Below are 479,179 nucleotides of genomic sequence, written 5' to 3'. Positions count from 1 at the left end.
ACTTCGGAGAGAGACTCTGTCCATTGCCCACTGCAGGGCCCCCCTTCCCGGAGTGGTTTCAAAGCCCCACTTCTGGGAGCCGTTCAGTGGGCACCGTGCTGCTGCTATTTTAATGATACTTGTATAGAGGCGAGCATTTAATTACTCACCCCCAAGCTTATTTGCTGCTTCACTAGGGATTAGTTCTCAGCAGCATGTGGTATCAAAACACAAATACACAGTGCTGCGATTGAGGGCTGCTATTACCGATTGCTGCTTTTCTGTTAGGAATTTTAGAATTAGGAAATTTTAGAATAACTCGGTCTCGCTTAGGAAGGACAGCCTTTATTAGCGGTGCCCAGAGGCGACCCGCAGCAAACAAAGCCTCTCCCCTGCTCCCACTGCTCCCCCCGGGCTCCCCCGGGCGGGACCCTCCCGTCGCCTCACACTCGGGCTCCGACGGCCCCGGGGACGCGGGGCTGCGGGCGGCCTCCTGCCGGGCCGGGAGCAGCCCCGAGGGGCCCGGAGCAGCCCCGAGACAGCCCCGGGGAGCGGCGGGCCCAGGCCGCGGCCCTGCCCGGCGCCTCCGCCCGTCTCCCGGCAACGCGCCCGCCCGCCCGCCATGGCCCTCGCGGCTCGCCGTAGCGCGGCGGCGGCGGCACGGCCGGGCCGGCGGTGAGTGCGGGGCCGCCGGGCCTGGGCCCCGCTACCGGGAGCTGCCCCCGGCGGTGCGGCACCGGCTGCGCCCCCCCGGAGGGGGACGGAGCTGGGGAGGGAGCGGGGGGCGCAGCGGGGCTCGGGGCCGGGGGGCGGGTGCGGGGCTGCCCCGCGGCGCCTCCCGTGGGAGCCGGCCGGCCCGGGCCGCTCCTTGTGCCCGGGCTGTGAGCCGGGCGGCCCGGCTGGGGCCGGCGCTGTGTCTGTGCGCTGAAAGTCTGCCATCGGGGAGCAGAGGGGCTGCTGTGCATCCCCTCCGTCCCCTCGGGGCAGTCACTTGGTCAGTCCCGCTCGGCCAGTCACTGGGCAAGCTGCCGGGCTTTCCTCGTCCCGCCTCATTTTGTGCCCTGTACGAGGCGGGCACCAGCTGTTTGATTCCCCCGGTCGTTGCTCCCCTTGTGTCTTTCGGTGCTTTGTGCCACAGAGCCTGGGGAACGTGCCTCCCGGTGACGGTCAGCTGCATGGGTTATCAGAAGCAGGAGAGGGGAGTAATTGTCAGCTGGGCAGAACAGCGGCTTGGATGAATTCTCCTTGTCCTGGCACGTGGCAGTGGGCTCTGAGTTCTGCCCGTGCCTTTCGCTGTCATGGGGTCTGTGTGGTGGGGCTGGAGCATGGCTTAACGCTGTGTCTGCGGGGCTGATCTGTCTGCTTGGGAAGCTGTTGGGTCATTGGGCAGGTGGGAGAGGTGAGAGCAGGGCTGGCAGCTGGCTGTGGGCTCTTGCGTGGCCTTGCCGTTAGCACAAGGACTTGGCTTGGGCTTATCCGGGTTGTTCAGGCCAGGCTCATGAGCCTGCAAGAAAGGGAGAAGTTTAACGGCAGCGTCCTCCCCAGCAGGTTTGGGTCTAGGCGTCTGCCTGTCTTATGTCTGCTCTGGCACCGGTGCCTGTGAAGAATGACGTCGCGAGGTGCTGGGCCTGCTCTCTCGCGGAAGAACTACAGGCTGAGCACTGAGCCGGAGAAGTCCAAGGTCGCAGGTACGGGCTGGACACGCCTCGCACAAGCAGGACCGCTGTGGAACGGGGCGAGCGCCCCTCGCCTCGCTTGAGATCGCCTGCCTGCCAGTGGCAGTGGCCGTGCTGAGAGAGGCGTGGTGGGGCAGAAAGCGAGCGAGTCCCTGAGCAGAGGCGAGATTTTGGGAGGGCAGAATGAGGGACTCCAGCAGAAACTCGTGTCGCGGTGCTGGAGGATGTGGTGCTGCCTGTCTTTGTCCCATCAGACTCTGGGAGTTCCCCTTGCAGGGCAGACGGCCTCTCGGGTTCTCGGATTAATGCTTTCCTCGGCAATGATGATACTGCCGGGCAGTCATTTGCTCTGGTACCGGCCACCCCAGCACAGTCCGGCTTGTGAGACCGCAAGGCTGGTATTTGAGGGCTGCGTGGCACCCACAGCTAAGGCAAGCTGCTTTCTGGGGCACCAGGGATTGTTTTGCACAAGGACAGCTACTGCGAGGCATCATACAGCCTTAAGGAGGCTGTGAGTTAGCCTAGGTGAGCTGTGCCTGCGAGCCTTTCTGTCCCCGCATCTTCTCCAGCACAGCTGAGAGATGGAGTAGCAACAGAGAATGTTCCAGGTACAAGCAGGACATCAGGAAGTGCAGGAGTGGTATTATGATTTTTATTTCCCTTGGGAATGAAACTGGGTCGTCACACCCAGCTTTCAAAGGAACGTTATCTGGAAGTAGCAGAGCAGCGTTCCTGAAATGTAGTTTCACCCGAGGGGATGACTGTGCAGCCTCTCATTTGTACTGGAGAGCAGCTCAAACTGGAAGGAGCCCCTTGCTGCGGAGATGCGCTCCATAGTGCTGGTGTCTAGGGCTGTTAGTGAGGGCAGTGAGAAGGTAAATGGCTTCTTGAAGCTGTCTTCCCCCGAGCTGATCTGCAACCTGGAAGGTTGTTTTCCTGTAGTTATCAATGTTTTGCTTGTACCTGAAATGAATGGTTTGAGTGTACCTCCTGACTCCTTGAGCTTAACTTTTCTCTCCTTTTTCACAAGGGATAGTGAACAGCAGGCTGCTGAATGACTACCTGCATCGCGTCTTTACCAGTGCTGATGGGAACCAGCCCGCAGCTGCATACAGGTACTGGACTTCTCATTCACCAGATGGCAAGCAATGCCCTACCAGTCCCCAGAAATGCCACACTGCGGTGCAAGGAAAGATCTTTTAGTGCCACGCAGTGATCTTTCTTAAAAGCATATCAGCACCGTGGTAGAGGAATGACTGCAGGCTCTTGTCCTTTAATGGCTTTTTTAAACTGAAGGGCTTGACAGGAAGAATGCTTCAGAAAGTTCTGCATGCACAACCCCACTTACAAGATCACTAGGCAGTAGTTCTGAAGTAGGTGGGCAAGTAGGTGTTCGTCTTATTGTTCCTGTTCTCCCTCTGGTTGTAAAGCAGTGCAGCATGCACAGGTTTTACGCGCAGTAATGCAAGCAAGGTCATCAGTGCCCTGTAAACTAAATGCAAGGTTGTTACTGATAGATGGGAGACTGTACGTTTCTTAGGCTGAGGAACTGTTGGTGCTTTCCTCATTAGGAGCCTCCAAAGGAACGGAAACAGAGTTGCTGTGCAGTGTCTGCTTTCTTCTGCTTGTTTTCAGATCTCCTTCACCTTGTAGCCCACCAACTCATAGCTTTGGATGAGAAACACTTCCTTTGCATTTAGCTCCTTTGCCAGAGGCAAGTCAGAGGAGCTCAGGGCAGGTACAGGTGTTGCAGAGTGAGGCAGGTGTGTAGCTGCTGCTGGCTGGCGGTGCTGCAGAGTGGCTGGGCTCACATTCCACGGGCTATATTTAGTGATGCCAGCTCAGATGTGAGCTCAGAGCTTCTAAAAATAGCTCTTGGCCCTCTATACACTTAGTGAGCTAAGGCTATTGTGGGGGGAGGCAAAGTGGGTTATGTTATTTTGCCAGAAGCTCTCCTGTCAGTGTGCCTTGGAATATTCCATCTGCTCAGGCGTTTTGGTTTTCTGTACTTCTAATTTCTTTGCCTGGTGATGAACGACTTGAAAGCTTAGAACTGGCAGTTTGTTTGCCTGGTCTCTGTTTTTTAGCTTCCTTCCACCCTTCTCCCTGGACTTGGCTATTTGGTAGAAAGCCCAGTAGCAGTCAAATAGGTCTTGAAAATACCATTTGCCACATGAGAGCAACTGTTATGGTATGGTATGTTGTCTTTGGACATTTCTGTTCCTCCGTGGAGCTCATAGCAGACCTCTCCGTAGCTGTCTCATGCTTTTCTGGCCTCTCTCCAGATCTTCTCCATGCTAGCTGCTGATGAAGCTGCTTTGCTGAAGCCACTCTCTGTCATGCCAACCAAAGCTGCTTCTTCATTTCCACTTCTGTGCATCTTCACATCCATCAGATTTTTCAAAATGTCTCTTACCACAGTCTTAGGGAGGTCCTACATGTAAATCCTAGTCCCAGGGAAGTGAGAAGGTTGTTCCACAGAAGATTTGGGAAATGGGAACAGGAACAGGAATAACCAGTGACTCTCACAGAAAAGGGAAATTCTGTTGGTCCCAAAAAGACCTTCAGTATGACTAATGTTGTTTTGTGCAACCTTGAGAGGCTTGGAAAGGGAAAGAGCATGAAATGGCAAAGTGCTGCTGTTACGAAGCTATTTAGAGCAATGTAAACATAGGATGGTTGTGAGACAGTGACTGGATAGTGAAGTCATTGAAAGTCGCTGTAGGGAAATGCAAAGGGATGTAGTGAAAGGGGAACAGCCCCACCTTTGTGCATAAAATGTTGGGTCATTAGCTGACTTCTGCACGTGAGTGAGACTGGGTAGGGAATAAAACAAGAAGAAAGTCAGAAAAAGCTAATAGGAAGCAAGGGATTGTTAACAAAAGGATGAAAGATAAGGAAAACTATTATGTCACTGAATGAATTAGTGCTTCATGCTCTTTTTGATTAACACGTGGTTCCAAAAAGGGTATCCTGGAACTGCAGAAGTTTTGAGGAAGGCTAAGAGCAACAGCCAGAAGTCGAATGGCTCCTGTATGATGAACTGCTAAGTAAGCTAGCCTTGAAATGAAAGAACTGGGGGAGGCTGCTCTGAGGAAGGTATCTAAAGTGGTAGCCTGGAATGAGGGGGTGTGAGATGTCTAGTCAGTACAAAAGGTTTGAAGACACCATGGTTTCTGCTGTTGTCAGAGGGAGGATGCTGGGCTAGCCTGACCTTTGTTTGAACTGCTTCATCCGCTGGTACAGTCTTCTGTTTTGCTTTGTATTATGAAGTACTTGGGAAAAGAACTAATCCTGACTTAGGCTGCATCCGTATGATGCTGACCGCAGCAGTCCCAGTCTGTAGGCACTGATAATGCATGCTGGCAAGATCCTCTTGAGCAGACTGAAGTCTTTAAGATCCTTTGTTAACTACTTTGCTTGTTCGTGCTGTGTTTGGTCCTTGGTTCATTCACGGCACCAACATGCTGGTCAGCAAATTCCTCAGATTCGTGGCAAGAAACAGATCAACAGAACTTCCTGGTTCACTGTCTGGACTGAAAGCCTTTCAAACCTGAAGACAGAGTTTTCTGAAGAGCTTCTGTGTGTGTTGATTCCCTAGAAAGCACCTGACGTTCCAGAACCTACAGGAACACCTGGACCGGTTGCTAGCAGAGGAGAATGGCCCTGAAGACAGTCGAGGTAGGAGACACAACGTGTCTGTGCAATTTGTGCTTCTGCTTGTGCTGCTTAATTGGGAGAACAAGTTGTGCCATGCAAAACAGTTCCTTGCGTAAGCGTTCTTCTGCCCTCCTGTGCTCTAATTTATTGTCCCTTTAAATCCTGCCTGGCTCCAGTTCTGTGACGTGTTGGCCAAACATTTGGCTCAGAGTTTAGTTTGGCCTTTGAACTCTGCCAAAGTAAAATTTTCAGGTGACGTGGAAGGTTTTACGTATCACCTGACTGCTGCATAGCTCAGACCTTGAGTGTTGCTGTGCAAGCTTCTTTTTAAATCGCGGGTGTCTTCTTTCCTGAAGTTCTCATGGGCTAACATGGATAACGCTGTTTGAGTCTGCTGCTGCTGCAGCAGAATTGAAGTGTTGTAGTCTTGCAGGTGGCACTCACTGGGTGTGCTGCTAAAACCTAACAGGTTTTCTGCAATTCTTGTTTCAGATCAGGGAGCAGAGGGCCGGCTCGGTCCCTCTACTGTAGTGTTGGACCACACGAGCGGTTTTGAGGGGCTCCTGCTGGTTGATGATGACTTACTTGGGGTGAGTGTGATGCTGGCTGCAGCAGGAAATGGGTTTGTGAGACCAAAAGCACTCAGTTTGTTCTTCATGGCAGATCCCTGTCACTGGCTGTATGGTATGTTTTTGAATGGAGTCTGCCCAGAAAGCTGAGGGATCCTGGAGGAAATACATGAACTCTCCTGGGAAAAGGTGTAGCAGTACCCCTAAGACACAGCAAGCTCTGAGTGGAGCTGTGAGGAAGGGGAAGTGTTTTCTGGCCCAGGGGCTCACTGAAGAGCTTGGCTAAGCAGAGTTGGTGACAGCAGCCAGCTTTCCTGTCCCTCCCTCCAGTGACTACCTCTTCCTTCCTTCCTTCTAGTCTTCTGTAACAGTGGTGAGAGGCTGAGGCTGAAGCCAGGCCTTGCTGCTGCACTGGCTGCTTCCTTTCTCCTTTGTTTCCATTAGCTCCCTTCTGTTTCCTTAGCTGATGTTCCTTGGACAGAAAATCAGCTGTAAGAATCCACTGGAACTGAATCCTTTCCTCCTTCAGTCATTTCTCCACTCCTTTCGTACTGGCACTGAGCACACACAACCCTTGCTCCTGGGCTCGTTCCCTCTTTCCTCGGTGTAGCCGGGGGCTGCCCCTTGTCTCCGCTTGCTGTTTGTCTAGGATTCAGATGTCTTTCCTACATAAAGGCCACCTTTGTATGCCTGGCACAATTCACTGGAAACCACGTGTCCCTTGTACTGCTGCCGTGCTGCATGTGTCCCTGGGGTTTGTCAAGTCCAGATGAGCTGTGGGGAGGATGCTGGATGGTTCCCTTGGGCCTGTTGGCTCTGGGTACAGCTGCAGGGATGGGGAATATGTCACGTCTCTTCCCCACACTATGATCCATGAGTAGTTCTTCATCACACTCTGGTTTTCAGGCCTTTTTGCCTAACTTTAAAATCTCTTTTGTTTGTTGGTCCAGGTGATTGGCCACAGTAACTTTGGCTCGATCAGGGCCACGACGTGCGTGTATAAAGGTAAGCAGATAAGTGGGTGATGCTTGGAGAAAGGTCCCAGCAAGAGTGTGTGGAGGGTTGCACAGCTAGGTAGCTCAGGAAATTTTGAATATGTTGCTGTTCTAGATCTTGAGCACTGTCTTCCCCGGTTCATCCACTGGCTTCTCCAGGAAGTCAGGATGGAGGATTGCGTGGTACCCTAGTGAAGAATTGGGAGGGAAATGCCAGGGATGTTGCAGAGGTCCTCTGAGTGTCCAGATTCTCTTCTGTGGGAGCAGTATCAGGTTTTGCTTCTCTAACAATGGGTCAATCAGCATGGACTTACTGTGTGTTATCATTTTCTTTCAGGGAAATGGATTTACGAGGTGCTCATCTCTTCCCAGGGGCTCATGCAGATTGGCTGGTGTACTCTCAACTGCAGATTTAATCAGGAGGTACTGTAACTGCTGCACCCACCTGCTCTGTTACTCCACCACATTTTAGGTCAGCATGGAGCATTGCACTGGTGCTGAGGTCATTAGAAATGCCAAATCTGTGGTTAACAGATCTTTTCTCAACTCTCCTTCTGTCCTCTGTTCCCGGAGTGGTGTGTAGAGCGAAAGGCTCGTGCACTGGCTGTGTTGCCTCTGCATGGATGTGTTGCTGTTCAGCTGGCAGGTTCTCCAGAGCGTGCATGGCTCTGCCGTGCTGGCTGCTGTCTCTCAGGAAGGCCCGCAGCAGCCAGTACTACAGATCTTTTTTGCCCAGGGGAGGCAGGCCCAGGCCAGCTCTCGTCAGGCGCTGGGTGGGATGCTTGATGCTAGGAAGGTGTGCCAGCTGTGGAGTTTCACTAACCTGCCACTCCACACTGCATGAGAGGGGAGGTGACAGGCATCCTGAGGGGCTGTTTTGGCAGTGTCATGTAGCAGTACCCTTCTTCTGACCCCAAACTCACATATAATATATGTCCAAACCAAAGATCACACAGGTCATTGGATTCACTCTGTCCAGGCAGAGCATGTGTGCTGTCAGCTGCTCTCCCTGTCTGCCAGTCTCCCCCTTGAAGCTGCTCTTGCAAGGAAGGGGATCTTCTCTGCTTGGTCTAGTCTGAAACTCTTTTGTACTTGGTGCAGGAAGGAGTTGGAGATACACCAGATTCATATGCATATGACGGCAACAGGGTGCGCAAATGGAACGTGACCACTACCAACTATGGCAAGGTGAGTACTGTCCTCCCAGGAAGGCAGGGAAGCAGACATCTCCTTCTGCTCCCTGGCTTCTTATGGGCTCTGTGAAATGCCCTTGGGCTGTGCTCCCTGCTTCAGTGTGCTCTTGGGAAGGCTTTGTGCCAGCACTGATTGGTACTTGGGAGGTGCTGGGCGTGCCACGTAGGTGCTTTCTTTTAGCAGCCCCAGCAGACTGATCTCCAGCATAGTGATGCTGGTGGTGTCTGGAAGGCTCTGGTTCTTTGTAGCCCATCAGAGGATGAAGCAGTGTTGGCATAAGTCTGATCCCATGCACATCCCTAGTGCTGGAAGGGGAAAAAGATCCTAGCCAGAAGCTTATGAGCGGCTTCCAGCAGTGTCTGAAAATGCCACGTGAGCTGCTGTCAGAAGGAGCTGTCTCTCCTGCAACCCTGAATCACAAGGGATTGGTTGGGTTAAAGTCTGTCTTCTGGTGTGGGAACACCCTGGATATATGTCTAACATCTTTCTTCTCCTTCTACTGCAGTCTTGGGCGGCAGGAGACATCGTCAGCTGTCTGATAGACCTCGATGAGGGCACCATTGCTTTCTGCCTGTAAGCATCTTCGTACCGTTCCTTGTTTTGCAGGTGGCTGTATGTCATATACGTGCTTTGGCACTGCTCAGCAGGTTGCTGAGTCCTCTTTCTACCCTCTCTCCTTCAAGTTCCTCAGCAGTTCCAGCCTCTGCTTCTCTGCTTTGTGTTCAGAAGCCATCTAAATGGACTTCTGAGCCTCCAAAGTTCAGGTGGGAGCAGCTGGCAAGAAGGTGCCCAAGCACCTCCTAAGTCTATATGAAGTTTCCTAGGATTTTGGAAGGGAAGGCATGTGCTGTGATGCTTCATACCACAGCTGGCTGAGCCCCACTGACTGCTTTTGTGGCCAGTGTAGACCCTGCCTGCTCTAGACTCACAGGGAGACGGCTTCTGCTGTCTTTCAGGAATAGTAGACTGAGACCATTCTCCTTTTCTTTCCACCAACATCAAATGGATGAGGCCAAAAATGTCACGTGCCGGTCAGATATCTAGTAAGGATTTAGGTTGCCCTTGGTGCTGAATGGGGCTTTTTGTATTGTGCAGACTCTAATGCCTCCCCATGCTGTTATATGAAAACGGGAATTCTGCTGTGCTTCCCAGGGCACATGTTCAGCAAAACTGTGGGGTTTGCATGTCTGCCAAGCAAGGACTGATGTGTCCATGTTGGCAGGGCTCTGGGAGGGGAATGCCGATACCTGGGTTGTTCAGCTGACCACAAAAACCTACTGTGGCTCAAGTTTTGTTGGTTTTTCTTCTTTCAGGAATGGCATATCTCTGGGAACTGCTTTTGATAACATCACAAGAGGTGCTGGAATGGCATACTTCCCTGCTATCAGTCTCTCATTCAAAGAGTCTGTTGCTTTTAACTTTGGAAGCCGTCCACTTCGATATCCTTTGGGTGTGGGAAGAGGATGTCTAAAGGGAGATGAACCTGTCCTGAGACCACCCTTTGAGGCTATAGAATATACGTACCTGAGTGCAGTTCACTTTTTCTTGGTGCTTTTGCTCAGAGCAGAATCAAGGAGAGAAGCAGCCATCTCTCAGCGCACAACTGCAAGGCACGCAGTCACCTTTTCTGGTGCCAGCAATTGCTGAAATGAGGTTTGCTTTGAGCTCTTATTCAGTAGCTCATGCTGCAGCTGCGTGATGCCGGATCCCAGGCACTCAGCTCCTGCAAAGGTCTCACTCTCCAGGTCTGGAAACCCTCATGCATTTGTGCTTCTGAGCCTGTTGGCTTCGGGTCTGTTCCACCTCTCAGCCATGCAGGACCTCTGACGTGGTAGGAGCATTGCCTGCAGTGTCTGTGCAGAAGCTGAGACCTGCAGCCCTTGTCAGAGCAGTCCTGGACGTGCCTGTTGACAGCTGTCATGGAGGCTCCTGGTGGTCTTTCTGATGAGGACACAGCATTTAGGGAAATCCTTGGTGGTTGCAGTATGGGCAAAGTGGGGAAAAGATCCTGTGGCTTATCATCTATTTATTTCATTTGAACTGTGACTTAGGCATGCATGGATATAAAGTAAAATAGAGAGACACTATTTTCTTTGCACAAACAAAAGAAGTCCTGAAAGGATCAGATTGCACCTTAACACTTGCCTACGTATCCAGTGGAAGGCTACCACCCCTTGCAAGACCCTCCTGTCGCAGACCTCGTGAAGGCTCGCAGGCTTTTAGGCTACCTGAAGAACGTGATCCATATCGGGATCGATGTGACGGTAGGCTAAGGTTCCTGAGCAGGTCTGTGGGGCCAGGAAACATGGTTCTGCACTCCTTTGTACCTGCTGGTAGCCCAGATGTTTCCATACACCTATGAGTCTAAACACCTGCTTGCTTTTGCATGGGGCATGCACATCTCTGGACTTGCAGAGTGGGATTCCTAATAGTTCCACCCTGAGGCTAAAGTTAAATCGTATTGGGCTTTGTTCTCAGTCCTAAGAAGTTTTCTTCCAAGGGGTGATGTTTGTTGGGGTCAGAACTGATGGATGTGATATTGCAGCCTTGAAAGAAACTTGTTCATATCCCAAGCATTTTCCTGATGTCCTGGTGCCACGATGCAGTCAAGTTCTCAAGGCAGGTCTTCTTCGAGAACTGTTCTGGCTATACCACTGTTCACTAGAAAACATTTTTTCCTCTAGGGTAAGAGATGATCTGTTTCTGCACACAGGACAGGGAATGCCCTCTGCTCTGATCTCAGCTTGCCTGGAGGCCTGGCTTACTAGTTGAGGTCTTCTGCAGGGATTCCCATTTACAAGTAGTCACACTCACTCAAACCATGTTCTGGAAAAACAGCCTGCCAGGCTGCATGCACGTTACTGATAATAAATGACGTCTGATCTGAACTACACCTCTCCAGAGACATGGTCCTGGATGCCTTGCCACCCTCATTTGTCACATTCAAGCTTTCTAGCCCAATGAGGCGTGGGGTAGCAAACAGTGGCTACTCCAGGCCCCCAGTTCATTCAGTCGTTGGTGCAGGGTGGACTGGGCTAGCTCCAAGCTGTGTGTTTTTCTGGGTTTGGCATTGCAGGAGGGGAAGCTGGTGGAGAAGGACACATCCATGTGGCAGTTGCAGGGAGAACCCACAGTGTTGATCACATTAGCCCACATCTTCAATTATTTCTCCCCTCTCATGGTGAGTTCTGACTGCTCATTGCAAGTTTCTATAGGTACCTGGTGCTTGCAAGGGGTGGTGAATTGGGCCCTGGCCTTTGCTGGGAAATGACTCTGCCCTGGAGGGCTGTTGACTTGCCTGTCTGTCTGCAGTGCAAGGTGTACCTGGTGGAAGATGTGCTCATGACCTTCCTGTTGAGCATCCTGGAGCGAGGAGGGGCAGTGGAGGCCCATCCCCTTATTCAGCAGCTGCTGGATCTCATGTGGCTTCTCATGGAGGTGAGTTGCTAGGGCATTGGTTCATCCCCAGGAAGGCCATTGGAGGTGCTGAGCACAGGAAACTTCACCCAAAAATACCGGTAGTGATCAGCTTCTTTCCCTTTCTGGTGATCAGATTCTTGTTTTTGCAGTAGGCCATCACTTCCCTGAGGTTGTCTGGCTCACCAAATGAAGCCAAATGCCCCAGTGGGGCTGCTGAGTTTGTAGAAGAGACAGCTCTTACCCTGTGAGCTGGCTCCTGGTGGGGCTCAACAAAGCAGCTCCTCCATCATCACATTTACACCAGAGTAACTTGTCTTTCCTTTCGGGGTTGGTGCTGCCAACACTGTGTGTTGGGTAGGTTTGGGGGACGTGGGTGTGGGTGACTTACCCCAGCCAAATGGGACCTGGGACTTTGGCTTCTTGTAGACATCTGCTGGGTTGGCTTTACTAGTTCAGCTGCTTCTCTCCCTGCAGCAAAGTGATGGCACCAGCCACTGCTCAGACTCCCCTGCTGAGTCAGGGGAACAGACACTCTGGGTTCCAAGCACCTATGTTTTCAGTGCAGAAGTGAATGCTGCATCCTTCCAAAGCCATACTCGGAGACCTGTTGCTGCTCCTGACACCTTGCTGTTGCTGTTCAACATGTTTCTTATTTTCTCAGGAGTATGAAGTGCACGAGTGCCTCAAGCAGCTGCTGATGTCACTGCTGCGGGCTTACAGGTTTTCTCCCATCATCCCAGACCTGGGTTTGCAGGTAAGTTGTACTTCTCGACCCCCAGGAATTTGTGACTAGGCGGCTTCTATTATTTTCCCTTGTCCAGGGGTACCTGATGTTTTGGATAATCTGCAGTTGTTTGATTTAGAGATGACAATTCTGTCCCATTGTACCTCTTAGAGAGTTGTGTCCTCTTCTGTAGATGGAGTCAGTTTCACTTCTTCTGTTTCTGTAGATTCACTACCTCCGGCTCACCATTGCAGTCTTGAAGCATGAGAAATCCAGGAAATATCTACTCAGCAATGTTCTGTATCCTTTGTGCCTCCTCTAGCCTTTGTCTTCCCTGTCCTCAATAACACAGCCAAGGAGACTGCAGGGATCTGCAGGTCCTGAGAGGCAGAAGCCACCCCATCTTTGGGAGTTCATTTCTGATTGCTCAGGTCTCCTCTGTCTGCCTGACACCATTCTCTGCAAAGTTCTGCTTTGAGGAGGGGGAAACAGTGCCACGAGGGAATGTCACATCCATATCACTAACACACAGGACTTTATTTCTACCTGACCAACCTCTCTGGTGTCCGTAGAGCAAAATCAACCTTCTGAGCAGTCCAGCTGCCCTTGTAGCATTTGGGCAGCCGCTGTGATAACTGCATGGGGCTTCTCCCAGGAGAAGGGGGCTCTGGATTTTGCGGAGCTTTGAGTGGTTGTTGGAGAGGGGTCTGTCACTGCAGCTCAGGGAATGCGCCCTGCCCCTTCTCTGATGTAGCTGCTGTGCTTGCTTTAACGTTGCCGCAGCTTTGATGTGCTCCGCTCGGTCGTGTTCTTCTACATCAAGAGCCCGCTTCGCGTGGAGGAGGCTGGTTTGCAAGAGCTCATTCCCACCACGTGGTGGCCAAACCGCTTCACCAAGGAGGTGAGTAAAAGGAGACTGAAAGGAATTTGGTGGCCTGCTGTACCCATCATTTGCTGGCCCCGTGTTTCCAACTGTGTTAACGTTGGTGGTTTAGGCATGCTGCTAGGTGCTGTCACGCACTTGTACGTTGTCTCAGTGAGCTTCTGTTCCTCCTTTGACAAGACACGTCTCCTTGTGCAGTGCTCTCTTCTTAATCAGGGTCTGTCCCCCAACCAGGGCAAGGAGAGTAAGGATGTGAAGGAGGAGAGTGCTGAGGAAAGGCTGAGGCGGCGGGCGTATGAAAGAGGCTGCCAGCGGCTCAAGAAACGCATCGAAGGTTTGTGAGGAAAGAGGGAAACTGCCAAGACCCCATACCTTGTGTGCAGCCAGAGGGACCTATCCACGAGCTGCAGCATCTCACCAGGGGATGTGAGCAAGCCAGAACTCCTTTTAGTGGCTGTCCCCTTTAGAGACATCCCCATCAGCTGGGGATGGATTTATTGCTAGGTGGAGAAGGAGAAAATTCTCACAGTGATGGGACTAATGCTGATGCTGGTTCTTCCTGGGCGGCCTGTGCTAGGGAGGTGGCCTTTCTCCTGGTGACAGGGTGCTGCAGTTGGGGTTGTATGGGTGGGTGGTAGTTCTCCAGTTTTTGTTGTCTGACAGCAGACTGTTGTGTCCCTCTTCTAGTGGTGGAAGGTCTCCAGGTTCAGATTCTGAAGTTGCTACTGAACAACAAAGACAGAGGAGGGGTAAGCACTCTGTGGATCTTTTGCTACCGTATCTCCACATCCCAGGACTTGTAAGGTACAGATTTTTGCACTTTCTGTTAGAGTTTGAGTGCCAGCTCTGGGGCCAGAAGCAGTTCTGGGAGTTGTGCGCTGGCTAACACATCACAATGTCTGTACAGAAGTTCATCTGACAGTCCTCAGAAGTAGTTCTGTAACCGATCCATTAAGGCAGGCTGAATTGCATAAACTGAGACTTCGGACTCTGTTTAAAGGGGTATCAGGTGCTTTGCCAGTGTTAACTGGTTGTATGAGCTGCATCTAGGCCAGCCTTGGGTCTCTGTTGAACTAAGCAGTCACAATCTGACTGCAATTCATTCTACTCTGACAATTAATAATAATTCCAGAGAGAAATGGAACATCAGCTATGTGAGCGCGTGCCTCTATGGAGCAGGTGGAGAGTGCTCATCTGGGTAAAGCTGAATACCTATTGGCCGTGATTGTCCTGGTACAGGCCTCAGAAAACTCAGCACTGCATAGCAGTGGCCTGTGAGATACTCGTGGCTGCTCCAGTGTTGGTGGAGACTGGGTCAGGTGCTCTCCGCTACGCAGTGTAGCTCCCAGGCAGATACTGGGAGCTGCTCTGTTCTCAGTACCTTCAGGCCCCACCAGTACTCAGGCATCACTCTAGGCTCAGACCTTTTTGTGGGGTTTCTGGATGTGTGTCGATGTAGAGTTACACTGGGGGTTTGCCTAATTAATATGGAAAAAAATACGGTGCCCCTCTGCCTTAAGCGCCTGAAGCCTGATTGCACCCCTGGGCAAGTGTGATTTGAGGCAAACAGATTCTGGAGGTGGACAGTTAACGCCTTTCCATGTGAGTTCACCATCTCCTTTTCCTCCTGCCAGGGAGAAGCCTCCAGATACATCTTCCTAAACAAATTCCGCAAGTTTCTTCAGGAAAATGCTAGCAACAGAGGGGTAAGTTGGAGGACCAGCCTTACTGCAAGCCTCACTGTGAGAGCTGGCTCCTCAAGGGTGGGTGCTCTTACCCTTTTGGCTGGGCTGCTTCTAGCAGATGAGCAACTGAGATCTAGATAGTGTGGGGAGGAGGGAGAAAATCTGAGGCTAGAAACCAGGGAGCTTAACTTAACCAAGTCCTGTGTAGTGATTCAGGTGGAAGGAGATCCTTGGGTGTGAGTTGAATATCCTGCTAAAATCTCTCAAGTGCAGCTGTGGTGTGCTCTGCCACAGTTGGCCTGCTGGCTTTGGCATCCTCTTCCCTGCCTGGATGAGGACTGGCCTTCCAGCTCTGGGTCAGGCTGTCAGCCTGCAGCTTTAGAATCAACCCTTTCCTCATCTGCCTCGCTGTGTTAAAGAGCAGCCCTCCTTTAGTGGTGGAGCAGGTGGTATACATCCTCCTCTATCAGCCCAGCTTATTTTGGGGCCGAGGACTTCAGAGGTGGAAGCTGCTGCCTGCCATCAGTGCTGGGCTCCATCCCAGTGCTGGATGGTGCTCTTTGAAAACTGGAAAACTAAAGGTGCTCTTTGAAAACTGGTGCACGAGAACAGGTTTCTTCTGCCTGTCCCACGTGGCCACTGGGACTGAGATGCACTTTCACACCTGCCCTAATGGCTCAACTCTCCTTGTTGCCCTAGAACTTGACTGTGCTGTGCCCGCCAGAGTACATGGTGTGCTTCCTGCACCGGCTTATTGCTGCCCTGCGTTTCTTCTGGGATGGCCACAAGGCGAAGACCCCTGCTGCACTGAGCAGTGATGGTAAGGTCTGGTGGAGAAGCTTTGAGGATGCTTCTGTGTTGAATGCAGATCTACATGTATTCCACTTAATACCTTGACCAGTTCTGGATAATTCCTTTGAGAATTGCAGAATATCACCTATATTTGCTAGTTCATCCTGTATGCTCTGGAGCAGAGTCCAGTATTGAGTACGGGTCTGTAGGAGGGTAGCTCAGTGGTCCAGTAGCTCAAGTATAGAGAAAGATATTTGTCTGTTTTCTTGGTTCTGAGACTGTGGGATTTTGGGGAAACCAAGTCAATGCCAGTTGTTTTTCCACTCTTGAACCCAGCTTTGCCTGTCCCTTTTCTTGCTTTTGGCTTATCCTTTCAATAAGTGCCTTACAGAACCCGTGGGACTTAGTGTCTGAGCTGGAGTAGCTGGGTGGAAAGCTGCCGAGTTTTCCAAGGATCCAATTTTCCCCAGTGCCTGTGGCTGGGAGGCTTGTTGTCAATGACCATCACTTGCTCTTGTTTCTGTGCAAATCTCATACTTGCTTCATGCTGGAAGTTGCCTCTGCCTCAATGGCTTGTGTTCTTATAGGAACACAAGTTGTCACTCAGCGTGGCTTCAGGCTGGGCCCTGGGGTCTGTCTTAGGGTTTACCTGTGTGTGCTGGTGTGTGTGTGGGTCCTGTGCATGGGACTGATGAGACAAACAAATCTCCTTCTCTGCTTTAGAGGCGTATGTCCCTCCCCAGCTTTTCTATAACGGGAAGGTGGATTATTTTGACCTTCAGCGACTTGGAGGTCTCCTGTCTCATCTCAAGAAGACCCTGAAAGGTAAGTGCTCTCGCTTCCAATACCTTCACCCCAGGTCCTGGCTGAAGTTCACCCAAGAGACATCCCAGGGAGGGAGCTGTGAATAATTAATTGTGATTAAATGGAAAGAAAGGAGACTTGAGCTTTAATGAGATGCAAGTTACTCTAGAGAAGGCAGCATCTGTCTGGTGTGGAGTGTCCTTTAAGTTTACAGCTTTACATCCCTGATTGGGGCACTAATTTGTCATCTTTTCCTAATTGCGTGCTTTGGCCTGAATGTTCAGTTGCAAACTTTTTTCTAATCTGATATCCTGATTTTCTCTTACTGCACTTTTATTCCTTTCCCCAGACTTACGGTGTGTGATGGGCATAATGGAGAGGAGCTGAGCACTGTACCTGTGTCAGAGCACCCCCAGCCTGCCCAGGGGCAAAGCCAGACAGGCTGCCTGTAGGACGGGGGTTAGCTCTACGGTGGTTTGCCCTGGCACGTCAGCAGCTCCAGCCCCCCCTGCTGCAGCTGTAGTGGCATGTGAGGCCTGCAGCGGTGGGACTGGGCATCCAAGTCAAGCAGTCCTTCCGGGATCTTGCTTCAGCCTTTGGCTGGTGGAGGAAAGGGGGATGGTCTGGGAACACCTGCAGGGGTAGTGCTCTTGCTGCTCCCCAGCCAAGGGCTGGGAGCTGTCAGGACGCTGCCCGTCAGCATGGCTCTGCTGGGGGTGAAAATGTCTGCATGCTCCTTGCTGTAACACTCCAACACGGAGCAGCCCCGTGTCCTTCCTGGACAGCTTTAAACCTGTGGCTGTGGACTAGGAGACACAATGTTCAGGCTTTGTACAGCGTAGCTATCACAGAATCAGAGAATGGTTTGGGTTGGAAGGGACCTTAAACATCATCTAATTGCAACCTTTCAGCCATGGGCAGGGACACCTCCCACTAGACCAGGCTGCCCCCAGCCCCATCCAGCCTGGCCTTGGGCACTGCAAGGGATGGAGCATCCACAACTTCTCTGGGCAGCCCGTTCCAGTGCCTCACCACCCTCAGAGTGAAGAATTTCTTCCCTATATCTAATCTAAACCTACCCTCTTCTAGTTTAAAGCCATTACTCCTTGTCCTATCAATACACTCTGTGACAAAGGGTCCCTCTCCATCAGAGCAGCCTTCCTCTGGGCTTTGGGGGACCTGCAGTCCCCCAAATTGGGGACATACAACGGGGCAGTGTTGAAGAGTTGGAGGCTTATCAGATGGTCTCAGGCCCTGAGTTCCCCTCTCTGTGCTACTCCAGTTTGTCCCCAGCAGTTGTCTCCTGGTTCCTCAGTTATTCTGTTTGCTGCTGGTAGGAACAGGAACAGAAACGCGTTCTGGGTGAGCTGCTTGGTCTTTGTTCTGTTAGCAAGGGCAGATCTCTGCCACATAAGGGGGACAGTGAGCTTGTTCTGATGCAGCGCCCAGCTTCACCAGCTGCTTCTCTGCTGCTGAGAAGCAGGAAAAGATGAGCCTAGGGCTGTGACAGGTAACTCGTGCATTCACAGCTGCTCTGATGTGCTTTGTGCAGATGACCTGGCTGCAAAAGCCAATGTCTTGATTGACCCTGCAGAACTGCAGTCAGTGACTATGGATGATCTTGATGAAGATGAGGAATCAGCGACATCAGCAGCACAGGTGAGCCATGTACTGCGATTCATCAGTGGGGCCCCTGGTGCTGGGGCAGCAAGCTTAGCCTCTAGCTACTAGAGCTTTGCTTTAGAGAGAAGCAGTGTCTGGGCTGGGACTGTAAGCAGCCCGTGAGCGATCAGGTGAACAGCTAAGCATGCACGTGAGCTGCCGTAGATCAGCAAGGTCCTGGATGCCCCAAGTCTGAGCAGCAAAATTTTCTCTTCTCCACATTCTGACTCCTCACAGACCCAAATGTGTCCCCTCTCTTCAATGGCAGCTCTTGACACTTGCATTTGAAGGGGTGCAAGGCAGCTGTAGACACAGCTTCTTGCTGTGCACATCTGCTGCTTGTGCCTGGCACGTGCCCTAACAGCCGGAACTGTTCCTCCCTTAATTTCTTCTCAGTCCCAGCGTCCCTCCGCCGCCTTGGCCATCGGTGGAGCTCTTGCCAGACCTGGCTGGCTCAGCTCGCCCACCCTGGGCCGCGCCAACCGTTTCCTCAGCACGGCGGCTGTCAGCCTGATGAACCCGCGGCGCCCGCTGGGCACCCTCGAGAAGGTCAAAGTGCGCACACTGAGTGTGGAGCAGCGTACGGAGGAGGACAGTGAGTACACCTGCATGGTAGCGTGGCCCAGCTGGTCCCTGGGAGAAGGGCATCTTCAGCTCCCAGTACTCCCAAGAATAAAGCAACCTAATTGCTTCCAGCATTGCTCCTTCCCGTTTCCAGGCCATGCTGAGACCTGCAAGTCCTCAGTCAGCCACTTGGCTGTCCTGCATGTGACGCTGTTGATGGTGTCACTCCGTGCAAAGAGGTGCTGCCTTGGCTTCTGCAAGGGCAGTGAGACTTTGTGGGGACGTAGTGCAGAGGCAGCACGGTTGTTGTTGGGGTGGGACCAGGCAGGTCTCTGAAGCACAGCTTGGGTCTGTCTGAGCGGGTCTGCCAGGTCAGCCCGATGCAGGCAGTGAGATGGGGACTGTGTGTCTGTGTGACTGGTGAATCACACGGGATGGGAAGGAAGAATGTGTTTTAGATGAACAGCAGAGCTTTGGCTGCTGACTTGGGAGAGGTGCAGGCAGAAGCTGAGGTGCCAAAATGTCTTGCTGAGAATTTCTCTCCTGTCCTGGGGGCGGATTGCAGTTGAAGGCACCCATGGAAATGAGGGTCTCTTACTGGGGAGACCCCCAGAGGAGCCAGACCAGCCCATCACAGAGAACTCCCTCCTGGAAATCCTGGATGGGATAGTGATGATGTACAACCTCAGTGTCCACCAGCAGCTCGGGAAGGTAAGTGACACATGCTTTGCAGGCATCCATTCTCCCAACCTCCATTGTTTCTACCCTGACTCTCAGTTTTCTGCTTGCTTAGTGACTGTGTGTCCTCCCAGCCCCCATGGGGGATCTGATTGCATGCTTGTGTATCTGGAGGAAAAAATACCCTCATTTATTGTTGGAATCTGCTTGTTTTTCAGATGGTTGGTGTGTCAGATGATGTGAATGAGTATGCCATGGCACTGAAAGACACAGAGGAAAAAATCAGCCGCTGCCCAAAGAGGGTAAGTGTCTCTGGACTCCTAGCTTCATTCTCTGGTAGCTCCTCAGTACCTGGCAAAAAGCATGAAGCACAATGCCTGATTTCCAGCCTTGGAGCAACGTCTCGTTGGGGTAGTAACCCATGCCTGGAGCTGGCAGCCACGTTTCATGCTGTGCCAACCCATTGTACCACTGCCTCAAGGAACAGAGGCACTGAAGTAATTGCTTCGGCTTCTCCCAGACAGTCTGTGGCAACTTGCAAACCTCTGTGTGCTGCAGGCAGCTTGGAGCCAGTCTCCTGGGGTGGGAATGTGGGGGTACCCCAGGACTGTGATTTATGGTTTGGAAAGGTTTCCTGTTCAGAGGAGACTCTCCAATCTCCAGCCACGCCACTTCTGCTTGGCCTGCTGGGGCTATTCCTTACATCTGTCATTCACAAGCACAATGAAAGGTCCAGAAGAAAAATCAAAAAAAAAAAAAAAAAAGAGGAAATACCCTGCTGTGCTGGACTTATGTCCTGTTCCAGCTGTCAGAGACTGAATGTATCTGATGATGCATTAAAAAAGTATCTCTGACAGCAGTTGACCCTAAAGCCACTCTGCACACTGGACCAGTGTCTGCATCAGGCCTTGTGGGCTGCAGCTGCGGCCAGTAGGTGCTTTTTATAGCACTGGTTCCCACTCCTTCTGCAGAAAGGCTGCTGACCCCTTCCTTTCCTGCTAATACTCCCTAGCTAGCCCCAAGGTCTTATTCGCTTCTGTGTTGTTTGTCCAGCTCTGAAGAAGGATAATATGAGTGGAAGTGATATCTGTATTTCTGTACTCTTTTTCAGAGGAGAGACATCCATGAGGAGCTGCTGAAGAGCCAAAAGGTCTTCTCTGAGAAACTCAATCACCTGAGTCGTCGCCTGGCTTGGATAAATGTCACCATCTATTCAAAGGTGGGCAGGAGTGCAATGTGGGCAGCTCAGAAGATACCAAGAGCGCATGTCTCTGTATTTGTGGTGTCACACGTGACATTTTTGCTGGTGCTGGAGCAATGCTGATCTGTGAGGCTTGTTTCTACCTTCATGTGCATGAAGAGCCTCCTTCTGAGGCCTGGACCCCCTCCTGTCCCAGCTTTGGGCCCTAAGTGTTTGTCAGGACACGTCCCAATCTGTTCCGAGCTTTGGGTGGTGCTGTAGGCCTTCCCTCGGGAAGCCAGGCCTCTGCAGACAGAAGGGTTCAGGTCAAATGCCCCGTCCAGTTCCTGGGGAGTGCCTAGAGGACAGAGGCTACTGCGAAGCATTTCCCTGAGCTGTGCTGTGTATCACAGGGAGGTCTCACTAAGGCTCTTCCTGCAATCTGCAGGATCCAAGTGTTAGGCTTTTCTGCTCAGGTGTTCTCCCCTTCTTCACTTGGTTCCTATGGGGAGAGAGGGCTTTGTACATTCAGTAACCCACTGACTGTTTGCACAGGTTGTTCTTTCTTCCTTGTATTCACCATCTTCTGGGGTAAGGTCTCTGGACTGTTTTCTCATGAGCAGTTTGTTCTCTTACACTCCGCAGATCTCCTCTTCCTGTCTTCCTTTGCACATTGCCTTGCCCCATCTGTGTTTGTACGTTTTTTGGTGTGTTTTTTTTTTTTTTGTGCTGGGGAAGAGGACACATTTCTCTCAACATGCAGTAGCAGCATGTGTCTCAGGATGTAAACAGGGAGTGGAAGAACAGTGGCTCCTACGAACATGTCTGGCAGAGCTGCAGTGGCAGGAGCAGTGGCTGATCTGACTCAAGCTCGTTACTTGTCCTCTCCTTCACGCCCAGAACAGGATCTCAAGACACAGTGCGGCACTGCAGGAGCTCTCCAGCTGCATTAGCATAGACCACGCTTGCCAGAAAATACACCTTTCTTCCTGGGCTCCTCTTGAAACGCTGGGGGGCGTTACTGGTGTGCATATCAGTCACACCATGATTGTTCGTGTCTCCAGATGATCTGTTGTCCTATTAAACGTGGGGAGTGCGGGTTTGTCACTCTTCTGGATTTATCAGCAGCATCTGCTCGTGCTTCTGCCTCAACCTGCTTGGTCTGCAGGGAAGGCAGGTCACTAGCTGGGTTGGGAAATGTGTGCCAGGAGCTGAGTGAGCTTGCTCTGGAGAGGAGTGTGGCTGCATGGAGGAGCCTGTCCGTACTGCCTGCACCTCGAGGGCTGCCCCTCACAGCTGGTACAGGCGTTTCCCAGTAGAGACATGCCCCCAGTGGGCTCCAGCCTCCACAGGACCTGCATGCTGCAGAGGGACGTATCCCTGTGAGTGGGGCTCTCGAACAGAAAGAGACTGATCCTGCTCTCTGTCTAGAGGTGAAGTCCTGCTCTGTGCTGAGGTGTCAAGCATGGGAGAGGCTGCTCCTTTGGGGAATTAGTTACTAGTTTATTCTGAGCTGAGGGGTTCAAGGTGAGCTGAAAGGGAGACCAAAACATTCTTAGTTTTAAAGTAGACAATACCATCTTATTTTGTTATGACACTATTTATCTGTCACACTGTGGGTGACTATCTCTCTCCTCTTGGCGTAGGCATTTTTCTACCTTGGCAATACCTAAGATGATGATTTTAGGTTATCAAGTCTTTATAAAATCAAATGCAGCTTTCTTTGCCTTAATGTTGTCTGCACAATTGTTCTTTATCCTGAAAGCAACAGTTGAGCTGAAGTGTGTGTCAGTGTTGAGATAAAGATGTCTTTTATTCAATTTATTTGATTTATACTAGTTCGGTGTAATTTGCAGAAAAAACCCATGTAAGTCTCCCAAAGATGGCAGTGGCATACTTTAGAAAAGCCCCTAAGCAAATGAAATCACTTATCTTTTGATTTATTTTTTTTTATTAGAAGTGTAACTCTCTTCTCTCTGTTTATCTGCAAATTGCTATTGCTTATGGTATTTTGTGGCTACGAAGTAGCATTTCCTCTTCCTGTGTCTTTGTTAGTACTGATTTTTATAGCTTAAAGTTATGTAGATGTCCTTACATTTCCTGGGTTTGATCTAGGACCCCCAGAGCTTTGCTAGAGAAGCAAGAAGCCAGTATTGCTCAGGAATGGCTGGCACAGAATCCAAAAGGCAGTGGCCGCCTATTGCAGGGATCTGAGTTGGTGTGAGCTTTCTGCCAGTTCCTGTTTGTTAGTTCCTACAAAAGATGAGCTTTTGTTCCAGCAGATTTATGCTGGGAATGCAAGTGCCTGCCTTCCTTCAGCCACTGTACTTGGAATTAAAATTAGTGTGCCTTTTTTTGCCATCAGGCCTGTGTGGTCAGATAGCTCCCACCAAGGAGCAGTTCCCGGGGGGCTGCAATGCTCAGCGAGACAAAGCCACTGCTGCTCTGGTCTCACACCAGTGCTAACTGTGCTCTGAGTCTGAGGTTGGTGTAGGGATCCCTGATTGTTCCTTCCTCTGGCACTTCTGTGGCTCTATGAGAAGATCCAACAGCACAGACCTGGTTAATGAACTTAGAGCAGCCATCTGAGGAACACCTCAGACACAGAGATGTTTGTAAGGCCTGAGCGTTGTGCTGACTGCTGTGTTTTTCCAAAGAGAAGCTGCTCAGAACTGACTGGGGATTGCTGTGCTCTCTCTGGTCAGGAGAAGATGCAGGATATCTACTGGCTGCTGCGAGTGTGCATCCGCACCATCGAGCACGGCGACAGGACAGGCTCGCTTTTTGCTTTCATGCCAGAGTTCTACCTCAGCGTGGCTATGAACAGCTACAGTGCACTCAAGAACTACTTCAGCCCTGTCAATAGCATGGAGGAGCTTCCAGGTAAGGGGATAGAGAGTCCTTGCTAATTCTGGCCTGATAAAATCTAAATAAAGCCACATCCTTGTGATGAAATACAAGGGCATCCCATCTGTGTCCTCTGCTGGTTGTGACGTCCTTCACTTTATGTTGTCTATACGATGTGGAACAAGTCCTGAGTGCTGTTCCTTGAGTAGGTTCCTACTGCTGAGCTTCAGGCAGGGAGTCCCTGCTTTGCCCGAAGCTGTCATGGTGTTGGCTGTAGTGAAAATCACTGGCAGCTATGGATTTCATATCCAAGGAGCCATCAAGAATGGGTTGGGATGCTGGAGGATGTCACTGCCCTGACAACACATACTGGCTGCTGGTTGCTGCGTGGGGGGAGACATGCCACAAGTGCAGAAATTGGGACTGTTTTGAAATCTCCATGGGAGTGGGATATAGAGATGACCACCCAATTTGTGCCAACCATCTTTGTTTAGGTGGATTCCCTCTGTGCATGTTCTGTGCTTTTCCTGGCTATGGGACCCCAGTGGTTCGTAGCAAAATTGTTCTGTGCTTTCCAGAGCCTGCAAAGGCAGGAAGACCTGCCGTTCCAGCCAACAAGACATAGTTAAAGTGTTCACATCCATTAAGTGAGAGCTGTACCTGCTGTTCAGGGAGCAGAATAATTAAGCAGTAGCAGATTTCTTTAGGGCCTGCAGTCTGGATGTGGCTTCTCTGCATAGATACCGGGTGCTGGTTGTGTTGCTTAGCCTCTTCTGCATTAAGCCTCTCTCTCTTGCCATCTGAGTAGCATGGTTTTATCTTTCTCGGAGTAACTGCTTTAGACTCTGAACGCTGAGGTGGGAGGCTGTGTTGTAGACCCGTGTTTTCCCACCTGTTTGTTTTGATAGCTAGACACACAACAAAACTGCAGAGGTAGCTGCAGCAGGAATGAATCCTGGGGCCTGTCCTGTGCCCACGGGAAAGCTGGCCACAGGGCTGCCCGTTGTGCTGTTGCGTGACCCCTTCTCCCTCCTCGTTGCAGGCTATGAAGAGACTCTGATGCGCCTCGCTGCCATCCTGGCCAAGCACTTTGCTGACTCGAGGATTGTGGGCACAGGTAAAGCTGCTCTCTTCTTCTTTGGGGTGACACGGTGCAGCCCTGACTGGTCCCGCTGCTGGTGGCTCAGCAGATTCGTGTTGGGATCTATCTGCTGAGCTCACAGAGTGCTCTATACCTCCACATACAAAGAGGGTCTGGACTCTGCCCTTTTCCAGCACGTCCTGCTTATATCAGGGTTAGATACATGACCTGGGATACCCCTGTGAGAGCAGGACTCATGTCCCAGCTACTTGCACACTGAGTCTGGGATTTCTTCTTAGCTGCCAGGGCACAAGGATGGTGAGTCTCTGTTTTTCCTGAGCTGAAGTAGGAGTAGGAGAGCAGATGCAGATAGAGATGGGCTGTAAACAGACATCCCCAGTGCGCTATGAGCTTTTGTTAACGTGAGGAACACAAATTTGTACTAAAATGCTGATCTCTCCGTGTGTGCTTCTGCCTTTAGTTCTCTGTGTTTGGGGCATGACTTGGGCTGCTGGAGAAACCCAGCATCCTGCTGAGTGGACTGGGTTTACTGCCAAACCAAGATGCCCTGTTCAGCTTGATGCTCATCTTGGTTAAGTCTGTAGGGAAACCACTGCTTCTGGAGAAAGACTTCAGTGTTTTTCCTTCATCAGCTCAGCGTGTCCTCTGTGAAGGTCCTTGAGTATATGATCCTTTATGATACCTGTGGGGATCCTGTAGACCGAATGATCCAACGTGTCTAGTTCCAGCTGCATGGAAACCAGTTTGGGACACAGGCCTAGGCTCGTACTGCTCTAAACTCCTCCTAACTCAGTAGCCACTTCTAAAGGTGTGTTTACCCTGCTTCCCCAGGAGGACACACGAGTCCTCTTCTCAGCGGTGTCATCTAGACTTAGAAGTGACCCTGCTCCTCTTTTAGAAGCTGCTTTTCCTTCATCCTTTAGATCACACTGACTCTCTGAGAGGCCATGCTAAGGCTGTAGGCATACTGTTCTGTCGCAGACTACAGTGCTGCTTGTCACACCACTCATCTGCTGGTGACTGTCACATCCACAGCAGAGCACCAGGATGCTTGGCTGCTCTTTTGATTCTGTGGAGGTTGGCTAGGTGAGCTTGTGCTCTAGATTAAAATGATTTAAAGTTACCTGGTTGCCTGCACAGGAGTAGATCAAGAAGTACTCTGCTACCTTTAACAGGAAGGCAAGAATCTAGGAATACCCTCAGCTGCTACGGCTAAAGACAGAAGAGACAATGGACTCAGGAGACAGATTCAGGGCGCTTGACTCTTATCCTTCAGACACTCCCACTTCATGACTGAGCTTCCCTCTGCACAGAGGGTGCAGATGCTCCTCGGACTGAAAGTGTAGGTCAGGCAGAAATCACAGTATCATTCATTCAGGTTGGAGGCGATCTCAGGAAGTCTCTAGCTGCAGGGTCAGTTATGATGCTGGACCGGGCTGCTCAGGGCTTTATCCACTCTGGTCTTGAAAACCTCAAAGGATGAAGGCTGCACAACACGGAGCCTCTCTGCACAACCCATTTCAGTGCTGGACTGTCCTCATTTTTCTTCATATCCAGTGTGAACCTCTTGCTTTAATCTGTGCCCATTCTTTCTTACCCTCACACTGTTACCGTTAGTAGTTTGTAACCACAGTCACTGACCACACCTTAGTGATAACCTCTCAGCTTCCTGATAGCCTCTTTGCAGGTACTGGAAGTCTGCTGTAAAAGCCAAAGCTTTATCATCTCTGTGCCAAACAAACCCAGCTCCCTTAGCTTTTCCTTGCAGGGCAAGTGCTCCAGCCCCTGACCATCTTAGCAGACCTCTGCTGAACTCACTCTAGTCTATGTCTGTCCTGTATTTGGGGTATCAAGATAGGATGCAGTGTCTGTCTGATCCAATGAGAGCTAACTAAAAGGAGATAATAGATCACTTCCCTTGATCTATTGGCTATATTCCTGTTGATGCAGCACAGGATACTGTTGGCCTTCTTTGCTGCCAGGGCATATTGCTGGCCCAAGCTCAGGTTACTGATTGCCTCAAGCCCTGAGTTGCTGTTTCCCACCCACTAAATTCCAACCTATAGCGTTGCAAAGGCCCAGGTTTCACTATTTGTCTTTATTTTTTATTTTTTTTTAATTTCATGAAGTTCCTTCTGGCCCATTTCTCCAGCCTATCTAGGTCCCTCGGGCAGCCCTTCCCTTGACCACATCAACTGATCCCACTAATCTGGTATCTGTGAAATTGGTTCTTCCCCAGAACATGTCCAGAGAGGGTCTGTTGTAAAAGAGGGCTAGTTTCTCCCAGCCTCTGCTGTTCAGGTGCTCCGTGGCACGCTGTGTGTCCTTGGATGCCTGTCCTAACCCGCTCTCATTCCTCCCCAGACATCCGGGACTCCCTGATGCAGGCACTGGCCAGCTATGTCTGCTACCCCCACTCGCTGCGTGCTGTAGAGAGGATCCCCGAAGAGCAGTGAGTGCTGCCCTGCCTGCTCCCTGCGGAATGGCTGGGTCCTACCGTGTGTCCTGTTTAATTCCCTGTCCCTAGACCCTTTGCAGCTGACCCGTGTCTCCTGTCTGGTAGGCGGATCTCCATGATGAAGAACCTCCTGGCTCCCTACGAGCAGCGGCCCTGGGCACAGACCAACTGGATTCTCGTCAGGCTGTGGCGGGTGAGCATCCCTGCCTCTCTCACCACCCGGGGCTGGGGGGACACCGAGTGTTTTGCTTTTCGATAGCAGCAAAACCCAACTGTTTGTCACCCTCTGAGATCTTTCTTCATCTCTTTTACCAGGGCTGTGGCTTCGGGTACAGATACACACGGCTCCCACACTTGCTGAAAACCAAGCCTGAGGACGCCAGCCTCCCCAGCCTGCAGAGTGAGTGGGCCGGGGGGCTGGCGTTTGGGATTATGAAGGGTGGTCGAGGGAGGAATGGCATCTTCTCTAGCAGGCATCTCTGCTATGGGCCAGGCCAGTGGTGAGACGGCTGTAGAAGTAGGGGGATCCTAACCAAATATCCAGGCCTGAGCTTTGCAGCCAGCATTTTCTGGGCGTTCCCAGTCTTTCTGCACTTGCTGATGACTCTTTTGGAGACTGGGTGGTGGGTTGAATTCATCCCAAGGGGGTTCTCCCCTTCAAGGGCAAGGTGAGAGGCCCAGGGGCGCATCCTTACGAGAGTGTCACCCCAGAATGTAAGCGTAGGAGAAGAAGCTTTGATGTCTGCAGCAAGCAGCTGCTATGGGTAAACTGATGACTATGGCAAGCAGTAGGTACCCCGTGAGAGGGAGTGGGTGCCCAAGGAGAAAGGGCACTGGAGAAGTTTGCAAGCAGTGTTTTAACCAGGCATCTCTTGGAGCCTGGCAGAGCCTGGCCTGTCTGTGATGGCAGTTAAGTTATCAGCACTATTGTCACACCGAGGGGTTCCTCAGCTCCGCTGCATCTGAGAAAGACGTGGGAAGGAGAAGGTACCTTTCCTGAGCTGAAGTACACGTCCTCAACTTCAGCCTTGCGGGGTCTTGGCCAGTCTGGATACACTCCTGGTTCCTCTCTGCTGTGGAAAAGGCTTCATGCCAGACCTTGCTCCTGGAGAGCTGCTTAGGGATGGGGGCAGAGGATGCTGCAGCCTGATGTGGGCATGTGGAGATGTGCTGGAAGCCCCTTCTGGTGGGGAGAGCTGCCTATCCCTGTTCTAATGGCACTCTTGTTCTCTTTCTCTCTCCTGCCTCTGGGTGCCCAGGAGATCTCTCTGTTGCTAGTTTCCAGAGTAAGTTTGGTGTGTGATCCTCTCTTGTTGTCTGGTGAAGTAGCTTTTAGAGAGCTCCCTCCTTCCCTTGTTCCATGTAGAGAGTCTTCTTTTGGGGGGCGTAGTGGTTCACACAAGGATCTCTTTTCCCAGTTACATCCCCAGGAGATGGCAGGGAGGCTGGCACCCACATGGCAGATTGTGAGGCTGCATCACGCAGCTCTGCCTTGCTGCAGGCTGTGCCAGCCTCGGCTTCCTCCGGTCCTCAGAGGACAATGGGGAAGCCCTGGTACATGTGGCAGGGACCTCGTGAGTCTCCTCGAGATCCCCCCCATCCAGGGAAGCTTTCGGGCAGGATCAAAGTTCCTCAGTTTTCGAGATCTCTCTAAATCCATCTGCAGATGGCTCCACGCAGTCTGAGCCTGGCGTGGGCTGGGCAGGCTACTGGGGACTCGATCCTGGGGCTGCTATTTTAAGGTGCAACTGAATCAATAATGAATGCTGATTTAATTGAAGAGGGACATGGGACTCAGAGGTGTCCTTGAGGTGCTGCCCAGGAAAGGAGGAGGAGGTGTCCCCCTGCCTTCACACCCATCAGTCTTCACCTTGTTGCAATTTGAGCGTTGGCAGGGACAAAAAGGACAAACGTCTGAGCCAAAAGAAATTCTTCTCCGTCTGGGTCTGCTTCTGCAGGCCAGTCTGAAGGGAGCTTTTGCAAATGCCTCTTCTCTAATGCTTCAGCCTCGTCCTGCACTGGGGATGCTTCCCTGAATGGCTCTGGGCAGATGACAGAGGTGTGCTGGCTGTCTCTCAATATATTTGAGAAATGTGGAGCACCGGCTGCTCTGCCCTGCATGTTCCCCATCCCCACTGATGGCAAACGCCCCTGCAGTGAGGTGGTTGTCTAAGCTAGAGGTCTTCCAGGATGAAGCCCTGTTTCCATCTGACGACACCCAAAGAATCGTCCTGTGTGAGTTTAACTGGCCCAACCCTTCCGGTGGTAGTTCCTCAGCCTCAGCAATAAATCCGTGATTTTCTGGTGGGAGCGTACATCTCCTGCTGCTCCTTCTGCCTTTCTCTGCTGGGTTTATAGTACAACATTTGCTCCCTCAAAAGTGTTTATGTAGCAAAGGAAGCTCACTTCTTTGCCCTTCTAAATGGTGGAGGGGGGAAAAAAGTGCAGCCTCTGTTTCTCATTCAGGGAGGCTTTTTTATTCTCCTGCAAGCCCCTGTGTTCACTCTTCGCTTTTTTTTTTGCTTTTTTTTTTTTTCCTTTTTTTATCTTTTTTTTTCTTTTTTTTTTCTTTTCCTAACAGCCCCAGCATTGCCAGTGTCATGCTGGGTGGAACAACTCCCCGACGTGCTGGTCACAGAGCCAGCTCTTGCATTAGCCTGCTTGCCAGCACTTCGCTTTGGAGGCGTGCGGGAGTCCCAGGCGTGCTCTGGGGCTTCACCGTGCCTTGCGTCTGACCTTTTTGACATCTCATTCCCTGAATGCAGTTTGCTTTCCTCCTGCCTCACCCCGTCGGTGTTCCTTTTGGTCCTATGTAAATGTTCTTTGAAGGGACACAGTTTACCAGTGGTGGGGGTTGCTGGCTTACCTTTGTCGCTGTAATTCTGTGAGCCTGGCAGCCACGGAGCAGCAGCTGTTTCACATTTACATCTGGATCCTTTTGAAAACTCAGATTAGTGCTGGGTGGAGCTGCTTTGCTTCCGAATCTGGTCCATTTGGGGCTTTCCTCCTCCGCGTTCCCAGCTCTGCTGTAAGTGCTGCAGCATTTGGAGCCCCCACACGTACGTCACTTGGTCTGCTGGCCAGGGAGTCTCACAAATGGCCCGGTTATAAATCTTCCTGGGTCATTAGCAAACTATAAAGTACATAATTATCTTCCTGTGATGAAAGTACATGACCCTGCTTCTTTACAACTATCTGCACTTATTGAACGCTTCCACTTTGTCTGCTTTATTAATTTTTAACTCTATCTGTTGATGGGCCTCTGCTACTGTTTGACTTTTTCCCATTACTAGTTTTAAAAATAATTCTGTTATAATATTTTCCTCTAGTTAAGGAAACTGATGTATAGCCAGGTTTGTCACAGATGTTTCATTTATACCTTTTCTTCTTGTTACCTCTTTTCTCCATGTTATCTTTGACTCCTGGCTGTGTTTGTTTATATTCACTTTGGTTTTTGCATTTTAATTTACCTCTTTGCTTCATCCTGGCCTTGGTGAACCTTCCAACTGAAGTGTTGGCAGTAGCACTGGGGCTTTCTGGCTGCCTAATAACCTTTTCAAAGAGCTCAGTGTTTTTATTCACCATTTTTCCCCCCACCTAGATCTTTGCCTTTCCTCCTCCAGCTGCTTCACTCATATTTCTGTGGGGAAGTTTCAGTTGTGGAGCCATCGGATATATCCGTAACCGCTCGGAGCCATGCTCTGTTGCCCACATCAAATGTATTGAGGTCATAATTTCTGGCCTTGGAAAACCACCGATTCCTGTTCCAATGGCTGATCTTTATCTGCCATAATGATGGCTAAGCCAAGGCTGAGTGGCTTTTCTATTAAGGAGTTACAAGTTTTAGAAATACTAATGACATGCTCTTGCCAAGATCAAGAAAGTAACCGCATCAACAAGGATCCGTACGCTCCATGAGCTGCCATTCCTCTCAGCAAATTGGCAAACACAAAGTGGGGGTGAATCCCCAGGGTAGTGATGCTGCCTGGGGTGTGAGGGAGGAAATGCCTCGGTAAAGGTGAATTTCTTGTAAACGCAGGTGAGCACAGCACCAGGGTCCAACACGGAGTTGGGTTTCTAGATACCATTACTGATTGCCCTATGCAGACCCCAATCTGGCAACGCATGCAGGGGAAGAAGCTGCTCTTGCTATGGCCAAGGGCAGCTCTCTTACCTTGCTTTCAAAGAGCAGCAGTGCTCACAGTGTATTTAAGACTCACAATCCTCCTAGGAGCAGCAAAGGCCAATTTAGTGCACCTTCTTCTGGTGGTAGCCTAAAACCTTAAAAAAAACTAGGTAAGTGTGGAGAGGTTTGACAAGAGGCACCGCTTTTTAATGCTTTTACAGACTGGCACAGTCTTTGCTAGCAGCGAGGAAAGCATTTAAGAACCTGGAATTGGATGCTTGGAGCAAATTCACACCACTTATTGGAAAAAGACCATGAGGAAACAGCCATTGGCTAAAAGTCAGGATAAAGCAAGTTGTTACAAGCAGAAAAGCATCCTTCAAAAAACCAAAGCTGCCTTCAAATGAGGTAGGCTTTGGCTGGGCGCTTCATTTGGAGATCTGTCTTGACTTGAAATGTCAGTAAGAGGCGTTGGTGGCGGGCCAGTGGAACAACCCCCAGAGCTCCTCCACGAGGACTGATGGTCATTGCCTGAAACTGCTTCAGTACTTGAATGCTGGAGGGGGCTAATATGTCAGCAGTTATTAAAAATCACTTTTTACATATTTAGGGGAGGCTAGGAAAAAAGCAAAGACCAAAACTGCCAGCCCTGCAACAGAGCCTTCCTCTTCTGAGCGACTGGGAGAGAAAACAGAGGTGAAATTCAGCATAACCAGAGGTGATAGTGAATGCAAAAGAAAAATGGGGTTTAAAAATGGGCTGCAGGCTGTAGAGACAAAGTTGAAGATCACAGGTGTCTGTGGGAGGGTCCTGGTGACAGGTGACCCGGTCTCTGCTCAGGTGAGGGCTGTGGCTGGCACTGGATCCAGGTGGCAGGGGCTTTGTCCAGCCCCCAAGGCTGGAGACCTCCCTGGGGCCTGTCCCTGCCCCATCCTGAGGAAGGAGCCCCTGTCTGTGCGGGTATCTTCCCCAGCCCCTCTGCAGAGTGGTGCCCAGCCCCTGGTTCCCAGCCGGAGCTGGGAGCCGCAGATGCAGGATTTTATGCTTCTTATTGAATGTGACAAGGGTTTTTTTGTCCCGACCCTCAAGGTTCTCAGGATGCCTTGCACATCAGACAAATCCCCTTGTTCAGTGTCAGCTGTGGGTTTGCTGAAGCCGTGCTGTGTGCCAGCCTCTGTCGCTGACGGGGAAGAAAACCAAGTGGGCTCCAGCACTGGCTCCTGGGCTTCTCTGCTTGCACCTTGCAACCAGCAGCTTCCTGAGGATCCTGAGCTATAAATTCTTCCAGAAGGGTCATCCTCAAACTGCAATCCTAGTTTGATCTTTTGGAGGGGAAAAAAAAAAATCATAGTTAAAGGAACAAATTACACAACAGCAATGACAAGGAGAGGAGAATAGAAGGAACCAAACCAGGCAGTGCCTTTCTGCAAATCTGCCCCGTGTTTGGGGTTTGGATGCTGCCAGTGCTTCTGATTCCACCTCTCCAAAGAAAATCTGGGACACCTGGCGAGGGTCAGGGAGGGATGGGAAAGGGGACAAGGACGTGACAGTCCCTATAGGAGAAACTGCCTAGACTGGAGGTGTTCCTGTTTGGAAGGAGTGATCTGGGCTGCCGTGAAGGTCTGTGAAATCAGGGCTAGCTGGAGGCAGCGAATGGAGAGCAGCATCTCTGCCCCTCCCAGCAGAAGGGGGGGGGGCAGCAAAGAGGAAATATTATCAAATAAAGAGAGCAGGAGCCAGGCTCAAATTAGAATTCTTCCTGCCACACACAATTATACTGTGAAGTGTTGCTCTGGGACATGTTTGATGCCAAAGGCTTGCGTAGCTTCAGGGGGACCCTGAGCAGGAAAGCCGCTTGGGATCACTAAGTACATAAAAGGCAGCCCCTGAACCACACATTGCCAAGGGCTGGGAAAGTACCATGGGGTGGGCATAGGCCATTAAAGATGTTTGTCTGATGAAATCCTTCCCAAAGATGTGCTTTGAGCCAGGATCAAAGCCAGGGTGCTGGGCTGCCTGCGGCGTAAGCACTCGGCACGTGTCCCCATCACACCAGAACCTCGTACCTGGGAGCGGGAGCGTGCAGAGCACTTTGTTCTGTGCAGGAGGAGGTGATGATCTCCACTTGTCTCCTGCCATTTCTCCCTGGCTCTGCTGTTCCCACCTAGCCCCCAGCGATGTGCTGGAGGTTGCCCCGTGTTTCCTTTGCCCCTGTGCCGGCCTTTGGGGCAGGGTGCCACCCCACAGGCCCTTTGCATTCAGAGCACAGCTCGTTCCTCTGCGTGCTGTGGTGCCAGTGCTCCTGAACCTGGCTGGCCCTGCCGAGGGCACAGCCCAGCAGCAAGCAGAAGCCTCTGAGGAGTGGGGTTTGCCAGGTGTCGGCTCTGGGCAGCTGTTTACACACTATTATCAGGAGTGATTAAAGTCAAGGCGACCCTCCAGAGCCAGGCACGAGGCTGTGGGGCATCGCGCTGTGCGCGTGGGCAGCAGCAGGCACGCGGGGCTGGCCCCTGCTTAATCCAGGCTGGCATTGCAAAAAAGCGCTCGGAGGCCCAGCAGGAGAGCTCGCTGCTCAGCACAGCCCTTGTGCCCAGCCTCCCAGCGCCCTGCCATCCCCGTTTGCTGTCTTACAGCAAGACACAGGCTGATATTTAACGAGCCCAGGAGCAAGCTCCTGCCTGCTCTTGCCCCAGGCCCGTGGCCGCTCTGGGTGCAGGCTGCTGAAGCTGTGTGTGCTTGCAGAGCCGTGCCCCTCCACCCTGCTGCAGAGGCACATGGCAGACCTGCTGCGCAGCGACCGGGACTTGGCCCCCAGCTTCCTCAACAGTGTCCTCAACCAGCTCAACTGGGCTTTCTCCGAGTTCATCGGCATGATTCAGGAGGTGAGCGTGTCGGCACCTGCGGCGTGCCCGTGCCCTGCACCGAGCAGGGTTCAGGGCTCTGCTCTCAGGAGTTCCCTGGCACACACGGGAGCCAAGCTGGAGGGGGGGTCCTGGCCCTTCTTTTGGGAAGAGGCACCTCGGTGAGCTCTCTCTCTCTTGCTCGGTAGATCCAGCAGGCAGCGGAGCGCTTGGAGAGAAACTTTGTGGACAGCCGCCAGCTGAAGGTGTGTGCCACCTGCTTCGACCTGTCGGTGAGCTTGCTCAGGGTGCTGGAAATGACCGTCACGCTGGCCCCCGAGATCTTTCTGGACTGGAATCGCCCATCGTCAGAGCTGCTGCTTCGGAGGCTTGCCCAGGTACCGTCCTTCTGCCAAGTGCAAAGAAACATCCTCTGGAGTGGCCCTTAGCACACAGCTGGGCAATACGGGGGAGAGCCAAGGCAGAGCAGAGTTCTGCAGCATCCCACTCTTGTCCCAGTGTCCCCAGGAGGCTGTGTCCCACCACGGAGCGTGCCCACAGAAAGGGTGCAGCTTTCAGCTCGTTGTGCATGCAGGGTCAGGAAGCGGGGTGCCGCACACAGAGGCCATGCACAGCTTGCAGCAGTTGTGTCAAGCCTGGAGCAGTCCCTGCTCATCCCACTGGGGGCTGAGTGAGAGCTAATGGTGGCTAATTAAGTGCCTTTGCAGCTGATTCCTTCAGTGCAGAAATCTCAGCCTGTGGTGATGCTCTGTCAAGCAGAGCAGTACATTGCTTTCTGTGCTCTTCCGTGCTCCGGGGCTGGTAGGTCCATCCTGCTGCCATCTCCACTCCTCTGACACTGCTTTGCCCAGCAGCAGCTGCCACTTTGTTCTTCATGGGCTGTGGCAGTACCTTCTGCTTCCCAAGAGCTGTGTCCACAGAATTAGCTTGGCATCTGTAGGTGGGATTCAGCTTTAGGTGTGAGGTGCTGAGATTCGGGTGTCTTGACCTCAGGCTGACTCTTCCCTGTGAGGTGTGGGTGCAGTAGAACCACTGTGATGTGGTGCTGCCTCCCTCTGTGCCAGGGCCGGGCTAGGACTGTGCTGCAAGCTCATGTGGACGGTGAGGGGAGCCCTGTCCAGCCTCTTGCTCAGCCTTCCCTGTGGGCCCACAATGTGCACCTGCAGCTGCGTGGTGTCTCCAGGCTGTGTCAGCTCATGACAGCCAGTGTTAGCTGATGCTCCCGCTGTTGGGGCTCTGAAAGAAGCATGTTACAGAGCTGGTCAGCTCAGGTTTGAGATTTAGGAGCTGTAAAAAGAGGCATGTCTTAATTCTAAAAGTTTTTATTAACCCTGTCTCTAACGTGCCGTCCAGCAGCAGAGTAGGTGCCCCTGCAGCACCCATTGGCTCCCAGCCATGCTGCTCCAAAGCACGCTCTTTGAGTGCTGCTCACAGAAAGACCCATCCAGAAAAACAAATGCTCTCTGCTTTTCCCTACGCAGCTCTTGAACCAGGTTCTGAATCGTGTGACAGCTGAAAGGAACTTGTTTGACAGAGTGGTCAACCTCCGTTTGCCAGGTGGGTCCATGCATTAGCTCTCCGTCCCTTCCCTCTGGTGAAAACGTGCTGGAGAAGTGCCCCCGGGAAGTGGGTGGCTTGGTTGCTGTGCTTTGCATCGAGTAAAGGGTGCACTGAAATGCTAGAGCAAGCTGTTCTCACCCATGTCACCCGTCCTCTTTCTCCTGGAGGTGACTGAGTTTTGCCTCTTAGCAGGACCTGGCTCCAGGTGCTATGTAGGCATCCTACATTTCCCATACACCAGCTGGATTTCCCTTCCTGCTAAGTAGAGGACAGATTTCCTTCCCATCCCGAGGCTTGGAAGAGGCGGGGATGCTCCATTTTGAGGGCCAAGCCTGTAGCTCACATTAGTGGGAAAACCTCCTATCACGGGGGGAGCCCAGGTCACCCTGCAGGCTGCTGGAGAGCCAAAGCCACAGCCCCTGCGTCCTGGACTGTGCTGCCACAAGTCCCAGGGCAGTGGTGCAGCCCTGTCCTGTCCCTTGTGCGGTGACAGTGGGTCCATCTTTCTCTTTTGCTTCCACAGGGTTGGAGAGTGTGGACCATTACCCAATTCTCGTGGCTGTGACGGGAATACTGGTCCGGCTGCTTGTGGACACTGATGCTCAGGGGTGAGTGGATTTGCTCGCTGAAGCACAGCATCACTGCGCATGGCACTGCTTTGGGTAACTGCAGCAGTCTGTGTCACAGGTGACATGAGAGGAGCAATGTATTTGCGTGGTGAGGAGAGGCAGATGTGCTTGGAGCAGGCAGAAGCCGGTGTGTTTTAAACCCCTGCTCCGTAAGTGAGGTGGTTTCATTGTTCTTCCAGCAGGGTGGGGTCACTGTCTGCAACCCCTTTTTAGGCAAACTTTTCCTTATCAAAGGACATCTCTGTGTTCAGCACACCAATGGCCTTGTCGTGTAATTGGGAGCAGGACAGCTTCCAGCATCCTCAACTGAAAACATTCTCAGGGAAGCCATGGCTCAGCTCAGACTGCTGGCTGATGTGTGCTTGCACTGAGCCCTGAAAAAAAGCTCGTGCTGATATACTCTGCAGCCCTGTCTTTGCTCTCTCCCAGCGTCGCCCTGCCACCGTGCTCTGTAGGATGCTGGAGGAGAAGGAGCTCTGTCCATACTGCACACCCTGCTCGTTTCCACGCTGGGAGAACATGATAGTCCCTGGCTTTGCAGAGAGCAGAGCCCCATCTGGCTGAGCGGCTCAGCCCTGCAGCCAGGCTTTCAGCTTCTTCTCTCAAGGACTCAAAGATGTACACAAATACATCTAATTATACCCTGCCTCCCGTGGCTGCTGCACCAGTCACACAGCCCCAAGGATGACAGTGCCAAGTGCTTAGCACAAGGTCACCGATCAGTGGCCTTGCTGGGCTGGGGGTGTGGGTGTATTTTGCTCTCCCCCAGAATCCTGCTGCGTGGAAAAGGCGAATGGCACAAATCTGATGCCACAACTGGTTACTTCTTCCTGGAAGGAAGGAGAAGATGTGATAAAGCAGTTCCCTGTATGCCAGGCAGGACAAGAAATCTTCCCCTGGACTTCCTGTCCCTTGAGCATCTGTCCCAGAACAGATGACAGGGATAAAAGTTGTTGCCCTGGTCTTCAGTTCAGCAGACTCTAAAAAGCACTGAGAAGACGGCAGTGGGATGAAGATCACATCCTTGCCAGCCTGCAGGGAGTCCTGGGCAAACAAAAACCTTCCAGGTTGTGTCTCCCTTACCTGAAAAGCCAATCGTGCTGGGAAGCTGGTGTCACAGGGGCTGGACACTGCCAAGTGCCACTGTCCCCTGTGTGCTGGCTGTGTGGTGACAAACCAGAGGTGCTGTATCCTGCTGTGCAGCTGGGCAGTGGCAAATCCCTGGCTGATCACCAAGGGTTTTGCAGTCACCTCCGTGGGCACTGGAGAGCAGAAATAAATGAGAGGCAGCGGGGTGATGCAGGCAGAGTAACACGGCCCTGTGGTGGGCCTGGCTGAGCAGGAGAAACACGAGATGAGACAGGAGGAAGCCGAGGACAAAAATTCTATAAAACAAGATGCTTCTGCGTGATTTTGCAAAGCCCAGCACTAAATCTGAGGTTTGATCTGCCACTGATCTATAAAAGGCAGGCAAACGCTGCAGGGAGGCCTTTCAGGTCAGTCAAGACACAGAAGTGCCGAGGCTGAGCAGCTTGGAGACCCCCATGGCTACCAGCACCGAGGGGACGGGCAGCCTAACCACAGGCAGGGTGACACAGCAAAGGGAAAACGGGAGGATTGCCATGGGTCACAGTGCTGCAGGAAGTCACGTAAAGGATCCCAGGGGTAACTGGGCTCTGCAGACCAGACCTGTTTTATGGAAGTCAAAAGGAGACGATGCTCCTTTTTCTGTTCCCCTCGGTGTAGCGAGCAGAGTAACAGGATGGGCATTTCTCCTCCTGCAGAAGCACCCTGCCTGGGCAGAACTAGAAGCAGGTAGAAATCTCTTCCAGGTCCCATTTGGCAGCTCCCAGGTTTCCAGAAATCATTAACAGAGCAATTATATGATGTGAATTTGCTGAGAGGAGCTTCTCTTTGGGAATTGCCCACGACACCAGCTGTTAGCCTGACTAGTTCATCGCAGGGAGGCTGTGCCCTAGAAGATGAGGACAAGGAGCAGTATCTCAAGTGACTTCCTTGGCTTGGGGGTGGTTTTTCTGGTTGCCTGTAACCCAGCCGTGGAAGCAAGCTGACCCTGGACCAGGCACTTGGCTGGAGGCTTTGCCCTGGGACAGCGAGCACAGATTCCCCTGGGAGCGGAGCAGGGGAAGGGCAGGAGTAACGAGAGCTGGGGCCCTGCCCGCTGCCAGCCTGGGCCCCCCCCAAATGCAGACTCATCCAGCCGTGTTATCAGGATGCAGTCTGATGCCTCAGCTGCTCCTTGCCCAGCACAGGACGCTCAGCCAGGCAGCAAGTCCTCCTATTACGGGCTCCTGGCACAAAAAAAGCCATTAAGCACAAGGGTAGGGAACATTGCCCAGGCTGGGATGTGATGAGACAATTGATACATCGCATGCCTCAGTCTGTGGGTAGAGCTTTTGGGAGGGGAGAAACGCATTCCCCGTCGGGTCCAGCAGCACCAGTGCTGCTCGTGGGGAGCCAAAACTCGGGCACCCGCCCCATCCGTGGGCACCCCTCTCCATCAGCCCTCCAGGGCTCGGCTGCCGCAGCTCCCGAACACTCGCTGGGGCTGGAGGGTGGAGAGGGAAACCTTTCACTGCTCGCAGAGCATCCTTAGAGAGCAGATGGCTTGGCCAAGAGCAGAGCCTGAGGATTTCACGGCATGGCTCAGCCAGGGGCTGGAATCAGCCTCACGAGCGGGGGCAGAGGAACGACAGTGCAGGGCACAGCCTGCGAGGCTGCCAGCTCCAGCCAGGGGCTGCTGGCAGAGGGGCTCCCACGACAGGAGCGTGTTCCCAAGGGCACAGCCCGGCTGTCTCCTAACCAGGCAACAGCTCCAGGGCTGGAGACAGCCTGGGGCTCTGCGAGGCTGCTGCAGGGCTGCTCAGGTCTCCATGCAGGAAAGGAGGAGCTGGCAGGCTGAGCCAGGAGCTGGGCTGAATCGCTGAGCCCACGCCAGAGCCCCTGGCTGCCTTCAGCCAGTATCATCCCCCCTGCTAAATAATTGAGCAGATTTTCTATTAAGCCTCCTTTGGAGCGAGCTAATGGAGCAGCGTTGGCCAGAGCTTGGGTAATGATCCTGGGGAGAGCGAGTGATGTGGGAAGGGGGCGAGGCCCGCAGGGTGGGCTGCATGAGGGGGGTGCGCTCAGCGGGGTCAGGGCTCGTGGCTTGCAGGGCTGGGACAGGGGCAGGGAGTCAGCGAACTTGTCTGTGGCACAGCTTCTAAAGAAGCTGCCTTCAAGGTGCATCTCCTGGGTATTGCCACCCAAAAGCTGGAGGGGACAGAGGGAGGAGCACAGCGGGCACCAGGAGGACGGCTGTGCCTGCCTGTGGAGCGCAGGACGGGGGTCCTGGACCAGTAGTGACCGTGCTGTGATCCTGGGATGCTGAGCACGAGCCAGGGGGAGCTGCCAGGAGGTGTGGCACTGAGCTGTGGTACTGGGCTCCTGCAGGCTGGGTGGCTGCTGCTTCTCCTTTGCACCAGGCCGGGGGGTGCAGAGGGCTGGGCAGGCAGGAGGGAGGAGACAGCGAGGTTCCCATGGCAGAACTCACGCTTCGGTGGGGGAGAAGGTGAGCAGGCACGAGGCCACATGGTGGAGGCAGGCTAAGAAGGCTTTGTGCAATTTCTAGATGGCTTTTGGGTTGCCCTCATTAAAGAAGACATGGAAGATCACAGCCTGCAGGTTCCTAAATGCAGCCTGGCCACCTGCGCAGATACCGGGGTACCCAGGAGGCTGCTCCCCTCTGCACCTGGCATTTCTCTGCAGCCCGGTGGTTACTGAGCACTTTCTAAATGCTCATGCTCCTTCAACACTTTTGATGACGCCTGGGTTGTAGTGGAAGTGAGGCACAGGAGGAGACATTGCCCACATCCCTCAGACCACAGGAGCCCTTGCTGCCTTGCCCTAAAAACTCAGGAGCGGTACTGAGGTCTGGGTGTCGGGGGGAGCAGGAGCTGGAGCACAGCAGTGCCTGGCTCCAGGCCCCGGGGCTGGTGGGCACAGGCATGGTGCTGCCGTGCACCGGGCTGTGCTGCCCATATCTCTTTGGAAAACCAGCAGCATCGCAAGGAAAGGCTCCAGCCCCAGCCCCAGCTCCAGCTCCAGCTCCAGTGGCCAGCCCTGGTGGCTGGGGGACAGGAGGGACCTGCCTGAGGGGGCTGAGCTGGGAAGTGCCAGGGGAGGAAGCGCTGGAGCCTGCTCCTTCATTCCCATGGCTGCAGGTGCCGGGTGGGTTTGGGGGTGCTTTGTGCAGCCCCGTTCCTTCACCTCGCACGGGGAATTCCTCGGGGAATGGCCAGGACGTTTCCAGCTCCCGCGTGTCAGGGAGGCCGTGCTTGTGGCTCCGTTTGTCCTTGCTGAGCTTTGCCTTTGAAGCTGCTTAATGAACTGCTCTGACAGGTCAGATATCCTCGCTCCTTTCCAGGCATCACCAAAATGCGAACCAGGAAAATCCTCAGGGGCGGTGCTGCTACAAGCTGTGGCTGTGCTGCCCTGGCACAGTGGGGCTCAGCCTTCCTGCAGGGCAGCACCAACTGCAGCCGGCCTCGATGAGCTGTTTTCAGCTTCTCTTGGCTGCTGCAGCCTCGGACAGGCCCTTGGGAGCTTTCCTTACACTCCCGTGAGCCCGGGGCTTTCCCTGACCTTAGCTCAGCTGAGGGTGCAGGTTTGCAGGAGCACCGGTGCCCGTGCTGCTGATGGGGGCACAAAGGAGTGGGAAGCCCTGGGACAAGGCCCACAAGCTGTGCGCTGGTGCAGGTTGCACTGTCTCGTGTCTCTTTCTCAGCGCTGCTTTTTGGAGGTTCCCAGGAGCCCTGCCAGGGTGAGGGCTCGCGTCCCCTCGTTGTAGCACCTCTCTAGGATGGTTTTTCCAGACGCTGAGGCAGCAACAGCAGGGAAAGCACCAGCAGTGATGCTTTCCTGCAGCAGAAGTTGAACCCTCGGCAGGGGATGGTTTTGCACAAACAAAGCAAAAGCAGATCAGGCTTCCCAAATAAAGACCTCACCCCAGAAACAGAGTGGGGGGGCCCAAATCCAGCTCCTCCTTGGTGGCATCCCAGCCCCGGAACACAGCCAGGCTGTGCCATCACCTTGCCTCTGTCCCCAAGGGACAGGGCGCTGCTGAAGCACCTTGCCAGCCCCAGCACAACCGCCTCGGCGTCCCAGGCTCGTCAGTGGCTCTGTGCTAACAGGAGGTGACAGGGCAGGCATGGGGAGCAAGGGCAGGGGCTGGTGGCACCCATCCCTCGCACAGAGCAGGGGCCGCGGGGCTGGCAGCAGCAGGGCACGTAGCACATGCGGCCGCGCTGGGTCGGTGCTGGGGGGCCAGCCACGCTGCGGCCGTCTCAGGAGAGCTCTCCCAAACCCTCCCTGTCTTCACACCACAGTTTCTGGTGAGCACTTTGGGCACAGTTGGATTTTTTTTTTTTCTGGGAAAAAAAAAAAAAAGGCTGCTTGTTTCTTTGCTGAAAAAGTTGGAGGAGTGGCGACAGCTGCGTGCTCTCCTCCCGGCTGCCGAGGGGTGGTGGTGGCTGGCAGATGGAGGGGCTCTGCTGTCCCGCTGCTCACCCCCCGTGTCCAGCTGTGGTCCCCCAGTCCCCGAGGGAGTGGGAGAAACTGGGAGGGGGTGGCCTCAGTGGAAATGGAAGTGGCCGAGGGGAGCTGGGAGCTGCAGCAGGGCTGGGAGGGTTGTGCCGAGGGCAGAGGCACGGGGGAAGCAGCACGGCTCTGCCTGGCCGGGTGGGCACCTGCACCCGTGGAGGGGGTCAGGACTCGGCCCAGGACAGGGCCAGCCTGCCCCCGAGCTGCTCTCCTGCACCTTTCAGTCCTGCTTGTCCCTTGTGTGCCCTTGTGGCACCTGCTGCTGCTCCCTCCCCACTGGCACCGAGCAGGGGGCACCTCCGCTCTGTCCCAGGACATTGAGCCCCTCACCGAACGAGCCCGGTGCCGTGGCAGGCTGCCAGCCCGCTGCAAACCACAGGGACCCCCCAGAGCCCAGCAAGGGGGACAGCAGCCCCCACCGACCCCCTGCAAGGGCAAGGAGACACTCAGCCCGGAGTGAGCTTAAAAAAATAGGCATTTTTATTCAAATGTAACTAGAGAATTATGACCCAAGAGAGGAGATTACTCACATTTATCGATGGGCTTATTGGGTTACTGCTGTTTGCTGTGCTTGAGCAGCGCTTTTTGTCCGTCTCAAGGAGAAACGGAGCGGGGCGGGTGGCGCGCGAGACCTCATCGTCCTTGGTGGCACGGGGAGAGCTCTGAGCACTGCGGGTCGGGGCGCTGCATCACGTCACCTCGTGCATGCCTGCCTCTACTATTTACAGCTTCTCGTGAGTGTTAAGAAGCAAAAGCTTGCGCTGTCTGCTCGGCTGCGTGCCTCGCCGGGAGCTGAGCCCCCTCCTCCCTGCACAGCTGCCTTAGGGAGGGGGACGCATCCCAGCCCCCCCGGCTGATGGGTGCCTGCACGGGCCCGGCTGTATCGGTGGGGGCTCGCCCCAGGGACACACTGCCCCTGCTCCAGACCGCGGCACGCAGATGGGGACTGGCACGGGCAGGGAGAGGACGGTGGCGCTGCCCCCAGGGACAGTGCCGAGGGTGCCCAGGACAATGGCTCTGGGCTGGGCCCGGCGTTCCCACGGCCGTGGCAGAAATCCAGCCCCCGCGTCGCTGCCAGGGAGTTTGGCTGCCAGGACAAAGCGGGGGTTTCTCGGGCGCGCTGGGTTCGTTAGCGTTACCCTTGTGCTGAAGAGGCCGTTGCCGGTGGCTTACGCGAGGGGCTCCTGCTGGGTGCTGGCGGGCACGAGGGGCTCGCGGCTGAAGCGGTCGCGGGTGATGCCGGTCACCCTCGCAGGGCGCAGGCAAGCGGGGAACTCGGGGTGCCCGACAATCCTGCTTTGAGCAGCGATGGAGGAAAACAGCTCCTGGGGAGGCACCAGCCTCCTCCTAGCCCTGCCCTGCTACGACACGATGGGGGTGTCCGAGAAGACGGAGCTGATGGACTCCGAGTCCGACTTGAGCTGCAGGACCTTGGGGTTCTTGGGGTCGGGGAAATCCTCGCCGAGGGCCAGGCGGACCTTGCCGTTCTGCGCCTCCCGGATGGGCTCGAGGAAGACCACGTGCTTGTTGGCGCTGGCCTTGCGGCTCGTCCCGTCCGTGGCAGGCGGCGTGGTGCTGAGGATGGAGGACTGGGCGCTGCACTCCTGCGGGGGGCTGAGCGGGGCCGGCTTCTTGCAGCAGGGCAGGCAGCGGCAGGGCGTGAGGTACAGGTACATGAGCACCAGCACCAGGCTCACTATGCACCCCAGCAGCGTCGTGAGGCCGGTGCTGAAGGTCTCCCCGTCTGGCTTGGGGTAGTGGACCGTCACGTTGACCTCACACATCCTGCTGAAATTGCGGGGGCTGCTGATGGCCAAGCACACGTAGACCCCCGAGTGCCAGGGCTTGGCCGCTGCGATCTTCAGGCTGCCGTTGCGGTACACCTCCACGGAGCGGTTGCTGTTCCCCGGGTGCCTGATGGGCTCGTGGTGAGGTGAGATCCACATGTAGGTGGTGAGCACGTCGGGCAGGCTGGCGTTGCAGGTGAGCAGGAGGGCCTGGCCCACCGTCACCGGGAAGGGCACGGGGTGCACGTCCTCGGGGCCGGCCGAGCAGTTCTCGAACATGTGGCTGTACTTGAGGAACTTGATCAGCGAGCGGGGCACGGTGTCGGACACCTTGCAGGTGTGCTCCTCGAAGAAATCCTTCACGGAGCTGAAGCCTCGCTGCTTCCAGCGCTGGAGCATCAGGTAGAGCGGGCAGCTGCACCGCACGGGGTTGTTGTGCAGGTACAAGCCGTTGCCGATGTTTTCGGGCAGAGCCGCCAGCTCCTCCACGGGGATGCTGCTCAGGCTGTTGGAGGACAGGTCCAGCGTGCGCAGGCTGTAGTTGCCCAGCCCCTGCACCGAGCGGAAGGGGAAGGTGGTCAGGTTGTTCCAGCTCAGGTAAACTTTCCTCAGGCCGCTTAGCTTGGCGAAGGCGTTCTCAGCCACTCGCGCGATGCGGTTGTTGTAGAGCAGCAGCTCTTCCAAGCTCACCAGCGCCTCGAAGTAGTGCGTCTCGACGGCGTGCAGGCGGTTGGACGACATGTCCAGGTGCCGCAGGTACGAGGCATTGTGGAAAGCCCGCGGCGAGAGCTCCCTGATCTGGTTGTGGCTCATGTGCAGGGCCTCCAGGTGCGGCAGGGCGGCCAGCCAGCGGTCGTGGAGCTGGGTGAGGGCGTTGTGGCTCAGGTCCAGCGTGGTGGCGGTGGGCGGCAGCGGCCCGGGCACGCGTTGCAGCGTCTGCCGGCTGCAGCTCAGCAGGTCCGAGGTGCAGATGCAGGCGGCGGGGCATCTGCGGGCGGGCGGCGAGGCTCGGCCGTGGGCGCACAGCTGGAGGAGCAGCAGCAGCCACAGCGGCCCCGCGGCCACCATCGCGGTGCTGGGGGGGCGCCGTGCGCCGGGTGGGCACGGGGGGGGCCCCGCCGAGCATCCGCGGCCCCCCGAGTCCCGCTGCGAGAGGAGTCCAAGGGCAACGTCCCCTCCCCGCCACCACCAGCCCGGCGCCCCCGGGGCTCGGGCAGCGCCTCCGCCGCGTTACCTGCGCTCGGGCTGCCCCGGGGGGTGCCCCCGGGGGGTGCGGTGGGGGCCGCTCCCCACGCGTGGCTCCGTCCCCGAGCGGCGCCCGGCGGCTCCCGGCCGGCGGCTCCGTGCCCGCCGCGCCCCGCTCGCTATTTACGGGCCCGGCCGCGCTGCCATTGGTCCCGGCACGGGCTGGGGGCGGGCCGGGGGACGGCGGGGACCCCCCCTTCACCTCCTCTTTACCCCCCCCCGAAGCCCGGCCCGGGGTCGTGCCGAGCCCGGCGGGGTCCCCGCGGAGGACACGGGGACGGGGGGTCCCCCCCGAGGGGTGGCCGCCCGGTGAAGGACGCTCGGGGATGTCCTTGGGCAGCACCTGGGCGCGTTGGTGGCAGGCTGGGGAATCGGTTTCCATTAGGGCAGCAAAAAGCTAATTTGGCTGCTGCGGCTGCCGTTAACCCCCTGCTCCCCAGCACAGGCTCGGGCTGCGACAGTCGGAGCTGGCGAGGCTCCACACAGCTTTGCCCTTCGTGGGGCTGCCCAGAGCCAGGGACGGGGCCGTGGGGATGGGTCCTGAGGGAGGTGCAGGTGCCCAAGCAGAGCCGGGGGCTTGCTCGCCCCCCATTAGTGGAGGGGACGTGCATCCTGCTCCATGCCCTTCCCCTGTCCTGGTTGTCCCCACTGCTGCTTGAGGCTGGGGGAGCCACGGCCGCTCCCTCCTGCCTCGCATCCTGGGCACCCACTTGCCCTTGGAGCTGTCCCCAAGGCGCAGGGGATGCCCCGGCACCAAGGCCTGTGCTCCTTTTATCCTTGCTGTGCGAGGATAGTGCTGGCTGCTTCCATCACCCTGCAGCTCCCAAGGCCTGCGCCAGGCACCTGAGCATGAGGGTTGCAGCCTCAGCAAGTGCTAATGCACCCTATCGATCCCTGGAGGCTGCCCGAGCAGGGTGCTGGCAGAGGAGGAGGAGGAGATGGATGCCCTTCGGCTGCCTTCGAACGTGCTAGGAGGAGCACAGGGCCCTGTGTGTGCCCCGCTGTACCCCAGCTCTGTCCCCATGGGCACAGGCGCTGGGGACTCCTGAGGGCTGGGGCACCCTGGGGCTCCCACTTCACTGCTGCAATCGCCCCTAGTGCCAGCCGCAGCTCCTGCAGCACCCAGCTGGCTGCGCTGGGCCTGGGGACACAGCCAGGGGCTTGGCCAGGCCGGTGGGGACTTGATGGGGTGGGGAGGGGGCACAGCCTGACTGTGATGTCCCTTTGCAGGGCTGAGCGTGCGACAGCAGTGATGCTGGCAGACCCCTGCTTCCAGCTGCGCTCCATCCAGTACCTGCTGGGCCACGCCGAGCCCTCAGCCCTGGCGGCTGCTGCCCCGGCCGCCGAGAAGCGCCATTTCTCCCTGAACACGTGTGAGTGTGCGCACCGGGATGGGGAGCTGGGGCTGCTGGGTCCCTGGGCTGTGCCCTGACCTGGGCACGGTGCGCCCCCAGCAGTGGCACTCGGGTCAGGGCTGTCATGCCCAGGTTGGTGCCTGCTATCGGTGGCGGTTTTGTCCCCTTGCAGCGCCCTTGGCTGCATTCTCTGAGCCAGTGCCTCGGCCCAGGGAGGTTTGATTTTGCAGGAGTGTTCCCAACTATCCAGCTGCTGTCCCCTATCCTGGTTGCTTCCTGAGGGCAGCCGCAATTCCCCCTGCATCACCCAGCAGCCTCAGGGCAGCCTGGGCTTGGGGGGGGGGGGCACCACCCCAACACCCATTTTTGGTCCTACAGACACAGAGTACATCAGTACGGAGGAGCTGGCGAAGGTGGACAAGATGCTGAGCCACCTGAGTGAGGAGTCCAAGCAGGCGGCTGCCACCACGCTGGTGAGTCTCCCCTGCCCCAGTCCCTGCCCCTGCCCCTGACCCCACAAGGCAGTTGTCACACTGCTTGGGTGCAGCCACAGCACAGCTGCCGTGCAGCTCTGAGGTGCCATGGTTTTCACCACCACCAACTGCCTGCTCGCCCCCTCCCCAGCCCACCAGCGAGGAGGATCTCTGCCCCATCTGTTACGCACACCCCATCTCAGCCATCTTCAGGCCCTGCTCCCACAAGTCGTGCAAGTGAGTAGCTCCTGCGTGCCCGTGCCCCCAGCTCCCAGCACCACTAAGGGGCAAAGGGTGCTCACACTTCTCTCCTGTCCCAGAGCCTGCATCAACCAGCACCTGATGAACAACAAGGACTGCTTCTTCTGCAAGGCCACCATCACGGGCGTGGACGACTTCACCAAGCCCGCCAGCTCGTAGCACCCAGCCCCGCGCCTCGGGCTCCCCCAGCTGAGCGCTGCACGCTGGCTTCTCCCTCGGCAGCCCCCCTCCCGGGGACAGGCCAGGACCCAGCGCAGGGCCGGGTTCTGCAGGGAGAGGCTGGCTCAGGGAGGGGCCGGATGGCAGGCTCTGGGGCCAGCATCGCCCTTCTCCTGCCCTGCAGGTCATTCTCAGGGAGGGGAGCCCGAGGCCTCGTTGCCACAGCAGCCCCGCATGCGGAGAGCGGTGCCTGGGCCCTGGGCCCTGTGTGTTTGGGCTCTGTTACTTTGCCCCTGGCTGGGGGCTGACTTGATGAAATGCAGCATTAAATTATTCTTCCTTATGTGGTGCCCTGAGACATGGGGAGGGGAAGCCAGGCCGGCTCCGGCAAGCGACCTGGGTGCTTGGGCTGTGCGCAGACGATGCTCAGAGGTAGACAGAAGTATAAATATTTAATCCAGGCAGAGCTGGGAGCGGAGGGCGCACCGGGGGCTGCTACATGATGATGCGTGGCTCTGGTACAGACTCGGTGATGGACTTGTGCGGCAGCACGTTGGCCCCATTGAGGTAGAGCTCGTCGTTGACAATGACGTCCTCGCCCAGCACTGTCACGTTCTCCATGCGCACCTGCCCCAGAGAGCCCCGTCACACCCGCCCCGGCTCAGGGCACGGTGCCACGCTCCTGCTCCTGCCCGCAGGCACATCCAGGCTGCCCTTTGGCCACAGCCTGGGGTGGCAGGAGGAGGCAGGAGGGCGAGACCCCTGACCCCCCCCAGCCCTGCAGCACCCATGTCCTCACCCACTGCCCCACGGAGCAGCTCCAGCCCACAATGCAGGACTCCAGCCAGGAGTGGGAGCGGATGCGGGCCCCCTCCAGCACCGTGCAGCGCTTGATGCGCACCCCGTCCTCCACCACCACGCCGGCCCCGATCGTCACGTTGGGGCCGATGACACAATTTGCCCCGATCTTGGCGCTGGGGTCCTGGAAGGAAGAAAGGCTGCACTGGGGCTGCGAGGCAGCTGCAGCTCTGCACGGCCTGCAACGCTTCGCTGGCGTGGGGACGGGAGGGCACAGCTTGAGGGGCACGGTGAGCACAGCACGGTGAGCCGGAGCGAGCCTGCGAAGCATGCCTGGGGCTGGCGTGCTGGGGGCTGGCACTTACCACCAGCACATTCCCTACAACACCAGGCCCCGAGTGCAGCTTCTCGGGGTGCTGAGCCCGCAGCGCCTGCAGGTACATGCACATGCCCGTGAGAAAGTCTTTCGGCTGCCCGATGTCCATCCAGAAGCCTGCGGGGACAGAGCCGTGGTGACAGCCCCCGGCGAGGGGGCAGCGGTGCGGGCGGCACCCCCGTGCCCGGGCAGGGCCTTACCCTGCAGCTCCATGGCGTAGAGCTGCCCCTCCTGCGCCATGGCCGGGAAGATCTCCTTCTCGATGGACGTGGGGCGCAGCTGCGGGGACGGGGCGCGGGGCTCAGCGGGGGGCTCCCAGCCTTCAGCCCCCGGCCCCCAGCCCGGCCCCTACCTGGATGCGCCGCAGGATGCCGGGGCTGAAGATGTAGAGCCCGGCGTTGATCTTGTTGGACACGAAGACCCGCGGCTTCTCCACGAAGCGGCAGATGCGGCCGGTGTCGGCCTCGCTCACCACCACGCCGTACTTGGCCGGCTCCTCCACGCGGGTCACCACCAGCGAGCCCTCCCCGCCGTGCTGCCGGTGGAAGCGGGCCAGGGCGGCGAAGGGGAACTCGCAGATCACGTCGCTGTTGAGCACAAAGAAGGGCTCCCCGCCCTCGGCCAGCAGCTCCCGGGCCAGCGCCAGCGGCCCCGCTGCCCGCCCGTCAGCAGCGGCGCGGCACCGGGCGAGCCCAGCCCGCGCCCCCCCCCCCCCCCAGCCCGCAGCCCCCTCCCGGTCCCCCCCCCCCCCGATCCCCTCCCGGCGCTACCTGTGCCCAGCGGCTCCTTCTCGTGCGACAGCGAGATGCGGAGGCCGAGCTGCGGGCACAGCGGTCAGGGCGGGGCCGCCCCGCGCAGGGGGTGCCCGGGGTGCCGGGGGGGGCCCCCCGCCGCCCTTACCCGCTGCTCCTGCTCGCGCATGGCGGCCTCCAGCGCCTCGGACATGTAGCTGACGGCCAGCACCACATGGCTGACCCCCGCCTGGCGCAGCGCCTCGAGCTGGTGCAGCAGCAGCGCCTTGTTGCAGAACTCCACCAGCGGCTTGGGCCGGCTCAGCGTCAGCGGCCGCAGCCGCGTCCCGAAGCCCCCCACCAGGATCAGCGCCCGCATCCCCGCGCCCCCGCCCGCGCCGCCACACGGACACGTCAGCAGCGCGCCCCGCGTCACCGCCCGGCCCCCCGGGGGCGGGGTCTCCGCCAAGCTCCCCCCCCCCCGGAGGAAGCCCCGCCCGCCCCCCGGCAGTGCCCCCCCCCCCAGCACGCCGTGCCCGGGGCCGCAGTTGGTCGCTTTATTTCCGCGCTCGGGTGATCCATTATCCACAGTGCCCACACGGAACGAGGCTGCACGGAACCAAGGGAATTTCAAAACTATCCCATGGGCTTCCAGGACAGGAGGCTCCTCCAGCCCCAGCTCCCACCCCCCCCACTTTCTCTGCCCCAAGGCCAGGCCCCCCTCCAGTACACACAGACAAGGAGCGAAGAACCAGGCCCCCCGCCCCCCCGTAGGCATCTCTGGACGCTCCTGCAGCAGGCAGAGCCAACGTGGTCAGAACCAGCTGGGCAGCACCAGGCGCTCTCTTCCACCCTGCCTCCCCTCAGCTTTTCTAGCCAAGTACATTTAAAAAACAATGGAGCAATATAATTGTTTTTAAAATGGAGGTGTCTGCTTTTCCTGTGCTAGGAGGTGGTCCTGTCGGCTCCAGTCACCAGGACAAGAGGCTGTGGCCTGGGACTACTGGTTCTCTTCACGCATCTGTTCCATGATGTTGATGAGGCTTTCCAGCCCGAACACGTACCCCATGTCAGGCCCATCATGCACAGTGGGGTCATCACGGAAGCCTTTGAAGGTGCTATGCGCAAAGTCAATCATACGCACATCCACCTTGGGCCGGGGCGAGTCGGGCTCTGTGCTGCCGCCGTCCTGAAGGCTCTCGGGGAGGGAGCTGTCCGTTCGCTTCAGGCGCGCCTCGGGCCGGATATCCACAAACGTCCCTGACCTGTTGTCCTTCCCATCGTAAATGATGAGAAGGGAGCTGGAGTAGAAGCGGTAGGAGGCCTGTCTCTCCAAAACTGCTTTCAAGCTTCGAAGTTTGGCGAGGACAGGCTCAAAGAGGTCCTTGCGCAGCTCTACGCCGTTGTGGAGATAGTGGTAGATGGCATTGCGGAAGCCCTCGATGGAAAGACCGCGTCCATAGTATTTATTCCTGCATAAGTAATGCCCTGTGTTCAGCTGATAGACCTAGAACATCAAAGGAAATACACATCAAGTGGGAACGCCAGGCTGAGGCAACGCACAGAGCCCAAAGCTGTCCTGTAGGGACAGGGCAGAGGGAGCTCACCTCACCACCACACCCAGGAGCGGGCAAACAGCTCTGCGAGCTCCCTGAATCCCAAAGCAGCTCACGTGTGCACGGCCAGGGTGTCCAAGCACCAGGCTGGCACTGGCCCCATGACACCCACAGGTGAGCGTCCCCAAAGCAGCACACCACAACAGACCCCAAGGCTCAAAAAGCTGAGTTGTTTAAAAAGCAGCTCAGACACATCCTCTGGCAGCGGGAGCCATGCATGCCTTGCCATTAGGACGTGGCATGTGATTAATGCAGGGCCCTCATTGCTTCAGAGTCTGTGGGCAGAGATCTGGATTACAAGATACTTCTGCTGGTGGCGAAAAAGATCAACGCTGTTGTGCAACAGCACCAGTGGTAAATCCTTGTGCTCAAGGTGTAGCACCAAGAGATGATTTAAAGTCCCAGTACAGTACAGAAGTAAACATCAGATGATGCCAGGGCAGAAACAACACATCTCCCCCAGGCACTGCAGTTCTAGCTTAACACTAAGCCAGAAGAACAGTTACTTTAGAAAACCCCCATGTTTTCCATGAACACCTCTGGATAAAGCAGGCCACCTTGCAAGAATCCTTTGTCCTAGGACTAGAAGTGAAAACAAAAAGCTCATACCACAAACTCTGGTGTACCTACCTGACGAGGAGGGCTAACTCAGTGCTCAGCAGAAAACACTAACTAGTCAGCAGCTCTAACGGAGCTGGGGAAAGGATGTGCAGCACCTGCTGCAGACTTGGGGATTCCTACCTGCATGCCACACACTCGCACGCCCAAGGTGGCAGAAGTGCTCTGCTCACACTTCTTCATCTGCCGAGCAGCCTTCTCCTCAGAGGCATCGTCTCCGTGCTGTCTGGTCCCCATCTTCAGATCAAGCACACAGGGAAACTTGAAGTGATGCACCACGTTCTCCAGCAAGAGGAACTCTGGGAGAGGCGTCAAGGAGAGCTCAACTGGCAGAGACGCTGCTCCCCAGGGCAGCCAGGAAGAGGGACGCGGCGTGAGATAGGGTTGGGTGGCAAACAAATAGGAACCAAAGAAGAGAGAGAACAAACTGTTTGGGAAGGTGAAGAAAAAGGACAAAACCCAAGTAGTGGCACACAGGCTTTGGCACCCTGTAGGAGAAGTCAGCCTGGGAAGTGGCCTGCCCAGCACCAAGCAGGGGATCACGTACAGGCACGCTGCGCTCAGCAGGAGGAGCCAAGGAGCAGAATGCCTACGTCAGAAAAGACCCAGTATGCTAGGAAGAACTGGTGGTATGTTAAGGGAGAGCTCAGTCTACACAGATCCGCAATTTAACCACACGGAAAAAGAACACAGTCCCCACAGACCAAGAACTCGAGGTTCAAGTAAGATCCACAGTGCTGCTGTTATCAACCTGACCAGAACAGCAGCGCTAACCAATACATGAGGAAAAACTGGAGAGGCTACAAAGGCAGGAAACAGCAGCAATGGGAACCTTCAGTCACCACCACACACAATGGGCAAGCCTTCCAGTAGGGCACAACACCGAGAACAAGCCTGAGGCAACCACCAGAGCTAACGGAGTCCCAAAGGGGAAAAACAACGCCGAAGGTTGCCCGAAAGAGTAGGTCATGGTTCAGCACATTATGCTAAAATGGCAACCAGAGCACAGCCAGATTAAACTTACAAGGAAGTTTAACATTTAGAAAAATCCATCAACAGCCACATCTGATTTGAAAGAGGAACTTCATAAAAATAAGGAAGTGTGTTAAAAAAAGATAGGACAGCTAAAAAGAATTACTGCTCTGAAAGCGATGTGGCCTCTATTTAAAAATACAAGCTGCAGGCTCAAAGCACATTTGAGAATAGGAAAAGGAAGCCTACGCAGTTAAAATGTGGAAGAATAAAGCTATTAAAAGCGAGGCTGTTTCTAAGCAAGGAAAACAAAAATCAAGCTCCAGCAGGTGAAACAAAAACACAAGTTGGCAAGTTAGGAAAGAAGTACAAGGAGCAATTTGCAAAGGCACAGAAATTAACCTCCTTCTGCCACGTGAAGCAGTGACTCAGACTGCCCGAAGGGTTTATAGTCAAAGCATAAAAGGAGCTGGGGGGCAGGGTGGAAGCAAAAAGGAGAGACCCCAGAAAGAAAAATTAATGTTAATATTTTATTGTGCTTAACGGGGAAGAACTTTGGGAATTCCCAAGCCAAAATGGGAATTTCAAAGAATTGTCTCAAACTGAAATGCAAAGAGAAGAGATCGCACGTCCAAGAAAAACTGAAGAGTAACAACTCACCAGAAATGGGCAGTCTCACCCAGAAGCCCTAAACATCACAAGGCAGAGCTATCTCCCTTATTAAACAGGATGCGCTACCTCATTTAAAGCTGCCTTAGCACCAGAAGACTAAAGGGAGACTACTGCAGTGCTGACCTGCAGAGATACGGGAACTACAAACTGACAGAAGCGTACCTCACAGCTCAGAGGGATGCTGGATGGAAGAACAGAGGCAGATGCAGATAAGTACAATTTATCAGGGAAGATCAGGCACACCTGTTGTGAAAGTAACGTCTCAAAAATATCCTGGGGTTCTTCAGCAACTTCAAGAAACACAGACATGAGGTATTGCACCAAATGAAATCCGCACAAGTATCAGAAGACATTTGACAGATGTCTCAAAGAGGCTAAACAGCAGGCTGAGGACTGAGGTGCTGTCAGGGTGATTAACTTGTCAGCAAATAAAAGAAAGAAGTCAGGATGCCTGACTGGTCTCACAGCCCAAGTCACCAGCAGGGTCTTTGTGTGGGGATCTACACTAGTCAACAAGTGATCCAGAAAAGTGAAGGGGATGGCAAATTTGCTCATATACTAAGTCACTCGAGGTTGCAAAGATGAGGAGCAGTTATGAAAAGTCCCCAAAAGACCTTACAAGACTGACTTGGCCACTAAACTGATAGACAAAATTCTCTGGAGTGAACGTGCAAGATGATAAACATAAGGGGGAAAAGATTTTTAGCTTGAGGTATGAAGCACTGGGTTTTGAGATGACTGTTACCAGTCAGGAATGAGATGTTGGGTCAACAAAGCAACAGTTACAAGAACGTGTGTTACAAATCATGAGGAGATGCAGACAACAGCATTAGGTGCCACTGGAAACCTCTGGTTCACCAGCATCTTCTGTACCATATGCAGTTCAGGTCACCCTCTCCAGAGGGATACAGTAGAACTGGAAGAGACTCAAGAAAGGTGACAAGGACAATCACAGCTCCTTCCCAAGGAACTGCTGCACAGCCCAGACCTGCGTCTGCTGTCAGACCTTGCCCAACATGAAAAACTGTCTAGTTAAGAACACACAAACTGACTCAAAGGTGGTCCAGAAAGGAAAGAAAACATGGGAACTAGCCAGAAACATGGCTTCTGAGCAGCAGTGGCATGCTGACACCAGCGAGGCCTGGCTGCCTCAAGCACAAACACATCGGCCAGCACAGCAGCAGCAACCTGACGCGCTCACTTCGCTTCCCAAAGGATACTGTAGAGTTTTCGGTCCTTGGACTCTGACCGCATGCGGCTCAGCTGCTGCTTGTGACAGCGCAGGCTCCAGGGGTTATAGCTGATCTTTTCAGAGCTCAGACCACTGTTCCCATCCAACATCTGAAATGGAACATCTGAGTGGATGTGCATGTCCACCCTGGGGCTCTTTGTCTCCTGGATGTTGCTGGTATAAAGACAGAACAAGGCAGCCCGTTAGAATCCATGTATTCTCCAGATACTTACAACAGTCATGCAATTCCCTCGCACAGTAGCATCTCCTGTTCCTTCTCCTTCTGCACACTTCACACTAATCTTACGCAGCAAATCCTCACTAACATCCCAGGACATGGACCCATCCTCATTAACCTTGGGTGAATAACCTGATGGACTTCAGAGTGTTTGAATTTGCTTCTCAGGTTTTGGTTCCACATCCAATTAACCTTCCAAGGTTTCTTCCTGTGTGAGAAGCGCTTCACTTGGATGAGAACTGTCTGTTTGCAGTGCCACAGGATGCTGGGATAGTAAGTGCAAGACAACCTAGCAACTGTGTGGCAGTGTAAAACACCCTAAACAAAAGGGTGACTAAGGCTGAAAGGGTTAAGACATTTTCCAGCTGTCACGTTGTGACTAGACCCTCAAAGCTTTTACCTTTCGGTGCTGTCACTGGCCAGGCCAGGCTTTTCCTCCTTGTGCTCAGTGCCGCTGCTTGATCTGTGAAGACTTCGACGCGAGTGCTTGCGTCGTGGCTGGTCCCTCTCTGGCATGTCATCCTGCTCCAAAGCCTCGTTCTCCACGTAAGGATACGCTACCAGGTTGATGTAGCCATCGCTGTCTCCCTCAAAACAGACAGACACCACACCTGCCAGAAAGAAACGACGTCAGCACCGTTTTTCAGGGGAGGAATACACAACCACTAGCATCCATGTGTTCAACGGCACAGAGGAAAACACAGCTCACAGAGCAGCAAGAGAAATCCAGAGCAGTGAAACAAGGTTTAAGAGGACAAAGGGAAGAATCCAAATACTTTTAAACACAGCACAGGGAAGAAAACTTCCCAGACAGTGTCCTGCATCACTACTGGAGCAAACAGTCCAGAACTGCAGTAACAGCTGTGCTATCCACCCAAAACTGTGCTAGGAGCATGTGAGGCTCCTAGCCCTGAGTGCTCACACCCTGCTGAGCTGTGCTAACAAAAATGCAGCTGGAAGGCTGAGGGGGTGTGATCGTTTCCTCTGGTCAGTCCTGCAGCAGCCAGTAAAATAAGGGATGTCGACAAAGTGGAGAACACCCAGCATAGCACACCAAGATGCTGAGGGGCGCCAAAGCAAAAAATGTGAATAGACATTTAGTTAATTTGGGTTAGGTATATGCCCTGCAGAAGTGTTCCTGCTGTTGACAAGAGCGTCTCTCAGCTAGAGGAGCTCTGCTGCATCTCAGCTCTGAGGCTCAGGTAGCACCTGCTGCTTGTATCTGAAGTCAGCTAAAGTCTCGCAGATTAAAAAAAAAAAAAAAAAAAAGCCCTGTGAGGTCCCAGGGCTTCCTAGTGATAAAAACAGGAGGTCCTGGAAGTACACTACCTCAGCCAGGTGAGGGCAAGCCCACCCATGTGTGCCCTGTCCAATTTTGCTTTCTGTGGACTCCTGGAAAACACCACACTCCAAGAAAAGATACAGATCTTTCATGGCACCAATTCTGAATGTATCTAGCTGACCAGCCATGAAGCAGAACACCTGGCACTTTCAGTTAGCGTTGACATCATCTTAGCCCTGAAAATGAGGTGATCAACACATCTCCTGTCTTGCGATGACAAAATCTTTCATTCTCTTGACACCGGCGTCAAACAGCTGCCAGGAATATCAGATACTACATGTGCTGAACACAAAGATTCACCACGAAAGTGATGAAACAAGTGTAAGAAGGCTCAGCACAAGCTCAGAGCAGTTCAGGACTCCAGCGTGTCACTACGTAAATGCCCATCCAAGTGCTCTGGCTGCCTGCACGTGCTCCTCAAGCTGCCCCTGTGAACGGGCAATTATACAGGAATAGGAGTGATCAGACAAGAAACATCATCCTGACACCGTCACTTTGGGGACCAGCAGGAAGCCGCACAGGAGCCTCCGATGAAATCCCACACCCTGCTGCCTGTCCTCTGCCCTTAGGCAACCAGGAAGTATCGCACTTCAGGACGCCAGGCCTCTCTCTGGGCTATCAGCTTCAGCAGTTTTAAATGGATCTCCCAAGGAAAGCCTGGCATCACATCGCTTCCACTAACTCCACGAGCTTCAGCTGAGAGTTCAGCTGGGTCAGCACAGCACCATATGGACCCAGAGCGGCTTGAGGGTCTGCCGGAGAGGATAGCTTTTGTCCCCAGTCTGCGCACAGACAGGCAGGTAAGTTGACACTGCTCTCAGACCTTCAGGCTGCAGCCAGATCAAACAGCAAAACCTGGAGCAGATGGTGGCCCCAACTGTCTGGGGAGCACGGGCCTCCCGACAGCATGCAGAGACAAAGAGGCAGAGGCATCACAAACACTAAGTCCCCCAGAAGGCCACCAGCCCGTGTTACTGTCCTAAATACAAGCACATGGCCAAAAGCCTGTCAAGCTCCTGGAAGGTACAGGTGAGCTGCCCACCTCCTACAGCCACAAAGACACTGGAAAATTCCATTCCTTCAGAGCAGCTGGGGACAAGGCTTCACCTCAGCTCTGGGAAAGGAAGCTGCTGAAGCAGCAAGGGTTTCTGATATGGGCCCATAAAAGAGCTGGGATGAGGAAGTAGTAAATTATAAGACTGGAATGCACGAGTGCTCGGTGTATGACCCAACTTCTTTTGCTGAAGGTCAAGGCAATAACTGACAATTACTTGCTAGTAAAATTACTTCAGATACACATTCATAACCTGAAGCACCAGACTGCAACCGTAACTCTTTAGTTTGTCTAGAAGGAGGAGCACACGAAGCCTAGCATGCCAAAATAAAAAAAATTAAAAAAGACTTCCTCCTTTCCAAAAAGCTCTTATCAAACTGCTCACCTGCAAAAGATAAAAGTAACAAATAAAACGAGACAAAGAGACAGCAACACACCGGCAGCTCCAGCAAAGTGAGAGGAATTGCATTCTGAAACGACACCAGGCCTCACCTTTGTACTCAGGTGTGAACTCCTTCATTTCGGGGGGCAGGGACTCGTAGAAGCGCTGCTCTCTGGTAATGAGTGGCTTGCAGACGGTGTGGTCATCGTAGCGCATCATGCTGCTGTGGCCGCCCACCTGGTGAATGAAAGGCTCCAGCAGGACCCCCCGGTCTCCGGATCGAGTGGCATTCTTGCCATGCTTGCCCACTTCCATGGTTTGACAAACACACATTGCGTTGGGCACCAGTTGCACGCTTGGAGCATGGGGAGAGCCACATGGGCTGGGAGATGCGGCTCAGCAGCGGTCAGGCAGCCACAGGGCAGAAATCCTGGCTGGCCACTTCCTTACGATGACCTGAAAAAACAAAAGGAGATTCCTGTAAATGGAAGAGCACTTGCATTCGCTCCTCAACTCCTAGGAAAGTCTCTAGCATTTATTTATATCCACAGCTGCCTCTCTTCCCTTCTTTATTTACTTCCCATTTGCTCCAGCATGCTCCTCACCATCTCTTTAATCTTGTAGGTAAACGCACAGATCAGGAGGCAATCTCACACACAGCTCCTCCAGCAGGGTTGACAGAAGACAGGGAAAGGAGGAACTCTGAATATTCTGAGCCTCGCATCTTTAGAAAATACTATTTCCTTCCTTCAGTTCATCTCATCGTTAAGGCAGCAAGGTAACGAAGCGCGAGCTGTAAGCTAAAGCACAAGGAAAGCCAAGCCCACAGCTGCCTGCCAGTAAGGATGAGAGCTACCACAGGCAGAACATCCCAAGAATCTCAATCCCACTCCTTGTGTCTCTGCATTCTGAGGAGCTAAATGACTAAACTTGTGTTCACTTCCTACCACAACACCGTTTCCTCTTTCTCGTATTCACTTCTCTCCAAGCTGTGACACGACAGGTTCCCAGAACAAGCATGCCACACTCACCCTGCCATCGTGCACTCGCTGTGCTCTAAATGCCTTCCCCTCCGATTCTCTCCTTTCCTTTATTGCTCTGAGCCCTTCAGGACAGCAACTGTTTCCCCATGCTTCCACCTCCTCACACAGTAGGTCTGGGCTTTCTAGAGGTAGGCAAGAGGGGCTGTTAAATCCAGCTGAGAACAGAAGTGCTTTGGAGAAGACAGATGCTCTTTAAATGTTTGCCAACTGCCCGGCACAGCCAAAGGATAATGGAAAAGTAAAACTATCCAAATTCTCTCCAGATGCTTTGCCCTTTCATAGCTGTCCCTGGGGCTGCTGGGGAAAACACAGGATTTCCTCACAGCAGGGATCTATTTGAAGCCTTTGGTACAAGAATGACACAGCAACTTCAGTCCCTGAACTCATCACATCTCCAGTTTCTCAGCACGGTCACACCCAGGGGCAGTAACTAAAGGCTGAGGGGTCCTGCAGGCCTGAGCATGGCTCAGGCTGTTCCTCAACCAGCCACGGGATGTCCCTGCAGCCACACAACCCAGCCAGACGAGGTGCCAGGGTCAGGAAGTTCCCTCCTCTCCCATTCAGCAGTGGGAAAGGTGCAGCTCAAGAGATCCTGACGCTAAGGGTGCCCCTTCCTAGCATGTTTAACCGAATCTGACCCAAAAGGTCACCACAACGCTGCTCTCTCCTTGTCAGCGTTCCCTCGCACTGGATTTTGGGATAACGCGAGCAGACGTTCAGCTGAGTTGAATCACCCCGCTGCTCCCATGGAAAACATTTCCTTTTGCGGTTAGATGACCACACAGCTACACCCGGCGTGAAGGGAACGAGGGGAACATTCGGCTCGCTGGGCTGGGGAGGAGAAAACATCACACTGCAGAAATGTGGCTCCGTGTCTAACCTCACACAGAGCCTGAGTCATACCACGAGGACAAAAACATGCTGCAGATTTCTCCCCTCCCTCTTATTTGCTTTACCAACAGGACAATTCTAGCAGCAGAGGCTTGCCTGTGTGTGGTGGTGTTGTTTCTAGCTGTTTGATGACAGTTAATATCCAAGAAGAAGCAAGGTGCCAGCACCTGCAGCACATCAGCACTCCACAGCTGAACGCTTTCCAGGCTCAGATCTCCCCATGCTTATCCAGCATCGCTTGGATTTGGTTTCTTTCATTTTGCCAGTGATTGAAGCTGAATGTTCAGTTGCTCCAAGCACGGGACAAGCTTTACTTTACACCTTCCCGTAGTTTAAACGTCACAGGACCAGGCAGATAAGAGACTGCTGGGCAGTAACGGCAGTTACCGTACCCAGGAGACACACACGTCACCTCCAGTCCTGGGACCGTTCCCAGCTTACGCTGAAACCTGAGAGCAAAGTGTCTCGGGGTCTGCTTCAGCAGTGACAGCAGGAAGCACCGACATCCGCAGCTGAGCAGAGGGAGATTATCCAAGCACGCTCCTTAACCTCCGGGGGAGGTCACAAACACCCAGGCAGGCACACGCGCCCACCCAGGGCCCGGCAGGTCGCTCTCACGGACAGGAGGCTGCAGGAAGATTTTAGTCACCAGAGCAAGAGATGGAAACCCTCGGCCTGCTTCGAGGAAGAAGGCTGCCGAGCTAGGAATACGCTACCTGAACTGTTGTGAGGACAGCAGCAACCCACACCGGGGAGTCACTCCAGCCTTCTCCACTGCCCAGCCTGCAGATAACCTGAGAGATGACTCAAGAAGTCCAAGGGCTCCAGGGAAAGTGATAACGAGGGCAGGCTGCAGCCTCCGAGAAGTGTCCCAGGCTGGCTGCCAAGGATCCAGCCACCCCCAAGAAGAGTACAAAGTAAGGAATCGGGCTTCATGCGCTGCCTTGGGGCAGCTGCTGTTTTCCACCTACAGAAGAGGAGCGGTGAGCATGCAGTCAGCAATCCCTGCATGTCGGTGAGGGCCACGCAGCAGCGGGGCAGAAAGTAACAGCATTTCTGCCAGGACACTCTGCACTTCCTCAGGAAAGGATTTCCTCGTTAATTCCTTGCGACCTCCAAGGGAATTCATGTCCCTGAAGCTGCAGTCCAGGGGCACTGAGCTGTTAACCCTGCCAGCGCAGGACAGCTCAGCACGGCGGGTTACAGGTGTGTGGTCACCCCCACGAGGCAGTGAGCGGCACACAGAAAGCCTTCTGTGGCCACCACGCAAGCCAAGGAGCTGGGCACCAGGTGAGCAGAGTCCAAACCCCCTTACGACTGCTCCACCTCTTCATCCACACCCCCTCAACAAAGCAGAGGGACATCCAGTGTTTTCCTGCACACAAGCGTGAGAAAAAACACTTTGTGGGATTTCACAAAGTTCACGCAGCAGCTGTCTACAAGGCTTGAGAAAACGGCGATGTTCTGTCACGCAGCTTAGCAACACTCCTCAGGGTAACTCAGAGCAAAGGGTTATTACTAAACATGGACACCATCCACAACTACAGACAGAAGAATCCCAGCAGTTTCAAACAACTATAAAGCAAAAAAAAACTATTTGATGGCCTCAATATTACTCATCCTTCCTCTGTTAAACAGGCACTGGTTCAACTATTTCAGCTGGCTCATGAAGTTCAGTCCTTCCAATTAGGCTGAGATGTTGTGTGTAACCCCCACAGCAGTGGGAGGGAGACCAGTTCAGCCAAGCAAATCTCTTGGTACTGTCCCACTTAAAATACCTCTTACTGGGAGAGGACTGGCCCTCCAGTATTTACATCTAGATGCACACCTACTCCAAATCCAAGCTACATGCCTCATGTTTCAAATGCTTCGTCTCTAGCAGCACGGGCACAACGAGCAATAAGCTGCATTTTCTTGTACTGACAAAACCTTTCCAAAGAAAAGTCAGAAAGGGGAGGTAGCTCTGCTCTTCATAACCACGAAGGGGGGTAATGCCTCAGCTCTTGGTGGCGTTGCCCTTCAGCATGTGCCGCTCCTCAGTAACAAGCAGTGCCCAAGATCCTGCTGGAGCACCAGGACAACACAGTCCGAGGGTATCAGCCCCAGAAAAAGGCAGGGGGAAGAGCAGGGATGGCTTCTTGGATGGGTAACTTCAGGTGACAGAGGAACTAGCCTCAGAAGGCACCGTGCACATGAGAGGCGGTGGCAGAACTTCCCTGCGATGGGTGTGAGAACTACAGAAGGCACATCAGGATGCTGATGTTCCCACTCGTCACAAGCTGTCTTGGATGGGAATACTGGCAGTGCTTCATGACTCACCAGTAAAGCTATTTTTTACCAAAACAAAGAGAACAAACATTTAAAATTGTGATGCATTACACAACAGAGCCGACTGCACTAAGTACCACTGACCCGTGCCTTCATCACAAGCAGCTGGCACATCTGTCTGCAGCATCACCCTGCTGCAGCTCCTAGGACCGTGGCCTGCCCTCAGGACCTGCAGTGCTGCAGAACAAGGACAGGGAGGACCCAACTTTTACAGAAGAAAACCCAGCCTCCCACTGTGCTGCGATGCAAGATCAGCTTCCCACAGCACAAAAACTGGCCCACAGGCCTGAGACACGTCAGCGGAAGACTGAGACAACTTCAAGGACTTCTGCACAGCAGCACACCCCTCCGAGAACCTGCAGCAACACTCAGGATGTAACCAGAAACATTCACATTCGGCCAGTCTGGCATCCTGGAAGCTACAGTCCTTCCTGGTCTGCTCGAGTGCTTAGTTTTGGATCCCGAGCCTCCCCTGGGTCTCGTTCAGTGCTCCAGCGACTACCAAATACAGCTCTTTTTGGAGACGCTACCCTCACCCCGGAGAGCACGGCTCTACAGATCGAGGCCAGATAGCAGAGCACTACAATGACATAAATCAAGAGCAGAACAAGTTTTAGGGAACATTGCTGCAGAAAGCCAGCTGAGGAAGAGCAGCACTTAACAGTGGGAGCAGGGGGGATGACCTACCACACCGGAGCACTCAGGCAATGGAGAGGGCAAGAACCACTCTCAGGTGTGCTCCCCGTGCCTCGAGCTCCTCAAAAGCACGCTCTCTTCACCAAGTTTTCCTGTCAACAGGGCACAAACGCACCACCTGCTGAAGTGCATGTCAGGAAAGAGCCTAATCCGCTTTGAGATGGAGCCTGAGTGAACTTGCAGAAAGAACCACGTGGAAAATAAAACTGAGCTTGCAGAGGGAGTCCTTAGGCATACCCTGTGTTTGTCTTCCAGAGCTCTGAATGACAACTATTTGTGCCCTGCTCATATCCCATGAATCACAAAGCTTCATCGCTTCTGCCAGTAGCCTCTGAGTCCAAAAATGTTCTGTTTTGCTTCCTGAGAAAGGAGAGGAAGCCAAGCCTTTTCAGCCCCTCCTGAGGTCGAGCTCTGCAGTCTTAACTACGGCTGGAACACCTACAGCGCTCAGCAGAACGGGCGTACCTGGATCTGGGATTACAGAAGATTATTTTAGCTTCCTTCAGTTTAGAAGGCAGATCAGCAGGCACTGCAGAGGCCCTGTTACCGTTACCTACACACACAGCACAGCACACATGCAGGGAGGGATGAGGTGCTTGCTAGACCCAAGGTGCAGACAGCCCTTGTTTCCTCACGCTAGCACACTGCAGTGATTGTTTCTCTCTTTTTTTTTATCCCAAGAAGCCATAGCACAGTGCAAGGCATTAGGAAACATCTGTGACAGTTTGCAACATACGGAGCAGGTGCTCTGCAACACGTTGCCGACATCTGTCACGCTACCGTCTGCCAGCAGCACAGGGCACCTTCCTGCTCTGCTCTGACACCAGCTACGGCCCAACCTCAGGCTCCAGAGCAGCAAGGCCCGATCGAATACGCACCCTAACAGATGGCTGCTCTATCAGTAGCAGCCCAGAGCATTTTCTTTGTCCAGTATCAGCTTTGTATTTCATTGGAGGGATGAGAATGTCACAAATACTTTCTAGAGGACAGGCTAGGGAAGATCAGTACTTACGAGGCGCTGTCAGGCAGCTTTCTGTGCATTCACTTCTGGCTTCTCTTCATCTCATTGACGAACACACAGGTTTGTTTTAAACTACTCCACCGCAAACATTGCTGCTCAGCACAGCTGCTCCAGTGGTCAGACAGCTGGAAAGGAACTTATTTTCAGCCATCACAAGCCACACAAATCAACTTAACCCATCAAGGAAAAAAAAAGAATAAATAACACTTCTTGAAGGGGCTCGTAGCAGAAAACTCATCAGCGGCGTCAACAGCAGAAGCCTCTGGTCCTTCCATTCACAAAGTTTCGGGGGGAATCAAAAACACTCAGTCACACTGATCCCATTAAAGAGACTTGGCTCAAAAACTAACTTGGAAAGAATTTGCAACTCAACTTCTAGGCTGAATAAGCAGAGGGAACAATTTCGTGTCCTGCCTCAAAAAATCCTGTGTTTGAAGCCTTCATTAATGCTGGTAGCAAAGCATTCTTGATCTCCAGTCACAGACCTTGTCCTCTTCCACAAGAGTAAAGCTTAAATAAACCAGTCACATGCCTAAGGAAGTGCTGAAGGACTACAGGATCCTCCTGCTAACTCCACCCAGGATCCTCTCCAGTACAGGAAGAGGACGGAATAACTCTGCTGAGTTCAGAAGCGAAGCGCTTTCATGTCAGCTGCAGGTACCAAGTTCCACAGCCTCCACGGCATCAAAAGGTGAGAGCTGAGCAGGTGAACGCAGCGCAACAGCCTGCTGACACAACACCCCCAGCACATGAGTCAGTGCTGGCAGTGCTTGTGCTGAACTGGAGGCCAAACACCCTGCGCAGCAAACTGCTGCTGGCAGAGAGTCAGGAGGTGTAACACGCACAGAGCTCAGCCAAGTGGGTGGCACTGGGGAGGAGTGCTCCGTGCCACAGGGGCTGCCCAATCAAACAGGTATGAATCCACAGCAAGCAGTTCAAAGTCTCAGGTTTGTGCCACGATGGTGAAGAGAAAAAGGGGCACCTTGTAAGCAAGCTCCCACCTCACCTTCTCCAGGTTCAAAAGCTCCCGAAAGCTCCTGGAGGCGTCAAAACCAAAGCTGAGAAGTCAGTTGAGCCTAATCACCTCCAGGGTGACGACTGGCTCCCGGGCTGAAAGATGCTGTCATCACACACTGTGCAAGCAGCTCTAGAGCCTGACCTCCCACTCACACCTCCACACAGACTCGACAAGTAGGGACAGCTCTGCCTCTTGGGCTGCTGTCCCTCAGGCTGCCAACGAGACAGCTGGAAAGCTGGGGGCAAGATAGGGAAGGATCCTCCCAGCTTGTGCAAGAACATGAGAAAATCCCAGTGAGGGCACCCAACTCCAGATGAGTGTGGCAACAGTCAGCTTTCAGACTTCAGGTGGTTGACAGGAACCAAAACTGATGTTGATTTAATGGTTCTTACCTGCCACACACGGGAAGTAAAGCACAGAGGCTGAAGGGAGGATTCTGCAAGAGGAAAACAATCAGCTCTCCTGACTCAAGAGCAAGGCACACGTATGAACCACTTTCAGAACTATCTTACAAGAAATTCTGAGAAGAAAAAAATGAAATCAGAAGTTAAACAAGAAGTTTCATATACCTGCACTTCATAAACTTAGTTTTTACTTTCAGAACGTGTAAAAACATTGAATTGAAGGGAAAAATACTGGGTGTACAGCTAGTTCTGCATCTCTCTCACTCTGAGATATCAGAGTCAGAAAACATGCAAAGGCTTGATCTGCGCAAGCAAAAGGTGCATGTTGATACTTCATCCACCATGTTCTCCCTAGTTTGATAAGACAGGGCAGATTTTGGGGTGGAGACAACTGCTTGTTTTGGTTTCTCTTTAAAGCCATCCTCTACAATGAAACCAACTCAATCCAAATGCCTGGCTTCAAAAAGAAAAAAAAGAGAAATTATTTATGTTCAGACTACTTTTGGCACCAACTGTGACAAATCAGTTTCTAATTCCTCCTTCAGCTATTTCTTCAGAGCACGGTTACACAGACAACCCTTTGACAGCTGCACCAGCACGAACAGCACCCTCCCACTCAGCTCCGCGGTGCTGGTAGAACTGCTTGCAGCGAAACAAACCAGGGAACCGATTGAAGTTAAAAATAAACCAACATTTTGTTTTGTTTTGTTTTTAAGGATCACTTTTCAGCTCAGGTCAGATCCCCAATCTATTGTGCAGCTGTACAAACAGTTGTATCAGCACAAGGTGCCAGAACTGCTGATAGTTATCCCTGTGCCTAAAGCCAACGTTTACATTCCCAGCTCAACTCTTATTTCACAGTTGCTGTAGAACAGGATCACTCACTGAGCACGTAGGGTACTTCATTGCTGCTGCCCGCAGCTGCACAGAGGGTCTCAGACAAAATGAGGTCACGCTGATGAGTATCCTACAAGTATGGCATGGCTACCAAGTTCCCTTGAGCTGCTGCTTGTCCTAAGTTATATGTCATTTTGCCATCTAAACACAGAAATAAATATAAAAACATGACTAAGAGTCACTGATGCGAATGAACAGCTTTGGGCCAAATTCTGAAACAAAACTCTCATAGAAATTGCCTAACTATTAACTCTCTTGGTGAGCTTCCATTCAAAAAACAAACCTCCAAGCCTGTGATGTGCAGATTCCCACTGTTTTGAAGACTGTGACATTCAAGGAGCAGGGAGCTGAGCTGCAGTTTTACCAGTCCTGAACCTGATTTCTGTACTTCCATGTAAGTCAAAGATGGAAAACCAAACTAAGCACTAGGCAGTGATGAAACGCTAGCATACTTTAGAAGTGACCACAACAGAAAGACTGAAGGCTCTTTTCCCAAATTACCAGCTGAAATACTGCCTGAAACAAAACCAACTGAAAAACTGAAAATACTTCCCATTGGACGGCTGCTTAGCAACCTACTTGAAAGGTCTTCGTTCCCAGTTCCCTGCTTTCAGCTGGTGACAGGTACCCACATCAGACACATCACAGGCCATTATGTAAGGCTTTCTCATTGAAGACACCACACAAAAGAATGAATAACTATTAAGATTTGACTTCTAGAGCAGGGTATGAGGCATGTTAATGAAACAGCTTCAGGAAACTGAGATTTCTACAGTTCCTGTTGTGTCTGCTCTAGAAGAGAAGAATCAGTCTTGTAGGCTGCTCCGCAGCCTCGCTTTGTACAAGATGTCAAATCAATCCACGAGGAGACAGAAGACTAACAAAACCAGTATTTGGCAAATCTTTTGTTCCTTAACACGCATCTCGGTGTATAGCTCCACCATGGCTTAAGTAAAACCCAAGTCAGCACTCTCCAACCCCAGCCCCTCTCCTGAGTCAGCAGTGGCACTCACCCGGCTCCTGCTCAGAAACTAAGCTGGCAAAAAAAAAATTAACCTGAGGAAAAAAAGAAGTGTTTTTGCCAGTGTGGCTTCCTGAACTGGTTTAATGCCAATGCTACTGAAAGGAAAGGGGAGAATCATCCAGCAGAGAGGAAGGCACGCAGAGGAGAAGCGGTGCCAATGTTATTCAACTTCAAGTGTCCTGCAACCACGCGCTCAGAAGTCTCACCGTGACTTTAAAGACACATTGCTGCTCCCAACAGAAAGGTCATTCAACACTCTCCACTCTCCCAGCATCTGCTTTCTGCCAGCATCCTTGCCAACAGTTAGATTAAGGTCCTGATCTGGTAGGAAACTAGGTGTGCAACATAGAAAACACGAGAAGCTCCTTGTCTCATCCAGCCGGGTCAGGTCTGGCCCAGCTCAGCGAGGTCCTAACAAATCTGAACCAGGTGGTTCAACAGATCCAGAGCATCAAAACACAGACAGAAAACCAACTAAACATAGGGGGAGAAAGGCTAAAGCTCAGCTTCAAGTAACTGTGAAGCTGTTCTCTTACTCATCACAGTCATGCTGTGAAATTTTGTCTGAGTAACGTTTATATAAAAACAAACTTTTGTACAAAGGATTTAAATTGCATAGAAGAAAATGAACAGTTAATTCTTCGCACTAAGTTCTCATAACACATCATTAATACTCCCGATATCTTATTTCCTCAAAAATAAATCTGATTGATTTGTTGCCAGCCTTACTTTCAGAGCAGGAGAGCTACTAAAACATATGTATATGGGTGAGAGAGAAACAGCCCCTTGCGTTTAACTAAGGCAGGGCAAACAGCAGCAGCATGTGCAAGCAGCACTGAGGAGCAAAGCCAGGAGAATCAACAACAACGTTATACAAACAACGCTGATTCATGAACAGCAAAAAATTCTTCAAAACTGCTGCCTGGGTTATGTCTGTCAGACCCAAAGAGGGGACAGCCTCTCCAGGTACACTGAAGGTGGCGTGAAGCTGGAACAAGCAATTCATCCCCTGCCTCACCAAAAAGGGGTCTCGTGCTGTCAGCAGCACCCCAAAAGCTGCGTGCATGCACCTCTCGTCTGCCGGAGACCTCGCACTTCACCGTTTGCTGCACGTTGCTGTACCTTAATGCTAGTGACATTGCAGGGTCTTCTCAGAAGAATTTCACTTATTCCTAAGGTATGTTTGATGACTCGAACCTGAAACCGTTTCCACATGACCGACACCTGTTTTAGCTAGCTCTTGGCACTGCTCACAGCACCTACCTCTGGACACAGCCTTGATCAAGCAGGGCATTCCTGGAAGACCTACTTTTACCTCATGGGTACTGCAAATCAATTTCTGCGGGTCATCTTGCTGCCATTTAGCGGTCAGTACACTGAAGTCCAGGCTACTTCCATACAATTCTCTCCTCCAAAATTCAGAGCTGAAGCTGTCTCTCTCTCTTGAACATGCAAGACAGTTTCTAGCACTACTGTAGTTGGACAACCTTGCACAAGAGTAAGGTTTTTTCAAAGAAAACAGCAGCGTGTTCATGAGTAAGCACTAACATCTCCATAAATCACTACAATATCAAATCACAGAGTAGGAAGTTTATCTTAATAAATTCTGCTGACACTTAGTGATCAAACACTGGAAGTATTTATCTTTAAATAGCAACTATAAAAAGATTTTTAAACATGATGAAGATTTGGTAAAGACAGCATGTAGGACTGCATTTAGCCAGCTGACTTTCCCCACAGCTCTCACAAGTAAAACACACACGTGACAAAATAAGGCCAGGGTAAAGCTGCAGGGAAGCTGCACAGCACTAAGCAGAAGCACGTGGCTACATGTAGACCAAAGCATGCCCTAAGCACCTCGCGACTAACAGACTAACACCTGCACAGAGCAAGCCTCTGACATTTCTGAATGTTGTCTATGGAGCAAGTCCTAGACAGGGATTGGGAAATTATTTCCCTATTACCATTAATAGTGCATGGACGTGAAGCACTACATGCTGCTGTGCAGGTGAACATACACAGTTTTGCCTTCACAAGGCAATCCAAGTTAAAACATTATGAATTCTGTAGTTATGAAAAATGTAAGTTTTAATGAAGAGAAACCTTAATGGGTAGGAACACGTAAGTGCAGCGCTGGGAACACAGATTTACGATGAGAATTAACACTTAAGAGGTAATCATTTGTCCCAAACCAGAACAGACTGTAGCCACTGAGATTAAAATGTGCTCAGGAATAAGAGAAGCATGTGACAAACACAGCAGAAGAGCTTCTCAGATGCATCTGGAAGAACACTGAGGTTTTGGCACCACATAGCACAATACGTAGGGTAAGCCAAGAGTTGCGTTTCAACCACCATGTAGAAGCTACGCTGGTAACCAAAGAAGCACAAAAGCCATAAGGAATCAACCCCCTGAAGAGATGCTACAGAATTTATAAACATAGCAGAGCTCAACTGTATTCCTTAAGTAGTTTTGGTAAAATAGGATGACCAACAGCCTTCTCAGAGACCAGTAACTGAAAGACAAACATAAGTAGCTTGTGGCAATCTTGGATTTTCGTATCTGTTCTCAACTTGTGAATTATGATGCTTTTAAGTGGGAAAAACAACTGATAAAAAGCTGCAGTTGCTGCAGATAATTGATTTCCACAGAAAGTTCCACAACTAGGACAAAACAGAACTTCTAATTGCTATTTTTAATTCTGCACCACCAAAAAAAATAATCAAGACAAATGTTATGTAAGACCATTAACCTCTTTGTTCATAACGGCACCTTAATTTAGCACACTTCCACATTAGATAGCATAATCTGAATTCTTAATGCCAAAGTGCAGCACCAGCTGCCGCGAGGCAGTAACGGAGAAAAGAATCCCAAAGCAAGCACCACATAATGAATTTTGGAATTACAGTTCCTCAGGCACAAGCAGATATTCCTCAGCCTGTGCGGCCCTAATGAAACAGTACTCTTCCAGGCTGGGAATCCCCAAAAGATTATCAAGCATTCACCCTGCACCTTCCACAAGTGAAATCCACAACTTTGTGTCACTTGGAGTTTGGAGGGTGGGCTGGGGGTGACATCTCCCATGGTATCTCACACCATTTGCCACCCCCTGAACATAATGGCACAGGGAAAACCTTAGGGACAGTGCAGAGAAATCAAAGGACACGGCAGGTCTGGACTGGCAAAAACCTCCAGCACACCTGCTATACTGGAAGGTGGGTCAAACCCAAGGAGGCTGCAACCAGATGAAAATTAAGTTACTTTACATTTTGAGCCTTTTTTTTTTAAGCAAGCTGGCCACTCAGCATTTCACACACATCTTCGATGTGAGCTCACACCAGCTTTGACTGGCTTAAGAAGAGTCCAGAAGAGCCGTGCACTGCACACAACCGCAGTCCGGTGGTTATCGCGTGTATGCAGATGACCAAGTGAAAAACAAAGCAAGGTACTCTCAAAGAACGTTCATGTCAACCTCCCCATATACACCACAAAAAGACTGATGAATTTACACAGATAAGCAACAAGACTCGTGAATTTCAGCCAAACAGACTTTTAAATACTGCCATCCTTCCATCCTTATCGCATTGTAGTAAAGAACGATGTTCAGGAGGAAAAGAAAGATTAAGAGCCTACTTTCAAAAGCTATCGTCCTGCTGTGTTGAAAGAGCTCTCTGAGTTCCCACTTCACCCTCCTCTGACTCCATTTACTCTCTGCAGCATTCCCTGGTGTGCTTATATTCATACAGCAGCCATCCAGACCATAACGTCCCAACTCACCCACAAGAATTCTGTGGGGCTGGACGCTGGAACAGGCATTGTCCTGAGGAAGCAGCTGCTTCCACCATTCAAAGGCAGAAAGGCAGCCTAACTTAGCCGAGTTTGTTCTGTCTGTATTCCGGGTTGTCACAGAAACCACAGGTCTCTTTGCAGGACGTAAAACCAACTCACTGGAGAGTTGCACGGCCCCATTTCTAACGTGCTAGGCAAAAGCACCTCTCCCCCATTGTTGGCAAGGCCGAGTAACTTTATCACGGGGAAGCCAACTCCACAAAGAGCAAGCCTGGGTCCTCCCAAAAAAACCTTAAACTTTCACGGAGAGACTTTTCAGCTTTAATTCAGAAGAATTTACAAAGTGGAATAAAGAACTAAGACTGTTACCCACACAGATGCAAAGCAGCCAAACTGCTCTAGGTATAGAACAGACGATGATTTCTAATGCCTCCGTGTTCTTGTGGTCTTTACAAGCAAAATATCTCAGTACAAGATGTGTGGGAGTGGTAAGAGAAAACTCAAAGCTGTTTTAATGCTCCCTGAGTGAAAGGGGAACCAGAAGACAAAACATTTGTGGCCGAGGTCACTGCTGCAGGTTTGTTGCATCTCTTCGTGCACGCCCACACCGCCAACGTGATGGCAGTGCCTGCTGTGTCTGAAAGCAAGCACAGAAGCATATCACAAAAACAAAAGTACATTTTTATTGGACTCCAGAACTCCTAAGTCTCCCCTGCCCCCTTCTGGGAAGGAGGTGGATTTGAAAATTTCAATATCTATTTGCAAAGATAAAATTGTTTGCTTGGGCTAACAACCAAAAGGAAACCCAGAAGGTGCTTTTGCCCCAAGCAGGACTTCCTTTAGCAAGGACACGGGTGTAATTAAGCACATCTCCTTCAGCAGAGACGGACTCGAGCTGGGTTTTCTCCACCCACACACTAAAGCCACAGAGAAACTCATACCTGCCAGAAAGCGGCCTGACAATCCACAGCCCAGCTGTTCTGACTAAGCCAATTCGCTGCTCAGGTTGTGATGCAGACACACAATGCAGACTCCCCGTCCTTTCCCTCCAGTATCTCCACCCCTTCCCCAAAAGGAACAGGGAGATAGCAACTACAGCAAAACTTGCACGATAGGCATTAACTGCTCAGAAGCCTTCTCCACAAGTAACGGAAATTGTACTCTATCAAGCTGCTGACTGAGAGCTGACTTCAGCAAAAATCCCGTTGCAGTGACTTGCCAACCTTTATCTCCAGATCTTAATGCAGAAGACAAATAAACCTCATCGGGGCCAGTGGAGAACAATTCTCCCACCTGCTTCTTCCTCTCACCACGAACAATGAAAATGTGCTACCATTTGTGCATTTTTGCATTCCACAGCACTAACAAAGAGTTCGGCTTCCCCTTCACCTCCAGCATACAGCCCTGCAACACACTGCTGCTCCGAAAACTTCCCCAGATAATCAAGCACTCTTCTCTTGTCCTGCTTTACCTGTGGGCTACTGAAGAAAGACAAGCAAAGGCCCCACGTCCTGCTCCCAGCCATGACGAAGGGAAGGGGCTTTCCAAAGCCATGGAGCATAGCGACTGTTAAGCAGATGTTTAGGAGCTGTAAAGAGAAACCTTTCTCATTTTGAAGAGAGAGATCCTGCAGTAGACATCCAGGAACCCTACCAAGGAGCACACTGAAAACTATATGCTCTGTGCTCTCCTTCCCCATTGCAGACTCAGTTGATAAGGAGCAGGCACTGACTCTTGTACTCAGGAAGCAGCACAGATGTTTTGTTTCCTAGGAATGAGGACAAAATCTAGATGTAAACCTATCAAGTCTGAGAGTTCATCAAAGCCAAACAGCAACTTGCCACAAAGAACCATCACAAGCGAGCTAATCGCTTCTTTAATGCCTTTCAAAACCCACATTTAATTTGGCTTGCTTCAAACACTCTGTAAAGCAACTTTACAATTATTACGATATGCTGTGGACTGTGACACCACTCTGATCCATCTCCTCCTCAGATCTATACACTGCCTTTCCCTGAGCTGTCTGAGAATTAATTACATGGAAAGGAACATCATTAGATAAAAGGATTCCCAGCAACTGGCTTCTTAAAGGGCCTACAGAATCTCTGCCTTCCAGAAATCTGAAGCAATGCCCATTCAATACCACTCTTCTTCTACAAAGAGGACAAGCTTAAGATCCAAATCAGTAAACACGACAGTACTATACCCAACTTCTCACTCGTGTCCACAAACAGATGTATGTTTAGCTACGGCACGAGTCTCACCTCTCTTGCCACCACTAGACCACATCAGAGGAGCATCCTGAACTGCCAAAGCTCTGCCAGAACTACAGATGATACACAAACAGCACCTCTGAGCAAAAACAGATGAATGCTGTGACCTTAATGCACTGTCTGAATAAGTTCCACCTATCCCTCCAGGTAAAGAAAGGCAGGAACAGTATGCTTCACAGCCTAGAATTCACCACCTAGAATTTCACAACCCAAAAAGACTTTAATCTGACATACCCAGGCAGATATACCGAGGCATTTGTGCCATCAGAGTTGAGTTTGAGTGCAAAAAGGCAGGGAGGTCACTTGCATTACAATTTTCTGTCTGACCGTGCAGGTAAGGCTGAACAAACGTTTTGCTTCAGCTATGCCTGTATGTTTCCCCACACAGAAAAGGTGAACACTTCAATTCAGCAGGCCCTGAACTGCATTAAAACACTTAAAGCCAGGAGAAATAAAGCAATTCTTACACCTCTCCACTGGAGTTTAACCGATCAGCAAAGTGCCCAGCTGACTCGGTTAAGAGACTCTTCAGATAACCATCAACCACATGAGGTGATCTAAACAAAGCAGCAAGATGCAATCAAAGAAAAGAACCAGGAATAGGTCGCTGGTGTTGCTGAAACCTGCAGTGAAGCACCAATCTTGGTCAAACCACTCAGTCCTGGTGTTCTTTAATCACTGGCAAAACAGCATTTCAAAAAGGAACAGCAGGATAGTCAAGAAAACTATCTGCATACCGTTTTGAAAAGAGTGCAGTTTGGAGATTACTTTATCTTCCCCAAACCCCTTGCATTCCAATTCAACTTCATCTTACCTGATAGTTAACTTCTCAAGACCGCAATGATCTGTGGCACAATCCATCTAAACTTGAGCTGAGTCTGTTCATACAGACCAAAATTAGGGCACTGCTGCTTTCAAGTGAATGCAGTGCTGTGTTTGGCCAAAGATTCAAAGCCTTTAGCAACTCTTCTGCTCAAAACAGCATAAACGGAGAAGGACAATCTAGAAGCACGTCAGTTCCACAGAAAGATTTAAGAGCATAAAAGCAGGATTATCCAAACAAACTCACTTCTCCCTGGTAAACAAGTTCTTGTGCCAAAAGCAGAAGGAACGGCTGTTATCTAGTACTTTCTTCTGCTAACATCGTTCAAAGGCACTGACACTAAAAAAAAATCTGGGTCTTTCTTAAGCAGCTGAGGAAGGTCAGGGAGGCAGGCAAGCCCAGAGCAGCCAGATGCACTGTGCTCCACACTATAATGCCTTTTAATGCCCAGGACACAGCTTAATTTATCATGAGAAAAGTGACCTGCAGGTTGCTCTACGATGCTGAGTAGGTACACAATCTGGAATAAATATAACAAGGTCTGCAAGGAGAGGTAAAATCTTGTTATTAGACCAACTGATAGAGGACTGCCCCTTACCTTTCCTCCCTTCTACCCTCCTCTCCCCTCCCCCTTTAAAAAAAAAAAAAACATTTCTGGTAAAAAAACAAAAAACAATTGAGAAGTTCTACACCAGAGTCCTACTTTTCTACCTACTCACACGATCCTTTTTTCCTTGGAAAGAGTGCTGGGAGCTCATGTGCTAGTCACACTGACAAAGCAGCAGTCACACCAGTGTCTCTCAATATCCAAAGCAAAACAAGACTTTAAAAGCCTGGTTCTACCACTGTAACTGTATCTACATTAAGGGATTCCACTTGCAGAGCTGCACTAGCAAGGATGAACGTGCTGATTAATGCAGCTGTCCCAAGCATTTGTAGGAGAAACAACCTTATAAGCACATCCACAGGGATTTAAAGCCACTTCATCGCATTGCAAATCTATGCCCCTTACTTGTCATCAGTTTAATTTTCCTAACCAAATGACCCTTTAGCTGATTTAGTTTGAAACTGGCCACAAGGCAAAAAGAGCATTTCATACAAGGACACTCCCGCGTTCCCAGTGATGTTAAAAAATCCAATATGGCAAAACATACATACCATAAAACTCAGGGTCACGAAAGGGATTGTGATCTAGGCCTTTTGTTATTCTCTTACCCTTCTAGTAAGAAGTAACCTTCAGATTATTAGCATAGTCTGCAAGACACTCAATCACTCATATTGAAAATCTAGAGTAACTCTGGTGTTGTTCTGTGGCTTGCAGTACGCTCAGGAAGAGGAAGGACAAAGAGTTAACACAGATGCCCCCAGCCACTCGAATGAAAATGAAAGGCAGTCTGAACCTGAGGCTATTTTCTCAGAAGATATAGGAATAGGACAGCTAGTCACAGCTTCAAGCTTGGCAAGATGCTATGTGTTTTGAAGGGCAAAAAGCAAAACCTGGCATTTAAAGTGTCTGCAAGATCATTTTACCAGACCAGGAGCCAGCACTGCCATCCTTTGGTGCTTTCTTCTAGCAAGCCTCAGACTTCTCATGAGCTCAACACAACATGGGCTTTGCAAAAAGCAATACTGAAGGAAGAGGGTGCTCCTAGATGCCAAAACAACAGTCCCTGAACACAATTCACAGCACTGTATTTTTAAGCTCCTTCCAAAGGGAAGAACCCTTTAAAACTCCAAGTCTTCATTATTTCTCTTACTCCATATGCCAACACCAGACAGCAGGCCTCAGAACATTCTACCACAGCAGCCAGTTCTATGCTGAAGGTTTGAAACACAAAACTTCTCCTTTTCAACAGAAGAATCAGATGAAGCCTATATTTAGCTTCCTATTCACTGCAGCGTTTGCACACAAGTTCTTATAACACTCTACAGGTCAAACTTCCAGTATCTTATCTAGATGTTAAGCTGCTTAAGCAGAGCTCGAAGCTCTCTCCAGCGAGAATGCCAATTGCAGCTGAGGTCACTGGCTAAGTAACAGAGCTCTGAAGTCAAAACAAAAAGTCATTTGTTAAACCTGATCTAAAGTCAGATTTTCTGCATCCATGAGGTGCGACATCTGCGTGTATATATATAAATGATTTTTACCCCATGTGCTAAAAAGGCACAACACACATTCATGTTGAGAACACAGGCTGTGGCAAGTTCACTTTTAATAGCAGGTCTGTCCCAAGTGTATAAAAACCACCTTGATTTTTCACACCTTCTAAATTTCCTCTAAAGCTACCGGAACCCCATGTTGCAGCTTCTACTAAGCACCACTCTGCCAAATCAGGTGTCTCACAGCCGGCTGGGTTACTGGGGTTGCAATAAGTCACAGGCCATACGTAGCTAGGGAAAGCAAGTTTACTCTTCTTCTCCAGTTCAATAGTGTGATAACAGCTGTCAGAAGCGTAGCCTCTCAGACTGAAAGACATAAGCTAATAAGCACTATGGGTAAAAAAAAAAAAAACAACAGTTCTAAGACAGTAAGAAAACTGCAAATGAAAGCAATTCTGAAACAACAGACTGCTTTCTGCTCACAAAAGAGTCAAGCTGTCCAGCTCACTACTGCATGACACTGTGCTTACCAGAATTTCTAAAAGGTATTGAATTTTCTTCTGGTTGTCATATCACAATAGGTAGAAGGAAAAAAAACAGTCTGGAAACACTTAATCTAAATTGTAACCTTTAATTGCTAGGTTTCAGGAACACAGAGTTCATAAAGAGATTGGTTTGCCTCTGCCTGGCAAATGGTAGATCTAGTACCCTTAACAATTTTAACCCAGAATATTTGGGTCAAGCCACATTTACAAACCAGAAGTCATTTTTCTAAGACGCTGGTATTACGCAAGCCAAACCGTCAACAGTTTCTCTTTCTTTATTCTCAATTGCTGAAACACACATGGAAGTTTCAGTCCTAAGGATGCTACAGGACTAACAAATAGACCACAGTAACAAAGATGCATTTGATCTCACTTAACTAAAATAAGGAATAAATAACAGAGCAGTTTCCTGGAGGAAAAAAAAAAAAAAAAAAAAACAGAGTGCTGATACTACACGAAAAAATAGCAGCATGCACAGCACCTGAAGAATAAAGAGTAGAACCTATTTGGAACCAGTGCTACCTGTTCTGCCTGGCTAACACTGTTAGCCATTTTCTCCCAGTTCTACAAAAATAGAAGATATTTAAAATGCTCCTGATTACACTTGTTATTCGGATTTAGCTTACCTTCACATTTTAGTAAGTGTATTCAGGTCAATGTTTGTGATAAGAACTGCAAAAAATTAAGACTTCATTACATAAAGATTTGTACCCAACCAAAGAAAATGCCACTTGGGCAGCTTAAAACAAACAAATAAATCCACTGACAAGATTCAGTCCAAACGGGAAATAAAGCAAACCATTCCAATATTTTCAGGAGTAAGGATGCCCACCATTATCTTGCATACAGTCACACTTCATCTAGGCAAAAATCTGTATATTCATGATTAACCTGACATGGGCTTTTGTTTTCTTCAACAACTTAACTCCACAACAATCAACAAAAAAAAAAAAAAAAAAAAGGAAGTGTTTTAACACAAACTGATCCTTCAGACTGCTTTAACAATCCTTCTGAGACAGACTTAAAAGTCTGAAGATAAGAAGGTCTTTTTTATTTTCCACCTGTGTTTTGCATGAGTCTACCCCCTTGAATCTGACAGGTATGCCTCCTCAGGTTTGCTAACGCAGCTTTACCCATAGACCAGAGTTTGCAGGAAAAATGAAGTGTTCCTTCCACTAAGCAGCAGCAAATGTTGTGAGGGCCTTCCACAGCTCCAGGACTTGGCTAGTTTTGCTTACACTTCACAACACTGCTGCGAGCACCACAAGAGCACAATTACACTTGATGTTCCACAATGGCTGCAGTAGCTTCATGGAACTTCTTCCTTGGTTTGATTCTGCCACTACGACGCAGGGCTACATCGGCCCCTAGGCTTCTCTCCCAACCCCTTCCTGCTTTAAATAACTCACTAACATCTGCATACTCTGCTGTGCTGATTTTGGTGGTCAAAGCTGCTTATCACCTATAGTTAGCTGTAATGAGATCACCACTGCCCTCCCCACGCAAGCTTAAGCTGCTTAGACAGTACTGTCAGAGGACGTAGAACAAACAGCCAGCCCTACCTTCGTGTTTCTAAACTCACTTTTAGAATGCTTGGCAACATTTCAATACCAACAGTGGACAACTGACCTGAATGAAGGCTGAGGCACTATTTTATTTCAATTTACCAACAGCTTAAAAAAGGGGAGAATGCAGCTCAGAATACGACCACATAGAGGAAAAAAAAGAGCACCATCAGAGCAGAATGTGAGCTATACAATATTTCAGCTTTGAATCAGCACTTGAATCTGCCACAAGTCAGCTGTGACAAAGACACAGGTGGAACCCCCGCAGAGAAGACACTGTACCACTCCTCTCTCTCTGCCCCAAGAGGGTAGCTGTGGAGCTTGGCACTTTTGATCATTACCCGCTGCAAACCAGGAAAGACTGTTAGATCCCCAGGCCAGGGTCCTCCCCACCAAAGTGATCTGTGCAACACAACCACTATCTAAAATTGCAGTCTCTTGAGAAAATGAAAACATTCAGGTCTGTCTGGCAAACAAACGCTTATACCACAGTTACTACTACTGAGTCATAGCTCTGATGATAAAGAATCAGCGGAAACAGCAGGTATAGAGCTTCTTTCAAACTCAAAAGACTCAGAAGAGCACACAGCAACCTTTCAGCCTGGAAGACTCACAAGCCATGCTATTGTCTTTTACCACACCGAACTCAAAACAGAAAGAAAAAAAAAAAGACAGCGCTCAAATACTGAAATTATCATAAGGAAATTGCAGCAATTCGGGCACCTAAATGACCAGAATTGCTAAAGTATAATAGAGTTGTCCTCCAAATCCTGGCAGCTTACTTCTTATTACAAAGAGTTGACACTGATTTGATTTAAAGTTAATAAATATAAGACAGGAGTGAGCTTTTCACTATGGTTTATTGCATTCACCTGGGTGTTCCTGTAGTTTCCTCTGAAGACAAGAGCATACTTCCTACAAACCACATACTTGAAGGATAAAATTATGAAATGAGAGGTAAAAAGCAAGCAGCTAAGTTCTCTTTGCATCATAATTTCACATGGCTGCATTTGTATTCTGGGCAGAACAGAAAAGTTACCTTAGAGATGTCACCCAAGCTCTCTCTGTTGAACAGTCACTGGGATACGGAGCCAACCTCTCACAATCAAGAGGGAACAGGATGCCAGAAGCAAGTCAGCCTGCAAGATGTTGTACGGAAACAAGTTAGCAAGGACTAACTCAGCTTTTGTTTAGAGCTTTACCTGCTTCATCAGCTCACAATGTTTGAGATCACCCTGCCTCTCAAGGCTGGGACCAGAGCTCACTGTGAGCGCCCTTCAGGACACAAATCCTCTCACACACTTGCCAGGGCTCTGACAGGCGCTCTAACAAATTTATGGGGACTGCTGATCCCAAATGCCTCCTCCATCCTTCAGCTGAAAACAGCCAACCAGCAGGTGGGGCAGAATGGGGAGCGTGTCTGCTCTTCCTCTGGCCTGCTGGACAAGACAGCACACTGATGGGTGTTAATGAAGACAGGATGAAGGAAGCAGAATGCGTTAAACTGCAGCAGCTGAGCAGACACTGTTGCAGCTCCTGGTACCAGGGAGGTAACTTTTGGCAAAGCAGCAGTCCAGCTGCTGGAGGAGATAACCTTTCTAATGACAAAAGCTAAATCAGAGACAGCTTATCTGCCAGAGCTCTCAGCCACACGTAGCAACATCCTACCAGGATAGACATTAAGTCTCGTAACCTCTTTTACTGCTTTTATCAGATTTGGTCGGCACCAATCTTCTACTAATATAATTACGGCAGTTACACCGTGTTATTTTTAAACAGAAAAAAATGCACCCATGTCATGAGTCCTGTGGGCATCACTGCACAGAGAGGCATCCTGTAATGGCAAAGCTTATTCCCCTTCTCCAAGGGAAGGGGATAAAACCCTTTTTTTGTGAATGAAACTGTCCACATAATGAGAGGGGTTATGCAAAGTAAAAGAAAGCTTGAAGATGCACGTCTGCTACACACAGTTAATGCCACTGAAAATGCATACAGAAATTAATGAAGACAAATAACTTGCACCTCAGTGCTATCTGCTGGGCAGTTAGCTCCTGAAGGGGAAGCACAAGCACCCCAACATGCCAACAGAGAGAACAGCACCCACCAGACAGTACATCTATCTCCTCGAACAGCACACTGGGAAAGCCAAAAATAACAGCTGCTGCCACATCGGAACAGCACAAGCACTGCGTACAAGCACTGCCTGCAAAACAGAAACTAAGCAGCCACGCAGTCACTTCTTCTTCCTCCCCCCCCCCGCCCTTATGACAGCAGCAACAAACCTGAGATTAAACACTCGCCCGCATCCTGCTCTGCATTCCTGTCACAGCAGGAATATGAAAGGAAGACTGCCAGCTGCTCCTCCGTGCATCTGAGGGGTTCCTTCAGTTTACAGCGAGGAATGCAAGCACTTGACACAACTCTTGCAGAGGTTTCTGTCGCATTTTCATTTTCACTTCTGGTAGCTCACCCATTGCAGAGCTCCCTAGGGACCCCCTGCATTTAGTAGCCTGGTTTTGGATCCTTCTCAAAGTCGGAACCAACAGCAGTTGTTTGTAGCAAGTCACATTACGAAGCACAGAGCTAGGGCTCTGCCGAGCTGCTGCACACAAACTCTGTGAGTTCAAGCCTACATCCTGCCCAGCACCGCCACCGAGGGCGTGACACTGCCAAAAGTCAGAGGGAGGAACAGCAGCTTTCTGTCAGTACTAACTCGCAGCCTTACAAGATGATAAACCCCAGCACCAGCACTCAACTCTGATGTTCATGGCTCAAACGTGTTACAAACTAACTCACGATGGGCAGATTTGTGCAATCTACTGGCAGCAAGTGAAGTGCCAAGGTTACGGTGCAATGCCTGAGTAACGGCCCCAAAAAAGCCTCTGTCACATTTCCTATGGCTTCAACCACAGATGAAGGAAACACACCTCCTTCTCAAGTAAAGGCTGCGGATATTCAGCTTCAAACTTAACACCTACATTTGTTATTCCAAGGAAAACCACAAGGCAGTGCCACGGGATCACCCAGTACACCATTCAGAACTCCCCAGATCCACAGCAGCCTTTAGGAACAGAGGAACCTGCTGAAAACTGAAATCTAGAAAGACAAGTGATCCACATCTGTGCAAGCAGCTGATGATCCACTAAACCAAGAGACTGTATCCTGTTAGCAGATGGTCAGCAGACAGCTCCCAGCCTGGACAGGACTCATCACCTCGCGCTAGTCAAGCTCCACAAGGTCACATTTTCAGGGTTTGATAAATGAACAAGCTCCGTGTGGGGGGGAGGGAACAAGAGAAGAAAAAAATAACTAGGGAGCTTAGAGTGGACAAGAATAGCGTGCAACTGCACGATTAAGAACAAATTGTAATGCTTGTTCAGGAGGCTAATTAACTGATTACGGCTGCCTGTACAACTTCAGCCTGGGCATTTTTTGACCTCTGAATGCTTGCTGTTTTAACCTTGACTTCTCAATATCGGCAACAACAATACAGAGAAACTCATAAGCCTGTTGGTATGACTTGTACAGTCTACCACACAGGGGATGCCCCAATGGGCATCTAGTTTTGATTTTGCTTTGTAGAATATTTGACCAGAAGGCCATGCCCAGTACAGCCATCCTTATGATGAAGCACACAAAGACACTACTCAAAAAAGCAGCAAGACACACAATCGCTACTGTTACATTTCTCCTAATCACTAAATCCTTTACACCTTTGTGTCTGTACATATTGATACATGTTTATATGTCTATAAAACATTGTTGCAGCATTCCAGTCACTGTGCATACCACCGAACAAGAATACGGCTGGGTTCCACCACCAGCCACTCACTCCCACCATCACCTCACTGCCAGCAAGGCCATTTACACACACAGGCAGCTGGAGGGAAGTGGGGAGGGGAGTTTGTCTTCAGCTTGATCAGCTCCCTGGTCACACTGGTAAGGCAGGGAACTCAGATTTCCACCAGCACAAACACCCCAGCTGGCACCAGGGAGAGGGCAACACCCTCCTGGGGGCCGGGGTCCATGCTTATTTGAGCTTAAAGTGGCTGTGGAGCTACAGGCAGGATGTGCTGCAACTGAAACTCTTGGTGACTGGAAGCAGATCCCAGAAACTCCCCCTTTCTCATTTCAGTGAATCGTGCTCACTTGCTCTTTTTTCTATCTAAGAAACACGCAGAACTGCCATCAGGGACCTGCTGGAGAACTCCAGGATAAGCGATCCCAGGAAAAGCACGCACAGTGCTCAGAAGAGGACAGCACCCTTCCCACCCATCGTCTTCAGATTCCTGCTGTAACGACTTCAAATACATTCAATTTTTGCCTCAAAGAGCTCAAGATCCCTTCCCCTGCTCTCCCAGAAGTCCTATTAGAGTGGAAACAGAGACTCTGCCATAAAAAGGACACCTCAAGTTCTAATCAGGATGGCACAGGTTGTTGAGCTAGACAGCTAGAAACAGTTGTGCTGAAAGAGCCAGGGAGCAAATAAAACACTTCCTAATGCTATCAGATGAAAATTCAGCCACAGGACAACTCAAAGAGATGGAAAGTAAGAGTTTTACGTGGTTGAAGCATCAACCCAACGCTACCATGGTGTGTAAGAGTTGATACTTGATCTTTTCAAAGCCTACCACATTGCTTCCAGCACCAACATAAAGCACTTGCCTTAGGGCAGTGCTACGTGAACCCAACCACAGAAAAACACTTCTGGATCTCAGTGACAAGGAACTGTTACATAGGATTAAGATGTCCCTAATTGGCTTGTTTAGGGTTATGATGACGACACCTAATAAATGATGCATCTAAATCTCTTACCAGCTTCTGTCAGATTTTCTGGCAAAAAGGAATTAAAGCCCTAGTTTGTGGACATATAACAAGAACATGGCATTTTCTCCCTTGAAAACCTGATCGTAAGCACATAGATCAGTTATCGGCCACACGCGGTACTTCACTAGAAAGACTTTGCACAAGATGTTGTAGTACACTACTGTGACACAAACTACCCATTACCTCTACAAAAATCAGTCAACTGACCCCAGAAGTGTTACTTCAAGAATAAATAAAGACCCATGCCCACACCACTATGGCATCAGTTAGCGCTTTGTTAGCAAAGGTCAATCTTTAGATTCATCTCAGGAGGGCTTTAAATCCCAAGGTAAGCCAGACAAATCTGAAGCAAAGGAAGCAGAAACACAGCGAGACAGGCTGAGAGGAGACAGGCAGCACACACTGAAGCACACTGTGAGAAAGAAAAGAGAGGCCTTGCTGATTCAGAGGTTTAAGATGGAGGGACACCGAGCCTGGCATCAGTGTAAGTTCACAGCAACGGAAAGCCCAGCAGCGCTCAGTACCACCCCCCCCAAACAAGTCCTGCTCAGAAGCACAGGGGGAGGCTGCCGGGTGCAATCCAGCCCCACAGACCCAGCAGAACGCCTGCCTGCAGGGACACCGAGCTGGCACCTCCCGGCAAGCCCAGTGCGGGCGGCTCGGTGACATGCAGCCCGCTGCCTTCCCCTGCAGCAGGGCGCAGGACGAGCCCCCGGCCCCGGCGGCTTCCTCACCATCCTGGCCTCATGTCAGCAGCGCCGGGCTCCTTCCTGCATCAGCCTCTGCGGAGAGAACGGCACAACGGGAGGGACGCTCGCTCTGCGGCTGGGCACGGGGCCGCGCCTGGGTCACCCCCCCCTTCACGGGGCCGTGCCTGGACCCCCCCATCCCCACAGGGACCCCCCCCATCCCCACAGGACCCTCCCGCTATCCCCACAGGGACCCCCCCCATTCCCACAGGGACCCCCCCCACCCCCATAGGGACCCCCCCCATCCAACACAAGCTCCCCCCCTCCCCACAGGGCGCCCCTCATCCCTCACAGGACCCCCACCCCACCCCCACAGGCCCCCCGCCGTCCCTCACAGGGCCCCCCCCATCCCCACAGGCTCCCCTCATCCCCACAGGGCGCCCCCCGTCCCCACAGGGCCCCCGCCGTCCCTCACGGGGCCGCGCCCGCTCCTCGCCCCCCTCCCCTCGCCCCCCCCACAACCGGCCCAGCTCCCCCCGTCCCGCCCGTTCCCCGGGGCTCACCGGGGCGGCTCCGCCCGGGGGCTGCAGACCCCGCGCCCCCCCCTCCCCGCCCCGTGCCTCCGCCGCCGCCCGCCGCCGTTCCAATCAACAACAAGATGGCGGCCGCCGGCGGGGCGGGGCCCGGGCCCGGCCGTCATAGCAACCGCGCCGTCCAAAGCCCGCCCCGCAGCTCCCCGAGCCAATCGCGAGCCGGGACCCACCCCCCGGAGCGGCGCTTCTGCGTTCTGATAGGCCGATCTCGCCGTCACTCCGCCCGGTGGCCGCCCCGCCCCTTTCCGTGCGCGGCCCGCCTTCGGATGGCCGCGCACGTTAGGCACACGTGACACCGCCCGAAGCCCCGCCCCCTCTCCCCCCCCCCCCGCGGGGCTCGGCGTCCCATTGGCCGCCCGCCGGGGGGGCGCTGGGCCAATGGGCGCGGCGCTGCCTGAGGCGCGCGGCCGTTGGCGGGCGCCCCCCCACGGCCCGCCTGAGGCGCTGCGGCCCCCCCCCCTCACCCCGGGGCCGCCTCAGCGGGGCTGCCCTGAGGGGCGCGGGTGCTAATTAGTGCCCAGGCTAATTAACTGCCCCGTGTGCCAATCACTGCCCAGGCCAATAAAGTGACCCGTGTGCTAATCAGTGCCCAGACCAATTAACTGACCCATATGCCAATCACTGCCCAGGCTAATTAACTGACCCGTGTGCTAATTAGTGCCCAGGCTAATTAACCGATCCCTTTATTGCTGGGGATGGTGCTCGCAGTGCCCTCAGATGGCTCCGGTGTGGAGCAGGGCGAGGCGGCCGGCCTGGGGGCGACCCCGCTCCTCACGGCCCCTGCTCCGCTCTGCCATGTCCCGGGAGCTGCTGGAGGAGGGATGCGGTCAGGGCCCAGCCACGCAGTGTCCCCAGTGTCACCAGCCCCGGGCTGTGACGCTCCCAGTGCCCCCAGTAACCCCTCAGGCCAGTGCCCCCAGTAACCCTTCCTCCAGCGGGTGCTGTGCCGCCCTGCCCCAGCCTGCACACCCACACGGCCGCCCCCTGCCCAAATCGCCCTCCTGCTGCCCAAGGGTCAGGCAGAGGCAGCCCACGGGCCACAGCCAAGTGTGGGGGGCATCAAACACCCCTCCGGTGCCACATGTCCCTGCCTGGCTGCGGGGACGCTGCAGGGCCTCGTGGCACCCACCTCTCGCCCAGGAGCGGCTTGCTGGGGGCTCGGCTGCTGCGGGAGGAGCAGAAAGTGGCCGTGAGCCCTGGGCTGGCCGTGTGGCACCATGCCGTGTGGCACCATGCTGTGTGGCACCATGCTGTGTGGCACCACGCCGTGTGGCACCGTGCCGTGCCATGCCGCAGGCTCGGGCTCACCTGCAGGCGATGCTCTGAGCCAGGCAGCCCAGGCTGGCCAGCAGCAGGACGCCGGCCACGGTCAGCACGGCCACGAACCAGGCCGGCGGGTGCCACACCGCCACCGTCCGCATCACCACCAGCGGCTCCTTCCGTGGGGTCTGCAAATTTGGGGGTGAGGGAGGCCGGGGGCCGTTCCCTGACATGGGGCCGCTGGCCGCGGGGCACCGCTCACCGTGCGCCGGGTGGTGGTGCTGGGCGGCACCGTGGTGCTGCGGGGGGTGACGTGCACCACCACCGCCACCACTGTGCTGCGGGAGGCCCCGGGGCCGCCCCGCACCTCCACCAGCAGCACAAAGGTGCGGGGTTCGGCCAGGCCGTTGGGGATGTAGGAGAGGGTGTTCCCATCCAGCCGAAAGCGCCCATCCTCGTTGCCTGTGCAAGATGGTCTGCTCAGTGCCATGGCTGAGGTGAGGGGACAGGGCTGGCACCGCAGCCTGGTGGCTCCTCACCTCCAGCGATGGTGTAGGACAGCGCGGCGGTGTCGGGGTCACTGCGGCACGCCAGCTGGGTGACGGGCTGGCGGCCGCCTCTCCCGGCCGTGATCCGCAGCTCCTGCACCTCGGGGGTGCACTGCGGCTCAGGCACAGCCTGCGGGGAGCAGAGGTGGCCCTGCTTCATCCTGCCTGGCTCCTGCAGCCCACCCTGGCGCAGACACGGGGACGCGGCACTGTGCTCGTACCTGCAGGCGCACGGTCACGGTGCACAGGCGTCTGCGCCGGGTCGCCGGGTCCAGGTCGTTGCGGGTGTCCGTCAGCCACACTGGCAGCCGGTAGCTCGTGCGCTGCGGGGAGCCGAGGGGCCCCACCACGCGGATCTCACCTGTGGGGCGGCATCAGTGCCGGGCACCTGCGGGTGCTGGGGGGGCACACAGGGGCTGGGGAAGGGGACGGGTGCTCACCGCTGTGCGTGTCGATGGAGAAGGGCTGCGTGGGGCTGGAGCCCCCCTCGAGGCTGTACTCGAGGCTGTCCGGCGGGTAGTCACGGTCGGTGCCATTCACGTACCCCACGACGCTGCCAAAAGGCGCTGTCTCCAGCATGGTGAAGGTGAGGCCTCGGGGGCACTCCGGTGAGAATTCATTGACTGGTGTCACCGTCACGAGCACAGGCACACGGGCTGGGAGGCACACGGCGGCTCAGCCCCACTGCCACCATCCCACAACCTGCCCCGTGCTGGGCACGCTCCCCTGGGGACACGGGGGCAGTGCCACCAGCTGTGTGCCTTTGGGGGAGCACCACTGGGGCCACCGGAGAGGAGCGCTTCCTCTGCTGTTTGCGGTGTCCCAAAAGGGCTTTGCCCACCCTACTGTGACCTCTCCTTGGCACAGGGGACGTGGGCACTCACTGCTCCGCGGGGGCTGTCCCCCGGCTGTCACCACGATGGTGGCCGTCAGCTGGAAGCCCAGCGCAGCCATGGCCTGCGAGTCGTAGTCCAGGGTGGTGTTGACCTGCCAAGACACGATGTCCCGTAGGGCCGAGTGTCCCCCGGAGCCACTGCCACGCTGTGCCCAGCCTGATGGAAGGTGCTGGAGGGTCCCTGTGCCCCCGGGAGGGGCTCGCCAGGCCGAGCCCTGCTCACCTGCAGCTGTGACCCCTCCATGCGGAATCGGGAGCGGGAGCCTGGGGGCCCCTCCAGGGTGTAGCTCAGGGACCCCTCAGCACCAGCAGGGCTGGCACACCTCAATGTCACCAGGGTGCTGCCCGGGGACACCGTCTCACGCACCTGGGTCCTGTAGTGGGGCGGCCGGTGGCTCAGCTCCATGCCCTGGGCACAGAGGAGCATTCCCCTCCCGGCATCCCCCCCCCAGAACCATACACATAGAGGGCAGGGACGCAGGATGGTGCCTGCCGGTCCCTCCCCTGCACGGTGACGTTGATGGTGGCGGTGGCCTGGTCGGCAGGCTGCAGCGCGTTGTAAGCCCGGACGAGGAGGCGCACGTGGGCCACCTCCAGCCGGGACGTGCTGCGGATCTCACCCGTCACTGCAGGAGGTGGCGCAGCCTCGTGTCAGGCACGGGGATGGGGACAGGGTGGCCCTAGGGGTCCCCCAGCACCCCCTCGCTCACTCTCATCAATGGTGAAGAGCGCTGGCACCACAGGAGAAAGGATGGCGTAGTGCACGTTGTCCCCACTGGCGCGGACCTGCGTGACCACCTCCAAGGGGCCGGAGCCCTCGGGCACCGTCACGTCCCGCTGCGGCTCCCTGCGGGGACGGGTGGCAGCGTGGCGTGGCCTGGTGCCACCAGCACCCCCCGCCCAGCCCGGCCCCACTCACAGGATGGTGACGCGGGGACGGCGTGACGGCAGCACCTCCACTGTCACAGCCCCGCTGCAGTTGTGCCCGTGCTGGTCTGTCACCTCGATGTCCAGCCTGAAGGTCTGCGGGAGTGCCAGGGAGGCAGCCCCGGGTGGCACCGGGGACAGCGACAGGGACAGCAATGGGGCAGGGATGGAGAAGACAGACAGGGATGGGCAAGGCAGGGATGGGGATGAGATGGGGGCAGGAACAGAGACAGGTCTGGGGATGGAGAGGGACGTGAATGGGGCTTGGGATGGAGAAATAGGGATGGGAATAGGAACAGAGATGGAGATGAGGCCAAGAAAGAGACAGGAATGGGGACAGGGATGGGGATCAGGACAGGAGTGCAAACAGGGGCACGGATGGGGATGGGATGCCGAAGGGGATGGAGCTGGGGATGGGAACAGGGATAGGAACAGGACTAGAGCACTCTTGGGGCATGGGAGGAGGATGCCAAGAGCTGTGGGCAGTGCCCACGAGGGAGGTGGCGGTGCTGTGACAGCACGGGGATGCCGGTGCCCACCTGGGTGTCCCTGCTGGGGCTGAAGCCGCTGGCGGGTGCCAGCACCAGGCCCCGTGAGGTGAGCGTGAGCGGCGTGCCCTCAGTTCTGAGCCGGAACTGCAGGGGGACAGCACACAGCCGTCCCCAGGGGTGGCTCCCGCTGGCAGGGGACAGGGGACAGGGGGCTGCAGGCACTCACCGTGAGCCCGCCGAGCGGCTGCAGCAGCACCGCGTGCAGGGGGGCGTGGGGCGCCACGTCGGCCGGCACCCGCACCACGTCCCCACCCGCGCTGGCAAACGGGGCGTCACAGCGCAGCACCTGTCCTGCCGTCACCCAGACGAAGAGCCACCCTGTCACCTCCTCTTCGCCGGGGCAGGCAGCGCGCAGCACCAGCGTGTACTGGTTCACCCGGTGGGCATCAAGCTTGGCTCTGGCACGCAGCGTCACCTGCCACGAGGGTACGGTGCCCAGCGGGGTCCCCATGGGCTCCTGCTGTGCGCCGTGTCCCGCAGCCGTACCTCTGCCCGAAAGGTGCTGGCGGGTGTGCCAACGGCGCTGATGGCGATGGGGTTGAAGGGGTGGCCAGGCTCAGGGGTGCACGGGGTGACACTGGGGGCAGTGGGGGCGTTGGGGGCGCGTGGCTCGATGCACAGCAGAGTGACGTTGGGGCTGCCTTGCGCGGTGCTGCAGGACACGGTCACCTCGGCCACACGGGTGCCTGGCGCCGCGTACTCGCTCAGGGTCACCACACGGGGCAGGTTGGGCAGGGCTGGCGGGACACCATGGGGTCCGACCCCATGTCATGTCGCTGCCACGCTTGGGGACCAGGGGCTGCTCCCCGGCACCCCCACGGGCACAGTGGCCCTGCCGTTCTCACCTGTTGGCCTGACAAACATCCCTGGAAAGAGCCAAGTGTCACCCAGCCTGCTGGGGACGTCCCGGCACCACCCTGGGGAGCCCTTTGGGACACCCCGATGGCACCCCAAAGACGTCCCCAAAGCACCCCAGAGGCGCCCCAACCTCTGAAGCTGCTTGGCACACGGGGCACCTCTCGGGGTCTCCCCGGGGGTGCCTCCGGAGCCCCGCGGCCCTACCTGGGGCACCGAGGAGGAGGAGGAGGAGGAAGGCGAGGCGTCCGCGCGCACCCATGGCTCTCCGGCTGTTTGGGGCAAGCCGGGGCCCGTTGCTACGGGTGCCCGGCACCACCCATGCCCGGCGTCACGCCGGCCACCGCGGCTCCCGGCCCAGCCCCGGGGCGGGGGACACGGCATCGCCGCGCTGCCACCGCCCCGACACCGGGGGAACCGGGCACCCGCCGAACCCGGGACGGCACCGACAGCGGCGGGGGCTGCTCCCCGTCGGGGTCGCGGAGCGGGGGCTCCGCCGAGCCGGGCGCTGGAGTTTCCCGGCCGGGACCGCGGGTCGTGCCCGGGCGGGCCGAGCGGGGCCCCGGGGCGGCGGGGCGGGGCGGGGCGGGGCGGGGCGGGGCCGCTGCGGGGCTCGCGTCCCGGCGGCTCCCGTTGGCGGCAGAGCCGGGGCCGAGCCGCGCTCCGCGGGGCCGCTCCGCCACCGGGACCGGCACCGGGAGCGGCACCCGTGGGGGCCGGGGCCGGGGCCGGGCCGGGGATGCTCAGCGCCCGCCTGGACGGCGGCCTCGGCCAGCGCCGCGCCGAGCCGGTGAGTGCCGCGCCGGGCACGGGGGGGACCGGGCTGCGCCGCGGGTGACAGCGGCGCGGGGACAGCGGGACGGGCAGAGCCGGGCTGTCACCCCGCGGGGGGACCCCAGGGACGCGGCGTCCCGGCCGCTGCCCGGTGGCCGGGCCGGGGGCTGCGGGGCCGGGGCGCTGCCGCCGGGCGGGCGGCTCCGCGGGGCGGGCGGGCCGCGTTGAGCCCCCATCCAGCCGCCCGGCCCGCCTGGCTTTCCGCGAGAGGAAAGCGGCCGGAACAGCCAGCTTTTGGGTGCAGACAATAGGAATTCGAGAAAGAGGAGCGGCCCGGCCGCGGGGACGGAGCGCTCCTTCCGCTGCCTCCCCCCTTCTCCAACTCCCCCCGACCCGGCTCCCGCTGGCCCCGTCCCCCCCGGTCAACCCCAAACTTCGGGGGTCCCCATAGCGGGGGGCGCAGCTCCGGGGCGTCCCGGCACTGGGGGGTGGAGGGGGAGCAGCGGGGCGGCGGGGGCTGCTACGTGCCGCGGCCCTGTGTCATTTCCCGCAGGCACGGCCGGGGCCGGGCGGCTGCTTGCTCACCCGACGTGCCGCTGCACGCCGCCCGGCTCCGCGCCGCAGCCGCAGGAAAGCGGGGCCCGGGGCTGCGGGCGAGCCGAGGCCTGCGAGCCCTGCGCGGCGCGGGGGCGAAGGCGCTGACCTGCCCTTTCCCCGCAGCGCCGAGGCCGGGAGCACATGCCCGGCACGAGGCCGCCCGCCCCCCGGCGCCCCAGCTCGGCCTGCAGCGAGGAGGACGAGGGGGGCCCGGCCGCCCGCTCGCCCCCCGCCAGCGAGCGCAGCCTGGAGTTCGACTCGGGCTACTCGGAGACGTCGGGGGGCACTTGGCGAGAAGAGGAGGTGACGGTGCTGCGGCGGCACCCGCCGCCCTGCCAGCGGGCGCACCAGCTCTCCGCCGGAGCTGGGGGGCCCGCGCCCGCCCGGCGCCCCCGCCCCAAATCCACGTCGGACGCCTGCCTGGAGCAGTGGCGGGCGCTGGAGCCGGCCGACGGGCAGGACTGGACGGTGTCGCTGCTGTCGCAGAGCCGCAACCGGCAGCCCCTGGTGCTGGGGGACAACTGCTTCGCCGACCTGGTGGAGAACTGGATGGACCTGCCCGAGGTGGGCGCCGAGCCCCGGCGCCGGCCGGCTGCCGAGCCCTCGCGCCGGCTGGGCAAGCCGCCCGCCTTCCTGCTCAGCCTCTCGGGAAACGTGCGCCGCAAGCTGGCCAGCATGGCCCGGCCCCGAGGGGCTGAAGGTGCCCGGCCGGGGAGCCGTGACCCAGCCAAGCGCCTGTCCTGCCCGCTGGGGCTGGGCGGGCAGCCCAAGGGCGCCTGCTTCCACCAGTCCCACAGCAACATCGCCCAGCTGGCCACGGACTTCCACCGCTTCGCCGCCCTCATGAACAGCCGCAGCCGCCAGCCCATCATCTGCAACGACGTGATCGGCTACATCTAGCCCTGCCCGCCCCCTCCGCCGCTGTAAATAAACCCCGGTTTTGTATGGTATGGACGCGGCAGCGTTTGTGGGGTCGAAGCGCCGATGAGGGGTGAGCGGGCAGCGGGCTGCCTGCTAGCGCAGGGTGCTGGCATCGACACAGAGACCACGCAGCAGAGCTTGTCCTGCAGCCTTTATTGCATGGGGCCGGCGGTGCTGGGTTCAGGGCAGGATGCAGAGGAGTGGGGGACACTCCTCCTCCGTGTCCCCCCTGCACAGGTACTGCAACTCCAGCTGCCGCAGCGCCCCGCCACGCTCCATGCCATCCGACAGCCTGCAGCAGGGGAAGGAGAAGTGGGCTGGGCGCAGCTCATCCCCCGAACCCTGCTCGGGCCCCCCAGGCTGGGGAAGCTACATTTGGCTGGTCCCAGGCCCCCTCCCCAGCCCCTGTGGCTGGGGGCCAGCCGGGGGTCCGGCGTGGGAAGCGCTGCCGGCAGCAGGATGTTTACCCTGCAGCTGGAGCGGCTCAGGAGGGACAGGGGCCCCGGCACCCGGCAGGACGGGGGCACGGTGAGGAGGGGGGGGCCGCTTACTTCTGCGCCCGCCGACGCGCCTGCGTCTCGGCGTCGTCCTTCGCGTCGTACAGCATCGTGGTGCCACGCAGCAGCTTGCTCACCGTCCACCCGTGCTCCCTCTGCAAGAACCGGGTGTCAGGGTCCGGCCCCACGCAGCCCCAGGACAGGGGGGTGGCCGGCACCGTGCTCACCTGTAGCCAGTCCAGCAGCTCCTGCACCGTCATCTCCTGCCCGTCCGCCCCCACGGCCCGCACCTCCAGGCGGTCCCAGCAGCTCCACTCCTTCCCCCGGTACTGCAAGGAGAGCGTGGGGCTGAGTACAGCGGGGCAGGGGCAGAGCCATCACCCCAGCACTGCTGTGGCCAGGGCTGGGCCCCGAGAGACGCACAAAGCCCCATTGAAGAGCTGCCCAGCCCCACACAATCCCTCTTCTTGTGTCTGTGGCTCCCAGGGCTTTGTGACCCCGGCTCTGGCCTGAGGGAGCTGAGTGCAGGATGCGGCCCCCCGCTGTCTGGCACGGCCGCCCTGCCATCTGCCCCCACCGCAGGCAGCACCAGCCCTGGCCCTGTCCCCGTCCCCACGGCACGGTGCTGGCACCAGGCTGCTGGCACCGAGCTGCTGCTCTCAGCTCCTGCTCCAGGCAGAAAGGCTTAACCCCATCCGCACTGCGGCACCACGGACCAGGCTGACCTCCCTGGCACCGTGCAAACCCCATCCCCGCACCACGAATGCCACCCACGCCAAGGCCACCAGCCCTTGGTGTGCTCGGTACGGGTGGCACTGCCGTCACACCACGTGTCCTGGCTCTGGCACACGGAGGTGCCGGCGGTTGACGTAGGGGTGTCGGGACCGGAGGGCACAGAGTGGCAACCTCCACGCAGGGACGGTGCCAACCATAGCCAGGACACCCCGAGGCTGTGGCACGGGGCCGGGCACCCGCGGATAGCGGGGCGCAGGCGCGGTGAGGCCACAGCCCGGCTGGACAGCCCAAAGCCAAGCTGGAGACGGCGCGGAGGCGTTGGAGGCGCCTCCCTCCCCCTCTTCCTGCCCCCGGCCCTGGGCCCCCCGGGCCAATCTGGTTCCAATCGGCGCTTCCTGCCGCGCAGGAAGGGCTGCCTCGCACGCCATAAACCCCCAGACAAAGGGGCCTCTATCGCCCAGACGGTCCCAATCTGGGCCTGCCCCCATCCCTGCCCCGCTTTCCCCCCTCCGGCAGCTGGGGGGGACCCCGGCCCCGCTCCCCCTGCAGCCCCGGGACCGGTGCCAGCTGCTCGCCGGCTGCCGCAGCTGCTTTTGGTGAGCCAGCTGCCAGCGGCTGCCGCAGCCACGGGGCTGGCCGGGGGGCTGCCGGGCACCCCGGGGGAGAGGGTCCTACCCAGTAGGTGGGGGGCTGCTCGGGCTCGACTCGGAGCAGGAGGCACTCGGACAGAAACAGGGTGCTGACGCGGTAGCAGCTGAGGACCTGGCACCTCCACACCAGTTTGTAGACCTCCAGGCACACCAGGCCGGCCACGGCTGCCGTGGTGGTGACAATGGCGGGCACGATGCGCCCGGCGATGCGCTTGCTCTGAGGACAGGAGGGGGGTGTCACCGGGTGCCCCGCGGGGACGGGGACCCCCAGGGCACCCCCCTCACCGTCAGCCAGTCGGCGGGGGGGATGCCGTAGTTCTCCGCACGCAGGTTGGACGCGGCCATGATGAAGTCCATGTGGGCATCGTCATCCTGCGGGGAAGAGCGCGGGGATGTCAGCATCCCCCAGGGCATCCCCCAGGGCATCCCCCAGGACACGGCCGCCACCTCCCCGAGCCCTGTGGCCACGGCACCTTCTCGAAGTGGATGGGCTCCATCACTCGTGCCCCCATGCCTCCACCTAGCTCCTGCCTCCACCGTGCCAGGTCCTGGGCGAGGTCCTGGGTGAGCTCCTTCGGCTGCCCAGGGTCTGGGGACACGGGGACATGGGGTCACAGGCCAAGAACCAGCACCAGCAGGCCTGCGGTTCCTGGCCTGTGTCCCCACGTTGCGCCACGGCTCCTGGGGACAGCGGCGTGCAGCAGCCTTACCCTCAGCCTCCTGCACCGCGTCTGTGCCCTCCGTGGTGGGGATGTGGAACCCGTCCTGGGGCACGAAGGATGGCAGCACCATGCTGCGGAGGATGTCCTGTGTGGCTGCGCGGTTGCTGCACGCTGGGAGCTTGTACATTTGGGCCCAGAGCCGGGCAGCAGCCTCGATGTATGCCACGTGTGCGTCCTGCAGAGCCACGAGCAGGAGGGGGGGTGGCCCCGGCAGCTCTGCCCCTTGTTGTGCTCCGGCACCCAGCGCGTACCCCTTGCCTCTCCCCAAAGCCCACCTCATCCCCTGCACCCCCACGGCTCTCCCCTGCACTCACATTGCTGGGGTCGAACGTCAGCGGATGGGGACAGCGCCTGTCCCCCGACCAGAATGGGACACCGGGGCTGCTTTCCTGGCACGGGGAAAGCAAAGTCAGGCCTGGAGACGCTTCTGGGGAGGGTGCTGTGGTGGGGGGCAGCCCCCGGGGGGTTATGCTCACGTGTGTGGGGGGGAAGGTGTGCAGCAGCTGGGCGATGGCATCGTGGTAGCGGCTCTGCCAGTGCCGGCGGGCCCAGCGCACGCAGTCCCCCCAGTCCCGTGGCCTCTCCTGCAGGCTCCTCCACACTCTCTCCGGCACCTCCAGGCCCTCCCGCTGTGCTGGCTCCTCCGGCAGCTCTCTGCAAAACCAGGCACCGCTGGCCTGCCTGCAGCGCTGCCGCGTACGGGACGCAGCTGCCCGGCCCCGGTCCCCATCCCTGGCGGCTCCCAGGTCCGCACTCACTCCAGGAACTGGTTCACGCTCTCTGCAGGCAGCTGGAAGAGCCCCTCGAACTCATCGCGAGCCCACTGCGCAGAGGGGACGGGGATGAGCAACGGGTGCCACATGGGGACCTGGCCCCGCAACGCGCTGCCAGCGCTATGGGACAGCGCCCAGCGGGGACAGCCGGTGGGGACGGGGCCCAGGCCAAGCTGGGCTCGGTGCTGGGACGTGAGGAAGGCGCTGGGGCTGCGCGGCGGCTCCCCGCAGGAAACAGCTGGGGCTGCATCCTGCCTGCAGGGCCGGAGAAACGGGAAGGGAAAACAAAAGGGCAGGAGCAGGGACCTGCGGCCTTACCTGCAGCGTGTGCTCGATGGCGTTGGGGTAGTACCGCAGGGTGCAGAGGGGGAAGGTCCCATCCGTGGAGCCCGTGGGCGTCTGCAGCGGCTTGGTCAGGGGGGGCACCATGGGCAGCACGTCTCCCCGCGCCCCCTCCGTGCCCGAGTCCAGCAGCGGCGTGCGGGAGCGTTTGCAGCGCCTCTCCAAGTAGGCGCCTGCAGGCAGCGAGGGCGGCGTGTGTGCCCCGGTGGTGCGGGGACACATGGGGGGGGCTCGGACCCTTCTGCCCCCCGGTACTCACGGGCCTCCAGCGTGTCCACGGCGCTGACGACGCCGTCCAGCTGCTGGAAGAAGTCGTCCCCGTAGAGCTGCTCGGTGCCGGGCCCCACGTGGTTCTGGTGAGCCGTCACCTTCACGGCGGGGTTCATGCGCCTCACGGCCGCGGCGGCCACCTCTGCTTTCGGCTTCTACAAGGGCACAGAGCGGGGGGGCAGCTCCCAGGTCCCCGGGGAACACCCGGCCCTGGGCCACCCGTGGGACGAGCGGGAGCTCACCGACACGTCCGCTGCGCGGAAGAGGAACTGCCGGTGCAGGTTGGAGTCTGCCACCATGTCCATGTCGGTGACGGTGATGTCCCCGCCCGGCCCCGCTGCCAGCCCCATCATGGCAAAGTTCTTGAGCAGCTCGCAGCCGATGGCACCGGCCCCCACCTGCTGGGGCAGCGCCGCTGCAGCTCCGCGCACCACTCAGGTTCCCCGCCGGCCCCCCGGCCCCACACCCTGCTCACCACAAAGAACTTCTGGCGGCCCAGCTCCTCCTGGAAGTTGGCCCCAAACACGGCGATCTGGCCGTCGTAGCGGGATCCCCTCTGTTGGGACGGGGGGGCCGTGTGAGCGGGGCTGACCGCAGCACTCCCGGCACCCAGCGGCCATGGGGACTCACGGGCTCGCAGTCCTCCTGCGTCAGTCCCGCAGCCCCCTCCATGGCCAGGCACTCCAAGGCGTCAAAGTAAAACCACTGGTCCAGGGGCAGGAGCTTCCTTGTGATGGCCTGGGGTGAGCAGGGCCTCGTTAGCTCCGTGTCCATCCAGTGGGGCTCCCCGTGCCCCACGCCGAGCACCCAGCCTCGCTCTGCAGCCGGCGGAGTGCGGTGTCCCCAGGCAGGCAGCAGGTGCCCTCTCGTGGCCACCGAGCACCACGGGACAGCCGTGCCAAGCCGTGCCGAGCCGTGCCACCGGCCTGCCGCGTGTGGGACCCCACAGTGGGTCCCTGTCCCCAGCTGCTCACCTTCAGAGCCTCCTGGGCAGCCAGGGCGCCGATGAAGGACGCCACGGGGCACAGGTCCCCCGCGCTCACGCTGGCGAACGCCCGCACGACATCCTCGTCCAGGGGACCCAGCAGTGCGCCCAGGCTCCGTGCCAGCTCCAGCACCCGCTCGGCGTCCGCCTGGGGGAAGAGGGTCGAGGGCAGCCCCGGAGAGGGGCAGGAGGGCCAGAGGGGCTGGGAAGGGTCAGGACGGGGACTCACTGGGTCCCGGGGCTGGGGCAGGCGGCCCCGCTCCTCGCGGAAGGCGTGCAGGGCCCGGAAGGCGGTGTGCAGGCTGCGGCTGCGCTGCAGCTCCGCAGGGCTCCTCACTGGGATCTCGGGCATCGCCAGTGCCTGGCGCAGGGACTTCTGCCAGCACCATGCAGGGATTGTGGGGACGGGAGCTTTTTGGGGGCATGGAACCACTTGTAGGTTCCCTGCCACCCAGGGGGCAGCACGGAGGGGCAGGGGGGGACACATACATGTAAGTGCTCCTGGTTCAATCGCACCTGCAAGACCTGCCCCCCGCAGCGGTAGGGTGAGAAGGCTCTCGTGTCACCGATCTCCAGGCTGAAGGTATCTGGGATGGAGAGGAGGGGATGGGCAGCATGGTCACCGCCGGGGACCCGCTGCAGCCCCCCAAGGCGGGCAGGCACTCACCCAGCACACGCACGGTGCGGGGCTTGCAGCCATTCAGCTCCGTCATGCCCTCCAGGCCAGAAAATGTCACCAGGTCGCCGTCACTGAAACGGTGGCCGCGTCCCTCCTCTGCCCTCGCACACGTCACGATCCCCGGGTTGCCCTGAGCAGGGGGAGAGGTGAGCACAAGGAACCCGATGGAGGCAACACCAAGCCACTGAAGTGTCCCAGGGAAAGCTGTGAAGCTGCAGGGGCACCGTGCTGGGGAGCAGGGGGGTGGCACGGAGCCTCCTACCTGGGAGATGTGCTGCACGGTGGCATAGAGCGGGTCCCCTTCTGCAGGGTCATCAACAACAAAACGCTCCCCGAAGTCACAGAAGAGCTGCCTGGGCAGGGACAGGGGGTGGCTTCGTTAAGCGGGAGCCTCGAGGAGCTCCAAGAGTGCTGCTGGGTCCTGCCCCGCCAGCAGGACAGGGACTCAGAGGGGACAGGAGGTGCCCGGGGCAGCAACGCTTCGGACACGGGAAATCCCTGCTAGACACGGGGACAAAGCCCATGCTGCAAGCGTGGTGGAGCATCACAAGGTCCTCGCTGCGGCACAACATCCCGGGGGTGCACAGCCCCCAGCCGCCGCATCCTGCCCCTCCGGGTGGCCGCCACATGGTGCCGAGGTCCCCCCCCCCAGCCACTGCCCCCCACCCTTACCCGGCCAGCCCCTTGGCGTCAGCCACGATGAAGCAGATGCCCTTGGTGTGGCAGATGTCCCCGACACGGAGCTGCTCCTCCAGCGGCGACTCGGTCAGCACGACCACCTGCACCAGGGTGGTCAGCAGGTGCCAGCACCCCGGGGCGTCCCCTGGCCGGGGTGCCAGGCTCACCTGGAAGGCGTCGAGGAAATCCTCCGACAGCTCCTCGGTGCTGACCGCCACCTCCACGTCGGGGTTCAGCTCGGCCAGCCGCCGCTGCGACGCCTGGACGTGGTCCTGGCCCACATCGCTCTCCTGCAGGAGGAACTGCGGGGCGGGCGGCAGCGGGCACCCCCGCAGGTTTGGGGTGCTGCCCACGCTGCTGGCGGCTCTCTGCCCACAACAGGTCCCTCCCCGCCTCCTGCACCCCTTACTGGGACCCCTGACCTGCAGCTGGGAGAGGGATCCCCCGGCGGTACCAACACCGTTCCCGTGACCCCCCATCCATTACTGGGATCTCCTCCACTGCTTGTACCCACACCCAGTGCTTTTACCAGGTCCCATTACAACAATACCTGCACCAGTCACTACCCACTCCCCTGCCCTATGCCCCTTAGGAGACACCGCCCAAACCCGTGCATGGGGCCCCAGCCCGTGCTCATTACGGGGACCCCTGCCCATGTCTGTACCCAGCACTAGGGCCCACACCCGTGCCTGCACCCATTACCAGGACCCTCACTGGTGCCCAGACTCATTACTGGGACCCCTGCTGACACCCGTAGGCATTGCTGGGACACCCGCCTGTACCTGCACACCTCACTGGGACCCCCCCCGTCCCCATACCCATTACCAGGACACCAACCCATGCCCGTACCCCATATCAGGACCCCCACCTGCACCCCTACAGCCCTTACCGAGCCCCCCGCCCACCCCCACCCCCCTCCCCATGCCCTCCCCGTGCCCTCCCCGTGCCCCTCGGTACCTGCCGTGCGCATCCTGCGGTGCCATCCCCCCGGGGGTCCCTGAGCACGACCCTCCCGGTCCCCGCCAGCACCAGCGCCGCCGCCACCTGCGCTCCGGCCCCGCGCAGCCCCGACACCAGCACGGCCGCCGCCCGCAGCTGCTCCCCGCTGTCACCGCCCAGCACGTACCTGGGGAAGGGGAGGGGAGGGGGGGACACCGCTCAGCACGGGGGGGGGGCACGGGATCGGGTCCCGGGGCCGGCTGCCCCCCGTTTTCCCCGGTGCCCCCCCCCCGGCACCCACTGCTGCCGCGAGTAGCGCGCCCCCGCCATGCGCCCGGCCCCGGCACCGCCCCGGGACGGTTGCGCAGGGGGAGGAGGAGGAGGAGGAGGAGGAAGGGGGAGGAAGGGGGAGGAGGAGGAGGCCGGGACGATGGCGGCGGGCGGCTGGGAGGCGCCGTGGAAGGCGCTGGGAGCGCTGGGCCGGGAGCTGGCGGCCGAGTGGGCGGCGCAGGACGTGCGGGCAGCGCTGTGCCAGCTGCTGCTGCTCTGGCTCGGGCTCAGCCTGCTGGGGATCCGCCTGGCCTGGAGGGCCTACGGGGGGGCCGTGGCCGCTCTCTGCTACCGCCCGGCCGCCCGCCGGCCCCCCCCCGGCACCGGCATCGCCACCGGCAGCGCCCGGCCCCGCGCCCACTCCCTGTCCCCCGCCGGCCGTAACGGCGCCGCTGAGCGGCACTGCCCGCCCCGGTGAGTGAGAGACCCCCCCCTGCGCCCCCAGCACTGCATGTCCCGTGCATGCCCCCCCCGTCCCCTCCCGTGTCCCCAGAGCAGTGTGGCCGCCGGGCATCCCAGTATAGCCCAGTGCATGGCTCCCATGTCCCCAGACCAGTGGACCCACCGTGTGTCCCCCTGTGCTGTGCCCCCATCCCAGTGCATGGTCCTCACTGGCCCAGACCAGTGAAACCCCTTGTGTGTCCCCCCAGACTATACCCTCATCCCAGTACACCCCAGTACATGCTCCTCCATCCCCAGACCAGTGAACCTCCCCTGTGTCCCCCTGGGCTATGCCCCCATCCCAGTACACCCCAGTGAATGGCCCCCAGGTCCTCATGTCCCCAGACCAGTGGACCTTCCGTGTGTCCCCTAAGCTGCACCCCATCCCAGTACACCCCAGTACATGCCCCCCCATCCCCATACCAGTGAACCCCCGTGTGTGTCCCCAAGGCCATGCCCCCTCCCAGCACCCCCTGAGCATCCCCCAGCCCAGTATGACCCTGTACGTGCCCCCTCCAGCCCCCTGTGTCCCAGCAGGTGTCCCCCCTGCTCACGCTGCCCCTCTCCGCAGGGAGGGCCCTCCAGCTGAGCCGGGGAAGACGCACCGCGAGTGAGCAGCGCCCGCCGTGCCCGAGGCCGCCCGCACCATTAAAGCTCTGTGCCCCCGCCCCGCTGCCCCGGCTTTGGGATTCACCACGAGACGAGGCCAGCGTTGTGAGGCAGCGGGGTTTAATGGGGCCGGGCCTCACTTGGCCACGTAGTAGTGGGTGGGCACAAAGGGCATCTTGGTGACCAGCGCCGGGTGCTGCTTCTTCCTCACCTCCACGGCGAGCGCGGTGCCCGGGCGGCTGTGCGCAGCCTCCACGTACCCCATGGCGATGTTCTTGCCCAGGGAGGGCGAGGGGCACCCGCTGGTCACCGTGCCTGGGGACACCACGGGAAGGTGAGCGGGGGCTGCCGGTCCCAGACACCCCCCAGCGATCCCCCCAGCGCCGCCCCCACGTACCCACAGGCCTGCCCTCGGGGTCCAGGATGACTGCGTGTGGCCGGACGGGCGGCCCCACCGAGGTCAGCCCCACGCGCCTGCGCTTCGGCTTCTCCTTGGCTTGTGCCATGATGATGGCTGCGCCGGGGAAGTCCATGGCCGCACGCCGGCGCTTGCCTGCGGGACGGAGAGGGGCGAGGGTCGGTGTGGGGGCTTCCCCACGCTTTGCAGTGCCCGGCGACGCCTGTGGGGCGGTTGGGTTGGAGGAGGCGGTGGTGGACGCGGCCTGGACCTACCCAAGGTCCACATCAGCCCGGCCTCGGCTGGCGTGGTGGTCTCATCGATGTCGTTCCCGTACAGGCAGAGCCCGGCCTCCAAGCGCAGGCTGTCCCTGGCCGCCAGCCCCGCCGGCCACACCTCAGGGACACCCAGCAGCCGCTCAGCCAGCTCCACTGCCTGCCCCGCGGGCACCGAGATCTGCACGGGATGGGGACAGGGACGGGGACGGCAGGGGCAGGGTCAGCGGGGCACGGCGTCCCACCGGGACCAGCCTCCTCGGGGTGTCCCCGCTACCTCCACGCCGTCCTCGCCCGTGTAGCCGCAGCGCGTGACCCGGCAGCCCGGCACGCCGAAGACGGTCGTGGTGATGCTGGTCATGAAGGACAGCTTGGCCAGGTCGTCCGACAGCCCTGCCTGCAGCACCTGCGCCATGGAGGGGCCTGGGGGGACAGGTGGCTTTGAAGAGGGGACAGCGCCTGGGCGAGGTGGGACACGGGGAGGGGAGCCGGGCGGAGGAGGCAGGGCCGTCTGAGAGCCCCACAGGACGGCGGGTCCCAGGGTGAGACCCCCCTGCGGCGATGCCTGGTGCCAGCCCTCGTGGGGGCCCTGCTACCTTGCAGAGCCAGCAGCGCGTTGTCTGACACCTCCAGGTGCACGTCACTGCCGGCAGCGCGCAGCTCCGCCACTCTGCCCTGCAAGGGTGACAGCGGGCTGGTGGCACGGGGACAGCCTGCAGCCAGCCCCACGCGTGGCCACCTGAACCACGGGGAGGGTGCTCCCCCCGTACCTTCATGATGGCCAAGTCCTTGTCGGCACAGCCCGCGTTGGACACCACGTAGAGGTGCTCCTCTGCCGTGTTGGTGACAATGAGGTCGTCCACGATGCCACCGCGCTCGTTGGTGAGCAGCGTCAGCGTGCCCTGTGGGACGGCACCCTAGGGAGCGCGGGCAGGGCGCCCGGCCCCGCACCAGGCGGCACCATGGGGGCCCTCTGCCCCTGCTGGGCCGGGTGCCAGGTGCCCCTCGCCCCCACGTCCCCCCCCGGGCACGTGGCGCTCCTGGCCCCGTACCTGGCCCGGCTTCAGCTCGGCGATGTCCCCCACCACCAGGCTCTCCAGGAACTTGACGCGGTCCCGGCCGTACACCCGAGTCTGGAGGGGGCCGGGGGGGTGAGATAGGGTGCGGGGGGCGGCAGAGGGACCCCCTCCCCGCTGTCTCCCCCCCCCCTTCCTCCCGCTACCTGCAGCATGTGGGACACGTCGAAGAGGGAGCAGTGGCTGCGGGTGTGCAGGTGGGACTCGAGGTGCCCGCGGCCGTACTGCACGGGCAGGCTCCAGCCGGCGAACGGCACCATCCTGCCGCCCCGGGCCCGGTGCAGGGCGTCCAGCGGCGTCCGTTTCAGCCCCCCCGGCTCGGCCCGGCCCGGCTCGGCCCCGACCCCGGCCCCGCTCAGCGCCGCCGAGCCCGGGCGGCCCCGGCAGAGCGCGGCGCAGACCCCGACCCGCAGCATCCTCCGGTCCCGCTCCGGCCCGACCCGCCCCGGCTCGGCCCAGCACGGCTCTGCCCGCCCCGCCGGGGCTCCTGGGACATGCGGCCCGCCCCCAGCACCGCCCCCAGACCCAGAGACGAGGCACAGCGGCAGCGCCACAGCAGCGTTTATCCGGGGCTCTTCCCCCCCCCCCCCTGCGGCCGCGGAGCGAAGGGCGAGGAAGGCGAGGGGCGAAACCCCCCGGGGGGGCTCTCGGGCACGGCAGGGTCCACGCCGGGTCCCGTCGAGGCTCAGGTGTAGGAGAGGAGGTTGACATCGTAGCAGCCGTCCACCTGCGGGGAGAGAGCTGCCGTGGGTGCCCGCGGTCCCCCCGTTACGAGCGGGGCGCTGGGGGCACTCACGTCGAAGCGGCCGATGCGGGCGGCCGCCTGGCGAGCCCGGATCACCTCCGTCAGCACCCACATTTGCTGCACCTCCGTCGACACCTTCTCCGGGTCGGGGAGCTCCTGCGGAGAAGCAGGAGCGATGCTGTGGGGCACCATCGCCCGGCACCGGTTTGCCAAGGCGGGGAGAGGGGGGCCCCAGCGTAGGAAAGCAGCAGCTGGGAACAAGGTGACCCCGAGCCTGGCACGGTGAGAGCGTGACCTGTCCCCTCTGGCAGGCATCCAGAGCAAGGACGTAATCTGGCTCATTAGCTAATAATTAAAGACATAATCGCACAGTCCAGAGTTTCAGCCTTTGGGCCTCACAAGCTCGGCCACGGGGTTTGGAGCCGCTCCTGGGGCCCAGCGGTGCCAACCCCAGTGCCTGGAGGGGGCACACAGCGGGGACAAACCGAGGGACCCAGCCCCTCCTTGGCACAACTCCAGCACCCGTCACAGCAGGTCACTGCCGGGCATGTGCCCCTGCTCTCCTGGGACTTTGCTCGCTCAGGGCCACCCCCGGGGGTGTTGCCTCCCCGATGCCGTCACGGCTGGGCAGTGCCACGCTCTCCCTGCCCCCCCTGCCACCGCTGGGGACCCACGGGGCTCCTCCTGTCCCCCAGTGCCCCACCAAGTGATGCTGTGTGCCTGCCAGTCCCAGCGGGATGCTCTCATCCCTGGCTGGATTTAACGTCTCCGATCACGTGTCCTGGTGTTTTTTTTTTTCTTTCTTTTCCTTCTGAACTCTGCGAGCTGCTCCCAGCACCAGGCTCGCCGGGCACTTTGGAGCACCCAGACGGCTCCTGGCTGGGCCCTGGAGCTGGCAATGGGCTGGGACAGAGCTGGCAGCCTCTTCGGTGGAGGTGGTGCCAGGATTTGGGATCTCCTCCTGGGATGGGAGTATCACCCACCCCGTCCTGAGCTCTGAGCATCCCTGTGCTGCCGTGTGCTGCAGCACTGCCTGTCTCGGTGCTCTGCCACCCTGCTGCAGCCCGCCCAGAGGCGCACACAGCCCCCAGCCGCTGAGCCCCCCACAGGCAGCCCAGTTCTTTGGGCTTCGGAGTTACGGACCAGTTCAAGTCAGAACACCAAAATTTCAGCCAAATTCACAGCTCAAGCAGGCTGCTCCGGGTAGGAGGCCGTCAGGGCTGGGTTGGCTACGGCTGGCAGCCTCGCATCAGTTCCCAGCCATGGGTGGCAAAACCCCACAGCATGCGTTTGCCTCTTGCCCTGCCACCGCGTGCCTTGAAGCGGAGCAGCCTCGGGGGGGGCTTTGCCCTCCGGCAGCCCCCTGCCCACCCCAGGTGCCTGCTCCCTGGTGGGTGCTTGCTGCCGCGCTGACACCACTCACCCTGTGCGGGCTGGCCGGCTGCTCCGGGGGGGTCAGCTGGGAGAGCCAGGAGGGGAAATCCTGCTGGGGGCTCTGCGACAGATCCAAAGGGTCACCCCGATCCAAAGGGTCACACCGCGGGTGCTCCCCACCCACCCCTCATGCCACGCTTTGCCCCCTCCCCAGTGTTTATGGGTGCAAGTAAAGGGGCACAGCCCCTGCATGCCGCCCACCCCAGGGCACGGTCCCCAGGCATCCCGGGGGACCCCCATGTGCCGGGGGGGGTCACCTTTTGTGCCGGGGGGAACACCTGCAGCTCCTCGATGCTGAAGTGCAGCCAGGCCGGGGAGGGCTGCCGCAGGATGAAGCGCAGCGCCGTCACCTGCTCCATGGCACACAGCATCTGCGGGGACAGGGGGCCGTCAGGGGCTGGGGGGGGGGGGCACAGGGGGGCTGGGGGAGGGGGGTCCGGGGAGCGGGACCTGGTGCCGGCGGAGCGAGAAGTAATCCTGGGAGCCCTCCTCGGTGTGCGGGCTGGGCATCAGGCGGTGGTCGCGGAGGCAGGTGACCCACCTGCGGGGCCCGGGGGGGCCGGCCCGCTGCACCCGCAGGCTGAGGAAGGCGGTGTAGAAGTTCTTGAAGACGATCTCCTGCACCTGCGGGGAGCGCCGCGCGTCACGGCACCGGGCACCGGGCACCGGGCATTGCGCACCGGGCACCGCGCATTGCGCACCGGGCACTGGGCATTGCGCACCGCGCACCGGGCACCGCGCACCAGGCACCGCGCACCGCGCACCGCCACCCTCCCCGCCCGGCCCCGCACTCACATCGGCGGCGCCTCCCCGGGGGAAGCGCAGGTCGATGACGGCCACCCCGGGCCGAGCCGCCTCGGCCCCCCCGGGCAGCTGCAGCGCGGCGGGGGCGCGGGGGGCGCAGGGCAGCGGGGCGCGGCCCGGCCCCGCCGCTCCCGACATGGCGGAGCCCGGCACGGGGCGCGCGGCCGCCAGGGGGAGACACCGAACCGGGCGCGCTCCCGACGCGCCCTTCACGCCGCCCCCCCCCCGCGGTGGCGCGCATGGGCTGCGATATGGGGGGGGGGGGGGGGGGGGCAGCGGGAGCGCGCCCCGGCCGCCTCCTTCCGTCCCCCCGCGGTGTCTCGGGGTCCCCCCGGGAGCGCAGCCGGCTCCTCGCCCCGCCTCGGGGCTGCAGCGGTGGGGAAAATGGTAAAAAAGCTGTGTTTGTGCCCAAACGGAGCCCGCCGGGAGGGCAGGAGGCAGCCCCCAGGACAGAGGCCAGGAGGACGGAGGCCGCGAGCTGGCAACGAAGAAGCTGAGCCCGTACAAAGTGCTGTCAGCGTTACCGATTTTTAATTATATTTATAGATATTTTTTAATAAAACGATTCGAGGCTGTATCAAAAATTTAGTAAAAAAATTAGATTTGAGAGTTCACTGATTGTTTGACTATTCGCTATCCTTTTTTTTTTTTTCCTTTTTTTTTTTTTTTTTAATCTCCTCGTTAAACTTTTCCAGGAGCCGCGGGGCTGTGCCCACGGCCGCGTGGCCGGGCAGCCAGGGCGGCCCCCCCGGGGTCACCCTGATGGAGAGGAGTCCCGGTGGAGAGATGGCAGTGTGCTACGGAAACCCCCCTCTGTCCCCAAAACGCCCCACGGAGAGCTTTTTTTCCTTACAAAAGCCCCCTCAGCCCCGGCACCCACCCTCGCACGGGCTCCTTGCTGGAGCCCCCCCGTAGGCAGCAGCCCCGTGCCTACGGCACCCCGGCTGCTCTGACTCGACTGGTGGCTACTCCATGATGCGTGAGAAAAATAGGATTTCTTTGATTAAAAAATAAAGTAAAAACAACAAAACAAAAACAAACAAACCAAGAAACCGATCTCCCCCTAGCGACAGGGCTGGCTGGCCTCTAGGCCCCCCCTCTCCCTAGGCCTGGAACACCCCCGGAGCTTATTTGTAGCATAGCGCTTCCCCCCCCAGCCCCCAAAACTATATAGATAGGAGTTTAGGTAAACAGTAGATTAACTGTAAAAACTTAAAACGTCAACTTCAGAAAGTCCCTTGAATTTAATTATTTTTAGGCTACCTTTCATGTTACGTCCTGTAGCTAGACACACGTGAATAGAAAAAACAGTACAGTTAGTGTTAAAGGCAAACAGCGGAGACCCAGAGTGCCACCCCAGTGCTGCCTGCTCGTCCCCCCCTCCCTGCCCTCTGCGCCGGCCCCGGCCGCATCCGGACCCCGGCGCCAGAAAGACGGATTTTGAGCCGAGAATTTCTCTAGGAATAAAATAAAACCAAAGCTTGTTAGGCAAAAATAAAACAAGTGTCCCCCAGGTTCCACGAGCACTCTGGTGTGGCGGGCGCAGCCGGAGGGGGCCTGCTCGGGAGCGGGCTGGGATTTGGGCTTCCCGGCTGGCGAGGGGGCTGCCGGCCCACAGACAGCACCGGTGTGGGACCGGAGGCCCCTTCTCCCCCGATGGTGTCCGGTTCGTTAAGGGGGGACGTAGGGCGGCGGGGAGCGGTAGGGGGTCATGTTCTTCGGGCGGGAGCCCTTCCCCTCCATGGGCGCGGTGAAGGGGGGGGGCGGCTGGTAGGGCGGCGCGTTGGGGTCCTCGTCCCGCAGCGGCGTGTACTCCCCGATGGTGTCCTGGTTGAGCGGCGTGGTCTCCGGCATGCTCTGGTTCGGGTACTCCGGGGGGGGCAGCGGGGCTTTCTCCTCCTGGAGGATGAGGGGCATGCTGGACGACGGCGGAGGCTTGGAGTCGTCCAGCTCATCGGCGAAGATGATGGGCACGCCCTTCTTGATGAAGGTGGCCTGGTCTTCGATGGTGAGCTTGCCTTTCCTCTTCTTGCGGTAGCAGATCATGGCGATGATGCCGGCCACCAGGAGGATGGCGGCCACCACCACGGCAGGGATGACGGTGTGCAGGTACACGTCATCCTCGCTGCTCTTCTCCGGGTCTTTGCCGGCCGCCAGCGTTGGCGTTGCCTCCGAGATCACCCGGCCGTCCTTCGTCACGGGGATAAACTGGATGTGCCTGCAGCTGCCGGAGCCGACCACCGACACGTTCAGAGGCTTGAACTCGGGCTGTAAGATGTTGGAGAAAGCCAGGCTCGGCCCCCCCGAGTCGTCTGCAATCTTTTTGCTCAAAGTCCGGATCTGCTCCCGGGGGCAGGGCTCGACAGGCAGCGTGTTGTTCGTCCATTCCACCACGATGGAGCCTTTGGCAATGTCCTGCACCGTGATGGTGCTGCTGTTCCTGTCGCCGAACGCCAGAGCCAGCTTCTTCACCAGCAGGATCTTCTTGTTGATGTCATTCACCACCGCGTTGTGGTCTCCTTCCAACCTGGCCTTGAACTTCACTGGAGACTTGTCCCCATGCGGGCGTTTATGGACGTGGATTTCAAAGGCATCCACGGCAAAGAGCCCGCCTTTGTCTGTGGCATACATGAAATACTCGTGCTTCCCGATGTGGTTGTGGTCTGGCATGCCGTACATGAGCTGGCTTGTGCTGTTGAACTGGACCCACGAATTCTCCTCCAACATTTGCTGCTCCTTCAGCTTCAAGGTCAGCTGCAGCTTGTCAGTGGTGGTGTCTTCCTTATCGTAAAAGGTATCTGAGGGTATTTTAACCTCAAAGTAAGTGCCCTCCCACGCGTCAACCCTGTCGATGTGGTTTGTCAGCTTGGGTGGCTCGTTGGGCTCCCAGGGCCGGGGGATGCCGCTGGCTGTGGTGCGTACGCGGCTCGGCGGGGAGGCAGTGGTCAGCTTGGAGATCGGGGATCTGGTGGTGCTGGGAGGCTTCGTCGGACGGGGCGTTTTGGGCCTTCGAGTAGGCCTGCGCGTCGTCACCGTGGAGGAATCGGTCGTGGATGGCGTGGCGGGCTTCACAGTGGAGACCCTGGGCTTCTTGGTGGTGGTCGTGGGCGGCGTGATCACCGCGGTGGGCTCTACGTAGCCAGGCATCGTGGGGCGAATCGGCACGGAGGCCGTACCCGTGCCTTCTATCACCCTGGTGGGCTGGATTGGTCCCAGCGTGGGTGTCTGGACGATGGGGCCCCTTGTTCTGATGGTGACCGTGGGCTTCCTCGGCAGCGGGATGGGCTCCCTGACGGGGGGCGCCGTCGTCTCCGTGGGGGGTGCTATGGCAGGCGACGTCGGGGTGGGGACGATCCTCGTCGGGGGCTCTTGCGCGGCGGTGGTGGGCGGCCCGACGGCAGTGAGAGGCGTGGGGGTGGCGTTGATCTGCCGCCGCATCCTCTTGGGGAGGTGAGGTTTCTTGTTGGCGATGTGCCAGCCGACGACAGGGTAGCCGAGGCGGGCAGACATCGTTCCTTCCTTAGCAGGAGCCTCCACCTTGCTGATGTTGGGCACGCTGTTTTGGCTCAGAGAGCATCCCAGCTTCCACGAGAGTAAGGCCCCGTTTTCCACCACCTTCTTCGCATTTCCCGGGCCAGCCATGAAGGCTGACATGTCAAAGAGTTTGTTATTTACAACAGGAACCAACTTCATGTTGTGAAGCTCCACCTCCGAGAAGCTTCTCATTCTGTTGAGAAGTTCGATCCTCTGCTTTGGTGTCATTTTTGTTAAGTCGGCGTCCAAAATGACGGTCAGGACGGTCACCGGCTCTTCTGCGCCACACACGAAGGGCGCTGCCTCGCCCGTGTCTTGGGCCGCCACTCGCACCGACTGAGGCTCGTTGTGGTCTTCTTGGTGGACCTCAACGGAGAAGACGTTTGTGGTCTGCGGCACGTAGCTCCCGTTGGGGAAGGGCTGCAGCGTGGCCACCGAGATGTAGTGGACGCCCTTATCCGTGTCGAGGGGCAGCCCTTCCAGGGAGCTGCTCTCTGCATTCCAGTGCAACCAAGAGGGCAAGGACTCCTTCCCAGCTTCGGAGATCTACCAAAGAAGAGACAGAAGAAGGTGTTTTTAGCAGTACGGCATTAGGGTAGGTGCTACCAACAATAGCATTTAATCAAAAGAATCAAGGGAAAAAAAAAATCTGAAGGCTAATAACTGGCGAAGGAACCACCTGTCTGGAACAGGGCAGCCCGAGGCATCTCAGCGTGGTGACAAGGGCTGGCTCTGCAGGGTGTGCCGGTCCCAAAGGAGCCACAGGAGCTCATAAAGTCCCACAAAGGTCTCTCGCCAGACCCCTGACCTGCTTTGCCGACGTGGATTAGGCCCCGGTTCTGCCACAAGTGCCGAGAGCACGCCAGGACCAGCCACCTGCACGCTGTGCTGTGCTGAGCTGCACGTCCCTGCTGTGGGGTGCCTGGGGACACACGGGCACAGAGCGATGTCCCCCACTGCTGGCTGTGACACCGGGGTCTCTCTTCCCACCCCTGTATGCAAGAGCTCCAGGGAGAGGCTCATGGAGCTGCACCACGTCCAGCTCTTTGCTGGCTCTTTCTGTCCTTTTCACCTACGAAGAACAAAGCCTCTGCTTCAAAAGGGCGAGGAGAGGGAGAAGAGGAGGCTAACTGCGAGGGTAACACAGGGCCTGAAAGTCCTCTGGGGACTGAGCATGAGGAAGCTTTTGTGCAGGAGCAGCGGAGGGTTTCAGCCACGGCTGCAAGGGCACCACCCTCCTTCCTCTCATCTGCAAGGAATCAGCCTCGCTTTCTGCCAGCCCAGACAAGCTGGAGAGCACATCACGAGACACACGCTCGGTACACTTTATAGAGCAGAGTTTAAAGCTGTGAGCACATCTCTTCGTTAACTCCTAACAAGCGGTGTCAGAGCAGGGAATTCGGATTCCCGCTGGCACCAGCCGCAGAAAGCCAGCCCCAAAAAGCCCGGGCTCTGGGACATGAACATCCCTCTGCCCGACTTTGCCGTTTACCCGCTCGCCTGGCAGAAAGCAGCGGTTTTTGGCAGCGCTGCCGGCCCCCTCCTCCCCACCACATTACGAACAGAAGCTGCTTTTACCCCGGGGTGGCCTGGAGGAAAGCCAGCCCCCACCTGAGCTGGGCACGCGGTGCTGGCCCCCCTCTGGCAGGAACAAGGGGTCCTCCTGCGGCATCTCAGGCTCCAGAAGAGGACGTGGCCATGGCCTGGTGCTGCCCTGCCGGACGAGGAGGAGGCCTTGTGCCCGTGCCCCTCCTCACAGCTTGCACCATTCCCTGGCACCCCCAGGAACCCACCAAAAATGAAGCTGCAGGCAGGTTAACGCCCAGTACCCAGCTCCCCTAGGACACAAAACCAGGCCAGGCAATCACCTGCCAGGACAGCTTGTTCTAGCAGGGACGCGATGGCTGCAAAACATTTAGAAAACCACTTAAACCTGATTTAAAAACAGCTGAGCCAGCTTTTCAACCTGAGAGGACGTGCAGACTGCTTCCCGAGGCTCTGCAAAATCAGAAAAAAATCAAGTTTACGTGGGTTACGCACAGGAAAGCCGTGAAGATGCCCGTGGCTCCCCAGGGGGATTTTTAGGAAGGCCACAAGGGACAGCTCCCCAGCGCCAGGCTGTGCCTCAGCCCAGCTGTTAGGGTGCTGTGCTTGCGGCACTGTGAAACTACAGCCAAACCCTGGACTCTGTTCTAGCAATGTTTCCTCCAGATATTGCTTCAAACAGTATTTGTTAAGGCTGCTCAGAGTTAATGATTTGGGATCTCCAGTTTTCCTGTAAGAAGTTTCCCAGTGTTTCCTGCACACGGTAAACACCAGCCCTAAGCCCTGCCGCTTCCCACAAGGGCTCTGCTTTCAAAATAACTCATCTGTTGCTCAAGAAAAAAGACTGTCTTTGTTTTCCTATTATTTGAGATAATTGCAACTGAACGCTTATCGGCTACAGATTGCACAAGCCCAGCAGTGTATGGCAGACCATTACAAAATTAGCCATGTTCGCAGCTTTAAGTACGTGCAGTGGCCTGGCTGGCTTTGCAGACCCAGCTCACAGAGTCCCCGCAGACACACAGGGGCTGTTATTTTTAGGCTGGCCGGGAGCAGTCAGGCAGCTCGTACAGGAAGATAGCTCAATTTGATTTGGTTTTGAAACTTAGATCTCAAAGCCCTGTAGCTTGCAAGACAAAGACAAGAAAATGAAGTGAGCAAAGCTGTTGCCTCCAAGGGAATTCAGGCGCAAAAAAATAAAGCATTCTTGCCTACAAAAGTTCCCTCTAATCCTCCAAGTATTCGGTCCTCCTCCTCCTTCCATTGAATCCTGCAGAAAGGAGGCAGCAAGTCCTTTGCCAGGAGCAGGCTCGGGGCTCACCAGCACAGCCCCGCTGCCCTTCCCAGCCCATCCTGCGAGACCCCTGCCAGCAGGGGCAGCCGAGGACTCCGCATTTGTGCTTCCCGAGCGCCTTCCATCCAGTCAGTCCTGAAAAAATCCTGCCTGCTTTGGGGCAGGGGTGGGTGGGGATGCTCCTGCAGCTCCACCAGATCTTCCGCTGCCTCTTCTCCCTGCGCCCGGCTGCTGCTGAGACGCAGACCCAGCTGCTGGTGATTCCATCTGGAGTATCACCACCGATAACTCCCCTTCTTCTGGGTTGCTCCTTCGGCATTACCTGGACACACACGGCCAGTAAGGAGAAAAAACAAAACAGAGCCCTCTGCGTGTGAGCTGAACTGTGCTCAGGGCGGCTGACCCAGGCAGTGCTCGGGCTTCTGCAGGGGAAAGAAAACGGAGAGGAGACGATTCAAATGCAAATATAGCTGCAAAGAAAGAGTCAAATTTAAGCTGTTTGCCTAAGGCCAGGCTTCATCTCAGCCCGCTGCTAGGGGCAGCTTTGTCAGCAGGAGCAACAGGCAGCCTCAGCCCCACAGCTTTCCTGAAATGCAGAAATACAAGCTGGGCATCGTGGGGCTCGCCTGGCAAAAAGCAGCGGTGCCAGGCAGGTGGGCTCCTCTTGCAGCCTTCAGCTCCTGGATGTCACTGGGGGATTGGAGCTGCTGCCCCCAGAAAAAAACCAAACCTTTTGGCTGGGAAAGCTACGGGACAGCGAGGTGGTGGCGGAGGATATACCACGGGTCCTGGCCTTTTGGAGCTCGAGCCTCAGTCCCTAGGGACCCAGAAGGCAGCGCTGCGCTAACCTGTGTGTGCCGGTGACAACCTGGCCGCTCACCCGGCGTTCCCAGCACGGGGCAGGCAAAGACCCTGCCCGGGAAGCTGCTCCCTCCCTCCCTCCCTCTCTTTGTGGATGTGTGTTGGGCCGTGCTTCGCTCCGCCAGCTCCTTCCCATGGGCAAAATGGCCTCGCGCTGGGGCAGCTACGCCCAGCTCGTGCCATTCTCGCATCCTCCCACCCTGCCGGCTTCTCTTCCAGCTGCGCCTCCGCGCTGGCTGAAAGGGCACTATTCAGAGGCCCACTCTGCCTGGGCGAGGGAACACAACAGCTGTTTCACCGGGAGGTCACGACAAAACATTGAGTGTCCCAAGAAATGCCCCTTTCATCGGCTCGCGCGGCCGGCTTGGAAGGGTTTGTTTAGCCTCATTGTCAGAGCCCGCAGGCGCAGCTGCCCACGCCCCGCTTCCTCGCCCGGGCAGGGGGCGAGCGGGGCAGGAAAAAGCCTCAAACGGCCCAAAAAGAAAAGTTGAGTCGGTCTCTCCTTTCTGCACGGCTTTTTGTGAGCGAAAGGCCAAAGGGAAGCGAAAATACCACACGGCGGGGATGCCAAGCACCGGGGGTTTAGCGCTGCGGCCGCACAGCCCTGCAATTTCTCCCTGCGGTCAGCAGATTACTGGAAATCTGGCATCTGGGACAGTGGTGAGGAACGGCGAGCCCCATCCAGAGATCTCAGGTCAGCCCGTTCACAGGACTCCACCGTCTCATTTCAGTCTCCCCGGATGCTCAGGGCAGCAGCCCGTAAGAGCAGGACAAAACAAGGAACTTCCCGGCCCGGCTGCAAAGCTGGGTTATAATTAGATTGAGTCACTTTTTCCACTCCTCCAAATTCAGAGCTCGTTACTAAGCGTGCGCTGAAAATGCCAAATTCCCCGACTTTGTTTTGCTGCAGGAAAAAGATAAGCAGCCCCCTCAGCCCCCCAACAGAGATCTTATCAGCTCATCTTATCTCCCCGCTTGCAGCACCGTGGCAGAGCACAGCCTTGCCCAAGAAGCCCTTTGCCTGGACCTGTTCCAGACGCTGCCATTTCTCCCAGCACACTCCCTGCAAATAGCTGCTGGTGCTGTGCCTTTTAGTTGGGCAAAGTCTAAGAAAACCGAGGACCCTGGGAGCGAGATGAAGCCCAGCCAGCTCAGCGCACGGAGCCTTTTAGGATGCCCAGCTTGGCCACACAGCCCCTTGGGACTGTTTGCTTATCCCCCACTCTTGGAGAAATACCAGTGCTAAAATTCACATGCAGTTAAAAATCTGAAATAAGGAACACTGCAGGAGAAAAAAAACAAAACAAAACAAAACAGTATTTTGTGCTTCTCCTCCATAAAACTCCGCGTGCCCTGGTATTTCAAGGCTGGCTTCTGACGCCTGGCCCCTTGCCCAGGTCGCCGCCTCGGAGCAGGGGCTGGCATCGCGCACAGCACATCTCAGCGTTAGGGCTCCTGCGACTCCAGCTCCACGGATCCTGTCCATAAAAGAAGGTCCCTGCAGTCTGACAAGTAAAGCAGTTCGACAAACGCCACTCCAACAGACGGCAAACAGAACCACCCTCAGAAAGCCATTAGGGAGCATTATATTAGGAGTATTACATCTTAGGAAGCATTTAGAGGAATATTAGGGAGTATTTAGGGTGGGCAGGTGCTAACGGGATGCAACAGCCTCCTGCCAGCACCTGCAGCCTCCTTCCCTTCCATTCTGCCTTGGAGCCACTCACGCAAGGCGTTTCACAAAGGTGACACGTGCCCATGGGCCACGACACCCCTGGGCTGCCAGGAGAGGGCCAGGCGGCATCTTTGCTTCCCCAGGGGAAGGTGCAGCACGCTGCTCACACAGTGTGTGCTCCCTGCTGGGCCTGCTGACCGCTGTTAGGGATGCACAGGGGATGAGGAGTTCCCGAACTGTCGGATTTTAGGTGCTTCTGGGGAGGCACACGGAGCCCAGATGTCAGAAATGCTGCCTCTGGCTCCCAGCTCAGCATCAGAAAGCTTCTCCCAGACGTGGCGATGTCAGATGCTTTCGACAACAGTTCCCACTCCAGCCAGATCAACTCCTGGAAGCTGGGGTGGAGGTGGTCACCACACAAACACCCTCCTTGGTATGGCTTTTGTTTGGTGGGCCAAGCCTAGGGTCGGTGTTCCTGCTCTGAGTGGGAATCATCCTGGGGGCAACGGGAGCAGTGGGATGTTGTTTGCTCAAAGAGCCAGTCCCCAACTCTGCAAAGGTGCTGCTCACCTCGCCTTGACTCTCTGTACTGTCACTGAGCGATGGGAGGCTTAGATTTCCATGCAGGAAAAATGGAACAACCTTAAGAAGTGTCAGACCTCAGAGAGACCAGGATCAGCAACGCCAAGTCAGAGCCTGCCTCCCTTGCCTACTGCACTCTTCTGGGATATCTCACGCACTGGAAGTGGAAAAAACCTACAGACTTGGGTGCTTCAGCTGATCATGAGATGTCCGAGCTGAAGTAAGGCAGACGTGGAAAAGGACACAATTATAGGACAGGTTATTTACAGCAAAGAAAAGGAAGTTTTGATGCCTTTACACAAGGCTCTGGTAAAATTTCACCTAGGGTATTTTGTATAGCGCCGGTCACGCAACCACAAGAAAAATAAACTCAAGCTGGAAGAGGTGCAGAAGACAGCTAGACAGCTGCAAGGATGAGGAGAGGGGAAAAAAAGCTTATTTTATGGGGAAAGACTAAAGAGATTGGCTTGTTTAACCTAATAAAATCAAGACGGGAATATGCCTGTCACTTATAAATACATAAGGGAAGTAAATATTATGAAGGTGGAGAGAGATTTGAGCTAAAGGGCAGCTCGTCTAAATATTTCTAGCCATCTCTAAATTTAGGCTTAGAAGCTGCATTTTTAATCGGAACAACCAAATTCTGGAACAGCCTTCAAATGGAAGCAAGAGGAACAGGAAATCCGGCTGGGTTTAGGTCCGGGTGCGATGAACCCTGCAGCAAGGGCACACAGCTCAGCACAGCTGCGGGGTGCAGCAGGTCAGGCCCTGCAGAGCCTTTGTAGGGACGGGATATGGGGATCCAGGATGCCTCCTGACACCGGGCAGCAGCCTCACTGCAGGGCACAGCCAAAATCAGGAGCTGGAAGACCCAGGGGGCTGCAGGCAGCACTCGGGGGCGTGAGGCATTGGGCAGCACCCCTCACACCCAGGCACTGGCGGTTTCTCCTTCCAGCACCACAAAGCCGTGCTGGCAGCTGGCTCTGAAATTCAGTAACTCCCAAACTAGTTAGCAGGTTGGGCCTTTTATTTTTTTTTTCCTCCCCATTTCCCTACGTGCCCACTTTTGCATTTTGCCGAGCTGCGGAGCGCACTGGGATGAGCTTGCTTTTGTGCCTAGCCATAAAACCTCGCCTGTCCTCAGCAGGCTGGGGGTGGCAGGGAAGCACAGGGCTGCTCCCAGGAGCACGTACCTGACTGCGCAGAGCCCACACATCTGTGCAGGAGCGCGCCCTGCGAGGCACTCCTCCGAGGCACTCCTCCGCAGCGCTGCGAATGCCTGGCATTGTTTCCATCCCACAAGCAAGTTTGCAGAGAAAACTATTTTGTCTACGGGACGGGTCGGCTGGAATCTGCTAACGAGCAGGGAGAGGATCTGAGAAGCAGCTTCAAGGCACTCCCCACCATGGTATGGAGCGATCATCAGCAGGGATGACCGAGAGACGAAGCAGTCACACCTTTGGGCTCCAGATGGGGAGCTCCTGGAAGTTTGGGGACTGTCAGCTTTTTTCTTTGTGTATCTCACTTAAAATTTCTTAGAAATGTAAGGGGACTGAGTATTGGCAAGTGCACCTCCCCTAGATCCAGATGCGTTATCTTTTTACCGGTCTGGCTGAAAAATACAAGGCAGCCTGAGAAAGGGAGCCGAGCAGCTTGCCCTGAAGCTTGATGGTAGAACACAAAAGGCACCCCGTGCTCCAGAAGTGCCTACGCAGCTCTCAGTAGCCAGGAGTCAAATCCCCAAGGGAAAGGTCGGCGATGCTTGGCAGCCAACGCAGCTTTCGCTGCAAGGCAGAGACCTTCCAGATGCACCAGCTAGACGAGGCCAGCACCGCTGCCCTAGAGCCTGCCTCACTTCTAAAATCAATTTCCAGGCGGGCAGATGCGACGTGTATTCAGGCAATCCCACGTACAAGCGTGGAAATCGCTCCCAGCCTTTGCTGAACTGCACCCAGCCAACAACTGCTCCTCCGGCCCTGCTTGGGCACAGCCCGTGCTGCTCCTCAGGCACCTGTTGCTGTTAGCAAACGCCTCGGCAGCGCGGTGCTGGAAGCATTGTCTGAAGCTGTGGGGTTGACGTAACGTACCACGGAGCTCTCCTGCAGCTGCTGGAACTATCAAAGACAACTGCTGTGCCGGGAGAAGGAGGCAGAGGAAGCTGTGGTGTTTAAGCAAGCACTGAAAATGCCTTCTTGCTGTCAAAGTAGCCACTAGACAACGCCGAAACAAGCCACGGATACTGAACTCCAAACCAAAGTTCTCATTTCTGGAGCACGTTACCTCGACAGCTCCCTCAGAAGTCCTGGCAGTGGGCGTAGGCTCAAGGACAGAGCAGCCCTGAGCCCCTCTCTTGCTCCTAAAGATTCATGTTCAGGAGTCTGCTCCCTCCAGAGCAGCTGCCTGGCACGCAGCGTGCCACCAAAGGGCACTCTGCTCTCCAAAAGCAGCCACGCACCCCTCCGTGAAACATCCCAGCCTCTGCTCTGCGACCAGCCCGTGCCACCTCCATCTCCTCTGCTCCCAGGGCTCTCCCCCCACCTCCCCCTTTCCCAGGATCTGACTCCCTTTCGGGTGCTTTCTGCTGATTTTCTGCCTACCACCGGCACATCGTGGTCCTGGCGCCGTCGCTGCAGACGGCGAGATGACAGATCTGGATGGAGACGACTGCGCGACAGCACGCAGAGCTCAAACAAAGCTGCCTGCAAGGAGCAGCCAGCATGTCAGGCTGCCTCCCGACTCGCTCTCTCCATCTCCCTCTGATCTGCTGAGACGCACCACCAGAAGGTTGGCTTTTTATAGCATTGCCCAAAAATGGATTTTTAAAAATATTTTTCAAGTCTGCTCCCTGAAAAAAATACGTCTAGGACTGGAAGGTGATTTTCAGTTTTCTTTTCAAAACATGGAGTCTTCTGAACTCTCCACCCAAGCAGGCAGAGGCTGAGACGACAACTTCTCAGCACCCTTCCAGAAAAGGGCTAAAGATCAATGAACGTGTGCTTGGCAGCGTGTCTGTCTTCCTCCGGGCTATTCTGACACTTCCTTGCCCTCAGGACTGCTTCCAGAGCTCAGTTTTTGGGTGCCTGCGGTGCCAGAACCTTGAGGGCAAGTCAGATAAAAAGAAAGGCTCTTGTCTTTCCCAGGAGGACCTAGGGACAAGGTCAGGAGGGACCGTGGTGAACACAGTGCAGAGCCCTGCTCGCAGCACACGGTCTATTTGTCTCACAATATTTTGTTACCATAGCACAGCAAGCTCCCCGAGCGTCAGGGCAGTCCCAGGGAATTCGTGGCTGCCTTGATCCCGAGGCAACATCTCAGGGACGTGCCCATCATCCCAAGGGCTGAGAACTGCACCATTTAACACAGCCACCAAACCTGAGCAGTTGTCCCCGAGGAGAGGTGTCTCCTCTCTGCCTTACTGTAGAGGAAAGAAACTTTACAATGAGGTAAGAAAAATGATTAAAAAAAAAGCGATACTTCTTTCTCACAGCAGTGCCTGTGACCCCCCTGTTGGTGGGGTGATTAGCGCGACTCCTGCAAGAACAGAACTGAAAACGAGCCTTGGGGAACGCCATTTCTCACCTGGACCACCTCTCCATTGGAAGCAATTAAATCTGTGGGGATGGAGACTCTGAAGAAGCGGCCCACCACGGCGGAGCTGTCGGGTATGCCCACCACGGCCGGCACAGTCTCTCGGAGGTCCGAGAGCACCGAGTGCATGGAGGCCTCCAGCTGGTTTTCCCAGTCCCGCACCACTTCTGCCGGCTCGCTGGGCCAGTGGCAGTGAGCCGAGGCCGCCAGCAGCAGCACGGGGAGCAAAGTCCTCCCCAGGACAGGGGGCTGCAGCACGCATCCGACAGTCATTGTGCCCGGCGGCTCTGGGCACGGCGCTCAGCCAGGAGGGGCCGCGGGGCTCTGCAGGCACGGCAGCGGCAGCGCAGGCAGGGTCTGCCCCTCCTTCACAGCAGCCTCATCCTAGGGATCCTGGGAACCTGGTTAAAGAAAGGAAAGCAAATCAGCACGGTAATTAGGAGAGCCGAGGCAGGCAGCTGATCCACGCAGACCTCCTCGCGGTGGGCAGAGGGCTCCCTGCCTCACCACCCTCTTCGTTTCAGCTTTGGGATTTATTTGCACGAGCTACTGCAACCAGTGAAGGCAGCAGGATCTTCCCAGCTCTTTTTCTACATACAGCATCTCTGGAGAAATAAATAAGGTCCTTCTGCTTTTCCATACACACAGCCCTGCTGCTCCTGGAGCCGCAGCACCCTGAGGTAGCCACGGGGTAGCCATGGGGCTCTGACCCATGCCCTCAGTTTTCCAGCCAGGCCTGCTCTCAGGTCCAGACTTTGGTATTAGGCAGGACGTTCAAGCTTCGTTTTTGGGGTCAGCAACACCCACCCCAAAGCCAGACCCAAGCAAGCCACGCACGCTTAGCACCAGAGAGCACAAGGGCCTTGGCTCCCCGGGGCCAGGCACTCACACATCTTCAACCACCCCTTTCCCTCTGGGCTAAGGGAGGCAGCTCTGTCCTCCTAGAGCAAACCCAGTCCCCAATCCCGACCACAAAGGGCAAACCCCCGTGGCTCGCAGCCTGCAGAGCCCGTGTCTCCGAGTTTGCCTCTTGCAAGGGCGTGTGAACAGGGTTGCGAGCTGTCCTAGTGGGTAAAGCTCCCATTTGGCAGGCTGCAGACCCAAGCAGCTAAGGAACTAAGCTGCAAGGCACCACTGATCCTCTGCGGGGCTCCGAGGGTGACGCAGAGCTTGTGCTATTCTGGACAGCAGCAAGTCCTCGGGCTCCGAGGCTGCCTCAGAGTGCCTCATCCCTGAAGCCTGTCAGGATTAAGTCTCCTCCGTACCCAAACCTAAAAGTGTTGGAGGAGAACATCACGGCAGCACGGCCTCCTCCTGCACAACACCCGAAAAAGAGCACAAAGAGGACCTGCCCTTTGCTTCCCCAGAGCCTGGGCTATGGGCACCACAACAGCGGCACCTTGTCTGTGGGCTACACCTCTCCTGCAGCCTGCTCGTTGGAAAATCCTGCTGGGGAGGGACTAAAAGCAGCCCGTGCAGCAAGTACGGGCAGGACCGAAGGCTCACGGCCAGGGGAGGAAGGCGGCAGCGGTGGCTGAAGAATGTGGCTGCTGCGGAGCCGAGATGCTATCAGCGCGCAAACGTCGCTGCCCCGCACGGCCACGCGAAGCCTCTGCTCCCGAGCAGAGGAGAAACGCCGTGTGCCAGCAGAGAGCCAGACGCCCGGTGTGCAGCCACACGGGGCTGTGGAGGCACCTGGAGAGGTTTGGCACCACGTCCCCAGGGCAGTGCCAGCCCCTGGCACACCGCGGCCACGGCGGAACCGCGTGCGAGCACGGTGCAGCCCTGTGTTGTTCAGCCAAGTGACGTGATCTGCCCCAGGGCGCTTCTGCTGCATGGGTAGGAGTGTTTGGGCAGAAAGGAGCCGGCTGTGATATCTGTGGCAAGCAGGAGAGGAAAATGAAGTCATCGCCCCGCTGCAGAAAGAATTATTGGAGCAGGCAACAAGCGCTGCCTGGCTGATCCGCGCCCCTCGGCCAAGCAATTCGGGCACTGGCCGTGAAGATTTAGCCTGACACTTGCAGGTCGCACAGACCGGGTTTCATTTTAGGAACCTACAGAAGAACAGTCACAGGAGGCAGAAGCAAAGCGCAAAGGAGCTACGGGAGGAATTCAGTAGCCACTCTTGAAAGAAAAACCAGGAGAACCAAGACAAAATTACACCAGCAGGAGAGCCTCTCACCCCCACAGCTCCACCTCACCCCACCACCAGCAGAACAGGAGCGGTGCCAGGCTCACTGTGCGGGCTGGGGCTGGGAGGCAGCGCAGGGCAGGCCCTGAGAGCCAGGACAAGGCACCCAGCCACAGCACTGAGGTCTGCAGGGAACACTGCTTCAGGACAAGATGACTCCTGTGACACAAGGCTCGTGTCCAGCAGCTGGTGCTCTGCTCAACCAGCCCGGCAGCCGTGAGAGCTGTGAGTCCAGATGCAAGCACAGAACACGGAGCAAATGCTCCATGAGACCAGGACAAGTACTGGTGGGGACCCACATGGCACCTCTGGGAAGTTCAAGAGCCCAAACCCTTCCACACGGTACTACCCTGGGCAGACTCACTTGTTTGAGATATCTCCATCATAGGTGGAAAAAGTCGGCCCTTGGGATCACCTTCCAGAGAGTGAATAGAGCTGGAGCTCTTGGAGATCAGAAATGCCAGCGCTCAGCAGAGGTTTCCATTTCACCCAAGCTCAAAGGCCAAAAATCACATACAGGTAGCGCTCTGCAGTGGTCTCTGCTGCTGATCTACGGAAAGCCTCAGGCTGTCGGGCTCCCTGTCAGCATACAGGGGAAGGTGAGCCCACCCCAGCTCCTCCACGCGGCCCAGCGCTCCCTCTCCCAGCAGGATCTGTGCTGCCCAGTTTCACAGAACACAAAGGTTCAGGTTAGTCCTGAATTTCAGGATGTTTAGTTCTGTCTGATCTTCTGAAAGAACCGAGTTTCTCTTTATCCTCCTGCTCCTGTGAGAGCTCTTTCGGTCTCAACTTTGAACCTCCAAAACGTTGGATCGAACATCAAAGTCAGCACCAACATCTGCCCCAGCCTGGCGTACGTGCCAGCATCCCCTGGTGCCTGAGCCCCGCTGCCAAATCCCCGGCCCAGGCGCAGAGCCGGGCCTGCTCCGTGCTGTTGATCCGATAGCACGCTTGATATGATGCTGACTTGTCAAGACAACGCCGGAGCTTGCTCCTTCTCCAGGCACCTCCGAGGCCCACCGGCGTGCCGAGGACACGCACTACTTCATCACTCAGGCACGCAGAAGCGAGCAGACAGGGGGTCGGGCTGAGAGGAGGAGCGAGAGCAGGGCAGAGCAGCCACGCACCTCAGGGACCTCGCCTTCTGCCTGCTGTGGAGCCGGGGTCAGCGCCCTGGCAATCACTCGTCTTTGTGGCCAGTTATCCCCCTGCTCCAGCACGAGCCAGTGCAAGCAAGTCCCAGTCCAGCGGCGTCTGATCCGAGTGCCCACGTACGTGGTCGCATGGGGGCTGTGCCATTAATCACTGCCAGCAGCTCAGTGCCGCTGAGCCCCGCACACAGACAGCCCGGGTAGCTGCCTTGCCATGCTCTGCTCCAGAGCAGAAGGTATTTAGGAGAGCGAGGAGGAATCCCACTTACCTCAGCTGCTTATTTAACAGCATCCCCGGCACGGGCAGCGCCGGCCGAGCTGCCCCTCTCTCAGGAGAGGAACTCAGACCCGACTGAAGGGAGCCCGGAGCACCTCCCCAAGCCCGAGCTCTTGTCTTTGCACAGATCTCTCCTGCATGTTTCCACAGGAGGATCTCCGGGCAAGCCCCATCGGCGGCCGCGGGGCTGCGTGTCGAGGCAGCGAGCAGGGGGATGATGAAACCCGGAGCCACCGGCCAGACCCACGAGAGGGCACGGGGCTGGGTGTGCGCACAGCAGGTGCTGGGGGCTGCTGCTGGCGGAGCCGAGGAGGGGTTTGGGGAGGGGGCAGGAGGGCCATGGGGGCAGCACCGCGGGACCGAGCGGCTCAGGGCCACGTTTATGCTTATGCTTGCAGAATGTGACCCGGGCTTTGCCAGCTTCAGCCAGCGCTGCGCCCAGGGTGAGTTACGGGAGGGGATACGCAGGAAGGCAGCTGCTCGGGGACATCTGCCATGCACAGGAGGAGCCAACAGCTGGGGCAAGGCAGCAGGGGATGGGACATCACCCTCGGTGTCCCACGAAGCCACAACGAAGCCAGGCAGAGCTGACCAGACACCTGCAGGAGGGCGGCTGCATGCTGAGAGCAGACACCTCTCCAAAAGATAGGTTTGTCTGCACATTTTGGGCTCAGAGCTGAAATAGCAGCTGTCCTGCATGGCTGTGACCTGAGCAGAACAAAACCACAGGAACTGCCTGCAAACTGTCACTAGCTCGCTGCCTCGAGTCACACGTGCCACCACCAGCTTCCGAAAGCTTGCAGGGCAGGCAGACACAGCGACTGACACCTCAAAGCAGTTCTTATTCTGCTAGAGTAAGCGCCGAGACGTTTAACTTCCCCGTAGCTAAGAGGAAGGCTTCCTGCCGCCCGTCATTACCTTCTGTTTGATAGCAGACCTGTGCCACCGGGAAGGAACCACGCACACGGACCTGACCTTGCCAGAAGGTCCCGTGGACACCTCCCAGCCTTTAAACCCCGCTCACAGGGCCCCTGAAAGCCCACGCGTGCTGCCTGTCATGTGTTTAAGCAGTGCCTTGAAGCCAGGGAGCGCCCACACCACCTGCTGCCACACCAGACCCACAGCAGTGACCAGCAGCAGATTTCAGCTGGGCGAGACTCCTTACTCTGCTGGGAGCTTGAGCAGCCCCAGCCGATGCCTTCCTCCCACTTCGTTATTCCCAGACAGACAACTCAGATCGTATCTCCAAGTGCGTTCAGTTAAAAGGAAGCTCAGATATTATCTGCCCAAATATTTCGGAGGCCTCCGAGATCATTTTTCCCCTGCGCTTAGGAACGCTGCAGTCAGAAGTGCCATTTTCCTGGCTGCTGGCAGCGCACAGACAAATTAGGAGAAAAACATCCAGCAACAAGTAGAAGGAGGGAGCTCCGAATACCACCCGAGGACAGCTCCACTGCGCTGCCCCCGCATTAAGCACCGCTCCCGACCTCAGGAGAAGGGCACCGGGGATCACCAGAGGTACGGGATGGATCCTGCACGAGGAACAACCGCATTGCCCGGGGGGAACCAGGGCTGGGAGCAAGGGGCCAGACCCAAACCGGGCTTGATGGCACTCACTGTGCCCTCGCCAGCAGCTTGGGAAGCTGTGACCGTGGTGAATGCTAAATCCCACGTGGGTTAGGAAGAAGGGAGGGAGGGGACAGCTCTATGGAGGGGAGCGTTACCGAGGCACCGCTGCTGGCTCAAGAAGCACTTCGTGACAGACACCAGGACAGCACTCGGGGCGAGGACGACTTGCATTCCTCTCTGGGTATCTTCTCCTGCTGTAATTGGAAAGGGCACACAGGCTAAATATACAGCTGTAACAGGGCAGAGCAAAGGGCCGTTCTTTCTTAAGGGCATTTGGTTTAACCCGTCTTTGACTTTACTCGGGTTTCCACTGCTCAGCCAGCCCCTCAGGAGTGTACGAGTACCTCCTGATTTGGCCTAGAAGGAGCTAAAGAGTACAAAAATCCTCATATTGTGTGTTTAAGGGAATGCAAGTGAAAGCTAGTACCAAAATCCACAGGAAACTGAACCACAAAAGTTAAAAAAAAAAAAAAAGTTTGGGGTTAAGAGCTCTTTATGCACAAAAGCCATAAAAATGCATATTTTGAAGAGAAGCACGACAGGCATGTATACATACATGCATATGAATGCTTTATCCGATTCCAAGATTTGGTAAAGAAAAAAAAAAGGAAGAACTCAAGACAGCAAGATAAAGCAAGGATTTTCACTCCGGATTTCTCTTCTGTAAGGAGAGCTCCGTAACTCCAAGCAAATTCAGCAAACTGAACCAAGGCAGCGGCGCTACAGGGGGCATTTCAGCAGAAACCATCCCGCAGGGGCAGGAGGCAGAGCCCAGGCAGGAGAAGCAGCCGGAGGAGCTGGGATCAAAGCCGTGCCCTGGGACACCAGAGCAGTTTGCATCAGGCCGGTGCCAGAGCCACCGCTCCGGGCAGCAGCCTGCTCCTGCTCCTCGTGGCACCACACCAGGACCCCAGGGGTGCCAATTGCTGGGAGAAGGTGGGGTTGGAGCACGGCACAGGAGGTTATTTCCACTCAGGTGTAATTCAGGGCTCTCTAGAAATGGCTTATGTGGGCCTCCAACTAGTTTAGAGGTGAAAGCTGATTTTTCTTTTAAAACTGATCTGGGTTTTGTAACCAAAAGACAAGTCCTCGAGGGCAATCCAACGAGCCCAGGCTGCCCTTCCCTTCCTGAGGCTGTCCCCCAGCCATCCCCACCCAAGGCACAAACCATTTCTGGCAAACTAAACTTAGTTTCAGGGGCTGTCTGAGGAAGCGTTCAGAGGATGCTCTGGGAGCTACAGTCGGGAAGCACACTGGAGGTGCCTGACCCAGGCAGAAATCACACCCCAGCAGGATGCTCGCTAAACGCAAGGACTTCAAGGCATTAGATTATGAGAGTGCATTTCTCACTGGGCTGATTTTTTCCCAGCTAGCACCAAAGGAAACGCAGGAGAGCAGCTGGTGTGACAGTCACCACGGTGTGTCCTGTCTCTCGGTGTCCTTCACCATCCACCAGTTGTTTTGGATCTAATTCACAGCAGCTAACGACCTTTAATAGAGGTTACCAGTTATGAGGGGTGCAGATTTTTATCTAGGATGCTCTTTGTGAAGTCAGTTTACACCAACGCACCATCATTCCTTCCACCCCATGCTCCAAAAAGGACAAAACCCTTCACAAGCCCCCAACAGCGCTTGAAAAATCTCAGCTGAAACCCAGAAAAATCCCTTCCTAAGCTGCTCTGCTGCGCTTTGCAGGAGATGCTCCCCTCAGATGGAGTTATGAGCGCCAAAACAAATGAGGCTAAAAAGATTTGCATCTCTTGCCTGATTTCTTAATTGAATTAAAGGCTGAGCAACCCCCCTTATGAGGCTTCAGAGAATCAACACGGAAGAGAAGCGATGAATATCCTAATCAGAGATGAAGCTTCCACTGGACGTTTTCTCTTATTAAGTACTAAAGAGTCTACATGGAAAAGAGAAAGGCCCCGGGGGCTAAGCTCTCTTGTCCAGCGAGGCAAGAAATCTCACTGCAGCTTCTCCTGGCTCAGCCCTCTGACCAAGTTACACGCGGGGAGAGACACGGAGAGGAGTGAGAGGTCAGCTTAGGCGCATCCTTCTAGCCAAGGACACTCGCCCTTCCTCCTGGCCACCCTGCTCTTTTATACCAAAAAGTACAAAGGCCAAATTAGCCAGCAGAAGCTGTTAGTGGGATGAGGGAGACGGGCAGGGCAGGGCTGCAAAATCTTCCTTGGCTTCCTGAGGCTTCAGCCCTGGTGGCACCCCTGAGCCGGGTCTGGGGGCTTGCAGCAGGCTGGCTGCCGAGATCCTGGTGCACATTTTGGCCATGCAGTGACACAGCAGAGTGGGGTTTAATTATCATTATTACTGTACATCACCAGAACAGCCCTGTGCACCACGAAGTGCAGTCAGGCTTCCCCAGGACACGTGGGCACAGCAGCCACCAGGCTTTGCTAATGGCACCGAGGCAGGCACCCAAGCACACGGGAGCACCTGGGAGCGGGCAGCTTGCACGGGCGAAGGAGCACGCCTGCCTATCCTAGCAGGAGGAACAAAGCCCCCCGGTCTGCAGGCACCAAAACCCCTCCTGAGAAGAGAGAACCTCGCTGAGGTTTCATATTCACCAAAACATCGTTTTGCTGAATGGGCTGACGGACAGGCGGCCACATTCCAGGGGTTTATCATCAACTTCTGGGTATTCCACGGAATTCCTCAGATAATGAAATATTTCGAGAGGGTCCTTGGGGGGTGTTTTTTAAGCAACGTAATCTCCCACAGGCTGAGATCACAGCAGCAGGCGAGGGCTGGAAGGCAAAGCTCGAGTCCCCTCCACGCCAGGAGCCTGACCGCCAGGCACAAATCCTGCTGCTGCCGGAGGGACATAAAGCGGGAGCAGCTGATATTAGGTGGACACGTGGAGCACGGCAAGCCACGCCAGCAAAAAGAGTTTTCAGCACTTCAGTTACATCTGCAGCATCATTTATATCCTCTGTGGCAGTGTAACTAAGGGCTAGCACATTCTGTTTAGCAACATCGCGCTGCTCCATCAGTTTCGGCACCCCACCCTGCAACCTCAAGCCAAGGCACTAAGATGTAGCTTTATGGAGTTGCTCGGCCCTGATTTATTACTCAGCTAGCAAGACTGCCTCAGCTCCTCATTTAACTACATTTACCAGCGAGTGATTTACGCAGAGCAGCCAGGGCACCAGCCACAGACTCGCAACTTTCGATGCTCCTCATGAAAACCGTTCTAAACACTTCTCGGCACAACGCGGCGCGAGCCAACTTAACCAACAGGCACAACATGGAAAAGCTGCAAAACGAAGCAGTGCTGCTCCAGGGCCACAGAGGCCGAGAGAGCTGCTGCAGGAGGAGTTAGCTCCCTGAAGGCCTGCGGCTTCCAGCTGGGCAGCACACAGCCCTGCGCCCGCGGGAATTCACCAGTGGCCACAAGACACCCAGCTGAATCTCTCCGTGCACTCACGTTTTATAGAGGTTCCTTCTCCCCTTGCCAGAGAGCAGAGGGTGAAGGGTTTGGGTGCTTTGGTAGAACTCCCTGCTCCTCACAGAAACCTCTCCAGTCCATGCCAGCAGGTCCGAAAGCTGCAGACCGAAGGCACAGGCGCACAGGACCTGGCTTAGCAGCTCCAGCCCTTTCTCAGCTGCTCCTGTGCAGGAGGAGTGATTTAAATGAAAACAGCAGAGATTAGCACCTTAAAGAAAAGGAGACACTAAGTCTGCATCACGTTCATGCAGCATTCGTTCCACTTCCAGCTCTATTTGCTTATTTGTTTACCTGCACTCTGCAATTCAGAAATACCCCTGGCTGGTTTCGGTGGGGCTTCGGCTGCCCGGGACTGGGGGACGCCCTCCAGCAGGGAGCTCCGGCTGCCCTCCACACCCTGCTCTGGTATTGGGAAGTCAAGAGCCAAATTAAATTATTTCAAGGCCGGACCGCTCACCCAGCCCCTCTGTGAGAAGTACCGGTGGGATTTAGGTGTCTTTTTAAACACCCCCAACCCGCCCCATCCGCACATCCCACTGCTGCCAGCGCCCAGACCTCATGGCCAGAAAGGCCAAAGGGCTGCACAAAGCTGCTTGCCAGAGGAAAGCGTGGTTTAAAATCAATTTCTGACAAATTCCAGCTTCAATCAAGTCCCAGCTTTCATTTGGCAGCACGTACACTTCGTGTGCTGTTCTGGAGAGCCCGACGGATACCTGAGAAAACAGGAGCACGCCGACGTGCCCAGCCACCAGACAAGCTGCTTAAAGCAGGGACCCGAGGTGAAGGCAGAGAGCTTGCAGGAAAAAGGGGAGGCAGAGACAGCAGCAGCAAGAAGAAGAGAAGGAAAGGGAATGTTTTCTCTGCCCTCAGGAGCCAGAGTCCTCACGGAGCAGGAGATCTGCACCTGACAGCAGGCTGCCAGGTTCTGCCACTGCAGAAAATCCCGTCCTTCCTCCCCGCAGCCCAGATCTACCCATTATGGGTGGGAAATGAGATTTGCACGGTTTTTTTTTGAGAAGAAACGAACTGTGCTGTATTTCAAATTGCATTTGTCTCATCTCGAGTTGCGACTGCAGCTTTTGTTGGGACCCCAGGGACGGCAGCTCCCCGTGTGACGTGGCAGCTGGCGGCAGGGGACCCCGGCACGGGCTCAGGTCGGCACGAGGATGGGAAAAGGGCAACAGAGAGGGCACCATCTGTGTCCTCGTCCTGACCCGAGCAGATTAAAACAGGGATTTAAGATGCGGAGAGAAAAAAAATGGGATGAGACAATGGGACAGATCGCGTGCTGCCTTCCTTCCCGGCGTAAAGCAGGGAAGTGAATCCCGGGGTAACTCACCTGCTCAGGCTGCAGGAATCCCAGGAATGGGGGCAAAGTCATTAAAGCACCAGTGTTTGCCCTGGGAAAACAGAGTTGGATGCCATTCTGAGGAAACGAGGAGAATTAAACCTGCACTCACCTGTGTTTTTTTTACCAGCTCGTGCCTCTGCAAGCCAAGCACTGTCTTTTCTGGCTCACCCTATGAGCTTTAGATACCCCAAAACCCCTCTGCCCTCCACACCTGCGTTCCTCAGCCACATCAGGCACACCGAGACTCTCATCCTTCACAAAGGCAGCGCCTCTGTGCCCTGCCTCCAGCCCTCCCAGCAGAGCCCTTCCCCAGGCTGAGGGACCCCACAGTGCCCCTGAGAGCACCTAACAGCAAATGACTTTGTCATTAACTCCCTGGGCCTTTTCTTATGAACGCACACACATCTCCCCCTGCCCCTCCGAGTCCATCCTGGTTTAATTCTGCCACTCACCCGATCCCCACTACCAAAACGATGCCCAAATCCCAGTAATTTGCTTCAGAGGGCACCCTGTCCCCAGTGCACCGCACACCCTGCTCCTCACTGCTCACACCTCCCCGTTCCTAGGGCTCACAACCACATAAAGCCGAAAAACTTCCCAGAAAAACTCGACGGCTCACTGCTGTCACACGGCACAGGTAAACACAAACAGTTTAGGGAACATAAGGGCGCTATGAAGAGATGCTCAAGCACCACAGGAAAAAACGCAGCCTTGGAGCTGCCGAGAGGCTGTTCAGCTCTGGAGGTGCGTGCAGCCTGCCTTCATTTTATAATGCTGCAGCAGATGCGGGGAAACAATTAAACTGCTTATCGCAGTATGGCCCATTCAGCTTCCAGAGCAGAGAGCAATTCCAATCCCCAGGTGGCAAACACAGCAATTAGGTACCCAATTACCTGCACCAAAGCTTCTCTTTGCTTATGTTATCTCACTTCAGTGGTTATATAGCAGTTCCTTGGCTTGCTGTCACGAAAAGACTGAGGGTTCAGGGAAGACCTGTAAGGTCCCAGGAGATCTGGCCAGGCCTGCAGGACCACGCCGAGCCACGTGGAGGATGCAGAACGACCCAGTTCTGACTTCCCAGTCATTCAGCCTGACTGGTTGCAAAGCCTGGCCACGATTTCTACTTCTTCACCTGGAAGGAGCAGACTCAGCAAAATAACCAAAACTAAGGAATTGTTTATAGGGCGGCCAGGATGAGCCTCCAGCTTCCCCAAAGCCCACCTCCAAAGAGGGAATCAGGACTGGTACTCGAGCCTTTTCTGGGTTTAATACGGAAAGATGTGTTTTTAGCAGCTCAGTCCACATTCTAAAAGCAGAGAAAATGACCCAGCTTACCAGCTGTGGTCCCCACACACTCCTGCCCCTGACCAGGGCAGGGCACCACCGTGCTCTGCCTGCACCACAGCCTGGCCAGGACGCCCTGACCGGCAGCGTGAGGGTTTTGGGTAAGGCAGGCGATGGTTTTGGGTAAGGCAGGCGATGGTTTGCAGCACAGCAGCTCGTTCCCAGCCCCCCAAGCACGCTGCTCTCCCAGCCCCACAGCCCCTTTCTGCCGGACAGGCCGGACCCCCGCTCACCTACCTGGTGCTTTCCAAAGAGAGGCACGGAACAGAGCAGGAAAATGCTACAGGAGTTAGTAAGTGCTGTAAAGACTAAGAAGGATGCAGTTTGGGGACTTCTTGTCCCCAACAAGCTCACGTGTCCTCCAAAGGCCTCCAGCACCCTTCTGCAGCAGAGCGCAGAGCAAACCAAACCACATTACTGAGCTGAGGCGCCCTGCACGCACACAGAAGAGGAAAAGGTTGGTGGCAGATAGCAGCAGAGCCTCCCACAGCGGGGCAGCAGCGGAAGCCAGGCTGCCCCTCACCGCCTCAGAAGCTCACTGCCACCAGGCAGCTTGCTCCTCACCGCAGGCTGAGCCTAACACCACGCTCTCTCCAACCCTTGCAGCGATGTATGCTGCTGCTGCAGGTAATGCAAGCAGCCCTTAGCACATCGAGGCTGCAAATAATGAGTTAGAAATCAGAATACCTGAGTTAAGGCTGCCTCAGGGCTGGCCACAGCAAGCCCTGCAGTGCTCTGCCGTTTCCAACTTTCTCTCCTCTCTCTGTTGCAGGCAGAAGCTCCTCACCGTGAGCAAGCCGAAACTGAAGGAGACAGGAGCCTGCTCCTGGTCCCCACCTCAGCCACCGCCCAGTGGATAGCATCTTAACGTCCAGAGAGTGCTGGGAGGCATCCAGATGCCTGCATCTTGATAAGATAGGGGTGGTTTTTGCTGGGATGGCCTCACCCCTTGCAACAGAAGGGCAGCCCCAGCGCAGAGCTGGGGGCACAAACGCTCAATGCCAGCAGTTAAGGCTGCCTTGTTCTCTCAAACACCCGGGACTTAAGGCACTTCTCCCTTTAATTCCTGGAAATGGCTGAGCTGTTGGTGCTGAAAACCTGAAAACCAGCCCGGGGCAGACACGCAGGATGGTAAATTCCAGGGCTAGCAATTAAGTTCAAGAGTTAAACGCAACTGGAGCGCCAGGCAAGCTCTGCAGCAGGTGGTTTGACCAGCACCACTCGCTGCTTTCCTGCTGAGGAAAAGCGACTGCAGCTGCTGAAGCAAGCTGCCCCTTGCTAAAGCATGGCCCAGAGCCTTCGCAGCAACGCCCTGAGTTTTAGATCGATTCCAGATCAAACAAAAATAATTTGGGGAATTCCTGAGATAAGGAGCTCAGGCCAAGTCACAGCAGATTCCCAGTTGCAAAAGGACTTTCGAGCAGCCTGGGTGCGTGCTCCCCAATCGTGCCTCTGTGCCGTGCCCCTTCCCAAAGCCTTTCCTGGCAGCCCCTCCTGGGAGCAGCTCCCGGGGAGCCTTTCTCACCATCTCACAACCCGCTAAAGTAGCGGTGCAAACGGCAGCGCTGCTCAGATTGCTGCCTCTGCTCCAGGACCTGAACTGCCTTAAAAACCGGAGCAGGACCTCCCGAACACAAACCCTGCTCAGGCAAGGCGCTGCTATCTGAACAGAGTTTGAAGAGGACATTTTGCTCTTAAAAAGTTCGATTTCCACGACCTTTATTCTGTGCCACCGCACTGACCACCCCCTTATTCTCCCTGCTTGTATGTGGGGAAGCCGTTTCTTCCTTACACTGCTCTTCCACGAAAACAAGAAACAATCTGAAGAAGAACTGATAAGGCGGCTCAGGGCAGATGTGCCTTCAGTTTTTAAACATATCAGCGCTCTAAATCAGCAGCATTCCTATGAACCCTACAGAAGCACCAGCTTTCAGGGATACCAAGTCACTGAGACTGGAGAGGGACGCAGCAGCATTACCCAGGCGGGCTGAAGCAGCCTAGCAAAACACAGGGAGTCACGTAAGGAGAGGTCTAATCACACTGCCTCCCAGGCTGTGGCTTATTCTGGGGTTTCCAAGAACCAAGACACAGAAGCAGAGGGGATCCGAAGCACTCAGATAACATGCATTCTGCCACGGGCACGTCAGCCAGAATGAAAGCTTAGAGGATGGGAAAAACATCCGTAATGTCATTTGTGACAGCAGGTTTGTTCTGCTTGTAACACACACTGCCAGCACGCGGGGCAAAGCGGCTTAGAGATCAACAGATAAAGGCTTTTCACCATTCAGCCTGTTATTTCATGTAAATCAGGCTGTCCTGCTGCTGAAAGACATCTCCCTATCGAGCGCAGGGTGCTCAGCAAGCAGGAGCAGCAACTGCAGGGAAACAAGGTGAGGAAGTACTCACGCCGTGCCCGAATCCCTTCGCAGCACCCCACGAGGCACTGCCCTCTCTATCAGCGCAGTCCTGCAGCCTGCTGCGATCTTCTCACTTGCCAACACAGGTAACCCCCTGGAAGCATCGCCACCCCAAAATCGTGTTGTTTTTTTTTTAATCCACAGAAACGCCTGCAGGCTCCTCAGAGGGATGAAGCCGCGTTGTGAAGAGCAACAGTGCAGCAAATTCAATTAACTTGAGCCAGCCTTCGCCTTCAGTGACGTGGCAGCAGGATCCCACGCGCCCGTCCCCAGCACGGGGCACGGTACCACCAGGCTGCTGCCACCTCACCACGTGTCCCGAGGGTCCCGGCCCCAGCGGGGAGCCCTGCAGGGCTGGGGCAGCCCAGAGCACGCCGTGCCCCAGCAAAAAACCCCCCAGCCGCCCCCAGCAATGGCTGGAGGGGTTGGTATGGCCCCAGCTGGAGGGGAACAGGAGCTCTTTAGAGGAATGAGCCGCTGTCAGTCTGCTGTGATTGATCCGTGCATCTGCCCGTCCCCACCTGCTGCTCGCATTCCTGGCATTTCTTCCTGCAGCGCTTTCTCTCCGAGGAGGGACCTGCCGCTTATCAACTGCTGCAGAGGAGATTAGAAGGAAGAGAAACAGGGCCCCGGCTTCAACAAAACCAAGAGACTGCAGGCCCTGAGCGTGCCAGAGAGTTTTCCTTGTATCAGATGGGACAACCTGCTGAGGGGTGGGCTCAGGGAGCCCCCGCAGGTCCCCATGGCCAGCTGGAGGGCAGGCAGGGGAGCTGGGCACTCCCCCTGGGCCACTCCTGCTGCCACCAAGTGCCACCAGACGAAGCAGGGGGAGGCAGAGAAGTGTCTCCCCCCTCCAGCCACTCACCCCAAAGTCATTTTCTGTCCTGGCCAAGCACAAAGGGGTGCTGGGCGTGAGACCAGGCCAAAGGCTTGGCGGCGCAGCGCTGACAGGCAGGGACAGCCGGCGGCTGGGGGCGGCTGCGGGGCCGCGGCCAGGCCGAGGAATCACCTCACAGGCATCCCGGGGATGGAAGGGCAGCGGTCCAGCTCTGGTTTCCAGCCCCGGGCACAGGCTGGAGGTTTCTCCTTCCCTTCCCCTCCTCCTGAACACGGCCCAGTGAATAAAGTGTGACGGAGGGGAAGGGCGGCCCGCCTGCTCCCAGGGGAGGCAAGGCAGCTCCCACGGCACAGCAAACCAACCCAGCACCTCACAGCTCTCCTAGGTGTCTGAAATCTGACCTCCCCATCAAACTTGAGCAGAATTAGCTGGTAGGACCACCACCATGGCAGCACATGCCCCTGCTGCAGGCGAACCAGCCCGGCCCTGCCTTGTTTTCGTGGCCTTCAGACCCCAGAGGGAACGCACACGAGCTCTGAGGCCTCCCAGGCTCACACAGACAGTCCCCAGCCACTCTCTGGCCACGGTTCCCCACGTTACCAGGTTTATTTCCACCAAAAAGCCAAAGCCAGCCTCCGTGGAGGGGTGGGATCTGAGCCAGGTGAGCACACGATGAGCTGCCCAGCGGGGGCAGCTGCCCTCCCGCTTTATGGCTCTTGGAGGAAATTTAAGCCAGCGCTTTCTGTGAGTTAACTGTCCATAAAACCAGCTTGTTTTCTCAGTGCACCAGAAGGTCAGGAAAGGGCAAATTAAGGAAATTTCCCCTAAAATCATCCCCCATGCAATCCAGATGTCTGAGCAGCCTTTGTCGTAGCCTTTGTCCCAGACAGCACAATACCCGATGGCCTCCAGGCCACCCCCAGCGCCATTCACCCCAGTCCTGGCGAGGCAGTTTGCTCTGCGGGAGTGACAAACACCTCGATTTCAGCTCCTTTCAGGCCTGGAAGCTGCAAGCAGTAAGGTGGTTATGGAAACTTTCCCCCAGCCTTTCAGGCTTCCTTTTCCTGTTGATAAAAACGCACTTGCCAGGTTCCCAGTTTGGGAGGAAACCAGGAAAGGTGTATGGGGAAAGCAGGCAGAGGTCAGTGCAGCAAACCTGGGAAATAGCACAGGGGAAAAGCTCTCTGAAAAACCCATGGAAATGTTTTGGAAGAGTCAGAAACAGTTTGGGAAACTCACCCTGCCCAGCAGCACAGCTCTTCCAGGGATATTTCAAGCATTACTACAGTCGCATTCCAGTCCCTGAGTATATTTTCTATAAATAAGTATTTTAAGTCACTTTGTTTCAAAATTTATTCTATTAGGCAACTGCAATGCAATGCTTCATGTTTGAGACCTGTGGACTGCCCCTGACAAATCTGCCCCTGATTTTTAAAGCTGTGCTGTGTTCCTTAGGTTATAACCTAGGCTCACCTCTTTTTTTCTTCCCAGGTGCTTGTCTAAAACCATTCATTACGTGTTGCACCACTAGGACTCCACTGATACATCAAGCCTGAGTTCTGTGGATTGACACATCCTGGTCCACAAAGCAACAACATGGTTTTAGTTTTAATTTTAGTCTTTTTCCTTTTTTTCCAGGCTGATAAGCAAAAGCAAATACCCCAGTAACTGCAAGCAGCATAACCAGAGCTAGGTATTCCGGCTGCTGAGGCCGGAGAACACCCAACCAGCAGCATGCCTGGTGCTCTGTGTCCATGTGGACCCCAAGCCCCCTGCCCCACGGAGCCCAGGGTGCTCCGGGCACTGGGAAGCAGCCCAAAAGGCCACCCCTTCGCGTCCAGACTCTGCCCTTGGAGCTCTCCTCCCCTTCAGGACGCCAACACAGCTCAGCCTTCAGAGTGCAGATGCCCGCAGATGCTTTGCAGCACACCAATATTACTGTTTGCAAGGAAGTCCAGGCCCGCTTAATCCAAAACACAGGCAGCAGACACGTCTCTGGCCAGGTGTGTGTTTTCTTCCGAGGCCGGACCAGACACTGGGAGCCCAGTCCTTCCCCTGCTTCTGGGAGCCACATCCAAGTCAAGCGAACAGAAATGAACCAGGCTGAAAGAGCAGCCCTCACCACAAGAACTGCTCTCCTGAACTTGCTCCTGAAAGGGGAAAAAACACCCCCAAGGTACTGACTGCACCTCCAGGACCTGCCGAGGGCACCCAGCAGCACAGGACCAGCGAGGGAGCCTGTAGGGAGCGAGGGGAGTGCAGCGTGGCACTGCCACGGGACTGCCCTGGGGGCACAGCGACACCAGCTTCGGGTACGGAGGCAGCAGAGCCGAAAACGAAGAGCAAGCAGCAGGAAGGTGCTGTTATTTGGGGGCCCGGGGACAGCAAGGAAGGGTCGGGGCAGTGGGAAGCGCCACCCGCTGCGTGCTGTGGGACAGCAGGCTGGGACAGACGAGCACCCCGACACGTCGAAGGGAGCAGCAGCCACAGCTGCCAGCTGTCCGTGCCACCACGGCGTGAGCACACCCTGCTTTTAATAGCTTCCAGCACCGAGACGGGCTCAGGAGCTTAAAGCTCCGAGAGCAGCACGTGAGGCACGCCTGCAATCGCAGGGACCGTCCTCACCAACGCCGGGGAGCAGGGACCGGGACCAACCTAAATCCTTCCTGTCAGTCTCGGGGGCCGAGAGCACCAGGTCACCCCGTTTTCCTGGGGTTTCCAGAGTTTAACTTTGCTTTCTGATCGGAGGGTAACAGGAGACTATAAAAAACCAAGGCGCTGGCCTGAGTGGCTCCGGAGGCTAAAATAAACACGCCGAGCCCTGTTTGTGAGAGAGTAAAAATAGCCTCCTTTCTCATCCCTTCCCAGGACCTCTGCCTTGCATGCAAAAGCTTCACAGGTTAAGCAGAAAAATACCTTAACTGTAAATGTCAGCGGACGCGGAGGGAACGTTTCAATCTGAGCTCTGTGCCATTTCTGCAGGACCTCAGGAAGGCGGAGAGCGGACGGCACCTGCGAGGCTCCTCGTGTGCACAGGGCTGGAGGCCACCCGGCGCCCATTCCCTTTAATAGAAGCTCCCATCCTTCTAAAAAAAAACTCGCTGGAGTTACATCTTGTGCTCTTTCTTGGCTGAATACTTTTTAAATGACACTTATTCCAAAGAGCATTAGCTACCAAATCTAGCGCTGAGCTGCGCTGCGGCCGTGACGGGCTCTGGGAAGCAGCGCGAGCACAACCAGCTGTACTCCAAAAGGCACCACGGCAGCTCTGCTTCTCCCGAAGCAGCATTGCTGCCCACCAACTGCTGCTAAATCCACTTTTTGCAGGGCCTAAACGCACCATTTGGCACCCATCCCAGGAGAGGAGTGACCCCGGGCCACGCCGCGGGGATGTCACCATGAAGCTGGCTTTGGTTGTCACCTCCTTCTCCCAGTGAGGGAACAGCCAGACCCACGAGCTTCAGTGACATGGGGCTGAAAAAGGACTGCAGGAGAACCTACAACAGGGTGCTGGACATATCCCCCATGGGAACACCCCCGGGGGTGGCTTTGAGCACCGCAGCAGGGTCAGCGGCCCTGCTGCTGCCTGTGCACCCAGCTCCCAGCACCACAAAATTCCCAACTCCGCTCCCAAAACGCAGGCTCAGACTGCAGCAACATAAATTAAGCAGCAATTTAGGGCTTTGGGTGAGACACGGCGGCATCTCCAAAGATTTCTTAGCACAGCCGTACTCATTTTAAGTGACAGGGACAAGAAAAACAGATTTGCTAGCTAAACAGACGTTCAGTAGAGCTGGTCATATGAGAAGCTCAGCGCTCACTTCAGTTTACATTCCTAAACACAGCCACATCACATTCAAACCCCGCATTTAGCAAGGTTAGCTACAGTGGTCCTCAGCACCTCACCTGCTCCACGAAGGCAAATCTTGCAGCAAGCAGTGTCTGCAGCCACAGGCTTCACGGGACGGCACAGCCACAGCCACAGCCTCTCCCCAGCTACACCTCTTCCAGCTGAGGAGCACCTTAGCAAATAACCGAGAAAAATAATGCACTTCTCCCAGGTTTTAATTTGCCTGGCTTCCTCCTCCTCTGGCTTCATACAGACCTTCATACTTCATGGCCAAAAACAGCTCAGAGAAGAAGGAGAGCTGCCCGGCACCCACCAGCTCTCCCGTCCTGCCCGCACACTCACTGCAGAGGCACCTCAGCCAGATACTTCATGGCAAAACCACAGCTTCTTTCTTACATCAATATTTTGTGTTACCTGCTACATTTGTAGGATGAAGTTATTTGCCCGATGCACCCCGCTTCCTTCCTGCTCCAGCCCACTTTTCCTCCTATTCAACAGCCCGCACAGATTTTGGCAGCTCGTGCGCCCAGAACTCTCCAGCAGCCCTGTCGGTCTCCTCTGGTGGCAGGGATCCTCACAGGCACTTGGAAACTGAAGGGTTGGTAGGAAAGGCTTCTCTGTTCCTTCTCCCCAACTCTTCCAGGCAGGGCGGACAGGATCCAGCCCACCCCAAGCAGCTGCCTGAGCTCCTCCGGGCACGCAGGCAAACGGCCCGCTGCAGGTCTCCGCTCAGCCCCCAAGGTCCTTCAAAAGCCATTGAAAAAACACTCGAGATGCTTCTAGCAAGTGACTTCTCTCTGTGAGGGACTGCTCTAGAGCCTGACGCCAGGGGACCAGCCCCAGCTAGGAGCTGAAGTGACGTGCGTGCAGCCTGCTGACCGTGCCACCCGTGTCACCGACCTGCCCCTGTGCCACCTCCAGCCGGCCAGAGGAGCTGAAACGCCTCCTCCTCCCCACACAGCCCACGGGAAGACAAGGGGGCCTCTGGCCCTGCTGACACAGGGCATTCCTTCCCGTGGAGGAGAGGCAAGGTGCAGGCAAGCAGCTGTCCTGCAGGACGGGGGCCCAGCCGGACAGGGGCCACCAGTTATTCCAGCTGATCCCTGTCACCATCTCCTCGGGGAGACGAACACCTTCAAGCTTCCTGAAGCACCGACTCCTGCAGCAGCCACCAAACCTCCTGCTCCCCTCCCAGCACGGAACTGGGCACTGTGAGTGTGAAACTGGGACCAGTATGCCTATAAACTTCCATTCGTGCGTGGCTTTGCTTTGAAGGGGAGCACACAGTGAAGTGCAGGAGTCATGGATCGGGTCGTGCTGCAGAGCTGAGCCTTCAGCTGATGCCACGGTGGCTTCACTGGCTGTGACCCGCACACCTCACCACGTGCCCAAGCAGCTCCAAGCTCCACGCACCCTCCTCCCTTCAGCATGACCCTACCCCACCGGTCCCAAACCTACGGTGCTGGGTGTCAGCCCCGCGTGGCAGAGTCCCCATCAGCTCAAGCAGATATTAAGGAGAATTCCACCCCAGAACATTGACCAGCAGCTGAGACGTACCGGGGATTGGGCAGAGCTGTCCCTGTGTGCAGCATCTTGAGCTTATCCCAGCTGCAGGAAAATCAAGCCCAAACTCTCTCTGCCTGCTGCTCCGTCCTGCTTTTCTGTACCAGGCAGGGCAGAACCGCACCAAGGGCTCCCCCAACGCACCCCATGGTTTTCAGCAGACCACGAGGAACCCGCAGAAGGTGCACAAAGGCTCACCTACGCTCGGGACTCGGCTCGCTGCATGTCCATGCACCGCCAGGGGAGGCTTTAGGAGGCCAGGACTGAGGGAAGGGAGCAGGGCTGGGGGATGTGGAGCTCGGTCACGCCAGGGCGAAGCGCACAGCGCCAGCAGGCAGGCCTGCAGGAAACAGCTTCTTCCTGTGACGGCAGGACAGTGCTGCAGCCTCTCCCTGGGGAAGGCTCCAGCCTGCAGACCAAGGACTGGCCACGTCCTGGTCCCACCACGGCAGGGAGAAGGACGAGGAGGGGCAGGATCCCAGCTTCCAGCACTTCGGGGCGTGCGGTGCTACGGTGCCGGCAGTGGGAGAGAGGCGGGTGGGTACTGAACCACGGGCCTGCGATGCTGCTTCTCAACCAGCCCTGATCCAGGCCTTTCAACAAACCTCCCCACACCTAGATGAGCCGTGACAACCACAGGTACCGCACTCAGCCCCGTTAAGCAGGCAGAATCACAACTTTCATTCCAGCTTATCACCAGCACCACTTGCAGCACCGCCGCTGCCTCCTCAAACGCTTTCAGATCACAAAACACGAGCTTACGGCGTTGCCAGCAACAGCCCAATCCCTCCCTCATGTCAGCTTTGTTACCCAGTTTCCGTGGGGCTCTGAAGTCCTCCTATTCTTACGCTTTTCTTACAGGCAGTTCACACAAGGGCTGGTGGGGTTCTGCACGGTCCAGCATGTTGCTTTGGCCTCCTCTGGACTTTCTGAAGGGGATTTGTTACTCCTGCAAGATCAAACGTCTTATTTCTCTGAAGTCTGAACTCTAACTGATACCCACACCGAATTTTATTCAAAGACACGAGAAGCGTTTCCTGAAGGAGCAGCCAGCACGGGGACGGACACAAAGCGTGGGCGTCACGGAGACCACCAGGAGCACTCAGTCCCCCCATCACCTATGAAGTTTGGAATTTTGGCCAAGCAGGGCCCTGTTCTGGAGGATTGTGTTGCCGCCGTGCAGCAGGCAGCAGGAGGGAAGGATGCTGCAGCCCTGGTGTTTTTCTGCCTCCCTGCCCCACACCTGGGAGCCAGCTTCCTGGAGGGATCCCGAGAGCCATAGTACAGCTAAAAATGACACCACGTTACGTCCCTGCACCGTTATTTCAGTCTCTGTGATACTTACAGAAGGCCTGAAGGAACTTTTCCTTCCTGGAGAGGAAGCTCCCAGCTGGAGGATAGCTTTACTGCGTGAGTTCATGGGGGGTGCACAGCAGCTGTGCTGAACAGACTGAGCAAACACTTCCCTTTTGATGAAGGAGGTGTCTGAGCAGCACCCCGGACTCCTGAACAACTGCCCAGCAGGGTCGGGGACTGCTTTTGCCCACCAGACCCAGCCCTGTAACAGAAAAACCCCAAAGATGCCCTTGGCACAAGGAAATTCTCTGGGGGAGGACAGGAGCTCTGGGAAGGGGAACGTTTCCCAAAGGGTCTGAAGGAGGACCTGGCATGAGGAAAAAGAAAAAAAAACAGTGAAAGGAAGCGAGCCAGCCCTGCCCAGCGAGGGACCCAGCGCACAGGTGGTCCCCGTGCCACCCCCTGTAGCTGTGACTGCAGCACGGGGCTGTCACATCACCTGCTGCCACTCAGTGCTCACGTGGAAAACCGCTGGCTCAGGCCATCACCGAGCCTCACCCAACTCATCCCAAATCAACCCCTAGCCCTTGGGACCGACAGCAAGCGACCAGTGTCTGCCACTGGCAACTCTCATCACAGCCACCGCCTGTGAACTCCCACCCTTAAGGGAGATCGAGCTTCCTCAAGCCTCCACGCACAACCTGGTTCGTAAAAAACCAGAAACGTGCCTGAAAGCACCGGCGTGAATCCATCACCTGTACACGCTCACTGCCAGCGTGACCTGGAGCTGTGCGAGTAAGCCGAAACCTCTCTGTGCTCGGCAGCCCCGGGCAGGCAGGGAGGAATGCCGCCCGTCAGGTCCCCGCCAGCAGCATTTGCAAAGCTGAGCGCTGGTGAAGAGGCTTCTCCAGCAATCTGCTAGAAAGCTCTGAGGAGCACCATACGAAACGTCTCTGGGGCTGCCTGTATAGCCCCCCACAAGCAGCACCCTTCTCAGAAAGTGGATCAGAAAAGACAGACCAGCCTCGTTCAGGGTCACCAAGACAGCGAATGCCACAGCTGAGAGCTGCAGCGAGACCACGGCACGAGACAAGAGTTAGGAAGGAGGAGAACTCGTCAGAAACTTTCATCTGAACGCCTACTTAAAGGGCGGGCAAGGTCAGGAGGCAATTTTCCCAAAGAAAACCCCAAAGAGAAACTAAACAGCGTCCACCTGCAGGACTCAAAGATCTACTGCCGTTCCCAAGCCCACCAGCACCAGGGCCGTGCCTCTCCCTCCTGCTCCTCCAGGCCGGGCCTGCTGTGTGTGAGAGCTCCTTCCACGCCACGATTCGGGTGAGGAACTCGCAGCAAGGTAACTGGGAGCGGGGGGAGCAAGAAGAAAAGCTCAGCTCGGCAGAGACCGGCAAACAGCACGCTGCCACCGCGTGCGCGGGACGAGCACCTCGCCCCTCCAGGAGCACTGAGCGTGCCCCCAGCCCGGCCCGAGCCACGCGCAGTGAGGCCGGGCTCCTTGGTGAGCCCCCCACAGCCACGCAGAGCACAGAGGGAGCTGCAGGACGTGGAGGAGAAAGCCCCCCATGCCGGGCACAAGGGGCAGAGGGGGGACACCCCCGGGCACCCAGCTCTCGGGGCAGCGCTGTGCCAGCAGGCCAGCTGCACGCTCGGGAGGGAGGCGGTGACAAAGAAGGCAGAAATGCCAAATATATACAGCGCCTGCCCCGCTGGCAAGATGAGCTTCCATCCAGCAAACTGACCCACGGACAGCTTTAAGCCAGCTGGGAAGTGCAGGGAGATAGCAGATAGAGACATGCCCTGGGAGAGGAAACGCACCCATCTGAATGACTCCTGCAGGTTCAGGTGTTATCTTCCCTTCCAGCAGCACCTCGGCAGTCTGCCCAAACTTACTCGCCCTCGCAGAACAAGCCCTAAAAGCCCCGGTTCTTGGGGCTGATCTTTGATTTTTCACAGCTCAAACACGGTCACAGCGAATGGGGTTTAAGGTACGCAGCTCTCCAGACGGCACAAACATCCTAAGAACAAACATTTGCAGCATACCAAGACCTCAGATATGCTGGGTCAACCCAACTGTGTTTATCTGTATTTTGCCCAAATTGCTGCTGAAGTACTCTGAGCTCAGGGAGCAGCAGCCTCCCTCCCACCCTCCCTCCCCGCCGCTCCAGCAAGAGGCCAGAAGCAATCGGCCGGCAGCCTACGAGCAGCGCAAGGGATGCCAGAGACATTTATTTACACAACCACTGCTTGCCCAAGGAGAACTTTGAGTTTGCATTTTCCTTGTTCAAATTAATCATTACCGGAATTAATTCCTCCATATCAGTCCTCAGCTCACGGGAGGAAAGGCGCAAGCCACCCAGAATCAGCCCTGCAAGGAAACTTTAGGACGGCTGTCACCGCCGAAAGCAGCCGTCCACAGCTCCCCCCGGGCTGGCACAGCGTGCTGACCCCCTCCAGGACAACCCCCACCTTATTTCAACCCAAACCATGGATCAGGCAGCGAGACACCGCTCCTGCTGCCATGCCACACTGCCAGGGGGGCTGGGGGGCAGCACAAAGCACCGAGGCCCCTCTCCTCACAGCCGTGGCCATCGGCTCCCACGGGCACAGAGCAGGGCACGGCGCTGCCCCCGACACCCACCCCGGCTGCCGGGGCTGGAGACACGCGAGGATTCCTCCCAAGCAGCTGCCTGTGGAGGATGAGCTAGGTTTGGAGGATGAGGTCGGGTTTGAGCCCATTCCTGCCGTGTGTTTCACAGCACGAGCTGGGGGTCTCGCTGTACCTGCTGAGGGTCCAGCTCCGTCTCTTGGGGTCACCAAGCCCAGCGCAGCAGGCAGAGAAAGGAGAAGATTTACGCAGAATTTACTGCCTAGCGTCAAGAAAGGGGCGGCTGTAAGGCAGCGGGCACCCCGAGCACCAGCACCTCACTGTCCTGTTAGCACCGGGTGCCCAGGGACGGTGCTGGGGGTCCCGCAGCACCAGGGCACGGGGTGTGGGGGGGCAGCGGGGCTGTGCCCAGCTGTGCCCCGAGCCCCCCCGGCTGGCACAGCGCCCTGCAGCTGGGGCAGGGCATTGCCGGGACGGGCACCGGGAACAACGAGCGGGGGGGCCCCGAGCCCCCCACCCCCACCTCCACCCCCCGCAGCCCCCGGGCGGCTCCGTGCGGCCCGGAGCCGGGCCGGGCCCCGCCGCCTGTTGCTGGGGGGCGGCCGGGAGCCCCCGGGGGCCGTCTCCCCGCGGGGGGCGGCAGCCCAAGGTCAGCCCCGCCGAGCCGAGCCCCCCCCCCCGGCCGGGCACAGAGCTCCGGGACCCCCGGCCCGGCCCCAGCGGGGGCGCACCCAGGCCCAGGCCCAGGCTCAGGCCCAGCGCAGGCCCTGCCCCTGCCGGGCCCGTTCCGCCGCCCGCTCCCCGCAGCCTCCGCGGCGCTGCCGCCGCCGCCAGGCCCGGCCCGGCCCGCCCGGTAGGCCAAGGGCAGGGCGGCGCGGCAGGTGCCACCGGGCGGCGAGGCGAGGCGAGGCCCGGCCGCTCCGTCCCCACCTCCCCCTCCCCGCCTCCCCCCCTCCCTCCTCCGGGTCCCCCCCGTGCTCACCGGGCCCCGCGGCCGCTCCCCGAGGCCGCTCCCCGCCGCCAGCGGCCCCGAACCGAGCGCACGGAGCGGGCGGCGCGGCGCGAGCGCGACCCCGCGCGGGCGCGGGCACGGACCCGGGGGCGGGGCCTCGGCGGCGCCTGGCAACCGGCGGCACGAGCGCGCCGCGGCCAATCCGCGCCCGCCGCCCGCGCCGGGCCACGCCCCCTCCCGGCCCCGCCCCACGTGGCCGCGCGCGCGGCACCGCCCCCCCCCCAGCTCCCCGCCAGGCCCCGCCCCTTTCGCCGCGGCCGCTGCCTCCTGGCGCCGCCGCCAGCCCCGCCCCGCACCTGCCGCTGGGACACGCCCCCGGGCAACAGGCCACGCCCCCAACAGGCCACGCCCACCAATCAAACCACGCCCATACCCAACAGGCCACGCCCCTACCATTAAGCCACGCCCCCAGCATCATACCACGCCCCTAGCATTAAGCCACGCCCACCCCCACAGGCTCCACCCCATCCACCAAGCCACGCCCCTTCCATCAGGCCACGCCCATTCCGCTAGGCCCCGCCCCCTTCCTCCAGACCACGCCCACTTCCCAACAGGCCACGCCCCCTCCCGCCAGGCCCTGCCCCCCCCCCCACCAGCGCCATGCCGGTGCCGCGGGTGCTGCTGGCTGTGGCCGTGGCCGTGGCGCTGGGTGCAGGTAGGGCCGGGGCTGGGGGGGGGCAGGAGGGTCTGGGCAGCCCCGGGGGGGCCCCATCCTGCCCCGTGCCCCCCGTGCCCAGCTCCCGCTGTGCTCCCCAGGCTCCCGCTCGCCCCTCAACGACTTCCAGCGCCTGCGGGCCACCGAGCTGCTGCCCCTACCCCCCGAGGCACCGCCACCGCCAGAGCCAGGCCCGGCCGAGCAGTGCGCCCAGCGCTGTGCCACCAGCCCGGCCTGCCGGTGAGACACCAAGCGGGTGAGCCCCGTGCCCCCCGGTGCCACCCCATGTCCCCCCCGGTGCCACCCCGCTGTCACGCCCCGCAGGGCCTTCCACCACGAGCGGCAGAGCCAGCTGTGCCAGCTGCTGCGCTGGACGCAGCACTCGCCCGGCGTGCGGCTGCAGAAGAACATCCACTGCGACCTGTACCAGAAGAAAGGTGGGCACCGGGGCTGCACGCCGGGCACCCGCCCACTGCCCGCCTGGCCCTAACGCCCTGCCCGGCTCTGCCCAGACTACCTGCGGGACTGCATCGTGGCCGACGGCATCAGCTACCGCGGCACGCGGGCCACCACCGAGAAGGGGCTGCGCTGCCAGCACTGGCAGGCCACCACGCCGCACGACCACAGGTGCCACCGCACGCCCTGCCGCCCCCCCCAGTGGCCGTGGGCACCAGCCCTGGGCAGCACGGGGCGGTGGGACACGGGACGGGGCGGTGTGGGGTGATGGGTGCGGGGTGGGGGTGGTGGGGACGGCGCTGGGGCGGTGGCACTGACCGGGGGTGGCGCAGGTTCCTGCCGTCCCCACGCAACGGGCTGGAGGAGAACTACTGCCGCAACCCCGACCGCGACAAGCGGGGCCCCTGGTGTTACACCGTGGACCCCAACGTGCGGCACCAGAGCTGCGGCATCAAGAAGTGCCAGGATGGTGAGCGCCGCGCCCCGGGGACGCCCCGTGCCACTTGTCCCCGCCACCGCTGAGGCCACCCTCCCGCTGTTGGCAGCCATCTGCATGACCTGCAACGGGGAGGATTACCGGGGCTTCGTGGACCACACCGAGTCAGGGACCGAGTGCCAGCGCTGGGACCTGCAGCACCCGCACAAGCATCCCTACCACCCCGACAAGTACCGGCCCGGGGGCGCGCAGCCACGGTGCTGGCACGGTGCCTGTCACCCTCACCCACTGCTCCCCGTCTCTCGCCCAGGTACCCCGAGAAGGGTCTGGATGACAACTACTGCCGCAACCCGGATGGCTCCGAGCAGCCCTGGTGCTACACCGTTGACCCCGCGCGGGAGCGCGAGTACTGCCGCATCCGCGTCTGCAGTAAGTCCCCGCTGGTGGCACACAGGGCCAGGTGTCCTCGCTGCCACCCTCACCCCGCTGTTCTCTGGCCACGCAAGCAGAGAAGCGTCCGCGGCCCCTCAACGTCACCACCAACTGCTTCAGGGGGAAGGGCGAAGGCTACCGGGGCCGGGTGAACGTCACCGTGTCGGGCATCCCGTGCCAGCGCTGGGACGCGCAGGCACCGCACCGGCACCACTTTGTGCCCGAGAAGTACCCGTGCAAGTAGGTGTGGCGGGGCAGGACGGGGGGGCCGTGGGCAGCACCCGTGGGCACGGGCACGCAGCCGGCTGCTCTGCCAGGGACCTGCAGGAGAATTACTGCCGCAACCCCGACGGCTCGGAGGCGCCGTGGTGCTTCACCACCCGCCCCAGCGTCCGCGTTGCCTTCTGCTTCCACATCCGCCGCTGCGACGACGAGCTGGGTGCTCAGGGTGAGCCCCGCTGCCCTGGGCGTGGGGGTGCCCCCGTCAGGGTGCCCGCCTGTGACAGGGCGCTCCCTGCCTGCCCCCAGAGTGCTACCACGGCCACGGCGAGACGTACCGCGGCCACGTCAGCAAGACGCGCAAGGGCATCACGTGCCAGCGCTGGGACGCGCGGACCCCCCACGTGCCCCAGTGAGTGTGTGCAGGAGCCTCCCGGGGGCTGCGGCACGGCCACGGGGACGGGGACAGAGGTGGTGACACCCTCCCGGCAGGATCTCTCCCGCCACCCACCCCGAGGCCCACCTGGAGGAGAACTACTGCCGCAACCCCGACAACGACAGCCACGGCCCCTGGTGCTACACCATGGACCCCCGCATGCCCTTTGACTACTGCGCCATCAAGCCCTGCTGTGAGCCCCGGCCCCGCCGAGCCCCCCCTGCCCCGCGGCGTGCTTGTGGCCACCCCGCTGCAGCCACCCCCTTGCTGTTCTCTCCGCAGCCGGCAACGCGGTGCCGTCCATCCTGGAGAGCGCGGGTAGGGACGGGGGGACGCCGGGTGCCACGCGGTGGGCGCGGACCCCACCGGCTGACGCCTGCCGTGTGCGCAGAGGCGGTGACGTTCGAGCAGTGCGGCCGGCGGGACGAGAGGCTGCAGCTCAAGGGGCGCATTGTGGGCGGGCAGCCCGGCAACTCGCCATGGACCGTCAGCATCCGCAACCGGTGAGCGGGGCACCCCGTGTGCCAGCACCGCTGCGCCGCCAGCCGGGCACCCCCTCGATCTGCCCCCCCTCATGCTGGTGCCTGCAGGGCCGGCGTGCACTTCTGCGGCGGGTCCCTGGTGAACGAGCAGTGGGTGATCAGCATCCGCCAGTGCTTCTCGTCCTGGTGAGCTTGGGGACAGCACGCAAGGCGCTGGGCGCCGCCGTGCCCTGATGTCCCCGTCCTGCAGCGACGCGGACCTGTCAGGCTACGAGGTGCACCTGGGGCTGCTGTTCAAGGACCCCGGCCCTGCAGACCCCGACCTGCAGGCCATCCCCATCGTGCGCATCCTCTGCGGTCCCTCTGAGTCCCACCTGGTGCTGCTGAAGCTGGCGAGGTGAGCAGCCGAGCCCCGTGCCCTGGCACTGTTGGCACTGGCACCACGTCCCCTACACCCCCTGTCCCTCTGCAGGCCAGCCGTGCTGAACAAGCGCGTGGCCCTGATCTGCCTGCCACCTGAGCGCTACGTCGTGCCCGCGGGCACCATCTGCGAGATCGCCGGCTGGGGGGAAACCAGAGGTACCCCATGTGGGCAGCCCCGGCCACGGCATCCCCCTGCCCGCACCATCCCCATGCAGTGGCACCTCCATGCCCACAGCCTCCCCGTTGTCGTGTCCCCCTGCTTGCAACACCCCCTGCCCACAGCATCCCCCTTCCCGCAGCATCCCCCTGCCCATCCCATGACACCCCCTTCTCACGCCCTCCCCCTTCCATGCCACCCCCTGCCGCCGCCCCGGGGACTGGCACCCTGCAGGCACGGCCGACAGCCGCGTGCTGAACGTGGCCCAGCTGCCCGTGCTGGCCCACGGCGAGTGCCAGGCGGCGCTGCGTGGGCGCCTGAAGGAGAGCGAGCTGTGCACCGCCCCGCTGCGCTCCGGCGTGGGCGCCTGCGAGGTGAGCGGGGCCCGGGGGGGCTCGGGGCCACCCCCCAGGATGGGGGTCACGGTGTTCTTTTGGCCCCGCAGGGGGATTACGGAGGGCCCCTGGCCTGCCTGACTGCCGACTGCTGGGTGCTGGAGGGGGTGATCACCCCGTCCCGCGTCTGCGCCCGCACCGACCAGCCCGCCCTCTTCATCCGCGTCTCGCTCTACGTCGACTGGATCCACAAGGTCATGAAGATGGTCTGAGCCGGGCTGCGGGCGGCTGGAGGGGTGGCACCCCCCTGCCTGCCCCCCCGATGCCAATAAAGGGTGTGGAGCCAGCCTCTGTCTGTGTTGCAGCGGGGCCAAGATGCACAGGACAGCTCTGCACCAGGTGGCACATGTTTATTTAGAGGCAAGCCCACGTCCCCATTTCCATCCTGTGCCGTCACTTGCTCCGCTCTCCTCTGGTCCCGGTGCCATCCCCAGGACCCCCGGGCACTCCAAGGCCACCGCAGGTGCTAGGGGCTGTGCCGGGGCTGTCTCAGGTGTTGGAGGAACCAGCGGGCACAGTTCCCAAAAACATCAGCCTCCGTCTCTGTGCCTGCCAGTGCATGGCCGCCCTCTGGGTACCACAGCAGCCTGGGGGTGGGCAGGGGATGCTCAGCCGGTGCCCCAGGGCTCCCTGCCTGCTCCCCCCAACCCCTGCGCCCCACTCACCGTGTCGGCACCCCCCTGGCCCGCAGCACCCGGTACAGCTCCACCGCCTGCGTGGGGCTGACCCGCCGGTCCCGGGCACCCACACACAGCAGCACTGGCGTCTGTACCTGCGGCACGAGCAGCGGTGGGTGCTCAGCCCCCAGCCCCGGCCCCCCCGCGTCCATCCCCCTGTGCCGTACCCGGTGCGCCTGGGCGATGGGTGAGCGCTGCAGCATGGTGGCTATGTCCTCGGCACCGGGCACCCGCTCGAAGGAGTAGGGCAGCCCCAGGGACACGTAGCGCCTGTGGGAGGGAGGCAGCGAGGTGGTGTGGTGCCCAGGGCATGGAGCGACGCGGCACGGCGTGGGGTGGGCGAGCCTCACCAGTCGGGGATGTCGGAGGTGCCCAGCAGGGCGGGCAGGTTGGAGACGGGGTTGCGCAGGGCGCACGCCTGGTAGCGCTTGGGCTCACGGGCGAGGAGGTGCAGGGCGATGAAGGCTCCGTGGGAGCCGGCGAGCAGGGCCAGGCGGTGTGAGTCAAGGGGCTCGCTGTGCAGCGCCTGCTCCACGGCCAGCTGCGGGCGTGGGGCACCCCACGGTCAGCACCCCACCCCGACAGCACCCCCAGCACCCTGTCCCAGCGCCCCCCTGACCTGTGTGTCCGCCACATCCTGCTCACCCACACGGGACAGCAGGGACTCGATGCTGGCCTGCCCGAAGCCCAGGGAGCCGCGGTAGTTCACTGGGGAGAGAGCGTTTGTGGGGTGCCACATCCCCAGCGTGGCACGGGGGACACCTGGCGCCGGGGTCCCCAGCACTCACCCAGGAGCACAGCGAAGCCCAGGCGGCACAGTGCGGCCATGCTCGGGCGCCAGCGGGCATCGAAGACGGCGTGAGGGCCACCTGGGGACAGCGGGGACATCACTTGGGGTGCCACCAGCAGCGCAGGGGTGTCCCCGCTGCCCCCTCACTCACCGTGGGGGCACACAACGAGGGGGTGCGGTGCCTTGCTGCCCGGTGGGCTCAGCAGCAGCGCCTCGAAGGGCTGGGTGCCTGCACCGAGGAAGGGGCCCTGCTCAGCCCCCGCTGCCCTGCATACCCAGTGTCCCCAGGCCCTTCCCACCCCCCTTCACCCAAGGGCCCCCAGCACCCAGTAGCACCCGGGTGCTTGGGGGCCCCTGGGCGCTCACCGCACGGAGCAGAGCTCTGCCCACCGCAGGGAGGCCGAACCATCAGGGTTTTCCAGGTGATGCCAGGCACCGTTGGGGCATCCTCCACTGTCACCCAGCGCAGGGACAGCTCCTGACCCAACGGTGGCAGCTCTGCCACGACCTGGGGACGGGCGCTGAGTGGCACCGGGGCACCCCTTTCCCTCGGCAAGGTGTCACGGGCACCGCGCATGGTGCCGTGCTACGGCGCTGCTCACCAGGCGGGGTGGGCGGTGTGGGGCCGAGCAGGTGGCCACCAGCAGGTCCCACTGGATGGTGAGCAGCTCCCAGCACCCTTCGGGTGACCCTGCAGACAGCAGCACCCCGATGGCCGCCGGGGCTCACCCTGACTTGCCAGCGAGCCTCCAGCAGCCAGGCGCAGCGTACCAGCAGTGAGGTTGGTGACAGTGGCTGCCTCCGTGTCCACCAGCAGCAGGTCCTGCGAGGGGACAGAGCGCGGGATCCCAGGTCACCACAGGGGCCGTGTCGCAGCCCTGCTCTGTCCCTGTCCCCCAGCTCACCGTGCGGCTGCGCTGCGGGGTGCCCAGCAGGGCTCGCCGGCTGTCGGCTGCCCAGCACCGCGGCGGCAGCTCCGTGGCGTAGATCCCGGTGAAGGCTGTGAGCAGGGCAGGGCACTGGTGAGCTGGGGTGGGGGCCCCCGGCATCGGGGGGTAATCCGACCCCCCAGCAGCACCCAGTCCCGCTGGCTGCGTGGCTCTCACCGCCCGTGGGCTCCTGCACCACATCAAGCACCGTCACCGTCTGCCGCTTCTGCCAGGTGAGCTGGGGAGAGCCAAACCCCGATGGGGAAACTGAGGCACGGGGGATTTGGGGACCGAGAGGGATTTGGGGGACAGCTCCTGCCCAACAGGGAGGGGCGGCCCAGCACGCGCAGCCCCCTCACCATCCGCAGCTTCAGGCACTGCCGGTGGGGCCCTCCCACGGCCCCCTCCAGGTAAAGCAGGCGCTGGCCGTCGGGGCTCAGCCGGGGCGAGCAGGCGGCACGGGGCTGGGCTGACAGCAGCTCTGTGGGCAGCGGGGTCAGTGCCATGGGGACACTGGGGACCAGGACCACCCTGATCTCCCCAGCACTCACCGCAGCGCCTGCTGGCCACTTCCAAATGGAAAATGCCCGACCTGGGGAGGAGCAGTGGCTGTCAGAGCTCCGTGGCTACGTCAGCCCTCACCGTGCCGGCACAGCGTGGGCAGCGGGGTCGCACCGGGGGGCTCACCTCCTGTTGGAGCAGGCGCTCAGCCCCAGGCGGAAGGGCTCGTGCCACCAGCCCACGAACACCACGCCGGTGTCATCCGGGGACCACAGAGCCTGCGTGAGAGCTGGGCTCGTGCCGGAGCCACGGGGCATTCCCACTGACCCCCAGGGCTCTGCCCCCCCTCCCCATCCTGACCTGCCCGGGGGAGACGTGCTCGGGGACGCCCTCCAGCACTGAGACGCTGCTGCCCTCGATGTCCAGCACGCAGAGCACGGGGACGCTGCAGGTGCTCAGCGCCTCCCCCCAGTCCTCGCGGTACACGAACTGCTCGCCCTGCTCACGGCGTGCGTGGTGTGGTCACTGGCACGCTCACCATGCACGTGGCACGCTCACGGGACGCTCACCACCCACCTCCTCCTCCTCTGCCGGCCCGGCTGCCCCCGGCACAAGCCACGGGCTGGGTTTTGGTGGCCTGGGCTGGCTCCTCTCGGCCACGTAGAGCAGCCGCGTCTCCGAGTGGGACCAGGCCAGGCAGGCGAAGGGCCCTGGTGCGGGGACAGGGTGCCAAAGCCCAGCGTGGCACGGGCGCAGCCAGCGGGGCCACCAGCCGTGCCACCCTCACCTGCACCCTGTGGGTGTTTTGGGAGGGGGCCCTACCCTCTGTGTAGACCCTGCCGTGCTTCCCCAGCGCTGTCAGGTCCACGCCGTGGCTGCGCCCACCTCCGTCCCACACCTGGGCGAGGGGGGGGGCTGAGCACAGGCACACCGTACCCACAGCACCCACCTCCCCTCCCCAGGCATCCCCGGGCACCCGCGTTACCTCCAGCACCTCGTGGCCCTGCAGCGGGCAGCGGGCGAGCACGGCGCGGCGCTGCCCCGATGGCGAGTCCTGGCTGAGAAGCCTGCGGGCGGCAGGGAGGCTGCAGCGGGGGCACGGCCGCACTGCCCCGTCCCGTCCCATCCCAAAGCCCTACTGGTGGCAGATCTCGGCGCTGAGCGCTGCCCGGCTGGCAGTGAGGCTGCCACCCGCCCGCTGCAGGCTGTAGTGCCGGCTGAAGCGCAGGAGCCGCCGGCGGCGCAGGTCGGGCTGGCTGCACTCTGTGGGACGGGGACGTCAGCGCCCGCCCGTGCCAAGAGTGCCGGGGGCGCGCGAGCCCCAACTCACCGGTGTAGAGGAGAAAGGCCTGGCCCCTCCCTGCGGCACCCAGTGCGGCGCGGGTGATAGCAGGGAAGCGGCTGAGCTCCCGGTAGCAGGAGCCGGGGTGGCTCTGCAGCCCCTCCGCCGGCTCCCCTGGGCTTTCCATGCCCCACCGTCTCCCCGAGGCCATGGGGCCGCTCCGCCGCCGCGCTGGGCCGCCGCCGTCTGCGGCTCCACAGCGGGGCAGGGTGCCAAGGCATGTGCCTGGCTGGGGGCAGTGCCAGACCCGCTGCCTTGTGCGCACCCGGGGGGGCTGCGGGGTGCTGGGAGCTGGCAGCGGGACATCTCCACCCTCTGCGGTGTGACCGGCGGCCGCAGCACCATCACGGACAATCCCAGTGCTGAGCTACACCGTTTATTGGGGAGTGACAGTGCCGGGGGCCTCTCAGCACCGCAAGTGCTCCAGCAGCCACTGCACGATGTTCATGAAGCCGTCGGCTTCGGCCTCGACGCCGGCCAGTGCGTGGTTGTTCCCTGGGTACCAGAGCAGCCTGCAGGGCAGAGCGGGGTTAGCGCCGTGCCCGCAGCCCGCTCCCCAGCACCCAGCCCCTACTCACCGCGTGGGGACACCGCGGGTCTTCAGGGCACGGTAATACTCCAGCCCCTGCTTGGGGGGCACACGGAGGTCGTCCTCCCCCAGCATCAGCAGCACGGGCGTGCGGACCTGTGGGGGGCACGGCTCAGTAACACTGCCATGGGTGGGTGCAGGGGATGGGGACAGGGACGGGGCTGTACCCGGTCAACGTAGCGTATGGGTGACTTCTGCAGCATCTCCGCCCACTGCGCTGGGTCCGGCAGGGCAGCCGGCACGTAGGGCAGCCCCGTCTCCGTCAGGCACCTGCGGGCGAGAGGCAGGGGGGGCACGTGCAGGGCTGGGGTCGGGGGGAGCCGGGGGGCGCAGCACTCACCAGTCAGGGATGTCGGTGGTGGTGGCCATGGAGGCGATGTTCACCACGGGGTTGCGGACCACGCAGGCGTGGTAGGTGTCGGGGAACTGCCCGATGAGGTGGCACGCCAGGAAGCCCCCGTGCGAGCCGCCCACCACGGCCACCCGGCTGGAGTCCAGCAGCTCCTCCTGCAGCACCCGCTCCACGCAGAGCTGCGCCCGCAGGGGACAGGCGCCGGGGTGGGGACGTGCCCACACCCGGGTCTCCCTCCCTGGGGGTGCCCACAGGGCCAGGGGGCTCGCACGTCTGCTGGCACCGTACCTGCACGTCCCGCACGTCCTGCGTGCCCACGTTGCCCGGCAGGGAGTTGACGCTGTCCTGGCCGAAGCCCAGCGAGCCGCGGTAATTCACTGGGCGAGACGGCGTCAGAAACCTCCTGCCCCCCGCCCCGGACCCTGCGGGCACTGCAGGGGTGCCGTGCCCCAACGCCCCCCCCGCTCACCCAGCAGCACGGCGAAGCCCACGCGGCACAGCACGGCTGGGTACAGCATCCACCCGGCAGAGAAGACGGTGTGGGGTCCCCCTGCGAGGGACGGGCAGCGGGGTGACACCGCGCAGACACAGCCAGCGCTGCGGGGGGGCTGGGGGGCGAGCTCTCACCATGGGGCATCACGACCAGGGGGGGCTTCTGGGCAGTGGGACCCTCGCTCGGGCGCAGCAGGATGGCATCGAAGTCCAGGCCCCCTGCGGGGGTGGTGGAGGCAGGGTCAGGGCTCAGCAGGGACGGGTGAGAGCCCTGCTGCCCCCGGTGCTCACCGTACTGGGGGTTCTCCTGCTCCGGGGGGGGCTGCAGGGTGCGGATGCTCCAGCTGATGCTGGGCACGGGGGGTGCGTCCTGCAGGCACACCCACTGCACCTGCGCCTCCTGGCCCGCGCTGGGCAGGACAGCGACTCTCTGCGTGGGGAGAAGCTTCAGTGCCAGCGGCCGGGGGGCTGGGGGTCACTGTGGGGACGGGGACGGCACCGTACCAGCGTGGGGGGGCAGCTGGGGGTGGAGAACTTGGCCACTAGGAGGTCCCGGTCGATGGTGAGGACAGACCAGCTCCCCTGGGGCGCACCTGGGGAGGACGGGAGGCTCAGAGCTGCAGGCAGGACCAGCCCCAGCCCCAGCACGGCACAGCACGGCACTCACCGGCTGTCAGAGAGGTCGTGGCACCCGTCTGTGTGTCCACCACAAACACGTCCTAGGGGCAGGAGGGCAGAGTCCAGCCGGGCACCACCACGGCCCCGCCACGTGTCCCCGTGTCCCCGTGTCCCCTTACCTGCTGGCTGCGCTGGGCCGTGTCCAGCACAAGCCTCCGGCTGTCGGCCGCCCAGCACAGCGCCGGCAGGGCGCTGCAGTAGATGCCGGGGAAGGTGCCTGCGGGGGGAGCGTCGTGGCTCAGCACCCCCTGCACCCCATCTCCCCAGAGCTCCCCGCGGGGCCGTACTCACCCCACGCCTGCCGCGGGACGGCCTCCAGCACGGTGCGGGTCTGCTCGGTGTACCAGTCGTACTGCGGGACACACGGGCCGGGGGGGCTTTGTCGGGTCCCATCCTGCCCACCAGCCCCCTCTGAACCCCTCCCGGGTGCGTTTTGGGGCCCAGCTGCTCACCATGAGGAGGCGGCTGCACTGCTGGTGGGGCCCCAGGGCGCTGTTCTCCAGGTAGGCGATGCGGCAGCGGTCGGGGCTGAGCCGCGGGGACCACACGGCCCTGGTGTCATCCGAGAGCAGCTCTGCGAGGGGACGAGGGGACGCTGAGAGGGTGCAGGGGGCTGGGGGAGAGCGGGCACTGCTGGGGGCTGGGGGAGAGCCACTCACCACAATCCCCACCCGTCAGATCCACGTAGAAGAGTGCTGAGCTGCCGGGGAGAGGGGGACCGTCACTGCGGGGCGGGCTGGGGGTCCCCCAGGGGTTTGGGGTGCCCGGGGAGGACCGGCACTCACCGGCGGTTGGTGCAGTGCCGCAGCCCCAGGCGGAAGGGCTCATGCCACCAGCCCACGAACACCACGCCGGTGTCTTCTGGGGACCAGAAGGCCTGCCCGCAGGGAGACGGCGCCGCTCGGTGATGGTGTCACCCATTTCCCACCACCTCCCCCGTCCCCGCTGTCCCCATCCTGACCTGTCCGGGGGAGACGTGCTCAGGGATGCCCTCCAGCACCGAGACGCTGCTGCCCTCGATGTCCAGCACGCAGAGCACGGGGACGCTGCAGGTGCTCAGCGTCTCCCCCCAGTCCTCGCGGTACACAAACTGCTCGCCCTGCGGCACGGCCCCATCAGTGCCACCCGCGGGGCGCGAAGCCGTCACCCCGGGGGTGTCGGGGACCCACCTTGAGGGGCGCGTCCGGCTTCTCGGGGCGCTCCAGGTCCTCATCCGTGGAGCGGTCCAGCTCCGGCGCTTTGCTCTGGAAGAAGGACTCGGCCTTGGGGCGCTTCTTCTCCGCCACGTAGAGCAGGTGGGTCTCCGAGTGCGACCAGGCCAGGCAGCCGAACTGGTCTGCGGGGAGGCTCAGGCACCGGCCGCCCCATCCCCGGGGTCCCCCAGGGCCACCCCAGCCCTCGTCCCTCACCGTCATCATAGATGCTGCCGTGCTTGTCCAGCGCCGTCAGGTCGATGCTCTTCACCTTGCGGTTCTGATCCCACACCTGGGGGCGCAGGCACGGGATGGGGGCAGCCCGAGCCCCCCGCCCCTTCCCTGCTGCATCCCCCCCCGGCCCCCAGCTCACCTCCAGGAACTGCTTCTCCTTCTCCTTCTCCTTGCCGGCAGCCTTGCGCAGGACGGCCTTCAGCGCCCCGCTGGGGGACTCGCTGCTCAGCAGCCTGCGGGAAGGCCCCCACGGCCCCACGTCAGCCCCATGGCCCCAGCGGTGCGGGGACATGGGGCATGGGGGTGACGCGGGGCACGGGGGGGACGCACTCGTCCTTGATCTCGCAGCAGGTGCCGGCGGGCCCCGCGTAGACGATGGAGGTGGCATCATGGAAGACGAGGTACTGCCGGCACGACTTGATGGTCTCCGCCCGCGCCAGGTCCCGCTGCGACCACTCTGCGCGGGGACAAGGGGACGGGGTGAGCACCCCCGGCATCCCCCTCCCCGCGTGCCCCCCGCCCCGTCCCCGTCCCCGTACCGGTGTAGAGGCTGCAGTACTTGCCCCCGTACTGGGTGGTGACGTCCGGGCCCAGGCAGGCGGTGCTGAGCCCCGGGTGCTGGCTCAGCTCCCGGTACAGCCCCGCCACCTCCTCCAGGCTGGGCAGCACCTGCGGGACCGGCGGGCTGGCTGCGGGGCACGGGGCTGGGACCAGGGGCATGGGACAAGGCTGGGGGAACAGGGTATGGGGGGGGGGACCTGGGGGGGGCAGGGTATGTGGGGGGCAGTTATTAGGGTACCAGGGCATATGGGGGGGGCTATTGGGGTACTAGGGGGTATGGGGGGCTGCTATGGGGGTACCAGGGCATATGGGGGGGGGCTATGGGGGTACCAGGGCACACGGGGGGGTACTACTGGGGTGCTAGGGGACATGGGGGGCAGTTATAGGGGTACCAGGGCATATGGGGGGGGGGTATGGGGGTACCAGGGGACATGGTGGGGGGCTATCAGGGTACCATGGGATATGGGGGGGGCTACCAGGGTCCCAGGGCACACAGGGGGGTGCTATGGGGGTACCAGGGCACGTGGGGTACAGTTACTGGGGTACCAAGGGACATGGGGGGGGGCTTCTGGGGTCTCAGGGCATATGGGGGGGGCTACTGGGGTACCAGGGCACATGGAGGGGGGGCTACCAGGGGCTATGGGGGTCCCAGGGCACATGGGGGGGGCTATGGGGGTACTAGGGGACATGGGGGGCAGTTATTGGGGTCCCAGGGCACTTGGGGGGCTATGGGGGTACCAGAGGCCATGGAGGGGGGGCTACCAGGGCCTATGGGGGGGCTATGGGAGTCCCAGGGCACACGGGGGGGCTCCTATGGGGGTCCCGGGGCACATGGGGGGGGGCACCTGCGGGCCCCGCGCAGGCACCGGGGGGGCTCCGGGCACGGGGGGGGGGCTCTGAGGGGGGGGGGGGGGCAGCGGCGGGGACGCGCGCGGGCCGGGCCGGGCCCCCCGGTGACGTCACCTCCCCCCCCCCCAGCCCCTCACCACCGGCTCCATCTCGCGGCCTCGGGGGGGGGGCGGCGCCGCTTCCGGGGGGCGGGGCGGGGCGGGGCCCCCCCGGCCGCGTTACAGCGCCCCCTGGCGGCGCGGGGTGGGGGGGGCGCTACCGGAGGGGGGGGACCCCAACCCCGACCCCCCCCCCCCCAAAAAAAAACCCCCAACCCCCCCGGGGCAGGCACGAGGCGGAGGCGGGTTCAGACCAAGTCCGCGTTGTTTTATTCCGTTCCCACAGAAACACCTGGGGGGGGGTCGGGGGGGTGGTGGAGGGGGGGGGGCGACTCGTGGTACGCGGTCACGACACGGCGGCGGCACGGGGGGGGCACGACGGGGCTCACAGGGCACGGCACACACGCACACCGTCACTGGGGGGGGGGCACGCGGCCCCCCCAACACCCCCCCGCCCCCCAAAAAGGGGCCCCCCCAGCCCCGGGTGGGCGGCTGGAGGTGTGCTGGGGGGGGCCGGGGGGGGCCCGGTGCCGGTTACACACTGTACAGGTATTTACAGCGCCGGGGCTGGGGGGGGGGGGGGAGCTGCGGCCCCCCCCCGGGCCCCTGTAGGGCGGCCAGGTCCTCTGCATCCCACACCGCCAGGAGCCGATGGGGGAGGGAGGCCGGCGGCCGTTTGAAATAATAATTTACAAAAAAAAAATCAAAATAATCATCATCATAAAAAAATAAATAAATAAAGAGTCCAGGCGAAGGTAGAAGCGAGCGCTGTCGGGGGGCGTGCGGAGAAGCGGCGAAGCCATGCTGTACGGCGGGACGGGCACGGGGCACGGCGGCGACCCCGCGGCGGGGCGAGCAGGCCACGGGCTGCGGCTGGGGCTGGGGGCGCGCGGGTGGCAGGGGGGGGGGACAAGGGGGGGGGACCCGGTGTGGCGGTGACGCCCTTGGCACGCCACGTTGGAGCTGTCGGCTGCGGCCGGGGCTCGTTCCGGAGCCGTGGTGTTTCGTTGCATAGAACACGGGACGGGGTGCGCGGGGCACCGGGGCCGGCGGGACGGGGGGGCGCGAGGAGCGGGGCGGCCGGGCACGCCGCGGGGGTGGTGGGGACCCCTCCGCCGGTGCCAGCGGGCCCCCGCGTAATGGCTTAAGAAGGACTTGAATTGCACAGTAAAGAGGAAGGATATCGGCAGAGGCTGAAGCTCTCCTGATCGTCTTCGGTGGATTGTGCTCTTGGTGTGGCCTCCTGCACTCTATTGCTTCTACAAACAACAGCCCATGTGCTAACTCGTCGCACAAAGCAAAGAGGGAAGAGGATTTGGTACAAAGTCAAATAAAAAAATCAATGAAATGAACCCAAAGAAACAAAAAAATGGAAAAATAAAAAGCCCGTCCCCCCCCCCCCTTCCCCGACAACACCCCGTTTCCCCCCCCCCGGTGCAGATGAGGTATACACAGAACTCAAAGTGGGATGATTAAGGCTGTTCTTCAAAGAAAAGGGGTGCCCGGCAGCGGGGCGCGCCGGCTGCGTGGCGAGGGCGAGCGTGGCCCTTTGAATGCTTCGAATGGCTTCAGGGCAGCGCCCGGCGTTGGCAAAGGCCAGCCCGTGTCTGCGCTGCCTGTCAGAGTCCTATGGCCTCGTATTTCGGTAGTGAAACAGTGTTAGGTCCTAACGGGGCGCGCCCACTCCCCGGGGGGGGGAGCAGGCTGCAGTGCAGGGGGGCCAAGGGGCCGGCAGGACAGAGGGGACGGAAGGGTGGCCCTCGGCTCGCGCGGAGGGGAAAAACCTATGAAGATGCCAGAGCTGGGGTTCGGAGGGAGCAACTCTGCGTATAATCTTGAGAAAGGGCCGCGGGTCCCGGCACGGCCCCTGGGCAAGCGGGGGTCCCCCCTACGCGTGCCGCGCCGGAGCTGCTGCTCGCCGCTGTCTGCTGCGTGAGGTCCGGCACCCAGGGGGTCACCCTGCTTTCCAAAGCTGCTGAGAGACAGAGGGACAGGGGTCAGGGAGGGGATGGGGACGCTGCCACCGGGCCGAGCGACAGGAGGTGATGAGGGCACCATGCCACAAAGGGCAGGAGCATCTGGAGCAGCTCCTGGTGCGGAGCTGGGGACGGCCCCGGGGGGCGGCTCACCGTTATACCCAGAGTCTGGCGCCGCGTGCTGAGGCCGCTGGCTTCTTCATAGGTTTTTCCGCTGCAACGACTCGGTCTCCACTCGCTTCCCCAGCTCCTGCGGTGGGAGGGCGTCAGGGCACGGCAGGGCAGGGACGCACCGGGGCGCGGCATCGGCGCCGCTCAACTCACCTTGTGCCGTTCTCACCAGAACGAAGTGAATTTCTTGCCAAAAGCTGACACCGCTGCGGGGAAGCCGGAGAAGCGTGAGGATAGAAGTGTCCTGATGCATCCCATGCCCAGACCCCAAACCAAAGCCATCAGACTGCGATGCTGGCGCATCCCGATGGAGGCTCCCGGCCCCCCCTGTGGTGCCTGACCCCGTCCCAATGCATCGCCGTCTGCGGGGTGCACCCTTACCTTCAGTCAGTTTGCCTGCTTGTTCTGCTGCCCCTCCCGGCAGGATTTTGGAGAAAACGCTCTCTCCTTCCACCCCAGGCTGCCCTGTGCCTGTGCTGGCAGGGCCACGGGGTCCGGCTGCCCTCGGCCCAACCTTGCTGTCTGCTGGGGGACAAAGGAGGCTGCTGTTAGCAGGGAAAAGCCCCTTGGGGGGGGGCAGCCAGGCAGCACGGGGCCAGCCCTGTGCCTCGGGGCGCACTGACCTGCTGCTCCTGGGGGCTGAGCCGTGGGCGCTCTCCCCGGTTGCTGCGGCACCTTCACCGCGGGTTTGGGCGCGTCCGTCTGCTCCGCTTTCTGCTGTGAGGCACAAAATGCCTTTAGGCTCTCACCCCCCCAGCCGGGACGGCAGAGCAGAGCACCCTTTAGGGTGGTCCGGGTGGGTGGGAGGTGATGCAGGGCTTGCTGTGGCAATGCCCGTGTACTGCTCCCCGGGGAAAAAACGCAAAGTGCGGTGGGGAAGTGGCCCCACAGCTCCAGAAGAGGCAGGGGCGCAGGGCTGTGCACCCTCCTGAAGGGTGCCATCTGGGGTGGCACGTGCACGGACATGCACATATGGGTCCCCTTTTGGTCCCCAACCCTTCCCCTGGGGCTTGCAGCAGACCCAGCCGTGCCCATACTCACCTGTGGCCCCGGGTGCCCACCCGGCTGCGCGTGCGGTGCGGCCGGTGCCTTCCCCGCAGCCTGGCCTGTCCCCGGCTGCTGCTGTGGTGGCCGGGACGAGGCGGGTCCCTGTGTCCTGGGCTGTGCCGAGCCCGCCGGCTGGGCAGCCTGCCTCGCTGCCGGCTGCTGCCGCGCTGCCTGCTGCCCAGCCTGCTGCTGCCTGCCCGCCGGCTGCTGCGCGGGCGTTGGTGCCTCTGATTTCTGCGCCGGGGCAGGTGCCCCGTGCGGCTGCGGCGTCTTCGGCGTCTTCTGGGGCTCAGCACCGTGGTGATGCGTGGCAGGGCGTGACGGCGGGGCGTACTCGGAGGCGCTGGGGCCGTACGGTGCCGTGCCGCGGGGCTCGGGCTGCTGCGCCTTCTTGGCGGTGGCCGGCGGCGCGTGGCCACGGGGCTCGTGGCGGCCGGGCTCCCGCGGGTGCTGCTTGGCCGAGCGGCGCGGCTGCTCGTCGTGGCGGGAGGAGGCGGCGTGGCGCCCATAGTCGCCGTGGTGCCGGTGCTCGCGGTGCTGGGGGTAGTCGTCGTGCTGCCACGGGTCCTCGTCGGGCAGCTCGTCGTAGTCGTGGTAGGTGTGCTTAGCCGGGGGTCTCTTCTGCGAGGAAGAGTGGCCGCCGTAGTGCCTTACCCGCTCCGACCGCACCTCCCTGGGCTTATCAAACCAGTCTGTCTCCTCCTGACCCAAATGATAGGCTTCAGAAACCAAAAACAAACCACAGTCAATCTCTCGCTCCGCAGGCGGGAACGCAGCCCGGGCTGAAGCCATGCAATGAGGCAGGAGAAGGCAAGCAGCTGGTGACACACACAGGGGACAGCCCGCGCCGGCAGGGACAGGGTGGGGCACCGCGCAAGCACCGGGCAGCGCCGGCGAACATCAAACACCCGGACAAGGACTGGAAAGGGGGGAGGAAGGCACGTGTCAAGCAAACTGAGGCCGTGAGAGTGTCTCTGCAGACGAGCATGCCCCGGGGAAGCGCCATGCTCTGGGTGCTCACCACCACGGGTAGCTGTTACCTTCGCTGTCCGAGACAACGCAATGGGAATCGTCCATGCCGTAGCCCTCCTCGTGCTTGTACGAGTGGTTCCTTGGCACATCTTTGATGTGCTCTTGCACATCAGGCAACGAGTGGCTGGAGCAGAACTGGGAGCAGGGGTCCCCTGACGACTGTGGGCCAGGGCCCCCCGCCGAACGCGACCCCCCCACTGACTTCCCCAGGGGGCTGATGGGGCTCTCCTCCTCCGAGGGCTGCGTGCGGACCGGAGCCCGGCCCCGGCTCTGGCTCATGCTGAGGGACGAGGGTTTGGAGCTGCCCTTCTGGGACCTCTCTGCGCCCTCCCGCTCGTAGGACTTGCTCCGGCTGACGGTGTCACGGCCGGAGGACTTCTCCAGCCCGTAGCCAGAGGAGCGAGTTCTGCTGCCAGTGGAGTAGACCCGCTCCTCCTCGTCCACCAGGTCCCGGCTGGACACGCCATAGTACTTCTGCTGCTCGTAGACGTTCTTCTTGAGGCCATAGGTAATCTCGTCCTGCAGCTTCTTGGCCCTGGAGGCCACGTTGCTGCTGCTGACCGACGTTGTCACAGCGTAGGAGGCCAGGTCTGACTCCACGTCTTTGGCTTCTTCTATGGGAGAGAACTTGGAGATCTTCTGCTCCATGCCCTGCTTCCTGTGCTTGCTGCGCTTCGAGGAGACGACAGCGGGTGCCAGATTCTTGGACGAATGCTTTGGCAGTGCCACGCCGGAGCCATGCTTGTCCGCTCGCGAGGAGTGCCGGTACTCACCGTCCCCATAGTAGTAGGAGCCCGCGGAGCTCCCCGACACCCTGCCATTGCTCTCCACGCCCCGGTGGTAGCTGTTCTTCCCGCGATGCTCGGGGCCGTGGTGGTCATAGATATCCTCCTCGGACTCCTCCTCCGCTTTGGCATAGCAGCAGGGCCGGCCGGAGCCCTCGGCATCCCCCAGCTCGCTCTTCTCTTTGCCGTGGCGGCCGTTGGCGCCCGTGCCCCCCGGCTCCGCTTTCTGCCCGTCCACAGCTGGGCTCTCCTTGGTGAGCTCGCTGATGTCCTCGATCATCACGTAGTTACGGGGGATGTTCTGCTCCAGGTTGGTGTAGAGGGACTCGGAGGAGAAGCTGGCCGACGGGCCCTGCGTGACGCCAGCCCTCTCGGCCGGCCGGGCCTCGGGTGCCTTGTACTGCTCGTAGCCGCTGCTCACCGCTGCGGCGCTGAAGGTGGCGTCGGGGACGGCGGAGGAGCTGGTGGCCGCGCCGATGACCTCGTAGTTGGTGGGGATCTTCTGCTCCAGCTCAGCCAGCGAGGTCTGCCGTGGCTTCTGGTGCGTGTCCGACGGGCTCTGGAAGAGTGCGGGCTGCGCTGCAGGCACAGCGGCTGTGCCAGCGAAGGCGCCCTGGGCTTGGTAGGGGTTTTGGGGCCGGAAGCCCGGCTGGGCCGGGGTGCCCAGCTCCGTGTACGCGGCCCCGGGGGCCGGGAAGGCGCCGGGTGAGGCGAAGGCGGGCAAGGGGGCAGCCTGCAAGCTGTCCTGTGCGGTGCTGGCAGCGGGGAACTGGGGGGGCTGCGGGCGCGTGGGCTGGAAGGCGGGGGGCCCCGGCGGGGCCGGGTAGGGGTAGGCGCCGTAGGAGGCGGCGGCGAAGTCGGGGTACTGGGCGGCGGGCGCGGGGCGCAGGCTGGCGCTGTCGTAGGCGGCGAGGCGCAGGCTGTGCAGCTCGCTGTCCGACAGGTAGTCCCGGCGGTCGGTCAGACCGCGCAGGTAGGGGTGGTCCCGCGTGCCCCGGTCCTTCAGCAGCGACTCCTTGCGCTGCGTGATGCCCAGCTCCAGGTACTTCAGCTTGGCGTCGATCTCCTTCTCCTCCTCGTCCAGCTCCGCCTGCTTCTTCCGCAGCTTCGTGGACTCGTGCTCCACCAGCTTCAGGTCACGGTCCAGCTCCTTCAGCAGGCTGGCCTTGGTGACCGGTGCCCCGGGGGGGGCCTTGGGGGCCAGGCTGCCCAGGTAGAGCTGGGGGGTGGCTGGGCTGCCCAGGGGCACGTGGGGCTCCTCGGGCGGCGGGCTGGGCAGCGTGCGCTTCACCTTGCGTGCCAGCGGGCTCGACTGCAGCCCACCCACCTGCAAAGCAAGGGAAACCCATCAGCAGCGCGGGTGGCGGCCGCCCAGCCCCCTGGGGCAAGGCAGCGCTGCCCGCGGGGCTGTGCAGAGCGGCCGAAGGCCCCGCGCGTGTCCCCTCGTGCCCTGAGAAAGCGGCATTTATGTAAAGCTGTAATAAATAGGATGGAAGTAACAGGCAGGGCACTTTCTATGAATAATTACCAGGAGTGGCAGTGAGCCAAGTGCCAGGCTGGCCGTGGGCGCTCCAGCAGAGGAGCACCGCCGAGCGCTGCGAAGAGCCCTGCGCTTTGCAGCAGGGCTTGGAAATGCGGCAGGAGAGTGGCTGCACGGGGCCCGCTGAGCCAGGGGCTCTCTGAGGGCTGCATTTCCCTGCTGCACCCCAGGTGGGGCAGCTCGTGTCTGGGGACACCGGGCAGCCCGTCCCTTGCCTGCTCTTCCCCTGCGCTGCTCAGTAAGGAAGGGCGCTGCCAGGTTGTGCCTCGGTTTCCCCACTTGTGAAACGGGGCTGGCTGCGGATGGGAGCAAGGGCAGCTGCAGCCCAAAACTGAGCCGCACGTTGTGCCTGCTCCTTGGGAGAGGAAGGGGACCCAGCTGGGGCAACTGAAAACCCAGGCTCGCCTGTGGGGTGGCAGCTCCCATCTGTCTCCCCATGGACAAGCGGTGCCACCTCCACGGCCGCCCTGAGTACCCACAGACCTGGAGGAACCTCCTGCTGCTTGGCTTGGAGCCACGTGTCCATGCACATGGGCTGCCATCAGCTGCTGCAGGGAGCCAACCTTTTAAAATATTAATTGCTGCAGCAGTAATGAAACTGAAATGGCCTGAGGCGCCTCCTGGAGCTGTTCTCCCAGGGAAAGTCTATTTATTGCAGACCGAGAGCGTGTCAGGCGGCTGCGTGCCCAGCGCTGCCCCTCTCCTCCTGACAGTGCTGAAATGCCACCAAAAAAGGTTCAGCTCGGGTCAGAGTGGTCGGGCACATGCAGGAGGAGGATGTGGAGCGGGGACACACCTGTCCCCAGTGAGGAGAGATGTCCACCAAGAGGGGACGTGGGTGCGTGGGGACAGGGACACAGCGCGGCGTCAGCAGAGGAACCCTCGGGAGAGGTGCCTGAGCGAGACCTCACGTGCATGTACCTGGGTGCCTGGGAGCAGCGGGTGCTGGTAGAGGGAGAACCTGTCCTTGCCGGCCTCCTCCGAGGTGGGGCTGATGGGCTTGGGATCGGACAGGGAGCGCTGCATGGTCTTGATGGGGCGCGGCAGCGTCTGCTGGCGCTGGGCCGAGTCGGCGAAGTGCTTCTGCGGCGGGACGTGAGCCTTGTTGAGCCGCTCGCTGGTGGCAAAGGAGGACTCCAGGAGGCGGTGCGGGGACAGGGGGGACACGGGGGAGTAGAGGACCTGGGGAGAGCGGGGCGGCTGGCGGGTCACCAGCTGGGAGAGGGAATCGGCCGGCAGGTGGGACTGGTACCCGATTTCCAGGGGGTCTGGCTTCTTCTTCTCAAACTTGCCCAGGGTCTGCTGCCGGACAGCGTGGGGGTCCAGGGGGCCCGTGCTCACCATCTGCATGTTGGTGGAGTAAGGGGTGATGGTGGTGGGCACCGTCAGCTGGGGCACCACGATGCCGGGCTGGGGGGGCGGCTCGGGCTCCGTCTGGCAGGCGAGGCTCTCGCCCCGCTGCGTCTTCTCCGGGGCCGAGATGTACTTGACGATCTCCACGCGGGGGTCGTGGGTGGTGATGTGGATGGAGGGGGAGACGCGGAGGAGCTGGTCGGGCTCTGTCTGCACAGAGCAGTCGCTGATGGTCTGGATGCCGATGCTGGCCGTGCAGCGTGCGGTGCCGTCTGCCTTGCCCTCGGCGCTGGCCTCAGCGTGCCGCGATGGCCGGGAGCGCCGGCGCCGCACGGGCTGCTCCCACTCCCCGCTGTCCTCCTCGTCCGTCTGCACGCTGCAGTCGGTGCTGCGCCGCGACCGCCGCCGCCGTGACAGCAGGTACCGCTCCTCGCCATCCTCCTCGTCTGTCTGCACGCTGCTGTCCGCCGTCTTCCTCGCCGCCTCCTTCTCGTAGGCATCCCGCAGCCGCGGCATCGAGTTCCTTTTCTTGATGCCCCGGCCAGGCTCCCAGGACTCCTCAGCTTGCAGGGACATGTCCGAGGCCGAGCTACTGAGGGGCCTCTGTGGCGCAGGGTAGCGGGGTCCGGCAGCACCCTCTGGCCCCCCAGGCAGCGCCTGGCCAGGTGGGGGCCACCCCTGCCCGTTGTGTGCGGGGCCCCGCGGTGCCTCGGCGGGTCCCTCGGGTGGGCGGGCGGCAGGCTCGGCAGCGCTGGGGAAGGTGCTCTTCTGCCTCTTCTGCTCCTCCAGCTGCTGCTGCAGCTGGTGCTGCAGCTGGTGGATGTGCTCGAGCTGGAGGCGCTGCTGGGCCAGCTGCTCCCGCTGCAGCGCCAGCTGCGCGTGCCGCTCCTCCTGCTGCTGCTGCAGCACCTGCTGCTTGATGCACTGCAGCTCCTGCAGCTCCCGCTGCACCAGCAGCTGTTCCTTCTCCCGGTGCCGCTGCAGCTCGGCGCGCTCCCGCTCCAGCTCCTCCTGCAGCCGCAGCTGCCGCAGCTTCTCCAGCTCCACGCGCTCCCGCTCCAGCTGCAGCACGTGCTCCTGCTGCTTGCGCTGCCGCTCCTCCTCCCGCTCCCGCTCCTCCAAGGGCGGCTTGGACGAGGGGGCCGCCTGCCCGCCCTCCTTGGCACCCGCTGCCGGTCCCTCGGCGCGGGGGGCAGCCCCCGAGGCCTCTGCTCTCTGCAAGCCGGCAGCGGGGCCGGCGGGGGCTTTGGCGGCGGGGCCGGTGCCCGCTGCGGCGCTGCCTGGCTTGCCCAGGTAGACGGGGGTCTCCATCAGCGAGGAGGCCGGGAGGCGGCTGGGGGCCGGGTAGCGATAGAGGCTCTGCGGTGCCAGCGGGACGCGGGGGGTGACGACGGGCATCCTGGCCAGGCTGGCCAGCGGGACGGCGGCCACGCCGGCCGGGCCGTAGGGTCGGTACAGCCCGCGCAGCATGGGGCGCAGCACAGAGGCTGGCTGGGTGGTGATGGGCAGCGTGGAGGCGATGGGAGTGTTGATGGTGGAGTAGATCATGCCGTCGGCCGCCCGCACGGTGGCGGAGGACGGGAACATCTGCCTGATGGCGCCCAGGCGCACGCTGGGCACGTTGTACTGCGCCAGGCTGCCAAAGCCCTGCCGCGCCTCGGGGACGTTAGGGTTGAACATCCCGCCGGGTTTCGGGGCCACGGCACCCCCCGGCTGAGCTGCCAGCCCCCCGCTGCCGCTGCTGGGGCCGTAGGGCAGCACGTCGGGGCCGTTGGCGTGCCGGCCCCCGTACTGGTCCATGGAGTTGAGCGCGGCGCACATGCGGCTGATCTCGCGCGCAGTCGTGGCGCTGTAGTGGGCCAGGCTGGACTCCTGGAAGCTGGCCAGGTCCCCTCGGGGCGAGTAGCGGTAATCGGAGTAGATGTTGGAGGCCGAGCTGTACCTCCTCATGGGGAGCGGGTGGCCCAGCAGCTCGGTGGGCTGGCGCAGGTCGGAGAAGGAGCCGTACTGCAGGCCCTGGCCCAGGTACCCCCCCTCGGCAAAGCCGACGCTGTAGGAATGCTTCATGGTGCTCAAGTCCACGGCAGCCTCACTGGCAGGGAAGGGCTGGTCCCCCTTTGGGGGGTAGTAGTTCATCCCAATTTCGGACAGGTTGGTGTCTGACATGGAGGAGTAGAGCCTCCCAAAGGTGCCGGTGGGGTAAAACTTCTGCTCCTCGTAGAGAGCAGGCGCTGGCTGCTCCCGGTACGGGAAGGTCTCCGGCAGCTCCGGCTCCCTGCTGCCATAGAGGGGCCCTCCGGCCTTCCTGCTGGGGACCGCGTCCCCAGCCTTCTTCTCGGGCATCTTGGAAGTGGGGTTGAAAGCACCAGTGCAGCTGCTGCCGAAGGGGAACTTGTAGACCACGTCACAGCAGGCCACCTGGCTCTCCGCCTTCACACCCGTCAGGTCCAGCACGTTGGCTGGGGGCTCCTCCTTCAGCACTTTGGTCACCGGGCCGCCTGCCACGTCCTCCACCTGCACCATCATCACCTGGGACTTCTTCCCTCCCAGGGCAAGGAGCGGGCTCTGGGTCTTCAGCTCCACTGGCACTGCCCGGTACAGCTCCGAGCCCTGCTCCTGTGGGAAGGGCTGCGGGACGCCGCTGCTGCTCTGTGCGATGCTGGTCTGCGTGATCAGCACATCCTTCTTCACCATTTGGCTGGGCAAACTGTACCTCGAGAACTTCGCCTGGGGGGGAGCGGCTGGCTCGGGCTTGCCAGCAGGCGTGGGGCCAGCTGCCCCGCTGGCTCTGACGGCGCCCGTCTGCACGCCCTGCTCTACCTGCTTCACCTGCGCCAAGCACACCGGGCTGCCGGTCCCCTGCCCAAAGTCCATGCGGCTCTGGAAAGGGTCCCCGTAGACCACGGGCTGCTTGGGCTGGGAGATGAGCATCGGGGAGGCGATGGCGAGGCCGGCGGTGCTGGCAGCTGCAATGATGGCGTGGGGCTGCTCCTGGGCGTTGAGGTTGATGATCAGGGGCTGGATGGCCGTGGACTGCCGGCTTGGGAGCTGGTCCAAAGTCAGGCAGTACTTCCTGGCCTCGGTGGCCAAGGAGGTGAGATCCATGCCTTGGTCTGTTATGATGATGGGGGCGGACTTCAGAGCAGTCCGCAAGTCCACGGCACTACCACTCGGCACTTTGGGCCCCGGCTCGACGCGGGAGGTGCCGGGGATGGAGGAGATGCGGCACAGCGAGATGTTCTCCGCCGGGAGCGCTCCCCAGCCGTACAGCCCCGCGATGCCGTCGGTGCCTGAAGTCACGGGCACCTTCTGGGCTTGCTCCTTCCCGTGCTGCGCCCGGACGTATGCACCCAGCGGCTGCTCCGGCTCCTGGCCGTACCCGTGTGGAATCATCTGCCGGCTCGTCCTGGTGGGAGACGAGGTGGGGGACTCGGAGGAGCTTGGCGGCTTGGTTTGGCTGGCCGCATCGGCTGCCAGCGTGATCAGCATGAAGGGGGAGTCCTGCGAGGACTGCTGCCGGGCCAGGCGAGGCGAGCCTGCCCGGTGCGGCGTCTGCGTCCCTTGGGCCACCATGGGGGAAGAGGCGGAGGTGCCGGTGGTGGCGGGGACGTCATAGGCAAGGAGGGGGCTCTGCGTCTGCGTGGAGAACTCGGCAGTGGACTTGGTGGTGGGGCCAGGGGGCGCGGCCGCCCTGGGGACGGCACGGGTGGGACTCTGAGTAGGAGACGTTGGTGAGAGCGGGGGGCTGGAGCTTTTGAAGAACGGGTACGTCTTGGCCGGTGGGGGCTTGCTGTCGCTCACCGCTTGGAGCTTCTCCCTGGCCATTTGCACACCGGTCTCAACCGCTGCCTTGCTTCGGGAGACGTCCTCCGTCTGTGAGCCGTAGCTGATGGAGCTCTTCACCGGGCCGTAGCTCCTGGCGGGTGAGGCTGTGGGCTCTGCAGAGCTGTAGATCTGTGCTGTGCTGGCGGGGCCGGCTGCCGCTGTTGTGACTGCGCCGGTAGCTTTGCTGTAGGCGTAAGGAGCTGTCAGGGGCTTGGGACCGGGGCTGGGCGCTGCTGGGGTGCCCTGGAGCTTGGCCCAGTCCTGTCCTTCTTTTGTAAAATGCTGCGTGACCTGGACATCAGGAATGGCCTTGCTGCCCTCGGAGGCAGAAAAGGAGACAGGAGCAGAAAGCTGCGTGGGGCTGGTCCCAGGGGTGAGGGGACCCCCGTTCTGCTTCATCAGCTCAGCGTACGCGCTCTCGGCGTTCAGAAAGTGCTTTTCCTGGTACGCCTCCTCCTGCCCTTTCTTTTTGTCGCCCTGCTCCAGAGCCAGGTCAAACGAGGAGGACTGGTGCATTCTGGCGATGCTCTGCGAGGTCTGCAGGATCTCCTCGTACACCGCACCCGGCTTCGACAGGGTGCCCGGGTAGTCGGGCTGCGAGGGGTGCGCGGCGCTGCCCTCGTACCCGTACTCCTCCGCGTACTGGTACTCGAAGCCGTTCTGCCCCTCGGTGCCGCGGTACCCCACCTGCTGGTAGGTGCTGCCGTAGGAAACGCCCTGCTGGGCCTGCTGGATCTGCTGCTTCTGCATCATCTCTGCCTTCCTCATCATCTCCTCGTAGGCTTCCTCGGCGCTCTTGAGGGGCTTGCTGGCGGGCTGGCTGGGGCCGCTCTCCACCTTCTCGGTGGGGGAGTAGAGCGACATGAAGGTGGGCAGGTTGTACTCGCTGCCCGACTTGTACAGCTTGGAGGCCACGGCGTCGAAGCTCTCAGCCTCCGAGTCGATGGAGGGCGAGTACTCAGAGCAGGAGGAGCGGTGCAGCTCCTCCATCTCCGCCGCCTGCCGCAGCTCCTCGGTGGGGGAGGCGTCCTCGATGGGGGAGAGGTTGCTGGGGGGAGTCTTGGAGCGCTCCCTCCTCCGCTGCGCCCGCAGCTCCTCCTTGTCACGCTTGGTCTTGCGCGCCGTGCTCCGGATGCGCTGCTGCTCCACCTCCCGCATCTTCTCCTGCTCCCGCAGCAGCTCCTCTTCCTCGCGCAGCTCCTCCTCCTCCGACGAGTCCTCGATGGTGGGCAGCAAGGGGCCGTGCGAGCGGTGCCGAGCCTTCCTCTGCTGCTTCACCTCCTCCAGCCGCTGCCGCCGGCTGGGGCTGCTGTCACTGTCCTCCTCCAGGGAGGAGATGGAAGTGGGCGAGGTGCCCGAGGTGTAGCTGGGCGTTGTGGCCGGCAGGGTGGAGGAGTACTCGCCGCGGGAGCGCTCCTCGGGTGACCCCGTCAGGCTCTCCATCTCCAGCTCTGGCTCCCGCTCCAGGCTGGTGTCCGCGTCCTGGCTCATCTCCATCTCCCTGCCGTAGCCGGTCGTGCTGTTCAGCTCAATAGTCTTGAAGCGCCGCAGGCCCCCTTGGGCCGTGCTCATGTCGTCGCCCTCGGCTGCCTCCAGCTCCTTCCTCTCCTCCTTGTACAGGCTGCTGGCGCCGTGCGGCAGGTGCCGCTTGGCCAAGGGGGGCTCTTTGCTCTTCTCTGCGTCGGCTTTAGCGGCGCTGTACTTGGTGCGCCCATAGCCCCCCTCCTCCTCCTCCTCCTCCAGGTTGTCCTCCTCCGCACTCATCTCCAGGATCTGCCTCCGCATGAACTCCTCGTCGCTCACCTCCTCCCGGCCCTTGGGGTGGGGGGGCACCGGGGAGAAGCCCCCCTCGCTGCTGTCCTCCACGTAGTCGTGCCGCAGCTTGCTGCCGAACTCATCCGAAGACTCCATGCTCTCCCGCTGCTCCCTCTGGTTCTCCCACTCCAGCGAGTCCTCGTCTTCCTCCAGGATATCCTCCAGCTCCTCGTCCGAGTCGAAGGCTTCGGGGGTGATGGAGAGGTACCGGGGCCGCTGCCGCTGTCGCTGCTCCTCTCGCTGCTCCGAGCCCTTGCTGGGCTCTGCTGGGCCCCCCCGAGCCTCCAGCAGCGGCCTCATGCTGCTCTCCAGCTTGGTGAGCTCGGAGGGGCTCGGGGGGCTCTGCCCTGCCAGCCCCGTGCCGCTCAGCTTCTCCTCCTCCTGCTGCACCAGCCCCGTGATCTCGCTCTGCGAGCTGGAGATGCCGTCTGAGGAGTAGCCGGTGTCGCTCAGGCTCTGGGGGCTGCGGGACAGGTCCGGGGGGTAAGGCTTGCCCACATCCTACAGTGAGAGGGAGCGCAGCGTTAGACCCTACAGAGTGCCCCAAGTGCGAGGGGGCTCTGGGACCCCCCCCACCCCCCACCCCACCCGATAGGAAACACCAGAAGGCTGGCTAATGGGGATGTTCTTCATTTTGTGTTAAAGACCCAGTGGTGGCTGCGCTCAGCTGGGATATTTATGGCCACGGGCCCATCCCCGGGGAGGGGAAGGGGCGAGCTGTGCCTCTGGCAGCCCCGAGAGCACCGTAACCGCTCCGGGGCTTAGGGCAGGAGCCAGAGGCTGCCCCGGGGCGCACTGCCTGGCCCAGCTGGCACGACCCTGTGGGACAGCAGCCTCACTGGCAGCAGTGCTGGGGCCGGCAGGCTTCGAATGAAATTTAATTTCCCTGATTGACAGCCCCGCAAAGCAGCCTAGAGAAACAAGGCAGTCCCCGGGATCCTCGTTAGATGCCAGCAGAAACAAATGTGACGTTTTAATTGACGGCACTGTTAAGCAGCGCTGGGGAGAGACTCAGCACTGTGCCAGGGAGCGGGGAAAGCACCCGAGACCCCACGAGCAGGAGGCCCCACGGATCCCGGGGGATTTAGGAAGCATCAGTGGGGCGAGGAGCCTCTTCCCCAGGGGCTGTGTTGGCAGGGGGCAGCCAGCCCCCGGCCCGTGGGGGACGTTGTGAAGGCAGCTTCAGTGATGGCTCCTTAGGGAAAAGCATCCCAGTGCAGCCAAGCTTTTCCCCAAAGAGTATTCAATTAAAGAGGAAAAAAAATGAAAAAGGATTGAGGAGCTTGAAAAAGTGTTTCTGCAGCACAAGCTGGAAATGTTTTGAAAGGAGCTTTTCATTTAACGGCACATTCAACTGCCCTTCAAAATCAATGGGCTGAGGAGTACCTGAATTGTCGCGTTACGCACCAATTAATGCAATCATCCTAAAACGCAGGCACCTCGCCCCAATTAATGTGATCATCCTAAAACGCAGGCACCTATCGCACACTGCTGTACAGCGTGTGAAATGGCCCAGCAGCTTGGAAACGTTTTGTTTTGGCCTCACCGTTTTCCTAAAGCACCTGAGTGGGGACAAGAGGGGCTGACAACGGGCTCTGCCCTGCCCTGGCACAAAGTGACCGCGGGGAGGACACGGCACAGGGGCAGGGCAGGGCGCTCACCTCCTGCTCCTTCGTCCTCTGTGCCTCGGGGAGCACCCGTCCCACCTTGCTCTCCCCCTCCGGTTTTGTGCTGACGCTCTTCCCTTTGGGTGCTGGGGAAGGCTCCGGGGCGGCTTTGGGCAGCGGCTTCTCCTCTGCTGGCGCCGGGGGCTTCTTCTCCGGGGCAGGGCTGGGGGCCGGGCTCTGCTCGGGTGCCCGCAGGCTCCTGGCGGGCGAGGGCTGGCGGTCGGGGGGCGCTGCCGGCTCGGGGGGCGCGGGTGCCCGCGGGACGGCTGCCGGTGGCTGGTGGCGGGGGGAGCCGCTGGCAGGTTGCTTCGGGGCAGGCATCGGCACGGGGGCAGGGTCCGCCAGGCTCCCTTCCAGCAGCCGCTGCGTTTGGCAGTTCAGACACAGCCATTCGTTTTTCTGCAAGGCACGGAAAGGAAGAGCTCCGTTAGCCACCGGGGACCCTGTGCCGACAGGGCGTCCTGTTCTGCAGGGCTCAGCGGAGATGGACCTGCTGGATGCCAGCAAGACCAAGGACTTCCAGCAGTCAGCACGCCATGGGGTGAGCCTTGCTAAGCACTGGAGACCAGTGCTTTCTCCCCTCTAGACTGGCAGTGGAAAGTCGTTACTGCACTTCTTGGCAACGTGAAAACCATCCTCCCTTTATTTGCCATCTCTTTATTGTCCCCGGTGTTAATCACTAGATTTCGCACTGCCCACACCACAGCACCTTCAGCATCTCTCCAAGGGGGAACAAACCCGGCCTGACCCTGCCTTTGGCTCTGGGTTTGCTGCCCACAGGCTGGGGATGCTCAGCCCTGCTGGCTCCTCGCGTAAAAGCAGCTGAAAAGTCCTGTGGAAATGAGCAGACCGCTGCTCCCTGGGCTGCTAAGTGACCGAGCACACGTCGGAGGAACGCATCACGCATCCAAAGCAGCGCACTCAGCGTGGGGAAGGACCACCCGGGACAATTTAGGAGAAAAAGTCTGGGTCCCCCAGCCAGGCACACCCTCACTGCCACAGCCTGCTGGGGACGAGCCTGGAGGAGCAGCTGCCGCTGCCCCATTTTTCTCTGCAGCTCTCTGCTTCGCCTCCAGCGGTGCCAGCGCTGGTGGCTTCGCCCTGCCTCACCGCTGGCACTGCTCCCTCCTGCCGCGGGGCTGTGCCCAGGCTCCCTCTGCTCCCTGATGTCCTCCAGGACAGGGGTGCGTCATGCTCCTGGCTCCTGCAGCCCCCGTCCCCGTCACCGTGCCCGTCACCGCGGCATCGTGGTGGCCAACATCCCGGCTGATGCTGCCACCACCCGAGTGACCGCGCCGCTGGTGGGGCCTGTGCAGCTTCCCTCCTGCTCTGATTTGTTTCCCTTGCTACAGTAGAGGAACAGAGGTTTAATAGCATCATCAGAATGCTTGAGGATCGTTTTTCTAGGTTATCAGAAAATCCTGGGTACATGAGCACATAAAAAACTTCCCAAAGATATTACCCAAAGTACACGCTGTGCGGAAAAGAACAAGACAATCTCGCCTAGTGAAGCTCTCAGCAAGAGCCGTCATTTTATGACCTGGAAAAAGCAGCTTGCAGCTGGGGCTGTAAGTGGCAGAAAGCCTGCAGGGAGGAGGCAGGAGCCCTGCACTAATAGATCAGAAGCACTCTCCCCCTCTGAGTCGTGAAAGGACTATTTTTACCCGCACAGGAATGTCCAGGAATAGGGCCCTGACATTTGCTTTACTTCTGATGTTTCATCATTTAAAATCTTTTATTTTTCTCTTTTTTTTTTTTCTCTTTTTTCCTTTCTGCGAACAGCGCAGTGCTCAGTGTCATTCCTTCCCACCCTGCCTTTTGGGTCGAGCCGCTGCTTCATGGTGGCCGAGCTGCAGGAGGAGCGGCTGGAGAGGAGCTCCCAGGCTGCCGGAGAGGTGGGCTGAGTCCTGCCACCCCTCCCGACCCCGCAGCAGCCCCTGCTCTGCCGCCCGCTCTTCATAGGAGCATCTTCAAGATACCCTGGGGCTGTGGAGGGCCTTAGATAAAAAGGAGGGCCTTAAAAAAAAAAGAAGCTTACAGCACGGTAATATTTAATTACTGCTTAATCAAAGAGAAAGTGTAATTAAGGGGCAAGTGCAGCCTATTGTATCTTGCTGATTGCATTTGTCTCCTTTTGTTTCAGAACTGGCTCTCGTCACTTTGCCTCCGAATCACATCTCCTTGCCGTACTCCGCCGTGTAATTATTTCAGGCGGTGGAAGAAAATGTAATTGTGTGCCCCCTCCTCACAGAAATGCCCGGCCTTCCTTTTGTGTTTCAGGAACACCGTTTTTCCCTGCCGGAGCTCCCCACGAGGGGAGGCGCAGAGGGGGTGACGTGGCCGTGCCGGGGAGAGCCGTGCCTGGCTCCTGCCCGCGGTGCCGTGCCCGTGGTGCCGTGCCCGCTGCCAGCTGGCTCCTGAGGATGCTGGAGGTGATCAGCCCACCTGTCCATCCTGCACAGCCCGTGAGGGGCTGGGCACGGCCGCTCCAGCCCTTTTGGGGCGATCTGGAGGACCAGGCGGGCACCGAGTGACCCTGGCTGTGGGGAGCGCAGGAGGGCTGGCTGCAAGCGCGCTGCTCCCTCCAGCAGCCGTCCCGGCCAGGGCAGCTCTCCCCTCGCCGTCCCGCTGCAGCAGACGTGACGGGGCTCCGTGGGGCTGCAGCGGGAACCGGAGAAGGGAAGGATCTCTGTTAAAAATAGCCCTGCCAAAAAGATTGTGGCTTTGAAACCGGGACAGGACCGGGGCAGGTCACACGCTGGACCTCAGCCTTCGCTCGCTGTGAGGCTGGGCCCCAGGGACTGATTTTCTCAGCGCTCAGAATCGCCTCGGAGGGCGCGGGGCCAGCAGCAGGGCGCTGCGGTGCCCGAGGCCCCCCCCCAGGGGACGTGTGTGAGGTCCCCTCCCTGGGCTGGCACCCGCTGGCAGGTGGCCAAAGCCGCGTTCGCCAAGCCCTAAACGGGCTGGCACCCAGCGATTGTTGTAATCCACTAATGGGCAATGACAAAACTGTAATTAACGGCAATAGAAGCCTTCCTGCAGCATTTTGGTCAACATCACCGCCTGGCAAGTTAATTAAATGCTGAATCCCCCGGCACCGGCGGGGTTTGTTGTAATGATGGAGCCGCCGAGCTGCAGCCCCGCCACGCCGGAAGATTCAGCCCCACGCAGACCCCTCCTGCCTCCTCAGCTCCAGGGCTCTGCCCTGTTATTCGTGCTCCCCGGTTTTATTTTATGCAGCCGAAGCCATGGATATTAAAATACCGGCTCGAGGCCCGTACCAAATCAGATAAGCAGCGCGAGGTGCGAGTATCCTCCAAGCTGGGTCTCATCTCCCAGCATCAAACGCAGCGAATCTCCCAGGAATATTTCATTTATTTGCTGACAAGCACTGTGCAGGGCTCGTCGCCGTGACAGATGGGAGCCTGGGAAATATGGAAAACACTTCTGCTCTCCGAAGCAAGATCCAAATTAACAGCAAGCATCCCTCCAGCCTCCCCGTTTAGGAGGTCTGCTGGTACCCGCGCCCCTTCCACGCACCCTCCTGCAGCGGGGACGGGGACATCGCCCGGCAGGACCCCAGCTCCCAAGGCTCAGCATCCCTGTGATCTGTCTGCAACGTGAACGCTTTCAGCAGGTTTAAAGGAGCGGGGCTGACTCGTGCTTCACCATTCAATGCCAGAGCTGTTTCAGACCCCCCCGAATCCCCCCTGCCACCCATCCTAATCCCACGGCGTCGCACCCAGGCGCTTGGCTGCTTCTCTTCCAGCCCTTATCCACCGATCTAATGAAAGATGTTATCTCTGCCTCGCCCCGCTCCTCTCGGATGAACACCGGTGCTAATTCATTTATCTCCCAGGATGCTGCCACCCGAGGGCCGCCCAACGCTTCCCTCCCTCGGCTTTGGCCCATGAGCGCAGCTGAATTCCCCGGGGCCATTCAGAGCAAATCCTCTGCAGGCAGCAGGCACCAGGCTGCCAAACCCAGCCCGCTGAGCCCCGTCCCGGAGAGAAGGTGCCCGAGGAGCGGTGGCGGTGCGAACCCGAGCACATCCCCAGCGGGGCGTTTTTAGCCCTGTACAGCTCCCTTTTTGCTGCCCCCCTACAGGGTTGGTTCACCCAGCGAGCTACCTGAACGATTTGGGGGATAGCAGAAGGCTTTGCGGTCTCTGGTATCAACCCCTTTGAGAATTTCTTAAGCCTTTCCTGAACAGCAGCCCTGGAGGCGACTTGCAGCCCAGACGCCGCTTTGTGCAGGACGCTGTGTGAGAGGGGAGGCAAGATTTGTGTCCCCACGAATGGTGAGCTTGCAAACACAGCAGCACGAAGCTGCAGGCACCTTCCTCTCCAGGGCAAGGCAGCGCCGGGACCTCATCCCTCAGCAGAGTTTATTCATCTGCCCGGGCAGATGGGGCTGGCAGTGCCTGCCCGGCCCTACTGTGGCTGTCACACCGCAGTACCGTGACTCAAAGCAGGGCAGGGTGAGCTCGCTGCAGTCACACATCGCCAGAATGAGCCCTGCCATAGCTTCTCCTCCCCTTTGCAGACACCCCTGCATGGGAAAACCCCCACACGGGAACTTTTCCTCCCGATTTCTGCCCCTACACCCCGCCAAGCTGCTCACTTGGGCATACAGACGGGACCCGGTGCTGGTCACGGGCAGCGGCGCTGGCCTGCAGCCAGGCAGCATCCACCACGGTCACCACTGCCACATCAGCCAGAGAGGGATTAATCCAGCTGAAAGTCTTTGACTGATGAGTAATAGCACGGCTCCTGTTCGTTTTCCTTCGAGGAACGAGCGTGTGCTTGCCAAGTCCAGCTTACTGCGTGACAGCGCCGGTGGGACAGCCCAGTAAATGCGGGCGCGATGGGGAGAAAGCAGCGCGAGAGAAACCACGGAGGTTTCTCCGGGAGGAAAGGGGCTCCTGACTCAGCATTTCAGACCCCAAAATGCTCCTGCCAGCACGGGCAGCTGCTCTGCACCATGAAGAATTTGCAGGCCCGTGGCTCGCGGGGCTGCCGGTGGCTCCTCCGTGCCGTGGTGCCGCGCAGGGCACCCACAGGACCCCAGGGATTTCAAACGAGTCCTTCTGGGATGCTTTATGGGGGCTCTTGAATCGCTCGGTTTTTAGAGTTCACCTCTTAAACGCAGACTGTCGGAGGCAGTTTTCTCCTCCCAGAAACCCACAGGCTCGGGCTGAACGCTTGTGCACCGAGGGCTGGGCAGGGGTCCAGCACCAAGTGCCACCTGGACGGGGTGGCACAAGGCGGGGATGCTTTCTGAGCAGCATCCTTGTGCACCCGCAGCCCGTGCTTGGAGCTGCGATGACCCCAAATCCCCCAAATGTGCCTCTATGCTCTGCCCCCTAGTCATTTTCCACCCACTTCCAAAATTAGCAGAGCCGCATGCGGCAGGAAGCACCTTCTGTATTTACCGAGCTAAAAATCTTCCCGAGTCGCAAGAATGTTTCTAAGTTAAAGGATTTAAACTATTTTGCAATCAAGGAAGCATATTTCCAAACGAGCCCAATTCCAAGTGCTGGGTGCTGTGTGGGCTGTGTGAAGGGGCTGCTAAAAAAGGGTACACAGCTGTCCAAAATTTTGAAACCGGTCCTTTTGGAGAATATATATAGCCAGCCCTCCCCACTCAACATATTTCCTTCCAGTTCATTAGATAAAAAAAAAAAAAGAGAGTAGGATATAGAAGAGATCATTTTGATGCTCTTGGCTTGTCTAAAAGCCCCAGGACAGATTCCCAGGTGTTTCCTTTTTTTCCCAGTGACTGGTTGCTGCCGTGCGTTTTGTGCTCTGCCAGTGCCCCAGCAGCTCCCCGAGCTCCCCAGCTGCAGCCAGCAGGCGTGGATGGGGCTGCCCGGCCAGACTCAGCCTCTTGAACATCTTTAAGGATAGGGAGAAACAAACCTGCCAGGCTGGGCACCTGGGCGTGATACTGAGGGACAAACAGCGCGAGTGCAGCTCTGCGTGTTTAAGAAAAGGAAAAAAAAAAAAGCCAGAAAAGAGTAAGAAGAATAGGAGGAACCAGAGAGGGAGTCTCAGTGGCTGCAAGTGCTTTTTTCTCTTTTCACCGAGCCCTATTTCTTCCTCTTTTTTTTTTTTTTTTCTTTTTATCTTGGAGAAAGAGCTAAATTAACTACCAGCTCAGTTCCAAGAGACTGAATCCAAATGGATGAAGAATTAAGAAGATTTTCTATTCGCAGTAAAATATAGCCAGCAGTATTAAAGCAGAAGAGGGATGGGTCTGTTTTTCAAAGATTAGCTACGGCTGTCCTGAGGAAGGTCCATATTTCCCTATTTTCCTGTAACGTGACATTTATAAAATTCTCTGAGTCATTTACAGGCCACTGATGGACTCGGTGAGGACCGCAGGAACATGGGGAAGGGGGACGTGGAGCTGAAGGCACCCAGTAGGAGCAAGGGAGCTCCCGGCAGTGCTGGAGGATGAGAAGTGGCAACCACTGGCTGCAAAAGGAACAAGCTGAAGAGACACAAAATGACAAAATACATGTACAATCCCTGCTATGCCAGCAGGAAATATCCCACAAAGCCCTTCAGGATCACCAAGCCCAACCAGCAGCCCAACCGAGCCCCCTCATGAACCACGTTCCTCAGTGCCACTTCCCCACCTCCCAAATATCTCCAGGGCTGGGGTCTCCCCGCTGCCCTGGGCAGCCCCTGCCAGTGCCTGGCCGCCCTCTGCGTGAAGAAATCCTTCCTGAGAGCCTCTCCGAGCCTCTCCCAGCACGAACCGGGCTGCGAGGACCATCAGGGAGCCGCGCAGAAGCCAGGACGTGGTCCTGTCCTGCAGCAAGCCCAGCGGGGGGACCTTATCCCCCCATCACACAGCAGCAACACGTCGTTCGTTTCTGTTCCGATCGATCCGTGCACACGGTGATTTACTCGGGGAAGCAGCCCTCCTTCAGCAGATTTATCAGCCTGCCAGGCAGCCTTATCTCTCGCAGCCCGCATTATCAGGATGTAGCTCTCAGCCAGGGTTAACAGCAGCAGGAGGCTCTCCGAACGCTGTCTGCATACCAACAATTCTGTGAAAACACCCAGGGCACGTCCACCGGGCCCCCCGGAGCCCCCGCCCCGATCGCTGTCCCTTAGCTCCCCTCGGTGCATGGGCACAGCGTGGAGCAAGGTGCTCGGTGCTGTTACCTCGTGCCTTGGTTGCCCTGCCTGCAGTGACGGGGGAACTGCTCCTCTCTGGAAGCTCTCCGTGGAAGATTTCAAGTCTGCAGCAAAATAAGGCTTGCAAAGAGAAACCCAGCAAAACTGCAGAGAAGTACTATAGTATTCTGATCATTTTTCCGCTAGAAAGGGGGAAAAAAAAGCCCATGATAAGCTAAATTTATCTGAAAAATCTTATTTAATCAAAACCTTGCTTTTTCATAGGCACCAGTGTTGACTAAAATACCCAGCCATCCAACGAGCAATTTTCTGCCTCTGATAAAAGCAGATTCAAGCTGTCTGATTGCTCTCTTCTGAGCTGCAGAGAGCCCCACGTCTGCCAGGCAGCAGCCGCTTGCTTGCAAAGCAGAAGAAAATCAGCATCCTCGGTGGCTACCCTCTGGATTTGCTGCGTCCCCCCACAAGGCAGAGCAGCAGCAGCGAGGGCAGACCCCGACCACTTCCCTCCTTTGGGGTTCGAACCTATTTCATGCCCGTGATGGATCATTTTTAAAGCACGCTGAAGAGCCATCGGTACGAGCTGATGGCCCACGGTATCTGCGGAATTATGTAACATTCCCTGAGTTGTGGAGCTCGTGGCAGCCTTTTCCCAGCAGAGAGCCCCTTCCCCAGCGAGCTGGCTGGATGTGCCGCAGCCGAGACTCACTGCCTGCACCCCACAGCCAGCAGGCGGCTGTCCTACACCCCTGTGGGGTGCGTGTGGCACCTTTGGGCTCTTCTGGCTGCCCAGCTCGTGGAAAATGTCACCAAGGGCCTCACCTTCATGCTGGGGGCAGCCCGTGCTATGCTGACACACGCGCATCTTCACAGCCATCCCGGGAATAACCCACGGCTCCCAGGGATTGCAGCCTTTTTTTCTTTCCCTCTCTGTTATGTTCTATTTTGACATCCTCACTCGGCCCCTGCCAGCATTTTTACCCTGAAATCCATGTATTTGTAGATAACTGGGAACTTTGGTTTCTGTCTGATTCCTTTAAACGACTGCTCCTTCAAAAAAAAAAACCCAAACCACAGGCCCTGCTCCAAGCCTCAAGATGACGAGCTCCGAATCCAGCAGCAGAAGCATTTTAATTAAACGATCCCACCTTTATGGGATACATCAAGTGGTAAGTTTGAAAAATTAACTCCGCTTCCAGGCGGGTCAATAACCCATTAACGGTGGAAGGCTGCGAAAAGGAGCGCAGATGGCTCCAGCGGAGACGGACGAGCCCTTCTCCTCCCCCAAATTACACACATCGCCACCCTCCCGTGCCGGGGCCGTGCGTGCCCTCTTCCACCCCCTTCCCTGCAGCACAGCCTGGGCAGCTCCCACCTGCTGGGGTCCAGCCGGGCCGATCCTGCTCCGGTCCCAGCTCCACCGAATTGTCTCGGTGAGCCCGACCCCAGCGTCGGCACCTTCAGCCCCCAGCGGCTGCCTCTTTTCAGGCAGAACCAGCGTTGATATGCTTCACGCAGCGCTTAGGGGCATGGAGGCACGGGGAGCAGGGACGTCCTGAGCAGCGTGCCAAGGGGCTGAGCCGCTCTGAGGGCGCAGCCCGATGTCTGCAGCCGCCTGCCGGGGCTGTTATTGAGGCTGAGATCTTCAATCTCAAGATAAAATGAAAATACGGAGCAAGAACGAAGCCAGGAAGCTGGAATGAAATGGTGACATCCATGTAAAATGGTTGCTTTTTTTTTTTTTTTTAACTGACAACAGGGCTATTTGCTCGGTTTGATGTGCATCCATGAAGGCTTCTCCTCCTCCAGCTGCCCTCTCTGCAGAGACAGACGCCCGTGGGGCCCCATCCCCTGCAGCCCCAGGCGGACCCTTACCACACAGACCCTCATGGCACCGCAACAGACCCCGCGGTAGGAGGGCTTTGGGGGCACCCCAGAAACCTGCTGCTGCTGCTCTGAAGGCTGGGCACGCTGCCCCAGCTGCCAGCCCGAAGAAAAGCCCTCGCTGATCTCAAACCCTGCTGCCCAGCTCCACTTCGCTCTCCTCTTCCCGATGCGCCATTTGCTCTCGGCAAACAGATGACTCTTGGTCATGCTTAACAGTCGCAGGCGAGTCAGGAAATTACATAAAGATGGGAATTTCACAGTTACCTCGCAGGCGCCGAGCCCTGTCGGAGCAGCGTGCGAGCTGGTGCCCACTCACCCACGCTGCAATTGGGAGGCAGCAGCGGGTGCTGCTCAGCCGCGCCGTGCCCAGCGCCACAGGATGGAAGCGGGGGCAGCGCAGAGCCCCCGGGCACCACCACAGCACCGGCCCCGTCCCATGCTCATGCTGCCAGGGGCTGTTCCCAACCCCATTGCTTCTTTCTTTCCCAAACTAGGTCTTTGGTGAGAATATTTGTTCTCTGCGTCAACTAAAACACGCTGAAATCTGTGCTCTTCTGCTCGAGCAGGCTTGGGAATGGGGTGCTCTTTGTGCTCCGCATGTACAATTAAAAATATCCCACCAAAAAACCCCACACCAAACCCAAACCATCACAAAAGACACAGAACAAAGCAGCTGAGATACACAGCATACTTTAAAGTCCTCCCCTCCGAGGAAAAGGAGGATTTGAGTTCTCTGATGATGGAACGAAGGGAAGCCACCACCACCACCTCCTTGGCACACACCCCGGGGAGGTGGGCAGAGCCCCACTGAATCCTGATTCCAACATTTTGATATGCTGTGCTCCAAGCAACTCAGGGCAATGAGGCCTCTGGGCCAAAACGTGTGAAAAATGTCTCTACCCACGTGTAACTTCGCCTTCCTGCTTGCGTTTGCGTCGTGAGAAACGTAGGAGTCAGTGCGGCTCCTCGCCCCACCGTACTGCTCCTGCTGCCGAGTGCCAGCCGAGAACCATCCTGCCTCCAGCGCTCACCTCGGGGGTACGGCACGGCCCTGGGAGGGCTTCCAGAAGTTTCATTGTGCCCACGGAGATGGTGGCAAAGAGGTGCTGCTGGGTCTATTCCCCTGCAGCCATTCCTGCTCCCCAAAGAGAGCAGAAAAATAGGAATCACAGGATGGAGACACAAAGGACCAGGTCTGTTCTCCACACTGTTCTCTCAGGTCCCTCGAGGTGAGGTTCGTTTCTAATTAACTTCCTAAAAACGTCAGCACGTCAACATCTGCCCCAGGGGGGAGAGCACGGCCAGGGTGGGGAGCCCAGCGCTGTGCCAAGGAGGTGCCTGTGGTCACGGAGAGCTGCCTCCGCAGCCACCCCTGCCCGGGCACCCCCAGGCAGAGGAGCCAAACCCTGCCCTGGTGGCAGCTCCTCGCCCCTGGGCTGCCCCCACATGAGGGGACCAGCACAGGGCCCCACGTGCCCCGCTCAGCGCGCCGAGCCGGCGCTCGTGCAGCCCGGCAGGGCCACGTGGGGCTCCCCGAGCACAGCACACCTCGTCCCCAACGTGCTGCCTTATTTTAGCAGGCGCGGCAGATGGCAGTGGGAAGATGACGGCGAGGAGCAGAAGCAGAGGAGAAGGCTTCTGCAGCGAGCTCCCTGCTCTGCTGCAGGCTTTCGGGGCGTTTTCGTGGCACTCGCTGGGAGGAGCTTTGAGGCAGCTCAGGGCTCGGGTGGGAACTCCAGGCAAGGAGAGCAAAGATGTGGGAGAAGCTTGCCCTGGTTTTCAAATACCACTTCGCAGGAACAGCTGCCGTTGGCTCAGCACAGCCTCGCAGCAAGGCACAAACAGAAGAACCGAAATAATCCGTGCCAAACGGAGGCAGAGCCCCTGCAAAGACCTTGCAGGAGCAGCCCTGGCTCCACCACCTCCTGCCCGTGAGGCTGGGGGGAGCTGGGAGCGCTCCCCTCTGCGGGGCTTCTGCACAACACGGCCTCTAGGGCTGCAAGGATCCTCCCTGCCCGAGAGCTTTCAGCTCCCCCAGCCCGTGCAGAGCTGGCGACAAGGCAGCCTGCAGCTCCAGGCCCCACCAGGACAGGTGGAAAGGGGAGAGCACGATCGTTCCTGCAGCCGCACAGCGCGGACGGGTACACGGCAGCAGCCGCTCCTCTAAAGCTGTTCTGAGCAGGCTGGAAAACTGTTGGAATTGCAAAGCGTTATCGGGAGCTTTGGGAACAGGTTCTTAATTAGCTGGAAATATTTGCTGTGTTGGTGAATTGCTGCCAGAAGCACCTCGAGAGCTTTTTGGAACCAGGAGCGCCTTCGGAAGCGGCAACGTTCCTGTGGTGCGGTTACGGGAGCGCTCGGTGCCACCTCTGCCCCTGCAGTTTCTCCCTGCCACACGTGAGGCAGGCAGGTTTAAAAAGAAGGTTTGCATCTCCTGCCCGCTCAGGAGGCTCCCCTGGAAATTTCTGGAGCACGGGCGCTGCTGGCATCCTTCCCTTGCAGCGGGAGCACGGAGCAGCCTTGCCAGCTGCCCTCAGCTCCGGGTGCGCCGACGCCACGCTGAGTGCACCCATCAGGATCCCAGCCACCTCACCTCACTTCCACACCCAGCTGAGGGGCTGCTCGCAGCATTCGCCCTCTTTGGGAATTTCAGGCAAGAGCTGGGAATCAGATTTCCGGGATTTTCAGTGCAGCTCAGCACTCGTGCAGGGCGAGCACCTGCGTTTTGCTGGGCTTGCAGCAGAACGAGGAAGCAACCACGCTGGCTGTGCATGCTGCCCAGCTCCCACACCAGGTGCTGCCTCAGGCACCACCGCCAGCACCTCCTCGCACAGCAGGAAGCAATAAACACTCCTGGACCATCTTTTCCAGGACTGCAGGCAAGTCTGCTCCAGCCCACGCCAGCTCTGCCCGTGGCCACGCTCCCTCTGCGAGCTCCGTCTCGTGGCACGTTCCTGGTGCAGCTGCTCGGGGCTGACCAGGGCTGTCTGCATCAGCGTTAGCAGCACCAACACGCACCCTGCTTGTTGTGTGGTCCCCGGGCACCCCGAGAACCCTTTCAGGCTGCTCACGGGTATAGGAATTGGAGGAAAAAAATCATCGTTGAAGTGCAATTGCTGCAGGATCAGGCGTAGGCAACTGTGTTAATACCTCAGCTTTTAATTGCAATCATTGATGTTGATAAATATGCCTCCCTGCTAATCCCCCATAAACTTCTGATTATTTACAAGGAGCTGGCTTACAGCCTCCCGCACAAAACAAGGCTATTAAAGCATCGGGCTTTACAACTCCAAAACAAACACAAGGGAAAAGCCGAAATCCTCCAGTGCCAGGAGGCTGGACGCCAGGCGTGTGAGGTCTTTTCGGCAGGTAAAGGGGCAGGGGGGTGCCTGGGGGGCTCAAAGCAAAGCAAAGGGCTGGCACCCAACTCCTCTACAAGCCGAGAGCCAAGTCCCAAGGATCCATCCCAGGAGCTTCCTCTGGGAAGAGCAGAAAATCAGCATGAACAAATAACCAAGCAGCTTCCACTGTTCGGGATTTTGCCAGGCAGCACCCGCACCTGGCTTTTATGAGGATTTCACACCTCCAGAAATCAAACACGAACCATTTCCCTTTCAAGTACGTGGCAAATGGCAACCAAAAAGGTATTTAATTAAATGCTTCCAGCCAGTTCCCGACCCATATACCTGACAAATTATTCACAAGGCAGCCTTTAGCCCTCTATGATTTGTTTCCCTCCTCGTTAAGAGCGATTCCTGCGATGGGAGGCGAGGATGGATGAAGTGCGGGAGGGAACAAGGCCACAGGCAAGGGCAACAGCCCTCGAGCAGCCTCGTATGAGCAGACAGCGTGGCATGAGAGTGCCCGAGTGGAGCAATCCTGGGGGAAATGCCTCTGTGGAAGGCAAAATCCCCCAGAGCAGCTGCTGCAAGCACCCGCTGGCCCTGCATCAGCCAGAGGAGGAGGAGGAGGAAGCAACCAGACACTCAGCGCAGCCCCAGTCCCTTCAATGCTGATTTTTAACGTAGCAGGAAGGTTGATTTTTTTTGTCTTCTTCATTTTAATCCAAAAGCTCGACCCCCAGAGCTGGGGGTGTAGGAGCCTTGCTGTGCCCCTGCGCTTTGCCAGCACCGGTTTTGATGTGGGAAGGACGGAACAGCCAGAGCTGCAGTCCCCAGCATGTGCTCATCCCAAGCAGTAATCCCGTCTTCATCTGCAGGAGCTTCTTCCCCACCAGCCCCGCTCATTTCACCATCAGCAGCCCCTCTCCTCACTATCCATTTATTCCACGGATGGCTGCAGCCGCTTAAGACTGCGGGATGTGACTGCAAAATGCTGCTGGGTTCATAACAAGAAGCGGTGCTGGCTTTGGAAGGCGGATTGACACCAACACAGAGAGTCTGGGACGCTCCTGTCACAGCTGAAAAACCAAGCACCTCTTCCGCAGTCCCCAGCCCACTCAGAACTCCAGTGCTACAAAGCCAATTAAATGCTCGATTAAATGTCCTAATGTGTTCCCACATGAAGTACTAACATAGCACGGGAAAGAAAAAAAAAGAGAGGAAGAGGTGCCAGGTTGTGTAATGGTCTGAGAGCACATCAGGATAATCCGAGCCTGCTCCCCGGGGATGGAAACGGGAGCAGCCAGATCCCCTCGCCACCCCAGGCCAAAACAGCCGCTCCTCTCTGCCCACCCCATCCTCAGAGCGTGGCTCTGACCCACGCAGTCCTGCAGTCCCGTTGTGTGGCGGTCGCACAGAACGCCACCAGCACTAGGAGCAGCCGCAGCAGCTACTGAAATGGGCTGGAAAAAGAATTCAGAGCTCGGCGAGGGCCAGGGCATGACACAGAGAGCTCCCCCTGCTATACAGACAAAAAGAGCAGCCCTAAACGATCCCCTCGTGCTTTCTAGGAAGCGGCCTGATCGATGCTGCAAGGATAAAGCTTCACCATCAGCTAAAGCCAACCCAAATCCAGGCTGCTGCGGCCCCGTGACACGGAGGGAGGTGACACCACTTGGCAGCAGGGGTCGAGTTGCCCCTTGGGACGCAGCGGCAGCATCGCCGTGCGGTACCACTGCCAGTGGCAGCGAGGGAAGCAAGCTGGTTTCTTGCTCAAGCTCAAACTCCAGCAAATCTCTTCGGAGACTCCGGAGGTGGCACGAAGCCCACCTGCTGCTCAGGTGTCCTGCACGTGCTGGGAGCGCACCCGTCGTCTCCCCAGCCTGGGCTGCAGTGGGAAATGGTGGAGCTGCTTCGTGGGGGGCTTCAGCGGCTGGGATGGCTCCACAGGAGACCCCCGTGAACCCAGGATCTCCAGGCACCGCCTGCAAATGCAAGTCTCCTGCCCCACTGTCACCCCAGGAATACATAGTTTGCTTTTTTTCAGTGTTTTTTGCTTTTTTTTTCACTGAAAACAACCTGCACGCGTAGGCAGCGGCTTCCTCCGAAGCACTCGTCAGAAGGGTTAGCACACGGATGACATCTGCCTATTAATAATATAATTGCTCCCAAGGGAGGAAATGAATCCGTGACTCGGTTGTTTTTCCTGAGTGAAGGCACAGCAGTCCTTGAGATGATTTTCCGGGTGGCCACAAGCTGACAGCAGGTTCGGCTACAAGAAGTTCAGCATCTGCAAGTGGTTCTGGAAGCTCAGGAAGACGCGGCCAGCAGCAGGGCAGTGTCTGCAGCAGGCACGTCTCCAGGGATTCTGCAGTGGGGTCCGTTTTGGGACCCCACTCTTAATTCAACCCAATTCGCTTGGTCATACACCATAACCAAAACTCAGCCCGACTTCAGCCCTGTGCTTTCCCCGTTGGGTCCAGGCAGCAGGACCCGGGCAGGCTGGGTTAATTACAGCGTGTTAAGCAGCAGAGAAAACTCCTGAGTCACAGCAAGCTGTTAATTACCCATTCGTAAAGGGATTTGCAGGCTCACGCGGGCAAAGCCGACTTCCACATCGTGCTGTCAGAGGCGGCTCTCTCCGTTTGCCTTCAGTTCAGGTGGCTGACCTGATTATTTGCAGCCTGGCTCTGGCTCTCAGTCCTTTGGCAAGCTCCTGGCCCTGCAATAACCTGCAGCTTCTTGGGGTGGGGTACAAGATTGTGGCAAGGCGACACCGCTCGCCCACGCTTTTGAACTCAGCTGGGAGATAGGAGCTGCAAAATGCAGCAGGGTCTCCCCAAAAGCGGCCGCAGCCACGAACGCTGCTGAATGGCACGGACCTGCTTAGCCAAAGGGCTGTCCTAATAATGAGGAATGAAATAAAAATTAAGAAAATTTTAAACTTTGCAGTCATGGGCCCCTGCGCAGCTGCTGCCCTGCCAAGCTGTCACCACCAGGACGCCTGATTTAAGGAAAAAACCAGCCCCAGAGGGGCACCCGTCACGGGGACGGGTGACAGCTGCTCCCTGCTACATCAGGAGCCAGGGGAGGAAGAGAAGACCCCGGGTTCTGTCAGAAATGGACGTGCACGAACCTCGAGCTGCCGTCCCTGCTCACTGCTCACGGGGTGGCTGTGGGCCACAGGGGGGCACGTCGGGCCCGAACCCTCCCTACTCACGGTGCTGCCGGCAGCACCCAGGGCCTGCTCCCACCAGTTCCTCCTGGGCAGCCCCATGGCCAGGGGACAGCACGGAGCTGGCAGCGTTCCCTCAGCCCCACTAATCCTCTTGGGCCAGGAGCCGGGGGCTAACGGCCTCCCCCTGACAGCACGGGTGCCCTGGAAGGGGCCGGGAGGGCCCAGCCACGGAGCTGTGGCTGGCGGCTCCCAACTGGGGCACGGCAGCAGCCTGGTACCCCCCCCACACCACTCTTCTCCCCTTTTCCACCCCAATGCTCCTTGTAACACCAACACCTCCCCACAAAGACCAGCCACAAGGGAACGTGTCCATGAAGGAGCCAGGCACGTCGCCCCTGGTTTGTCTTTAGCTCTAGCAAGGGGGATAAACAATAAATTTGCTGACACCGGGCTGGGAGATGGACTGTACACCCCGAGCATTACGAAAAGCATCCTTTGAGAACACGTTAAAGCAGGAAAATAAATGCCAGCTCGTGTCGGGATGCAGATGCTGTGTGGCAGGGACACGGCACTGCCACAGGTCCCAGCCTTGTGCTGGGGAGCAGCAGCGGCCTCCGACCAGACGTGTCCCAGCTCCTGTTTCAGGCTGGTTAATTAGGCAAAGGGGCAGCCTGCCACGCTCATTTAGTGGCACAACATGCGCAGTTCATTTGTTCCTTAACACAAAACCACCGGAGTCAATTGGGGTCAGCTGGGGTTACTGGGAGCGCGTCACGCAGGGCAGGGCATCACGCTGCAGGCCAGCTCTTGCCACATCACTCGCATCCGTAGCAGGCGCTGATTTAAGGCAGGATGCCTTAAATCCTAGCAAAACGGCCCTGCGGCTGCCTGCCTGCAATGGAAACCTCTTTCCTACCTGCACACCTCCAGGCTGGGGCAGGGGGGAGTGCCCGAAAGCGCCAGCTCTGACTTGGTGGGCAGACCACCAGGAGCTGGAGCCAGCAGCCGGGCTCCTGGAGGAAGTGTGGCGAGGTGGGAGGAAGCTCCAGGCACCTCTACTTCTGGTTAGTCACGTAAATAACTTATTTAAAGCTGTGTAACGTGTAGCAGGGCAAGCAAGAGAACTGGACAGTGCACATTTGGGTTCCCTCACCACTGCAGCTCCTTCTGTCCACTGGTCAGCCACAGCCTCTGGTGCCCACAGGCTGCCACAGCCCACACCTTGTCCTGGGATGTGCTGCCACAACACCACACTTGTGCCTGGACTGCAGGCTGACCTCCTCAGGAGTCCTGGGCTCTCAGTCCTCACCATCACCCTCTGACCGTGCCCCAGAGCTCTCCAAGGCTCAAGGCCCCGCAGCGCATCCCACAGCAGCTCTGGCCTGGTGCTTGCAGCCAGAGTGAGCTACGCCAGCACAAAACCAAGGAGGAAAGCTCAAGGCACCTTCGAGATCTGCATAAAAATCCTGCCTCTGGATACAGGCAAGGAGGAGAGCTGTATACAAATGCAAGGCTTTTATGGAAGAGACACAGCCCTGACCTTTTCAGCCTTCTAACACCATCAAAGATCTTTTGCTGGCGGATGAAAGAGCGGCACTAATTCAATGGCCAGATCCCAACACATCCAAAAACCGTGGTGGCTTCTCACCCAGGTTTGTGAGAGCAGCCGCAGCTTAGCAACAATGACTGAAATACCTGCTGGCCCATGACAAACGTGAGCAGAAGAGCTTCCAGCACAGACGGTGACAACAGAGACAGCCCCAGCCCCGTACATAATGATGAGATCTGGGGAAAAAAACCTTGTCTGCTCCTTTTCTCACCTGGTACCACCTGGAAATGAAGGGAACCAGTTCCTTCGGTGGCTCAGCACCTATGCAACTCATCTGATGACTCCACAGAAAACAGCATTTTTACTCTTTTTTTTTTTAATCTTTCGTTAGGTTTGAATGCACTCAGCTGAATGCATCACTGGGGAGATGCAGCTTTGCTGTGCCACAGCAGAGGGTGGGAGGGGACAACAGGGACCCAGAGCCTCCGGCTCCATCTGTAGAGCAGGCGTGGGACGGGTCTGAAAATATCACAGGTAAGCAGTGATGGTTCCAAGAGAAACCTGAAGTTTGAGGGGACTGCAGACAGGGGCAGAAGCCTCTCCTGCTCCTCCACTCGCTGGCCCCACTGTCCCTGGGGACTGCCCCTGGCAGAGGCTGGGGGCCAAGGGGCTCCCAGTGATGCTGTTTGTCCCGAGCATCGTGTGTGATGCCACCATGGAACTGGGGTCTCTGCCAGGACGCAGTGCTGCTGGCACGTCCCTCAGCTCCCACCCAAGGTGTCCCATGCACGCAGACGTGCCACCCAGCCCTGCCACGAGCACGGGGCTCAGCCTGGGCGATGCTCTCCACTACGCCGTGACAGTTTGTGCTGATACTTGCGGAGAAATCTCCTTTAGTGGAAGTCGGTCCGTGCTCCCCTGGCGGTACAGATGACCTAGTTAGTGAAAACACGTGTCCTGTTTAAGGAAGGACACATTATTTAGGGTTTTTCCCCAGTCCCCAAGGGGTTACGTGGCTTTGCAATGAAGCTGTCAATGCACGCAGCCCACCTCGCTGTGACCAAGCCTCAGCAGCCCGCAGTGACAATGCAACTATCTGCAGAAAACACTCTTCTAGCACTGTTCTGCTGCAAAACTCCATCCTTCCTCCGAAAACCAGGCCACGACAGCCTGTGCCTTCTTCTCCTCCCCCTTGGTGTGACTCACTCCGCCTGAAGCCAGGGAGGAAGGCTCTGCCCAGGCTGCAGGGTACCGCCCGGGGCTGCCCAGCCTTCAGCACAGGCTCCTCTGAATATCAGCAGAGCCAGGCTCAAACGTCCTCATTAGCTTTCACAGAACCTCCAACAGCAGTTTGCAGTCAAGGTCCTAATTCGTAAAGCAATTAATGGATCAAACCTCGCTACTTCAAAGAGTGAGCTCTGCGATTTGTGTACAATTCTTGAAGCTTGGGACAAGCTTGTGCGAGCTGCAGGCAAAACACTTCCACTCAGAGGATAAGACCACAGAGCAATTTTCTAAGAAGATCAAGCAAACCTAAAGCCTGACAGTATTAAAAGATCTTACAATGTCCCCCCCTCCCTTTTTTTTTTCCAGAAAGTTTAAGAACATTCACAGCTCAAGTGTTGCATTTATTCCCCAACTCTTAAAAAAATAATTTTGCATCAGCCAACCCATCTATTCTAAGCCAGATTCTCACTCTAGATATCCAAGACCACTGCCGGGGAGAGGCTACCTGCCCCTCAGCCACCTTTCCACGGTACCTGCGCAGAGCACCACGTCAGCAGCTACAACCCAAGCCCAAAATAACACTCTGTGCCACAACGGGAGCATGCTACGGCCATTTCATCCACGTGTGCGTTTTCTGAAACTCATCCTGGAAACTCATCCTTGCCCAAGAGCACACCGAGACTGAGCTTCAGCCCTGCGCAAGGGACTGCACAAAGCCTGGACACCTTTTCTCACCAAAATCCTCAGGATAGGAAAGAAGCAGTGCTTTACTGGTACCCAGCCTAACTCTGCTCACGTTATGCCTGATGAAAACACCGTGCTCCAGACCAAGCAGTCTTCAGCTCATTTTCATCGAGCACTATAGCTGCGGGTCTCATCCCAGCACCCAAAGTAACGCCAATTTCCACACAGCTCCGTTACAAAGCAGTCATTTTGTGCTGGGAAGGTTGCTGCTGTTCCCACTCTCGCCACACAAACCCGTCTGAGATTCGCCCTTTTAGGACAGAACTGGTAGGAAGGAGCAGAGCATTTGTGCCGAAAAGCGAGTGGCGTGAAAGGGGTGCTGCTCCACGCCTCTGCGTCCAGAGCTTCGGGAAGGGGAGAACATTGCTGCCTGTAATTGAAACTGCAGGGAGGAGTTAGGGACATAAAATGTAATTATCCACGGTGGAACGGAGCCAAGATTAGCAATCCTGCTTCTGGCCATTTGAAGTCCCCATTAACTTTTCCGCATGCTGATGGTGTTGGTTTTGTGTCTTGCCGGCTGCTAAATGCAGCACTTCCAGAAGCAAGCCACGGGCACCCACCCGTAAGGGTCTTGAATCACCTGGAGAGGGGGAGGTGAGGGTCTAGACTTCAGCCAAGGCCTTCTCCAAGTGTGTGTGAGATCTCCCTCCCTACTGCCACAGGGGGACGACGAGCTATGGGCACAGCTGCACCAGTTGCACCACGCTCCTGTAGAGCTGAGGCAGCTCGGAGCTGGCTCAGGTTCCTGTTTGGGTGCTCTGGGTGGGCACCACCATTCAGAGCCTTCCCAGACCCCAGCGGGTGGGACTGGGTGGCCTTCAGCCCACCTCGGCCTCCTCCTCCTCCTCTCCTTGCACTCCACCCCAGCGGGCTGCACAGCACCCAGCTGTTTGTGCCCCTAGAGCCATGCACAGCCTGTTCCCTCACACCGTACCCAGGCACCACAGAGAGGGGAACAGGAGCAGAAAGCATTGCCAGGGGTGCCCGGCTCTGCTCCTCACGTGAAATTGGTACAAAATCTGTACGTTTGTGTGAAATCCTCGCTGCAGAGCGGTGAAGATTTACCAGGCGATCCAGAGCCTGTTTGCAGCGAGTCCCTTCCACCCTCACAAACCAAACCGGCCCAGTCCTGGCACCGACACGGTGCCGGCTGCAGCCTCCCACGTTCCCTCCCCGGCTTTTCTCCCGGCAGCCCTCCCCTCCCGATTCTCAGGGCTCTTTTCCCGTGGAGCCTTTTCCCTCGCCTCCATCCACACCTGACTTTTGGGACTGTCACCGCCCCGCAGCACCTCCTGCCTCCCGGTGCCCTGTCTGCTCACCGCTTCAGCCCACGGGAAGCGCACAGAGAACACAGGACATTGCTGCACCCCTGGCACTGCTCTCACCACGGGGAGATCTGAGCTTTGCATGCACCTCATTTGCTTCTGCCCGGGGTTTCGTACAGCCTCTGATGGAAAATGCATCGCGTTTTCCCCATTTTTAGCGACCAGAGAGCGCCAGAAGCCCTGCGAGCCCCCTTACCTCCACCAGATGGGGTGTCGGGTTGAAGCCACACATGTTGCACACCTGCTGCCGACAGCTCGTGCAGGCGTTGTAGTTGGGGGGCTCGCCGGAGCCCACGTTGATCTCCGCCTTGCAGAGGGGGCACAAGACCCTGGCTTTCGGCACTTCCTTTGGCTTAACGCCCGGCTCCGGTTTGCCTGCTTTGGCGGCCGGCGCAGCCCCAGCCCGGCTCTGCGCCCCCGGGGCTTTGGGACCAGCTTCCTTGCTGGCGTCGCTGAAGACGATTTTTGGAGGCACTTTGCCAGAAGACTGCTGACTTGGAGCGGGGGCCTCCGGCTGGACAGACATGAGCGTGCTCGCCTGGGTCAGGAGGGAAGCTCCGAAGCCGAAGAGCTTCCCCGTGAGCCCCTCCTGGGGTTGTTCAGGAGCCCCAGCTCCAGGGGCGGGGGGTTTGGGGTCTCCCACCGCCTTTCTCTGCTCGGAGGAGGAAGGTTTTGCTTGATGGTGCTGCGGGGAGGACCTTGCCGCTTCCTGAGGAGCGGCGGCTTTTGGCTGGCCGTGCTGCTCCCTCTGCGGTGCAGCCGTCTGCGGCTTGGGGGTCTCCGGCAGTGGGACAGCGGCGGTGGCACCAGGACGGGCGCTTGTCTGGGGGGGTGCCGGGGTCTTCTCCTGGCCCGCCGGGAGCTTGGCTGGGGAGTGGGACGGAGACGGCGAGGGGGAGTGCAGCTGCTGCTGGCTTTTGGAGCGCGGGGCAGTGGTCATGTCCATCCCCAGCGCCCTCTGCATCTGGCAGTTCAGGCACAACCATTCCTTCACCTGTGGGGCAAGAAGAGGACACGGGGCGGTCAGCAAGCAGGGCGCAGCCAGCACGTGCACCACCAGGCCATGGCTAACGAGCTCTGTAAGCAAAATCCTCTGTAGCTAAGTCATCACCCTCCCCCCCCCAAAAAAAAAAACAAACAGGCAAACATTTCAGCACTGTGTTCTTCGCAAAAGTATCTTGCAGTCATGGGGAACAGACCCCATCTGTCACAGGTACCTACAGCATAACAGGCATGTGCTGAAGCAGGCTTTAATTAGCTTTGTTTTGCTTCCAAGGCTTCTGCTGCAAAGCTCTTGCTAGCTATAAGGCCTGCGTCCCCCCAGCTCTCTCCTGGTGGAAGTGGGCTCTCGATGAGGGTGCTGGAGGATGAAGGGCCTGGAAGCCCACTGCTCTTGCTTGGGGCCTCCCTAACCCCATGAAACCTCCTCCCAAGCCTGCGCCCTTCAAGGCAAGCGAATGGCATCTACAAGCAGTCCAGAAAACAGCCAGGGCCAGCTCTGGGGTGAGCACAGGACCTGCAGAAGGTCCAGGGATACCAGGGGCAGCAGGAGCAGCTTCTCCACAAGGCATCAGCTCCACTGGGTGGGCACAACACCGGCTTGGGAGTGAGAGGTTAATTCCCACTCCTACAAGGACAAACCAGAGGATGCAAATGAAAAACGTAGTGCTCCCTGGCTAAGTGGAGATAAATGAAAGACTTCCCCCCTTGAGAGACGTTCCCTGTGACACACTAATGTCTGAATTAAGTTAATTAAAAGGCCGTATGAAAGCTGCGAGCCTTCTAATATGAGGAATCCCCGGGATGCTCTGCAGCTATGCAAATATTAACGTATAGCACAGGATAACCAGGTCTGCTTGCAGAAGATTTCCCCAAGAAAAGCAAAGCACGGGGCCAAAAAGAACCAAAGCGTTCTCCAGCTCTGCTCCATCTCCTGTCCCTGGGTCTCCAAAGCTTCTCAGACCTCGTCTCTCCTGCTCACCCAGTCCGTCCTCCTGCCCCTCAGCGATGTGACCACGTGCAAGGGGTGCTGCCTGCTGCCCAAAGCACCACCCGACGTGAACCACCCCAACCGCATCCTCCCCAGTTAGCCACATCGCACGGGGCTGCTACAGCCACTGATATTTATTAGACTTCATAACTTCTTACAGTTTTGCCTTCACTATTCTGGGCCACAAACTGAAGATGTGCAGAACTCCTCACGTTATTTTTGCATTCTTGTCCCTCGGCGTTTTTCCCCGCTGCGCTATTTCAGGAGAGTGGCTCCTGAACTCCCAGCAGCTTTGCGTGCTATCCCCATCAGCTCTGATTAAGGGAGAACCAATCCTTTCTATTCAGGTTCTCTCTCCCCCACAAAGTTCCCAGTATCTAAGAAATGCAAATCTTCCCTCTCTGCGTAATCTTCTTATCCACACTTTAAGACCCTAGGGCTAGGTAGAAAGTGGGGAAAGAGCAGATCTCCACTGTGCAGAAGTGCTCCCTGACACCAGGAGGTCCCCCCGTTTCCTGATGGCCACGAAAGCAGAGTATGAGTCAGGGACAAGCCACCAGGACAGTCCTGAGCTCAGCAGCTTGGGAACAATGGGATAATTGAAGCTTTTTCACTTAAATCTGGTTCATGTGCATGCCTGCGAGCTCACTTGCATGTGTACATGCATACAATCAATGGTGCTTTGCAACCAAGATGGGAGAAGAAAAGCACTCCAATCAGACAGAAGTGACCAAATAGTTATCAGTGTTTTGGCGAGCACACGCTGAGGAATACTGAGGAGAAAACTCGAGGGGGTACAGCGGTGTGGTGGGCTCCCCGTGTGAATGTCTGAGATCTGATTTCATCTGGGGCTACCGCACTGCCTGGCCAGCCTCTCCGCGACGTGTGGCCTACGCAGATCAAAGACAACTGAAAGGATCCTGGAAGAGTGAAGGTTGCTAACCCAACCCCTGGAAGTCTTGATTTGGCGGACTACTGGGTGGTTAAGACCCAAACATATGAAACGAGGGACGACTTGGCTGGCTTGCATCACCTTCCTCTGCATGGTCCCCTTTTTGCCTGCCGACCAACCACGGAGGGGTGGAAGATGCACAGGAAACATGACAGAAACAGAGGCAGGAACATGGAAAGAAGTTTTCCTACTACTTCTACCTTAGTGCCAACAGTCTGGGTAAGCAGCAAAATGAAACGCCCATCAAGGAGAAGAGGAAAACCTAACAAGGTCAAAAACTCAAGGTCCAGCTCCCATCACTGGGATGCTGAAGTCACCACTACGCTCTGAAGTACCAAGAAACAAAGTTGTGCTTCCGTGAACAGCCTTGGACTGGCCGTGCAGAGCATGCTAGTCACCTTCACCTGAGGAAATCTGACATCAGAAACACCAATAAATTCAAAGGAAATTGGAGTGTAAATGATGATTCTGAAACAGAACCAACCCCTCAACAGGGAGTGAACGAGGCTGGCTAAAAGGGAAGGTGACTGCTGTGCAAAAAAAAAAAAGGTGGGGGCACAATTGGAAATATAAAATCAACAATTATCAGGCCTCAGCACACCAATATCAACTGATGGAAACGAGAAACTGTGAAGTACAAAAACTGTATGAAAACACGGCAACTTCATGAAAAAGTCTGTTGGGGAGCAGCAGAAAGCATTTATCGCGTGCATCAGGGACAGAGGCTACCCGAGGAAGGACACAGGTCTGTTACTGGATGCAGCAGGTAACGCTCCTAATGAGAAAGATACGGTGGAAGTGCGATAATTACTGCTGGTAAACATTTGGAAAGAAGCGGGATAATACTCATCTCAAGGATGAAGCATTTCCAACTTATTAGCAATTGAGACGAACGTTCAACAACATCTACCAGCACTAAGGATATTTAAATTTGGCAGATCTGAATAATTCTGCATCCAAAAGATCTGAGAGAGCTAAGAAAACTGCTGCATGCTGATGTTAATCTTTAAGTGCACTGAGGGAATTTTAGAAGACTGAAAGAGTCTTCTGCTTAAATACCAAGCCAGCAAGGGTATGACCTGCACAGGCCAGCCAGCCATCTCTCTAAGACAGAAAGATGACACTGGAGTCACGCAGCAGAGAACTGAAGGGCAAGCATATATGCCAGTCAACGTGGTTTTAGGGAAAATAGGTCACGGAAAGCAAACCTGATTTTATTCTCTGCTGAGAATGCAGATTTGGTATTAGTAATGAATGGAAGCAATAAACACGATGTCCAAAAGGTGGTTTAACCTCATAGTAAGTGACATGCTGACAAAAAAAAAAAAAAAAAAAAAAAAGCCCTATAAAATACTGAATGTGCTAAATGGATTTCAGAGCAGTTACCTGGCAGACCTGGAGGACAACAAGGGCTTACCACTGCTTAGGTACCTCTGTAGTAGGGTCCTGATCTCGCTGTGGCAATATCGCCACATCACAGGGTTCGGTATAGCAATATATATGGGTGCAGCCGAGCCTCTGCTTCCTGCAAACCTGAGCTGGCTCCATGCGGTGGCACGAAGCTGGAGGTGGGAATACGGAGGTGGCTCAGCCTCTGCTTCCAGCACCGAGGGAGCCGTTCCAGAACCGTGAACGGTTCAACACCGACATTTAAAAAACATTAGTACAACTCTGCAAAAGATATAGACCGGATCTGTAAAAGCAATTTTAGGAGAAAATGTCTGAAATGAGAGAATTAAAGAGGTTGATCTTTTTAGTTTATCAAAGAGAAGATTAAGAAGTGACTTGATTACGACAGAGCTGCACATTCAGAGGAAACAATATCAGGTACTAAAAGGTTCTTAATTAGGCATAAAAAGGCATAAAAAGAACTAATGACTGGAAATGGAAGCCAAATATATTAAGCATCATTTTTAACAGCAGATGTTTCTAGCCATTAAAGCAAATTATACACATGCTGTTGGGCTCGGTACAAGGCTCACGGAGGTAAAACTTACAAGGCCTTTCGTCTCTAGGGGCCTTAGTGCCCAAACTCATCTCACCAGCTTTGAAAGTTTGAACCACCCGGTGCCACGGGATGCACGGGGGGCAAATCCTGACCCTCTGCAGGTGGGCTCAGTACAGGGGAGCGGCACTTTGCAGAGGTACGCAGGGAGGGCCAACACGCGGCCCTGCGTGCTGCAGATCACCAGGCCCCCTAGAACAACCCCCAGGAAGCCGCCCAAGTAAAAGTGACTCAATATGAAATGGTGGTGGAGAGGGTTGTTGAGCTCAGGGGGCTTCCACTGTTATCCTGCCACCAGCTCTTTTAGGGAGTTGTGTGGAGACAGCCTGCCCCCCGGCTCTGTTAGCAGGAGAGGATCTCCTCAGGATCTCCTGAGGTAGGACAACGTGGCCGTGAAGGCCTCCCAAGCACAGTAGGCAAGAGCTTTAAAGTGAGCTGCAGACGAAGGCTTCAAGCAAACACCCACGATCTCTCTGAGCCAAAATTTAGGATCATAAAGAAGAATAATTCCATCCTTACCACAGATTGGCTATTTGGGACTGTTTGGAGGTGACACAGAAGGCTGTCCCACTGGACAAGCGGAGGAGGACAGGAGAGCATTAGATTTGAGATTTGGGAGACTTGGTGGCTCCTGACCAGCTCTGCCCATTTACACCTCCCTGCAGCCACAGCTCTCCATACAGGAGGCCATTGGGCACATCAGGAGCACAGTTACTTGTCTGAAAGGGTTATTTTGGGCTGCCACTAGCAGCCTCCACGTGATCTCAAGCAAGAGGTCCCATGCAGGTTGGCCACTTTGAACAGGACAGAGAGAGACACAGCCTGCCCTCCTTTCCCAGCATGAGGAAACTGGGTGCACAGCCAGCTGAAAAACGGGACAAGTTCATTGTCAAGCAAAGGAAAGGAACGTGGGTTTGCTCCAAGTTGTCCAAAATGCGTATTTAACATTCTACGTATTTGAAAATCCTGGAAAAATGCATTTGGGAACTGCAAGGCAGCAAGCAAGGAGCTTTCCAACTCCAGGCCTCCAGGAGCCCCAGCTCACAAAGCTGACCCCCAGCAGATGTGCCTGAAGAGCAGGGTCCCATCTCCCTTGCCACCGGGCCCTCCAGAGCCAGGGTGGTATAAAAATAGCCAAGGCTGTAATTTGGTAATGAAAGTACTGCATTAATCGCCCTGAGGGAAGGCTCAGTGCCAGGGATCACTGGCTGGATGAAGAAGGGGTTCATCAATGGGTGCTACTGGCTGTCCCAGAGGAACACTGCAGCATCCCAGCCTCTTCCTGGAGCTGAAGAGCTGCCAGGGACATGCCTCGAGTGTCCTCACACGCCTTCAGCTCATCAGCTTAGCCTGCAGCTGAAGAACCACCATCTAAAGAAATCAGCGAGTCAGCGAAACGTCCCTTCCTTGCAATGCCTCCCGGATCAGCTCTGGAGGAGCTCTCCAGGGGCACGTCTTGCATTTTGTAGCATCGCACCAAAATCTGCCAGAGCTATGCGCCGTGCAGTTAAAGGAACAGCCTGATCCAAGAGAACAGGCGACACTACACGACAGCCTCCAGCTAGAGAGGGGGGAGAGCAGCAAGCTGCGGCAGGGGGCTGGGGGTGCTGCAGGGCAGGCAGAAGGTGGGATGGGAATTGCAGGGGGAGAGCAGGGGAAGCTCAGCAAAGCCTGGAAGAGCTCCTGAAAAGTAAGCAAAGCTAATGGTACCACACAGAGAAGGCTTCCCGCACCATCTCAGGCTGGCTGGTGGACAGCACAACAAATACAACATTGTTCTGAAGTTTTCCTTTTGCCCATTTCTCCTGTAGCAGCACACGGACAGCTTATCCCAGTGCCCACCTATTCACAGCGGGGCAAGCAGCTCTGGCTGTTTGGATCGGTGCACAACCTGCACACAAGTGAGGCCAGAGCCCTGCAGTACACCCCCTGGGAGGCTGCAACGTGGAGCACCAGCCAGGGTCCCACCTAGGGGAGCAGGCACGAAGGAGAAGAGACAGCAGCAGGGGATGAGGTCTCTGCAGGCTCCCCTGCAGGATGGCTGGAGCCGATGGCTGTCCCAGCATGGCCTCAAGATGGGCCAAAACACATGCCAGCTCCACGCCGGTACACACAGGGATGTGGGCTGAAGTTTCCTGGTCAAGATGTAAAGCACGACTGCACAAGGATGCAGCGCTCTGGAAGGACGGTGCAATTAGGGGTGTTCAGGCTCTTAACTGGCAAGGGGATTGGTCAGCGAGGCACTTCTGAGAACAGCCACCTTATGTTCAGCTTTCTCTTCAAAGATAGCAAAACAAATAAAATCCACTCCCCGGCACTTCTGTCCAGAAGGGGAAGCCACAGAAGCCCTCGGTAATCATCGTGCTAGCGCTTGCCAGGAAATAATCAACCCGTGCTGGCGAGCAGGAACAAACCCCCAAAACTCATCTCCTTCACTGCAAACAACAGATGGGAAATTGCATTTGTCCAGAGAACCAAGCTGCGGGATAAGACAGCGCCATTTCATCCTATTAGTCATTTATTAACCAATTTTCCCCTAAGAAAGCCTCTTTCTCTAGTTAGCACCCCCCAAACTAACTGAGAGCGAGTCTTCTCCTGCTGCTTTCAAAACGTCCGGGAACCACGAACGGGTGCCATCTCTTCTGCATGCAGCAGAGGAAAAGGCAGCAGTGTGAACACAATGTGCTCCTGCTAGGAGAATGCTGCCGAGATACAGGCAGGGCAGGAAAAAGGCTGCTGGAGACGCCTTGCCTTGCCTGCGTGCACCACAGCACATCCCTCTGTCCCCGGGGCGGCCGCCCCTGCCACCCCCTGCCCGTGCACAGCAGGATCTGCACGCCCTCCCTCCCCACACCACACAAAGGTTGAGCAAACATAAATTAAAAAATTAACAAAATACAAACCACCACTGAACAGCTTTGCAACTAACCTTGGCCTGCCGTTACAGGCAGGGTGGTGCTCCCCCTGCCAGGTTCCCATCGCCCGTGTGCTCAGGGAGCCGCTGCCTCCTGGGCGAAGGCAAGAAACCCATGCCCGTGAGGGGTCAAGGGGTGGCAGAGCCCCTTCTGCAGCCAGACCCCACGCTCTGATCCTGCCAGGGTGCCCCCAGCCTCTCCTCCCCGGGCCCCCGTCACAGCACGATGCTGCCCAGCCCTGCGCGCCTGCAGTGCCACAGCCCTGGGCAACGGGACAAGTCCTTCCACTTCATTAGGGAATGTTTCTTGTGCGATTTGCTGCCTCACTAGCTCCTGTTTAGACAGCCTTTGTTCTCCGTCCGTGGGAGCACATGAAAGGTTCGGGCACGCAGATGTGCTCGGAGGACGCTTCGCTCCACATGTGGTCACGGGGCGCTGCGCAGAGCTTCCCCCCAGGGTTTTACCTCGTGAGCTTGCAGCATGGATGTGCTTTAAGTGCAGCTCCCAGCCCCGCAGCTGCAGGGCCTCCACGCGAGCCCTCGCGCTCCTGGGAAGCCTAATGGAGTGCTTTGCCTTGCTCTGCTGCTGCTCCGGTACCCTGCGGCGAGGCAGCCCAACACCGGGAGCCTCTGGGGCCCTGAGACTTCTTTGACTCCTACAGAACTCAAACAGCAGCCTAGGAGGAGCGAGGGGCCTGCTGTCAGTGCCCAGAGCAGGGGGTTCCCTGGGCACAAAGGGGAAAGCTGGCAGCCCAGCCCAGCAGCAGTGCGATCCCCCCGTTGCAATGCACAGGGGCTGCCCTCGACACGCAGCCCAAAAGCAGATTAACTTAGAAGCAGTCCACTTTTCCAGCAGTAGTGTGGAACAAAACCCTCATTCATTTGCTGCACGGCTCCGATTTGCTGCTCCAAGCAGGCCCTGCTGCAGCCTCCCCACGTGTTTTTGGTTCCTCTGGGATGCTCCTGAACAACCACAGCACCTGGAGGTCGCACTGCAGCGCAGGGAACGAACCCAGTGAGCCTGAGTGCCTCAAGGTCCTTTTAGGCGTCAAGTTTTGCCCCGTCTACAGACATCACACAACTGATTTTGCTCTGGTTTGCTCGTTACAAACCACGTGGGACAGAAGTTTTTAAAATGATATGGATAATCCTGGGTGCTGACTTAAATAGCATGAAATATTTTCAGAGGGCCACAGAACAGCCATTTCTGCCTCCCATCCTCTCCAGGTTAAAGTGGCCAAGTTATGCCTCATTTGTCCTGGTCCAATGCGCTTTTTTTTTTTTTTTTTTTTTGAGAAAACCAGCTGGAATGAACAGCTTGGGCAAGGGAACAAACTGGAGTGGACCAATGCAGCAAAGCAAAATGCATTTTTATTGCCATGGATTAAATATGTAATGGATGCTCTTGCAGAATGTAAGGCCTGGAGACAGACAAGCCATTGCACAATACCTAAACAGAGTTAATTACTCAATTACTCCAGATAAACCTAAGTTCCCTGCCATTAATAATTCTCAGTCCAGCCAGCCACAGGACTGGTGAGGCACATATCTATGGCTGTAGCTAAGAAGATGCGAGACACCCTGAGACACCCCAAAGCTGCCGTGACCTGCCCTTCGTTAAGAAGTCCTGACCCAACCGTCATCCTGCAAGGGTTCCTCGTGGTAGGGGATGATTTGGGGTAAAAAGGCTCATTCCACAACTCAAATTAAAAATAATAAAGAAAAGCAACTCCTGTTATTAAGCAGTGGCCAAAGAAGCAATGGCACAAGCTGCCCCCAGCTGAAATCACTCGCACAGAAAATCACCGAAATTGCCTGAAATCACTCACACAGCCTGTGCCATTGTTTGGCTTTTCACGCTGCTCAGCAGATGCAGGTATTGAACAAATTAGGCAGCCACAGAGCAAGGCTGGACTGGGTCATGTCCCCTCCTGCATGTCCCTGGGCATCACATTGGGTCCTTGCACCTCCCAGCAGCTGTGGGTTTACTGGGTGGGCACCAGAAGGGCGAATATTGGGGCTTAACCATCCTGACTGTCAGCGAGCAGTCCCAACACGTTAACCTACGACTTCCTTGCAGTTTAAGCCTGCTTCTTGCTGTCCCTGACCCCAGAGGACAGCCTGGGACTGGCGGTTCCCTACTGGGTGCGTTTGTCAGGAGGAGCCACCCATGCACCAAGGCCACGAGGCGGTGACAGTCAGCTCCCTGCTGCAGAACGGGGCTCCTGCTGTCCCCAGGGCATCCCCTTAGGCACAGCTCATGGCCACGGGTGCCTCCAGGTCCTGCTTCCAGTGGGAACAGCCTTTTTCTGGTAGGGTTGCTATTCCCGTCCCAACGTACCCGGACACGGTGTGCTAGTCACCACCTGCTAAGTAAAAACCACACCATTTCTAACACAAAAATCTGCAAAGAATTCGAAGTGAACAGATAGCTGTAAAGCCACGCTGCTGTTAATTGGATTTTCCTAGCTGTTATATACGCCTCCAAATAGGGGGTGCTTCACTGCAAGCCTGTCTTAAACAGCAATCCTCAAGGAAAAAAAAAACAAAAAACTAACACATGCAAATGCAAAGCAAGATTAAAACTGGGCATTCAAATCAAGATTTTTTTTGTGTGCCATGGAGATCTAAATCAAAAGACCCCAAAAAGATGCACAAACTCTTCATAGGAAAGCACCCCGCTATGTCCTGCTGGCCTTGTTCTGCTCAGAGGACAGGCTGAGCCCTTGGTTACAGATCTGGAAACTTCTCCAGAAGAGAAAAATGTAAAATAAATATTGCTAGGTTAAAAAAATTATATCCCAGAAGCAAAACTTTCCTCCTTCTGGTCCCTTCACTGTTCTCCCACTGCTTTAGGGTGGGAGCCCAGCAGAGCCAGCCTGGACCACGGACCTCAGCACGGGCACGTTGCGTGCTCTTGTTTGGGAGGAGAGCAGAGAGCTGCTCCAGCTGGAGATCCTGCAGAAGGCATGGAGGAGCTGAGAGCAACCAGCATCCAACAGAAGCTCACATTAACTTGTCAGGCCAAGAGAGGGGAAAAAAAAAAAGCTTCCCTTCCTTGATTTCTGATGAAAACATCACAGCCATGACAGACAGCTACATATCTGCCAGCGCAGGCTCCATGACCTAAACGTTTCCTACTGCAGCCCAAGAGCTCAGTGCAGCCCCTCTGGGTGCTGAACACGCTCAGCGCCTCCGTCAGCACTGCTACCATGGCCAGAACAGGCATGGGACTGGCGGATACCTTGTGCAAGCTGAGTACTGTGCCCATCCCGACTAAACAGAGGTACAGAAGAGCACTCTGCATCAACCCAGCTGCCTTCACCCCCCTTTGGTTTGCTCCAAGCTCCAAATGCCAACGAGGAACCACAGTGAGGGGACAGCAGGCTGCAAATGAGGGATGGAGCAGTGAGGGGGAAGCAGCAGGAAGAAGAGCATTTTACACCCAAACCAACACCGCTTGCCACGTGCTCGCCCTTTGGGCACCGTCACCTCCTGGTGCTTTGTGCAGCGAGGAAGTGGTGGCGGAGCAGGAGGACACGACTAGGATTTAATACCCAGGGTTACCCGTGGAAAGCAATACTTTAGAAGGGCCTGCGGATCTTTCTTCCTAATTCAATAGGACAATAACCATTGTCTGCTAACGGCATCCCAGAAGCCACTCAGAAGACAGATGGCAGCAGCGGCGCGCTGGCTCGGTGGCATTTTTCAAAGAGCTCTCAAATAGGAAAGCCACAATCACATCATCTGGAAAATTAATATGGCAGGGCAGAGCATAAGGTAGAGTTCGTCAAACCGAATTTCAGTGCATTAGCTGCTCCTGTGCTCGCAGGCCAAGCTCCACCAAGCACCAGGGATATAGCTGCTGCTCTCCAGGCCTGGCAGGCTTTGCAGCAGGGAGAGCACGCGCTGCTCATCGTGGGCAGGATGGATGCAGGCGTGCTCAATCCTGCAAGGACGAGCGTGTCCCCACAATAAGCGTGTTCCTGATTGCTGAGGAATCCAGAGGCTCAGGGAATTCAACTCTTTGCCAGGTCCCTGGGTACCTTGTCACTGACCACTAGTTTTTAGTGAGACCTTTCCACTGGACCCGTGCTGTATCTGCTGGGCGCCGTGCTCTGCTCAAGACCTCCAGAGCACAGCACTGCACCTTCCTGGAGGGCAGGAGCAACGCGAGGTGTCCCCAAGGACAGAAAGACCTGGTGGCATGCCAGAGAGCGCAGAAGGGACCAAGTAGAGCACATGCGTGGACCACAGCCGTGCTTACGCTGGTTTGGGAGGAGCTGTGGCCCCGAGGAGCTGCAGCCACATCTCCTCCCAGCTCTGCTGGCAGCAGCTCAGCACCTGCAGCTCCCCCTTCCCACGTCTTGTGGTGCACCAGGCAAAACCCTATTAAACCAACACCCCCTGGGGGCTCCCATTTGCTAGCCCCAAGCCCAGCCGTGGCCCCACGCCGCCAGCCTCTTGCAGTGATAGATGTGCACACCTCTAGGTTTGCATCCTTTCCAGGGGACGTTTGCTGAGCCCACACATCCCGCAAAGCTGGGTTCTGTGCAAAACGCCAAGCTCCTCTGCTCTTTGGGGACAGGGCTTCAAATAGCTGCTTGCTTGCGGCGATCCAACAGGAGGAGCGCTGCCGCCGACTCCGCGAGCAGGCTGTGCTGTGACTGATGCAAACGCCGTCTGTGGCGCTCTGATAAGGACAGCGGATGATTCACAATAAGCCAGGCTTTGCTAAACGTATGAGCCCAAGCCTTTGTGCTTCTCCTTCCTTGTAGCAGCAGTACGGTGTGTCACGCTCGGCAGAGGGGCGCGGGGCACCAAACCCCCTTCCCGCAGGACCGATGCGCGCCCCTGTCCCCTGCCAACCTCCCCTGGCAGCAAGGAGCCGGCCAGCCCAGCCCCAGGGCTGCAGGCAGGAGGACGAGCAGGCAGCTGGAGGGAGCAGAAGGTCAGCGCTGGGCCTGCTTCCCATCCTGGGGGAGTTCCAACGCACATTTTGTGCCCAAATTAAGCCCACCGGTGCTGGGTGCTGCCTCGCCTTCGCGCTCCGGCACCCAGCCACGCAGCTGGAACTGGCCCTGGGGTGCCTGGGAGGATGCCCGGGGGTGTCACAGGCAGAAACGAGCTCCTGGAGCCAGCAGAGCGCTGCCTTCCCCCAGCACCCACCCCCGGCTGTCGTAGCGCCGTGCTGCATCCCTGCCTTAACTCGTTTCGACACACATTTAATCCCACAGACCTGCTGCGTGGTCTGCTCCGATCCCATTAAGACCACATTTCCCTCTCTGAATTCTCCAACTGAGCCACTGCAACAACTTCGCTTTGATTTCCCTCAGAGAAAAAAAAAAAAAAAAAAAAAAGCCAAGCCAATGGCACAGCATATTTACAAGGCGAGCCAAATCCAGAGCTGAAAAAAATCCCACCCTTCGGCTGTCCTCGATCAAAAGGTTTGTAGTCTAGATAAGACGGAGTTTCAATCAGAGCTCAATTAACCAGTTTTCATAGTCCAATTAGCACCACACCCCTCCGGTAAGCACTGCCCAGGGGCCAAGCCTCACGTTATGTCTCAGACTGGAGGCAAAGCCACGAGCAAGGCTCCGTAAGCTTCAATTCCAGCTGCGAGGAGCACCTCGGCGGGTGCGACCTGCTGTTGTGATGCTTGCAGACACCTCGCTGCCTGCACAGGGCTATTTTTGGAAATTCCTGATGCTTTCACACTACCTAAATCCCCTTTTAGCCTGGAAGTACCAAAATGCAGCCGTGCCCCAGCAAGAGGAAAGAAGAAAGGTTAGGAAGAAGAAAGCTCGGAAAACCAGGCTGGGTTTCTGGTGCGAGGAGCCCACACGGCTCTATAAATGACAGCCATCGGCTAAAATTCAGGTCAAAAGCGATGCTGCTGGGCAGCACCCGGCACCCTCAGTGCTCCTCTCCTTTCCTCTCCTTTCCTTTCCACGCTGGGACCTGCTGTTGGCTCCTCGGCAGCGGTACCGAGAGCACCGCCAGCCCCATTAGTCACCGGCCACCGGTTGGCCAAGCTGCTGGTGACATTTTCTGCGAGTGGATCTTTCCTCATTGAAGCCGTCTCTGCAGAGAGGAGCGAGAGGCAGAGCACGGGAAGGAACAGCCACGATTACTCACGAGCTTTTTTTTTTTTGTTGGCTCCAGCTTGGACAGCAATCCATGGAGCAGGCACCGCGCACGCCGCTGCAGGCAGCCCGCAGAAGCCCCTGCTCAGCCTGCAGCAGAGGCAAGCAAGCCATTTATATTTAGAAAGCCTCGGCGAGTGCAAGTGTGCTGCTCTCCAGCTTCAGACCAGCTGCTCTATTCAGAGCTAGCTGCCCCAATAAAAAAAGGGAGAGCAGAAATAAGGCAAAAAAAGCCCAGCGAGGAGGTGCCGGCAGCACCTCACTGTGACGCTGCAGACCCGGGATGAAGGGGGGCTGGCGTGCTCGGCGCACAGAGAAGGGGATTAAGAGGTGAAGGTCATCAGCAAGGAAGGGAATGCGTGCACACAACCTGTTGGTCCAGAGAGAGAGATTTGGGAGGCCTAACAACATTTTCACACTAAAAAAAAAGCATTATTCCCTGCAATCACATTCAGAGCTGGCTGAAGCGGTGCGAAAGCAAACAGCCAACTCGGGATCGAGCTAGCGTGGCTCTCCTTCCCCCCAGCCCTTTGGAAATTTCTCCTGGATCTGCAAAGCAACAACAACGACAGATTGATTTTTCTGGCTTTTCCTTCTCCGTGATGCAGCTACCTCAGAAGCCACCCCAAAACGGGGGACTTGACCCAGTGCCGTGTACCTGGCCAGCCGCAGGGCGCGATGCCACCGCGCACACACCGTTTGGGCTCGGCGGCACCTTCACCTGCCAAAAAAATTGCCGAGTGCAGCCATCGGCTTTCGGAAGAGCAGCACACCAGCACCTTCACGATTCCTGCGGCTTTCAGCCTTCATTTTCTTGCTTTGTGAAGTGATTTGCTGAACCAACACAGCTGCTGCCTCCTCCCAGCACAGCCAGCTCGGGAGCCACCGAGAGCTTCTCCTCCGCTGCTGGAAGCCAGCCGCCGAGCTCCTCGTCCTCCTGACCACAGCTGGGGTGTGACAAAGAAAGAAACCTGGTGAGGGCTGTACACGTATAAACATGCTCCTTTCGCTCAGGTGGAAAAAAAAAAAAATCAAAATCTACTGAGTGCATCTGAATACCTCTGAAACTGCGCCTGATGAACACGATTTTAAATTGGAAAAAAGCACAACAGAAACATAAGGAAGAATGCAAGGATTCCCTACGACCCTAAAACACTCCCAAGCAAACCTATTAGATGTGAGCATCATTTCAACACAAATTAAAGCACGTATTTTAATGCTGTGCCACTACTCTTGATTAAAATCAAAACCTTTTTTAAAAAAAAACAAACAAAAAAACCCCACATCATTTAGGATGGGGAGAAAATGAATTAAAAGTAACCTAAAAAATAAAATTAAGACAATACTGAAGAAATTCATTTCCCAGATTAGCAATGTGCTATGACACTTCAAACCCCCCAAGGAACAGCTAGGATGCCTGCCTCCTCATTATACCAAACAGAGCAAATCCAATCAGATGAACATGCTGCGGGATCAGGCAGGAGCCACACGAACAGCATTACAAAGCAAAAAGATGGAGAAAAAAGATTTTCTAAACCTATTGTACTAGCTCAAAACCGAGCTATTCACTCACAGAGGAGATGGCAGCAGTACCAGGGTGGTCCTGCAGAACAGCCTGACAAAAAAATAAATAAATCCTCAAAGCCAGAGGAAAATTAGGAAAAGTTTCAACGAGAAATTCTAAAATCCTAGCAGAGCATTAGGACCACAAGACTGCACTCGAAACACTCCATTTCCATTCAAAAGCCTATTTCATACATGGGAGCACGAGTCAACTGATAAATTTTACCACACTATTGCGTTACTTCTTCACATTGCACTTCCAGCCTTTAACGATGCTCTGGTAGCTCCCTGCTTCAAATTTCCCCAGGCTTAAAATAAGCACCTAGCGAAGAGCGCTGACCTTCAGGAAAATTAGTGAATGAATGGGAAAACTCGCACACCAGCACGCGACAGAGCTGAGAGCCACGACAGCATTTATTTTGAGCGAGAATCTGATTAACTGCCTGTAAAACTCCAAGCGACACAGAGAGGGGACAGGAACGTCTGTTTCCCCAGCCCCGCGAGACAAGAATGAGCTGATGCTCAAAGAAATGCAAAGACAACAAACAAGAAACCAAACGGGATATTTTTGCTCGGCAAGCAATCAGCTCGAGACACGCCGCTGCCAGGCACCAAGAGGCCAACTGCTCGGGAACGATATAAACGCATGACTTGCCTTTAAAATAAAATGATCATCAAGCCATATGAAAAAAAAATAATGAAACAAAAGTGTCTTTTTTAAAAAACGTGCATCCCTTGGAGCATGAAGCAGCATCTAATTGCCGGGTTCAGGTGTTTTGCTAGGGGTACAGCGAGCCCTTGTCTGAGACATCTGCTTTAGAAGTGACAGGATGGAGCCTGACAGACTGCAGCTCCCACACACGAACCCTGCTGTTAGTTCTTTACGTGTGGGCACGCGTGTGTTTTATAGATATTAAGAGACACGCCACGCTTACACAAACACCTTATTTCAAGACCTTGTGGCTCCTGCAAGGGTTTCAGAAACCGCTACCCGTGGCTGCGCCACGCCAAGCAAGCGGCGGAGCTCTCATCTCACCATACTTGTGGTTTCTGGCAGGCCACAGATTGTGCAGAAGGGGATGTACTGCGTAAAACAGTTTTTGTTTCCTTGGTTTCGGTTTTATTAGCAAATTTGACATTTCTGATGATTTAGTCCTGCTTATCAGCCTTGAAAGCAGAAAGAGAAGTTAGCAAGCTGTATCTACCCCAGCCACGAGTAGAGACGTGAGCTATTCCTGTGAAAATGGATTTACCTGTAAGCAAACACAACTGGAAAATATAACCCCAGGAAATCACATCATCAGAAACACCGTGCACCAACCTTGCTGCACCTGCTGGGCTTAAGGGATCAGGCAGGACAGAGGAAAAAGTTTTGTATGGAGGAGAGGCAGGCAGTGCAGCAGGCTCAGTCACTACCCTTGGAAGTGTTTGAGACCCAACTGGATAAAACCCTGAGCTACCCCACTCAATCTCTGCTTTGAGCAGAAGTCGATGAGATGACCTCTGGAGGGGAGGGATGCTCAGGAGCTGCTGCAGTGCCCCAGCTTGGGTAGGGCTCCCCAGTACCACCGAGCTCCTGGTGCCCACCTCGAACTGTGTGGCAGAGGGTACACGTGGCACTGACCCCAAAAACTCAAACAGCAGTGGTTTTAGCAGAGGTATGGATTTGAGAGCTGCTCCAGGCAAATGGCTACACCTGTCCATGTCCCATCCCTGTGCCAAAACACCCTGGCTTGCACCTGGCTCACTCTGTTCTCTGGGGCTTTTCCCCATATTCCTGCATTATGGAAGGGAACTTCAAAAGTTGCCTGGAGGTGGTGCTGGGCAACCTGCTCTGGGTATCCCTGCTTGATAGGGGGCAGGGGTAGGACCAGATGGACCCAGAGGTCCCCGCCAGCCTCAGCCATTCTGCGACTGCCATAGCTTGCCTCCTATCACCAAGGGATACAGCAACCGTGTAAACCTGCAAGCTGCCTCCCTTTCGCCCTTTTCAATGCCACCAGAGTGCTTCAGGCACCTTTCTGTGTCATTGGATGATAGCAGCAGAAGGAATACTGCAAATAAGGAAAGCAAGTCACCCCAGGCAGCAGCTGCTGTCCCCCCAGCAGCCAGTTCCTCGAAGAGGATGACAAAGCAAACATCTCTGCTGGACAACCCTTGGGTTGTGCTAATCGTGGTGAAGCTCTTGGGGCACCTGCAACAGGAATCCTGCAACCTCTATGGAGTCTTCTGCTGGGATCTGAGACCTTATTGCGATCTCCATGGAGATAAATGCATCTTTACAACAGTAAAAACCAACACCCAGCTGATTACCACTGGCCGCTGAGGACGAGGAAGCCAGAAGCAATCCGCTCACCCCAAAACCACCATCCCCGTGGCGTGCAGCACCCCAGGGCTGCCAGCTGCTGCTCTCTTCACCCCCTGCTGTTGAGCCCCATGAGTTGAGGGCAACTTCACACGTACGGCCTCCTGGCAGCCACACACCTCAGGTCCCACCATGAAGCCAGAGATCAAACCTCAGGGCTAGGCTAGCCCTTCCCTTTAACTGCCTTAACTCCCCCACGCCTCGTTACAGCAATTGCAGTCGTTATTGCAGTTACCCACTGAGTGGCCAGCAGAGAATTGCCCAACAGCGATGCCCCTAACGCTTTGCAGCTGCCAAAAGCAAAGCTGCAATTTCTTGGAGGAAGGAAACCAGGACTGCCACGCTCCCTCACGACCCACAAAGCTTCAACCCTCCAAAAAAAACGTGGAGAGGAGGGCTGGGGTTACCTCGGTGAGATGCGGGTTGGGGTTGAAGCCGCACTGGTTGCAGACCTTGCTGTGACACTGGGTGCAGGCGTTGTAGTTGGGCTGGCTGGGGGCAGAGGTGAGCTCCGTCGTCTTGCAGATGGGGCAGAGGGTGCTGCTGGGCAGGGGGGCGATCTGGGGCAGCGAGTAGGGCGAGGTGGGGGTGCTGCCCCGCTCGGGCGACGCGGAGGGCGAGCGCCCCGCTCTCTGGCCCCGCGCATCCACCTGGAGCATCCTCCGCTGTCCCTCCGCCTGCCCGCGGCCGCGCATCTCCCGGGGGCTCTCCGAGCCGGGTGCCAGTGAGGGGAAGGCAGACCGCTGTCCCGCCGCCTGGTCCAGCTGCTCCGGTCTCCTCGGCGTGCTGAAATGCCAGGAAAACACACAGCTGTGAGCCAAGGTTGAGCGATTTCTGCCAGCCCAGCCAACATCATACTCAGCGCCATCCCCCGAGCACCCTCTCCTTCCCCAAAGTCCCGGCTCAGCTGGTGGAGGCAGAGCGAAATTTTTTCCCAAACGAGGTAAATTGCTCAGGTTGGCAGAAGGATGCGCTTCATCTTACAAAACAGAGCATGACTTGAACTTTCCCTTACGCAACCGAGGGATGCAATTGAATTACTCTGCGCGCTCAGCGCTGGGCACAAAGTTGCACAGAAGATGCCCGTGGGCAGCCTGGCGGCTCGGTGCCCGGCCAGCCGCGGGCTCCCAGCAAGCACCCCAGCTCAAACCAGTAACCCCCAGGTCTGCAGCCCCCAGGACGGCTGAAACATGCTAAGCAGCCCCCTCACAACCCACGTTTTGGAGCCTTTTAAGACCGAAAAGAGACTTATCTATGGAAGAACACCACCTGAGGAAGGCCAAGCCCCGAGAAAAGCAGCAGTGGGACGCTCGGGGAGCTGTGCCTGTGGCAACCCCTCCCTTACACCTCCCTTCCCCAGAAGACACGGGAGTTGTAACTGCTAGGAGCAGCTCTCCTGGTGCTCCCAAGGACAGCACTTAAAGAGCTTAATGGCTCTGCGCTGGCGCCCAGCCTCCCCCCTTGTGGGGCAGCCCAGGTGCCGGATTTAACCCGTGCCAGAGCACGGCCCTGCGCCCTGCACACCCCGACCCGTGCCTTGCTGCGCTGCTCGGAGCCCAGGGCGCTTTGCTTGCAAGAATTGCCTCTGTGACAGGAGTTTATGTAATTATTCTGCTGCCTAAAAGCCCTGGGATCTGGTGCACGTGCTCACTGATAACGCCCACAAATGTTTCTCAAGAAGGCAGAAGCCTCGGTGCCCTTCCTACCTGTCATCTGCAGCTGTTAAGGAAAAATGTTACCCCGAATCTCAAATGTAATAAATTTACCATTTATCCACGCGGGGTCTGACCTTAAGAGGGTTTAAAAAGGGAACTTAAATGCATAAAACTAATGAAATTCAAAGTCCATGTTGCCACAGTAATAGGAACTCAGATGAAAATAAATATTAAAACAGCACTTTGGGAATTTGCAGGCTGAAATCCCGTTCTTGCAAGGCGGAACCACGCAATAAAGCAAGGCAATAAGGGAGGAACTGAGCTGCTCCAGGCTGAAGAGCAAAGAGCAGCACTCGCACGCCGGGCTGGGTTTGGGCTGGGTCGGTTCCTGATCCAGGAAGGCGAGTGGAAACGGCGCAGTTAGGCGGTTATCGCCCCATTTTGCAGCTGGCGCCAGCAGCACTCACAGCCTGCCTAATTTAGCTCGAGTGCCTTCCTCATCAAAACAGAAAGTGGCTCCTCTCCTCCACCCAGGTGCAAGGAGGTGCGGGCAGCAGCCCCCCGGCGATGTACAACCACCCTAGGGGGTTCTACTGGCCACGTCCGTGCTGCCTTGCTCCAGCCCTTCTACCCCAACACCCCCTCCAGGGGTCCGGCCCGAGGCAGGGCACCTCTCCTGGGCAGATGCCAGGCTGCTAACCGGTCCCAAAGGAAGCCCCCTGCAGTGCTGCTCACAAGGAATTGCACTGAGGTGCCTTAATGAGGCAGGATTTCACCCATCTGATGGGGGCTGTTTGGCTTTTGCACAACCCTAATTGTTTAATCAGAGCACCGGGCAAAGCCAAACGTCTCCGCAGACTCCAAACATTCATCGCCACTTTCACTTTCATCGAGAGTTATAATTTTGTCCAGGAAAAAAAAGAATCAAGTGCCTTTGACTGGGCTCATTAAGAATTACACCACCGAGGTTTCCATTTATTCCACTGCCCACTAATGAGTTATCAATAGGAGGTCAGACGAGCGGTTCTGCTAATCCCCTGTGCCAGAGCCCCCCTGCCTGGTGGGGAGGAGGGTGGGCAGGGGGAGCCCCATCGGGACCACGAAGAGCATAATAAAGGCTGGGGGCAGAACAGCTCGCCACAAACCCCGCTCAGCGATGCACCATGTCACAGCGCCTCTGATTTATTTATTTATTTTTCACCTGTCTGGTTTTTCCCCTCAGTAAAAATGTCAGCTTTTCATTGAAGTAACAAGAATCGGGGAGGCTTTAGAAATAAAGCACTATTTACAGCCAAAACAAATGTTAGACTCGCAGCATGCCGGTTAAAGTTCAATTTCATAAAAAAATGATTTGCCGTAAGCCCAACTTCTGACAGCACGGCAGCTTCTGTGAAGAGATGTCATCAGCTTCAGGAAAAGATGAAAACAACACGATAAAACAGCACTGGATTGCCATCCCTTCCCATTAAATCGGCACAGCCTTCTTGTCTGGGAATTCCTCGCTTTAAGCAGAAGGGAATTTGCTCTAATTTAACTCAAGGAGGCTCATTGCAGCCACTAAATTTTTGCAGACGAGACCCAGGCCTGAAACCAGTATCCCAAGGTGCATCAACGGGTCCTTGGCACGCAGCTTTGCCACCGCTGCCAGCACCTTTGCTGTCAGGCCGTGCACTAATGACATACAGAAAATGGACACCGAGGCTGTTAACGCAGCCTGCCTGCGGCGCCTTACGTGGGAAGCTCGGAGAGAAGAGCAGCAGCTCTCCCCTAGCCCCAGCCCCTACCTGTCACTGCTCACCCTGCTGGGCACCTCTCCCACCTCCGCAGCAGGAATCCTGTCCGCGGGGGGCTCCGAAGCACTGGGTACGTCTGTGGGAGAGAGCTCCCAGCCTCAGATCCGCACCGATGATGAGCGAGCGGGGACGAGCAAGTCTCCTGTGCTAGCAGAAAAAAAGAGGGACCCCAAATGACTGTTCCCCTGCAATAAAACCAAGGTGAGGAGAAGAAAAACCCAGAGGAAGCATGAGAGGGGGAAACGTGCAGATGCTTCCAGCCGCAAGATGGAGGTTTGGTTAACAATCAGGAATCGGAGCTGCTCTGCTACGAGCACAGATTTGACCTACTTGGTTTGACTGAAACCTGATGTGAGCACTCACGTGGCTGATTTTAAGAATGGGTGAACAGAGCCTATTTAGGAAAGAAGAGGTAGCTGAACAGGAGGGGAATCGCACTCTAGGTGAAATGGCGCCGGTTTTGAGTTGCTTGTGGCTTAGAGAAAAATGATTTCTAGTGCCTATGGTTCAGCACAGGAATCGTGTAGGATAATCCCAAATTTTAGTCGGAATGTACTACCTATTGCCAGGTCAGATGAGAAAACAGGGCGTGCAACCTTTCAGTAGGTAAACAGAAGAACTGCCTGACAGGGAGGGCCTACGGTCTGGGCTTTGTGCACCAAAAACCTCCCAGTAGCGCTGCTGAAACATCTGCAGAGCTCAGGAACATTGCTGCCGACAGCTCCACGGCTCTGAAGGCTCCGCGTCTGACACGGGGAGGTCTGGACTAGACTGCTTGGACAAAAAAAAAAAAAAAAGCAGTTACAGAATTAAAAATCAGCACTGTCTTAAATACAGCTGCCCCTGGTTCAATTACGCTGCTGCCCACACCCGATGAAGTCCAGGCTGGAACTGGAGGGTTTACAACCAGCGAATGCCACAACACAATTCTGCTCCAGAGAGGTCGGGGGAAAAGACTGCAGAAGAGAAGACAAGAAACGGTGACTGGGAACTGTCAGAAGGGATTTTAGTAGATGCTAACACATGCACTCTCGTGAAAGGTCGTGGCGTGTAATGAATTACTTTTGTGAGCAGTGGAAAAACCCAGTTCTCCTGCAGCTTCGTGCTCCAGGGCTGCTCAATCCCTGTCAAGTAAGATGCAACTTGTGCCAGGCACCCTTCCTGGGACTGAGCACCACAGGCATGCCTCTCCCCATGCTTTAGGACGTGCTCTAGCCCCTGCACAAGGATTCCCTTCACTGGGGCAACCATTTGGGCCCCCCAAATGCCTTCCTTCATAGCCCAGACAGGGACACCCCATCCCTGCGTGACCCCAGCCCAATGCACCAGCCCAGAGACCCTACCGGGAGAGTAGGGTCATCATAAAAACCATGTAATTTATAAAGGATGGGGACAGCCTTGAAAATACCGTGCCTGCCAGAAGTGGTGAGCGTGGTGGGCAGAGCACACGTCCAAGCAGCACCTCGCCCCTCCGCCCCCACGCGCTTGCTCGGCTTACATTTCCCAGCTCATGCCCCACAGGAAAACCCAAGACCTTTGTCTTGTTCAGAAGCTGAACCGTGGCACGTAACTAAGGGATTTTTATGGCACATGGTTTCCGATAGCTTATCTTGTAAATCTGCAATTACACGAGTCCCCCTCTCGAGTCGCTCTGATTTTAACAGCAGCCACGTGAGCGACTCTGGGGCTGTCGGCCGGTCCCGACGGCAAGGCAGCATCCAACTTCAGCACCAAAACTGCCACCAGGGACTTGAAGTGACAGTGACCAGGTCAAACACAGCTTCAGTATATTCCCAGGATGGAAAAAACAAATACACGACTACTGCAGGATTTAGATTTAAATCAAAGAATCTCGGTGAGAAAGGTTGTTAAAAAGAAGTTAGAGGCAGCAGCTGAAAGGGTTAGAAAGGAAAGTCTCCGTGGCTAAGAAGGCTACAGGAGCAAAAAACAAACTTTCAAAAACCAGAAGCTTTATCTTCGTGAGGAAAAACCCAAAAAAAGCACAAATTCTGGCAAACTGCATTTAAAACGCTAATAAAACATAGGGAGAAGCCCTTGAGAAACAGCTTGCGAACTGGGCCAAAAAACGGAGAATTTCTAAAACTTCAGAAACTGGAAACCTGCCGGAGAACCTATCAAGCCGGAAGATGATTGAGTTGCAATAGAAATATTCAGGGAACACAAGAATGAAAGAGAAGATGAATCCAAGCTTTGCAATGGTGTTGGCTGAGGAGAAATTTAAGGAGGTCCCTGCATCAGAAGTGTTTTATACACAGGGTTAGTCTGAAACACTGCCTCAAGAAAAGTGTCAGTAGGAGAAACGTTAGGACAAAAATCAATGAAATGAATAATAACAAATCACTGGGGCTCGGCAGGACGCACCTACGAGTTCTTCAGGAAATCAAATACAGAACTGCTGAGCTGCAAGCGTGCTGCACAACCGATTGCTTCAATCAGTGCCAGCAGCACAAGCGGGAAGTGCTGAACACGCCACCCATCTCCAGCAGGGCTCGGCGGCTTCTGGGGCAGCACAACACATGATGGCTGCATGCACCAGCCAGGAAGATCACAACTCAGTAAGGGACCGGATTGGGAGGCACGTGGAGGAACAGGCCCAATGGCAACCAACAAGCTCTCCTAAATTCACAGCTCACGGATCCGGAGGATATTGGTGGAGAAGTCAAGGCACAGGTGAGGTGGACGGCTTGAGAGGGGCCCTTCTGCTTGCAGACAGCTTTTGGCAAAGTCAAAGGATCTTACAAAGAAAGAATGAAAGAACAAAAGAAGTAAAATATCATCAAATAAGAGGAAACGGTCTTGTGGATTACCAGCTGAACAAGGCCTAGGAAGCTGAGCACGGAGGTGAATGGTCAGGTTTTGACAAGTGGGAGAAATGGGGTGTGCTCAGAAACGTCCTGGGAGGGAGGCAGACAACGAAGGGACAAGTTTGCTGATCTACACAAATTTATTCAGCGTATTCAAAGATGAAACTGAATGCCAAAAGCTTCAGAAGGCTCTCCTGAACTTGATGTCTCGTAACGGCGTGACAGGTGACATCCAAGGTCAGGAAATGCAGAGCGATGCACACGAGATGAGACAGCCACAACCACGCGCAGCAACGGGCTCCGAACGAGGCACTGCCACTCTGGGAAGAGTTCTTGGAGCTGTTTTGGACAGTTCTCAGAAAATGTCAATTTAATGCTCATCAACAAATATAGAACGTTCTCAAAAAAAAAAAAAAAAAGATACACAATTAAGTTATTTTGGGAAAATCACATTCTGGAAACCAATTCAAACAGAAGAGCAGAGGCAGCCTGCCTGTTCCCTTGACTTGCTGCTGGCTTTCCCCCCCCTGGAGAGCGGCACAGAAGTCTGTTTTTGCAAGGCTCCCTTTTGAGCTGCAGGCTTGATGCAGTCAAGGACCTGGAGGGGTTTCTGCAGCTCTTGGCCTGCTGTGGGGAAGTGCCCCAATGGGGATAGGGGCTCGCTGCTGCCGGGCACTGAGGGACCTGTGTTCATGGTCCCTTCCACAGCCCCCCTGGCAGCAGTGGGTTCGTATCCTGTCACTCAGAAGCCAGGAAGGCTGCAGGGACCTTTTTTGGATGAGTTCCACCTGTGCTCCAAAATTAAAAGCTGATGCAAAAAATGTATCATTATCCATCTCCATGACAGCTCGAGTCAACTGAGCTGAGCTCGGCATGAGAAACAACATTCATTTCAGGCACAAAAAATAGGAAGAGAAGCACTCCTAAAAAAAGAGGCAGTAATGACTTACCAGAAAGGAACCAATGTAGATTTTTAGAGAAAGGAAAGGAAAGCTTCCTAAAACAGCCCCGGTGCCTCCGATACAAGAGGCAATGAGGATGGCGTGCTGCGGGGAGGCACAGCTCCGGGTAGCTGCAGCGAGCCCCAGCCTGAGAGCCCGACTGCTGGCCTCCTCCTCTGTGCCCAGGCAAACAAAGTGCTACACCCAACATTTCTGTGTGTGCCTCTGTGAAAAATCCCCCCTGCACCATCCCGCAGCTGCGTCTTTGCACCTCGCAGCACCTCCTCCGTCACGGAGTCATCCCCTCGACTTTTCCCGGTGCTGTTCAGGTCCTCAACCAGCCTCGGTAGCCTCAGGGTACCAGGAGAGCTGACGCCTCGTGCGGAGGAGCCATCGGGAGCAGAGAGCGTTTGGGCACGAGACTGAGCAGGCAGGGATCGCCCCGTGCCCCCCGTGACTGCTGCAGGGCTGTTTGCCCACCTCAGGGCAGCGCTGTCACCATCCTCACGGCCCTCCTGACCGGCCGCCAGCCCTGCAGGACAGGCAAAGCTCAAGGCGAAGGAGTTTGCTCACTGGGAGAACTGGATTCCAGATGCAGCCGCCTTATTGCTCCACAAAGCAGCCATTTGACTTGGTCTCCATGCTTCGAAGAAAAAACCCCACATGGTAATTTGTTAATTCAGAGTGCTTTGGATCGCATTGCTAGTTAATAATAAATAAAATTAAGCTGGCAATTATTGACACCGGTTTGATGAAACCGAGTTGTACAGCCAAGAGGAATCAGATCCTAATCTAATAACCAGTGCAGCTCGGAGATGCTTCCAGACAAGAAAGGCAGATAAGGCAAAGTACAAGAGGAATACCGAGGGAGTTGCTTGAGTTTTCTCCCGGAGTGATGTTTCTGGATACCTTTTTTCTCCCAGGGTAAGGTGAACAATGGCTCATGACTTAGGAATATGGGACCATTGTCCTGGTTCAGCAAGACCTGATGTTCTATCATAATTTGGCGTAACCAGTCAAAACCTAGCCTAATAAAGGTAACGAGGGGTAAGCAGGCTTTGGCTGCTCTGAAAAAGGGCCACATGGGGAGTCCAAAGCACAGGGATGCCCAGGTGCCACCTGAGCCCCAGGCACGGACCTAGCACTGAGAGGAGAGCAGAACACGAGGTGCACTCGGGGCACCCCAAATGTGATGCACATGGAAACAACCTGCCCTGCCCTGCTCTCCACCTGCAGGATTTCCAGGCAGACACAGCTTGCAGAAAGAGGGGACAGGGAGAAGGCTTGGAAAATTCCACTCTTTGGGACTAAACAGCCGCCCTACCTAAATGAAACGGGTCAGGCAGGGCAGGCGCTGAGCAGCACAGGATGCTGTACAGCGATGTAAGCTGAATCCAGCGCTGCCTCCTCACGCAGACCAGCACCAGGAGTATTTATGGCCCCGACACGACGTGCTCCAGCGCTATCTGCTGCAGACATCTGCCACCTTCGTACCGGCGCGGACGCAGCCCGCAGGTCTGCTCGGGGAGCAGGCGGACATCCAGCTCCCCACGCTCCTCAGTGCTGCTGGAAGGCAGTGAGAAGAGCAGAGCAGAGCAGGTCGGCAAGGGCAGCAGGCCAAGGAAGCGTTTCCCAGCCCTGCCAGCTCCTCGCCCCGATGACGGTGCAGTTTCCATGCTGGGAGCGGGTGAAAGGAACCCAAATTCCAGCGGCTCATCATCGGTGGGCTGGAGACAAAGCTGATAGGGAGGTGAGTGAAAAATCCACACGTTTCAAAGAGAACATGTCCTAGAGGTGGTGCTACCAGGACAAACAGGACCGTGGGCACACGCACCTGGCAGCCCTCGCCCCGATCACCTGCATTTTCCTGATACGAGACACATTGGGCTGAAAACCAAGAAAATACAACATCTTACCAAAAAATCCATCCAAATTCTGATCTGCCAGAGGAGGGAAGAGAGGATTAATGTGATTCTGCTCCTTTCTTTTGTGCTGGAGAAGAGAGCCCAGGAAAAGCTCGCTGGAGCTCAAGCAGTGGCTGACCACACTTCTCCTGTAGCCCTGCACACCACCAGCACAGGTCAGGGCAGCGAGCTCAAAGTGCCATGGAAAGCAGCACTGTGCTATGGGTTCTTGAAGCAGGGACTCAACTGATGCCAACGGCGCAACACCCACTGCACAACTAAAGCCAAAAAAAGGACCTGCTCCATGCCAGGCTCGGGGTACATCAGGACAGGAGTGCCAGCCCCACACCGCCACTACCTCTTTCCATGGGGACTTCTTGGGCAAGCCACTGGGGGACGAGGCTGTGGGCAAGTGGCACAGGTCAGGATCTGTGCGCCAACCTGCTGCCACCCGCCGTGACACCATGGCAAACCCACAGCAAGCAGGTACCTGGTGGCAGAGCTGCTCGGGGTGGGCTTCAGCCCAAAAAACTAGCTAAAATCCAGCCTCCCACCTCAGCACGGGCGCTCATCACACGGCCTGGCAGCACTGCAGGCGTACCTGAGAAGGCTTCAAGGCATTGGCACTTATTTTGCCAGTTGGCCTTGGAGAGTAGTTTATAAAGAAAATAAAAAGAAAGAAAGAAAAAAAAAGACCCCCCCAACCAAATAACGATTCGTCTCCCTAAGAAGATTAATAGGTGCATTTAAAGAAATCAGTCTGTAGGCTTAATGAGAAAGAGGCAGCGGAATCCTAAATGTGAGACCTCCTACGGTTTTTCAGTCCAGCTGTACAATCAAATAATAGTTTATGTAACTGGGATTGGAACAAAATAAATTAAAAGTAATTTCATGTTTCATCAAAGGAAAAAGTACAGTTCATAGTCAACGTGGAAAAAGATCTAGCTCGGAACTGCATTTTCCCCAACCCTTTCATAAGCTTCGCATTACCAGCTGATTTGTTTCTTTCAAAAAAGCAAAGCAAATTACCAAGTCCCTTAAGAACTTACTATGCATTTTCAAATTCCAACTAGTCCTACTCTGTAACTCATAGCTTCACATATCAGTCACTGAAATGTTTTCTTTAGGAGATGAAAGAAAAAAATATGCTATGCTTTTCCTGTTTTTCCCATGCTGCAGTTTGTGTTGCTTTTTTTTTTTCTGGTAAAGAAAAAAAATATGTTAACAGCTACAACATGTCAATCTTTGAAAGTAATTCCCATATATAGTTTCATCCCTTCACAGACATTAAATACAGCAAAATCTCGTTGTGCTCCTCATGTCTCGGCTGACGAAGGGAAGCAGCACCCTACAGGCTCTTTCCCATGTGGGGGAGCCCGCTATGGACCCAGGTGTGCTGACAAGAGGGACGGGAACCCTTTGAATTCATTAAACAGCATAAGAGGACACCTAACATTGACTTGATGTTCACGTACGGCTCCCAAGGAGCAGAGCACCCTGAGGAGGACAACCCCAAGAGCACGTCAGGGGAGGTCACGCACACTGAACACCCCCCAACAAAGCTCAAACTCAGTGCTCCTGCTCCCAGCGGGATGAAAGGCAAAATGCTGCTCAAGGGGAAGTCAAAACCAGGTCCAAAGGCGTCAACTTCTGGCCTCCTGAAGTCCCTCCATCCCGACAGGCCGGCATACATTTCTGTGGCTGCACCATCCCGGGCCTGAGTAGGGCACACCAACTCCAGGCCGACCACATTTCATCACGTCTGTGCCCACGTCACTTTGGCCCAAGGCATTTTTTTCTGTGGCTTTCAGAGGAACTGACAAACCCTCCTCTGGAAGCTTTCTGGAGCGGCCACGCCACGGCCTGTGGTGCTGGCAGGCCCCGAAGCCAGGTGAGGAACCTCACGGCCCCCACCTGCCCCCAAACACTCGGCCTTCGGCGACACAGACGGGTCTCTGCTTCGAGTCAGACACCGTGTGCTGCCTCCTGGCCACGTGAGGGCTGTGGAGAGAGGAGGAGGCCTGCAGGAGGCTCTCCACCTGCGTGCCCTGCTGCAAAAACCATGAAGACGGCGGGCACAGTGGGCAGCAGGCTGCACCTCTCCGCTCTTCAGGGAGGAGACAGAGCTCCTCGTGGATCAGAGAAACCCCTGCGTGACCATGATGCTTGGTGGAAGGCTCGGTGTCCTTGAGACATCCCTTCCTCACCTCCTGCCCCACCTCCAGCAGCGTTGCTGGTGGCAGGAGAAGGACCGGGAGCGGTCAGCGGCTGCCCCCGGCCCCCCATGGCTTCTCCTCGTGCCTCCTTCTGGAAGGTGCCTCGTTAAACACACGCACATTTTTCTTCTCCAGACAACGGCCCAGAAGTACAACTAAATCATTGCTGACAAAAGAGAACACGCCGAGCTCCTTAATCACATCCTCGTGGAGAACAAGGCCAACGCCAACCCCTCGTCTGCTGCGCAGCGCGGAACCGCAGCTCGGAGCCGAGGGAAGCTGCACATTTCGGGAGGTGAAGCTGTTATTTAAGCCTTGTGCAGTCACATATCCCGTCACACCCCTGGGCAGGCTTCCTACACTCGGTTATGTTCAGCATTCACATCCGTTTGCTGTCATTGAGCTAGCTGCAACAACCCAGCTCTGGGTTTTGCTCTGCCTGCCTTCCTAAAGCCCCTCAGCAGCCCGGGCCGGCGGCCAGGCTGTGTCACACTGCTGCTTTCCTGCTCAAGCCACGCTGGGATGCCTTTAAAAAAAAAAAGAATGAAAGGAAAAACAACACACGGACACGCACAAAAAAGTCTGCATTTGGCAGCAGCTGCCCCTGACACGGTGGTACCGCTCCTCTGCCTTCTGGGGAGCCCTCCACAAGCAGGGAGCCGCTGCCTCCTGCCCCAGCCCAGACAAGATGCTGAGTCTACCTTCGACAGCAAGCACGTGCTTGTAAGCTGTAAGAGGCCAGGCACCAGCAAGATACCACACCAGCAGGGCAGCGAATTCCCTGTCCCCATTAAATCTCAGCAGGTGGAGCGAGGACCCTCCCAGGAACACGCTGCAGCTCCTCCTGCAGACCCCGCGTAGCACAAGAAGCAGGTTCCCATTGCAGCACACCAGAAAAGGAAGCATCACTTGCACCCCGTCGCGTTTGCCTTGGAAGGTGCACCCGACAGGCTCGGGGACGAAGCTGCTGTTGCTGCAGGGCGGGGAGGAAAAGAAGCTGAAAAGAAGCCACGAGAGGCGTAAAAGCAGGGCTGCTGGAGGGAAGCACAGAACGGGCTGGGTTGGAAGGGACCTTAAAAACCATCCAATTCCCACCTGCTGCTGCAGGCGGCTGCAGCTGACACAGCCTGCCCATCACGGCGAGAAGCAGCCCGGTGGGATCCCTGACAGAGCAAACATTTCGACTTGGTCAGCCCAGTAAGCCATTCCCTGCTCCCTTTTGGTTCCACTCAGGTGGGTTTTATAGGCTTGAAATATTACACGGCTGGTTTTCCCCTCCTCACCCGGCCCCAGCCCCGCTCCCCTCAGCCCTCCAAACATCCTACACCAAATGAAGTTGTGCTCTCTGATTGCAGGAGCGTGGCAAGCTTCTCCAGAGCGCCAGCCTTAGGGTCAGCAAAGAGCCAGAGGAACGCTAGGTTAATATAGGGGAAAAGGCAGGCCCCGCTGCAGGACGTGCCAGGGATGCCTCCGTCACAGACTCGCTTCGTGGCTTCGTTTCTAGCACCGTCGTGTTAGAACAGACACTGGCTGCGTGTCTGTGCCAGCCTGTGAAAAGCGTCTCTGTGTAAATGGGGAAAGTTGCTCTCTCTTATTTCTGTTAGATTGCTGCTAGGTACATCCCCACCACCCAGCACCCGGGGTACTCGCTGAGGGCAGTGCCCAGCACGCTCAGGGGAGCTGCCATACAGGCAGCACAGAGCACCTCAGCTGCACGGCTGTTTGTTTTTTCCCAAACTTGAGCTGTTTTCGCCAATTCGGAGCACTTCTCACAGCCCTGATGCTCTTTCCTCATCCTGGTCCTTGCACCAGGCTCCACCGGCTGCCAAGGGCCAGTCCTTGGGACCCCAGCAACCCCAAGGTATTTGCGAGCTGGGACCAGCCCAGCTCAGCCCCACGCACCGAGCTCATCTCATCCCGTGTGCTTTGGGGTGTGTGCGGAGCAGCAGAGCGGGACGGGCTGCTGGGACAGGGGGAAGTTTCCTGCCTGAAGGCGCCCACCCCCGCTTTGTGTCCTCCCAGGGCCTGGCATCCACCTCCTCGAGCGATAGCGGCGGGCGCTGCAGCCTCTGCTCCCCGAAAGCTCCGCGTGCTGCTGGATGTGACCGCAGGGAACCCAACCCCAACCCCACAGCGGGGTTTGGGTGCCTCCCGGTTAGGTGCGCGGGGTCTGGCTGTGCTTTTGGGGCCGGCGCCGAGCAGGCGTTGCCGACCCCACGCTCCCTTTGGGGGACGCGCTGCTCCCTGCAGCCTCCCCAGGCACACACACAGCCCCCGGCCCTAATTGCGGTAATTAACGGCGGGGGGGGGGCAGCTCCCCGCGGGCAGCTGCTGCCCACCCCGGCGTTTTCGGGCGGCCTCAGCGGGCGCCGCTCGCGTCTCGCCCGGCAGCAGCAGCCCCCGCAGCCCCGGGTCCCCCCCGGTCCCCCCGGTCCTGACCTGGCGGCGGGCGCGGAGCCTCCCGGGCGCTGTCCGGCGCCGCCCGGTGCTGAATGCGGCTGGGCGCTGCCGGGGGCGGCGGCAGCGGGCGGCGGGGCCCCGGCGGCGGCGGCGGCGGCGGCGGCGGCGGCGGAGGGGGGCAGGGGCCCGTCGGCGCCGCCGCCCTCCAGGCTGGCCTCGTTGCCCATGGCGGCCGGGCGGGGACCGCTGCTCAGCGCCGCGCCGCCGCCGCCGCCATCAGCCCCGCGCCGCCATCGCCGCCGCCGCGCATGCGCCGCCCGCCAAAGCGCGCGCGCGCGCCCCCTCGCGGAGGCCCCGCCCGGCGGCGGGAGATGGGAGGGGAGGGGCGGAGCTCGGCCACGCCCCCCGCCGGCCCGGCGGCCAATCGGCTTCCGAAAGGGCCCGCCCGGGAGGTCACGCGGCGGCGGCCAATCAGCGCGCGCTCCGCCCCGTGAGGTCACGCGGACGGCACGGGCGGCGGGCCAATGGGCTGCCGGCTTCGCTATCCAGCCGCGGGGCAGCCAATGAGGTGCGCCGTGCTGTCTGAGGTCACGGGGTGCCAGCCAATCGCTGTCCTGTTCCCCGTGAGGTCATGGGCTGCACCAGTGCTCCCACCTGCTGTCCAATGGCAGCCCTGCTGCCCTGCCCTGCCAGCCAATGAGCATCCTCCTCCCCGTGACATCACACTCCGCCACCCAATGAGCACCCTGCTGCCCCGTGAGGTCACCGTGTGACGTCACAGCCCCTGTGCTGACATCACAGAAGGAGCAAACGCGTTTATTGTGCAGGAAAAGGGGAGAGGGGAAGGGGAAAAGGGGCTGTGCCCGCAGCCAGCCTCCTGCCCGCCGCTCCCCCGCGGCTCAGTGCAGGAAGCCGTCCAGCCGCGCCTGGCTGCTGCTGCGGGACGCGGGGGGAGCTGCCGCCCCCGGCCTGGAGCCGTTCTTCTTCTTGCTCCTCACCACACAGGGCCGGAGGGCTGCGGGGTCGGTCTGAGGGGAAAAGGGTCAAGGACAGCACACAGCGAGGCCACGGGGACAGAACAAAGCGGTACCTGTGCCAGGCTAGCTCGAGACACAGCCCTGGGAGCCAGCCCTGGAGGTGCAACCCCAAAAGCATTTGGGAAACGCCCTCGTTAAGGTGCTTCAACAGCAGCAAACCCAGCTGTGGTTGAGCTGTAAGGTCCCGACCAGCCCCTAGTTGTGGCACAGAAGGAAGATGCTCGCTCCGTGCTAACAGAGCTGCAGGGTTACACAAACCAGCGCCCCCGGAGCAGTTGGGTTTAGGGCAACCTCTCCTCCAGCAGCAGCCCAAGGCCTCCAGGCACCCTCCAGGCCAGGCACAGCAGTGTCCCCCAGGAATGAGGGTTGCAGCTGCACGGGCACAGGGCAGGGAGAGGCTGTGCTAAGCAGCAGCTCGGAGACCACAAGGGCACAGGCAGTCCCTACAAACCGCTCTGATTTCTAGCTGCCAGGTCCTTCCCAACAAACCTTCCCCCTGTAACATTCACAGCAAGTTCAAGGCCTGGATGCCTTTGCTGAGCTCAGACACATTCAGTCAGATGTAGACAAATGTGATGGTTCCTTGGGGGTCCCAGCCTCTAAGCGGGGAGTCCTGCACCAGTCAACCGAGCTGGCTGAGACAGGAGGAACACAGGAGGGCCCCCAGAGCATCACTACTGCCACAGGGAAGGATACAGGCTGGATGAACTTTGTTCTGCCTCCCAAGCCGTCGTACCCCATCCTCACCTAGGAGAGAGAAATAAACGTGACTGGAACAGCAGCACGGAGCCGTGGCTACTTCTTGTCTTCAATAAGAAAAGGGGCAGCCTCCCAGGCCACGTGTTCAGGGGAGGTTACAAGCACCTGCAGGCACTCAGGACACTCAGCAGTTGCACTAAGGCCTTAGCTTTGGGAAAGGGCAGCCCCTCAGGGAAGTCTGGGGACCTTCCTGAAGGAAACTCAGCCTTCCAGGTTGCCGCAAGGCTTAGGATTTTGTCACTGGGACCGAGTCGTACAAGGAAAATACCCAAAGCTCCAAGGAGGTGGAAGAAGGGGATGTGGAAGGCCACTTAATCCGCTGCCATGCAGGGAGTGACCATCTGTCATCCCTGGAGCTCTGCAGGGCTGGGAGGCAGCCAGGTCGTGCTCCAAGATTTATTTTCCCCACGCTGAATGCAGCAAGGTGGAAGCCACATTCGATGCTGTGGGGTACCCTCGGGACAGAGGTGTGCAGTGCCAGGCGGCCGTACTCACCGTGCCTGTGTTCTTGTGGGAACCCAGCAAGCTGCCCGGTGTCAGCTTCTTGGAGTGAACGGAGTTCCTGATGAATGCTGGCAGCAGCCCTTTAAGAGCCTCATCCTCCAGATCATCTGCCCCGTTCTGTCCCACAAAAATAACGAGAGAAGCCCTTTAACCAGCACGACCTGCTGAATTTGGTCCACACACAGGCAGCGCTAACAATGCGGGCAGCTACTTGGGGTAACAGGCACCCCAAAGCACGTCAGGCCAAAGAACAGAGGCTCCACACCTCCCACCGGGGCTCGTTTGGAGCAGTGCCTGCGAGGCAGGACGCCGTGCCCCATAAACCTGGGCACAGAGCCCCTCAGCTGACCCCGTGGCTGCTCTGATCAGACCCACGCCGTGCATTTGCTAAGCGCATCTGAGGCAGGACAACCGGCAAGAAGTGCGTGCGTCCCCACCCTCCCTCTCCTGCCCGGCTCCAGCTCTGTGCGCCAGCAGTACGGTGTTTCTAGGAGACAGGCGAGCAGAGCACTTTGAAGTGTGTGCTGTGGCTCTGCAGATGGGCTGGCCTCTGCTTAGAGCATCTCCTGCGTAGGAAAACGGGGCCTTTATCTCAAGCTCGTTAACGGCAGAATTGAAGAGGTGATACAGAAAACAGGATCAGTCCATTTACCTCCACTGTTTCCTTCAGAACTTTCTTTGCCAGATTTACCACGGGAGGCCTGCAAGAAGCACAAGGAACAAACCAGAGGAGATTCATTGTTCAAGTGGAGCTGGCAAGGACAGACAAGGCTGAGCAAACGATGACAAAACTTGCAGTGCGACACCAGGCAGCTGGAGAGCTGTCTGATCTCACACAGCAACTTCCAAAGCGGCGAGGCTTTGATCTCCTTTAGAAGCAGGAAGAGGAGGGCAAACTCACGGCTTTTTATCCAGCTTCTGCCTTTTCGCAGGGCTGAAGAGAGATTTGCAGGGCTGATTTTCGGGGGTGTCCACATCAAAGGTGGCATCTAGATCGATCTCGTCGCTCTGGGCCGGGCGGTGGAGCTTCGGGTGCCGCAGTTCCACGGGAGCAGGGCTGCAAGGCCACGCAGAGCAGCAGCCATCAGGAGGCTGCCACGCAGCAGACGAGAGGGAGACACAGCTACAAGCCCCCCTGGGGAGCTGCACCACAGCAGGACCAGCATCCAAACCCCGCTCTACTCCAAGTCCCCAAATGGAAAACCCAACCCCCAGGCTTTATGGTCAATGTCCCAAAGTGCTGTTTGACCTCTGAAGGCCTGTGCTCGCAGCAGCAGCACCCTGAGCCCAGGGAAACACACCGGCCCGCTGGTGCTCAGCGTACACAGCCCAGTTTGCCAAACTGGGGTAAGAGCACTCGCTGCCAGAAAGAAAGGGTGTGATAAAATGTAAAGGATGCCATTTTCAGGCCCAGCCTCAATCAGTCTGGACTCCTGTGTGACAAGGATCTCAGGTCCCTGTACATCAGGGCGTGCTTGCTGGAAGGCCAACTCTGAGACAACAGCTTTGGGGATATCTCCCTGGCTGGGGAAATATCCTTGGCCTGTATGTCAGGATGAACTTTGCTGACCTTTCGAAGACCAGTCGGCTGAGCGTCTCCCTGGTCACAGATGGCACTTTCAGAGTATCCTGCAGGATGTCTATCTTCTTCTTCAAACTCTGGAGGGAGGAGGGAAAGCAGACAGTGAGCTAAGGGAAGATTTAGGAGCAGGTACCAGCAGCCCCTCACCCATAAATCAGCACTGGGAGGAGATCAGAGGTGGAGCAGGTAAGGGGTAAGCTGGGCTAGGTAACCTAGCCCCTGGGCAAAAGCCAGCACAACTCCTGGCTGTGCAGCTGCAGGCCATGGCCAGCTGCCAGTTACTGCAGACTAAAAACCAATATTCTCACCAAAATCTCCTTGTCTGCATTCTTCAAATCCTTCTGGGTGCTTTTTAACTCCTCCTTCGTGTTCTCCAAGTCTGAAACAGTTCTCTGCAGCTGCAGAAAAAAGCAACACTGGTTACAGCACACAGGTAAGGGCGACAGGTCCCCGGCAGAGCAGGATGCCCTGCAGCACGTGCTCCTCTTCCCTGCTTTTGGTTTTCCAGTGCCAACCTGTGACCAGGCTCTCCTACACCAGAGCCATCCAGTGCCTGCTCATTCCCTAAAGCTGCCTGCAGAGGGATCTCCAGGGCTGCGTGCCCAACGCAAGCCTTCCCACAGCCCTTCTGCCTGGTGGTGACAGCTTTCCCGTGTTTTAACGCTTGGCGGCTCCAGCCTGGATTCCTGCAGGGCTCTGCACGCAGCGGATCCCAGCACCAGCAGCCCCAGGCCGGGCGGTGGCCGTGCATCAGCGGCACTGGCACACGGACAAACCCGAGGCACCGGGAGGGCACCAGGAGCCGGGGGCTGAGTGGTGGGCTGGCACCACCACAAAGGACTGGAAGTGGGGTCACGAAGCGACGGCACAGTCAGCTCGCTGGCAGGCAAGCCCGGAGCACGCTGACTCGCATCTTGACCCAAGAAAGCCACTGCATTTTGGCACAGACTCGGCCAGAACCAGGGCAATGGCAGCACCCCACGTTAAGGAGTTAACTCGCCTGGGGAGCAGCTCAGCAATCCAAGAGCCTTCTTCCCAGTTTGATGGGACCACAACAGCTATGTCTGGGGAACAAAAATAGGCCAAATCCACCCACAGTCTCTCACTTTGTGAGCTTGGACTTGGGTGCACCCCAGGGAACACCTGCGCCTCGGAGAGCAGGGCTACACACCAGCTTTTCAAGGGGACGTGCTTCCAAAACTGACACAGGGATCCCTGGCCTGGGCTAACAGAGCCCAGGCAGCCCTGGAACAGGGGCAGCACAGCAACAAGGGGCATATCTGCAGCTCCGAGCTCCGTGCCAGCTCAGCTCAGAGCAGCGCTAGCCCAGGGAGGCTCTGTGCAAGCCCCGTGTGTGTCCTCACATTTTGGGAACCTCTCCTGCTTGGACCCAGCACCACGCAGGAGCCCTGGCCAGCCTACTTCAGCCCAGTCCAGCGGGGGGTTCATTGGGGTTGTGCCGAGCCAGGGCTACGCTCTGCATGGCTGGTGCTGGCTCAGACCTCTCCTTCCCACCCTTCCTAGGGCCCCGATGCTGCAGCACAAGGAGCTGGGGGCTGCACAAGCTGCTGGAGCCCAGGGGAAGCAGCAAACCCCCGCCTGCTGCTGCCTTCCAGGCCAGGCCCCCTGCCAAGCACTGTCTGGCTCTGCCCTGCTGATGTCCCCGTAGACCACGGTGCTGGTAACAGCCCGTGTTTGCACACCGTGGCATTACACCTGACCCAGAAACCCCAGCCTGACACCTCCCTGCCAGCTGTACCTCTAATGGAGTGCCCAGCACGGGAAGGGGGCACTGCACGGGGCTTGGACCAGTTATTGGGAGGGAGCTACAGACCAGGTGCCAGCCTTGTGACTCCCACACTCTCCCTGTACCTTGCTGTTGGCAGCAAACAGCTCCTTCTTCAGCTTCTCTGTCATCTCACTGGATACCTTGCGAGCCTCCTTCAAGTTCTCATATTCCCTGAAAAGAGACCAGAAGAATCGTGCTGCGTTTGCATGAAGATGGAGACAGAACTTCTCGGAGACCATTATTCTGCAGCTGCAGAACCACTGGAGAAAAGCCAGGACACAAAGTCCTGTAGGGAACAGAGCTGAGCACATCGACACCAACCAGCAGCGTGTCAAACACACGGCCTCAGAGCGGGGAGGGAGCAGGCTGCGGGGATGCCATGCCTGAGGAGAGGTTCATGAACAAATGGAAACCAGATCCAGCAACATTTCGGCTGTTGGAAGAGACGGCCAGCCAACAGAGCAGCCTCCATGCTGGCAGCAACCAGAGGACTTTCCTTTAAGTGACTTCTCAGAGGCATTACACTATTGGCCATGCGCATTCATTTCCAGTTACACCACGGGGACACTCGGCTCATTACAGCTTTGTATCGAAGCTGCAATTATTCAGCTGCCATCAGAACGGACCCAAAGAAGCCGTGGTTTTGCCCGGCAGGACCAGATGGATTTCCAGGTAGGGGATGGCAGCACTGCAGGTCCCACTTGCCGGAGCAGGTGAGGCCACAGCTGCAGGGTGCAGCGCAGCAGGGAGCACAACCCGGAGCCCCCCAGCCACTCATCTCCCCCCGGGCATGAGAGGAGAAGCGAGGGAACGATAATCACCACATAGGTGCACTGACAGCTCCGCAGACAGTTCCCATGGTGACACACGTGTCACTACAGTGACAACACGAGCGGTTCGGTGTGACAGGCTGCGATCTGGGTCCCCAGGATCTGTCGGTCACAACCCAAAGAGGCAGCAGGAGCCCTGCAGAGCCTGCGTGCCTGCCGGTGCCCAGCAGAGGGGTCTCCCCCTGCACACCCAGGATGGCACGAGCAGCCCGTGCCCACCGTGCAGCACTCACTTCTTCAGCGAGACGCAGTACACCGCAAGCTGCTCCACTGCTGCCTGCCCAACTCCCATCTCTCGGATCATCTCCTCCACTTCGGGGCGCTGGCTCTGAAGCAACAGTTCGATCCTGCATAAAAAAAATAATTACGAAAACGTACCCTCAGCTCGTGAGTCACGAACAGAGCTGGGAAGGAGCCCGCAGCCCTGCTTCCCCCAGGCAGCTCCCCCAGCCTGAGCTCCTGAATGCAGAGGTGGCAGAGAGATGCCAGGGCCCCACTGCAGGCAGGGCGTTCTGCTAGCACGACGTGGACTGGCTGGAGAAGGGGCACCTGCACACACGTGCTGCACACGGGGCTGACAGAGCAGCTTCTGGGCCCCACACCCGTGCCACAACTGTACTCCTGGGCTGGGATTTGGGCTCTGCCCCAGCAGCCTCTCCAATAACAGCAGCAGCACGCAGCCACGCTCGGAGGAGTAGGGATGAGGCCGTTCTGAACACAGCTCCGTGCCCTGCTGCTATTTAGGGAGAGCAGCTGCCTGGAAAGGAAGCAGGGGCAAGAGCACAGACAGGCAGAACCTGCTAACGCAGCACTTCCCAGCCTGACGGGGTAAGGAGAAGTCACAATCTGGGTGTGAGGGGCTGGCTGCTGCAGCGAGCACAGGAGGACCTCTCCCTCCCTGCTGGGGAAGGGGGGAGGCGTGCAGCCCGGCTGGGGGGGCAGCATCTCACCGCTCCATGGTTTTCAGCTTGTTCCGCAGGCGGCGGGCCTCCTCCTTTGAACTCCTGTTATCCTCCTGCTGCTGCTCCAGGAATTTCATCTGTTTCTGCAGAGAAGCGAGCGCACGCAGACCGTCAGGAGGGCTCCGGGGATTGTTAGAGAAACATCCTGGCTTATGCGCACTGCGGGCAGCTGGGAGCGTATGCTGGCTCTTAACGCTATCACCACCTCAGCAGCCCAGGATTACGGAGAGTTTATCTTCCCCCCTGCTGCACCCCTACCTCTGCTCCTCGCAAACACAGCGGGGTCTGAGTGCTAATCGCAAGAGGAGTCTGAAGCTGAAGCTGCTTTGGATCCTTCTCTCTTGCTAGGAGGATTTGCGGGGTGGGCAGCACCCTGTCCGCAGCGACAATTTGTTTTTCAAAAGCAAAAGGAGTCCGAAGCAAGCAAACCTTGCTGCTGCTGCATTCTGCTCCCTACCCAGCTAAGCCCTTCGCTTTAGCCTCCCTCTTCTCCTTGCTATTAGCTGCTTAAAGCATAACTAGGAACACTGCGTGGTCTCTCCTGGCAGATCTCAGCCAAACCAGCCACCCACCCGGGTGCTTCTCTCACCCACCCGGGGAGGCTGCAACATCTCCTGCAGCCAGCACCTTTCTCTGCTTTCCAGCAGCAGGCAGCAGCAGCGAACTTCAGCTGAGCTCAGGAAACAGAGATCTGCAGTTTGGCAGAGGACGTGGGAAAGCTGGCCTGAATTCACACCACTTCAATGCATCTGTGTTGTCTAAGTTTGCAGGTTCCCTGGCACCTCGCACAGCAGCTTCAATAAAATAAAATAAAATAAAAGCCCCTGGAGCAGAGCTTTGGGCCGGTTCGGAGCAGGGTCCCCAGCCTCCCACAGGCCGGGACAGCAGCAAGCTGTCACACCAAGGTTCAGCAGCAGCTGGCAGTGCCAGCAGAAGCCAGGACAGCCTGGGGGCTCGACCTGCCTCACAGCTAGTAAAGCTGTGCTTTTCCTGCACATTTACTGCTTTAATCTTGAAATGATGCAGTACAAAGCTTTGCTTGGCGTTCAGATGGGAAATCCCATACACCACGGAAAAGATTACCCTCAGGTCCCTCATCCTTGTGCCCTGCCCAGCTTTCACTAAAAGAACATGAGCCTACTCAGAGGGCTTTGCAACAGGCAAAGCAACCCCAGAGCCTCCTCCTGAGGCACCTGGCAGCAAAGCCGAGCACAGAGCTCGAGTTGAGCAGCAAGCACCAGCTTCCACTGTCACAAGAGTGCTTTTTTTGTTTGTTTGTTTTACAGGATTAGGAAGCATCAGTACTATCCTGCCACTGGTATACCCAGGATCCCACGAGCATCTTGGGCATGACCCAGACCCGGGCTGCCTTTATACCCAAGTAGATTGGGTGTAAATCCATGAGCAGTCAAAAAAACACAACAAAATACCAAAACCTTTTGCTGGCCAACAGCAAGGCCTGCATGGCATTAATTCCCTTCTGTAGATCTCCTGCCCTGCGACAGCATCCTGCTGCTAATGCTGTGCAGACCTCAGGTGGCTCCTCCAGGAAGAGCCCAGCTGCTCTGCAGGGACACAACCATGTCCCCATCTTAAAGCTCGCCCCGGCTGCGTGGCCTGGCAGGTCAAGGAACATGAGATTTAGGGTGAGATCCAAGGGGCAGAGAGCAGAGAGGTGCAGTTCACCTCTACTCCCTGTTCCAGCCCACTGCTCCCAGTCCCACCTGCCCAAACGCCCCGCACACAGCGGGCAGCCCAGCCCGCCCTGCTGCCGAGGCAAAGTCCCCCTGCTCACCCCCAAAACATCCCAACGAAGTGCTTCTTGCTCTTACTCCCTTTCCACTGGCTGTTTATGCACACTGCATGACTACACACTGAGTCACTGCACGCCGAAGCACAACGGGAATATTTGATCCCTGGACTTCACACATTACTAACCTAACCGAAGGAAAGCCCTGGCAACAGAACAGAGACAGGAGAGTTAGCTGGAGCAGATCCCACTTCAGCTGAAGCTTGCAACTCCCCCTCCGTATATTTTGGGTTGATTTCTCCTCCAATCAAACTACGAAACTAATTTTCCTTGAATCCCGCCTGACCGAAACCAGTTTTAAAAGAACATTCTACCGCAGGGAGCCGGCGCTTCCCCAGCAGGGCGCTGGGGCCGGTTCCCAAACTGTTCCTGCCGATACCTGTGCGGTCACAGCACTGCTGCTGGGCTCAGCCAACACTCCCCAGGCTGGGCTGGTGGCTCCTCCAGCCCCAAACTCCCACCGGCACAGAGCCACGCGTCTGCGTTATCACAGCCTGGGGAGAACCTGGCCAAAACGAGCAGTGCTTGTGCAATGGCTGGAGCCAACGTCCTGCCGGGATGGGATGGGATGGGATGGGATGGGAGAGGTACCTTGAGAGAGGAACACAGCATCTCCGTCTCTCCCAGCACCTTCTGGAGCGACTCTATGGTGGCATTTCGCACATCGAGAGTGTCCCGCAGCCCGTCCACGATGGCCTGGCATTCTCGCTTTTCTTTCTCTAGAAAAAGGGAAAACACAAAGGTCACGGCCCAGAAACCCAGCCTTGAGCAGCCCCACGAACAACAGCGGCAGCACAACAGACGCTGCTTGCGGTCTCAGGCTGTGAGGAGCTGGCCGTTCCTGCAGAGAGCCATTTCCCTAAAAGCTGTCTGCTCTGGGGTTTGTACCGAGCAATTGCTTCTCCCAGTGCCAGCAGGCTTCGAGATTTTCTTCAGTAAAGATAACAAGTTCCCTTTAATAGCTTTCCAGTGCCAGCCCTGCTAGCATTAAGCTGATGCATCTTAACTCTTGCGTGCTCTCCCAGGCGGGCGTGCACAGAACTGTTCTCTGGAGTCACACCAAGCTGGAGAGCCTGGTCCCTTCACACGGAGCCTGACGCAGGCGAGCCCTGCGGGATGTGCAGCCATCCTGAACACGCAGGGACCCCACGGCGTCACCGTGATGTCCCCTGCCCTCCCCACAGCACCACCAGCAGAGGTGCAGGCAGCCCCTCCGCCCAGCCCTGCTGAGAAGGGGGTGAAGCCCACAGCTCAGCACCTTCCTCCTCTGCCAAAATTGTTGTGGCTCCGGGCTGGCAGCGGTGGGGAGGCACCGGGTGCCCCTCCAGGAGGCTGCTCCTCCTTTCAGTCCAGTTTCACACGGTGCCACCGCGGCCCATGGGAGCGCGACCAGCAGTGCTGCTCCGCTGGTGGGCCAGGCAGTACGGGAGCCACCAGGGAAGAAGGGGAGAAACACAGGTGCTAGGAGAAGCATGGAGGGAGAGAAGTTCCTCTTAGCAAAGCATTTTGTCTCCATTGAGCTGAATAACCCACCCTCACCAGAGGCAGCACAACCTGGAGATGCTCCGCTGCATTTGCGGGAACTCCACATCCCCAAAAAGAGCCAGGGCTTCCCCCTCCTCCCTTCCCCAGCTGCCCAGAGGCAGATGGCAGGATTTGAACCTCCCTGTGCTGCAGGAATGAGTTCAAATGAGTCACTCCAAGTGCCTCCCACTTCACCTGCTGGGGCTGCACAGAGCTCCACGCCTCTAGAGCCATTTGCAAGCTGATGAGAAGCTGGCAATTACACAGCTCCGCTACAACAGGGAGCGCAGAGCACATCTTTAAGGGAAGAATTTATACACAAGAGCCACCAGAGAGCAGAGTGCCCATAGCAAAGGAAGCAGGAGGTGGGAGCGAGCTGCTGCTTTCCAACACGAGAACAGACCGGGATGGGGGGATGTCAGATCCAACCTCTACTCACCAGAAGCCGCGAAGACGAGCAGGCCTTCAAGCAGTTTTTCTTGGATAACATCCTAGCAAGAATCCCAGCCACCTTCCCCAGAAGATCTGGCTCTCTACCAAGTCACCAAACCGCACTGAGCTAGCACGAGAACAGGCCTCAGAATAGCGCCGTGCGGGCCCCCCAGTGCTGCTCTCTGAGGACCGAAGCCCCAGCCCACTGGCTATTTGCGTCTGGCTCGTGCACGCAGGAAAGGCAGAGGGAAGACTACTCCCGGGGCGTGGGTGAGCCCCCAGCATTCTTTAAAGATTTCTCCTTTCTGTTAGCATGTCTTTGGATTTCTGTCACTCCGACTGACATTTTCCTTTGGCTGCTCATGACTCATGTTCCGATGACAGGCTGCCTACAGACGATGCTTAAAACCCATCGACAAGTCTCCAGGGCTTTCGCTTTTCCTGCCTCCCTCAAACATCCTCTAAAATTAAAGATGGGAAAAATGGAAGCGCACACACCAAATCCCGTCTGCTCTTCAAGTGACACATGTGGCACTGCAACAGCCAAACAAACCCAACACCTTCCCACTGCTGCTCGGGCACCACTTTTACCCCCCCTCCCCCCCCCCCCTTTTTCTGTTAGCAGGAACGAGCCTTTAGCAACAGCAGCTGCGAGCTTCCCAGCGATGAGACCACAGGCTCTGCTTTCAGCAAGCTTACTCCAGACGTAGCCGCGTGCTGGGCTTTTGTAGCTCTTAGTTGGAGCAAAAGAAATTACACACGTGTATCTAAATTTGCAGAGGGCAGCCCAGTCAGAGCTGCACTGGGCCAGCCTGAGGGCTTGGACTCCCTCATGCAGGTTTTGCACAGCTTTAGGCAGCCTCTCCTTGGAAAAAGCTCCGAAGAAGCTGCTCCAGAACGAACTCGCAGCCTGCACCCTGCCTCAGGAAGGGGCGAGCTCTGCAGACACGATCCTCGGGGCTGACCAGAGCAGCGCACGCAGGCAGAGCCCGGGAGCTGCCGGCAGCTGGAACTCACCTTTCGCAGAGAGCTGAGCCTTCGCCTTGTCCAGTTCATTCTGAAACACAGCACAGACAGCCCGATTAGGAAACAGCCTGCGGAGAAGCTCTCACCATACCTAAAGGACCTGAGAGGTTTCTCAGCAGGCCATTTGCACCAGCCAGGCGCTAAGAATAGCGCGCATTAACAGCGAGCCCCGAGTTACAAACACGGATTATTGCAGGGAACGAAAAGAGCACCTCCAACTGGCTCCCTTCGGGGAGAGAAGAGAAGATCCCAGTTTTATCTTAGCCTTGTCAACCTTGTGTTTCTCACACTGTCAGTCATCTTGTTTTAGCTGAATAATTTTGGAAGGCTCTCAGGGAAACACGGGAAATCAGACAGGAAGGATTTTTATAACGTTTTACCTAAACAAGGCAATAAGGCAGGGATTCTGCCAGACTAGCTGGATCGCGAGCCACTTCGAACTGGGGTGAACTTGAGGTGTGTGCAGGTGGGGGACCCGAAGGCACACCTGAACTTCTTAAAGAGTGATGAAGCACAAAACCGAGAGGCACCAGCCGGCACTCCGACAGACGCCGAAGTCGCTGCAGTTTGGGAGGCCGATGAGCTAACAGTTGAGCCAAGTGGCCACAAAGAGATCACCGACAAGCCCCTCTGTCCCAAACCGTGCCACAGAACGTCTCCGGGGCACCCCAAGGGCCTGGGGAAGGTCAGGCATTTCTAACACCTTCACTAAAGAGCGGAGAGAGGGAGCACGCACTTGTGGGTTAAATTATAGATGGAGCGATGCGACCTGCGAGTGCTGGCAAATAGCCAAAGGGAGCACACAGAGTTTATAAAGACGAGCAAAAATATACATATTTTACATCCATATTTATGTAACTCTCACACATTAGAGAGGGAGAGGGAAAAAATACAGGAAAGAGTCAACAGAAGATGACTTAAAAAGCTGTGTTAGAACTGCAGAGGAAAGCACATAACAAGCCAGGCAGGAACTGCAGTGGAATAAAACCTCAATAAAATGCCAACACAGTACAGAAGCCGAGCACACAAATCTGTGCAACCCAGAGTGCTCCATGCAAATCGGAGCTGAGAATAGCAGGAGCAGCGGCCGCGGAGCTGACTGGACCAGGGCGAAGCTCTGCTAGCGACAGCAAAGCCAGGAAGGAGAAGATGGGATCTGAAGCTGGGTACGCAGGAGGGACTGGAGGAAAGCCGGGCAGAGCTGGCTGGGATTTGCCCCCAGGGGGACAACAGCCGGAGGGCTGAGGCGGAATTAACTCTGCTGCAGGAACTGTTCCGAAGCAGCTTCCTCTGAGTTCTATTCAGGACCGATTAGTGAGCTCACAAGACGTGCTAATTAGCATGAGAGCAAAAGAAATCCTGGGCTAGCGCAGGCAGCTATGTAACATTACCTCATTCATCAACTTAATCTGAAATCCCTCATCCTCCACCACCGCTCCTAAAGGCTGCTCCCAATTTTCACTCCTCTGAGAGATGCAAGCTCCGCTCTCTTTTCAACCCTGAATTACAAGGCAACGCTGCCGCAGGATCAGATGTGTGTAACCTGACCACAAACAGGCAGCCGTCCTCCCAGGTTCCTTCCCTCCCCAGCAGATTTACAGGTGGGAATCCTCCTCCTGCCTCCTTTTTGCCAGGAGGAGCAAAATCCCCCAGTCTCCTTCCTAAAACGGGCTCTTGGCCCCCCAGGTCACAAGTGACTGGTAGTGCCAGGTTCCAGATGAGCCCTGGCGAGGTGTCCCACCCCAAAACTAACACTTCTGCTCTCAGAACAGCCGTGTGGAGACTGTTGTGATGGCTGAGGACCATCTTTAAGAGCAGTGCAGGAGGAAAAAAAAAAAAAAAAAAGAAACCAAACACAACAGGCTGAGCTCTGAGAACAGCTTAGATATGCCGCAGCGCTCGACCTGGGGTCTGCAGCTCCGCCAGGGAAACAAGCCACCCGCGGTGCCTCGGCTGAAGGCAATGCCTGGCAATGGGAAGCAAAGCAGGAACCCAGGGAAAGGTTTCAGACAATGTTGTTCCTTCCAACAACTTCTGGCCAGGTGCATGACACCAGTTCACAGAAGTGCATCCCTGCTTTGTCTCTCCGTGGTGACGCAGCTTGTGAGCCCCCCAAGGCACGCTCCCTTGCCCCAGTCCAACTCTACCATGGCAAGAGGCCAAAGACTCATTTGAGGACATCTGCAGGCTGCACAGATATAGCTCGGGTTGATTACAGAGCTGCCTGATTACAGAGCAACCCAGAGCCGTGCACGGGGCAGCGAGCACCCCTATAAACTAACCACGCTCAACCCCACAGCAAATATTCGTTTTTTTCCTGGTCGATAGAGATCTCAGCTCCCTCATTAGGGGAGCTGGGAGCTTCAGTCTAGATATTGCTCCAGCAACAACAGCACAACCTCTGTAGGAGCCTCGGTCATAGCGACCATGAAGTGGTTGAGTTCAAAATTTACGGTGACAGAAGGAAAAGTGCCACCAAAACCTCATCCCTAGATATGGGGAAAGCGGACTTCAGGCTGCTCAGGGAACTAGTCAGCAAGGTCCCCTGGGAAGCTGCTCTTGAAGGCCTCGAGGTCCACCAGTGCTGGTCATTCTTTAAGCGATGCCTCCTAGAAGCACAAGATCAGGCGATTCCTAAATATCGCAAGTCAGGCAGGCGGGGCAGGAGGCCGGCGTGGCTGACCAGGAACATTCTGATGGAGATTAGGCGGAAACAGAGAGTGTTTCGCTACTGGAAGGAGGGCCGGGTGTCATGGAAAGAATACAGGGATGCTGTTCGGGTTTGTAGGGAGAAAATTCGTGTGGCTAAAGCACACCTAGACTTGAAGCTGGCTGTGTCTGTGAGAGAAAATAAAAAGGTTTTTTTTAGATATGTGAATGGAAAAAGGAGAACTAAAGAATGCATAGGGCCGCTCCTTGATAGGGAAGGTCTCCTCACAGACAATGACATAGGCAAAGCAGTGACGCTTAACGCCTTCTTTGCCTCTGTCTTCAATGCCGATGATGGGCTTCGGGACCCAGGGTGCCCTGAGCTGGAGGACCGGGACGGTGGGGATGACAAACTCCCAACCGACCCTGAACGTGTGCGGGATTTGCTACTCCACCTGGATCCCTACAAGTCCATGGGTCCGGATGGGATTCATCCCCGGGAGCTGAAAGAGCTGACGGACGTCATCGCGGAACCTCTCTCAATTATTTTTCAACGATCCTGGGAATCTGGAGAGGTCCCGGTAGACTGGAAGCTGGCAAATGTTGTGCCGATTTTCAAGAAGGGTCAGAAAGAAGACCCTAGCAATTACAGGCCTGTCAGTCTCACATCAGTGCCTGGTAAAATCATGGAGAAGATGGTTCTCGAACGTATTGAGGCGCACCTGGGGGACAAAGCAGTCATTGGTCCCAGCCAGCATGGGTTTGTGAAGGGTAGGTCCTGCCTAACTAACCTGATTTCCTTTTATGATAAGATCACCCGTATGGTGGACCAAGGGAAACCAGCTGATGTGATTTTTTTGGACTTCAGCAAGGCTTTTGACACGGTTTCCCATAGGATCCTACTGGACAAAATGTCCAGCATACAGCTAAATAAAAACATCATACGATGGGTGAGCAATTGGCTAACGGGCAGGGCCCAAAGGGTTATGGTGAATGGGGCTGCGTCAGGCTGGCGGGCGGTCACCAGTGGGGTCCCTCAAGGCTCCATTTTAGGGCCGGTACTTTTCAATATTTTTATAAACGATCTGGATGTAGGAATAGAAGGTATTTTGAGCAAGTTTGCTGATGACACCAAACTTGGAGGAGTTGTGGACTCTGTTGAGGGTGGAAAGGCCTTGCAGAGGGATCTGGATAGGTTGGAGAGCTGGGCGATCGCCAACCGCATGAAGTTCAATAAGAGCAAGTGCCGGGTCCTGCACCTGGGACGGGGAAACCCTGGCTGCACGTACAGACTGGGCGATGAGACGCTGGAGAGCAGCCTAGAAGAGAGGGATCTGGGGGTCGTGGTAGACAACAAGTTGAATATGAGCCGGCAGTGTGCCCTGGCAGCCAGGAGGGCCAACCGTGTCCTGGGGTGCATCAAGCACGGCATCGCTAGTAGGTCGAGGGAGGTGATTGTCCCGCTCTGCTCTGCGCTGGTGAGGCCTCACCTCGAGTACTGTGCGCAGTTCTGGGCACCACAGTATAAAAAGGACATGAAACTGTTGGAGAGTGTCCAGAGGAGGGCTACGAAGATGGTGAAAGGCCTGGAGGGGAAGACGTACGAGGAACGGCTGAGGGCACTGGGCCTGTTCAGCCTGGAGAAGAGGAGGCTGAGGGGAGACCTCATTGCAGTCTACAACTTCCTCGTAAGGGGGTGTCGAGAGGCAGGAGACCTTTTCTCCATTAACACCAGCGACAGGACCCGCGGGAACGGGGTTAAGCTGAGGCAGGGGAAGTTTAGGCTTGACATCAGGAGGGGGTTCTTCACAGAGAGGGTGGTTGCACACTGGAACAGGCTCCCCAGGGAAGTGGTCACTGCACCGAGCCTGTCTGAATTTAAGAAGAGATTGGACTGTGCACTTAGTCACATGGTCTGAACTTGGGTAGACCTGTGCGGTGTCAAGAGTTGGACTTGATGATCCTTAAGGGTCCCTTCCAACTCAGGATATTCTATGATTCTAAGAGTCCGCAGTCCTGCCCTGGAGCAAGGGAGCAGGTCTGCAGCACGGCCTGCAGAGTGGGCATGGCTGGGGGAGCCAGCCTTCGGCCCTGGGGAGGAGGACTAAGGGAGAAGAGAAAGCTTTTCCAGGGCATTTTTCTCCAGCCATACCATTTCTGAGTCACTCATCTACTTACACTTAGGAGAGCTGATCTGAATGCGGCCTACAGGCAATGTTTACCTGCTCCCAGCCACTGCTCTGCATCTAGGGCGCACGGCTCCGAGTGCCCAGAGATGCTTTTTCTTTGCCTCCTCATGCACACTTCGGGCTCGGTTTCTTTATTTGCGGCCCCTGAGAATGACAGTGCTACTGACATCATAGTCTGGCTTGCTTTATTTTAAAAACATACGATATACATATAGCAGTTGCCATGACAATGCTAATTATGGTAATTACTGCACATGCTGATTCTAAACACAAGAGGGTACAAGCGGCCCATTATACCAAGGTCAGCGGATTACTTTTTTTTGGAACAGACCTAACTCCGCCACATACGGAGCCACGCTCCATCCATATTAAACGACGGAGGAGAGCACGGAGCAGCCCCTCCTCGTGCAGGGCCTTCCACCCACGGGTGGCACTCGGCGAACGTGGCCCAGCTCCTCAGCCCTGGCCAGGATCCCCCCGGGGAGCCAGCAGCAGCACTGCCCACGCCCCTGCAGGCGCAGCTCCAGGCAGTCCGTCTCCTAATTTCTCTCAGGAAACCAAGCCAGCCTTGGCACCCTGCCCTGCTTCGTTGTGAGCCCCTGCACACAAACCCACCTGCACAGACACCAGCAGGGAGGGCTCTGTCTAACAGCCCCTTCCTTCCAGGGAGGGGGGGGACCAGGAGTGACGCCTGCCTGAGCCCGGTGCCCTCCTCCTGCCTCTCGGGAAGCTCTGCAGCCACGATCCCACAGCCACCGCTGGCAGCTCGGGGATCCGAGGGGGACGCAGCAGTTGGGGGCCTGTTTGGTGCTGCTGCAGGGCTCCAGGCGAGGAGGGGAGCGTAAGAAGTCTGCTTTGCCCTGCTCTTCCTCATGCTGAGGTTTGGGCAGGGGCAAGTAAAGCACCACGGGGAGGCTGTGTTGTGACAGAGCTGGGACCGGGGGGGCAGTGGGAAGCAGGAGGAGGCACTGAAGTGTTTTGGGTCCCAAAGATGAGCACAGCGGGCAGCAGCTCGGGGACTGGCACAGCCCCAGCCCCTCGGGGAGGACCAACCCCAAATACCTGTAGGGTCTCTGCGTCCGGCGCCGCCTGCTCCTCCAAGGTGACGTTGAAGAACAGCTTGGTGATGATGTGCCTCTTGCTCACCTAAACGCAGGGGAGAGCCCAGGGGTCGACCCGCACGGGGGGGGGCACACAGCGGCTGGGGGGCGGGGGGGGGGGGCACGAAGGCAGGGCCAGAAGGGTGCCACTGGGGGGGGGGGGGGGGGGGGCACTCCCAGCGGGTGCTCAGCTCGGCAGCGGGAAGCCCCCGGTGCTCGGGGGGTGTGGGGGTGCAGGGGGGGCCCGGGGGGGTCCCGGGGGGGGCCGTGGGGGGCCGGTTACCTGCGTGCGGCACTGCGGGCAGGTCCTGCTGGGCGCCGCCTCGAACCAGCGGCTGAGGCTGCGGGAGGAAGCAGGGGGGGGGTGCCCGGTCATTGCGGGGCACGGTGCCCCCCCCGGTGCCCGGTGCCCCCCCCCGGTGCTCACCAGGCGCTGTGGAAGGTGTGCCCACACAGCAGGGCCGCCACGTCCCGCTCGTTGTCGAAGAAATCGGAGCAGATGGAGCAGTGCGCCCGGATCGGCATGGCGGGGGGGGGGGGGCCGGTCCCGGTACCCCCCTCCCGGTGCCGGTGCCGGTCCCGTTGCAGCCGCGCGGGGCCCCGCGGTTCAAACCCCGCCGCGCTCCCTCCGCTTCCTGCCGGCCCCGGAACCCGGCCCCGCCCCGGCCCCCCCCGCCCCGTTCACTCTGGAGCCTACCGACGGCACCGCCCCCCCCCTTAACCCTAACCCCCCCCCCCCCAACCTCCCGGTGCCCCCACACAGCCCCCGCACAGCCCCGGTTTGCCCGCGGCGGGGCCTTTATTTGCCAGACATCCGGGGGTGGGAAGCGGGGTCCTCGCGTGTGGCCCCCCCCCCGCACCCCCACCCGTGTCCGTGGGGTGCTGGGGGGTCGGGGGGGGGGGCTCCCGGTCCCCGTCCCACCGGGGCCCGGCGCATGCAGCCGGGGAGCCCCCGGGGGGGGGGACACACACGGGGAGAGCGGTGGAAAGGGGGACACGGGGGGGGGGGGACACGGGGTGGGGGGGCCATGCAGGGCGCTGCCCCGCTCTGCTGGGGCACGTAGAAAAGTGGGGCGCAGGCTGGGGGCGCGGGGGCCATGCCGGGCTCTGTACAGGGGGTGCTCAGCCGCTCGGCTCCTTGGGGGCCTCGGTGGCGGCGGTGGTGGCAGTGGTGGTGGCGGTGGTGGCGTCGCTGTCCCCGTTACACGTGGTGGGGGCTGGGGTGGTGGCGGTGGTGGGTGGCGTGGTGGGGGCTGGGGGGGCCGCGCTCTCCGTGGTGGTGGTGGTGGTGGCGGTGCTGGCGGCTGGCTCCGTCTGCTCGGGTGCCCGCAGGCGCTTCATGAGCGTGGTCACCCGCACGGCTTTCTGCAGGGGGGGGAGAGGGCGTCAGGAGCCTCCCCCCCCCTCCCCAAAACACCAAGGGGAGGAGGAGGCTGGGTTTGGCCCCGGCACCCCCCCCCCGCCCACCTTCCACTTGGCCCTGGCAAAGTTCTTCTCGATCTGGGCGCAGACGCCGTCCTTGATGTTCTTGTCGGAGGCGGCGTTGCCGGAGATCCTGCGGGGGGGTGCGGCGGGGTGAGAGGCCCCCACCGCCCCCATATTGTGTGTGTGGCCCCCCCCCATCGCCCTGCCGCCCCTCACCACTCGTGGGAGATGGCCTCCTCTGCCGTGATCCGCTGGTCCTGCTCTACCTCCATCAGCCGCGTCACCAGCTCCTTGGCTGGGGGCAGGGGGGGTGTCAGCGCCAGGGGACCCCCTGCTCCCCTCGTGTCCCCCCCCCCCCCAGCACCAGGGCTCACCCGCCTGCGAGATATCGTCCCAGTAGGGCGGGTCGAACTCGTAGTCCCCGGCCAGGATTTTGCGGAAGAGGTTCTTGTCGTGGTTCTCGTAGTCATCCTCGTCCGCCTCCTCGTAGAAGGGGGGGTTCCCCGAGAGGCTGCGCGGGGCGGTGTGCGAGTGCTCAGCGCCCCCCCCCCTGCCCACCCCGTGCCCCCCGTCCCCGTGCCCCCCGTGCCCAGCCCGCACTCACAGGATGTACATGATGACGCCGATCGCCCAGCAGTCCACCGGCCGCCCGTACCGCTGCCGCCCCACCACCTCCGGAGCTGCGGGGCACAGGAGGGTGGCGGGGGGACGGGTCCCGTCCCGGGGACCCCAGTAACTGCAGACCCCCGAGGGGGAGAACCACCAGCCCCAGGCACCCATCTGCCTCCCCATGCTTGGCAGCCTGGGGCTGGATCCGCTCCTCTGGCTGCTCACAGAGCCCTGGGAGCAGGGCGAGGGGGCCATGGGGGCACCCAGGATGGGTCCTCGGGGTGATGGGGAGCAGGAGGGACCCGCTAGAAGCACCCAGGGTGGGTCCCTGGGGTGCTGGGCAGTGGCCATAACCAACCAGGAGCCCCCAGGGCGGCAGGGACCCCCATGGAGCACCCACCAGCAGCAGGAGGGACCTGCTGGGAGCACCCAGGAGGGGTCTCCAGAGCAAGGGGCACCCATCAGGTGCCCCCGGGATGGTCGGGAAGGACCCACCGGGAGGGCAGAGAGCTCCGGGGACACCCCCGCCTCCCCCTGCGCCCTCACCCAGGTACTCGGGGGTGCCGCAGGGCTCCTTGATCAGGCCGTTCTCCAGCTTGGCCAGGTGGAAGTCGCTGATGACGATCTTGGAGTTCTTCAGGCGGTTGTAGTACACCAGGTTCTCCAGCTGCCGGCGCGAGGGACGTCAGCACCCACGGGTGCGCCCGCACCCACCGGGGACCCCCCCCCAGCCACGCGGCCGGCACCCACCTTGAGGTTCCTGTGCACGATCTTGAGCGAGTGCAGGTAGGCGACGGCCTCCAGCACCTGCCGGATGACGTTGCTGGTGTCCTTCTCCGAGTAGTAGCCCTGGTCCAGGATCCAGTCGAAGACCTCCCGGCCCGTGGCCCTGCCGGCGCCGAGAGCAGGCTGCCGGCAGCCCCGCGGCACGGCCGCAGCCCTCCCCCCGGCCCCCCGCCGCCCCTCTGCCCCGCTTACAGCTCCAGGAAGATGAAGTACTCCTTGCGGGTGATGTAGACGTCCACCAGCTGCAGGATGTTGGGGTGCTTCACCCTGCGGCGCCCAGGGGATGGCGGTGGGTGGGTGGGTGGGTGTTTGGGTGCCCCCCCCCCCTGCGGCCGCGGGGTCCGACCCGGCGCCGCCCAGCCCCAGCACTCACATTTTGAGGATGATGATCTCGTTCTTGGCCGCCTTCCGCACCTTGCGCCCGTCCCGCTTCAGAAACTTCTTGCAGGTGTACAGCTTGCCCGATGTCTTCTCCTTCGCCCGGAAGATTTCGCAGAACTCCTCCCTGCAAGGCAGCGGGGGGGGGGGGGAAGGGGGGATCCATCTCAAATCAGCAAATCAATAGGAAGGGGGTGGGGGGAAATAGGTAAGAAGAAAGCCCCTTCCCCACCACAGGGCCACGGGGGCTCCTTGAGCACGGGGTGGGACTGATCCTGTCCCCGCACAGCACTTGCAGGCAGATGGATGCTGCAACCCCCTCAGCACCGAGGCTGAACAGCAGCAGCCTGCCTCAGGATTAATTCAAGTGCCGCGTTGGGGAAGGAGGAAGGTGAGAGGCGCCAGCTGCCTGAGGGCAGTGAAACGGTCCTGGTCTGTTATTAATGGTGTTGGAGCCCTTCGGCACAGGCAGGGGCCGTGGGGACTCTCAGCCCTCAGCTTTCCACCCCCCCCAACCCTGCCTGGCCGTGCCAAAACCCTCGAGGGATGTAGGGGAGCCAGGACCCAAACGGAGGGGCTGCTTTTAGAACGGAGCCAGGCTCGGGCAGCACCCAAAAGAGTCCCCGCGGCCACCCAGCACCGCCCCTCCGGGCATCCCCAGCTCTCAGATGCCCAGCGCCGTGGCCAAGCACCCTCAGCACCTCGGAGCCCAATGACAAAATCCCTGCTGGGTGCTTTGGGGTCTCATCGGTCTCTGTTGGCAGCTGGATCCCACGGCTTCTCCTTCTGCACCACGAGAAAAACTTGCACCCCAAGTGACATCCGCGTCACCTCTCCTGCCCTGCTCCCGGGAGGTGCTGCGGGGAGCCCCGGCTCTGCAGGATTGCTGCAATCCCAGCAGATATTCGGGAGGGGAGGAGGGATGGGTTATCGGAGGTGCTATCAGCGAGCAGCCGTGGAGGGGAACCTCGCCACCATCAGCAGCCCCGTCCTCAGAGCAGGCAGCGAGGAACTCGGGGCACCCACTGGGAACGGGGATTTGTCACAGGGAAAGCGCCCTGAGTGCCCCCAGCCCCAAACCACTGCGCTCCCTGTCCCTCGGCGTGGGGTTCGGGTCCCCAGGGGCGCCCCCGGGGCCCGGGAGGGACAGACTCACGTTTTGATGACCTGGCCCAGGTCATATCTGTCGGTCACCTCGGACGGCTGGTTATAATCTTTCTTGTCCCCCAGCGTCACGCAGCCAAACGGCATTGCAGGGCCCAGTGCTGGAAGGGCAGAGAAGGCAGTGAGCGCCCCGGCCCCGCTGCCTGCCCCAGCCCCACCCGAGCTGCGCTAATTAACACGAAACCCGGCAAGGCGCAGCGCTGTGCACCCATCCCTGCGGCACCCAGCCACCCTGCCTGGCTGGGCTGCCAGCCCGCCCCCAGCCCCCATTTGCGGGCTCGTTAATGAGTTTATTCCGTAGCCAGAGCCAGGAGCAGCCTGCTGGGGAAGCGAGCGGAGGCGACCAGAGCAGCTCCTGTTTCTCAGCCTGTTTCTGCCCCATGGTGACGCTTCTCCAGCCTGGGCATCACCCGCTGCGTGCTGCCCGACGTGCAGCCCTTTAGCAGCGATGTCGTGACCTCGGTTTTCCTGCTGGGGCCCCTCCGAACCCAGACCCTGTTCGGGACAAAGGGATTTTTCCCCTTTCCCACCCCATTACAGGGAAGAAGTTCCAACCGCTGGGATTTTCTGACGGTTCATGAGACCCCGAGGGCTCCCTGCGTCCTGCTCAGCCGCAGCGGGACACGGCGTGGTGCCAGAAGCACCCATGGCCCAAACCTCCCCGAACACCGTGCCAAGCCGTGCTGGCCTTGCCGTGCCGTGCCGGCAGCGCCCGCCACCCCGGTGGGCCAGGATGGCTGAGCGGGATGCGGGCGCCGGCACGGCGGGTACCCAAGCGCTGCGCCTGTTGCTATGGCAATGGGAGCTGGAGATGCAGAAAGCGGCACATCCTGCGGAGGGGGCAGGGACGGGCAGCACCCGGCAGCACCCGACCCACCCGCGGGGGCTTGGCCCCGTCCCCGGGTCCGGCCTGCGGCACCTGGGGTGCTCACCGGGGTGCTCCATGGGGTGAGCGACCCCAAAAGCGGGCAGGATGCAGGCGCAGCGAGGCAGGGGTGCGGGCACGCTCCTCCCTGCGCTCGCTGCCTCCATCCCCGAGCAGCGCCCGTGGGGTGGGTGCTCAGTGCTCGCACAGCACCTGGGTGCCATCCCATTAGGAAAGCCCTCGCTGGGTGAGAGCTGCTGTCCCCGTCCCGCTCTGGAGGAGCAGAGCGCCCATATGTGCGAGAGCACTCGTGGTGCTCGTGCTGTAGCCCCGACTGCAGCGTTCCAGCCCTCGCTCGGCTCATCGCAGCAGGAATTGAGCTCCGTGTCCCCGTGCCAAGCCACGCTGCCCCTGCCGTGCCCGGGTGAGGGGGACGAGGGCTGTCCCCGCAGCCGGCAGCGTGGCCGCGGGTCGGCAGCAGCGGGGCTGGCTGGCTGGGAGCGCTGCCAGGCTGCGTGGTGCCAGGGCTGGCCGCGAAGGGGACCCAGGTGGGACGGTGTAGCGGGGTCGTGGCGCTGCCTCCGCGAGTGCTCGGCTCATCCGCACTCATAAAGCGAGTTCCTGCTGCTTCGGTGAGGCCCCATCCTGCCGAGGCTCAGCACCGCCACTGTCCCCTGCCCCGGGGCTGGCTCGGGGGGGCTCGGCACAGCCCAGTGCCCCGTGTCCTGCAGGGGAGCGCACGGCGAGGGGCAGCCAGGCAAGGCCTGGGTGCGGGAGGGGAGGCTGGGTGCTGCGCTGGCACCTGCACGCAGCCTGCCCCCCCCCCCCCCCAACACTGCGAAGCATCTAATTTCGGAGCAGAAGCAACAGCGGGTGTAAGACAATAGCGGGGAAGTGGGTGGCCGGGTGCGGATGGCACGGAGGGATGACGCAGCCGCGCAGCCCTCACCAGCGTCTCCCCCAGCCCCCCAAAACCCGGCTCTGCTCCACGGCGGGGGGACCAGGGGCTGCCGCTTGGCCCGCTCCATCTCCGGCCCCGCTTCCACCTGCAGCTGCCCCGCTGGCGTTACAGGGGGGTCCCCGCTGCGCCCCACGTCCCACGGGAGGGATGTGCCGGAGCAGAGCGCAGAACGTGGCCGGGCCGGGGGGGGGGGGACACCTCTGAGCCCCCAGTGCAGCAAAACGGAGGGCAGCGGGAGCCCGGGGTGCAGCGGACAGAGGCAGCGCGTCGGGCCGGGGCGCAGCCGCTGCTTGGGGGGGGTCCCGAGCCCCCCGCCCCGAGCTGGTCCCGGTGCTCCCCAGCGCCGGGAGCGCCTCCCCGGGGGCGAGCGGGGAGCGCTGCCGCAGTGGGGAGCGGGGCTGCGGGGAGGGCAGGGAAGGAGGAGGGAAGGAGGGAGGGAGGGAACAGCGGGGTGCTCGGCGCACGGAGCGGCGGGCGGGGGTCCCGCGGGGGCGGCCGGGCCGGGGGGCGAGCGGCGGGGCGCGGCGCCCGGCGGGGCTCGGGGGCAGCCGTCGGGGCGCACCCGCAGCCGGGCACGGCGCGGCCGGGGGAGGGGGGGGGGCCCTCGGAGGGGCACGAAGCCGGCCCGAGGGGGGCGAGGTGGGGGGCGGCAGCCCCCGGCCAACAAGTGGCCGACCCCGGCGGCCCCCCCCCGGCGCACGGCCGGGCACGGCACGGCTCGGCACGGCCCCCGCCCCCCCGGGGGCTGTCCCGCCGCGGCCGCCGCGCTCACCTTGTCGCCTCTCCGACCGCAAAGGGGGGGCCGCGGCCCGGGGCCGCCGCCGCTCGGGGAGGGGGGCGCCGTGCGGAGCCGGGCCGGTGCCGAGCCGAGCCGAGCCGAGCCGAGCCGTCGGTCCGTCGCGGCGCGGCCCCGCGCGCCCGGCGCGGCAAGTTGGGGGGGGCGGGACCGCGGGGGGGCCCTCCCCTCCCCCCAACCCCCCCGCTCTGGCTTCAGCCCCGCCCCCTCCCGTGACGTCACCCCAAACTTTGCGCCCCGCCCCTCCCGGGCGCGGGAGCCGGCACCCACGGGGGACGGGGCGCACGTGGACACGGCACGGGGACCCCCCCGGGGAGTGGGGACCCCCGCGAGGGGCAGGTCAGCGGGGAGGGGCGGAGGGGTGGGGGGGGGGTGGGGGGGGGGGGATGGTATGGGATGGGATGGGATGGGATGGGATGGGGTGGGATGGGATGGTTGGGATGGGATGGGATGGTTGGGATGGATGGGATGGGATGGGATGGGATGGGATAATTGGGAAAGGAAGGGATGGGACGGGATAGTTGGGATGGAATGGGACAGGATGGTTGCAATAGATAGGATAGGATAGGATGGGATGGGATGGGATGGATAGGATGGGACAGTTGGGACGGTCTGGGATGGGATGGGATGGAGTAGTTGGGATGGAATGGGATGGATGGGACGGGATGGGATGGGATGGGACGGGACGGGACGAGACGGGACAGGATGGGATAAATGCATGGTGTGGGACAGAAGTACAATCTTGCGGGAGCTGGGCAATTTCCCTCAAGCTCCATCCCTCCAGCTGTGGGGCCAGAGCTGTTGGGGCTCACTGTCCCACTTTCTTCCCCAAAGCGGCAAGAAAAGGGTGGCAGCCTAACACCATGGGGCCCCCAAACCCCTCACTTGCTGCCTGCTGCCCAGCTGCTCCTGACACTCATCCACGTGTGTCCCCTGCCGAGACTCGGCGTCCCTGTGCCCCCCGCTCCCATCCCGCGTGGCACCGAGCCCCAGGCCCTGGCCCCAACGCCACGCGCGCCAGGTAATTAACAGCACACGAGCCCTGGGGAATTAGCAGGGCACCGTAGTTTGAGCTTCTAATCAAGAGTTTAATCACACAGCCTGGAAGCAGCGCCTCGCTCCGTTATTAATCTCTGCCCCCCCCGGGAACCTTGAGTGTAACTCGCAATTAATCAGCAGGTGCCCACCACCGCCTCGGGCCTGCCCTGCGGCTGCTCGCTGGACGAGGGCCGACCCGGTGGGACGGTGAGCTGCCGCGGCATCGCCCGCCCGCCCGCCACGGGGCTCCCTCCTGGCACAAGAAGTGGGATGCCTGCGCCAAACCAACCCCGGGCCCCGTGGCGCCCCGCAGCCCTGGCTCTTGCCTGGGGTCCAAGCCCACCCAGCGCCCCGCTTTGGGGCGATGGGCTCTGCTTGTGCCTGCTGTGTCTTGACCCACTCCTCATGCACCCACTGCACCGTGCACCCAGCGCCCTGCACCCTCATATCCACCACCCCACGCCCCCACTGCCCCACACGCCCCAAATCTTTCCCAGCACCTCTCGGAGAGCCCCCAGCCGGCCGTGGGGTGCCGCCCTCTCCTCGGGGACATCCCCAGCCGCCCCCCTGTGCCCCACACGTGTGTCTGGGGGGCTGCAGTGCCAGCCTGGGGGGCACGGTGGGGGGGGCGCAACGTGCCCGTGACTCAAGCGCCACATGGCACCGCATCCCTGCGTGCTCACCATCGCCATGGCAACCAGCAGGCAATCAGCGGTAATTGCGCCGCGCGTCGGCCTGGCAACGGGGCCAAATAAACCCCATCCCCTCCAAATAAACCCCATCCCCTCCTTTCGGGAGGTCCAGAGAAAAAGCACGGGGGAGTTGCCCCCCACACACCCCCAGACCCTTTTTGGGGTCAGCAGCAGGATCCACGCATGGCAGCGGGGTCGGCGTGGCCGTGGGCGTCCCGCGGTGGCCACGGTTCCCGCGAGGCATTGAGGGCACTTTGGTGGTCCCGGGGCTCTCACAGCCCCTGAGCCCAGGGGGAGGGCACGAAGTGCAAGGAGCTGGGTGGGGTTGGGGGGGAAATCCAACGACCCAGGGCTCTTTGGTGGGAAAAACTCCGTTGGTGTGCACCGGGGAGGACAGGGGCTGCTGGGCGCGTTTTGCGAAGCTCCAGACCGGGCATGGAGACTGGGCAAAGGGTCCCCCTAAGGACAGACGCCGTCTGCGGTGTGGGAAGAGGAGGAAAAGCTGTGTAACCAAGTGCTCCCCGGGGGCCAGCAGAGCTCCCCAGGAGCCCCGAGGGCCAGCCGAGCTCTCCGGGCTCAGCGGGTGCCGCTATGTGGGGCTGTGGGTGCCGGGCACGGTCGGCGCGCCCCAGCAGCGCTGCTGCTCGCAGGCTTCGTTAGCAAAAACTCGCTCACTGCTAAAAATGGCCCCGCGCCGCCGCTCCAGACGGGAGGCCGCTCGATCACGCCTGCTCCCCAGCATTCGAGCAGGAGCTAAAAACAGCTCGCCGCCACCGGTGGCTCCTGCCGGTCTTTGCGGGGCTCTTTGATGCCGGAGAACCGGCTCCCGGCTTTTCATGCTGATTTGGCACAACGTTGCCCATCCCGATTGGGGTGTCCCCCCTGCCTCGATGCCCTGGGGGTGGCTGCATGCAGTGCTCTGCCTGTCCCTGAGCCACTGCTCCCCCTTTGCCACCCAGTGCTGGGAGTGCCACCAGCACGAGGTGCCCATGGACGGGGCCGCAGCCACCAAGTGCCACCCAGCGCGTCCCCAGGCGCTGCCACCTTCCCCGGGGAGCAGCAGGGCTGTGCCCGCAGCCCCGCGCCCGGCCACTCATCTATTATAGATGGCTCCGATTTTAATAATTAATCCCTGCTAACGACAGCACTTTCCCCAAATAAAACATTTAAACTGCTGCGTGCGCAGGGCGTGCTGCCGGAGCGGCCCGCCTGGGTGCTGTGCTGCAGCCTGGCGGGGCGGCACCTCGGGGTGCTATCTGCTGGGTGCTGTTTGCCCGGTGCCCACCCTTGGGTGCTCCCCTAGATGCCCCCAGGCCCCTCAGCTGGGTGCTGGGTGCTGCATGAGCTGGGGGATGCCACCCAGCCGGGTCCCCTCGCTGTGTCCCCTGTGCCGCCACACGGCTGTGGCACTAACTGGGGGGTGTTTGCTCCTCGTCTCCAGCCGTGTAATTAGGGCAGGATAAATGTGCGTTAGCCTGAAATCTGTCATCTCCACCAGCAAATTTAGGGGGGGGAGCAGCCAGCTGCATCCACCCCTCCCTGCAGCCTTCCCTCCGTGCCTCCATCCCTCTGTCCACCCACGCCTCCGTCCCCGCATCCCTGCTGCAGCCGTGCCCCTGATCCCCTTCCCTCCTTCCCTGCCACCCCGCATCCCCGCATCCCCGCTCGCCTCCCGGTTCGGGTTCAGCCCTTCCCGTTGCCACAGCAACTCAGCAGCTCACCCGAAACCGTGGCGCTGGGACCAGGGGGGACCCCCGCACCCAGGCGGTTCAGCCCCGCCGCGGGGAAACTGAGGCAGAGCTCTGCCGGGAGCGGCGGCTAAAAATACCCTGCCGAGAGCGGCCGGTGCAGGTGCGAGGTGCTGCCGGGGATGGACAGCTCTGCTGATGGGAGCTGACGTGTCCCCGGGCTGCAGCGCTGCTTAACGAGCAGCCGAGGAGGGGATATTTCAAGCCAGCGCAGGCTGTGGCCACGTTTCGGTGGCTCCTGCGTTGCCAAATGTCACCGATGTCCCCTCCTGGGCCCTGTCCCCTCGGATCCCTCCGCTGCAGTGCGTGCTGGCTGTCCCCTCAGCCCTGGTCCCACACAGGGTGGGCAGCAGTGGCTGGCAGCTGGTGGCACTGGGGGGTGACACGGTGCCCACTGCCACGGTGCCACCAGCAGCGCGTCCCCGTGCCCCAGCGCAGCCCTGGGGGCACCCCTGCTGCCCCCCCCGGTGCAGAGCTGCTGGCAGAGCTGCCAGGGCTGTGCTTTGCCACAGAAGGCACGGGGAAGGTTTGTGTCCAAGTCACCCGGTGTCACCTCCCGGGTGGCCCCTGGGGACATGGGGTGGCCCTGGAACCGGCCCGCAGGTGCCCTCCCGTGGCTGGCACAGTGGGTGCCCCCAGCCCTCACCGCGGGCAGAGCACACGGCACCCACCAGGGAAAAATAAAATTCATTTTTTTATCAGTCATTCAACCAAAAAACGCTGAATTTGTCCGGAGGGGGGCCAAAACCCCTTGGGACACCTCGTCGGCTCAGGCCGCCCCATAGCACTCGCTGGGGCTGAGCACGGGGCCCGCAGCACTGAGCTGGCACCGGACTGGGGCTGAGGGACACCACGGGGGTCCCATCAAGGCACGGAAGAGCAGCACCCAGCGCCCACCCCGTGGGCAGGGTGCCACACAGCACCCAGCTGCACCCCACGTCCCTCCCTGGGGGCGCGTGCCCACGGGACCCGGGAGACCCCACGGAGCAGAGCGCCCGTCAGCGCACGTCCTCATCCTCATCTTCAGCACCCTCCTCATCCTCGCCGTCAGGCTGCTGGTCCAAGGGGGCGGGGGGATAGGGGGGGCCGCTCTCCAGGTTGACGTAGGTGACGGCCAGGTTGACGTAGTGCTCGCCCTCCAGCGAGGCCAGCACGCGTTTCAGCTCACCCACCAGCCCCGAGAAGGACGGCCTCTCCTCGGGCGCAGGCGCCCAGCAGCTCAGCATCACCCCGTACCTGCCCCGACATCCCCGTTAGCACCAGCAGCATCCCCCGGGGGGGTCCCGCCGCTGTGCCCCCCTCCCCTGCCCCACTCACAGCGTGTCGGGGCAGGGCTGTGGCTGCGGCAGGCGCCGGCCCCGCAGCAGGTAGCGGGCCATGTCGTAGGGATCCACCTCGGCGTACGGCGACGCGCCCCGCGTCAGCAGCTCCCACATGAGCACCCCGAAGGACCACTGCGGAGCAGAGTGCCGGGACAGGGGGACAGGGATGGGGACGGGGACAGGGGACAGGGGATGGGGAGGGGGGATGCGCCTACCACGTCCGACTTGGTGGTGAATTTTTGGGTCTGCAGGCTCTCCAGCGCCATCCACTTGACGGGCAACTTGGCGTGCCGGTGCTGCCGGATGCTGTAGTACTCCTTGCCGAAAACATCCCGCGCCAGCCCAAAGTCAGCCACCTTCACCGTCAGCGTCTCGTCCAGCCTGCAGGGAAGGGTTGGGGACAGCACCCCAGGGTGCCCGCTGCAGCCTGGGGCACGTCGGGGTGCTGGGGGTGGGGGCACCCTCAGGCCGGCCCCACTCACATGCAGTTCCTGGCCGCCAGGTCGCGGTGCACAAACTTTTTCTGGGCCAGGTACTCCATGCCCAGAGCCACCTGGAGCCCGAAGCCGATGAGATCCTTCACCGTGGGGCTCTGTGGGGTAGGAGCAGTGAGCGAGGTGAGCTCAGTCCCCCCTTACACACTCTCCACCCCTCCCGGGCACCCCCGTACCCTCTCCTGGCTGCGGATGAAGTGCCGCAGGTCCCCGTGGCGCATGTAGGGCAGGACGACGAGGGGCAGCCCGTGGCGGGGCAGGCAGACCCCGAGCAACGAGAGCACCTGCGGGTGGTGGAAGCTCTTCATCAGGATGCCCTCGCGCAGGAACTCCTCCACCTCCTCCAGGTCCGTGATCCCTGTGGGGAGCCGAGCCATGGGGCGCCGTGCCGCGGGGCCGTGCCGCGGGGCCGTGCCGCGGGGCCGTGCCGCGGGAGCGGGCGCTGACTCACGGTGCAGGGACTTGACGGCGCAGTGCAGGGCGCCCAGCAGCGGGTCCGTGTAGGTGCCGTGGTACACGCTCCCGAAGTGCCCTGTGGGGACATGCAGCAATGAAGCCGGGGGAGCCGGGAGGTGACAGCCTGGCCAAACTGCCCCGGGGCGAGTTGTCACCTTTGCCGATGACCTGGTGGCGGTGGGTGACGAGCCGCTCCTCGGGGATGAGGATGTCCTTCACCTCCTCCAGCAGCTCCGGCCGCAGGTCCTCCAGGCAGCAGGACGTGGACCTGAGCAGGGGCACCGGGGAGCCGCCGCCCGCAGCACCGCCAATGTGCACATGGGGCCTGGCCAGGATGGGGCTGCCTGCAGCGGGCAGCGCTCCCACTGTGGGCAGGGGGGCACCGTCAGGCACCGGGCACGGCCCCAGCGCCCCGACACGCTCACCCCAGCACCGCTTACCCCGCACGTCCCGGTAGTCAACACCAGGGCGCTGGGTGATGGCAGAGGCTTCGCTCCGGCCGGGGTGCACCAGCAGCTCCAGGTTCTCCGTCCCTGCGGGTAGGGCACGGGGTGGCACCGTGGGCATGGGGTGACACCACGGGCACGGGGTGGGTCCGGGACAGCCGGCTAGCAGCAGCACTCACCCCTCCTCTTACTCCAGCGCCAGCGGAGCAGCACAGCAGCCAGGATGCAGCAGACCAGGAAGGTGACACCGGTGCCCAGGGCCAGGCTGGCAGCCAGGTCCAGCGAGGAGGCGGCCAGCACCAAGCCCAGTGTGTGGCAGTCGCTGTTCATGCAGATCTGGGGGAGCAGGGGCTCAGCGGGGCCAGAGGGAGCAGGGCACGAGGAGGGGGGAGTACTGGGGGGTGCCTACCTTCACGAGGGCCCCAGCTGGGGGCAGGCGTAGGTTGTGGGGCACGTGGCACATCACCTTGTTCTTCAGCACGTTGGGGTGGCAGTCCCGGCCCCCCACCGTCATGGTGATGTTCATGCAGCCGGCCACGGCGTCCAGCCCCAGTTGCTGCCCGGACAGACAGCGCTGAGCCCGGCCGGCCCCGGCATCGCCCCCCCCGCGCACCCCGCTCCCCTACATACATTCACCTCCACCTCGTCGTCACCGGGTTTGAGGCGGTAGTGCCTCTGCTTGCCCTGCTGCTCGAAGGGGAAGACCCGGGGCCTGGGGAAGTAGCGCAGGCGGAAGAGCTGGCGGCCGGCAGCGCCTTCCAGCAGCACGCTCAGGTTCCCCAGCACCGTCTCCAGCTTGGTCTCGAAGGGGAAGGCCGGGCTGCGGCACAGCAGCCGCTCGGGCAGCTGCGGGCCCTCGCACACCTGCAGGCGGGTGCTGGGCTGCTGCCACGGCCGGGGACACCCCGGGGGTGACAGCCTCCTGCCTCGGCACCTACCGTGGTTTCGGTCTTCTCGCCAGCAGCCTCGAAGCGGATCTTGGCGCGATACATCGAGTCCAGGTGGGAGCCGATGAGGGTGAGCATCAAGCCCCTGTGGTGGGCGGGGGTCAGAGCACTGGGGGGGGTGCACGCGGTCCCCAGGGTGTATATGGTCCCCCCAGGGTGTATATGGTCCCCCCAGGGTGTATATGGTCCCCCCAGGTGCACGCGGTCCCCAAGGTTTCCCTGTGGTCCCCCCAGGGTGCACGCGGTCCCCAAGGTTTCCCTGTGGTCCCCCCAGGGTGCACGCGGTCCACACCACCCCAGCCAACCCAGCCTGGGGGGATAATTTCAGGGCTGTCCCCACACACTCACTCGTAGCTGCAGTTGGGGACGATGCCCCAGACGGAGGGGTCGGGGCGGTACTGGAAGGACGGCAGGGCTGGGAACTCCTCCCCATCGATCCACAGGGCTACCGAGGCTGCGCCCAGGTGGGCGGCAGCGGGAGCCGTGCATCGAATCTTCCCCTCATCCTGGCTGGGGACAGAGTGCCGGGGGCTGGAGGGGACAGCGGGGCCACGTGGGCGGCCTCATGCCCATCCTTGTGCCTGGGACCCCGCGATGGCCAGGGGTGATGGCCGGGACGTACCTGGGCTGCTGGGCCAGAGGACACTTGGAGCCGTTGATCGTCACCTCCCAGCTGCTCCCCGCCGAGATGTTGGTGCCGCCAAGGGACAGGAGGGTGCCACCGCCCTGGGGACCGAAGCTGGGGTGCAGGGAGCTGACCTGGGGCTCCTGGGCAGAGACAGGGGCAGCGGGGCGGGCAGTGAACCAGTGCCCCCACCCAAACGAGCGCCCAGCCCGCGCCACCCCGGGGCTGGCACCGCTGCTGGCACGGGGACATTACCACGAAGAAGAAGCCGCCGAGGGTGGCAGAGCCCTGAACGCTGAAGCCCGAGGCCTTGCGGGGCTCCATCACGCTGAGCACCACGTCGGCCGGCCCTGCCACCGCCGGCCCCCCAGGCTCCAGGGCACACACCAGCACGTCCACGAAGTCCTTGAGGCGGGAGGCGGGCTGCGGCCTGCGGGGCGGCAAGGGATCAGCGGCGGGACGGGGAGGGGGGCACAGACATCCCCCCCCACGCTCCCCTCACCTGGCCCAGCTCTCGTTCAGCAGCACGCTGCAGCTTCGCCCTCCCACCGCCACCCGGTAGGGGCCGGGGGGGCCGCGGTGTGCGGTGGGGTCCAGCGGGGAGCGGAAGGTCATGCCGCAGAGCGTCAGCCTCGTCCGGCCCCGCAGCGGTGCGCTCTTGGGGTGGAACTGCAGGATGGGCAGCGAGAGCACGCGATGGCCACGGGGAGCTCCCTCCTGGTGGGCACCGTGCCCGGCTTGAGGAGGGGGGGTCCCACCGCACACCGCCCCGTGTTCTGCCTCCCTCCCCACCCACCCTGGCCCGATTCCAGGAGGTCCCCACGGGGCCAGGGGCACCGCCGCGGACCTACATGGGTGAGGATGGGCAGGCAGCTGTCCCGGACCCAGGTGCCGTTGCACTCGTGGCTCCGCGTGCACCCGTCCCCGCACCAGCCGCAGCCCATGAAGCGCTCGGCACGCAGGCAGCGGTCGCAGGTCAAGAAGTGGCGGCAGCCCGGGCCGGTGACATTCACGCGCCACACCTGGGGACACCGAATGGAGGTGAGCAGGAGGTGCGGGGGGGCTGGCCCCATGTCCCATCCTGGCCCCCCTCCTGCTCACCTTGGTGCCGGCGGCGAAGAGCAGTGAGTCCTCCTGCAGCCTCACCACGTGCCGCAGCGGCGCCGGCTCCTCCAGCGAGAAGTTGGCCAAGGGGACGACGTAGGAGCTGGAGCGCTGCAGCACCATCTGCAGCGGGGTGGGGAGCGGGGCTCAGCACCCCCCCGGGCACCCCGCACCCCGCCCCAACCTACAGCCAGCACCCACCTGCAGGATGCGTCCCTGCGCCGTGCCCAGGTGGGCCATGGTGACGTTCTCGTGGACGGAGACGAAGATGGAGGTGAGGAGGACGCCGGCCAGGTGCCCGTTGAACAGGTCCACCTTGTGGGAAGTGGCGGGGACGAGGGTGGGCTGGTCCCAGCAGCTGGTGTCGTTCACCAGTGCCGAGAGGTTGACCTGCAGCCGAGCACAGCGGGGACACCTCGAAGCCAGCCCCAGCGCCCCGATCCCTGCTCCCCCCTGCCCGAGCACCCATGGGTGCGGGGGCGAGCCTGGAGCACACACGTTGATGAGACGTTTGGGGGCTGAGCACCTAGGCGGGTAAACACCCGATTACCCAATCCCCGCTCTGGGCTGCAAAAAGCAAGCAGGAATTTTGGAGAATGCCCCTGCCGCCACAACACCGCCGAGCAGCGTCAGATCCTGCCCTGCCCCCTCCACATCTGGACGTGGTTATCAGCACCAGCACCGCGGGGTGGGGGCGCCGATACAGCGCCAGCCCCCCAAATCCACCAGGGCTCGGGGCGAAGGGGGACGCCAAACCCCGCTGTGCCCCACGGGGCACCCCTAGGACCACCTGTGGGTGCCGGGCACCGGGGTCCCCTTCCTGGCAGCGTGGCACAGAGCGGCGGCGAGCCGTGCGCTGCCGGGAAAAGGAGGAGATGCCGCCGCGCCTCGCCCCGGCTGAGAACAGCCAGGCTCGTGCCACGTGCACTGGCACCCGCCCTGCCCCGTCCCCGCAGCACAGCCGTGCCGAGGCTTGTTCCTGAGCCACCGTGTTCCTGCCCCACGGGGCCGGCGGGGTGACTCACGGCGCTTCCGCCCGCGGTTTGTTTGCTCGGGCAGCGCAGCGGCCCCGCGGCTGGCCCGGCCTGGCGCAGCGGCTCGGCGGGGAGGACGGGGCCCCCGCTGCCTCCTCTCTGCTCCTTCATAAACAAGCTGGAGAGCGTGGCCGTAAACACCGCGGCGCTGGGGATGGGGACGAGGGGGCCGGGGCAGCGCTGGGGACGTCACCGTGTAGACGGAGGGGAGGGGACGTTGTGTCCCCACCACAGGCAGCACACGGGGTGGTCCCCATGCAAGGAGCGCAGCCAGCTCCTGCTGCTGCCAGCACGGCCAAGAAATGTGAAGGAGTGGGCAAAGCACCGCGTCCCCGCACCAAACCCGTGTCGAGGGGGCTGGAGGCATGGACTCGGGCACTCCAGCCCAAGCCCTCCCGTGAGCGCTCCCCGGCAGGTCCCGAGCCCCCCGCCAGGACTCACGCTGTGCGGGCAGTACTCCTGCGGCTGGAAGAAGCTGAGCCCCCGCCTCAGCGTCTGCGCACCGGTGCCGCAGCACTTGTCCATCCCCTCCTCGATGGCCTGGTTGAGCAGGCGCAGGGGGAAGGCGCAGACGGCTGAGCTGTCCCGCGGCACTGGGCTCTCCGGCTGGCTCTCGGCGAAGGCGCCGAACAAAACCTTCTCGGAGCGGTCGATGCCGAGGTCTCGGGCCAGGCGCTCTCCGGGGAGGACAGCGTGGGCAGCCTGCAGCACGTTGTAGGCCACGTCGCGCTCGGTGTCCTCCTCAGCACCGCGCCGGCGCCGCTTGGACTCAAAGCGGCAGTCGAGGACCAGCTCGTGGTAGCGGCGCAGGTCGTACCTGCCGGTGCTGAGCCGCACCAGGCGCGTGTGGAACGACTTCGAGCCGGGACACTCGGGCTGCACCGTCAGGAAGTAGACGTGCTCTTTGGTGGTGAAGGAGTGCACGTAGCGGATGGGGTAGGTGTCTCGGTAGGGCGGCAGCACCGTCAGCCACTGGAAGGTGTCCGCGAAGCCGTCCAGCGTGCCCTTCAGCCTGCGGACCGACACCGACTGCGGGCTGTAGCGCGCCGCCACGCTGCTGTTGACGGTGGAGCCAAAGTAGAAGAAGGAAGCGTAGCTGTCGTCCACCACAGTGCCGCTGGTCCCCAAGGGGCTGGCCACGCAGTCGGGGCAAAACGTGGGGCTGTTGCCTGTGGCAGAGTACAGGCAGTGGGTGTCCCCGATGGTGACCTCGTCGCCACGCACCTGCAGCTTGTGCAGGTAGCAGAGCCCGTGCCGTGCCGTGCCGCAGCTGTACAGCCACAACTCCCGCGGGTCCAGCAGCAGCAGGACGTTGTCCACGTCCTCGGGGCCGGGGCCGCCCGCAGCGGCTGGGCAGAGGTGGCAGATCTCGCACTCAGCGCTGTCCGTGGGGCCGGTGATGAGGACGGAGCGGCGGCTCAGCTCGGGGCCAACCAGCAGGATGCGGTTGCGGACGGCCACGAAAGCGATGGGTGGGTTGGCAAAGACGGCGATGTTCTGCACGGGGCCGCCAGCATCGAAGCTGGGCAGCGTGTAGGGCACGGAGAAGTTCCTGGTGGAGCTGTAGGGGATGCGGGGGCACTGCCAGGCGTCGGCAAGCAGCGGGGCCAGGGCAAGGACGAGCAAGAGGCGCGTGTGGCATGGTGGCCCCATGCTGCCACCAGCACAGGGCTACCGATGGAGCTCAGTGCCACGCCGGGCCGGGACGCGTGGAGGCTGGGTCAGCATCGCACCTGCAGGAACACCAGGGGAAGGGCTGGAAGTGCTGTGCCAGGGGAGGACAGCGTGCCCATGGCCACGGCCACACCGAGCCCCCTCCCAAGCCCCCCAACCCTCCGGCACGGGGACGAATCCTGCAGACACCCCCCGGCCACGTCCCTGCCTGGGGACGGGGACCCAAAAGGGGACCCCCTCCAGCTCACCAGGGCGGTGCTGGGGACCCCTGCCAGCCCCGCGGGGACCCGGGACAAGCCCCCCGCCACCCCCCTCGCCTCGCCCCGGTAGTCCCCAGCCCGACTCCGGCTGTCCCCGCCCGCCTTCCCCGCGGCTGTCCCGTACCAGAACCGGGCTCCGCCGCCCTGTCCGTGCTGAGCCGGCCGGTACCGAGCCGTGCCAGGCGGTGCCGTGCCGGGAGCTCACCTGGTCGCTGCGCAGCGGGCCGTGCCTTTCCGTGCCGGGCCGGGCCGTGCCGGGCCGGGGCGGAGCAGAGCGGGGCCGGGCCGGGGCGGGTCCTGCCCCCGCACCGCGCGGGGCTCCCCCGGGGGCCGCTCGGGACCGGGGCGAGCCGCGGAGGGGCAAGGAACGCCCCGACGGCCGCGGAGCCCCGCTCCCCGCTCCCCGCGTCCCGCAGCTCTGAGCCCCCCTGCGCGCTGAGCACGGAGCCCCCGGCCCCGGGCATGGGCTGCGCGCAGGGGGGGCTGCGCTGCTGCTGGGCCCCGTGGAGGAAAGGGTTGGTTTTTTTTTTACTCCCGCAGTGAAAAGCAGGGATTCGTCCCCAAATCTCAGCCTCGGCGGCGGGACCGGGGGCAGGGCTTCTCCTCCCGCAGCCGGGCGGGACGGGGCTCGGCTGCCCGGATCCGCGGGGACTTTGCTCCCAGGGAGGGGCTGGAGGCGCCGATAGCGATCTCGCCTTCGCTCCGCCAGCCGGCTCCTGCCCCGCGTTGCGCAAAAGCCCCGCAGTTACGCTGCCCTGAGCCTTGCCCAACAGCTCCTTCCTCCGGGCTCCCTCCCGGTTTCGACACGAGCTGGCCCCGGCCGGCTCATCCCAGCCGCTCCCAACCCCAAAATCGGCCGTCCCCCAGCCCCCCGGGTGGCCTTTGGCCCGCGGGCACGAACGCGCTGAGACTCGCCTCCGGGTCCAGATAATGTTTATGAGCAGAGATGAGAGATTACAGCCTGGCAGGAGCACAACTCCGCGAGCAGGGTCCCCCCCCCCAGCCCTGCCGGGTTCCTCCCGGCTCCCTCGGGGTTTCTGTGGGGCTCTCCCCCTCCTCGGACACCCGCCCCAGCCCCCAGTGTAGGGTCGGGCTGTGCTTCACAGGGGATACCCGGCTGCCGAGGCACCTGGGGGTGCTCAGCCCCACGCCGGTGCCCGGTGGCAGCAGGGAGGAGGGGGGCCTTGCACAGCAGGCCCAGCTCCAGTGGCTGGTTTTTGGGGGGGTTCAGCGGACCCCATGACAAGGCGAAGTCCCAGTAGGGCTCCCTGGCAGAAAGGGCTCTAAGGGAGCTGCGTTGGGGCTGCCCCTTTGGAGCCAGCACCATGACCCCCACACCCTGCATCTCTCGGGGGCTGCTCCACATCCCCAGGGGCAGGACCCCAGTGCCCCAGCGGGGGCAGGCTGACCCACCCCCTGCCTCCCCCCCTTCCCCAGGACACGGCATCCTTCACGTGGCCGTGCTGAGAAGGGTGTGGGACAAACCTGCTGGCTCCTGGCCAGGGCAGGAGCCCGGGACCATGGGGCGCTGCCTGGCATTCGGGGACCCGGCTCCCCCAAAGGAGGGAGAGGAGCAGCCCAGCCAGCCCCGGCCCCAGCTGGGTGGTGTCACCCACCCTCTGCGGGCACAGCAGCAAAAAAAGGGATGGAGCCGGGGGTCGTGGAGAAAGGGCAGCCCCCCCAGATGAGGGGGGCACTGCCTGCAGGTGCGAGAAAGCCCCGCTCACCCCATCTCCCACACCCACGGCTCACAGTCCCACGGGTGGGTTTCCCCGTGCTCTCGGGGTCCCACCGTGCCCTCTCCCCCAGCTCCCAGCCCGTGCCTCCCCAGGGGCCGGGCCGCGCGGCAGCGGGGTGCCCCGGTGGGCTCCGTGCCCTGGGAGACGCCCGTCAGTACGTCTGGGGCGTGAGGATGAAGAGTCGGTCTTCCTCCTTGCGGATCCACTTCATGAGCTTGTTGACAGCGCTGATGGCGCCCGCCTTGGTGCCCAGGGGACTGTAGCATATGTAGAGCTCGAAGGCGCTGGTGACCTGGGTGAAGAAATGGGGATGGGCACGCACCTGCACATCCCTGCAGGGGGCTGGTACCGCACGGCCCCCCGTGGGCTGGCCCAGGGGCTCCCAAGCAGGGCACGGGGTGGCAGCAGGGCACCCTAAGTGGCTGGCCTGCCGCTCCCTGGCACAGGAACCCCCGAAAGGAGCACGCGTGTGTTTGGGGCTGCCCTGGTGAGCACAGAGCCGGGGCTGCCTTGTGCCACCAGCCCTGCTCTGCCACGCGGGGCCGCAAGGTTGGGGTCACCCAAACGCTGAAGACAGCCCTTACCCAAGCCAGGAGGTTTTCCCGTGGGCCCGTGAAGTAGATGTTCTTCAGGGGGCGCGACGAGTTGTGAGCCCGGCTGTGGAGGTACTGGTAGAGCCCCAGGAGCCTTTCCTTCTCCTCCTCCCGCACGTAGGGTGCCTCGATCTCAGGGCTGCAGGAACACAGCGCCCCGTTAGCCCCCCGCGCTCCTCGGGGAAGGGGATTCAGGGAGCAGCTCTGCCCCGTGCCCGCACCGCGGCCCCAGTCGGTGCTCTCCCGGCCTCCTCACCTGGTGAAGAGCCCCGAGCTCTTGGACTTGTAGATGAAGTGCCGCAGGTCGGGGATGCCCACCTGGGCCACGCTGTAGAAGGGGGTGCGGAGGGCCTCCTGCAGAGCGTGGTGCACCCCCCGCCGCCGCAGGCGCTCCTGGAAGCGCCTCTTGCAGTCGGAGACGGTGAAGAAGTCCTCGCGGTCAGTGGAGACCAGCAGCAGGCACAGGTCCATCTCCTGCTCCAGGTAGGAGATGTGGGCGTGGAAGAAGCCGCTGGAGTTGAACTTTGGGAGGCAAATGGGAGTCCAGGCTTCGCCCTCCCGGAAGGAGGAAGAGGAACTGATAAGGTTGAAGAGCAGATGGAGGTCAATGGGGTGGAGGAACTGATCCTTCTTCCTCACGAGAGACACCAGCTGGTTCCCTGACAGGAGGATGGAGAACACCAAGCTCTTGGCCTTGGCCTGCTGGAGGCTGGTGCTCACGGCATCCCGGACGCTGGCGGCCAGGGGCAGGCAGCGCACGGCGCCCATGAGGAAGCTGGGGTCGTGGGCCATGAGGTCCAGCAGGTTGTCGGTGATGCGCTCGGAGCCGGCCAGGAGCCTGCGCAGGTCGTAGTTCTGCTTCTGCTGGAAGATGTGGTTGAGCTGGGTCCAGGTGAGCAGGCTGAGGATCTGGTAGTAGATGTACAGCAGCTCGTGGGCGATCTCCTGCTCCGACTGCCGGGTCCGCGCCACGGCCACCAGCACCAGCGGGCTCCTCCGCACGAAGACCACCTTGTAGCCATCTGCTCGGGAGGGAGTCCCCGTGGTTGGGGACAGAGCGGTCAGCCCGAGCGCCCAGCCTGCAGCGTGCATGGACTCTGCTCCCACCTCCCCCCAGCCACCAACCTGCCCCTGGGGACAGCTTGGATAGCCCACGGTGGCAGGAGCACGGGCTGGGCACCGCCACGTGAACCCCTGGGTGATGTGTGCAGGGACACCGTGGTGGGGCTGCAACACCACCCAACCCCACCGCCCCCCACCCCCGGCTCAGTACCTGCGTGGATGGAGCGGATGGCATTTTTGTCAGCCTCCAGGAAGGACACCAGGGCCATCATGACCCCCATGGTGCTGGAGAGGGCCTCCTCGGAGCCGTAGCGGGAGTACACCGGCTTGCCGGCCTCGCTGAGCACAAAGACGTGCTTGCGATGCATGCGCCAGGCGTCCATGGTCACGTCCTCCTCCTCCTTGCCCGACAGCACCGAGTCGTGGCGGGCAGCCTGCGGGGCCGGCTCCAGCTTCCCCTCCTTGCCCGGCCTCATCTCCTCCTCCAGGTCCAGGGCCATGCCCGTCAGCTGCGTGCTCAGCTCGCTGAAGTCCTTGCTGATCTGCTCCATGCTGCTGGGCCCGGCCGCTTCCCCGCGCCTCTCCTCGGGGCTCCGCGCCGCCGCCCCCCCGTCCTCGGGGCTCGTCAGGTCCTCGTAGGAGCGGGTGTGCACGAACATGGCCCCCTCCTGGCCTGCCCCTGGGGACACGGCGGGGGTCAGCGGGGCCGGGGGGCTCCAGGGAGGGGGCTGCGGGCCCCTCAGTGCCAACCCCACCCCTCCCCGCAGCCCCCGGCCCCCCCCGGGCCCTGCCCGTTGCTCACCTGGCTCCGTGCCCTGCGCCAGGCCGGGTGTGGGGCTGTCGGCCCGCTCCCCGTGCTGCCCATCCCCCGGGGCCAGGCCCCCGCCGGGCTCCTCGCCGCCCCTCCCCGCCTGGACGTCCGCAGCCATCCCCGGGGGCGTCCCCGGGCTGTCCCCGGCCCCTCCCGGCAGCTCCGGGCCTAGCTGCCGGTGCCGGTGCCGGTGCCCCCCCGCCCCGCCGCCGCCGCTGCCATGGCGGCGCCCGCCCCTCTCCCCCTCAGCCCGCCCCGCGGTGCCCCTGCCGCGGGGCTCTCTGGGAGTTGTAGTCCCCGCTCCCGCCTTCCTCGCTCTCCACCCCCCCGCCGCGCGACTACAGCTCCCAGCAGCCCCTCGCCGCCGCCGCGCGGGGCGCGCTGGGAAGCCGAGTCCAAGCCGCCCCGCCGCGCGGGGCTGCCGGGAGCCGTAGTGCGGCCGCCGGACTCCATTTCCCAGCGTGCCGCGGGGTGGGGCAGGGAGGAGGGGGAGCTCCCGGAAGTTCCGGTTCCCCCTCAGCGGAGCGCTGGGCCTGGCGCGGCGGCGGCGGGGAGGTGAGGGGCGGCGGCGGCGGCGGGGCTGTGCCGGGGGGGGGGGGCGGCACCGGCGGCCGGGAGCGGCCCGGAGAGGCCCGGAGAGGCCCGGAGAGGCGGGGGAGACCTCGGGGGCGGCGGCAGGCGCGGGGGCGCCCCCCCGGTAGCGGGCGGCGGGGCGGGGCCTGGGCGCTGCCCCCCCCCTTTTCCCCTCCCGGGGTTTTCCCCGGGCCCCGCTCACAATCGCGCCGCGTTCCGCCGGGGAGGGGCTGGGGAGGGGCTGGGGAGGGCCCGGCCGCTTCTGCTGCTGGAGGCCTGCGCGGCCCGCTGGGGGTAAGCGCAGCCCTGCCCTCCCCTCCCTGCTGCCTCCTCTCCTCACAGCCCCGGGGACGCGGCTTTGTTGTTGCCGTGCTTGCAGACGGGGCGCTGCCCCCTTCAGGAAGGGCAAGAGGGAGCTTCTGTGGCCGACTTCAGCTGGTACAGCTCAGGGGACGTCTTCGCCTGTAGCTCGCCTCGTGCTGGCTTTTCCCTTTCTTTAGCCTTACGGGAACTTGGCTACACGTGAGGCGTTCGTCAGCGCGGCGCTTCCTCCGTGCTGTGGGCAGAGCCCTGCCTGTAGCTGTATTTGGCTTCCTCACGGCCTATAAATAACCAGGTTTGGCAGCCCTGGTGAGATCTATTCGGGGAGAAGCGGTGAATATCAGAGCGGTTCTCTCAAAACGTCATCTCTGTGAGACTGCCGCGTGCCCGCTCCTTCCCCGACTGCTCCTCCCTCTCCCTGCTTTGGCAAGCAGCGGGCAGTGTTGGGGGGTGAGTTGGTGGAGGTGGACGGGGAGGTGCTTGAGGGCCTTGCTGGCGCTTCTCACTCTGCCCCTTGGCAGAAATCATTATTTAAACCCTCGGAAGAAGAGCTGCTTGGTCTGGCTGAGCTACACAAGCCCTTTATTCTGTCGGGTTGTGGTGGAAGTTTAAGTAAGATGGCCACAAGGACAGAGTGCCGTTGGGCTCGGCATGGGCAGTTCAGGAAGCTGGGTCAGAAACATCCCTGAAGGGGCAGCAGCAGTCACGGGGCTGCCTGGGGGGCACTAAGAGGACAGGGGTTGTGTCCCAGGGAGCACCCTGAGCCCCCTCAGACTGGCACCTCTGCTCCTCGGTGTCTCCTGCCTGCTGGGAGGGCTGTGTAGGCTCGCATCAGCCCTACTGAATATTCAGAGTAACTGTAGCAGCTAATTACTGCCCTAAACAAGCTGCAGCTCGGGCTCTGGGAGAACCGGGCCACGCTGTGCTTGCTGCAGCCGTGCCGTTGTGTCATTTGGAAACTTCCTCTGATGCCATCTCCTCCAGATGCGTGGTTGTGACTGAAGGGCGCCAAAAATAACTGGCGCGTTGTTCCTAGCGCTCGAGGGTGGATTTTTGCTCTCCTGCTGGCCCACTCCCATCCCCAGGCTGTGTTGGGCTGTCTGTGGCAAAGCAGCCTTCCCCCACACCCTGCCCGCTCCCGCCGTGGGGCAGGGGGTGGGATCCTGCTCTCACCTCCTGTTTGTCCCGCTACGGAGAGCCGGGGTTTGTCAGCAGGTCGTGGTTCCTCTTCCTGGATTTCCTTCTGCGTGCTCAGCTCCAGGGCCCGGTCACATCCCCTTTTTGCATGGGGTCAGACCCTGAGAGGTGGCGAGCAGAACGGGGGGGCTGAGCTGGCAGTGAATTACCTGGTGCTGAGGAGGGCAGGTCCCAGCAGTGCACAGCGCCTCTCCTGCAGCGCTTGGGTCTGGCTGGGCCTCGGTGGCAGTGGGAGCCCCTCTCCGGAGGTCCTGGCCGCCTGCTGTCCCCTTGTTTTGTGGGGCTGTGTTGTAAACAGTACCACTGAAGTCCCACGGGTTAAACTGCTATCAGTCTGATGTTTTTTTTCCCCATCTGATAATTATAATGTTGTGTCCAAACAGCTCCCAGTTGGCGAGGTTTTTTTTTAAGCATTGGGAAGCTTGCGGACTCTATGAAAACTGGAGTGGGGGAGGAAACCAGGAAGGGAAGATGGAGAAACAGCGGCCCTGCAGGTGTCTGCAGGCTGCTGTGGGTTGCGGGTGAAAGCCACAGCCACCTCTGTCTGCCTGTCCTCACAGCCTGAAGCACGGCTTCTGCCAGGAAAAATGGCAGAGCTCATGGTGGGACGGCCCGGGAAGAGCCAAGGGGACCACGAGGGGACTGGTGCCCTCAGGCAGGTTGAGGGATCTTGAGCGGAGGTGGGGTGGGGATCCCGCGTGTGGCTGCGGCCGTCCCAGCCCGCTCCTTCCCTCCCGCTGCCTGTCGGGCAGCGCTGACCTTTGGAAGCGGGAGGAAGCAGGGCGTTGGGTGGTTTTCGTTGAGATTTACTGCGCTCACGAGGCCCAGCAGTGGCTGTCCTCGGTTCTGCGGAAGCACTGCAGGGAGCTGGCTTCAGCCCTGCTCTGGGGAAACGTGAATTCCTTGCGTAGAGGTGGGACCCGAGGGGCAGACTGGCTGCTGTGCCACAAGAACTGCGAAACCACTGCAGGGAGCGGGTCGGGGACCGCTGAGGTGCTGGCACCGTTCTGCTCCGGGCTCTGCTGCAGCCCTGGTGGGGGAAAGGCCCCAAATTCTTCCTGTTTAAGTCCTTTTGAAGTCCTGGCTTTGGCAGTCTCCAGGAAATCCTCCCCTTCGCGGCTGGTGGGAGGAAGCAGGTGACATTTCACACCTGCGCTCAGCTTTTAGGGCAGTTCTGGGCAGCAGAGCCTGTAAAGATTTCTTGGCAGAGCACACCCTGCTCTCTGCCTGCTTCTGGAGGGCAAAGTAAGCACAGCAGGCCAACAGCGGTGATGGTTTCCTTGAACAGCAGAGAGCTTTGGGCAGAAATAGTTGGGATTAAACATTAATTGCAAACTGTTGCTCGGCGCTGGGCCTTGCTGTTTATAGCCTGTGGGATTCTCACACTCGCAGTTGCTCTGAGTAGTGTTAGACAGCACAGTATGTCGGGAAGCGGTATGTTCATCGAGAGCAAATATCAAATCGTTTGCCCACACATATCGGCGGTTTCGTTTCGGAAGTCATTTGAAGCTTGTGAGTTTGAATGTGGAGAAACGCAGCACCGAGCTCATTCCTGCCGGAGAGTGGCCGTGTCGGTGGGGTTGGCCCTTCCCACGCGCCTTCCGCTGACCAGCAGTGGAAATTTTCTTCCGCGCTGTGTTTTTGTTGCCCTGTGGCTCACTGTCACGTTATTTCCTCAGCAGGTTGTGCTGTCGTGGTGTTCTCAGAGCGAATTACCCATTTCTGGAAGCCTACCAGACAAGGGGAACATGTGGGGAGACCATCGACAAGGCAACAGAACGGGGTCCTATCGGTAAGCACTGGATCGTACCCTTTGCTCCCTGCACTGAAGAACGTTACTGAAACAACGAGAACTCTGTCAGTATTCCTGCACATCCCCCTCCAGCTCATTTTGCTAAAAGTTTCTGAGCTCCTTGTGGAGCTAGGTGGCATTCCTGAGCAGTAGGCAAGTTAAGCCACGGTGTAGCTCTCTGCATTTTGGTGAAGTTTTGTGTTTGTTTGGTTCTTTTTTTTAATGACAGCTGCTGTTTTATAACAAACATTATTTGTTGTGCTCCTTCACAAGGCGTTCTTGAATGTCACTGGAGCTGTTGCAAAGACGCACGTGCAGCCAACCTGCGCTGCCTGATATTTTTCTTAGTTTATATTCCTCTGCTTGCTACTGGGCCCTGTGTTTGCAACAGGACTTTGGGAATAAAAACTGAAATAAAGCAGAGGCGCCAAGGGAGAGGGTTTTCATCCCTCATGCATAATTCTTTCATCCTTTATTCATGTCTTCATCTCAGTTATTTGAAAATCAGAATGATAAATGTACTTCCTCCTGGCATACCGTAGGCTCCTGAAATAAGAGTATTTCAAACAAATGTCTGACTGCAATGTGTGGAGAAAGCTGATGTCGTGAATTTAAAACAGTGTCCTGCAGAACCTGTCTTAACAGGGCTGATCAGAGAGCGATCATGATTTGTGGTGATAGCAGCAGTGCTGCTCTGCTGATTTATTTTTTTTAAATTGGATTTTATTGGCATCATTCTTTACTGTGGTGGATGGGCGATTCTATCCTCAAACCAAGTTTCAATTCCCGTTCCCTGTGGTGATGAACCAGGGGCTTGCAGCTTAGTAAATCCATGTGCAGTTTGATTAGCTGTGCACATGTGTTTTGTTGGTGAGTGATCCTGTATGAAACTCAGAGAACTTGCTGGAGTTGCTAGGGAAATGCCCACTGATTACGGTAGGATTTGGTGTTTCTTTAAAATGTGTTGCTTTAATATTTTATTTTTCTAATATTTTGAAGTACTGCTTAGCTGAAAAGTCAGATAGCTTCATCTCAGAAACAAAGAAAATGGATTTTGAAAAAAAACTGCAGTAAGAGGAAATCTCTTCCTGAGTGGTGTTGTGCAGAGATCAGAACTTGTGGTTGTGGTGTTGTAAAGAGGGTGCGAGGCAGCTGGTCTTGAGGCATCTGCAACGTCTGAACTGAGAGCTTTTAGCATTTTCCTGGTTTAGATTCCAGCACAGGGAGGCATAAACTCTTCTGTGTAGCACGTTTCTAGAGCATGTTCGGTAACCTTTGCTTTTGTGTGCCCCGTGACGATGTGATAAGTTAGCCGTGTGTAATGCTGCCCAGAGAATTTAAGCTCAGGTTGTTCCTCCCAGGTGTGTGCTGGTGATGCTAATAAACAGGCGAGCCAGCTGCTGGAACCTTGAACAGCTGCAGAGCTGTGTGCAGTGCAGGACTATGTGATTGCTACCGTCATTAACCCATTAATATTGCAGGTTTTCCCTGTTGAGTGCTTCTGGAAATTGTGCTGAAATGGGAGCACCCAAGTTTACTTTCTCACATCTGTCGTATGCTGCCTCATCTTAAACTGCCAAACATCAATATCTTCTGCGGATCTTAGACTGTTACACCACTCTATAAAAGTTTAGAGAAGAATGTGCTGCTGTATAGATTTCAGACTCTAAGCACGTTATGAATAATACTGTCTTTATTTCTACAGTGGGAGCCAAGAAGAAAGGTTTGCTCCCGGGTGGAACAGGGAATATCCTCCTTCCCTTGATAGTCTTGCTCAAGAAAGACACTCTGGCAACTTCTCTGGCAGAGAATCACTTCCTTTTGATATCCAGGCACTCGCAGGCCTCCTCAATCCTCAGTTTGCCAACAGAGAGGAACCTTCTTTCAGCTTTGGAGCCAGAGATGGACCACGTAGTGACCTCAGAGGTAGGGAAGGGCACCACGATTTCAGGGGCAGAGATTTCCCACCGTCTGACTTTCAGAACAGAGATGAGTCTCAGATGGATTTCAGAGGCAGGGAACCACCCCCTTCTGAGTACAGGGGCAGGGATATGTACTCCGGAGACTTCAGGGAGAGAGAAGGGCCACCTATGGACTACAGGGGTGGGGACGCTCCTTCAGGGGACTACAGGAACAGGGAGACGTTCCGTATGAACTACAGGGACAGGGAAGCACATAACGTGGATTACAGGGGCAGAGATGAGCCTCCGTCAGACTTCAGGGGGAGGGGGTCTTTTGATCTGAACTTCAGAGGTCGAGATGGATCTCATTCGGACTTTAGGGCAAGAGACGTGCCTGAGTTAGACTACAGGGGCAGAGACCATTCCTATTCCGACTTCAGAAATAGGGATGTACCTAATATGGACTTCAGGGGTATGGGCACATCTGATCTGGACTTCCGAAACAGAAACGCACCATCGTCAGATTTCAGAAATAGGCACAGGTCTCGGACTGATCAGGATTTTAGGAGCAGAGAGATGGCTCCTCCCATGGACTTCCCAGAGAGGGAAATGCCTCCTGTGGATCAAAGCGTTGTAGATTTTAGGCGCAACCAGTCTACTGTACCTTTAGCAGAAAGAGAGGGCTCTGGTTTAAGCACCAGCAAGAGAGAGGAGGCTGCGCTTGGTTTAGATAGAACACCTTTTGGTAGCCAAAAAAGCGAATTTCAACATCCGGAAGCACCAGCCAGAGAAGAGGAATCCCTTGGACTGAATCTCAAAGATGACGCTTCACACAATTTCCAAAACAGCCGTGGACCTCCTCCTACTACCCTTCAGGACCAAGAGGAGCAACCTCAGAGCTTTGCTAACAAGCAACAACAGCAGCAACAGCAGCAGCAGCTTTCTGGGGGGGATCAGCAAAGATCTGATTCTGATCTTGGGTCGAAAGGTGAAGGAGATCTGGATTTCCTGGGACGGCAAGATACGGACTACAGAAACATTGAGTATCGTGATGTGGATCACCGGCTGCCAGGGCACCAGATGTTTGATTACGAACATGGCAAGTCCTTTTCAGAAGGAAAACCCGGCAAAGATTCTAGGCCCTATAAGAGCCTTCAGGTAGGTGGCTTTGACAATTGATGTTTCTCTTAAGCACGTGTTGGCCAAAGAATGGAAGGAGCAGGGAAGGAGTCTTCTATTCGTGTTCCATCACTTTGGTTCAGTCCTAACTCACCGTCCTTCTCTGAGGACATCCTCCTGCTCCAGGCCATTTGGATGGGCACGCTTTCTATCCCAGAAATATTTTATTCTCAAGAGAGATGCAATTTAGCAATTGAGAGTTGCTAAATACATAGAACCAGATTTGGTTCAGAAAGTTCCCAAGCTGAAAATGAGCAGACAAGTGGAGGGTGTTATGTGGGGTGGGGAAGCATTGCATAGTTTATGTTCTCCTAGGAATCTGCTTACGAGTGCTACCAGAGAGAAGCTACTGGGACAGGTGGACCCGCGTGGAACAGCACAGCTGTTCTCATATGCGCTTTGTTTATCCTCATAGTCAACTTCGAAATCTCAAGGTTAATGGTAACCACTGAATTAATAACTGCTGTGGAATTTGAATATCCCACTGCTGGGAAGCAGAGCTTTTCTGCTTCTCTTTTTATAAAAACTTGGAGAAATGTGGGATTCAGGGCAAGACCTGCCTCTTGGCATTTACTGTTTATTCTGAGTTGTGTATCTTGTAGACAGATACTTGCTGGACCTGGATCTCACTGCACAGCTCAGTGAGCACATGAAGCTGCTTATGCTAATATTGCAGAGCTCTCTGAATCTCAGGCAATGCTGTGGTAAACATTTGAGCCATTCTGCTTGTGGCCCTTTCCCTTTGAATTGTACCCTGCTATATTTTGTTCTGGTTTGTGTATCTCATGAGCTAGCGTTTCTCATTTGTAAAAACAACATCTTGGTTGTGTGAACTCAAGGACCAAGATTACCGGACCTGCCCCAAATACATGAAGCCAAGCAAGCTCATTCGGCTAGGAGGAGTGCCTGAAACTGCCACAAAGGATGATGTAAGTGGGATGTTTTTCATCCAAAATTCACTGTAAGACTTTAGAAACACTCGATATAAGTTTTGAGACTTAGCATTTTCAAGCCTGGTGATTGGAATTCAGGTGGTCTGTCATTTTCCCCAAAGAAAATCCTGATTTAGGAATGACTGCAGTGTTATTTTATCTGATTATTCTGCTTTTTAGAGGGCCTGGAAATTATGACTCTCTTTTGCAGTCACATGCAGGTTGTTGGTAGGTAAAAGCCTTGACCGACAGACACTTGTTAACATACCTTCCTTCCAGAATTACTTTATGTAGAGACAATATTGTTATTCCTTTGGTAGTATATTTTGAGCCTGGAAGACATCAGTGTCTGAATCAACTTGTTCCTTCTTCATTACTTGAAATTCCTAAAATGAGATCTTACGAAGAAGGAAAAGATGCCTCCTGTTACTGCTGATTTTAGTTTCAAAAAAAATAATCATCTAGGCTACAAGGTGAGAGAAGTTACCTTTCCACAAGCTTCCACTTCTAATTAGAATTTTTTGGTGGCAGCTCCAGACATGAGAACACTCTCAGACATCAGGTTTTGCAAGGGTTAGCTGTGGTGATCAGCCCTTCTGAGGCTTAATACACTGACCTTAAATAAGGATCAGAGGGGAGCTGTCTGGACAAAAACAGCATGACAAACCTTTGAACGGTTCTGCTGTAAATGGCTTATTTAAACAAAAATAAAAAAACACATGAGCAAAAATTCCCCAAAACTCAGTAAACAGTTCTCAGAAACTGCAGGAACTTTACCAGGAAAATGCATGTTTATAACAAGCTTAAGCTAGAAAGAAAAGAAGTCTTAGGGAAAGAGAAATGTACTTCAGCAAGTGCTTTACTCTGAGGTTTTATTTTGGAGACTGAAGTGGATCCTGGTTTTCCTGTAGATTCTCAATGCTTTCCGAGGGCCGGATGGGACACCTGTGAAGGACTTGCGGCTGAAAGATTACAGTTCAGGTGAGAATGCTTTTTCAGTGCTTCTGGATTCAGGTTTACAAAAGGGTATTCTTAGCACCAATACTTAGCCACTTTGGTTGTCCTTGATGCTGTAATTACAAGTATTTTTAAATGAAGATGCCAAGTTCTGTAGTTTGCTCTATTGTCTTCAAAACTGATGGCTGTGCTCACTGTTGCTTCAGAGCTAAATTGTGTTCTGGTGCTTCTAGCTGTAGGAGCAGCAGGAAAAAACAGCAGTGCTGTTCTAGTAGCCATCAATAATAAAGCTAATACTGACGTGGAACAGCAGGTTAATTCCCAATAGATTATTTGTTTTTAGTTATTCAATCCTTTTGGATTGTTCTCCATCTTGTTTCTGAGATGGCCTTGCTGTGGAGTGTCCCCTGCACAAATAGCGTCCCCATGAAACCTGACATCCCGTAACATTTCTCCTTCAGTAACGTGAAACTGTCACCCTTCCTGGATATGAAGACAGGCTTTAAAAAAAAAAAAAAAAAAGCAAAAGCAAGTTTTATAAACCAATATTGAAATACTGGGCCAGGATGCTCTTCCTTATTTCAAAGAATGACATTTTGCTGTACTTCTAATCGGTATGTATTGGATTCTGAAGAAAGGAATAATTTACAAGGCTGCTTTGCGTGAATTACACTGGAACAAAGACGTGTGATTGTAGCAAATGAGGGGCGAGCCCCTAGGACTGGTTTGGGTTATACTAATAGGGAATGCCTGAAAATGGGAGGAGACCATCTGAAGTCACTGCTCCTGCTCTGATGATACTGAACAGGTCCTGCTCCAAAGTGAATTTCTGCTGTTTTCCAAAGAAAAGGAAAATGGCACAGCTGCTTTTGTCTCTTTTTAAACCGAGGAACGCAGAGGCTTGTACCATCGGTGGTGCTTTTCCTTATTACCAGTGTGGGTTGCACGTGGAGCAGCTGGAATTCCTGCTGTCAATACGTTACATAAAGGCTTCTCGAGTGTTTAGTAGCTGGGAAAGAAACTGGGGCAGTTGGGTATTTCTCAAGTATATTTTTATTTCTGGAAGCTGTCAAAGGAGATTTCACAACCTTGGGAACCTTTGAACTAAAGAACACCCCTGTGTTACATAGTCTGCTCTGGCCCAACAAGCAGGGCTTACAGGGTGCAATCGTTCTTGCTTCCTTTCCTCTTTTCTAAGCATGGTACAGCATGGCTGTCGTCACCCTTACAGCACCGAGTGTTACCCAACGATTGCAACCCATTTTTTGCCCTTCCTGATGTGATTTGTCAGTTGCTGTGTTTCTGAAACACAACACGTTCCAGTAAGAAGTCAACGTGAACTGGGAATCTTTTCATGAGTCTCTTCTGGTGTGCATTATTAGGGCATAGAGCCCCCGGTAGAGAACTGCTGTCCCTTTCCCATTCCCTGGTACAGAGGCCTCTCAGGCTGTGATGCAGAGTCTGAGTTAAGTGCGTAAGCCCTAGTATCTGCTGATGGTCACACGTAAAATACGGGTTGTGGTTTTTGTTGTCTCTGTAACAGCTGCATTCTATTTGTCTGTCTCCTTAGCAGCAGAGTGTTGTGTGGTTTTTTTATAAGAAAGTTCTCCTGGCTTGCAAAAGCCAGGGGATGAAGAATGGGGTTAAAACTAGCTCATATTTTATGAGCTACGTAAAGCTGATGGTTAACCCTGTCCGTCCAGCATCAGCAATGTAAGCTGTGTAGCACCGTTCTGGGTTACATCGATGCTTCAACGACTTTGGTTTGCATCATGTCCTAGGGCTGCAAATGCAGCTACTAATTTAAACAGCTTTCTGATCCTTGTTACGCAAGATGGATACATCTAGGACAAAACAAGCTTCCTGAATTGTGAAAACGTCTTCTTGAAATCGGGTAACTAGAAGATGTAGTAAACTAAATCCAGGTTTTCACATGAGGTAATCCTAACAGAGAGACATGCGGAACTGAATTCACATTGACTTCTGAAAAGCTAAGCCTGTTTGAAACTAGGGCCAGTCGTGTGCATAAAATGCTGCTTTCACAATGGAGGGCGATGTAAATATTCATAAGAACTAAAAGCAGACTTCCTGGATTACTGATGTCTCTGATACACCTGGGCCCACCGGCTGCGTTCCTGTATCAGTGCAGTGGTACAGCAACAGCCTGATTCAGAAGAGCCCCCGCTAAGCCTGAGTGGGTTGTGTATTTTTGAACACTGTCCAGAAATGTTAAAAATAACACTAATCATGAGCGTGTATGTACTTCATGTCGAGTGCGTTCGAGCAAGAAGAATGCCTGCAGCTGCTGGAGAACAAAACCAAGCGTAACAAATAGCACACAATTAACTTGAGGTGTGAGGTTCAGATCAGTTTCCCAAAAAGATAATGCATATCATCAGGATTATCTCAGCAGCTTGTGTGATCATTCCGCTCTGTGATCTTTTTCAGGACTCTGTTCTGGGGAAAAAACATGTGGTTGATTTTTCTTTGGGGGGGGAAAAATAAATTCAACTTCTTTACAAATGCCTTTCTTTTACATCCTGTATATGCGCTAAGGGAAGCGTATTTTCACTGAAGGTTGTGCTGAGCCCGGAACACTGTTCTCAACATAGCTGGTGTGATTTTGATATACATAGAAGCTGTTTATTCTTGAGACTATTTTGTCTCTGGGGAACACAGACTGAAACAGTTCATAGATTTTTAAAAAAGTAGTGAAAGAAGAGACCTTGGGAACTGACGTAGTATTTCCGTTTGAATCAAAAAGGCAGGTATTTGCAGGCAATCACAAAAGACCAAAATGAAATTTCATTGTGTTACCCCGTGCAACATTATCTTGTATTGTCTTGTGTCTCTGAGCTATCAGTTGGATTTTGGAATTGATGCCTGCTTGCTTAGGCTGAAGTGTCATACTGGTTTGTGGGGGGAAGAGGGTTTCTCCCGACATAACGTGTTAAACGTTGGCAGAACTAACAATTAGGTTGTTGCCTTCTGGAGTGTGTTTGGCCACGTCTGTTCGATTAATCATTACAAAGAGTAAACCCGGAGGTGATAGTGAGATCTGCTTAAAGTCCATCAACTACTTCAGTCGGTAATATCTCCTTGTGCCTCCTGCTCTTTCAGAGCTGCAGATGCACTGCTTCTGTGGTAGATACTAGCACTGCTGGCTCGTCAGACGCTCTCTGCAAAGTGATTGTCAGTAAGTGCTTGTGAGCTGCCCCTGGCCCGTCTGGAGGTGCTTCTCTCTGCTCACCGGGGTCAGGGCTTTCGTGTGGCTTTCCAGTGGGAACCTCCTGCTGTGGAGCTGTTAGCGCTGCGGGCGATAGCACCAAGCTGCTCGTGGCACGGCTTCTGGTATTCTTGTATGGCTGTTTGCAGCCTCGTGTTGGTACTGACTGCCAGAAGCTTGAAACTGATACCTTCTGACCTTCAAGGAATCTCACATGAAGGCGCCTTGTCCTGGTTTTGATTTTGATCGTGTTTTAGGCTTATGTTCTGCCTGCTTCTCCTTAAGCTCTATTTCTGTTTTCCTGACTAATGCCAAACATAAGCCAAGTCTAGGAAACGATCCTGAGGGTTTGATGTGCATGGAGCACTTCAGGTGAATGCACATGTGTGACCTGCAGAAGGGAACATGCGGATCTAAGTTCATCTTAAAGGGCTGCTTATGATGAGGTGCTGCAGGAGCATCCAAGTGCTACATGAAAGCATGAAGCGTACTCTGAGCTTTCCATTCAAATTGTTCTCCTGGTGACCAAGCTTGGAACATGCTTTCCAGCCAAGATTCACATTAGGGTTGGTACCAACTTGGAAAAAGCTGTTTAGGGAAGGTGAGCTGAGAAATCGCTGGTAGCCCGAGAGGTTTTCCTGGCTTACTCTGCAAGCACATCTATGCATCTGAGAGGCGTCTTTGCTGAGCTGGGAAAGCCTGAAGGAGGATAGACACGCTGAGATAGAGAGCAGCAAGGCCAGGGAGGATCTCTGTGAACTCAGAGGGCCCAGGTGAGCTGAGGCCAGGCACCTTCCCGTGATGGAGGCGCGTGCAGGAAATGCAGTGTAACCTCAAATGCAATCAACTTAGCCTAGTGGCAGCTGCCTGCTGACTTTTGAAAAGCTTTTGTTTTAGCAAGTACCATTGGCACCAGGTACACTTCATTCCTTGCTCAGCCACCTCTGTGCACTAGCATTTACCTGTTTCATTTCTGTGGCCCTCCAGACCTGGCCCTTAGCCTGTAGATGCTTGGAACTGCCTCCTTCCCTTTGTTAAACTTGATGCGTTTTTTTTCTTAGTTGAGGGAGTTCATCTTGGTCTTACCAAGCTCTTCCACTCTGGTGCCCTGTTAAATATTAATAACCCTCTAAGGTAAACCTATAAAAAGCACCTTTCCCCTGCCCCCTCAGTGCAATGTATCGTGTATCTCAGAACAGTGAATCGTTGCTGTCAGGGAGACTCTGAAATCTAAAGTTATTTTCTTTACAGTATTGAATATTACTAAAACTCATAATCTAAGGTCCAGAAATGTATAGTTTGTGATGGAAAAATGGATACAGTTTTTGAGCAGTGCTCCCCTCCATAGCAGGGATAATCTCTCCGTTGTCCTGGGCTGGGGCGCATCCCAAGGTGGTGAGCTCCCCATTGAAAGCAGAGCTCCTGTTGTGTGGGGGGCATTTCTGTGCTTTTGGCTGGCCCACGTACAGCTAAACCTCCCAGTCACTGTGCGTGCAGGTGGGGTTTGAGCCAGCGACCCTCCTGGAGGTCAGAGGTGCTGGAGGAACACTGCCCATGGCCCCGTGTAGGTTGCAGCTTCCAGCCATAGGCAGGGCAGCGAGCCGCCCTGCTGTGCTGCACGGGAAGGATGTTCCTGGAGGTGTGCAGCCAGAACCCTGCTGAACCAAAACCTTCTCTTTCCTTTCAGGAGTCATGCAGTACCCGTGGGCAAACCGCTCCGAAGGGTGGTTTTGTGGCCAGCTAGTGGTGTCCTCCTGAAGAGGGCTTGGTGCCGACCCTGCGCAGTGTGGTTAGGTCTCATAAGGCCTTACAAATCCTTTGGTGTGGTACAGAGCTCGCTGTGGGATGGCGTGAGGTGTCTGCTAATGTGGCACAGAGGTGCCTTTTGTGCTAACTGTGCCGAATACACCTTGTCTCACCATCAGGGCTGGTGCTAATGCAGCAGAGGAAGGACAGTCTCCTGTTGCTGTGCTCAGTGTTTTGCGTGGTGAGGATTGTGTGGCCCACTCGGCTGCATCAGCCTCAGCTGAGGGCGCACAGCTCTCAGGTGCTCGTAGAGGTCTGAGGTGATCACCCAGGAGTTCCCAGGGTGCTGTAGCACGCTCGGAGTTCCCTGCTGAAGCACGACCAGATCACCTGCTCATCATCAGAGGTCCTCATTCTGGAGGGCTCATCTGTCAGAAGGCGGGGAAGTATCTTCACTGCTGAGTCCTGTTTGTAGCCAAAATAGCCTGGCCAGGACTGGGAAGCACCTTGGCTGGCATTAGTCCATGGTCATTGATGCCAGTCCTTGTCAGTTTTCCCAGCTGTGTGGGCAGTAGGTTTTTGGCTGGTTCTGCTTGATTTTAGGGCAGGAGAGCGTTGCATCATGCAAGCCAAAGGCATTCTCACCAATCTGTCCTCATCTGTGATGTGGTGGCTTAGCAAGTGGGAAGGACGAAGCTGTTTAAGTCTGTTTGCAGCAGTGATCAACCTTGATTCGTGGTTTGCAGCCTGTTCAACACAGAAGGCAACAGCCAGCTGGGAAATGTGCTCACAGCCCTCCTGACATGCACGTTCCTTCTGTTTATGATGGCTTCTAAAAATGTGCTCACCCTTTTTGCATCTCCAGTGCAAAGCTTCAAGGCTTCTCACAGCGTGCTGACAGTGCTGGATTAATTGCTTTTCTGAGTCATTTGTGCTAAATGGCAGATCCTGGAGGCCCAGGTACACATTAGCAGTATTTCAAAATCAGTTTCCTGTCTGTAGCACCTTCCCACATTTGCAGCTTCCAGTTCTTTCATGGCGTTTTGTGAAGGCCTCAGCCTCTCTTGGATTCTGCATTTCTGTACAAATATAATGTAATAATTTGTCTCTAATAAAGCTGCAGTGTGCAAGATCTTAGTGTCTTGGGTTTTTCCCTCCTCCCCACTGTGCTGGTGTACAAACCACTGCCCTTCTGGCCAAGAATACAGCTGTGGAAGAAAACAGCGTGGACTTTTTGCCTTTGAGGGCATCTCAAGCAGGTCCTTTCTGCATCTTGTCCTCCTGGGTGGAGGAGGAAGGACAGGCTGTAGCATGCTACCTTTTAGGACAGCTGCATGTCAGATCTTCTGGTTTCAGTGCTGTTCTCTTGTGCAGCACTGTCATGAATATCTTTTTTAATAAAGAGGGACAGTATGAAGTGACAGCCCTTTTTTCACCAGCCAGGTGTGGCTTGTAAGTGCTCAGCCTTCGAAAGGAATCGGGGACGTGGCTTGGTGCAGATCGTCCTGTTTGTTATTCAGCAGCAAGCTTCTCTGATCCAGCTCTTCAGCTTTCGGAGCTGGGGAGGCCAACGCATCTGTGCAGCAAAGAGGCCTGACAAATTTATGGAAGCTCTGAATCCACCAGCTGGTGTGGAGAGCGCTCTCGCTTTTGGCTTCTGAGTGTGTGTGAGCACAGATCGGTCGCTGCCATTCGCTGCGGGGGCGCCCTCCAAGGGAGCAGGCTGTGGACAACTTTATTTTCTCTGCTCGCTGCAGAAGGCACTGTGCTGTTGCCCATCCTTGCATGCTACGGTGCGCCCATCCTTGGCCATGCACTGCTGTGCACGTTGAGGAGGTCCTGGCTTCTTGGCAGCATCGAGTATATTGGCCCTGCTCAGAACAGTGCGCTCTAACAGTGTGGAGCTATGGAGAAAGCCCTGCATTTTCTGGTATTTTCTTGAGATGAGGTATTCACTCTTTAGTAAGGACGACTTCACAGGCTTCCTGGGCTGCCTCACACAGGTAATCTGTACGCAGCTTCCCTTGGAGGAAACAGGCCAGATTTCCACATGGAGTCATGGACACGCTGCCAAAACCTCCCACAAACGAGGTAGTGATTCCTGTCAACCAAGCAAAAGCTGATTTGGCGAGAAATGTGCAAAATGTTGTCTCCACAGCTGTGTGAGATCATAGGGACTTCCACAGCCCTTGAAGGGATCTCATTTTCTCTCCATACTTGATGCTGTAGCTGCCTTTGAAGCAATAGAGCTTTCCTCTCTAACGTGGATGGAGCTCTGCAGGGGATTTCCCTGGCTGCACTCTGTTCTGCCCCGTTGCCTCTGCAGAGAGCAAGCCCCAGCAGAGAGCAAGCCTCCTTCAGCAGGCTGCCTTTGCCATCTCTCAGAGTCCTAGAAGTACACAAAACTACAAATGTTCTTCTTCTATAGCACTTCCATCTCTTGGGGTGTGCTTATTCCTAGAATCAAGGAGCTGGATCAGATCTCTTCAGTTGGATGCCTTTGTCACGTTGCCATCATGCCTTCAGTATCTTCAGTTTGGCATAGATCAGGGTCGTTGTTGTTACATGATTTATTCATTTGGCTTCCTAAAACTCCAGAGAAACATTTTTGATGTCTTCATGCTACTTCCAGCACATACCAGAAGAACATTGTCTTTGTTTTAGATCTTGACATAGCAAACTATCGTGAAGTGATGCATTACTGTGTGTCAATTGTTCAGTAGAAATCATGTGTGTATAGAAACAAGGCTTATTTTAAATCTCAAGTGCATCTCATTTTTTATCTAAATCCCAATAAAGGTAATTTTAAACGAGGCTTTCAGGACTTTTAGCCAAACTGTGGCATGCTAACAAAGACCTGATATGTGTCGTCAGAAATCACTCCACTGAAATGCATGGTTAAGAAGCAAAAATATTCCTTGTTTTTATTATGTTTGCACAGCAGCTTCCTGGAGCTTTAAACATGTGTCCTTAGTAGTATAGAGTGCTCACATTCGTTGTCAGTGCAGAAAACAACAGAGCATGCCTTGGAAGCATCCATAAAGGTTGTGTATACACAGAAGCACTTCAGGAAAACAAACTCATTCACTAACTGGGGGAGTTCAAGTGTTGGAGGACTGGTGCGTAGCCTTGTTGGAGAGTTCGTTTGAGCAGCTACTGCTCCAGTACGCTCAGAATTTGGGGAGGGTGTTGATATCAAACACTTCTGCCAAAACAAAGCATTCCTTACTCAGTTCTTACTCAGTTCCTTATTTGTATTTTTTTCCTGTGGAGCCCGAAGCAGCGGTGATACAAGTGATTAAGACGATACTTGGCTTTATGTCTTCATGTGAAACCTTGCCTGTGAGTTCAGGCCACCTTGAGTCACAAAGCCACGCTGTAGTCATCAGCAGTGATTCTGCGTTGCTGGTTTGATCATTTTGCTCTTACTGATAAGCCCTGGAGAATACTGGTAGGTGTCCCAGAGCTCTGGTGTGCAGGGGAGGACAGCTCACCCTGGGGTGCCTGTTGTACCGGTGCCTGTCCCCGTGCATCTGCCTGTCAAATCCTGTGCCCTGCTTCTGGTAGCAGCAGCAGAGTTGCTGGGTTCTGACAGGCAAACTGCATTCAGAAAGAAACATAGGCAAGCTCAGCAGCTGCTGCACAAAGAGCTGAAGCAGCCCTACGAAGGAGGCAGAGAAGCACAACAGTTGCTGGCAGCAGCCTCTCTAGCCAGCCTCAAGGCACTCAAGTTTTATTTGAAGTGTTGTCCTCTGGGTAGTGGGATTATTGCCAACGGTGGCAAAAAAATCAGCAAATATTGCATTTCCAAGGCGTGGTGTGGTTGTGCTGTTGTTCCTGCGTTTCAGTGGGCTTTCCAGCTCTAAAATGGAAGGATGTTGTCCTGGAGCTGGGGGCAGAGGGGCTGTGCTGTCGAAAGCTGCTGATGCTGTGTGGTTTTCACACATCGCCTGCGCTGGTCAGATCTGTGAAAAGAGGATTGACCTGGGGATGGGGGACAGAAAAGTTCCGAGCCCCCCCAGATCTTCACGGGCAGTTTGGAGTGGAGCAGTGGCTCCAGGCTGCTCTCTTGTGTCACTGCTTCGGTGCTGTGCAAGGACAGCTGGTACTGAATCGCGGAATGCGACGTTCCTGTGCAACCCGACCACAAGAAATGAATGTGTGGCCTGAAGCTGCTTTTTGGCAGGATGTGGGGCCAGAATTTCTGGGTTTCATTCTCACCGTGTATGTTAACTGCAGCAGTGCTTATTAGGTGGGTTGAGTTTGGTGGGGAAGAGGGAGGGAAGGAATTGCACAAGGCAAAACGTGCTGATCTTCCTCGTCGCTGGCATGGGTCTGCAGCGTACAGACCTCTGAGGACCTCAGGTTTTACATCCAACATCAACAACATCAGCGCTGTGCTCAACTCTGTCATGCTGGATTAAATCCACATCTAAAACACTCGTTCACTTCATCAGACATCGGGTGTAAACTGCCTCTCACATGGAGCAAATCGAGTGAAAACTTGTGCAATCTTCTTCCAGTCTGTCTGGAGACAGCTTGCTTCACGTGCTCACAGAACAAAGACAGGGCTCTCATCCCGGCCTGCTGACTACAGCAGCTTTTGGAAATCCTTCCTGGGAGTCCTACAGGCTGATAAATAGCATTCAAGCAAGCCTCTTCTAAACATGAGGGGAGGAGAGAAGTGACTTTAGAGACCTGGATTTGAAGGCAGCTTTCAAACACCCTGTGAGAGCCTGTGTGCTGCTCCGCAAAGCAGTCTCCCAGCAAGGGGCAGCACTGCTCCTGGAGAGCAGCTCTCTTCTGCAGAGCAGAGGACTGCTTTTATTTTTAAAGGCTAGTTGGTGTGGCTGGAACTGCAGAGCCTATGATTTTTATTTATTTATTTATTTTTTGCTGCTTCTGCCATCTGAAACCCTAGCTCAAGTTCTAGCTGCCCTCTTGATGCAACGATATCAAGTGGCTTTAGTGGTATCACGGGTGGTGTGATGCTGGTCTGCCTCTTGCACTGAGCTGAAAAGCACCTAGATTGATAAATTTCCTTCTGATGTGCTAATATTGACAGAAACAGTATGTGGGAGGGAAGTAAATTCCAATGTGAGATAGAGGAGGAGCTAGATTCAAGCTGGAGTGTTGTTCTAACAGCAAATGTGCAAAGTCAGGGGTGTGTTGTTAGAGAGAGGATGTGAGAGAGATCCCAATTAAAAAGCAGTGGGGTTTGGTGATGGAATAGATTTGTTTGGACTTGTCTCTGAAGTGTGGAAGTGTGAAGATGGTAAAAAATAAATACAAAGAATCAATAAACAAACAAAAACCCACCACAAACAGCAACAAAACCAGAAAAGTTAAAACTGGTGAGTGCAGCAAGCATCATTGGGAGTAGTTTCGGAGGGAGTCGGGGGTAATTCCAGCAGCCTGGGGTGCCTGGCCTGAGGGAAGCGTGGCACGGGGAGGGTGAGGTTTGACCTCAGGTTGGTGCTCAGCTCTTGGGTTCTGGGAGCTGCCTCCAACACCAAGCATGGCTCTTAGGATGCTCTTAGCTTCTGTAACGTTCACCTCGCTCTTTACCGTGGGACGTGAGATTTCAGTGCAGGTAACTGGAGCACAGATCAGCTGCTGACTGAGATGGCAGCCTTCCAAGGAGGAGAAAAGTAAAGGCTCTCTAGTTTCTTGCTGCTAAACTTAAGCTCCCGCGCCCTCTTATTAAACGTACAGTCATGTCTATTGGAAATAAAATACCAGAACGAGAAAGTTGGAGTTATCGCTTCCTGCTCCATTGTTCTGTTTCATGGTACAAGGGATTCGGACTTGAAAAATAAGCATATGTTGAATGGGAAATAGCAAAGGTAATGGAATTGTGATGGTTCGTTTTGAAACGTTGCCCAAATGAAAATGCTGGTCATTGGTGTAAAATACATTCACAGCAAGGTACTTTGGAGTGACTTTTACCAACACTTGCTTTGGAGAACGCTGCTTCCAAGGCAGAACAAAATGTGAAACTAGTATGGAAAATCACAATGCCTTAAAAAGAAAAAAAAGTGATTATTTCTTGCCCTAAGGAAGGGTGTGCCTGTCAGTGGGTTGTGTAAGGGGAAGTGGGAACACTGCACTATTAAAATTCATGATAAACTGCACAATTAGTCATCATCCAGCTAGTCCCTGATTTCTCTCCTTTTCATTCTGGAGTATAGAGGGGGTGGTTAGAGGGTTTGTCACTGGAGAGAAAGGGAAATTGAATATTTAATGTGGCTTTCTTTATGACAAGGCACTAACATGACTCCCGTCTGTATTTAAATGCTGTCCCCAGGTTACGACTATGGCTATGTCTGCGTGGAGTTTTCACTCTTGGAAGAGGCCATCGGATGCATGGAAGCCAACCAGGTTGCTTTACACTTCGGTCAATGCTGCTAGAAGATTTAAAACAATAATAATTTTTGGTGGGGTGGTGGAAAGCCAATGAGGATTTGTTTTGCACTATTCAAAGGCAGATCTGTTCTTGTACAATACACAACGCCGCGGTTTAAACATGTTTCCGGAACCTTGCAAAAGGCTTAGAAATGCCAGTGTGAAAGAGCTGCCAGACACCGAAGGGTCTGCCCTCCTCCCAGTGCGTGGCAGCACGCTGGCTAGGTTCACAGGCTGGTAGCTGGCTGAATTCCAACACAGGTTCTGGCCCTGATGCTCTTGTACTCACGCTGAAATCCAGTCGGGAAGAGCTCTGTGAGCATTAAATGTCTCCCCCGGGTGTGCGTGCACACACACACACACATGTGACTGGAGGTGAGGCCTCTGGTATGCAGCTCTGAGTCAGCTGCGACTTGCACGCTCTGCTTTGCCATCTGCCTTGTGTGTGGGAGAGGTTCTTAATGGTGCATCTCCCCCATATCTGTCTTGTCCTTTGGCAAGCTGGAGTTGCAGACACGAGGACTACCCTGTGTTCAGTTGCACCTGGTAAATCTGAATGTTTCCAGCCCTTAAAAGTGCAAGGTGGCTTCAGTCCCTAGTGAATAAGGACCTAAGGGGAGCCTTTAATCTGACCTGATATTCAAGGCTACACTTGTTGGCTGCTGTGCTCCAGCAAGATGCATAAAATGTGTCAGATAAAGCATAGATTTCCATCTTACACCACCCTGCCTGTGCCTCAGAACTGCCTGTGATGGATCACTCAGGAAAAACCACTAAGTGAGCCCTATTCCTTTGATGCATCCCTTATGCCTCCTCTCTGTTGCCTTCTTCCTCCAAATGTGCCTGAGTAAGAATCCATATGAATTATCAAAAGCCTTTTTTGCCAGAATCCCATGTCTTGCTGTCACGAGAAGAGAGTCATGAGTCAGATTCAGGGCTGTGCATGTGCAAAAACGTACTTAGAGTTGAGTCTTCGCAGCTGGGGTTTCAAAGGTCCCACTAAGCACTTGCATTTGCCTCTGTTTTCAGTTTCCGAAATACTGCAACTTAGAAGAATGTTTTACAGAAATAATTATTTTGCTGGGAAGGAGCCTGGCACATTCCCACTGGATGGGGGAGGGAGGGAGCAGAAATGAGAGAAGGCTCCAGAATTATTCATTACTTTTACCATCAGTGACAACCTGTTTTCCCTTCAGTGTTGCTACAACTCCCAGTCTATTATGTACTCACTGGGAAGTACGTCATTATGTGTGGCACTCTGTTTAACCACGTGCCCCCACGTATTCTCTCCCCAGTTTTGCCCACATGAAATAACGTCTCCCTATGCCAATGCCCTTCCCAAATACCTTGGGATTTGGGAATTCCTCCTCTTCCTATTTTTAAGGCCTCCTCTCCACCTTCTCATATTTGGAGCATCCCCATATATTTGGACAGGTGTTTGCCTTGGTCAGCTTAGGTCCGTTGCTGCAGCAAGGAGCCCGTAAGCGCCAGGCCCTGAGCTGAACCAAGTGCCTAAAGGTCCCCAGTACATCCCCGTACCTGTGTGCACACGAGGAGGTTCTGGCTGGCCTTCATCTGTGGCTTACATTGATCCCTCCCAGCAGCTATAGCAGGCCATCAGGCTGGGTAATTATATATCCTTTTTCCTTCTAATTAAACAGCAAAAAAACCTAGTAAGTTTTGTATCTGACTTGCTGCAAGAAAGCAAGCTAATTTCTAAGTTCTCAGTAAAATCCAGGTGGAGGTTTTCAGAAAGATGCAATTCACTTGTCGTTAGACAACGGGTACCCCGTTGTAATATCTTCCGAGGTAGGGCTGTAAGATCGTTTCCTCAGGCTGAGAATTAATCTGGATTTTTACAAACTGCAAAACCAAAAACCTTTGTTAGCCAGGGCTTGGATTCGTTGATAGTCGAGTTATTTTCAGCAGGTTATCAGCTCTCCCTGTCAAATGTAATCACTTGGGAGAGCATAAATAGCAAAGCGGTGTCAGCCCATGGTGACGCTCTAGCACCTCACTAGCCAGCCTGCCTCTTTCTCAGTTTTCTACTGGCTGGGAATGAATCCCTTTTACAGACACATCCCTTTTTTGATGCTGTTTAATGCCTATTTAGCCACCCCTGCCTAAAGAGCAGTTGTTTACCTCCCTACATCTCTGTAGTCTGTAATTACCCTGTTGTGAGATCCTTTTATTTCACTCAGCACAGAGCAGTGCTCACTTGAGGTCATTCCTAAATTTGCTCCCTACAGATTTACCAGGTCCAACTCTCCCCATGCAGTCAGCCTAGCATGTGTATGTGACTCCTGAGATCTGGGGGGAGGTTCAACTGAACACACTGTGGTGAGGAAACATCCATCTTCTGTGCTGCCCTAATTTGGGAAGAGAGATTTATTCCACCTGTATTAATTGCCACAGCTGAAGTAACTGCAGTAACGCCCGGATAAATTGCCTTGCCTTGTTGGTGGCAATTTATTGCAGCTCAAGGGGCCCATCTAGTGTACGTGAGCTGTGATGGATCGCCAGCTTTGTTTGCACAGAGGTGGTGCATGGCAGGTTTTGCTGAGAGAAGAGGCAGCCGCCAGCTCTCCTGCCTTTGGGCAGGCTCCTTGCCCCAGCAGGGCACGATGGCTGTTGTCTTGCAGGACGTGGGTGCAGCGCTCCTTTCAGGCTGGTGGGCACAGTGCCTCTGGTGGTCTTTTGGTATGAGTTGGCTGTCGGATTTGTTAGGAGTTTGACTTTAATGAGAGCTCTTTCTTCTGTTAGCAATGAGCTGATTTTCCTTTGGGGAGATGCAGTTATTTGAAATGGCAAATGGGATTTCTGTCTGCTCAGTCACACAGTTTCTCCTAAATCTTCCCCTCCTTTATTCCCGTTCTGAAGGTTGCAGAGTGGTGTGCAATTTATCTTGCATTTTTTTACGTTCAGGCTTAGGGTCACCTCCAGTGTAGAAGTGTTCTTGCTTGGCAGCAGCATTTTGGCTTCTTAGGAGACACCTCTGACAATTTGTTCCCTGGCTCTTGTTCCCTGTATGCATTGGGTTCCCTCTGAGCACCTGAATTCTCTCATGTGCTCCTCCTTCACCTGTAGAAGAAATGCACACACTGAACTTGTTCTTGGTGCACGAAAGCTGGGTGGGAAATGAAGTACCCTCACGTACTGGTGTGTGTCATAAAGGCAGCTGAAGGAGGACAAGCAGAGAGATCTTGTCTGTACTGCCTGGATATTTTGCTGTTTTCAACGAGGTGGAGCTGGTTGTTATACAAATGGAATCAGAAGATTTATTTGAAGCTTAGGAGCAAACGATTTGTCTTGACTGACTATATAGTGGTGTCCCCCAAGTCCCCTCAGGCCTCAAACTTAGCAACACTTGGCAGTGTGAATATTTCCTAGCTCTTGTTGCTAGTAACTAACATCTTCCTAAATCCTTTCCTTCTGCTGCGTAAGCAAGAGGGTGAAAATGGGAGAGCTGTAGCATGAACTTGTGAAAATACCTACTTGATAAATTACTGTAGAGATACCCAGACGTGTGCAAGAGTGGTTGTTCCTGGACTTGCTCTTGTACCTGCCTGCACTGAGACTGGTGTGTAGCTGCTCAGGGGAGCAGCTTTCCCTGCGGTTCCCTGAGGTTCTGGTTCTGCTTGCTGACCACAGCGATGCCTCTGTTCCCTGCTTGTTTCTCCCAGGAGAGGGATGTTTCGTGGGTGCTTGCTTTACTTGAACACATCCGACCACTGTGAGGTTGGAAACAACAGTTGTGTGTTTCTTCTGCTCTGCATCCCCTTTTTTATCCCTTCTCTGCAGTGCTTTGCATTTGGTGTGAACAGAACAGACTTCACTGTAGCTGTTGGTGTTAAAATCCACAAGATGCTTTGACAAACTGGCAGAGCCTGGGACTTTCTGTCCTGAAAACATTTGCAGTAACCAGTCACAACTCCGTGTCTTTCCAGTTAAATACAGAAGGAGCTTGTCACTCTGCTGAGAATGCTTCGGCTCTGCTGACCTGTAGCTGCCGAGTGTGTTCTTATGTGCTTGGTGCAAGGAACGTGTTGTAATTTCTAAGAGAAAAAATAATTTTCCTTTTGGTAGGATATATTGAGTTGTGAAGTCTGAGATTTTCCAGCAGAATCTGCAGAGTGCCCTGTGCAGTGGGAGATAACGCTCACTGCCAGTGCGTTTTCCTGAGTACCCATCAGTTACTCCCTTGGCAGTGTCACTGCATGCCATGGTGGCTTTATCCTGCAGTTGTATGTGGTGGTGACAGTTGTCTCTGTCCACAAAAACACTAAAATCCATTTGTGTGCTAGGTTAAGAAGGCAGGGGATGGCCTTGCCTTTACCATTTCCTCCTTGGATCACCAGCTGCCGTACAGCCCTGTGCGTTTCTTGTTGTATATTTGGTGTGGGGATTTTTCTCAGGTCGTATCACTAGCATGCATCTTCTTTTTCCCTATTTAACCTGTCCTGCTGTCAACTGTGTGGATTTCTAGAATTATGTTGTAGAGTCTTCCACTCTGAGTTTGTGTTTGGAGAGGGGAAGAGGACTTGTGTACTCAGGCTGTGTATCTTCTGTCAACTAATGCCTTAGGAAACATGCGTGCTGTTTGATTTTCATGATCTGCTGGCCTATGGAAAGTTCTCTCTGTAGGCTACCTTGTAATCAGATGATTGGATTTCCAGGCAGCACAGCTGATTTATTTTTTTTGCATGTGTCTGATTCAGTGTTTGACCTTGTCATGAGTTCACCAGGGCCTTACGTCACTGAGGCTTGACGTGTTGACTCAATCGTTTGTTCATTCCCACTCGTGTCCTGCTAATAACTGCGTTGAGCTGCCATTTAATTGGAATTACCAGCCTCTGAGGTCAGCGAGGAAGTCTGCAGCGTGAGGCTGGGCAGAGGCTTGCCTGTGAGTAAGCCTCAGCTCTGCCTGCGATGACCTGTGGCAGCGCCGTGTGTGTGGGTGTGCATGTGTGTATCCTGCAGCGGCGCTGTGATGAACGCGCCGTCTGCTCCTCTGCTGGGAAAGACCGGCTTAATCTCTGCCTTACAGAGACCTGCTCTGTGCAGAGACGGGTTCCTTGTGTTGTGACATGTCACTGCCAAAAGCTCCGCTGTTGGAAATGCACCTCTGGACCTTCTTCTCTTCTGTCATCTCAACGTCTTCTGTCATCTCGCCTTTACAAGCTGGTGTGAATCCCGTGAATCTTTTCTTCCTTTGGCACAGGAGGTCATAAGGGATCTTCTGCCAAAGACTTCGCACGCTGTTCCTTCAGCTAGTAGCAGCTGCCCTTCACTGTGGCTTTTCTAGCCCTACCAAGATAAAAAAACACAACAACCTTATTCACAGCTCTGTCCTGCCCTGTCTCAGGAAGCAAACCATGCAAACCAATTTACCTCCAAATCCGTGCACATTTGACTGGAGGACTCGTGAAGCTTGCATCTTCGTCCTCTACTTGTCTGATGCCAGCTTGCCATGTCCCTCTGCCTCCCTGCTCTTACTCCAAAATCCTGTCTTCTTTTTTTCTCCTTCAGCCTCCCTGTGCCAGTGTGGCGAGCACTGTGTGCTTTGTTGCTGCTGCTGTTGAACTGCTGCTCTGTAGCGGGGTTGTCCCTGCGGCCACCACCTGGGTGAGCTGTTTGGAGCACATGCTGGATGCGTAAGCAGGAATTCTGCAGCATCTCTGGTTGCTGGCAGTGGTGTGTGGCCCAGCAGGGTTATCTTGGGACTCAAATATTGCTCTGTATTGCAGAATTATCTATTCTGTGCACTGAAGCTCGCTTGGGCTGCGTATAAATAGGCTGTCCCAGGTAAAACATCCTTCCCTACCCTTTTCCAAAATGAAACTGTTTTCCCTCTGGCCTTTGGGCAGTTATGTTCTGGTCTTGCCTTTTTTTTTTTTTCTTTTCTTTTTTTTTTTTTTGCCAGTTGACATTAGTGAAGTTGTGTGATGATTTATCTCTGAAATATCCCTTCTTCCTGCATAGATCTCAAACGCCTTGCTAATCAAGTGTTTCTCTGTTGGGATAGATGTTCTAGTTAAAATGCCAGAAGCGTTAGCTGGCAAATGTTAAGGAATAACGTGGGTTCCTGAAGTTTGCTTAAATGGCTCGATCCAGGAGTGATTGCCCAGATAAATGTCCGGTGCTCTCCGTTGGATTGCATGGTGTGACACCAGTACCTGCAGTGCCTCGCTTGCTCCTGTTGGGCACCACAAACTGCTGCACGGCATCTAAAGGTGCGTGGGGGCGGATGGTCCCTGCACTGGTGGCTCAAAAAGAGGAACCAGCTTTAGGACAGCTGGACCTTTGGTCAAGCCCAACATGTAAAATGCAGATATGTGAAAGTTTTTGTTCGTGAATGCAAGTGCAGCACATACCACAGCTAAGTCTGCTCTCTGCCTCTTCTGTAAGGCTAAGTTTTTATTCTGACAGAGCAACACCTAGGAAATAGCCTTATTTCCATTACTGTCAACATGCAAAGGGTTACATGACATAGCATCTTGCGTGCTCCTCTTCTGAAATACTTTGTAGAGGAGATTTTGCCTTGAATTAGGAAGACTTGAGGTAGTCCTTGGGTGCATGTGCAGGGCACAGATGCTGCCCTATCCATGTAGCTGTTGGATTCTGTCCTCCTAACGTGTTAGTGGATAATCCTGTCACAACGAGGAAATCTGAGTCACAGATGCCAGGGACGGGTACAGAGTCGTCATAAAACCAAGAGCAGTGTTCTGCTCTGCCTCTCCGATTATATGTCTGTGACTGTGCTTATCTTCACGACTGGTTGACTTTCTATGAAGATATGTTGAAACTAAATGTTCTTGTGTAAGCACTCGGAAGGTGGTTATCAGTGTAGTATCAGAGTGCTTTGAGGGACTGCGGTAAATCAGCTGTCGTACAAATAGTGCATCGCCTCAATTGCTAGCTTGTTTACTTGTTCAGACTGTGTTTTTTGTGTGAGGATGTGAAATCCTTTGATCGAGCTCCTGTTTTAAAGGTAGTAGGACCCATTGCACCAATTTGCTTTGATGCTTTTGAAGTCACCCTTTAAGTAAGGTGGTGCCTAACAGAGCTGCAGGTGTGCTATCTGAAATCCCCTCTGTGCTCTTGAAAGTGGATGATATGGCTGAGATTACTTAAAGGAAACGCAGCAGCTGTGAGAAGGAAATGTCAGAATGGGTTCAGTTTACGTGCGTGAAGGCATCTAAGTGAACACACGCTCACTTTCATTTCCAGAGCAGGCTCAATTTCTGTCACAGCTTTGCCGTAGTGGCTCGCACAAGACGTGTCACTGTGAAGGAGATGGCAGTCCTTTTCAGCCCACTCCCAGCAATGTCAAAGGGGATGTTTTACAAGCTTTTGAGCCAGATTACAGTGCTAAGACTCCATCTGGACTATTTGGAGAAGTGGGAGCGTACCAAAATGTTGCAGTTTTTACTTGATGAGTCGTATTTGTTAACTTGGGCATCGGAACTGTTTGTTCATGCTTTTGTGCTATCTTGGTGCTGGTTGCTTTTCCATTCCTTGGTGCGCAAGCTGTTGTTGTTGGATTGCTGAACAGGAAGGTAAAAGGCTGAGTCTGGAGGCTAAAAAAAAAAAAGGCAAACGACACACTTACTGTTATTGACTAGAAATGAAGTGTGATTACAGTGGAAAACGGGGGCTGGTGTGCTCAAGTGGACTATTGTGTCTGTTACCCATGAATCACAGGCGACAAGGAAACAGGTATTTAACACAGGAGGAAACATGGTATTACCCACCCATTCTCATTTAAACCACGGCGCACCTTCAAGACCCTTATTAAAGTCTTCATATCTACAAAAATCACACACACACACAAAAACCACAGGAAGAAATCAGAGATCAGGAGCATTGCTCTCATTCTGGGTCTGTGCAGGACAAGACACCGTGTTGGGTGGAAGTGCACCCAGGGTCTGGTAGCCAGCAGAGCACTGTACTTCAGAAGAAAGGCACAAATTTCCTGTGCTCCTCTCTCAGTTGAGGGAGAATTCCTTCGTGGATCATGTAAGGTGATCCGTGTAACCCAGCAGGTATGAACAGGACAGCAACTGGGAGGTCCTCAGATCCTCCCCAGAGGAAGGTAATGGGGGAAAATCCCAAAGCCACTTTGCCCAGGGGAGCTGGCAGGTTCTTCCTGGCCTCCGCAGTGCCAGAAGCTGTGAAGTGTGGGGTTGAGATCCTGCAGTGAGATGCCTGATGTGAAGTGGCATTCTGCCTGAAGGGTTGTTCTGCTGCGCTGTTGCACTGTGTGCGTGCACTGACAGCTACTGGCCGTTACACCCACGGGTCCTGCAGCGCCACAACTTCGTGCCACCCACACACTGCTGGTCGTGTCTTCCCTGGGATGAGCCAGCAGCTTCTGGACGCCGATTCCCCAAAGGAAAGTGGTCTAAAATCAAGTGTGTCATGTACTGAAGTATACTTTTAATGAGGGTCAAAGCTACAAAGCTGTAAACATGAGATTAGAGTATTTAAATCTCTGAAACTTATCTTCTTTAGAACAGGAAGAGGAAAGCAGTTCTTGTTTTCATAGCCAGCAGGGGAGATCTTAGGTTTTGTGATGTACAGCCCCTATCTCAGCAGAAAATTAGCAATATTCAGATGGGTTTCATGTACCAGATTTGAGCCAGGATGAAAGTAAAAGCCCAAGCAAATATTTGCTGTACTTTTCCATCGAGGATCTCAGGAGAAGAGTTAACAAGGAAAGTAATTTTAAGTCCTCAGAATCCTAAGGTGTATTTTCTTACACGTAAGATTAGGCTGAGAGGTCTCACTAAGAAGATGTCTTGTGGTGTGAAGCTGTATATTAATTATATGAGCAAGGTATTTTAATGTTTATAGCCCCAGGTTTTTGAAGGCCCATTTGATTCTTCCCAACTTGTGATCTCACTGGAGAGCAGAGCTGGGGTGTTTGGTTGTTTTTTCCCTGCCAACGCGTTCTTCTGTGCCTGGTCCACGTGGGATTGACACTCGTCCCATACCACTGCCTGCTTCTCTGGCTGTTGGAGTCCCTGAAAGGGTTCAAGTGGCCATACCGAGCTGTTTGTGACCGTCGATGATGTCTGTGCATGCCGTTTCCCAGTCCTTTATGGATTCAGCCAGGCTGGCTTACTTCTGACGCAGGAGGGAAGTGTGTTCCTTTCCTTCCTCGGCATCAAGGTTTTCATAGGATCTGTCCTGTGCACCTACCTCTCTGGCTGGAGCCCTCTCCCGACCCACTGAGGGCAGGTAACACATCCTGAGAGCCTGAACAGCCACACAGGAGGTCATCTGCTGCCTCCTGCACAAGGTTAAAGCAGCACCTTCCCAAAGCAGCTCCTGAGAGCATGACTGAGAGACTTGGTCAGGTGCAGAAATCCGTGCACGTGCCTGCCTGAAGATGTGTCAGCCGCCTGCTGGCTCTATCCAAGTGTGACTGTTAAGGGTCTGGATTTAGCTGCTGGGCAGGCCACCTGCAAGTCAGTGAGGTGATGGGAAGCACATTTGGGAGGCACAGGTAAGGGCTGCGCTGCTGGTGCGTTTCCCCAGGCAGCTGACTTGGTTCTTTTTCTGACCCTTTTAGAGTCAGCATCAGGCACTTGCTTTTACCTGGGAAATTGGGGATGCTGAGAAATGGTGTCTCCAAGACCAAACCCCTCTGTTCATCCACAGAACTGCTCCCTCTTCCCTAGATTTTGGGTCTTTTCCTTACAGCAGAGAGGATGTCCTGCAGGGAGCTTGCCTGAGCACTGGCTGCAGAGAAAGCATTGCCAGTGATGGCTCTCAGTGCTTAATTTGGGGGGAAGAAGAACATTTTGAGCCACGGGGGAACCTTTCAACTGCTCTTAATGCTTTTGCGGTCATTGTGTCCTTAGCAAACATTTGCTGCTGTGCAGAACATCCTGCACTCTGTTCTCCACACGGGTCAGGCTGTGTTGGACTCGGCGTGTAGCCTCGTGGCTGTGTGCTCCAGCGAAAGGACATGCTTTTGTTTGGGTGTGGGATCTCATTGAAATACGCGGGATTGTCTAGCAATAAATCTACCCCTTTCTGGCAGAGCTCCCCAGCCTGACTTTTTTCCCAGCGTGACCCTGCACTGGGATCGATCCTCAGTGTTTTGGTCCTGTGCCGCAAATCTGTAATTAAGGAGCTGGGCATTTCCTCATTGTTCTCCTGGTTTCCTAATGGCCATTGCTAATTGTGAGGTGCTCCGGGGGAAAGGCACCGGAAGGTCCTGGGGTGGGTTAGTGCACGCAGCTGCATTGTGCTAAGATGTTTAAGCTTTATATTGTTTCACAGCGGTATGGCATGGGATGACCTTTGAGGAAGAAGGTGGTCATATAACAAAATATTGAGAAATATGTCCAGGCAGCAGAGCAGCATTTTGGGGAGAGAGAGAGAGAGAAAAAATGTCTGTGCCAGGAGCAAGGGGAGTCTTTGAGGCAGCTGATGTCCAAACACAGTCCGGGCAGCCCTCGCTGAATCAGGAAGGGGATAGAGATGAGGCAGAGCCATGTGGGACCTGCCCTAGAGCCATCTATGAATAACTATACTCAAAACGTTCTATATTTAAATAATCTAAGTTTTGGTAGTTTAGGTATGCTTTTCAAATACAGGCTGCAACCTGATTCATGCTCTTCTGGGAACTGGAACAAGTGTTTGCTATGCATGACCTTCTTAGCTTACCCCACAACACGTCCTTAACCCTCCGTGCTTCTCTTGGTTGTGGGTCGGGAGCCCAGCCAGCGACACCAAAGCTTAGAACTTGTCCCCCTTTGAGCTATCGTCTCGGGTTTCCCCCTGGCCCTCAGCGTCCTCGTCTGACCCCTTTGGACTATACAGAAGAGGCTTTTGTTTTAAAATTTCCCTTTTGTCCAGGAATCCTACAGTGCTGTTCTGCAAAGGTGCCCTCTTCAGGGGAAAAGTTGGGGGTAAGAATTAGGAGGTTAGAATTACAGAATCACAGAATTTCTAGGTTGGAAGAGACTTCAAGATCATCGAGTCCAACCTCCGACCTAACGCTAACAGTCCCCACTAAACCATATCCCTAAGCTCTACATCTAAACGTCTTTTAAAGACTTCCAGGGATGGTGACTCCACCACTTCCCTGGGCAGCCCGTTCCAATGTCTAACAACCCTTTCAGTAAAGAAATTCTTCCTAACATCTAACCTAAAACTCCCCTGGCATAACTTTAGCCCATTCCCCCTCGTCCTGTCACCAGGCACGTGGGAGAACAGACCAACCCCCACCTCTCTACAATTAGCTGTAAAAGGAGAAGTGAGGGCTTTCAGTGGCAGGTGAAAGATGCAGTCTGCTTCATTGGATCAAAGAAAACCTTCAGGTGTGTTGAAATTTCGGTAAGGGGTGAAGTGCAGAAGCCACTCATATCCCCTCCCAGCCAGAGCTGGTCCTGGAGCACGTGGAGTCCTGGGCACATCGCTTGTTTTCTCAAGCTGCAAGACGAAGCTGTTACCCTTCCGGAGCCCACCTGTGCCGACTGTTTTGGTGACATTCTCAGAGCAGGACTGAGTGTGCTGACAAGTGGAGCAAATGCTGTAATTAAAAGATAAGCCCTTCGAGCATCCTGACGGGGAAGTGAATTGTAGTTCAACAATCCGAGCAAGAAAATGCAGAGAGCTAGCGTGGCCTGAGGGGCAGCGCCGTGTGTCTGCAGAGAGGGTGCCAGCGGGGGACAGGAGGTCCACAAAGATCCTGAGACAGATGAGCACGGCGGCGTGGTTGCTATCCAGGGAATTCGAAATCACAGGAGGAAAACCAGAGATGGCTCAGCAGCGTCGACGGGACGTCTGTGGAAATAATGATGCAGACAGGCGAGCTGCTAAAGGACAAGCTGCCTCGTTATCGAGGCAGAAAGGGAGGCTGAGGAAGGCTGCGTGGGAGCGAGTGGGTCTGGAAACACGCGGCGTAACGGATGGGCCCGGTGCTGGGTGGTGGGTTTTGTGGGAAGGGAGCCTGAAAGAGGCACAGGGTGCTGGCAGGGATGAGGGGATCCTTACAGAGCATCTTAATCGGTTCTGTTTGGCTCCTACACCTTTAGGCTCTTAGGGTTATCCTCCTAATGCCTCAGTTCTGAGGCTATGCCCTGTTAACTCGGGGTTGCTGGTGACACCTCTGGGCCGTGCGTCTAGTTTCTTCATCTCTCCGTGTCACGCTCTGTTTTCTAAATCCTTGATTGCAGATGGATCGTGGTTTGTGGGTTCGCAGCTTTTCTCCCCTGCTTTTTGCCAGAGGTAGGTAGATGCGCTGCCTGGTGCTCTGCAGGCTCCAGGCCCTTGTACAGCAGCTGCCAAGGAGCTCGGAGATAAAAAAAAAAAAAAAAAAAAAAAAAAAAAAACCCAACAAAAAAAACTTCAGCATATGGGAAAACTGGGATGGGAAGCCAGTTTCTGTGTGGGGATGATCTTGTTTTGAGATACATCCAGCTGGTCTCATACCCTCCCAGGTGTCTTGCTGCTGGCCCATGGCTCCAGCCCAGAAGCTGCCGCCTCATGGGTTCCAGGAGCAGCTGGGGATGTGTAGGCTAGAAGGGCCTTTGGTGTTTGATCCTCTCTGGTTCATGTGCAGGTGAATACCTGAAGGGAGGGAGCGTTGTGCTCTTCCTGCCAGCTTCCCTCGTCCTCTGCCCGAGACGAGAGCCGTGCCGGTTACGGGGCTCGGTGGTGTCATCTGGGTAGCGGTGCACTTGGGGTTGTCACATTTGCATTTATAACCCGGCCTCAGATTAGAGGGCAACCCCAAAGCAGCCTGGTTTGTGGTTGCAGGTAAATAAGCCAACTTCTGCTGTCAGCCACTTGTCTCCCTGAGCTGTGCCGCCCGCTGTGTGAGGAGGGCAGGGCTGGAAAATACCCGTGGGTGGTGAGAGCTGCTCTGGAAACGCTGCTGGCCCTGGGGGCTCCCTCTGAGCCCCGAGGCTGCTGCCTTTTCCATTGCTTCCTTGGCTATGGCCTGAGGCTCCACCACGCAGTAAAGCCTAGTCATTACTCAGTTTAAATAACTTTTAAATGCTTATTGTGGGGTGGGTTTTGGATAACCATCCTAATGGCAGTAAATATGCGTAAGAGAGCTGAATAAACATCCCCTAAGTGAGGTTAATCCTGGCATTTTAATGTGACTGCCTTGCAGCGCTGCCCGTAAGCATTCTTCTGTTATAATCTTTGTATGCAGCCTTACATCTGTTTGCAAATGGTGTTTGCAGTTTGCTTTTAGTGTGTTGAACTGTGCCAGTACTTTGACTCAGCAAACTGGACAGCAGAACCCTTTAGTCCTCGTGGATCTGGGGGCTCTGAAGGTGAGCCTCGGTTAGCATTGTCTTTACCGTTTAGATCATACCGATATTTTAAAAATGCTTCTGGTTTAACTGCCTTCAGTGCCAAAGAGCTTGGAAAGTGCCCTAGGAACTGTGAAGTTTGGTTGCTGAAGCCTCACGCCCAGCTGAGACGCGGTCTTCACGGTGCCTCTGGAAAGGTTTTACCCTCCGCGAATATCGTGGCTAAGGGGTTTCCCTTTCTCCCCCCTCTCTTAAAGTATTCCGTTCCTGTGGTTGGGGGAATTTCACATGCTAACGTCCCTGCTCATCAGAGGGCTTCGGGACACTGCTCCGTGCTAGCTGCAGATAGCTTGTATGGCTTCATGGCATCGTGCTCCAGAACCACCGGGTACGGGATTGCGTAGTTGGTTGGAGTCTGCTTCCAGGGATGTTTGCGTGCTGGGCCGTTGGCTCTTAGCCCAGATGATACATTTTTTTGGATAACGTTAGCTGCAATGGTTTATATTCTGTTGTACCACTTCAGCTAAAATCCAGTACTGCGTCTACACCAGACCTCTAAGAAAAAAAAATAAAAATAGAATTGCAGTTGAAAGACATCTAACAGCAGCATTAAACGTTGGTGCCAGAAATAAAGTCCTGATGCTCTGCTTTGCATTCGGGAATTTGAAAACAAAAGTAAAAGCTGCTTGTGCCCTCGAAAGCCTGGGCATTTCCACTGCCAAGAGCTCTGTGTTCTGGTGCCACAGGGCTGTGCTGCCTCTTAAACCTTTCGCTGGTGAGTCAACCGCACGCTCACTGAGAGTTTTGAGGGGGAGGTTCCTCACGGGGAGGACGGGAGAGACATTTCTGTAGCATAACAATTTGGAAAGAAAAGGCCAAGCTGCTCAGAAGTACAGGATGTTGAAAATACACGAGGAGAATTAACAGGCATAGAGCAGGGGAGTCTGAGAGAGAGGGCCGAGATAAAATGTGTGGATGTGGAAGAGGCTCTTGCTGTCCGGGTACTGCCATGGTGTGGCATAGCTTTCCTCGGATTTGCCTTTTTTTCTCCCCTTCTTGCAGTCTTCCCTGAAATGTTCTGAAAGTCTTCCTGAATTCACAAAGGTCTGCTCAGCTGAAGCCAGTGAACTGAAAATTAGAGCTTTTATCCAAAATATCTTGCAGGGAGAAGAAGGTGGAGCTGAAACAGAATAAGGAGTGACAGGGGTTAGAAGAAATAAATATTCTGGAAATATTTGGGATGGAATCTATTAAGAAAATGGGGGAAAGAGGAATTTAAAGTCACTGAGCTACTGACTCCTGACACTGTGTGCCCTAACTGAAGGGCTTGTTTTGGTATGTTAAATGATCGTTGCAGCCTTGAAAATGATTATATCAAGAAGGCAATAAGAGCGAGCTTGGAAAAGTGAGCAGGCAGTCAGCAGGGCGTTAAGGAAATGAGTGAGTAATTAGCAAGTGACACCTCTGACAGTCTCTAAGAAATGAGTTTGCAGGAGAGACCAGCACCACGTGCGCTGAAAGATGATCGTCCATAAACCCAAAAAATCATCTCAGGGCTTTCTGGCAAGTTTTGTTTTCAAGTAACTGCTGCAAGGATGAAGCCGTGGGGCGCTGCCCTGCCGGAGGAAGCATCCCCAAAGCAAGCTGTCCCTGCTGCACGGGCCCTTTGCGGGGCTGCAGCCTCATGCTGAGTGGGGCCGGCTGCCTGCTGCTCCCCGGGGCTTCTGCGGGCTGGCAGCTCGGGCTGTGGCCGTGCCTGCGAGGATGTGCACCCTGCCTTCTCCCCGCCTGTGCTTGCTGGGTCCCCAGGCAGACACGGGTGGTTCTCTGCTGCTCTCAGAGGTGCCCTGCTCAGGGCAGGGAGCATCTCCACCCCAAGTGGGCTGACCTCAGCCTTCACTTCCCTGCCTTGCTCACGTGGGAATCGGCATCCAAACAGCTGGGTGGCAGGAAGAAATCCCCTGCAGGGCTCGGTGCGTGCAGGCCTGGCAGGAAGGAACAGCCGTGGTGTGGAAGAGCAATGCTGCGGGAAGGGGAGGTGCTGCTGCCTGGCCTCGGTGCTGCCTTTGGGCCTCCAGCCTTCTCCGCCGCGTTTTTTGGAGGGGTTAAAGGGTTGTTGGTTTACCATCACCGAGTGCTTCCCTCCCAGGAACTCCTCCCACCTGCTTTACTGATTCCCTGGCATCTCCAGCACATTTTGCGCAGCAATTTTTGCATGGGTGTATTGTGACTTCTGAATAATACCCCTGGGAACTTGTTTTTTCACATTCCTGGTTTGCTCTGTGAACTCTCGTGCGACCAGGCTGCTGGCTCGGAGCTCCCGGGAAGCTTCTGACTGCCCAGGGATCCCCAAAATAGCAGCTGGCACCTGTCTGCACTGGCCTGAAGAGTGGCTGCTTTCCTGAGGCTTGGGAGCCCTGGGGCTGAGTCTCATTATTGTCACCCTTCCTGTGTTGTGGTGTTGGAAAGGCAGGCAGGGCCTGCGGTGATGCGAGATGGCCCACGGTCTGTTTTTGGGGCTCGCCCTGCATCCCTTGTGCCTGGGCTGCATCCATGTCAGATGACAGCAGGGTCCCTGCTCCTGCAGGTGGCTTCGTGCAGGAGCCGGGGAGCTCTCACCTACCACGTTTCACCCTTGGGATCCCTGTGCTCAGCTGCATTTCAGCCAAGCTGGGGGGTTTCTTGTGTGCCTGCCACCTCTCCCACCGTGATGTGTGGGGCAGAAAGCAGGGCGTCTTCACTCTGCTTCTCTCCCTGCTGCACAAGGGCTCGAGTGCAGCCCCCCCAGGGGCTGGCCGTGCAGCTGGGGGTGCCCTCACTTCCCTGAAGGACAGCCAGGGTCTCTTGAGTGACGTGAAGACTCACCCAAGCATCAGATTTCTCTCCCCTCGATGGCGTTTCTCCTTGTGTTCCTCCTCAAGGAGCTGCCTTGAGACCAGCCTGCTGGTGGCTGGTGTGCAGGAGGATGTCCAGCTGCCTTTCCAGCTTGTGGACAAAAGCAAGTTAAAGCCGTTCCCTCTTGTGCTCTGCTTACCAGCTCTGCTCTTCCTGGGAGGTGGCAAAGCCTCTGCCTGCTTCCCACGGAGCCAGCCCATGGCTTTGTAGCCCTGTGCCAGAGCAGGGCACGGGCGCTTCCACTTCCATGACGGAGCCCCAGCTAACTGGCCCAGATGTTCCCCCCTCGTCCCCTGTCTCACTTGCCGAGCCTTTGGAAAGCAGAGCTTTAACCCCTTCCTCTGCCTCTGAGCGACCTCCGTGTGCTGGGCGCATTCGTCATTCACCCCCTTGTCTCAACAGGGAACTCTTTCGATTGGAGGCAAAGAAGTGACCCTTGAGTACACTCCGTGCCCGGAGTTCTGGCGCTGCAAACGTGTAAGTATGCGACTGAGAGCTGCACCGTGCCTTTCCTGCTGGCTGCTCTGGCAAGGGCAGCAGAGAGGAAGCGTGGAAAGAAGTCAAAGCCCAGGCAGGGTTCGTTCAGCCTGGTTGTGGGGTGGCACAGCTGCTCGAGGGCTGGCTTTGTTCCTGTGCCCTTCCCGTGGTTCTCCCAGCGCAGGTGCAGCTGCAGAGGGCTGAGGAAGAGTGCGGAGCCAGGAGGAGGGTGGCTCTTCCCATTGCCCCTGAGCACAAAGCAGGAGGTGGCAGTGGGGTGGGGAGGGCTCGGTTGTGCTCACACTGCCCCCTTCTCCAGGTTAATTGGATGCCTTCCAGTTGCAAACAAAGCCATCGTTTGGGGCCAATGCTGCTCTCATCTGGGCTTTTAATGCTCCAGAAATCAAGTAGAGATGGGAGTTAGGGGCAGTGTTTTCACAACAGCTCATAGTGTGGTGGGAAGCTGGCTCGTGCCATGCACGGGCATGGCCAGAAAAAGCCCTCTGGAGCCTCAGTGTTTGCAGGGCTTCAGTCAGAGAAAGGAGTGGTATGAAAGAGCAGCAGTGCGTTTATAATAAAGAGCTCAAAGGGAATGTTAGGAACGCTGTGTTCAGGGAGAGCTGTGAAGGCTGGGCACTTGCCTTTCCCACAGCAGCTCCGGGTGGGATAACACCTCAGCCCCAGCAGCTTTGCCTGGCAGCTGGCAGACGCCTTTCTGTTGGTGCAGCAAACGGCATCGGTATCCACACGTGCCTTTTAACTGCGGGGAGGACTTTGTCACCGCCTGAGGAGTGAGCTGAGGGGAGGAAGAACAAAGGTCACTCTGGGTCCTTTGAAACAATGGGGTTGGCAGGATGGCAGCCAGCAGGGAGCTTTTCAGCCCAGCATCACTCGAGAGGGGGAAGGACCCTGCCTCAGGGATTAGCCAAGCGCCTCTGTGGCGTGAGCAGATCTGTGCTCAGAGGCTGTGTGAAAATCCCAGCCCCGAGGCGATCCCAGGTGTGAGCCGTGTGAACGTCCCCTTCCCATTCCATTCGAGGCTCTTGCAGCCAGTGCCCATCCTGCCTCTCAAGCCCTTGCTGTAACTTTTCCATGGCCACAACTTACTCTCTGCCAGTACTTCAGAGCCTGGCCTTCTGGAGTAGGTTGTGCCTTCCCCTTCACAACATGACTTTTTCATGCTGTCCATCTTCCATTGCAGTGTAAGGTGTGTACTGTGGGCTACAGATCTTCCTGCTCCTATTGCAAGCTCCCAAGAGATGGTGAGTACGCCTGGTCCTCCTGTGTTTGGTTGCTTAAAAGTTTCACCTGTCCTGACGAGTAAGTTTGCATTCTGCCTTCCCTGCGGCGTCCTTCATGGTGGAACTGGCTGAGCACCAAGCCGAGCACTGCGTAGGAGGATCATTAATTTGGCTTCATTTAGCCCCCCTTTCCCTGTCAACACTAAATGTGGTGCACGCCGTGTGTTGGTAGCAGGCTCTCTGTTCCTGTGAGGCTTGGGGTCTTACTGCACGAGGCCTTTCCTTCCCTTTGCTTTGGTATTGTCACCCCTCCGGAGCGACAGGTTGTGTCCTGCAGGTCTGTGAGCTAGCGCTGCTGCTGTAAGTGAAGCTTCCCCTCAGCCCCCCTTCCTTGGGACGTGCAGCTGCGGGGATTTAGTGTTACTCTTTTGAGGCTCTCAAATTTGAGGATCTGGGATGTGAATTGCTGAATTCACCTTGCTGACTGTGTGTGGAAAGGAAGGAGTTCAGCTCCTCTGGGAGCTTCTCCTCACCCACCAGCACCTCTGCTTTTAAGCATGGGATAGCACAACAGCCAAAGCACAGTCCCTCGAGGATCTGATTTCTTTGGGATGAGCAGGTATTCCAGGCCCTCTGTGAGCTTTGACTCTGCATCTTTGAGCAGACTTGTGACGTTATGCATTTCTTATGTGCATACCTTAGGTAGGAGGGCATTAAAATAACTGCTGATGCAGAGCTCTTTCTTTACTAAACGCTGTCCCTGTGGTTGTTTTGCTTTCCTTGCACTGTAGCTCCTCATTAGTATTAGGAAGGCAGAATTTGTGTACTTAGCCCCCTTGGTCACCACAGCTGTGCAGTGTAATAAAAGCTACGGAGGAACAAATTAAACAGGGGCTTTAAGATGCTGTGAAAACTAATTGTGGTGCGTGCTTCTCCCTGACCTGGTGTTGCTGATTTGAGAACATAATAAGGTAATCTCTCTGTGACTGTTTGTTAATTGCTGGGTGAGACAAAGCAGGGCTCTGAGCGTCTGCATTCGTTGCTGCAACTTTGCCTAGGCTCCTGCATGCTTTGTGACTGCTGGTCTTGAAGTGGATTTTAACATGCCTCTCTTACAGGGAGCAGAGCAGGCCCAGAGTCCAGAGGTGGTTCTGAGGGAGAGGACGCATCCGCTGAGCAAGAATTCAGTAAGAGAAGTGCTCTCTGCATGTCTGGGGTTGTGCTTATGTCTGCATAATTTGGTATCCTATGCAAATTCTGCATGAGGTCCTGCTCATGAAGTGGAGCCCTCACTGCACCCTCCAAGCTGGAGACAAATTTGTATGGGGCTGTCCAACTGAAGCTTTACTGTGCTAGGTCTTTTACTTGTTTCTTTCTTTGTGGGAACGGATCTCAGCAGCAGGTAGAGGGCTAGTGATACCTGACCTTACAGCCCCACAGCTTAGGCTTCCCTTTCTAACAGCTTCAGAACTTAGGCAAGGATCTCTTCTGAAGTGAAGCTAGATGTTTCAGAGGCCTTCGAGCACAGAAGCGTGATGGGATTTATCTTCTTTGTGCTGCAGAGCTAGGCTGAGGCTGGGCGTTTCCACATAGTGGGTGCTTCGTTTTGGGGCAAGTAGAGACCTAATAAAAAATCGTCGATTTCATGTATGGTGCGTTTCACTCAGTGATCACAGGTGTCTGCACCCAGTTTTCTCCTAGCATAGAGACAGGATGGCAGTCGGTAGCTGATACTGCTCAGCTTTGAGCGTTCAAGAATAGATGAGGCATAGTAAGGGTATCAGTGCCGTGTAGGTTGTCCTGGATGTGGGTAGACCATATCCAAACCCATTACTAAGTCATCTGTGCCCAGGTAAGAGCCGGTCCTATAAAAAGGCCAAAATGCCTCATCTCTGACAGGAGACATCAGGTAAAGGAGGAGCCTGACGTGAAACAGGGCAATGGAAGGATGAGCTCCCTGTCTGTCTCGCCCCTTGTGCGCCTTGTCTCTGCAGATTAAGACGTGGGATGTGCAGAGGACAGAATAGGCTAGCTTTTTCGAAGGCAGGCAGTTGCAGTGGCCAGAAAATAGCAGAAGCAAAATATGTACTGGAGTGTTGTATGTGGAACCAGTCTGTTTCTCTTCTCTAATAGCAGAGGCAAAGCTTGAAAAACCTGAGCAAGAGTTACCAGCACAACCTGGATCTCCAAAGCAGCCTGTCCAGCCTTCAGTTCCTGCTCCACAGCAGGAGTGCCAGCCTCAAGAGCAGGAGCCAAGGAAAAGAGATGAAGGGAGAGAGCGACGGCCCTTGCAGGAGAAGAGAAGGGACATGGACAGGCACCAGGAGATGCCTCCTCAGAGAGAAGCAGAGGAAGCCACACCACAGGAAGGTGGAGGAAGCAGAAGTGAGTAGCAGAAAGCCTGATTTGGGATTCCTCTTGATTGCTCTCCGTGAGGCTATCTGCAGAAAGGGCAGCATTTCACCAAAACCTCTGGAGGCTGTTTCTGTGTTGTGCAAATCTATGTCATCAAGTAATGGTGGGCTGTCCAGCTTCAAAGGTGCTGGCATGCTGCCCTTAGGAAAATTAATTCAGAGAAAGCTGGCTTCAGGGTGGTACAGTTAACTTAGCACAGCAGCTGAAGTCTCCTTTGGCCAGAATTTACCCTGGGCTAATCTCCTCTGAGGAGGGAGGAGACTAGGGAATACTTTCTGCTCCGTTTTCTGGGAAGGAAAGGTGAGCAACTGGAGGGACTAGTCTGAGCAAACTAGAGAGGAAAAAAGTATCAGCTTCCAGACCCAACTGCAAGAAGCTGTGTTGTTGCTTTGGCTGGGTTTAGTTTTGCCTTTTGCTGTGACAGTAAGCCTGGATCTGAATAATCTTTTTTATTCCACTTTTTCTTTCCTGGCCACCTCTCTCATTGTCCTTCTCAGCAATTATGCTGAAGCGTATTACACGATTCACCCCCCCAGAAGTGATTGTGGGGCTCCTGGCTCCATACGTGCAGATCTCCACGTCCAGAGTGCGCATCATGAAGAACAAAGCTGGCCGGATGGGGCAGACCTATGGCTTCATTGAACTGGACTCACATGCTGTAAGTAATTTCCTGTTTTCACATGCTCCCCCTGTTGGCATCTGTGGCTTGTAGAAGTAGAGGAGGCACAGGAACAAAAGACTCTAAGAAATAGCTGTACTTGTTGGGCAGCTGCTCTGTGGAGAGTTACTGACCACTCCTGCTTGTCTGGCTAGACACAGGGAACATCTGATACATCTGCTGATCACAAGTTAAAGACATGAGGAGCTAAAGAATGTTGTCACAAACTGTGATGTTGAGTGAGTTTCTTGCCCTGATACGTATCTCTGTAGACCCTCCTAAACTGGACCGTCTCTTGCACAGGTGTTTTGTTTGCAGGGAACTTGAATTATATGTTTTCTGTCCACAAAAGGCAAGAATCTTAATTAACAGACAGTTCCATGCTGGAGGGTTCACATTTTCTCCTTAGCCAGAGTGATTTCCAGACTCTGTAGCTGTGTTTTTGCATTGGTCCAGAGAGTGTTCACCAAAACTCTGTGGGGCAACAGCCGCCATATGGTGCTGCACTGTCCAGCAGCCCTAGGAGAACACAGTCCCTAGCTGGCTGCTGAAAACGGCTGTGGGACAAGCAGAGATCCTATTTATCCTATTTATCCTTTTTATCCTTTTTGTCACACCCTAAATATCTCTCACTAATATTTAGAGTATTGTGTTTCTTGTCCTGTTCTGGTCATCCTGTAGGTGCAGGATGTACCTTCTCTTCAGGCAGAAACAGACTTCACTTCGCAGAGATGTGAAATTCTCCTTTCATTTTACAGGAGGCACTGAGGGTGCTAAAGATACTGCAGAATCTGGATCCCCCTATGTGCATTGATGGTCGTACGGTGGAAGTGAATCTTGCTACTGGGAGGAGAAGGTAAGGATGAATAAGTCAGTAGGGTTGCCCTTTGTGTGACGTGCTGTGAGGCTGGAGATGTGTTGTCAGACCTCGTCCTTAGAGGATGGTAAATGAATTAGTGCAGATGTTCCTGCAGCCTAACAAAGTGCACAGTGAGGTATCAGAGCTAGAAGAAGCTTCAGGGTCTGAGCAGTATGGGACTAGCCACTGTAGTAGGTGGCTTTCTGTTGTTGTCCAGCTGTCAAATCTCATTGTGAAGGAATTAATAGGTTTGGTGGTGGGTTTTTTTTTTTCAAAAGCAGTTGGGGAGATTCAGCTGCTCTTTGATTAAGCAGAGAGGGGGCATAACTCTAGTGGAGACAGCGATCTGCAAAGCCTCTCTGTCTCCTGGCATGAACACAATCTGACATGTGGCCAGTGAAGATGGTCTTTCTGTCTTTATTGGTTCTGCTGATCATTTTGAGTACACTGAGGTTAACTTGAAGCCAGATGTTTACTTGCAATGCTTATTTCAGCAGGAATGACTACGGGGAGCACAGTGACAATTCCTACTATGGACAGGTAGGCCTGCACAGGGAGGGAAGGGTGGGAGCATCGAGGGCAGTGGGCATGACTTTGTTAGGCTTTTTCCCTTTGGACTGCTGAAACTTCAGCATGCTGGAAGGTGGGGTAATAATGCTCAAGTATGCTCTTCACTGCTACTGTGCCACAACGATTATAATGCACACAGAAATGTGGGTCAGCACAGATGCTGCATGAGGGAATTTGGGTGTGGATTACTGTGTAACAGGCTTTTACAGGTTGACTTACTGATGGCTGATCTCAGTTCCTGAAGAGAGCGTCTCTTTAGTGGTTGTGTTACAGACTGCAAGGCTTTTCCCATACTGAATGGGTTTGGGGCTTTCAAATGGATTGCCATGAGTTGCTGATTTAAAGATTCAGGGGGGCTATGGAGGTCTCGTGCCTTGCAATACTGTCCCTCATTCTGTAGATGAAAAATTATGCCTGATTGTGTTCTATTTAGAGGAGCTAAATAACTGTTTTCCTGAACTTTGGGCCCGTGGGAGGGAGGAGAAGCAATATGATGTCTGTCAGAGAGTCTCTGATCTGTTTGTGTTGTTCACTTAATCCAGGGCAGAAGGGGCATGAGAGACAGGAGGGGCAACGAATCACAGAGACGCACCAGAGCACAGTGTAAGTTAAGCTCTGCCTCACTCCTACTGTGGAGACTTTACTTCCTTAAAAGGGCACTGACATGTAGAAATCAGCCCAAAAATATTTTAAAGACTAAGAGTAGGTTTATTTGCTACACCCACTTCTGAGTTCCTTTGCCAACTTTGTTTAGTCACATTTTCCTATCTGATAATGGGTTTCTCCATACTTTTACTGTGCAAAAGCTACATGCAGATAAAGAAAACTTGCTGCTTGCTTTTCCTTGTTATAGCGTACTGATGGGATAAAATCAGCCTGGTAATTTCCAGACGAGACAGAGGAAAATACTCTGCAGCAGTGCCAGTAGCCAGAACCCCCTGCCATAATTGTTTAACTAACATACATGTAGCATTGCTGAGCTCTGTCTAAATAATATTTTGGAAATGTGAGATGTTCCTCGTATTATGACCCTACCCTTAAAGCCTTTGGCTTTTCCAGTAGAAACAGTTTGCTCTGTTTCTTGTCGGGAGCTTTCATGCACCCAGAGACAGAAGGGATGTGGGGAGCGTCATCGCTTCAAACAGGAGATTGTTTATAAGAGCACAGATCTTCCTTGTTCACAGGGGTGGGTGGAAACAGAGCCTGGAACACATCAACCCATTCTTTGGGAAATTACTGAATTTCATATCTTTGTCCGGTCAAGTGCTGTGATCTGGTGATCTCAGCACAGCCCCTGTAAGTGTGTTTTGATGTGGAATTTTTGCCAGTCCTAAAACAGAAGAACTGTGAAAACCTATCTACCTTATTACTCCTTAGAGAGAAAAGATGCAGGTAGAGCGATGTGAGGACTGCTCTCGCCTGTCTTACCAGGGGAGAAAATTGCTTCTTTCCCACTCTTGATCCTTTTGACAGTGCAAGGTTTACTCTTGCTTTTCTCTTTGTAAAGAACAAGTTCTGCATTTGTAAGACTGATGTTAACTCGTCTCTCCATTCAGCTCCATCAGATGTGTCCACATACATTTACGATCCTGAAACTGGGAATTACTACGATCCCATAGCTGGGACATACTACGACCCCAGGACTCAGGTGAGTGCATGTGAAGGAAGCTTTACACGTGACATGTTCTTACAAACTGCCTTTCCTTGATTTTGCAGCCTGAAGAGGGCTAGCATAGAACAGCATAAGACACAGAGTCAGCTTTGTTTCTCTTGCTCAGTTCTCTGACCTGTATAAAAGAGATCTGTGTTCCAAAATGTTAACATGAGAGGCTAGGAGTCCATCAGCTGCGTGTTGAACCATTTGCTGTGGTTGCCTCCTTGGCCTCTGAAGGAAGGCTGTTGGTCTCTGTGGTTAGCAGACTTAAGAAAAGAGCATCCTTGCTCAGCTTTGCTTGAAAACATGTGACCCTCTACTAGAAGAGGGACAACAGAGCTCTGTCTTCATCCGTTTGCTCCCTAAGCCTGGCCAGCAATAGTTACAAGGATCCCAAAAAAGAGCCATCTGCTGAGGTTCTCTGGAACTGTTGTCTTGTTTTTATGAAACTGGAAATGTCCATGCTCTTTGTGAGCAGGGTTGTGCTCTCGTGGCTTAGCTGTAGTAGACAGTCTTCTGCCCCAGCAAGGTCCTAAAGCCTTTTCCTTCATCCATCTGAGGCTCTGCAGTCCCTTCTTACTGTGCTGGTCTCCTCAGCCAAATAAGGACAAAAAGTCTGATACGAAGATTGTAGGGTTTCAGCTAAGGTTTTTTTTTTCTATGCCTCTTTCAGAGAGAAGTCACGATAGACCGAGAAGCCTGCTCATCACCTGTAGAGAACAAAAGGCGGCGACATGGAAGCCAAGAATGGACAAATGAAAGGAAGGAACCATACAACAGAGACAACAGGGACAACAGGGACAAAAAGGAGAAAGGGAAAAATACTTCTGCTAAGGTAAATAACTCCAGATGTCAGAATGGTCAGAGATCTGAGGCCAGGAGGTTGAGGTAATTGGTATTAGAAAAAAAGAGAGTAATTCTTAGAGGATTCAAAAAGGGGAGAGTCGTGAGAGAAAGTGATGAAATACATGGGGTCACCAGCAGGCCAGGAACATGGATCTGGCCAGGCGGGGACAAGTTCTTGAAATTTTTGTCTCCCAGCATTAAGTCAGGACTTCTTATCCCTTCCTTATGCTAAAGGATTCAGAAACAGCCATGTAATTGAGACTCGCATTTCACTCCCCGTTGCTGAAAGCACCCAACTGTTGTAACAGAGCCAGCAAAAACATAGAAGGCGTATCTGAACATATCAGGTCAGATAATAACAGAGATTCAGCTCTTCCCTAACCACAGTTCCTGCCCCCTCCAAACATCACAGACAGACAGGAAGATGAAGCAAGCGGTGCAGATGGACTGCAAAGGTGAACCAAGATCGAATGCAGATAGGAGTTCATCACGGACATCCTGTACGGTTCCTCCCAGAGTCCAGCCCTTTAGTGCTACTCCCAGTGAGCAAATGTTATTTCCCCAATGTGGGGAACTGCTGAGTGGGAGTAGCTGTCCAAAACAATGTTTGAGCGTGGGTGTTTTGAACAGGATCTTCCACAACTGTGCTGGGATACTGACTCGGCCTGAGGAATGCCGAGTAGAGTGAATTCGACCACAGGAGTTGGTAGAAGTGTTTCAGTCACAAATGCAGATTTTTTTCTTCCTTACCCGTTGGTCTGGATGTGCTCTGTGGTGTGCTTGGTCCTGGGGAGTTGGGACCTGAGGGGAGTAATTGTCCCTGATGATGGTACCAAGCCTGCCAAGGAATCTCATCTGGTGTGGAGAATGCCTGCTTACAAGGGTACTGACCGAGGATAAATGTTGGTCTTGGCTGAATGGAGTGTGAGAGCATCTGCAGCAGAAATCCCCCTATTGCTTTTCCCGGCTTTCTGGTTTCCACAGATGTTCTGAACTGGCTTTGTGGCTGCTGTGTGCACCCTGAGCCCTGTGCTGCTAATGGTCTAATGCCCAATCTTGGGTTTTTTAGAATGAGCCTGGAGAGGAGAGGTTCTTCACAGAAGATGTCTTCAAAAAGCCATTACCACCCTCTGTGAAAAAGGACGAAAGTGCAAGCTTGGTAAGATGTTGCATAGCTCTTGTCTTTCCCCAGTCAAACATGAGTAGCTAATGAACCACTGAACTAGAGCGTGTCCAGGGCATCAGAGCAACATCAGAGCAATTCTCTGTAAAGAATGTAGATATAAAGCTTCATCCAAGCCTATTGTTTGTGCTGCTGAGCATGCAAGTGAGCATCACAGCCTCATCCTGTTACAATGCTAGGTAACTACAGTCTTTGGTGGTCTTTGTCCAGGAGAAAATCCTGAAAATCAAAGAGCTGTGTTGAGCCTGGTCATTTACTGTACCACAGACATGGCAGAGGAAACTGGCATTGTCATCCTTTCCTCTCCCCACATGTAGTACTTCTGCTTGGTCTGTTCTTTCCCAGTGAAGCAGGACTGGAGCTCGTCATGCACTGGTGAGCTTCCCTGGTCCTGTGCTGACCGGCTCTGGGGGCTGCTTTGCACATGATCTCCACATCCTTTGTGCATGCAGAGCTGTTGAAATGTTGAGCTGGCCCTGCACCAGCTCCCTCACTGGTTTAAGTTGCAGCTGGGGCCATGGCCAGCATCACAGTCCAGCAGAGGGTGAGAGTGGATCAGGCTGAGGCAGCATGGCAACTGCTTCAGCTGTCCCTGAAACCAAGGGCCTAGCTCCAGGAGAAATAGTTCGGGCGATGCCCAGAATTGGAATGTCTGCCACCAAAAACACCACCTCATTTCTTCTGACTGCCTGGTTTCCTTGGAGGCCTGTTAAACGTGTGATTAGTTGCTGCTTGCACTGAAGCTGTGCTACAGCAGTCTTAACACCTGGTCTCAATTGTTTTAGAATGAGTCTGGAGAGGAGAAGTTCTCTGCAGAAGACGTCTTTAAGAAACCATTACCTCCCTCTGTGAAGAAGGATGAGAGTGCAGCCCCGGTAAGATGCTCCATAGGATCTATTTTTGGCTTGTTTGAGGTAGGGTAGGTGACCAGGGGGGCTCACCACAGCCTGGCTCTGACCTTGGGTGGCAGAAGTGCCAGCTTCTCCTGCTGTTGGGGAGAGCATTGGAGACAGAATGGCCAGGGCAGTTTGCTTCACAATGCTGGGGAAGCAGAGCCCAGCTTGGCAGAGAAGGCTTTGTGCGACAACCTGTCACGTTTTTCTGCCTCTTCCCTCAGCCCAAGGTGGTGAACCCTCTGATAGGTCTTCTGGGAGAGTACGGAGGAGACAGTGACAACGAAGAGGAGGAGGAAGAGGAGGAACAGGCGCAGTGGCTGCCACCTCCCCACCCACCAGCACAGCGCGAGGAGCAGCAGAGGAAGGCCAAGGTGAACGACGACAAGCTGACTGACTGGAACAAGCTGGCTTGCTTGCTGTGCAGGAGGCAGTTTCCCAACAAGGAAGTGCTCATCAAGCACCAGCAGCTCTCCAACCTGCACAAGGTATGGGGGAGCTGGTGGCAGGGGGGCTGTATGTGTGATGTGAGCTGCCGTTGGCTCAAGAGCTTTGTGATAGAGGGAGAAGATGCAGTGACTGTGTGGGAAGAGCTGTTCTGAGTTTGACACAGTAGCAGGCAAAGTTCCCATCAAAGCTCTGCTCAAAGCATTGTGTGAGCTGCTTGCTCCTGCCTTGAGAGTGCCATAATAGCAGGTTGTGACTTTTTAAGCTATAGTGATACAGCTCAAGTTTGGGGAGAGTGGGCTGCTGGCACATTCAAGTGCAATAGCAGGAAGAAGTTTAGGCATGCCTTCCGATGTTCTGCATTGAGCTCTTGCTTCTGGGAGGACGAAACTGCATGCAAGTTAAAATAGGACTGCTTGCTTTCCTACTGTGGGGCTGGAAAGGCTGTCCCGCAGCCTTTCCTGGTGGGTGAGCAGGTCGTCTGGGCTGCATGGGGGGGCTGTTGTATCTGGATTAGTGCAGGTGCAAGGGCATGCTGCTTTATTTATACTGCAGCAAATGGGGAAGCTTGTGTCCTCTGCTGACTCTGCCTTCTGTTTTCCTTCTTCCAGCAAAACCTGGAGATACACATGAAGATCAAACGATCTGAGCAGGAACTGGCATATTTGGAGAAGAGAGAGCGTGAGGTGGGTCTGTGGTGGTGGGCAGACTTCTCTTTGTCATCCTGTGCTAGGGGGAATGTTGGTCCAGGCAGACCTTCCTCTTTTACACTTGTCTGTAGCCTGGGCAAAGAGTCTTAAACTGAAATGTGGACGTGCTCTGCATTTGGACTTCTAGATTGTGGCGTGACTTCTAGGAGCAGGTTGCCTTCCTCCCAGAAGGCTCTGAGTGGTGGTTCTGTCACCCTGTGAGCCAGCGTGGGGCTATGAGCTACGTGGGACACAGATTTCTATTTGAAACTGATGCAGTGTATGGGCAGCTGCTGCTGCCTGGCCAGGAATGGGAGAGCTGTGGCTGCTGTTCAGAAGCTAGCAGAGCTGCTCAGGGTGCCGTAGTGGGAAGGCTGCAACCATCAGTCTGGCAGCAACAGATGCCATCAGGACAGAATAAGTGGATTGTGGGTCCTAGAAACATCTGGTGTTTGTGGGTCTGCAGGACAGAGTTCCTTCGCAGTTGAGGATTAGTGGCTGAGGTGAGAGCTATCTGCAGAGCAATTTCCTGTGGAGTTTCAAGTCCTTCATAGCTCCTGTACTTAATTTGTTCTTTCTGTTGTGAAGGGGAGATACAAAGACAAAGGAAATGACCGAAGGGAGAAGTTCCAGCAAATGGATTCACCAGAGAGGAAACGACTCAGATATGACCGGGACTCAGAGAGGTAATGTCTGCTCTTGGTTGGATGTCTTTGGGGCTGCTGATGCCATGATGGCACGTGTGCTGCTGGCACGTCGAGGCCAGGAATTGGCTGGTGGGATTACATGCAATAGAAACGATCAGGCTGTGATTCTTGTGGGCAGAGTTCCCCAAAGTGCAAGTCTGTTAGAAGCTGCAGGACTTCTCAGAGAAGGCAGGAGGAGGCGAGGGTTATGTAGTGCAGAGCTGGAGACAAGGGCTTAGGGGAAGGCAGAGACATGCAGATGGGTACTGTATGGGTAGGATGGGGGTTTTGAAGGTGCCTGGCCGGACATAGGGAGCAGAGCATGGTTCATTCCCAGTCAGCACATCCTCAAGGCACTCGCTGTCCTCCTTTCCTGGCATTTAGCCATCAGAAGAAGGAGCAAAGCTGTGTTTCTTCTGTTCTACTGACTCAGAGGAACACTAGCTGTTTCCATCTCAGTCAGAGTAGGTGTAGGAAGAAAGTGCGTGCTGTGTGGAGCTCTCAAAAGGTCTGCCTGCTGCAAGCTCATGTGTTCCAGTGGGCTGAGGAACTGCTAGGCATGTGTTGAAGACAAAACTGGTTACGTGCCTGTTCCCTTCTGCTACAGCACCTCAAAAGGGGACCTTTCCTTCACATTTTGCAGTTTAAAAAAATCTGTTTCTTCTCTTCCCTCTGTTTTCCTGGAAAAGGTGTGGATAAACTAAAGCAGTTTGTGTGCAGTGTCAGCAGCAGCCAGAAAGCAGAACTTGTCTGAATGCAGGAAGCTATTTTTGTGCAGAACAGTTTTCAAAACTATGGGTTTTGGATAATGGTTTTGGATGAGTAATGACAAGGTGGGAGAAGGCGTGTCCAAATCAACACTGCATCTGTTGAGCTTGGTGACCACAATGCTCACAGCACTGGGAGAAAAGAAAGATCTCCTGGAGCAGCAGGGATTAGACTTCACTTTCTTGCTGTTGCTAAAACTCAGATTAAGAAATACAAGAACATAATGCTTCAGGCCTTCTTGTACCATAAATATTTTGGAGCCTGAGCTCATTTCCTGTGTCCCGGTGTATTATCCCCTGAGGTGGGACAGGGAGTTAGCTACACTGTCAGAGGTGTCTGAACCCTGCACACAGTGCACCGTGTTGGTTTCTTCAGGCAGTGTGTTCCTTGTAAACAACTGGAAATACCCCTCAGGAGAGGTTTGAATGTCAATGAAGGTGCTATTAGCAGAGCTAAACATCTCTGGCATGTGTTCAAAACATTGCAAAGCTGTACAATTGATTCTGTCTCTTTTCCAGTGACTACGATCCAAGGATTGACAGTAACAACAAAGGAAACCGAATGTTGCAGTCCACAGGGTGGACGAAAGGCCTTGGCTACAACCAGCAGGGTACAGCCTCACCAATGGAGGTGAGCCTTCCCTTCCCTTCAGAATGAATCACTGTTGTTCAAGCTGGTAATGTGGCCCGAGAGAGCTGGAGGGAGTTCCCAGCTCCAACAGGAGTCAGGCTGTGTGACTCAGCACCCGCTCGATGCAGTAATATGCGCACTGATTAGCTTTGCAGGCAGGGAGGGACTGCGAATATGTTGGCGGGAGAAAAGGTTTAGAATCCTTATGGATCTGGAGGGGTTCAAAACGGTCTGACGGTGAGTAAGGAGGGCGTGAGCGTCTGATTAATACCTGCCCAAAAGCAGGCTGGGATTTGAGCAGGTCACCAGCTCAGTGCTCTCTGCAGCCACGTCAGCAGGGAGAAAAGGTTCACCTCCTGCTGGGAGGGGTGAGCACAGCCAAAGCCCCTGGGTGTGTGCTGCTGTGTGTCTGCACCTGCTGAGGCTCTTGCTGCAATTCTAAGTGCCGGGCTTTGAAAGAGAATACCAGTGTACATCATCTGAAAAGAACTTTAGAAATAAGCAGGGCTGGGTAGATCCTGCCTTCCGGGACAGTCTAGTCTGGAGAGGGTTTACCTGCGACAAGGTATTAATGTGTTCATTGCACTTGATGCTTGGTTTTTATTTCAAACCTGCAGTTTGAAATAACTTCACGTGTTTTGTCCTTCTTGGTGATTCCCTGAGTGGTTCATACCCACTGCTGCTAGCTCGTGCTCCCAGACACAGCTCAGATACGCCCTTGGGACAGCATTCAGGGGCTTACCTGAGTTGAAAGGAAGGCTGTTCCCCTGTGGGTTGTTTCCCTTGCCCCCACACAGCTGTATGGGCAGGGCTGAGGGCACGGTTTGACGCTGGGCAGAGTGCTGCAGAGCTAGGTTAAACGTCATCTCTAGAGTGGCAGGGAAAGCAACCTTAGCAGCTGCGGGATAACATGGTCAGTCAAGCAAATAAGACAGAGCCTTTTCCAGTGGACTAATTCACGTGCAGACAGTCACACCGACACCACAGAGGGCTTCAAAAGACTGCTGAGGCCATTCTTATGCAGAAACATGTTCAGTGGGTGACATGGGATGCCTGGACACAGCATTAACAAACAGCCTGGGGCTTTGCTTGCTCTGGGGCCGGTGGGCAGCACCGAACCCTTGCAGCTGGAGCTGCTTGCCACAGCGGGTTTGTCTCCTGGCTGCCTTGCTGCATGGTGCCAGCTCCTCACCGAAGGGCACCACAACTTGCAGTGCAGCTTGCATTGCGACACCCAGCTCGCAGTTTGAGTATATTGTTAAAGGCAAATATTTGAGGCTTTGTGACGTGCTTGCTTGAGCCCACACACACAAGGCAACTTTCCCTCATCGGTTTAGATAGCAGGAACTCGTTCCAGCTGTTGTTTGGTCCTCGTGGAGAGCTTCCTGCGGCCATAAAACGGGCCTTGTCAAAGAGCCAGCTCTAGCGATGCGCTCTGGGAGGTCTGACCTCCAATTGGGACTCCTGGGCCTGGAGGGGGAAGCTGATTGCAAGGCGCGGCCCTCATACAATCCCTATAGAAACCTCTCCAAAGAGCCCTAGAGATGTGCCTTCTTCCCACTTCCAAGTCCTGCTGGGCAAAGCCATGTGCCCACTTCAGCCCCACAGGACTTTGATCTCCCGGCCTAATTGATCACATCTCTGCTAGCCAGAGAAGTTAGACTTAAAAGCAAGGGAAACTTTCAGCCTTCGGCTCTCCTGGGCTAACTCTAGGCAGGTATTAATGAAAAATTCAGACACTGGCTGCAAAAGCCAGTCGTTAAAAACTGGTTGAAATTCTAAGTGTGCTACCAGATCCCATGGGAACACTATTAGAGGAGAGAACAGCTGAGCTCCTGCAAGTGCAGGCTAACTGCAAACAGCTCCCTGGGCGCCCAGCTTTCTTGCTGGCACTTTCCTTTGCTCTGCTTCGATCCATGCTTGCACACGGATGCCTCTCGTCTGCTGGCATTGCACATTTTGGCTGCCTGCTCCTACCGCACCATATGCTAGTGCTGGTCTCCGCAGACTGTCCTATGGATTTATTCACACTGGGCACTTGTTGCCTGTGCTTTTGTTGCCCACAAAGGCCTGGAGTTTCTCCCAAACAGCTTTTGGAGGAACATGTCGTTTCTTCTTATCCCTATCCACGTGGGAGCAGTCAGCTGTCCTGAAGCAGCGCAGGGGAAGGTTTTTCTTTGCAGGCAGAAGAAGCAGGCAAAGAGCAGAAATCACTAATCCTAGTTGTGTCTGTTTCCAGGTGGAAAATCGGAAGAAGGGACCTGGCTTGGGGGCCCAAGGGAAGCCCAACAAGAGGCAGTCCAACGAGACTTACCGAGATGCTGTCAGGAGAGTCATGTTTGCCCGCTACAAGGAACTTGAGTGAATGGTGCAGAAAACCCCAAGCCTGTCTCTCTCCATCTCTGTCTCTTTCTCTGTGTCATGTTCTTTTTTTTTTTTTTTTTTTTTTTTGAATTGTTACAGGTTTTGCTGCTAGATTTTTTTTAATAAAACTGAAAATTTGTCAGTGCTTGTCTCTTGCCTGAAATGGCATGTTTGAAAGGATGTGTTGCTTTGGAAGATTCCCCATCATGTTTTGCTGTCTGCTGACAAGGTCCCTGGGGCTTGTGGCCATGTCAGGGTCAGGCGCTCCTGGTGCCACGTACTCTTGGGTCAAGAAGTGAGCAGAGAGCAGAAGAAAGCCTCAAGGCCTGGGAGGAAGTTGGGAGCAGGAGCAACTTGTGTGGGATTCATCCCAGTTTTTAGCAAGGACAGTTGGGTTCGATTGGTAGCAATTTAGCTTCACAGCTGAAGCTCTGGTTAATGCTGGGCGTCATCTGGGCTTCCCAACCCTTCTTCCCTGGGGAAGGGCTGGATCTGTTGGCAGCACCACTGGGGGACTTTGTGGGGATGTAGATAGCCCTGCTGCTCCGTCATGGTGGGGGACAGTTTGATAGCAGAGTGTTTGGTAGGGGAAAGGCTGTTTTGGGCAAGTGCTCACACAGCCCCGGGAGGCACAGAGGCAGCTCCTTGGGCAGGGCTGTGTCACAGGGAGGGTTTGGCTGAAGCAGGATGGAAGCTGTGTGTGTGTGTGTGTGTGTGTGTGTGAGCTCAGCAGGGACCAGAGGTGAGGAGGCTGAGTGTGCTCTGCACAGGTAAGGGTGGTGCTGGTGGCCAGCAGGAGCAGCCCATGTGCCAGAGCAGCAGGAGGGTGGTGACGGAGCTGCCCCGGCCTGCACACTGCTTCCCTGTGTGCCCAGCAGAGAGCCAGCCCGAACGTTGCTTTCAAATATCCCAAAGCAAGGAAAACCAGAGATGTGTGGAAGCTGAAGACAGCAAGATTTGGAGGTAAAGGGCTGCCTCCAACACCTGACAGCTTCTAAAGAGAGCAGAAGACCTGTCCAAGCTTCGTTTCTTTGTCTCCAACACAGGCAACCCCAGGAAGTGTGGAGCTCTTACTCAGTGGCACCCCAATTCTCAGTGCTGCACCCAGCAAGGGAGGATGTGGGGATCCCCGTCGTGGTTCTGGTGAGTACGTGGTGTGAGGGGGGGAGTGTGTGTGCCCAGGGCAAGTCACATTGTTCAGACAGGACTTGTAGACAGCCCTCCCCTGCCACAAAGCCCGTCTGTGCTCTGTCTAGGCACTTCATGCAAACCCAGCGAGAGATCAGGAGGCTCTGGGTGATGGCGATGATAATGCTTCAGGTGGGGAGGTGGGCAATGGTCCTGACTCACGGGACGCCGATAGCCCTGTTAGAGTGGAAACAGTGAGGAAGCGTCCCAAACTAGAGCCTGAATGAGTAATGCAAAACCTCAGAAGTGTAGCAACCCTTCTAGCTCTCTCCAGATGATGGTGAAGGATTTGGGAAAACACGCTGGGCGTGACCTGGCCGAGTGGCTCCCTCGAGTGTCTGCAGTGAGGGTTGCAGAGATCTGAGATGTGGGACAGCCAAAAAGGTGTGTGCACAGCCCTGCCGTGGGGTGTGGCGGTAAGAACATGGCCTTGGTGGTGATGTCTGGGTGAATTCATAGCCGCAGAAAGCTTTTTATGAGCTATTGGCAGCAACTTCAGATGCTGGGTATCTGAGTCACCGGGTGCTCCCAGCTCGGCAAAGCCCAGGTGAGTCTGAGTTACATGCAGGTGTTCAGATAAAACATAAACGTAACAGCAGTTTTGCCAGGACTCAAGTTAGAAACAAGACAAGAGTAGGAACAGACTGCACGGAAAAGGGGGAAAAAAAATCTAATTTCACAGTGTGCCTGTCTCCAGTCAAGAATCTCCTTTTCTCTCGTTGGAGGTAGATCTGCATCCTGGTTTTTATGTTCATCATAGAAATAGTGCGGATGTGCCAGCTTCCATTCCTGTGAGGATCATAGTTAAATGACTATGGGAAATTATGGATATTGCTTGTGCCTAAAGATGTTGGAGCAATACCGTGTTACTAACAGAAGTTTGTGATTTCCAGGGGCTGTGCCATGCGTGGCTTGAAAACAACAGTCGCCTGGACAACCTCATGGAAAATCAAGCTACATCTGATATTGTCATATTTCCTCTGGATTCCTCTTCCCCACGAAAACCCAGCGGGTGTCTCTGTGTAATAATTCCCTTGAAGGGCTGTGTTTGTGTGCATTAATGTGTGTATGTGAGCATGAAACATGCCTTCTGCATCGTAACGCATCAGCTGTGCAATACCCAGCTTTATGGAACGTAGGGGAGCCCTCCGCTGGCGTTAGGATGAGATGGCTGGGACAAGGTTATTAATGAATGGGAACAAATAGATCAAGAAGCCAAAAGCATTAAAAAGAGGCACAAAGCCAAAAAAAAAAAAAAAAAAAAGAATTGTAACGTTAAAACAACAGCCTAGGTGATGTAGAAACCTCAGCTATCCCTGGCAGGGTGTCTTTGATGTCTTTGATATTTTTGATACCATTTATATATATTTATGTTTAATAAATGCACCTAAAGCCACAGCTGGTTTGCAACTACTTTGATATCTTTTAGTTATTTTGCTTGTATTTCAAAGACTATTCACAGTTGTGCAGTGCTATTGCCATGCCCTGCATGTTGCCTTGCATGCCGGCCTTCAGCCGTGGATATGACTGAAGATTACAAATGTTGGTTTTTAACATCAGTTAAGACATTTTTAGTCTCTGAAGCAAGAGATGCTGTTTTCTCTCTTTCCCTAAGAAAAGCTAGTGGATTCTTTGATTTCCAATATTTGTTCATATTAAAGCAAGATTAATATTGATACAACAGTGAGGTGGGACCTTCTAAGCAGAACATAGTGATGTAGAGCTAGAGTTGTACTTCCAGTAGCTTTCTAAGAAGAAAAGGGCAAGTGGGATGTGGCAAATCATGTAAAGGGGAAGGAGAGAGAGAAGGAGTGAGCAAAGAAACCAGTGACCATGCTTCCCTCTGCAAGGACAGACGAGGTGCAACTGCAGACTGCCCCCTCTCAACTCCAGGGATTCTTGTGCTGTGGATTCAATAAAACAAGTGCTGCTTTATCTCAGCTGTGGCTCTCTCCAGATTTTGTTCCAAAGAGCAGGAGTGGCACAGTGCATTGCTAATGCAGGGTTCCTGCTCTGCTTGGCTGGGGGCACCTCCACATCACGGGGTGTGATGCAGGGAGCAGAGCAAGAAGGCTGAGACAAATGATCTGCAGCAAACGCACCCTGTGGGGCTGCTTCCTTCTGGGGTTCCTTCCTTCTGCAGTGTGTCAGCAGGGGGAGAGTCACAAATGCGGGACCTTGTGACTGCAGGGTTATCTGGAAAGCAAATGCTCTTAACTTTTTGCAGCTCTGGCTGGAGTAAAAGATCCCCAAAGAGCCAGAGGGATGGGTGCAGGATGGTAGACCAGTTCTGATGCACCTAGGAAAGCAAAATGCCTCTCCTGTGGGTAGTGCAAAGACTGAAACCAGACACATGCAGGGCCTGGTAGGTCCACCTGGGGAACCTCTCTGAAATGCTCTGCTCAGCTTTGTATGGAAAAATACCACGGTAGTGCCACCAGGCACACCCGTTCCATCAGCAGTGGGCAGCAAACCCCTGCTTTTCTCCAAAAAACAAAACTGCTCCACAAACTGGGTTTGCACCACTTGCTGCAAGTGAGCTAAAAAAGGCAGCTCCTAGGGCTTTCCTGCTGAATGCAGCTGTTGGGTCACGTTTTGGTGCCCGTCTCTGCACCCACGGGGCCCTGACCCGCCCAGGCCCTGCCAAATTTACACCCATGGGTGCTGACAGCTCTTTCACATCTGTCTTACCCCAGGAGGTGCAGTGCAGGGGATCATCCTTCACAGGCACGGTGCGTGTCCAGGCTGTGCCACTGGGGAGAGGCTCGGCCCCTCTGCAAATGAAGTGCTCAGCTAATATAAAAGCTAAATATAGCGGCAGGATGGTGCTGGGCAGCACGCTCCAAAGAAAAAAAAAAAAAGGCTCTTATTTACCAGGAGATTACAGCCTTTCAGATGAGGCTTCGATACCTGATAATTCCTCTTCAAGTATCTCTGTTCTCCGTGGTTAGGACTGGGATCGTGCCTGCTGGAAGACCCCAGGGGTCAGCCAGAATAAGGCCGAGAGCCCTGAGCACCCCCTGGCCAGAGGTACGAGCCCCCTCCTGTGCTCTGCCACACTCGGTAACTCAATGCCTCAAGCGAGGCACGTACCTGAACCCAGCCACAGGGCTTGGCATGGGGCAAGGAGGAGGTTTCTCAGAAGCAACCCGTGAGGGGCTGTAATGGAGAGCATCAGCTGCCTGCAGCAGGGAGAGCAGTGCCACCGGCTCGGGGCCAGCGGGGGCTCCTCGGCCCCACGTAGACCGCAGGGCAGGGCTGGCTCCCCTGGCTGGCAGCACTCAGCCTGATGCAGCACCCCCCAGGCCAGGGAGGCAAATCGCTGGGCTTCATTTTTTTTTTTTTTTTTTTTTCTCACAAAGAAAACCTTTTTGGAGCTGCGTTTGGCTTTGGGACGGCAGTAAAACACCGGGACCCAGCCCTGTGCAGTGTTTCTCTGAGCACAGTGCACACACGGAGGTGGAGTGACCCCGGGAGGTGTCACCCCAGCCTCCACATGAGCTGGGAGGGAGGAAGGCTTCCCCCCAACCCCCCAATTCTCTGCCCTTTTCCTCTTCTCTTGGCCACGGTGCAGTGCGGTCAGCAGCCCAGCCTCCCCCAGGTGTCACCTGGCCCCAAATGGCTTGGGGTGAGGCTGGCCCTGCTCGGGGAGGGGGAACAGGACCCCATCCAACTTCGTGCCCTGCATCTTTGGGGCTCCTCTTCTTCTCCTGAGCATGGAGGTTCTCCACGGTGCACTCTTGCTTTTCCCAGCATCTCCTGCCCGGGAAGCACGGAGCCTCCGCCCTGGCATAGGGTGGGTGTCTGCAGGGAGGACCCCGGGTCAGCAGCCTCCCAGGGCTGGCCAGGATTCACCCGTTTCCTATGTAGGAGAGGCCTGGTGATCGCTTCCAGCTGCTAAAGTGCACCTCGCCTTCCTGCCGAGCGCCTGGGTGTGCTTCGAGGAAGCTGGGAAATGAGCGCCCCGCACACCCAGGAGACCGAGGGCTGCAGGCAGCACAATGGGAGGATGGGCTTGTCCAGAAACAGCCCCGAGCTGGGGGAAAGCTCAGGGCTCACCTCTCAGCTGCCTTGTGCCACCGCCTCGCCACCACCTCTGCTGCGGCAAGTGGCGAGTGTCCCGTCACTGCCCTGGCCACCATGGGGGACAAGGAGGTCAGGGGCAGAGGGATGGAGCCCCTAAAAGTGAACTGCCTCTGACCTGGGGACTTGCTGTCATCCCCGGGGCCTTTCTGATGGGCAGGACTTAGGAAATGGCCGGGTCAGTGCACTGGCGGTGGGGCGTTGGACAGTGAAGCCCCTGCTCCCCAAAGCCCTGCTAGGCTGCATCCTTTCCAGCACGTTAATTTGGAGCAGGGCTCAGTTTGGAAACTGATCTCCCAGCTTCCCCCACTTGCTGCACTTTGGATCTCATCCTGGAGTGGCTTTGGAGAGCTCGGACTCGGGAGAGCCTGGATTCCTTTCAGATGAAACCAAACCAAACGTGCTGCAGGAATGCACCTAACGCTCTCCAAGCGCTCGTGGGCGTCCAGTTTATGGGTCCGGATTAGGACCAAGAAGCTGGGAAAACCCTTTGTGATGTGTATCTCTAGGTGTAGATGTAGATGGATAGCACAGACGTTGTGGCCCTGGGCTGTGCCAGCCATTGCCACCAGCACGGTGCTGATGCAGGCACACAGGAGCCTGGATCCATCCAGAGGAACACAACCTCCTCCTTTCCATGACACAGCCTCTGGAGCCCCTTGGGGAAAAGGGGTTCCCTCCGTGAAGGCAGCGCAGGAGCAGCACCTGCACGGCGCCCTTCCCCGTCCCCAGCCCCCGGTGCAGCAGACACGTTTGGCAGAGGCATCCGATGAACTGTTCCACCCCTGCGAGGTACGCCTTGAGCCGAGGGAATGAAAAGTTAAAGGGCAAAGCAGCGCCGCTCCTGATGACTTAAGGCGAGCCCCGCGCCCCGTCTGCGCTGGAGCAGGGGCCGGAGCGGTGCGGGCGCCGCTAGATGGCAATTGCCGCTCGCAGATCCGCGGGGCCCGGCAGGCAGGATGGGGGCTGAGCAGGACACTCGGCACCGGGACAGATGCTCCCGGGGCTGCTTTTATGAATGAAGGCCGCCTCCGGCCCACCCGGCACCCGGCTCCACCCTGCGCGCCCAGCTCGGCGCGCTGCGGCCGGTGCGGGGTGCGCCCGCAGCTCCTTGCCCGTGGGGTCCGCCGGGCTGCTCGGTGAGTAACGAGGGAACTTTTTAATTGCTCGTACGCTTGGCAGGGCCGGCTGGAATATTCGGCATTGTTTCTCCCTCCCGGTGGGACGAAACCGTGCTGCCATTTCCAGCGCAGAGCGGCTCCGGTGCGGAGCGGACAACCGGAGCAGGCTTGACCCTGTGGAAATGAGCGCTCCTCTGGGCTTAACTTGGGCTTGGGGCACTTCGTGTCTTTGTGCAGCGCGGCTTTGGCGCGATTAATCTTCCGCCAACTCCAAAACCGAGAGCAGAGATTGTTCTGCTGCTCGGCTTGCCATAGCTTGCATTGAAAAAGTTTTTGGTGATGATATTTGTGGGCTCTTATCTGTTAACGCCTTAACTTGATCCCGGGAGTTATTTGGACCGCAAAGCTTTTATTTGGACCGTAAAGCTCGTATTTGTACTGTCAAGCTCTCGATCTCCAAAGTGATTTTTGGGGGGCTGTTTCACCTGGACACTGCTGGCAGGTTTCTCCAAGGGGCTGCTCCCGTCTGGGGACCTCTCTGCCGGCCGGAGGTGGCTTTGTTGAATCCCCCCCACCCCCAAATGAAAATTGATCGCTTGCCTTCAGGCAGCTGTGACAGCCTTGCAGAGGAGAAATGCCTCGTTTCGGGCCATCGGATGGAGCAGGCAGGGAGGGAGCAGAGCCGGAGGGACAGCAAGGGAGTGGTGGGGGAGGTTTAGCCCCTGCCCTGTTGCCTCCCAGGGTCTCAGGACAGGGCTGGGGCTGGCCAAGGAGCTGGGAGCTGCGGTGTGGAGGTCTGGTGACACTCGGTTTGAGGATGGCGAGGAGAAGGCTAAACAGTTATGGACAGACACAAATAGCAAAGCACTCGATTGACTTAAATGAAAGCAGAGGGTAATTTCTTCCTGTCCTTGAAACAAGACCTCCGCAAACGGTGCAAACTGTGACAGCGCGCAGTGCCCTGTCCGGGGGAAATGATGCTTGTAATGAGCAGGCTTCGTTGGCCCAGCTGGGGCTGTGAGGCTGGAGGGCAGTGTGAGATCCAGGAACCCAGCACCTTTTGGATGCAGCCTCGTGCCCACAGGAGGAGGGGAAAGTGCTGTGGGAGAAGTGCCCGTAGGGAACCAAATCCATCCAGAAGAACAACGCACTGAGAGCGGTGCGGGGACTGTTGGGAAGGGACTGATGGCACAGTGTGACTGAGACGTGTGCTGCCTGCTCCATCCGCTCCCAGCGGAGCCACTGCTGTCCCCACAGCACCCTGCAGGCAGTGCCCGGACAGTTGAGGACAGGACAGCACCATTGTAATGCCCTGATTGCTGCGGTGCCCGGCGTGCCGAAATCCACGGCTTGCAGTGTGCTCATTGCTGGAGAGCATAAACATCTCCTGCAGAGCTGAGGGCACTGAACGTCCCCGAAAAACTAACAAACGCCCCTATGGCTTATCAGCCAGCGATGGCGAGGTCAATTTGAAAACACAGATATCACTGCTATAAGAAAATACGGGAAGCACTTGTCCCTAATCTAATCTCGCCGAATTCCACGAGGACGCAAGGCAGGGCTCATGCATTCACTCTGCTTTGCTGGTCAGGATTTGGACAGGAAACCCCCCAGGGCGTGTAGGGGCCGTGCCCACCCGGGGTGGCCGCAGCAGAAGGTGCTGCTAATGATGCTCTGGGCAGCCCCCAGCCCCCCGGCCCCGGGGGCTGGCAGCCCTTATCGCAGGCGCGTGTTGCTGGCTTCCCCGCCGCCTGCTGCGCTCCTCTGACACCCGCTCGGGGACTGTTTACAGCACGGACAAGGATTTATTGTAAACTGTGGCTGCCGAGCGCTCGGGGCTGCCTCTTCCTCCGTGTTTGCTCTGTTCCCACTGCGGCTGGGATTACAGCAAGGGGAGTCCCTGAGGGCGCGAGGGCTCACAGGCTCCTGCAGCTGCAGAAGGCGGCTGAAAGCCAGCACCACAGAGGTGCTGGGATGCACCGGCCGAAAAAAACAGCCAGGGTGGGGCTGGGGCTGGGGACTGAGCCCCCCCCCCCTCCCCACCACCACCACTTTTTGAGGAGCCTTGCCATGGTCTGCACAGGAGGGCCAGGGACTGAGGTGCTCTGCACCCTAGAGCCATCACGCATTTGGGAATACCCCAAATGTTTGGGAATACCCCAAAAGGCAGCTGTGACAATTGGGCATCAGCTTGCAGTTGGCCACCGAGGCGTGGGGGCACTTGGGGGCCTGCTCCAAGCCCTGGCTGCCACCAACCCCGGCCTCCACGAGCACCTTCACTGCTCCCCGGTGCGGGCACCATGGGATGGGCACACTCGTGGATGTGCCATCGCCGCGCTCGGTGACCCCGTGCAATCCTGGCACAGCCCCAGCAGAGCCGTGCCTGCGTTATGGGCACTGCCAAACCCGGACTGGCACGGACCGGCACGGCTCGGCACGGCTGCTGCAGCACTCGTGGGTCCTGGGAGCCTGCCCAGGATGTGGTTTCCCTCAGACAATGCGGTTCGCAGGCACATGTCCGCGTGGGGTTATTGTTCTCGTCCAGCTCGCTGGCAGGCTGCCGCTTATTGTGTGCGGAAGCAACTTCGCTGCTCCCACCAGCGGGCTAAGGTTTATTTCCCTGTTTTCCAGGAGGAGATCACTGATGTCAGCTCATTTGGCCAGCGTGAGGGGGAAAAAAAAAAAAAAAAGAAAAAAAAAGAAAAGAAATAGACTTTCAGTTTCAATCTGCCCATTGTCAGCGGGGAGAAGTGCTGCTCTTCCCACGCTGCCCCCGCTCAGAGCTGCGAGTGCCCTGGGCAGTCCCCTTGGCCACATGCAAAACCATGGCCCTTCACTTGGCATCCCTCCTCCTCCTCCTCCTCCTCCTCCTCCTCCTCCTCCTCCTCGCTGGGACGCAGGCAGCAGCGTGCTGGAGCCAAGGGCAGACCCTGGGGGCTGCGAAGGGGCCCGAGGCTGGCAGGGCAGAGCCTCGCAGCTGTAACCACCCAGCAGCTGCAACCCAGAGGCTCTGAGATGAAGCAGGCGGCCACGCAGGCTGCCTCCAGCCTCATTAAAATACTTTCTCTGGCCAAGCCCCCCACGCCTGCTCAACCTCTTCCAATTAGCTCAGGAGGGCAGGGAGCGGGCCTGCTTTTGATGAAAAGAAAACAATTTTTCAGCTGCCCGGTGCTGGGAGGCAGGGTGACAGCCCCGTCGCTCTGAGGAGTGACCGAGGAGCAGGTGCTTGGTGGCCAGCTCCTGCCTCCGCCCCGGCTTTGGAGCTGGGGGGACGCGGAGCAGCTCCTGGCGAGGTGCTGAGCATCCCTGCCCGAAGGGCTGAGCCGGTCAGGAAAAAAAAAAACGTGCTTCAGGGAGCAGGGAGGGGTGGGGGGCAGCTTCAGGGGTGCTGGAGGAGACCCCAGCCCAGCCTGGAGCGCGGGGGCTCCCTGCCTGCGGAGCTGGCCAGCTGCCTCTCGGCCTCCTGCCCGCGGAGCCCCGCGCACATCTGAGCCCGTGCCTGGCTCAGGAAGCCGGGGAAGCGCCCCCGTGGCGGGGCGAGCCTCCGTATCGGGTGTCGGGCCATGTGGTGGGCAAGTGACAAGTGTTGGGCTCAGCCCCGGGGTGTGGGCAGCACCCGGGAATGCGGCTGTGCGCCCAGGGGTCCTGAGGCTTGGGGGACCCAGCCCTGGGGGGGGGTCTCAGCCCCCTTCCCCAGCTTTTAGGGCTGCTGGATGTGTGTGACCAGGGGATTTGTCTCACCCTGATGTTTGCAGGCAGTGCCTCAGCACCCCACTGCCACCCCAGCTCTGCTGTCGGGGGTCCCACTCCATCAGCACCCATCCCCTCCCCATGGAGGGCTCCGCTCCCACCCCTGGCTCTGGGGGGATGACGGGGGGGGCACACGGTGGCTTTGCCCCCCACAGAAGGGGACAAGGCTGACAGCTGCCGCTGCGTGACGGCACGGCGAGCGGGGCGCAGCAGCTGCCGGGGCATCCATCACATCCCGGGGGGGCTGCACCGAGCTCTGCCACCCCTGGACGTGAGACGTGGCCTCGGTGACACGTCCTGGGGCACCGCCGAGCACCCAGAGCGCATCGTGGGGCCCCGTGGAGCCGTGGGGAGGTGAAGGACGGGGGCACGGCACGGTAGCAGCCGTCCCATCCTCCTGCCCTTGCTGGCTGCCAGGTTTTGCCCCGTTTCTCAGCCCCCCCCCAGGCTCCCCCAGCTGCTGCTGGGGCCCCTCCGCAGCCCGGCTGGCCCCAGGCTGTAACTCAAGAAGGCGACGTCCTGAGCGCGGGGGCTCGGGATTAACCGCCAGACAATCGGGGTCTGTGGGGCTGGCACTTGGCAGGGGGTTGCTGCCGAGCTCTCCTCCGGCACGCTCCGTCCCTGGGGATGGAGCTGCTGCCGGGGCCCTTCCGCCCTGGAAATTTGCCTCTCTGGGGCACGGCTTTCACGAGCGAGCTGTATTTTCTGGAGGTTTCTGAGCACGCTGTAAGCTGGGGGGACTTTCCTCTTCCTGGCGTTGCTCCATCTCCTGCAAGACCTTCTGCAGGAGCCTGTCTCCGAAGGAAAAGCCCCCAAATCCCCCAGCACCCAGAGCGTGGGAGCCCCAGGAAGGCATTACCCTGCTGAAATCCCCCCGGCCCGGCAGCCTGCCCTCATCAGCAGCTCCCTCTCCAAGCCCCGATAAAAACAGTCCCAGCTCAGGACAGTTGATTATTTAAAGCTGTCGGCAGTGTTTAATTTAGCCCTGGATTCATCACCCACAGCTTGTTTCCATCCGTGAGACACCCGCTCCCCCTCTCACCGTGTAAACTCTGCAGGGACCGGCTCCTTTCCTCCAGGAGAAATTTGGGGTGAGGGGCTGGGGCTGCGCCCTCCCTGCCCTTTTCCACCCCCCTTTGCAGCCGGGATGCTGCCGGTGGCACGAAGCTGCCGCTGGGTCTCGTGGTGCAGCGGACGAGGGATGTGCCACCCCCGTGTCCCCGCAGCCTGGGGCTGTCCCCGTGTCCTCGGGGAGGTGGCTGTGCCCTGGCTGCCACCTTCAGGGTCCTTAGAGGCTGGCCTTTTCCCTGCTCCTCCAGCAACCCTGTGCGCGTTGGTAGAATAAACCCCTGCCAAATCCTGGGCGCAACCTCTGGATGAGCCCTGGGGTGGCAGGGGGGTGTCTGGGGGGCCCTAAGAGCCCCAAACCTCATCTGGAGGCACAGCCCAGTGCTGCTTCTTGTGGGACAGAGGGAGCGGGGCAGCTGGAGGTGCTCAGCTCCCGGTGCTGTGGTTGCTCCTGCGCAGACCTGCAGGAAGCCCCCAGTCCCTGCACCTGAAGCCTCCACGCTCGTTTAAACCCTTCCACTGTGGGACTCCAAAGAGCTGAAAGCACAGCAGGAGGGTGGGTGCCAGAGCTGCTGCAGTGCAGGACATGCATGAGAAGGGCCAGAAATGTCTCTTTGTCCTGACCTGGCAGCAGCCAGCCCTGCCACCCGCCCCTCTAGGGCACCCAGGGGGGCACCAAACGAGGCTGTGAGGTCCTGGGTGCACCGGGGGGGCTTCCAGAAGTGTGCCTGGGTGCGGAGCAGCTCCCTTGTCCCCCCCCATGGCTGCTCCCTGCATTGCCCCAATTTTCTCCCCTTGCAGCTGAAGGCAGCAGCTCCGTGGTGGCACGATGGCGAGGATGGGGGCTCCCTGTGGGCGCAGGCTGCCGCTGGCTGCCCTCCTGCTCTGCGCCCTGCTGCTGCAGCCGGACACCGCCGGGGCCTGGAAGCAGCACGCCCCGCGCCTCCGTGTTGCCTACAAAGGTAAGGGGAACGCGTCTCCGCGGTGTTTTCCCTGCCTGGGCATGGGCAGGGTGATGGAGCAGGAGAGGGACGTGGCCATGGTGGCACCACGGCTCCGATGTCCCCCAGCAGCCCCCCTGTGCCCCACCTGCCATCTCCCTGCCCATCCTGCTGCATCCCTGCTGCCTGCAATTATTTTGTGAGGGCTTCAGGGCAGGCTCTGTTTGTGCCAAGGGCTTGGAGCAGGGCCCCGGACAGCCTGGGGATGGGGCAGGCTTGCTACGGAGGTGCCTCTGGGTGCCACGGGACATCCCCGGAGCAGTGGTCCTGCTGGTGGCCCAGCTCGGGAGCAGGCGTCAGGGCCAGCTTTTGGTCCTTCCTTGGAGCCGGAGCTGGGAACGTGGAGGGCTCTGCCTTCAAAGCCCCATGGCCAGACGTGCCAGCAGCCCTCCGGTCTTGGGCAGGGGCAGGAGAGGAAGCTCCCAGCATCAGGAGGGCTTGAGGACAATGGGAACGGCGGCAGGGGATGTGACTCAGGGACAGCAGCGGGCAGGTTCAAGGACACGGCGGCGCAAGGAGCTCTCAGGTTGAAAAAAACTTCAGAAAGAAAAAAAAAAAAAAAAAGAAAAGAAAATCGAAATCAAATGAAAGGAGCTCGGAGAGCCCGCCTGCCTCACGTCAGGCCCCAGCAGGGGGGAGGCAGGGGGGCAGCGGGGGAAGACGCAAGCAGCCTGCGGGGAGGAAATGACAGCAGCCGAGGCTGTGGGAGCGGAGGAAGGATGGGGCACGGGGCGCGGGGCTGGGAGCGGTGCTGGTGGCTTCCCCCCCGATGGGGAGGGGGTTTGGCCATGAGGGAGGTGGCTGTGGGGTCACTGCGGGACCTGCTGCACCCACCGGGGCTGGCACAGCTGGCGGGTGTCGAACAGGGCTTCTGCCAGGCTCTGGTCCCCTGACATTTGGTGGCACGGGGTTTGGGTCACCGGCACTGAAGACGTCTCCAGTGCGGCTCTTATCAGCCCGCAGCAGCGAGGGGATGGAAACCCCTCGGAGGCTCAGAGTCTGGCTTCCCCCGGGCTGGGGGATGTCCTGTGGGGCCGGCTCTTCCTCATGCCCCGTGCAGCCGGGCGGTGACCTCAGGAAGCCCCGGGTCACCCTGCTCGGAGGGTGCAAAGGCAGGGGGTGGGACGGGGCCGTCGCAGTGGTCTTGACAAGGAGAAAATCCCCCTGGCCTTGGGAGATACTGAGCATGAAGGAGAGGAGGTTTCTCACCCAGCATCTCAGCCACTGTGCTGGTGGGACATGGGGGTGCCAGCCCCGTCCTCTCCTGAGGACCCAGCACCAATGGCAAGGGCAGGGAGGGGAATGCAGCTGCTGAGCCCGTTCGCTCGGTGGGAAGCAGCCTGGAAATCCCTGCCCCAGGCCCAGGCAGGTACCGGTGCCTGCAGCACGCAGCCGGCTTCTCCTTCCTCACCATTTCCATCTCCCAGCCCCACTTCCTTGGACGGAGCCGTGCCCACAGGGGTCCGGCAGGGTCTCCCCTTGCTCAGCTCCCGGCAGTGGCCCAGGGCCGTGCAGGGAGGTGCAGCTCGCTGACGGGCTGCCCTTCCTCCCACCTCATGCTCCTCAGACCTGCTGAAATCCAACAGCTCCCGCCTGCTGCTGAGCTCAGGGGACGGGCTGGGTTTCCAGGCCCTCCTGCTGGATGAAGACAGGGCCTGGCTGATGGTGGGAGCCAAAAACCACATCTTCCTGCTGCATCTTGACCATCCCGGCAGAGAGCCCGAGAAGGTCGGTGCTGGGCAGGGGGTGCAGACGTGCTCCTGGGCCGGGCTGCCCGCTTTCTCCAGGGGCAGCTCTGGCACCCAGGGCCACGTCCCGTGAAATTGTCCCAAACACGTGCTGCTGCCCGCGCCTCGGGCGCTTCTGTCGCAGATCTTCTGGCCAGCCTCCAGGGAGCAGGTTGAACACTGCCGGCTGGCGGGGAAGGACGTGGAGGTGAGCAGGGCCGGGAGTCCCCAGCTCGGGGCTTTTTGTGCCTCGGCGCAGGCACTCGGCACCCAGAGACCCCAAACCGCGGGGGGCTGCCTGCAAAGCGCGCCGGCTCGGGTCCTCCCTGCCAACAACCACCTCCTCCCCTTGGGCAGACCGAGTGCGCCAACTTCATCCGCTTGCTGCAGCCCTACAACAGCAGCCACGTGTTCGCCTGCGGGACGGGCTCCTACCAGCCCGTCTGCGCCTTCGTCCAGCTGGGAGCCCGCGGCAAGGTGAGCGGCACCCAGAGGGACCCAGTCCCCTCGAGGCTCCCTCCTCCATCAGCTGGTGGAGCTGATGTATCCCCCTGGGCTCTGGCAGGGCGCCCTGATGCGGCTGGTGACCCACTCCCTGCAGTCGGGGCGAGGACGGTGCCCCTACAGCCCCCGGCAGCCCTTCACCGCGCTCCTTGTTGGTAAGGGCTGGGGGAGCCGGGAGCTGGGGCTCCTTGGGGACGCGGCATGCGGGGGGCTGCACCTCCAGCTCCTCCACGTGCCCCCCGCTGACCCCGCAGATGGGGAGCTGTATTCGGGCACCTCCAGCGACTTCATGGGCAGCAGCGCCGCCTTCTTCCGGACCTGGGTGCGCGGGGCCGAGCAGAGCTACATCCGCACGGAGCAGAACCAGGACCACTGGCTGCACGGTACGAGGGGGGCCATGCTCGGCACGATGCCCTGCTCCCATCTCCTCCCCCGTGGCATGGGCATGCCTGCACGGGGTGCTAGCACGCCGTCGCTTCCAGAGCCTGCGTTTGTGGGTGCCTTTGCCATCCCCGACACCTACAACCCGCACGATGACAAGGTCTACGTCTTCTTCCGCGAGACGGCGCTGGAGGCTGGGCAGTGGGACAGGCGGCACATCCATGCGAGGGTGGCCCGGGTCTGCAAGGTCAGTGGGCTCAGGCTGGGATCACACAGGGCAAGCTTTGCCCCCTTGCCGGACACACGGGGAGCGCTGCCTTGTGAAAAGCCACTGTCCCTCTCTTAGGGTTGGGCTGGGGGCTTCCAGAGGTCCCTTCCAACCTTAACCACCCCGTGCTGGTTTGGTGAGCAGGAGCCTGGTTCCCACCTCTGCCTGTGCTTTGCTGCATGGCAGTGAGAAAGCCCCAAGTCCCCTGCCCCACTCAGCAGCTCCCCAGACACCTTCCCACCCCCGGTACCCCACAGCGGGGCGAGGAGCAAGGCTGGGGCTGTCACTGCGGGGGGCTCGGGTGTCCCGCTGCGGGGACAGCCGTGGGGGTGTGTTGGCGGGGCTGGGCTGGGTGCAGCTCTCGTTGCCCGGCAGAACGACGTCGGAGGGAAGCGCAGCCTCATCAACCGCTGGAGCACGTTCCTCAAGGCCCGCCTGGTGTGCTCCATCCCGGGGCCGCAGGGCACCCAGACGCACTTTGACCAGCTGGGTGAGTGGCTGCCTGCCCCAGCCGCCTGGCCGGGAACCCCCCCCTGCACCTCTGGCTCCAGCTCCACCCCTCTCTTTGCAGAGGATGTTTTCCTCCTCCGCACCCGGGACCCTCAGAACCCCCTCATCTTCGGCCTCTTCACGGTGTCCAGGTGAGCCCGTGCCCAGGCACGGGGCAGCCCAGCACCCCCAGCCCCTCTCCCTGCGGTGGGTTGGGTTCGCTGACGGCCGCCCCGCAGCGGTGTCTTCAGCGGCTCCGCCGTCTGCGTCTACTCCATGGCTGCCATCAGGGCGGCCTTCAGCGGCCCCTTCGCGCACAAGGAGGGCTTCGACTACCGCTGGGTGGAATACAAGGGACGCGTCCCCTACCCCCGGCCCGGCATGGTGAGGAGCTGGGAGGGCAGTGGGTAGCGGCAGGAGGGGTCAGCCCGGCGGTGACCCGGCCCCTCGTGTCGCCTCAGTGCCCCAGCGAGACCTACGACCCCCTCCTGCGCTCCACCAAGGATTTCCCTGATGAGGTGATCAGCTTCGTGCGCTCCCACCAGCTGATGTGGGAGCCCGTGCAGCCGCAGGGCCGCCAGCCCGTCCTGGTGAGGGTCAACGTTCCCTACCGGCTCCGGCGGCTCCTGGTGCACCGGCTGGAGACGGAGAGCCGGCACTACGATGTGCTCTTCCTCGGCACGGGTAGGGCATCAGCCCGGCTCTGGGGTTGGGGTCGTCACAGGGTGGCTGGGTGGCAGGAGTGTCCCCCAGCCCCAGGGAGCCCGGCCCCACCAGCTCCTTCTCCCACTGTGTTTGGCAGATGAGGGGAAAGTTCTGAAGGTGGGGCTGGCCAGCGGCACCGAGGTGATTAACCTGGAGGAGATCAGCGTCTCTAAGGTACCACAGAGAGCGGGTGCATGAGGAGGTGGGAGCAGGGACCCCGGCCCTCAGCCTCGCTGGAACCTCTTCCTCTCTTCCAGGCACCTTCTCCCATCCTGGACATGAAGCTGTCACCGAAGCGGGTGAGTCCTCCCTCACACCGGTACCTAAAGGGACGGGGTACTCGCTCCATCCTCAGCATCCCTTGGCCCCAGGGCTTGCACGTGTTGGGGTCCTGCTCCCACCAAGCAGCCTGCTGGTGGCTGGCTCTGTCCCTCTGTCCCCACACCTCCCGGCAGCCTCAGCCCGGCACAGTGCTGAGCGCTGCCGTTCTGCTTGCCCGAGCAGCAGGAGCTGTTGGTGAGCAGCACCCAGGGGCTGTTCCAGCTCGCCCTGTACCGCTGCGAGCTCTACGGCAAAACCTGCACGGATTGCTGCCTGGCCAGGGACCCCTACTGCACCTGGGACGGCAAGACCTGCGCCCCGCACCAGCTGACAGAGAAGAGGTGAGCACCCGCTGGGGCCACCCCGCTCAGGGGCAGCCTGCAGACAGTGGTGGGTGCCTCCACTTGGTGCCACCGTGGTCCTGTCCACCCTCCCACAGGCGTGCCCGGTGCCAGGACGTGCTGAAGCCCGATGTGCTCAGCCAGTGCCAGGATACAGCAGAAGGTGAGCACCAGCCCCAGGGTGATGCTGGGACGAGCGGGCAGCAGGGCACCGGGAAAGCCCCCGGCACCCTCTGTCATCGCCCCTGCACCGGGTGCCGCGCTCTGACCCTGTCTCATCCCCGTGCAGGGACAGCGGTGGCCACGGAGAAGCTGGTTTTCGGCGTGGAGAAGAACTCCACCTTCCTGGAGTGCCTGGCACGCTCCCCACAGACAACGATCCGGTGGCTGGCGTGGCGTGGCGAGGGGTCGGGGCTGAGCGAGGTGCGGGGAGGACAGGGAGGGGGCGCGGGGCGGCTTGGGGACGGTGACCTGAATCTTCCCGTGCACCAGATCAGGACCGGCGGCCACTTCGCGGTGCTGGAGCAGGGGCTGCTGATCCGCCAGCTGGGCAGGGAGGATGCCGGCACCTATGAGTGCCAGGCCGTGGAGCGCTCCTTCTCCCGGCCCCTCACCCGCTACAGCCTCCGCGTCATCCAGCACGAAGCGATGGAGGTGCCGCCGTACCGACGCAGCAAGGGGGTCGAGGGCCCCCGGATGGACCCGCGAGCCTTGGGGGCACCGGGCACCAGCCTTGACACCTACTGCAATGCCCTGTGGCACCAGGAAAGGCAGCGGCAGAAGGCCTGGCACCAGAAGTGGCAGCACCGCTCCCCGGAGAGCAAGAGCGGCCGCGTGCGCCGGCAGCCCCAGGCGCTGTAGGGGTGAGCCGGGGCCGCCTGCTCTCTCTCTCGGCCCTTCTCGCAGGCGGGTGCCAGCTTTGGGACTGCTCCATGCGTCCAACCGCAGGAACTGCGACTACCTCAAGCCACGCCGGGCCCCTCCGCCTCTGCGCGCATCCCAGGGTGCACGACGGGGTGAGGGCACGCGGCCTGGACCAGCTCTCCCAGACACGAAGCCTCGGGCGCCCTGCAGAGTATTTATTCTCCTCGGTTTTCTCCAGCCCTTAGGGGTGATGGTTATTAGCAGCAGTGATGAAGATGGGGGGCGGGAATGGAAACAAACCATTCTGTACCTGGCCACGGTCACAGGTCCCCGGACCCCGTGTCATCCCCAGCGCCTGCGCCCAGCCCCACCCACCCCAGCCCAGGCTGCTTTTACAAATTCCAGACAGAGAAACAGGCAGTTATACCAACTTACAATTTATTATTTTTTAAAAAAATGACATGAAACACAAGTAAAAATAAATACATCATATAAACAACAAATTGTTCAAAGTCTCTGCTCTGGGAGATCAGGCAAGCACGTCCCGTTCGACAGAGAGAAGAGGGAAGCACATGGTCATGCGTGGGGCACCGACCCACCCACCCTGCTAGAGACACTCCTCTTGCCAACCACAAAAAGACCGTCCACAAACTAAGGCGGTAGTAAAAAAAAAAAAAAAAAAAAAAAAAAAAAAGAAAAGCCATAATAGTAACAACCCCAAAACAACAGGAAAAAAACAAAAACAAAAACAAAATGAGACTCATCGATGGATTCATTCAGGCTCCCCCCGCAGGTGCGGATCTGCCGGAGGCTCCAAGCTGGACGCTGTTGCCCCGTGGAAGGGGCCGTGTTCTCCCCTCGAGATGCAAGGAGCCCTCATCCCCACTGAAATCTAGCTGGACTACGTTCCCCTCGAGATCTCTCCCCCACCCCACCCGTCCCTCCCTGTCCTCCCAAGCCCGGATTAACAAAATTCATCTGAGCGCGGCACGGAACGCCAGTCGCGGAGGCGTTTGCTGTACCTGTCCCTTTCGGCCTGGAGCCCATCCACAAACCGAGAGTGATTCTCTGGGGTTCAGCTGACATCATTAGGCCAAAATATAACCATTTCTAGTGAAGCTCCCTTTGCTTGCTGCAGTATTTTCCTTTCTGTGCCTGCCCATATCCACCCCACCGGCATCCCAGCAGATCCTGCCCTGCGTGGGCTGCTCTGGGCTGCGTTGCCCCCACCCCACCCCATCCATGGGCCAACCCCTCCCCGCTGGGGCTGACTGGGCCACCCCGGGTCTTCCTCAGCTTCCAAAAAACTTTGGCAGAGTGTCCTGCACTGCTGTCCTCAGCACCACCCGCAGCCCTGCTGCGCGCCGGCAGCCGCTTCCAGCCGGTCATTTGGAGACAGAAATTCAGCAGCAAAAAGAAAAAAAAAAAAGGAAGATCTAAGCTGTGAGGGGAAAGCCCCCGTTCCAGGACAGGACCCTCTGCAGCAGAACCACGCGTTAGGGATGGGAGAAGGGTGGGGAGGGGAGAGGAGACCCATGGGAGAGGAGATGTAAGGGCTCGGAGAGGTCCCCTGCTGCAGGAACGCCCTGGATGATCCCCACGGAGAGCGAGGAGCAGCCCCAGGGCCCCTCACCCAGGGGTGGCAGCCACCTCCTGGCCAAGGCTCTGATGGCTGCAGGGGACCTGTCCCCTCTCCACAAGGGCGCCGTGGGCTGGCAGGGAGCAGGAGGGGGCACAGGGCCCTGCTGTGCTCGGCTGGGCAGCGGGGGCTCACGGCAGGCACTTGGCCAGCGGGGCACCCGGTGCTTGACACAGGGAGGCCACCAGCAGAGCGGCCACCTGGTGGCACCCAGCCTGCTCCCTGCGGGCTACGGCCACCTCCAGCACCCACGGGTGTGCCAGGGACATCTCTGTGCCCTGCTGCAGTGCAGGGCTGCAGAAAAGCCCCATTGGGAGGCTTCCCCCAGAGGAACTCTGCTATACTGACCAGCGCCGCGGAGCTGGGCTGCAGCAGGGTGCCGGTGCCAGTCTGCTCCCACTCCGGCCTCCTCCGGGTCCTGCTCACAAGCCCGCTGGTCTCACCCCTGGCTATTCTGGCCAAGGAAAGCCCTCGCCTCTGCCCCCTTCCCCCAAATCCACCGGCAATCTGACAGCCTCACAGGGATGCAACGGACATCTGGGCGAACTCGTCATACAATCAGTGGCACAGGATTGCGCATGAGGGGGACACACAGAGCACAGGAGGGCATGACTCACAGATGCAGCACTGTCAAGTCTTTGGAGAAACTTGCATGAACACCATCAGTTAATTTGCTTTGTTACTTTTGTGGGGGGGTTTGATTTTTATTTCCATGGTGCATCCAAAGACAAGTTGTCCAGCAGTTTGCTCAGAACCCCTCGGTTTTCAACTCCTAGGATATGTTAAAGAAGAAAGCACTATTTTAATGTTTGTCTTTTTTTAAAAAAATAATTAAAATAATTTGCATAGCTAAACTGTTGATCTAAGGCTTCTATGAATGGTGTGGTTATGTTCGACAGACAATGTCCATTAAACAGAGAAAGACACTAGGAAAGCCCTGGAACGTTTTTTTATTGTCGTTGTGACACACGAGCACACACACAGCCCCTTGCTCTCTCTTTCTCTCTCAAGAGGGGAGGTCTCCAGCTCACCGTTGGTGAAGGATGACAGGACATCCTGCCCTTCCCTACCTGGTCCCAGCAGGTATCAGTGACTGCTGCTTTCACAGCAGGCCCTTAGAAGCTGCCCCTGCTCCAAGATCCCAGCCCTGCTCTGGGGCAGGCCCCCAAGGCGCAGACCCGGCCTGGTGACAGCCAGATGGGGACAAAGAGGGTCCCGGACTGCAGGGCCCCATCCCGGGGCGTTCACCCCCCACACACATCCAGCTGTGCTCATGGGACCTGCATGGAGCTGCCTCTCCTCCAGAGCCCTGGCACGGAGAGGAGCAGCCTGCGTGCTCGCTGTCAGTGCCAGGGCCAACCCTTCCTCACGCCCTCCTCCTCCTCACCAGGACCAAGCACAAGAAGCTCCCACACGTGCTCCTCCACCTGCCCTGACACAGCGAGGGGACTCTGTCCTCCCTCCTGCTGCTCCCCAGCAGCAGAGGGGAGCTCCTGGGGGTGCTACAGGGAGCTGCCGCGGCTGTGCTCTGGGCAGCTGGCTGCTTCTCCCCACACAGACAACCCGACGAGCAACCACTGCAGGACAGAGGCCAACATTTTATTATTATTATTTTTTTTTTAATATGGAAATTAATTTAAAAATCGAAGGAAAGAGCCCCCCCAACAATAAATATTATGCCTTGGCGTAATAAATTAAGGTAGAGGTTCTGTGCAGGGGGAAGTTGCTCCAATCAGAGTCACCAGCAAGGGGCACTGGGGCCAGAACCACGTCCCATCCCAACCTCCTCTGGTGCCTGGTGCTGTTCAGAAGGAGCAGCAAGCCCAGCAACCCCCGGATGCACTGGGTCATGGAGCTGGGGGAGTCACCAGGATTCCCCTCCAGTGGCCACCACCAGGTCTGGCTTGGCTCTGCTGCTTGGGTGGGACCCACAGGGGCCCGGGGAGCCCTCACTCAAGTTTCATGTGAATTTGATAGAAGTTGACAAATTGTTGGTGGGGTGATTTTTTTTTTTCCTTTTTTTTTTTTTTTTTGGTAAAAAACATCAATCCCTCCCCCTTCCCCCCCCCCCAACACACACAATGTAAAGTCCCCCCTCTCCCTCCCCAGTAAAAATGCTTCGCCCCCAACCTCTGCTGGAGTCACTGCCCCCGGCCCGCCCCTCCCCAAGTGAGAGAAGTTCACAGATAAGGCAGTTTGTGTGAGGAGGAGCTCAGCCCTGCCAGCGGTCAAGCCCGTGCCTCCAGGCCTGCGAAGGGCAGGGACTCGTGGCACCAAGCCTCCCCCTTTCAGACAAGACAGAACAGAGACAGACAGACAGACAGAGCGTGGGAGGGAGGCACTCCTATGGTCTGCGTTACTGCTTCCCTCCTCCCCTGGCTCTTGCTCCCCCCGGCCCTCGCAGGTCCGCTCTACGCCCCCCACCCATCTCCCAGCTCCCAGTACAATTCAGATCCTTGACAGCTAAAAAACAAACAAACCAACAAAACAAAACGAAAAGAAAACAAACACCACGCCACACCCTTCGCATCCTTCTCCACCCACTGCTGTGGCCCAGAGGGGAAATCCTGACTCCCAAGAAGGTCCTGCAACTTTTTTTGCCTCCTGGTGGAGCTGAGACCGAGCAGGAGCCAGGCCCATTATTTCCCTGTGATCTCTATAACATCGTCGTCTTTGTCCTCGTCATTAGAGCTGCATCCCACCTCTGGGACCTCCTGGGGTTCAAACTGAGGCACCTGGGACCGAAGGAGGCCCCCGGCCGGGTAGCCCGAGTGAGGGGACACGTAGCCAGGGTAGGCAGATGCCATGCTCCTGGGAAGGCTGCTAGGCAAGATGGGGGCTGGGAAAGGAGCAAACATCCTGGGCTCGGGCAGGAGTGACTGCGTGAAGGGAAGCGAGTAACTGGGCAGCACCCCTGTCAGAGAAGGGTTTAGCATGAACGAGGGGACGCTGGCGGTGACTGAGGTAGCAGCAGAAGAGCTGGCGGTGCCGGCTGTCAGCAGAGGGTCAGTAGTCACAGGGAACACCAGATGAGGGTCTGGGAGTAAATTGGACAGCTGGTAGTAAGAGGACCCAGTGCCCATGTACAAGGAGTTTCCTGGTTGGGAGGCAAACGGATGGGTTAGGTTGTGGTTTAAAGAGACAGGAGGCATGGCGAACCCACCAGAGACAGGGTACCCGTGTTCATACGGCTGCACGGATGATGGCAACTGGCGCTTTTTCTGCTGCCTGAGGGCTTGCTCCTCCGGAGCCGACGGCGAGCTTGACTTGCGCTTGTTGCCCCGTAAGTCCAACACCGAGTGGGCATCCGCGTGCTGGCTGCTGGCCGGCAAGGCTGAAGACACGGAGGGAGCCATGCAGTGAATCCCAGCACGCTGCTCGGCTCCTCGAGCTGCTAGGCCAGGCGCGTTGTCCGTGCGGGCAGGGTGGCCTTGGGCAGCGTTGGTGCTGGGAGAGCTGTGCCGGGACTCCCGGGCTGCCGCGGCCTCTGCGTACTGCTGCAGCTCGCTGATGATCTCGGGGCTGTCGGGGGATATGGGCCGAGTGAGCTCCTCCGCGCTGGGGAGCTGTGGTGATGAGGCACTGTGACTGCCGTTGCTCGCGGACTCCAGCGACGAGCTCTGGGAGCCTGGAAGCAAGGAGGTGGAGGAGGTGAAACACAGCCTTGGAGGAAAAGCTGGGGGCTGAGAGGCAGTGATGGGAAGATTGTGGGTCAGGTCTGAACACGGGACCAATGGAAGGCAGCCAGGGAACAGCACATCCCGAACACTCGGGCATGAAAGCACGTGAGCAAGCCCCTACCTGAGGCAGCTGTCCGACGATCTTCATTGCCCTTGGGCTTCCCAGTGGTCCGGATAGCAAAAATCCGCCCGTCGCTGGTCCGGATGTACGTCCCTGGAACAGAGGCAGAACAACTTCATTCAGGGTTTCTGGTCTCAGCTTAGGACCCTGGGTCGGTGAGCCAGCGAGGCTGCCTGGGCAAGAACAGGACAGCAGTGTTGCATAAGGCCAGGCCCACAGAACACGTAGGAAGATCACTGGGAGGCTTCTGCCCCCTTCCCCACTCCCCATTTCCTCCTTTTTCAGCTTTCCTGGGTTGAAGCTCACCCACACCCAACATGCTGCCAGTGGGGAATGTGGAGCTTCATGCTGGAGCTACGTTTGTTGTGGGAGCACTGGGAAAAGTGTTTGGCTGCCCCAGAACATGCAATGGGTGTTGTGAGAACAAGAAGCCCAGTAACAAAGTCCAACGGCTCCTTTCAGAGGCAGAAGCAGCCACAGCTGCAATAGCCCTGAAGCATCAGCTACAGGAGCACACCATGGGCTGCAAGAGAGCCACTGTGGAGTCCAGATCTCTTCCTCCTCTTGTATTTTTTCCCTCTCGAGGGACTAACTGATGCTATTACATCATTTTCTTTGTGAATTAGCATTGGCCAAGCCCCTATTCACAAATCTTACCAAGACAGAGGAACTTACCTTTCGTCCCTCGGATAATGTGGATGCTCTCACCAGCACTGATTCTTGCCTGTACATCAGTGGATGTGTTTGTACCCGGAATCACAATATCTGGCAGTGGGAGAAGAAATAGAACAGCGTCTGTGAAACCACATGCCATGGGAAATGCACCACCAAACCCCTCTTTTTGCAGTGCATTACTCTCCTCTCTGTGCTGTGCTAGAAGCAAGCCCCACATTTAATTTTGAGCAGCACAGGAGGCAGCAGAGACTGAGGAAGCAAAAGCCATGCTGCTCTGGTACAGTATCTCCCTTGCCCCAACACAAACAGCTGGTGACTCCTGTCTGGAAGCAGTACTGCTGGCCCTCTCACGGAGCTCACTCCCAACAACCCACCAGGCACGTGTCCCTTAGACACCTGCAGGCAAAGTCCTCGCCATACAGGGGAGATGCTCAAACACAGAGCAGTGGTACCAGTTGCTCCAATGCCTGTCTGCCCACAGTCCTTGTGGTCATCAGCAACTCACCTTTCTCCTCAATTCAGTGTGGGCATCATAACCCCCTGTGAGCATCAGCAGTTCACTCCTGCTTCAGCAACTCACCTGTGGTGGTGACAATCTTCTGCACCAGGACGCCAGCTCGCTGTAGATAGTTGATGGGGAAGTTGACAGCAGGGTTGGAACTTGAGGTTGATCCTGCACTGCCCATGGGGACGTGACGGGGCATCATAGGAATGGGGGTAGATTGAACTGGGCGGACGCTTGCCACTGGCTTGTCCTCACCCTTGAGGGCTGGTCGCCTAGTGAGAGAGGAGGGAGGGAAGTGCAGTGCTCCCACCAACAGGGGTGAGCGTCCTCAGCCCCATCATTTCACATCTACAGAGCAGGAAGAAGGGGAAGATGCAGGTACTCACCAGTTCCTCTGGCTAAAGGCAGGGATGCTCGTCAGACTCTGGTCACTGGCTGGGTAATACTGTGCGTAGGACGGCCGGGTGTAGGGGACGGATGCTCGCTTTTCCTCCTCGTAGCTTTTCTTGGCTGCTTTCTTCTCTGCCTTGGTCAGCTTGTGCTCCTTCCGGTCAATCAGCAGTGACTCATGCTGAAAAGGCTCCTGAAACCCACGGCACAGAGGTTTTGACAGCAGCTCACCACAAGAGGGAACCAACACACCCCACAGCCACCCTGTCCCTGTGTCAGCACTGTTCCCATTCCAGGACTGGAGCGCTGAAGAAAGGATTTGGAGGCACAGCTGGTCACAGCACAGCCTATCTGGGGCCCTGCTGCAGAAGTGACCAAGGCACAGCTTGAGAAATGACCGAGAGTCAGCTAAGCCATCCTGTCTGCCACGTCTGGGCCATCGCTCACCACGTGGGTACGTAGCACAACCCTCAAGCTGAAGGCCAGGCTAGGAGCATAAAGCACAGAGCCTACTGTGATGTCCCACAGCCACCAGAGCCCCGTGGCACCGGGCCACAGGCCCACCCCGCAGCACCACCCTACCAGCAGGGTTCTCCTTAAGGGAGCCAAGTGCTGGCTTCTTCCAGCATTGTTTTAAAGCCACCCCAAGGAGAGAGCTGGCAGCAAGCCAGGATTTGCCACTGACACCTTCCTGGTACAGCACCATGTTGAAAAAAGAGGTGCCCTACAACCTGTCCCCAAACCTGTCCAGGGCAGAGGTGGCTCTAAATGCATAGAAGATACTGCAGGGAAGGGCAGGGCTCTTTGGTAAAAAAATCCTCTAGTGAGGGCCCTATTCCCACCAGCACACCGATGTGTCCTTCTTGCCACCAAGTCCCCATCACACAGCCAGATTCCTGCAGTCCTCCTCCTGTCTACACAGTGCTGTACAGGAAGGAAGCAAGTCGTTCTTACCTTGGTGATGAGGTGAGGATACTTGAGACAGGCTAATTGTAGAACCGACTCCTTCATCTTGCTTGGATTGAGGGAGAGCTGAGCAGGGTCGGATTCTTCTTCCACAAAATGCAGCAGGTTCTCTACCTCCCGTCGGGTAAAGTTCAGCACTGGGTTCAGATCATCCACCACCCGATCTGGAAAAGGAAAGAACAGGTCGAACTGAGAAGAGAAGAGGTGGATACTGCTGCCACAGGGCACATGGAGAAAACATCTATACCCAAGACTCTCCTGGGAGCCAGGCCAGCTGCCAGGAGACTCCACCTCAAGTGCAAGACGGCACACTGACTCAAATCATGCTGGGCTGCTGCCTCTGGAGCTGGGTTTTGAGACAAAGCAGGACACAGGCAGCAGAACCCTGTTTGGGTCACTACAACCCTCAGCTGCATACACCACAAGAGCAGCTTGACAGCTGGCACAAGCCAGCACAAAAGGTACTTTCGGAACAAGGGCAGGTCAGAACTGGAGTGAATTAATTATTTCTGTCTCCTAAGTAAGTACAGTCAAAGATATCAATGTGTATTTTTATTTGGCTTTTTTCCCCTCTGTTGATGCTGGAGAAATGGAGGTAAGGAGCTATTTAATAAGTAATGCCCAGTTTAAGACATGCTATGTCCAGACACGGGTGAAACAGCGTGACCACAGACCAAGTTCCCAGTCTCTTGTAACCAAGAAAATAGCAGGGAAAGTAAATGGCAATGCAGAGCACAACTGTGCTACAAGATCCTGTCTCTATAACCCTTACTTCTCTACCCCACGTTTCTTACGGGGTCTTGTGTCACTGTTGACTCAAACATCAAATGCAGCCCTAGGATAATGTACCTCTGACAACTTCTTTGGCTGTTTGGTTTTTAACCTTCAAAAAAAAAGTTATGAAAACCACAGAAATGGGACTTGAAGCCAAAAGGACGGAAAGGCAAGATCAGAGTGCCCACATGATGCCCACACACCTACCTGACATGCCCTGCTTGGAGATCTGACGGTCATAGATCTTCTTCTCAAGGGTATAATCAGACACCAGTCTGTAAATGTGGCACGGCTTCTTCTGCCCGTAGCGGTACACTCGGCACACAGCCTGGGCGTCGTGGCACGGGTTCCAAGAAGCATCAAACACCACCACTCTGTTTGCTCCAATGAGGTTGACACCCAAACACCCCGCACTGGAAATTAAAGGAAAATTTCAAATTGCTGCTTTGGCCAGTATTTAAAGCTTCTACGTAGGGACAGCCACTGCAGCTGTGCTGACACCACTGAGATTTCCCTCCAGTCATACAAGCAACTTCAGACCCATGCCTGGTTTCCAAGACTGTTGTTAACAGTTTGCAAAGAACTAAGGCTAACATCTTACACCCCTAGGGAATTCAGAAACAGATGGCACTATCATGCCAGAGGGTTCTGAAAGCAAGGTACAGAGGGATCTAAGAACAGAAAACCCATGCACACACAAAGGAGCAGTGTGAGCTCTCCATTGCACCCTCCTGCTCCAGCCAACTTACCGCGTGGACAAAAGGAAGAGCCACACAGAAGTGTTACTGGGGTCATTGAACTGGTTAATCAGTCGTTCCCTTTCTGAGGCAGAGGTGCTGCCATCCAGTCCTGAGAAGGAAATTAAGGACACATTTAAAAGCTCTGCCTGTCTGGGGGAATCCCATCAGAACAGACCCGCTTCCCAACCATTCAGCTTTGGCACTGTCTCCCAACCAATTCTGGGTCTTCCTCAAATCACGCACTCCAGGACCTCAGCTGACCCACTCTGTACCTCTTATTTGCCCAGTCTGGCGGGTGCAATGCAGCCAGTTTGGGCTTTCAACTGAAAGAACAAGCAAAACATTACTTAAGCTTGGCAATGCCAAGACTGGGAGTGCTACAGTGCACCTAGCACATCAAGGCTCTGTATTAGGCAAGGCAGATGGTAGGCAAGAACAGCAGGCACAACAGCCTCATATATGCTGGAAGCTCAAGGAATCAAGAGAAAGGAGATTGTGAAAGACTTTGGCAAAACCCTGTCAACCGGATCAGAGCACAGAGAACAACAGTCTAAAGGTTTGCAGAGGGGAGTGTCAAGTCTCTGTTCCTGAGCAGCAGCTTGTTTCTGGCAGCCCCGCAAAAACCAGGAACACCACATCCACCATTCCTCTCAGTCCTGGTCTGTAAAGTAGCCAACACGAAGTAACAACCCCTGCCAGAAAAAGATTTAAAGCTGGGGAAGAGGGAAGGAAGAATTTACAGCCTCAAGGTAGTGAAACCATTCCACAGTAATTCTGGTTTCGGAAGCAAGATCTAGAAAACAGATGAACAGGAAGCACAAAAGTATCTTTTACAGTTTTAAAAAGCACCAGTGTGTGAGTAGAGGTTAAAGGTGCCTAACATCTGAGCACGATGCCAAAAATGACTGAGAAATTATCATCTGGTTGTAACTGAACTGACATCATCTTCCTGAGCAAATTCCCAAGAACAGTCTGAAAAAGACTTCATCAGAAGAATGCTTCAGACGAGCATTTACACACCCAGGACAACTACAGGATGATGGTGGGATGCTTTCAGATATGAGTCCATCACAGAAGATCAGTGTCACACCAAAAGAGAGGGGGATTGGCTGCACTCACTGTAATAGTTGATGTTTCGGACCCAGTTGTGAACTCCTCCATCTGAGCCTGGAGGACTTGGCATTGGTCTCTTCGCCAAAAACTCTTCGATGACAGATAAAGTGGACAAGCTCTGGCTGTAAAACCAAGGACTCTGTTCAGGAGAAAGGCCCCAGCAGCAAAAGTGGAATATCAGAACTCTTCCCCAACCACACTAGCACTGATGGGGCCAAACCCTGGCTGTTGAAGCACACCTCTTGCTAGCGAGCTTTATAGTGGTAGAAGCATAAAATATGTGAAGGGAAAAAAGGGCCTAAAACAATAAAGGAGAAAAGGGGAACTGCTACACCATTCACCCTGTGTAAAAACCTGCTAGTACCAACAGGGATTCAACTACTTGAGCATTTAGTAGGATCAACCACTGGTACGTCGCTTACCTGAAGACCAAAATCTTGTCTCCAAGCTTCACACTTTCCTCAATGAGGTGGAACAGTAACACCATCTTGGGTGAGTTCTCCAAGACACCCGTCTGGTAATCACACAAGATGTCTTTGGCCTACCGAGAAACAGGAGACTATTACAGGTGGAGTTGCTCATTCCCTGTTTAGTTCAACAATCCTGTCTCAAGGTGAGAGAAATAAGTCATTGCAGTGAGGCTGTATTCATCCATCCAGTCAGGTTCAGGCGACAACATTATTTCCAACCACTTCCCATTCTAGAAGCTCCAAATGACAAGCTGCTTGAAGAATGGATGAGCAAGCATCCTCCTAACCTCTCATCGCTCTGCTCTATCTCCAGATCTCTCTATAAGAGTGTCACCTGCACTCCCGTCACACGGGTGTCACAAAATCCCCACCCAGCTCCATGCAAACACGCTGACCAAGATGCTCTGTGGCAGAGAAACTGGATGAGAAATATCCAGCTTTCAAATAGAAGTCTTGTCTTTACTCCAGAAAGCTGCCCTAACAAAAAGAGGTACAGTCTTTCAGAGTAATATCTAGCCTACGTGCACTGGAACTCAACAAACGAAGAGTTCTCCAGCAGTGGTACTCACCCACTCGTAAGTAACGACTTGATTTGCTCTCTCCTGAAAGGGGTTGAAGCCAACGCTCTGGAGGAACTTGCTGTTGGTAGCTTCTCCAACCGGTGATGCCAAAGCATTACTCTCTGTTTTGACTTTAATTCCCTGAGGCTGGCAGCGGGAATTACTACTTGCTGTGCCAAGGTCATCCACATCCAAGTCCTGCTCGTTTGCTAGATTCTCCTTTTGCAGAGCTTCATATAACACATCAGGATGGTTCCAGATCTGAAGAGGCAAGAAAAGGTAGCGCTTAGACCTGTGCTGGCCTGCCATCTGACAACGTTTGAGAACTGAAAGCTCCCACAGCAGTTCAGCTGGAAAAATTAATATTCTCATCACCATCCCTGCGTGGAACTGTAAGGCGCGATCAGACTGACTTTCTCTTCGTATTAAGGTAGTGAAGCATGATTCTGCCATGACACCAGGTATGGCCTCTGCCTTAACTAAGGCTCTCCTGACTTTAAAACCACCATATTCTTTCCCTAGAACAAAACAGAAGGCCACAGCGCACCCCTACACAGCACAAATGCAGAGGAAGCTGCTTGGTTCATGCTGTACCAGAGAAATGGACAAGGTACCAGTCTAGTACTGCTTCAGCTGACAGCTGCAGATTTTTTTTGCACAAATTTGAACAAAATGTTTAACATCTCCGCACCCCAGCGCTGTAAATGGAGAGAATTCTGTTGGAACACTGCAAGAAGCTCTGGGGAAAGAAGATGTATCTAGCCAACCACACTTCTCTCCTGTTTTAACTCATATTCCTGCTTTTTGACTCATCCTCCTGTCTTTCCCTTACATAGAAGGCTACTTCTTTGCAGCTCCTGCCAAAACCTACCTTACAACAGACACAGAAAGCTTTGAGAGGGTTCAGTCCCAGCCAGCCACTGTTGCCTGCATCGCGGAACCGGTTCATGAACTCCGTATAAAGGGCCCGCTGGATCTTTGACAGACGTACCAAAATGACATGTTCTTCCTTAGAGGGGAGTTGAACCTTCAGCACATTGTGACCTCGCCTGTGGAGGCGATAAAGAAAAATAAACAGAAGGAAGAGTTTCCCAATCTGGTATCTCTGTGGCTGCCTGCAGGGTAAGATTTTGACTTCTTGCCCACCTGTCTGCAGGAAGAAAGAGCTCTAGTTGCATGCCTCTCTAACACATGACACTCATGAGATACTCTCCCTGAAGCCATATACCAACAGTAAACACAATTACAGAGATCTCAAATGTTACAATCTTCCAGCACAGGTCACAGTGTTAGGAGAATGATGAAAGTCTTGTTTTCCATGGCAGTTGAAAAACAGAAATAAGATCTAAGGTCTCTTTCTAACTCTGCCAATGACTAAGGCACTCCATCCAAATCACTGGTCCAGCACCTCAGAACCCTTGACCAAGAAACAAAGCTGATTTGTCTCCAGGATGGCAGAAGCACTGTTACTTTTCATAACTGACAGTTCATGAAATACTTTCATATCCTTGTATAAAGGATATCTAAGAGTGCCCATCCGAATTAACTATTAAGACACTGAAATAAACCTGAGGCCATTCTAGTACAGTTAGAGGTGCTGTTCTCCATTACATGAGTGTTCAGCACTATAACAAACTAACTTTACTTCTACCCCAAAGGTGAAACACAGCCACAAAGACCACTCTGCAGCCGACAAATTGAGAGAAACATGGAGCTGCTAACCTGAGAAGCTCTCTGCTTTTCTCTTTATGCTTAAGACCCTCCCACACAGACAGCTAATGTAAATGTTTAAAACTCAAGCCCAAGAAGGCAGCACAATTAGCTGTACTGCATAAACTCAGCAAACAAGCAGGTTGATTTGGGGTGAAGGAGCTGTTTTTGCATGGACTAGACTGCTAATAACTCCCTGTGGACTCACCGCTGCACAAAGCCCTCCAGCAGGCTATGCAGGACGTGGCTGCGATACCTCATGAGACGGACATCTTGAGGGGTGCTGTCAATACACTGCCCGTTCAGGATGGGGCGCTCAAACATGTTGCTGAATTCCTGCCTCGAGCCTAGAAAGTCAGGCCGGACAAAGTCTACCATGCACCAGTATTCGATGAGGTTGTTCTGGAGTGGGTAGCCAGTCAGCACCACCCGCCGGCGGGAGCGGATGTTCTTCAAGGCCTGCGAAGTGCTGGCATGGCAGTTCTTTATTCGGTGTCCCTCATCACATATCACGACATCTGGGCCAGGGCGAGACAAAGCTTTCTCAATCCCTGAGGACAAGGAACATTAAAGCGTTAGTCTGAGATGAACAGGAGAAAGTTCTGGCTTTACATAGTCACCAACTTCACAAAAGGAAAAGGAGGGGCAGTTATCAAAGACGAAAAGCAGTATTCATGGGTGGCAGAGAGCAATGCTGATTCAGGAAGCAACACCATCTCCTATTTAGCATGATGTGGTCTTGATCAGACACGACTGGCCCTTGATTTCTGCTCCGTGGTCTACATTGCATCAAGTTGTGTGTCTTGTATCAGATCTGACTGGCAAACCTCACACAAACAAATCTCCAACTTCAAGATACTGACTTGCACTCTTACTCGCAGCCACCGCAAAAATGAAAGACTCAACTAGAGCTCAACAACCCGTCTCCAAAGATGCAATTCTACCCAGCAAAGCTTGGTCACGTCAGCAATACTAAAAGTGAACAACCAATTCTTAGACTTGTTCTGATACTGAGGACCACGGCTTCTAGCCAAAAGTAGCTAAGAGACCTGAAAGCACTTGTATTACAGGCAGGAAGCAGGTGAGCACAAATATATCTACTGCAGTAAGTGTAGTCACTGGAGTCAGGATGCAGAAACTATTGCCAGTGGCTAAGACTGACTATTATTCACTCTACTAGTTCCCAGAAACAAGCAGTGATAGGTTGTTTCCGTGTGCTGCCACAGTTGGTAGCCTGCTAGACAACAGGAACTCCTCCCCCCAGCTCCCCACCTTTCAGAAGCTCTTGCTGCCGGTCTTCCTCATCCAAGTCAATAATGACAGGGCCAGTTTGCTTCTTTGTTTTCTTCTTCCTGCCAGTGGCAAAGGACTTCTTCAGTGAGAGGAGACGGTACATCTCATATCCCATCAGCAGCACACCACCCTCTATCACCCAGTCATTCACCACCTTTGCACGTGCAGCTGTTGTTCTGAAAAAAAATAAAAAAAAAAATAATGAAATAAGCTGTAAGCTTTCTCTCCAGTTTCAGCTTGTACCACTGGACTGGAGCCTGCTGAAGAAAAGGTCATACACAGTTAAAGTACTTTCTAGCATGAAATCAGACAGAAAAATACAATGAAACTGTATTCTCAATTGTATGTCTCAAGGACAACACAGCTTACAGAGAGTCACAGTGTTGGGTAGAAGAATCCTTAAAGCGTATGAAAAAAAATCTCAGAGGAAAAAAAGAAAAACTTTTAAAATACAAGAGAAATATGGTATAAGGAGCACACGTGTCAGGAGTTCTAGGACTCTGATAGTGTTAGCAACGTACCACCAGAAAAACACAGCACTTCTGCTCATCTCTGCAGAAGCAGCTCTGTCTCTGGCAACTGGGTTTCTGATTTCAGCATATATGGAAGAATAGAAAGGTGAGTAAGCAGAGTGAGAAGGAAGTACAAGATATAAATGTTGCATGAAAGATACAGTAAATCTCTCCCAGGTACCAAAATTCTCCCCTCTAAACAGCATACACAGATGGAGAATGGGAAGGATCTGGGAGTTGATGGCACAGAACTAGCCCAAACTTAGCAGTCTGCAGCAGCAATTCCGGTAACAGTTCCTCAAGATGCAACCTAAATGTTCAAAAGGGCTTTTACTGGCACCTACTTGTGTTCATCATTCAGGATGTGGACTTTGAAGGTGCGGGGCTGGACCTCTTTGGAGTTGTAATCAGCAGGAAGGTTTTCAGGTGCTGGGAGCCACATGTTGAATTCTGCTAGCCAGTTTTGGAGCGTGTTCACCTGAAAAAGTTAGCGACGGAAGGACTGAAAACCCAATTGAGTTGCTCAGGATTTTAACTGCAGAAATAAGAGCGTGGAATGCCCCCCAGCTGTGCCCAGCCAAGAGCAGCAGACTACAACAAGCATACTCAGGGAGACAGGGAATGAAACGGGGAAAAGAGCAGCAAGGGTATGACAGAGTGTGATGTGAGACAGGATACCAATCAATCTCTACACAAAGAAGGAAGTAGACCAAGGAAGGTGATCAGTCAGCCTTCCGCATGGGCTACTTACAGGTACAATGGCAAGAACAGTCTTTGCCTCTGTGTGCCGAAAAAGTACATCCAAGAAAGAGATGACCTGTATGGTCTTGCCCAGGCCCATGCTATGTGCTAAAATACACCCAAACCCACTGCTGGTTTTAAATCTCTCCAAGGACTCGACCAAGTTGTCATACAGGAATCGGATCCCACCAATCTAGAGAGAAAAGTAGAAAAAAGAATCAAAAATGTGGAAAAAATGAAATAGGTTTATATTTAGAGAGTGGCTAACATATTAGGATTGCATAACCACGAAAATATAAACGGGATGTTTCGAGTTCACTGCAGTATTTTAAGCTAGGGAAGGCTCCAAAAGATGCTATTTTTAGATTCTCATAAAACTTTCTGAGGATATGATACCAATAAATCTAACATTAATTTGGAGACAGAGAATCTGAATTGAGGTTGGTCAGTTTGTTTACAAATACAATTTGATTTAAAAAATGTTCATCTAAATATGCAAAGAAAACACTCCTGTCTGTTCCAGATTTCACTACACCATCCACCACAAGGGTACCCAGATAAGAAACTTCTTTGCTATCACAACAAACTCTAATAATTATAAAATATTTCACCTTTGAGAGCTGAAGGAATTTTGTTACAAGCGTGGCCAGAAACAAGCAAAGTATTTTTTTTTTTTAATTGAATATGAGTATGGGCCCTTGAAATAAAAGCTAAAGGCTGTAATCAAATTACAACAATAGCCAAAGTTATACATAACCCAGGCCTTCCTTTAATTTCTTCTTATCATTTGACTGCCCACAACTGCAACTGCCACAACCAGACTGGTCACAGAAGTCACCAAAAGTTCTGCTGAGATTACAAAGCAGGCTTGGCCCCATTCCCTGCATTTCCAAGCCTAATGAAGCCTACCTGATGAGGTTTTACTGCATGTGCAAGCTGGGGAGCCAGGAAGATATCCTCCTCGTTTGGTGGATGGTTGATGTTGACAATGACCTGCCCCAAAGCATCGGACTGATTTAAGGCATCATTCACATGGGAGCCACTGCTCTCTTCGCTGCCATCTTCCTCCCCTTCATTGCCAGAGTCACTGCTGTCCACGATTTGGAGGGCATCATCCTCTCCCGAACTCAGCTCAATCACTTCTGTAACCAGAAAAGGAGAGAAAAAGGGGCAAAGCTTAACTGACAGCAGGGTTTATTGCATATGGAAAAAAAAACTGTAGCAGGAAAATACGGCTGCTGTGTTTTGCAATTCTATCCTGGCCTAATGAACAAGCAGGCAGAATACAGGCCCACGAGACGTCCCTTGGGCCAGCATATAAAAACTGGAGTTTCCCATTGTTTCAGAGAACACTAAGCACGAGGCAGTTTCTGTGCGTGTTTTACATTCTCTTCCACACATCCTCTTAATTCTCAAATCCAGACACGCATTATATCTGTCAATACACTGTCTTTAACAACTGCCAAAGAAATCAGAGTAGTGTAAAGCAGTCAGGTTAGATTTGTTCAGGACAAAGGACACAAAAACTGCTTTCAGTTGCAGATTTGAATACTCAGATGCTCCTTGCATATACACAGCAGACGATGCGACACCTCACGTAAGCACTCTTCAGCAGAGCACTAAGCAAAATGGAGTTTATTTATAAAACAGACAAACACAAGTTTGCTAAAGTGCCTGACGGGCCAGGCTAGAAATGCCAGTTTAGGACTCAAAGGCAAAAATTGGCCAAAAATCCAAAGTAATTCACGACTGGAACATTTGACTAGTTGAGCACAGGAGGTTTGTGCCTGAACAAGTAGCATGTTGTGAGAAGCCCGGGGTAAGACAGCCAGTCACTTACCATCTTTAATGTTATTTTTTCCTTTAGCATCATCTTCACTGCCACTGCTGGTACTATCGAGACAGATCACTTCCTCAGCAAGGACCTGAGGGGGGAGCTGGGTAGCTTCTGCTGTTCTGAAAACGATGTCTTCTACAAACACGACAATAAGTAATTCATAATAAGGGGGAAGGAGACAAAACTGCTCAGAAACCAGACAGTATTTCCTTCCACTTTTGCTCTAATAACTTAGCCCTGGAATTTTCCATAACAGACTCTCACTGTCTAAAACACTGCTATGACTCAGCTTCCTGGGTCACAATCGCTTTCTTTCTCAATATGCCTAAACAATAGCCCATTGCTGATGGCACCCTCTCCCTTGCATGCCCTGGCTGGGGCACGTTGACCAAACACATACTGAAGTCGTTCTGCCTCCCACCCCCCCTTTTTTTTTTGTCGTCTCAGAAGTAAAAGCATTTCCTTTTTCTTCATTCCACTTTTGTTTTTCATCCAGCAGAGAAAGTACCAACTGCTGAAGGGATGGTAACTGTCCTTTGTTAGTAGAGACACTGTAAAAATTATATCCCACATATCATAAACAACTTTTGCTGATCAAGACCAGTTGTCTGCATATTTAAGTACTGCCAAGCAGGGAGAGAGGCGAGCTCAACAGGGCCAAATAAGAACCATGGCAGTGACTCAGCAAGCAACCACGGTCTTCTGGGGCTACAACCTACTCCCCAGCAGTTAAAAGTATTTTAAATAGCTCCTGTTTCTTATTTTTTAATGCAAAATATTTTGAACTCTTACACTTAAAGGAGGTTACACATTTCCCGTGAGGTAAAGCCAACTCAGGAACTCCTAGACCACTGACATAACTTGCAATTGCACTCCTCTGCCCTCACACACCCATCTGAGAGGCTGAGGCATAAAATCATTGAAACTACCCAGGGCAGAAGGCAGCACAAGATGCCATACTGTGGAACTGCATCCTGACATACGGTTACTGAGGTCACTCCCATTGCGGGAAGAGAAGAGTGATGCTTAACTGTTTATGTTGCCTGCTGTCTCGCTGCTTGTCAAAACATGAACAAAAGAATATGGCTATGTTATGAACATGAGTACATCCAGTTTATTGTTCCACTGTCCCCAGCACCAGATCCATGTATTACCAGACTACCCTCAGAACAAACATGATCTGTATCAAGGATATGGCATCTCTGTCAAATTAGTTTAAGCTTCCACAGCAGCTGGAGAGATGAGAGAGACCCGTTCCAGCAAATACAAGGTCCTGCATCTGGGCTGGGGCAATCCCAAGCACAAGCACAGGCTGGGTGCAGAATGGATGAGAGCAGCCCTGAGGAGAAGGCCCTGGGGGTGCTGGTTGATGAGAAGCTCACCATGAGCCAGCAGTGTGCACTTGCAGCCTAGAAAGCCAACCCCATCCTGGGCTGAGCCAAAAGCAGTGTGGCCAGCAGGGCAAGGGAGGGGATTGTGCCCCTCTGCTCTGCTCTCACGAGACCCCACCTGGAGCCTGCGCTCAGCTCTGGGCCCCCAGCACAAGAAGGACAGGGATGTATTAGAACAAGTCCAGAGGAGGCCGCAGAGATGATCAGAGGGCTGGAGCACCTCTCCTATGAAGACAGGCTGAGAGAGCTGGGGCTGTTCAGCCTGGAGAAGACCCTGGGCAGGCCTTGCAGTGGTCTTCCAGTGCCTAAAGGGGGCTACAGGAAAAGCTGGGGAGGCAAGTCATCAGGGGATTTAGTCATAGGATAAGGTGTAATGGCTTTAAACTAAAAGAGGGGAGTTTTAGGTTAGATATAAGGAAGAAATTCTTTACTTAGAGGGTGGTGAGGCCCTGGCACAGGCTGCCCAGAGAAGCTGTGGATACCCTACCCCTGGAAGTGTTCGAGGCCAGGCTGGATGGGGTTTTGGGCAGCCTGAGCCGATGGGAGGCATCCCTGCCCATCACAGGGGGGTTGGAATTAGATGGTCTTTAAGGTCCCTTCCAACCCAAACCATGCTGTGATTCCAGCATCCTGCTCACACGCAATTAACTGGTCAAAATGTCTTCAGCAAAAGTTTCCTGGCACTTTCCACCGTACAGCCACACCATTTTGATGCAGAACAAGCTCAGAAGTGGAACTGGCTGCACTACTGAGCCACAAGTTGTTCCAAATGATCATTTCAAGAATTTACACTTGCGAGTGCAGCATTGGCAGGCTACCTCCTTCTTCAATCAGCTCCTACCCTTAAAAACGTTGCTTCAGGTGGCATTTCCCACTGCTTACCAGGAAGAAACTCTAGGGGTACAGTTGGGATAGTGGCTGGGTAATCCTTCCGCTGCTGCTCTAGCCGCTTTCTTCTCTCCAACTCTTCCTGCTGGGCTGCTTTTGTCACGGCTTCGAGTTGGTCCTCACGCAACAGCTTTCTGAATGCACAAGCAAACAGAGAAATACGTCTTAGTTACACTTACAGTCCTTCAAAATAACACCCACCAAAACAACAAAAAAACTTGAAGGGCTGTACAGCTGGCTTAAAAGATGACTGACAAGCTCCAGGTAATCTGTCAGTTATAGAGACTATGAACATCATATAGCCAAAAGCTACAGACAAATTTCACATCTTTTTCAAGACTGTGCTTCCCAGCTACAGGCATCACTACTACCCTTCAAGGAAAAGACACAAGTTTGACAAGGAAAATAATGAAAGGAGGAAAAAAGTGCATGGATAAGTATATACTTGAGTTGGGTTACCAGAGACTAGTTCTATCTGGCAGGATGTTATTTATTGCCATAGAGTTTATAAATAGAAAAGGCACAAAGTCATGCAAAGAAGACATGTGAGGAGAAAAGAGCTAAGCCCAGAGAAGCTGTGGATGCCCCTTCCCTGGAGGTGTTCAAAGCCAGGTTGGGTGAGGCCCTGAGCAACCTGATCTAGTGGCTGGTGTCCCTGCCCATGCTAGGGGGGCTGGAACTCGATGGTCTTTAAGGTCCCTTCCAGCCCGAGCCGTTCTATGATTCTGTGAAAAAGCATCAGTCCCCCACCCGAGTCCTCACCCTGATTTTCATCTGCCTCAGTGTTTTCAGGAACTAGGACCTCTCATAGCTTTAGCACAATTCTTTCAAAGGCTGTTCTCAAAGCAACTTACTTTCACAGGTCATTTCCATACTTCTGAAAGTTGCTTTTCCTTTTTTTCACTGTTTCAGATTTGCAGCCCTGGAAATGAAGGCTCTTTTGCCAGAAGAGAGGCACAATACAAGCAGTGGTAAAACCCAGCTCCCTCAAGCCAGCCTTTCAATCCAGCCAAGCCTACACTGAAGGGACAATCTCCTCCATCCTAACAACGTCTCGGACCCCAAGGCTTACTCAACGCTTACTCCTCCAACTTCAAGAAAGTCCATCAAGTGCCCAAGCTGAAATATGAGCCAAAGACTACCAGTGCCTTACATACCATGAAAATGAGCCGCTTGCTGCCTCAAGAGTCCCTGCTCTAAGCCTTTTAGATCTTCTTGAACAAACTTTCATGGTGAATTACTACCTTAGGAGCCGTCCCAAAATGTATGTGGTGACTTGCACAATCAATTTCTCAAAATTCAGAAGGAATTAATTTCCAGCAATTCATTTGCCAGCCACAGCACGAGCATTCCTGGGAACAAGTACCCAGGACAGAGGAAAGGGCTGTATTTTAGGCTCTCTGCAATACGATCCTCACCAGCAGAGAGCACATACACACATCTGAAACTCGCTATTTACTTAAGACATCTAACTGAAAAATTGCACCATCATTATTAAACGGCAGCAAATACACATTTTTTGAAACATATTCCATAACCAAATAATTTACCCTTCTGAAAATACCAAACAAGTCTGCACCCACATGCGGCACTCCAGACTGAGAACAGACTACTCCCACTGGTGAGATCCAAAGGTTTTGGAAAAGAAAAGCCATCTGCTTTGCCAAGAGCAGCAAAATGTAGCTTAGAAGAAAAGCCTACAGGCTCTCTTTCTACCCAAAAGACTACAGAGCACCCCACTGCTTGCTGTCCTGATGCTTACCTTATGTTCCTCCGCATGTGAGAGGGTTTCTGAGCCCTCTTCTTTTTGGTGTCCTCAGAGGCCAGGCTCTTGTGCTGGTTCTGCAAGAGTTGCTCTGCCCGCTCACTCTGAGATGAGGTAGTTGAAGTCGAGCGCTGCCATTCTCCATCCTCCGCCTGCTCAACATGGTCACTGCTGAACACGGCTTCTTGGGGTTGGTCTGCAAAGACAAGGAGGTCACAAGGTGAGGAGAACTGTCAGCTGCCTTCTACATGAGCATTCATCAGGATTTAAGCTGAATGGGAACCCAGTTGGGTCAAAACCAGGGTCCCTTCTGTGTCAGAGTGTCAGTAAGTTCTGCACCAAAGGATCTGTTTCCAGCAAAAGCCAAGACTACACTAACAGCCCAAAAGTGTCCTTACAAGAAAACTGGGCAAGATTAATTAGTCCACGCAGAGCACTTGCTGGCCTAAGTGCCCATTATTTTCTTTCAGGGACCAGATGAGCTCCCACTGAAAAAAAACAGAAGACAAAGCAACTTGGATCTCTTTCTTTGTTTCCCAGCATTTAGGTGGGGCAGAAATTTCTATTCATACGGCACCTTTGGGACCATCTTCCAAGCTAACAGAACACAGCATTCAAGGGGTTATCTGGTTCAAGCCCTGGGTCACAGCCCAGCAGGCAGTTCAAAGCTTTTACCACCATACTCCACTCTCAGGATTTAAATGTTACCTTCTGGCAAGCTTTTTTAAAAAAGTGACAATTCTCTTCCTGTTTTATAAAGCATACTTTTTTTTCCCTGATTTCTCCTATTTTCAGGCTTGCATTAACAGTTGACTTCAGTCTTAAAGCGCCATGTGAAATGACACCTTGTTCTGTGTGCCACTTCAACAGGCTGCCAGTGACCAAGCTAATGCTTGCAGAGCACAGAAATGTTTCTGTTTGAAAGCTTCCCTTGAAGTAAACTGTTTCTGACAATCCTCGTAATGGCTCCTTTGAAGCATCTTGTCCCCTTGTGTCTGACAGAGAACCTTGTCTCACAGGCAGCGTTCTTGCTCGCAGTACGTCTGTGAGCTAATGACTGAAATGAAATGACACTTGGACAGAACTTTGAAGAAAAAAGGGAAAGAAGACATCAGCGCAGAAAAATGCAGCAGAGGAAGAAGTAATGCTGAACCAACAAGCTCCGTATTGTGATGCCGTGGGATCCAGAGACAAAAACTATCCCTTCTGCAAGAGGCGAGAGCTGAAGTGAAGGATGCTCCTGCAAAGTGCTCTGCAGGCACCTCTACAGCCCCCCAGAAACGTGCCTGTTTGAATGAACCTTACCACTAACATCACCTCTTGAATTTGTGGTGACAAGAACGAGATCCACCGTGGTCAAAAAGCACCAGCTTGGCAGCTCCCTCTCCACACGTCCCACAGGCCCTGCCCCAGCGCTGGCTCGGCACCCGGTCAGAGCCCAGCTGGGACGTCTGGGCTCGCCTCTCCCTGGGCCAAAGCCAGCAGGAGCAGCTCAAATGTTTTTGTGAGCATTGGTACCAGCAAGTCCTCCGCGTGCTAGGAAAGCAGGGAGCCACAGCTTTCGTGAGGACACGGAGCTCACGATGAGAGGAGACAAGTTGTGTTGGGTGTGAAGATGGGAGGCAGAGGCATCGCAGCCCCAGCCAGGGCAGCTCTCCTACCACCGCCGTCTTGGGACCCTCCTGGAGGCAGCAGCTCAGGCACCGAGCACCACGCTCCCCCTCAGGCCGTGCTGGGAACAAACCCAGTTTCCGAGGCTTCCCAGACAAGAGCTGTGCTATGTGAGCTGCAGACACCCTGTGGTCACATCACCTGCAATTCCTCAGCGTCCTTTCCTTCCCCCCCCCCCCATCCCTTCTGCCTTGCGGTTATGCAACCAGATCAAAAGATCGGACGAAATAGGGCAAAGGGAAGCAGGGAGGCTGTGCACATGATCGCATTCTCCGGGATGAGTCATTAAACCAGCGACAGTCCCAGAGACAACCGCTGCCACGGTCACACTGCTGCCACCTCCCCCAGGCCCGGGGGCCCTTGCCGAGGCAGGGGGAGCACCAAGTCAGCTTTGGCTGGGAGACGGAGGCTCCCCACACCCTGGCAGTTGTCCCCATCACCTCCTCTGGCAGCGACTGCCACCCGTGCCATGCACAAAGGGTGTTTTCGGGACAGGGGCGATGCCAGCAAACCCCAGGGGCTCGGCAGCCCAGAGGCAAGGCCACTGCGTGCCTCCTCCGTATGTTGTCGTGTCTGTCAGCCGAACTCTGCACGCACCCATCCCACCTCTGCATTTCACCTTCTTTCCTCTTATTCACTTGCAATACAGACTCTGGTCAGCGTACACACAGCTGGACCTGGCTTTTTGTTTTATTTGTTTTGTTTTTACAAGATAATTCTCAACCGAAGCCTAAAATCTGGTGCCAAACCTGTGTCTCCCTGGGTGCAGACCCTCACTCACCGCAGCCCTGCAAAGGCAAGTCCTGGGGCGGGGGGCACACAGCCACATTCAGCCCCGTTCCCAGCACGTGGGCATTTGGGCACCGAGATCTCTTCTTCACCAGCAACACCCCTGAACGTCCTGCAGTGGGCTTCAGCACAGCTGGGACCCACAACAGCACAGAACCATGTTCAGAAACCACAGCTGCTCCCAAACTGCTGTACGAGGAAGAGGTTTGCTCTTCGGGATGGATGGAGCATGGGAACAGCCTCACTGAGCAGGTCTCATCAGGTGATCGAGTGGAGTAATTCCTGCCCCAGCTCTGCCAAGCCTCCCTCTACAACAGGGATGCAATTAGGGTTTTGTAACAGGAGCTCAATGCACTACTCCGACGTGGCTACACGGGTAGCTTTCTGCACAGCGCTACAACTCACCGGCTGTGCTTGCACACTGACTTTCTGCAAGGGAAGAGTTGTGACAGCTCCGTGCACCTCCTCCTTGCATAATATTTTCAGGTTTCATGTAAAAGAGCATGGCACCAGCCTGCAGGATAGTTCCCACATCTTTGGTTCAGCGCTGACTTGCTCCCACCACACACCGCCTGCTCTGCAAGGGGGCTTGGGTCACTGCCAAGCGTCCTGGAGCATCAGGTACCTTTTTTTACAACCCTAGGAAGGCACACCACTGCGAACCAGCCCCTTGTTTGATTTTAAAATCATTTTATTACAGGAATTCACGGTACTTTAGTACCGTGAAAATAGCACTGCGTTGCTGAGCCTTAGTTCCTACCCTGAGGACAGGGCTGTGCACGCGTGGCGAGGCCGGAGGCTGCGTGCAGAGCAGAGGGAGGTCAGTGCTTGCTCTGGGAGCAGTCTACTGTCCACGTGAAGAGCAAGGAGCAGTTGTACGCTGGTGCAGGCATTCTAGGAACTGACTGAGCACTGCTGCAGCCGGCACTGAGCATGAATGGGAGGAGTACTGAGGGATGGGACATGACAGCCTCGCTGCACAGCTGCAGCTTGCAGTCGCTGACACACTGAACTACGGCAGTGCCAAGGGCCACAGGGGTGGCTCCACGGAGCCAGCCTGACTGCAAAGGCACTGCCGTGCTGGGAGATGTCTCTGGGGTTAGCTGGTGTTTTCCCCGTGCACTGGGCACTGGAGGGGAGTGGAGGTGATGCCGGTGCTCGGCTGCAGCACAGCAGTCACCTCGGAGGCCGGCAGCAGTGTCCTGGCTCATCCCGTACTCAGCTGAAGCGGAAAATAAATGAAGAGTTTTCAGGATATTCTCTGTATGTAACCAGCACGGCTGCTGTGCGGGTGCCACGCAAGAAGGGAGGAGAGGTGGCTGCACAGAGCACCTCTCGCAGAGGCAGCACGATGGAAACGCTTCCAGGACGCTGGCTGGAAGCAGGAAACTCCTTGTGAAACACTTCTTGTGAAACCACTCAAGGACAGTGCAGGGGAGAGCAGGGGGGAAGCCCAGGCTGCCTTCCTTCAGGCCCTACCTGCTGTAACACCCACTGGAGCCAAAAAAAAAAGCTCTCCTGGGGCCCAGCACACACCAACACCCACTCCCTTCCTCCTGAAGCCCCAGGAAAGCCGCCCCTCAGCAGGACACAGCTCTGCAGGAGGCTCAGGGCTGTGCCACCTCCTGCAGCCGCTCTCGGGGCAGCTAATTAGCAGCAAGACTTTGTTCTCCCGGGGAAAATAATTGCGCTCAGTCTTCGGCAGCGGCAGGACGCCCCTCCCAGCCACAACTGCTTAACAAAGCACTAATTATGTAAGCATTATATAAGCCGGCACACCTACCCCCCCCTGCGCCAGCAGCACCCGCTCGGCCCCTCCAGCTGAACGCCCCTCGGTCCTCTCCCAGCGAGCGGACCGAGAGCCAGCACCCAGCCTCTGGGCTGCACCAGTTTGGTGCGTGCTGTGCTGGTCTGGGTGCCACCCGGGGCTGTGTTCCTCTTACCAGGGCTGAGGATGCGGGGAGATGCTGGTCCCCGTGGGGCAGGCAGCCCGCAGCCCCGCTCTGGCCCCTTTGGACTGCAGGGAACCGCTGCTGGGGAGGGGTGGGCTTGCTCCCACCAACACCCTCCGCGGCTGGCCGTGATGTTGGCATCCTGCTGAGTCACTGCTGCACGGCTCCACAGACATGAGTGGAGCTTTGTGCCTGGCCCCAGTGCTGCTCCGCTCACAGAAGTGTCCCCTGGCACCGCACGACAGCTCCTGCTGCTGCTGGGGCTGGGGCTGAGCCGCCTGGGGTCTGTCGCTTGTTCCCGTCGCTACCTAGGCACAGACTGTCACGTTGGTACAACAAGCAGCACTGTTGCAAGTTCAAATAGCACATCTTGCACTGCTCTGGGTGTCTGTAATGTGCTCGGGGCTGGGGGTTCAGGAGCTCCATCCGCACGCTGCAGGGCAGAGGCTGCCTCGAACCCCAGCCCAGGACTGGGGGATAGAGGGGGAAGGTGCAAAATGAGCTCTGAAGCAAACACCGGCACAGAAAACAAAGAGGGAGCCGACCAGAAAGCACACAGACCCCAAACACATCCTTAAGCTCCTTTTAGGCAGGGAGTAGCCCCAGTCAATACAAAAATTTAAAAGATAAGGCAGCGCTGCCCCTCTTTTTTTTTTTTTTTTTCCCTTTTGGTGGCCTTTCAGTGTATCCATTTACAGCAAGCTCGTGCTGCAGAATGAAACTCCTTTCCCAGCCCGAGGGAATCCTCGGCCAGCAAAAGTGAAGAGCAGGGGAAAGAAAGAAGCAACCCGAAAACCAAAGGGAGAGAAACCAGCTGAGAAGCGCTGAGAGGCGGAATGGAACCTCCCGCAGCCGGCCCTGGTGACAGACAATCTATCTTCTGACTCCCGGGTTATGCAAGCAGAACCAGGCCCCAGACACCCAGCAGCTCTCGTTCCGGCCGCATACGCCGAGCCCCGGGTTACATAAACCCCGAGCAGCACTTACACAACGCCGGCTGCCCCAGCCCGGCACCGCGGGGCAAAGGCTGCCAGCGGCCCCGGAGCTCTGTGCTCCCCTGGCCAGCTCCACTGAGCTCCCAGGAAGGATGCGGGGCTTCAGGGGGATGTGGGATTTCGGAGGGATGCTCTCCTAGGGTTGGAGAAATGCAGGGCATCTCCTGCCTCGCATCCCTCTCCCCGGTAGGTAATCGGAATTACTTTTCCCCAATAAATGTCCTCGAGCCTAAAACGCCGCCTCCTCGGGAGCCCTCCCTCTCTCAGGCATTAGGCAGGGCAGGGAAACAAAGCCAACAAATGCTCCCAGTAAGGCAGCAAGTGAAGCAGGGATGGGTTACATTTGTCCTTTGCATGACGGGGGGTGTATGGGAGAGCAACTGAGTTACATAAATCTACCGCACGGGAGCCAGGAAGTGTCTCAGGCTCCAGTGCTGGAAAGCGTTCAACAAGCTGCGTGAAGGAGCGAGCTGAAACCTCCCCGTGCTGCTTATCCCAGTTAACCAGTAACCCAGGGCACAGATCTGCCAGCCAGGTTAAAAAATAAATAAATACAATCAATAACCAGAGACATCTAGGCAGCAAGAAACTGGATTTACCCCTCAGACCTTACTTTTTTTAGAACAGTTCAAAACTTCTTCAAAAAACAGAACAACTTTTTTTTTTCCCCTGTGAAGGTGGACAGACACCGATTTAGGTAACAAAGCTAATTTCTCCCCCACACTCACATTCAGAAAACAGATGCAAACCGGGGGCTTGCCAAGCTCCCAGCACAGTTGCTGGGGCCAGCTGCTCCCAGTACCCTTCTTAGGCACACATTTCTGGGACTAAGGAAAGAGGACGAGCAAGGGAGCGAGCGCTCTGCATTATGCAACGCTTACATAAGCATTAGTTTACTCTAGGTAGCTGGGAGTTGTGGTATTAGCTTTATACCAGGATACCCTCAAAGCAAGGAGAAATAAGAGAGGGGATTACTGCTGCCACACGCTCCCAAGGCCACCAAAATGGCAAACAAGCACCGAGCACAAGCTGCCAAACTTTCATCTTCGCCCCAAGGCCTCGCCACAGCTTCATTCAGGAGCTGGGAAGAGGGAGGGGAGAGAAGACACCCGGCCCGTGCTCATAACTTACAGGAGCTGTGTGAGACATCACCCCAGCACAACGCAGCCCCTCGTGTCAGCGCACCGCTTTGTTCTTGCTCACGGTAATGCTGTACAGGAGGGGAGGCTCCCAAAAACTCTGACCTGGCGCTGGCACTCCGCCTCGGGGCAGGGAGGTCACAACCAGGACGTGCTCCACACAGCGACCTCTCAACCAGCAGCAGGGCTGTTTTGCAGAAAGGGAAACTACGGCAAAGAACTGGGGTAGACAGCAGTGCTGAGCAGCTCCTGAGCTGTCAGCTCCCTCGTCTGTGCTCTGTCCTCTCCTGAAATAGAATTTCCTACTCGGGAAACAAAACAAACTTGTCTATTGCTTGGAGAACCGTAGCAGCGCAGGACTTGAGCTGCATTGGCCTTTGCTGCTTCAGTTCCTAAAAATTCCCCTGAAATTGCTTTGAGGGCTTTGTTTAATGAGGGAGGCATCACTTGGGAGAAAAATGCAATTTGTTGAGTTGGAGCCTGTGTGGCACCGCATTCCACTGGCACCTCTCCCGCCAAGCGCAGCCAAAAAAAGTGACCGAGAGCACTGGAGAAAGCTAATAAGCCCAGGGTGAAACACCACCAGCAAAGAATGAGCTGTTTCTATCTAGCTTTTCTTTTCAAAACACCGGCACTGCTTTGTGCGCTGCTCCAGCAGTTTGCCAAAGAGCTGCCAAGTTGCTCAGGGCCAGCAGACCTTCATGAATCCAGGGCGCAGTGTCACAAGGGCACCCCCATCCAAAGCAGGCAACACCCCAAAAAGCTAAGCTCATTACTCCCTGGAAAAAAAAAAATAAGGCAACAGGCAGCAGTTCCTTGGTAAATTTGCTGAGATTACAGCCAAACAACCCACAGGTGCCCTGCTCTGAACACCCCAGCAGTGTCCTGGCCCCCAGGGGGAGAACTCCTGACCAGTGCAACGCTGTGTGAGGATGAGCTCATTTGCATCTCGGGCTCTGATGTCTGTCCAAATGACCCCAAATAGCTTTCCACACAAAAAAAATATCGGAAGGCCTCTAGCCGGGCGTTCTCCCTCCACCTACGTGACCTACAGCCCCATTTCCAGCAGCACCTGCCCCTCCTGTCCTCTTTATGCCTGTTACCTGCTGGGTCACACACGTCACTTGTATCACCCAGATTCCTCGTTCATCCACACATTTGGCAGTGCAGTTCCTCTTCCCTCAGTTCACACTCTCCCAGAGTTACTTTCTTTGTCCTGCCACCACAACCAGAGATAAGGAAGTGAGAAAAGGGGATTTTTGCCAGAATTCACCTCTCCACCAATGGACAACAAACACTGCATGGCTTACATCTACCCTGTAATAAACTGGAACTGCTGGGGACCACTTCTGAGCAGCCTACGGCCTCATAGCATGAGCTTTGGAGGCAGCAGCCCCACGAGCAAGGCTGAAGAGCTCAGCTTCTGCAAGTAGCTGACCTCCAAGGAACAAGGTAAATACAAGCACAGGAAGTTTTTCGAGTCCAAAGAAAGTTTCTTCTCCAACACACAGCAACCAACCAAAGAGGCAGCCATCCCCACACCATGGCTGGGGTTTGACCAGCATCTTCTGTTTAATGGGAGGGCAGAAAAAAAAGAGCCAAGTGGCTCCCGGTCTATTTGGCACCGAGGAGGTGCTGTGGAAGGAGCACCCAGAGCTCTGCCTAGCGCACGGTCAGCGGCTCAGCGAGCACTTCACTGGCACCAGAGGAGCTTAGGATCTTACAGCTCTTCTCAAGGGAGCTGCTGGGGAAAACAGGCACAGGGAGTTGAAGGGATGCAGATATAAAACACTGGATATAAAATGTTACTGATATTAACAACTACCTCCCCTCTTGCTAAAAACTCATGCGTTACAATATGACAGCAGCAAAAACAGTAACAGACAGACCCAGGGCGTCACAACACTGAAGTCTTCACAATTGAAAGCACAAAGAAAGTAAGTTTCTTTCTTGTATCCCCTCCTTAAAATCAGTAAGCACTGCAAGACCCTGAAAATTCACCCATTGCCATCAGAGCGTGGTGGTTAGGAAACGAAAACCTGAGCCCCAGCTCCCGGGGAGCTCTGCCAGCCATCCCGTGGGGTGCTCCAGCGCAGGGGGGTGGCACAAGGAACCCCGCAGGGAAGCAGGAGCGATGAAGAAGCAGAAGGAGAACGAAACACCTGCGTCCTACCTGGGAACTGCTGGGACTCATCCAGGAGTAACATGCTGCTCTGGGCACCGCCTTCTGCCCGCACCTCTGTCCCAGCGCTTGTTCAACGTGGCCGTGTGCTCCTGGCCCTCCCGGTATATTCCGGGCTCAGGGTCTGGAGGAAAAGTTTCCAGTGGCTCCCAACAAGTCGGTATCTCTGCCCTCAGCCTGGTGAGCGCTAAACCTGCCCTCGCCGGCCACTCAGCTCGCAGGCAGGAAATGCCTCCTGAGAAAACAGTCCTGGATCCTTAAGGTTTCCGAAAATACCTTTGGTGAGGAGCTCCCGGTGCGCGAACCCACTCAGCCGGCGCGCTGGCAATCAGCGTGCACCTATCTGCCCCGAACTCGGCGGAGACGGAGCAGGGTCACCGTTACATAACTGGTTAAATACGCCTCGTGTTGGGTCTAAATAAAAAACTGCTCTGCCCTCCCTGGAGGAGGCAAACGCCACAGCCCTGCCCCAGGTGGCCGCTGCTCCACCAGGGACTGGCAGTGCCTGGCGTGGCTCCGGGAGGCGATGCCGCAGCACCCTCAGTGCGCCCAGGGAGCGGGGCGCAGAGGGGAGGGCGCACGCGGGGGACGCCTGGCTCCTCTCCCCCGGCTGGAGCGGCGGAGCTGCGCGCCGTCGGGATCGGGTCCCATTCATGCAGCCCGCCAGCCAGCTCAACTAGTGGCAGGGAGCGAGGCTGAGAATAAAATGAAACTCCTTACATAACCAGCCAGGCTCCGGCGGGGCCCCGCGCAAGGGGAATCCCAACAGACAACAGGACGGCCGGGGATGGCCGCCGCGCCTCCAGGCTTCACCGTGCCGCCCAAAGGAAAAGGAGCACGGCCTTCTGGCTTTGGGAACAACCCGAGGATCTGCGGGTTTGCGAACTGTCTGCACGAAGCCTGCCAGCTCGCAAGAAACCGGGACAGCTGAGCCCGAAACCTGAGCGGTTTGAACTTGTTTGCGCAATAATAAGCAAAAGAGCATCGCATCCGTGGGCTCCTACATCAGCGACTGCTGCGTGCCTGCAGGAGGCTCTGAGCACAGCACGAGGACTCCAGGTGACATCTCTAAGTCTTTAAGGAAATAAGCGTGTGGAATTTGTGGAGCACAAACTTATTCGGAGCTTCCTGCCCACCACCTGCCTGCACCAGAAGGCCAGGAACAGGAGGAAAGGAGCGCGTAGAGCTGGGGTTGAGCCCCTAAGGGCTGGAGGTGCCCCTAAGGGCTGGAGGTCCTGCCTGGCCTCCTTCAGCACCGCAGGGACTTTGTCCTTACCTGCCACCCCTCAACAGGGGGACCCCATTAGTAACAGACAGCAAACCTGGGCTGAGGGGCACGCAGCGAGAGCAGCTGGGTCTCTGCGAGCATCTCTCTGCAGACGAAGGCAGCTCTTTGCTTGGAAGAGGCAACAAGCTGGAGGGGGAGAAAACGAGCACGGGCACAACCAGCCCCAAGCTGCTGTGTGCAGGCGGCCCTGGCGCAGCCCCGTGGAGCTGCGGGATGGAGCAGAGCGATGTGCAGCACTCCTGCCGGCCACTGACAGCTGGCACGGCTCTTACAAGGACTGTGTTCATCAAGGGGCGAGAGAGGGACGAATATATTAAAAGTACGCAGCCAAGGACCTCACAGCAGGCCTTATAAGGGCTCGGGAGGGTTGGAACAAGCCACCAAGCGTGACCTCAGCATCTGACCTAGCAGATTTCTGAAACTGGGAAGCAAGATTTAAAGACAAGCACTTGTGTCAATACAGCTGGGTGCTTTCCAAGGCTTGTTACAGCAGCCAAGCACAAGGAAAATGGAAGTTGATCGCATCAGAGACAACACACACCTGACCTTTTCCACAGAGGAATAAAAAGTCACTTTCCTTTACCTTAGGGTGCAAACCAGAGAGGGACTGTGCTGCTCACAGCAGCCTTACTGGTGAGGCCACCACTGTCACCACCACAGGTACATGCTCACACAGCCACAGTCTGGGTCTGCCAGAAACGGTCCGTTTATAAAAACGATCTCCTCCTGGAAGGTGAGCCTGTTATTGCTAAGCCCATTCACTGAACAGCATTTCTGTGAGACCAGGAGGAACGAGCTCCCTCCCCGACACTATCCCAAATGCAGGCGAGTTCTTGGTGAGGCACAGGGACTGCACCAGGGGCTTGTCAGCAAACCCGTACAGCTTGAGAGGTTCCCAAGTCAGCGACGCAGCACACTCCCCTGCTTCAATCACTCTAAAATTTGTATTTTCCATAGAACACCAAGATAAAGACACTTCCGAGCATGGCTCTTATCCACCTGACAAGCCAACAGCAGCACCCCTGAGCACTAGAAAATCATGAGAATGCTGTGAATGCTTTTTGGAGAACCCCCATGACAAAACATGCCCTGCTTCAGCCTCAGCACCCAGACACTCCAGGGCTGTTTAACTGTACTGAATTTCAATGTACTGAAGCAAAACAGCTGTTAAAATAGTCACATATTATCAGAGCCGGGGGATTTATATCAGATATTTATCAACAGGTTAGTCAGAAAGTCCACTGAGCTACAATCCCAGCACGTGTATTTTTCAGTTATATCCTTCAAGAAGCTGTTTTGAATCTCCTCCTACAGCTTGCTACGTTGCTGCTGCCACCACGAGGTATTTGTGCATTGCGAAAGGGTGATTTTGTACAACTTTAACTCTGTTCCGGTTTCACTTAAGTGCAAAGCTGACAAACACAAGCTAAAAGTACACAAGTGTCACTCAAAGAGTGCTTTTAATAGTTCAAGTACTTAAATTACAGAATTTGTTTGGACGGAATTAAACTAGAAATTGCTGTTCACCTAGCCCCAAAAGAGTTTTATCTTGCAGCCTTCTCCTGTCTCATTCCTGTCTTCATATTAGCAAGTGAAAATAATGTCTTTGTATTCTTTTTTTTTTCCCAGACTTACTCAGTAAGCTGCATGCTGAAGAAAACACGAATAAGATGTTTTCAACATCTGCAGCACAAACTGCTGCTGTTAGAAACAGGTAGCGCATCAAAATAAAATTTGAGGTGTTAACTTGGGTATAAAAATACGTGTTGTATCAAAAACTTTGATCTAAATGATGCACTCTGGTTCATCACTCATAAAAGTTCATTTCTGCAGTTTTCTATAAAGCCTAGCGCAACAATTTAAAGTACCAAATTAAGCAAGTAACCGATGTGGTGCTGTGTTTCAGAGGCTGAAGAACAGCCGTAAATTAACTAAAACAGTTCCCAAATCTGCTGCTGCTTGGCCACAAATACTCTATTTTTACAGCAGCCAGTTACATGCATTTTATTTAACCAGTCACCAAACCAGCACAATGCCAAATAAATTAAGAAAAAATGAAAATGAGCCCTTGCATAGCTTAAACTCAAATTCAGAACAGAAGTGTTCTGAACAGTTCTGCCTGGTACATCTGAAAATAAAAGGAGGCACTGCATGAAATGTAAAGCAGAGAATTGTGACTTTGGCTTCACCACAGCTTCATCAGGCAACCTTGGCAAAGCAACTTTGCCACTCCTTACCTGTTCAGGAGGGAAAACACCACCTTACAAATTCACTAATTAGCTTCCTTGTGATTTCATTATGGTTTCGCAAGCTGCCGGTGGAATACTGTAGCTGTTAGCAATGACTAGGTGGGGCACAGAGCTGAAAACAGCACGGGGAAGAAGGGATAAAACCTGCCCAGTGAGCCTGACTGTCCTCTGTCAGAGATTCCCGGGCTCCTTTGCGATAAAGAGAAATTTATCTTTAAAAGGCAGGTTTCTGGCCTGGGACAAATCCATACACACACTGCAGAGCCACAGCCACAGGCTTTTTTCTTTAGCCACCCAGAAGGATTTCGGGGTTGTATCGTGACATATGTGATAGGTTGAAGGGGAGGAGGAAGGAGAGGGGGGAAGAAAGCGTGGCGAGCCGTAACAGCGCATCACCTCGGGAGCTCGGCCATCGCTGTGCCAGCCAGCGGGTGTGAGAGCAGCAGAGCTCCGGCGTCATCGCCTCCTTTTAAAGCAGCTGAGCGAGTCGTTTCTGGAGTTACACAACAAACACTTCCACGCCACCAGACTTCGTGCCACGCTCTCAGGAAAGGAAGCTGCTGTTGGAGCCTGGGAGGGAGGCAGGCAGTCGGGGACATTTTGGCACTTCCCTGGCTTCGGATGAATGGAGGAGATAGGGAAAGGGTTGGGGCTTTTGGGCAGCACGAGGCTGGGCAGCTGAGACACTGTCAGTCTGCAATGCCCCGCAGTGCAGCAGCAGCGCTCAGCATCCTTCCTCCTGCAACCACACCTCGCCCGAGGTGGGTAACACGGGATCGGGATAAAACGCCCTGTGCCCCAGACAGCCCCCGACACAACCCCACGTTCCTTCTGAAGGACAGACCATGCCGCATAAAACCCACAGGCAAAGCATGCAGCCTGCTGTAACAAAGAGTTCCAGAGAAATCGGGGGAGCTTTTGCCCATTCAGGAGTGGCAAACCTTCCTCCTGCAAGTTCAGCATCTTTCTGTGTTACTTACCAAGGGGCAATACCCAGCCTCCTTTTGCTTTTGCTACTAATTTTGTATTTTATTCAGCAGGACTGCGGACACAGAGGACAGCCAGCCCCTACCTTTCTGGCTCTTAGGAAATCAACATAGCTCTGAAGTTTCAGATTTGCAGAGGCACAGAATGGATGTCTAACAGACACAAAGCTACTGCAGATGCTCCTGCCCTTTCCAGGGAGTGAGAAAGCATTAAAAATAACCACAGCTTCTTAGCTACAGCAACCCACCTCAGAAATGCATTACATACCTGCAGTTAAATGCAAGTTGGCTGCCTTGAGGTTATCCCACAGCCTACACCCTTACAGTGAAACCTTTAAGTGTTCTGATCCGTAAGGATTGTTGTTATCAGACACTACATGAGAATTCCCCAAGGTTTAGACGCAGACCAATATGCAAGATTAATTCATAAGCAAATTTTTCTGTATGCAGTGATTATTTCTGCACCTCTACAAAATCACACATCCCATCCTGCCTGCACTCAACTATTAGCTTGGAAGGCAGTCTACAACACAGTCACTACCAGCATAAAAGTCTTCCTGCTCATTCAAAACCAGCAGAGTGCACAGCGGTACAGGGAAGTTCAGGTTTGGTTTCCCAGGCTTGCAGTAGCCCTGAGCTTTGTAGAGGCAGCCAACTTGCTGCTGAGGTTTGCTTCCCTCAGCGTGCAGCCTGCTGGCTTCCTCAGAAATAACGTGGGAGGACTCTAGAGGGAGCTGCATCCAGACACAAGTAACTGAAATAAGAGTCAAGATAAAGTCCATCAGAAGGAAAAAAAAACAAAACAAAACAGGAAGATGTCAGTCACTGCTCCCACATCCCCAATCCATCTTGCATTCTGCACCTGGGAATGTGCAGGTTAAATCACAGGATTATTACTTACTGGCACCCATCACTGGCATACGTACACCCTGTACAGCCAGGTTTAAGTTTAAAAAAATCCTTTTTATTAAGAATCATCTCCAGTGCTTTTTTAGAGGTAACTCCTGACTTTGTTTGCTCCCCCTTATCCTCCCCACAAGCCTTTTTGCGGGCTCCCCAACTTGCAGTCCCCGAGCAGAGCTGCCTTTCCATGCCGAGCTCGCACCAACAGGTCCATGCCTTCCCTTTCCCCTGCCACCAGCTGCTGGCTAAACAGCAAGGGTGAAGAGACCAAAGCAAGAAACAATCACATCCACTGTGCTCGTGTCCTGCAGCAAATGGACGCATTTCATTAAAAAGGGTTCAAAAGTAGAAGGGAAAAGACTCCAGGTTGCTGGGACTGATCTGTACCAGTCACTTCAAGTAAAATTGCAGGTAAATTACTTCCTAGCTGCAGCTCCCCTTTGCCTTTTTTTTTTTTCCCTCCTCCTTCTGCAGCACAGGCCATTCTAAATTTGGATCCGAAATGGTTTAAAACAGGATATCATTTAGCAGCATGTTATTCAGGAGACTGTCTCCACACACTTCCTCTGCCTCTCAGTTTCATAAAAGTCAGTATGACATGACCTCATTTATGAGAACAACTTCAGAGAAGCCAAAGCTTAAGTAAATGAGTAGAGGATCCTGTTAAACGAACAGATTTATACCAAAGACTTTCCCTTCTGTAAGGACAGCAGCTTGCTCCGTTTCCAACCCCACACATTCAGCTGGGGAGTGCCCCCCAGCACCACAACTTTGTTGTTCCAGCACTTTCTTGGGGGAGGAGAAGAGATGGAAGTTTGGGGGTGGAAGCACCTGAATAAAGCTCTCCTAAAAGGAGGCAGCTCTAGGATGCATTCAGGGACCCTTCCAACAAGGCCATGCACTTCCAGACTGCAGGCAGGAGAAGGGGAGAATATTAATCCACACTTCCAAATCACTTTAGACAAATACTTTCCAGTAATTTCTTGTAACCGCAGTGTTAACTACTTATAATTTTCCCCCTCAGGTTAGGGAAGAAAATTTTCCAGCTACCTACAACTCAATTTCCCACGCAATGTAACCGTACTGCTCACTACACACACTGTGATGAGCTACAAAGAGCCACAAGGGAACATCACATCGAACAAAGTCCATTCTCATCATGATCTTACAGCAAGTTTTCCCCCAACCACTATGCAAAAAATTATAGGCAAAGCTGATCCAGCAGCACCACTTCAACCAGAAAGTCATTCCTTTAGCAAGAGCCCAAGGAGAGCAAAGATCCTCACAAATCTGCCCCACCAGCTCCGTCTGGAGTGAAGCACTGCTGCGGTGTTTGGGAAGCTCAGAGCCACAACTACAAGCAGCATGCTCGAGTTCAACCAAAAAGCAGCCACAGAAAGGTGTTCTGCGACATGCTGCACAAGTGAGAGGTGCTCCTACTTGAAACTAGTGTGTTATTCATATACCTGGGGTTATTCAAGATCACAGGCAGCGATGAGCATGGTTTGTGAGAGGCTTGGGTGAAGAGAAAGGCCTCTCCCCTCCCTGACCTCATGCACCATCTGCTTCCTCTGGTCTCCCCTGAAAAGGAGCCGAGTCTTGATGCTGGTGCCTTCGCCCTGCAAAGAAGCTGCACTGCAATAGAAAAACCAGCAGCTGCGAGCCCTTCCACTCCCTCGGGACCTGCAGCTCTGTACTGCCAACACAACCGTGCCCCCTTCGCATCTGTAAGGCCCCCATGCAGACCAGTTTGGTTTGCAGCAGTAGTCTCCAGCATACTGTTACTGGCTATCCCCCGGTCCAGTACATGTGCATATTAAGAAGTGCAGTGATAGGGTTGTAACAGAAAGCTGTCCACTGCTGTGCTCCAGAAGTACCGATTTCAATCCCTATCTGCTGCTCCTAACCCCTCGTCATGCAAACACAGACAGGAGCCTGAGCACAGTGTCTGACTGCCTGCTTACGGCACCTTTCAGACACCTGAAACAATCAGCTCTTAACACTTTCCCCTGAAATATACTTTTAAAAAAACGTGTTAACCCATATTCTCAGAGGCAAGAGAACAAGCAACTTGCTATGGCTATTAATAGCAGAATGACAGCAACATGTATGAGTAAGAGACAATGATCTCCAGACACTTCAATCAGAACGATCCAAAGATATACAGAAAAAATGAAAAAAAAAAACAAAAACAGAACATTACAGTAGGACCTGTTCAAACACTCCATTTTTCCTTGGGAAAGCTTTGAGGTATGATTTCAAATGCAGGAACCGTTCATCTGCAAAATCCATATTGGAGGTTTGTTTCCTTTTTGCTCAGATTAGCCTTTATTCCTATGGCGTGCTGCACAGCCCTGAGCAACTGCCAGGATCAGAGTTGTAAGAATCCTTTATCTCTACAGTCATGACTACACCACGCTTGTAGCAAAAAGGATTTGGGGAGTTCAAGTTCTTCGCAGTCGTGCACTGCTATCACAAAATCAGACACGATTACACCCGGGCTGCTGCCCAGAAGCGATGCGAGCAGATGCAGCGGGCAGGGATGCCAGGGCTGGGAAGGGGAAGCCTCCGGCTGTGCCTACAGCACGCTGCTAGGATGGGCGTGCAACCCGGCACCCACCGGGAAGGAGATGCAGGCAGCACGGTCGGGATGTCCTGGGTGAAGTGCACTGGAGGAAGGACTGAAACTCCAAGTGCTCCTGCACATGGCGCTATGGCTCATTAACTGCCCAGCACTGCAGAAACGAACAAAGGATGCAAGCTGTCTAGTTATTAACTCCTGCTTATTCAGAAGCATTCAGGAAACTAGCCCACATGCTCTTCTTCCCCTTGGAGGCAGGGTTTAGTAACTGCTTTCATCAAGTAAGTTTGCACGGTAAGAGTCCAAGCTAACTTCTAAATCATCTCCATAACAGCCCATACTAACCTCAAACAAAACTTAAGGTTCTGAGCAGAATTGAGGAAAAAAATCCATTACAACTGAAGACAACCCTCAATACGGAAAATACAAAGACCTCAGCAAATTCTGAAACAAGTCACTGCACGAATTCCCCACACAACACATCAAAAGGACCTGAGCAGGCTGAACGTACAGAGAGCAAGTCACCAGTGAGCCTGAGGCTGGCCTACCCACCACCAACAGGTGGGGACGTTACATTCACCTTGGATGGTTCTTCAGAGATCCGAATCACCACCAAAACACAGAAAACCTACTTCCATAAAATAAAGTCACTATTTTTTAAGAAAACTACAAAAATGTTAGTTTTATTGTTATCAATACAATTCAAAAACAAGTAATCATTTTCAGCCTGGGGACTTTCAGCCTGTTGCCCTTCCAAGGAAGGAACAGTGAAAGATTATTAATCTTTTAAATCTTTTACTGCTAGAAATTAATCTTTTAAATCTTTTACTGTTTTCCCATTACGGGGGAAGGATCCCTCCAGGATCCCTGACGGAACATCTTCAGGATAACCACAATACTAGGAGGGGAGATGGGCACGGCTGGGAACGGGGAGCACAAAGTTCCAGCAGAGAACCAAAAGCTTTTTAAAAGCTCTGTAGTAAAACCACGAGAGCTCTTCCTTCCTGCTTGTGAATGAAAAGTAAGCATTCTGAAGAGGAATTTTATGAATGAGGGTCATCTACAAAGAGACAGGACTATAAATATCACTTGGACAAAGCAACATGGAATTACAGAACTGTCTGGGGTGGAAATGACCTTGAGACCCAACCTTCAACCTGACCCACCAATTCCACCACTAAACCATGTCCCTTAGTGCCACATCCACACAATGATCCTCTTCTGCCTGCAGTTAGCCATATTCATAAGCCAAATAACAGCGGACTGATTTTATATTAGATCTAAGGCAAAACAGACGCCAAGTAACATCCGAGTCACTCCACAGCAGTGAAGGAAAAGCGGAGTGCACCCTTCCACAGCAAGCAATATTCTCACAGCTAAGCACATGGAAGGCATCCTGATCTTCTGCTGAGCAGAATTAAAGCTGAAAATCTGAAATTTCAGAGAAATCCTAGCTTGGTTCACATTGTGTGAGGAAGTCTTCTCTTGTACCTAGTAACTACAAAATTTACATGTAGTTAACAACTACATGTAAATTCTTTTCACTCCTGATTTCCTACCTTCATTAAAATTTGTTTTTAATTAGTCTCTGAAGAAATGCAAAGCATAAGCATGCTTCTAGTGTTTTAAGAAAAAATTAAACTACTGTCATTACTGGATAGCAATGTTCTGAAATATAGACATTAATTCAGTTTGCTTGGAAAGAATGATCCCGAGGAACAGGGTGAGTATTCAGCCACAACAACACTGATGTAGATGATTAAAAGCATAGGCCTCTGATAAAATAGCCACAGGAAGTGACCCACTTGGACACAAAACAGAGCCACTCCTCCCTGTTAATAGAAGTTTTTCTAAAACGTCATGGTTCTTAAGGCTCTGCTGAGTACAGGTTGCTGTGAACAAAGGGACAAGGTCAGTCTGAGCAATCTGCAGCCCAGGAACTCATTTCTTAACTGAACACTGCCATTTCCACTACTTTCTCGTGAGATAAAGTCACGTGAATAGAATCAGAGGAATAAAATTTGTATAAACATTTTCTAAGCATTTTAAATCAAAACAGTATCTTCAAGCAGCAAGTGGCTGAAAGAATCAAAAACAAAACTCAAGGACAAGGTACTTTGAAACCAAAAATACCTTAAGAACTGGAAGAAGACAGAAGTACCTGTATTTAACACGTTCTACACTAAGAAAAGGAGATCTATTCTCAGTAGGCTGAAGTAGGTGCATCCAAAAATCTGTACGCTCTGAGGTTATTAAAAAAAAATCACAATTTTTAAGGAAGCAAATACGGTGACATCTCTACAGGGTTGGGCTGTAGTTTAGTGACACAAGGAGTTTGATGACAAAAGTGGCACCCAACAGCCATGCACTGCTATGTGCCCTCCAACATCACCCCTTCTTGTGGGCAAAAGGCATTTTTAGGACCATGCTATGAAGCAGAACAGTTACCTAACCTTGCTTGAACAGAACCCGCAGAGCAGAGCTTCACAAACAGCTATATTGGTCCTGACTGAAGAGGTGAGTGGGGCACTTATAACTAGGTGAGGACAGAAGGTGACAACTCACTTAGTCAGCACTGCCACCTTTTGTATTGTAAAGGAACCCTGCACTCTGTCAGAAAAGAACAATTCCCTTTTTCTAAAGGGGGTTATTTTAAGGGAGCAATAATTGCCCATGGAATCCATTAAAATGTTTGCCCATTGGCAAGCCAATGATGTAAATATACTTAATTTCACTGTATCCTTTTAATAATAGAGATAATTGTAAATTGATTTATTTGCTTCTGTATGTAATTGCTTCCCTAGAATCTGTAGCTATTTTATAAATGCTATACTCCTTACAGGTTACACTGGTGGTTTGTTTACACCATGGACTTTTTTTTTTTGGCCAGAAGTCCAGATTTAACCTACATTAAATCCTTTTTCAAACCAAACAGCCACATAAGCTGTTTAAACAGCCACTTCTCCCTACCAATCTCTGGAGAAACTCCAACCTTTACACCGTCACTCACCAAAATTTGTAACGACATTTTTGTTTAACAACTGTATGCACAGACTCCACCCCATTCACTTACCACTCTCATCAAGTAAGTCTTCCTCGTCATCCCCATCGTTGTCCTCCTCCATCGCTGCCTCCTCTTCATCTTCCTCCTCCTCCTCTTCCATATCCTCCTGCTCCAAGTCCGGGTCCAGGTCCGGATCACTCCCTGAGATTGACTCGTCCGACATGATTCCCAGTGGTGCTCCTTGTGCATTACCTGCTCATGGTCTGCTGTGAGGCAGCCCTGCAAAAAAAGGGAGCAAGGAGGTACATAAGGAGCCCAGCAAATCCCAACCTTTGAGCACCAAGGCTCAAGATTGTAGCACTATTACTACATATAAAAGCATGGATCTACTGCCAGCCTTAAATACCATTTAAACCAGATTGTGCACAAAACTGTGTAGAAAATGGATGCCACAAGCATGGTACTGTGATAATAAAGGTCCCCCTTTCTAGAAAAAATACGAGAACCACCGAATTAGCTAATTCAAAAAAGCACCTCTTTGTATCCTTGACACGTACACAGCGGGAGGACTCAGTATAAATACCTTATGGGAACAGTTTCACTACCACCCAAATGTGAAGCACAAGAAAGAGGATCAGCATAAGAGAGGCGAACTTGTGACTTGGGTTGCCCTGGCCCTATCTGGTCACTCCTTTTCCATGCAAGAATTATCACGAGGAGGCTGTGCAGGATGGATGAAAAGAAATACACTCAAAGTATAATAAAGAAGGCTTGATGTTGAGGAATGTAAAGCAGAGGGTATGTTAAAAAACAAGAATTATGGCCCATTCATCCCCTAAAATGAAGAAAACACTCTCTCCAGCCATTCTTTTTCTGTTGCCCCCTACTTACACCATATCTTAAGTGTAAGCTATAAAATGCCTGGGAACTAAATGGCTTTAAGAAAAGATTCCTGAGCAGCTGAGGCAGCACACATATCCACAAATTCCAAGAAGTGGAAAAAAGTCATTTTTCAATTGTGTTTCAGAAGGATCCATAAGAGTTTGAAAACTCCAAGGTTAAAGACAACGGAAGTCTCCTGGAGCAGGGCTGACAATCTCACTGTCAGGAATGCTGAATTATTCCAGCTGAAGTCATCAGCTCCTGCTTTGCCTCTCTCAGCTTCTCAATAACATCGAGAAGTGTCCGTGAGAAAGCAGAAGGGAAGAAAATAAACGCAAGGGAAGGACAGGTGGTGGAGTTCAGGTAGGTTCAGGTTGGAATAGGAAGCTTTTCACCACTAGGTCCTGGTAGCACTTCGCCGCCAGGCAGAGACAACTCAAGCCCTCGCACTCTTACATGTGGCATCCAGAACAAGTTGGCTTCGCCAAGCAGATGGGAGAAACGGCCAAACTCTGCATTAGCTCAGGTGGAGCCGTGCCAGTTCACACGAGCTGAGTGAATCCATTCAGCTCGTGCTCTGCTGGGGACAGGCACTGAGCCCTGCCACCGCCGACTTCTGACACCTGGTGCCTCCAGGCCAGGGCTGCAGACACAAAAGGGAGCACAAGTTCTCTCAACTCTGTGCATGCCTCAGAACAGTAGCTTATTTTTGCTTTCAAATAGCTACAACGTCCACTTCCAGCAGATACGGAGCCCTAAGGAAATCAGCCAACATTTTACTCCTAGAAATAGCCAGGCTGTACTCAGACTTGTAACCCTGAAGCTGCACGCATCTCCCTGCGGTTCAGGGGGTGGTCAGCAGCACGACCTTCCTAGCTTTCTGCTGGTCATCTGGGATTTCAAGGGGATTTGTTTATTTTTCTGTTGACCACACTGTGCTAAGAAGGCACGTAGCATCCTCTCTGCCAGAAACTGTACCAACAGAACCGTATTAAAAAAGTTACAGGCTTCACTACCCTAGGAAGTCAGCACCAACCCAAAACAGCGAAGACATACAAACACTACTGAAAGAAATTAATTAAGGTTTCTTAAGCAAATGGGAAAAGCATAAGTGCTGTAATGCCAGTAACCACTCCAAAGTACGACACAATCAAGCTTCTTGCATCAGGATTCTTCTGTTTCATTGTTTGTTGCAGAACCTTAAAAAACTTTTACGGGAAAGGATATGGGTCCTTGCATTCCCATAAATAACATCACACCCAGCAGAGAGCAGCTATCCAGTACAGAAGTGCTCTAACATGAGATTTATTTTTCTTTTAAGCAGTAAGTATGTGTTTTTAAAACCTAGATTTTGAAACCTTTTCAGCAGCCCTAGCCAGAAGAGTCAAACAGAGGCATTTGAGGAGCCATAAGGGCTCCAGAAGCCTGGTAGGTGCAGAGATGCTCAACTCCCTGCCACGTAACTGTCTGCCTGTCCTCCTCCCATCCTCATCCTCGGCTCTGGCAGCTCTGCAGCCACCCACCACACCATCCACCCACCACGGGAGCTGCACATCTGCGGAGGCTCGCACCCTGCCTGGCGGCAGCAGGGCACACCGGGCAGGTATTACACAGCCTGGAGACTGCCCTCGTTTCTCACGCAGACCTGACCCACTTTGGGGCTTGCACAAGGGGAATTACATCACCCAGCCAGCCTGGAGCTGCCTCTCCTGTTTTAGGGCTGAGTTACTCCAGCCTGCCCCATCCCTGGCTTCGGGAACACAGGCATGCCGTGCTCTGCATATAATTGCTGTAGGAAGGGCACTGTCCGAGAGGTGAACAGATCCCCTTTACCTGATCGAAGTCACCACTTGTCCAGACTTCCTGGCTGTCCTACGTTAAACCAGCTCAGAGCCTGCTGTCCCCTCACCCAACGGGCAGCACGTCCTGAGCCTCAGGAGGGTCACTGGCACCAGGACACAACCGAGAGCCTGAAGTCCCTGCAGCACGATGCCCAGTTCCTGCAGGTGGTGATGCTGAGAAAGCTGGTTTGGCTACGAGGTGAAAACGCTCCCAAATTCCTCTTGGTTACATCAGGAGAAGAGCGCTATCGTTTTTAATCCCCCTCCAGGGAGGGGAACCCTGCCATCAGCTGAACATAAAATTAACACCCAGACAGCCCCTCTCCTGCATCAAGTCCTGGCTTTAGGCAAAGATAAAAACAGGTGAGCAGTTTTCTGGGCTTTGCTTTAAGGCAGAAAACTTCAGGCACTAAGTGCCAGGCGGTAACAACTGCTGCCTCCTTGGCACATGCACAAAGGAGGCCCCTTTATGGGCTCAGAAACCGCAAAAAACTCACCAACGCAGACACATTTCTGCTGTCCTACTGCTTTTCTTTTGCTCTGCAGAGGTTTTTAATCACATTTCTTAATGCACCCTGAAGTTGAGAGAGGAACATGACAGTGATCATCTTCCTTCCTATGCTCACGGCGGGGTTGCCCGTGCTGCAAGCCGGGCTGTCAAGTGGGCAGCGAGCACAGGATCTGCCACAGCCTCACCCCTTCTGAACAGGGCTCACAAAACCCACCCTTTCATTAACCTGTCCTTTCGTTACCTGCTCTGGGCACCGAGAAGCAACGGAGGATGCGCGGAACAGGACACCAGGTGCCACCAGGAGCAACGTGCCTTTGCAGAGGGAGCCCACCTGCTGCGGGGAGTGCTCAGGGCACAGGACACGCTCATCCCACGCAAATCCCTTCCAAAAGGGCAGGTTTAGCACTAATGCACGGTGCTGACCGGTAAAGAGGATTCTATCACCTCCCCAACCGCCAGCCAAGGCCGGTATCTGGGACTCATCAAGATTTGTCCCTTAAAGCCTGTTTTGTAACCAAGACCTTACGGTGGTCAGTGCAGTACTGGGCTGTGCAAACAGGATCAAGCGCGCCGGTAAGTCGCAAGAGGATTTGCGCAGGCAGTTTAATAAAACCAGGTATTTCAAAGTCAGTGTTGTGTAAAGCTCTTTGGGTTTCGCTGCAGTCACGTTTTATGGTATTAATCATTTCCTTTCTGTTTGTTTGGCAGCAAAATAGTTGCTTGTGGCCATAAGATTCCCCTGGCGCTCTCAGAGCGCACACCAACATTTCAACCTGGAAGCGTGCTGAAAGTAGCAGCGGGCTCTGTGGGGCAGGAAGCCTCCTCTTCCTGCTGGATCACCTGCATGCACAGCTCTGGTACTTCATAGGCAGCCTTCAGGAAGTGGTGATAAAGGACAGAGCTGGATCACTGAAGAGTCACATCCAAACCTTTCTGTAAGATAAGAACCTCCTAACACTTTGCAAGTAACACCCCAAGGAATGGTTTTCTTTTCAGTTTAAAAATCTAACTAGAAATAAGTCTGAGACCAGTGGGCTTGGACAGTTTGATTAACAAACATTAGAACCTCTCCAATTTTCATCATGTAACGTTACAATCTCCACAGGATAAATATTTACCCGAAAGCAGCCAGCAGTGTCACTAACCCAGTGGATCTAGCAGACTTCCCCCCTCCTCTTCGTTTTTTTTTAAACTAAAAATCAACAAGAATTTCTTCCCCCACCGTCACCCCCAATCACATTTAGAGCCATCCTTACCTAACCGATTACTCTGTGGTTTAAAGCCCTTCTCCCCATGGAGTTTGACTCGAGCAATCTGGTTGCTCAGCTGTGAATCTGGACATAGCTGGGAAGGAAGAAAAAAAATTCTCCTTCCTTTCCCCTTGTACAAATCACACCAAAACTAAGTGACATTGATCCCCCGTGTGACATGTTTACTAGAGGGATGTTAACGTTAAGGAAGGAAGAAGCAGCCATCTGAAACCCCAAGTCAGGGGGGACCTGCCTGTCCCAGACCATGCCTGAGGTCAGTTGCTGCAATTCTGCCCACAGCCAGACCATGCCCATGCTTGACACAAGTATTAAGGAGCCCACTGTGATTTGTGGGGATTAGGAATCGAGGGGCAGAATAACCCAGGGGCTTAAAAAACACTTTCATGTATCAACTTTGGGAGTCTACTTTATAGACTAACAGCCTCCTTCCTGAAAGACACCACAATACCAAAACCAGCGTGAAACTGGTTGTTCCCTGACAAAAACAAACAAAAAAGCCTCTGCAAGACGGGGTGGAGCATAACTTGTACAACTATCTGCCCAAACAACGTTGCACTGCCTTTGAAAGCAATCTTTTAAAGTTATGCTAGAGTAGAAATTGGCTTCCTACAAACAAACTCCTTGGAAATACCCCTGGGATTAACACCACAGCTGAAGGAAGCCTCTCATCTCACCACACCACCGGCCACAGTCCCAGCTCCAGCAGTTTCTGGCTAAGTGGCTTTTCCAGGCTCTGCCCGTGGTGCCGACAGCAGCAGCAAGGCGGGCGGTGCCAGAGGAGTGAAATCCTGAGCACAGACTTCAGAAGAGTGGCAAGGCTCCATGGCAGCACATCAGGACTCCCAGCTACATCTGTTTTACACAGCAGGTGAGTTCGGGGCAAATGTGCCCAGCCACCACTACAGATCACCGGTCTGAAAAGCCAGGTTGAAGTCAGCTCAGGGGGAAGGCAGCCCAAGCCTCCTCTCGTGAGGACAAAGTGGTGAGAGGCAGGCGAATTCCAACAAGCAAGGAGGATCCAGACAGCTGAAAGATCCCTGCAGGATCCGAAGCCCTCGTTACACAGCCGTGGCAGAGAAGTTCTGCAATAAATGACCCTGGGAGAAGCAGTGGAACAGGGAGGGGGAAGGCAAAGAGCCCCCTCCTGAGCAAAGCTCAGCCCCTGCGACCCTGCAACGCCCAGAGGTGGCTTTGGCCATGGTGAGATGCTAACGCTGGGGCTTTCCTCCTGGACGGGCCCCCCAGGGAAACGGGCTGAGATAGCCCAAACAGCGCTCTCCCCCCTCAGCACGAGGAACGTTGTGTGTTTCCTTGGTGCTGAAAGGCTGAGCTGCTCTCCCCCACTTTGGCAGAATCACCCCACCCACGCACCCTTCTTTTTTTTTTTTGCCACCCAGGGAAGCACTGAGGAGTTTCATTACCGGGGAATGATTCACTGCCTTCACCGCCTGACGTTCTGCCATCACCGGTGGTCCAGGGCAGTCCCCATCCCCTCCAGCTGAGATCCAGCTGCCGCCTGGCTCTCCATTCCTCACCTTCCTTCCTCTTCGGCACCGGCCTTAAAACCCAGGCTCTGGCTTTATGCAGTTTTTAGGAACGGAAAGCTTCCACGCGGTTTTGTCCCTCTTCATTCCCCATCTCGCCTCCAACCCCGATAATTACGCTGGAGACGAGAAAGCATTACTTAAGCCACCTACAGCTTACCAAAGAAACTTGAACACAAGCAAAAAAAAGAAAAAAAGCTGTAGGAGGAAACGGAAATAAGCAGTTTTGAGCTCTCATGGTATAAAGATGACAATTAGCATATGGCAGACCCAAATCGCTCCCGTCTGTGATGTGATCAGAAGCTGACTTTTATTGGCTACCACTCTAGATTAAAAATCCATTAAAGGTTTAAGAACTGCCAGCAAGATGAGTTTCTTTCAGTCATCCCCTCCGGCAGAACATCCTGCTGGCACAGGGCTGCAAAGATTTATAGTTAGTGTCACTTACAGTGGTCACTCTTCTGCTGGTTTTGAGAACAGCCACCAAAAAACGCTCAATCTCTGCCTTCCCCTCTGAACAGGTCAAAATAAAAAGTCACACGGATCCTCACCTACCCCGCACAAACCCTAAGCCAGCGCTTGTTTTGGTACCGCTCAGGCCCAGCACCTCAGGCTGCACGCAGGGGATGTAGCCGGACGAAGGAGCCTCCTGGGCTTTGGTCCACAGCAAAGGACACAGCCCCAAAGGTGTGTCCCGCTGGCACAAAGCCTCCCGGTGGTTCAGACACCTCTGCCAGGATGAAGGAAGGATGCCACAGCTCAATGCATGCTGTGAAAAGCCTAAGATACTTTTTAGAGGACTGCTGGCACACATAATCAGAGACAAGTGTTACTGCACAAAAAACTGGACTAGGAGTCTGTCCCTAGATATAGTTCACTTTTTAGTCTTTAGATCCGTGAGTACATGACTTATTTGAATAACTTTCAGTAGAGCTTTAAAAGCAGCGTAACGTGCATTTGGCTAAAGAGCATCACAAACATCCCCAACAAAGGTCCCCTGGGGGCTACCAAGCCACCCTGGTAGCCATACCCAACTGTCCGGTCCCAGCAGGTGTTAACGAGGACATTAATTACACTTGTGAACTGCCACAGGCATACCCAACACTAGGACGGGAAGGTGTAACCAGAGGGGGATTCATCAGCAAACTATTAAAGCATCACGAGGAGTAAGCCCCCTAACAGCAACCTGCACAAGTAGCTGCTGGCTACTGCACTCAGCTGTAAGGAAGTATGGCCAGCTCAAATTCATAAAATCACATTCCTGGCATTTATGACAGCCACGTTTCCTGTACTTCAGGTTCTTGCTGATAAGACAAGGCTGCACGGGCACTCAGACCCACGCAGAGCCCAAGTGCTGTTTTTCCAGGACTCAGAAACGGAACAATACAAAGCATTCAGCCATGATCTGGGGAAAAAAAAAAAAACACGACCTTTTGTGTATTGCCTCCCTCAAGGAGAGGAAGAGGTTCTGGCCAACTGCTTCCTACGGGAGACTGCTCCTGGCCTGGTTTGTCCACCATCCGTGGCCGCGGCTGGGCCAGCAGCTGCCCCGCAGCACCAGCACGGGGCTGTGGGCAAGCACCTTGCTGACATGGCACCATCCTGGGAGAAGGGGACAGCCGTCACATGTCAGCGTCCTCAGGCTCAGCGGAGCTCTCCCCTAAAATAGAGCAGGAGTGGAACTTCTTGTCTCGTCCCCATTGTTCCTGCCCTCCTCTGGAGCCGGCAGGAACAGACCCGAGGGTGCCAAGCCCTTCACGCAACATGCCCGTCCGTCTGGCTGCAGAAATCCTTGAGTGCTGCTCACAAGGGCTGAGCTCTGGAATTTGAGCAGGAAGCGTGAATCCTCTCGATGGGAATGCCTGGGTACAACAAACAGCATTCCTTATCCTGGCAGCCGGTTACACCTTGCTCAGTTCCACTCCCAATCCTGTCTCTGTTGGGGACAAAGGCAAACGGCAAAAATCTCAGGGCTGTCCAGAGGATGCACCTTCCCATCACGATGCGAGCACACAGGCTCACAGAGAAGTCCCGGCCCAGCAGCAGAGGCTAACAGCTCTGTATCTCCTCCTGGGAAAATAAGCACTTCCCTGACCAGGAGTATTGATTTAGTTGAAACCTAAGACCTCCTCTCTGCTTTGTGGTGCTGCGTTGTTTTAAGTGCTATAATAAGCATGGGAGGAAGGAAAAGGCACCTCTAAGCCATTTTGTGTCTTTTTTTTTTTTTTTTTTTTTTTAAGAGAGAGTGAGGAACAAGAATTTCTTCCAGTCCGCATGGCCATGCAGATCACCGCTTCCCCAGTGTTCTCTACTTATTATCTGGGCCTTCCTTCCAAGCAGGTAACTGCTGTCGTTCCAGAATAAGGGAACCCGGATCACATACAAGAGGCCGTCACTACTCACATTCAGCAGGGGACAGGACGTGCAGTTACAACGGGCAGAAACTTCAAAGGCCGCCTGCTGCAAACCTTGCCACGCATTGTCTCCAACTCCAGAGTGAGGAGCTTCCAGAAGTAAAAAAGTAAACAGAGGAAACCCACACAGCTTCCTGGGAAGTTCTCTTCCAGAGAGAAGAGGATCACATCCCACTCCTACGACAGCTCGGTTTCAGAGCCTCCCCCACCCCAACATCCCCTGCAAAAGCCACCCGACCCCTGCCTTTTGGCATATTTTACTCTTCCAGCTCTCGTGGTGGATTTTTCCACGAGAACACTTGCAATTAAAACGGCAAAACCTGAAAAACCAGAGAACCCCATTAAAGGGGGCAGCCTTATATTTTCAGGAAATTTATACACTAAAAGGTTTAGGAACTGAAGGAGACCAGTAGCAAGCTTCGACACAGAAGATCCACTGCTTTCAGAAGCACGCTAGTTCCCAACTTTAAGAGGAAAAAAGAGAAAGTCCCAAGTTTAAGCTTTGTGTTCTCCCAGGCCCACTGCCCCAGGGCAGGTGCAAGACTCCACCAGCCCACGAAGAAAGAAAAGAAGGAGACCTTTGCCATCCTGATAAAATATAAGCAATGGGGGGGGGGAAAGCAGCTCTTGGTGGGGAGATCGTCATCCACCCGGGTGTCCTCCAAGCGCCTCCTCATCCTGACTCTATGCGATGTCTCCAGCTCCTGAAGCTCGTCTCCCTCAGCAGTCCTAAGCACCACCTTAATGCCTCCAGTGGTTAATCGCACTCCTTGTTGACAAAGCATGCCTTTTTCTGAAGCTGAATTTAAAAACTCCCAGGCACCATCACGCCTTTTTCCACTAAATTAAGAGCCCTTTGGTACTCAGCTTGTTTTGCCCAAAGAAAACTGTGAAACTTTTAAATCTAAGCCAATGGAGTGCGTCCTGATCTTACCCCCATCCTTACTCAGTATTTCCTGTTTTTACATCTAATTACAGATGAACATTACTATTGAAAAAGTAATTAGCTTCTCTGAGTAGCCTTAGGACCCACGGCAGGGCTCTGAGGGCTCACACACTGCCACATACCTGCTCTGCTCCTGACATCCCTGCCAAGGCCCTAGCAGCACACGTAGCCACGCTCGGGCTCTGCAGACACACTCGGTCACACCAGCCCGGGCACCCAAACAACTCTGAGGACACTCCACAGCTCTTCTTCCCTCTTTATGCTTCACCACGCGGTGTAACCTTTATATAACCACACTTTTGATCAGCTCAAATTTGGTGCTTTCTTCCAGGCCACTGATGAAAACACAGCGGAGCACCAGACCCAGCACAACCCTGAGAAATGCCCCCACTCAGAGTTGCCACATCTGCTTTTTTTTAAAGCCAGATTTTGACTCGCTGGCCACTCGTACCTGTTGACCAACATTCACTTTTCGGTAACACCCGTGCAGATTAGCATTAGGGGAGGAATGGAATATAAATATCACACTAAGCCCGGGTGCTCGATACAAGAGCTTTAATTACCACGCTGTGATCTTCCAGAGTATTGGCCGAGCCCTGGCACCTTGCCACCGAGCCGTCTCCTTTCTTCCACTCGTTTTGACTAAATCCTCCCAGCCAGCCATCAATCGACTCCCTTCTGAGCACTGTCCCATTCTCTAAGCAGACTGAGCACCCTGTGAGCACCTCCAGCCTCCTTGCCAGCCTCTCTCAGAATCAGGGGTTTTGTTTTTTGTTAACATTTGGGTGCCACACAGACCTGGAGCAACTCATGTGAAAGCGATACACTTCTACAACCTGGTTATTCCAGATTGAACAACTCCAAATCTAACAATTTACACTTAATTGATGCTGAAGTGCTGGACAAAACTGAGTTTAAGAGCCTTGGGGAAGTGTTTAATGAGTTATGTCTCTAAACCGTTATTTCCAGCATTCTGATAGGCAGGACAAGCTTTCTTCACAAGCAAAATCTCGAGAGAAAAAAAAGTTTCCACTGCCAAAGGAAGAACATAGAAGATCTCCATGGGATCTCCACGCTTGAACTCCTTCCCAGACCGTGCTGGTCCTACAGGCTCTTTGTACTCGATCGCCCACACTGGCTGAGCAGCAGAAGGGATCTGCAGTTTCTGTTCATCAATTCTGCCCTTGCACAGCCCCGGCTCTTTGTTAATTAGATCAAGTGAGCTTTCCGCAGAGAATGCCAGAGTAATGTCTGCTTGTTATCTGCCAAATCACCACAGAGCCTCTTTAATTGCTTTTATAAGTTTAATGCCTCTCTTAAGGCTCCCTTGTTATGTAAAGTGTTGTTGTGCACATTAGGCCTTGATCAAAGTCCTCCTCGTGCTCAGCACAAGTTTGGATGCATCTGGGACAGAGAAAGCATTTTGGCTATATTTTCAGGTATTCCAGCGTTGATTTTTCTGCTCCTCTGGCAGCAGAAGCCCTCCAGCACGCTTAGTCCCTGGCTGCAGCCCTCGTACAGCAGCTGGAGGTGTTCCATCCCAGCATGTGGCATCTGCTCAGGCTGCCACCTGGACAGCCCCGGGCAGGCCTGCAGTCGGGCAAAGCTGCACCAGCCAGACGCTGCTCACCTCAGCCTCCTTTCCAGGGAGGTGTTCAAGAAGTGCCCAAATTCCTGGGCTTTCGGGCCGTAACTGATGCTACTCCGCGGTACGAACGCTGTTTGTACTGCAAACCAAAGTCTGAGATTTCTCCAGATTCCTTTTGAAGCAGCTGGCTAAGTCCTCGTCTTAATATTTCTGCATCCTTCAATGGTATCTCGGGTCAGCAAGCTGTCTGGGAGGCCTCCGCTCAGGCACAGATTCAATGCATCCTCTAGACAGGTGCGTGGCAGCCTTCAGGTCTTTGCTGATGTTTGAATAAATCCCTAATACCCAGGTTGATTCATTCTTCCTTCAAATTTGCTGACACCCCTCTAGAACAGTAACCCTAGGGCACGCTGAAAGGCCACCACAAAGCGCTCCAAGTCACCGCAACCACTCGCGCACTGAAGCGAGCACACGGACAATGCTGCTGTTACACTGAAATGCTGTGATACTTGCCTCCCTTTTTTTTTTTTTTTCTTTGAGAGAATTCATCTTGCCTTCGATATGCCACAAGGCTTTTGGAGGTGTCAGGCTGACCCCAAGCCCAGCATTCACACTGACTGAGCAAGAACAAAATTGAAATGATCACAGCTGCCCTGAGATTACAGCAGCGCCGCATCGGTCTCGCTTGCAGGACTGGCTGACATGCTGCCTTTTGGCTTCAGACACAACACCAAGTTTGCCTGGCCTCCAAGAAGTTTGAAAGACCTATTTTTTATGCTTTGAGGAATTTTTCAAGTCAGTTCTCTAGGTTTTACACCTGCACGGCTGAAGAACTTATTTTCCATGCCTTTTTTCCGAAGCTTGTTTCAACTTCAGCCACGCTCAGTCTGCTAACAGATGCGAGCACTTAGCATTTGCTGGCTACCACGTATGAAATATTGATCAGTAACTTTCTGAATGTTACTTAGAACAAGAAGTCTGCAGCTAGGCAGCTTAAAAGATTAAAGATGGCTAAACCAGAACCCAACTGCACCACATTCTCAGAAGCCCAGCCAGCTTCACAAGTTGCCTCTTCAACAATTTTGGCCTCCAAGAGCTACTTCCAATTCCCCCTTCTCCCCTCTCACAGCATGCAATGACAAAGGATTTCGTCAAGTAATGCTTCCCCTTTCTCACACGAGGAATGATGTTACTTTATCATTCCTCTTCAAGATTCTGTTTCTTGATAAGCATAAAACCCCAGAACATAAACGCAAGGTTTTCAAAAGTTAGCAAGAAATGAGACTTTCAGAGTTTCAGAGTACCCAAACATCAGATCCTACACAAGGTATCCTACAAGCATAAGCCTAAATATTCCTGTTTAATACTTAAGAGAACACCGATTTGGAAAAAAAACATCTCTACATAGCCTTTTGTTTTTCTATGGCTAAAAATGCTGCTTAAGCACAGTAAATTCCTGTTTTGCAGTGAGAACTCTGAGACAACCCTAGCTGTAATTAACTTGACATACTTGCCAATCAGGAAAACATTAAGTAGAGATTGTTTTGCATAAACAGTAAACACAGATCTCTATTTCTGTACCAAGTATCCAAGAATACATCAAATGGCACTTTGCTGCAGGGACTGAACTCACCGAAGGTTTAAACTATGTAACTTTGGTGCAGATATTTCTCCTACAGGGTATTACCTCCCAGATGCTTTCAGAAACAAGCTCAAAGGAATGACAGCAGGATGATTTCGCTGCCACTAAGTGCAGTTAAAAACACTGCAGCTGTCCCGTTTACCTCACACCTATGAACAACAAACTGGAAAACACTCCATGCTTTGTTATGTTCTTATACTCTGGTTTTGCTTTGGATCAAACAAGATGCACCTCAGTCCTCCTGGGAAGATCCCACTCCAGCACCGCTCCCTCCTTGCCCTGGTAACTCAGTCCCACCTCAGGGGTGTCTGAAACAAAGCAGCTCTGAGCACGCCAAGGGCAGGCAGCAGGCAGAGGGGGCAGTTACTCATCATCTCAGTAACATCTGTGATTCGGGGGAAAGGATGGAAAGCTACCGTTTGACAGCACAAAAGGTGTAACTCACACATGTGCACAAGCTGCTGCACGCACATCCACACCAACAAGGCTGTTTGGAGCTGCGTGGCGGAAGGAGAAGGGAAGGCTGCAGCACGTGCACACACACACACACACACACACACACACGCCTGTGTGCGCACACGGAGGGTCACAGATGGAGGACAGAACGCTAAACGTGAGTCAGCAGTGCACCCTGGCAGCGATGCAGGCTAACAGCACGCCGGGCCCCAGCAGCAGGAGCACAGCCTGACCGAGAGAAGCGACTCCTTCCTTCCCCTCAGCACTCCTGAGAGCCACCCGAAGCACAACACATGCTTTTTTGGACACCCCCAGCACATGAAAGACACAAAACTGAGTGAGGCTGCCACACTTGCCACACGAAGGGAGGTTGTTTAAGCCCTGAGGTTGTAAACTGCAAGAGCAGAGGTTGTGACCTGACCCACAGGAGAGGCTTCTCCCCGGGAGGACAGGTCAAGCCCCGCAGCAGGGGCCCAGGGACTGGCGAATTGTTGGCTTTGGAGGGCTTCCGACGTGAGTGAACAAAGTCCTGCTCTGAACTGGGTGCTGACACGGCTTTGAGCAACAGGCTGGACCAAACACCTCCTGCGGCAGTTCCCAACCTGAATTACCCCATGACACCGATTTCGATTCCAGAGAACACTGTAACGACCTGTTACAGTTTTTTATGTCAGGCTACACCTCTCAAATCTTCACTGAAATGCATCCACTACCAAGACGAGGCAGAAAACATTGTTTGGTTCTCCTCCTGAAAAAAGCACATGATGTGCAGAACACACAGTAGTGCTCAGGGTCTGAACTACTCCCCAGTACCAGAACGGGAATTTCAAAGTGTCAGGAGATTTCAGGGATGCAGAAGTTACCAGTAATCCAGCTGTAGTTCAAGGGGAACACAGCAGCTATAGAGTCAACCTTTTTCAGGGGTATTCAGTCCGAGGTAGTGCCAGCCTAGAAACAATAACACGCTGCACCCATGACAGCTCTCCCTTAAATCAGGGACTGAATTTTCTTGGAAATTTCACATTCAGCATGTCCCATTGCTGACCAAGCCCTACACCCTGACGCTGTTCAGATCACAGGACACAAGGCTGCGTTGTTCACTCCACGTGTTCCAGAGGTGCAGCTTCACACCTGGAAAAGGAGCCGCGCTGACAAAGCCAGGCCACGTTGGAGCTTCCAGCAGGAGCACCAGCAGCGGTCCAGGCGGGCTGTTTTGTTTTCATCCCTCTGCTGGATGCTACTGCCCCTGGAGCAGACGTACCAAAATGAAACAAAGGCTGTTTATTCTGAACCAACTGATCTCACATCGAAGCGGACAGAGGTTGGTCCATCACTCCAAGCCGGGGAGGGGCTGGGGATTACAACTTTTGGCCAGGCAGCAGAAACACCTTGAACCGAAGCAGAAGCTTCTGTGGGGATTGCTTAGGGGATAAGGGATTGTTCAGGAGGCACAACGCTGGGGTGACTGCCCAAAAAACCACCCGACGTTGACAAAGTTTAAAATCACAATGAGATGTGATCATCACCATCTCATTCGCATAAAGAAGAGGGAAAAGAGCTCGGATCTTTTAGCTTTGTTGTCGTTTTTTTTAGGAATAAAGACCCCACACCTGCACACACACCGCTGTGACATGCTGACAACTTCTCCCAGCCCCGACCTCGCACAAAGCCGCGAAGGAGTGGGAGGGGAACCCGGTACAAACCGTGCCACCCTGCACACCCCGCCAGCCACCAGAACTCGACCCCAAAAAACCCCAAACCAACCCCAAAGAGGCTCCGAGCACCGCTCGGGCCCCTCCATCCACCCGCTGCTCTCCTCCCCAGGCCCCCCTCAGCCCCCAGCCCCCAGCTTAGGCCACAGCCCGGCCCCGGCGGCCTCCAGCCCCGCTCCCCCTCTCCTCTCCCCGGGGGCCGCGCCCCCCTCTCCCCCCTCAACCCGGGGCCCGCAGCCCGGAGCCCCCCCCACACCCTCCGGGGCGGGGCCGCGGCCTCCCGCCGGTTCCCCCCCGCTCCCCGCCGCCCTCTTTCGGCCCCCGGGGCCTCTCCCCGTTGCCGGGGCTCCTCTCACCTCGGCGGGGGGCCGGGGGAAGGGAGGCTGCGGGCCCCGGCTGCCGGCGGCCGCCCCCGTTGCCGGCCTCGGCCCTCAGCCGCCGCTCGGGGCCGCTTCAGCCAACGGCCGGCCCCGCACCCCCCCCGCCGGAGCAGCCGCGGCTCCCCCGGGCAGCAACAGGCGCCTCCGCCTCAAAGGTTCCGCAGGGCGGAGAAAGGTTCCCCCCCCCCCCACAATGGTGGTGCTAATTGAAGTAATTAAGCCCAGCCAGGCGTTAGAGCCCCCTGCCCACAGAACGACGCCGCTGCCCCCAGAGCCCTCTGCACAGCAGCGGGAGCCCCGCTTTGCTTTTGGTAAAATGAGCCAAGAGCAGCAGAGGAACCTCCTGCCTGCCCCCCCAGGCTGGCACTCAAACAGCCAGAATATTAAAAATAAAGTGACCGATAACCTCAGTTCGGGTTTGTGGTGGCAGCCTGGGTACAACCCACGTAACTCAGCCTCTCAGCAGGTCCCCGTATTTCAGGAAAGCCGTAGCTGACCCAGGGTAAAAGGACTAACAGCAGTGGCCAGAAGGCTCAAAGATCTCACACAGCACATCCCTGGGGATCCTTCAAAGGCATGAGATACCAGGCCCTTCACCCTCCTCCCTGCCTAAACTCCCAGTCCTCCATGGGGCCTTTTTCCATTGAACCTGACATGAAGACTACAGAATTTTTCACGGCTCCAACCCATCATACAGAGACCTCCAGAGGGATGAAGGCAGAGGCCTCAGAGAGGCAGAGAAGTACAAGATAAAGCAAGCACAGGAACCCCCAACAGAACTGTGAGGAGTTCATGTTGGCTTTCATTCTACACGGCAACATAACTACTGAGGATAAGGAAAAGGATGAGGCTCTCAATGACTTCTTTGCATGTCTGTACAACCCAGACCACTTAAACTTGAGTACTCAGCCTCCCAACCTGGAAGTCTGGGACACGGAGCAGAAATAAACCTTGGAACAGGCAAGGTTTCTGAGCAACCTCATCACCTCCTATGCCTGGGTGACCTGACGGGGGACAAGGGAAAGGCTGTTGACATAGTCTATCTACCCTTCAGCAAGGCCTTTGACATGGTCTCCCACAGCATTCTCCTGGAGAAGCTGGCAGCCCATGGCTTGGACAGGTACACTCTGTGCTGGGTTAAAAACTGGCTGCATGGCTGGGCCCAGAGAGTGGTGGTGAACAGAGTGAAATCCAGCTGGTGACCGGTCACCAGGGGTGTTCCCCAGGGGTTGGTGTTGGGACCTGTCCTCTTTAATATCTTTGCTGATGATTTGGATGAGGGAACGGAGTGCACTCTCCGTGAGTTTGCAAGTGACACCAGGTTGGGGGGAAGCATTGATCTGCCAGAGGGTGGGAAGGCCCCACAGAGGGACCTGGACAGGCTGGGTCGATAGGCAGAGGGCAATGGGATGAGGTTCAACATGGCCAAGCGCCAGGTCCTGCACTTTGGCCACAACAACCCCATGCAGGGCTACAGGCTGGGGGCAGAGTGGCTGAAAAGCTGTGCAGAGGAAAAGGCTCTGTGGGTGCTGGTTGATGCTCATCGGAACACAAGCCAGCAGTGTGCCCAGGTGGCCAACGGCATCCTGGTTGTGTCAGGAGTAGTGCAGCCAGCACACCAGGGAGGTGATCATCCCCCTGAGCTCTGCTCTGGTGAGGCCGCACCTCGAGTGCTGGGTTCAGCTCTGGGCCCCTCACTACAAGAAGGACATCGAGGCCCTGGAGCATGTCCAGAGAAGGGCTGCAAAGTTGGTGAAGGGCCTGGGACACAAGTCCTATGGGGAGTGGCTGAGGGCACTGGGGGTGTTTAGTCTGTAGAAGAGGAGGCTCAGGGGAGACCTCATTGCTCTCTACACTACAGGTACCTGAAAGGAAGCTGTGGGGAGCTGGGGGTCAGCCTCCTCTCACAAGTAACTAGAGAAGTTAACTAGGTAACTAGAGGGAATGGCCTCAAGTTGCACCAGGGGAAGTTTAGTTTGGAAATCAAGAGACATTTCTCAGAAAGAGCAGTCAGGGTTTGGAAGAGTTTGCCCAGGGGAGCGGAGTCACCATCCCTCTGGGTGTTCAAGGACATGGTGCTTAGGACATGGCTTAGGGGGTGACAGTGGTAGTAGGGGGATGGTTGGACCAGATGATCTTGGAGGTCTTTTCCAACCTTAATGATTATGAGAAAAAAAGAAAATCATGCTTCAGCTGCTTGCTGCTCTACAGCAGCACTGACAAGCACAATCCAGCAAAGGCCACTTCTGCAGTCACTCCAGTAGCCAGTCTTCCAGGTGGGTTCAGTGGTTCCCACCCAACTGGAGCAGAGCAGCTGTCCATGCAACCCTCCAAATCCCTTCCCAGCCTTTCACACATATATCAGCCATTGCCAGAAGTGCCATACAAACAAGCTGATGATGTTTCCCTGGGCCAGTGACCGTTCACCACAGCCAAAATTCTGGTGGGTACAGGACAGCAGCATGCCCCCTCTCCGAGAGCTGATTAATAACCCACAACTTCCACAAGGGCCAAGAAGACCAGGGCAGCAGCTACCTTAATACAGGAAAAGCCATCAGATTTGGGAGCAGCAGCTTTAACCTCTATCTATTTAAGCGTTCATGTCACTTACAGTCTGAGCGGGGTTCCTAGGCAGTATCAGTTACATGGACTAGGAGCTGTAGAGGACATTAGAACAATTTCTCTTTTGGAGGTTTTTACAGCCTAATGGACAGGAAGTGTTTCTGGTGAGCATCCAGCTTCTGATGCTCCAAGCAGAGTCTCCCCCAAAACTCCTCTTCTTCTCTTTGTGCTTTTCTGTCCTAGAATCACTCTCAATTAACAGTACAAAAATAAAACAGATGTCATCCATCCCTCCTAAGCTGCACATACATTATTCATCAACATGCCCTAATTGATTCTCTCATAACCATGAGCACTTCTGCACTTGGCTATGTCATTCTTGTCCAACAGAGCACAATTTATGAAGCTTCAAGCTACTTGGAAAAGGCACTTTCAAAGCCCTACCTTTCACAGCTTTTCTGATCAAAGCTGTGATCTCAAAGTGAGGTCTCAATACACAGAGCTGTCAGGCCTTGGTTTGGTATCCAGATGAAGGTGTCCGTCAGGTCACTCTGCTGCCCTGCTGCTCAGTGCCATGAAAAGGAGACCAGTACTGCTGTAGTTATGTTGTGTCCCCTTCCCACCCCAGGGTCTTTAAAAGAGGTGCAAAGCACAATTTGGGAAACACCTCCCAATAAGGGCTCTGAAAGCTGTAACCTGCAAAATGCATCGGGAAAGTCCTTGCAAAAACCTTTCCTTGAAAGTTACACAAAGATCTCCCAAGCCTAACCACAGTCACAGGTGAGAGCACTGAAGGCTGTCTCAGGTGGGAAACCCCATCAGCTGGGAAACAAAGCTGTCCTTTCAGTGCCCTGTCATGCATTGACAGACATTCTGGATTCTTCCATCCTCAGCTATGCCCCAAAGTTCAACAAACTGAGAGCATGTGATGAGATACTTGGAAACAAAGTGAACACCATCAACCTGCAGTCTGGGGACACAGAGTTGCAGCTCTGAATTTCATTCTACAACTCCGCTGGGAGTCCTCACATGAGGACACAATTAATAAATCACCAACCTCGTCACTGGCACAAGTGTGTTAGCTTGGATGGGACAATAAATCTCAGCAACTGTTTCTCAGATACTCTAGTGAAAGCATTACAACTGCTGTAGCATAACCCCTGCCACTGGTGAGCATGCCCTTGCTTTGACCCTTGTTTTCCAATTGCTGGGTCTGACCCGTGTTGTTTTACCCAAGGTGGAGGAGGCAGAGCCACCAGTGTGCCATGTCATCACCACTCCTGCCTGCTGCAGACCTTCCACAGCCAACAGTGCTCCATGCCACGCCACTGTCCTCCTGCTTGGCAGAGCCTGCATTGCCTAAAGTTACACTACCTGCACAAAGGACTCCTTTTTCAGGTGCCTTGACTTGCCTCTGAGTTTCCCATTTCTTTATTTGGGGCTCACTCTGGATGATAACATTCAGAGTTTCCTTTGCCTCCCCCCCACCCAGAACCCCAGCTGTTCCCTCACTCAGGGCAAGCACATCCAGGCTACAGGAAGGGAAACCCCCAGGTGCTGCTAAGCCATTCCCTTCCTGGGAAAAGGACTCAAACAGCCATGCAGAGGGAAGCAAATCTACGCAGAGATCAGCACACTGGCAGCATCAGTTACACGAAGCTTCGTGCTCAGGGACTTGGTCAAGGAGTTACAGAGGAGCCTCCCCTCTCAGAGGGGTCAGGTGAAGTTGTAGTAGTTCAGCCCGTGGACATTTAGTAAGCATCCTAACGTTCAGCTTGGATTTCCCTTGCACCTCAATGGTCAGTCTGCAGCCTTCCCCTTTCCCCACTAGAAGGAGCTAAGAACACTGCGGAACAGAAGCCAGGGAGTTTTGTTACAAAGTTAAACATAACCCTCATTACCTGAAACAACTTAAACTCCACATCCCAGGCACTGAACTAGACCAGTCGAGGAAAGATCCGGTAGCATTTCCAAGCAATGATCTCTTTGCCTGGAGAGACAGCATTTTTCTTAACCTGTGATGAGCTGCTCTGGGGAGGATTGCAGTATCAAAGCAGTGTAAAGTAGCTCAGCACAGCACTGCTTACTTGCCTTCAACATCCTGTTTTCAAACAGGGCAAGACAGAACTGGGTGCAGCCACTTGGAGAAGGCAATAGGAAGGTCAAGCGAGGCACCACCTCTCCCAGAGAGAAGTGGGAGCTTACAGCTTCAGGTCAGAAAAAGGAATAACAAAGCTACAATAATACACAGAGTAATAACAGGAGGGTGTGAGGGCAGGAGAGAGCGCTTTGCCTATGAGAAGGAAAGCAGTGTATCTAAGGAAACAGAAGTAGTGAATTAAAGAACTAATGCAAGGCAACACTCTGTCAGGAAAGCTCACACAGCTACTCCTGGCAGTCCTTGCAGCAGGGTGCCTGGCTAAATCAGGGCTCATGCTGCTTAGCCACCCACTACAGGGGCTGAGTTCATCAGTAAACCTGCCTACAGAGCACACAAAGCCCAGACATCCCCTAGACACGGGCAAAGCTCCAGCACAGGTAGCTACATCACTGAATTACCTGCAAAAAGCATTAGCAAATTCCTAGCAAGCCCTACAGAAACCTGAAAGGTACACAGCTTTCTGATTTCACTGCTTTACCAGTACGATACATACATAGCACAGAAACTGAGCATTAAGCAAACAAAACGCAGGCTAAAAGAAGGCATTACCATATTCTTGCTTGCATGCTTCCAGGCCCAGCCTGAGAAACCAAACCCCTCCATGTTCCCAGCTCTCTCCTTTTGAGCCCTCCTTCCCAGCCAGCTGGTTGCAGCAGGTGCAACAAGGTGAGCCAAATGACATCCACCTCCACCACAGCCCCAAAACCCCCAAGACCCTTTCATTAGCTGTGGGGCAGGGAAAATGACACGATCCATGTCCAGGAGGAATGGGTTTCCACCACCACTCTTCTGCCAAAGCCTCCTTCCCATTGCTCTAGGGAGCTTTCTCCCAGAGAATTAATTCTGACGGTGCTCCATGCCAGGGATCTTCCTGCCTGTGAGAACCCTGTCCTTGTGCTGGGCTGCGAATGTCAGGGCCCTAATGAGCCTCAGTGGCCCTGAGGAGCCTCACTTGGGGCCCCCACTTATGTTTGGTTCCCTGCTTGGGACACTGCCCTGTCCAGGGTTTGTTCCTCCCCCTGGGGCAGAGCTTGTTGGTCTCCACCTTCGGTTTGTCCATGTTTTGCCCTTGGTTTTCAATGGGACATGCGTGCAGGACAGCTACAGACCAACCAGGACCACTGAACCCTGTTTGAGCTCAGTGAACCCTTTCTGTATCGCTTGCTTCACAACTTAATCATTTTTTTGTCGCAGATGGGGGTGGCAAAAGGCATTTTGGAGGGGGAGGAAGGATAAATGCAATTGAATATCCAGTAATAAATGATTTCTCTATTTTGTATGGTGATGAAACAGGCAGAACTATTGACAGGTTATCAAGGCTTGGACAGACAGATTAGCTCATTTGTCACATTGCTGCTGGTAAGACTTACACTTGCTTCTTCATCCTGTAGACTCAGTTAGGGTCTACTTACTAATCTGCAGCCATAAAATAGAATGGCCAACTTTTCCTTTGGTTTTTATACGTTCTCCACTCTCTTCTTCTTTTCTTTGTGTGGGAGAAATTTTGTTCATTACAGCACCTGCAGCCACTGCAGATTCTTTGATTTAAGGGTTTCCCTGAGCCCTGTGCATGCTGCATTTGGAGCCCCTTACAACTAAGTGCAAGCCATAACATCTGATTTGCACGTACACTTTGCTGCAGCTCTCATGGTCTTCCCTGTTTTATTGCCAGCAGATGCTAGTCGTATTTCTTGTGATGCCAAAACTTCTTTCTAAAACACTGGTAGAGTTGAAGATGAACGTAATCATATTAAGGGCAGAGATGGTGCTTAAAATTTACGATTCATTATGCTCTATCATCCCTGCATGCCCTGTCTTTGGGAAGGGATCTTCACGACACAGTTATTCCTTCCTTCTCACTCGGTGTTTAAGTGGGAAAATCATGGAATTGTATGTGTGAAGAAGATAATCTCAAGGCTGCCTGTGTGCATAAATGCCCTGATGCACAAAACGGGATGGGATATTAATATGCTATTCTTTCCTCTGCACACCTGGAGCCCAAGCAGGTGAAAGACCTTCCAAGCTGGCATGCAACCCAGCCTGAACACACAGGCCATGGGCAGGACGAAGGGAAGGACGATGAATTCAATAAAATGGTCAATCAGCTTGGAAAGCTGCTGCTCACAGATCAGAAAAGCAGCTGAGGTGACAATATTCATCTTAGAAGATGCCTGGGAACCGTACAGCGTTCCCTTTCAGATACTACCAGAGGATTATGAAACAGCAGATGGCTGTGTTGTATTTAATAGTCCAGGGACTGGGACACGTGTAGCATGTGGGAGAGCAGGACTCGGATCCTTCCTATTCCCTGTGTTCTGGTCAAAGAAGTAGCCCCTGAGATTTCCCCTCCCTCATGCTGTGCAATGACACAATACCCACATTTAAGGTGCTCAGATAAGCCCCCTCGGACTTGGGCTTGGCCTCCTGAGCCACTCTCTTGGTTCTCTCTGCCCACCTTCCTCCTCTACGTGACACTGGGGAGAGCAAAAGTGGGGAGTAAAAAGAGCTCCACGCTTCAATACAGTTTGTGTTGTTGTCTGCACCCTGGTCTAGACCATGCAAAGGATGATTTGGCAAAAGATTACTGAAGTTAATTGGCATGAGGAAGGGGGAAGGTATTAGTAAAATCTTTATTTCAGTTTATTTCCAAGCATCCAAAATGAAAGCCGCCTTTTTATCACCTACACCCTCTGTTTTTGGACACAGGCTCTCATTTTCAGGGCCCAAAGCATTCTTTTTAGACCTCAGCGTGACATATTAGGGCAGAAAGCCTCTTCCTGGGACTCCAAAGCCTTGTTTGCAAGGATAACCCCTCCTTTTTAGTGGCTTTTTCTTGCTTCCACATCAATGTCGTGGACCAGGCAGCCACTTCCAAGGAACAGTTCCCCGTGTTTAGGGTCCACGATGTTATTCTAATTTAGTCTGCCCACTGCAGGGCCCAGGCAGCGTCTCCGGAACCGGCAGCAGGGCCTCTGGGGCGGGTCCTGTCCCAACAGCCACAACGGACCTGGTTCCGTGCAGCAGCGACGGCTTGGAGTGCTCCCACGTGCTCCAGGTGCGAAGCAAAGGCACAAAGCGCGGGCACCTTGCCCCAGAAAGCCAGCGCAGGAGCCAGGGCTGAGGAGCAGGTGGGGCAGCGCTGCCAGGGCTGCGCAGCGGGGCCGGCCCCAAGGGGCCTGGTTCGGCAGTGGGGCTGGGGGCAGCCCCGGGCAGGGGGACCTCCCTCCAGGACAGGGGCTGGCGTCTGCAGGCCCCTGGGGACAGGACCCCCGCGGGGCTCTGGGGCCACCCGCGGCCAAGAGGAGGGGGCCTGGGGCCGGTGGCAGCGGTGGCACTTTGTGGCATCCCTCCCCCGCCACAGGAGCAGGAGCCACATTCCCTCCTGAGCGCTCCCGGCAGGATGTCAGGGAGACCCCCCTGCTCCCCGCGAGCGGCCTGGCTGGAGGAGGCTGGGGCCTCCCCGGCCTCCAGGCCCCAGCCGCAGCCCTATGAGGAGACTGAGGTGCAGCCACTGCAGGCGCCCTCTGGCTCAGGCGTGGGCCCTTCTGCCTCGGCCGTGGCGCATCAGGAGGAAGAGGACGCCCTGAGCTTCCTCCGCGCTTGCTGCAGCCGCAGACCCAAGGTACCGCTCGCTTTTGTGCCGCGGCTGCTGGCCTCCTGCGGGCAGCCCCTGCTGGGCTCCCCTGACCCGCTCGCTCGTCTCTCCCCTCCGCGGCTCAGCGAGAGGCGCAGAAGCTGAGGTTTCTGGCCTCCGTCTGCGACGCCTGCCAAGCCGCCGTCGCGGACCCGCACACGTGGGACGCGGTGTATTTCTGCCAGCTGGAGGTGGCGCAGAGCATCGAGGTGAGGGGACGCCCTGCCCCGCGGGGAGCACCCTCTGGCCGGGTGCTGGGCACCGGGAGCCGTCTGGGACGGGGCAGCCATCCTGTAGGCTGTAGGCCAGCCCCTGGAGCCGCTCGTTGGCCAGGGGACGCTGCCCTGTGCCATCCATCGCGCTGTGCCCTGCAGGCGCTGCTGCAGGAGGAGCCCAGCGATCGCCTGGACACGGAGGTGCGGCAGAAAGCCATGCTCGCCATCGCCGCCATGAGGTACCTGGGCCAGCGCGGGCTTGGCCGCCACTCCCGGCCAGGGGCCCCGAGTGGGGCACAGGGTGCCGCACAGGGGGCGTTCCACACCTCTGCCCCCCTCCCCTTGCAGCACAGCGCGGCTGCTGCCGCCGGCCATGACCAACGGCCTCCTGCGCGCCTGCTTCTGCGGGGTCTTCCACCTCCCTGGCCACGAGGACGGGACAGACATGGACACGTCTCTCTACGTCAGGGTATGCACGGGCTGGGCTCTGGGGATGCCACTGCTCCGTGTTCGGGCGCCCCAAGCCCTGTCCTCCTCTTTGCAGACCGTGGAAGCCCTGGACAGCCTGCTGCAGGCGCTGGTGAGCAGCGCCGGCGCCTGCGGCCTCCTGGAGCTGCAGAACATCTTGAAGGTGGGGCTGGGCAAAGGCTGGGCTTCAGCAGGACGGGGACACGGCCACCCGCCTGGCCAGCGCAGCGGGGGGACGACGGCAAGGAGCAGTGCCCCATGCTGCGGGCACACCAGCAGCTTTTCTCCCCCCAGCTCCTGCTGCCCTTCACCCAGCAGCAGCCGGAGGCCGTGGAGGAGAGGGCCATGGCGCGGATCGCCGGGCTGGCCGCCTTCCTCAACACCTGCTCCTTACCCCAGGTAGGGAGCCCCTGCTGCAGGCAGCCCTGGCGCCCCCGGCCTCGCTCCCCGGCTGCGACTCTCCCCAGCTCCAGGCTTGCGCAGAGCCGGGGCTGGGGCTGGGGTCCTGCCGCCCCGCTCAGCTGTGCTCCCGCGCTGCTAAAATAAGGAAGCATGGGGCCCTAATAATGAGGTTTTGGACTGTTAAAATATCAGGAGGGGAGGAGGCAAGAGGCAGTGAGGAGGAGGAGAGGGTGTGTCTTGTATCTCCAAGTCAGGCTTTGGAGCTGAAAGCTGGGCCTTTGGACTCTGCAGCTCAGGGTCTGGATCCTCAAGTGCTGCTTTGTTTCCTCCATCTAGGTGTTTGGACCGAAAGAGGAGGCTTTGGACCCTAAAATTCAGGCCTCGGCTCCCAGCATGAGGATTTGGGAATTTGGAATGAGGGGTTTTCCTCTCAAATAAGGCCTCGGCATCTAAAAGGGCCGCTTTGTACCTTACGATCAAAGTGTGGACCCTAGAAATTGGGCATGTTGCCCAAAAATGGGCAGCCTGGTCCGTAAGAGTGTGGCTGGAAGCAAGAAAAATCTGACATTGGATCCAGAAGCTAGGTTAAGGGGGAGGCCTGGCCATCTAAGAAGGCCGCGTTGCATCTTATAATAGAATTGTGGATCCTAAAAATAGGGAATTGTTCCTTGGAAATGGCAGCCTGGTCTCTAAGATTGATGTGTAAGCAACAAAAAACCAGGAGAGGTTATCCTTTCAATCAAGGCTTTTGAGCCCAAGGAAGAGGCTTTTGCCCTACAATGTGAGGCCGAGGCCTAGAAATGTCAGACAGCACAGCCTGCCCTCCTCTGTGTAGATCCAAGAGCGATGCTTTGCTCCCTCCAGATGGGTGTTTGGACCCGAAAAGGAGGCTTTGGGCCCAAAGCCTCAGGCCTTGGCTCTTCGAATGAACATTTTGAAACCAAAAATGAAAGAGGGTTCCTGTCAGCTAAGGTATTGCCCCCTATAAAGGCAGCTTTGCAGCCTACAATGAAACTGTGAGACACCAAAGTAAGGCATTGTGCCCTACAAATGATGGCGTGGGCTTGAAAACTGAGGAGGTAAGCCATAAAAAGTCCCCTTTGGATCAGCATGGAGTTGCAGGGCCCTGAAAAGCAAGATTTGTTCACTAGAGTGTAGAGCCTGGGGCTCAATTCTGAGGGGTTAGGAGATCAAAAGACGACTTTGGATCCCAAGTGGAGGTGCTGGACCCTGAAAAGAAGGTTGTGGCAGGCAAACAAGGAAACACGGGGGCCTACTAATGAAGATCCTTTGGATCCTAACCAAGGGGTGAGGCTTTGGACTTTAAAACTGGGGTTTGGGACCATGCAGCCCAGAGGCTTTGAGGGACCAAAGAATCTTTTAGGATCCAACACCATTTTTCCCTTTCTTTTTTCCTTTTCTTTGTTTCGTTTATTCTTTTCTATTTATTAATTTATTTGATTTTTCAGACCCAAGGCCTCTGGTTCTGTGCTCAGAGCCTCTTCTTTGGGGCACAAAGCACTGGTTTTGGTTTCCCCCTGCTGGGGGAAACTGCTGTCTTCAGAAGAGCTGGCCTCTGGAGGGAAGGCACTTGGAGACTCTCTCCCCAGTGCTACAGCGCCTGGCTGTCCTCGTGCAGCCTGGCAGCATCCCAAAAGGACGCTCAGTGCTGGCCAGAGTCAGAGGGGGCAGATCCTTCCTCCAGGCAAATGGTGAAGTGGAGAAAGGCAGCACTCCAGCATGCCCCTGCTGTCCCAACAGGGTGCTGGTTTTCCTCAGGTGGGCAGCCGAGTTCCAGCACGGCCGCTCTCTCCCTGCCCCTCCTCCAAGAGGCAGGGGGAGAAAATACGACAGACACGTGGAGCTCGTGGTTTGAGATACAAAAAGTTTAATTAAAGGGAAAAGGGAGAGGGAGGAAAAAAATGAAGGGACGGGCAGGGCAGGGCGGGCAGGGCAGGGCAGGGCAGGGCAGGGCAGGGCAGGGCAGGGCAGGGAAGGGAAGGGAAGGGAAGGGAAGGGAAGGGAAGGGAAGGGAAGGGAAGGGAAGGGAAGGGAAGGGAAGGGAAGGGAAGGGAAGGGAAGGGAAGGGAAGGGAAGGGAAGGGAAGGGAAGGGAAGGGAAGAAAATGGGGGAGACCGCGCGAAAGGCCAGAGAGAGGGCATTTTGAGATACAAAAAGTTTAATTAAAGGGAAAAGGAAGAGGGAGGAAAAAATGAAGGGATAGGAAGGGCAGGGCAGGGCAGGGCAGGGCAAGGCAGGGCAGGGCAGGGCAGGGAAGGGCAGGGCAGGGAAGGGAAGAAAATGGGGGAGACCGCGCAAAAGGCCAGAGAGAGGGCAAAAGAGCGAGGCCCCCAGGCGTGGGGCGTGTGCGCAGAGCTGCGCTCCAGGGAGGGCTGCACAGTGCCCCCGGGGCTGGGGAGGCACAGCCTGCGTGTAGCTGAGGATGCTGCTGGCCAGCTCTGATGGCAACGAGGAGGAGGAGGAGGCCACTTTCCGCGCTGAGGGCGGGTGGCCCAGTGGAGCTGCGGCTGTGCCATCCCTGGCAGTGTCCCAGGCCAAAGCGGGGGTCTTGGAGCAGGCTCGCTGCTGGAGAGGCGCCGGCTGAAGCCCTGTTGTTCATGGGCTTCGGGAGCTGCTTCGGGCATGCCCCCGGCACGCAGAAGGCCGGAGAAGTGGAGGGAACGTGCCCGGGGAGCGGGGCTGCGCCGCAGGCAGGAGGAGATGCCGGGAGCTTTCCAGCACGCTCAGCTGCCTGCTGGGGAAGAGCGTCGCCTCCTCCACGCCTTCTGCAGCCTGGAGCACAGCTGCCGAAAGCTGAAGCGCGAGCGTGGCCTTGGTGCTTGCAGGATCAGCACCGTCTGAATCGCCAGCGACGAGACCGACTCGCAGGGGTCGTTTGCCAAGCCTCGCAGGACTGAGAGAACAGAGAAGGAGAGGCGAGGTGACAGCCCTGTACCCGCAGAGCGCCCGGCCCCCCGCAGACGTTGCCCCCAGCTCTCCGCACAGCCAGGAGGGAGCAGGGGACAGGCTCCTGCCATCTCCCTCCCTGGCTCACCTTGGCAGATGTCCTGGCTCTTGCTCTGGTGCTGATCCAGCAGGTGCCTCCCCACGAGCCCTGGGGACACACGGCCTGTCAGCGCCCCCGGCTGCTCCCCGGGGCGCAGCACGAAGGCACAGGGACGGGGGACCCCAGGCTCGCGGCTCACCAGTGAACCTCACAGCCTCCCGCCGCAGGGGCTCCTGCAGGCTCTGCAGGTAGGGCAGGCTCTGGGCCAGGTACTCCTCTGCTGCGCTGCTCCTCCTGGCCAGCTGCAGAGGGAAGGGCGCGGGCTCAGCGCAGGGCGGCCCCGGCCCCGGCCCCGGCCCCGGCCCTGGGTGCAGAACTGTGCGTACCAGGCACTCGCCGATCTTCCAGCTCTGCAGCGTCTCGGCCAGGTGCGCCAGCTGCCTCCAGCGCAGGAAGCGCGCAACACCAAGGAGGGCTTCCCGGGAGGCCTGCAGAACAGCTGAGATGGCAGCAGAGCCTGGGCAGAAGACCCTGCTCCCCCCCCCGCAGCCCCTCCGCAGGGAGGGGGCCTCAGTGGAGCCTAACGCTGCCAGCAGCTGCAGCACCCCTGGTGCTCGGGGGCCCCCAAGGCAGGGCAGGGCAGGGCAGGGCAGTCAGCATCGCCCTCCCCCGAGGAGCAAAATGCCCACCTCGGCCACGCTCTCGTCCTGGTCGTGCAGGTGGAGGGACAGCGGGAGCAGGCTCCTGTGTGCCACCTGCTGCAGCTTCTCTTGGCTGCCCTCCACAAAGCCCAGCGTGTCGAGGAAGAGGCGAATAGAGAGAAGCCGCACCGTACTTGAGTCCTGGGGAGGGCGAGAGGGGGACATGGGTCCCGCTGGGGGCAAAGTCCCCGAGCCCCCAAAAGCGCTGCAAAACGAGCCTGCCCAAGGGCTCGCGGCGCCCAGGGCTGGGAAGCGGGCAGGGAGAGCCCCCAGCGGGCTGTCCCAGGGACGCAGCCATGGGGACGCAGCCTTACGTCGCCAAAGAGGGCTGGGAGCTTGCCGGCCAGCTCCAGAGCCGCGAGGCTGAGCGTCCTCCCCTCCAGGAGCCGCAGCATGGTGCTGAGCACGGGCAGAGCGACAGCGCGGGTGTCGCTGTCTGCAGCCTGCAGCTGCTCCGTGATGCTCGGCAGCAGGACGAGCGTTTGCCTCGCCTGTGTGAACAAAACACCTTCCTTTGGGGAAAGCAAGGACTGCCCCCTGGGCGAAAACACTCTCCCAGCCCGCCCAACGCCCCTTGCCCTCCCCGCTGCCTGGCAAGGTGCCGAGCCACAAGAGCCCGGGGCCAGCCCAGCCCAAGCCGCGGCACTCGTGGCGTTGCCGGCTGCCCCCGCTCACCGTGGCCGGCCTCTCGGTGAGCCCCAGGATCGCCCTGAGCACCAGGCTCTGCATGCCCAGGCACGGGCTCCGCAGGTAGCTGGCAAAGAGGCTCGCGACGCAGTCCAGCTCGTCGCCGAGCTCTGTGCACTCCAGCAGCTGAAAAGGACGTGGGGCGCAGTGCCGGCTCAGCAGCAAGAATGCCAGGGCAGGAATGCCAGGGCACGGCCAAGCCTGGCCCCGAGGCAGCAGGGCTTGTGCAGAGCCCCACGTGGGCTCGCTGCTCCTGCTGCCCCTGCTCACCTTGCTGAGGATGACCATGGCCACCGTCTGCCAGGAGGAGGCCTCCGTGCGGAGCAGCTCAACCAGCTGGTGGATGATGGTGGCGCGCAGGCTCCTGGGCAACTCCTTCATTTCCCTGGCAGGGAGAACGGCAAGCAGGCGCCGTCAGCCCCGAGCCGGGCGGGCCCAGCTCTCCTGGCTTTGCAGCGCTCTCTTTTGCCACCAGCCCAGCGGCCACGGGCACCCATGCTGTGGCAGCACTTCCTCCGAGAAGCCCCTGTCACCTCCAGGGCTGGGATGGTGCCGACGAGGGGCTCTCACCTGGCCACCACCTGCACGCCCCAGAGGTGGCTCTCGGCGCTGAGAAGCGCGGCCCAGCCGCCCTGCGCCTCGATGGCCAGCACCGGGCTCCCCAGGCCCACGCTGCGGAGCAGCGCTTTCAGGGCCTGCACCGTGGACCTGCAGGCAGAGAAGGGCCCGGGTCACGCCGGGAGCCCCAGCCCTGGGCTCCTCTGAGCAGCAGGGGCCGGGGATGTGGCACCTGACGGGAGTGAGCAGGTCCTGCCGGTGCTTCTCCCAGAAGACCTGCACCTCCTGCAGCTTCAGCTCCGTGGTGAAGGACACTTGGAAGAGGAGGGCCAGGAAGAGCTGGGGGAAAATGGCCTTCGCCTCCCCCCGGCTGGTAGGCAGCAGGAGGATCTCGTGGAGGGGCCTTGCTGCCTGCAGGAAGCACCCGGAGGCGGAGGCGTGGGCAGGGAGGGACAGAGGAGGACGCAGCCCCCCAGGCTGGTGCCCCAGGGTGCGGAGAAGGCTGGCAGGGGCCAGGGGAGGGGAGCAGGGCCCCTGCCCCTGCCCCTGCCCCTGCCCCTGCCCCGGCCCCTGCCCCGGCCCCTGCCCCGGCCCCGGCCCCGGCCCCTGCCCCTGCCCCTGCCCCTGCCCCTGCCCCTGCCCCTGCCCCTGCCCCGGCCCCTGCCCCGGCCCCGGCCCCTGCCCCTGCCCCTGCCCCTGCCCGACGGAGACGCAGACGGGCAAGCGAGGAACTCACGGCCAGGGCCAGGATGCGCGGGTGGTCCTTGGTGGAGGTGGATGTCTTGCAGCCAGACTGGTTCATGAGGATGCGGAGCAGCTCGCGCAGCACCCTCTCTGTGGCTGGGGGCTCAGACACCATCGCCCTCCACATGGTGACGGCGACGCTGCGGGACCCCCGGGCTGTCAGCAGGGCCGCCCCCGGCCCGGCTGACGGCTTTGGGGGTGTGCGAGAGGAGCCCTGCTGGGCCCCGTACCTGGTGCAGGTCAGCGAGCACTGCAGCAGGCTGGCAACCGTCTCCCTGGGGCACTTGCTGGCCAGCAGCAGCAGGGCCCTGTCCAGGCTCTGAAGGGCCAGCGCGGCTCTGACGGACGGCAGGCTTCTGTAGATGGCCCACACGATGTGGAGCACCTGCCGGTGGGACACGGCTGAGACTGGGCCGGCACCAGGGCAGGAACAGAGCCCCGAGGAGCTCTGGAGGCTGGAGCCGTGGCCGTGGCCGGGGGTGCTGGCGGGCACCCACCTGTCCCGAATGGAAGTCGGTCTCTGCCGCCAGCACGTCCACCATGTGGGCAGCCAGCTCGGTGCTGTGGGGACTCGGGGCTCTCATGCTCTGCACGGCGGCGAGGAAGACGCCCAGGCGTTCCGAGGGCTGCAGGTACTTCATGAAGATCTGTGGGAGGAAGGGCAGCACGTCAGCCACTGCGAGGGCTGCGACGGCCCCGCTCAGCCCTGCTGCTCCCAGCGCCCCAGGAGAGCTGGGAGCAGGGGCTGGGCGACGGCTGGGGTGCGGCCGCGTGCGGGCCCCGTGGGGACCGGGCTTTGTCGGGGACAGCGCCGGTCCTCTTGCTGCCGTCGCAGGGCCGGGCTCTCCTCCGGGGCTCAGGGCTCAGGGCTCAGGGCTCGGGGCTGGCGCTTCTCACCATGAACATCCTGTTGCTGTTGCTGTCTTCGGAGAGCCGCAAGGACAGCCGAGCTCGCCGGCTCTGCCAGCCCTGCGGCTGCTCGGCATCCTGGTCGCACAGCCTTGTGCCTGGAGAAAAGCGGACACAGTGTCTGTCGGCGGGGGGGCTGTTGTGCTTTGCCATATTAATCTGCCTCACACCTACACATAGCATTGCGCTAGTCATGACAGTACTCGTGGGCCTGATACAAAGCCAATAAAACAAGGTGAAATGGAGGAGTTAGGGATGGAGAAATAGCCCCCAAATTTGGTAATATTTCAGATGAATATTGCAAGTGTGCATGCTGGTAGATGATGGGGTGAAGAAAATGTACAGACCTGGGCTCTGAGATATTCCAACAGACAAATGAGTAAATTGTGTATGTTTTGGTTCCTATATGCCTTCTACTTGGTTATGTCCCTCCTGGCCCATCTTGAAGAGAGGGTACTTAGAAGAGGAAGGGTGCACTGTACCTAGAGGAGAAGAGTAAGGACTTCAGAAGAGAGCACAGTTCCCTGTCTTTTAGGGGAAAACGGATCCTGGGCCAGGAGCTGGCAGGGCTCATTGAGAGGGATTTAAACTAGGTAAGAAGGGGGATGGGGCTGAAGCAAGGATTGTTGGAGCTGTGCCAGGGGGAACAATAGCAAGGCCGGGGGATAAGGCAATGGCCCAGCTGAAGTGCATCTACACCAATGCACGCAGCATGGGTAACAAACAGGAGGAGCGGGAAGCCATCGTGCAGCAGGCAGGCTACGACTTGGTTGCCATCACGGAGACGTGGTGGGACCAGTCTCACGACTGGTGTGCTGCAATGCCTGGCTATAAGCTCTTCAGAAGGGACAGGCAGCACAGAAGGGGTGGCGGTGTGGCTCTCTATGTTAGAGAGTCTTTCGATGTTGTAGAACTCAAGGCTGGGAATGACAAGGTCGAGTCCCTTTGGGTTAGGATCGGCGGGGACAACAAGGCTAGCGTCCTGGTCGGGGTCTGTTATAGACCACCAAACCAGGATGAGGAGACGGATGAGGAGTTCTACAGGCAGCTGACAGAAGTTGCGAAATCTTCGGAGCTTGTTCTCGTGGGGGACTTCAACTTCCCTGACATATCCTGGAAGCACAACACAGCCCAGAGAAAGCAGTCTAGGTTTCTGGAGAGCGTGGGAGATAGCTTCCTGACACAGCTGGTTAGTGAACCTACCAGGGGTGGCGCCCCGCTAGACCTTCTCTTCACAAACAGAGAAGGACTGGTGGAGGATGTGATTGTCGGGAGCTGTCTTGGGCAGAGTGACCACGAAATGGTGGAGTTCTCTATTCTTGGCGAGGCCAGGAAGGGGACCAGTAAGACCGCTGTATTGGACTTCCGGAGGGCTGACTTTGAGCTTCTCAGGACCCTGGTTGGTACAGTCCCTTGGGAGGCGGTTCTGAAGGGCAGAGGGGTCCAGGAAGGCTGGGAGCTCTTCAAGAGGGAAATCTTAATGGCGCAGGAACGGTCTGTCCCCACGTGCCCAAAGACGAGCTGGCAGGGAAGAAGACCAGCCTGGCTGAACAGAGAATTGTGGCTTGAGCTTAGGAGAAAAAAGAGGGTTTATAATCTTTGGAAAAGTGGGCAGGCCACTAGGGAGGACTATAAGGATGTTGTGAGGCTGTGCAGGGAGAAAATTAGACAGGCCAAAGCTCATCTGGAGCTCAATCTGGCTACTGCCGTTAAAGATAACAAAAAATGTTTTTATAAATACATCAACACAAAAAGGAGGACTAAGGAGAATCTCCATCCTTTACTGGGTGCGGGGGGAAACTTAGTTATAAGAGATGAGGAGAAGGCGGAGGTGCTCAATGCCTTCTTTGCCTCAGTCTTTAGCGGCAATACCGCTTGTTCTCTGGATACCCAGTACCCTGAGCTGGTGGAAGGGGATGGGGAGCAGCATGAGGCCCTCACTATCCACGAAGAACTGGTTGGTGACCTGGTACGGCACTTGGATGTGCACAAGTCGATGGGGCTGGATGGGATCCACCCAAGGGTACTGAGAGAACTGGCAGAGGAGCTGGCCAAGCCACTTTCCATCATTTATCAGCAGTCCTGGCTATCGGGGGAGGTCCCAGCTGACTGGTGGCTAGCAAATGTGACGCCCATCTACAAGAAGGGACGGAGGGCAGACCCGGGGAACTACAGGCCTGTCAGTTTGACCTCAGTGCCAGGGAAGCTCATGGAGCAGATCCTCTTGAGAGTCATCACGCAGCACTTGCAGGGCAAGAAGGTGATCAGGCCCAGTCAGCATGGGTTTATGAAAGGCAGGTCCTGCTTGACGAACCTGATCTCCTTCTATGACAAAGTGACACGCTGGGTGGATGAGGGAAAGGCTGTGGATGTCGTCTACCTAGACTTCAGCAAGGCTTTTGACACCGTCTCCCACAGCATTCTCCTCAAGAAACTGTCTGCTCTTGGCTTGGACTGGCGCACGCTTCGTTGGGTTGGAAACTGGCTGGATAGCCGGGCCCAAACAGTCATGGTAAATGGAGTCAAGTCCAGTTGGAGGCCAGTCACTAGTGGCGTCCCCCAGGGCTCGGTGCTGGGGCCGGTCCTCTTTAATATCTTCATCAATGATCTGGACGAGGGCATTGAGTGCACCCTCAGTAAGTTTGCAGATGACACCAAGCTATGCGCATGTGTCGATCTGCTCGAGGGTAGGAAGGCTCTGCAGGAGGATCTGGATAGGCTGCGCCGATGGGCTGAGGTCAACTGCATGAAGTTCAACAAGGCCAAGTGCCGGGTCCTGCACCTGGGGCGCAATAACCCCAAGCAGAGCTACAGGCTGGGAGATGAGTGGTTGGAGAGCTGCCAGGCAGAGAAGGACCTGGGAGTGATGGTGGACAGTCAGCTGAATATGAGCCAGCAGTGTGCTCAGGTGGCCAAGAAGGCCAACAGCATCCTGGCTTGTATCAGAAGCAGTGTGGCCAGCAGGGCTAGGGAGGTGATCGTCCCCCTGTACTCGGCGCTGGTGAGGCCGCACCTCGAGTACTGTGTTCAGTTTTGGGCCCCTCGCTACAAGAAGGACATCGAGGTGCTTGAGTGGGTCCAGAGAAGGGCGACGAAGCTGGTGAGGGGCCTGGAGAACAAGTCCTATGAGGAGCGGCTGAGGGAGCTGGGCTTGTTCAGCCTGGAGAAAAGGAGGCTCAGGGGCGACCTTATTGCTCTTTACAGATACCTTAAAGGAGGCTGTAGAGAGGTGGGGGTTGGTCTGTTCTCCCACGTGCCTGGTGACAGGATGAGGGGGAATGGGCTAAAGTTGCGCCAGGGGGGTATTAGGGTGGATGTTAGGACGAACTTCTTTACCGAAAGGGTTGTTAGACACTGGAACAGGCTGCCCAGGGAAGTGGTGGAGTCACCATCCCTGGAAGTCTTTAAAAGACGTTTAGATGTAGAGCTTAGGGATATGGTTTAGTGGGGACTGTTAGCGTTAGGTCGGAGGTTGGACTCGATGATCTTGAGGTCTCTTCCAACCTAGAAATTCTGCGATTCTGTGATTCTGTTAGAAACAGAGGGGTGTTGGAATGGAGTGAAACTTGGGAATCTCACAGGGAACGTTCATACCACAATTCCCCAAAGACACGATAATATCACAGCTCCCAATTTTACCTGCCATAGTCTACAGGGTGACGGTTGGCTGATAACTGGGACATGTACAGCCCAACAATATGCCTGGCTGTGTAGATCGTAACCCCTTCTGGACAATGTGATTAAGCCAAACGTGCTTACTGGAATTCTGTTATTTTTCTAATCCATCTAATGGGAGTGCAAGTGAGGCTGAAGCCGACACGCGCGTGTGATCTCTCCGCACAGATGGGATTGGCAGCAAGCTTTATTGTGATGGCGGCTGGGGACTGGGGCCACGACGTCGGGCTGGAGCACGGCTGCTCCCGCGGCGTTGTTCAGGCCGGCTGTAGGGATTCGAGGCCCGACGTTGTAACCGGGAACGGCTTCGTGTCCGGACTGGCCCGGTGTGGCTGCAGTGGCTGCTGCGTTCAGGCACCAGGGAATCGCTGGAGGACCCCGATGCCGTTTCGCTCTCAGAGCTGCTGCTGCTGCTGCTGCTGCTGCTCTGAGCACAGGGGGATGCAGCACGTCTGCTCCCACGCTGTCTCCGGGGCCGGCTCTGGGTATTTGTGGCCTGACGTAATGGGGAGCGGCTTCTTGCCCGGGCCGTCCCCTGCTGGCTGGAGCATCGTCTCCGTTTACGCCTTGGGGATCCACTGGGGGACCCCGATGCCGCCTGCCTGGGAGATCGAGTGGTGCTGCTGCTCCCAGCACTGGTCTGTGGTTCATGGCTGCTCCTGCGGCGTCTTTGGGGCTGTCTCTGGGCATCTGTGGCCTGATGTTCCAGCGGTGAACGGCTTCTTCTCTGGGGTCGCCCCTGCTGGCTGGAGGATCGTCGCCGTTTACGTCTTGGGGATCCACTGGGGGACCCCGATGCCGCCTGCCTGGCAGATCGGGTGGTGCTGCTGCTCCCAGCACCGGTTTGTGGTTCATGGCTGCTCCTGCGGCGTCTTTGGGGCTGGCTCTGGGCATCTGTGGCCTGATGTTCCAGCGGTGAGCGGCTTCTTCTCTGGGGTCGTCCCCGCTGGCTGGGAGGGAGTCTGCCTTCGGGCACCATGGAGTGACTGGAGGTTCCTGGTGCCCTCTGTCTGGCCAAGCTGGGCGTGCTGCTCTCAGCGCTGGGTTCTGCAGCACGGCTCCTCGTGCGGCTTCTTCCAGGATCATTACAGGTGTCCTGGGCCTGACGTACAGGTTGGCGGATTGCCCTCTCTTCTGTTGCTGGCCTTCCACTCTCAGTCCCCTGGGAGCTGTGGGATGGCCCTGGTGCTGCCTGGCTGCTGCTGCTGCTGCTGAGGCTGCTGCTTTCGGGTGCTGGGGAGCCATGGGAGGGCCCCGGAGCCTCTGCACTGGAGGTGCTAGAGCTGGCGAGCCCCTGGTTGGCACTGGAGGCTGTAAGAGGAGGCAGGAAGGTGAGTGGGATGGACTTCCAGACCCACGGCAGTAGAGGCTCTGCTCCGTCCTGGGTCAGAGAGACTCAACTCTGGCAAGGCTGCCCTGAGCCCCTGCAGCCCAGCAGCATGCGGCCTGTGCGTCTTACCGTTGTCCACGCCAGCGCAGCTGGCACACTCCCAGGTGCCTGCTCTGTTGGTCAAGTTGGAGCAGCGCCGGTGGGTGCCTTCGGCAGCACAGGAGCGGCACAGGAGCAGCTGCCAGGGCCTGGGGAAGAAGCAAAGGGTTGTGGGTGTGAGGACAAAGCGTCTGAGGCAGGGAGTGGCTGGCACATCCCTTCTGCTCTGTCCTGCCTCCCCCAGCCTGCAGCGATGCTGAGGTCCCATGCAGAGCCCCAGATGGCTGCTGAGGCAACTCACCCGTGTACTTCTGCCTGCTCCCTGCCTCGTGGGTAAAGGCATTCGCTGGCATCACAGCGCTGGTGCCTCTCACGCTGTGATGCAAAGGCGTCGTTGTCCTCCCAGGTTGGTGGTCTGCAAGAGAAGGGATGAAATGGTCCAGTATTTGGCTGTGCACAGCGCTTGTGCCCTCGTGCCTCAAGAGCAGGGTAGAGGGATACCAACCTGACTGGGATTCGGATCCCCATGCGGTACATCTCTAGACAAAACGGTATCTTGTCTCTGCAGATGGGGCACTGGAAGCAGAGAATGCCTGCACACATGGCGTGTCCCTGCAGCAGGAACACAGGCGGTGAGCGGTGAGCGGGCCCTGGTGCTGCTGAGCAGCTGCCGTGCCCGCAGGGTGAGGGGAGGGCTCCTACCTGGATGCAGCGCCGGTGGAACCAGGCGTGATTGCAGGTTGGGCACACCATGGTGTGGTAGGACGTGCTGTCCCCCACAGGCTCCATGCAGATGATGCAGGTGGTGCCCTGCTCTGGAGCTGCCTGCGCTGCCTGCTGCGGGCGGTGCTCCGAGCAGAAGGACCTGGGGGGGAGAGGGAAGGGAAGGGCAAGGTGAGAAGTGCTGGGCCCGCCGCGGTTGTGGCGAGGAGGGCAGAGGAACGTGAAGGAGCCCCAGGCCCGTCCAGGCTCTGGCGCTGCCTCTGGCTCTGCCAGGCTGCTTGGGAAGCATCACCGTGGGGTCTTCTCTTGCTTGGCTGGTGCCGGCAGACCTTACCTGTACTGCCCGCAGTATTGGGTGACACATTCTCCCTCTGAGGCGCAGGGGAGATGGAAGCAGCGTTCACAGCCTCTCACCGTGCAGGTGATGGTGGCCCCTCGCTCGCCACAGACGAAGCATTGCTGAAGAGAACACAACAGCCCCATTAGCAGCAGGCTCGATGCCGCCACCGCTGATCCCACACCCCTGGGCAGGGCAGGGCACAGGGTGCAGGACACACTCTGCAGACCCGCCTGGTGGACAAGGCTCGTCTGCCAGAGCAGCAGTTTGTCCTGGAGCAGGTTGGAAAGGCCGGGATTGCTTCCCTGGGGTCCAGGCTAAGCTTGTGGGAGCATCTCCTGGCACAAACCTCCCTGTCCCTGTCAGGTCCTCACCTTCTCGAATGCCTGCCATATTGCTCGCCATACATCGTCTATTAAAATTCCTTCCATTCCCTCTGTTATGAGTCCTTGCCGATAAAGTTCACTCGCAAAAAACTATAGAAGAGAAAAGAGCAGGATCTCATTAGGAGTCATAGTTGAAGGGACCGTCCCTGGTGGGATGTTGACAGGACCCCTGGGGGAACTCACCATGCAACATAAGTGGGCACAGAGCCCACTCCTTTCATATGTATGGCCGCAGACATTCACGTCGACATCTACCCGGCCACACAGCATGCATGCTGGAGGAGAGAGAGAAAATGGCTCAGCCATTGAGCACCTTTGCGGGGCCAGGTGTCCCCGAGGGACTGTCCCCAAGGGCCTGTTCTGTCCCTGCCATGCTGGCTGATGGGCAGGGCCAGAGGCTGTGGAGGGGAAGGGGCCCAGCAGGCACCCACAGCCCAACCTGGGTCCCCCCTGCCAAGGAGCAGAGGGGCCCTGCTGAGAAAAGGGATACTTTTCTCTCACCTCGCTCCCTCGAGTCGGGAGCATTCTCGTTCCTTGCAGACATGGTGCACTTCGACAGTGAGCACTTGGAGAGTCCCTGCCTCAGCGGTGCCGGGGTTTCTCCTCCACACACTCCTCTGCCGAACCTGAGGGGGAAGCAGAACGAGGGTGAGTCTGTAGCACGGGCCCTGAGGTGTGGGACCCCTCCTCCCTCGGCAGCCCCGGGCTGCCCCCTCCTCCCTGCCCTCTCCCCAACTCACCAAATCGCACTGAGGCACGGCCCGGGCCCAGCAGCCTTTTATACTCTCCTTGCCCCGCGGGTCACAATGGCCATTGTGACATCACCGCTGCGCGCCCCCTATTTGGGCAGGGATGCCCAAAGCTGCCTGACGCCCACTGTGACAGAGCCCCTGCCTCACGGGGGTGGCTGGAGGTGCCATGCTGGGGCCTGGGCCCTCGGCACCCAAGCAAGGGGAAGGCCGCTCTTGCGGTGGAGAGGAAGGATCGCTTCCCTCGGGCTGCTGGCAGTGCTCCCCGCGCCACAGGAGATGTCCCTCAGATGGGGCTGCAGCCCTGGAGTGGCAGCGCCTGCACCACACCTTTGGGCCAGCATTGCCAACCTCCGAGACAGGCGCAGGACATCTGGCATATGACTCGCAGCTTGCTCCCTCCTCACGTCCTTCTCCTACACAGTTTCTTGAGAGCAGCGTGGGACCAGAGCTCATTTTCCCCCCTGTTATAAATGAGATCTCAATCTGAATTTTGTAATATTTGTAAAACAAATATTTATAAAAGGTATAAAAGGCAAGTAAACAGCACTGGGTGTGCAGAGAGTCCACGCTCCACCAAAACGCACACACAAACATCAAACATTCTAGATATACAGAACATTGCTTTACATACTAAACCCAAGTATGCCTACACATATGTACGGTCAGGAAAGGTAACAAAGAATCCTTTAAGTTCCAGGACTGAACAGGCTCCATTTTCCATTCCTTTTCTTGATGACAAACAAGTCTCCATTTTCCATCCCTTTTGAACAATATGAACAATAAGAAATTGTAGTGGGTTTACTTGGCAAGTTTTGGTAGCAGGGGCCCATAGGGGTGGCTTCTGTGAGAAGAATCCAGAAGCTGCCCCATTTTAGATAAGGGCCCTGCTGCTGTCCAGAGCCAAGCCAATAAGCGATGTTGTCTGCGTCTCTGTGAGAGCATATTTAAGAAAGGGAAGAAATTGCTGTGGAACAGCAGCTGGGAGAAAGAGAGGAGTGAGAAACGGCCTTGCAGACACCAAGGTCAGTGAAGGGGTGGGAGGAGGTGCTCCAGGCACCACAACAGAAGTTCCCCTGTGGCCTGTGGTGAGGACCATGGCGGAGCAGGCTGTCCGCCTGCAGCCCATGGTGTACCACAGTGGAGCAGGGTTTCACGCTGTAGCCCGTGGAAGAGGCCACGGTGGAGCAGGTGGCCCTGCACCGAAGCAGGCTGCAGCCTGTGGAGGACCCCCGCCGGAGCAGATTGTGGGCCGGAGCTGCAGCCTGTGGAGCAGAGCCCACGCAGGAGCAGGGGGCCTGGCAGGAGCTGCCACCCGTGGGGGGCCCAGGTTGGAGCAGTTTGCTCCTGAGGGGTGGACCTCAGGAGCAAACTATAACAGTATGGAGACCAATAAAATCTCCCCTTAGTTTTCAGTGTTGAGATCCAACTTCCAGATCCCAAACTGACAAAATAGCACACAATAGCTGAGGTGGATACAGTAAGCCCCCAAGCCACCACAACCACACAACCTTTCCCTTTACCCAACGCCCCTCTAACCACTCGTAGCACTTAAAATGGGGAGGGAGGGAATTTTCTCACAAATAAGGTTTTGCACCCGAAAAATGCAGCTCTGCACCTTACAGTGCAAATGGGGGGCCCTAAAAAAGAAGATATTGTGCCCTGAAAATGACAGCCTGGGCCAGAAAAGTGAGGGTGTAAGCACTAAGAAGCCAGTTTTGTCTCCTGAGAGCAGTCTTAGGGCCCTGAACGAAAGGGCTTGGTCCCTACAAATGAGGCCCTGGGCCTGCAAACTGAGGGTTTAGATGATCAGAAGAAGACTTGGGATGCCAAGTGGAGGTTCTGGAGCTTGAAAAGAAGGCTTTGGAGCCTAGAGAGGAAACACGGGGGCCTCCTAATGAGGCTTTGAACACTTAAAATGGGGAGGGAGAGAGAGACGAAGGGAGGGAGGGAGGGAGGGAGAGGGAGGGGGAGTGTGGACGGGCCTGGTCGTCAAGGTGAGGCTTTAGACCTGGATCCTGGGCCTTTGGAGTCTCTAGCTTACGGCCTGTGCTATAAGTTGCCCCCTTAATTAATTTTCAGAGAGCATTGCATTAAGAATAGAAAGGAATTTATTGAGCAAGCCAACAGCAAGCAAAACAGTGCTGGGCGGCCGGGGAGTCTCGGCTCCGCCATCGGCGCGCACCTCACCCCCGCCAGGGTCCCTTTTTATATCTCGGTAATTCCGGGATTACGCAGCACATCCTGGTATATTCTGCGACTGCGCGCACTGTTGCTAGGGCGTTGTCTCTGTCCCTCTGGTGGTCGTGAAGATGAAGGCTGTAGTCTTCCTCGGCATTGTGGTTCAACTTCTTTTTTTTAGATTTGGTCATGTTGGCCCAGCGTGAGACAGGAAGGCAGGATGTTGAGACACTAGGTTAGCAACTTATCAGGAGATGGTTACATGAGCTTTGCAACAGCGTCTTTGAAGAAAAGAGGCAACTGAGATGCAGAAGGAGAGAAGGGGAGGGGGCTCTCTTTTTTGTTACATTAAGCAAAAGAATTTTCATAGTGTCCAGCCAAGTATTATACAGCTCCTTACTTGAGCAGGGAGCCTTCGCAATTCCTGCTCCTCAAACGGAACTCCTTGTTTTGATAATAAAAAAGACAATGAACAAACATTTATTGTGTATTACAGGCATGATGCACTAAAACGGGCAGCCTGGTCCGTAAGAGTGTGGCTGGAAGCAAGAAAAATCTGACATTGGATCCAGAAGCTAGGTTAAGGGGGAGGCCTGGCCATCTAAGAAGGCCGCGTTGCATCTTATAATAGAATTGTGGATCCTAAAAATAGGGCATTGTTCCTTGGAAATGGCAGCCTGGTCTCTAAGGTTGATGTGTAAGCAACAAAAAACCAGGAGAGGTTATCCTTTCAATCAAGGCTTTTGAGCCCAAGGAAGAGGCTTTTGCCCTACTATGTGAGGCCGGGGCCTAAAAATGTCCGACAGCACAGCCTGCCCTCCTCTGTCTAGATCCAAGAGCGATGCTTTGCTCCCTCCAGATGGGTGTTTGGACCCGAAAAGGAGGCTTTGGGCTCAAAGCCTCAGGCCTTGGATCTTCGAATGAACATTTTGAAACCAAAAATGAAAGAGGGTTCCTGTCAGCTAAGGTATTGCCCCCTATAAAGGCAGCTTTGCAGCCTCAAATGAAACTGTGAGACACCAAAGTAAGGCATTGTGCCCTACAAATGATGGCGTGGGTTTGAAAACTGAGGAGGTAAGCCATAAAAAGTCCCCTTTGGATCAGCATGGAGTTGCAGGGCCCTGAAAAGCAAGATTTGTTCACTAGAGCGTAGAGCCTGGGGCTCAATTCTGAGGGGTTAGGAGATCAAATGACGACTTTGGATCCCAAGTGGAGGTGCTGGACCCTGAAAAGAAGGTTGTGGCAGGCAAACAAGGACACACGGAGGCCTACTAATGAAGATCCTTTGGATCCTAACCAAGGGGTGGTCCTCAAAGTAGTGAGGCTTTGGACTATAAAACAGGTTTTGGACCATGCAGCCCAGAGTCTTTGAGGGACCAAAGAATCTTTTAGGATCCAACACCATTTTTCTCTTTCTTTTTTCCTTTTCTGTTTTTATTTGTTTTCTATTTATGTATTTATTTATTTATTTATTTGGAATCATTCAGACCCAAGACCTCTAGGATGCTGAGGATGCTGCTGGCCAGCTCTGATGGCAACGAGGAGGAGGAGGCCACTTTCCGCGCTGAGGGCGGGTGGCCCAGTGGAGCTGCGGCTGTGGCTGATGCCACGCAGCCCCAGCCCCATGCATGCAGTCCCTGTGCCAGCAGGGTGCGGCCATGAGGTCACAGCGCCGCGCTGTGACGCTGTGCCAGGCCACGGGCACCTCTTTGCGCCGGCCCCAACGGCGGCACTCACGCGGCGGTGGCAGCATGGGGCGGATGTGGGGGGCTGCGGCCCCCACCCGCCTCCTCCTCCTCCTCCTCGTGCTGTGTGCCCGGGATGCCTGGGCTATGCCAAGGCGAGCGCTGGGAGCAGGTGGGCGCCAGCGCCGGGGGCAGCGGCAGGGCCGGATGCGGGCGAGTCGCCGGAGGGGCTGGGGGCCGAAGCCTGGGCTGAGCCCCCCCGGGGCCCCTGTGAGCCGAGCCATGCGCCGCGCTGCCCCGGCTCCAGCCTTCCCCTCCGTCGGGAGGTCCCTGAACCCCGCCGCAGCCTCGGGCATCTCGCCCCGTGCCCCGGCCCCTCCGTCACTGCAGGGTGCTCGGGGGCACAGCGGGCAAGGGGAACGTGTCTGCTCTCTGCTTGCTTCCAGGTGACGATGCGCTCGGCAGCGCTTCCCCAGCTCCTCAGCTGGGTCCTGGAGTGGAGCTCCAGGGGCAGCCCAGCGGTAAGTTGTCACCGTCCCCTGCCTCCAAAGCAGCAGCACTGGTCCGCGGGCGAGTGGAGGTCCTGCGCAGGCAGACCACCCCCTTCCGAGGGGTCGTCTGCTCCCTGGAGGGGCTTCCCGAGGGCAGCAGTGGAAGCCCTCCTCACCTGTGCTGGCCCCCATCTGTGCCCGCAGGCCGTGCTGTTCCAGCTGCCCCGTGGAATCCTGCTCCTGAGCCTGGGTGGCACCCCACAGGTACGTGGGCTACGGTGTGGCTCTTGCTTTCCTTGGGGTTTGTTGGTGGCTTTCTGCGCCAGCTGAGCAGTGCTGCAGCCTCTCCCTGGCCAGTGGGCTCTTCTCCACAAGAAGCGGGGACGAGTGTTTTTCCCCCAGCTCGCCCTGCTCCCGGGCCCTGCGCCGTGCCCCGGCCCCTCTGTCAGCCACCGCAGGGCGCTGGGGCAGAAGGAGCTCCCAGCACGCACTGGCAACGGTTTTGCTCTGTGCCTGTAGGTGATTTGTCCGGGACATCCGAGCATGGTCCTGTCCTCGTGCCCCAGGGCGATCCCCCAAGTAAGTCAGTGGGAGGGAGGAGCGAGCATTGCCCTTGTTGTTTGCTGCCCGCGTGCAATGGACCTTCAGCCTTCCTTGGCCTCAGCCGCGCAGGAGAGCAGAGAGGGAAGGGCTCAGGCTCGGTGACACGCCTGGGGCGCTTTGCCTTGCCAAGCTGTCTTTGCCAGCCGCTCCGCCCCCATGCGTGCTGCAGAGCCAGCGGGCACGGTGGGCTTGAGTTTCGAGCCTGGGCTGAGCTCTGGGGAGGCCCTTCTCTGGGCAGCTGCACGCACGCTTCGTTCGTTTTGTCCCGGCACGCTGGCACTGCAGGCCCCTGCTGCCTGTTTGCAAGAGGCTCCTGGGCGGGAGGGAGAGCCCAGGGCCGTGCAGCAATCCCCTGTGGGAGCTGCGCGATGGGAAGAAGCATCCCGCCCTGTTTGGTGGGAGCTGCTCTGTTCTGTGTTTGCTTGCAGGTGTGGCTGTAGGCGACGGCTCTCCAGCTTCCACGCTGGGTCCTCGAAGAGCAAGGCATCAAGCGAGAAGAGGCCAAAGCTCCCAGAGGACCTCGGCAATCCTGCAGGAAATCCTGCAGGAACTGGAGGGAGCACAGGGTGGGTGTGCAGCACGGGGAAGCCTGAGGGGCTGGCTACAGCCGTGTGCATGCTGAGAAGCATCGCCTGCTGCAGCTAGAAGCATCCTCCTGCTGAGGAGCGGTCGCTCCCGGTGCAACTGTGCCGCTTTCTTGCCGAAGGGGCGGACGGAGAGGCTGTGCAGAAGGAGGCGCTTCCCAGGGGAAACACGCTGCCAGGCTCGGAGGGAGCGCCAGAGGCAGCGCCAGCGACCGTCCCGCCAGGTAATTGCCGTCCGGTGGCACGCTTAGCACAGAGCAGGTGCTGCCAAAGGAGCCTGGAAGCGCTCTGGAGGAGGGCTGTGGGCTCTGGCGCGCGGAGCTCAGCGCCAGCGGTGTGCCAGAGATGCTGGCGGGCCTCTGTGCCTGTGGCTGGGGATCGCCTGCCTCCCACCGCAGCCCGTTGCAGCCCGTGACCCGTACCGGAGCGTACCTCCCGCAGCACCTGAGCCCCGCAGCTTGCCCAAGTCCCCAGGGGCCCAAAGCAGCACCGCAGCAGCGAGTGGGACCCCTCCTGCGACCTGCGGCCCAGGGGGCTGCACGGACTCGCAGAGGGAGCCTCTCCGTCCGCCCGGCCATCCGCCCGTCCTTCGGCATCCTCTGTGCCTAAGCCGTGCTGAGGCTTTCCCTTTCTCTCCTTCTTGGCAGTGCTCTCGGAGCCCGGAGAAGCCCGCCACACCGGGGTGTTCCAGTTTTTTCAAGAGAATCCAGGTACTGAGCAGCCCGTAAGCGGGAGCCGCGAGCATGGCGGCGGCGCCTTCTGCTGCAAGCAAGGCAGCTTCTTCCCGGAGAGGCTGGCAGCGGGAGAGCGACCGTCTCGGCACTGCCAGAGCTCCCGCAGGCTGCCCAGCAGCGCGAGGACGCGCTAAGGCCCAGAGCTGTTCCTCCAGGTGCGGCTGGCGAGAGGAGCGCGAGTGCCTCGGCCGGTGCCGCCGTGCGCAAGCACTGCCTCGTGAGCGCGGCGGCAATCGTGGGCTCCCTGCTCTTCGGCACGCTTCTGTGCTGCGGGGTCATCCGGCTGCGCAGGAGAAGACAGCAGTGAGCGGCCGTCTCTCGCCCCAGCTCCCCGTCGGCCGGCTGCCGCTGGCCTTGCAGCACCGCCGCTGAGGTGCTGCGGCGCGGCCGCCGGGTGCTGCCCAGCCTCCTCTCTCCGCAGGCGCCTCTCCGCAGCCTCGGAAGCCCGGGCACCGAGACGGGCCCAGCGCCAGCGGCCGCCACCCGGGCCTGGACGAGCGCACCCCAGCCGGCTGCAGCGCGACCGGCCCAGCGCCCTCCAGCCCCCGTGGATACCACCCCCCCGGCCCCCACCACCGTCGCGGCCCTCCTGCCAGGGCTGGGGGCGGCCCCCCCGGCGTGCGGGGCAGCGGGGGGGTGAGGACTGGCAGCCGGCCGGCAGCTTGTCCGAATAAAGCTCTGCACCCGAATCGCCAGTGTCCAGGCTGTGCTTCGCCTCGCGCTAAGTGGCCAGGGGAGGGAGAAGCTACAAGCAACCTGCGGACACCTTTCCCCCCTCTCCAGCCTCTTCTGCCGCTTGTCCCCGCTCTCTTGCCCTGCTCCAGCACGCAGGCCCTCCCATGGCATTGCAGGCCTTCCCAACGGGGTCCTGCATGGGCTTCCCTTTCTCTGCGACACCAGGAAAGGGGAGGCACCGCCATCAACAGGCTGTTCCCAGTGCTGGCAGCCTTGGGGACACCAGAGCATTCCAGACACGAGCTGGGGCTCTCTTCCGAGCAGCTGCGAACGAGGCTGTCCCTTCTCAGATCCGCTTTCCAGCCAGCGGCAGAACAGAGGCAGAACCTCTTCCTCCAGCTTTCCTGCTTCTTTCGCGCTGTTTGCCTGCCTGTTCTTTGTCTCCTTGTCCTGGCCAGCCTGTTGTCCGGCGCCCTGTGGGCTGGACACACAGCTCTCTGTCTCCTCAGGCTTTTCCTTAGAGCATCAACAAGTCCTGAGCCCTGCGGGTTGGATGGCTGAGAGAGGGAGTTAGGGGGATACAAGAAATCGTTAGCCACTAAAAAGGAGGAATTATCCTTTCAAACAAGGCTTTGGAGCCCCAGGAAGAGGCTTTCTGCCCTAATATGTGATGCTGGGGCCAAAAAATGTCAGGGCAGCATGGTGCACACTCCACTCTCTGCTTCCTCAAAATGGATGTTTGGACCCTAAAATTCAGGCCTCGGCTCCTAGCATGAGGATTTGGGGATTTGGAAGCAGGGCTCTTCCTCTCACATACGGCTTTGCCATCTAAGAAGGCCATGGTGCATCTTATATTAAAATTGTGGACCCAAAAAATAGGGAATTGCCCCTTGGAAATGGCAGCCTGCTCTGTAGGATTGACGTGTAAGCAAGAACAATCCTGTCAAAAGGAGGGTTTATCCTTTCAATCAAGGCTTTGGAGCCCAAGGAAGAGGCTTTCTGCCTCAATATGTGTCTCTGGGGCCTAAAAAGAATGCTTTGGGCCCTAAAACTGAGAGCCTGGGTCCAAGAACGGAGGGTGTAGGTGATAAAGGCGGCTTTGGATCCCAACTATAGGCTCTCTTGTCCTGAAAACGTCCTGAAAGCTGGGTGCTTAAGAACAAGGCTGTGGTCTATACAGAGGAGCCTTGGTGCCATGCCTGTATGCTTCTCAGCTGCAAAGAAAGGGTGAGAAAAAGGCTTTGGATCCACAAAAGATGCTCTTAGCCCTGAAGTGAAGGGGTAATAGGGCAGAAGTCCCCGTGAAGTCCTTCGGCACGATGAAGGCCTGCGTGAGCTCCAGCAGCAGTTTCGTCAGTGGAGGTTTTCCCTGGTGGGGCCGGGGTGTCACAGCACACACACACACACACACACACACACACACACACACACAGAGAAGTGTGTTTTTGTCCAAACATTAAGTATTTACAACAAATTCGACAAGCGCTTTTCCTCTACCAGCAGCAAATGCCTGAGGGCCCCCACAGCTTCACAAATCATAGCGGGAAGAGCCTACCGTGCCGCGAAAAGGTCGGAAAATAATTCAAAATTGATCTGCTAGGGGAAAAAAAATGCTGGCTGGTGGCAGGGTACACAATCCACCCGAATCTCAGCTCTGTCCTCCGCAGGGTCAGTGCCCACGCCCAAGCGCGATGCTGATGGCACCCGAACATTTGCTGTAGCAGGCAGCAGAGCCAGCAGCTCAGGGGAGCAATTTTGAAAACCAAGAGGCACTTAACCAACCCTTCATCGACCCCGTGACTGCGGCAGAGTCCCGACTGCTCGCCCCGGAGTCCTCACACCAGCAAAAAGCACCAACCAAAGCCTGGGGGAACTTTGGTACAGCACGAGAGAAGGGAGTGGGGGTAGCGGAGCCGCATGGCAGAGCTGCTGCTTTTCACCATTTGATCATCCCTGAGAATTGAAAGTAAGGCTGGGTGGGCTGACCCCCACCCCCACTCCTGGCAGCAAGTTTGGTCCACAACACACTGGAATAACAATTCTGCTCCCTCCCACCCCTACAGCTTCATCATCTGACAAGGGTACAGTCAAAACAATGGCATACACGAGGAAAAGTCAAGAGTTGACACAGTAACTCCAGGATTTGGCTATCAACTGTCCGAGAAATCAGAACACCGAAGCTTCACAATGTGCCCAACATCGAGTTGTGCCAAGGGGGGAGGAAGGAAGAAGCTTTACGTTTAAGCCTTCAGAGCATCGCTCCACCAGAAGATCGATTTGCAGCCACCATGGCGTGCCAATGGAGATCTTTCTGTGCCAAAAGAAGTGCTTTGTCCTCTCGATAGCGAAGGTAGCCACCTATAGTTACAGAACGGATGCACAAGCCCTTAACTCTGAGCAGCAGGAAAATTTAGGACAACTGAGTGCAGATCCTGCCAATTTCTACCAGTTCAGACTGTGCTTTAAGTCTCATTGCAAAGCGTCAGTTAGAAAAAGGATCACCTCAGGGTATCCAACAAGAAGAACAGTTTTAATCAATTAATTTATTTTTTTAATATACCATAGGACTATGCAGTTCAACTGTCAATCATCTCGGAGAGTTCAAGGAGGAGCTCATCGTCGTCCTTCCCTAGGTCTAAGTCGATTTCGGCTTCCAGTCTGCCTCCTGAGATTTCCCAAAGTAGCTTCTCCAAATCGTCATCCACAGATAAGGGTGCGTTCCCTGTGGAACTCAGTCGGCGTGTCCGTGCCTCTTCTAGCTGGGAAGAAGCTGAGGTCGAGGTCTCCATCTGCTCCTCTAATCTTGCCGGGCTTCCAAGACGCACTTCAGGTCTTGGGAGAGCAAGAAAGAACAATCAGGATATGCCATTTCTTAACGGGCAATCCCTTTTCTGCAAACCGGCTCTTAAAACTGTAGGCAAGCCCTCCTACGCTTCAGTCTTACACAGGGATTGTTATCAATCAACCCAGGGCTACATTTAGAGCCCGATGTGTTACCAGCTACATTTTTCAGTCTGGGGCTTTATCTGTGAAGCCAGGGCACCTGGAGTTGAGGTGGCATTCTTGAGGACCAAAAGGCAGAGGACACTACTCCTCATCTATCACCTCACGAGGAAGTAGAACTTCACCTCCTCCTCGTTCAGGTATTCAGACAACCCAAGAAGTCACTGGAAAGCTGTGCTGACTTGCAGCATTTAAAGAAAGCCTAATTAAGCAATCCTGCTAGCTGCTAGAAAGTGGTTTCAGGTGACTTATTCCTTTGATGGATTTGGGCTTTAATTATCTCAGAACCCTCCTTTTTTCCCCACATGTGACAGAACTTATGTTTCCCTGGGGATATACACTGATTAAGAAAAAGAACAAGTTGGGGTTGTCACCTGTTTTGGGCATTTTCTTCAAGTCTGATGGCTGGGATGTGCTCCGGCACGTCTGAAACACCCTAGAAAGCAGCAAAACAGTATTTATGACACATGGGTAAAAGATTCCTTAATAGCTTTTTCCTCCACACTGCTTCTCCTCTGGCATTGCGGAGCCGTGGCCAAAATACAAAACCAAGGTGCTCCTGAAGAAAGTTCACATTCACCTGGAGGTTACTCATGATCTTGTGTCTTTTAAGAACATGGCATTCATGGACAAAATCCCCCCCACCAGAGAAATCACAGCATCAGAGTACCGGTTAAAGAGTGCCATTCAGCTCATAAATACAGAAGGGTTCTACAAGCATCCTGTAGACAGCTACTGGATTTCAAAGGAAACAGAAGGCCTGCAGAACGTTTGACTTTTCCACCTTTTCTCCTAGAGGAGGGTAGGAATTTAACAAGGGATCCATCTCTGCATTAGCCCCTGGCCTTACCATGGCTGCTTTTTTGGCTGGAGGTCCCATCATGTCAGCATCCAAGGCACTCTGGAGTTCCACAGCTGCTATGGCAGAGGGATAACTCCCAGGTGCCTTACGTTTCAGTGCCTTCTTCTTGGGGAAAGTCACTTTCCCACCCGAAGGCTTCGCAGATGTCATCAAGTTGGCTAGAGTAAAAGGAAGAGAGAACTGATACAGTCTTGCTCTGCCTCAGGAAAAATCCAGGTTCTCTTCATCATTTCCACGGTCCTTCTACACAGTTAAATGCATTTGGCCAGCAGAATTGCACCGCCATTGCCTGGATTCTCAGGAATGTTTTCCACATAGTAAACTCTGTCTACCAACAATCCATACAAAGGAACACAGAAACCGAATAGCTACAGTAAATAAGAATCCAGGACAAGGGAAACCTCAGACACATAGCAATCCTAAGTGCAAGCTAGGTTCACAAATGTAGACAGCTTTTATATTTCAAGTCCTGCTCCCTCTAGGAAAGGAAAAAGCAGCAGTTAGAGTAGGACAAGAGTGTATGCAACTGTTGTACCAGCTGCCTCTCCCTTGCAGTGATGTCCCACAGTTAAGTTGTTCTACAAAGTCCAAATTTGTAGTGTCATTTTCTACTCTCCCGTTCCTTACCTAACATCTGGCTGGCAGGAAAAGAAACAAACTAAGAAAAAGAAAGTACACACTTCGCTTCGTAGCATTGCGTGGCAAAATGCACCCAGCCAGAGTTACAGCATGAGAATTGTCATCTTCTGTCTGTATTTCAGAAGACAACCTAAGGAACTCTTAACCTTCAACACTTACTTTTAGCTTCCCGGCCCTGAAATTGAGCTGCCACTTTCCCTGCTGGTTCGGTATGAAAGAAGCCAGCAGTAGATTTGACAGCAGCTTCCTCCTTCCCAAGCTTCTCTTGTTGGTCTCTCTGTTGCCACTTCTCCCACCGTCTCTCTTCAAAGCTCTTCTCTGGACATTTACGACTTCCACTCTGCTGAGTGGGCTAGAAGGAAAGAAAAGCAGTGCATGAATAGGACAAAAAAAAATATATATCCGTGCGTGGAGATTTCGTTAAGAAAATCTGATCAGCAATCCCTCCAAAATGGTCTTGATGTGGAACAGCATATTAATATCGTTCAGGTTACTGTTGTGTTTTTTTTTTTCCCCTAAAATTCTGCCTGTAACAAGAGCCATGCTTTACTATGGACACAGTCTGACATATCTGCAATATCCACTATGGCAAGCTTCTTTAAACAGCTAGGGTGTTCTGCTGTACATCTATTTATCACATTCTTTTTAAGCAGCAGAAAGTCATACAAGTTCCCCTAGACAGTATCCACTGACAGATTGATTTCCTTGAACACAGAACTCTGGCCTTCTGTATTAAATCCTTCATGTCTGACAGATCAAGTCAGTAAGAACAAAAAGAATTCCCTCCACGTTAACTGTGTAGATTTCAGCTGGTGCTAACAGGGTTTCTTTGTTGCTGTGGTATAAACAGACTGATTCCAAGTTTGAGGAGTACAGAGTTGTCTGGAAATGCTGCTGGCGATAGGCTTTAGACTGCAGTGCAGCTCCTACCACGTGCTGAAGGGTAAGAACACGCTCAAGAGGGTGGCACATGGTGAGTAACCAAACTTGTCAGAATGATCAGAAATTGTACGAATGTATGTGTGTCTTCACAGAGGACTCACCTGTACATCAGGCACAGAGGAAAGTTTAGGAAAAGGCCGGTTCAATTCCACTGCCTTCTTTTCTTTTTTTAAAGCACCTGAAAAAGAAGAGAAAAAAAAGTTTGGTCAACGGCAGAAATAAAGAAAGCTGGGTACTTGTTTCCTTTGTGCATTTATTTCCTTGTGCCCCATGAGAGAGAGAGAGACAGGCTACAATGTGCAATCCATTCAGCAATTATCCATGAAGCAGATCCTGAGCAAACTGAACTTGCTCAAGATGGGAAGCACCTCACTGGGGCAGGCATTAAAGCATCTGTTTATGGAGCACCTGTTAGTTTTGTGCTCCATAAAGATTTCTGCTCTGCTGGGGCAGGTCCGGGTTGTGCTGAGGGAGCTGCACGAGCAGGTCTTGCCCCTGCGCTGGAATCTTCAGTTTTACCATGCCCTTCAGCCTCGCCTTTGGCTTGAGTTTCGCGTCTCTGAAGAGCTTTCTCACGACGGATTTCCTCCAGTGTTTTCACATGGATCTCTCCCATCGGCTTAGCAGCCTTCCCTGTCGTCATCAAGAAATGAGGAGAAGCACCAACATTTAAAGAGAGTCCAGCAATAGTTTCAGTCTCCAACATTTGTCAGAGCACTAAGGAAAACTAATCTTGAGTGTTCCCAATAATGCATCTTAGAACAATATCCTTAGAACGACATTCTCCTCCTCCTCTGAGCCACTTGTATTTTGAAGACCAGCCCTATCCAGAGAGAACTGCTACACAGAAATGCTGCTTTACTTTAGTACTTTTTCAGACTGCATTTCAAATTCCTGCTCCTGGCAGTGGTTCTGTTCTAATTGTACGGAACGGTTCACAGAAGCAGCCAAAAACCTTGACAAGGCACAAGTAGAAAAGAAACACACACCTAGAGCCAGATTTCTGATAGTGGCTGTCAGAAGAGCTTCAGCACTCAAGCAAGAGGCATCAGTTCTTTGTTTTCGTTTCAATTAGTTTTTAGGGATGGATGAAAGCAGTCCAAGTTCATGGAAAGGAAGGAGGAGAAAGCATATTTAATATCTAGCTGTTACCTCTCTCAGTACTGGTCTGCTTAGGAGGTAATCCCAGCCTGTCCTTCAGAGACTTGGCAACTTGAACTGCAAAACAGAAAAAGAACGAATTAGGGAGGCTGCAGAATGTCAACTTCAGGTTCACATTGCAAAACAAGACAGGAAAGGGAACTTTGAACCCCAGTGATTACCACCTCAGCCAACATGCAAAAAGAAACATCACTGGAAAAGGACAAACAGAAAGACTAAATACAAAACCCAGGAATCCAATCCAGATGCCCGGTTAGTACCTGGATCTCTCTTGGGTGCTTTGTCAGCATTTCCCGGAGCCTCTACCTTCCCCAGCCTTTCAGCAAGGCGGCGCTTCACTGGAAGGGTGCTTACATCATCTTCAGAGAAAACAAGGAATATTCTAAGAACTTTTCTTTGCAGGAAGCTTTGAGAACAGTCAACAATAAGCTTCTATTTTTCAAGCATATTTTCATAGAATTGCCTTTCAGCTGATAAATGATTTATTTTTTTTTTTGGCCATTTCTGCAGTCAACACAGATCTCCACTGCAACGTATTTTCCTTTCACACATCAAAAATACTCTTTAATGCAGTCATATATAGAAGGCAGCACCTATGTAACAGCTCATAAAAAGTTCTTACCCGCAGAGGCTTTCCGTTTTCCTTGTCTAGCAGCAAGATCTAGCCGAACCACAGGTTCCTCCCCTAGAACAAAAGGGATTTTCTTTTTCTATTTCACAGAAACCGGTAGCCAACAGAAATATTATCCTGTTAGCCCATCTCCAACATGTCAGACACTGTTTTGACAGCTAAACCACATAAACTCATATTTTAACTATAATTAACATAGAAAAAAAAATATTAATAGTCTCAGTGCTTGCTTCAAATTCCAGCTGAGATAGTAGAGAGTGAATCTGAGTCTGCTTGACAGCTATACTTTGTGCAGAACAAAGCTGCATAAGCAAGCAGAATATTATTAGGTACAAATGCTGACAAATAGTCCTTTCGAAGGTGAATGTCTACGAGTAAAAGTACTTCCACACTTTTTTCCCTTTCAAAGGCATTTGCACAGCTCTAAACAATTTATACACAAACTCCTGTCATACTGTGTCCACACCTGCCACTGGCAGCCTCTTTAATGCTTCAGAAATTGCTTCTTATATAGCACTGTCTTCTACAGCTCTTTCTTCTCCTTACTCTTCTGTTTTTCAGTTACCCCCCTATTTGCATACTGACACTTTTTTTTTCTCCTGCCACTGCACTTAACCTGAGCACCAAATCTTGCCAGTACAACCAGGGACTTGAAGCATAGAAGCACGTTTTGAACAGAAGGCAGCACCAGAAGGCTAACATGGGTGAATTGTTTTAATTATTGCTTAACCCTCCAGTTTAGGAGTAATGAAATCAAAACAAAAGCATTCACTATTACCTTTCTTGGAAGACAGTGTCACAGTTCTCACCACTGTCTGCACGTTTTCCTTTTCTGGAGCAGGAAAAATCATAGAATCAATGGGACGAAGAGAAGATCTTGAAGAACCTTCTGTTCAGAGCAACCAAAACATAAGGAAGTTTACCCGACATAAAAAACTATCACAAAGAACAAAAAACTTTAAATTATTTGTTACTGTCCAAAATACAGCAAGCAGAGCATGTAAATAAGAGAGGTGACCAATTTGCCTCTGGTTGCCCTTTGAACTCCCATTTAGAATACCAGCTGGCTGAGAATCAGGTTGCTTGATGCCCCCAGCTAAAACTGGAAGTCTGTCCCTCAAGCAGCTCCCAGGCACCATCACCTGCCGTGAACAGGATACGAAAGTAGGGAATATTAACTCACCACCGTGTCTCTTATTTTTTTCCTTCATCTTCTGCGATTTGATTTCCTCAAGTGTTTTTATTCCAAAATTCAGATTGCCCTCTGAAAACAGGAAACAGTTCATGAGACAGGCTTAGAGGCACTCACTGAGGACCACAGGTCCTCAGGCTTCTTAGCGCTCAGCAACTTTCTGAAGTATTTAGAATAAAGCCTGTCAACACTCCTCACAAGTGAAAGAGCCAGAGAACCAAGGGCATTTTGCCCCTCCTTTCATCCTTCAGGCTTAAAAATGTAGTTTTAATTTTAATCCATTTACACGATATTAGATCCCTCTGTCGTTAGATATGGCTTATCAACAGTGGTTGCAAAGCTGCACGTGCAGCCATTTCAACTCCACGCTGTGGCCCTCTTTTGTTCTCCAAAAGTAAAGAAAAGGAGTTCACCTTTCTGACCCAATGGGCACATGATGGTATGAATGGCAGAAATGAGATCATGGAAATAACCGAGTCCATTCAGCACCCCTACATTCTGTTGTGTTTTTACACCACACTGCTTTTGAGTTAACTGTCAAGTTCTTCTGATTTATCCTACTAAGGTGCTGGAATACCTTGTTTAGTAGTAGGAGAACTGCCTTTGCGAGTGGAAATCACCCGTAATCCATTTTTGCCTTCCGCAGCTGGTTGCTGGACGGGAGTTTTAGTTTCTTCTCCTTCCTCAGAAAGTTGGTCTGAAGGGGAAAAATCTATTCAGTTATGCATAGACCAGATTGTTCATGATTACGTAGCTCATGCAGTGACACTTCAGCCCATGCTTCATATAAAAAACTTTGTTGCTCTTTTGTTTTGTTTTGTTTTTTAAACAGCTACACTGACCTGATGAACTCCTAAGTAGAATACACTAGGACAAAACATCTAGGACTCTAGATTCTCTCTGCAGCTTTAACTACTACACAACACATTGCTCTTCAGACAGAAAAAAGAAATTTCCTTCCTAGTTTCACATAGAACTTTACACAACAGACCAGCTAAAGCCAGGAGTGGTTCTAAGCTTTCCTCCAACGTTTCAGGTTCTGTCCACTGACTGCCAGACAAAGCCACCAGTGACCTGGCCACACTGCCTGCCCTATCGCTAGCCAGACCTCAGGTCATCTGTGATTTATACATTCATTTACAGCACAGATTCCTTCAAGAACCAAAGATTTACACAACCATTTACAGCACAAATTCCTTCCAAGAACCAAAACATGCTCACCATCATCATCTTCATCATCATCTGCAGCATTGATTACAACTGGAGGGTGTGTAGGGCTTGGGACATTTTCAGAGTTTTCCACTTTCATCACCCCCTTAGCTGTGGAGAGGGATTTGACTGGACAGAAAGTTTCTTTTGCTGCAGTGACATCTGAGCCACTTTCAAAGCATCGTCCGCGGACTCAGGCAGACTTGGCAGTGTAGCTAGAGGAAGAGGAGGATCATCGGTAATATGGCAGTTTAAAACTTAGACCACAATTTGGCAAAGAGATGGTAGGAAAGGCAGATAACCCGCACAGACAATGAATTCAGCATCTCCTTTTGCCCATCCCATCACTGTTTACACCGTCAACAATGACTTCCCTTCGAACAACAACACATCTCCCTGCCACCCAGCAAAAGATGAAACAACAGGAAGCAAACTGCAAGGCAAACATCACACAAAGCCAAGAGAAGCTGAGCACGAAAGCAGAAAACAAACACCAGCAGTACACTCGGTGCAGTACACCTATGACTGCAGACCTTTTCCTGCACTCACAAATGAACAGTTACCTGATGGCCCCTACAGGATTGGCACCCACTAAGTAATACTCCAAATTAAGTCTTCAGCACTTCAAGAAAAAGGACCTAAACTCACTCTTGCTTGGTGGGAAGAATTGTCCATCGATGTCACGTCCCTTTGCATGATGAAAAGCACAGTTGGCTTTCTGACAGCCTCCCGGCTGCTTCTCCCAGTAGCAAGGAATCTCACTGCGCTTTTTCTGAAGACAGAAAGAAAGAAAAGCTCGTGATAACACGCACCTGAGGCTTGCAAAGAGATGCGCAGCTCCAGATCATGACAGCTGTCACAACACAGTGCTGAAACATCATTCCAAAGGTCAGTTTCTCAGTTCAGTGGAGTATTTCTGGGCATATTCACAAAGTTTGCATAAGCTGGAACCACTATGCACATTTAGATTTGTCATCATTCAGTTTGAGAAGACAGGCACTCTCAGACACCAGTTGAGGGTGGCTTAAACTAATACACCTAGGATTATACTAGCATTATTCAGAGGGAAAAAGAACATCTGAAATTGCCTAGGTTAACCCTGTCTAGAACTACTTCTTGGACACTTAGTTCTTCTGCACCTTTAACTTTCCCCACTTCCTACCCCAGGCAGCTAGAGCAGCGTTATCGGAAGGATTTTATTTCCCTCTGCTTCCTCCCACCCCCTCTCTTGGTAACAGAAACCAGTATGGTTTTGAAGCAAACGAATCTATCCTGCAAAAGCACAATCAGTACACCTACAGCACTGAAAAAGGCTTTTGTTGATTGATTTTGAGAACACATCGTTAGGCACTCACGTCAATTTCCATGTGTCTGAATCGGCAGACGTTCCTGAGACAACGACCCTCCTGCCACAGCTTGCAGACCGTCTCATTGCCCAGAGCAGCTTCGCAGTGGCGGTAGGCACATTTGTCTCCCTGGAACCAAAAGGAAACCAACGAGGAAAATAGAGTACAGCCTCAAAAATGGCCATGCTGCTGCCTCAGGTTGCTACAACTGAATTCAGAATCTATCTGGTTCTCAAGTTAACCAAAGACCAGTGTGCTTCCTCCTCCTCATCTACTCCTTCCTGAAAAAAATGGGGAAAAAAAAGCAAAGCAAAGGAAAGCCAGCCATACCTTGGTACAGGTAGAATAGAAATAGAAGTAGCAATCGTCTCCTTGTTTAGACATGCCGACGAGTTCTGCTAACAAGCTCGGCTTCTCTCCACAGGGACTTCCTCTGCTCTTGGAGAGAGCTGTCTTCACCCTTGCTTGGGCTGAAAGTCTTCTACTGGCTTGTGAGCAGGGAAATCTTCTTTTGAAAAGTAACCCTAAAGAAAGTAACAAGTGAAAAATAATGAGGAACCAACGTTTTTCCAGCTTTCTTCAGTTCAGCAAATCAAGTTATCAGTCTCTCAAAGAGAGCAAAGCCTTGAAATCAGCTGTGTTACATGAACTAACTAAATATGAAAGTTCCCTAAAGCTGCCAGGAGCTTTGTCAGCAAGCGTTCTCTTCCACATCCTCAATAAGATGACTTGGAGCACATCTGGAAGCCTGAAAACGGAGTCACTCCTTAAAAAACCACCTGATGATACCTGCAAGTCAATAATCAACTCTGGCTACAAATAACTTCTCTAGAACACAGTTAGGACGCATTAAACAGCACGTTGCAGGCACTGTGGGTCTTCCATTTCACCTACCTGGACAACCTCAGCAAAGTTATCGATCTTCAAAGACTTCCAGTTAACTTCTCCTGGAGGCCGAACCAAGACTGAATCCGTGAATTAATAATAAACGGGTAGGAAGAATTTTCCTCCTCACTTTGCCAAGGGAACCTCTCATCCACAATTCAAACATAGCATGCGCTTTTAAACAGCTTATAACTAATAGAGGAAGCAAGTCCATTTGAATGCTCTCTCAGACTGGAGACAGCCAGGGTTAGTTAGCTCTTCAAAACAATAAAAAACAAAAAACAAAACAAAAACAAAAAACCCAGCGCATTTAGAGATGAACTCAAAGTGGCTGCAAAAATGAGGCTCCATCTTCCACAGCCAGACAATTTAACTTTTTTTTTTTTTTAATTTAAAATTCAGTATGTTCCAATCTCTGGTCTTCAAGATTTCTTCACCTATTAAGAAAACACAAAAACCTTTCCCCGTCTTTATTATCTGTATCTGTACAGCAAAAAACATACCAGTGCATATAAATCCACAGATGTGCATACGCATACACACATCTGTGTTGATACACACACGAGGAGGGAGTGAGAGGAAGTTAGCAAGAGCGACAGTGAAAATCAGAATTTTTGCCTTTTCGACACAGAGAGCACGTAAAAATTCTCTCCTTTTGAGGGAACTAGAAAAAAATGGAGGCTCTACAAAAGATTTTGATGAGTATGCCTTCGAGGCCGATGCTTTGTAACATGAGTGATCTGGGGGCCAGCACACAAATATGCATACGTATGTACATGCATACAGGATAAACAGATCTATACACACAAGCGTGCACAGTGTATGTTGTATGATCTCCATAGCGAGAACAACTCGTAGCCCTGATCAGACACGTAGAGTTGCAATCAATTAAGAGCAGGAAGACAGCAGAGCAAGGGTACAGCAAGCTTTGAGAGGCAGGGGAATGCTCACTTTGCCAGTGGCATGGCTGCATGATACCAAGGATTTTGAATTAGTTGGATTTTTTGGAAGCAATTGGGTTTTTCTTTCTGCGCTGTAGCAAATACCACAGGTTTGCCATCACGTGCTGTTCCCTAATCCATATCTCCATCCTCATCCATTGCTGCAGGATCATGAAAGGTTAGAGAAGACGACTTAGGTCCAATTTAACAGCCAATGATTTTTCGATGAGCAGAGCTGCAACAGATTTTATTTAGCCACAAGCATTTTTTTTTATTTTTTCTGATATGAAGTCAGAAATTTTTATTTATTTTTTTTTTTTAAAGACACTAAATGTCACAAAACCTGCAACCAGACCAGATAAAGTTCAAATTAGAGTGATTCTGAATCCTTTCATTAAAACGCTGCACATTTCTGTGCAAATTATTTCTGACTCTTCTGGACAAAAGTGGATGAAATAGTTCTTACAAATTAATAATCAAAGGTTGGAACCTTTTACTCACACAAACACTAGTGAATTTTCCAGGAAATATTTTTTTGGCAGGGAATTTTCCCAAATCTAAAATAAAGAATGTCCTGACTAAAAGACCTTTTTTTTTCATACAAACAGCGTGCCAGGTACGCTGTAATGCCAATGTGCCAGGTCAATAGAGGATGTCAAACAACAGAGGCGTTTCTCCTAATTTCTGGCATGAAAACGCTTTTAACAGCATTCTTTTCACCAAGAAACCCCTCTCTATCTTCTCCAATGCTCCAGGATCTGCTGCAGCTGCAGCAGCCGCGCTGCTACAACCCACATCTTTGCCAAATCTTTTCAATAATTGTGCTTTACCTCGGCAATGTTGAGGTCACTCCTCTTCCTCCTCCAGCTGAGGAAGCAGCTCGCTGGCTCTGCCACACCGCAGGTGCGCAAGCGAAAGCTGGGAACACAGGAGTCAAACTCTCAGTGCTCACGAAGCCACCAGGGCACAGGGCTGACACAGAGGCACCCCGGATCTGCTCTCCCACCCCGCTGCGAGGCTCACAGCAGCCCCGACCCGAAGCGCACACAATGCTTCGCATGGTGATGTCACCGCTGACTCTGAGTCCCCAGGTGAGGATCTGCCTCACCACTCTCAACGCTGGGGTTGGGTTTTGTTTTTTTTTTTTTTTCTTTTAAACATTCACAGCTTATGGGAAACCATCAGGTAAACCACAGATCGCTAGGGAAGAAGTCCCACACGAGGGAAGCCCGTGCTTTTCTTCCAGGCAGCGGCACGTGCTTTAACACGCTGTGTTCGACAAAGCAGCTCTCCCCGTTTTGCTCAGTGGCAACAGGCACGACTGCAACGCACACAGGTGTAGGCAGCACCTGCAGGTCCCAAACCCTTAACCGGTTTGTAGAGAGCACCAATTTTTGAAGGAGTGGTTCTCCCTTAATCCATGAGCCCTTCTTTCCTTTATTTATAGCGGGTGGCTCTCCTCCATTTTCCTCCTCAGTGTCTGAGCAGACACTGGGAATCGTTTCCGGAGGAAGGGCACTGCTGAAGCTCCTACATCTACTCTCCGAGAAAAGAGAGTATGTCAAAGAATACAGATTTCCTTTCTTTTTCCTTTTTGAAATACAATTTCTGAAATCAACGCTGCCGCCTGGCAGCAAATACCTATGGGACTAAAGAGGATTCCTCATCCTCACTGTAACGTTGTAGTTAACCTCCCAACGAGCCCATCTCCCCAGGAAGCGGCCATTTGAGATGGGAAGGGGCAGAGCAAGAGGAAGCTCTCCTTAGCCTAGCTCTTCCCCCAACACCACCTCGCCACCCAGCACCAAATTCAATTCACTTGCTCCGCCCGATCAGTCGAACGGGCGTCCGACGCTGGCACACGCCACAGCGGTGGTTCTGACGTGGCTTAAATCACCTATCCGCAAAATATCTCGGGTCTGTACGCTCCAATAACGCAGTAGTTGAGAAATAACGCCCAGAGCTCACACTCTGAGTGCAGCCCAACAGCACCGAAGCACCGGGAGGCTAAACATTCCCAACCTGGCAACAAGGCTGACCCAAGCAACAGCACGGAACCCTTCTGCACCTTCAGCGTGGACATCAGCGTAAGGAAACACAGATTTTTTTTTTTCTCCTGGGGCTGCACCGCTCAGGGCCAGCAGAGCAGCGCTTCCCCTTCCCTTCTCTGTCTGTGCCAAGATCGTGCCTCGTCTCTCGAGTCCTGCCCGTGATGGTGCCTGGCCTCAGCCCCTTGAGGCGGCCATTCCTCCACCACCGCAGCTCTCTTGGCAAGCTGCGAGTCATTTTATGTCTTGTCACGGCTTTCCAGAGCCAGGCACACAGGTTCTGGAGAAGGCTGGGGCAGGACAAGCCTGCTTTAAGCCCCAAACCTGCCTCCTTTACTGTCTCCTCTCAGGCCAGGCCTACCCTCCGGGCCCAGCAGCACTCATCCTGCCTGCCCCAGGACCCGCAGGTTGCGCCCTGTGGTAGCAGCAAAGAGCCCCCCAAATGTCTGTCCTGGGGTACACAGGGGTGAGGCAGCCCCGTCACTGCACAGACACCCACGGGACACGTCACCAGAGCCGCTAGCGGCTTGGCAATTAAGGACGTGGGAGAGGAGCCCACGTCACGCAAGCATTCGTGGCTGCCCTGGACAAAGAAAGAAACAGTGGCTGTTTTTCTCCCCATTTAAATAGCTAAAAGCACCGCTAACAGTTTCTTTCTTTGCGTCCAGCTTGTACTACGTTTAAAGAAAGAAGCAGCTTCTGCTGAGGAGGTGGAAGACGCTGTCAGCAGAAACACTGTGCCTAGAATGCGAGCAGGGAAGACAGCGATGCTGCGAAATAAAGCTTTTACAGCCGCTTCAGATCAGTTGGCCCGGGCTCCAAGGGTCAGACACCCAGCAGGGAAGATTGAATTTCCTCCTCGATAGCCTTGCCCAGCTCAATCTTGCCATCCTGACTTGGCTCCAGAGAAAGCCTCTTATTAAAGGCACAGAGAAACAATAGCTTCTCGGCCAAAAACTAGGAGTTCAAGCAATCCAGTGAAAAAACGGTGCTTGGGAACAAGAACGTTTCAGAGGCTAGTTGATTTTAGTTCTCATCGTCACTCGTGTCATGGCAAAGGGCCTCTACAGAGGCAAAAGTGTCTCAGCACTGAGGTAGGACATAGCTCAAACACCAGCCCCAGAAGGTGGAGGTCATAGCCTTGACTCACCCTAAAGGCATCGCAGAAAGGGCACCAGGTAAGAGTACAAGGAGGGTTTTTGCTCTAGGGTTAGTTTGTCACATAGCCCAGGAGCCACTGGCTTTGGCTAGCATTTGACAACTGATTCTGGACCTTGAATGGACGAAGCCATACTCTGCCTCTGAATAACGAGGCTTGCATAGAGAGAAAACCCACACTGCCTATAGGGACTCTGTCATAGCAGTGGGCTTGCTTCTTGATTCCCATCCCTCTTTCCACCCTGCAGGCCCTACTTGCACGCTCTGCCTTGCTCAGATGGGAAGCTCAGCCATTCATCCAGCACCACGAGAAGATGTGGGATTGATTTCACAAGCTGGTGGACACACTGAGGACGTCACAGTTACATGTGGGCACATTTTATTCTCTGGATGCACTCGCGCATTGTTTCTGCTCAACAGCCAAAGCTTTATTGATTCAAAACCATTTCCCTTCTCCCCCACCCCCAGCATGTTTTATTTATTTATTTATTTATTTTAAATTTTGTATATGTATCCCTTTTCCCACCCCTCAACTGCTCGTCCACTTCTGATTTGAGTAATATCTCTGCTTGGAATCTGTTTTCTCAGAAGAAGCTAACTGACAATTCATTCATTTTTTTTTTCTTCCAAGAACCATATAAATTACATGCAAAACATTGTACACAGAGATTAATATCAAAATGGAATACAGATCAGGTACACTTTAAGCTGGACTCAAGGATATGGCAGACACAACAGGGTACATATTGCTTTGAAACCACCATTTTTTTTAATGTCATGCATACCACATAATATTCAGTCTTTGGGTTTGTATTTTTCTGTTTTTATACAAAACTAGCAGTGCTTATTATACTAGTTACTGGATAAGAAAAAAAAAATCAGATCTGTGTGTCTTCTTCAAATCAAAATTTTGTTGTGAGAGGATTGGATAAATATATATACACACACCAACAAGCGTCATAAGCTTTGCCTTTGCTGAAGGAAGATAAATAGTACAAAGAAAATCTGTCTAGTTTGTTTTACAGGCTTGTCTTTCTCAGTATGGAACAAACTGACCTCCCTGGTCTAACTTTGCAGTTGCCTATTCTGCCTTTCTCCTGGAGAGAAGAGCAAGAAAGGAACAAATCCATTTTTGCACTCCAAAAATGCATTAGAGGAGGATTATCACACCCACCTAAGGGTACTTCCTTGTTTGTTTATAAAGCACCAAGTATTTCTCTTGGACAGTCTCTGTTGCTGGCTTGTTTTGTGCCGTCAATTTATAATACAGATATTATAAAAAAGATATTATAAAAAAGATAACAAAGATATTAAGATGCTTACCCCTTGTTTTTTACCCTCCTCTTTGGGTCCAAACACCCATCTGGAGGGAGCAAAGCATTGCTCTTGGATCTAGACAGAGGAGGGCAGGCTGTGCTGTCGGACATTTTTAGGCCCCGGCCTCACATAGTAGGGCAAAAGCCTCTTCCTTGGGCTCAAAAGCCTTGATTGAAAGGATAACCTCTCCTGGTTTTTTGTTGCTTACACATCAATCTTAGAGACCAGGCTGCCATTTCCAAGGAACAATTCCCTATTTTTAGGATCCACAATTCTATTATAAGATGCAACGCGGCCTTCTTAGATGGCCAGGCCTCCCCCTTAACCTAACTTCTGGATCCAATGTCAGATTTTTCTTGCTTCCAGCCACACTCTTACGGACCAGGCTGCCCGTTTTAGGGCAACATGCCCAATTTCTAGGGTCCACACTTTGATCGCAAGGTGCAAAGCGGCCCTTTTAGATGCCGAGGCCTTATTTGAGAGGAAAACCCCTCATTCCATATTCCCAAATCCTCATGCTAGGAGCTGAGGCCTGAATTTTAGGTTCCAAAGCCTCCTTTGCGGGTCCAAACACCTAGATGGAGGAAACAAAGCAGCACTTGAGGATCCAGACCCTGAGCTGCAGAGTCCAAAGGCCCAGCTTTCAGCTCCAAAGCCTGACTTGAAGATACAAGACACACCCTCTCCTCCTCCTCACTGCCTCTTGCCTCCTCCCCTCCTCAAATTTTAACCTTCTCAAACCTCATTATTAGGGCCCCATGCTTCCTTATTTCACCCCAAATCCCTATGTTCAGGGTCCACAACCTCCACTTGGTCTCTGAACTCTTCTTCTGATTGCCTTATCCAAGGCAATCAGAAGGGCACCCCTCCTTTTAAATTCGTAAATCCTCATGCTAGGAGTCGAGGCCTGAATTTTGGGGTCCAAACATCCATTTTGAGGAAGCAGAGAGTTGAGGGCGGGCCGCACTGTCCATCATTTTTAGGCCCCAGCATCACATATTAGGGCAGAAAGCCTCTTCCTTGGGCTTGAAAGCCTTGTCTGAAAGGGTATCCCCTCCTTTTTAGTGGCTTTTTCTTGCTTACACATTAATCTTACAGACCAGGCTGCCACTTACAAGGAACAAACCCCTATTTTTAGGGTCACAATTTTATTATAACCTTATTATTGCCACATCAGGGCCCAGGGACCATCTCTGGAACTGGGAGCAGGGCCTCTATGGCAAGTCCTGTCCCAACGGACACAACGGACCTGGTTCCCTGCAATGCGGACTTCTTAGATGGCGAGGCCTTATTGGAGAGGAACAGCCCTCCTTTCAAATTCCCAAATCCTCATGCTAGGAGATGAGGCCTGAATTTGAGTCCAAAGCCTCCTCTTTGGGTCCAAACACCCATCTGGAGGGAGCAAAGCATCACTTTAGGATCCAGACAGAGGAAGCAGGCTGCGCTGTCCATGATTTTTAGGCCCCAGCATCACATATTAGGGCAGAAAGCCTCTTCCTTGGGCTCAAAAGCCCTTTTTAGAGAACGAACCCTCCTTTTCAGTGCCAGGATCATCATTTGCTGAGTCAAGACCTGACTGTCACATCCCAAAGGCTCAACCTGAGAGCCCAAAGCCTCTTTTTTAGCACCCAGAGCCTTCTCCTTGGGACTCAAAGCCTCAGGTTGGGGTACAAAGGCTCATTTTCTGGGTTCAAAGCCCCATTTTAGTGTCCAGAGACCCCCATGCTAGGCTCTAAAACTTCATTCTTCATGGCTGACGTCTCATGCTCAGGCTCCAAACCCTGATTTTCAGGGCCCAGACGCTGCTTTGGGATCCTAATTCCCCTCCTGATTGCCTACCTTCTCCTTTGTGGGGCCAAGAGTCTCCTTTTTGGTGATCAAAGACTTAATATTAGGGCTTGGAGACCCACCTCTTGAATTCAGAGCCGCCTTCTTGGGGCCTTCCTCATTAGGGCCAAATGTCTCATTTTCACCCTATTACCCGTTCACTTCAGGGCTAAAAGCACCTATGCGGATCCAAACCCTTTTTCTCACCCTTTCTTTGCAGCTGAGAAGCATACAGGCATGGCACCAAGGCTCCTCTTTATAGACTACAGCCTTGTTCTTAAGCACCCAGCTTTCAGGACGTTTTCAGGACAAGAGAGCCTATAGCTGGGATTCAAAGCCGCCTTTATCACCTACACCCTCCGTTTTTGGACCCAGGCTTTCACTTTTAGGGCCCAAAGCATTCTTTTTAGGCCCCAGAGACACATATTGAGGCAGAAAGCCTCTTCCTTGGGCTCCAAAGCCTTGATTGAAAGGATAAACCCTCCTTTTGACAGGATTGTTCTTGCTTACACGTCAATCCTACAGAGCAGGCTGCCATTTCCAAGGGGCAATTCCCTATTTTTAGGGTCCACAATTTTATTATAAGATGCAACGCATCCTTCCTAGATGGCGTGTTAAAATATCAGGAGGGGAGGAGGCAAGAGGCAGTGAGGAGGAGGAGAGGGTGTGTCTTGTATCTCCAAGTCAGGCTTTGGGCAATCCTGGGCCTTTGGACTCTGCAGCTCAGGGTCTGGATCCTCAAGTGCTGCTTTGTTTCCTCCATCTAGGTGTTTGGACCGAAAGAGGAGGATTTGGACCCTAAAATTCAGGCCTTGGCTCCCAGCATGAGGATTTGGGAAATTGGAATGGGGTGAGGCCTCTCAAAGAAGGCCTCAGCATCTAAGAAGGCCACTTGTCAACTTACAATGAACGTGTGGACCCTTAAAACAAGGATTTCTTCCTTGAAAATGGCAGCCTGGTCCTTAAGATTGTGGGTGTAAACAAGAAAAAGCCACTAAAAAGGACGGTTTCTCCTTTCAAACAAGGCTTTGGAGCCCAAGGAAGAGGCTTTCTGCCCTAATATGTGACGCTGAGGACTAAAACAAAAATGTTTTGGTCCCTAAAAAGGAGGGCCTGCGTCCAAAAACAGAGGGTGTAGGTGATAAAAAGCCTGTTGCATCCCCAGTGGCTGCACTGCGCTGTGGAGGGCGCCTTGTCCAAACCGAGGTGTCCCGTGTGGCCTGGTCACAGGCAGGCGGTGCAGCAGGCTGTCACCGTGACAGGGAGCGCGGCCCGCCCTGCTCTGTCTGGATCTTGAAGTGATGCTTTGCTCCCTCCGGATGGGTGTTTGGACCCAAAAAGGAGGCTTTGGAACCTAAAATTCAGGCCTCAGCTCCTAGCATAAGGATTTGGGAATTTGAAAGCAGGGGTGTTCCTCTCAAAGAAAGCCTCGCCATTTAAAAAGGCCGCTTTGCACCTTGCATTGAAAATGTGGACCCTAAAAATTGGGCATGTTGCCCTAAAATGGGCAGCCTGGTTAGTAAGAGTGTGGCTGGAAGCAAGGAAAATCTAGCTTTGGATCCAGAAGCAAGTGTCAGGGCCCTGACCCAAAGCACTCGGTCACTTGAAAGGAGCATCCTGTCTCTTAAATGGAAGGTTAAGGCAATCAGAAGAAGAGTTCAGATACCAAGTGGAGGTTGTGGACCCTGAACATAGGGATTTGGGGTGAAATAAGGAAGCATGGGGCCCTAATAATGAGGTTTGAGAAGGTTAAAATTTGAGGAGGGGAGGAGGCAAGAGGCAGTGAGGAGGAGGAGAGGGTGTGTCTTGTATCTTCAAGTCAGGCTTTGGAGCTGAAAGCTGGGCCTTTGGACTCTGCAGCTCAGGGTCTGGATCCTCAAGTGCTGCTTTGTTTCCTCCATCTAGGTGTTTGGACCCGCAAAGGAGGCTTTGGAACCTAAAATTCAGGCCTCAGCTCCTAGCATGAGGATTTGGGAATATGGAATGAGGGGTTTTCCTCTCAAATAAGGCCTCGGCATCTAAAAGGGCCGCTTTGCACCTTGCGATCAAAGTGTGGACCCTAGAAATTGGGCATGTTGCCCTAAAACGGGCAGCCTGGTCCGTAAGAGTGTGGCTGGAAGCAAGAAAAATCTGACATTGGATCCAGAAGTTAGGTTAAGGGGGAGGCCTGGCCATCTAAGAAGGCCGCGTTGCATCTTATAATAGAATTGTGGATCCTAAAAATAGGGAATTGTTCCTTGGAAATGGCAGCCTGGTCTCTAAGATTGATGTGTAAGCAACAAAAAACCAGGAGAGGTTATCCTTTCAATCAAGGCTTTTGAGCCCAAGGAAGAGGCTTTTGCCCTACTATGTGAGGCCGGGGCCTAAAAATGTCCGACAGCACAGCCTGCCCTCCTCTGTCTAGATCCAAGAGCAATGCTTTGCTCCCTCCAGATGGGTGTTTGGACCCAAAGAGGAGGGTAAAAAACAAGGGGTAAGCATCTTAATATCTTTGTTATCTTTTTTATAATATCTTTTTTATAATATCTGTATTATAAATTGACGGCACAAAACAAGCCAGCAACAGAGACTGTCCAAGAGAAATACTTGGTGCTTTATAAACAAACAAGGAAGTACCCTTAGGTGGGTGTGATAATCCTCCTCTAATGCATTTTTGGAGTGCAAAAATGGATTTGTTCCTTTCTTGCTCTTCTCTCCAGGAGAAAGGCAGAATAGGCAACTGCAAAGTTAGACCAGGGAGGTCAGTTTGTTCCATACTGAGAAAGACAAGCCTGTAAAACAAACTAGACAGATTTTCTTTGTACTATTTATCTTCCTTCAGCAAAGGCAAAGCTTATGACGCTTGTTGGTGTGTGTATATATATTTATCCAATCCTCTCACAACAAAATTTTGATTTGAAGAAGACACACAGATCTGATTTTTTTTTTCTTATCCAGTAACTAGTATAATAAGCACTGCTAGTTTTGTATAAAAACAGAAAAATACAAACCCAAAGACTGAATATTATGTGGTATGCATGACATTAAAAAAAATGGTGGTTTCAAAGCAATATGTACCCTGTTGTGTCTGCCATATCCTTGAGTCCAGCTTAAAGTGTACCTGATCTGTATTCCATTTTGATATTAATCTCTGTGTACAATGTTTTGCATGTAATTTATATGGTTCTTGGAAGAAAAAAAAAATGAATGAATTGTCAGTTAGCTTCTTCTGAGAAAACAGATTCCAAGCAGAGATATTACTCAAATCAGAAGTGGACGAGCAGTTGAGGGGTGGGAAAAGGGATACATATACAAAATTTAAAATAAATAAATAAATAAATAAAACATGCTGGGGGTGGGGGAGAAGGGAAATGGTTTTGAATCAATAAAGCTTTGGCTGTTGAGCAGAAACAATGCGCGAGTGCATCCAGAGAATAAAATGTGCCCACATGTAACTGTGACGTCCTCAGTGTGTCCACCAGCTTGTGAAATCAATCCCACATCTTCTCGTGGTGCTGGATGAATGGCTGAGCTTCCCATCTGAGCAAGGCAGAGCGTGCAAGTAGGGCCTGCAGGGTGGAAAGAGGGATGGGAATCAAGAAGCAAGCCCACTGCTATGACAGAGTCCCTATAGGCAGTGTGGGTTTTCTCTCTATGCAAGCCTCGTTATTCAGAGGCAGAGTATGGCTTCGTCCATTCAAGGTCCAGAATCAGTTGTCAAATGCTAGCCAAAGCCAGTGGCTCCTGGGCTATGTGACAAACTAACCCTAGAGCAAAAACCCTCCTTGTACTCTTACCTGGTGCCCTTTCTGCGATGCCTTTAGGGTGAGTCAAGGCTATGACCTCCACCTTCTGGGGCTGGTGTTTGAGCTATGTCCTACCTCAGTGCTGAGACACTTTTGCCTCTGTAGAGGCCCTTTGCCATGACACGAGTGACGATGAGAACTAAAATCAACTAGCCTCTGAAACGTTCTTGTTCCCAAGCACAGTTTTTTCACTGGATTGCTTGAACTCCTAGTTTTTGGCCGAGAAGCTATTGTTTCTCTGTGCCTTTAATAAGAGGCTTTCTCTGGAGCCAAGTCAGGATGGCAAGATTGAGCTGGGCAAGGCTATCGAGGAGGAAATTCAATCTTCCCTGCTGGGTGTCTGACCCTTGGAGCCCGGGCCAACTGATCTGAAGCGGCTGTAAAAGCTTTATTTCGCAGCATCGCTGTCTTCCCTGCTCGCATTCTAGGCACAGTGTTTCTGCTGACAGCGTCTTCCACCTCCTCAGCAGAAGCTGCTTCTTTCTTTAAACGTAGTACAAGCTGGACGCAAAGAAAGAAACTGTTAGCGGTGCTTTTAGCTATTTAAATGGGGAGAAAAACAGCCACTGTTTCTTTCTTTGTCCAGGGCAGCCACGAATGCTTGCGTGACGTGGGCTCCTCTCCCACGTCCTTAATTGCCAAGCCGCTAGCGGCTCTGGTGACGTGTCCCGTGGGTGTCTGTGCAGTGACGGGGCTGCCTCACCCCTGTGTACCCCAGGACAGACATTTGGGGGGCTCTTTGCTGCTACCACAGGGCGCAACCTGCGGGTCCTGGGGCAGGCAGGATGAGTGCTGCTGGGCCCGGAGGGTAGGCCTGGCCTGAGAGGAGTTTGGGGCTTAAAGCAGGCTTGTCCTGCCCCAGCCTTCTCCAGAACCTGTGTGCCTGGCTCTGGAAAGCCGTGACAAGACATAAAATGACTCGCAGCTTGCCAAGAGAGCTGCGGTGGTGGAGGAATGGCCGCCTCAAGGGGCTGAGGCCAGGCACCATCACGGGCAGGACTCGAGAGACGAGGCACGATCTTGGCACAGACAGAGAAGGGAAGGGGAAGCGCTGCTCTGCTGGCCCTGAGCGGTGCAGCCCCAGGAGAAAAAAAAAAATCTGTGTTTCCTTACGCTGATGTCCACGCTGAAGGTGCAGAAGGGTTCCGTGCTGTTGCTTGGGTCGGCCTTGTTGCCAGGTTGGGAATGTTTAGCCTCCCGGTGCTTCGGTGCTGTTGGGCTGCACTCAGAGTGTGAGCTCTGGGCGTTATTTCTCAACTACTGCGTTATTGGAGCGTACAGACCCGAGATATTTTGCGGATAGGTGATTTAAGCCACGTCAGAACCACCGCTGTGGCGTGTGCCAGCGTCGGACGCCCGTTCGACTGATCGGGCGGAGCAAGTGAATTGAATTTGGTGCTGGGTGGCGAGGTGGTGTTGGGGGAAGAGCTAGGCTAAGGAGAGCTTCCTCTTGCTCTGCCCCTTCCCATCTCAAATGGCCGCTTCCTGGGGAGATGGGCTCGTTGGGAGGTTAACTACAACGTTACAGTGAGGATGAGGAATCCTCTTTAGTCCCATAGGTATTTGCTGCCAGGCGGCAGCGTTGATTTCAGAAATTGTATTTCAAAAAGGAAAAAGAAAGGAAATCTGTATTCTTTGACATACTCTCTTTTCTCGGAGAGTAGATGTAGGAGCTTCAGCAGTGCCCTTCCTCCGGAAACGATTCCCAGTGTCTGCTCAGACACTGAGGAGGAAAATGGAGGAGAGCCACCCGCTATAAATAAAGGAAAGAAGGGCTCATGGATTAAGGGAGAACCACTCCTTCAAAAATTGGTGCTCTCTACAAACCGGTTAAGGGTTTGGGACCTGCAGGTGCTGCCTACACCTGTGTGCGTTGCAGTCGTGCCTGTTGCCACTGAGCAAAACGGGGAGAGCTGCTTTGTCGAACACAGCGTGTTAAAGCACGTGCCGCTGCCTGGAAGAAAAGCACGGGCTTCCCTCGTGTGGGACTTCTTCCCTAGCGATCTGTGGTTTACCTGATGGTTTCCCATAAGCTGTGAATGTTTAAAAGAAAAAAAAAAAAAAACAAAACCCAACCCCAGCGTTGAGAGTGGTGAGGCAGATCCTCACCTGGGGACTCAGAGTCAGCGGTGACATCACCATGCGAAGCATTGTGTGCGCTTCGGGTCGGGGCTGCTGTGAGCCTCGCAGCGGGGTGGGAGAGCAGATCCGGGGTGCCTCTGTGTCAGCCCTGTGCCCTGGTGGCTTCGTGAGCACTGAGAGTTTGACTCCTGTGTTCCCAGCTTTCGCTTGCGCACCTGCGGTGTGGCAGAGCCAGCGAGCTGCTTCCTCAGCTGGAGGAGGAAGAGGAGTGACCTCAACATTGCCGAGGTAAAGCACAATTATTGAAAAGATTTGGCAAAGATGTGGGTTGTAGCAGCGCGGCTGCTGCAGCTGCAGCAGATCCTGGAGCATTGGAGAAGATAGAGAGGGGTTTCTTGGTGAAAAGAATGCTGTTAAAAGCGTTTTCATGCCAGAAATTAGGAGAAACGCCTCTGTTGTTTGACATCCTCTATTGACCTGGCACATTGGCATTACAGCGTACCTGGCACGCTGTTTGTATGAAAAAAAAAGGTCTTTTAGTCAGGACATTCTTTATTTTAGATTTGGGAAAATTCCCTGCCAAAAAAATATTTCCTGGAAAATTCACTAGTGTTTGTGTGAGTAAAAGGTTCCAACCTTTGATTATTAATTTGTAAGAACTATTTCATCCACTTTTGTCCAGAAGAGTCAGAAATAATTTGCACAGAAATGTGCAGCGTTTTAATGAAAGGATTCAGAATCACTCTAATTTGAACTTTATCTGGTCTGGTTGCAGGTTTTGTGACATTTAGTGTCTTTAAAAAAAAAAAATAAATAAAAATTTCTGACTTCATATCAGAAAAAATAAAAAAAAATGCTTGTGGCTAAATAAAATCTGTTGCAGCTCTGCTCATCGAAAAATCATTGGCTGTTAAATTGGACCTAAGTCGTCTTCTCTAACCTTTCATGATCCTGCAGCAATGGATGAGGATGGAGATATGGATTAGGGAACAGCACGTGATGGCAAACCTGTGGTATTTGCTACAGCGCAGAAAGAAAAACCCAATTGCTTCCAAAAAATCCAACTAATTCAAAATCCTTGGTATCATGCAGCCATGCCACTGGCAAAGTGAGCATTCCCCTGCCTCTCAAAGCTTGCTGTACCCTTGCTCTGCTGTCTTCCTGCTCTTAATTGATTGCAACTCTACGTGTCTGATCAGGGCTACGAGTTGTTCTCGCTATGGAGATCATACAACATACACTGTGCACGCTTGTGTGTATAGATCTGTTTATCCTGTATGCATGTACATACGTATGCATATTTGTGTGCTGGCCCCCAGATCACTCATGTTACAAAGCATCGGCCTCGAAGGCATACTCATCAAAATCTTTTGTAGAGCCTCCATTTTTTTCTAGTTCCCTCAAAAGGAGAGAATTTTTACGTGCTCTCTGTGTCGAAAAGGCAAAAATTCTGATTTTCACTGTCGCTCTTGCTAACTTCCTCTCACTCCCTCCTCGTGTGTGTATCAACACAGATGTGTGTATGCGTATGCACATCTGTGGATTTATATGCACTGGTATGTTTTTTGCTGTACAGATACAGATAATAAAGACGGGGAAAGGTTTTTGTGTTTTCTTAATAGGTGAAGAAATCTTGAAGACCAGAGATTGGAACATACTGAATTTTAAATTAAAAAAAAAAAAAAGTTAAATTGTCTGGCTGTGGAAGATGGAGCCTCATTTTTGCAGCCACTTTGAGTTCATCTCTAAATGCGCTGGGTTTTTTGTTTTTGTTTTGTTTTTTGTTTTTTATTGTTTTGAAGAGCTAACTAACCCTGGCTGTCTCCAGTCTGAGAGAGCATTCAAATGGACTTGCTTCCTCTATTAGTTATAAGCTGTTTAAAAGCGCATGCTATGTTTGAATTGTGGATGAGAGGTTCCCTTGGCAAAGTGAGGAGGAAAATTCTTCCTACCCGTTTATTATTAATTCACGGATTCAGTCTTGGTTCGGCCTCCAGGAGAAGTTAACTGGAAGTCTTTGAAGATCGATAACTTTGCTGAGGTTGTCCAGGTAGGTGAAATGGAAGACCCACAGTGCCTGCAACGTGCTGTTTAATGCGTCCTAACTGTGTTCTAGAGAAGTTATTTGTAGCCAGAGTTGATTATTGACTTGCAGGTATCATCAGGTGGTTTTTTAAGGAGTGACTCCGTTTTCAGGCTTCCAGATGTGCTCCAAGTCATCTTATTGAGGATGTGGAAGAGAACGCTTGCTGACAAAGCTCCTGGCAGCTTTAGGGAACTTTCATATTTAGTTAGTTCATGTAACACAGCTGATTTCAAGGCTTTGCTCTCTTTGAGAGACTGATAACTTGATTTGCTGAACTGAAGAAAGCTGGAAAAACGTTGGTTCCTCATTATTTTTCACTTGTTACTTTCTTCAGGAGGGTTACTTTTCAAAAGAAGATTTCCCTGCTCACAAGCCAGTAGAAGACTTTCAGCCCAAGCAAGGGTGAAGACAGCTCTCTCCAAGAGCAGAGGAAGTCCCTGTGGAGAGAAGCCGAGCTTGTTAGCAGAACTCGTCGGCATGTCTAAACAAGGAGACGATTGCTACTTCTATTTCTATTCTACCTGTACCAAGGTATGGCTGGCTTTCCTTTGCTTTGCTTTTTTTTCCCCATTTTTTTCAGGAAGGAGTAGATGAGGAGGAGGAAGCACACTGGTCTTTGGTTAACTTGAGAACCAGATAGATTCTGAATTCAGTTGTAGCAACCTGAGGCAGCAGCATGGCCATTTTTGAGGCTGTACTCTATTTTCCTCGTTGGTTTCCTTTTGGTTCCAGGGAGACAAATGTGCCTACCGCCACTGCGAAGCTGCTCTGGGCAATGAGACGGTCTGCAAGCTGTGGCAGGAGGGTCGTTGTCTCAGGAACGTCTGCCGATTCAGACACATGGAAATTGACGTGAGTGCCTAACGATGTGTTCTCAAAATCAATCAACAAAAGCCTTTTTCAGTGCTGTAGGTGTACTGATTGTGCTTTTGCAGGATAGATTCGTTTGCTTCAAAACCATACTGGTTTCTGTTACCAAGAGAGGGGGTGGGAGGAAGCAGAGGGAAATAAAATCCTTCCGATAACGCTGCTCTAGCTGCCTGGGGTAGGAAGTGGGGAAAGTTAAAGGTGCAGAAGAACTAAGTGTCCAAGAAGTAGTTCTAGACAGGGTTAACCTAGGCAATTTCAGATGTTCTTTTTCCCTCTGAATAATGCTAGTATAATCCTAGGTGTATTAGTTTAAGCCACCCTCAACTGGTGTCTGAGAGTGCCTGTCTTCTCAAACTGAATGATGACAAATCTAAATGTGCATAGTGGTTCCAGCTTATGCAAACTTTGTGAATATGCCCAGAAATACTCCACTGAACTGAGAAACTGACCTTTGGAATGATGTTTCAGCACTGTGTTGTGACAGCTGTCATGATCTGGAGCTGCGCATCTCTTTGCAAGCCTCAGGTGCGTGTTATCACGAGCTTTTCTTTCTTTCTGTCTTCAGAAAAAGCGCAGTGAGATTCCTTGCTACTGGGAGAAGCAGCCGGGAGGCTGTCAGAAAGCCAACTGTGCTTTTCATCATGCAAAGGGACGTGACATCGATGGACAATTCTTCCCACCAAGCAAGAGTGAGTTTAGGTCCTTTTTCTTGAAGCGCTGAAGACTTAATTTGGAGTATTACTTAGTGGGTGCCAATCCTGTAGGGGCCATCAGGTAACTGTTCATTTGTGAGTGCAGGAAAAGGTCTGCAGTCATAGGTGTACTGCACCGAGTGTACTGCTGGTGTTTGTTTTCTGCTTTCGTGCTCAGCTTCTCTTGGCTTTGTGTGATGTTTGCCTTGCAGTTTGCTTCCTGTTGTTTCATCTTTTGCTGGGTGGCAGGGAGATGTGTTGTTGTTCGAAGGGAAGTCATTGTTGACGGTGTAAACAGTGATGGGATGGGCAAAAGGAGATGCTGAATTCATTGTCTGTGCGGGTTATCTGCCTTTCCTACCATCTCTTTGCCAAATTGTGGTCTAAGTTTTAAACTGCCATATTACCGATGATCCTCCTCTTCCTCTAGCTACACTGCCAAGTCTGCCTGAGTCCGCGGACGATGCTTTGAAAGTGGCTCAGATGTCACTGCAGCAAAAGAAACTTTCTGTCCAGTCAAATCCCTCTCCACAGCTAAGGGGGTGATGAAAGTGGAAAACTCTGAAAATGTCCCAAGCCCTACACACCCTCCAGTTGTAATCAATGCTGCAGATGATGATGAAGATGATGATGGTGAGCATGTTTTGGTTCTTGGAAGGAATTTGTGCTGTAAATGGTTGTGTAAATCTTTGGTTCTTGAAGGAATCTGTGCTGTAAATGAATGTATAAATCACAGATGACCTGAGGTCTGGCTAGCGATAGGGCAGGCAGTGTGGCCAGGTCACTGGTGGCTTTGTCTGGCAGTCAGTGGACAGAACCTGAAACGTTGGAGGAAAGCTTAGAACCACTCCTGGCTTTAGCTGGTCTGTTGTGTAAAGTTCTATGTGAAACTAGGAAGGAAATTTCTTTTTTCTGTCTGAAGAGCAATGTGTTGTGTAGTAGTTAAAGCTGCAGAGAGAATCTAGAGTCCTAGATGTTTTGTCCTAGTGTATTCTACTTAGGAGTTCATCAGGTCAGTGTAGCTGTTTAAAAAACAAAACAAAACAAAAGAGCAACAAAGTTTTTTATATGAAGCATGGGCTGAAGTGTCACTGCATGAGCTACGTAATCATGAACAATCTGGTCTATGCATAACTGAATAGATTTTTCCCCTTCAGACCAACTTTCTGAGGAAGGAGAAGAAACTAAAACTCCCGTCCAGCAATCAGCTGCGGAAGGCAAAAATGGATTACGGGTGATTTCCACTCGCAAAGGCAGTTCTCCTACTACTAAACAAGGTATTCCAGCACCTTAGTAGGATAAATCAGAAGAACTTGACAGTTAACTCAAAAGCAGTGTGGTGTAAAAACACAACAGAATGTAGGGGTGCTGAATGGACTCGGTTATTTCCATGATCTCATTTCTGCCATTCATACCATCATGTGCCCATTGGGTCAGAAAGGTGAACTCCTTTTCTTTACTTTTGGAGAACAAAAGAGGGCCACAGCGTGGAGTTGAAATGGCTGCACGTGCAGCTTTGCAACCACTGTTGATAAGCCATATCTAACGACAGAGGGATCTAATATCGTGTAAATGGATTAAAATTAAAACTACATTTTTAAGCCTGAAGGATGAAAGGAGGGGCAAAATGCCCTTGGTTCTCTGGCTCTTTCACTTGTGAGGAGTGTTGACAGGCTTTATTCTAAATACTTCAGAAAGTTGCTGAGCGCTAAGAAGCCTGAGGACCTGTGGTCCTCAGTGAGTGCCTCTAAGCCTGTCTCATGAACTGTTTCCTGTTTTCAGAGGGCAATCTGAATTTTGGAATAAAAACACTTGAGGAAATCAAATCGCAGAAGATGAAGGAAAAAAATAAGAGACACGGTGGTGAGTTAATATTCCCTACTTTCGTATCCTGTTCACGGCAGGTGATGGTGCCTGGGAGCTGCTTGAGGGACAGACTTCCAGTTTTAGCTGGGGGCATCAAGCAACCTGATTCTCAGCCAGCTGGTATTCTAAATGGGAGTTCAAAGGGCAACCAGAGGCAAATTGGTCACCTCTCTTATTTACATGCTCTGCTTGCTGTATTTTGGACAGTAACAAATAATTTAAAGTTTTTTGTTCTTTGTGATAGTTTTTTATGTCGGGTAAACTTCCTTATGTTTTGGTTGCTCTGAACAGAAGGTTCTTCAAGATCTTCTCTTCGTCCCATTGATTCTATGATTTTTCCTGCTCCAGAAAAGGAAAACGTGCAGACAGTGGTGAGAACTGTGACACTGTCTTCCAAGAAAGGTAATAGTGAATGCTTTTGTTTTGATTTCATTACTCCTAAACTGGAGGGTTAAGCAATAATTAAAACAATTCACCCATGTTAGCCTTCTGGTGCTGCCTTCTGTTCAAAACGTGCTTCTATGCTTCAAGTCCCTGGTTGTACTGGCAAGATTTGGTGCTCAGGTTAAGTGCAGTGGCAGGAGAAAAAAAAAGTGTCAGTATGCAAATAGGGGGGTAACTGAAAAACAGAAGAGTAAGGAGAAGAAAGAGCTGTAGAAGACAGTGCTATATAAGAAGCAATTTCTGAAGCATTAAAGAGGCTGCCAGTGGCAGGTGTGGACACAGTATGACAGGAGTTTGTGTATAAATTGTTTAGAGCTGTGCAAATGCCTTTGAAAGGGAAAAAAGTGTGGAAGTACTTTTACTCGTAGACATTCACCTTCGAAAGGACTATTTGTCAGCATTTGTACCTAATAATATTCTGCTTGCTTATGCAGCTTTGTTCTGCACAAAGTATAGCTGTCAAGCAGACTCAGATTCACTCTCTACTATCTCAGCTGGAATTTGAAGCAAGCACTGAGACTATTAATATTTTTTTTTCTATGTTAATTATAGTTAAAATATGAGTTTATGTGGTTTAGCTGTCAAAACAGTGTCTGACATGTTGGAGATGGGCTAACAGGATAATATTTCTGTTGGCTACCGGTTTCTGTGAAATAGAAAAAGAAAATCCCTTTTGTTCTAGGGGAGGAACCTGTGGTTCGGCTAGATCTTGCTGCTAGACAAGGAAAACGGAAAGCCTCTGCGGGTAAGAACTTTTTATGAGCTGTTACATAGGTGCTGCCTTCTATATATGACTGCATTAAAGAGTATTTTTGATGTGTGAAAGGAAAATACGTTGCAGTGGAGATCTGTGTTGACTGCAGAAATGGCCAAAAAAAAAAATAAATCATTTATCAGCTGAAAGGCAATTCTATGAAAATATGCTTGAAAAATAGAAGCTTATTGTTGACTGTTCTCAAAGCTTCCTGCAAAGAAAAGTTCTTAGAATATTCCTTGTTTTCTCTGAAGATGATGTAAGCACCCTTCCAGTGAAGCGCCGCCTTGCTGAAAGGCTGGGGAAGGTAGAGGCTCCGGGAAATGCTGACAAAGCACCCAAGAGAGATCCAGGTACTAACCGGGCATCTGGATTGGATTCCTGGGTTTTGTATTTAGTCTTTCTGTTTGTCCTTTTCCAGTGATGTTTCTTTTTGCATGTTGGCTGAGGTGGTAATCACTGGGGTTCAAAGTTCCCTTTCCTGTCTTGTTTTGCAATGTGAACCTGAAGTTGACATTCTGCAGCCTCCCTAATTCGTTCTTTTTCTGTTTTGCAGTTCAAGTTGCCAAGTCTCTGAAGGACAGGCTGGGATTACCTCCTAAGCAGACCAGTACTGAGAGAGGTAACAGCTAGATATTAAATATGCTTTCTCCTCCTTCCTTTCCATGAACTTGGACTGCTTTCATCCATCCCTAAAAACTAATTGAAACGAAAACAAAGAACTGATGCCTCTTGCTTGAGTGCTGAAGCTCTTCTGACAGCCACTATCAGAAATCTGGCTCTAGGTGTGTGTTTCTTTTCTACTTGTGCCTTGTCAAGGTTTTTGGCTGCTTCTGTGAACCGTTCCGTACAATTAGAACAGAACCACTGCCAGGAGCAGGAATTTGAAATGCAGTCTGAAAAAGTACTAAAGTAAAGCAGCATTTCTGTGTAGCAGTTCTCTCTGGATAGGGCTGGTCTTCAAAATACAAGTGGCTCAGAGGAGGAGGAGAATGTCGTTCTAAGGATATTGTTCTAAGATGCATTATTGGGAACACTCAAGATTAGTTTTCCTTAGTGCTCTGACAAATGTTGGAGACTGAAACTATTGCTGGACTCTCTTTAAATGTTGGTGCTTCTCCTCATTTCTTGATGACGACAGGGAAGGCTGCTAAGCCGATGGGAGAGATCCATGTGAAAACACTGGAGGAAATCCGTCGTGAGAAAGCTCTTCAGAGACGCGAAACTCAAGCCAAAGGCGAGGCTGAAGGGCATGGTAAAACTGAAGATTCCAGCGCAGGGGCAAGACCTGCTCGTGCAGCTCCCTCAGCACAACCCGGACCTGCCCCAGCAGAGCAGAAATCTTTATGGAGCACAAAACTAACAGGTGCTCCATAAACAGATGCTTTAATGCCTGCCCCAGTGAGGTGCTTCCCATCTTGAGCAAGTTCAGTTTGCTCAGGATCTGCTTCATGGATAATTGCTGAATGGATTGCACATTGTAGCCTGTCTCTCTCTCTCTCATGGGGCACAAGGAAATAAATGCACAAAGGAAACAAGTACCCAGCTTTCTTTATTTCTGCCGTTGACCAAACTTTTTTTTCTCTTCTTTTTCAGGTGCTTTAAAAAAAGAAAAGAAGGCAGTGGAATTGAACCGGCCTTTTCCTAAACTTTCCTCTGTGCCTGATGTACAGGTGAGTCCTCTGTGAAGACACACATACATTCGTACAATTTCTGATCATTCTGACAAGTTTGGTTACTCACCATGTGCCACCCTCTTGAGCGTGTTCTTACCCTTCAGCACGTGGTAGGAGCTGCACTGCAGTCTAAAGCCTATCGCCAGCAGCATTTCCAGACAACTCTGTACTCCTCAAACTTGGAATCAGTCTGTTTATACCACAGCAACAAAGAAACCCTGTTAGCACCAGCTGAAATCTACACAGTTAACGTGGAGGGAATTCTTTTTGTTCTTACTGACTTGATCTGTCAGACATGAAGGATTTAATACAGAAGGCCAGAGTTCTGTGTTCAAGGAAATCAATCTGTCAGTGGATACTGTCTAGGGGAACTTGTATGACTTTCTGCTGCTTAAAAAGAATGTGATAAATAGATGTACAGCAGAACACCCTAGCTGTTTAAAGAAGCTTGCCATAGTGGATATTGCAGATATGTCAGACTGTGTCCATAGTAAAGCATGGCTCTTGTTACAGGCAGAATTTTAGGGGAAAAAAAAAAACACAACAGTAACCTGAACGATATTAATATGCTGTTCCACATCAAGACCATTTTGGAGGGATTGCTGATCAGATTTTCTTAACAAAATCTCCACGGACTTTTTTTTTTTTTTTTTGTCCTATTCATGCACTACTTTTCTTTCCTTCTAGCCCACTCAGCAGAGTGGAAGTCGTAAATGTCCAGAGAAGAGCTTTGAAGAGAGACGGTGGGAGAAGTGGCAACAGAGAGACCAACAAGAGAAGCTTGGGAAGGAGGAAGCTGCTGTCAAATCTACTGCTGGCTTCTTTCATACCGAACCAGCAGGGAAAGTGGCAGCTCAATTTCAGGGCCGGGAAGCTAAAAGTAAGTGTTGAAGGTTAAGAGTTCCTTAGGTTGTCTTCTGAAATACAGACAGAAGATGACAATTCTCATGCTGTAACTCTGGCTGGGTGCATTTTGCCACGCAATGCTACGAAGCGAAGTGTGTACTTTCTTTTTCTTAGTTTGTTTCTTTTCCTGCCAGCCAGATGTTAGGTAAGGAACGGGAGAGTAGAAAATGACACTACAAATTTGGACTTTGTAGAACAACTTAACTGTGGGACATCACTGCAAGGGAGAGGCAGCTGGTACAACAGTTGCATACACTCTTGTCCTACTCTAACTGCTGCTTTTTCCTTTCCTAGAGGGAGCAGGACTTGAAATATAAAAGCTGTCTACATTTGTGAACCTAGCTTGCACTTAGGATTGCTATGTGTCTGAGGTTTCCCTTGTCCTGGATTCTTATTTACTGTAGCTATTCGGTTTCTGTGTTCCTTTGTATGGATTGTTGGTAGACAGAGTTTACTATGTGGAAAACATTCCTGAGAATCCAGGCAATGGCGGTGCAATTCTGCTGGCCAAATGCATTTAACTGTGTAGAAGGACCGTGGAAATGATGAAGAGAACCTGGATTTTTCCTGAGGCAGAGCAAGACTGTATCAGTTCTCTCTTCCTTTTACTCTAGCCAACTTGATGACATCTGCGAAGCCTTCGGGTGGGAAAGTGACTTTCCCCAAGAAGAAGGCACTGAAACGTAAGGCACCTGGGAGTTATCCCTCTGCCATAGCAGCTGTGGAACTCCGGAGTGCCTTGGATGCTGACATGATGCGACCTCCAGCCAAAAAAGCAGCCATGGTAAGGCCAGGGGCTAATGCAGAGATGGATCCCTTGTTAAATTCCTACCCTCCTCTAGGAGAAAAGGTGGAAAAGTCAAACGTTCTGCAGGCCTTCTGTTTCCTTTGAAATCCAGTAGCTGTCTACAGGATGCTTGTAGAACCCTTCTGTATTTATGAGCTGAATGGCACTCTTTAACCGGTACTCTGATGCTGTGATTTCTCTGGTGGGGGGGATTTTGTCCATGAATGCCATGTTCTTAAAAGACACAAGATCATGAGTAACCTCCAGGTGAATGTGAACTTTCTTCAGGAGCACCTTGGTTTTGTATTTTGGCCACGGCTCCGCAATGCCAGAGGAGAAGCAGTGTGGAGGAAAAAGCTATTAAGGAATCTTTTACCCATGTGTCATAAATACTGTTTTGCTGCTTTCTAGGGTGTTTCAGACGTGCCGGAGCACATCCCAGCCATCAGACTTGAAGAAAATGCCCAAAACAGGTGACAACCCCAACTTGTTCTTTTTCTTAATCAGTGTATATCCCCAGGGAAACATAAGTTCTGTCACATGTGGGGAAAAAAGGAGGGTTCTGAGATAATTAAAGCCCAAATCCATCAAAGGAATAAGTCACCTGAAACCACTTTCTAGCAGCTAGCAGGATTGCTTAATTAGGCTTTCTTTAAATGCTGCAAGTCAGCACAGCTTTCCAGTGACTTCTTGGGTTGTCTGAATACCTGAACGAGGAGGAGGTGAAGTTCTACTTCCTCGTGAGGTGATAGATGAGGAGTAGTGTCCTCTGCCTTTTGGTCCTCAAGAATGCCACCTCAACTCCAGGTGCCCTGGCTTCACAGATAAAGCCCCAGACTGAAAAATGTAGCTGGTAACACATCGGGCTCTAAATGTAGCCCTGGGTTGATTGATAACAATCCCTGTGTAAGACTGAAGCGTAGGAGGGCTTGCCTACAGTTTTAAGAGCCGGTTTGCAGAAAAGGGATTGCCCGTTAAGAAATGGCATATCCTGATTGTTCTTTCTTGCTCTCCCAAGACCTGAAGTGCGTCTTGGAAGCCCGGCAAGATTAGAGGAGCAGATGGAGACCTCGACCTCAGCTTCTTCCCAGCTAGAAGAGGCACGGACACGCCGACTGAGTTCCACAGGGAACGCGCCCTTATCTGTGGATGACGATTTGGAGCAGCTACTTTGGGAAATCTCAGGAGGCAGACTGGAAGCCGAAATCGACTTAGACCTAGGGAAGGACGACGATGAGCTCCTCCTTGAACTCTCCGAGATGATTGACAGTTGAACTGCATAGTCCTATGGTATATTAAAAAAATAAATTAATTGATTAAAACTGTTCTTCTTGTTGGATACCCCGAGGTGATCCTTTTTCTAACTGACGCTTTGCAATGAGACTTAAAGCACAGTCTGAACTGGTAGAAATTGGCAGGATCTGCACTCAGTTGTCCTAAATTTTCCTGCTGCTCAGAGTTAAGGGCTTGTGCATCCGTTCTGTAGCTATAGGTGGCTACCTTCGCTATCGAGAGGACAAAGCACTTCTTTTGGCACAGAAAGATCTCCATTGGCACGCCCTGGTGGCTGCAAATCGATCTTCTGGTGGAGCGATGCTCTGAAGGCTTAAACGTAAAGCTTCTTCCTTCCTCCCCCCTTGGCACAACTTGATGTTGGGCACATTGTGAAGCTTCGGTGTTCTGATTTCTCAGACAGTTGATAGCCAAATCCTGGAGTTACTGTGTCAACTCTTGACTTTTCCTCGTGTATGCCATTGTTTTGACTGTACCCGTGTCAGATGATGAAGCTGTAGGGGTGGGAGGGAGCAGAATTGTTATTCCAGTGTGTTGTGGACCAAACTTGCTGCCAGGAGTGGGGGTGGGGGTCAGCCCACCCAGCCTTACTTTCAATTCTCAGGGATGATCAAATGGTGAAAAGCAGCAGCTCTGCCATGCGGCTCCGCTACCCCCACTCCCTTCTCTCGTGCTGTACCAAAGTTCCCCCAGGCTTTGGTTGGTGCTTTTTGCTGGTGTGAGGACTCCGGGGCGAGCAGTCGGGACTCTGCCGCAGTCACGGGGTCGATGAAGGGTTGGTTAAGTGCCTCTTGGTTTTCAAAATTGCTCCCCTGAGCTGCTGGCTCTGCTGCCTGCTACAGCAAATGTTCGGGTGCCATCAGCATCGCGCTTGGGCGTGGGCACTGACCCTGCGGAGGACAGAGCTGAGATTCGGGTGGATTGTGTACCCTGCCACCAGCCAGCATTTTTTTTCCCCTAGCAGATCAATTTTGAATTATTTTCCGACCTTTTCGCGGCACGGTAGGCTCTTCCCGCTATGATTTGTGAAGCTGTGGGGGCCCTCAGGCATTTGCTGCTGGTAGAGGAAAAGCGCTTGTCGAATTTGTTGTAAATACTTAATGTTTGGACAAAAACACACTTCTCTGTGTGTGTGTGTGTGTGTGTGTGTGTGTGTGTGTGTGTGCTGTGACACCCCGGCCCCACCAGGGAAAACCTCCACTGACGAAACTGCTGCTGGAGCTCACGCAGGCCTTCATCGTGCCGAAGGACTTCACAGGGACTTCTGCCCTATTACCCCTTCACTTCAGGGCTAAGAGCATCTTTTGTGGATCCAAAGCCTTTTTCTCACCCTTTCTTTGCAGCTGAGAAGCATACAGGCATGGCACCAAGGCTCCTCTGTATAGACCACAGCCTTGTTCTTAAGCACCCAGCTTTCAGGACGTTTTCAGGACAAGAGAGCCTATAGTTGGGATCCAAAGCCGCCTTTATCACCTACACCCTCCGTTCTTGGACCCAGGCTCTCAGTTTTAGGGCCCAAAGCATTCTTTTTAGGCCCCAGAGACACATATTGAGGCAGAAAGCCTCTTCCTTGGGCTCCAAAGCCTTGATTGAAAGGATAAACCCTCCTTTTGACAGGATTGTTCTTGCTTACACGTCAATCCTACAGAGCAGGCTGCCATTTCCAAGGGGCAATTCCCTATTTTTTGGGTCCACAATTTTAATATAAGATGCACCATGGCCTTCTTAGATGGCAAAGCCGTATGTGAGAGGAAGAGCCCTGCTTCCAAATCCCCAAATCCTCATGCTAGGAGCCGAGGCCTGAATTTTAGGGTCCAAACATCCATTTTGAGGAAGCAGAGAGTGGAGTGTGCACCATGCTGCCCTGACATTTTTTGGCCCCAGCATCACATATTAGGGCAGAAAGCCTCTTCCTGGGGCTCCAAAGCCTTGTTTGAAAGGATAATTCCTCCTTTTTAGTGGCTAACGATTTCTTGTATCCCCCTAACTCCCTCTCTCAGCCATCCAACCCGCAGGGCTCAGGACTTGTTGATGCTCTAAGGAAAAGCCTGAGGAGACAGAGAGCTGTGTGTCCAGCCCACAGGGCGCCGGACAACAGGCTGGCCAGGACAAGGAGACAAAGAACAGGCAGGCAAACAGCGCGAAAGAAGCAGGAAAGCTGGAGGAAGAGGTTCTGCCTCTGTTCTGCCGCTGGCTGGAAAGCGGATCTGAGAAGGGACAGCCTCGTTCGCAGCTGCTCGGAAGAGAGCCCCAGCTCGTGTCTGGAATGCTCTGGTGTCCCCAAGGCTGCCAGCACTGGGAACAGCCTGTTGATGGCGGTGCCTCCCCTTTCCTGGTGTCGCAGAGAAAGGGAAGCCCATGCAGGACCCCGTTGGGAAGGCCTGCAATGCCATGGGAGGGCCTGCGTGCTGGAGCAGGGCAAGAGAGCGGGGACAAGCGGCAGAAGAGGCTGGAGAGGGGGGAAAGGTGTCCGCAGGTTGCTTGTAGCTTCTCCCTCCCCTGGCCACTTAGCGCGAGGCGAAGCACAGCCTGGACACTGGCGATTCGGGTGCAGAGCTTTATTCGGACAAGCTGCCGGCCGGCTGCCAGTCCTCACCCCCCCGCTGCCCCGCACGCCGGGGGGGCCGCCCCCAGCCCTGGCAGGAGGGCCGCGACGGTGGTGGGGGCCGGGGGGGTGGTATCCACGGGGGCTGGAGGGCGCTGGGCCGGTCGCGCTGCAGCCGGCTGGGGTGCGCTCGTCCAGGCCCGGGTGGCGGCCGCTGGCGCTGGGCCCGTCTCGGTGCCCGGGCTTCCGAGGCTGCGGAGAGGCGCCTGCGGAGAGAGGAGGCTGGGCAGCACCCGGCGGCCGCGCCGCAGCACCTCAGCGGCGGTGCTGCAAGGCCAGCGGCAGCCGGCCGACGGGGAGCTGGGGCGAGAGACGGCCGCTCACTGCTGTCTTCTCCTGCGCAGCCGGATGACCCCGCAGCACAGAAGCGTGCCGAAGAGCAGGGAGCCCACGATTGCCGCCGCGCTCACGAGGCAGTGCTTGCGCACGGCGGCACCGGCCGAGGCACTCGCGCTCCTCTCGCCAGCCGCACCTGGAGGAACAGCTCTGGGCCTTAGCGCGTCCTCGCGCTGCTGGGCAGCCTGCGGGAGCTCTGGCAGTGCCGAGACGGTCGCTCTCCCGCTGCCAGCCTCTCCGGGAAGAAGCTGCCTTGCTTGCAGCAGAAGGCGCCGCCGCCATGCTCGCGGCTCCCGCTTACGGGCTGCTCAGTACCTGGATTCTCTTGAAAAAACTGGAACACCCCGGTGTGGCGGGCTTCTCCGGGCTCCGAGAGCACTGCCAAGAAGGAGAGAAAGGGAAAGCCTCAGCACGGCTTAGGCACAGAGGATGCCGAAGGACGGGCGGATGGCCGGGCGGACGGAGAGGCTCCCTCTGCGAGTCCGTGCAGCCCCCTGGGCCGCAGGTCGCAGGAGGGGTCCCACTCGCTGCTGCGGTGCTGCTTTGGGCCCCTGGGGACTTGGGCAAGCTGCGGGGCTCAGGTGCTGCGGGAGGTACGCTCCGGTACGGGTCACGGGCTGCAACGGGCTGCGGTGGGAGGCAGGCGATCCCCAGCCACAGGCACAGAGGCCCGCCAGCATCTCTGGCACACCGCTGGCGCTGAGCTCCGCGCGCCAGAGCCCACAGCCCTCCTCCAGAGCGCTTCCAGGCTCCTTTGGCAGCACCTGCTCTGTGCTAAGCGTGCCACCGGACGGCAATTACCTGGCGGGACGGTCGCTGGCGCTGCCTCTGGCGCTCCCTCCGAGCCTGGCAGCGTGTTTCCCCTGGGAAGCGCCTCCTTCTGCACAGCCTCTCCGTCCGCCCCTTCGGCAAGAAAGCGGCACAGTTGCACCGGGAGCGACCGCTCCTCAGCAGGAGGATGCTTCTAGCTGCAGCAGGCGATGCTTCTCAGCATGCACACGGCTGTAGCCAGCCCCTCAGGCTTCCCCGTGCTGCACACCCACCCTGTGCTCCCTCCAGTTCCTGCAGGATTTCCTGCAGGATTGCCGAGGTCCTCTGGGAGCTTTGGCCTCTTCTCGCTTGATGCCTTGCTCTTCGAGGACCCAGCGCGGAAGCTGGAGAGCCGTCGCCTACAGCCACACCTGCAAGCAAACACAGAACAGAGCAGCTCCCACCAAACAGGGCGGGATGCTTCTTCCCATCGCGCAGCTCCCACAGGGGATTGCTGCACGGCCCTGGGCTCTCCCTCCCGCCCAGGAGCCTCTTGCAAACAGGCAGCAGGGGCCTGCAGTGCCAGCGTGCCGGGACAAAACGAACGAAGCGTGCGTGCAGCTGCCCAGAGAAGGGCCTCCCCAGAGCTCAGCCCAGGCTCGAAACTCAAGCCCACCGTGCCCGCTGGCTCTGCAGCACGCATGGGGGCGGAGCGGCTGGCAAAGACAGCTTGGCAAGGCAAAGCGCCCCAGGCGTGTCACCGAGCCTGAGCCCTTCCCTCTCTGCTCTCCTGCGCGGCTGAGGCCAAGGAAGGCTGAAGGTCCATTGCACGCGGGCAGCAAACAACAAGGGCAATGCTCGCTCCTCCCTCCCGCTGACTTACTTGGGGGATCGCCCTGGGGCACGAGGACAGGACCATGCTCGGATGTCCCGGACAAATCACCTACAGGCACAGAGCAAAACCGTTGCCAGTGCGTGCTGGGAGCTCCTTCTGCCCCAGCGCCCTGCGGTGGCTGACAGAGGGGCCGGGGCACGGCGCGGGGCCCGGGAGCAGGGCGAGCTGGGGGAAAAACACTCGTCCCCGCTTCTTGTGGAGAAGAGCCCACTGGCCAGGGAGAGGCTGCAGCACTGCTCAGCTGGCGCAGAAAGCCACCAACAAACCCCAAAGAAAGCAAGAGCCACACCGTAGCCCACGTACCTGTGGGGTGCCACCCAGGCTCAGGAGCAGGATTCCACGGGGCAGCTGGAACAGCACGGCCTGCGGGCACAGATGGGGGCCAGCACAGGTGAGGAGGGCTTCCACTGCTGCCCTCGGGAAGCCCCCCCAGGGAGCGGACGACCCCTCGGAAGGGGGTGGTCTGCCTGCGCAGGACCTCCACTCGCCCGCGGACCAGTGCTGCTGCTTTGGAGGCAGGGGACGGTGACAACTTACCGCTGGGCTGCCCCTGGAGCTCCACTCCAGGACCCAGCTGAGGAGCTGGGGAAGCGCTGCCGAGCGCATCGTCACCTGGAAGCAAGCAGAGAGCAGACACGTTCCCCTTGCCCGTTGTGTCCCCGAGCACCCTGCAGTGACGGAGGGGCCGGGGCACGGGACGAGATGCCCGAGGCTGCGGCGGGGTTCAGGGACCTCCCGACGGAGGGGAAGGCTGGAGCCGGGGCAGCGCGGCGCATGGCTCGGCTCACAGGGGCCCCGGGGGGGCTCAGCCCAGGCTTCGGCCCCCAGCCCCTCCGGCGACTCGCCCGCATCCGGCCCTGCCGCTGCCCCCGGCGCTGGCGCCCACCTGCTCCCAGCGCTCGCCTTGGCATAGCCCAGGCATCCCGGGCACACAGCACGAGGAGGAGGAGGAGGAGGCGGGTGGGGGCCGCAGCCCCCCACATCCGCCCCATGCTGCCACCGCCGCGTGAGTGCCGCCGTTGGGGCCGGCGCAAAGAGGTGCCCGTGGCCTGGCACAGCGTCACAGCGCGGCGCTGTGACCTCATGGCCGCACCCTGCTGGCACAGGGACTGCATGCATGGGGCTGGGGCTGCGTGGCATCAGCCACAGCCGCAGCTCCACTGGGCCACCCGCCCTCAGCGCGGAAAGTGGCCTCCTCCTCCTCGTTGCCATCAGAGCTGGCCAGCAGCATCCTCAGCATCCTAGAGGTCTTGGGTCTGAATGATTCCAAATAAATAAATAAATAAATACATAAATAGAAAACAAATAAAAACAGAAAAGGAAAAAAGAAAGAGAAAAATGGTGTTGGATCCTAAAAGATTCTTTGGTCCCTCAAAGACTCTGGGCTGCATGGTCCAAAACCTGTTTTATAGTCCAAAGCCTCACTACTTTGAGGACCACCCCTTGGTTAGGATCCAAAGGATCTTCATTAGTAGGCCTCCGTGTGTCCTTGTTTGCCTGCCACAACCTTCTTTTCAGGGTCCAGCACCTCCACTTGGGATCCAAAGTCGTCATTTGATCTCCTAACCCCTCAGAATTGAGCCCCAGGCTCTACGCTCTAGTGAACAAATCTTGCTTTTCAGGGCCCTGCAACTCCATGCTGATCCAAAGGGGACTTTTTATGGCTTACCTCCTCAGTTTTCAAGCCCACGCCATCATTTGTAGGGCACAATGCCTTACTTTGGTGTCTCACAGTTTCATTTGAGGCTGCAAAGCTGCCTTTATAGGGGGCAATACCTTAGCTGACAGGAACCCTCTTTCATTTTTGGTTTCAAAATGTTCATTCGAAGATCCAAGGCCTGAGGCTTTGAGCCCAAAGCCTCCTTTTCGGGTCCAAACACCCATCTGGAGGGAGCAAAGCATCGCTCTTGGATCTAGACAGAGGAGGGCAGGCTGTGCTGTCGGACATTTTTAGGCCCCGGCCTCACATAGTAGGGCAAAAGCCTCTTCCTTGGGCTCAAAAGCCTTGATTGAAAGGATAACCTCTCCTGGTTTTTTGTTGCTTACACATCAACCTTAGAGACCAGGCTGCCATTTCCAAGGAACAATGCCCTATTTTTAGGATCCACAATTCTATTATAAGATGCAACGCGGCCTTCTTAGATGGCCAGGCCTCCCCCTTAACCTAGCTTCTGGATCCAATGTCAGATTTTTCTTGCTTCCAGCCACACTCTTACGGACCAGGCTGCCCGTTTTAGTGCATCATGCCTGTAATACACAATAAATGTTTGTTCATTGTCTTTTGTATTATAAAAACAAGGAGTTCCGTTTGAGGAGCAGGAATTGCGAAGGCTCCCTGCTCAAGTAAGGAGCTGTATAATACTTGGCTGGACACTATGAAAATTCTTTTGCTTAATGTAACAAAAAAGAGAGCCCCCTCCCCTTCTCTCCTTCTGCATCTCAGTTGCCTCTTTTCTTCAAAGACACTGTTGCAAAGCTCATGTAACCATCTCCTGATAAGTTGCTAACCTAGTGTCTCAACATCCTGCCTTCCTGTCTCACGCTGGGCCAACATGACCAAATCTAAAAAAAAGAAGTTGAACCACAATGCCGAGGAAGACTACAGCCTTCATCTTCACGACCACCAGAGGGACAGAGACAACGCCCTAGCAACAGTGCGCGCAGTCGCAGAATATACCAGGATGTGCTGCGTAATCCCGGAATTACCGAGATATAAAAAGGGACCCTGGTGGGGGTGAGGTGCGCGCCGATGGCGGAGCCGAGACTCCCCGGCCGCCCAGCACTGTTTTGCTTGCTGTTGGCTTGCTCAATAAATTCCTTTCTATTCTTAATGCAATGCTCTCTGAAAATTAATTAAGGGGGCAACTTATAGCACAGGCCGTAAGCTAGAGACTCCAAAGGCCCAGGATCCAGGTCTAAAGCCTCACCTTGACGACCAGGCCCGTCCACACTCCCCCTCCCTCTCCCTCCCTCCCTCCCTTCGTCTCTCTCTCCCTCCCCATTTTAAGTGTTCAAAGCCTCATTAGGAGGCCCCCGTGTTTCCTCTCTAGGCTCCAAAGCCTTCTTTTCAAGCTCCAGAACCTCCACTTGGCATCCCAAGTCTTCTTCTGATCATCTAAACCCTCAGTTTGCAGGCCCAGGGCCTCATTTGTAGGGACCAAGCCCTTTCGTTCAGGGCCCTAAGACTGCTCTCAGGAGACAAAACTGGCTTCTTAGTGCTTACACCCTCACTTTTCTGGCCCAGGCTGTCATTTTCAGGGCACAATATCTTCTTTTTTAGGGCCCCCCATTTGCACTGTAAGGTGCAGAGCTGCATTTTTCGGGTGCAAAACCTTATTTGTGAGAAAATTCCCTCCCTCCCCATTTTAAGTGCTACGAGTGGTTAGAGGGGCGTTGGGTAAAGGGAAAGGTTGTGTGGTTGTGGTGGCTTGGGGGCTTACTGTATCCACCTCAGCTATTGTGTGCTATTTTGTCAGTTTGGGATCTGGAAGTTGGATCTCAACACTGAAAACTAAGGGGAGATTTTATTGGTCTCCATACTGTTATAGTTTGCTCCTGAGGTCCACCCCTCAGGAGCAAACTGCTCCAACCTGGGCCCCCCACGGGTGGCAGCTCCTGCCAGGCCCCCTGCTCCTGCGTGGGCTCTGCTCCACAGGCTGCAGCTCCGGCCCACAATCTGCTCCGGCGGGGGTCCTCCACAGGCTGCAGCCTGCTTCGGTGCAGGGCCACCTGCTCCACCGTGGCCTCTTCCACGGGCTACAGCGTGAAACCCTGCTCCACTGTGGTACACCATGGGCTGCAGGCGGACAGCCTGCTCCGCCATGGTCCTCACCACAGGCCACAGGGGAACTTCTGTTGTGGTGCCTGGAGCACCTCCTCCCACCCCTTCACTGACCTTGGTGTCTGCAAGGCCGTTTCTCACTCCTCTCTTTCTCCCAGCTGCTGTTCCACAGCAATTTCTTCCCTTTCTTAAATATGCTCTCACAGAGACGCAGACAACATCGCTTATTGGCTTGGCTCTGGACAGCAGCAGGGCCCTTATCTAAAATGGGGCAGCTTCTGGATTCTTCTCACAGAAGCCACCCCTATGGGCCCCTGCTACCAAAACTTGCCAAGTAAACCCACTACAATTTCTTATTGTTCATATTGTTCAAAAGGGATGGAAAATGGAGACTTGTTTGTCATCAAGAAAAGGAATGGAAAATGGAGCCTGTTCAGTCCTGGAACTTAAAGGATTCTTTGTTACCTTTCCTGACCGTACATATGTGTAGGCATACTTGGGTTTAGTATGTAAAGCAATGTTCTGTATATCTAGAATGTTTGATGTTTGTGTGTGCGTTTTGGTGGAGCGTGGACTCTCTGCACACCCAGTGCTGTTTACTTGCCTTTTATACCTTTTATAAATATTTGTTTTACAAATATTACAAAATTCAGATTGAGATCTCATTTATAACAGGGGGGAAAATGAGCTCTGGTCCCACGCTGCTCTCAAGAAACTGTGTAGGAGAAGGACGTGAGGAGGGAGCAAGCTGCGAGTCATATGCCAGATGTCCTGCGCCTGTCTCGGAGGTTGGCAATGCTGGCCCAAAGGTGTGGTGCAGGCGCTGCCACTCCAGGGCTGCAGCCCCATCTGAGGGACATCTCCTGTGGCGCGGGGAGCACTGCCAGCAGCCCGAGGGAAGCGATCCTTCCTCTCCGCCGCAAGAGCGGCCTTCCCCTTGCTTGGGTGCCGAGGGCCCAGGCCCCAGCATGGCACCTCCAGCCACCCCCGTGAGGCAGGGGCTCTGTCACAGTGGGCGTCAGGCAGCTTTGGGCATCCCTGCCCAAATAGGGGGCGCGCAGCGGTGATGTCACAATGGCCATTGTGACCCGCGGGGCAAGGAGAGTATAAAAGGCTGCTGGGCCCGGGCCGTGCCTCAGTGCGATTTGGTGAGTTGGGGAGAGGGCAGGGAGGAGGGGGCAGCCCGGGGCTGCCGAGGGAGGAGGGGTCCCACACCTCAGGGCCCGTGCTACAGACTCACCCTCGTTCTGCTTCCCCCTCAGGTTCGGCAGAGGAGTGTGTGGAGGAGAAACCCCGGCACCGCTGAGGCAGGGACTCTCCAAGTGCTCACTGTCGAAGTGCACCATGTCTGCAAGGAACGAGAATGCTCCCGACTCGAGGGAGCGAGGTGAGAGAAAAGTATCCCTTTTCTCAGCAGGGCCCCTCTGCTCCTTGGCAGGGGGGACCCAGGTTGGGCTGTGGGTGCCTGCTGGGCCCCTTCCCCTCCACAGCCTCTGGCCCTGCCCATCAGCCAGCATGGCAGGGACAGAACAGGCCCTTGGGGACAGTCCCTCGGGGACACCTGGCCCCGCAAAGGTGCTCAATGGCTGAGCCATTTTCTCTCTCTCCTCCAGCATGCATGCTGTGTGGCCGGGTAGATGTCGACGTGAATGTCTGCGGCCATACATATGAAAGGGGTGGGCTCTGTGCCCACTTATGTTGCATGGTGAGTTCCCCCAGGGGTCCTGTCAACATCCCACCAGGGACGGTCCCTTCAACTATGACTCCTAATGAGATCCTGCTCTTTTCTCTTCTATAGTTTTTTGCGAGTGAACTTTATCGGCTAGGACTCGTAACAGAGGGAATGGAAGGAATTTTAATAGACGATGTATGGCGAGCAATATGGCAGGCATCCGAGAAGGTGAGGACCTGACAGGGACAGGGAGGTTTGTGCCAGGAGATGCTCCCACAAGCTTAGCCTGGACCCCAGGGAAGCAATCCCGGCCTTTCCAACCTGCTCCAGGACAAACTGCTGCTCTGGCAGACGAGCCTTGTCCACCAGGCGGGTCTGCAGAGTGTGTCCTGCACCCTGTGCCCTGCCCTGCCCAGGGGTGTGGGATCAGCGGTGGCGGCATCGAGCCTGCTGCTAATGGGGCTGTTGTGTTCTCTTCAGCAATGCTTCGTCTGTGGCGAGCGAGGGGCCACCATCACCTGCACGGTGAGAGGCTGTGAACGCTGCTTCCATCTCCCCTGCGCCTCAGAGGGAGAATGCGTCACCCAATACTGCGGGCAGTACAGGTAAGGTCTGCCGGCACCAGCCAAGCAAGAGAAGACCCCACGGTGATGCTTCCCAAGCAGCCTGGCAGAGCCAGAGGCAGCGCCAGAGCCTGGACGGGCCTGGGGCTCCTTCACGTTCCTCTGCCCTCCTCGCCACAACCGCGGCGGGCCCAGCACTTCTCACCTTGCCCTTCCCTTCCCTCTCCCCCCCAGGTCCTTCTGCTCGGAGCACCGCCCGCAGCAGGCAGCGCAGGCAGCTCCAGAGCAGGGCACCACCTGCATCATCTGCATGGAGCCTGTGGGGGACAGCACGTCCTACCACACCATGGTGTGCCCAACCTGCAATCACGCCTGGTTCCACCGGCGCTGCATCCAGGTAGGAGCCCTCCCCTCACCCTGCGGGCACGGCAGCTGCTCAGCAGCACCAGGGCCCGCTCACCGCTCACCGCCTGTGTTCCTGCTGCAGGGACACGCCATGTGTGCAGGCATTCTCTGCTTCCAGTGCCCCATCTGCAGAGACAAGATACCGTTTTGTCTAGAGATGTACCGCATGGGGATCCGAATCCCAGTCAGGTTGGTATCCCTCTACCCTGCTCTTGAGGCACGCGGGCACAAGCGCTGTGCACAGCCAAATACTGGACCATTTCATCCCTTCTCTTGCAGACCACCAACCTGGGAGGACAACGACGCCTTTGCATCACAGCGTGAGAGGCACCAGCGCTGTGATGCCAGCGAATGCCTTTACCCACGAGGCAGGGAGCAGGCAGAAGTACACGGGTGAGTTGCCTCAGCAGCCATCTGGGGCTCTGCATGGGACCTCAGCATCGCTGCAGGCTGGGGGAGGCAGGACAGAGCAGAAGGGATGTGCCAGCCACTCCCTGCCTCAGACGCTTTGTCCTCACACCCACAACCCTTTGCTTCTTCCCCAGGCCCTGGCAGCTGCTCCTGTGCCGCTCCTGTGCTGCCGAAGGCACCCACCGGCGCTGCTCCAACTTGACCAACAGAGCAGGCACCTGGGAGTGTGCCAGCTGCGCTGGCGTGAACAACGGTAAGACGCACAGGCCGCATGCTGCTGGGCTGCAGGGGCTCAGGGCAGCCTTGCCAGAGTCTCTCTGACCCAGGACGGAGCAGAGCCTCTACTGCCGTGGGTCTGGAAGTCCATCCCACTCACCTTCCTGCCTCCTCTTACAGCCTCCAGTGCCAACCAGGGGCTCGCCAGCTCTAGCACCTCCAGTGCAGAGGCTCCGGGGCCCTCCCATGGCTCCCCAGCACCCGAAAGCAGCAGCCTCAGCAGCAGCAGCAGCAGCCAGGCAGCACCAGGGCCATCCCACAGCTCCCAGGGGACTGAGAGTGGAAGGCCAGCAACAGAAGAGAGGGCAATCCGCCAACCTGTACGTCAGGCCCAGGACACCTGTAATGATCCCGGAAGAAGCCGCACAAGGAGCCGTGCTGCAGAACCCAGCGCTGAGAGCAGCACGCCCAGCTTGGCCAGACAGAGGGCACCAGGAACCTCCAGTCACTCCATGGTGCCCGAAGGCAGACTCCCTCCCAGCCAGCGGGGACGACCCCAGAGAAGAAGCCGCTCACCGCTGGAACATCAGGCCACAGATGCCCAGAGCCAGCCCCAAAGACGCCGCAGGAGATGCCATGAACCACAGACCAGTGCTGGGAGCAGCAGCACCACCCGATCTGCCAGGCAGGCGGCATCGGGGTCCCCCAGTGGATCCCCAAGGCGTAAACAGAGACGATGCTCCAGCCAGCAGGGGACGGCCCGGGCAAGAAGCCGCTCCCCATTACGTCAGGCCACAAATACCCAGAGCCGGCTCCGGAGACAGCGTGGGAGCAGACGTGCTGCATCCCCCTGTGCTCAGAGCAGCAGCAGCAGCAGCAGCAGCAGCTCTGAGAGCGAAACGGCATCGGCGTCCTCCAGCGATTCCCTGGTGCCTGAACGCAGCAGCCACTGCAGCCACACCGGGCCAGTCCGGACACGAAGCCGCTCCCGGTTACAACGTCGGGCCTCGAATCCCTACAGCCGGCCTGAACAACGCCGCGGGAGCAGCCGTGCTCCAGCCCGACGTCGTGGCCCCAGTCCCCAGCCGCCATCACAATAAAGCTTGCTGCCAATCCCATCTGTGCGGAGAGATCACACGCGCGTGTCGGCTTCAGCCTCACTTGCACAACTGAGCCATATCCCCCTGCCTCCCTTCCCTCCCCCCCGTTAGACCCCTGGTGTTTCCTCTCTAGGCTCCAAAGCCTTCTTTTCAAGCTCCAGAACCTCCACTTGGCATCCCAGGTCTTCTTCTGATCATCTAAACCCTCAGTTTGCAGGCCCAGGGCCTCATTTGTAGGGACCAAGCCCTTTCGTTCAGGGCCTTAAGACTGCACTCAGGAGACAAAACTGGCTTCTTAGTGCTTACACCCTCACTTTTCCGGCCCAGGCTTTCAATTTCAGGGCACAATATCTTATTTTTTAGGGCCCTCAGTTGCACCGTGTTATAAATGAAGTCTCAACTGAATCTGAATTTAGTAATATTAATAAAAGAATATTGATAAAAAGTATAAAAGGCAAGTAAACAGCACTGGGTGTGCGGGTGTCGTGGTTCCGCTCGAGTGGGCAGCCGAGCTCCACCACAGCCGCTCTCTCACTCCCCCTCCTCAAAGAGGAATGGGGAGAAAATATGTGAAAAGGGCTCAAGGGTTGAGATAAGGACGAGAAAATCACGCAATAATTATTGTAACGGGCAAAACAGACTCAGCATAAGAAGACAGATAGTAAGATTTATTGCTCATTACTAACAAGCTAGAGAAGTGAGAAACAAAAGGAAAGAAACCAAAAGCACCTCTCCCCCATCCACCCTCTTCCACCTCCTCCCACCGAGTGGCGCAGGGGAACGGGGGAATGGGGATTATGGTCAGCCTCCAGTGCTTCTTCGCTGCTCCTTCTCGGTCACTCTCGTCCCCTGTGCTGTGGGGTCCCTCCCACAGGATGCAGTCCTTGATGAACTGATCTGGCGTGGGCTTCCCACAGGCAGCAGCTCTTCCAGAGCTGCTCCAGATATGGGTCCGTACCACGGGGTCCATCCCTCAGGAGAAAACTGCTCCAACCTGGCTCCCCCACGGGCAGCAGCTCCTGCCAGGTCACCTGCTCCTGCGTGGGCTCTTCTCCACGGGCTACAGGTCCGGCCCACAATCTGCTCCGGCAGGGGTCTTCCACAGGCAGCAGCCTCCGTCGGTGCAGGGCCACCTGCTCCACCGTGGTCTCCTCCATGGGCTGCAGCGTGGAAACCTGCTCCACCGTGGTACTCCATGGGCTGCAGGCGGACAGCCTGCTTCACCATGGTCCTCACCACAGGCCGCAGGGGATTTCTGCTCCAGCACCTGGAGCACCTCTCCCCCTCCTTCTACACTGACCTTGGTGCTGTTCCTCACTCCCTTCACTCTCCCAGCTGCTCTGTGGTGCAGCGTTTTTTTTTTCCCGTCTTAAATATGCTCTCGCAGAGGCGCAAAACAACATCGCTTATTGGCTCAGCTCTGGAAAACAATGGGGCCCTTCCCAAGCATGGGGCAGCTTCTAGATCTTTCTCACAGAAACCACCCCCATGGCCCCCTGCTACCAAAACCTTGCCACGTAAACCCACTACAGCGGGGAGTCTACGCTCCACCAACATACACACACAAACATCAAACATTCTAGATATACAGAACATTGCTTTTACAGTGCTGCAGCAGGTGGCACACAGGAGCCTGCTCCCGCAGGCACTCACGCGGCGGTGGCAGCATGGGGCGGATGTGGGGGGCTGCGGCCCCCACCCGCCTCCTCCTCCTCCTCCTCGTGCTGTGTGCCCGGGATGCCTGGGCTATGCCAAGGCGAGCGCTGGGAGCAGGTGGGCGCCAGCGCCGGGGGCAGCGGCAGGGCCGGATGCGGGCGAGTCGCCGGAGGGGCTGGGGGCCGAAGCCTGGGCTGAGCCCCCCCGGGGCCCCTGTGAGCCGAGCCATGCGCCGCGCTGCCCCGGCTCCAGCCTTCCCCTCCGTCGGGAGGTCCCTGAGCCCCGCCGCAGCCTCGGGCATCTCGCCCCGTGCCCCGGCCCCTCCGTCACTGCAGGGTGCTCGGGGGCACAGCAGGCAAGTGGAACGTGTCTGCTCTCTGCTTGCTTCCAGGTGACGATGCGCTCGGCAGCGCTTCCCCAGCTCCTCAGCTGGGTCCTGGAGTGGAGCTCCAGGGGCAGCCCAGCGGTAAGTTGTCACCGTCCCCTGCCTCCAAAGCAGCAGCACCGGTCCGCGGGCGAGTGGAGGTCCTGCGCAGGCAGACCACCCCCTTCCGAGGGGTCGTCCGCTCCCTGGGGGGGCTTCCCGAGGGCAGCAGTGGAAGCCCTCCTCACCTGTGCTGGCCCCCATCTGTGCCCGCAGGCCGTGCTGTTCCAGCTGCCCCGTGGAATCCTGCTCCTGAGCCTGGGTGGCACCCCACAGGTACGTGGGCTACGGTGTGGCTCTTGCTTTCCTTGGGGTTTGTTGGTGGCTTTCTGCGCCAGCTGAGCAGTGCTGCAGCCTCTCCCTGGCCAGTGGGCTCTTCTCCACAAGAAGCGGGGACGAGTGTTTTTCCCCCAGCTCGCCCTGCTCCCGGGCCCTGCGCCGTGCCCCGGCCCCTCTGTCAGCCACCGCAGGGCGCTGGAGCAGAAGGAGCTCCCAGCACGCACTGGCAACGGTTTTGCTCTGTGCCTGTAGGTGATTTGTCCGGGACATCCGAGCATGGTCCTGTCCTCGTGCCCCAGGGCGATCCCCCAAGTAAGTCAGCGGGAGGGAGGAGCGAGCATTGCCCTTGTTGTTTGCTGCCCGCGTGCAATGGACCTTCAGCCTTCCTTGGCCTCAGCCGCGCAGGAGAGCAGAGAGGGAAGGGCTCAGGCTCGGTGACACGCCTGGGGCGCTTTGCCTTGCCAAGCTGTCTTTGCCAGCCGCTCCGCCCCCATGCGTGCTGCAGAGCCAGCGGGCACGGTGGGCTTGAGTTTCGAGCCTGGGCTGAGCTCTGGGGAGGCCCTTCTCTGGGCAGCTGCACGCACGCTTCGTTCGTTTTGTCCCGGCACGCTGGCACTGCAGGCCCCTGCTGCCTGTTTGCAAGAGGCTCCTGGGCGGGAGGGAGAGCCCAGGGCTGTGCAGCAATCCCCTGTGGGAGCTGCGCGATGGGAAGAAGCATCCCGCCCTGTTTGGTGGGAGCTGCTCTGTTCTGTGTTTGCTTGCAGGTGTGGCTGTAGGCGACGGCTCTCCAGCTTCCGCGCTGGGTCCTCGAAGAGCAAGGCATCAAGCGAGAAGAGGCCAAAGCTCCCAGAGGACCTCGGCAATCCTGCAGGAAATCCTGCAGGAACTGGAGGGAGCACAGGGTGGGTGTGCAGCACGGGGAAGCCTGAGGGGCTGGCTACAGCCGTGTGCATGCTGAGAAGCATCGCCTGCTGCAGCTAGAAGCATCCTCCTGCTGAGGAGCGGTCGCTCCCGGTGCAACTGTGCCGCTTTCTTGCCGAAGGGGCGGACGGAGAGGCTGTGCAGAAGGAGGCGCTTCCCAGGGGAAACACGCTGCCAGGCTCGGAGGGAGCGCCAGAGGCAGCGCCAGCGACCGTCCCGCCAGGTAATTGCCGTCCGGTGGCACGCTTAGCACAGAGCAGGTGCTGCCAAAGGAGCCTGGAAGCGCTCTGGAGGAGGGCTGTGGGCTCTGGCGCGCGGAGCTCAGCGCCAGCGGTGTGCCAGAGATGCTGGCGGGCCTCTGTGCCTGTGGCTGGGGATCGCCTGCCTCCCACCGCAGCCCGTTGCAGCCCGTGACCCGTACCGGAGCTTACCTCCCGCAGCACCTGAGCCCCGCAGCTTGCCCAAGTCCCCAGGGGCCCAAAGCAGCACCGCAGCAGCGAGTGGGACCCCTCCTGCGACCTGCGGCCCAGGGGGCTGCACGGACTCGCAGAGGGAGCCTCTCCGTCCGCCCGCCCGTCCTTCGGCATCCTCTGTGCCTAAGCCGTGCTGAGGCTTTCCCTTTCTCTCCTTCTTGGCAGTGCTCTCGGAGCCCGGAGAAGCCCGCCACACCGGGGTGTTCCAGTTTTTTCAAGAGAATCCAGGTACTGAGCAGCCCGTAAGCGGGAGCCGCGAGCATGGCGGCGGCGCCTTCTGCTGCAAGCAAGGCAGCTTCTTCCCGGAGAGGCTGGCAGCGGGAGAGCGACCGTCTCGGCACTGCCAGAGCTCCCGCAGGCTGCCCAGCAGCGCGAGGACGCGCTAAGGCCCAGAGCTGTTCCTCCAGGTGCGGCTGGCGAGAGGAGCGCGAGTGCCTCGGCCGGTGCCGCCGTGCGCAAGCACTGCCTCGTGAGCGCGGCGGCAATCGTGGGCTCCCTGCTCTTCGGCACGCTTCTGTGCTGCGGGGTCATCCGGCTGCGCAGGAGAAGACAGCAGTGAGCGGCCGTCTCTCGCCCCAGCTCCCCGTCGGCCGGCTGCCGCTGGCCTTGCAGCACCGCCGCTGAGGTGCTGCGGCGCGGCCGCCGGGTGCTGCCCAGCCTCCTCTCTCCGCAGGCGCCTCTCCGCAGCCTCGGAAGCCCGGGCACCGAGACGGGCCCAGCGCCAGCGGCCGCCACCCGGGCCTGGACGAGCGCACCCCAGCCGGCTGCAGCGCGACCGGCCCAGCGCCCTCCAGCCCCCGTGGATACCACCCCCCCGGCCCCCACCACCGTCGCGGCCCTCCTGCCAGGGCTGGGGGCGGCCCCCCCGGCGTGCGGGGCAGCGGGGGGGTGAGGACTGGCAGCCGGCCGGCAGCTTGTCCGAATAAAGCTCTGCACCCGAATCGCCAGTGTCCAGGCTGTGCTTCGCCTCGCGCTAAGTGGCCAGGGGAGGGAGAAGCTACAAGCAACCTGCGGACACCTTTCCCCCCTCTCCAGCCTCTTCTGCCGCTTGTCCCCGCTCTCTTGCCCTGCTCCAGCACGCAGGCCCTCCCATGGCATTGCAGGCCTTCCCAACGGGGTCCTGCATGGGCTTCCCTTTCTCTGCGACACCAGGAAAGGGGAGGCACCGCCATCAACAGGCTGTTCCCAGTGCTGGCAGCCTTGGGGACACCAGAGCATTCCAGACACGAGCTGGGGCTCTCTTCCGAGCAGCTGCGAACGAGGCTGTCCCTTCTCAGATCCGCTTTCCAGCCAGCGGCAGAACAGAGGCAGAACCTCTTCCTCCAGCTTTCCTGCTTCTTTCGCGCTGTTTGCCTGCCTGTTCTTTGTCTCCTTGTCCTGGCCAGCCTGTTGTCCGGCGCCCTGTGGGCTGGACACACAGCTCTCTGTCTCCTCAGGCTTTTCCTTAGAGCATCAACAAGTCCTGAGCCCTGCGGGTTGGATGGCTGAGAGAGGGAGTTAGGGGGATACAAGAAATCGTTAGCCACTAAAAAGGAGGAATTATCCTTTCAAACAAGGCTTTGGAGCCCCAGGAAGAGGCTTTCTGCCCTAATATGTGATGCTGGGGCCAAAAAATGTCAGGGCAGCATGGTGCACACTCCACTCTCTGCTTCCTCAAAATGGATGTTTGGACCCTAAAATTCAGGCCTCGGCTCCTAGCATGAGGATTTGGGGATTTGGAAGCAGGGCTCTTCCTCTCACATACGGCTTTGCCATCTAAGAAGGCCATGGTGCATCTTATATTAAAATTGTGGACCCAAAAAATAGGGAATTGCCCCTTGGAAATGGCAGCCTGCTCTGTAGGATTGACGTGTAAGCAAGAACAATCCTGTCAAAAGGAGGGTTTATCCTTTCAATCAAGGCTTTGGAGCCCAAGGAAGAGGCTTTCTGCCTCAATATGTGTCTCTGGGGCCTAAAAAGAATGCTTTGGGCCCTAAAAGTGAGAGCCTGGGTCCAAGAACGGAGGGTGTAGGTGATAAAGGCGGCTTTGGATCCCAACTATAGGCTCTCTTGTCCTGAAAACGTCCTGAAAGCTGGGTGCTTAAGAACAAGGCTGTGGTCTATACAGAGGAGCCTTGGTGCCATGCCTGTATGCTTCTCAGCTGCAAAGAAAGGGTGAGAAAAAGGCTTTGGATCTGCAAAAGATGCTCTTAGCCCTGAAGTGAAGGGGTAATAGGGTGAAAATGAGGCATTTGGCCCTAATGAGGAAGGCCCCAAGAAGGCGGCTCTGAATTCAAGAGGTGGGTCTCCAAGCCCTAATATTAAGTCTTTGATCACCAAAAAGGAGACTCTTGGCCTACAAAGGAGAAGGTAGGCAATCAGGAGGGGACTTAGGATCCCAAAGCAGCGTCTGGGCCCTGAAAATCAGGGTTTGGAGCCTGAGCATGAGACGTCAGCCATGAAGAATGAAGTTTTAGAGCCTAGCATGGGGGTCTCTGGACACTAAAATGGGGCTTTGAACCCAGAAAATGAGCCTTTGTACCCCAACCTGAGGCTTTGAGTCCCAAGGAGAAGGCTCTGGGTGCTAAAAAAGAGGCTTTGGGCTCTCAGGTTGAGCCTTTGGGATGTGACAGTCAGGCCTTGACTCAGCAAATGATGATCCTGGCACTGAAAAGGAGGGTTCGTTCTCTAAAAAGGGCTTTGAGCCCAAGGAAGAGGCTTTCTGCCCTAATATGTGATGCTGGGGCCTAAAAATCATGGACAGCGCAGCCCGCTTCCTCTGCCTGGATCCTAAAGTGATGCTTTGCTCCCTCCAGATGGGTGTTTGAACCCTGAAAGGAGGCTTTGGGTCCAAAACCTCAGGCCTCATCTCCTAGCATGAGGATTTGGGAATGTGAAACCAGGGCTGTTCCTCTCAAATAAGGCCTCGCCACAAGAGGGCATGTCTTGTATCTCCAAGCCAGGCTTTGGAGCCGAAACCTGGGCCCTTGGACTGGCTGCGTCCAATGCTCTGGCACACAGAAAAACCCATTTCTGAGGAATCAAAGCCTCATTTTTAGGGCTAAATGTCTCATTTTCCCCCTATAACTCCTTCACTTCAGGGCTAAGAGCATCTTTTGTGGATCCAAAGCCTTTTTCTCACCCTTTCTTTGCAGCTGAGAAGCATACAGGCATGGCACCAAGGCTCCTCTGTATAGACCACAGCCTTGTTCTTAAGCACCCAGCTTTCAGGACGTTTTCAGGACAAGAGAGCCTATAGTTGGGATCCAAAGCCGCCTTTATCACCTACACCCTCCGTTTTTGGACGCAGGACTACTGATTTCATTTGCTATTGAAACCCTTACACATTGTCACTACTGGGAGAAACTGGAGCTGATGCAGGCAGCATAACTGCAAAAGCTGGCTATCGACAGCTTTATAAACTTCAGTGCAGAAGTGGCAAGGTTCTTGGCTCCTTTGGGAGCACACTGATGTGTTGGTACGGTCCCAAGCATCAACTAGCACAGCTCCCAAAAACTATTTTTCTCTGCTTTGTCTCGACTTGTATTTCCGTTAGCTGTTTTATACCAGGTCAATCAGCTCTGGGTAGCTATCAAAAATAAGCAAGGAGAAACCTTAGCATGAATGTTCCGTGATGTAGCAAAGGCAAATTCAAAGGATGATGGCTTAAAACCACAGATGTCCCCTATGATAATGCTGCTAGAAAAGGAGCAGTTTTCCAGTTGCGAGGGACTGGACAGGTGGGACCACCACACCACGGCTCCGGAAGAGGCAAGGGAAAGTCTGGGCGAGCTGTGGCTTGGCAGCCCCAGCCCAAAGGTGTCTTAAGTCGGGTTAAACATCAGATACGGTCTCCCCTTGAGATTTCCTGAGGCTTACACACTTTCTGTTCCTAGGGAACAGATAGGCCTCCTGCAAACAGAAGTGGAGGTGAGCAGTTGGCAGGATGCCAAGCGTGACCTATCCTCTTTGTCCCCAGGATACGATTTGCAGAAAGCTCTGCTGCAGGATGCAACCAACAAGAACCTGCCAAAATCAGGGCTTTGCATCTGTGTCAGCTAAAGTGAAAACACGCGTGGATGTGCCAGGCTGCAGGGGAACGGGACCACCCCCGAGCTTCTGCATGCACTGGGACCACGTCCCAGTCCTGGTGTTTTGCAGACTTCAGAGCAACTTCAGCGGCAGCTTTTGGGAAATGACACAAAAACCTCGGTGAATGTGGAGACTTTCCCACACCCCCAAGACACTCGCAGCTCACTGACCCCGTAGGACCAACAGGCAGGCAGGGTCGGCCTCCTTTGTGGGACTGCTCCAGGCGATTTCCCCTGCTGCCAGGGGAAACTGGACTTTAAAGCCCAGTGTAACAAGACACAGGCAACTGCACCTTTTCCAGTAGCAGCAAAACTGCTTCTATACACACAGCTTCTGTACGCCGGGTTAAATAAAATCACCACCGCAGGACCCTCTGGGGTTGATATGGTATAGAGCCACTTCTCTTAGAGGCCTTCAGCACCCACCTTCCCTCAGTGTGTTGCTGTAACACCAAGGCTGTCAGCAATAGG

At 55.7% G+C, this 479,179-nt stretch overlaps 29 protein-coding genes, 3 long non-coding RNA genes and 2 pseudogenes across 81 annotated transcripts; 13 read left to right on the top strand and 21 right to left on the bottom strand.

Annotated features, from left to right (window-relative positions):
• The first annotated feature begins 433 nt into the window (after nucleotides 1-433).
• On the top strand, nucleotides 434-47,272 carry RNF123 (ring finger protein 123). Of its 4 annotated transcripts, none has more exons than XM_072044069.1 (39): nucleotides 434-654; nucleotides 1,528-1,667; nucleotides 2,692-2,770; nucleotides 5,257-5,336; nucleotides 5,808-5,905; nucleotides 6,835-6,889; nucleotides 7,217-7,302; nucleotides 7,981-8,067; nucleotides 8,579-8,646; nucleotides 9,387-9,512; nucleotides 10,223-10,337; nucleotides 11,150-11,254; nucleotides 11,386-11,511; nucleotides 12,155-12,247; nucleotides 12,444-12,517; nucleotides 13,001-13,118; nucleotides 13,335-13,434; nucleotides 13,788-13,849; nucleotides 14,735-14,806; nucleotides 15,485-15,605; nucleotides 16,301-16,402; nucleotides 17,934-18,040; nucleotides 18,440-18,638; nucleotides 19,173-19,318; nucleotides 19,504-19,587; nucleotides 20,397-20,504; nucleotides 23,171-23,348; nucleotides 24,355-24,429; nucleotides 26,779-26,866; nucleotides 26,978-27,065; nucleotides 27,188-27,272; nucleotides 33,741-33,880; nucleotides 34,048-34,236; nucleotides 35,341-35,416; nucleotides 35,943-36,027; nucleotides 45,912-46,054; nucleotides 46,415-46,509; nucleotides 46,661-46,746; nucleotides 46,830-47,272. In XM_072044069.1, exons 2-39 carry the CDS (start codon nucleotides 1,586-1,588, stop codon nucleotides 46,927-46,929), a joined length of 3,921 nt encoding a protein of 1,306 aa, XP_071900170.1. In that variant the 5' UTR covers nucleotides 434-654; nucleotides 1,528-1,585; the 3' UTR covers nucleotides 46,930-47,272. The 4 variants fall into 4 exon arrangements, with proteins under 4 accessions (XP_071900170.1, XP_071900169.1, XP_027323803.3 ...); XM_072044068.1 differs by having other exon boundaries at nucleotides 2,686-2,770; nucleotides 9,387-9,518; nucleotides 10,229-10,337; XM_027468002.3 differs by having other exon boundaries at nucleotides 435-654; nucleotides 2,686-2,770.
• AMIGO3 (adhesion molecule with Ig like domain 3) lies at nucleotides 42,107-45,023 on the bottom strand. Its single transcript, XM_027468008.3, has one exon. It carries the CDS (start codon nucleotides 44,502-44,504, stop codon nucleotides 43,011-43,013), a length of 1,494 nt encoding a protein of 497 aa, XP_027323809.1. The 5' UTR covers nucleotides 44,505-45,023; the 3' UTR covers nucleotides 42,107-43,010.
• A 90-nt stretch (nucleotides 47,273-47,362) lies between the features above and the next one.
• On the bottom strand, nucleotides 47,363-49,213 carry GMPPB (GDP-mannose pyrophosphorylase B). Its single transcript, XM_027468009.3, has 7 exons — nucleotides 49,004-49,213; nucleotides 48,874-48,922; nucleotides 48,456-48,757; nucleotides 48,304-48,382; nucleotides 48,093-48,220; nucleotides 47,729-47,911; nucleotides 47,363-47,556 (listed from the first exon to the last, which is right to left on the bottom strand). The coding sequence occupies exons 1-7, from the start codon at nucleotides 49,211-49,213 to the stop codon at nucleotides 47,425-47,427; spliced, it is 1,083 nt and encodes a 360-aa protein (XP_027323810.2). The 3' UTR covers nucleotides 47,363-47,424.
• Nucleotides 49,214-49,377: 164 nt separating this feature from the next.
• Nucleotides 49,378-83,572, bottom strand: IP6K1 (inositol hexakisphosphate kinase 1). 8 transcript variants are annotated; one of them, XM_027468010.3, is made up of 9 exons: nucleotides 83,453-83,571; nucleotides 82,935-82,982; nucleotides 78,413-78,512; nucleotides 62,930-63,063; nucleotides 57,070-57,415; nucleotides 54,582-54,792; nucleotides 53,933-54,117; nucleotides 51,192-51,367; nucleotides 49,378-50,341 (listed from the first exon to the last, which is right to left on the bottom strand). In XM_027468010.3, the coding sequence occupies exons 5-9, from the start codon at nucleotides 57,290-57,292 to the stop codon at nucleotides 49,835-49,837; spliced, it is 1,302 nt and encodes a 433-aa protein (XP_027323811.1). In that variant the 5' UTR covers nucleotides 57,293-57,415; nucleotides 62,930-63,063; nucleotides 78,413-78,512; nucleotides 82,935-82,982; nucleotides 83,453-83,571; the 3' UTR covers nucleotides 49,378-49,834. The 8 variants fall into 8 exon arrangements, with proteins under 8 accessions (XP_027323811.1, XP_027323813.1, XP_071900181.1 ...); XM_027468012.3 differs by lacking the exon at nucleotides 62,930-63,063 and having other exon boundaries at nucleotides 83,453-83,572; XM_072044080.1 differs by lacking the exons at nucleotides 82,935-82,982; nucleotides 83,453-83,571 and adding an exon at nucleotides 79,656-80,011.
• A 109-nt stretch (nucleotides 83,573-83,681) lies between these two features.
• Nucleotides 83,682-88,960, bottom strand: CDHR4 (cadherin related family member 4). Of its 7 annotated transcripts, none has more exons than XM_072044077.1 (17): nucleotides 88,726-88,960; nucleotides 88,509-88,529; nucleotides 88,150-88,400; nucleotides 87,830-88,078; nucleotides 87,652-87,747; nucleotides 87,105-87,208; nucleotides 86,896-87,032; nucleotides 86,646-86,811; nucleotides 86,409-86,559; nucleotides 86,175-86,277; nucleotides 85,731-85,946; nucleotides 85,512-85,651; nucleotides 85,282-85,420; nucleotides 85,005-85,204; nucleotides 84,791-84,930; nucleotides 84,612-84,647; nucleotides 83,682-83,742 (listed from the first exon to the last, which is right to left on the bottom strand). In XM_072044077.1, exons 1-17 carry the CDS (start codon nucleotides 88,778-88,780, stop codon nucleotides 83,697-83,699), a joined length of 2,250 nt encoding a protein of 749 aa, XP_071900178.1. In that variant the 5' UTR covers nucleotides 88,781-88,960; the 3' UTR covers nucleotides 83,682-83,696. The 7 variants fall into 7 exon arrangements, with proteins under 7 accessions (XP_071900178.1, XP_038041674.2, XP_038041675.2 ...); XM_038185746.2 differs by lacking the exon at nucleotides 83,682-83,742 and adding an exon at nucleotides 84,150-84,292; XM_038185747.2 differs by lacking the exon at nucleotides 83,682-83,742 and adding an exon at nucleotides 84,150-84,289.
• A 159-nt stretch (nucleotides 88,961-89,119) lies between these two features.
• On the top strand, nucleotides 89,120-90,839 carry INKA1 (inka box actin regulator 1). The gene is made up of 2 exons (XM_027467941.3): nucleotides 89,120-89,308; nucleotides 90,013-90,839. Exons 1-2 carry the CDS (start codon nucleotides 89,258-89,260, stop codon nucleotides 90,787-90,789), a joined length of 828 nt encoding a protein of 275 aa, XP_027323742.1. The 5' UTR covers nucleotides 89,120-89,257; the 3' UTR covers nucleotides 90,790-90,839.
• Nucleotides 90,840-90,946: 107 nt separating this feature from the next.
• Nucleotides 90,947-98,511, bottom strand: UBA7 (ubiquitin like modifier activating enzyme 7). Of its 2 annotated transcripts, none has more exons than XM_038185742.2 (24): nucleotides 98,382-98,511; nucleotides 98,099-98,267; nucleotides 97,309-97,443; nucleotides 97,136-97,242; nucleotides 96,726-96,816; nucleotides 96,452-96,593; nucleotides 96,274-96,371; nucleotides 96,014-96,160; nucleotides 95,774-95,932; nucleotides 95,430-95,537; nucleotides 95,275-95,355; nucleotides 95,042-95,197; nucleotides 94,789-94,954; nucleotides 94,506-94,702; nucleotides 94,173-94,237; nucleotides 93,891-94,068; nucleotides 93,729-93,803; nucleotides 93,403-93,589; nucleotides 93,166-93,281; nucleotides 92,978-93,064; nucleotides 92,718-92,909; nucleotides 91,535-91,636; nucleotides 91,362-91,462; nucleotides 90,947-91,102 (listed from the first exon to the last, which is right to left on the bottom strand). In XM_038185742.2, exons 1-24 carry the CDS (start codon nucleotides 98,408-98,410, stop codon nucleotides 90,991-90,993), a joined length of 3,000 nt encoding a protein of 999 aa, XP_038041670.2. In that variant the 5' UTR covers nucleotides 98,411-98,511; the 3' UTR covers nucleotides 90,947-90,990. The 2 variants fall into 2 exon arrangements, with proteins under 2 accessions (XP_038041670.2, XP_038041672.2); XM_038185744.2 differs by having other exon boundaries at nucleotides 97,309-97,431.
• Nucleotides 98,511-99,519, top strand: TCTA (T cell leukemia translocation altered). The gene is made up of 2 exons (XM_038185753.2): nucleotides 98,511-98,824; nucleotides 99,423-99,519. The coding sequence occupies exons 1-2, from the start codon at nucleotides 98,511-98,513 to the stop codon at nucleotides 99,463-99,465; spliced, it is 357 nt and encodes a 118-aa protein (XP_038041681.2). The 3' UTR covers nucleotides 99,466-99,519.
• Nucleotides 99,520-99,563: 44 nt separating this feature from the next.
• On the bottom strand, nucleotides 99,564-104,447 carry AMT (aminomethyltransferase). Its single transcript, XM_027467944.3, has 13 exons — nucleotides 104,183-104,447; nucleotides 103,838-104,011; nucleotides 103,645-103,758; nucleotides 103,377-103,448; nucleotides 102,005-102,109; nucleotides 101,355-101,935; nucleotides 101,185-101,265; nucleotides 100,903-101,034; nucleotides 100,729-100,807; nucleotides 100,410-100,555; nucleotides 100,133-100,313; nucleotides 99,858-100,013; nucleotides 99,564-99,775 (listed from the first exon to the last, which is right to left on the bottom strand). The coding sequence occupies exons 1-13, from the start codon at nucleotides 104,430-104,432 to the stop codon at nucleotides 99,597-99,599; spliced, it is 2,250 nt and encodes a 749-aa protein (XP_027323745.3). The 5' UTR covers nucleotides 104,433-104,447; the 3' UTR covers nucleotides 99,564-99,596.
• Nucleotides 104,448-104,700: 253 nt separating this feature from the next.
• Nucleotides 104,701-142,400, bottom strand: DAG1 (dystroglycan 1). Of its 7 annotated transcripts, none has more exons than XM_072044070.1 (3): nucleotides 142,246-142,400; nucleotides 117,262-117,671; nucleotides 104,701-108,271 (listed from the first exon to the last, which is right to left on the bottom strand). In XM_072044070.1, exons 2-3 carry the CDS (start codon nucleotides 117,541-117,543, stop codon nucleotides 105,863-105,865), a joined length of 2,691 nt encoding a protein of 896 aa, XP_071900171.1. In that variant the 5' UTR covers nucleotides 117,544-117,671; nucleotides 142,246-142,400; the 3' UTR covers nucleotides 104,701-105,862. The 7 variants fall into 7 exon arrangements, with proteins under 7 accessions (XP_071900171.1, XP_071900175.1, XP_071900172.1 ...); XM_072044074.1 differs by lacking the exon at nucleotides 142,246-142,400 and adding an exon at nucleotides 134,848-134,869; XM_072044071.1 differs by lacking the exon at nucleotides 142,246-142,400 and adding an exon at nucleotides 131,083-131,548.
• A 400-nt stretch (nucleotides 142,401-142,800) lies between these two features.
• MST1 (macrophage stimulating 1) lies at nucleotides 142,801-146,653 on the top strand. 2 transcript variants are annotated; one of them, XM_072044066.1, is made up of 18 exons: nucleotides 142,801-142,930; nucleotides 143,032-143,170; nucleotides 143,255-143,367; nucleotides 143,443-143,557; nucleotides 143,719-143,855; nucleotides 143,932-144,052; nucleotides 144,133-144,251; nucleotides 144,332-144,494; nucleotides 144,572-144,702; nucleotides 144,783-144,885; nucleotides 144,966-145,102; nucleotides 145,192-145,227; nucleotides 145,301-145,412; nucleotides 145,500-145,577; nucleotides 145,642-145,788; nucleotides 145,864-145,970; nucleotides 146,206-146,345; nucleotides 146,417-146,653. In XM_072044066.1, exons 1-18 carry the CDS (start codon nucleotides 142,876-142,878, stop codon nucleotides 146,576-146,578), a joined length of 2,115 nt encoding a protein of 704 aa, XP_071900167.1. In that variant the 5' UTR covers nucleotides 142,801-142,875; the 3' UTR covers nucleotides 146,579-146,653. The 2 variants fall into 2 exon arrangements, with proteins under 2 accessions (XP_071900167.1, XP_071900166.1); XM_072044065.1 differs by having other exon boundaries at nucleotides 144,329-144,494.
• A 48-nt stretch (nucleotides 146,654-146,701) lies between these two features.
• Nucleotides 146,702-150,897, bottom strand: LOC113845017 (acylamino-acid-releasing enzyme-like). Of its 3 annotated transcripts, none has more exons than XM_072044062.1 (21): nucleotides 150,594-150,897; nucleotides 150,403-150,526; nucleotides 150,249-150,330; nucleotides 150,086-150,161; nucleotides 149,840-149,973; nucleotides 149,624-149,764; nucleotides 149,450-149,541; nucleotides 149,314-149,354; nucleotides 149,122-149,243; nucleotides 148,940-149,000; nucleotides 148,739-148,833; nucleotides 148,605-148,656; nucleotides 148,436-148,524; nucleotides 148,200-148,341; nucleotides 147,985-148,062; nucleotides 147,832-147,912; nucleotides 147,663-147,751; nucleotides 147,394-147,584; nucleotides 147,211-147,313; nucleotides 147,032-147,138; nucleotides 146,702-146,953 (listed from the first exon to the last, which is right to left on the bottom strand). In XM_072044062.1, exons 1-21 carry the CDS (start codon nucleotides 150,754-150,756, stop codon nucleotides 146,833-146,835), a joined length of 2,184 nt encoding a protein of 727 aa, XP_071900163.1. In that variant the 5' UTR covers nucleotides 150,757-150,897; the 3' UTR covers nucleotides 146,702-146,832. The 3 variants fall into 3 exon arrangements, with proteins under 3 accessions (XP_071900163.1, XP_071900162.1, XP_071900164.1); XM_072044061.1 differs by having other exon boundaries at nucleotides 148,224-148,341; nucleotides 150,594-150,771; XM_072044063.1 differs by lacking the exon at nucleotides 150,403-150,526 and having other exon boundaries at nucleotides 150,594-150,835.
• Nucleotides 150,898-150,965: 68 nt separating this feature from the next.
• Nucleotides 150,966-155,789, bottom strand: LOC113845085 (acylamino-acid-releasing enzyme-like). Its single transcript, XM_072044064.1, has 22 exons — nucleotides 155,691-155,789; nucleotides 154,683-154,812; nucleotides 154,474-154,600; nucleotides 154,283-154,376; nucleotides 154,126-154,201; nucleotides 153,886-154,052; nucleotides 153,678-153,815; nucleotides 153,502-153,593; nucleotides 153,376-153,416; nucleotides 153,169-153,290; nucleotides 153,008-153,068; nucleotides 152,836-152,933; nucleotides 152,706-152,757; nucleotides 152,543-152,631; nucleotides 152,330-152,468; nucleotides 152,174-152,257; nucleotides 152,016-152,096; nucleotides 151,835-151,923; nucleotides 151,535-151,725; nucleotides 151,362-151,464; nucleotides 151,184-151,290; nucleotides 150,966-151,117 (listed from the first exon to the last, which is right to left on the bottom strand). Exons 1-22 carry the CDS (start codon nucleotides 155,700-155,702, stop codon nucleotides 151,012-151,014), a joined length of 2,199 nt encoding a protein of 732 aa, XP_071900165.1. The 5' UTR covers nucleotides 155,703-155,789; the 3' UTR covers nucleotides 150,966-151,011.
• A 1,326-nt stretch (nucleotides 155,790-157,115) lies between these two features.
• On the bottom strand, nucleotides 157,116-223,262 carry BSN (bassoon presynaptic cytomatrix protein). 7 transcript variants are annotated; one of them, XM_072044055.1, is made up of 12 exons: nucleotides 222,973-223,262; nucleotides 209,607-209,985; nucleotides 191,461-192,258; nucleotides 170,857-171,261; nucleotides 163,124-169,696; nucleotides 159,886-161,989; nucleotides 158,840-159,564; nucleotides 158,422-158,515; nucleotides 158,180-158,323; nucleotides 157,952-158,004; nucleotides 157,781-157,877; nucleotides 157,116-157,626 (listed from the first exon to the last, which is right to left on the bottom strand). In XM_072044055.1, exons 1-10 carry the CDS (start codon nucleotides 223,158-223,160, stop codon nucleotides 157,964-157,966), a joined length of 11,451 nt encoding a protein of 3,816 aa, XP_071900156.1. In that variant the 5' UTR covers nucleotides 223,161-223,262; the 3' UTR covers nucleotides 157,116-157,626; nucleotides 157,781-157,877; nucleotides 157,952-157,963. The 7 variants fall into 7 exon arrangements, with proteins under 7 accessions (XP_071900156.1, XP_071900155.1, XP_071900157.1 ...); XM_072044054.1 differs by having other exon boundaries at nucleotides 157,116-157,623; XM_072044056.1 differs by having other exon boundaries at nucleotides 157,116-157,623; nucleotides 158,180-158,320.
• Nucleotides 223,263-223,733: 471 nt separating this feature from the next.
• On the bottom strand, nucleotides 223,734-241,794 carry TRAIP (TRAF interacting protein). Of its 2 annotated transcripts, XM_072044067.1 has the most exons (16): nucleotides 241,554-241,794; nucleotides 241,410-241,467; nucleotides 241,089-241,172; nucleotides 235,180-235,219; nucleotides 232,798-232,925; nucleotides 230,385-230,479; nucleotides 229,668-229,781; nucleotides 229,426-229,536; nucleotides 228,688-228,775; nucleotides 227,124-227,213; nucleotides 226,804-226,892; nucleotides 226,135-226,290; nucleotides 225,886-225,934; nucleotides 225,225-225,350; nucleotides 224,667-224,717; nucleotides 223,734-223,961 (listed from the first exon to the last, which is right to left on the bottom strand). In XM_072044067.1, the coding sequence occupies exons 1-16, from the start codon at nucleotides 241,649-241,651 to the stop codon at nucleotides 223,833-223,835; spliced, it is 1,506 nt and encodes a 501-aa protein (XP_071900168.1). In that variant the 5' UTR covers nucleotides 241,652-241,794; the 3' UTR covers nucleotides 223,734-223,832. The 2 variants fall into 2 exon arrangements, with proteins under 2 accessions (XP_071900168.1, XP_038041665.2); XM_038185737.2 differs by lacking the exon at nucleotides 229,426-229,536 and having other exon boundaries at nucleotides 241,554-241,790.
• A 107-nt stretch (nucleotides 241,795-241,901) lies between these two features.
• CAMKV (CaM kinase like vesicle associated) lies at nucleotides 241,902-248,252 on the bottom strand. Its single transcript, XM_038185736.2, has 11 exons — nucleotides 248,087-248,252; nucleotides 245,481-245,589; nucleotides 244,320-244,451; nucleotides 244,139-244,213; nucleotides 243,911-244,049; nucleotides 243,707-243,827; nucleotides 243,156-243,231; nucleotides 242,926-243,062; nucleotides 242,768-242,846; nucleotides 242,594-242,681; nucleotides 241,902-242,491 (listed from the first exon to the last, which is right to left on the bottom strand). Exons 2-11 carry the CDS (start codon nucleotides 245,573-245,575, stop codon nucleotides 242,249-242,251), a joined length of 1,185 nt encoding a protein of 394 aa, XP_038041664.2. The 5' UTR covers nucleotides 245,576-245,589; nucleotides 248,087-248,252; the 3' UTR covers nucleotides 241,902-242,248.
• Nucleotides 248,253-252,269: 4,017 nt separating this feature from the next.
• Nucleotides 252,270-260,721, bottom strand: MST1R (macrophage stimulating 1 receptor). 4 transcript variants are annotated; one of them, XM_072044549.1, is made up of 21 exons: nucleotides 260,075-260,721; nucleotides 258,458-259,749; nucleotides 257,184-257,372; nucleotides 256,980-257,105; nucleotides 256,730-256,900; nucleotides 256,381-256,547; nucleotides 256,134-256,308; nucleotides 255,876-256,021; nucleotides 255,602-255,784; nucleotides 255,245-255,338; nucleotides 254,937-255,170; nucleotides 254,716-254,862; nucleotides 254,486-254,642; nucleotides 254,301-254,393; nucleotides 254,016-254,225; nucleotides 253,856-253,936; nucleotides 253,581-253,762; nucleotides 253,393-253,502; nucleotides 253,126-253,291; nucleotides 252,906-253,042; nucleotides 252,270-252,824 (listed from the first exon to the last, which is right to left on the bottom strand). In XM_072044549.1, exons 2-21 carry the CDS (start codon nucleotides 259,667-259,669, stop codon nucleotides 252,587-252,589), a joined length of 4,218 nt encoding a protein of 1,405 aa, XP_071900650.1. In that variant the 5' UTR covers nucleotides 259,670-259,749; nucleotides 260,075-260,721; the 3' UTR covers nucleotides 252,270-252,586. The 4 variants fall into 4 exon arrangements, with proteins under 4 accessions (XP_071900650.1, XP_071900652.1, XP_071900649.1 ...); XM_072044551.1 differs by having other exon boundaries at nucleotides 255,602-255,763; XM_072044548.1 differs by having other exon boundaries at nucleotides 260,156-260,721.
• Nucleotides 260,722-260,866: 145 nt separating this feature from the next.
• MON1A (MON1 homolog A, secretory trafficking associated) lies at nucleotides 260,867-264,392 on the bottom strand. The gene is made up of 5 exons (XM_027467247.3): nucleotides 264,147-264,392; nucleotides 263,556-264,023; nucleotides 262,539-263,304; nucleotides 262,274-262,421; nucleotides 260,867-261,981 (listed from the first exon to the last, which is right to left on the bottom strand). The coding sequence occupies exons 1-5, from the start codon at nucleotides 264,271-264,273 to the stop codon at nucleotides 261,841-261,843; spliced, it is 1,650 nt and encodes a 549-aa protein (XP_027323048.1). The 5' UTR covers nucleotides 264,274-264,392; the 3' UTR covers nucleotides 260,867-261,840.
• Nucleotides 264,393-264,566: 174 nt separating this feature from the next.
• RBM6 (RNA binding motif protein 6) lies at nucleotides 264,567-317,084 on the top strand. Of its 6 annotated transcripts, none has more exons than XM_027467242.3 (23): nucleotides 264,567-264,710; nucleotides 267,926-268,038; nucleotides 269,744-271,097; nucleotides 271,958-272,047; nucleotides 272,962-273,031; nucleotides 284,287-284,360; nucleotides 300,965-301,039; nucleotides 302,241-302,301; nucleotides 303,399-303,467; nucleotides 304,414-304,665; nucleotides 305,193-305,353; nucleotides 306,112-306,209; nucleotides 306,710-306,752; nucleotides 307,325-307,385; nucleotides 308,339-308,430; nucleotides 309,110-309,271; nucleotides 310,352-310,441; nucleotides 311,251-311,340; nucleotides 311,583-311,846; nucleotides 312,417-312,491; nucleotides 313,083-313,180; nucleotides 314,467-314,578; nucleotides 316,818-317,084. In XM_027467242.3, exons 2-23 carry the CDS (start codon nucleotides 267,995-267,997, stop codon nucleotides 316,941-316,943), a joined length of 3,561 nt encoding a protein of 1,186 aa, XP_027323043.1. In that variant the 5' UTR covers nucleotides 264,567-264,710; nucleotides 267,926-267,994; the 3' UTR covers nucleotides 316,944-317,084. The 6 variants fall into 6 exon arrangements, with proteins under 6 accessions (XP_027323043.1, XP_027323039.1, XP_027323041.1 ...); XM_027467238.3 differs by having other exon boundaries at nucleotides 306,707-306,752; XM_027467240.3 differs by having other exon boundaries at nucleotides 264,632-264,710; nucleotides 267,929-268,038; nucleotides 306,707-306,752.
• A 5,510-nt stretch (nucleotides 317,085-322,594) lies between these two features.
• Nucleotides 322,595-335,452, top strand: LOC101805082 (semaphorin-3D). Of its 4 annotated transcripts, none has more exons than XM_027467245.3 (18): nucleotides 322,595-323,005; nucleotides 328,954-329,114; nucleotides 330,740-330,881; nucleotides 331,026-331,088; nucleotides 331,238-331,357; nucleotides 331,446-331,539; nucleotides 331,639-331,767; nucleotides 331,867-332,012; nucleotides 332,409-332,523; nucleotides 332,605-332,674; nucleotides 332,762-332,906; nucleotides 332,984-333,206; nucleotides 333,325-333,401; nucleotides 333,485-333,526; nucleotides 333,732-333,889; nucleotides 333,988-334,052; nucleotides 334,179-334,312; nucleotides 334,387-334,615. In XM_027467245.3, exons 1-18 carry the CDS (start codon nucleotides 322,625-322,627, stop codon nucleotides 334,462-334,464), a joined length of 2,343 nt encoding a protein of 780 aa, XP_027323046.3. In that variant the 5' UTR covers nucleotides 322,595-322,624; the 3' UTR covers nucleotides 334,465-334,615. The 4 variants fall into 4 exon arrangements, with proteins under 4 accessions (XP_027323046.3, XP_027323044.3, XP_071900197.1 ...); XM_027467243.3 differs by having other exon boundaries at nucleotides 322,603-323,005; nucleotides 334,382-335,452; XM_072044096.1 differs by having other exon boundaries at nucleotides 322,990-323,005; nucleotides 330,721-330,881; nucleotides 334,382-335,452.
• Nucleotides 335,174-396,853, bottom strand: RAD54L2 (RAD54 like 2). Of its 5 annotated transcripts, none has more exons than XM_027467237.3 (23): nucleotides 391,426-391,583; nucleotides 376,332-376,541; nucleotides 356,521-356,719; nucleotides 354,753-354,892; nucleotides 352,483-352,614; nucleotides 351,552-351,784; nucleotides 350,653-350,835; nucleotides 350,246-350,379; nucleotides 349,369-349,565; nucleotides 348,305-348,647; nucleotides 347,258-347,435; nucleotides 346,396-346,647; nucleotides 345,779-345,897; nucleotides 345,363-345,478; nucleotides 344,253-344,352; nucleotides 343,711-343,916; nucleotides 342,718-342,893; nucleotides 341,760-341,956; nucleotides 341,449-341,645; nucleotides 340,869-340,958; nucleotides 340,194-340,286; nucleotides 339,556-340,020; nucleotides 335,174-337,164 (listed from the first exon to the last, which is right to left on the bottom strand). In XM_027467237.3, the coding sequence occupies exons 2-23, from the start codon at nucleotides 376,483-376,485 to the stop codon at nucleotides 337,097-337,099; spliced, it is 3,972 nt and encodes a 1,323-aa protein (XP_027323038.2). In that variant the 5' UTR covers nucleotides 376,486-376,541; nucleotides 391,426-391,583; the 3' UTR covers nucleotides 335,174-337,096. The 5 variants fall into 5 exon arrangements, with proteins under 5 accessions (XP_027323038.2, XP_071900196.1, XP_005023911.3 ...); XM_072044095.1 differs by adding an exon at nucleotides 382,189-382,430 and having other exon boundaries at nucleotides 335,174-340,020; nucleotides 391,426-391,572; XM_005023854.6 differs by lacking the exon at nucleotides 391,426-391,583 and adding an exon at nucleotides 396,722-396,853 and having other exon boundaries at nucleotides 335,174-340,020.
• A 2,259-nt stretch (nucleotides 396,854-399,112) lies between these two features.
• LOC140003627 (uncharacterized) lies at nucleotides 399,113-401,329 on the top strand. The gene is made up of 8 exons (XM_072044494.1): nucleotides 399,113-399,300; nucleotides 399,534-399,794; nucleotides 399,893-400,015; nucleotides 400,181-400,260; nucleotides 400,370-400,490; nucleotides 400,566-400,652; nucleotides 400,784-400,888; nucleotides 401,228-401,329. The coding sequence occupies exons 2-8, from the start codon at nucleotides 399,573-399,575 to the stop codon at nucleotides 401,327-401,329; spliced, it is 840 nt and encodes a 279-aa protein (XP_071900595.1). The 5' UTR covers nucleotides 399,113-399,300; nucleotides 399,534-399,572.
• Nucleotides 401,330-402,923: 1,594 nt separating this feature from the next.
• LOC119718194 (maestro heat-like repeat-containing protein family member 7) lies at nucleotides 402,924-407,651 on the bottom strand. 2 transcript variants are annotated; one of them, XM_038185702.2, is made up of 14 exons: nucleotides 407,486-407,651; nucleotides 407,086-407,235; nucleotides 406,819-406,973; nucleotides 406,581-406,728; nucleotides 406,077-406,255; nucleotides 405,857-405,994; nucleotides 405,557-405,671; nucleotides 405,275-405,412; nucleotides 404,914-405,090; nucleotides 404,588-404,740; nucleotides 404,285-404,386; nucleotides 404,098-404,200; nucleotides 403,947-404,006; nucleotides 402,928-403,805 (listed from the first exon to the last, which is right to left on the bottom strand). In XM_038185702.2, the coding sequence occupies exons 1-14, from the start codon at nucleotides 407,648-407,650 to the stop codon at nucleotides 403,636-403,638; spliced, it is 1,953 nt and encodes a 650-aa protein (XP_038041630.2). In that variant the 5' UTR covers nucleotide 407,651; the 3' UTR covers nucleotides 402,928-403,635. The 2 variants fall into 2 exon arrangements, with proteins under 2 accessions (XP_071900548.1, XP_038041630.2); XM_072044447.1 differs by having other exon boundaries at nucleotides 402,924-403,805; nucleotides 404,098-404,386.
• A 3,671-nt stretch (nucleotides 407,652-411,322) lies between these two features.
• Nucleotides 411,323-414,677, bottom strand: LOC106018977 (uncharacterized). The gene is made up of 9 exons (XM_027467865.3): nucleotides 414,549-414,677; nucleotides 414,231-414,322; nucleotides 414,036-414,137; nucleotides 413,659-413,783; nucleotides 413,304-413,466; nucleotides 413,107-413,213; nucleotides 412,903-413,016; nucleotides 412,632-412,750; nucleotides 411,323-412,483 (listed from the first exon to the last, which is right to left on the bottom strand). Exons 1-9 carry the CDS (start codon nucleotides 414,589-414,591, stop codon nucleotides 411,360-411,362), a joined length of 1,989 nt encoding a protein of 662 aa, XP_027323666.3. The 5' UTR covers nucleotides 414,592-414,677; the 3' UTR covers nucleotides 411,323-411,359.
• Nucleotides 414,678-418,509: 3,832 nt separating this feature from the next.
• Nucleotides 418,510-419,739, top strand: LOC140003600 (uncharacterized). Its single transcript, XR_011812518.1, has 4 exons — nucleotides 418,510-418,834; nucleotides 419,109-419,183; nucleotides 419,358-419,417; nucleotides 419,673-419,739. It is a non-coding gene; the product is annotated as an uncharacterized lncRNA (long non-coding RNA).
• Nucleotides 419,740-420,217: 478 nt separating this feature from the next.
• Nucleotides 420,218-421,364, top strand: LOC140003599 (uncharacterized). The gene is made up of 4 exons (XR_011812517.1): nucleotides 420,218-420,322; nucleotides 420,463-420,564; nucleotides 420,988-421,050; nucleotides 421,230-421,364. It is a non-coding gene; the product is annotated as an uncharacterized lncRNA (long non-coding RNA).
• A 2,896-nt stretch (nucleotides 421,365-424,260) lies between these two features.
• On the bottom strand, nucleotides 424,261-425,120 carry LOC140003598 (uncharacterized). The gene is made up of 2 exons (XR_011812516.1): nucleotides 424,793-425,120; nucleotides 424,261-424,581 (listed from the first exon to the last, which is right to left on the bottom strand). It is a non-coding gene; the product is annotated as an uncharacterized lncRNA (long non-coding RNA).
• Nucleotides 425,121-425,122: 2 nt separating this feature from the next.
• On the bottom strand, nucleotides 425,123-428,484 carry LOC140003626 (zinc finger CCCH domain-containing protein 11A-like). Its single transcript, XM_072044493.1, has 6 exons — nucleotides 428,348-428,484; nucleotides 427,604-427,828; nucleotides 427,297-427,373; nucleotides 426,413-426,605; nucleotides 425,603-425,772; nucleotides 425,123-425,188 (listed from the first exon to the last, which is right to left on the bottom strand). Exons 2-6 carry the CDS (start codon nucleotides 427,809-427,811, stop codon nucleotides 425,123-425,125), a joined length of 714 nt encoding a protein of 237 aa, XP_071900594.1. The 5' UTR covers nucleotides 427,812-427,828; nucleotides 428,348-428,484.
• Nucleotides 428,485-428,545: 61 nt separating this feature from the next.
• LOC140003625 (zinc finger CCCH domain-containing protein 11A-like) lies at nucleotides 428,546-437,507 on the bottom strand (annotated as a pseudogene).
• A 5,957-nt stretch (nucleotides 437,508-443,464) lies between these two features.
• Nucleotides 443,465-453,497, top strand: LOC113845081 (zinc finger CCCH domain-containing protein 11A-like; annotated as a pseudogene).
• Nucleotides 453,498-453,968: 471 nt separating this feature from the next.
• LOC119718200 (zinc finger CCCH domain-containing protein 11A-like) lies at nucleotides 453,969-458,197 on the top strand. The gene is made up of 7 exons (XM_038185790.2): nucleotides 453,969-454,111; nucleotides 454,631-454,855; nucleotides 455,086-455,162; nucleotides 455,853-456,045; nucleotides 456,686-456,855; nucleotides 457,270-457,331; nucleotides 457,877-458,197. The coding sequence occupies exons 2-7, from the start codon at nucleotides 454,648-454,650 to the stop codon at nucleotides 458,130-458,132; spliced, it is 966 nt and encodes a 321-aa protein (XP_038041718.2). The 5' UTR covers nucleotides 453,969-454,111; nucleotides 454,631-454,647; the 3' UTR covers nucleotides 458,133-458,197.
• Nucleotides 458,198-460,709: 2,512 nt separating this feature from the next.
• LOC113845052 (uncharacterized) lies at nucleotides 460,710-466,313 on the bottom strand. The gene is made up of 9 exons (XM_027467644.3): nucleotides 463,624-466,313; nucleotides 463,275-463,349; nucleotides 463,041-463,100; nucleotides 462,726-462,785; nucleotides 462,136-462,273; nucleotides 461,894-461,995; nucleotides 461,408-461,470; nucleotides 461,081-461,228; nucleotides 460,710-460,962 (listed from the first exon to the last, which is right to left on the bottom strand). The coding sequence occupies exons 1-9, from the start codon at nucleotides 463,850-463,852 to the stop codon at nucleotides 460,710-460,712; spliced, it is 1,128 nt and encodes a 375-aa protein (XP_027323445.3). The 5' UTR covers nucleotides 463,853-466,313.
• Nucleotides 466,314-467,774: 1,461 nt separating this feature from the next.
• LOC140003579 (PHD finger protein 7-like) lies at nucleotides 467,775-469,923 on the top strand. The gene is made up of 8 exons (XM_072044300.1): nucleotides 467,775-467,905; nucleotides 468,132-468,223; nucleotides 468,317-468,418; nucleotides 468,671-468,795; nucleotides 468,988-469,150; nucleotides 469,241-469,347; nucleotides 469,438-469,551; nucleotides 469,704-469,923. The coding sequence occupies exons 1-8, from the start codon at nucleotides 467,863-467,865 to the stop codon at nucleotides 469,888-469,890; spliced, it is 933 nt and encodes a 310-aa protein (XP_071900401.1). The 5' UTR covers nucleotides 467,775-467,862; the 3' UTR covers nucleotides 469,891-469,923.
• A 2,451-nt stretch (nucleotides 469,924-472,374) lies between these two features.
• Nucleotides 472,375-475,775, top strand: LOC113845053 (uncharacterized). Its single transcript, XM_027467647.3, has 9 exons — nucleotides 472,375-472,658; nucleotides 472,933-473,007; nucleotides 473,182-473,241; nucleotides 473,497-473,556; nucleotides 474,009-474,146; nucleotides 474,287-474,388; nucleotides 474,804-474,866; nucleotides 475,046-475,193; nucleotides 475,312-475,775. The coding sequence occupies exons 1-9, from the start codon at nucleotides 472,553-472,555 to the stop codon at nucleotides 475,562-475,564; spliced, it is 1,005 nt and encodes a 334-aa protein (XP_027323448.2). The 5' UTR covers nucleotides 472,375-472,552; the 3' UTR covers nucleotides 475,565-475,775.
• The last annotated feature ends 3,404 nt before the right edge of the window (nucleotides 475,776-479,179 follow it).

Source organism: Anas platyrhynchos, chromosome 13, assembly GCF_047663525.1.
Source record: "Anas platyrhynchos isolate ZD024472 breed Pekin duck chromosome 13, IASCAAS_PekinDuck_T2T, whole genome shotgun sequence".
Taxonomy (NCBI): Eukaryota; Metazoa; Chordata; class Aves; order Anseriformes; family Anatidae; genus Anas; species Anas platyrhynchos.
The sequence above is the reverse complement of the archived record's forward strand: the minus strand, read 5'-3'. Positions and strand labels throughout refer to the sequence as shown.

What these genes read in the sequence shown, in the direction of transcription:
- LOC119718194 (XM_072044447.1), bottom strand. Translation starts at nt 407,650, where the DNA reads ATGGCAAAGCACAACAGCCCCCCCGCCGACAGACACTGTGTCCGCTTT. An exon ending in TCACCGAGAGGCCGGCCACG is followed by an intron (nt 405,091 to 405,274) that starts GTGAGCGGGGGC and finishes TTGTTCACACAG; the next exon opens with GCGAGGCAAACGCTCGTCCT. An exon ending in TCCCAGCCCTCTTTGGCGAC is followed by an intron (nt 404,741 to 404,913) that starts GTAAGGCTGCGT and finishes CGCCCTCCCCAG; the next exon opens with GACTCAAGTACGGTGCGGCT.
- MST1R (XM_072044549.1), bottom strand. Translation starts at nt 259,669, where the DNA reads ATGGGGCCACCATGCCACACGCGCCTCTTGCTCGTCCTTGCCCTGGCC. An exon ending in GCCTGCCCATCCTCACCCAT is followed by an intron (nt 256,548 to 256,729) that starts GTAGGTCCGCGG and finishes CCCATCCTGCAG; the next exon opens with TTCCACCCCAAGAGCGCACC. An exon ending in ACGACGAGGTGGAGGTGAAT is followed by an intron (nt 254,863 to 254,936) that starts GTATGTAGGGGA and finishes CTGTCCGGGCAG; the next exon opens with CAACTGGGGCTGGACGCCGT.
- INKA1 (XM_027467941.3), top strand. Translation starts at nt 89,258, where the DNA reads ATGCTCAGCGCCCGCCTGGACGGCGGCCTCGGCCAGCGCCGCGCCGAG. An exon ending in GCCAGCGCCGCGCCGAGCCG is followed by an intron (nt 89,309 to 90,012) that starts GTGAGTGCCGCG and finishes CTTTCCCCGCAG; the next exon opens with CGCCGAGGCCGGGAGCACAT.
- MST1 (XM_072044065.1), top strand. Translation starts at nt 142,876, where the DNA reads ATGCCGGTGCCGCGGGTGCTGCTGGCTGTGGCCGTGGCCGTGGCGCTG. An exon ending in CCCGAGAAGTACCCGTGCAA is followed by an intron (nt 144,495 to 144,571) that starts GTAGGTGTGGCG and finishes CTGCTCTGCCAG; the next exon opens with GGACCTGCAGGAGAATTACT. An exon ending in CGACGAGCTGGGTGCTCAGG is followed by an intron (nt 144,703 to 144,782) that starts GTGAGCCCCGCT and finishes GCCTGCCCCCAG; the next exon opens with AGTGCTACCACGGCCACGGC.
- RBM6 (XM_027467238.3), top strand. Translation starts at nt 267,995, where the DNA reads ATGTGGGGAGACCATCGACAAGGCAACAGAACGGGGTCCTATCG. An exon ending in GGCCCTATAAGAGCCTTCAG is followed by an intron (nt 271,098 to 271,957) that starts GTAGGTGGCTTT and finishes TGTGAACTCAAG; the next exon opens with GACCAAGATTACCGGACCTG. An exon ending in ACAATTCCTACTATGGACAG is followed by an intron (nt 306,753 to 307,324) that starts GTAGGCCTGCAC and finishes CACTTAATCCAG; the next exon opens with GGCAGAAGGGGCATGAGAGA.
- LOC113845017 (XM_072044062.1), bottom strand. Translation starts at nt 150,756, where the DNA reads ATGGCCTCGGGGAGACGGTGGGGCATGGAAAGCCCAGGGGAGCCGGCG. An exon ending in GGCCGGCAGAGGAGGAGGAG is followed by an intron (nt 149,765 to 149,839) that starts GTGGGTGGTGAG and finishes GCACGCCGTGAG; the next exon opens with CAGGGCGAGCAGTTCGTGTA. An exon ending in GCAGAGCTCTGCTCCGTGCG is followed by an intron (nt 148,063 to 148,199) that starts GTGAGCGCCCAG and finishes TCCTCGGTGCAG; the next exon opens with GCACCCAGCCCTTCGAGGCG.
- AMIGO3 (XM_027468008.3), bottom strand. Translation starts at nt 44,504, where the DNA reads ATGGTGGCCGCGGGGCCGCTGTGGCTGCTGCTGCTCCTCCAGCTGTGC.
- GMPPB (XM_027468009.3), bottom strand. Translation starts at nt 49,213, where the DNA reads ATGCGGGCGCTGATCCTGGTGGGGGGCTTCGGGACGCGGCTGCGGCCG. An exon ending in TGCGCGAGCAGGAGCAGCGG is followed by an intron (nt 48,923 to 49,003) that starts GTAAGGGCGGCG and finishes CTGTGCCCGCAG; the next exon opens with CTCGGCCTCCGCATCTCGCT. An exon ending in TTGTAGGGAATGTGCTGGTG is followed by an intron (nt 47,912 to 48,092) that starts GTAAGTGCCAGC and finishes TCTTCCTTCCAG; the next exon opens with GACCCCAGCGCCAAGATCGG.
- RNF123 (XM_072044068.1), top strand. Translation starts at nt 1,586, where the DNA reads ATGACGTCGCGAGGTGCTGGGCCTGCTCTCTCGCGGAAGAACTACAGG. An exon ending in TGGCCCTGAAGACAGTCGAG is followed by an intron (nt 5,337 to 5,807) that starts GTAGGAGACACA and finishes TTCTTGTTTCAG; the next exon opens with ATCAGGGAGCAGAGGGCCGG. An exon ending in CTCGAGGATTGTGGGCACAG is followed by an intron (nt 24,430 to 26,778) that starts GTAAAGCTGCTC and finishes ATTCCTCCCCAG; the next exon opens with ACATCCGGGACTCCCTGATG.
- UBA7 (XM_038185742.2), bottom strand. Translation starts at nt 98,410, where the DNA reads ATGGCGGGGGCGCGCTACTCGCGGCAGCA. An exon ending in AGCGTGAACCAGTTCCTGGA is followed by an intron (nt 94,069 to 94,172) that starts GTGAGTGCGGAC and finishes CTGGTTTTGCAG; the next exon opens with AGAGCTGCCGGAGGAGCCAG. An exon ending in ACACCTTCCCCCCCACACAC is followed by an intron (nt 93,804 to 93,890) that starts GTGAGCATAACC and finishes TCCCCGTGCCAG; the next exon opens with GAAAGCAGCCCCGGTGTCCC.
- IP6K1 (XM_027468012.3), bottom strand. Translation starts at nt 57,292, where the DNA reads ATGTGTGTTTGTCAAACCATGGAAGTGGGCAAGCATGGCAAGAATGCC. An exon ending in GTTCACACCTGAGTACAAAG is followed by an intron (nt 54,793 to 57,069) that starts GTGAGGCCTGGT and finishes TCTTTCTGGCAG; the next exon opens with GTGTGGTGTCTGTCTGTTTT. An exon ending in CAAGGACCGAAAACTCTACA is followed by an intron (nt 51,368 to 53,932) that starts GTATCCTTTGGG and finishes CGCCTCTCCCAG; the next exon opens with AGTTCCTCTTGCTGGAGAAC.
- LOC140003627 (XM_072044494.1), top strand. Translation starts at nt 399,573, where the DNA reads ATGTCAGGGAGACCCCCCTGCTCCCCGCGAGCGGCCTGGCTGGAGGAG. An exon ending in ACACGTCTCTCTACGTCAGG is followed by an intron (nt 400,491 to 400,565) that starts GTATGCACGGGC and finishes TCCTCTTTGCAG; the next exon opens with ACCGTGGAAGCCCTGGACAG. An exon ending in ACACCTGCTCCTTACCCCAG is followed by an intron (nt 400,889 to 401,227) that starts GTAGGGAGCCCC and finishes TCCTCCATCTAG; the next exon opens with GTGTTTGGACCGAAAGAGGA.
- TRAIP (XM_072044067.1), bottom strand. Translation starts at nt 241,651, where the DNA reads ATGCCGATCCGGGCGCACTGCTCCATCTGCTCCGATTTCTTCGACAAC. An exon ending in CGGACGCAGAGACCCTACAG is followed by an intron (nt 235,220 to 241,088) that starts GTATTTGGGGTT and finishes GCTGTGTTTCAG; the next exon opens with AATGAACTGGACAAGGCGAA. An exon ending in TGCTGTGTTCCTCTCTCAAG is followed by an intron (nt 230,480 to 232,797) that starts GTACCTCTCCCA and finishes GCTTCTCTGCAG; the next exon opens with AAACAGATGAAATTCCTGGA.
- LOC101805082 (XM_027467243.3), top strand. Translation starts at nt 322,625, where the DNA reads ATGCACCTAACGCTCTCCAAGCGCTCGTGGGCGTCCAGTTTATGGGTC. An exon ending in CCTACCCCCGGCCCGGCATG is followed by an intron (nt 332,907 to 332,983) that starts GTGAGGAGCTGG and finishes GTGTCGCCTCAG; the next exon opens with TGCCCCAGCGAGACCTACGA. An exon ending in CACCAGCTGACAGAGAAGAG is followed by an intron (nt 333,890 to 333,987) that starts GTGAGCACCCGC and finishes ACCCTCCCACAG; the next exon opens with GCGTGCCCGGTGCCAGGACG.
- BSN (XM_072044055.1), bottom strand. Translation starts at nt 223,160, where the DNA reads ATGGGCAACGAGGCCAGCCTGGAGGGCGGCGGCGCCGACGGGCCCCTG. An exon ending in GGCTCCGCGCCCGCCGCCAG is followed by an intron (nt 209,986 to 222,972) that starts GTCAGGACCGGG and finishes CTGGCATTTCAG; the next exon opens with CACGCCGAGGAGACCGGAGC. An exon ending in TCAGCCCCCAGGAGCAGCAG is followed by an intron (nt 158,324 to 158,421) that starts GTCAGTGCGCCC and finishes TTTGTCCCCCAG; the next exon opens with CAGACAGCAAGGTTGGGCCG.
- DAG1 (XM_072044070.1), bottom strand. Translation starts at nt 117,543, where the DNA reads ATGACTGTCGGATGCGTGCTGCAGCCCCCTGTCCTGGGGAGGACTTTG. An exon ending in CCAATGGAGAGGTGGTCCAG is followed by an intron (nt 108,272 to 117,261) that starts GTGAGAAATGGC and finishes CTTCTTTGGTAG; the next exon opens with ATCTCCGAAGCTGGGAAGGA.
- LOC106018977 (XM_027467865.3), bottom strand. Translation starts at nt 414,591, where the DNA reads ATGTCTGCAAGGAACGAGAATGCTCCCGACTCGAGGGAGCGAG. An exon ending in GTGCCCACTTATGTTGCATG is followed by an intron (nt 414,138 to 414,230) that starts GTGAGTTCCCCC and finishes TCTCTTCTATAG; the next exon opens with TTTTTTGCGAGTGAACTTTA. An exon ending in TCCACCGGCGCTGCATCCAG is followed by an intron (nt 413,214 to 413,303) that starts GTAGGAGCCCTC and finishes TTCCTGCTGCAG; the next exon opens with GGACACGCCATGTGTGCAGG.
- TCTA (XM_038185753.2), top strand. Translation starts at nt 98,511, where the DNA reads ATGGCGGCGGGCGGCTGGGAGGCGCCGTGGAAGGCGCTGGGAGCGCTG. An exon ending in GAGCGGCACTGCCCGCCCCG is followed by an intron (nt 98,825 to 99,422) that starts GTGAGTGAGAGA and finishes CCCTCTCCGCAG; the next exon opens with GGAGGGCCCTCCAGCTGAGC.
- LOC140003626 (XM_072044493.1), bottom strand. Translation starts at nt 427,811, where the DNA reads ATGGGAGAGATCCATGTGAAAACACTGGAGGAAATCCGTCGTGAGAAA. An exon ending in ATGGAGCACAAAACTAACAG is followed by an intron (nt 427,374 to 427,603) that starts GTGCTCCATAAA and finishes CTTCTTTTTCAG; the next exon opens with GTGCTTTAAAAAAAGAAAAG. An exon ending in TCAGGGCCGGGAAGCTAAAA is followed by an intron (nt 425,773 to 426,412) that starts GTAAGTGTTGAA and finishes CTTTTACTCTAG; the next exon opens with CCAACTTGATGACATCTGCG.
- AMT (XM_027467944.3), bottom strand. Translation starts at nt 104,432, where the DNA reads ATGCGCGCCACCGCGGGGGGGGGGCGGCGTGAAGGGCGCGTCGGGAGC. An exon ending in TGTTCCCCCCGGCACAAAAG is followed by an intron (nt 103,449 to 103,644) that starts GTGACCCCCCCC and finishes GATCTGTCGCAG; the next exon opens with AGCCCCCAGCAGGATTTCCC. An exon ending in AGGACTTGGCCATCATGAAG is followed by an intron (nt 100,808 to 100,902) that starts GTACGGGGGGAG and finishes TCACCCTTGCAG; the next exon opens with GGCAGAGTGGCGGAGCTGCG.
- CAMKV (XM_038185736.2), bottom strand. Translation starts at nt 245,575, where the DNA reads ATGCCGTTTGGCTGCGTGACGCTGGGGGACAAGAAAGATTATAACCAG. An exon ending in CTGGGCCAGGTCATCAAAAC is followed by an intron (nt 244,452 to 245,480) that starts GTGAGTCTGTCC and finishes GCTGCCTTGCAG; the next exon opens with GGAGGAGTTCTGCGAAATCT. An exon ending in CGGCACCCCCGAGTACCTGG is followed by an intron (nt 243,232 to 243,706) that starts GTGAGGGCGCAG and finishes TGTGCCCCGCAG; the next exon opens with CTCCGGAGGTGGTGGGGCGG.
- CDHR4 (XM_038185746.2), bottom strand. Translation starts at nt 88,780, where the DNA reads ATGGGTGCGCGCGGACGCCTCGCCTTCCTCCTCCTCCTCCTCCTCGGT. An exon ending in GGGACAGCCCCCGCGGAGCA is followed by an intron (nt 85,947 to 86,174) that starts GTGAGTGCCCAC and finishes TGTGCCTCCCAG; the next exon opens with CCCGTGTGCCTGTGCTCGTG. An exon ending in GCACCACCACCCGGCGCACG is followed by an intron (nt 84,931 to 85,004) that starts GTGAGCGGTGCC and finishes CCAAATTTGCAG; the next exon opens with ACCCCACGGAAGGAGCCGCT.
- LOC113845085 (XM_072044064.1), bottom strand. An exon ending in AGGAGAAGCAGTTCCTGGAG is followed by an intron (nt 154,202 to 154,282) that starts GTGAGCTGGGGG and finishes CTGCGCCCCCAG; the next exon opens with GTGTGGGATCAGAACCGCAA. An exon ending in CGGCCCAGCGCAGCCAGCAG is followed by an intron (nt 152,758 to 152,835) that starts GTAAGGGGACAC and finishes TCCTGCCCCTAG; the next exon opens with GACGTGTTTGTGGTGGACAC.
- MON1A (XM_027467247.3), bottom strand. Translation starts at nt 264,273, where the DNA reads ATGGCTGCGGACGTCCAGGCGGGGAGGGGCGGCGAGGAGCCCGGCGGG. An exon ending in GGCGCAGGGCACGGAGCCAG is followed by an intron (nt 264,024 to 264,146) that starts GTGAGCAACGGG and finishes CCGTGTCCCCAG; the next exon opens with GGGCAGGCCAGGAGGGGGCC. An exon ending in AGCTCGGGGCTCTTCACCAG is followed by an intron (nt 262,422 to 262,538) that starts GTGAGGAGGCCG and finishes GTGTTCCTGCAG; the next exon opens with CCCTGAGATCGAGGCACCCT.
- LOC140003579 (XM_072044300.1), top strand. Translation starts at nt 467,863, where the DNA reads ATGTCTGCAAGGAACGAGAATGCTCCCGACTCGAGGGAGCGAG. An exon ending in TATGGCAGGCATCCGAGAAG is followed by an intron (nt 468,419 to 468,670) that starts GTGAGGACCTGA and finishes TGTTCTCTTCAG; the next exon opens with CAATGCTTCGTCTGTGGCGA. An exon ending in GAGCAGGCAGAAGTACACGG is followed by an intron (nt 469,552 to 469,703) that starts GTGAGTTGCCTC and finishes CTTCTTCCCCAG; the next exon opens with GCCCTGGCAGCTGCTCCTGT.
- LOC119718200 (XM_038185790.2), top strand. Translation starts at nt 454,648, where the DNA reads ATGGGAGAGATCCATGTGAAAACACTGGAGGAAATCCGTCGTGAGAAA. An exon ending in CCTCTGTGCCTGATGTACAG is followed by an intron (nt 455,163 to 455,852) that starts GTGAGTCCTCTG and finishes CTTTCCTTCTAG; the next exon opens with CCCACTCAGCAGAGTGGAAG. An exon ending in TCAGGGCCGGGAAGCTAAAA is followed by an intron (nt 456,046 to 456,685) that starts GTAAGTGTTGAA and finishes CTTTTACTCTAG; the next exon opens with CCAACTTGATGACATCTGCG.
- RAD54L2 (XM_005023854.6), bottom strand. Translation starts at nt 376,485, where the DNA reads ATGTCGGACGAGTCAATCTCAGGGAGTGATCCGGACCTGGACCCGGAC. An exon ending in GACAAGATTTTGGTCTTCAG is followed by an intron (nt 345,479 to 345,778) that starts GTAAGCGACGTA and finishes TTGGTTTTACAG; the next exon opens with CCAGAGCTTGTCCACTTTAT. An exon ending in CATTATCCGAGGGACGAAAG is followed by an intron (nt 340,287 to 340,868) that starts GTAAGTTCCTCT and finishes CCTCTGTTCCAG; the next exon opens with GGACGTACATCCGGACCAGC.
- LOC113845053 (XM_027467647.3), top strand. Translation starts at nt 472,553, where the DNA reads ATGGGGCGGATGTGGGGGGCTGCGGCCCCCACCCGCCTCCTCCTCCTC. An exon ending in GCTCCAGGGGCAGCCCAGCG is followed by an intron (nt 473,008 to 473,181) that starts GTAAGTTGTCAC and finishes CTGTGCCCGCAG; the next exon opens with GCCGTGCTGTTCCAGCTGCC. An exon ending in CTGCGCAGGAGAAGACAGCA is followed by an intron (nt 475,194 to 475,311) that starts GTGAGCGGCCGT and finishes CTCTCTCCGCAG; the next exon opens with GCGCCTCTCCGCAGCCTCGG.
- LOC113845052 (XM_027467644.3), bottom strand. Translation starts at nt 463,852, where the DNA reads ATGCAGTCCCTGTGCCAGCAGGGTGCGGCCATGAGGTCACAGCGCCGC. An exon ending in GCTCCAGGGGCAGCCCAGCG is followed by an intron (nt 463,101 to 463,274) that starts GTAAGTTGTCAC and finishes CTGTGCCCGCAG; the next exon opens with GCCGTGCTGTTCCAGCTGCC. An exon ending in GCCCCAGGGCGATCCCCCAA is followed by an intron (nt 462,274 to 462,725) that starts GTAAGTCAGCGG and finishes GTTTGCTTGCAG; the next exon opens with GTGTGGCTGTAGGCGACGGC.